The sequence below is a fragment of the Caloenas nicobarica genome, chromosome 3 (assembly GCF_036013445.1).
Source record: "Caloenas nicobarica isolate bCalNic1 chromosome 3, bCalNic1.hap1, whole genome shotgun sequence".
In the NCBI taxonomy this organism is placed as follows: Eukaryota; Metazoa; Chordata; class Aves; order Columbiformes; family Columbidae; genus Caloenas; species Caloenas nicobarica.
The window spans coordinates 81,898,838-82,475,553 of NC_088247.1; the positions used below are offsets into that span (position 1 = coordinate 81,898,838).

The 576,716-nt window shown below is 39.0% G+C and overlaps 7 protein-coding genes and 1 long non-coding RNA gene across 15 annotated transcripts; 3 read left to right on the plus strand and 5 right to left on the minus strand.

Moving 5' to 3' along the window:
• Window positions 1-3,978: 3,978 nt before the first annotated feature.
• On the minus strand, window positions 3,979-40,022 carry GREM2 (gremlin 2, DAN family BMP antagonist). Its single transcript, XM_065632388.1, has 2 exons — window positions 39,741-40,022; window positions 3,979-4,554 (listed from the first exon to the last, which is right to left on the minus strand). The coding sequence occupies exon 2, from the start codon at window positions 4,551-4,553 to the stop codon at window positions 4,047-4,049; it is 507 nt and encodes a 168-aa protein (XP_065488460.1). The 5' UTR covers window position 4,554; window positions 39,741-40,022; the 3' UTR covers window positions 3,979-4,046.
• A 21,195-nt stretch (window positions 40,023-61,217) lies between these two features.
• On the minus strand, window positions 61,218-307,854 carry RGS7 (regulator of G protein signaling 7). Of its 7 annotated transcripts, XM_065630603.1 has the most exons (17): window positions 307,759-307,836; window positions 207,313-207,409; window positions 172,123-172,173; window positions 151,324-151,430; window positions 134,235-134,286; window positions 121,246-121,310; window positions 119,302-119,378; window positions 119,086-119,167; window positions 104,982-105,056; window positions 103,811-103,909; window positions 103,018-103,079; window positions 101,409-101,519; window positions 100,812-100,937; window positions 93,036-93,222; window positions 89,666-89,755; window positions 88,351-88,404; window positions 87,479-87,553 (listed from the first exon to the last, which is right to left on the minus strand). In XM_065630603.1, the coding sequence occupies exons 1-17, from the start codon at window positions 307,834-307,836 to the stop codon at window positions 87,479-87,481; spliced, it is 1,488 nt and encodes a 495-aa protein (XP_065486675.1). The 7 variants fall into 7 exon arrangements, with proteins under 7 accessions (XP_065486681.1, XP_065486675.1, XP_065486676.1 ...); XM_065630609.1 differs by lacking the exons at window positions 87,479-87,553; window positions 88,351-88,404 and adding an exon at window positions 61,218-61,379 and having other exon boundaries at window positions 307,759-307,854; XM_065630604.1 differs by lacking the exon at window positions 88,351-88,404.
• A 29,223-nt stretch (window positions 307,855-337,077) lies between these two features.
• PIGM (phosphatidylinositol glycan anchor biosynthesis class M) lies at window positions 337,078-338,957 on the plus strand. Its single transcript, XM_065632255.1, has one exon. The coding sequence runs from the start codon at window positions 337,148-337,150 to the stop codon at window positions 338,402-338,404; it is 1,257 nt and encodes a 418-aa protein (XP_065488327.1). The 5' UTR covers window positions 337,078-337,147; the 3' UTR covers window positions 338,405-338,957.
• Window positions 338,958-379,012: 40,055 nt separating this feature from the next.
• OPN3 (opsin 3) lies at window positions 379,013-397,939 on the minus strand. Its single transcript, XM_065632238.1, has 4 exons — window positions 397,508-397,939; window positions 386,130-386,449; window positions 384,791-385,042; window positions 379,013-380,290 (listed from the first exon to the last, which is right to left on the minus strand). The coding sequence occupies exons 1-4, from the start codon at window positions 397,851-397,853 to the stop codon at window positions 380,027-380,029; spliced, it is 1,182 nt and encodes a 393-aa protein (XP_065488310.1). The 5' UTR covers window positions 397,854-397,939; the 3' UTR covers window positions 379,013-380,026.
• A 7,713-nt stretch (window positions 397,940-405,652) lies between these two features.
• WDR64 (WD repeat domain 64) lies at window positions 405,653-471,888 on the plus strand. Its single transcript, XM_065632440.1, has 29 exons — window positions 405,653-405,732; window positions 407,932-408,080; window positions 408,791-408,924; window positions 415,413-415,515; window positions 416,019-416,122; window positions 419,679-419,708; window positions 424,388-424,498; window positions 426,135-426,349; window positions 426,849-426,983; window positions 429,680-429,759; window positions 435,455-435,594; window positions 446,896-447,022; window positions 449,149-449,297; window positions 451,232-451,355; window positions 452,650-452,819; window positions 454,806-454,979; window positions 455,870-456,000; window positions 457,307-457,399; window positions 459,109-459,202; window positions 461,063-461,093; window positions 462,350-462,459; window positions 463,841-463,946; window positions 465,581-465,642; window positions 466,044-466,153; window positions 466,606-466,794; window positions 469,017-469,116; window positions 470,787-470,867; window positions 471,048-471,081; window positions 471,839-471,888. Exons 1-29 carry the CDS (start codon window positions 405,653-405,655, stop codon window positions 471,886-471,888), a joined length of 3,216 nt encoding a protein of 1,071 aa, XP_065488512.1.
• Window positions 471,889-484,759: 12,871 nt separating this feature from the next.
• EXO1 (exonuclease 1) lies at window positions 484,760-501,972 on the plus strand. Its single transcript, XM_065632103.1, has 13 exons — window positions 484,760-484,920; window positions 486,284-486,403; window positions 487,290-487,413; window positions 488,389-488,526; window positions 488,747-488,959; window positions 490,734-490,921; window positions 491,756-491,852; window positions 492,013-492,229; window positions 493,227-493,476; window positions 494,726-495,171; window positions 495,690-495,799; window positions 498,917-499,110; window positions 501,722-501,972. The coding sequence occupies exons 1-13, from the start codon at window positions 484,760-484,762 to the stop codon at window positions 501,861-501,863; spliced, it is 2,400 nt and encodes a 799-aa protein (XP_065488175.1). The 3' UTR covers window positions 501,864-501,972.
• Window positions 501,973-537,046: 35,074 nt separating this feature from the next.
• On the minus strand, window positions 537,047-538,811 carry MAP1LC3C (microtubule associated protein 1 light chain 3 gamma). The gene is made up of 4 exons (XM_065632274.1): window positions 538,754-538,811; window positions 538,615-538,670; window positions 538,369-538,475; window positions 537,047-537,367 (listed from the first exon to the last, which is right to left on the minus strand). Exons 1-4 carry the CDS (start codon window positions 538,809-538,811, stop codon window positions 537,157-537,159), a joined length of 432 nt encoding a protein of 143 aa, XP_065488346.1. The 3' UTR covers window positions 537,047-537,156.
• Window positions 538,812-554,269: 15,458 nt separating this feature from the next.
• Window positions 554,270-559,633, minus strand: LOC135987026 (uncharacterized). 2 transcript variants are annotated; one of them, XR_010605942.1, is made up of 3 exons: window positions 559,115-559,633; window positions 557,987-558,190; window positions 554,270-557,840 (listed from the first exon to the last, which is right to left on the minus strand). It is a non-coding gene; the product is annotated as an uncharacterized LOC135987026 (long non-coding RNA). The 2 variants fall into 2 exon arrangements; XR_010605941.1 differs by having other exon boundaries at window positions 558,771-559,633.
• Window positions 559,634-576,716: the final 17,083 nt, after the last annotated feature.

Below are 576,716 nucleotides of genomic sequence, written 5' to 3' on the forward strand. Positions count from 1 at the left end.
GTTAATAAGCAAAGCCGAGTTTGTGCCAAGTCTTTTACATCAGTTACTTTAGTTACACCAATTTTAAACTGCTATGGACAGAATAAGTGAAAACTGATGAAGCTGAGTTTTTCTGAAGATAGTGTGAACAGGTCAGCAAATGGAGAAGACAGATAACCATGCCCCACACATCAAATGAAATTCATGTTATAGAACAGGTTTTCCAGGCCATTCTCTTGCTTATGACAGACCCATCCGTACCTGTGGTGTACCAGATAAACATCCATCCAACCTACATGTAAAGACATCCAATGGTAACTCCATTGCCTCAAAAAGATTTTGTCTTTCTGAAGATAAATGATCTCTCTTGAGTCAGCACTGCTTTCTCATTTATTCAAAGCTGCAGCTTGAATTTAAGGTCTTAGAAACTGAGAGTCTTCATTTGTCACTCACCTAAAATTTGGGTCCTGTCAATGGGACAGTTGCATGGTTGTAGAGCTTAACATTTACTGTCTTCCTCCTTCTCTTGTCCCACACCATCACTTTACTTTAAGAAATACTGGATCTATCCGAAGCTCTTTTTCATCTACCCCATGAGACTTGCCTTGCTCTTGGATTGCTTTCACAAGGGGGAGATTTTTGGATTACAGTATTTGCCTCATGGTGCTTCAGCAGTCAGGCAGCAAGAGACTGAGACACCTGGAACAGGACTCTGGGCTGTACCACAAACAGTAGAGATTGAGGTGGGTGCTGGGCAATGAAGCTACCTGCTAAGCAGGAGAGACAGGTGGAATTGAGAGAGGGACATTGGAGGACGTGGCTGCCTGAGTCCCTTTAGAGCCGACCAACAGAGGCACTTGCAAGTTCTGAGCAGAGGGCCCTGACCATGCTGAGATAAAGCACAGCAAAACAGTAATTCTCAAAAGTGACAGCTACTAAAAAAAAAAAAAAAAAAAAAAAAAAAAGAAGTCCACAACCCCATTAAACTGCTGAACTGTGAGAGGTTTTGGGCAAAAGATGGGGAAAGGAAGAGAGCAAAGGGTTCCTGCAGGTGTCAGTTATAGTACCATAAAGGAAATAGCCTGCCCTTGCTAGCTGTGGTCTAAGTGCTTCTGCTTCTTTCAAGACCCACGACAGGCATCTCTTCTGGTCACATGGAGACCCATTCCTCAGTGTGAGAACTCCCCCCTCAGTGAAGTTTTCCTTCAAGATTATTTTGCAACTATCTTTTCTCTCGGTTGGAAACAAAAAAAAAAAAAAAAAGAACCAGAACACTACCCTACTTTAGAGAGACATACAGTGTACTCATGCAAGAGCTGATAGCAACCATTAAAGCTCACCTATATCTTAAGATATACTACTTTTTCTTTCCTTATGAATAGTTTCGTGCCTGTTACATAAGGATCTAGCTATATGTTAAGCAAAACTACTTAGTTCATGGTAATAGTTACTTCTCTTACCACAAGTGATGCCAGCAGTTCAGCCAGTGGTGGAGCTTCTGTCATCGTCTTGTTAGTTAACCAGAAAAGCAGTTTGTGCATGTAGATTCAACTCCAGAATCTAGGATTAGTGCAATTTATTTTTCCCTCTTGCGTACCTTTGTTTTGGGGGGCGCTGGGAAGAAATAGCTAGGCTTTCCCAAGCTGTCAGAGTGAGCCAACATTTACCTGCATCTGGTAGGGTCGAAAAGAAGCTGGAGAATACACTGATTAGTGAGCACTTGGACAGAAGGTGTTGAAGCAAAGCCCGTACACCTGGATGCCATATAATCCTAAAGTGGCTTTATTATTTAATCTATAATTTAATAGTAGACCTATAAAATAATTACATTATACTTAAAGCATTTCTTCATTTTTGTTTTCATTTATAAAACAAGAATTAAATACAGTTTTAACCATTACAAGCTCAACTCAGTTTTTACATAAACACAGCTCCTAGAAGGAGCTTTAAGCTGCAGCATATTCATATTGCAAACTGGTGAAAAACCCAAGCAGGGCATAGCTTAAAGATAAGGATTCTTGCACATTTTTCTAAACTGAAGTTACTAGGATGCTTTTTCTCTCTCTAGTCCAAAATGCCTGACTTTCAGTTCATTTCTTTCAGGTGGAGACTGAGATCTCTGCAGTCTTAGTAGACTACACCTATTGCCACGTCTCCCCCTGTCCCACCCACACCAACACCCTCAAGCCTGGACTTAATGGTGCCCATTCGGTGGCTGAAGTGATCTCCCTGTGCACTTCTGACACACTGAAAGATCACAGCAGAAAAGCCATGGCTGTTCACGTAAGAGGGCTAACAGACCAAACCAACCTCATCCTACCCGTGCCAATCCCCGTAAACCGCTTGCTGAGCTCTGGTGGAGCTCAGTCCTGAAAGCCTCTTAGAGCAGCCTGTCTCACATAATAGAGACCTGTGGCACCGAATCCCTGGCTGGCCAGAGTGCTAAACACGTTAACCCCTTGAAGAAGCTGTCAGGAAAGGGCTCCCACAGCAAGCTGGTTTCACTAGATGAAGATGCCGAGCTGTGAGACATGCATCAGGGAGTTGGCGTGTCATTTTTAATTTGTAAGCTTCAACCAACTGAGCATGCACGGGCTTTGGTTTGAGGGAAGGGGCTGGTTTGTTTTGAGACGTAGGATTTTCATGCAGCTGGGACTAATACAGATCAGAACTGGAACAAACGGGATATACAGGACATGCTAAACTCCATTAACTGAATAACAAAAAAGTATGATTTAAAATGAACTGCAAGTGTTCACCAACACTGATTATGTAGGACTCAAAAACTGAGTGGACCACCAGTAATGTAGCAATTACAACTCTCTCCCCGCTCCTACAGCTGTGACCCATTCCAGCAGCACTGACTGATGGGTTTGTCCTTTAACATTTAGACATTAACATGGTTTCCAGCCATGGGAGAGAAACCACTCCCAAAACCTGATGACACTGATGCAGCTTTTGTATTCAGTCCAGCAATGACCAAATTTTGTTCTTTGTGCAGCAGTGCTTTTATACCTTAAGTGAAGCTTCGTTCCCTTAAGTGTTCTCAGCTCCTCTCCCACTACCCTCCCACCTCCCCCGGTCTGAGCAGGCATAAATATAAGGTCATGTATGGATGTTGTCCTTTTTGGAGTAAGAAACACACATATCTAACACACAAAAACCTACTGAAAGCCTAGTTAAACCATGTCCATTTTAGGCCAGGCAGCTGACCCAGCAACCGAGTCTTTCTTACTCAATGCATTTTAATCTCCGGCATATTCTGCCACAAGAAAAATACACATGGCTAGGTCTGTGATACTTTAAACAGCTGTTTACGATAGCTAGGTTACAAAATAAACACTGCTGCAGAGACCATGTGTTCGATATGCTCTAACCACAGCAGCACCAGAACCCACCCTCAGTCTGCTCTGTGGTCACAGCGGCTGACCCAGCGCCTCGCCCTCTCCCCCTCGCTTCTTATCTGCCGTTCAGACAACAGGCCCGGCACCGTCTGTCTTTGCACAAATGAAGTCGTCTGGAGGAGACGAGCCTCATCGGAGAGTCTCACTTGCTTTGTGCACATTACTCCTTGTTACTCTCCCTCGTTTGAGTCCCCCAGTCCTGGGAAGCTCCCCAGCAGGTCGGAGCGGGAGCGGCAAGCTCTGGACCGAAGCACGAGGAAAGTGTTCTCGTCTTGTGGAGGGGACTGGAGTGTAGGGCAGAGGGCTTTACTCCACACAGTGGAAACATTTAATGCTGGATTCAGCCAACTGGTCACTTAGCTCCCAACTTCTGGGAGCCTGCTCCACTCCAGAAGGTTCAACTGCCAGGTGGTACTGGAAATACAATGAAACTTTAGCGTGAAGTGCCTAACACAGCCAATTAAAAAGCATTATTCCAGCAGGCAAGCGACAAGGAGCCTTTCCTTGTTGGAGAGATGCCTCCTGAAAGAAGACAAAACACAAAGAAAGAAAAAAAAAAAAAAAAGGAAAAGAAGAAAAACAACAAGATGGACAGTCTACTCAGTGGGAGAGGCAGCAGTAAATCTGATGGGGCAACACCGAGCAGTAGCTGCACGCCTGCTCTCACAGTTTGCCTGAGTTATTAAGATTCACAGACATGCACCGGCACTGCTTGACCTTCTGAATTTTCTTGAGTCGGAAAGGTGGATCCAGCTCAGGGCACTCCAGCTGCACGGTCGAAGAGGTGACCTTGTGAGGCTTGCAGAAAGCACAGGACTGGAAGGACTCCTCCTCCTTTTTCACATGCCGTGGTATGTAGAAGGAGTTGCACTGCCCATAGCAGAAGCGGTTGATGATGGTGCGGCTTACGCAGCCCTCCTCGCTGACAGTCTGTCGCAGGGGCTGCGTCTTGCACCAGTCGCTCTTGAGGTACTTCCTTTCAGTGACCACCAGGGCCTCCTGGCTGGAGGCCAGTACCTCCTTATTCAGCTGCTGCCTCCGCTCTGAGTGGTTGCTGCTGCTGTCTTTGTAAGGGGAGGGAATGGCGCCGGCAGGACGGTTTTTCCTGGTGTCTGTTACTCGAACCAGCGCTGCCATCAGAAAAACGGACAGGGCAAACTTCCAAATCATCCTGCAACGGCAACACAAGGGACTGTTAGGAGAGACACATTTTCAAGCTGCAAAATTGTAATGGAGTTGAACTTTACTCTCGCTTTTAGAATTGGAGAGCTTGCTGCCTTTGTGATCCCACCACTTTTCCTAGGAGATTAGCTCTACTCTAGGGTGATTGTTAATCATGAAGAGGCCAGGCCCTGTGGAAAGTCAGATCGCTCCCCCTGCCCCCTTGAGGTATCCAACCACTCTTTTTTTCGCCCACAGGGACACAGCTGCTTTGATTGCTGAAGCAGTGATTTCACAGAATCTGCAGCCAGAAAGATTGAAATCCTGGGCCAAACAGCTGGGCAAACTCCTGCCTAGCAAAGGCTCAGGACACTCCTGCCAATACTGTGACAGCTGATTTGCGGATGGCAGGGAGTTGGGGAAGGAAATACCAGGTTGCACAGGGTGATCTCCTATCTGCCTCCCCAGCCCCTGAGTCCCTGCCCAGCCTTGTTCCACACAGAAGTAGCGAGAGGTATCCAAAAGTGTATCTTTCTTATTTTAAAGTGCTTCTGAAGTTTCTTGGGGCTTTTATGGCACCTACAGGCTTGCATTGGCTGTCTTTGTGGGAGGCCAAAAACTTGATGGATTTATTCTTGCAGTAAGAGGAAATGCTTAAAAACAACTTTGAGGACTTCATTACTGCAATGCATCTTAGGCAAATGGTTTAAGAACATTTGTAAACAGGAGAGAATTCAATATTTATTTTAGATGTTAAGGAACAGAGTAGAGCATAAGCCAGTTGTTCAGTTAAAATAGTCAGCCAGTTGCCAAAAATATTTTTTCCTATGGTTGTCTATTAGGATTTCTTGTTCTGTGGAGCATCTTTTACCAGCTCTTGGATTCTCATCAACTACTTGTCCTATTCGTTTTAGTAATGCGTCTCAAAGCACTTCCAGGATATCAGAGTAGATGTACTAAATTTCCTCATAAAGTCGATGCTCACCAGTGAACTGCCATGACTAATTTGACAGTTCATTTCACATCCCTGGGAAGGGAGAACAGAGGCTCTCTAGGGTGCCAGAAGTGAGTGTAGTCCAGAAGCTTCTCATTTGGAGGCAAGGACACTTCAAGTCTATCTAAAAGTGCTCTGCTCACCTTTGTTCTTAATGGACTGTATTATAATAATAATAATAATATTCAGATGAAAGACTCATCCCTCTCTTCCCAGTAAAGCTTCAAATCATTCTAAGTAATCATTTTCTTTTCCTTAGATTCATGCCAAGACAAAAAAATACCATCACACTGGTAAATATAGATGTGTCTAACACTATAGACACTTGAGATGTAGCGTAGGTACTCCTAACATGAAAACACACCATTTCCCAGACAAAGATACCAACCGATTCAAAAAGTGTTTGCAACAAAGGTGCTAGAGGAGACAATAACAGCAATAACAAATGCTTCTAAAAAAGCAGACCTAACGTATTTAACCCCTATGGAGATAAAGAGAAGGAACTCCTGTAGCAGACACTAGGTGAAATAAAAACCCTTTAGGTGATTCTCTAAGTTTATGAGATCTCAGTGTCAGACTGTAACTACATTTCTAAGGAGAGAAGTGCTGAAGGAAAGTGCTAATCCTATAGCTGTGGACGGAGGATGTTCTGATGCAGAGTTATATCTCACCAGATTGTGTACTTGAAACAGAACCACCTTTAAATAGAAACCAATATTTCTAAAACCCAAATAAACTCATTCATCTGCAAACATGCCAGCTGCCCACTGACACCCGTTGTAGCCATGGGTACTTTAAATCAGTGGCCTATTTTCACACTGCTTAGCATTCAGCACACAAGTCCAGAAGTTTTGTCCAGAGTCTTCAAATGAAGCAAGACTAGACTTGGCTTTGCTTGCAGGTATGGTGGCCAAGACCATTGGATGTCAACCCACACAGCCAGGCCAAAACCTAATCAGGTAATTAGTTTCAGTTGAATATAGTGTTCCATGCTTCAAACTGTTGTCATGTTATTCTGCACTGATGGCTGCATTTCAGTAGTAGATAAAAGAACTGATCCCCTCTGCTTTGTGTTTTACACAGAAAGCAGAGAAAAAAATGCAGGAGTTACAAGCCTACATCTTCTAGAAAAAGACAGAGGTGAGGTCTTCACAGGATGCCTTATGCCAACACTCCTCAGGCATCCTCGTCTACTCTCCTCTTGAAATGCAAGCCCACAAAGCAATTTTGATAACCCTGCTGTCCTTCAGGGAGGGAGTTTGGTACTTTTCAGCAGGGATATCACCCCTCCAGTCTCATTTCTCTGATCCTGGTGGAGAAGAGGACAGTACAGGACTAGAGGGACATCAGAAGGAGAGACGTGCTCTTTCTCCCACCCTCTTTTCTTTGGGAAACCCTGTCTTCCCACACTTGCCATTTCTCATCACACAGTGCACGTTGAAACAGTTTCCCTTTCATGTCAAGGATGGGGTCAAGTAGAAAGCCTACGCAGGAATTCAGGAAAGCTGACAGAGAGCTAACAACTCAAAGTCTACAATATAGAGAAATATTATAGTAGCTTTCTAATTACTGAAATAGTTTTATGTAGGCATGGGGAGCCATTCAACGGAGTAAGTAGGATTTATTCAGTAAGTCTATGTTTATAACTAATAAAGCATTATTAATCAAAGCCACTATTGTAAGGTTATAAATCAAATGCTGAAGTACGTGTTAGCAAGTACTTCTACAGATAGGTAGGAAGGCATCACCTATTTCTGTAATTGAGCCTTATCAAACCTGGACCTTAAAATGTTTACATAATAGAATAATAATCTGTTTTACACTAGCAGGTCAAATGTGTATGCTGTCAGATCATGGAATTTCTAATCACAGGGTTGCCCCTTACTGGCCTGCAAATCACCCCTTTCTAAGCTGTGGCACACAAACCCCCTATTCAAGCAAGTAAGGGTGCAAACAAGGTCACCTGGTGCCAGCAACATGCCAAGGAACTACATATAGTTTTGGTACTTGCATGCAAAGAGAAGAGAAACCTCGGTATTCTCAGAGATCGTTTCAGTAAACTCAGCCTGAATGCAAAGTAACATGGTGAATGCTGTCTATCTGCTGACAGAGGGCAATGAGAAGAAACACAAAATGTACTGGAGAAGAATCTGGCTTCTGGCAAGAACAGGGCAGATCTGTCCTACTTAGATGTCACAGAACTGAACAGCATGTGGCTGAGACCAAGAAAGCAAGAACTGTCTCAAGAGACCAACGCCTCTGAAACTTGCACAAATGCCAGCCTAGGCCCAGCATCCCCGCTGCACTGGGGGCTCCCCATGGCAGAGATGGTAGAAGTTCCCATGTGACAGTTTTTTCAGCTTCTTCAAGTGTCATTGCCAGCTGCTGCCAGTTGCCCCCACCCTTTTTTCCAGTGCATGAGCTGCTGCAGAAAATAACTTAACCTTAGACTAGACACCAAATGAGGCTTAGCTGCATTCACATTTCACATGCTAAGTTTTTATCTCTTTGAGATAAGGAAATCAGCACCAAGTTTGGGTTCATAAATTCATCAAACCTGTCATACTGGAGCTAGGCTATCAGGTACCCAGGAGTGTAAAAAATCCTTGGCCAAGGAGGCAAGTGCCAAGATCCAGCTCCATAATCCAGAGAGGTCAGGGCACTCAGCTGGGAGGGGAAGACCCAGGATCACTGTGTCTGCCCTTAGCTTTATTTCTTCTTTGTATCCAATTACTGTGTCACATAAAATATCTACCAAGGCAGGCTCCCTCTGGCATACTGACCTTCTGGCCCTATAACTCATGCATTCTTGAAAGCAATCCAGCTCCGGAGCAGGACAGGCACTAGTGTGACCCCCAAAATAGGCCATGGTTTTGTGGCTAGGGCACTTCTCTGGGAATTGGAGTATTGGATTTGACCTCAGAATTCACCTGCATCATTTTGGGATAAGTCCCGCAACGCACAGGTGCGTGCCGTGGTCTAAAAGGCAGGGCAGGAGGTAATGGCAGTGCCCATCTGTGCTGGGTGAATGCTCTGACGTTTCCTCTGATTTCCAAAGGCATAACCAGTTTCTCAGCTCAGGATGCGTTTTCTGACTAGAAACTCCTGTTTTGTAGATCAGCCTACTTCAGGGTTGGAGGTGGACAGCAAGAGAGAGGGATGCAACTAGAAGATTGCTGTGATATTTTATGTTAGCTGCTCAGGAAATCACTAGGTGTAAGACCCATTTGTTTGTTTTAGCATGCAACACCTACAAAGCACTTGGCATTATCAGTATTCCTGGAAGCATCCAACTCTCTGACACAGCTATGACACACAATCATCTCCTCTTCACCAGGTCTTTCTGGGATGGGTTCAGAAAAAAAGTCACAGGTAATGGTTTAAAAAAAAAAAAAAAAATCTGCAAAACCAGTCTTACAATGGAACTTGAAAGCCTATCTGTTTAGCTTAGTCACAGGATGAATTCAGTCTGTAAATACACGTGGAAGAAGATTTGGGGCTATAAACATCCTACACTCATCAAAAGCACTGTAAGGCCAATGACTGGGAGGAAGATAAATGAATTCAGGGATACTTTTCTTGAAAATTTTGAATTTAATTAATAGTTGAAGAGTTTGTCTCGGAAAATGGTTTCTCTTCAACTACCAGCAAAAGGCAGGCATTATAGGCTAGGCTAAGTCAGGTACAGTTCTGTGGCATGGTACATGTATGGTCACATTTGACCACCTGCATCGTTCTTCTCCACTTTCCATCCTGCAAATTTCAGAGACATGAGAGCTCTCCTTTGGGAACAGCTGACTGTGGGAATCTCTGTTACCAAAATATTTTCTACTCCACTCTTACTTCCATATTAGACCTAGTCAAAAAATAATCTGGATAAACCAGTTGTACATATATTAATATAAGAACACCGTGTACATGGTCAGTTCTCAGCATTTAAGATGGGACACAAGAAGTGTTCCTTGAAGACAAGCCAGGCAATAACTTTTCAAAGAACTAAAACTTGGCTTTAGCAACAGATGTGGAAAGCCAGGAAATATCAGATGCTCTACCAGGAAGCCAACAATGCTATTTATTTAATTTATTAATGGTTAGACACGATTCTAATGGCACAACATTCACATAAAGACTATACAAATCAGGCATCTTTGTGCAAGGGAGGCATTTGGTACTAACTTCTCCCTTTTAAGTATCCTTTGGAAACTTTGCTCCTGTGCCTCAACAATGTCAGCAATAACTGAACACTGTACTATATCTTTCTTTTTGCAGAGCCTCTTAGTAAATCATTCCATCATTAGTAGATTGTCATGATTAAATTGCCAAGACTGAGGCCAGCTGCAACAACAAAACATGTAGAAGGCAGGGGGGAACCAAACTTAAAACCAAAACAAACCAACCAACCAAACTCAGAAAACCCAGTACTGCAGTTAGAATATGTTATTCAGACATTCAGATACAAAATCTCTGCATTTTAGCAGTAGAGTTACCATGTACTAGGAATACTAAGCATCACTTTTTAAAACCACTGCATGCAACACCAAAGGGAATAATTGTTTAAAAAGCAATAATTAATGCCATTACAAGCAGATTTTTTTTCATTCTTGCCCTCTAACAACCTTCTATAGTGATCTGAGAGAAAGCTATTTCATTGCATCACAGCCTTAGCAGTAGGTGGTAGAGGGAGAAAACATTTCTTTCAGACTTAATAAACTCCTTGTACCCTCGCTGGCTGGCTTGGATGAATATCCTTTCTCCTCTCCATCCTTCCCTCTCCCTTCCACCAAGGAGATCAATCCTTGTCTCTCATTTACACCAACACGTCTCCCCCAGAGAGGCCCAAGCAAACCCGCAGGGGAACACTACGCAGCTTTGAAGGAAACAGGAAAGGTCTGCCTGCAGTTTGGATGCCTCAAGATATGTCTTGTCCAGGGTCTAGTTCTATATTTGAAAGGGGAAGGTGAGGTTGGTTTTCACTGGTGCCAGCCTGTGTTCCTCAGAAGAGGACAGCGCTGCCTCCATAATGCCAGCACTCAGTTCTGCTTGCCAAGACAGTTCCTGAAACACTGAATTTAAAATACTGAAAAATAGAGTACATCATCAACAAAACCCAAGTACATAAAGCAAAGGCTCTGGTGGGGACAGTCTATGCTAAGACAAAGCTAGTTCAAAGCAACTCAGAGGATGCTGCTTCATACTAATTTCAGCTCTCACTATAGATTTTCTACAACCAGGAATTTTCCCTGAAGAGGCTGGGAGTTTAGAAGAATTCCTGGTCCTTGCACAACAAAATAAGAGGAATCAAGGACTCAACCAATTACTCCTGTCATATTCAGCAATGTGTAATGTGTCATTTTTAGGACAGGAGCAATTATGAAGAAAACTTGAAGGTGAACTCACCCTTGGCACTAAAGATCAAATGTCGGGCTTTTCCTTCATGTTTTGTTCTCTGTCTTTCTTATCTACCTTTACTGCCTCAAAAAACTCATGTTTATAACCACTGAACCACTTCTTCTTTCAGGAACTTCAGACAAGCTCATGTGAAACAGTTTTGAATGCTGCTGCTTACTTCATCAGAGTTCAGAGATCACATTGCTCCAATGCTCCTCTTCACACTGTCATCCTGCCAGGAAGTATATTGATTTAAATATTCTATTACTGATGTATGGTATTAGGCTCTCCACAGGCTGAACCCTTCTTATCTTGCCTAGCTTCTAAAACTGTGCTTCACTTTATTTTTTTTAAGTAGTGTTAGTATTGGAGGAACTGAGAGAAGTTTCTCATTTTTCAAAGCCAGGCAAGGAGTTTGTGAGGAGAGGCACTGAAGATTTCATTAGCTGACATATCAGTTTTTATCTGTTATATTTAAGATATGAACTAGAGTTCCAGAAGACCGGAGAGAGAGAAGGGGAAAAAAAGAAAAACAAAAAAATTATTGGTGAAGCCAGCCCTGGTATTTTTCTTTGAGATACATTCACTAACACTTATATCCATGACAGATACCAACGCTTCCCAAAAAACACATACACACATAACAAATGCAATTACTAAGGCAATCACCCAACTAGAAGAGAATAGTGAAGGAAACCATGCTCCAAGATTTTTGGTTTTGCCTGGTTGTTTTTTTAAGGCTAAATGTTAGCCTGGTAATACAGTGAAACAAGACATTATCAACTTCATACTGCCCTGTATTTATCAGTAGCAAAGATTCGATTCCACAACTGTGTCAACATTTATCAGTCTAAGACAGGAAAAGTAAAATAAGGAGGATGAAGAAAAGCTGCAAGAAATGCAAAAGATAAGTCTTCCTGCAGTAGCTTTGGTAGTGCAGCAATGCCATTTTTAGGGGAACCTACAGAACCCAGATTGAGTACTAACAGGTATCTGGACAAAGGCTTTCTGGAATATCGTTATGATTAAAACTCCTAGATCTTGTTGCAATTTCAGCTTCAGCAACTTGTGGTTTTAGAACCAGCCACAGACAAATGTCTGCCTGGTGAGCACATGTGAATTGTCCCAAGCAGGGTGAGATGTCCTACTCAGAAGTGTCTGGATAGTCATCAGTACTGGCAGCACATGCAACACTGGGGAGAAACGGGGGAGTGGAAGGAGGCAAAAACCCACAAAATAAAACCAGATTTCTACTTGCCATCCATGAAGTTGGTTTTCTTTCTCTAAACCTGGTTTTGGAGAATGCTACAGTCAGGGGGTGGGAGGAATAAATAAAAGAAAACTCCTTGGATACAAGGAGAATAGCTTTTTGGAAAGAACTGAAAGTTAGTTGTCCTAAGAATCTAAAAAATGTCTCTTTGCAAGATTGAACCAGTTGAAAAGATACTTGTTCTCCTTCTCAGTGTTCCTCAGCTTTTCAGCACGAGATAAAGAGCCCCAAATAGGCGAGTCAGTTCTGTTTGCACATGAACATTTTGTCCAGCAAGAAATAATAGCCTACATTTAAATTTATTCTTCTGTGCAGAAGGCAGCTGGTACACTCCCACTTGGCAGCGTTTCATTCAGGAGAAAACAGCAGACTTCTGCCCTTGGGAAACTAAAAACTAAATCAGAAGGGAAGCGGTGGCTTGAGCAAATGTCTTCATTCATGACCATCCCTCAGCCTATTAGAAAGGAGGACAGTCACAAGAATGGGGAAAGTTCAGCATTTAAATACAATAGGTCATTTTATTGCTTCCTCACTGGAGAATCGATACTACAAAAGACTATTTTGCAATAAGTAGCCTCCATTATATTTTTGTTGTTTGCATTACAACAGAACATAGAAATCTCTTCCAAGACCAGTGCCTGACTAAGCAACACAACTTCAAACGTTTGTAGACTAACTTGGCGAGCAACATGTGGTGGGACCAGAACTGAGCGCAGAGGGGAAGTGAGTTACTGGAGGTCAGAAATTAACTGAGAGTGGACCATTTCCAACATCTTACAATTGCACCACACGGCACCAATGCTTTTTGCTGATCAATCCAGATTTGATACCCTTAGGCAAGCTTTTCTTTAAAAACATTGTGCTTTTGTATATGAAAATGGTTCTGTATGAAAATTTCCAGCGTAGTTTCCCTGAGTTTTGATAGAACAGAGATGACGTTAGGAGTTTCATTGCTTTGTAGCTTCACACAACGCACAACTTCCAGAGCACACGGCTCATTTTCTAGCTCACTATAAGGGAGAAAACCATTAGTCTCCATTATAGGTGCATTACTGTACTTGCACCATTCCCAGAAAAGGACATTTGAATGAGATCTGTTCTAGAAGACCAAGGCCTGCACCTTAAAGCATCACAAAAGTGCTCAAAAGAATCTCTGCTCACTTCTCGTAATGGTCAGAAAAATGCAATTACTTCTAAAAATCAATAGGTGGCATGTAATCTTGTACCTGAGAAACACCAGATTAATCAACAGAGGAGTAACATTTAAATTTTCCCAATTTTCTAGTAGATCCAGATACTTTCAGGGTCTCTATTCAAGATCCTATCCTCAGTTACTACATTATTAAGTAGTCATGTTCCTGTTTGAAAAAAATCTAAGATGTTATTTATGGTCTAGTGTTTATATTATGAATTTTTGTAAGCCAATATCCTATTTATAGAGCTGAAACACAGATGGTTTAAATAAGAATTGCTCTTATCTCAATATCCTGAAGGCCAGTCTTTCTATTAGGTAGTATGCAAATTCCCATACAGACACAATTTCAGCTGTGCATCCCACTATTTTCCAACATGCCACTTGCAAGAACTATTGCAGTTGTACTTTCATAAAGATTTCATAGGTTTATTGCTTCAAGAGTTTTAAATTTACATTTATCTCTGCTTAAATTTGACTGACAGAACATCGGTGCTCCTGACTGAACCTTACAGGAGTTCTGGGGACAGATTGTGCAAGACCTATGGTAGTGTACAAATAAAACATGTATTAAGCCAATTCAGCCCGTTAGTCACAACCTGGTCTGTGCCACACACACACGTAAGAAAGCACCTTCCCAGAATGATTAGTTTCACAGAAAGGCATTTTTCTGCTCAGTGAGGCTAAACCTAGTAAATCCTGTTATCCTTTTTTTTTTTGCCTTTTCTTTGTGTAACTGCATGTTGTCTATTAACCATCTGACAGATTCTCAGCATTATATTTTTCAATCCACTGGCCATATTTCAAACAAGTTGGACAGCAAGTCAGTTTTGAAACTCGTATTGCATTACACTAAGTGTATTTTCTCCTAGGGTATGTGGGAAGGCATGAAAAGTATTTCAGGGAAGGGAAAGCGGGGGGCATGAGTCAAGGATGTCACAGTTTGGTACCACAGAAGGCATGAGTAGTAAAAAGGACGTTTAGGGTTACTGTGTTGGACTGGCACACCAAATACATCCATAGAAAATCAGAGTTCATGAGCTCTAATGTTCACGTGCAATACAAGACACCTTGAAACAACAGTGGGTCACCTCAAGGTTTTTAATACATTCTCTTTTTCAGGATATAAGCTGTCCCAACAGCTAAGAAAAATTTACTTGCACTATGTGTAGACAGAAGCCAGGCAGTCACTGCTGCACACTAGGCACAGTATTACCCTTGGGTTGATCCCGTAATATTTTGTATCCCCTTTTGTTCACAAACTTATTTGGAGTGTTACAAGATGTTTTCTTCTTTCCCTAAGAACACCAGGCTTCTGCTTGGCTTACAGCTGTTGTTTCTTTTTGTGGATTAACTAATGGTCTAATGATTTTTCTTTCAAATGTTTAATTCCGTCGTAGGCTTTGCTCTGAAAGGAAGCCTGTTTACTCAAGGTCTCATATGAGAAAATCCAGGTATGCAACTGAAATGTAGTTGAAACCTGTGAGCTGAGAAGCACAGAAACTGCATACTCTGATGGTTGCTTGCATATGTGCATTTGCAAGCCTATAAACAAAGATGACATTTGGAGTTCAAAATCTTCTGAGTTATATGGCTTCTTATCTACCCTAGTACATGCATCAATTGATGTCTTGATGCAAGTTCTTCAGTATAGAACTATTCTGACCCTTATTTTCAAGCTGTTTTCTAGGATAACAAAAGGAATTTTCATTTATTTAGCTACATGTCTATTGATATTTCCAAATTGACAGTAATGTTTATGACTGTCATAGCTGTCAGCTGGACCAAAATAAATCACAGCAGCTGATGCTCAATAACTGTCAAAAGTACAGAACTTACGAGGTGCTATAAAGTCAGGAATACAAATAAAATTGTAATTAGATATGCAATATCAACATAAACATTGCTAAATACTTAAACATTTCAATATCACTTTCTAGATATCCTGGAAAATGCATAGCACACAGAATGAATGGACAAACTACAGTTTACTAACTGCTATTGGCAGTGTGTCTCACTTTACTAAAATATCAATTTTCAGTGAAATGCTGCTGGGTGACCGGTACTACAGGAAATCTCACATCCAAATACTGGAAACTTACTCCATCCCTCCCACTTCACACTGATGGCAACACATGGCTGTCCCACATCTATGTTCCTGTGGCTTTGATTCACGCTCTGCTCAGTGATTCTCCCTCCGTCATTGCCCCAAGAATGTAAATATTTGTTCTGTCTGTATTCTGGTTTATGGACTTGGCCCATGATTGAATATGAAGGCTGTAATTCAATCATAGAAGGATCTGTTGCCATGCACAAACTGGGATTTTATGTTTTATGACTTAGGCTTTGCAGAGCAGCCGTCTTCCTACTTACCTCCCCCTCTCCTTGCCCATGACTTGAATTATAGTTCTGTCTCTCATCGAAGACTAGTATTATCCTATTTCTCTTCTGCTGAGAGGAAGACCAGAGCTATCATTCTGAATACACACCAAGCCACAGGATGAGGTACTCTAATGACAAGTCCTCCTACACAGCACATTTGCAATCTTTCTGCTAATTAATTTGATTTCCTTTGTCTAGACTAACATAATACAGCAAGTTATGCTCATTTAAAGGAGGATCGTTAGCCTTTCAGTTCACTCCAAATGAGGAAGAAAGAAGAGTCAATAGAGAGGAATCCAGGGGGAGACTGACTTTGTCCTTGACTACACTATTGCTTATGTTTTCCCTCGACTAAGACTTTGTCTCTAGGAGAACCCGAGACAGCACTATCATCAGAGGAGAGACTATAATCAAAATCAGATATCGTCGGTATGTGCACGGCAAGGCAGTGGCAGCTACACAGAAGGGTTCTGTCTACGATGCACTTCAGTCAGCAGCTTTCTTCCTGGCAATCACTTGGCATTTACTGTTCACAGTTTCTGACATCCTCAGAGGGCTGAATAAACATGTAATTAAAAACACACATAAGCTGGTTTCTTCAGCCTCCCTTCAAAGAACGAAAGGGGATTCGGTAGTGTGCCACTGGACTAGTAAATCAGAGGCAAAGCTAGTAATGAGAGCTAAAGATGTAACTCCTCACAATTTGGAAGGTGAGACTTTCATTAGGCAGTTTTGACAATGATGGAAACTGTGGAGCTGAACAGAGTCTCAGAGATGAGCTGTCAGTTAAATACAGGACATGGGAAATGGAGTGATGTGTGATGAACAGGTGAACTGACTTGAATTTGAAAGTTCAGCCCTCCGAGTCAGGTGAACTGATCCAGTTTCAATACCCAGAAAGAAAAGTGACGATCACACATCATGTAGGTGCATTGTGGAGTGGAATGAGTCTACACATTTTTTAGTAATGGCAGAGAAGATCTTCCCTATGACAGGAGGAGGAGAAGGGAGAAGGGAGAAGGGAGAAGGGGAAGAAGGAGGAGAAAGAAGGAAGCCTAGAGAGGCAATCACCAACCTCTTCTGCTCACAAATCCACAGACAAGTGCCAGAGCTCCCCTTCTCTGTAGGCCATTTAGGGATCATTTCTAGCTTTTTAACCTCATTTGCACTTATCGTTTTGCAGCAAAGAGGGGAAGGTTTCCAACTTTAGGACTTATTGTCTCAGGGACCTTTTGTTGTTGTTGTTGATAGTAATTGGGGGCCCTCTTTATATAAACATAAGATAAACAGCACTTAAAGGGTCTTTATTAACTTAATGTGACCTCGTTTTTTTACAGTGTTTGGCCATAAGCTATTCATACTGTGTCACCACAGTTAAGATTTGAATATTTTTCAATTACTCATGCTTTCAATCTCAGTAGAATTAGACAATAAGTAAAAGGAAATCTAAAGATTCTTCTGCCTGGCTCTTTCATAAATCTATTCTCAGAAAGGTCAGCGAGATATCTCGGAAAGAGTTAGCCATATCTCACTATAAATTTCAGTGTGAGATGGCAAGCTCCATTACTCCTCCAGGTCTGTTCAAGGCCTCTTCCCCAGCTCTAACTTAGGGAGCACTTCCCTGAATCTAGAGGAAAAAAATTACACTTCTGGCAATTTTTGATGACCCACACAGAAGGACAAAGATATTGAAACTCTATTTCATGTCAGTGCTTGATTTGATTGATAGTAATGAATTGTCCAATTGAAGTGGCCAAGACAGCTTCCCTTTCGATATGACCACAATGTTAGATGCTAGCTAACATTTCCATATGTGAGCAGTAAATGCCAGACCGATTGTAAAGAGCAGCAAGTGATCACAAAGGTTGCTCATTCAGGGTTTGGCACTTTTTTTCTCTTATTACAAATTAGTCAGACAACATGTTGTGCATTATAGTTTACACCCTTTTACTAATCCTACTACTTAGAGCTGTTTCAAACATTTATATTGCTGGAGCAGCAAGGGAGATTGATCAGCTGAAGGGTTTGCAAACTACTTGTAATGGTGGTTCTAGCATCAACACAGCTTTGTGTTGGTGCTGGGAGAATCATTACAAGTAGTTTAAATTTGTATGCACCACTCTATAAACCATTTAGTTGTCTCAGCTACCGTGCCATCTGTACTACTTGCTAAGGCCCATTGTGATTGATTAGATCAAATAAGGTTATCCCAGGGAAAATGCTTTGATCCATGGGTTAGCTCTGGTTCCTGCTGAGTGATCATACACACAACTCACTCATTTATAAGTGATTTAGACCCCAGTTACAAACAACATTATGTGACCATGAACATAGCTCTTTCTAGACTTTTTCCTATGTCTTGGATAAACAGTAGACTTTTAAAAGAAGTTATGTGTAATATGGGATTAAGAGGACTGGAATCTCAAATAAGGCTAGATGGAAAATATTTTCTGACACTATTAGAACTAGACATATTGATAGCCTCATCTCCAAATTAGAGGAAAAATTAAGTCCTGGCCATTGGCCTGTGTTTTCACTTCAGATGAGCTGGACTACTACATTCTGACTTCTTCCTTATTTTCCTTTTGAAGAAGGAAGTGAAGTGAGAGAAACTAGGTTTTAAGATACTTTCAATGTAAAATCATTAAACCTTCAAAAGCCATGAAGCCATTTAACAGAGTTAACATGAAACACCTTTTCATCTCAGTAACGGGAAAACCCTAAAAAGTACACAAAAATTGAACTAGGACCTCCAGGTGTTTTCAGTCTAAAGATGCTGATACCTCTTCCAGAAAAAAAAAAAACCAACAACTTCAAAAAATGAGTTTTCATCAACGCTTCACATGATAACTTTCATTCCCACTATGTGGAGAGACCAAAAAAAAAAAAAAAAAAGTTTCGCTCTAAACCCTTGGGGTCAGCTACCACAATTCATGTAGTGTGATGGTCCTCAATGGGTCAAGGATAACTACAGCCCCACAGGATTTTTTAATGCTTGTATTTTGAAAGAAGGCTCAGAAAAGAATTTGCCTTAGCAAAAACAAAACTATGCTTCCCCTCTTCCCTTACTTAGTTTCAGAACAACAGTTTCTGCTTTGAGTGATTATTTCAGCTCCTATAATTTTTATCCAGCACAAAATTGTAGAGAAGCTCCATACAGATCAGACCAGTGATTTGTGCAGCATAAGAACATGGATAATGTCAGAGCATCAGAGGGAATGGAATAGCAGTTAGGAAAAACACCACCAAAACACAACTAGCAAAGACAAAGCTAAAAGTAGCTCACCTGTCTGAAAATCTGCTAACTTGGCAAAACAATTTTACTTAGAGGACCCTAAGAAACTCCTAATTAGCACAAAGACTGAGGAATACTAATTGCCACTTGGCAAAACTCCGCTCATTAAAAACACAGGGCATATTTGTGGGGTTTTTTCCTTCCTTCCTGCCCCTGAAATCCAATGCTTGTTCTACATAAAAGGCTACATTGGAGCAACTGCACAATTTCCTATCTACATGTTTGTTATAAGGCTGAAGAGGAGGACTCAAGCTTATCTAAAAAGAAAACAGGAGTGGGAATTAAATCCTTAAACTGTATGGTTTAAGCAGAATACGCAATGGCACTACTGACTTGAACAGGAAAGAAAGCAAGAGAGGCACAGTTGAATCAATAGAAACAGACCTAAGAAGGCAAGCTACTGAATGGATCTACAGCATAACTGTACAGAAGACATAAAGAGTTCATCTAGATACCATGGTTTTAACAAGGTCCTCTCTATAACTATTCTCCACTCCCTTCAAAAAAATTATTTGTTTTAAGCTGCTTGCCAAATTCATGGCAAAGCATCTAACAGAAACCAGAGATGAGATTTAGAGACACTTTAGAAATAGGTGACAGGGACATACCTGTCACTTGAATCAATGTGAGTAATCCAGAAAGCTCCTGTTCCCACACCTACAAAGCCTCCAGTGTCATTTTGGATGGCAACATTCCTTACATGTTTATACACTGGTGCCTCTGTAGGGTGCCCAGACATAGGACTGGGTAGGTGGTAATGCCATCTCCTGCCATTCATACAGAAGGCAGACAAAGCTTGGGAACCACTCAGCAGCTCCCCAACTGTCCTGCTTTGTCAAGTGTGTTTCACATGTACCCAACAACACCAATAAGTAGAAAATTAACAGTATTAGCTACTACCAGTCATCCAAAAATTTAGCCAATGGGGCATTCTACATATCTTTCTCATAACCAGCTTAGCAATGAGATCTTCTTAAACTGTCTCTATCTGAATACGAGAAGAAATGTCTTTACTTTGCGAGTGACAAAGCACTGGAACAGGCTGCCCAGAGAAGTTGTGGAGTCTCCTTCTCTGGAGACATTCAAGACCCACCTGGACACATTCCTGTGTGATCTGCTCTAGATGAACCTGCCTGAGCAGGTGGGTTGGACTAGATGATCTCCAGAGGTCACTTCCAACCCCAACTGTTCTGTGATTCTGTGATCTTCATAGAACCATGAAATCATATACTGGGTTGGGTTAGAGGGGATCCTTAAAGATTATCTAGTTCCAAGCCCTCTGCCATGGGCAGGGACACCTTCCACTAGACCAGGTTGCTCCAAACCCCATCCAGCCTGACCTTGAAACACTTCCAGGGATGGGGCATCCACAGCTTCTCTGGGCAGCCTGTTCCAGTGTCTCACCACCCTCATGGTGAAGAATTTCTTCCTTATATTTAATCTACACCCACCCTCTTTCAGTTCAAAGTCATTACCCCTTGTTCTACCACTACATATCCTTGCTAAAAGTCCCTCTCCACCTTTCTTGTAGGTCCCTTTTAAGTACTGAAAGGCTGATCTAAGGTCTCTGCAGAGCCTTCTCTTCTCCAGGCTGAACAATCCCAAGTCTCTCAGCCTGTCCTCATAGGAGAGGTGTTCCAGCCCTTTGATCGTCTTCATGGCCCTCCTCAGGACCTTCTCCAACATCTTCCCCATTCATGAATATAAGCTTAGAGTTTCAGTAACCACATGAACTAGAGATAACACCATTCACATTCCCCCCATTGCAAACTAAAAACTGCAGAAAAGGGTAATAGGAAAGCAGAAAGCACAATGAGGCATTACCCATACTTTCTGTTAAAGCTGGGTTACTAGGTAGAGAATAAAGGTAAAATTCCTAGACCTAAAGGGAATTATAATACCATACTCAACATTATTTTGCTGTGATTAGGTTTAGTGATGTGGAGGGTGAGGTCCTCATTTAAGCTCCCTGAATTTTATCATCCTCTCCAACACATAAAGAAGGTCATTTGTTCTAGGTTTTTAAATCCAAATGAAAATAATCACAGACCAAAAGAATTAAAATCTATGCACTTTTTTCTCAAGTTTATGTTCTGATAAGAATACTGCAGGATGTGGGTTCAAGTATGTATTCCAGTTACATATACTCACTGTAGAATAGTGCAATTCCAGTTTCAGGTGAAGTAATGGCACAGAGAAAACTCTCTGTCTGACCTTGAAAAACAACTAGAACAGCAACTAATGTCGGCTGGATATATTTCTAATCACAGCCCATGCCCCTCTGAGATAAAGCTCAAATCACCTCATGCTGTCACCCAGTCCAGGGTGCAGTTTGGTTCATTTAATCTGTGAGCTGTAGCCCCCCTGCTCCTGGCCCTCACCAGCACTACCTTTCCTCTGCCCAGCACACAAGCATGGTGCTCACACTGACACACACACGCTCCTCGGTCACTCCGTGCCAGTACAACAACCATGCGGCCACACAGTCAGCAAGGCGAGTTTGCTGATCCACCCAGAAAGGTATCCTTCTTTTTTTTTTTGTTTTGCCAGCCGGCTTTCCAGCTGCCGCCAGGATCAGTAGTGCCGCCAGGGCCCCCGTGCCAGCGCTGGGGGCTGCTCTGCCCTGCCAGCACCAGCCCACAGGCAGGCTGCCTTCCACCAGCTGGGCAGCCACACCCTGATACTCCTTCCAAAATGGGGCCTGGGAACACTGTCACCCAACTTACCTGTTTCAGGGTGGAGGAGGCTAATGTAACTGGGAGGGTGTGGCTGATAAAGGTGGCGTTGACTGACAGAACTGCATGCTTTTGCTTCCTATATGAGATGGATGGTCCTTCCATCTAGATGGCTTGGTGTTAGAACTACAGTCTGTACCACAGCAGTGAGAGGAAATAAAATAAAAATAATAGAATATGATGAGTAGTACCATTTCAGATGCCCAAGGACATCTAAGATGTTTGTATAGGCTGGCACATCAGAGATAGACCCCATGGGAGATGTATACTCCTCCACAGTGGCTGCTGGAAGCCAGGTGAGAGATAGGGGGTATTCAAGCAAGCACCAATTTTTGCCACATTACTGTTCTTACTTATGACTATATTTCCAAAAGAGGTATGCACCATTTATCTCAAGTCCTCAACAGATATGGAGTACTTAAAAAGAGGATATTTTATCTTATCTTGAAAATGTGCTCTGTGACTGTAGTGCAACGCTAAATATTAAAGATGGAAAAAGAATCATGAAAATGAAGTCTAACTGCTGCATCCTACTGTCTGACTTTTGAGCGTCTTGCCTTTTAATTTCAAAGGTTTCTTCCACCGAGGCTTTGGGGTTTTATGATATTAAATACAATCACTGATTAGACCGCATTGGAATAATCTATGTGATATCTGAAGTGGTCACACCTTCTCCTTCACTCTTTCTCCTTTAATCATATGGCCCCCTCACCCTCCCTGCCCTAACACCTGCCCTTGCTGGATTCACCACATCTGATCCAGAATCTAGCACGGAAGATTGCAGCAAGGTGGCTCTTCTTTTTGTGAATATGCTATGCACCCATGCAATTAGTGCATGGCAAAATTAAGAAAACCTGATTTTAAGGACAAACAAACAAGTAATGTGGCTTGGTGAAAGAAGTTGGAGGGAAATAGTTTTCTGCTGTCTTTCCAGGTAACAGATGAGCCAAAAATGCTCATGGGACAGAACCAATCTACTTGTTAATAACCGGAAAAAAAAAAGTCTATCAGAAGTTATAACACAACTCGAATGCAAACATTTGTACAAACTCCTTTTCAGAACAGAGAACTGGAACCATAAAAAGAGTTGTTCACTTGTTCTGGCTATTGAGTTCACATGGATTTTTGCCCTCGTTAGGCAAAAGCATAAGCTGTGCATGTACATGACATGGTAAGAAATGGAGTGAAGATCCTAATACATGAACGAGAAAAAGAGGAGACAAGTTTTCCAGGAGTATTCATTCAGCAGAAGGCTGAAACAGCATCTGACCCTTCAGAATCTAAGGTGAAGCCTTCAAGGCCAAAGAGCACCAGCTCGTATCTCTGCCACCCAGTCAAAGGGTACAAATACCACAGTGACCAGCCATGCAAAGGGCACAGGCTCGAGCATAGAACCTGTACATTAAGCTACTCACCCGTTACTGAATTAAGGGATCTTCATTCTCCAAAAGCTTGGATGATTTTGAGTACCACATGGGCTAATATTTTCCAGTTAACTACGGTTGCTTGTATGCATAAATATACTTACTGGTCAACAGAGAGGACTCTCATATAGGTACGAGCTCACACCATTTTAGTAATTAGGACAGCTTTAAACTAACACTGTAGAAGCTAGGCAAACATTTTATTCGGGTCCAAAAGCCTATTGAAGTTACTGGACATTAGAAGAAAAGGATGGCAACATACCCTACACACTAGCAGGTCAAAAGCATCAGAGAACACACCATACCCACCTGTAAGTAAGATGTGGAAATTGTATCACGTTGGTTAAGTTTGCAGTTTGGGTCAGATAGCATTTAAACAAGGAAAGCTGTGTGCCACCTCTTAATTTTTAATCAGTTTTCTCAAGTAATATTTATTCATCTTAAAGGAAGCCCTAGGCTCTATTCTTCACTGACAGCCTGCTGCAGTTTTTTATTCAGTCAGCTTTCATACACACACACGAAATTGTATATTGTTCCTCTGTGCATTGATGTCTCTCACAATGGTCGGCACAGTAACTAGTCTGTCTCAACATGTCCCACAGTAAGACGAGAGACTCCTCATAAAAAAAAAATCCAAAAGGAGAAGTTAACCCAATTTGTATGCAAATCTCAAAAAAAAGTCCCCTAACAGATCTATGCCCACCACACTTTGTTTACGGTATGTTGAGCACATTAAGGACAAATCAAGGTTCTGTTTTTGGACTTGAAAATATGGCTGCACAAATATGGAATGGAAAGTAGTAGGTTAGGTGCCAGTTCTGGGCACCATACTTCAGAAAAGCCATGAAGATTTCTAGAGGGGAAGCAAAGAAGAACATTCGTATATACAGAAATTATAACTTAATGTGTCTAGTTTTCTGTCGTCTCTCATCTCATCTGTCTAGGCTTCTATGTTTCATACTAGCTATCGTGGAAAAGACATCATAATTATTTTTGCATTACAGCTTAAGGTACGTTTGCTAGGGGGTTGCTAAGCCACTACTCAAAGCCAGCCTTATGTTTAACACACTCCAACTTGCTAATTGTGAACCTACTAGGTTTATAACGCAGATACTATCAGATTCTTTCAGAATTAAAGGCTCAGTTTGATTTATTTTGCTGTAGGCAGAATACATAACATTTTTTTCATGCTCCTCTGTTGGCAAAAGAGGTCAAGACTCAGGATTCTATGGAATACCTTGGGTTTTTCAAAATTTAAGTTATTTAGAGAAAACATTTCTATTCGATTTGTTGAAGAAGATGAATGTCATTTATGAGTCATTAGAAATAATTCCTAAAGCATATTTAAATACCCATAAAACACACATACACACCATTTTCCACATAAGGCTGATTTGGGCACAGTTTTACACCATCTTTGAAGACTAATTTCAAGGCAGAGAAGTCAAAACTCCTTAAGTATCAGTGTGGGAAGATGACATTGTCACAATATCACGTCATATCATATTTTTTCCTCATGGTCCCTTCAGACCCAGAGCAAAAGACACGTTGAAGTAGAAGTGGGGCAATGGTGCTTCTGCACTGGCTGATGGAGTGACCAAAGTCTGTAAACAGCCACTGAACGGGGCAGCTGAGACGCTTCTCACCCAAAGGCCTCAGGACAGCAGGACAGGACCAGAAATACCCATGTCCTCAAAGATCTGAGGCAAACCGCAGAGATTTGCACAGACCAAAACATCTGCATTGTCCTCATGACAGCAAACACCCGAATTTCTCTCTATTTGTAATACCTGTAATTAACAGGTGTGGAACAGTTTGTCAACAGTTGTCATCATAAAGCTATAGTATTTGTCCTACAAGCACAGCAATACCCTGTGAGGATGCATACACTGCCCAACCCTCGCTTTCCCACAAAGTCCAACAATTAAATAAATGAAATTGCCTTCAAACAGAAACTGAACACACACTGGAATAAAATTCCGGTTTCCCATCTGCCTTCTTTATCGTCCCAAAATTGAGATAAGTTTTGAAATCTGATTTTCTTACTGTTGCTAATTCCCTAAAACTAGCCCACAGAGCCAAGGCATCTCCTCAACATTATCCCAATGAGGAACTGCTCCCCTGCCTAGATATAGTCTGGCAAGGCTTCATGCGGTAGGCAATACTATACAATGTTTTCTACCAACAAGAAGGCCACATTTTCACTGTGTCCAGTAAGCTCAGGGGAAAAAAAAAAAAAAAAGGAGGAAGGATTCTGTGCAAATATGTATTTTAAATTATTTCAGAGGATTTATCTGACAAATAGTGACTTCATTAGAGTCAATTAAAAAAACATAATATTTTACTTCAATGGAGACAATAATTTTACTCTGTGGGAATATCGATACAAAGTCCTTGAGGTTTAAAATACACAGTCATTTAGACCAGGCAAGGATCTGTCTTCAGGTAGACTCACTGATATTTCACACAGTTCAGGTGGCCAAAAATGTACTGCCATTAAAATACTCAGTCCCTTTGAAGTAATCAGCAAATGCTTACAGATAAATTATTGTGACAGCTGACAGATGAAAACAAAACAAAACAACAAAAAAACAACCACACCAAAAATGTTTACCAGGAAGTAATTTAAAACAATAGATTAACAACATTTATGTTCTCGGAATATCTTGTAATTCCGATACAAATTATTTTTCATATCTACTTAGAATCATGTTTCGTCTTTAGTTATTTTGTATACTTTTAATTGTATTTTACTTTTAATTAGTGAACTTTTTTTTTTTTTTACTTTTAATTAGTGAACTGGCTATAAAGGGGAAAAAACGGACAAGGGAAGAGAAAGCTCCACAAACATCTGTTTTTTGCATAGTGTAACACTCCAGACAAACCTAAGTATCTGAATAGGTTCTATAAACTATGGCTAAAAAGGAATCCCTCGAAAGTGTCTGTAAGGCTGAACAATATCCCTTTTTTTAAAGATGTCCAGGCCAACAAATTTCTATAAGTCAATGGTAACCCCAACTTTTCTGCTTTCTGCTTTTTCTTGCTTTTGCAATTTAGCAGAGCTGCCCAGCAGTCTCACATGGGATATCCAAGAATGGCTCAGTCTCCTATTACATGCCTTTCTAAGAAGTTTGAGCCTACAATAATTAAATATCAACACACCACAGCTAACTAGCTCATACTGTTTTCTTTTTTCACAACCTTAGATATCGGGATCTAGTAATAACTTAATAGAAGACCATTGTGGGTAAAATATCGAGGTAAGGGAAGAGGAAGAAAGAACTGTAATATAACTTTTTTAGAGGGGCAGGGAGGAAGGTAAAGAAATTAAGGCTTTTTCATTGCCTGACTGCCATATAATCGAAAGGAAGAAATATGAAAGTATAAATGGAATCACCCTGTATCGCATTGATTTACACTCCTGGCTTAAACCAAATTAGGATCTGATTAAGGTTTACTTCAGAGATGCCAGACCATGTGAAGTCATTAGGTTCAGTTTTGGCAATGGTGACAAATAACTGGTTTTCTGAAGTTAATGGTAATTTTCCCCCAATGTGTGCACTAATTGTAGGCTTCATAACACAAGTTTCTTGTTTGGTACAGTTTCCTGGCTGGAAGGACCTAGTTGCTGCCAGTTGGCTGTACCAGGCAAACCATTTAAGCAAAGAAGGGCTGATCCTAATCTCTCCTCATGCAATGCTAATACAGTATCAATGAAGAATTCAGTACCTGTGTTGCTTTGTGTGCATAGCTCCCAACTGAACTTTAGACTTTTAAAATTGATTGTTATACAGGGCCATACATCCTTACAGTGATGCCTCTGCTGAATTATTTAGATTGCTCAGTTCCACATTCGAAAGCAGCTGCTTTGGAAAGTCAGGGCTTGCACTTCCATAATACTTTGCAGCTCAGTTCACAGAGCACTTGAAGCCACCTCAGCAGGTTATCACAAAACAGATCACCTTAGCTATTAGCCTCCTGCTTTTCTGCAAGACTTGTCAAGTCCAGACTCTGTCAGCTTCATCTACCTTCACAGCTTCACACAGGACCCTTCCTGTGATCCTTCACAGCAAGGACCCTGCAAAATTCTTAGTCTTTGTAATGCTGAACAGAGGAAAGTCTAAGCACGCTTAAGATACAGATTTAAGGTGAATTGCCAAACATGAAGCGAAAAGTTTGTGGTTCCATGTTCCCAAACTAGTACTCTAGACACTGTTATTTGTAGAATTAATTTGACCTTCATAATAGGCCAGTATTCTGCATTGTGAAAATAGGTGGAAGAAGGCAAAGGCTACTTTTACACTTCACATATATAAGCAGTGCCAGAGGGGCCGGAAACATTTAGATTCTTCCTAAGTTTCTCAGAGATCATGCTGAAATATCTAGAACAAAAGCAACAGGATCCTTTCATTAGCTTAAGCATGCATCAAGGTTTTATTGCAAGTCATACATATATATATATATATATACACAAGGTTGGGCTGACAGGCGTGTTTTAAGAAAAGGGTAAGCTAATATAAGCAGGTGACTGAGACAAAGTGGCAACATGACAGAGTTTCTTGATTTGTGATCTTTTTTGTGGGGCAAAATAACATAATCCTATGAGCAAAACCAGTGAAACAAAAAATGGCTAAATGCTTAACCTTTCTCTCCCCATATCCCCAGCATGTCTTGGAGAGCAGCCCAATAAACAGCAGCAAGTAAAAGCTACAGATGTATAACCCTCCTCTTCACAGGTACCAATGATGGCTGTCTTGAGCACAGATTCAAAAACATGCCAGCATTTGCCTTTCTCCCTTTCCCCCTGCACATTCCTTCTGCAGACCTCTAACTATTGTACAACTTTGTATCAGGCAAAGAGTTGCATGTCACAAGATGATTTGGGGAGAGACTGCTGTCTCAACATAGCATGAAGATGACTAAACAGTGACAAAGCAAATCATCCCTCAAAGATAAGTCAATAGTGAATAAGTAATGTTATCTGTCAAGAGTTAACATGCAGTGAATACTTGCAAAGGTTACACAACATAAAATCTACTAGCAGTTAGATGTGAGTTTCCTCACAAATGCTAACCAAGACAGACTACGGAGGAATAAATCCCATGTGACTTCTTGACAAAAAGCCTTAACAACAGTAAGTTGTATGTATATACTCCCAGAAAAGGATTACATCCCAAGAGAGTGTTAGTTTACAGCCAGATATCTTACAGTAAAGATGTCTTTTGCAAGTATTTCTTAGGAAACGTGTCAAATTTCCGTTTAAAAATATTTAAAACAACGAGTGAATGAGTGACGGGACTAGTTTACAAGGAATAATAAAACATTCTAAAGGTGGTTAAAAAAAACCAAAACACTTACTGAACACCACCCCTCACCACTTCACTCTGACGCCAAAAACAGTTTGGAATTTAACTTGTAGTTATATTTGACAGACCACTGAAAAGCTTAACTCACTTTTCACTTCTTTCACTATTTGCATTTTGCTTTTTTTTCAGTTACATAAAAGCATTAATCTGTTTGGATTTTCTTCTTGAATATACTTTTTAAGTTCTCCTATATATTTCTAGTATGGTATGACATCTGTCCTATAAACTCTGTGAAAACATAGCGTATGATGCTTAAAACATTATATTTAATTAAAAGAAATTAAGAGTCGTCCTAAAATGTGCAAGCAGTAGTTGTATATTCTGAAATCCAGGTGTAAGTATACATCCCTTAAATTTTCCTAGCTCATTGAATAAATAGATCCTCTGAGGTTTCCCAGATAAGATATATTTTGGATTACTTAGGCTATCCAAAGAATGCTTTTGCCTCTCTTTGCAATTAGAGCTGAAAGTGCATTTATCTCGCTATAAATAAGGTGACTCTTAAAGAATGAAGTTCAGAAGTTTTAATGTCAACCCTTTAGTGGACATATCTTTGATAGGGTAACACCATAGCTCAAAGTACCCAGGCCAGTTTCACTCAGATTTGAAATTAATAATATATGTAAGTCAGAAAAACTGATGAAATAATTCCAGAAATTATGAGTTTTATCATAAAATCTAAGGATTTACATAGCTGTTTTCAAAGTTACCATTTAAGTATGTTAACTCAGAATTAACCCCAAAATAATATCGAGTAAATAGTGTAAGTGAAATGTTCCAGAACAATCTATGTATGCAATAATTCAGCTCATCAGAAGCAAATTATCTCTTCCCTACTTTATATGGCTTGGGTTTAGATACTCTGTTTCAAAAGAGAAAAGTGCAAGGGCAATTAGATGTTGTTGCCTCTTTCTTTTACTACAGCAAAAATACATTTTACAGCTTTGGATGACCTTGTATAAATCATAAACAAAAGCTTTGGATATCCCAGCTTAGAAATGTTAAATAATGAACACAGCAGAGCAAGACAAAATGGGCAGAAATTCCCACTATATAGAAGCTATGGTTAACGGTGCCTTTTTTAAAAGGTATAAAAGTATTTTTGCATTGTTTCGAAGTGATACACTGTTCTGTTCCTCTGTGCATGAATTAATTGAATTCAATGTGTGCAAAGCTGCATTAGAATCGACATCTTTATAGGCTTTGCATTAAAGCAAAACACCTTTTTTTTGCATCTACATGTAAATTCATGGCTTTTTACATCCTATTTGTATTTACTTAAATACACATATAGAACATTGTAATAAACTGTTTATAATGCAAGCATTTTAGCCTTTTAATACATTTTTTAAGTGTTGAATGACAGCAACAGTGTTCACAGCCTGTAAAGTGACCCATAAGATTCTATTCAAGCAACGGCAGCATTATACAATCACAGAATGGTTTGGGTTTGAAGGGACCTTCAAAGATCATCCAGTCTAAACCCCCTGCCATGTTGCAGGGATACTTTCCACTAGACCAGGTTGCTCAAAGCCCTGTCCAGCATGACCCTGAACACTTCCAGGTATGGAACATACAGCTTCTCTGGGCAGAGTGTTCCAATGCCTCACCACCCTTATTAGCCCATGTCATCATCCAGAAAGCTGGTCTTTAGGCTATCTCTGAAGTAGCAACGTTATTCAAAGATCTTCCACACTTGGCCACCAAGCCTGTCAATCTAGACTACTACAGCTACCCAGTATTAACAGGGTTTTCAAGACACCATGCAAGGAGACTGCACCTAAGAATATTGTCAGCTAGAGGACATATGGTGTTTTGAACATGTACATCAACATTTACAGCACAATTTCTGAGCCAGTTTCCCCACGGATGTTGAGTGTACCATTTTAGACATTCCAGGCATCACAAAGAAAGTCTGTAACAGAACTAAGACACAAGCTGGCAGCTACCAGCAACACCAAGGGCAAGACGACCCTTCAGCCCAGCTAAAGTGACACCACAGACAAAGCCACAGGCAGCATAACAAAGCAGGAATACTCAGTGGACCATTAATACTTAATTAATACAGACTGTCAGATTCTGCCACCTGAAAGAAATTGGTCTTGCGAAGAAAGCAAAAGGCCATCACAGAGTCTTTAGGGAAGGTTTACAATTAGCAATAAGATAGTACTTAAAAGCAAAACTGAAGCACGGCTCTCACATAAAAAATTCCACCAGCATTGCTATCTGAGTAACTGCTATGCTGTCTGTGTTCGTAGTTAGTATAATAGCATGCATCTAGTTCAAAAGTTATAGTGCATTTGATGACCTAATTAAGGTATCAGCCATAATCGTGGTAAAATAATCCAGTTTTTGAATGTAGTTAGCATTTTAAAGGAAAAATAAGTATCTTGGGGAAAAAAAAAACTCATGTGGGGCATTTCATAACCAAAGTCTCTTGAATTACAGTTGACTTTTGCTAAGAAACTAAGTCTCTAACCAATACAAATCCAATCATTCATACTCTCATACAGCAATAAAAAACAATGGGTTTTTTTAATTAATTATTTTGTGTTGTCCTGTAAACAGTAAAGATAAATCTAAAATCCTAATAAATACACAGAAAAAAATACATTTCAATACTGTCAACGAAACCAAGCTCCCTGTACTTTACGCATTCAGAAAAAGTACCAGCTTAAGTCAATCACATTCAACTGCTATGCAGTTATTCATATGAGTAAATGAAGCTGGCATTCAAGTGGGGACATGAACTGGCAACTTGCCGCAGCCTTGAGTTACAGTTTGTATATAATGGAACAAACTGCAAGCGCTCTGACTGTAGCCTATCCATGTGCATGAAGCTAAGCAGAAGAGTTCAAATAGGCAACATTTTGTTTTAATTAATGATAAAGTAAGACAGAGGTTTCTTCAACCTGCAGGTGAAGTTTCCCAGGACAGATCTGCAGAAGAACTCAGCTCCACCATGACCTGAAGCCTGGACTGCCAGTAGAGTTAGATACACAACAGTCTCCCTTGAGACAGGAATCCCTTGATATGGACTTCTCAACCATGTGTTTACAGTTCCACAGCCTGAAAGGACCAGCTAAAACCAAAGTGAAAATTTCCATCATTGCTGGCATTCTCAGAGACTCCACAACATGCTGGACTGTACTATGGCCATGGTTACAATAGAGAGGCATGAACCATAATAAAAGGATAACTCTGCTGGCTGAGAAAGTTCATTTGCAATGATTCCACAGACCTTTAAAGATCATTTTGGGAGGCAAGAGGAGGAACACAGAAGAAATGAGATTATTCTCATCAGCACAAGAGTGCTGAACGGTATGAAAAAGATTTATTCAGATCTGAACATCTCAAAGCAGATTAGCAGCTCACATTCATATTTTATATGAACAGGAGAAGAAATGGGTATCTTGGGGTGACTTCATGATAGCATAAACGTCCATAAATTTCATACAAACAATGATCCACTTTCCTAAGATATTCCAAAAGTGAGAGCAGCTTAGAAACTACTTTCCCTAACTGTCTTTTTATCAAATAATTGTGTTACCATACACAGCATGAACAACTCACAGCAGTAGTTTGCATAACCAATAGGGACTCCATCCTGAAGTTCCTACCAATTCCAATAGGAATAGACCACTGGCCTTTTCTGGTGTTCAGCAGTACACAGAGTAGCTTCCCACTTTTGCAAGATATCTTGCATCTTGGAGGTGATGAAAACATTTGCAATAGTAGTTTAAGTATTGCATTGTGATTATGTATCCCCCTCTACTCATGATATTTAAAAAAAAAAAAAAATTCCTGTGTGCTTTTCAAAACAAAACTACTTCATTCTGTTTTACTGATTTGTAACCAGCATTTGTGTCCATGTAAAAATGACCTCTTAACATGTACTTAGGAATAGAAAGTCTGTGGCCTTTTCTTTCTCCAGTATTCACTCTCTCGTTGAAAAGTTGGCCAAGGCACAAATAAACAAACGTTAGTATACACGAGACTGGACTGGACAGCCATTGCTTCTCAACAGTAGAGCCTGCCAATACCAGACATGGATCCAGAGATATTGCTGGGTTCTTCCCAGCATAACTTCCAGAATAACTTTTCCAAGGAGCTACACCCTCATCTAGCTTGCTCCGATTCTGAAAATCACTGTTTATGACTGTGGCTATAATAGCTGACCTAACCAGAAGTGCCAAGAAACAAACCACAGACTTTGGAAAGCAACAGGATCCATAAGCTACAGACTTCTTATTTTGAAAGTCTATGGTATGAAAGTCCCAATCCTAAGCCACATGAGATGGCTATGCCAGGATAATAGTTCAGATTCTGCAAATCACATCCATATTGTTAAGTCTTTCAATGTCTGGCGTAGTTTTAAATGGACAACAAATATGTTTGTTGGATAAAGTCTGAACTGCTAAATAAATAGTGATAAATTTCCTAATACTACTGGGCAGAGTGTTCCTGTGAATACAACGTGTGTTTATCAGTTTCCCACTGAGCTAGTATTGACTTTCAAATTTCCTTTAATCCTATTATAGTAAACATAGTACAGGTCTCTGGCAAACAAAAGTAACATTCTTCCTGTAATATCATATGCTTCTTTTAAAGAAATCTTAGAGATGTCCAGAAAAGAACTAGGATCAACTTGGAATGATACAATAAACTTGTTTCCAAAGAAACTTAAGTTTCATAAAATATTAATTTTAAACTGAAAAAAAAAAAAAGCCAAACAACCAAGACTATTTTTATAAAGCGAAGACTGGCAATTTCTCATAGGTACTCAAAATAGTGTTCGCATGCATCATACTTTTAAAGTCAGCTATTGAAACACCAACATAAAAATATTTTTTCTGGTTGAAAGCAGTCTACCTGAGTTGAAGGACAAAACAACTGGCATTTTGGATGTAGAATTCAGAAAATAGTAAACTGTAGCATGTGAAGAAGCTTTTTCAGTGCTCCTTCAAGAAGAAAAAACATCTAGTGCAGATGACTTTTAAAAAAAGTGCATAAAGTAGACCAAATGGGATTTATTATGGTACAATTTCTATTTAAAGTTTCTCTTCATTTGGGAGGAATTTACGGTAGACAAAAGTATATTACATATAACAAAAATAGCATACAATGGTGCTATTTTCACATATTTTCTGTGATTTTTTGAATACAGCTATAAATTTTCCTAATAATCAGTTTACGTGACGTTTGAATCTTCAGCTTCAGATACCCTTAAGAAGTCACAAGTTCTGGGCTATGCCTTTACTTAGGGATCAGCTTCAGTAAGAAATGGAAATATTAAAGAGGCAGATCAACAATTTTTCCCTGCCTACACAGAATCCAAGGTACTTACAAGTAAGTATTCCCTCTTAAGAATATCTGGGCAAAAGCTGTTCTCACTGAAGTATTAGGCAAAGTTTCCGTGGGCTTCATTAATTAAGAATACAGACCAAAGTCAATAAACATGCTTAGTATAAAGCCATTGTGTGTGGTAATCTGAAAGGTGTCAGCCAGAGAACAAATTAAATTGAAATACAAGTGATAGCCATCTCTCTCTTTATTAGGAGATTTTGCTCGATGAATTCATTAAGTCATGCAACATGTTCACATATTCCCTGTCTTCTCTGCCTGTCAACCTCCCCTTGTTCCTTGCAAAGGGCACTGAGCTCCAGATTATGTTGACGGAACAGGAACTGACAAACGATAGATGGATCATAACAAAAAAACATGCCTAGAGCAAGGATGCCTGACATCTGAGAGCCGGGCTGTTTTCATTTTGGATAGAAGCTCTGACCCACTATTTACACCCCTGTCCCAAGCTCTCCCACATATTTTTATATGACAGCTTTCCAGATGTTATCTATATGGAGACTGGCCAGACTTATGGGCAGGATCCTGCTCTACTCTAAGCCAAACTAGTGTTTTGGCCTCGCTGGAAATGAGATTAGGTTTGAGATTTGCACCACGAAACCAGGCTGTTTCATGCCAGAAACAGTCATGCAGAATTTTTACAATGCTGCTTGTTTTTTTGTTAGCACTACTGTAGAATAACAGGCTGTTCAGCATTATCAGAATAGCAATTTAGCAGAGTAATAGGATGGCTAGACATGGCTAGAATCCACAGCAAAACTGCACACAAACCAAGAAGGGCAGCTAGTTCACTTGTAGCCCCAGCTCAATACAGTTTTCCAATTCTAGCAAGTGTTTGTACAAGACAAGGTCAACAGTGTGTTCCGCATGAGTTGTACAAATGCCGTTCCCAAGTTTTAAGAGAAGTTTAAAATTTAGGAAATGTTTAAGTTTTATTGCTTTTAAATCCACAGTCTGATGTTGTATTTGTGCATTGCCCATCACACCTTATAAAAATTTGTTCCAAAATGAAATTTGGAGGGTAAATAACATATTTTCCTTTCCCAGTGTACTTTACTTCTCCCACGTCCTTAACACAAAATAGGCAGAAGTGAAATCTTTATGAGACTTTTTGTATTTGAACGTTAGTTTCATTACAAATTATGGTTTCTTAAAATACTCACTTCCCAAACAATAATGACTTTAAAACAGTCTCGAATGATAGATAAATTTACCTTTCTCTTTCTATAAAGAAGCTTGTAGTAAAGACAGTAGCCTCTGTAGGCACTGTAGCCTTTACAAAAAAACCTGACCTTAGTGAATCCCCCTTAGTTTTATGACTAATCTAAAATATGCCACTGTAACTCTTATAAATACTATGTAGACAGCAACCACAGAAAAAATATACAAAATCTCATAGATAAACAAGGTTATGCCTAGAAGAAAAAAAAAAAAGTGAAAAGCAGATGCTGTAAGATGACTTTTTGACAAAGACAGGTTACAAAGGAAGTTGCCATGATTGTATCACACCAGATATTGAAAGATAGATTGCCTTCTGTTTTAACATCCTGGAGCAAGACAGATTCTTATGGGCTGTTTCCCTTGCTGAAACAGTCTTCAAAAATCTTCTTCAAAAACTGGTAATAAAAGACTTAATACACTGAGAAAAAGAAACAGCATAATTTCAAGTGACGTATCTATAATCTACACAACTCATGTTAAAATCTACACTTCATCCTGCAAAGAAGATATTAATTGGAATAAGGTTTGGAGTAGACAACTTCTAGAAATAGAAATACAGTCATTTGAGATGGAAAAGCTCTCTTGTTTTTCAGTTCCTGTTCTGAATAGCACAACATTTTCTGTGATCTAAAAGCAGTCTTGGAGCAGTCATAGTGATCCAGCACAAGGAGAAGCTTTGTATAATTCATGCTATACACATGCAACCCTGTAACTTCCATCATGATCCCTGTGAAAATGTGTGTAAAACTGAAGTGTCTGTAAGAAGCTCAATGTTTGCAGTAATAATGACCATCTTCTGTTATTGACTAAAAATGATTTGATTCCTAATTGCTCCAATAATGTATTTTCTAGTTAGAAATGCTTTCATACAAAAGATAATTGCTTATAACTAACAAAATAATCCTTCTATTTAAAATAATTTTCACAAAAGAAGCAAACTAAAGAAAAACAAGAAAGTGCAAGAAGTCAACCAAATCACCAAACAACAAACAACTGAACTGTTTTCAGTTTTAGAGTGAAAACTGCAGGAAAGAAAAACAAAAAAAAAGTTTCAGCATTTTTTAACCAGAAGCTTTCAGTTTCAAGTGGATGCTTCTAAACATCCCTCTGGGCATCACACAGTCCCACCTGCTTGGGGCAACTGGACTCCAGTGCCAGAGGATGTTTCCCATCATATGCTGGGACCCTCTTTCTCCAAAGCGCTATTTATGCTGCGTTATGGGAAATGCAGTCAACCAAGATGCTGCACCCACGAAACACAGCACAGCATTTCTAAATGCCGGTTTTTAAGGTTCAGGTCAACAGTTATCACCACTCTCAAATGCAATGAGGAACAAAAACAAGACCTGTGAACCTTTATATGCAGAAAGGCTAAAGCCAGTGACAGGCAAACAACCACGAAGAAGCATCAGCTGTCCTTTCCTAAATGCAACTGCTGTGTTCACATTCACCAGACAAGCACAAGGCTGCATTATCCAAAGTTCCCACTCAGAAAGTAGTCTGCTATCACTAGCCAGATAATTAAAAAAAAAAAAAAAAAAATAACCATCTTCTTTTAGAACTGAAGGGAGCTCAATGTGTGTAGATACAAGTAGGACAGCCATAGCTTGTTGCAGGGTTGTGCCCTCCTGCTGAGCCAGAGGGAGCTTCTCAGGAACACGTGTGGGCAACGGTGCAAGAAGCAGGGACTAGCCCACACCCTTGGGAAAGACGGTCAGGATCAGCTTCCAGCTGCAGGGTACACCAGTACTTTGCCGCAAATGGACCAGGGCTGTGTTAGCAGCCAGCACAGCCCAACAGGAACAGACATACGGAGCAAAACAGTTAAGCACAGAAGACTTTCTATCAACACTATATGCATTTTCTAGGGTTTTACTTCAGGCTTGCTCTGGTCTGGTCCCATGGACTGAATTTCCAGCAATGACTCAAGCACATCTTCTCATTTAGATTCATCCTAAAGGAATCCAGCTGGCCCACCATGAGGTATATGGAGATGGACAGTAAGCGGGAACAACTGGAAGACTGGCGTCAAAAGTACACCCCTGACACGAACCACAACACTAATATAAATGCACAACCACACCCACAAGCATCTGTGAGAGTGAAATGAAGCAAGACCTTGTTGTGCAGCTCTTGAAGAGACACTTTGGACGTCAGTGAATCTGCACAGTGACTTGAACTGCTCATTGAAATAATTCTAATTCAAGCATCAGGAACTGGTAAATTCTAATTTAGTGATTCCAAATTGGAATTTACCAGTTTCTGATGCTTGAGTTAGAATTATTTCAATGTGAATTTAGTAGTAGTGTGTGTGGAAGGATGAAACTGAGCAGTTGGAATTTACCGGTTACCAAATTTATCAAGCAAAACCACAGCAGGACTAAATTGTTTATTATAGAAGAGCATGATTTGAGTCTATTTGATTTACACTTTCATAAGCATTGACAAATAGTCACTGAAACCAAGCATTTTCTTATAATTCAGTTGGCATTTCACATATTAATTTTTACACTTATCTGATACTACAGAAACAAACAAAAATCTCCTGAGTTTTATTCTTCAACTTCTCATACCTTTGTTCTTTTCCACAATGAAAGACGTTTCATGACAGCACAATCTATTTGAAAAATAAAAAGCAAATAAGGCAGCTAAACCAAACAGCTCAAAAGCTAGGGTTAATTGTATTGTTTTTGTGGCACCCTTTTAGAGGTCTTACTGATGTTTTCCACTGACACATCTTTCACTTATTTATCATCTTGCAATGAAAGGCTGAGCAAACCTCACCATTACCAGATGCATCCCCTCGCCATGCACAAGAGCTCTACACAAAGAGTGGGCTCCAAGAGATGCGAGAAGGCAAAACTCTACCTGTTAGGTTTCTCACTCATCCTGCAACAGAGATTTAGCAAATTGGTGTGTTCTCTTCAGCTGCACAGTAATCGCGCACAAATGCTTAGAATTTAGGACTTCACATCTTGGATGATGGCAGTTCATGAAGACTGTGCAATGGAAGTACAGAGAGAGGTCCCTTGCTCAGAGCCTGGATACTGAGACAGAATCCTCACTTCCTGGCTCTCAGTAATAAGCAGGTTGCTGTTTCCTACATCTATTCAACTATTTTACTTGGGCGTTTCTTTAAAATCTTAGGGTATTGTTATTCTTCTTTAACTTTTGGAAGGAAATGAGGAAAGGCCAGCCTGAGAACTGAGCACCGAGTTCAGCAAGCGAAGTATCAGCATTAAAATACATCAGGCATTCTAAGCAAATACTTCAGGCGGTGTGTACTTCTTGTAGTTCAAGCAACAAACTAATCCACTAAGGGAACACAATATCTGTATTGTATTGGCACTGGTGGGAAGACAAGACTCTGATGTGATGTTGATTTCTCCCTGGTTTAGCAAGAAATAGCCTTGAAGTGGCCTGATAACCAGCGTGCTAATTGGGGCTCTGCACAGACACTGCTTGGTCTTGCACCTGCTGCTTCATGATTCTCGGGAGGACAGTGGGATCCTTAACCTGGAGGTCTTCCTTAGGGAATTTCTGTCGCAGTCATTTGTCAGGCTGAAGTTCACCTGACTGCACTCATCGGGCTTTCATTCAGTTTATGTCTCCTCTTTTGAAGAAAAAAAAGAGGTTTAACTTGCTATGAGCTGTTAATTTTGTCCTCAAAAATCCACCAAAAGTTATATAACCACTTTCACAACAGTGTGCTAAAAATAAGAGTTGTTCAGCCAAACGCCACTGCAAGTTTTTATAAGACCTGTGACTCCAATTCTGCAAGACCTGTCAAAGAGCAAATATTTCCTTAGCTTTAGCAGAAAGTCAAGCAGGAGCTCCTCGTGAGACAAACATGGGGTTGTATTATTATAATCCTCATTTGTAAGGGGAAAAAAACAGTGTATATATATATATACATAAATCTTTCCAACTCATGACCTAAAGTAATGCTATTCACTCTTGGAGCTGATCCCTCGTGGGGTTTCATAATCACAACCCATCATTAACCCAAAGCAAAGAAAGAAAGGTACAAAGGGGCACAGGTTTCAAGCACGAGATTAATTTTTTTTTCTTTTTTTCTTTTTTTTTTTCAGTTGGGAGGCAGCATGGAGGCGCGATGCACGACGCTTCGAACCCAAAGGGATTTGGCCATGCAGGTAACTTGCGAAGGCGCTCAGAGCGAAGTACCGAGACCCAGACGCAGCCGCCTCTTATTACTTTCGTTACGTGCCCCTGGAAACCTGTCCCCTGCCACGGGCGGGCAGCAGGACACGCTGCTCCCCGCGGAGACGTGCGGCCGCCAGCGCTCCGGCCGGCGGGATCCCCGGGCAGGGCGGGCGCCCGGGAGGGGCGCGGGCGGCGGGGCTGCGGCGGGCGGAGGCGCTGCCGGGCGGCCCCGCGCTGTCGCTGTCACCGCCGCCGCGACCGCCGGCCCGGCGCGACACCCCGCTGCCTGGCGGAGGGGCGATAAGTGCAAGAGGGCAGGGGAGGAGGAGGAAGGGAGCAGAGCGACCGCCAGAGAAGCGGTGCCGGACCGGGACGCCGGGCGCCCCACGGCCGCCCCATACCTGCACGGAGGCGGGGAAGGGTCTGCAGCGCGCTCCGTCCTGCCAGCTATAGATCCCAAGGGGTGCTGAAGCTGGGTGGCGGTCGTCGCCTGCTGCTACTGCTGCTGATGGTGGCGGTGCTGCGAAGCTCTCGCTGGTTGCAGACGCCCATAGGCGCTCAGTGGGGGAGAGCAGTGCGCACGGAGAGCGAGCGGCTTCGCCGGTCCCGGCGGCGAGGGGAGCTCGGCACTGGCTCGGCGCAGGCACTGGCCGAGGAGAGGCTCGGGCTCCAGCTTTCGATTGGCTCCGGTGGCCGCGCCGCTCACCCCAGCCTGCCCGCCCGCCGCCTCCCGCCCGCCTCCCCTCCGCCGCCCCACACGCTCCGCTCGCCCGCGGCTCCGCTCCTCCCAGCCTCGCAACCTGGTGGGCAGATCTAACCCCCCTGCTTTTATCCTCCTCCCCCCCACCGCCCCGCGCTTTGCCTTAATGGGACGTCCAGTCAGGAGCCTTTTGTTTATGCAGGGCCATTCTCACCCTGGATCTGACAAAGCGCACTCCCTTCCCTCAGCATCTTCCTCCTTTGGCTGAAGGACCTGCAACTTTAAGCATTCATGACATTTTGTGTCACGCTCAATATTCAGACACGTTTGTTCTCAGAACATTAAAAAAAATATCCCTAGCTGGTAAAATTAAAAGCATGCAGTGCCTGATCACCTGAGGGCTAAATCTGAGGTAGGACAAAGCATTCTTTGCCTGAGTTTAGTTTGCTTTTCTTACACTGTTTGGGTTCCTAGCCCTGCCTTGGTTAAATACACGTCAAATCATGGCATGCACAGAAAATAAAATCAGGATGCTAACCCTCCTCTTCCTGAATCTAGGGTTATTCAATGGCAGCGGCTGTGATTGTCATTCCTCAGTGCACCTTTGATGTTGGTATTCTTTTCGCTCAGAATGACTTAAGTGGCCTGTGGAAAAGGATTTTCCCTCTCACAGACGTGCTGCAGTCTTAAGGCAAACCTTAGACCTGTCTTCTGGGCAAAATGGCAATCCTTTGGTTTCACTATGACCCTCTGCTTAAACGAAAATACAGCTGAACCAGATAAATAGGCCCTGTGGGTTTTCTCAGCACAGGAAGATGTTGTAATATTTCCAGTAAACATGTTGGCAAAATTGCTTATTAAAATTAGGGAGAACAGAATGATCAGTTATAACAGATGCACTCTTGATTAATTAAATGACCTGTATTTAGCTGAAGCTGTTGAATTAAGTGACATCTATGCCTGTTGATACATCAGGTGCCATTAAAAATCAGCATTTGTCCAAATTTAGCAGACTAGCACTTCAGAGAACAGAGCTGCAAAGATACCTTTGCATGACAGCAGCATGTACATGTTTAAATGGTAACCTCCATAACTTTTAAAATTGATTCTGTATTTAATTATTTTTTTCCACAAAGTTTTATGCTGTTTTTCCTTCTCTAGAAAGCATGCATACTTTTGTCTCTTTGGGGCATACAGAACTAGTTAAAAAATGTTTTTGTTTATTTTTTTTGTTGTTCAGGCAAAAGTCAGAAAAATAGAAATATTGAGAAATATATAAAACCAGATATATTTAGTAATATCCATACTTGGGGTATAACTCATCCCTCATTTGAAAAGCTTTATTAGCAAAAATGTCTCTCAGTGAATTCAGTGGAGCTACACCTCTGGAACACAAGAGTAACTGAAAAAAAACATGTTCCTTTTTTTTATTATATATTTTTCCTTCACATATTACCTATTTATTTTTCCCTGGGAGAAATGGAATTACTAGCTTAGAGATTAAGCTAGATTTCTAGCCATGGCCCAACAGGCACAGCAGCCACAGCATCGCCATCACCCCCCAACACCTCTATAGCCGGCATATTTCTTTCCACACGCTCTGGATTCAAATGACTGGCCGATTGTCTTTCAGTATTTACTAGGTCAGAAGGTGGTGCCTTCCTTCACCTTGACTTTTTCCTAGGAAGAATGCTTACTCTTGAACCATACTTCATTTTCAAGCCCTTTTTTCAGGCTCCCCTTTTTCACCCTTCACAGACGGATGGCTGTGTTGGAGGAAGGGGTACGTCACTCCAGTTGAGTGGCTGTTGAAGCAAACACCATGGCAGGTGTTCCCTTAGGCCTCCTTATAGTTACTAGTTTTCAACTGTATTATCTCTGCACAAATTTCATCTTTGTGTCACATTGGGGAGAAGCTCTGAACTCACTATAGAGGTTTTCCTATAATAAATTATTTGTGCTCTTCCTTATAAGAACTTCTCGTGGTACAGGATGACTTGGGACTTCATAAGATTTCGTACTTCCAGAGTTGCTGCTTTCCATTAGCTGTCCTCAACATTGTGTTTGTTTCCTTCTGTGTTAGTTTGAATTCCTTCACAGCACTGATTAGGTTTCCCTCTAGTCTTGTTCAATTTAATAGCTTTTAACCTGTCTGTTTTATTTATGTCTGCTTAAGTGCTTATTTAATCTTTTCCCTTATAACTATAATGACCTTCCACAGGTTACTATAATCCTAGAAGGTATGTGGGGAATTTAAAGATTTAAAAGTCGTTTGACTTTATAAATAATTTTTATTTTCGCATTACAAGCCTTATTTTTAAGACAGGAAGGTTACTTTTTCTATTTGATCAATGTTTGTTTTTCACACATATTCCTTCCACATATCTAGTAGTAAGGCTAACTGAGAAATTTGGATTCAAAACAACCTTTTTTTCCTTTTTTTTACAACTATGTTAATGAGAACTGCAAAGGGTGTTGATCTGACTTAGAAAATACGTAGCATTTTTATTCTTTGCTCTGGTCTACAACCAGAATTTTATGCCACTAAAATACTTTTGTTAGGTGTTCAGGTTTTGTTTGATTTTTAAAACTAAGATAATTTTATGCTGCAGATAGCAGTTACCTAGCAATATCAGTATAAAGCACATTCATGTTGATATTACTGCATCTTTCCTCCAGTGTGAGTGCCTGACTTCTATTGTAGGCGGTACTTAAACTAACAGACTAACTTTTTAACGTCCCCTGGCAATTACAGAGCCCGTAATTCAGCAAGCTGTTGAAGCATGTACCTACTTTTAATCTACAGATTTCATGACTATATTCTACTTCTGATGTGGCCACGCTTCAGGAATGACTGTAGTCCATGTCTTTTGTCTCACACTGAGACGAAACACAAACAACTGGTGCCCATCTCCTTCACAGCAAGGACCATATCTTTGCCCCTGCCGTTACAGGAACTCTGTTCTGCTTTGCAGAGCTTGTCTTGATCTGCAAATACATCTGGCAGGAGTGCCTGGAGAGCATGAAGGGCTGAAGCACAGCCCCAGAGCCAAAGGAGGCCTGGTAGATGGTACAGTCCATTCCATACCCCAACCTCATTCCTATCCCGAGATGTGATACACGGAGTTTCATAAAATGGAAAAGAACAAACCTGAGAGACCTGGTGATTCGGTTATACAAATTTTCACTGCTTATAAATTGAGGTATCTCAACTGAATGAATAAACTGATCACTTGCGACAGGTTAGGCACGTATGCTCCTCTCTCAGGCCTCTGTAGCCAGGCGCTGGGCTCAGTACCCTCCTGTCTGAGGGCTGGCATATGTTTCTGATTCAGGCACAGGGGGCAAATCCACAACCTGCTTTCACTGCCTTGCAGCCCCTTTGGTTCTGCATGGTTCCTGCCTCTTGACTAATCTGCCTTATCTCGTTCTAGTCTAACTCGTCTTTATCCAAGACTTTTAGTACAAGCTCTTTGATTTCCTGACCTTGCTCTTGATTTGCTCTTTGGTTTGGAGTAGCCTTGATTTCTCTGTTTTCCTGAGCCTACTTTCCATCTGGAGCCTTGAGCGGGTCTGTCCTTGGTGACTGACTCCTGGTCTTGTTTCCTCAGTCTCAGTGGCTAGACCCACCCCAGCTATAGTCACTTTGCGCAAGTATTCCACTTGCGGCTCCTTAATAACTCCCTTTTGAAGCCACCTTGCTGAATGGGAATTATAAAACATGATATCCCACTGCTGACGCAGGGCTTTTGGCACACAGCTTATCTGCATGATAATTCAGCCGCCTGTGGAATAGGTCGTCGTGGCAATATTGGGTCGTGGCTTAGAAGAAGCTGGGAGAATGCAGGAGAGTGTTACGTCCCCTTAAGATTAATCACGCTTGTCAAGATCTTCAACAGCTCATACTGTTTTCATAGACAATTAGGCACCTAAATGCCTTTGGACATAGTGCACCTGCTTTTTAATTTGGAGTTCTTTTTAACATTGTGGATTCCAGCCAGAAAAGCACTCTAAGCAGCGGTAATTTGGATCCTGTTTTTTTCAGTACTTTATCCCTGCTATGAAAAACAACTCTAAAATAAGTCTCTACCTGAGACAGGGCAACATCCCATCCTGGGACATGAGTAAATACTTATCCAATCCCCAATAATGAACTGCATTAACATGGATAAAACTATTCCTGTCAAAAGTTCCATCTTTGTATTTCACAAGAGATATGAATGAAACTTTCTCAGTCTTGCCTGATTCTGACTTCAACCATAAATTACTCTGCTCCTTAGAAGGAAAAGAAAGTGCTACCACCTCCCTCTACCTTAATCTTCTTTCGCTTCATTCTCAGTAAAATTTCATTTGAGCCAAGCTCTATCCAGGTGCCCTGACCCCATCTGTATGCTCCAGAAACTGGGGCTTTAGGCATTTGAAAGCTGCCTGTCCTTTGTGTGTTTTCTTGGAGGAAGTTATTGCTCCTTACACATCTACTTTTGAAAACTCTCCAGAAGGCTCACAAATTCAGTTTACCATATCAAAAAAAAATGAGTCCACACAGGGCCTGAAATAAATTTCTCCTTCACTGAAATTTTTTTCCAGCCCAGGGGATGATTCCTACTTCCCCTGGTGAAGGCTTAACAATATATGCTGCCATGCTGGTTTTGAAGAGATCGCGGTAAGAAAAGGGGTAACTAGTGAAGAACAGAAAAAAGCAGGCGGAAGGAGGGTGTGAAGTGATAATTCTCTCTTAAAATGGCTCCCTTTTAAGACTGAGTGGGTCTGTAGATATTCACTGATCTTTCTCAGAACATTGTAGCACAAAGTGTGCTTCTCAACACTATTATTAAAGCTGTGGCTCATTAAGTCATGAACCCTTTACAAAATCCTTGAATTCTCAAAAATAGTTTGAGGAACCCAAGGCACCGAGAACCATTTGAAATTTGCTCATCTAGAGTGAAAGCAGTGATCTCGTATGCCAAAGCATTACATGTGTCCAGGCCTATGTTATCTATTTTATGCACTCTGTAACATAGATCTGTATTTTTGCTTAGAACTACTTTCAATGGCAATTAAAAGAATAAACTAATGCAAAGCTATCTGAGATCTGTCATTTCCTTTCTCTAAATTAGCCTTAGACACTCCTTTTTTACCCTGTTTTGATGATGCTTAGTGGTTTTAGAAGACGTGATCCTGCCTAAATCCAAGATGAACTGAATGAATGAGGAGACCAATGAGAGAGACCTCCATCTCTGTTTTCTCTGGTTGAATTGAGAGATTTCCTAACCAAAAAAAGACAGATGAGCAGCAGAGAGCAGAAGTCCATTTGGGATGAGTTCTCTTCCTTCTTCACTGTCATGAGGGGCTGTGGGGACATCTGGATCTCTAGGGAACATCACTAAATAGGACCAGATAACCCCAAAATATTAGACCCAGACCAGCTCTGTCATGTATGATTCACTTGCCGTATAACGAATAATAAAGGCAATATGTGTGGAACCAGGAAAGCAGCCAATATAGCTTCCTCCAAGAACTGTGAGTAATTAACTGGGTCCCTGGTTAATTTCTTTCATGAAATTGTGTTGAGTGAGATTCCTACAAGTGGTGCTCTTTGTGTGACATCTCCCTTTACTGCTAAACAACACAAATTCATGCAATTGGAAAGGAAGAAAAAGTAAAATACAAAGTTGCAAAATCTTGGGGGGTATTTTTTCTCCAGTTGTATCAGCTAACATTTCCTTGCTCTTCCTTAGTTCCTAATCACCTGGTGGTTTTCCTCTCAAAACCTGGTCTATAACCCAGCCATAGATATTGTACCCTTGAATAGCATGTTCCAGCATCTTGTTTTAGTTTGAAGTGTTTCAAATCTCTGGTGTTTCAGAAGCAAAATCGTTCAAAACTTCCCTAAAATGAAAGAAGACTAATCAGTTGCAGCATGTCATAAAGGAGAAAAAACTCACCCAAAACACCATGTTGTCCTTGTTTGTGTCCTTGTTTGTCACATCAACTATGAAGAAGAGGAAAAGACGATTCTCAGACTTTTCCCTGTTACTGCTCTTGAGGCAGCCCATTGCTGTCCATGACTGAGACCATGTCTCCTTCAAACTTAACAAGCATTTTCTTCCTCTCTAGGACAGAGCAAGCAGGCTGTGGGACATGTTTGAGTTGACCAAAGCAAACGGAGCCCACCCCCACCCCAAGCAGTGGAGGATGCTCCAAGCAAACAAATAAAATGCTGGATGGTTCCTTCTGACAGCAGGGCAGATTTTAAGTGACAAGAATCCTGCCAGGGATATGTTGAGGATGCAATACATATGATAACAATTTAATATGTACAGCACTCAAGGGAAAAGTATATGAATACCACATGGTGCAATTGAATTAGATATTTTAATTAAACCAAAATTTATCTCACTGATAGTGATTGGCTGTGGATGTTTTGGGAAATACACAAGCATTTCACTTAAATCATCAGTTTAAAGAAAAGTATAGTATCCTTTTTCAATATTTCAAACATATTGTGAACATGTCAGCTAAATGTTATGGAGAAGCAATACTAAGCTGCTACTGAATGAGGTGACAGAGCACAGAATACTCTATAACCTGACATTTGCCACATATGACTGTCCTTCCAAGTCCTGTTTTTTAGGAAACCTTGTAAACATAATGTCTGACCTACATCCTCCTATGTTATTTTCTTAAGATGTTTTTTTTCATAGCCATATGAAATAAATAGATGTGATCAGGGAACAAGAAAACTGAATGACAACAAAATTTGTATCACTAAGAAAACATTCACATGTATTGCATGAACTGGAAAGGGACTGAGATTTGGACAAAACAAACGGAATCTATGATTTTTTGGGAATCTAGTAAAATATTTCTGCCTTTTGAAAGTGAAATGTACCAGCTTGAATAGCACCAGCTTGTTTTTATTGCATAATTTGACTCTGTGGATTGAATTATTTTTGCCAAGTTTTTCAATCTTCCTGGCTTGTTTCATACAATTTACACACAGTTAATATATCATTCATCAGCTCCACATAAATTATGGGATTATTTTTCCTTTTTTCTGTTCCTACTGTCACACAATAATGTCTACCCAGATCTGACCAAATTATTCAGCTAAATTTTTGAGATGTATAAGTGTGTTAAGCAATATAGCATTTTCTTTCTTCATTTATTCAGATCTTTCTTTTTTTTGTTATTAGTTAGTATCAGATCTTTGTCAGCTGTGGACGGATTCAGTGTGAAGGGTCTTCTTTTGAATAACAAAATTATCCCAAATACTGTGTGTTATGCAATGAAAAGGGTGTATATATGGGAGAATATTTACACACAGTGAATTTAAGAAAAAAAGAGATAAAGATTAGTCTTTTCCTCTTCTTGGAAAAGGCTAGGAGTTTCTTGAATTTGAGCTGGCTATGTCCTTTTCCCCAAAGGTACAAACATATGGTTCAAACTGATAAGAAAGCAGAACTACCAAATAAGATATGTCTCAAGAGCAAATCTGATGCCTGAAGAGCTCTGTCAAAAATAGTGGGAGCAAGACATGCCACCTTCCCACTCCAGGCCAGAAGTCTGGGGAAATTGGGTCAGTCTCCACGGTTCTGCTGCCCCAACTTCCACGAGAACCACTCGCTGTTCACCCAACTCGCCTGCTGCCTTGTGGGAGGCTGAGCTGGAACCTGATTTAGTGCATATGTCTGTCCTTCCTCAAAAAGCAACTAGCCTTTATGAATATTCAAGAAAACTATTTAGTTTCTTAGTGATGGACTGGGATTATTGCCAGAGTATTAAACATCAAAGGGTGGGCTGCTTCAGGCTGCTATACCTCTGGTAAATATACCTTTTATAGATAGAGAGATGTCTTAGTATTCACATAAATGCATTGTGAATGTACAAGCCTAAGTACATCAGGAAATCCATTTTTATATCAATAACATATAAAATATCCTATATATTTTAATTCATGTTAAATTATGCAGGGTCAAGAAGGGAATCATCCATACACAACACAGAGCAGTTGGAGCAGTGCAAGAACACTTACTATTTCACAGGGTCTGCAGGTGTCTTGAGTGCTGGACAGTACAATTGGAAAAGCATCATCTTTTCTCCAAGGATTTATTACGTATTTATTACAACCAGGTATTTATAAAGCCTCCAGCTCCAAAGTACTTGAGAATGTTAAAAATTACAGTACTGCTGTGTGTACTTATGTCTCCTTCCATCCCATGATATATAGGATCTGAGTAATCCACTTTTCTATATATGACAATAAACCTGAGTAGAAATAAGGAGAAATTTGCATGCTAAAGAAACAAGATTGGAGCACTAGAATCATACAAGAAACAAGAAGGCAAGACCTCCTCACAACTATCTTTCTTCTAGCCCTAGATCTGTGTTTTCCTAAATCAACCTTATAAGCCTTCTTGTTGAAGAGGGGGTTGTGTGTGATAGACGGGTACAATTCATACTATTGAATTCTATTAAGCCAACTGACATAATTAGAAAACCACCAGACAAACTTCTGAATATATGAGCATATCTTCGGTTCTGCTTTCAGTATGATCACTATCTCCTTAAATGTTCTATAAGAAAATGGACTTAGTGCCATTCCCTCTAACCATTAGGAAACTCAGAAACAAGCATCTGGGGCTTAGTGTTTGGAGATAAGGGTTAGGACTTCTGCGGCTCCTGAGGTGCTGTGGGTAACACAGAACAGCAATATTACTTCATGCAAAGAACTGCTATGTATATGAAGTACTATCTACTTAATTCAGGTGTCTTTGCCTTCTGCAGTGGAAAAAATGCACTGCAGATGAGCAGAACTTCAAAGCATAGCTACAGCAAAGTGACTTGCACACATGCCTCCTCATTTTCCCAAGTAATATACTTTCCTAAATCTAGGGGCTATTGGAGTGGGATAACCTGAAACTGGAGTGGTCAGCATGGCAAGAAAACAGGCATGGGGCGAAGTCTGAGAAAGCTCTGGTGATAGAGGGATGTGACAATTACATAGTGACATTGAAAGAAGAGATGGAGCAGCAATAGGTAAAAGGGGCAACATACCACCTCGAAAAATATGTAAAAAGAAGTGGACATTGAAAGTCTCCAATGTATCGTGCCACTTTCCTCTGAATGTTCGTTGCACTGGTGCAAAGTAGTCAGAGAATATTTTTAGTACTTTAAATAATTTCGGTCTTGCTTATGCAATTTTTAATATTCATTTCTGGTTAAGTCATGAACTTTTATTCAAGCAAACATCTGTAGATGCCACACTTCAATCTGAATGTGCAATTATTTGCACTGGATGTGTTAGACCAGTCATCCACTCAGGTAGCATAAAAGATACCTAGTAACTGTTGCAATAAGAATATAAAATATAAAAAAAATATGAATAGTGTCAAGTATATTTACAGTAAATTCTTTTAATGAAAAAACAGTCAAATGGCTCTATATACTGACCAGATCTGATGAGCTTATGATTTCAAAGTAGATATTAAATAAGTATTGAAAAAAAAGGGTAAATTGTTTTCTAGTTGTTTTTTGTTTGTTTGTTGTGGGGTTTTTTTGTTTGGGGATTTTTTTGTTTGTGTTGTTGTTGTTTTGTTTTGTTTTCAGCATAACATCTTCTCCAGCTCTTTGGAAATATGCACCAGCACACATCACGTTCATCTCATAAGTCTCTGTATAAGTTCATAGTTTGAATCATAACTCATATCTCTGCTACTAGAAAGAAAAAAGAAAAAAATATAAAAGATAAAAAGGGGGGAACACAATATATTTTATATATACATATAGAAGAATATAAGAATGTAGTTTAAGATAAGTTATCAGAAGTTTTATCAAAATTTGTCTAAAGCTTGGCTGGGGTTTTTCTTTGGGTATGAGACTATTGTACCAATTTTTACATTCATACTTAAAAAGAGAAGACATAAGGTGTAAGGCTTGAAATTAAGTACCTCACTTTTCATTGATTTATTGCCAACCAAGGCCCAAGGGGAATCTGATAAATCTTGCTAATTCTGAACTTGAATCCATAGTTCTGGTTAAGCAGAGGATGATCTTTCTCACAAGATAAACCAGTCTAGATTCAAAAGTTTGCCATGATGGAGGCTCCAGCTAGTCCCGCCCTGGCTATGCAATTCTAACACCCCTCATTTCTAATCTGAATATTTCAAAACACAGCTTTCTGATACTGGATCTTGTTATGCCTTTGTCTGCTGGATTAGAGAGTTCTCAAAGCATTCCTGAAGCAGTTTCCTGAACACTTTCCAATTTTTCAAAATCCTTTTGAAGGTGTGGATACTGGGGTTGGACATGGTATTCCAGCAGACAGTTGAGTTTCATTACCTTGAAATAAGGATTAACTGGGAAGTCAAAACTGCATAACTTGCTGTAGTGACATTTCACCTTTGGTGACCTGCGTTTAAATTTGTGTTTGGTCAGCAATGGAAATTGTTTTGCTAATCTTATCCTAGTCCCTTCTGACGTTTTTCCATATCAAAAAGGAATCGCTTTCATTGGCATAATTTTCTGTCCCAGCTAAGGAGAGGCCTAGTGCTGGGGTGGCTGAATAACAGGTTTGAGCAGCAAGGACACACTGACAGAGCTGTGTCTGTCCTGGGCGCAGGCTGTCGGCTCCCGTGCTCCCAGCCACAGACGTGTTCTGAACAAATGCTGCCTGCACATGAACCGTAGCCCCTGGCTTTTCACTGCTCCGACCGCAGGCACAGCCAGCACAGCACCTAGCAGGATTCTTTCTCACCCTTTGCTTGGTGGTCCTGCCTGAACAACAGAGAAGGAAGCAATTTTCTTTACAGCCTTAGAATGAAATGATACTTCACAGCTGCAAGATTATATAAAGACTTGAGGCTTACAAGCTGAGCAACAGGAAGGAACCCAATTTTAAAACCACTTTTGCACTATAGAATATTGCCAAGCAATATGCAACGGAGTGAGATGTTTCCAAATGCTTTTGCTTTAATAAGTTAAAAAAACTATGACCACATACCAAGTATTTAGGCAGTGATGTCTTCCAGATTATGAAGAGACAGAAGGGTAGGTCAGGAAGGAAAGGGACACAAATAAACCCTATCTTCAAATAAATGTATTTGGTGCCTGGCTCTCGCCCTGCTCTGCTAGCCTTGGAGGGGCAAAAATCAGCTTAGCTTGCACAACTGAGACCCCACAAGCCATCGCTGGTTATTAAACCCTGACAGTCTTGAAGTGTGCAGGCACAACATGGAGAGGTAAGCATGTGACATGGGGAGCTCTGTAGAAGAGGCTAAAATATTCTTGCATGCAGAAACAATGTTTTTATTTCAAATCGATGTACTCTATGGTGAAACGGCAACTTTTTTACTGTGCAGATGACCTGTAAATTCCACTAATCAGTTTTAAAATTCCAAACAAAATGTTTAGAGTCAAAATATAAATTAATATAAAATACATTTTCAACTTCTTGTTTTGTTATGAATGTTAATTCCATTGCTTTCTAAAACAACAACAACAACAACAAACTTTAACAAAAATAGATAAGTAAATACATCATTCAGTTTCAAAGTTTCTATTTTTTCCCAAATCTGTCCAAAACTTCCTGGAGAAAATACAAGATTAGTCTTCAAGCAAAAACATTCCTCAACAACATTTTCTTTTAAAAAGCTCTTGATGAGATGTATTTGGATTTCTGACCAGTTATTGACATAAATCCTTTCATCACTGAGTACTGTAGAAAGGAGCCTCACTTGGTGGAAAAGAAATAACATCGAAGCAGCCTCATCTGGAAGAGTATTAGTGTGTAACAGAGATCTGCAAGGCATTCATTTGGTTAGCAGAAGATCTTCAAAGTTTGTGAAGTAGACATAGTTCCTGCTTCAGAAGGAATAAGGTAAAAAATAGCTTATAATTCAGATTCAAGGAAGAGTGTGAATGAATTGCTTACTTTCTTGCCAAATAATATGTGATAGGAGATAAGGGTTCTCAGGACTGGAATAGATACTGAGAAAGTGGTCAAACACAGGAACAGGCTTCCTAGAGAGACGGTCGATGACCCAAGCCTGTCAGCGTTGAAGACACCTTTGGACAAGGCCCTTAATAACGTTCTTTAACTTTTGGTTAGCGCTGAATTGGTCAGGCAGTTGGTCTAGGTGGTCGTTGTAGGTCCTTTCCAACTGAAATTATTGTATTCTATTCTTTTCTCTATGTAAAACAGTACATAAAGCATCTTTGGAATTCTTTTCAGAGAGCTGCACATTTTCATGTATATGTGGAACTGTCACAATTACAAAGCCAACAGTGTAATGAACTTTATATGTGTGTTCACCATTCAAACTGCACTGTACTTTTCAAAAGACACATCTGTATGTGGTAGATTTTCAGAAGCCATAACTGTTATCTTACTGTAAGCTGTCATTTAAGGCAATAATAAAAATCCCCCAGCTGGAAACAGAACCAGGGCTTTGCTGAGCACATCTGGGAATACCACCTGTGCTGTGAAAACAGTGTAAGGGATATTTTGTGATTTCCCCATGTACTATTAGTATGTAATCAGTTGAACAGAGGATGGGAGGTCAGACACCCACGTGGAGAAGTGCAAAATGCGTGCTAACAAATTGAAAGAGAGCAAGAGATGGACTATCAATAAACCCTTTCAACGATGTCAGCAGCATCAGATATTAATGATCTAGCTTAGATACCTGGAGATAGAACCTGTGTACATGCACAGTCACAGCATGGAGGCTCTCTCCATAGCTTAGACTCCTTACTTACTCATCTGAATTGGGTGCTGGAAGACAAAGAAGATAACCAGTCTTTTAACAATTTGACTTCAATTCTCCAGTGTACAAACTGGAAAGTCCACATGCTGTGAATCCTTCGAGGGAATGCTGTGCGGCATACTAAAATAAGATGGGCTCTTCCGCTCCATCAAGAGCCAGATAGGCTTGGTTTCCAGCTTAATAGACTCATTTAGGGAAAAAAAAAAAAAAAAGAAAAAAAAAAGTATCGTGGAAAGACTAATTAAATCTACAGTTTTGGCTTTACTCCATCTAGCGGCAACTGGACAGAAAGTCTCCTCCCTCCTTCCACACAGGGGCAGCAACGTGTGTGCTATGGCTAAAAGTCCGTGTTGGATGTGCCTGGCATTGTTTGTAGTCAGCGAAGCACGAAAGAAGTCGATGAGTGGGCTTTGACGTGTTCACCTCAGCCACAACGAGGTTCCCATTATGCCACAGCACCCTTGGTACAGGAGCCTGATATGGGAACTGTTAGAGAGGACGCAGGAGGAGAAAGTGCCTGATGTGGATGGAAGAAAAACTTTTCTGGGTGTGTGTAAACAAGAGGTGGCACATTAGAAATGCATTCATAGCTTCTGCTAGACATTTCCTAGGCAATAGAAACCTAACAGGGAAGAGACAGATTCATTCATAATCAAGTGTATCCTACAGTCCTTAGTCAAAAATCTTCAATCAAATCTTAGGTCAAATCTTGTTTTCCTGCTGTGCTGGAAACAGACTTGTTCTGTACAAAGTCTTCTAGGTATTCATACAAGAGTCCTTGCTTTAAATTATTTTTTCTTTGATGTTCTACCTGAGTTTGCAACCCCTGAGTGTCCAGGTGAATTTCCAAATAGGACAAAAACGACAGGAAGGTAAGGCACATCTCTGGCTGGATCCAGGTCTGTGCTCAGAAGCAAAGGATCCTCTCTGGGCATATCAGTCCTCACATTAACTTTCTCTAATACACAGTTGGATTTTGTATTGGATTTAGATACATTAAATGGCCTGTGCAAAACGTATACAAATCCAACACAAATGCAACACCTGAATTTTAGGAATGTTCAAATATCATTGGGATCTGTAAGACTTAATTAAAGTTTAAAAATTGATTATATATGCGTGCATGCACACACACAGACACAAATATATACACACTATGTGTATTACTATTTGTATACATATACATAATGTAGCTGTTTCTTAGAGATATTAGCAAAGCATCTGGGTCTCATTCTGCTGTATTTTGTATAACGGACAATTAAAAAGCAATCCTTTTGAGATTTTGGATGAAGGCAGATACAGGAAGTCATCCCATATGACCCCTCTACCAATCAAGGTAAGAGGAAAACTATAGTGAGAAAATTCCTATAAAGAATCACTGAATCATGCCTCTGTTTTCATTCAAATCATATAGTAATTAGTAAGTGATGATCTGGTTTAGAAGAAGGAACATATTGTTTTTGTACACTGTGCTTTGTGTACTGCTTGGGCTAAATTAAGACAAATAATCAAGACAATATTTTGCTTTGATATCAGTAAATATTGGCATCAAGAAACCATTGCCCCATTATTTTTAATGGGAAGAATTCAGTCTAAACCTTTTTTTCATCAAGTTAAGGAGGTGATGTCATATGGTAAAGGCTGGATATTCAAAATAAATCACTAACAAGTCATTTTGGCCGAGCAGTATGTGGATCAGAAATGCAATTGAACACGTCTGGAAGAAAATGCGTTATTGTCATAAGACTCAGGAGTCAGAGTCTGTTGAATTTGTATATCTTGCAAACAGTTACACAAGTAACCAGACATTTCCTGCACAACTCAACATCTTTCAGAGAATGTCCTAGATGTTATAGCAAATAACCTTGGGTTACACACTGAGACCTGATTCAGCACCCACTGCTGAGTGTTTCTGCCTCTTCCTGCAGAGCCCCGCAAGACACGCTTGTCAAATACGTGTTATAAAATCCATTGCAACACTCAAAGTGAGCCAGCGACTGAGCATTATGCATTAGTGTGTTCCGGAGCTGCGTTCCCAGAGACACAGCAGCAGCTAATAATTACAGGCCTTTTTTCCGTACTTCCCTCGGGCTGTGATCCTGAGTGTCCCAAACGGTTTAGAGCCCAGGGAGCTGGACCCCATCACCCAGAGAAGCTCTGGTCTCCCGTGCTCATTCCCTCCATTGCAGACATGTGCTCCATGTGGGGATCACCCTGGCTCCACACCCACCACCACCAGCAGCCCAGGGGAGATAATATTTTTGTCCACTGCTGGGCTTGAGTCTACACATAGCAGGTCATAGATGTACAGGTGTCTGGCTACAGGTGTCCGGCTCTGAGGCAGATATCCTGGAGGATGAGTTAAGCTCCCCGTGGGGACCATGTGGGAGATCTGAATGCCCAATAGGCAGTGTGTGATATTGAAAAGGTCTCAGGGTAATTACAAAAGCTCCTGCTAGTTTGATCTGCCATAAATCATAAAAGGTTTTATCATCAGGTAGTACATAAAAATAATTACTCTTTCTCACAAATCACCTATGACTTTTTCCCCTAATTTCACTACCTAGCCATACGAATTGACAGAAAACAGAGTATCGGCAGAGAATATAGACCTTCTCCTGATGACAACATAGCAGAGATCCCTCCAGAAGAGGAGCTATGCCAGTATAAGCTTGGTCTATGTAAGATTCCATTTTTGCAGTAGGGTTACTGAGGATCTACCCTGCAGAAAATCAGAGCAGATGTGTAGTGTCTGTGTGGAAATAGGAGCCTTCCTTTCCAATCAACCCTGCAGTGATACCTCAGGCACCGATTAGACCCCAGGCAGGGCATTTCTCATGCTATAAAGTCTGGAGGTGGGTGAATATTTTCACAATCAAAGTGAGGCTGAGGGAAAAAAAAAAAAAAATTAAAAAAGCTGGCGTGTCTCCAGGAAGCTGTTTTTCATTTCACCTGAACTGTTTAGAACTTTTACAACTGAAAATTGCTTCTTTCCATCTGTGAAGCATTTGCTTCTTGGAAAAGATGCACAAAGCCAAGACATGAAAGACATTTGAAATAAATAAATAAACTAATGCATTCTTTGGAGAATCCATGCTGTTTCCCTACTGCTCCCCATTTTCTTATGAAGACCTCTCAACAGATGGAGGGCAGCCACAGTCTCCTCAGCAGTAATGAGGGATGGAAAATAATTCCAGTAAGCAAACTACAGTAGCTCATATATCTGCACTCTTAATAAGTTCTGTTTCTAAAGCACATGACACAAACCATTTTAGTGAGGGGAAGATATCTTTCATATATATATATATTCATCAGTGTTATAATTTCCAAAGAATAGTGAACCTGATATGATCAGCTGTGGATAAGACAGCCTGATATAAACATTTTGGGCAGAAGTGGCGTGGAGGACATCATATGAGGCTGCAGCACCCACTTCAGCGACGATGTAGGTCTGTGCTCCTGCTGACACTGAGGTAGCTGAAGACTGACTATTTTATATGGCTTGGTGGAGAAAGAGATGCAACAACACATTTCTCTAATCTCTCTATAACCTCCCACAGTTCACAAGTACCCAGTAACAAGAACAAAATTGCAATGGTGGCTTATAGTCAGCTTCAGACCTCTTCCTCCTCCCGCTCCATGACTAGTATCAGCATCCCTCTTTGAAAGGGAGCTCACATAAAAACTTACCCAGAGACACTTCTGAACTGAAACTGTGTCAGGTAATTGAGGAATTTTCCACTGCCCTTTGATCTGAAACGGTTGCAGTAAAGCAGAAAAAGGATCTGCAAGCAGGGACAGCAGTGAGGGCAGATACTTGCTCGGAAAGAATCAAAGCCTTCTCATTGACCTCAGCTGAAGGCAGTTGGCTCATTCTGGCTGCAAGCCTTACCCTAAATTTTTCTCCCTGGAAAGGAGTTACCAAGTGTCCTTTCATGTGCTCCTGCTAGTGACGAAGATTGGTTGGTGACAACTATCAAATTCTGTCTGCCCAGACACAGGGATCTCTGTGGGCTGAGGATTTTGCTAGATTTGCCTTCAGAAAGAAACTGTTGCATTAGCAGGCAATAGAAAAAGTTCTTGGGCTGTCCTCTCTTACAGTGATTAAGCATTCAATGGGACTAAAGTGATTAATTATTTAACGGGACTTTTCTTAATTGTTGCTCAGCAGCTCTGAAACAATGGAAGGAGTTGTTTTGGAAAATTGCACACTGTTTTACTAGCTGTCAGGTATGTTGATTTGCAGCTAGATGGTGGCACCAGCCTCCATGGTCCACCAAATGGGAGACCACATTTTCTTCATGATTTGTATTGCTGGAGCTACAGTTGTGTTGTATGTGAAGAATGCGGGAGAGGTGCCAGGTCCAGTAAGAACCTGAGGAATCCGCTTGTTATTCAGGTTGAAAGCTTGACTGGTTATGAAGAGCACATAGAAGGTTTGCTCCCTTCTCCGTAACTACTTGGGAAAACAGAAAGCATGGGGTCCAATCTCCTTTTGAAACTCATACGGTGCTGTTAAAATAGACTCAAGAGTAAGTCTTTTGTTCTAAAATCTTTTCCTCAGCTCACAGGAATTTTGGATATACAAATTATCAGGCTCTGAGCAGAAAAAAAAAAGAGAAAAATCATAAAGGCCATGCATTTGATCCCAGGCCTAGTGATGCAGTGTGCTGTATGCAGATGAGCCTGAAAACCTCAGTTCTATCATGCTGTGATAGTCAGAGCTATCAGGCTCTCCTTAATGTGTTACACAAAAGGGCTGCAGCACGTAAAGCCTGGAACACATCACTTTACAGATCCCAAGAGGGTCCTGTGGAGTCTATTACTTTGATGAAGTGGCATTTAAAATTGCATTACCCAGCAGTTGTTTAACCCGCCAGATGTTGCCCCCGTGGAGTGTTTAATACGACGTGAAGTGCTGGTAGGCTAGGCCATAACCTCATGTCATCTTTTCAGCAGGTCACATCAGGTCTTTCTATCTACTGCTAAATCAGTCCAGGATGACCCGACGTAGCAATTTTCCTCCTCGGCTGTGCTTTTTTCCAATAGTGAGCAGAAAGAAAGAAAACAAACAAACAAAAAACAGAAGGAAAAAAAAATCCAAAAGAACAGGAGAAAGGAAGGAGATCTGAAAGCGAACAAACTCTAAGAAACTTTTTGTTAAGCCAGGCTCGTATTTTTTCGCCGTTTGCTGGAACAGCCCAGCTAACGCAGCCTGGTGCTGCCATCTGCTGTTTCTCCTGCTTTTGACATCGTCCACCCTTTTGAACATATCAGCAAGAAGCAACTAAAAAGAAGTCAACATCATGAATAAATAAACCCTAATTCTAAAGAAAAATAGGCAAAGAGCCTAAAACAAAACAAACAAAAAAAATTTAAAAAATCCCACTTAATCTATAATTTCTGGCAGCATTTTTGAATCTTTGTACAACATACTAATCGTTATGCCTATGGTCACCAAAAAGATAAGGCATGTCTGCAAGTTCAGTTAATTTTCTTTCCTTATGATTAAGTCAGCTTTTAGAAACATTTACTCAGAAATCTCATACGGCTTATGGGTCAAGGACCTGATGCTCCACAGTGTTTTTCATGGTTTAGATATTTGGTGCCACAGGTATTTATTTTACAGAGCTGACTTCCAAAGTCAATTAAAATCAATGGACAGACTTGCTTTGATTAACCCGGGGCGTTTGTTAGATCAGCTCTGCAAAGAGGAAACTTTCTGTCTGAAGGATGGACACGCTCTAAAGAATGTCTGGGGCTGCAGATGGGGGTGTCAGCAGCTCTTCAGAATGAGAACGAAATCCCTGCATTGACCAGAAGGAATCCAGCTGGCACATGACTGGCCTCATCACCCACCATTATGGTGCCTGGCACCTGGCTGGGCAGTGGCTCTGCCAGCAGCTGCACTCACACTTAGTCCTGCCAGGTTTTCAGTTTCAGAGGGAGAGATGGAAATGAGGAGTGAACTTGTTTTTGTTTCATTTCAGCACAGACAGACTTGAACTTTTATAAACTGAAGGCATTGACCTCCAGGATGTTGAAAACGAAAAACATTTTACCATTATTATGCAAAAATACATTTTTCCCCATTCACCTTTTTATTTTTGTGGGAAAACCTATTTGCACTTCTCAGCCAAATCTTTGCCAAAGGTTTCAACAGGGCTAAGATTTCAGTCATTGGCCGGTGCCAGCACAAATGTTACTATGATGACGTGCACATACAACTGGTGCTTAGAGAAAATAATGGGTTACTGGCATCTCTTCTAGTGAACTTTTTGAGATTCAAGTATCAAAGATGTAGACATGTTTTGAACTCACAATGCCAGCACAAATTACCTCTTGACATGACTGCAGCCACAGAAATCAATGCCAGCATTGCTCTATTAAATTTGAAAGGATTGACCACTTCCTCTTGTTTGAAAATCCTGCATAGGAATGTAAAGAAGATACTACAGCGTGTGACAGCACAGCAATGGATGTCTGTCACACCAGACTCTTGACAGACATGTTTTCCATCAGCTGGCCTCACCCTCTGCTATTCTAATGAAGTCCTACGGAGGGAAATCTTCAATTTAAAACTACTTGTGGCTTTTCCTTGCCTGATAGTAATGGCAGCAGCAAAGCAGCATTTAGTGTCACTAGAGGTCCTGGAGCTCAGGATCTTAACCAGAGTTGTGCTGTAATTTCTAGCTCTGAAGAACACCCCTTCTCACCTTTGCAGGTCCATCTCCTTCGTCACTTACCTCTTCCCAAAATGCAAGGCTTCAGGAGTCCTTTGGCAGCAAGAACCAGGGGTATCTTTGCATCCTTTCAGGACAAAGGAGCTAGACTCGGAAAAAGCAGGGGTTTTTTGTGTTGTGTCTGTGCTTATGCGAAAAGACTTAAGCCAGCCACATGAACAGACCCATGTTTAGAAAGGGGCAGACCTTGTGCTGCAGGTGGGGTTGGTGCCAGTGGGAGAGAACGGGCTTCCGTCCTGGGAACTGCATCACCGGTTCCAGTGTGCATGGGAAACCACCACTCCACTTTGGAGACTGAAAATGTGCTACCAAAGATTCAGCAGACCCAGCACTAAGCTTAGAAATGCTGCTAATACAGTCACACTTCATTGTACTCTCTCCTCTTTCCTCACTTCTTTTCTTCTTCTTGAGCCCAAATGTCAACAGTTAACATAGGCACTAGGTGTGATGCAAAATCTATTTGCAATAATATAAATCTGAAATTCAGATATATGGAGATATATTTAAGGAGAGAAAATTTCAATATATTTGAGTTGCAACTGGTACACGAGTGAATGGAGAAGAAATAATATTTTCAACTGCTCTTACCAGACTCCTAATCCTGGAGCCTGTTGTGCTGGCAACAGGGTGATAAATGTAGGTCTGGGTCTGGAGGTTGTGTTCAAGCTTCTTGGTACCACTCCAGAAATAAAAATCATTGTTATTGTGATGGTGTGGATATAATTCATGTTGTTTGCTTGGTGATATTCATGTGTTCTTGATGGGTACTTTTTGGGAGAGAGAGAGGAGTAGGCACAGAGAGCGGGCAGTTGTAGGGTGTTTGGCAACTGTAGGTCAAATCAGCATCCACCTTTCCAGGCCAGGCACACTCCAACAGCCAAAGCAACCAGAAACAGGTGATCTGACCTTTTAAAATCAATAACATCACTGTCCCCATGCCTTCCTGGAGATGAAGAGTATTTATAAAAGCAGCCTTTGCTGGATCATGTTGCACAGTTCAGTTTACCTTTGGGTATCAAGATCTTATTTAAATTGGGTGTGTATATATATCAGTTAAAGAGAATTCAATTATTAGTTTATCAATTTTTTTGTCTCATCTGACCTGACAATTCCCATTCTAAGACCCATATTTTTCTTATAATTCTTGTCAGAGTATCATTTTCTGAACATAAAAGCTTCAAAAGGTTTAAACTGTTATTGCCACTGTCCTGTATCCAGTAGAAGAAAAATACTTTTACTGCAGAGGAAAATGACTTGTTTCATGCTTCTCACATATCTTTATTAAATGTTTGGAGAGATATGCATCCATTTATTATATAAATAATCTATGGCTTCTTAGTTTGCAAATGCTGGTTGAAAGTTCACGAGAGCAGGCTTTTCTGTGAACTTTCTGTATTTATAAGTTCAGTCACTGCAATAAATCCTGAGACTATTGCCTGCTTAGCCGCATTTTGCACTGTACCTCAATGGCTGAAACAGGGAAGCTGGGAGCTCTACATCTGAATATTTCAAAACCTCTGAGCAGCTTGATTGGAGTTAGATTTTCTTCTTAAATAATGCAGGTTGTTCTGAAGAGAATGTATAACCACAATCATCTGATAGTCAAATGTATGGTGGTTAAGGTACAAAGCTCCACTACCACTAACAGAGGTTTCATCTGAGCAAAACTTATTGCAGCATTTTGTAGTCGCTAGAAAAAAAGTGTTCTTTGTGCGTGCTGTAGTTCAGAGCTGTAAGGTCTTTGTGAATGGTTACTCTCAAAGCGCTACAGAAGTTCCCCGGTTCAAAGTGGCTCCTGGCTCCTCGGAAAAATGAATGTGGGGTTCCAGCCTGGGAGGAGAGAAATAAGTGAAAAAGGAGCATCCTTGGACTAGGCAGGAGAGGTCTGCCTAGTGCAGCTCTGCAGCCGGGACCAGTCAGCGCTAAGCTGGTTCAGAAGGAGGAAGAAAAGTGAGTGCTGACCCCAGCAAACACAACGAGCATCCATGAATCCAAATTCTCAATCACAGTAAAAACTCTTCCGGCCCTATTTGTCAGAGCAAATGGATTTTCAGATTATAAAACCAGGAGTCGCCATGTGGTCACCCAACCACATAATTTAGGACACAGAACATCCTTGAATTTGATCCAGTTTAAACTTGAGTACATCTTTTAGATTAAAAAAACCAACAACAACTATTCTCGATTTAAAAATTACTAATGGTAGAAAAGCCACAATAACCTATTGCAATCCATGCCAGTAGCTAAGTATTTCACTGGTGAAATGTGCAGCCTTTTCCTCCTGTGCCTTTTTCCAACTCCAGCCACCAGATCTTTTTATATCTTTATTTGCTAGATTGGAAGAGCGTTAGTCCTGAAGTAAATACTTACCATCTGTAACTGGTAATCCTTCAACCTTTTCATGATATGCTTAAAAGACTGCATACCTACAACTTCTACCAGAAAGTGTTTTCCAGTCTTTTGGTTGCTCCCAGAGTTGTTGCCTGCACCCTCTCTGGTTTCCAGGCAGTCTTTTGGAGTGCCTGAAGCAAACACTGTGCTTCAGTGCTCGACACACATACAGAGGAGAGAAGGCCTCCCTGTCAAAAAAGCATATTCCCAGGAGTCACATTAGTTTTTGACCAGTTTTACTCCTGGAGTTCACATCCAGCTGATGCCCTGGACCTGACCTGGTGTGTCCTGTTTTAGCTCACTGGTCCCCAGTGGAGGATGCTCCCGACAGCAGGTGCAGCCCCTACACCTTGTTCCTCTGCGTTTGACTTCACTTTTTCCCACCAGATAGATGAGTATTGCTCAGTTATCCCATCAAGTGACTGAGCACTTCAGACTTTTTCTTTTGGAGGTTCCTTCAATCCCCATTACATATGCCATCCCCCATCTTTGTAACATCTGTCAATGTTTTAAGTGATGGCTTTATTATCTTACCCACTCTTAATACTATCACTCATACTAATAGTAAAATTAGTACTGTATTTTTGCAGGATACTATCAGAAACAAAGCTGCTACCTGCTGAACTGTTCAACTGTAGAAATGTTAGCTAGTATCATCCTTGTTCTCTGGAGCTTCCTTTCCCTGGAGTCAGGCATTATTATTTACTTCATGTCCAAGATATTATATAGAGTTATTGTGCTGCATTTTCAGCTCAGAGAGGTCTCAAGTGATGTAAGGAAGGCTGGCAAGTAGAAGTCATTTTCTTTGTTTCTATCATGCTTTTCAGGTGTGAGTGCCAAAGTTATTTACCAATTAATCAGCTCCATGAACTAATTGAAAGAATATATTCTACCTGTACTAACTGAAATAGCATATTACACATAGGTGAAACGAAAGCCACAACGAAGATAAATAAAAGTTTCACAAGAATTTGTGACAGACCATGAAGACGACCCTGGGAGAAACAGGGAAATAAGTCTCTGGTGCCTTTCTTTATTCATAAAGGCAAATTCACTCTCTTTCTTCCTGAAACTCATTCATACCAAATCTAGGATCTACGTGTCAACTCCAGCTCTTCCCGCTTTCAAATGCTGAGCTTCTTTTCATATGTTTGATAAGTCTTTATTAAACAATTCCCATCAGAGTGCCAAAAAGACATACGTGTCACATAGAAAAAGTATCTCATGGCTCCTCTTCCACATGGACTTCTGCAAAAATAACCAGCTACAAATATGAAGGGATGCATATTTTCCATGATTCATGCTGTAGAACCTACCATAGACTGTGGGACTGTTGTACAGAATCTAAGCTTTCACAGAAAAAAATGTTACCAGGCAGTCTGATGGACAGGAAAGGCTTCCCAAACAGGAACTGAACGTGAATCAAGTCGGGATGACTCAGACTGTTTTTGTGATTCTGCAGAGAGACAATCTGAGATAATAGCTGGGTCGTGTGAAGTATTGCTATAATTTATTACAATAAAAATTCAAAATACAATGACATATTCATATTGCTGTTGTGAGTTGGGTATTTATTTTTTCTACATATATCAAGAACACTGTAATGCTTATATTTCTAGACTCTCCATGTGAATAAACACACAGAAATATATTTATAAATGTCTTCTGTATGCTTCATAGGCAATATGCAAAGCTAATAAACATAGGAACATCCCTTTTGTAGCTTGGTTAAGTACATTTTGATAAGAAGATAGCACTAGCACAGCAGGACTGAGTTACAGCAGTAGGCAGCCAGCCTTAGGACACTGAGGAATTTATGATACGATCGTTATATGTGGAATCTTGAAGCTTATGATAGAACAACATTTCCTTTCCAGATGGTGCAAGAAACGGAAGACTAGAAAAAACAAGCCTGAGTCTTTGCTGAAATATATAAATTAGATTTGTTCTGCTTTTGATACAAAGAGAGAAAGAAACCCAGGCTATTTCTGTTTCACAAAATAGAATTACTATCCAGGTGCTGTAGCTAGCATAGTGAAGGCAGCCCAAAGTATCAGTACAGCTAAAGGACATCTCTCATGTTGGTTTTGTACAGGTAGGTTAAGTACATGGTTTTAATTTAACTAACCAGATCCCATGACTCAAGGTGAGAAAAATTCTTCTTTAGTGCTGTACTCCATCCTTTGCCAGAAAGCTGTTCCCAATCAAAACTATATTTATCCATTATTTACCAGTTTAGTCAACAGAGGACAAGTTGTTCTGAAAATACTTGTTTAAATCAGCCAGCCAGGCAGCAAAAAGAATGAGGAAAGAAAAAACACAACAGAAATTCTAGGGAAAACTTTTCTGTTGACTTTATCAGGATTTGGCCAAGATCTGCAGTCAACAGATGAGAATAATAGTTATTAAAATAAAGGAAAGCGACTAGAGACTCTAAAGAATGAAGAGGCAGAGACAGGAAAGTAGTGGGAACTTCCCAAGTTCCCATTAAAAAGGGCAAAATGGAGGTCCAGCAGCAAACAAGCAATGGAAGGGAACGAAAAATCAGACGGTAAGAGATGTGTGACCATTGATCTCAATGGATAGAGACGTCAGGCATTGGCCTTGTCAGCAGATTTTCCTGAATGGGTGCTAGAGCCACAGGCTGGGTTCAGTATGGCACTGGGATATTGAAAAGCTGGAAAATTCAGAGAGATTATTCCCGACTGAAGCTTTGGGAAGATTACATCTGGAGAGTAGTAAAAGAAAATATTTGTCTTTCATTTTAAATTAGGTTCAGTTTGGAAGTGATTGGGTAATTTTTGTTACAAAATTATATTTGGAGTACTCCCTCTGAGAGAATATTTTCATTTGTAATTTTTACCCTGACCAAATGATTTTATTAGAGCATGATGAGTGTAGGGGGTATGTATCAGTAATGACCATGAAAGGACAAACACTGCACAGGCAGAGGAACCCACAGCAAGCCCTATAGGATTCAAGGCTTGGACAGGCTTCCTTCTACCAAGGAAAGACAGAATCAAAGTTTAACCACAAAGAAATCCAAACATTAAAAAATGTGTCTGAAACAAAGTGACTAGCAAATCCTCCAAAAATCACTTTGCGGGGAGAGTAAATGTGGAAGGCATATTGTCTTCTTAATCCATAACAGATTGACATATCTTTTGAAGAACAAACTGCAATTCTTTCTAAACTATGAGGCCTTGACGGGAGACCAGGCATGAATTTACCAGCCAGGGAAAAGGTCCTTCAGCCATTTTCCTTTTGCCCCATCCAGACCTTCCCACACCACTTCCTTGCCTGTTTTTTAAATAAAAATATCCACATTTGTAGCTAGTGGAGAGATGGGTAGATGACCAATAGATGTGTAGGTAGTAGAGAGAGGCCGCATGTTTGGTTGTTTTTTTTTTTTTCTCTCCCAGTTTTCTGGTTTGCGATGCAGTAGTTTTATTTTCCTTATCATGTCTCCCCACTGATGATCTGTCCTTCTTGAGTCAGCTTCCAGTGCAGTGAATGCTTTCCATTTTTAATTTACCATATCCATGTGGACACGGACAAAGAGCTTGCAGTCTTGACAACCAGGTTATAAATGACGGAAGCACATGCTGTCAGTGCTTCAGGTAGTAGAACACAGGCCCCCAAACCTTTCCAGACAAACTTGATATCCTGGTCTTACAGACATGAATCAGGACAGAGATGACTCGTCAAAATAAATACCAATTATATGGCCCAGATCTAATTTTTCATGGCCTCCACTTTCCTGCAGCACATTCAGGTACAGGTGTTGTGAGTTGCAGCATTCTCCTGGCTTTTGGGTATTTGCCCATGTCGTTGTGTGCCTCCTCCAAGACCCTTGCACTGCTCCAATTCCCTTCCCATTCTCAGGCTTCTCCATGGACACAGGCACCAAGGTCTGGTTTTCCAGGTGAGCAGTGTATTGGTCTTTCCCCCTCTATGTATGCAGAAAGAGATTATTTGAACAGAACCAAGGAATAATCTTGCCAGAAGTTCTCCACATTCTTGGGGAACATGACATAGAGAGGTTCACAAAAGCCACCTTTGAGGATGGACAGACTATCACAAAGTTGTTTCTTTTTCTAGTGTGGAACTGAATTTGCTGTCACACTACACCATTATCTCCAAAGCAGTAAAAGATCCATATAGGAGTGCACAAAAAGTCACGTAAAGCCTTACTACCAGGGAGAAGGAGTAGTTGGTAGCAATTTCCCAAATAGTCACGTTTCAAAAGCATCAGCCTGTAGGAGTCACAGCAACATTCAAAACTCCAGCAGTTCCCTCAATGTGATCAGGTCTTCCATCAGCAGCTGAGCCAGGTTTTGAGCCAGCAATGTTTCCACACAAATTAATATTAGCAGAAATAATAATAATAATAATAATAATAATAATAATAATAATAATGATGATGATGATGATGATGATGATGATGATGATGATGATGATGATGATGATGCCTGACCCTCCCCATCACTGCTTCTCATGGAAGGTTTTCCAGCGGAGCTGTGCCAGTTGCATGCACAGCAGGCAGATGCAGAGCACATCTGTTTCAAAGGACATGCTGTCAGCAGTGGTGGCACTGCCACATGAAATGCCAGTGTGGCACCTGCAGACTTGCTGTAGGATCCTGTGGGGTGTGAATGTTGTCCCTTCTGTGACCAGAGAAGTGCAGCCTGCATCCTACTGTTCCCACATGCTGCTCCACACATGCTGCACCACACAACCATGCTCATTCGCCTCTATAAATATCATGTTGCCAGTGACTAACGTATTTTATTTTCTTTGTGACAAATGTTTCTGTATTACCAAAGAGGAACACGCAGCCCCACCATACATTTTCAGTTGTCGTGCCTGTTTTTGTAAAGCTTGGATGATGGACCAACAAAAATCACCTGGAATGATGAAGATTTTTGATGAAGGGCTCACAAAACCCAGTTGTGGACAAGCCACTAATGACTGAATAGGTGTCAGCACAACCTGGTTAGGAGTAAGCCCAAAGCAAGTGTGTTTCCCTGCTCTGAGAGGTGTCCTCCCCTCTCTCAGCCAAATGCAGCCCCACCTCGGGCACCGCCAGCTGAGCGAGGACGCAGCCCCAGATGTGGTAGTGGCGTGGATGGCAGCAGGACATGGTCACGTTTCTCAGCCTCAGCTGCATCATGTGAGCTGAAGCCCAGCAGCCAGCTCAGCTCAGAGCCACATGGCAGCATGACAGCCCTCCTTGCTCCCCTGGGCAGCCAGCGCTGCTCCGAGCTGTGGGAAAACCACAACCAGACCCCATGTTTTCAGTTTCTACTGCCTGCCCAGCCACATCATCAGACTGTCTCATTTTTAGCAAATGATGTAGACATCAGTGAACTCTCCAGATATTGAAAGAATATCCTTCAGCCTGCTATGCCACCTCTGAACGTGACCCCCCACCTAGACCACAGCCCTTCAAGTTATCCTTCATTTGTTTGTTGGTGTGCTCCCTTAGATCTGCAGATCGCTTTGATTATTTGAACATCTGGAAGTTGTCACATGCTTTTTTTGACCCTGACCATCTGAAATATTACCCAGCAGGACTTGGGATGAGACACAGTAAGGAAACAAAAACATCCTACTCATACGAACATGTGGCAGGAATTATCAAATGACACCATCCCAAAGGAGAATGCTATATATCCAAGAAAAGACAAACTTTCTCTCCACCCTCTATAAATGGGACAATTGCTTTCCATAACATCAATTCCAGACATAAAAAAAAATTACATAAAAATACATAATATATTTTTCATTAAACATCATGCTATGAAAGTTGGCTATTACTAACGGACAAAAAGCATTTATTTCATCCTCTGACTTGCAAAGCTGAAGAATATCTCCCCACATACATGATTCTCCATAGAAAAGCCACCCCAAAATTGTTCAGCGTCTGAGGTCATTAGGGTGCATAGCCGTGTCTTGCCTGTTGTCTTCACAGACTGAGTGCAGGTTCTTTGGTAAAGATGGAGTGGGATATGCAAAAAACTGAGATGAAAAAGGTTGAAATAGAGAGTCTGAGTTTCTCAGGAAACATAGCACATGGACAAGAGGCTCAGCTCCAGAAAAGCAGCCCAAAATCAATGCAAATAAACAACATGTATTTGCAGCACTCATAAAACATAATGTAATTACACATGTGGAAGCGCATGATATTCAAGCACAGTTTTTAGATTTGGGTTGTCCTTCTCAGCAAGATACAGATAGCAAGTGAAGTGTGGAGAGCCAGCCATAAAGACTCTACAGTTGCAGTTTGACAGTGGTTAACCACTGATATTTTAGCCTTCACTAAGAAGTTCCTCCTAAACGCAGAACTAGACGGAAGCAGGTTTCCTTCTGGGCGGCCTGTTTGCTCACAGGCCGTACGATTGAAATCCCGTTGCCCTGGATGCAGCCAGGGGAACAACCAGGAGCAGTACTCGCATGCACAGCTTCAAAGCCAACCTTCCCTGTGGGCAGCCTGCTGGAAGGGGGACTCTCTGCCGGGGTCTCCTCCCAGGGACATGCCCAGGCTTCCCTAGGCACTCACAGTCAAACCTGTGTAGCTACGTCTTCCATCAGACCTCAGCCTCTGTATGCCTCCTGAGTCAAACCAAACCTTGATGTACCAGCTTTGTCCTGAGGATACCGTTTTCTTCACTTGGAGCTACTTTCATATTCGGTGGCACAGTACTGTGATATTTCACTATTTAAATTGGTGCAGCCAAATCAAGACAAGCCAAATCAACCTTGACAAGATCCCAGTGACCTAGAAGGAATTCCTTGTACTGCAGTGACATCGATTCCCAGGGACTGTCTTAACAGAGATGCTCTTCTGTGATGTAACGTCACAAAAATATTCCATGTTCTTTTTTCTGAGATATGAAGACAGCTGTTTCTTTTTTTTTTTTTTTTTTTTAATTAACAGCTACTGTCAAGTGGCCCATGCCTCTGTTTTAGCTGCGGACTGCGTGATCAGTAAATTATGCGTTAGTCTCATCAATGTCTAATGAGGCAATCCAGCTTGTTATCAGCCTCGGCGCAGGACAGATCATCCCCTACTCGCCACGTGCACACGATTTCCAGCTCCCACGTCCCTGCTTACCTCAACCTGCATTTTCTCTTTGGGAACCCACGCGTTCGCCAGGGAAGAAGCTGCGAGCGGAGAGGGGAAGGGCAGGGAGCGGTTGTGTGAGAAGGGGCAGGATCCGCAGGCCCTCGCAGCTCAGCGGCTGCAGCCCGGGGGCTCGGCCCCGCCCCGGGCCGCTGCCCACTCGGGACACGTGGGCTCCTGCCCCGCTCGTGGGAAACACCATCTCTGCGCCGTGCGGGCGGCGCGGTTGCTGCGCGCACCCGCGAGATGTCAGTGCTGCCGCGCCGCGGGACCGCCCGGCCCGGGGAGCGGAGGCTGACAGGAGCGGCGGTACCACACGCAAATCTGGCAAATCTTGCGGTCGCTCGCGTCGGACGCAAAAACCTGCAGCTGGTGCCCAGCGGCTTTCAGTATCGCCGTAGCTGAGGGTTTAGAGGAGGAAAAGAAAATCGGGTTTGTGTGTTTCCTGTGAGTATCAGTTCTCAGCGCGTCAATCAGCAAGACTTGACCAGGAAAGAAAAAAAAAAAAAAACAAACTGAAAGATGTGGCATATTATCACTTCAAAACTCTTAATAAAAATAAAGAAAAATAAAGCAAACCTTGGATAACACAAAACTAGTTTGCTTTACTATGGTAAAGAAAATGGTTTTGACTAATTTTCTTTGTTTTTGATTTTATGCTATATTTAGATTTCTCAAATAATGGGCTATAATAAATACAAAAAATGTCCCATCCAATACATTTCTATAATTAATATTTTTCATATTCAGCATTACACAAGTCAAAGTAGTACCATTCGGAAAACACGTTTTTCCTTAGTGGAATTAAAATTTTAGCAGTATTGTACCAGATGAGTGCCGATATGATGGCCCTGCTGGTGCTTCCGTATCAGTACCAACAAACAGAAATTAGTAGTATCCAGGAGAGTTGTTAAAAGGAGTCATTTCTGCATTCCATGAAGGACTGGTGCTGAGGGCTGCAGACAGCTCTGCTCTGACAGAACAAAAAGCAGCAGGAGGCAGCTGCTGCTGCATGCCCAAGACTGCAAGGCCTCAGTAACAAGGAGTAACGAGCTCCAGCCTGGTACAGAAGCTTTCAGGAACTGGAAAAGGATGCAGCTTCTACAGGCAACATTAGACTTCTTCACCATGTTGGGCATATAAGGGCTTTTTCTTCTTGCTCATCTTTTCTTTTTTTTTTTTTACATACTGCAATTGGGGCAGCACATTCAAAACCTTTGCTTAGATGAAAAAGGAAAACGGCAGGCTCTGCATGGTTTGAAGGGTACATAAATCAAAGGTCACCTGTCTTCTCAAGGCTCAGACTTTTATTTTGTAGTGCTGAGCCCCAGGTCAGGCAGTGCCACCAAACATATGCATGTCCTGTTGTCTCTCACTCCTCTTCTGCTTACTTCTGACACTTCACTGGTCACAGCATTAAACACACCGAGCGGGAGGCTGGCAGCCGTCTGTGAGTGCTCTTGGGATACAGAAAGTAAGTGATAGCCATAACGAGAAGCTGGTGGTGGGCCGTGGTGTCGCTATCCCAGCTGTTATTTTTATGTTCTTTTTCACTTTTATCACTCCTTCCTCTCTCTCTTTCCCTCTCTCTTTTATTCCTTGAGGTCTTCTGGCCTCCCTTGATTTTTTCTTTCTCATTAAAGTGATCAAAGCCATTCTTCCTGGTCTGTGCTGTTGGTGGAAATATGTTGCCTTCAAAAGCTTTCTAGAGACAAAGGTGCATTCCCTGCATGTGGCGTGGTCTGGGGCAGAGGGAGCATCGGAAGGAGTTGAAACTGTCTTTCAAAAAAAATCCCACCTGAACTTATTATACCAGAAAGGTGCCACAAGTGACATCCAGCTAGTAACAATCATACATGCTGAGCAAAGGATAACTACAGGTTTCACATCTCTCATTTCAGTGGAAGTATGCTGGGAGTTTGGGGCAGGAAGAAGCAGTGGGAGATGCCAACAGAGGGACCGAAAGGTCAGCAGATGCTCAGCGATCCTTGCAGAAGGGAATCCCAAAGTGCAGTTTTAACATGGCAGTGGTGTTCAGGTATAGAGTAGAGGTAAATTTGTCTAGTGTTCCAGTCAGCTCTGACCAACAGCAGAAGAAACACCTAAAACTGAGATCTTCCATGTTTGTTGTTGTCGTTGGTTGGTTTTTGTTGTTTCATTTGTTTGTTTGTTTTTCTTCCCAATAAAACATCTGCGTGTTGATAATACACATGGATACAGAAAATGTAGATGATACGGGTCTGTATGACAGGAATTGCACGAGGAAGAAGCTCTTTGGAACAAAATGAAAGTGTGACATTTCAAGTGTTCTCATTACAGGAAGAAAACAAATATGTAAGTGAAAATCTGCCCGCCACACAAATACACTGGTGGAAGAGCTGCTGCAGTTACTTCCTCATGCCTGGGGTTTCCAACAGTGACGGAAAGGGATAACGAAAGCAAGAGAAGAAGATTTGGCAAGGCCTTGCTAGTCAGGGACACAGTAAGGTTGCTGAAGTAATTCAGGTTGGGTGGAGGAAGAAGAAATGGAGCAACCCAAACTGACTTAGAAATTAAAAAACTTCACTGTTCCGTAAAACTGACTTTCTGGAAACCAATTATCTCATTAATTGAGCGTTATTGATTTAATTGCCTTCACTGTATTTTAATCAGTTTGCTGCTAGTGTCTCCTTTTAAAACATCAGAACATTTAAAATAAAGCCTAGCCATTAATGAAATTCCACATTTATGCCCTTACCCCCAAAAAGCTTTCTGTGGTTATGTCTGAATCCCCACCAACATCTCAAGATGAGGGGAGTGCGGGGCAGCAGTGGCTGGAGGAGGAGCAGGGAGACCTGGGGGTAGAAGGGTAGGGAAGGGGAAAAGCGGGACCCAGGGGAAGGATGGTCCCCTGAGATCAGGTCATGGTCAGAGGAACATTCTGGCTGTAGTGCTGACCTGCCTTTCCTTTAATGTTTTCTCTTTCTCACTCTTTTTTTTTTTTTTTTTTTTACTTCTAATTTCTTTCAATTCCAGGAAAGATAAAACAGAGGAGGTAAGTGTAAAGAACATTAGTGGGCACCAGGAACATGCAGGAGGGATCAATGGAGGGAGGATCAGTGGAACAAAGGAAAAGAACCTTAAAAGACAGAAAATCCTAAAAAAAGATGTTACTGGGAGGGAGGGGGGAGAAGAAAAAGTGTCTGAAAAAAAATATGAGCAGTATAAAGAACAGTGCATCAGAAGAGATGAACTCAAAAAAAGGTCATAGATTTCAGGTTATACATACCTCTCAGCAAAAAGGTGGGAAAGTAAGCCATATTAAATATGTTATTGCCACACATCTTTCACAAAGGAAAGGGGGAAAGGAGTAAAGAGGTGGATAGGAAAGCTATATGAATAATGAAATGCTTCATTTATGTGATATACGTGCGGAAGAAGCTGCTGCGCTGTTAAGAGGAAAGGTGATAAATAGTATAATATCTCTTTTGAAAGCTGACATCTGTGATGAGTCTAATGAGAGACTGCGAAGTCTAGTCAAATCAAAAAAGATACAATGATGGTGAATGTGGCAGATTATATTTTGGGAGTGAAAGATAAGTACAATAAAAATTGCGTAAATGTCATTATAAGGTAACATTTAGAATTGTGTCTTAATATTGTTCGATATTTACTGTCCGTGTCCACACTTGCAAATAAGGATTATCATCTAGCATTTGAGCAGGTTCTCAGCGTTAATTGTCATGGCAATTTCTCTTAACGATTTACGCACACAGATCCCTTATGGCAAATAGTGATGCTGGTACTCACTCTCATTCATGCATTTGTGTTAAAGAATCAGGCCAGCAGGTTCCTCACTCTCACTCACACATAAAGATACCAGCAGGTAAAAGGGCTAAAAGTATTTCACAGGTTAAAATTGAAAAAGAAAAAAAATAGGGACCTTGGTAAAAGAGAAAGACGGTCTGAAAGGCAACGATGCTACTCAACGGACAACTGAAGACACCTCACTGACCCAAGAAGAGTCAGCTGCACACAAGGGGGAACAACCAACTACATTTTACTGCAAAGGATCTGGGCATAATCCAGGCATAACACAACAGTAATCCTCTGCCCTCCTCCTGTAAAACCTGGTTGGGAGCGCTGCAGCCTGCTCTGGGCACTGCCCTCTGAGAAATCTGTAACACCCTCAACCTGGAGGAGAGCAATTAAGTCTCCCAACACTTCAGAAAACACCAGTAAGGAAACCAAAGGTGGCTGTAACGTTGCAATGGCAATTTACCTATCTAAGTAAAAAGGTAGGGAACATTTTACTATAGTGATTGTAGCAGTGCCATAAAAAAAAACCCCACCAAAACCAAAGGAGATTTAGTTTAGATATTAGGAAAAAAACCTAATAGTGGCAGATAATAACTGCCTGTAGAGACTCTACAGCCCTCTAGCCAATGTCTGTACAAACAAAATCCATTTATTTTTACACATCACTTGAGGACTCCACAGTCCAGAACAACATGAGGAGAGGGAGCCCAGCCTCCAAGAGATCATCCTCTCTTCCCGTCTGCCTCTTTGATTTGGGATGTCAGCCTATCTTCAGCTCACAAGAGACAAAAGCATTAATGTGCTCAGCCTAGTCAGATCAAAAAGCAGACTGGTATGATTGACAACCACTTAGTACCTTGCTCAAATGACTTGTGGACAAAGAATATGTTCAATGAAATTTTTGATAATTTCCCTTGAATATCCTGGGATTGAAACCTTATTTTATATAGGTCTCTATAGCTATTAACTTTCTTTTAGCAAAATAGCTATTTTTTATGGACTTAGTAAGTCAATAGTGTTAGTTCTATGCATGACATCTCGAGCTAGAAACGAAATTACAAAGATGGTAATTTTAAAATTAAATTCAAACAGCTGTTAACCACTTGGAATAAAGATTTAAAAAATGGAAGAGCCACAAACTGGTGATTTCCAACTCCTCAATCCAGTTACTTAAAGCCTTCTCTCACTTTAATTGTCCACTTTGGCTTTCATTTGATTTTTAAATAAATAAACACGCACCCTAAATGCACTCCTATAGGTCTCATTTTCTGAAAATGATTTTTGCAGTCCTATTTCTTATTTCTTGGATGATTATTTGGCATTTATGTCTCATTGTTTCATACAATTGTAGGGGTGCAATTTGAAAAAAGCAGTTCTCTGTATTTGGTGTTAATTTCTTTCTAGCTGAAAACATGTTGTTGTTGGGTTTTAAAGGGCCAGCCACAGCTGGTCTTGTATGATTTTTCGGGTTTGGATTCCAGCTCTGCATGGCCATGGCCAACAGGCTGGCAACCCACCAGCTGCCTTCAGCCCTTCTTGCTCCTAATTACTCAGTGTCCCAGTTCTCCTCCCTTCTCGGTTCCATTCTAGTCACCACAATTAATTCCCATTTCTTACTCCTGTATTCAGGTTCAGCTCATTAATTTTTGGCCAGTCTCCACTTCTGTTTCAGCTCAGCATTTTGCAGTTTCTCTTGTCACTGTTTAGGGACTTTTTCCTCCTCCTTTGTGGTTTTGTTTTGTTTGGGGTTTTGGTTTTGGTTTTGTTCTTGTGTTTGTTTGTTTGTTTTTTGGTTAGGTTTGATTTGGTTTTGGTTTTTTTTTTTATGATCGAAGGACAGTTTTTAATTGCATCTTTTGGAAGAATGAGTGAATGTTTTGCTGTGCTCAGGTAGGTGCCAGGGACACTCCCATCTCTCCCACTGTCCATTTTGCTTCGCAAGCTGGTCTGCAGCACAAAACCATCTCAAGGGGGCAGCAACACCAGTAAACACCTCCCTGTAGGTTGTTTTATGCACAAGGATGCATAAGAAAAGAAACTGTCTGAGGAACCTCAGCTCTCAGACTGAAGTTCCCAGCTCTAAGTGGTTATTTTAATGAATATTACAATTAATATCCCTCAACGGAGGCTGTTTTCAGCTTCCTGGGCAGAGCCAGGAGGCACTGGTTGATGGCTCTTCCAGGGAGACAGGAAATGTGGTCCCTCCAAATTGAGTTTTTCTCTCAGTCCTTTTTCCTCAGCAGACCCATGGCCTCACTGAAATTCCTGATGGGTGTATTATTGTGTAAGCAAAGTCATACTTCAGCTATTTGGTGGCTGTACAGACACGCCTTAATCCAAGTTAATCTTAATTCTTGGAAGCAGAAAGAAACATTTATCTTTTCTCTGTGGGGAAGTAAGAGGATATTTGTGTCTACTTAGAGTTTCCATTTCCAGTACTACATCACGCAGATGACAGTGATCAGGTGAGGTATCAAAAGATTGCAGACAAACCCTTTAAAATCAGCTGGTTTTGGAACAGATTCTGTTCCATCTGTTTGGGCCAAATTCATTCATGTGTAACAGTGGAGTTGCATCACTTGAAACTACACTCAAATAAAACATTAATACAGCTCTTTGACTACTTTGAAATCCTTATTAATAATGCATATTTTTACTTAACAGACATTCTATTAAATCTTGTTCAAATACAGGGAAAGGCAGCTATTCAAGAGAGACCTCATATTTATTGAAAAGAAAGAACTAGAATAAGTACAAAACGGGTTCAGGAATACAAATGGTCTACATCTTTTTATTGGCCAATTGGTGTTGTAAAGTGATTTGGAAAAAAATGTTGTTCAGCTAAAGCTGCATGAAATACCTAATGCATTAATTTGAAGCATTAGTTATAAGGGAATGATTCTTCAAAGCAGACACTGGTATCTAGCTAGTTAACTCCCAAGACAAAGCAGGCAATATACCAGCTGATGCAATTGGTGGCAGCAGGACTTTGGAAATAAATATCTCTGTTTGGCACTGAGAAGTGAAACAGAGCTCAAATTTCTGTGGATTGCCTGGCCCCAAGTTCATGCCTCAGAGCACACATTTCTGTGGTAAAGGAAAATTAAATCTCAGAGTTTAAGATCTGGGGTTCAGTGTGGCTATTTTTTAAAATTCATCTTGCCTCCCCAGACTGTGAATATTTTGAGTTGACCTAGATGGAGCTCTTGATAAAATCATGCTCTCATGGGGCATTTCCAGTGTTTTCTGATAGAAGCTTAGTAGACTGAGACACTTTAAGGCAGTGATTATCATTCTAGCTAAAAACCAGAAATACCTTGGCATGTGAAAACAAAGGGTGATCAAAAATTCCGAACCTCCAGAAACCCCACCCAAGCAAAAACCTGGGGAAGAGCCATTCACAGTGATTTATGATGTGTTTGGTCCTGGGCTTGTCCAGACTCCCTCTTTAGAGACGCTGCCGTCAGGGCTACGGCTGCACCAGGCGAGGACAGGGCCGGGAGAGCAGAGTCAGCTCAGCTCCCCTCTGCCCACGGTGGCTTTGTGCAGGAGCCCAGTCCCTGGCAGAAACAACTCAGATGGGTATCTGATGTTAAATGAGGAGATTCTAGTATTAATGTATTCGAATTTATTGCCTGATTGTGTCTATGACTGTCCCACTTTTTTGTGTGTGAGTGCGGGTGTGCATTTTTAGCTTTGGTAGTCCCTTTGGAACAAGATTCCTGTTTCTCAATATCAAACCAAAGGCAGTATGGCAGATGGCACTAGATTTGGCTGTCCTGAGTCTATCCCATGCATTGCTAAAAAGGCTTATTTGTCCCATGCAGCCTACAATTCTCTGGAGGTATCAGTATTTTGTCATTTGACTTAGCTCTCATCATCGCTTTTCTGCTCATAGACTCTGCCTGCTATCCTCACGTCATCTGTCTCAGTCAAAAGTGCTGGTTTTTAGGCCAAGCAGAGATTTCTTGTTCCAGCAGCTCCGTTTAGCTTCAGAAGCTCCATATCTGCTGTCTCATGGGCAACAGCTACGTGCTGTCATAAATCTGTCAGTAGGTCTCTGTGTGAGTAACCTCAGCAGCAGCCATACAACAGCACTCCTCAATAGAGCCCTTGAATTAAAATGACAGCCTCCCGCGTTACTACCCAAGGTTTGCTCTACAGACAGTAAGCTTAGCACTCCCAAACCACTACCCTTTTGGCTTAAAATGTTGCACTGTGTCACAAGTGACAGCAAGGAGAAAGAAACACCGTCCTTCCTATTTAGCAAATGCACCCTTGTGTTCTCAGCCAGCTTTGTTCATGCCTGTTCCCAAGGAAATGCAGCTCAGTCAATCTGGCCTTGGGTAGCGACCGCAGGCTGCACTATTACAGAACAGGTCTAGCTTAAAGGAAGGTTTGCTTATGTGATGATGAGCAAGCTGGAAAGGTTTCTCTGCTGCTAGCTTGATAAAAAGAAAATAAAAAGTAAATGATTTTCAATAAAGTGTGTTTGATTAGGTGTCACTGAGAGAAAGAAAATGCCATTTCATGTCACTTTTTAGAAGGCACAAGGTGTGTAACTTTTGGGGATGATTTTGCTCTTGACTAATCTTCAAATTCAGTATTAAAATCTCAAACTTCCCAAAGGAAAGAGATTCTGCATCTTTTAATGAAAGATAAAACAACAATATAAACATACACAAATTTACAGAGAAAGGATCAACTTTAATACATCTGGAGTAAAAGGTGTTCTTTTTTAAATATGGTATAAAAATAAATGCAAGAAACATTAACAGAATATACAGACAACAGACAAAGACACAGGCTTTCTTTCTCAATGTGAATACATCAGTGAAATGAAACCTTCTGTGCTAATTTATTGTGCAATAAATGTGATGCCATATGTATATTTATTAATATATGCATTTTTTACATTTCTTCCAGTTTTTGATTGACGTATTTTTTTTAATAAACTGTGCCTAGCAGAAGCTTTTTTTTCACTGTACTTGAGCTTGCAGAAAATAAAAAGACACAGATCCAGCTTGATATGAAGGAGGCAGTGAGCAGACAGTTTTCGAAATGGAGGCATCGAAAGGCTAGAGAGTCCCTCGGAGTCTGTAATGCCTTAGTATACACAAAAGAAAACAAGTCAGGTCCTTGCTCATGCAACATCTTGTTCTACTGTCCTCTGAGTCAGGCAATCAGTGAGCTACAAAGTATGTGTAATGATTTGAGTCTGCTTCCATGCTACAAGGTGATCCTTTTAGTAGGACTGCACTAGACTGGTTAACCTCTTTGATGTGAGCGATTTCCCCTGAGGAAAAGATAAAAACAAAAAACAAAAACAGAAAACAGAGGCATGATCACTGCAAACCTGTTCATCAGCAACCACTTAGTGTTGCCACATCACTGTCAAATAACTAAGGGCACCAACTGGAGTCTGTCAAATCTTAAACCACAGGAAGCCCTTACACTGAAACACCTGCACTGCCAGCCAGATCATTTCACAGAATAAGCAAGCAAATTTAAAGGCCGTTTTTGAATGAGGTTGGATTTGGCTGAGGAGAAACTAATGCTGAGGTTTTTTACTGTCGGTCATACCCAGAACTTGAAGAAGGCTGCTCAAGCGAGAGTGCCTTGTGCTACAAAGATGAACGTGCAAGCTGCAGTAGCTCTGTCACAGAAGACAAAAACCTACTTTAAAGTTCAGGCAAGGAAGTCAGAGGCAGATTGCATATCGTCAGGAAAGCAGCTTTTCCATGAACATAGCTATTGGTTTGCTGAGACCGTATTTACTATTTACCAGGCGCATTGGTGAGGTATGTTACACATGACTGCATAACACTGCGTTGAAGATGTTTGGAGTTCCACATTGTTATTTTCCTCATCCTTCCTCCTGTTGCCAGGATGCAGATTCAGTTTTTTAGCAAGTTCTTTTAATAAGGTACGATGACTGTCCCACAACAGTTAGGTCTACAGCGTGAAGAGGATGGTGCAGGGTATGTCACCATGGTGTATTTTAGGCGGATTTGAGCTTTATCTGAGCCAGACAAAAGCCATGAAACCACATAACAGGAATTAGCTCTCCTAAGGCCACAAAAAAAGGAGCTGTCCTAGGGCCATCCTACTGTGGCTCTGATCCAACAGAGCGAGAGCTGGCACAGCAAGCTTACATCACTCCTCAAAATACCACAGCAATACCCTGATAATGTAACCTAAATAGATCATAAAACATTAAATAGCAAGTGGCTCTGTCTAACTCTCCAGTTAGATATTTAATACTTACATTTATTATATTGTTCATTTTAAGTGCACGACTCAGAAAAATCAAACTGATTTCAAGGAGATAACAGTAAATAATACTGTAACTACGGAGAGATGCTACATCTTCTGCAGTAAATGGTAAATGAATTTATTCTGCCATATCAATGAGTTGTTAAGTCATTTGCTGTATTATAACTCAGTGGAATTACCCAATTTAATATCTATCATCATTATCAATTAAATTCATGCTCACAGGGATCTGCAAGTTGTTTTCAAGAATTTGCTCAAATGCAATATATCAGAGTGGGTCTTCAGAAAAGGAAGAATGACTATTTTATTCCTTGTGCTCTGAAATATGAGTTTAACAAATAAGGATGAATATTTCCCCTACAATATAATTTTGAGGGGAACTCATGATCTGCAATGTTGGGTTGGACTGCTCATCCATCAGGTTCACGGTATCACCTGACAGTATTAACGCTTGCTTCCTCAAAAGGCAGAAAGCATCCTTCCCGGCATGCTCTCTTCCCTGTGTCTAGCTTTAAATCTGTCACTTTCTCTCTGCATTAAATTTACAGCTTCTTGACATTTGTTAAACCTTAAATTATGTTTTCCTCTAATGTAACTGGTAAGCTGTTATACTAAGACATCCTTTATTTTTAAATAGTCAAAAATGTCTCAACAGCTGCGTGATGCTGGAATACAATTTAAAACAGCATGTCTGAAATACGGTGTTTTGTTAGGCGATTCATGACTGTCAGCCTTGGACATAATCTAGGAAAATATTGAGCATATGCTTATCTTTACCTTTGACTAAGTTATTTGTGTTTAATTTTACAGGTCTACAGACCTGGCTACTTTCTGTAAATACGTATGAGTTCTCTTTAGTCCTGAACTGCACAAACCAGTTAACTGAAACAAACCAGGAGCTTTCTATTAGTTATTGAAACAATTTGCTCAATACTGCACTGGAAAGCCGCACAAGCTCTTGTTGTGGGATAAAATCTATGAAATAATTTTTTATTCTTATCTGCAACAATTGATTGTTTAGGATCTGTAAATTCCCTGGAAATTTTAGACGAACTATAATGAAATTCTAGCATCTCAGGAATGAATTATGATATCACATAAACTAGGAAGCTATGACCCAAGTGCAGGCCACAAACTATTCGTTTGTTAGTTGATCTGACTTGTGTAATTGTACTATTTGAATTTTCCTCTACACACACACTGAACTGTCATGACATTTTTTTTTTCTGTATCCTACATCACTTGCTTCCTGGATATTGCAGGTCTTTGGATACTTTTTCTCCTAAGCCCTACAGTGAACAGGATTTCTCTGGATGGTCCTCTCCTTCACCTCCCCTCCCTGCCTCAGAGTATATTACACATCTTAAAGACATGAAGTCTCCATCTGCTCTTCTTCGAGGTATTGGTAATTTTAATTTATGTTATAGTTGGAAAACTGGCAACTCAGAAGATACACCCTCCTTAAGAGAACCTCTTCCATGTTTATTCTGAATCATACTTAGTTCTCTGATTGAGAAAATAAGCTTTTAATATACAGAATCTATTGCAGCCCCAAATACAGAATTATTGTTCTTATTCAGATCTGCAGGGATTTGTTATTTTCCAGTTTACAGAATATTTCTTTCAAACTCTGTTCCAGAGTATACTTTTACTTTAGATCTGTACAGTAGGGTTTTGTAATTACCACTTCTAGCAGACTTCCAGATTTACTCAATTTACAGACTGCTGTAAGGATCATCCCTTGTGGGTTGTAATTTAAGACCTGAGCCCAGCTATTTCTTTCAGATACAATGTTGAGAGCATTTCCGTAAGCCAAATTTTGATTTGGGAAACTACATCTAAGAGACCAGTTTTGAGAGGTGTAGCATACAAGTCATCACACACAGGAAGATGCTTCCTGTGTTAGTGAGCTTAAAGAACAATCAGAAAAAAAATCAAAATAAATAGCAGATGTCTGAAGAATGAAAAGGAGACTTAATATTTTCAAAATATTCTTGCCATCAACATTTAGAAGTATACGGCCAAATTCTAAAGAAGATTAAAAGTTTGGGCTGTATTGGTGCACATTGGACACATGAATTGAAACTATTTAACGATTTTACTGACAATACAGAAGCCAAAATGAAACCCCTGCGCACACCCTGACAAGGGTGTCAGAGTATGAGGAGGCAGCACAGCAGCTGGAGTGACCAAGTACATCTAAGAATCCCAAATCAACTGGCCTCAGTGTTCATGTCCCTACCTTAGTATATTAACGGTTTAACATAGAATTGTCCTTCCAACTGTACTGTTAGAACATTTAGGGGAAAAATTACAAAACCATGTGCTAAATACAAAAGTGCTGACTGACCTATTTATGCAGCATGACACTAACATCTCAAATAATTCAGCAAGCAAGTCAGCAACAACCTCAGTATTTATGTGGCTTACAAGAAATCAGTTTGAAATGTATATAGGGGTTGGAGCTGAAATGCACGGTAGAGGAAGATCCAGTCTTTTCCTTTCAGAAGACTAATTCTCTTCCTTTCTGCTAAGCAACCTCAATGGCTCAGTTTTCATGTTTCATTATTGCCAGCACAGGTGCTACTCCCCGGGACTCATACTGGTAGAACTAGAAATGACAATTCCAAGCATCTAACTGAGTGTAACAGTGAAACAGTGTGAATCCCGCTGTGAGCGAAATGAGATGCAGAGTGAGAACTGCCTCTCCTTGCTCTCACCGTTCCCCATCTGCCGATGTGCAGCACACCTGCATCCTGCCGGCAGCTCGGCCGGTATTGGCAGAGAAAGCTTCCAAGTGACACCGCAGTGTGCCACACACAGTGCTGGTACACCAACAGCTCCCGACAGACATACATCTGGAGAGCCACAGGAGCAGAAACAGTAAATCTATTTCCAAGATTAGGCAGCCCTTGCTCCTCTAGCACAGGGGGATCATTTTAGCACTGCTCAAGGGATCGGGATTCTGCTTTGATTTCCACAGCAGCATGGGATGCTGCTCTCAGCCACCCATGCCAGTGCATTTCTCTTTCAGACACATGAGGAAGGGGAGGAGGTTGGCATCCGCTGACTTTGGGGCACAAGTTGTCAGCACAGCTGCAGCACTAAGTGATTGCATGTGCAGGAAAATCCTCCTGCCTGTTGCAGGGATTTGCCAACCTCTGTTCATTTCTCATTAGGGCTGCACCGTTCCTGGGGTTGGCCCATAGCTTGGAGGCAGCGGCTGAGGGGCTGCATTCCTGTTTTGGCTCATTCCAAATTGGGTGACACTCCCAATTTCTTTCTTGTTTTGCACTAATCTTTACATTTACTGATAAGGTGCTCTCATTTGTGATTAACCTAAAAACTCTTAGACTCATAGAATAGTTTGGGTTGGAAGGGACCTTCAAAGCTCATCTAGTCCAACCCCCCTGCAATGAGCAGGGACATCTTCAACTAGATCAGGTTGCTCAGAGCCCCATCCAGCCTGGCCTTGAATGTCTCCAGGGATGGGGCATCTACCACCTCTCTGGGCAACCTGGGCCAGTGTTTCACCACCCTCATTGTAAAAAAATTTCTTCCTCATGTCTAGCCTGAATCTCCCCTCCTTTAGTTTAAAACCATCATCCCTTGTCCTGTCTGTCATAACACGCCCTTCTAAAGTCTGTCCCCATCCTTCTTATAGGTCCCTTTTAAGTACTGAAAGGCAGCAATAAGGTCTCCCTGGAGCCTTCTCTTCTCCAGGCTGAACTTGAATTTGAATAACCATTAAAGTGTGGAGTAACACATAAGATTTTCCAAGGCACCAATACACTAGATAAATATTTTTAGTACATTTATCCTAGGCCTGACCTGTCAGCTTTCTATCCATTTCTGCAGGTCTCATTCCAGCAAATAGTTTAAGACTCCGGTAAATGTTTGTCAGCTGGGAAATGGCAGAAACTGGCCTGATACCTGAGTGGCATGTGCTGGCTCCTTGCCGGCGGTGCAGTGCTACCCCTCAGCTCTTCTCCTCCAGCACAGAGTGGAGCAGCTGAGCTCCAGTCACTGCAGGACAGGACAAGGAGGCCAGTCCTCACTGGCGTGTCCTACAGAAGCTTTTTTTGATTTTCCTCATTAGCCTGGGCATAATTCCTAGAAAACCCCCTAAAACTAAATTTCTGGACTAAATATTAGTCCAAACTAATTATTACATCAGTTCTTTTTATTCACACCATCTCCTTCCTGAAATGGAAAAAGCCTTAATTTATATAAATACTTGTTTTTATTATTGTTTTGTATTTGCCAAATAGGAAGCTTTGTGACTTTTTATTTTTCTGACTAGCTATTTTTAAATTTTAGGAATAATCTCTAAGCAAATTCAAAAGTCTAATTAGACATTGAGAACATGAGATCCCACAGCTGATAGTGCATTGAAGCTCATTCGCAATGCTATGATCAAGAAAAATATAACCATTGTCAGGATTTCAGGGCTAGATGGACTTTTGATCTGACACAGTAGGGCCTTGTGTACATAAATTTTATCTGTTCATATAGAAAAAAATTACCGATTAACAGATTAAATTGATATATTATTTGTCTTGTTTCTCAATAAAGGGACAGACTTTAACATGACAAGAGATTACACTGGTTTAAGCATCTAGAAAGTCTATCCCCCACTGACAAGAACCAAGGAAGCTATTTTTATGAGTTTTAATTGCCATGTTTAGACCATAATTTGCTACATCACATTAAGTGACATTGGACTGAGCCTCTGTGAAAATGCGTTGTGTTCAGTGGCCTTCACATTTCACAGCTCATGCATGAGACGGTCTGATGTTACTGATTTGGAGGAGGAAAACATCAAAGAACACTGGTAAGCAAGTTTTTCCAGCTAAGTGGGAGAATACAGCTGGAAAGGGTATGGGTAATGTAAGATATAATGGTTTTAAACACAAGAGTTATTAAATGGTGTCTTGGTTATGAGGTTGTGCGTAAAGATAATTATCATCCGATGGCTCTCTAGTTTAACATATGGACTGAGTTCGGCCTGGTTTATACTGGTTGTATTTCCATAAAACATCACAAACCTGCAACAAGCACAGTTTTTAACCTTCTCTATAACTGGGCAGCAATGGATGAAATTCAAATACTGACAATGGTGTCTGAAGCTGCCGAAACATGATGATGGAGGGTCTCCCCTCAGGCAGCTCTGAGGAGCTGCATCTTCTTGCCCTGATAACTTTTTTCCTGCTGGGACAAGAAAATTTGCCTGGGATGGAAATGAAATTAGCCCACTCCCCTGTAAATGAGATCCCTTTGTTTGAGGCTTCCAGACTGGTGATTGCAACTAAGCACAAAGCTAGCGCTCACGAAGGTGTCCTGCTCAGACTGCCAGTCTGCCACTGTCACGAATCCTGCAAGCACAAAAGTTTCCCTTAAAGGACCTCTTTGTTCCCAGCAACATTACCAGTGCACATTCACCTGTTTTTTCCTTCTGTAATGTAGATGTTAGTACTTGATCTAGAGGAAGTTCCATGACTTTTTTTTTTTTTTTTTAAATGTGGATTTTTTTCCATGTAAATGCTTCAAAAGAATTTCAGACTTTAAATGCCACAGTGGCAAGCGATGAGATTCTCCTGCTCCCTGACTTACACCTTTAGCTTCTCTATTCACTTCCTCAGGGAGCTGCAGGTGACTGGACCTTAATTATTCCCAAAGAGAAACCAGAGGGGCTGAGCTGGTCCAGGGGAGCACAGAGCACTCTGTCACTGCTCCCCATGACACCCGTGGGTGCCAATGTTACCCCAAGGCAATGCACGTACCCAATGGCATCATTCTAGTAGTGTTGAAGTGTATGTGCTCTATATTTTCACACGGTACCCGGGAGTGTGAATAAGTGAGGCAAACCAAGAATAGCTGTGCTTACTACTCAGAAGCAAACTATAAAGTGTTGAGTAATAAATGTTACATATCGAAAATGACAGTTGGCCATTACTTTATCTATATCATACTGAATGCAGACCTGTTTCTAACACTATTCATATTGTCTGTTGAGGACTGCCAAAGGCATTAGCAATTTTGCACTATAAAATCTACAGAGCAAGCTAAATAGCCAATGATTTTAAGCTGAGCATTTAGGACTTTCATAAATTGCACGAATTTATTGAAAGCTTTCTGGAAAGAAAACTCTCTAATGTCAAAGAAATGCAGAGCTGAGCCTAGGGAGTTTTTTGTGTATATAGCTCCACTTTTATTTTTTCCCATCGGACTAGAATAATGACTCATTTTATTAGGTTCTTTCCGCTTAATCCAAGGAATAGTACAGAGTAAATGCCCTTACAAAGTTTCAAAACTTTCTAGTTTAACAAATGATTTCTGTAGCAAGTATAACCCACTTTGGATCATTACTGATCAGGAGCCTCTTATAGTCCCTGTCTTAACAAATCAGGTTACGAATTACAAGGCTATCTTCTCAGGTTCAGTCCATAGTCACAACCAAGGTTACTAGTTTTTTTTAAACAATTAAATTTTTAAAAAAAGGTCTCATTTAGTTAGATACAAACCCAGTTTGATGTAAGTGATAAATAAAATGGCAAAAATTAGTCTAAAGTTTCTAAACCATCAGAGGAGAAGAGAAACTGTAATTTTCATCTTACTAAATCATTCAGAGACAACAGCATTTATCCAGGTCATAGAAGACCTGTTTCACACTTATTTGCTGTGTTAATCAAAAGAACAGATCTATATCACAGTTCCTCACTTGGCAGTTAAACAAGTTGATCAGTAAACTGCAGGATATTCTGAGAAATGTCTCCCTCATCCTTGCTGGTTGGAACCAGTGTACCAAGGTAGATAATTGCATATTATAAATTCATCATAACCGAGAACAAGAATGGAAAAACAATGATGCCTGGTGGTAAGGGGTCCTGGGGTAGCAGGTGATGTGAATTCAGTCATCTTGGAGACATTGTTTGCACTTGAGCATCCTGATATTCTGGATTAATTTGCAAGCCTCAGAGCTGCCTATCTAATAGAGAACATAGATCTAGCAGTGACATGTTTTACTTTCATACCTGACCTGACTTGACAGACTCCACCCAGATTCACAAGAAGTAGTTTGAGGAAAAGCGAAACCACAGTTTTTCTTTTATAGCTTGCTCCCTGAAAAAAAGAAATGCCCTCTTCTACTGAAGAAGTGCTCATGCTTCACATCCAGAAATCCTTGTTCCCATTTCTAGCTCGCAGCTGGTTTATTTGGCCTGCTTTGCATCTCTGGCATCCTGCTATTCTGGTACTTCAGCCCTGAGATTAGCAGGATGAAAATCAGGCACTCCTGCAGGGCAGAGTGTTCCAGTGTTTGTGCGCAGAACTGCTGGTTTGTCAGTAACGCTGCTCTGAGATGGATTATCAGAGAGTCATTTTAGTGCCTCCCAGTCTGTCTTCACCCTTTTTGTGCTGAATACAGCACCCTTTTTGTGCTGTATTCTCCTCACATCTGTCTGCAGCTTGCTACTTCTCTCCTCATAGCCACCCATTTACATACCCTTTACCGTAACCAATTCCCAATCTGTGGGCTGTTTAAACCCCAACGAATAAATGTAGTTATTCCAGTTTGCCAGGCACAGTGACTGGGAAAAAGCCTGGCTCTCAGAGGTCCAGATGTACTACCTACTCTCTATACTCTCTTTTATTGACACAGGCTCTTTTATCAATATGGAACTTCCTATGGAATTATCATGTAATTATCACGTACAATGTTGTTTTATAGATCGACCTGCTTAGACAACACACAAATCACACTGCAACATGCTACGGCAACACCACCATGCAAAATATAGGGGTTTTTGTTTCAAACATTGGGATAGTTTCCTTTGTGGTTGTTTATTTACTTTTTAGTGTCCTTTACTGACTTTGTCCCATTGAATCCAAATTTCTTCCTGATTACAGTGGATTCAAAGCATATTACAGGAAGGCTGTACCTATAAGAAAGTAGTCAAAGAATTACAGTTTTGCTTTAATTGTGAGATACTCCTACAGCCTCACAAAACTTTGTTCTTTCACTGCATTTGTTTCTTTTTTTTTTAAATTATTACTAAAGAGTATGTATATTTATTTTAAATACTTGAGGAAATACTCTTGAGCCTCATTATATGGGATGCAGTTTCTGAGAACTGCTGCTTCTCCCTAGAAACTAAAAAAACAAAAACCATGATCGTTGCTGAAAGCTCTCATATTTTCCAGTTCAACGCACACAGCTCCACTAACCAGGTCACAGAAAAAGCCACAGACGCACACGCACATACAGCAGCGTCACCTGCACAATTCAACAGACAATGCAGACAAACTGAAGTATAATCCAAGATCTTTCTACCTCTTTTCATAACAGGTTAGTGCTCGCCCTCAGTGTTGGTGTACAGTTTTTATGGCATGGGAAAATAGGGATGTTTCTGCCCTATAAAAATAAATGCGTTGAATGCTTTAGTTTGAACTTTGACAATGTTAAAAAAAATCCAAAGAAACTGGATAAGTAAAAAGAATCTCACATATCAGGAAATCAGTGGATCTTTCAACAAGTGGCAAGAGAATGCCCACAACAAATTTACCAGCCTTCATTTTTTTACCTTTGTGAAATAGCTTTCAGAAATGATATATTTTTTTAAAATAATCAGTTCTTGTAGTCCATTATCAAAATGAAATCCCAATCAAACCCTTGCACATCATCAGCATGAATTCTTTGGTCTTGAAGAAGCTGTTCTAGACATCGAGGAAGACGGGAAATTCTTATAGTTTATTTTTCCCTGTGCCCAATTAAAAAAAAAAAAAAAAAAAAAAAAGGAAAAACTATTTTTTTAGTAAAATAAAAAAGAGACAAACTGTGTTAGACTTAGTATTGGGGGGGGGGAGCACCAGAAAAAGGAACAACATGAAGCAGGTTTTCACAGATTCTTTACTATAATTGAAAAAAAAAAAAAAAAAAAAAAAATCATGCTTTCTAATGCAAAAAGCACGGCTCTCCAAGGTCCAGTCCTCCATGTGTGACTATTGAGGTCAGCAGGAAAGTGACTAGGGAGGAGGGGTTGTAATGAAAGCATATTATAAAGCCATCATTCCTAGGAAAATTCACAAATTGTGGTGAATACACTTTTAACTGTCAGGCTAGAGAAGCACAAAGGGAAAGTAGGGGTCAGTGAGGGGAGGGGAGAAGGATGTCCCATCAGGATTACTAGTCTTCAGAGGCAACAAACTTACCACATTGCGTGTGAATTTCTCAAAAGATGTTCGACGATCCAGAGTGTTTTCCAACTTAAATTTAAAATAAAATTTTAAAAAAAAGAAATAAAAAGAAAAAGGAAGGGGAAAAGAAAAGCAAGAAAAATGGAGTAGAAAAGAAGGATTGATGAAACAATGGACTGCAAAACAAAGTTTGTATAAATCAGGAAGCAAACACAGGTATGAAGCCATAATGAGACTCTGGAACACAGGGCATGGGCAAAGCAGATATAGTATTTGACAAAAATAATTTTTCATGGGGATCAAACTGGTTGAATTTAAAAGAAAAACTGAAAATAAAAAGAAATCATGAAGTGCACATCTTGTGTTAATGAACTGACATTCACAAACTTAAGGACTTCACACAGACAGTTGTAGATTTCTGGTATTTTCAACATCTCTATATTGGATCTTCAGAAATCAATGTTTGAACAAAAAACAAAATCACACAGTACTTTCATATAATTTTAGGTTGTCATTATAAACAATAGAATGCTGTGGTGTTAATAACTACCTTGTTCCAGTAATGACTGGAGCCCTGATTTTGCAAGGCACAGGGCTCCCAGCTGATTCTAGGAGATTAGTATTTAGAGCCCACTAATAAAATTATTTATCGTTATGGAAATCTGCATTGTACAAGCTGCTCCACATACTCTGGGCTGTGCCTATTCAGAACTCATTCCATAATCTGGAATTTTCCAAGCAAATATTACATACCAAGACATGAGCCTCTGTTTGCCGAAGTGTGACATGATCAGTCTTTCAAGTCAGATTCCTAGCCTACTCAAAACTATTCATGTAATAATAGGGAAAGAAACAGAATTAGGAAGCCCCTATATTTATAGTTGAAATTAGACGTTATTAATATGAATAAGATTGTTTCTAAACACATTCTGTAGCTTTTACAGGTGGAATAAAGAGAACAACAATTATTACATAAGCAAACTTGCAAACATGAAAGACTATTCTTCTGGGATTTTATTTTATTTGTTTAATGTATTTGTAAAGCACTTTGCAATTTAAGGTGCTTCATAACAGAGAAAACAGTACAATATGGGATGTAAAAATAAAAATAAGTTTTGCTAGATTAACTTATTGAAACATGCCTGCATGCAGGATATATACACATATATGTATATTGAACTCCTGTGTGTATGTGACCCTCCAAATACGCCAAGCTGGTCACCTACCAGATATCCAGTTGCACTGGCACAGGGGAGAGAAGACTGAGTATTGTTGCAAACATAACCACTGCTTTGCACAGTGGCAAGACAAAGGCAAGATGGACCAATACCTTTTTCTTGGCCTGTAGCAGCTCCTGGTAGGCACTGGATCGTATAAAACGAGGATAAGAATCACTTTTCATCAGTTTGTAAATGTGCTCCTGAAAGGGAAAGGAGGAGCTGTTACTCTCATAAAAGAAGAAATACATAAAATGGGAAGCAGTCGCACGTTTTAGTTGAGGAAGGTATACCTGCTAGCACTATTTTGAACAGAAAGTTGTATGGAATAGCAGGTTGCGGTTCTGAAACTCAGGCTGAATGCTCTCTATCCTTAAAGCAGAAATCCCACCTATTTGTTATGCATAAAGAACACAACATACCTTTCTTTAATGAACAGTCCCTATTTCCACTATAGAATTGTTTTTCTAAGAAGTTACAACTGCGTCCTAGTTTAAGGCCCAGTTCCAAACCTCCCTTGCATTAGTCAGTTTAGGTAAGTGACTCAATCAGGAGCTGTGGATCCTTCCGCATCAATTTTCTGAATTAGTTTCTGGGGACACTTCTCTGACTTCATGGGCTGGGAAAAGGTACTAGATTTCTAATTCAGCACCACAAATAAGTGCTTAAGTTAGGGAGGATATCCCCTAGCTATTCTTGAAAACATCGTTTGACAGATGTTGTTTCTGCTATCCAGCTGACAATATAAAAAGCAAAATACATACGCAAATCGAAAAATTCCAGGCTAATCGAATTTCTAAGATTAGGCAGATGAAAATTTGGAAATCCATATCCAGAAAACAAACGACACAGGCAGTTTATAGAGTTTTTCTTTTGGAGCATTCTCATTTATGTAAAATATAAAAAATAAAAATCTATGATGCAGGACACTTTATCATTCTAGTTTTATTCATAATGTTAGGAAAGGGATTTGTAGAAAAAGCAAGTGGAATACAAAATACTCCCCCATCAAAAAAAATCTTTAAGAAAATCCATTGAATTGTGTTAGCTATTTTTGTTTTATTTTTTACTCAAACCCTACCTTTTGCTACAGGAAACTTGTAGCACAGCAACCAGGAAACAGCAAATAAACTGTAAAGTAAATACTGCTTCTCGGCCTGGTGCTGCATAAAACTAGTGAACAGGGAAAAAACCAAAACGAAACAACAAAACAAAACAAAACTCCAAAACACAAAACCAACCAACCAAAAAAACAACAAACCACCTTGCATGAAAATTATGACAAGGTAAAATGAAAGCTGATTTTAATTTTTTGTTGTATTAGAAACTCTAGAAATGATTCTAAGTGTCTTTCACTGTATTTCTTGCACTAAGCAGAGAAATTCTGGTGTATATTCAGAACTTAGGCTGGTTGTAGATATCAATAGTGTTGGGCATTAAAATGTTATTCCTATGCAAAAACAAACCTTGTAAAAGCAAGAATAAATCAGGCTGTGTTAGTATTGCTAATGTACACATTGGTCAGGAATTGAGGCTGGATGTTATTTAGCACAACTGGTCTATTTTTACTGGTGTATCACTCTCATTTGACATGGAGCTCCGTGGTGCCATCTTTCAAGTCCAGAAATGCTTTTCAAAACATTTTTAAGCAGAATTAAATGACCTGCTGACTGCCAGAATGACTTAAAAGTGGTCTCTTTCCCAGTGGCAGGCCATAAAGAACCTGCTGCAGAGGAAGAGCCCTACCCCTGCCAAACTGCCTGCTTCTTCATGCGGGGCACTCTGGACAGGTCCTAAAGCTTCAGGTCAGAACACGGCAGGTCCAGTCTGCCCCCTTTTCCCAGAGAAACAGAGGCTACCAGGCTCAAGGTGTGTGCTGAACTGGATCAAATAAGCAGAGGTCTGACAGGAAGGAAAGTCTTGCTTGCATAGAGACTAAACGCTCCATGCCTTTCATAAACACAGGAAAAAAAAATAAAGGAGAGAAGAGATAGCTGGAAGTAAAATGGTGTTGAAATTTTACACCTATTAAAAAGAAATGGATGCTGGCAAGGAATTTAATTATCCTTTACTGACTCAGCTGCAAATACACATTTTTTTTTAAACCTTCAATCTTGCAAGATTGTTTGTTTGTGTAACTCATGTCTTTGCTGTACACTGTGTTCCTAAATCTACAAGGTGTCAGCAGATGCAAGCAAAAACTGTTTGGCTTAATGCAGAGTACTTCAGAACAGTGGGTATGACATAGTGTCTATTGAAAATTTTATTGTTGCATCATAGCAGTATAATGAAAAAGTGGTAGAATTATTCCTCCTCCTATTTAGGGCAGAGGCACTTTCCCAAAAAGTAGAAGGCCCTGATTCAATTCCCTTCTCTCCTTTGTGGGACTTGCAGCAGCATCTCCTGACTCTCAAGATGATGACCTAATAATCAAGCTGTAGGAAATTCTGCAGGGATATGATCTCAATCTCTCCTTTTGACACTATTTCACATTGCATTAATAATTAAATTTTCATCAGTGAGCTGCTGATGAAAAAAAGATGGTATTAGTTCTACTTTTACTGTGAATCCAATCCTTTTACATTGCTTTTCTCAGAAGTCTGCAAAGATGAAATATTAAGGTATAAGTCACATGAAGTGTTGCATTTAATTCAGAAGTACCTGTTGTTTTCTCCTGAGGAAAACAGAGATTTTTATTTTACTGGTTTTGGTTTTGTTTGCCTGTTAACTTACACTTCCAATCTCAAAAAATAAGTATTTTCACAAATCCAGCTCTGGTCAAAAGTATCTTTTGATTATGGTATTAAAATTGTGTCTAAATCAGTCCCCCACAAGCCAAATAAGGCACTTACAGATGGTTCTTTACTGCTTTAATACTGATTATTCAAAAGCAGATCTTCAGGATCTTTGCCCAATGCTATCTAGATTCTAGTTTAATAAGGTATAGAATATACAATGTCCATGAAATATGATACTTATGCACAAGCTGTTACAAAATGTAAGTTCTCACATGGGTCATATTCTTTTCATGGTGGAAACCTATGACTTCTATAAATGATAACAACACTTTTGGACATGTATTGAGAGAACAGACATTGAGCCTATATCAAGTGAAGTCTTTCTGAGACAAATCTTGAGAACTAGAAATCAATGTGTGTGGCAGGAAAGCTTTTCTCTTAATGTAACTGAATAAGAAAATGAAGAAAACAGAAACACGAAAACATCATTTTCACTGCACTATATGCTTTGCTCTATTTGTAGCCCACTTGAAGACGCTATACCAGGCACAGAAATTTCATGAAGAGCTTTAGTAATTCATAGGCCTCATGAAAGAAAGAATGTTACCCATTTGCATTGCCAAAATGGGATTTTAGGAAACAGAGTATTACCATTTAATTCTCAAATATACCTTATTTTTTGTATATAGATCTCACTAGCCAATATTCTATTTCAAATGTCCCTAATACAGGATTGCAGACTGACCTGAGCATCTTCAAATGTGTATCTTCCAGGGTCCTTTACATTCTGCGTGGTTTTGTCATAACTTTTTGAATCTAGATTGATAGCGCTGGGTGCACCTGGAGCAAGAAATTCTTGCCAGATTTCCTGGACGCGAGCAGGAACTTCACGGATAGGTCTTTTCTTCAGGTCTTCTACTGCTAACCAGAACCTACGGCACAATATAGCATCTTGACTTCCAAACCAGTATAATTATTACTGAAGTGCTCATACTCTTCTTTGCTCTTAAAAAAAATGAAGTAACTGAAGTTTTCATCTAAAACATGCTAAAATAAGAAAAATCTACGATTTTATGATGGGATCAGCATTCCAGTATGCTATTTCAGGCAATCGACCCACCTTTAGGAGCAGTTATTATAAGTCTCTGAATGAGACGGGGGAAATACTTCATTACTTATGTATGGGTAACTGGCTTATGAGAAGGCTTCTGTTTAACTGGCATTAAACTGAGATTTCATTTCGCTTGAACCACAAGGACTTACATGGCTTTTAAATCTATTACTTTTTTTGACATTTCTTGAAAAGCTAGTAAGAAATTATGTTCTTGCTATCTACATGAATCTCTCTGAGTCCTGCAAAACTATTAACTGTGCAACTATAATTTTGTTGCTGTTACTCCACAAATCATGTATGAACTGGAAAAACATTTGTTTTGCTTGCTGTAATTTAATTCCTTTCTTCAGCATTGCATTTCTACACACAGTTTTACTAAAACGCTGAATGGAAGTACCCACTCTCTCTTCTGCTGCTGAGCAAACAAACATTCGGCAGCCACATTCAGTGCAGTCCAGTTCATTGTATCCTTCTCAGTCTGGAGCAGGATCACTAAAAAGGTCTTGAGCACTTTGTGATCACAGCTTGCTAGCTATAAGCTTTGATATTAACTTTTCATTCGCTATTATGATTGCTTTATCATCATTTCTTATACAGGTGTTCAGACTCGCTACACAAAATAATTCTAAATTCATCTAGGATGCCATGCTTAGACATGGTGCAGACCATGTAGTTCTACCCCCTCCAAGAGCTCAACTAAAGTTTGACTTTGTTAAATGCACAATATATACCATCGCAACTTATTTTGTCATAGCTGATCCTATGAAACAGATAAACTGAACCTTGAAGTGAGTTAACGGTGAAATAAGTTGGATTTTACATGGCTGACAAAGAATTTGGGTGCACCTTGAAAATGTGGTTCTACACTGCTTACATTGTGAGATCAAACTGAGCTCTTTAGCCTAGTTAAACAGGGATGGGATAGGGGTGAGTAACAGCGGAACTGTATTCAGACTCTCCAAGAAGGCAAAACGATACCACCCCGAATCCAAATTCTAATGTAGTTATTGCAGCAACTCCTAAAAGAGGATAGTAAAGCATAGCTAAGAAAAGCTTACAGTATTCCTCCCACAAAACATTCTTCACTTGAGATGATTTACATCTCAATTACTCCTTCATACCACTCTTTTGAAACTCCTTTGTAGCACAGATGGATGGAGACATGGTCATGGCTCACAAGCCATTATGGTCAGCTTCACTCTACTGAGATGACAATTTCAGCTATTTCTACATCCCTCAATTTCCATAGTATCTAAGCACAATCTTTCTGTCTATTGATCCTTTAGGATCCTCCAAGAGACAGAGAAGTAATATCATCCCCACTTTGCAAACATACTAATAATGTAATAATGTACAGTGGTTTCTCCAAGGTCACCAAGAGAGTCTGTGCCAACAGAAGATCTTCAGTTTCAAAAATTCTGGGTAGCATCACTTATCTCTATGAATTGCAGTGTGAACTGAACATAGATCTGCACAAAGCCTGAGGATGTATCCTGAGAATCTGATGGCAATGCAGTAAGAATAGAGGCCTCATAACTCAAGTTTAAAAACTGCACAGCTCACAAACTCTAATTCGGTTCACTCTGTCAAATTTGGGCAACCTACTTTGGTTTCCTTAAGCTGCTTTCAACATTTGCATTTAAAAGGGTATATCCTGCAGTGCTAACCCTTTCAAATGCATCTTCTGGGACTGACTGATTACTCATGTGTATCAGTCAGGTAAGGAATAGAAAAATGAAAGGGAAAGATGTTCTTTGTAAACACACGTTTTCTATCACCCTGCAGACAACCTGAGGATCGAGCTCAAAGATGTCACATTCTTATTTCTTCCATCGTATCACTGCCAATACTTCTGGAAGTCACCACAAACATGCCTTAGGATGCTATTTTCTTTTGCAAGTAAACTGTTTCCATACAGTAGGTTATACTCAATTATGAGGAAATAGATGGGAAATAAATTTAACTTCTTTGAAGAAACATTCAGCTTCCAGAATAGAATAGGCAGGTTGTATAGACACATCCTTACAGGACGAACACCAGCTCTTTGATAGATTAATTCTATTTTACCCTTCAAACATTAGCATTCAAAAACTCTATTGAAAATGTGAAGTTCTAAATAGAAACCTCTGTAAATGCTGATTTATGCTGTATGTTACGTCTAGGGTGCTTACTTCACAGGCAGCACACATTTTAACATTTTAATCTACTTACTGATTAAACAAAACAAAACAAAACAAACACACACACAAAAAAAAACCCACCCAAAACCAAACCAAAACAAAAAAGCCTGCCCCTCCTCCCACAGAGAGTTAAAGTCAAATATGCAAAGTTAGGAAATGCCAAAAATAAGGCTGCTACCTCTTGCATTTTCAAAAATAACTTTTCTGAACTTTGCATGGCAACCAATAACACAGATTAAGTTGAAATGGCGTCTGCAAGACCTCAGCACAGGACCTCAACTGCATTTTCAGAACAATTATATACACAGACTTAAAGTTACTTCATGGAACAAGCTAGAGCTCAGTCCCTCTGCCCTTGGATGAAACTCTGCATCTGCTGTTGGTAGAGGTTTGCTTTTGCCGTGGAGATCCTATCTCGAAGATGCTCAGTACCATTTGAACCAAGACCTGATTGTCTGGGTGTAAACCTCACTGCTGCCTTCTGTCCCAGCTGGGTCACACGCCAGACCTGTAGCTGAGTGAGATCATATAGCATATGATAGTCATACCACATGACATGGTAAGACACATGTTGCAAGACATCTGGGGATTATGTCCTCCAGCTGGATTACTTTCAAAGTGAAGGTGGCCTTGCCAGATAAATAGCACGGCTGCAAGACGGCTCCTGTCCCATTAACTGACCTAAATGTCAGATGCAGCCATCAGCAGATCCCAGATCAAGCTAATCAGTTAAATTTAGAACATAGGAACACAGAGTGAGAGAAAGGCTGTGGTGATTCTCCACAAAATGTGTGAAGTTTAGGCAGAGTGTGGAGACAGTGAAGGGGGAATTACATGGGCTTTGCACCCAGTGCATGTGACACAACAGGTCAGAGGACAGACCTTTCAGCATTGTTAGCAAAAGCAAACAAAAACCTTAACAAACTCCCCAATCAGCTAACATTCTTCTAGGGGCAGGAGAGAGTACTCTCTGATTTCTAGAGTCCACTTTCTTGACAAACAAAACTTCAAGCTTCAAATAGCAGTGCTGAAGATCTTCAAGAAAATGACAGAGAAAACTACTAAATCTTGCAACTAGTTCCTTCTCATCTCATCTACAGAAATGGCAACATAGCTGGGACTTGGAGTTCAAGCCTGACTCTTAATGAGAAATAAAGTATCAGCAATTTCAGCCTTGAGGATTAAATTTTGGTCAAGTTATTAGCATCCAAACCAGGGTCTCATAATCAACAGTGTGAAGGATAAACACTACCAGTGCCCATACTGTGTGGGGAAGTGTCATTATCTACACTTCTGTTCAGACTTGCAGGACAGACATCAAGGACAGTTAATCAGTCTTCATACTCTGTAACATGCAGAACTCCTCCATCATCAGTGAAGACAGAAACATCTTGCATTTAAAGTAATAGAGAGTTGTGATCAGTAATAAGGAGCAAAAAAAGTGAAACAGGCTGGATTAAAGAGAAAACTTAACCTCTTGCATCATTCTCTTCTCTGGTAAAAGCACAGTTATGTTGTTATTAAAAGAATAACCAGAACAACTGAAGTAAGTTAAATATAAAATTAAGCACTATGACTAAACCAGTTTGTAGGCAACACTGCAAATTTTTAGTAGTGTGTATGTGAGTTTTTATTTCTTTTTTCTACAGGACATAATTGAAGCCTCTATCTCCAGTACAGAACATTTCTACAACTTAAATGGATGAGCCCAAAATAAACGCCTCAAAAAATCTCAGCTTGCAGGGGAATGCTCAGAGAAAATTTATTGAGAGAAAACAACTAAATCAGGCTAGCTTCTCGGTCACCTTCTTCTTTTTCTGGACAACCAGAACTCAAAGCCCCTTTTCACTATTTACTCACACATTATGGAAGCTAGTAATTGAGGATCAAAGGAAGGAACTAGGGGTCCAGCGGGTTTCCTTCTGTGCATCATGGAAGATGTCCTGTCACCACTCTCCCTTCATAACCTAGGAGGATTTTGCAGTCTTAGCACTGCCTTGGAGATCACAGCTACTGCAATCCTGCATAATGACTTGGACAGGCTTTTAGATTGGCAGGCCTGAAGCCATTTAGATCTTCACAGGCTGCAATTCCTACAAAGCAATCACTTGGGAGCAAATGTAAAGTCAGCATATGAATATTAACTTTCCAAATAATTCTGCAGCACTACAGACAAAGGAAGGATATGGAGAGGAATGGGGATTTTCTACAGCAATGAAAGAAATTGGGTCTCCAGGTAGATTCAGTCTTGCAGTAAGATTCATTTCGCTATCTCACTCTCTTTGAAAAGTCCCTTTTCAGTGCTTGGACAGCCTTGTGACTAAGCTCAGTAGTACTGGATCATGCTCAAACTTGAGTCTTGTGCATTTTAAACAATAGTCACCATTTTTGTAATAGGCAGTGGGAATTTTACAAATCTATTATCCAAATCATATGTTACTTTAGCTATTTGTTCTGTGCAGTGAGCAGCATGCAAAGTGATCTCTCCAAAAAATCTGCATGGTAAAAAGAGATTACAATTCACAGCCTGCGTTGGGTGAATGCAGAATCCAGTCTGGGTGTCAGCAAACTGCAGTCACTCTGTAATGAAGCTACTGCACTGACAGAACTGCTTAGACAGTCCTGTTCCTTTGTTATGCTTTCCAACACCCCTGTGACATAAAATTAATCCCAGTTTATAGGCAAAGAAAAAAAGCATAGAGATTCAGAGTAAGAGGATGAAACCTGGTTGTATTCCTAATCGTTGCAGTTCTTAGTTTTAACTCATGGCTCGTTTCTTCATCTCTCGTCTGTTTCTTAAGACAGGATCTATATCCACTAAGAATGAGATTCTCAGCCAGCTTAGGCATCCTTAGTCCAAGTTAATGAAACACTAACACTGGGACTTTTATCTAGATAACATAATCACACTGAATAGAAATGGTCCGTGTATCTGGTAGACTTATCGTTTCACATTTTTGGCATTTCGTTCACCAAAGCAAGGTATAGGACTTCTAATCAACTAATACTGAATCTCTCTGTAGTGTCTGCAGTCCCCTGCTGTATCCTGTGTCCTGCGCTTGGTAGCTCAAATCCAGGGTCCCAGACGTCTGTCCCACTGTAGGTTTGATGGTGCTTGTTGTAAATTCTATCATGATTAGATCTGTAAAAGCACGAGAGCCAGCTACTGATTCGAGTTTACTTTGTTGCAATGGGAAGATGTGGATGGAAATAAACCCTTTTCTCAAGGTGGCTGTCAAATCCAAAAAAAACCACCCCAAAACCCCAAATTGCCACAGTAGGGTTAACAGGTAAGCAGAGAAATTGGTAGTCTTTTTAATTTAAGGTTTATTCAGCTGTAATAAGCTTTTAATTTCTGTTACTGAGATCTAAAACATTTTGACTCCTGTACACAACAAGCTTTACAAATTCATGCTTTCTAACTTGACTTTACTGCGTGAGCAGTATTGCATTGATTTCCCCACAGTTTCAGAACTCATAATTCTGAGCTTGTGAGACAGTTTTCCTTCAGTTAATCATCACAGAAAGCACTTTTTCAGTGCTAGTTTGATCCCCCGCCTAATCCTTCATGGGGACAGCCTTTAAGCTCATATTCACCATTCCTCAGTCATTATATTTTATAATGGCAGTATAAGAATCTAGGGACAGAGACAAAAGAGTAGATGGCATGTCAAGGAATCAGCTCTGAACAAATTTCTCTGGATCTGTCACTTGCAGTTGCCTGTGGTTAGTGTTGTAAGTAGGATTAGAAGAAAGATCTAGGGATTATGAGGGTAACAGTCTAGTTGGCAGAGAGAGAAATTAATCACAGAAAAGCACAGAAACTGGGCTGGATAGGTTCATGTTTGAACAGTTGCTCTGCATAAGGAATTATCGAGATGCTCTTTAAATTAAAAAAAATACCTTTCTGATTTTTAAAATTTCATTTTACCTCTTGGATTTTTTAACTAGAAAAAGTCTGTGTCTGTCTTTAATGAAGTTATCAACATACACATGCAGGTCAGGCCATATTTCCATGGAGTTAATGGCAAACAAATCAGTTGCAAAATATCATAAGGTCTAGAGTATCTAATATACATTTGTGACACAAAATTCAACATTTGACTGTGAACATGGTCAGCAACTTAGCAAAGTCCATCTCCAATTATTCTTCTGAAAAAATTAAATTAACAACAAGAAGGTCTGTGCAATTACCCAGAATGAAGCAAAATCACAAAATGCTAAATGCCTCCCGTAAGATGCTACATAAATGTAACTCTAGTATATGAATGGCAATGCTGCACCACTTCAGAGTGAGAACTGGCATAGAAAAAAAGTAGCTTAGGATTTTTCTGAGTTCTAGAATGTGTGCAAATAGCATTTTATACTCCTTATGTTGGTGGTGAATGGAAGTGATAGAGGTAACATCTGAAAGAAGGTGAGATAAAGAGAAAAATATGTTGTACATGCTTTTGTACTATGTACAGTTTGACTTATCTATAGAAAGGCTGTTATTAATCCCTCTGAAATAATTCTTACAAAAATATGACTTGCTTAGAATAGCAACAAGAGAAAACAGTATTAGCCAATGGATGGATTATCATTTTTTAAAATCAAATAGTTGTTTTCTTTCACTTAAAAGTAATTCAGTATATGTACTTTAAAAAAAAAATTTAAGCTTCCGCATTATCGGCTCCTTTCCATTTTGCAATCTGTGAGGAATTTGAGAGTCAGCTGTCACACTACTTCTGTTGTGTCAGATCCATGAGAACTAGAACCTTGGTGGAGATTTTCAAAAGACCGATGATCCCTAGAAACCTGACCAACAGTGAAGTCCATGAATTTTACTTTTAAATCCCTTATTTATTTTTAAACAAATTATTATTTTTTTAATTTTATTGTCCTCCTAATATTTGACTTAATGAAAAATAATGAACAGGCTTTGAATGAGACAGTGTTTGAAACCTGTTTCATAAAATCAGCTGAGAAAAAAGGTCTTATATGGGTAGTTTGACCAAAAGTTAGACATGAAGGGGAAAATATGCTTCATGTGAGTCTCTGTTAACTATATCAATCTTTCCCTCAGCCTGAACATGGGAGCAGGAAGCAACCTGCATTAAAGGATTCTGAAAAGTAAGACACAGAAAAAAAATGTTGAAGGAGTCAAAAAAGGAGAAGAAAGGTATCAGACAAAAAAAAAAAACCCACAATGTATCTTACAAGCAATTAAAACGTCCTTCTCATTTACCTTAAATTTTCTGAACTGAATTCTGACTCCAGGAATTTGAGAAACTGCTCTCTTCCCACAGGGTCTTTCAAAGCTTCATCCATGCCAAACCCCCATCGTTTCACCCTCTGCTGTCCTGGCTCTTTGCTACAGAAGAAAAACCAACAGAACTTACAATCAGCAACACTTCAGTATTCTAATACTCCGGGTTCATAATTTACACTAAGTCCTAAAGTTCCACCACAGATTTCTCACCTTCCAGATTGCTCTTATCTGTGCAATGTTCAGAGATGAGCAACCAGGCTGTTGGAAGGAATACGCATGCATTTACACAGAAGAATAAGGACTTCCAACTAGGAAATGTTATCAGATTTTAAAATGTGTCTTTTTTTCCCCCACACTGGGACCCTGCAAACTGGTTACTGTAATATTTTACACAGATCTATTAATCCATAGCTCTTCCCATCTTACGAAACTGTAAAGCTGGAAAGACCAAAAGGATACTGCGTTGCCCTTCTGCCTCAGTATTTTCATGCAATACCTCCGTCCGAAATCTTCACACTTCAAGAAAAGCCTGTTATACTCCCTTACCCCAAAAGAAGAAAGAAAATTATATACCTTGCCTCCAGTTCCCAGAAAGTGGTGTCATCTGATATCCAAGGATTTGAGGGATCAGGGGGCACAAGAAAAGGATCATATTCCAAATACTGCTCTGTGTAAGCTAATAGACTAGGAAAACAAAAGCACCAAACATCGTCATGTCAGGAGGTGAGGAAAGCTGATCAGGTTACCCGAGTTAACCAGTTGCCTTGCACCAGCTGAACCATGGTAACTGGGTGTGCTCACACAGAAGTCAGGTACAAGCTCAGGATAAAATAGGTTTGCTCGAGCCTATTAAAAGTGGACACCTGAAGAAGGAGCAGTGGCTCAAGTCTTATCAAGAGCTGAAGTAAAATAAATTAGAAAATTTCCTAATACTTCCATATCTTAGGTCTCTTTTAGGCACTCATAAATTAAATCGAGCAACCTCTTCCATGCACATTTGCTGTTACAAAGGAACGCGTTTTATAGCCCTATGGTTTTAATTAGCAGTTCCTTTAAAATCTGTTCTAGAACACTGCATGCTGTCCAGGTCATATTTATTGGCCCTGCAGCTGCTGGGACTCCTTTTTTCCTCTTTTACATACATTTAATATTTTTATTATTTCCTAATGAAATGGCACTACTCCCAAGTTTATTGCTTACCAAATTTTTTTTCCCCGAATTCTTCCATATTCATGAATTTGTCTGACTCAGTTGCACACACTAAAAACTTTTCTTGTATTTTCGTAATTTACATCTTTCATGCCCTTATTCTTGCTTTTCATATTTCCTTTTGCCTTATAATTATTGAAAAAAATACTGAAAAGTGAGGACAAATATTCTTTCTTTTCATTCCTATTTATATCACATTTAGTCTGTATTCCATTTTTACTGTTCAGTAAACACAAATTCTTAAAAAGTTACCCTTATAAATATATATTTATATGGTTTTGTATGTGCATGCATACAAAAACATATGTAAGTACATACACATGCACAAACGTATATGAGAGAATGAAGAACCATTTGGATTTGGCTTAATTTCCTTTAATAGGTCCCATCCTATGCAGCTCATTTTCTGCAATTTTCACTGTCTCTCTATTTGACGTGTAAGAACAGACTGTTCCTCTTCTCTACCTAAGCTGTAGTTAGTCTTTCTGAGGGACAATTTATTAGGTTTCTAGCCCCTTCCTGACAAATTTTGGTCTTATTTGGAGAAAGATTCCTACTTATGTTACACCCTCTGACCCAAAGCAAGCTCAGACTCACTTTGATCAAGCACCTAGCCAGCTCTGCAGATCAGTTCCCTTGCTTTCTCAGTGATCGTCCTTCTGAAATAACAACACAGTTACCCCAGACCTATTTCCATTTTGCCTCCCTGCCAACGTGAGGTGAAACTTGTGACCATTTGGTCAGAGGCTGTTTCAGCGACTCTTGGGTTTATCGGAAATGTATCACGGAATATCTGGGCCATCTTTTATCAACAAAATAACTTCATACCTCTCACTTAAAGTCAACTCTCATCAGTTATTTCTATGACACCTGAGCTCCCTTGTCTCTCTTTCTTTGAAGCTATTTCATACTGACATTTTCTCAATAGTTATTAGTTTAAGTGAAAAACCAAGAGATTTGACAATATACTTACCTCTCTGCAACTTTTGACATTTTTAATCTGTGTCTGTCTAATTGCATTTGCCAGTACTTAATCTGCAAGAAAAGAAGGCAAAGAGTGTTATGAGTAATTCATTGCGCGACTCTATTTCCATAACTTTTTTATTAAGGCTGTAATTTAAGCTTAATTTATCCCAGGGCACAGAAGAGAAATATAACTGAGTTAAAACAGCATTTCACCAGTGGATTTCTAAAATAAATGGAAGTTTCCATCAAAGAGAAAGTTCATACAGAGACAAAAAAAGGACACAATATAACATTTTCCCTAAAGGTTCATCAACAGAAATCCAATTAGCCGTTGTGGTTTTTTTAGAATTTTGAAGAGAACTACTAATTCTTCAGACATTTACCTGCTCCCAATTCTAACACCTCAGGAGTGATTAATGAAGCATTAACAGTAGATAAATGTGCAAACCCACAGGTGCATACACAGAGAGGTAAGTATACCCCCAAACCTTGAATGGGTGTTGAAAGGGAGATTGAGCTGTCTGCTGCTAAAGGGGCTGATGGCTTTAGTTATGCAAAGAACCCATTCACTGGCCTGCTGCTAACTACCTTTAACTGTTTAATGCAAGATACAAAATTGTCATGTTTTGTCTCATTAGTTTTATTAGAAGTTACATACCTAAATCCATCAATCCTGAGACAAGGAAAAGGTTTACTAAACATTTGCTAGATCTGTTCTGAACATACTTCCCAGTTATGATAATTTTTTCGTTTCCTAAAAAGTTCATTTAAAAGTACATGTTTGTAGTTATTTTTCAAACCTCTTGATGTAGTTCATCTTCTGTGGGTGGCTTAGTCTCTGGTACTGGTGTGTGGGTAGGGCTGTGACTTCGAATGTCGTTTTGTAAGCCATAGACAGACTATGCAAAAAACATGGAACAATGATAGTTGCTTTCAGACAATGCTTTCTATACATACCCATATTAACTGTGATGTCTTAGCACAGCGTGCTCAAGACGTTAGCCTAGATCATCTTGTTCTAAAGAAACTGCAAATAAGCCATGTGCTCAGATAAAGTTGTGCTTCCCCAAACCCTACAATTTCATAATGCCATAGAACACAGGATCTACTTTTATTATGTCTCTATATTAACAGCATAGTAAATGTGGGGGATGACACTGAAAGGCAGCTATTACAGCAAGTGGAGATAACCAGTAGGAAAAGAAGAAACGGTATCCTGAAAAGCAGACCATCATTATGATTATTGGATTATTTGGATGATTTGCAGATTTGCAATTACTGCTTTCAAAATTATGGTAATCTGGACCTTTCACTACCATAAATAAACTAAGATAAAACTTTCTCTAAATTCACTTCCATTTTGAAAAGATTTTTTTCCCATGGATTGACACGAAAATATACGTCAAAGGGAGTACTTTAAAGTTGGAGTCAATCTACATTATTGTGATACAAAAGATTTGGAGGAAAGTGTTGTTCTGATCCATTTTAAACATCCTTAGAGAATTTACACTGTTCATGTCAGGATCCTTATTTAGATGAAGCTAATTTCCTCCACAATTTTTGGTCATCTATTTGGGGCAAAATTGTATACTAGAGACACCCTTATTGTTAAGGCTAGTACAAGAAGTACTGCTGTTACAGTTTACACTGCATTTTTATTTTTAATTAATTACCGACAGAAATGTTTTAACACGCTTTATTCAATCTACAAAGTAACCTGAATAAAGCATGCAAAAATGAATTTTATTTTCATATTCTCTCATATTTCTCCAAAGGCTTTCTTATGTGATAGCATTTTCTTAGTAGTACCAAATTTGTTAATACTAATTCATCAAAGAGCTTATGAAATAATAGCATACATTCATTTATTTGTTCTTTGCGACTGTAAGAAAAAAATGTTTTAAGAAACTATGGAACTTCATGCTATAAAGTACCTGCACCTCCTGCCTTTGATGTAATAACAGTACTTACCTTTCTTGTTTTATGTGGATTTCTCATTCTTGAAGATTTTTTTATATCCACTTCAGTAGTGTTTACACATCCAGGCTATTAAAAGAAAAAGAAAGGAAAGCACAAGGATAAAATCTGCGAAGGAACTCCTCATTATTTTGAGAGACTCCTCTTCAGTTTGTAGGCTAAGAAAACAAATAACTAGAGGCATGTAATAACTTGATGTCCTTCTGCAATAGTCCCTAAAACATAGATAACATAGAGTCTAAGTAAGCATCTCAAGCACCATTTTGTCTGGCTTATTGTAAAAGAGATTCTTTTGCTATTCAGCCTTGTTTGCTGGATTCTATGATGGTTTTTAGGACAAGTATTACTGTATATCTTTATGCCAAAAGCACTGTAGGTAATGTACAGAGGAGTAAAAAATATCCAAATGCATATTATACTCGCAGCACAGAGCGGTACTAATTAAAATTAAATTGCTATTGGCAGTATTCGGGAATTTTGGAGTGAAACACTGAAGACCACATGCTTAGAGCTCATGACATTGTGAATTTGAAATAAAATAAATTCTCAAGATACCGGAAACAAGTCACATATTTCTGCTCCGATTTTGCCAGGGAAGACTTACAATGTGCACTCCAGCTATCCCTTTAAGAAGCACGGTTGACCTAATGGGACAAAATAAATAGAATTGTGCAATACCCAGCTCAGCTGTGAATGCCCGGCTCCCTTCAGGAGCATCTGGTTTTGGGTCAATTTTTAAAGATGAAAAATTGTGCCAAAATGAGATTTGTGTCTTAAAACAAACAAACAAATGAACAAACAAAACCAGTAAAAAAAATCCACAAGTCCCTCCCCCCAAAACAGCAACAAAACACAAAACAAACCAACAAAAAAACAAACAAAAAAGACACAGAAACCCCACAAAAACTAAAACAAAACCTACTAAACAAAACCCCCGCACACCAAAACTCAGCAGCCTAACCAGAAGACTGGCAGCCTAAACAGAATTACACTCAACGCACCTGATTTGGCCTTCAAAGATTCCTTCTCACAGCTCTGTAGCTTCCTGAAGGACACGAAGTCCTTCCTTTGATACTTCCCTCTCAGTACAAATTCTGTGCAGAAATCTATTCTTTAACCATTGCTTGAAACAACTAATAACGTGTTATGCTTTCAGGTGAGTCTTATCTATTGATTTTAGAGGGATTACACTGGCCACTGAGAGTGGGAAGTACTAATCCTGCTCTCTGGTGGGAGCAGATTTTTAGTGAAAGTAGGTTGGAGCTTTTTTAATGGGAGTAGCTAGATGTAGAATTTACTTGCCAGACAACCAAGTTGGACTTATTATCATACTAATGATATAAGCTTTGTCTTCCTGTCATAATATAAAATGCTTGTTGTGGCTGTAAATCTTTAAAGACAAAAATTTAAAACATTTCTTATATAGGCAGAGCCAGGAAACAAATACCTTTCATTGAACAAGCCAACAGTACTTTGGAAAAGATTTTAAATAACATACTAACTTTTTTATCCAGTTTGATTTTTAAATTAATATGTAAGTTTGGTTTTGTTTTGGTGTTAAATACTACATTAATGCATGTTTGATCATACTACATTTGCAGTATAAACAGTTCCTCATAACTAAGAATAAAAATAGGCACTTAGATGATATTCTCAAAACCACATCTGACATGCGTATTGAGCTAGATTTGGGAAGGTACACTTTGCACTTGTGAACAAAAATGGTAGTTTCTTAACTCAGAATAAGTTGTAACTCTCAAATACAGTGACAGGTTGAAAAATACAAAATTCTGCATGATGGTCAATTTAAAGGCAGAAAGCTATTTCACAGAGTTTTATATTGAGATATAAAGTTAAAAAAAAATCAACAATGCATCTCATCTACTTTAAGACTGTGGCAGCAGCTGGCAGGGAAGAAGACATGGGCTTTTAACAGTCTCTACAGCCCTTGAATGCAGCCGTTTGAATAGCAGGCACACTTAGATAAGGCACAAACCGTTTAGTTTTCAGCTATGGTTTGTTAAAAGCATGTCCTAAAAATGGAGAGGAGAAAAAGAAAAACAAACAAACAAAAAAACAACAGAGGAAAAAAAAAGCATAAACCTCATCCAAAGCCTCTTATTTTCAAAGATATTAAGTCCACCAGAAATAAATTGGTATGAACAGTCCTAGCACCTTGCTCAGGCAACTTACGTGCTAGAGCTGTGCAGATTCATGTGAGGGACACAACAAGAAGTTCTGGGAGATTTTTATGAATGAAACAATGGTGAAACTTTTGCTGGTTGGAAAGAGACCCACTCCCACACTGACCTTCTACAGCATCTTGTGGATTCAAACTGATACCTGTCTGTTTAAACCCTCCCACGCTGAAGCCCAGCAAATGTGGCAGGGGCACTCACAGAGGCTGTGGGGACAGAAAGGGGACCAAGGTGGGACTGATGGGGAGCAAGTGGGGAGCAGCAGCTGGGAGGTGTTGGGAGGTTTCAGTTCCCAACAGGAGGCAGCTAAAGGATGTATAACTACTCTCACAGCCTGGGGTAACAATAGGAGTTTGAGACATATATCACTACCAGTATACAACTCGGTTCTCATAATTTGATTTAAATTATATCATTGGAAATATCTAATGTAATCAGAGCCATACTACATGTTTTCTTCTCAACCGAAGAATATTTCTTAAAAGATACTTGATACGGTATGAGATGGGATTTATTGTTTCTCTGGTGCTGCCACACTTCATCTGTCAGTTTTTAGGAATAAATATCAAACAACTTTTCGGTTAAAACAAACACAAAAGCTTGCATTATTTAAACATCTTGCTAAAATAACTCGGAGTCTCTGTGGGAAAACCTTTGCTGGACAACATTTCATTTGATTCGTATGCCCCTATTAACATAATAAGTATGTACAATTACATCCAGCTGTGTTTTCGTTTTGTTTTGCTTTTTTAACTGGACTACGATAGTTCAAATAGTGAGATGCTTGTCAGAGTGCTCTGCTACAAGATTCCCACTTAGTGTGTAGTATATAATTTGCATACTAACACTGTAAATAATTTTCAAACAGATTTTCTGGAAGACTTGAAACCTCTTTTATATGTGTAAATAGAATGCTTATTTCTTTCAGGACTAATATTCTGTATGAAAACAGTCCCCCCTTCACACACACAGAGGAAAGTCTTGTGACCTTGTTGAAATTATCATACAGCAAGATCATAATCAGGGTAGAATTTGGCCTTTATCTGTTTTTATACAGCTGGCTGAAAAACTGTCACGTATTCAAAGGAAACTTAGTTTCTTTTTATCCACCTGTTAGCATGCCCTTATCTCAATGTACAAATGCCATTGTATTAATTTACAGCAAAGGACATGCCAGTCCAGTCATGATAATTTCACTGCTAAGATAAATGAATGCAGATAATTAATATCGAAAAAATATATAAGATTTTATAATCCCTACTTCAACTATTGGATAATCACATTAGTATGAATTCCAAGCAGCACAACTTTCTGTTGATGCTGTTTAGGAGGCTGCACAATAGGATTCTGCCAAGAAACAGAGCAGAAGGAGGAAGCCTCCTCTACAAGGAGAGGAGGTCCAAGAACTGCAGGTTCAAGAACTTACATGCTTGGATCTGGCTACAGCCAACATTTGAAAACAACAACCTGCAGTTCTTGGGCCTCCTCTCCTTGCAGAGGAGGCTTCCTCAAGTTAATCAAGTTAAAAAAAATCCACTTGATATTTCATAATCTTTCCCTCATAACTGTGGTGACAGTGAATTCATTAATTAAAGCCCTGTAACAGTGCTAACAGTGAATTAACTTTTTCACACCTGTAGTAACTCTTTGGAATAATTTGTTGTTCCATCAAAATAGTGCAGAATATCTAATATTTAAAGTCTGTTTGCTGTACCAAGTTGCATCCTCCAAGAACCTTCTTTATTGCCTGGCCACATAGCCAAAATCAATTGCTATCAACACCTTTTTGTGTAAAAAGCTCTTTGCTGCAATGTATTTGTAATTCTTAGAAGTGTGAAATTCTCAACAGAAAGTAAACTGATATTTATAATTACATCAGTTTAAATTTTGATGCTTTTTTCTTTCTTAAAGAATATGGCAATTTATCTGTGAATCTACTTAAGCCAGAATAACCAGAAGTTTTCTAGTATCTGAGGCAAATAGACCCATGTATGTGGGAGGGAATGAGCTCATGCACTGCAATAGGCTGGGGACTGTCTGTATTGCTGCTCTGTAGAAAATTATTCGAGAGAGAAGCTGAACGTGAGTCAGCAGTATGTCCTTGCAGCAATGCAGGCCAACCACACACCCAGCTGCATTAGCAACAGCATAGCCAGCAGGTGAAGGAAGGGGTTATTTTTACTCAGCATCATGAGGATACATCTGGAATAACAAGACTTGTTTTGGGCCCCACAAACAACACAAGAAATACATTCAAAATGGAGAAGTCCAGTGGAGGAAAAGACTTTTATTTGGAAAAGGGGAGAGAGAACTGTTGTCTTCTGCTGCCTAAAGGGGGTTTGCAGAGCTAGACCTGTTCCAGAGGTGCACCGTGAAAGGACAGGAGGCAATAGTCAGAAACCGCAGGAAAGGAAACTCCACTTAGCTATAAAGAAACATTTTTCACAATAAAAGGAGGAAATTGCTTAAGAGAGGCTGTGGAATCTCCATCCTTGGTGATTTTCAATGCTCGTTTAACCAAGGGCCTGAATAATCTCATTCAATTTAGAAATTAGCACTTCTTTGAGCAGAAGGTTGGACTAGAGGACCTGCAGAGGTCCCTCTCAGCCTACAATTCTGTAGTACAGCCTATGATCTACACAAGCCACAGTGACTGAAATTCAAACAATCCACCTTACAGAACACCCCAATCATGCATTCACAGTGGTGTGAAATCACCACCCTGCCTTCCCCTCCCCACACCAGCAGAATGGAAGGACAGGACTGGGATTTGCTTCCTCACAGCTGCCTCTGCTCTCTGGCAGCCTGCGGTGTGTGCTCAACCCATACAAAAAAAATCAAGCAATAATTTAAGGAAATGTAATTTCACAGCCTCTTTAGCTAAAAAGGCACAGGTGTTATTTAAAATAATTACCTCATTTCAATATGCACACCCATAAATTCAGGGTGCACTAAAACACTAAATATTTAGGCAGATTGATTCACATCTCTTACACATTTTCATTGCATTTCAGTGTCAATACACAACAAAATAGATCCTTTTATTTGTTTTGCAAGCATGGGCTAACTTGGTAAGCTTAAATGTAAAATACTAAATTTCAAGATCTCCAGGCTTTCAAAATTTAAATACTAGAAATTTAAATCATGGACATGGATACAAACATGACAGACTTTGGCTTCCATTTGGAAAAGATAAAGTCAGACACACAAACATAAAGACAAGACAGAGACTGAAAGCTTTCTTTTACATTATTTCTAATAGCAGACTATCAGAAATACGGCAAGCTTAAAATCTGAAATTTCTTGAGTGTCAAATGTTAGCATTGCCTTCTGCAACAATCTATTCTGCTATTTCTGTCTTTTTTGCCATTTCTGTCATTTTTCTAGGAAAGGAGTCTTCTAAGCCTCAGCAGCCACTTATTCATATCACTCACTTCTAAAGTAAGGAAAGGAAGCTAATTAGACAGTGAATGATAAGCAGAACACCACACTTCATTTTTATTTGTAGTTTTTATATTCCAGTTTACTTGTGCAGCTAGCTGAACTATATGTAGTTAAAAATCAAGAGGAGAATAAGGGCATGAAAGATTATAAAAAAGAAATGAGGCATAGAAAAAAATTCCAGTGGTACTCAGCTGAAAAAAAACCATCTAAGCAGTTATTAGCTGGAGGAATACCCAGTTTGACTCTGGTTATGTGGGAAAGTTTATTTTTTCTTGTACAAAGTCTAGCATCAAAGGAGGCATTAAAATCCTATACTGAGGAGGTTGTCAGTAGTGCCTACAACTGATGTTCTCGCAGAGAAAAGCACAGACTATATTGTCCCGCAGTGCACCAATTTTCCATTTCCCAGAGATGGAAATTATTGGAGTGTGCAGAACCTGCTAAGGCTTATAAAGAAAGGTTGAGGTTTCACCTCAACTCAAAAGTTGGATATTTTGAGGTTTTACCTCATTTTACACACTTCAGGGTCAAGGAGTGAAAATGCAGAAGAGATGCACTATTAATGATTTTGCTGGTGCAATAGAAAGTCTCAAATAAACATTTCAAGTGTGCTGAGTACAAGTGGTAAGCTCTTTTAACAGTAGCCATAGTTGCCAGGACCTGCGGATATGTAGGAACGTGTATTGATACTGCTGCTTGGGGCAGGTAGGAGGGATGTCAGTGGCCTTTGCTACATCACCCATGGCAGCAAAGCCAAATCAGTGATTACAGGGACTGGGCTACAGGAGCCACTTTCTTTTGGTTGGAGAAAATTACTGTTACTTACAACTGAAGCACTTAGTCGTGGGTTTCATATACAATCGACTAGGTGTACCAAATCTGAAACACTCCTATGAACTTTATTAGCCTCTCCAAAAGTCTATGGCTTAATTATTATTTCCATTCGGTTCAGCAGTTCTTTGAAAATAACTCTGAGAAATCAAGTGTGTAAGCATTGGGACTTCTTTTTACAACCTCCTAGTCACAAAATGATCAGTAAATTAGCAGATGTCTGAAGAAACAAACAAACAAACAAAAAGCAACTTATGCCCCATCTATCACAAATGTAGCATAATCCAATAATTACTAACTTTAAACTAAGTTGGGTGGGTATCCCTGCTGCAGGGTCTAGCCACTTAATGTATACAGGCTTTGTTCCACAGTTGAAACTGAGGAGGGTTTTTTTTGTCCTGTATATGGAGTGGCACTGTAAGTTTTACAAAAGTGTCCAGACACTATCATGTAATAGAAGGGACCAGCACCAACTTTTCTTCTCTCTAAACCGGCTAAAACCTGCTTGTTCTACTAGAGCATTAGATATTTCCCCAATTTCTACAGCCTTTTCCTTATGCATCTTAAAAGAGATGTGTTATGCTACTAAATGCTGTTTTTATAGAACACAATATAGGGTAAATAATTACAATCTATATATTCAGTGTGGCACTGAAATAAGTGAATTCACCTTGGAACTGGACTTGCTTAGAATTGCTTCAAATTTAGTTATATTCCTTAATATGAACCTGCTTTTAAAACATGTAACACATCTGACAATATGCTGCAAATATCCCTGAATATAGTTATCTGCAGTCAAGTAGTATTATGGAAACAAATTAGTTGTACACAGCTTAACTGTTAAAACCTGTCTATATCAGCTGATAATGATGTACAACATATTGGCTTCTAATTAAGTAAATATAGCTTTCAATTTTTTCTTATTCATTCATTGAATTGGTATTTCAGGCCACAGAATGTTCAATGCCAATTCTTATTGAACTGCTTCATTCAAAGGAAGTGATTGTCTTAATTCATAAGAATTAATAAAAGCTTTGTTAGGATTAAGTCTGCTCTTCTGTTGAAGGTTTTAGTAGAGAATTATGCAGGCAGCATAGAATGTATTTAAATACTCAATATATGTCGTCGTTAGTTAATTTCATTCTGACTTATTCAAGAACAGAGATAAGTAATATAAAGTTCCAGACTTATTTATTAAATAGAAATGAATGAGCAATAAACCTGATGGTGTCATCCACTAGAAACATATTGATGCAGAAATAATGAATTCTTGATAAACTGCAGAGAAAGGTGTAAGATTTAAGCATAAGCTAAACCCAGTACAGACAGCATCGTGTGAAGGACAGAAAACTCGCCATTTGGACTAATTAGTAAAATCAATATATGCTTTATTCAAGGATTTATTTGAAGATCATCAACTACTATAAAAATAGCAGTAGTTCCACTTGTTCTGCAGTGGACTCAATCAAAACATGGCAAGGAGTGCAATTATTGGACAAAAGTTTAACTATAAGTTGTTTCTTTTGTTTGGACAAAACAAATGAAGTTCAAAGACCATCAGACAAAGAAGACATATTTGATCTATTAGTTTAATCAAGCTTCAACTATGTTTGCAGCATGGTAAAACTCAGATGGTTTTCAAACTAAGAGATAGGAAGTCTCACTTAGCATGGAACTTAGGATTCCAAAAATTTTCATTATCTTTCCAAAAAAAAGAACCTATGCTGTACCAGTTTCCTTTTTATACCTATCTGTCTTCTCAAACTAGAGATCAGATCTTTTCTCTGAGTAGTATCAGACACACAAGGAATTCCAGCGGCTGTGCAAACCAAGGACCTCCTTGGAACAGGAGAAAAAGAGAGAGAGAGAGAGATTTTCCAGAAATATAATACAATAAATTAAACCATAAAATTAATCCATAGGAGATAGAGCATCTTGAATCCTGACACGGATTCTCAGATTCTCACACACTTGATTGTATAAGGACTGAACTAGTGCAAAGCTGGGCTTTACCTTAAGAGAATAGGATTTTATCATTAGGGGTTTTTTTTTAAAAAAATATTTTAGCGCTCTGTGTATAAGAGAAACACATGATATACAAAATGTACATGAAAGGGATGTTGAAATTTAATTTTTGAGACAGGTCATATGAGGCTAAACTAGAAGCTGTACAAACGAATATATGACTGCATGGAAGTTATATGCTTATTTTTTTTGAAAGTTAATTTAATTTCTAATTACTCTTAATTTACAATAGACTATTTTAGGTTTGTAGTGACTGGTTTTCAGAACCAGAAATGATTGTACAGAAATTAGATCCACTGTATTTATTCAAGTGATGCTTCAGTAAGTATGAATTTTAAATAAGGCTGTACTAATGTGATTTCTGTGTACGGGAAGATTCCAGTATTTGCAATACTGTTGCGTAAGAAAACCTGTTAAATTTATTAGTTTTGCTGCCCCTGTGCTAAATACTCAGAGTCATTATTGCTTTCTCAATTTTTTCACCCCAGAAGGCAGGAAACTACTGGTTTACCGATTCCATACAGAAGAATTTAGGTTATTCACTTGAAAAAAGGGAGAACAGGAAAGTCTGACCACATGTCTCTGTAAATGTTGATGGCAAATATAGGTGAAATTTAGAAACTGATTTTCTGCCTTTTGACTTACAAGAAGATCCTTGGCAAAATGCTTTGAGGCAGCAAATTTAATTCACACAGAAACAAAATCAATGCATAAACATTGGACTTATTCAAAACATTTCTCATCTTTACTATGTCAGCTTACTTTTCTATTTGCTACCAGAACTGGGTTTTACTAAAAACCATAACATCTCATTTTTCTGTGGTCTCATCAGTTAGCTATTTCACAATTTCTGACCTCTTCGTAATCCTCAGTTTTAACTCGAGCACTTTCAGTTTGTGGCACTGTTGCAAGGAAGCCGGCTTCTTTTTCTCCATCTGTCCCACCCCTACTGAAGCATCAGACTAAATAAAAATAATGTGAGTACAAATTCTTCCATATAGATCTTAGCAGGCCAGCTATAAGGTTTATAAATATCTGCCTCAAACAGATGTGAGTATGGATCGTAAACATTATAACCATTTTCTGAAAATAAAACATTGCGCAAGGCTTTGTTTCATTACCAGAATACACTTATCTGAGACAGCCAGTTGCAGCTTTGGCTGCATTCCCTGTTTGCTGGAGAGGTAACTCCCTTGTAAGGATATATGGTGAAACAGGTGCAAAAGAAGACATGAAAATTGTGTGTGGAGACATCACTACAGAGGTTGGATGGTATGATTCACATTTGTTTCCCCGAACTGTTTAAAAACTTTCTGAAAATATTACGATAAAGCAAACAGAAGTGTTCTCTGGCCAAACAAGAAACTGGCCCAGGAAAGTTTAGGATTTGTAGCACGAGAAGTGTCAAATGAAGTATCGCACCACCTTAGCCAAGTTAAATTCAGTCTCTGCCAAGTCTTTGAGGCTGATCTTGCAGGACAGGATGGAAAAGTCATTAAAAACAAAAGCAATGAAAGAAAACCAAGAACAAATAACCACAACTATCTGCTGCATGACCCTGCATAGCCAGTGATATTACCTACTGGCTCAGATGCTGAGGGTCATGTTCAGACCACATAAAATACAATTTTAAAATATAAACAGATAAAATGAGATTAATGGAGATAGAATCTCATAAAACAAAACAAAACAAAAAAACCCCAACTAAATAGAGAAGCAAGATGTGTGGAATGCGTGACAAGGTTTTAAAAAAAAAAAATTACTTTTTTCCTAGTTTTCTACTAAGAAACATAGGCATGAAACCTCCAAATGCAGAAATCATACATATTTCTGAATTTTACATAATCAGTGAATTATCTTAAACCCCCACTTGCCCTTAACATTGCTACTGTCCCTACCAGACATACCCACCTTGAATAATTTCTCTTATGTATTAAATCACACATGTATTGGTTTTGGTTTTGAAGAAAATTAAAAAAAAAAATCGATTTATTAAAGTTAAGACATATACAGATGACTTTCAGGAGAAAAGGATACTTCTCCATTATCTTCTGAATTAATCTTAATCTCAACAAGCCCCCAACAAGCTTTTATTATGCATTACATTAATATGTAACTCAGGAAGAAAAGTGAATCCTTTGTAGCAGCAACACATCAGCTGTCCTTAGTCACTACCTAAAAGAGTTAATTTTACAGCAAGCTGCAGCTACTCTGCTCCTATTGTACTTGATATGGGTTAGAGAATGTTTCAAAGGATTTACTATTTTAGTGCCTGTTTGTCCCTTTTTAATGTTTGTAAGGTGATGGTTTTTAAACAGAGTTAATCATTCAAGGAAGTGATAAGTTCTTTAATAAAGCCTTTAATCAGGAGCATGACATTTCTTTTCAAACAAGAGCAGCTTCTTAATTTCTTTTGTGTGGAAGGAACTGATTTCCCTGATTTAGTTTGATTTGTTATTGCCTTTTGACTAGCACCCTAATCCTCTTAAGCAATTTTCACTCAGTTGCATAGTCTGTTATTGATAGAAGTTTTAAAATTATGAAAACGATGTATTTTCAAGGCAAGTGGAAGGAAAAGAAAGACTTCTAAGATATGTTTACTCTGCCATCAAAAAGAGAAAGGTATCACTGTATGTGAATAAATTAATCTCACACCTATGTTAGGTACTGGCTATAGCTTAGAAATGGACTTTACCCTAGGTGTGCTGCTCAGGACCTCAAGGGAGTTTACGCAGCTCTCCCTGATACCTGCTTCCATGGTTTTGCTGCAGCTGGTATCTGAAGTAGTAAAATTAAAAGTTATTCACGAATGTCTCTGCAGGCTGCAGTACCTGTGGTTGAAGCTCTTTCTAGCTGCAAGCTAAGATCTTTCTACATAAAGCAGCAACAGGAATTTACAGAAACGACCAAGATTATGCTTCACATTACACTAAAATACAGAGCAAAATAAAAAATAAAATATGTAGTGAAACTGCAATTAAATAAGTATTGGAATGAAAACTGATCAGTGGGATATCAAAGCTGTTCTCTTAACTGCCTGTCAAAAGAAAACTGGAGAACAGGTGACTATTTGAAAAAACTCCTCTCCAAATCCAAAAATCTCTGGTTCCTCTCCAAGCATTATCTCAGTCTGAAAACCTAGGAAAAAACTGAGGGCGTTAACCAGTCAGCTGATTAAAAGTAACAGCCATGATGACTTTCAAGCATAAATCTGTCTCTCAGGCTATGGCATAAACCTTCTAGGGCTTCTGTAACCACCTGAGGGATTGACTTTGAATTGGGACCTACGAAAGAGAGGTGCTTTTTGAGGCAAATGATCTTTACACATCAAACTTTGGTTCATTTCCTTTATTGTAAACTTATCAGTCACAGCGACATTTCTGATACCTAAATCATGCTCTTTTTCTTCAGCTATGCTCTCCTGCTTTCACTGACCTATAGCTGTTCTTGTTTTACATCTCCCATTCTTGTAGTAGACAGTTGCACTGTCCTTTTGTACTGATGGGCTGCTTCCTTCTTCTATCCCTTTCATCACCTTAAAGTATCTCTTTTTAAAATAAAATGTAGATTTAATATTCACAGATTATATACGATATATAAAGGTTCTATACTAGAACTGTAGGCTGGGAGGTAAGAAATAAAGCAATTAGGGACACCTGCAAAAAAAACCTCTGGAAAATACTTGTTTACTCACCTAAACAAAAGAAGCGAATAATGAATTATTTAATCCTCAAAATTCATTTTCAGTTAAAAAATAATAAATTGAGGTGGATTTTGAACAATATTGTCACTGCCCCTAGCTGCTGAATCTTTATCAAAAAATGAAGAACTGTAAATAAAAATAAGCATTAACTCCAGATTCTTATCAAAACATTACCTAGTTTTCCAAAATTAGCTCTCCAGAATTGCAGAATATTTCTGTGAGTTTTTGGTGAGCTTTTGAGGTGCTTGAAAAGCCATTAGAAATTATAATTAGCTCTAGCATGACCTTCGTCTTTTTGGTTTGCTCCTCTTTTATTTTTTGTTCTTTCTAATAGAAGCTTCTGGCTTTCACTGTGTCAGTAAATTCATAATAACGTTTTCAAAATGAGTATTTCACTAACTAGTGAAAGGAGCTGGTTAGCCAAAGAAAGAATCTCTCCATTCTTCTATTTATATCTCCTAAAGTCAGGAACCTACATTGCTGACTGAAAGCCAGTCTTCTGCCTCTGATGTTTCCTAGGTATGTCTACAGCCAGATTAAAAGCATCTGCTGGACCAGGCAGATTTATCCACAGTTCAGCCAAAGCTCTTAATCAGATTCAATTTCCTCTCGTCATGGTCCCTTTAATTCTCTCCTTACTGTCTGCCTATATCTTAACTTGAAACTTCAACAATTCATCTTCTCTTCCAAGCCTGGGAATAGCATCTCATTCCTATATTCAGAACTCTTAGATCCATTTCTGCAGCTAATACAAAAGCTGCCTGCACCTCCAAAGTTCTTAGGTCCGTAGAAACTTTCTGTGTCTACTGTATTTGTAGCTCCCATCAACGCCAGATGGCAGATTGTTTTCTGTCCTCCTTCCTTATTTTATACTAGAGACTAGACAATAATGTCCCAGTCTTCTTGCATCTAATTCCTGTGATTTGAATCTTTCGCTTCAAATTATTTTCTCTACCTGACGTTCTAAATCCTATCTAAAAATCCATTTCTTCTACTGCTCATTCAGTTCCACAGTCAAAAATGCAAACTGACCATGTCCAAGTTTATTGGGTTTTTTTGAAACTTTCTTACTGTATTCACCTCTTCTACAGGTATCACCACCTAACTTTACTTCCTCAGAACAATTAGTTTTAGTTAAGTATCTTTTCCCAACATTACAGTGGAAAATATAGTCTATATTTGGTTTCATCAGTAATGATACCAAACTGTACACAGAAAATGAAAGCATAACTCTAGGTAAGGGAAAGAGATATAATTCTGTAATAAAACAAAAAGGTGTGATTACGGAGTTCTCATAGTTTAATTGGAAGTCTCATGACATTTGACATTACTTGTCAAAGTTTTCGCTCTCAAAGGTAGCTGATTATGCAAGACCCTTTCTTTTTTTAAAATTTTGTTTCAGATGGACTTTGACAAGGAACTCAGACAAATCTTGTTTGGACAGTGTATGACTCCCACAGCAAAAAGCCAGCAATATCTATCCTTTATGTACATTAAAAATACCTTGGAAATATGACCAGAGTGGAGCTGAAAAGCTTAATAAGCAAAAAAGCAGATTAAAAGTCAGATTTATTTAAAAGTATTTTTAGCTATGCTGATAATTTTAGTTGTATGACTCATACCTTGTGAAACCTTTGAAAGGGTAACAGTCAAAGACAGGTATCTTCTGATTCAAGAAATCAGGCACAACAAATCTATTCACTGAAAGCCCCAGACAGTGTACACACATCTGTAACCTTCAAAAGTAGAACAATATAAACTATAGATTCTTCAAAAAAGGGAGGCAGGCCACAGCCCCCAGCCCTTTTGCTTGTTCTCAGGCTACCCCGATGCTCCACAGAGGCTGATATTTATCCATGTCCCCACTCACAGGCAGAGCGGCCCCACCAGCACTCACCACCGGCCGGTGCACGTCCCAGAATGCTCGCTCCTGGCTGTCAAGAATCTTCCTCTCTATCTTGTCTCTCTTCTTGTCCACTCTGTCAATGGTAGAGGACATTTAAAAGAGCCAGTGTTAATGAAAGTAATTTCAAACATAAAGAGTGTCCAAACACTTTTCCCTCCCTTCAAAAAGCCTGAAAAACCAAAACTCCTCATCTTCAAAGGAACTTACTTCGCTTGTGCTTCAGCTTGCATAAAAATAAACTCCCATTTCCGCGCAAATGCTCGCTGTAGCCTGGCCAAACTCTCCTGAAAATACATCACAATTTAGTGGGTTATATTCTAAGTTATTTACTATTTAATAGCTTTTAGCATATCTTTCCCTCCTCCCCTCACTCCTTCCTCCCCATGCCAACCCTTCCCCCCCGAGATGTAATACAAGCCATCATATCTGTGTCAGTGTAAATATACCTTACTTATCCGATATAAAGTCTTTGCTTGACACCAAGCAGGATCGAATACTAGATCTATCTACTTTTGAATGCCTCACCTATTTTAGTTTTCAAACTCTGATGACAAGAGTGGGGGCAATCTTCAGCAGAACATGGGATTTCTGAAGCATTTTTATATACCGGGTGCTGGCTGGGCAATTTCACAATAGTACATTAGTGTTTTAAAAGTACCTAATACTAAAAGATAACAGCAGTATTTTCCATACTAGATGATCCACATGACAATTCCCATCCGTCATCTATACAAATGGTTTGCATTGGACAATGTTGGCTGTCTATCAATTTATTAAAAATAACATAAGAAGAAGCTATCAATATTTTGGTAGTATAGGAATCTTCCAAAAACTCCACAACTAACCTCATTTTAAAAAAATGCAGACTACGGTTTTTCACTACTGTACAGGAAATGTATATATCCTACAGCCTGCTAATAACAGTAGGAAGAAAATTTGTAAAATCTTAGTAAAATTCATCCTTCCAGTGATGCTGGGACATCTTCACTGTCTGCAACAGAGCTTTTCCAATCTCCATGCAGCCTAAACAGCAGCAGCATGCAGTCTGTTAACATGGAGAAGGCTGATGTTCTTCCTCTAAAAAGACCCCAGTTACCTTCATGCACTGCTTTTACTGAGACTAAGTGAAAAATTGTCTGTAAACTTCCTAACAAAAAGTATTGCTTTACCTGTGTTTCTACGCATTGCAAATGTATCTCTATGACACACTGAAAATAAAGACTGCAGAGAGTGAAGAGGAGACTTTCTAAAGATCTTGTCAATACCAATAAAGGCTCTCATGGATTGTATACTGGAGGGGAATTTTCTAAGGCATGTAACTATAAAATTATGTGTACCCCACAGTGCAGTACACTGAAAAGCAAGCTTGTGCCAGAAGAAGAAATAACGTGTGTCAGCATGGTGCTGAGGCTGGAGTATTTGGCATATTGAGAGGCCTGTCTGACTATCCAGCTCTCATGTCACAGCAGCACAGCTGGACAGCTTTCAGTGCAGAGCCAGGGCTGTTTATCAATTTTATGTTGACATTTTCATGACAAATTCAGGAACTTTGGGGGGGATATGGATGGAATACAAGACATCTCTCTCCTTAGCGAGTGTCATCCTCATCAGCTAATCAAAGTCCCTCTTCTTCCAGCTCATCCTGGCCCCAATTATCTTACCTTGCCTGGGGCACAGTACAACTTTCGGGGAGTGGGAAGTGCCTCTGGTCTGACCCTCTTTGCCTCTCGTCTAACTGATGGGAGAAGGGCTCAAGCACCAGCATGACTTTTAAGAATGAGATTTACATTTTTACAGCTACCAAGTGCTTTTGAAAATGTTGCCAGGGATCCTTCATTCAAACCTTTCACGGTGTACAGCACAATTGCTTTCAAACACTTGTGGCCCATCTGGGATTTGTGAACAGTTATTTCTGATCCTGCCATGATCATCTGAGCAGAGTAAGATTAGAGATGGACCAAAATCTCAATTTTTTCCCAGCTAGCCTTCACAACAGCTCTCAAACACCATTTATGACTACTGAGCACTGTCAGACCGACATCCTGGCAAAAGTGGATAACTAATAAATCTTCACACATAAGGCCTATAGTTCTCAGGCTTAACATGCTCATTAGGCCCAGCAGAGAAACGTACTTTTCCCCAGGTACTTACAGCTTCGTAGTCTGCTAGCTCTAGCCTTGCTTTGTTTTGCATTGTCCGCTTGCAGAGGTAAACAGCTGGAACAGAATAAAATAACACAGAATTTGCTACTATCTCATGAGCACAGCAGACCAGAAATCTAGAGGTTTCATTTCTATTTTACTACTAGCTTGTTTTCTTTTGTTTTCTCCCTCAATTCTAAAAAGCTTTAAATATGGGATCAATGCTACCAGTATTGTAACTAAAATGATGGGTCAGATACAGAGATTCATTAAATAATTATAAAATCTGCTTTATGCAACAGACATCATATACAAAATGCATGAGATACTTGGGGTGAAGTTGTTTAGTGACCGGACAACTAACTAGCACATTAAGGAAAAATAGCAAAACCATTTTTAAAGCTGTGTATGTATAACCCATAATGCACAGGAGTTTTATCAGGAGCTGCTGCTGTATTAGTCAAACAGTTTTTTAAAAACATGTATACATGGTTTTATTTATTTTTACTTTAGATTTAGAAATCACAAAATTTCAACCTAATACTTCAGCTAAAAATAAATTACAGATAAAATTTAAAACTCATACAGTATAGTCTGCTATAACCAATATTTAAAACAAAAAAATGGAAGACTAAAAACTGAAAAAGGTGTATAATGTATTAGATATAATGAGAAAAAATATTATTTCATTGATTTTCTAGATGCAAAATCCTTCAGCAGAGCTGTTCTGCCTCTATCTTGTTCAGACAGAGAGTCTTAACTAATAAAATGGAATACTGACAGCTAAATACTGAAAGGACACAGGGATGAAAATAATACTTAAAGCTACATAAACATCACAGTGGTTTGCATCACCTTGCTTGATTCCGAATTCTTTATGCACTCCATTAACCTTGAATGAAGTACATTTCCAACAGACTGTATTTAGCAACTAATACTTCACATCAGCTCTGAGTATTTTACAGCTTCCTCCGCCAGCAAGACAATGAGTGCAGCACAATTCCTTATTGTGCAATATTTACCCACTTTATTACTTCAGAGCACCATTTCATGTGTCAGATGGAGGAACCTTTTGATCAGTGTAGGTAAGAAAACCTTAACTCATCTGTGGTCTCGATGACCAGCAAAAAGAGTCCATATTTACTGGTGGTCATTAGAAATGTTCCCAGTTCCTGACTGCCAGCTTGTCCACTACAGGAGTAAAGGGGAATAACTTCACCTAAGAACCTCACTCTTGCAATCACTTGGAAGGAGGAAGTGCTCATCTTGTATTTAGCTTTGAGTCTTAAGGTAGTCAGATCAATTAGATATTTTACAACTCCATGGAAACACTTATTTCTGACAAGTCACCTGCAAATGCATGCAAACCCACTCCAGTGAATGCTATTTCAGTAACTATTTTATTAACTCCAGCTGCAGTTACAGGTGTTACTTGATGTAAAATGAAGTTGTATTTTAATGCAGTTTATGACTATTTTTCATCATTTAATGTGTGTTATCTAGTCTATTTTTACTTCATACATTTCCACTTTCTACTCTCATAAGCAGCCATGGCCTCTTTCCCTACTCCCTGCACTCCCATATCCCCTCTGTTTCCAAAGCAATTTATGTGTCTACAAAATCTACAAATATAGACACAAATCCACATCACACACCAAGTACAGCAGAGAAACAGTTTCTATAGCCTCAGTTTCCGTGCATTTTAATATTAGTATACACTTACACTAGTGCATTGGCATGCATGCTGAAAAGTCACGAAAAGATGAGGGGAAGAATTCTGGATCCTTTGTACCTAGGTTGCATTCACAATTAGTAGAGTGGTAAGAGAATACTGAGGAGAGAGATGGTCTTTGTCATTTAGCTCCTTTTACGGTGAAGCATTTTCCTCTCATTTCCTTCAAAATTGGTTATTTCATTGAACAAGCAAAAAAAACCCCACACTAAACCCCTTGAAAATACTAATGATAAAACACATATTCAATAGAAAAGTGTAGACAGTTCTGAGAATTCCAGGAATCAAATTTTGTCTATTCCAACAAGTCTAATACCATCTGAAAAGAAACAAACCAAACTCCCTGTTCTCTGCACTTGATTAAGACCTTGTAAATTATATTCTCATGGTCCCCGCATAGGCACCTTTAGCTAGCTTCGCACTTCCTTGAGTCCCATTGTGGGTGTATTTTGGGATTAGCATCTCCTGCCACCTCCAAAAAAACCTGTTGCTGCAGAGGTGGCCAACTGTCCATCTTTCTGTCAGGAGAGGTTTTAACAAAAAAGCATCTTCAGGTCACAGAGTACTCAGCACTGGAAAAACAACCACCAGGTCTTCAGGAGTAGGAGAGAAGAATTAGCTTGCCACACTATTAATCTACTACTGTATCTAAAAAACCCCTTGTCTTCATGGTGTGACTGTACTGCAGTATCTTCCCTGCAGGGTTCTTTTCAAGACCCTTTTTGTTCCAGCTCCATAGCAAATATAAGAATGTTTGTTTGTTTTTTCGTTATGAGCATATCTTAGCCAAGGCTCAAAAAATCATGTTCATCTCAGACATTTTTCTCTGGACTATCCAGATCCCCTCCCCTTCAGGAGCCTAAAGGTTACAATACCCATGGCTTGGATTCTTTATGTCAGAATTGTTTATATGTGCCAGTGTGGATAAGGCAGAATATGCTCAAGAAAAGTTTAGTTATCTGGGAAATATAACAAATACACTAGTGTTGAAGAAAATAGTCCTTAAGGACATTCCTGCTCTTTGGCTCAATTTACTACCATTGCTGTGTGCTAAGAATTACATCTTTATTATAGAAGCGTATGTTTGAAGATCTATTGAAGAGCTACTTGTAGTCACATGAGAACCCAGAAGCAGCTCAGGAATTTGAGTTCGCCAGTTCACACCCTCATCACCATATTCTTTGGCTTGCCTGCAACAAAATTCACTAGCACATTGGAAAGCAAGAAGAATGTGAAAATCACTCTTATTTTCAGCCAGAACATTTGAAGACACAGAGAAATGAGGTTTTGTTCTTCTGACTTTTAGAGCAATGAGATCCGGAATATGGATGCCCCCATCTTTCACAGGTACCACTCCTTTTCTGCACCAGCACATGTGTAAAGCAACTGCACGTGTCCAGTAGCCTGACCTTGAGCATCTGGTGAAGATGTCAGTCAGTTGCCTGTTTCCCTCTCAGAGTCATGAGCCCTCAGCATTTCAGAGAATGACAGTGTCTGCTTTTCTAATCCCACTATTTGCATGAGTTCTCAGTGTTTTTACGGCTTCTTACAGAAGTGCAATCTGCAGAAAGGTTCTCCAACTAAATGCTACTCTATTTCTCTATTTATTTCTCTATTTATCTACTTATCTGCCCCTGCCCCCCAGGGTCCTGGGTCAAGGCTCTTAGCACACCAAGGAGCTGTAATCGCCCTGAGCAGTCCTTCCAGGGTCTCCCCTTGCACCCAGGAGTTGTGCTTAAGCCCAGCTACTTCCCCAAGCCTCTGCTTGACATACACTGTAGATACACCTCTAACCAGCCCTGTGACTTACCAATACTGCCCTGGCTTGACCTTGGACCCTCCTGGTACCTTGAGACTTTGTTGGTGAGGACATTGCTCCTGCCTGCACTGTTGACACCCTCAGTTCTTCCTTACCTTCCCTTGGGGAGCTGCCTGCTCTTGCTGGTCCCTGACAAGGGTGTTGAAAATGCTTTACATATGGATGAATGATATGCAAGGAACAGGGTCTCATTAATAACTTTGATTTGCTAAATATGGACTGCCACATACACTTATTTTTAGAGCCAGTGTATTCTGATGGATGTTGCAATCAACATAATTGCCTTCACTAAAGTGAATTATATATTAGATGCTAGAGCTTGTGCTTTAGAAGTGACTGATTATCATGAGAAAACAGATTTGCCCATAATTCTAAAGACAATATTAACACACAACATTTCATAATGAAAGATGGTCAGTGATGTTTATAAAAGGGCATTTGAATGACAAACCAATACTAGAACACACTTTGTGTGCAGTAAAAACAGACTACTCACTCTTGAAAACTCTCTTCAGGCATTCACAAAACACGGGCAATGTGAGAGGTTAAAGTGAGATTGCAAAGTGTTCTAGCAGGAGTTGCAGAAAGAGGATGTCTGGGTTTTCCGTCTTGCAAGTTTTTAAACTGTTACACCCAAAATAACCCATTTTCATGGTTCACTACCTTTGTTTTCTACTCTGGACTGTTGATTTGTACTTTAAAGTTCCTAAGAAACCTCTGCAGATTTTTTCCCTTTAAATAAGATCATAGTCATAATGACAGGGTTTCATTCTAGAACCAAGAAACTGGACTGAGTACACATTGTATTACACACACTTACTAAAAAAACCACAGAGCTTTCACCCAAAAGTTAAAGTGGGGAATTTAAGCTTGTTGCTAAACAAGGGCTAAATCTTCCCTCTCACCACTGCACAGAAAAAGCCTCAGCTAAATTCAATGGAAGCACAATCAGGCCTCTGAAGATCACAGATAATGCCACCTACACATCCACCACCATGTACACAAACTTAAACTCCTTACATAATTTCTCCAGTGCCAGTGATGTTACAGCTTGATTCAGTCCCAGATGGTGGGTGTAACTTTCAGAGAATGCTCATTATCTCCACTGAGGCCAGAATAATTTTATGCTCTCTGTGAATCAAAATTCTGGATTCAGAGTCAGTATATACATGCCTAGTCAGAATTTAAAGAGCAAAGAAAATAGAAAGTACTGCAAGGTCTAAGGGTTTCAAAGTGCCCTGTGGGCAGACAGAAATTCTCCCTCCATACCCGAGTGTCTGCGTCAGATGGAGAATTGCAGGACAATTGGCGCAGAACATTACTGTGGGATGAAGAAAGTGAAATCAACCATCTTATTTGAAATTCAGGATTTCTAGGGATATTTATACCGTCTTTAGGTATACTTTTATCCAATTAAAAAAACCACAAAAGTTTTGCTCTTTGTGAAAGAGCACTGAGAGTCACTTAGTCTTGAAAAATAGATGACAGCTTTTAGGTGGACAAACAGGTCACCAATCAGCCTTGTGAATCTATAAAAGAAGTACAATTTTTTTAGTAAACGGTCATAACATTCAGTTAGAAGGAAGACCATGACAGTTTTTTATGTGCATTGAATTGCCAAATGGTCAAAAACATAACTTCTGAAACACTCCTCCCTTGCTCTACTTTTTAGTCTGCTGTTTCTGAAATGCAATCTGATTATAGATTTAGAGGGGTAGAGGACTTCCTTACATAAACCAAGGCAAAAAAGAAACCAAGTTTCAAACTACTAAAGAGCTCAAGAATTAGAAAAAGGCAAATTCACCCTCAAAACACAAAAGTTCCCAGATGACATTGGCCTGTGAAAGTCTTGCAGGATGACAAAGAGGTAGAGAAGGCACTCAAGCTACATAAACTATGGGACCAGATAAAGAATATGCTGTTGTCAAATCTAATTTAAAATTACATCCATTTAATTATTTCATACTTCTTGAAGTTATAATGCTTTCAGTTTGCATTCAAGAATTAACACCCTTCTTTGGCACCAAAACCCAAAGCTTTCTATCTCCTCTTTAGGTGCTCAGATTCAAGGGGGACTCAAATGCACTTGCTAAAAAGCTTCTAAGAAGAGGAAGTGCAACAAATTTAAGTACACTGATATTGCATGGAAAACATTCAGGGCATGTGCAATCCAAGGCAAGGCTGAGGATTCCAGAAGATGCAGAGTATTTTCTTCTAAACTGCAAAAATCAGCTACAGGGATGGCATCAGAAGCTGGCCATTACTTGACAAAGAGGGCAATTACCAGGGCCCACCTGGGAAAGGGCTATTAGTGGCAAGACAGTGCACAAATACAGAAAAATACATTTGGTGTCACTGCTCCCTTCATGGTCAGAAAGCTCTAATTTCCATATCAATAATGAAACAGGCAAACCTATTTAGTTTACTCAACATGCTAATTTGAAAGCAATTCTGAAAATTATGAGTTATGCAGCCCTGAGGAGAAGGACTTTGGGGTGTTGGTTGATGAGAAGCTCAACATGACCCAATAATGTGTGCTTGTAGCCCAGAAAGTCAACCATATATTGGGCTGCATCAAAAGAAGCATGACCAGCAGGTAAAGGGAAGTGATTCTGCCCTTCTACTCTGCTCTTGTGAGATTCCACATGGAATACTGCATTCAACTCTGGAGTTCTTAGCACATGAAAGACATGGACCTGTTGGAGCATGTCCAGAGGAAGGCCATGAAAATGATCAGAGGACTGGAGCACTTCTTCTATGAAGACAGGCTGAAAGAGTTGGGATTGTTCAGCCTGGAGAAGAGATGGCTCCAGGGAGACCATATAGCAGCCTTCAAGTATTATATCTAAAGGGGAACTACAAGAAAGCTGGGAGACAGGCTTTCTACAAGAGCAGTAGTGATAAGACAAGGGGTAATGGCTTTAAACTGAAAGAGGGTAGATTTATTTTAAAAATAAGGAAGAAATTCTTCACCATGAGGGTGGTGAGGCACTGGAACAGGCTGCCCACGGAAGCTGTGGATGCTCCATCCCTGGCAGTGTTCAAAGCCAGGCTGGATGGGGCTTTGTGCAACCTGGTCTAGTGGAAGGTGTCCCTGCCCATGGCAGAAGGGCTTGAAACTAGGTGATCTTTACGGTCCCTTCCAACCCAAACCATTCTAAGATTCTGTGTTTATAATCCTCAGAATTTATTCCGATAAGAAATTTTACTTCTATTTATAGGGGACCTAGATGCAGATTATCAATAGTTTTAAAGTCATGCTTTTAAAATAATGCTGCAGAAAACATGTACTTGAGTCAGTTACCTTTTCATAAGCTTGCATATAAATGCATTCGCCAAACACATTTTCCATGTTCTGCATATTATGGAAATAAGTTATGCATTCATGGAAAGAAAAATGCAGGTAAGTACAGAACCCTGAAGTGGTGAGCTGATTAGAAAGTGTTTTCAGGAAATGTCTCCTGCTTACAGAGCCTGTACTGCAGTGGTTTGTCAATGTCAGAATTAGCAAGGATCAGAACAAAATTCAGGACATGCTTGTTGAGGTGAGACTTTCTTCTCATCATTCATATGACAGAGATAGTTCCTAATGAGTGAATTATGTAGCTCTGCAGAGAAATATAATGGGACATGAATTCAGAGTGGAAAAAAAATCTTGTCGGTCGTCTGTTCCACCTTTCTGCTAATGTCTCTTTCCTAAAGCTCATTTGATTTCGTTCTGCCCATATTAAATTTTATGCGTAGCAAGCACTGGCCTCAGCCACATATTCTTGAGGGACTGTTGTCCTTGATAGACTGTACTTCTCGCTTAGTCCTGCCACCAAAATTTTAGTCAATACATTCCATATATCTAGTTTTTCAAAGCAAAGTCAATAAACCACAGCCAGTCTTAGCAACAATTTAGTACATTACTTGAATCTGTTAGAAAGAGTCCGTTCCTTACTACACCCAAAACCCAGAAAATTTTAAGACACTTTGCAACGGGTCCTTAAAGGAGGGATCTCTATTAAGGACCTAAGAGGATTGCTTGTAGGAGTCATTGCTGATGTACTCCGGTTGATACCAGCTGCTGAAAAAATGGGAACTGGGCATTCTAGACTTTAGAACTGCAGAGCTCTCCAGAAACTACTTATGCTACATTGGTAAACTTCTCCTTATTCTCATGGCATAAATTTTAACAAATAAATTTTTATTCATATCTGACAATTTATACAGAAGAAAATGCTACTCTGCTACCAGTTTTGCCCCAAGCTACTGACTCATATTTATGGATTGATTTGCAGAGATGCTGAGCACATGCAGTCTTCCAGCAGAGTTTAGGAAAGCAATAGGGCTTAATATTTTTCAAACACAAATCACTTACTAATAAGCTGTTGCCAAGGGAATTCTGCCTGAGCATTTGGGGAAAGAAAGTATATGATGCATCTTCTACAGTTCTTCTAGCCAGTTACTCCATGGAAAAGGGTGCAGCAAGATGCATGTGAGCGAAAATTCCTGAAATAATCAAATTTTCATAGAGGGATTTGAAGCTACGCACATAAAATAAGTAGGCAACAAACTCCAGAGATAAAATTATATGAAAATTTTCAAGATGTGAACAACATGATTGCAATTACTCGTCGTGCACTATATACTCTGCAGCATGACTGCAACTTTGGCAGAGGAGAGGCAGATGAGCCCCGTGCGATAGCCCATGTTCAGAAGGAGGAAGCAGAGGCTGAACACAGAGGGGTCTCTCTCAGTTTACTCTTAAGCGACAAGAAGGTATCATTAGGAAGTATTGTGCAGGCAGACTCGTTAGCTGATTATCAAATAAAAAAATTAAAAGACAAATACTTGCTTTCATAAAAATGCTGGAAGACAGCTATGAGACGACAACTTTCATTTAGCAAAAGCAGATTTTTTTTTTTTTTTTACTGTAACTCAGACTGGATAAGAGAGTCATGAGTATTTATAGGAGCTGCCACCAAAGTTTACAGGCAGCACTTATCCAGACAAGGAGCTTACATTTTTAAAGGGAGAAACTAATTAAGTTTTGGGTTTTTTTTTCCTGTAAATGCTCTAGTTTCCTAGAAGATTGCTTTTACAGCACATGACTTTATTTGGAAGGCTAGTGAAAATATGTACATTTTCAAAACTTGCCCTTCTTCGATGCAGCAGAATTTTAAGAATTAGCTTTGACTATACAGAAAAATAGTCTCATTAACATCATTTACAGATCACATGGTTATGTGCTCTTAAACTCATGTCACATTATCAGTTATTTACTGTGTTCTTCATAATCTACCAAGATTCCACAATCCTCAGTCTTTAACTAATTTGGGAGAAATGCACACACATAAAATTACAAGGCTGAAACAGCATCCTCTTGCAACTATACAGATGCAGTTGATTGTTGTCTTCTAGTATTAGGTCAAACCTACTTAACACTATAAGTGACTGTGGAACTTCCAAAATTTTATTCTGTCCATCCCTGGAACATACTTCTTTTTATAAAACGCAGTTAATGGTAAGAAAAGGTCTGTATTTCACAGATACTTTTGAGTCTAACCATCAATAAAAGAACACCACAGAAAACGAGTAAAAGTTACTAATTCTTCTTCACATATTATATTTCTGAAATTTTTTTGCTTAGGTTTAGGCTTGAGCTTTTCAAACACAAAAATAATTGCTATTTTGTTGTGAATGGAATTTTTACCTAACTTTTCATATCTTATTTATCTCTTTCAAACAAGAGAAGACTGAGGAACTGAATTCCTGAAATTTACAACTTCTGTGAGTCACTAAACCTCCAAAAGAACCTGATGGGTCCCATAAGAACCAATGCCAAATGTATATGGAATAACAATTTTATATGAGGCTTTACACTTCCTCTTTCTGAGATGCAATGGAGTTCACAAATCCCCATATTTAATTAATTCTTAATGACATGAAGTGTTTTTAATCTTCCAGAAAAAAATCCTATCAGTTACAAAATTACATCTGCAAGAAAAGAGAAGATGATTACAGTAGGTCACATGCTCAGCCTTTAGCTGTGTTCATTGCTACGGACAGTTTTCTGAACTGATATCCAATTCTATTTGTCACGAAACCAAATTATAACTCAGGACCTTGAATTAACTCACAGTAAACACAAAGTGATTTGAACTAGACCGGCTTTAAATAACAACAACAACAACAATAATAATAAATGTGCATATTTCTTTTCATTAATAAAATCCTATTGAAACCAATGGGATTCTGCACAGAACAACATGTCCTGCATGGGTGGACTCCAAAACATATGGCATTCAAATGGGTATCTTCAACAGATGGAACCTAAGAAACTGCCTTTTAAAAAATTATTTGCAATTTGAGACACCTCTCCTGAGATCTCTTATAGCATAATTTTTCAAGAAAAATAGAAGGAGATTTTAAGCACCTTGTGAAAATCTATAGTTTCTTAGTAAACTCAGAATGATCAGATAGTTAATATTTCAATCGTTACAATCAAATCCAAAGGCTACACAATTCCACTATGACATACATAAATTAATCCAAGGCTTTTTTTTGCCACCAAGATATAGCATTCACTATGGCTTTGTCATGAGAATGGGTCTGCAGTTTCTTGGCATTTTGGAAGACCGTGTTTTCATGTCTTTTTGCTTCACACCTTCTTCATATCAATCTTTTTCAATGAAAATATTTGATATTACAAACTCACATGGAATAAGAAAATATATTTTAGGGAGGATATTAACATATCATTCAAAGATGCAAAGATTATTTGTTTCTGAGTCAGCTCTGGTGATAATGTAACACATGCAGTATATCAATCTCATTTAATTTCTGGTTTAAGATTAATTATTTTCCTGGCAGTATGCTACATTCTGGATGGTAGCCCAGCTATGGGTGAGTAATGGTAAGTGGTTGGGAGTAATTTTTAAATTCAACTATAATTGTAGTGTGTTTTCAAAGACTTGTAAAATTAGGTCAATGCCAAAGAAAATGGTTTGCTGTGTTAATAACTTTGATAAAGGAAGATTACAGAGAAAGCTTGCTTCTTGCTGGCCTTGAGAGACTTCTAATGCCTGTCACAGTCATTAGCTTTAAGATGTTCATTTTCAAAATTGTTCAGGACAAGCCCATGACAATAGAAGCACTTCACAGCACCATAATACATGACAAATATGAAATGCATTTGCATATCTGTAATATTCTATTTATTATATTTTGTTGCAATTACTGTGAAAATCCACAGAACCTCTTTGGAGTGTATTTGAGGTGGAATTTATCCTTTAATATCCTCTAATTGTTTCAATGCTATATTAGATTTATTTTGGAATCTTGAATATTATCTGTTTGGTTTTTCTATTCCTCTGATATCCATTGTTTACAACAGTTATGTAATCCTTTTTGCAAGCAGCTCTATTCAGTTCTCTACCCTCTTTTTATATTCATAGAAAGGTAGCGGAAAAAATCCTGAGGCCACAAGGCAAGTGCTAATTTCTGTAACTGGGAAGATGCTAGCCTAATAAGAACACTATTGAAAAGTTGAAGTGTTAAAATTTTATTTTCCTGTGAATGCTCTAGCATTAGCCAATTCTGGTCACACACAGACACCTTAGGTAAATGTAGTGCAACACTCTGACCCTGCAGGTTTCTCACAAGCGTCCACCTTTGGCTCATGGCTTGGAAGGAACAATGAGATGGCAGGGTTGGGACCTTCCCTTCCCTTCCCTTCCCCTTCTGCAACAGAAGTTAAATTCACCAACTGCAACAGATTTTACAGGTCTTATATTTAAATCTCAAACGGTCTCAAACGAGTATGTTTATTGCTCAAGAAAGGCACCTCCCCACATGATGAAGAAACTGCTTCCAAATTAATTCTGTATTTCTGGCATGGAAAAAATGGACAGATTATGTATCTATTTACCAACTAATATATGTAATTCACTGCCCAGTCCAGTGATCAGCTGTGACGAGAAAGTTAGTGTCTCCTAATTTAGATTAAAGGATATTAATAGAACTTTCTCAGCCTCATCTCAAATTCAGACCTGTTAAGCATATATTTATTTACTAAAATTCCGCTGGTAATGTAATACACATTACAGCTGAACAACTCAATGTGTGTCAAAACCACAGTAAATTACTTTCCAATCTTTAACATATTAGGAGACTACACTTAAGTGCCCCTCTGAGAAAAGCAAGTAACACTTTCACAGAAAAGAAAAAACATTGTAATACATGGTAAATCAAGCATTTCTCCTTCAGCGACTAATTTCCTCATATGGAGAGGCTAATCACTCAGGTATGGTATGAGTTACTCCTTCTTTGTAGTTTTCAATAATTATTTGCTGGACATCTTCAAATCTCAGTATTTGAAAGAATGATGAACATTTTTCACCTTCCACGGGATGAGGAAAGTGTCACCACTTTCAGACCCTACTCTGAAGGCACTCAGCTCTGCTGAGTGTCCCAGCTTGAAGTTGTTTTATTTAGCAATGTATTTGAAGTTAAACTGCATCCACTGCAGCAAGGAATGAAGGGTCTATTGGAACCATCCATCCCTGCAGTTTGCAGCTCCCAAGGGCTGAGACTGAATCCATATTACAACTTGCATCTAAATTTCCAAAACCCTGTAAACAGAGATGTTCAAAATTTGAGTTTTTGAAAAGGTAAGCTATGATGTACATGCTTAGTTACCTGAATAAGTGACTTGGTCTTCAGGTGAGATGAGTACTTACAGTTTGGATCAGAACGAACAGGAGACTGTTCATAGATGATCCATTTTCCTTAAAAATTAGGTCACTATTTAGTGTACAGAAGCACCTAATTTTGGTTATAATTTTTATGAGGTTTTTTTTAATGCTTTACTACCTATCATCTTCAGATTTTCCTGTCTAAGCACATATCAGTAACTACAATGTGTAATTTATGAATAAAAACTCAAGAAAAAGGCAAATAAATAAGGCAATTTCTACCACAGTTTGTATTAGAACCATATCAGTTTCCATAATAAATAATTTTACACAAAGCTTATATCAGAAATAAGAGAGCTAAATTAGGCACATCTTTGGGTCTGAATCAGAGAATAACTATTGCACAACCATGAATAAAGCCTCCTCTGCTTCATTGAGACTTTGTCACTGTAAATAATTACACTTCCTGGAAAAAAACAGAAGATGTAAATGACAAGGTAGGTTTTGATAAGTTTTGAGTTTTGTTTTGCTTTGTTTTTATTTTTTTCCCTTCAAATCAACTCTAAATCTGACTTTATAAACTTCTAAAGAACTCTGAAAAAGGTAACAACACATTCATTTCATTATCAGCAATTCTTGTACAAGAATTACATTACATATAATTATGTTTTTAACAGTGGGATGATTAAACAAGACAGACTGCAATGATGTGTTCATTCACATAATACATAATTCCCAAAAGAAACGCAAAAGTTTTCTACACTGACCATAGTCTGTGTTTTCCGGCTCCCAGCAATTTGATGGCCAAAAATAGGGTGTCTATGGACAAAACAAAAAAGCAGGGAACTCAAGTTAGACAGTGCAAGGATTATACAGTTCTTGGATTGATACTGGTTTTCAGAGTCAATTTAACATTTTTGGTAGATCTATCATATTGTTAACTTGACAAGTTTGAAAGAGACATCAAAACAGAAAATCAGTTTTGTATGCTTGTTTATTGTACTACTGTCAGAACGGCATCGGAAAAGAAGAACAAAGTGTTCTTTTTATTTTTAAAGTTAAGGGAACAAAAACCACAAGGTTAGGTAGTGAGGCTGTCTTTTTCATCTTCCCTAGCAATATACCTCTCACATGTCCCGGAGAATCAGTTTTATAAGGTGAAAAGCCAAAAGATGCTTCGGGGTACATTCAGTTCTTGATTTTGGAGAGTTTTCATTAGTATACATTAATATTCGATACTCTTTGCTAGAAGTTATTTGTTTAAAAATGCCACTAAACAAAACTTGTTTTCACAAAGTTATCAAGGTTTTCATCTGTTGAAGTCTATTTTTTTCTATTATAATTGTTCACCAATTGTGATTTAAAATGTGATTTTTTTAATGGAAAGCCAATAATAGTATCAATAACTAGTTCAATATTGTGCTTATTAAAACTGTGCTAAATGTATTGTCAAAATAATTCACTTCTACCAAATGAAGACTATAAGACCATATAAGCATTTTTCATTAAAATAACTTAATTTTTAAAATGGTAAATTTTTGCAAAAATGTAAGGGATTATAGTATTTTATACATAACACATTTATATATATACATACATATACATACAGAGAGTTACATATTATTTGAGCAGCTGAATTACTCTCATTAAATATGTGAACAGGTCTCAGTGGTATTTCGAAGCCAGGTGCTTCCTTAGGAAAAACTTCTGCTTTACTTTCTGTTTCTTATGGGTTTTTCTCAAACATCTCCCAGCTGCAAAAATGGAAAGCTCTCTTGCTGCACACTTCCCTCAAAATTGTTTTAATGCTAATCTGGAAACCAATAGTGAGTGATTTAGAACTTGCTATTTATCAAGCAAGAGCAATGAGATAAAGGGTAAAAAAGAAACTATCCCAAGCTAACTTCAAAGGCTGATGTGGTTCTTGTTAGCTGTTTTGTGCTCAGTAATGGAGCAGCAATAACTCATTATCCTATCAACTATTCCTTTGTAGTGCCACTGAAACCAAAGTGAACAGCACAAAAAGAACGAAGAGGAGCCCCTAAACAATGAATGGCAGCACTCAGTGAATCCTGGAGAAGGAAGAATCGATAAAAGTAATTTGACAATGTCAATCATATAAAGCATAAAGTCACCATCATTTAAATATACAGTTTTCAAGCCCAGAGAGGGAGAACATTCCTTCCTTCAAGGCATGAAGTGTATCTTGGGAGAGGCTCAAGAAGAGTACAACTACCTCATTTTCCTGCTAACAGTAACTTTAACCTGTGTTTACGAGTTCCAGCTGAGCTTCTGGAAAAAGGATGCAGTGAGGGTTAATAAATATCTAGAAATCATGTCTGCTCAGGCAGCTCCTGAGCTGAAACTGGCTAGGGATCAGAGTTCATTTAGGTGGGGATTAGCAATTATGGTGGAGGGTGGCTGGAGAAATATGCAGGGGAAGAGCCCTTTCAGAAGTAAAGAGACAGAGATTCTCCCAATTGTGGGTATACTTGCTGCAAATTCCATATTAAAACCCATCATACATACTTAGGATCTGTCTTGACAAATTACATATACTCCCACCCCAGCGGAAACTTAAGAAATAAATTCTGTCTTCTGATTTTAAACCAATTCCCTGAGGTTCTGAGCAAATCCCAAAACTGCTCTTGGCATTCCTTTCACATCAGGCTATGAGGAAATATTATATATTCATGACTATATGTTTATCAGGTAAGAGAAGGATTCTGTTGTTTTATATAGAAATTAAAAGCTACCCCTGGCCCGCAAGAACACTTGAAGAAAGAGTTCTGAGGGGCTCTCTCAGAGATTATATCAATCAAGGGTAAATCTGATATTACTGTTTTCAGTATTTAGTTAAAATAACACATTAAGCTTCTATTGGGACTTGCACATCGGTGGTAGAGGGACTGTGGGTGCTAAACAGAATATGGGAAAGTGGGCAGGATCGCCAATGTTGTGAAATGTCACTTTAGCTCACTAGGAGGCAGAGGTGGCCAAGGCTTTTCAGAACGATAAAAAGGCGTCCCAACGGCAGGACCTGCTTGTAACAGAGGGACCCGGCTCAGACTAATGCTGAAAAATATGGAAATGCACAGGCGACACTTTTTCCTTTCCAAAGCTGAACAAAACTTTCAAGGGAACAGATAAAATCGATTTTCTATTCCATTAGAGAATACCTGACCAAGGCTTTGCAGGTGTGTAGTACTAGGAGAGAAAGCAACTGCAGGATGAGACAGACCGATACTCCACAAAGATGAGCACAGCAGCATGAGGGCCAGCAGGCTCAGAGAATGGGCAGGGGTCTCCTAGGAAAGCAAAGTGAGGGACAAGGAGATGGAAGGGAGACGGCAGTTGTTGACAGAGAGCATACTAAACATCCAAGCACCTTTAGAGAAAAAGTGTAGTGACAGGCCAGTATAAGTACCAATCAACTGAACATGAAAACGAGATCATGGAAAAAGCACAAACTAATGCAGATGCTACTAAGGATGAGCATAAGCCTCCCTGCACCACCATCCCTCTGGAGATAAAAGCAGAAAAGTTAGAAGAGAACATGAGTTTTAATTAGTAAAGCACATGACAAATCATAATAAAAGGTTTTAATTATGTGTTATAAGGTAAGCCAAAAAGAAACCCCATCAAAAGGCAAACATCATGATATGAGAAAGGGTTTCAAATAACAGTACAGATGAGTACGGATGATTATTAAATGCCTTCCTTGTTTGAGTCTCCAGAAGGAGGGAGACTGTGGTCGGATAAAGGTCTTTCTGCCCAGGGAATGAGGTGGGCATGAGCTCTCCTTGCTGATGCTCCAAACTGGGCTGGCAGAAGCTGCCCCTGCGCTACGAGCCCTGCTCCTGCCCGCCTGCTGCTCGGCAGGTTTGACGGCCCCGCTGAGCAGCGCAGCGCCCAGCCCGAGCACCGCGGCCTGGCTGGGGCTGCTGCAGCCAGCTGGCTCCCAGGGGGAACAAAGTGCAAGTCTGTCTGCAATCAGCCCTGCGAACATGCCCCAAATTAATTTTGCCATGAAGATAAGACTACAGGGCAAAGTACAGGGGAGAAAAAAAGAAAAAACCAACAAAAAAAAAGACAGGAAAAGAAATACTTACGTGAGGTCAGAGAGTTCACGTTAGAGGCCTGATGAAGTTCAGCACAGAACACTTAAGGAATTATTGTGTTTTCATGTGGGTAAACTGTGTTTATTTGTAGAAAACAAAAAAGCCTCAACAAACTAATGAATGATTCCTGGATCCCCAGCACTTTGAATAACACGAATGTGCAAATATTATGACTAAATTTTTGCTCAGGTACTTCCTTCTCTTTCTCCTTTACCTCTAACTCTATAGTATCTGTGATAAAATACAAGGAATTTGTTCATTAAAGTCCCTTTGTTGAAATGTTTTGTTATTTGTTTGTACTTAATGAGCAGTATGGAAAGTTGTTTTTAAAACCAAGGGTGGTGGGTTGTCCGGCTGGAGAGGCGTGTCAAGGTTATTGCAAAGTCACAACGAGGACCACCCAGCAACAGAAGACACATGCGCAGGAAGGACGACCCAAGTATATAAAAACTGAAAGAACCCGCCTCGTGTTGCGCGCCACTGTTAAGGAGGGCCGCCCAGCGCTGTCTTTGCTTATTGCAGCCTGCTTCTATTTGGCAATAAAACTTTAATTGTTTAAGTTAATTAGAGTCGAAATTTATTACAATTTGGTGCCGTGACTCGGATAAAGGAATTTTTAGTGGCAACTCCTATGAGGGGGGCGCCCCGCTTTCTCCTTCTAAGCGGCCCTTGCAGGAGCCTTCCACTGAATCCTTTACCGACGAACACTTCAAATTTGCAATAAGCAAAGTAAAGACCGGTAATTTCATTAATGAGCGGTAGTCTCATTAGTGAAGGATGTCCCGTAAACTTTGTGCACGAAGACCCGAGTGAAGACGCAGGAAGCGTGAGTATAGGCCGGTTATCCACTCGGTTGGGGCTGGGATTCCTGAGATACAGAGGCTGAGACGTCCAATTGCGGACGAAGCGAGTGCGGACCCTCCAGTAGTGCAGTTCTCGTAGCCCGCGAGGGAGCGAGTCACGAACGAGGGGAGCGTTTGTGTGTGTGTGTGAGGGTATCTCAGAAGATGGGACAGAAGAAGAGCAGGCCTTCTGTTTCCATAAAAGGGGAACCACAGGGAAAGCTGCCCTCAATTCCCCCGGATAGTCCATTAGGATTAATGATTAAGTACTGGGAAGACTACCCTTCTAGACAGGGTAAGAACAGAAAGAAAGTGATATATTATTGTATGGAAGTTTGGGGTGGTAAAGAGATTTGCAGAGATCATCTTTATTGGCCAGTTTTTGGGTCATTTGAAGACTGGGTTTTTTGTCAGGCCCTGAGCATTTATGTTAATTCAAAAGAACCATTCAGTCAGGAAGAAAGCGAATATGCACTACTATGGATAAGATCAGAAATTAGGACTAACTTCTATCCGTTAAAAGAAAAGGGGGGTGAAGTGTATGACCGCCAAAAAAAAAAAAAAAAAAGAAAAAAGGGCGGCAAGTGGAGATTCCAATAACACCTCCACCTTATGTGCCACCACCACCACCTCCCGTACCAGTTCCCGACATACCCCCTTCAGCACCGATCCCAGAAAGTTCAGGAGATAATCAACCCACAGGACCAATCACCCGTAGTAAAGTAAAACAATCACAAAGCCAGCTTTACCCGCTGCGAGAAATCGCGATGGGAGGACCACAGGCTGGAATGGGATACATGGCAGTTCCCCTTAATTCCGGAGATGTCAGGGACTTTAAAAAAGAAATGGGAAGCTTGTTAGAAGATCCATTAGGGATAGCAGAGCGAGTTGACCAATTCTTGGGGTCCAATATCTATACGTGGGATGAACTCAGTCAATAATAGGAATACTATTTACTGCAGAAGAGAGGGGGATGATTCGAAGGGCCGGTATGCAAATTTGGGACGCACAGCACCAGCAAGGTCCTGCAGCCGATATAAAATGGCCGCTGCAAAGACCTGATTGGAACAATCAAGATCCAATACATAGGGGTCATATGGAGGATTTGCGAACTATAGTGGTCCAAGGTATTAAAGAGTCCGTTCCAAGAGGTCAAAATATTGGTAAAGTGTTTAGCGAATACCAAAAGAAAGAAGAAACACCCACGGAGTGGTTAGAGAGGCTCAGGAAAAACTTACAATTGTATTCAGGAGTAGATCCTAGTACCCCCGTGGGGGAAGCGCTATTAAAAACACAATTTGTAGCTAAGTCTTGGACAGATATTAGAAAGAAGCTAGAAAAATTGGAAGATTGGCAAAATCGGGGTTTAGATGAGCTACTGAGAGAAGCTCAGAAAGCGTACGTTAGAAGGGAGGATGAGAGAGAGCGAAGAACCACACGAATGATGGTTGCGGCAGTTAGAGAGGGTACAGCTCAGCAGGGGTGGAAACCTGCAAGATGGGGAGCACCCCCGAGGAAAGAGTTTAATCCAAAAACAGGAGATCCTAGTGATGGGGTTATAGTAAAACGAGGTGAACCAGTAGAATGTTTCTATTGTGGGAGGAAGGGGCATATAAAGTGAAATTGCAGAAAAAAGAAAGTGGATGAGAGAATGTTCAAAGCAGAATAGGGGTGTCAGGGGCTCTTCTTGCTGGGGACCCAAAAAAGGAACAGAGCCCTTGATAAAATTTAAAGTGGGACCCCAGCAACAAAAAATTGAATTTCTCATGGATTCTGGAACAGAATGTTCCACTATACAAACTCTATCTGCAAGATGTAAAATATCTTCCAATACTATGCAAGTAATTGGGGCAAAAGGGGAGCCATTTCGGGTCCCTGTTATAAAAGACGTAATCATTGAAGCAGACGCTAAGATGGGAGTGGGAGATTTGCTTTTAGTTCCTGAGGCCGAATATAATCTTTTGGGGAGAGATTTAATAATTGAATTAGGCATCAATTTAGAAGTAATAGGAAGAGAAATTCGAATAAAACTATGCCCTCTCAGAGTAGAGGATGAGGATAAAATCAGTCCTGAAGTGTGGTATACAGAAGATTCCGTTGGGAAATTAGACATAGCACCCTTTAAGGTAAAAATCTCTAGTCCAGATGTACCTATTCGTGTAAAGCAATATCCAATATCTGAGGAAGGTCGAAGGGGACTAAAACCAGAAATAGAAAGATTATTAGAAAAAGGTTTACTTGAATCACGTATGTCTCCCTTTAATACCCCCATTTTACCTGTAAGGAAAAAAGATGGGAAATGGAGGTTAGTACATGATCTAAGAGAGATAAATAAGAGGACAGTTAGCCGATTCCCTGTGGTGGCAAACCCACATACTCTTCTAAGTCGATTAGGTCCAAATGATCAGTGGTATAGTGTCATAGATTTAAAAGATGCTTTTTGGGCTTGCCCGCTTGATAAAGCAAGCTGGGACTATTTTGCCTTTGAGTGGGAAGATCCAGATACACATAGAAAACAACAATTACGATGGACTGTCCTACCCTAGGGGTTTATGGAATCACCTAACTTGTTTGGACAAGCTTTAGAACAAACCCTACAAGAATACGAACATAGCTCAGAAGTGACATTAATACAATATGTAGATGATCTCTTATTGGCAGGACAAAAATTGTTTGTGGACGGTTCTTCTCGAATTATTGAGGGAAAGCGAAAGTCAGGATATGCTATAATAAATGGAAAAACTAACAAAGTTGTAGAATCAGGACCATTGAGTCCCGGATAGTCAGCACAAGCCTGTGAGCTGTATGCCGTCTTAAGAGCCTTACAACTGATAGGCCAAGGTAGTGGAACTATATATACTGATTCAAAATATGCATTTGGAGTAGTACATACGTTTGGTAAAATCTGGGAAGAACGAAGATTAATAAATTCTCAAGGAAAAAGCTTAATATATCAAAAATTAATTACACGAATTTTACAAGAAGTACGGAAGCCTAAAGCGATAGCAGTAGTCCATATAAAAGGGCATCAAAAAGGTTTAAACCCTACTATTAGGGGTAATAATCTTGCAGATGAAGAGGCAAAAAGAGCAGCTCTGTTAGTAACAACGGAAGGTGATAAAGGGTTATCTTGGGAGTTATTAGATCCAAAGAAGTTAAGAAAAGATTGCCCAAATTGTGGAAAAGGCACGGAGTTAGAAGATGATTTTCCTTGTTACGAATGTTGAAAGGAACATAATGTGGATGCTATACCCTGTAGCTGCCTTAGAGGAACTAAAAAGAAAAGATGTCCTAGCCACGGATATGCAAGCCTGTACATATTCAGTAACATAGAAAAGGAGAAATTAATAAAATTGGGGGCAAAACAACAGGGTGAGCAATGGAAACTAGAAGATGGAAGAGAAATAATGCCAAAAGTAACTGCAGCCAATATAATGAACAAGCTGCACAGTATTACACATTGGGGAACACAGTCATTAGTTGATCAATTTGCTACAAAATACGTTTGTATAGGGGCATATAATATAGCTAAAACTATTGTTGAAGGGTGTCTAATATGTCAGAAAGTGAATAAACAGCAGTTAAGAACACGGATTCCTGGCGGTAGAGAGCTAGCACACCGTCCCTTTTCAAGAATACAAATTGATTTTACAGAGCTACCAAAAATCGGACGATATCGTTATTTGTTAGTATTAATAGATCATCTTACACATTCTGTAGAAGCTTTTCCAACAACCCGAGCTACCGCCCGCGTAGTAGCAGAAATATTATTAGAAGAAATAATTCCCCGTTATGGAATAATAGAAACTATGGATTCCGATAGGGGCCCACATTTTGCATCTAAAATAATCACAGAAGTTTCCCAAGCCTTAGGTACTAATTGGCAATATCATACTCCATGGCATCCTCAGAGTTCAGGTAGAGTTGAACGGATGAACGGAGAGATAAAAAAACAATTAACTAAATTAATGATAGAGACAAAAATGTCGTAGTTAAAATGTCTACCCCTAGCATTATTAAACATAAGAACTCAGCCAAGGACAGATCTTGGAATTTCACCTTTTGAAATGTTGTATGGAATGCCATTTGATTTAGAAATGCCTCACGATCACCCAAAAATAAGTGATCTTAAGATGCAAAATTATTTAGTACAGTTATTAAAACAGAGAAAATATCTCTGGGAGAAAGGACTAGTGACACAACGCCCGCCCTTAGATATGAAAATACATAATCTAGAGCCAGGAGATAAAGTGCTTATAAAAACATGGAAGGAAACATCACTAACCCCTCGATGGGAGGGACCTTATGTTGTATTACTACAGAAACGGCTATCAGGACTGCCGAAAGGGGATGGACACACGCCAGCCGAGTTAAAGGCCCGGTCAAGACTGGTGCATGGACCGCGGAACCTACAGAAGATCCCTTAAAAATTAAATTATGAAGGCAGTAGATGGACTTATCAAATTGTATCGTGCAAGTATAAAATAACAATAATCAGCCTGTTATCTGTGCATATCCCCCTTTTGCGAAGACTTTAGGGTCAAATGCATAAATACAAATTATAATTGTTATCCTTTTGTATGTTTCAAATGTATACTGTGCCATGAAGATTGACAGTTGCATTGTGCAGGAGGTATTTCCCCTAGAGGAAAATGTAATTGATGTTATGATAAGGAACAAAACATCACAGACCAAATACTAAAACTTGAAGTACGCATGCTGCAGAACCACTATAAGGGGAGTACCGTATCACTCTCCGATAATCAAAAACCATAACTGGGAAGCATATAAACAGAGGTATAAAAAGTAAAAACACTCAGGGTCTCTTGAAGACTATTCTTGCTGTCAAGAAGATGGTTTACCCCGTGGCTCGAAGCAACCGAGTCGACGGGCGAGGCAGAAGAATAAAAAGCAGTAGAGACAAAAACCTGAGTGGGATTACACCAAAGTGCTGGCCGAGCTACCACAATGTTAAGCAGCAAGCCCAAAAATTGACAGAAATAAAAAAAGGAATAAGGGAAAGCCGAAAACAATGCAACCCAATCTGGTACACTTCTTTAATGTTACTATTGTTGCTAGGTTATGGAGAAACTGCACATAGACCATATAGATGGAGCTTAATAAGGTTTGAAGATCAGCAAATTATAGCCCAAGAAACTGTAGTAGGGAACCCCAGCTTTAAGGCAACACTGTGCCAACTGGTACTTGTAAACCCATGTTTAGACTACACAGATTTTTACTTTTGCCCTAGTTCTAACCTGGGAAAAGGATACTGTAACCATCCTAGCTCGTACTACTGCGCTTATTGGGGATGTGAAACGATAGCGTCAGGGTGGTCCCCAGGGGGAGGAAAAGATAAGTTTCTATCTGTAGAAAGGGGACCCTATAAATGTGTTCCTCCTAAAAAGGATTGGAGCGGCAGATATAGTCCTGCGACACTTGGAAATTGCCAATATATATATTAATGTATCTAATCCTACAGATCCCGCCTGGTTATTAGGAAAAATGTGGGGAATAAGATACCGGCAACCTGGGAAAGATAGGGGAGGTCTTATCTTTATAAAGAAAGAAATAGCAGAACAAACTCCTCAAGCAATAGGCCCCGATGTAGTAATTACAGGGGATTTGAAAGCAAGAGAAACATCTGAGACCCTCAATATAACCGAAAGTCAAATAATTGCCAATAACTCTAATATAGATGCATTTACTCAGGTAGATGAAGTCAATTCCAACTCTTTATGGACTTTGTTAGATATGAGTTACCGGGTAATTAATAAAACATCCCCGAATCTAACAACAGAATGTTGGTTATGCTTTAATGCCAAACCACCATATTTTGAAGCTATCGGAATTGTTAACAGACCACAATTTGCCAATGGGTTAAACCCTGAGGCCTGTAAATGGGAAAACAACACTCAAAGGATATCGCTGCAACAAGTACGAGGGCAGGGAAGATGTGTAGGTTGAATATCCCCTGAAAAACGGCATTTGTGCGTAAATAATGAGACTCTTAGATCTAAGAAACTTAGAGGATGGGTGATACCAGTTAACAATGCCAAATGGATATGTTCAAAAACAGGACTTACCTCCTGTGTGTCTATGAAGTATCTAGAGATTGCAAAAGAATTTTGTATACAAGTAGTAATAATTCCCGAAATCACGTACCATCCAAAGGAATATGGATATCAATTAGATACTATCCTTTCGCATCGACTAATAAAAAGAGAACCCATAACTGCCTTGACTTTAGGAGCCATAATAGCTCTCAGCACAGCAGGTGCGGGAGTCGGAATTGCTTCTTTAGTAAGACAAAATCAGGAATTTACTGCATTGAGACTAGCTGTTGATGAAGACCTTTTAAAGATAGAACAATCCATTACCGCCTTAGAGAAATCGGTTAGATCATTGTCAGAAGTGGTATTGCAAAATTGACGAGGATTAGACTTATTATTCCTTAAAGAAGGGGGCCTTTGTGCAGCCTTAAAAGAAGACTGTTGTGTATATGCAGATCATACAGGCTTAGTAAGAGACACCATGAGTAAATTGCGAGAAAATATAGAAAAACAAAAGAATATGAATCTCATCAAAGTTGGTATGAAGCCTGGTTCAAACAATCACCTTGGCTCACAACTCTTCTTTCTACCATAGCAGGACCATTGATTCTTTTGACATTAGTTTTAACGTTTGGGCCGTGTATTTTTAATAAAGTAATAGCTGTTGTTAAGAGTAGGTTAGAGGCGGCACATTTATTACTGATTAAAGCCAAATGTGAACAATTGACGGGTCGAGATGATACTGAGTTACTTGTTCTGAGTAGCCAAGAATTACAACGCTTTAATGAACAAAATAAGTAAAAAAAGAAAAGGGGGAAGTTGTGATAAAATACAAGGAATTTGTTCATTGAAGTCCCTTTGTTGAAATGTTTTGTTATTTGTTTGTACTTAATGAGCAGTATGGAAAGTTGTTTTTAAAACCAAGGGTGGTGGGTTGTCCGGCTGGAGAGGCGTGTCAAGGTTATTGCAAAGTCACAACGAGGACCACCTAGCAACAGAAGACACATGCGCAGGAAGGACGACCCAAGTATATAAAAACTGAAAGAACTCGCCACGTGTTGCGCACCACTGTTAAGGAGGGCCGCCCAGCGCTGTCTTTGCTTATTGCAGCCTGCTTCTATTTGGCAATAAAACTTTAATTGTTTAAGTTAATTAGAGTCGAAATTTATTACAGTATCTAGTATCTAACTGGCAAGAGTTATCAAAAGTATTGAATTATCTGCATGATGCTTAAAGGGGTGGAAGTTACCTGAAGGACAAGTTATGCACAGAAAAAAAATATTCATTAAAGTAACCTTTGAAACATGGGCCGTTATTTAAAAAAAAAATTAAAAAATCACATAAGGCAGAGGAGCCTCAGAAAACTACAGTAAGGGGAGGATCTACCTTTTTCAGAAAGGAGAAAAAATGACATTTTCTGTATTCTCATCTTTCTAGATCTAGTGTCTAGATTGAAAATTTGTAATACATTATCCTTAAAAGGTAAAGGTTACTAAACTTCAAATTTTTCAAAAGCGCATTAGGTTGCTGACAGTGTAAAGCCCCTACTAGATGAGAAATAAACAGTAGAAGCTATGTATTTTGACCAAGACAAAGTCCTACATTACTTTTTTGCCAGCGAGTAAAGAATTATGGTGTCACCACAAGTTATGTGCCCAAAAGCAGCTACAGCTGCTGATAGAGTTGTATTCAAAGTGTAGATAACTATTATTCACTTTCAAAGCAGGAAAGGGCCTTGGTGGGTGCAGAGGCAAAAATACTAGATACTGAAAATGAAATGTGATTTAAAAATAACTTTCTGATTAATGGACTTCTGCAATGATGTGATTTTATGAAAAAAAATACATTAACAATAAACTTGTGTAGTTAAAATGACTGACATTTTTCCAAATATGTATTCCACATTTTCTTGCCTAATTGTCTGGTCCTAACAGTCACAAAGTTCTGGTCTTAATCTAACTCACCACATGTCCTGCACACTGGATAAACCGAAATACCCCTTGATAAATTGTAGTAATAAAAGTAAATCTCAAGCAATGTCACTCCTGGCTGAGAAAAGACCCAGGGAGAAACCTCGTCGCAAGGCTTCCGTGATAGTACGATTCAGTTTTTGGAATGATACATTAAGATTTTGGGGAAACACGTATCAAGGGCCCCTGTTCAGGCTGGCCCTCGAGTGCACTGGACAGCCCCTTGCCTGTTTCAATTCTTCAGGGACATCTCTGAGTGTGTCCCCACCATCCCTGGCTGCAGTCCTCAGCCCCAGCACCTCATGGGTGCCTGCCTGCCCAGAGATTTATTGTCCCAACCTCTGCAATCAGGCAAGTTAACATCAAGCTTGCACAAGATCTCAGACAGAAATCCCTGGAACCTTTGACTCCAAACCCCTCATTTTCCTACAAATGTAGTCCGAAGTTTACTTTGCCCCTTAGATTTTACAGACCTCAAACAGTTTAATCACATAACACGTGATTATAACGTATGTGCTGGGTTTACATCTCTCCACTTGTGTTTCCAAAGTCTCCACACAATTTAACAGTCCAGATATTTAATAATCCCTTAGAAGAATTTGCTAGAGAGGTTATGGATGAAGACTGGGGGAAGAAGATTTGCTTGTTCAACACAGAAAGATTAGGAAGTAAGAATTCCAGTAAGAAGATCCCTGGTCTTGGGGAATGAGGTCAGGAATGAGAATAGGAGGTGTGTGCAAAGAAGGTTGCCTGCTCTCTTCTGATCTATCAAAAAAGTCCCACAGCAATGCAAGGAGGCTTTGCCCATGTAAATGACCTTCTCTATACCTGGACTATGCAAAAAAAGTTTGGTTTAACTATTTCTCACAACTCACATATCCCAAGTACACTGGAGAAGAAGTATAACATCCCTTGCAATATCACATATTCCTATAGCAAAAACATTATACAATCTATCTGCCTTGTTTCATGATCTAGAAACCCTACAGAAGTGAAGATTTTCCTCAGGAGAGTTAAGGACATGGTATAACTCGTATTACCTCAACATTCCCATTTTCAAAGAGAAGATTATGAAATATCAAGGGTTTTTTGTGAAATGTAGAAAACCTGAAGGAATTATCATACTTAAGAATTTCACTTTTCCTCAGAAGTAAATGTGAAGCTGTTCATCATGAACAAGTATTAAACAGGGAACATTTGTCATTCTGCCATGACATCCCACTTATAGCCGGAAGGAAGGTGGGTGGTAGAACAGTTTGGGGAAAGTCAAGTACTGTTTATCAGCCCAGGCAGAAATAATGCTGCCAGTTTTTATCAGTACACTTTTAAGGCACTCTGTTTAATTGTATCTGTAATTTGAATAAGCAGCCAGTACAAGTCAGCAGCCAGAAAAATAAAGCTTACCTAGCACTGCACATGCGAGCATAGAGCAATTTAAGCATTCAGAACAAAACAGGCTGTTAAAAGGATCTTTATGCCACTGACTGGAAACTGGTTTTCCACACACAAATGCATACTGTTTCTCTCACATTATAGACAAATATCATTAGGTAAACTTAACCACAGAAATCCATAATCCTCTTGTTAATAAAGCCATATCAAACAAAATCCTGCAATATAGCACATATTCCACACTAAACAAATTGGCCGCAGTGGCTGCTATGCATCATGAGCAATCCTGTGATAAAACAAATAGATCTGCTTTGGCGGTACCATAAAATGAATCAATAATAATTTCTGAGCTAATGAAACAGTCACTTGTAAAAATTAGTGTTGCCCATCAGCTTTTATAAAACATGATTAATTCCTATGCATTAAACTGTATTACTGAGGAGGGAAACCATTAAGCATCTTTCATCTACCCCTTGTTGATAGTAACAAGAAAAGAATTGTTGTTTCTGAAGCTGCTCCACTCCATGAAATCTTTTAAAATCTAAATACTGGGATGGGGGAGGAATATTTGAATTACTCATAAACCTTCCTTTGCTTATTACTGCTATTCTTCTCACAGGCACCAGGGAGTCTTTATAAACAGCAGAAATCAAGTCTTTGCTAAATAATAGTTACACACAATCTCAAATGCCTTGCATGATGGATGTCAGAATTCGTGGGCATCTAGTTTTACATTCACTGCAGTTGACTCAAATGATCTCTCGGTAAAGGAAAAGGGTAAGATTGCTGATCTAGCACTGTCGAGCCCATAAAGGAAGGATGCCAGGAAGTAGTGGTCCGTGGTTAGCTCAGAACTATTAAAAAAGAGGTTGAGGAAGCTGGAAACAATAAAGATTTTGACTCCTCTTTTCTAGCCTGGAAAGGGGATGAGCACAGAAAGCGGCACAGTGGGGTGGTGGAAAGTGTGTGAGTAGGGATTTGAAATAGAAAAAGGGGCACTGATAGGGCAGTCAGAAAGACACATGGATTTGCAATTATTATTTGCTCTTTGAAAACTAAACAGATACTGTATATGCTGAGACTGAGCTGAAGAGATAATGAGTCCTTGTACCTGCAGTCCCCAAAGAAAATCTGCCAAATGCTGAGTAAGATAACATGCTTCTTTTTTATTTCTAAAATCTGGCTTCCAATAAAATCCTTCCCTCAAGGCATGGGATGATCCAGTGAGGCTGTGGACAGTGGCTGGAGAGCTATGATGTTCAGCCACAGCCTCAGTATTCACAATGGCCAAATGCCAGTCCAGGACTGAGCTGAGAGGTAACATCCTGAGCAGGGCTGACTCAGAGAGATGCAGGAACAAGGTAATTTCACCTCAGACACAAGAATCCACAACACTTCACACTCTACACTATTTTATATCAAAATATTCCAAGATCCTTACAATGATTGCTATATATAATATTTTTATCTCAAATTCAGGCATGAGAAAACAAGGCCAGAGAGGTTAAATGTGTTTGTCAAGAAAGTGTTCCCCCTGGTAGAACAGGAGAAGACATCCCAGGTGCAATCTTCTTCTTGCCAAAATCCATGAGGTTTGCTGCTATCTTCACCAGACTCAGGCTTTCACAAGAAACTGTTCTCATTTTCACATTTTTTCTCACCTATTTATGCCTTCCATCTTAAAAGTTGAAAAACAACAGTGGAACCTAAACTTCATCTCTGAAAATTAATTTACATTAAATCACAAATTAATCTTGTAAAAAAATGGGAGTGTGATTATCCCTAGCCTCAAGTATCTAGGAGTTTGTTTAAAGACAAAAGATACTAGGAAACTTTATTTTTCACTATGAACATTGTGACACTTGGTAGGCGTGTGCAACTTGTAGATTCTTTCCCTGGGAGACTATTATATACGCTTAGTAGCTGAGAGGTTGAGTTGGGCATTCCTGACCAGGACAGACATATTATCACACATGCAGACATGGATGACAGGTCTCAGTGTCTGCAGATGTCTGGCACCAGGAAGATCTGCTTTCCAAGGTGCGCCTTGCTTTTCTTATTTGGGCCCCTTATACCTATTTGCTCTCAGCTAGAGGAGGGTAGTTAGCAGGTATTCAGCTCCTTCTTTGACCCCGGGCTTAAATTACCAGGAGAAGGCAATGCAGCTGTTCAGGATGGTTCAGAAAGTATTGCTACCCCTGAATTTTCTCCTTTGCCTTGCTGAGACTAATAAGAAATTTCCTCTCTCTGAGTAAGGCAATTAATATTTAGATCCATCCCCTTTGAATTAAATTGTTATCACAGAAACTAACCTAATTACATCTAAGTAGCTCAAAGAATGATCTGGCATGATTTTTTTTACTTTTAAGGCCACATTACTTAAAAAGCAGATAAAACTACAATTTTCCTGCCCTCCTGTTGGCAAGAGTAATAACTATAAGAGTATAATTTTGCCTGTTAAAGGGCATTTGCACAAATTAAGCACGATCTCCACTGCTTTCAGTTACTTCTATACAACAGAAGGTTGTTTAAAACAAACTGGAAGTAATTTTACTGTCAGGAGGGAACACGTTACCCTTTGGAAAATGAAGAATGAAGAGCACGGAGAACATTATTGTAGCTAGCCTGTGTTTTTTGTAGGTCATGTCTTTGTATTGCAGACAGGGATTTCTCTGCAGGGATGGCTTCTGAACTTTTCAGTGCTGGCAGGTGCACAGCTTTCTCTTTCTGTTAAAATATCTAGAAATTCATGAAACTTGTCCAATACTCAGTGGGTCCTATTTCCAAAGCACCTGAACAACTATTCTAGTGCAAAATTCACACATTTACAGCAAAACTTTCCTTCTCATTGGGTATGTTGTCTTAATCTTTAATTTATCAGCTTCAGTAACAGATTTTGTATTAGCCTTATTTTTGTGGGGAATGTGGAACTGTAATGACATCAGTTTTGCTGGTACAACTCCAGTTAACAGTATGACACCACTATGAATTTTTTCTAATGCTATACATTAACAGCTAAAATTGCATTGTTTTAACATTGTTAGGATAGGAAAAGCAATGCAAAAAGTACCACAGAGCAGCAACCAACCAAAATACTGCAGATACATACTAGGCAACACTTAAATGAAAGAAAATATATCCCCCTTTCCAAATTAAGACTATGTTAGGAATAAGAGTCGATAAGATAATTTCATTTCCTTTACTATACTTCCAAAAAACTAGATTAATTTATTTCATGAGAGATACAGCATTATTGCATTTTTTCCAGGATTCAAAACAGCCACTATCATCTTAGCACTTTAGTGACTTAATTTCTAAATAAAATCCTTCTACCACTTTTTAGTTTAAGAGGAATTGCCACTATTTAATAGGTTACGTAAGAAATAAAGTATGGTTAAAATTTGGTATGAACCTTTATGTAAGGCCTTTAATATAAGCCTCCATTTGCACAAGTCAAGAACACGCTGAAATCCCTTACCTGGAATCGATAAAAGGTGCCATCATCCTTTAGTGTTAGAACATGGTCTGAGATTGGAAAGAAATAGCCATGTGCTGCCATCAGTGTTCCCAAATGTAGAGCTTCCACTGAAGAAAAGAAGAAAGATAAATTTAAAAATTGATTAACTTATTTTCAGCAGTTTAGTTTTCCTGTTCAGATTCACCCTATCTCCTGCAGATAAACACTTGATTCTTAGTCAAGGTGCTACTATAATAAAAGTGCTGTCTTTTTCTATGTAATATAACAATGTAACAAAAAAAACCCCTTTACTCTCCTTAATGAACAGGTATTATATGTCCCATTTGTAGCTGCAGTTCCACTACTTATAGCTACTGCAATATTCACTTATTTTGAAGTTGGAAACAGCTATCGTTTTTACCCTGATGGTGCAGCCTGATTTTCCTCTTCATAGCAGCGTCAGTTTACATGATGTTAAAATAGCTGATTCCAATTCCATTATATCCTCCTCACTTACTTTATCAGAACCACGGTAAAGGATAGAGATTTCCTTCAAAGTTCCTCATAACCCAGAAAATATCAAAGGATATCAGGATATCAGCTACAGGATATCAGCTGAACTGAGGAAGTGTGGACTAGATGATCAGGTAGCGAGGCAGGCTGTGAACTGGCCGAAGGAAAGAAGCCAGAGAGTCATGATCAATGGTGTGGAGTCTGGTTGGAGGCCTGTATCTAGTGGAGTGCCTCAAGTGTCAGTACTGGGGCCAGTACTATTCAATATATTCATCAATGACTTGGATGAGGGAATTGAGTGTACTATCAGCAAGTTTGCTGATGACACCAAGCTGGGAGGAGTGGCTGACACGCCAGAAGGCTGTGCTGCCATCCAGCGAGATCTGGACAGGCTGGAGAGTTGGGCGGGGAAAAATTTAATGAAATATAACAAAGGAAAGTGTAGAGTCTTGCATCTGGGCAGGAACAACCCCAGGTTGCAGTATAAGTTGGGGAACGACCTATTAGAGAGCTGTGTAGGGGAAAGGGACCTGGAGGTTCTGGTGGACAGCAGGATGACCATGAGCCAGCACTGTGCCCTTGTGACCAAGAAGGCCAATGGCATCCTGGGGTGTATTAGAAGCGGGGTGGTTAGTAGGTAGAGAGAGGTTCTCCTTCCCCTCTCCTCTGCCCTGGTGAGACCGCATCTGGAATATTGTGTCCAGTTCTGGGCCCCTCAGTTCAAGAAGGACAGGGAACTGCTGGAGAGAGTCCAGTGCAGGGCAACAAAGATGATGAAGGGAATGGAGCATCTCCCTTATGAGGAAAGGCTGAGGGAGCTGGGTCTCTTTAGCTTGGAGGAGACTGAGGGGTGACCTCGTTAGTGTTTATAAATGTGTAAAGGGTGAGTGTCACAAGGATGGAGCCAGGTTCTTCTCAGGTAAAACCAATAATAAGACAAGGGGCAATGGGTACAAACTGGAACACAAGAGGTTCCACTTAAATATGAGAGGAAACTTCTTCACAGTGAGGGTGACAGAACACTGGAACAGGCTGCTCAGGGAGGTTGTGGAGTCTCCTTCTCTGGAGACATTCAAAACCCACCTGGACACATTCCTGTGTAGCTTCATCTAGGTGTTCCTGCTCCAGTGAAGGGATTGGATTAGATGATCTTTCAGAGGTCCCTTCTAATCGCTAACATTCTGTGATTCCATGATCACAGAATACTTGAGGTTGGAAGGAACCTCTGGAGGTTACCTGATTCAACCTCCCTGCTCAAGCAGGGACAACTAGAGCAGGTTGCCCAGGACTATGTCCAAATGGCTTTTGAATATCTCCAAGAAGGGAGGCTCCACAACATCCCTGGGCAACCTGTGCAGTGCTTGGTCACCTTCACAGTAAAAAAATGTTTCCTGATGTTCAGAGAGAACATCTTCTGTTTCTGGTTGTACCCATTGACTCTGGTCCTGTCACTGGGCACCACTGAAAAGAGTTTGACTCCATCTTCTTTACACTCTCCCAGCAGCTATTTACACACATTGATGAGCTTTCCTTGAGCTTCCTCTTCTCCAGACACATTCTTTTCATTTTAGTTCACTTTGTCTACCTTTTAATTCTCTTAAGCTTTTCTTTATTCACACTGCATTTTATTGCCAATTCCAAAAACTTTATTTTTGCAGGTGTTATGTGTCTTTGTGGAATGAGAGAAAAACAAAGGAAGAAATGTGCTGACATTTTTTAGAGAAAGGATTTCTTAGATAAGGGTGACAGGGCTTGCCAGGGAACTCTGACACAGATGAGAACACATTCTCTTTAGATTTAGCAGAAACTAAATATACTTCAGATTTGCTTCATGTTCTTTCTGGAATCTGAATTGTAATATTTTTCAAGAGCACAAGGAGTCACATTATTTTCCTTTACCCAGAAATCTTTAGACCACTTCTGGACTGCTATGTCCAGTTGGGAATAGTACGTCCACTCCAATACGAGAAAGACATGAACAAATTTGGGTGGGTCCAGTGAAGAGTCACCAGGATGGCTGGGGCTGGACAATGTGCCCTGTAAGGAGAGGGTGGGAGACCTGGGCTTTCTCAGACTGAGAAAGAGAAGGTTTTGGGGGTGCCTAAAAGGAGATTACCAAATGAGGGACCCAAGATCTTTACAGAGTTGCATGACCATTAAAAAAAAAAAAAGAGAGATAGAGACAATGGTAACAAAACAAACCAGGGATGGAGTAAGAGCTCATATTCCTCTCACTGACCAGAGTCATATACACAAGTATATAGTCACTACTAGTTCTCTATGCAAAAAGTGGAAACAGCAACCTGGCTTTCTCCAGAAGCCAATTAAGGTTATTTAAGATCCAAATCATTCCCAGTAGGAGCCTATATCTCTTCTTCAGTTATGTGTGGAGACTAAGGTGGTTTTACTCTCACTTCAGGAAACCTCATTCAGCTAGGATGAGTCTACACTAACTCAACATTAAGGTATCTCTCTGTTCCTTTAGACATTAAGAGTTAATAGGGACATACAAACTAGTCACATGTGTAATTTTCATTTTTTTATGGCTATCAACCCCAAACTTATTCGAGCATTGAATAAACATAAATGCACAACTACACCTTTTTATAATATCAACCTAAGATCCATGGTAGCTCACATTTAGTAATGTGAGGAGTATCTGCTTTATTAAAAGAAAAATAAAAGGAAAAAAAAACACCCACAGTATAAGAATAATGACATTTACTTGGAAGTCTAGAATCTTCTCCATTGGTATCATCTGACAATGGGGCAACCACATACCTAAGGCATTATCAATAGCCTTTGCACAGAGATTAACCAATTTATAAATCAAATACAGCTCAAACATGCAAACAAGTGAATGATGTCCACAAAGTTGTAACCCTGCCTTCCACCAGACTGGCAGGGGGCTAACGCTGCTGCTCTCTGCACAGCAGCAACAGAACTTCCTCCCAGAAAGAAAACTCAGCTTTTAGGAGGTTTCTAATCTCCAAACAAGAAATTGTCCAGTGTATTACAGACACAGCAAAGGCAACACCTTGATATACATCTCAATTTGCTAAAATAAGACTGAAAAATAAAGACTGTAAGAAACCATGAAGAAGAGCAGTAGGATTTAGGAAACAAAACCATGAGCTTGAAAAAGAAAATGTAGCCCACAGCAGACCATGCCTAAATGTCTAGAAGTTCAATTTGGACAGCTTTTCCATCTCCCAGGTATTCCTGCCTGTTAAGTTGGGGGATTTTCACTTAAAGAAGCATGTTTCATCTGGAAGAATGGCAGATGGAGATTAGGAACATCAAAAACTTTTATGAAGTGCATTAGTTAAGAAGAAAACAGCAGCCTGAAAAAACACTTTTAAATATAAAGGTTTCCAGGTAGAAAGAGTAATATTTATATGTATTCAGAATAAAAATTCAAAAAATTGAAGGAATATAGACTAAAAGCAAGAAAATACCTTTTTTTTAGATGGCAAGAGTACAGAGATACACAGAGAAACGTGATATCTCCATAACTATTATTTCCCAGTCTTCTGCCACTGTGTGTAAGAATATGCAATGTAAACTACATTCTCAGTTACACTGAGATAGCCTCACTGTGGAGGCATAATTCAAACCACAGTCAGCTGCTATACAGTGAATAACTGCAGCCAGAGACACCATGCAAAAAATCTGAGGGAGAGAAAGCACATAGAGGTGTAACTGGTAAAACAGAGTAGCCTTCTGCTTTCTCTGTCCTTGATTGTTTGTTTTGGAGACATCAATCATCTGATCCGAGGTTCCAGGTACATCCACTTCCAGGTTCCACTGCTACTTCCTAGCAGTGACATTGCTGAAAAGTGCAATGGCATATTCAAGAAACAAATTTACCCAAACCACTGCTTTAATTTCTCATAACTAAAAAAAGGAGAGTGTTGCAAGTTATAACATCTAATGGAAAAGAAACACTTCAGGTGAAAGACAGAAATACATCTTTATGAGCTTGTTATGTTTCAACGAGATATTAAACATTTTATATAAGTTCAAAATGTTACTGTGGGTGTAGTTTTGATTCTTAATGCGTATGCTATTGCTGGTCAAAAAGCTTAAAATTCCATGGTTCATTCTGCTGTTGAACTTTATTTAGCTGAGTGGGTGAAGTGAACAACACATGTACATAGACTGATCAGCAATCATTTTTGTGAGAAGTAATATTGCCCAGCCATCTGCTGTGCCATTACAAGGAGAGTGGTCTTGATGGATTAAATGCTAGTCACTTTTAATGTACTTTGGTTTATAAGAGAGTCAGATATTTTCAATACCTTTGGACAATGCTAACCTAATGAAATCTAAATAATGAAAAATATACTCTGGTTGTTGAGGTTTCATTTTATTTTCTTTTTAAACATAGTGCAGTTTTCTCCTTACTATAGTAACTGTTGAACGGATTGATGATAGTTCATCCATCTTAAGTTGCAGGGTATGATAATATCAGTGGAACAAGTTGTTTCTTATGATAACATCCAGAGGAGGGGACTAAAGAGGACGGATATTCCTTGTTTTAATTTGGAATAAACATGTTTCTGTGCTTTGAAACCCCTGAAAGGATGTGATTTCAGTTATTAGTGTGGATTCCACTTTTCCTTATGCATCTCAGGGCTTCAGGTGATGTGGTCTTTATGTTTACTTTGAAGTCCATAAAACATAAATTATAGTTGCAGTCTCAAAACATCTGAAGTGGCTTGCAGTAATCTCTGAGGGACAAAGGAAAGGAAAACAGGGTGTTTCCCAATTCTGTTCCACTTTAAACCAGCATTTTTTCCAAGTCTATTTTATGTTTTGTGCAGTTCAGTCCTGGAGAAGATTTCCTCCAAGGAACACAGTCTAGGGCATTTTGTGTCCTTAAAATTGCTGTATAGTGTTAAGTGACAACTTGCAAGTTTTTCATATATTTTTCATATATTTTTGATACAAAAATGTCAAGCAAATGAAAACCTCTCTTTCCATCGAACAATAAAGTGTTTGTTATTCTGGGTTATTTGTCTAATCTAAAATCCATCAGAGTACTGAAGTGCTTTGCTAAGCCACATGGCTGCCTGGAAAAAGAATTAATGAGTCAGAACTTCACAAGCATGCATTCATTTTAAGTGTCGAATGCCAAGATATTATCACTTACTCTCACCTCACTCCTGCTGTCATTTCATTGCCAGTGTGAACACAAGCTGCAAAGGATTAACTTTAACTTAAAGTAATGCTTCTCACGCTCACTCAAAGTGTAGGAGACACTCTCTGGGCCTGACTGTGGCATTTAAAGAGGGGAAAATAAAACAGCTAGAAAAGTTCTTGAACACCCACGTCACTCTAAACCTCTCTCTTTTGTCCCATCTGAAGGATCAGATTTGCAAAGGGAGCAGTACTCACTGAGAGGCATTTCAGGGAGGGCAAAAGAGTCGGCGAAGGAAGAGGCACGATTTACCCAAACACAGTTAAAATGAAATTCATGCTTGATTACAAGACACCCATCACAAACCAAGTTATCTGTCACCACAGCAGCCTACCTAAATAGGTAGGATTTTGCTGTGTCCTAGACAGCAGCTGCTGATGCCATCAGGTAGGATGCCATCGGTAGGAACATTGCTCAGCAGGTGAGGGGGGAAACCTGTCAGGGATGTGCCATGAATCCTCATCTGCCCAGGGAATGGTAACGTCCACCCTGACAGTATGAGCTGATCTGTAACACAGGGTGTCACTTATCCACATATCCCAAGTCCGAAGACAACGATGTATACCTGAAACATCAACTATGTTCACAAACCAGGGACACACTACCAGTCTTGCCTTATGTGCTCACAGGATGTGAGTGAATTGGGACTTACCTAAATGGCTGACATAACCCTGGAAAGATTTTATCCAAAAAGGATTAACAGAAGTCATGCCACCATGAAAGACTGAATGAAAAGGGGAGGTGACCTACTGTTTCTTGAAAGAAAAACAAAACGAACCAACAACAAAAACCAACAACAAAACCAAACAAACAAAGCAAAAGATCTTTCTTCACTCGGAGAAGGGGAAAAAAAAGAGTAGTTTCCAAATTGGAGAAAAGAAAGAAGTTTAGTCCTTGAAAGAGAAGTTACATCTCACTGCTAGCAATACACAAACCTCCTCTTGAAAACTTTTTAAGTATTGACTGTTACATTTTTAATGTGATTGGTTCCCATTGGATTTCAGCTGATTCACACACTAACTGTTGCTACCTCCTACCAAAGCTGGGCTTTTATTCTCTTAATAAAACTGTCTCTTGAAAGGCAGACCCCCTGAGACCTCAAAATGTAATGACTTGACATGAGAACCACAGCTTTTATGTTGATTACAAAAAAAAAAAAAAGAGGAGTTGCAACTTGAGGTCTCACGAGGCAGAAAAAAATGGGAGTGAGGTGCTGGCACTGAGCAACGCTATAACTTCACCTCTGAAATATTTGTTTGGTATGTTTGTTGCACATACTGGAAACGTGTAGCTACAGCGGGTGGAAGAAATCCATCCAAACTGCAAGGATCAGGTAGACCTAACTACCAGGGCAAAGAGGAAATGGCACAACTTCCTCACTAGATAGCCAGTTCATTCAGGACACGGTGAGGAAAAATGGACTGAATGTGTTTAAAATTGCCTTTAGTTTCCTTGTCATTTCTCTCCTCAATATTTTAAAGTATCTACTAATATCACACCAGCAATCACACCATTCAGTGATGGAATTTAGCTCTGTACACGCTAAACCAAAGCAGCTTTTATAAAATATTTCTTCTAATTTCACTATTACTGCTCTTGAATTTTTTTATGTTCAGTTTTGCAGAAATCACAGACTTTTTGCTATTTTATTACTGATATCTCTTTTCTCTTTAAATTGAATGATAGAAGGATGAAATCCAGACTCATTTGAAGTATAGGTTTCCTGTTTTTCCCGCTGGCACTTCCTCTGAAATTGCAACTTTTTAGTTTGAGCTTTGATTCCTCTGATTCTTCAGGGCAAAATACAGAAAATGAAAACCTCTGCGTCTAGTTTTCCCTAATGACAGTCTGAACTTGTCTTCATAAGATATTTCCTAACACATCTCTTATTCCCCCCTCCAGTATGAAACTGTCTGCTAATATGTAAAGTCATATGTGCACACTTTAGAGCAAACCTGTTAAAGAAAAAACAAAAACAAAAAACCACAAGCAAACACACAAGACCATTACTGCAAATACCATATTTTTGAAAATTCTTTCAGATGAAATCTTGTTCCACAATTTCAAGCATCCATAAAAGACCCCAAATATTGGGCACTTCAACTTAGTAGCAGAATTATTATGCTATTATTTCAGGGTTTTTTGTATACTGCTTGCCAGTTGCTGCTAGTACACCAGATCTTCCTACTTTCTTCTCCAATGATTGGGTCTGCAGATGTGTGATTGAACTGTTTGGTTGCAAATATTCAGTGGGGAACTATGTGATACATTCTCCATGGCACATGACACTGAAGAACTTGTGCAAGTGAGTGTCAGTCACAAAGTGTATTTTACTTTATGGTGCCCTCAGACACGGTGCCCTGTATGACGGGATGCTTCCCTGGCCACAGCATAGTGTCACTGCTTCTCCCTTTCTTTGTCACACACAAGCGAAGGCACAGTCACCCTCTCAGTCACCCGTGTCTGGACGTCACAGGCACAGGAGCAGCTACAACACCACACTCCAAGCTTATGTCCAACAGGCACTGTCACAGCCAGGTACACATTTGAGGTGGGGTTTCAAAGGAGGAGACCCATGTTTAAGGTTCGGCAGATCCAGGGCATGTGAATGTGGTTGATGCACCACTTGGATTTGTGGCCAGCAAATAGCAGAATTGCGCACAGGCTTTTTCAGTGCACAAAATATTTGTTCCTGAGGAACTACGGAAGATAATAGTGTTGAATCAGAGGGATGTCAGCTAATGTGGAGTTTCTGAAGTTGGGTGAGGGTAAGCAATCGGTAGCACTAAACTCTTGCTATCGTTACTGCTGGTTAAGATGAATCATGACACTTTTTTTAGTCTCTAAGCCTGTTTTGATATCAAATGCTACTACATCAACCATTAATTTTGTATCATTGTTGTGCATTGCTATCATAATCACAGAACACCCACTTAGGACCAGGCAGTTCAGATAATATAAAGAACATGCAGCAGCAGCAGCTAGAAAAATAACTGCCTCTTTCACTACACTGAATGCAGTAAAGACCAATCCCCTTTATAACAATATTCATACCTCCAGCAAACTGAGAGCAGAAAATGCTGAAAATGGTGTATTTCTTTCAATGAGAAGAATGCTGTGCTTTTGAAGTCCAGCAGGAGTTAAAAGCTTTATAAGCAAACAGGTGTCATTGAGACACACATCAGGGAAAAATAGCATCAAAGCTCAGATGGGGTAACATCCAAAAGTGTGGAGGTAGCTTTCCGGGGAATAGCGCAGGAAGGCAGTTTCCCATGTAAGCAGATACAGTTATCTGTGATGCATGTATACAAAAAACCAAGGCAGTTATGACAAACAGAATCATTTTTAGAGAGTTCTCTTCATCTGTTATTTATAGTTCATTTATTTGACTAGCAAGTAAAATATATTTCACTGTCCATCAAAATGAAGGATGAGAAAGTAAACTTTCCAGATGCTGCAGAACTCTATTTTATGCCATTGAAGGTTCCTACTGTCATAACTTCCCCCTGCTCAGTTCTCACTTCTGCTCGTTGCACAGGATTTACACAGATAATTGTAGAGAACTGTTCAGCCAGATAAAATCCACTATAAAAAAACCCCCAGAAATACTGAAAGATACTAACTAGCAAAAATAGCTCAATGAAAACCCTTTCACAAAGGCACTTTTTTTTTCCTACAAAAAGAGACAAGGTCTCAGTGAATGACCTATTTCTTTTCTAGTGGCAGAATCTAAATGTAGAAGGAAGAGATAGCACTAATGACAACAGCAGCAAAAACTATCAAAGGCTTTAAAATAAATTGATAAAATGAATGAAAGTGTCTAGCTGGGTCAACATAATGGTCACTTTGTATTTTAAGGCAAGTCAAATATTAAATTGCTGAACTGTAAGCCGTAGCATGCAATTTAACATTTAAATTGCTCTCAGTACTAAAGGAAAAAAAGCTGGAAAAAGTGTCCTCAGGTTTTAGAAAGACATCCAGGGGAAATCTGGGAAAAAAAGATGAATACAACAGATGCCAATCCAGACAACATTATAGGAACTTTAATAAAGGGCAGAATGAAAGAAAATAAAGATAAATGTGACAGAAAAGGAAGTCTCAGCACTACTTTTGTTGGTGGATGCAATATCTCACAACCCTGTTCATTCCTATGTGGAATTAGCAAACACATGAGGTCATAAAAATCTGGTTGACATATTAATTATCTTGGATTTTCAGGAGGCTCTTGACATGATTCCCCCCAATCTTTTTCTAAGGGAACTAAGTGGATCTGGGATAGAAAGTCATGGAAAAAGCATTAGGTAGAAAGATGGAAATAAAGGTCAGGCATAGTATAGCAGTTATCACACTGAAAGGGGCTGACCACTGTAGCTGTTTGTAGTAGATCCTGAACTGCTCAATATCCTCCTAAATTATCTACGGAAGAGTGTGACTGATGATATAACAAAATTTGCTGAAAGCATATCATTACCAAGGTAAGTAAAAAGTGAGATGTGAGGAGAAGTAGAAGGACTTCAGGGTACTGATTCACTAGACAGTACAACAGCAGATGGAATTGAATTTTGATAAATGCTAACCATTTCAAATATGAAGTCTCGCTCCCAAGTTCACATGCCCACTAAGTGGCTGCAAGCTAGCTGCTGCTGCTGCTCAAGAAAAACTACAGTCACTATATGTGATTCTGTGAAAATGTTCACTCATATCTCAAACAGATAGTAGTATACAGCACAGCACACCCACATAATACATTTTGAGCAGAGTTCTGGTCATTTCATCTCAAAAAAAAAAAATTTACACACACACAGGAAGAAGAAGGATAAGGATTGTGAGAAAACTATAAAGGCTTCTATACAACAAGAGATTTCACCACCAGAAGGCAGACCATGGAGGACAGCCATTATAGCAGTCTGTAAAATCATTACTATCCAAAAGAAGATGACTCAATAAGGAATAATAATTTGCTACTTTTTAGAACCCAAGAACTTGGAGTCAACCAATGTAATTATCAGGCAGGCCCCTCAAAACAACAAAAAAAAACCCCACATCTATAATGTTTGATCAACCTGTGTTACATATTGTCACAGGATGTTGTAAAAGCAACGGAAGAAAGGCCACTCAGGAACTATTAAACAAGAAACTGGAAACACCTGCAGGTCAGGAGATTCCCCAAGGTTCACGTTGTCAGAAGCTGGACAGGCGAAGCAAGAGACCACTGCATCACCTTTGTCCTGCGGTGCAAATCTCTTCCTAAGCATTTGTGACCGACCACTGCCAGAAACAGCACATGGTCCAGATGGTCTCACTGCAGCTCCGTCTTACGTTTTTACTTACATTATTGTACAAAATGCTCTTAATTTCTAGTATTGTGGAACATGCATTAGATATAAACTAATTTGCATTGCTGCCTATGTTTTTTCTTGCTGTACAAAAGATTTTTGGCTTGCTAGTCAAATTGCTAACAGTAAATTTTAAATCACAATATATTGATTTGTTAATTGCTCTTTCTGGACATAGTTTTGGCGTGTCAGAATCTCTTTTAAATGCACCATGCAGAAACTTAAATACACCTTATCACTTCTAATTTATTATCAGTCAGCCATCATTACTATGGTAAAAGTTATTGTAGAGAGTTTAATTACATCTGATTTATTTCTTGTAGGCATAAATTTTCATCTTCTTCAGATAGTTCAGAGATATATTTGCAAAATTCATTAACATGAACTTTAAACCCCTGGGAACTTACAGTTGAAACTCTACAGATAGTTGCCTGTATATTTAATTTTATCATGCGGTTATAGTGGTGGTCACCATTAATAAAATTCATGTCAGGTTTAGCTGTGAATCTGTAAATCCCCATCCCTAACTTCCTCAAACCAGCCTACTTGAAAATATCCTCAAGTTAGGTGACAAATATATGAAGCTTCCTCAAGAAATAACAGTTTTCTCTTATGTCATAAAGAAAAAATCAGCCATTTATTATTTCTATGAAAGACCTTAACCAAAACATTTAAACTTTGTTAATCCCACAGTTAGTTATTGTTGCTTATTATATTTTTGCTTTATTTCATGCTAGTGATTATATTTGAAAATGTAAATTGTTCCACAATTTCAAGATGCAAATATTCCACACTTATAGGTCTTCATAACGTTTCTAATAAGGTCAAAAGCTATTGAAAGGTCAAGTTCTCCAGTTTATCTAAGGTATTACCTTGAAGTAGTAATTAAGAAGCAAACTTTCAAAAGCAAGTGTGAATTATTTGTTATAATTTCTGCATGCTTAACCGAAGTGAATAGAGTCTTTTCATGGTTTGGATTTTTTTTCATTAATTTGAGCTTCAACTTTAGTGAGAAGAGCAATTTTCTTAGTAGCTATAAAATTAGGTTTTATTGCCACTAGAAATTTTATACTTCATGGATCCAAGTCTTCCAAAGCCAAATAAGGTCTTGCAGCTACAAACCCACAGTAGACATGGCTCTTGTCACCCACGCTGCCATACAAACATTGAAAATACTGAAAATATGTGAAATTTGGGTAGGTGGCTGAATGCAAACAATGAAATTAGAAGAAAGGAGAAACATTAGAGAGAGAACATCTGAATGGAGAACAATATGCGAATTAGACCCAACCAGCAGTCATAAGCAAATGAGAATCAGAGGATATTCTACGCAGTAAAATTGAGGAATGAACCATGAAGATAAAAATGAGAAAGGAAAAAAGAGGAGAGGGGAAAAAAAGAAAGAAAAATATGGAAGGGAATATTGAAAACTGAGAGAGCACCTAGGAAATATTAATCTGTCCAAGATGAAATGGGAAGCAGTTCAGTTAATCCTGAACAGTCACTATATTCCTGTGTGGACAGCGGTATTTCTCTACACGTGCCGTGGGAAAACTGAAAACCCTCTTAAGGACAATTAGTAACAAAATCAAGAGAAGGCCTCACATTAACCTTGCAGTCATCAAATACTATATACAACATGGAAATATCAAAACATTTTTGTTTACTTGACTATAAATAGCTGCAGCAGTTGTTGGCAAGATGAAATAGAATTTCAAGTACTTTTATTCAATTAAGTTGTCCAGATTTAAAATCTCACTTCCACCTACTTGTGCTTTCCATTACTATATAACACAGTTCTCAGGGAAACCAGGAAGCAGAAAGCTAATGAAGTCTCTAGACAATTATTTAGCAGCTTTTAATTAATTATGCCAGTATGAATTGGGAATTAGTAAATGTTCTTCCTCTTAAACCTCCATAACTTGGTATGATCCCAAAGGTTCAGAAGGAGGCTGTCAAACAGTAAAAAAAAGCACAAAACTTCCTAGTAACTTTAGTAAAAATGAGATCAAATATTTTATTAGGAAGGTCATTAAAATTTAATTTATGCAATAAATTAATGAGCTTTATTTCTAAAAGTTAGCAGAGTTCTCCCTCAAAGTACATACATTTTCAGTTGTTCTTTTGTCCTTAGCTAAGTCAATAAATATATGTTTTATTGCTATTAACAAAGACAGTAACATAATGGTCTCTAACCATGCTGAATAATCAAAAAGTGTCAGCTACTAGCATGGAGAGTTACAATGCAAGCAGACAAGATCGGGAAAGGATAATATTTTTGAATAAGTACGAACTGGTATCTGAAACCAGATATTTTGAAAATCTAACGCATCAATAGAAAGTTATTAGCCTTATATACATTTTCCTAACACTGAGAGAGTGATTCTGCATTCTGAGCAACAGCATGAAGGAAGAGAGATCAGTACAACACCTACAAGGAGATACCCAGCTTAGGAACACCAGTTCCTCAGAAGAACAATGTGGAGAATTTTCAATGAAAACTGAGGAACAAAAATTGCCTAATTTGGGATTTGAGTCTAAAAACTGATTATAAAGCTTTCCAGACTTTATGCATTGTTAGGGAGAAGCCAGTATCAGTTTTGAATATCTCATCATATATATAGCTTTATGATGAAGCTGTGTACTTCGAAGTAACTTCACGGGTAAAGATTTCAACTGTGTAATTTTCATTTTTTATAGCCTAGTTTGTTCTGTGACAGAAAGGATGAAATACATTACTTTAACTGGTGCAACAGAGCATCTGAAGTTCTTTCCAATTAAGTTACTTGAAATCAATGCTTACCCATTTTTTAGCTTCTATTATCTGGATCTGGTAATAGTTTTAGCATTAACTTTTTAACTGAGTAGGCTTCTTCAGACTGATTTTTCTAATCAGTATTTTATATTCTAGTCGGTATTTCTTTCTTACTCTTTACTCAATCAGAGTCTCAAAGACCTTAGTGAAATAAAGCCCACACTGCCTACTGAATTCTAAAGAAAATGCTGATCGTTGTTTTATTTCAATTTTTAAAATCTAACTGGGTATCGGACACTTTTTATAAACTAGCTTTTGGATTTTAGCCTGAGATATAGCTCAAAGGCAGCGTTACACCTAATCCTATTTTAAAAGGCATCTAGTTAAATCTTGTTTCTTTTTGAGTTAATGAGAAAATCTCTAGCCTTCTCCAAGACTGGAATTTAACCTTTAATGACTAAAACAAAGGAGGAAGGAGTGGATATCATGTGAAGGTATTACACTCACCCACTGAAAATAATTTTAAGTAGAATTTGGAGACTTTAATATCAAAAGCATGAATTATTTCTCATTAAAAATAAATAGCTTTGAAGAGATCACCATGGAATCAGGGCTAGTACTAAGAAAAATGAAATTTAAGAACTCAGTTCAAGGTTTGTTTTTAACCAAGATTAAGCAAACATCAACAGAGTTCTGTTTTATATAGGGAATATATATGACACACAAGTTATAGTCAAATCATAGAATAACTTGGGTTGGAAGGGACCTTAAAGACCATCTAGTTCCAACTCCATTGCCATGGGCAGGGACACCTTCAACTAGATCAGGTTACTCAAAGCCTAACTAGAACCAAAAGAGATCTATTTTTTTATTAGTATGCTATTGACAACAGCGAACAGGTTGGTCACAGAAACAATGTTATAGAACACGTATATTTTGTTATACCAATAGCAGTAATATCATTTTAGTCTCACTGTTATACAGCAAATTATGCTAGAAGGCAACAAATTCCATATTCATTATCTTTACCTATTACTCCAATAGAACATTCATTTATAAACTAAACAGATACAATTCATTAATAATTTATAAGTCATTCAAAAGTTTATGAAATTAATGATAAATAGGATTAGTTGTGTAGACTAGACCTATTTTGTACCTGGCTCATATAACCTATTATATTGATAATATATTTCACTGTTTATTAAGTCGTTTCTAAAGGGAGTTTCAGAGTTTATGATGTTGTATTACACATAAATCTTGCTATGTACAAGCATGGTATATTATTTACGAGGATGAAAAAACATAAACTATTTTAAATGGTATCTTATAAAATGATTCCAGCTTAAAGCAACCAGGGAGGAGGAATTTTATTTAGACATGTTTAGTATAATGAAACAGGTTTGATAGTTTGACCTATGTGCCTATGTAAAGGAAGTGATTTGTTACTGTTACCATGAACTCTCTGCATCTCTACCAGTCACAAACTCCATTTCTTCCCTTCAAGTGTAAAAAACTGCTCCTTTTTAACCAGCTGCCACACTACTAAACATATCAGAAGAAATAGCTGCTCCTTGACATGGAATTGGAAATGAGCACTGATGTAGCCTATTACCTGTCTGCAAGCGAGAAAATAACCTGGCCAACCTAGGAACATGTTAATTACTGTCAAGAGTGACTACAGGGAAATGAGGGTGCTCAAACAGCATCGGCACATAAGTTGAGTGAAAGCTCGCTCCAGGCTGGCAGGGCTGCTCTGTGCTCTTGGGAGATACTCCTAACACATACAGTCTACACGGGGTAACAGATTATACTAAACTGGAAAAAACCTTCAGTGGAAAAACATGAAATCCATTAAATCTGATTTATCCTGTCACAATTGAATTACAGGCAATACGCCTCTGTTCACCACTTCCAAAATCTATCTAAGGGCTTTGGGCAAATGAAATAACCCCTGCATGTGAACATTTACCACTGAGGTCCTGACACCACAGCAATGGCTAGAAGCCCATCGGTTGCCACACACAGGTAAGTGCCGCCTATGCTACACATAACTAAATGAAAACTGACCCATACATTTTAACTGTGCTTGAGTGTCACAACATTAATACTATTAGTACTAAAGCAGTGTCTGTAAATTTTGACATTTTCTATTCCCAACCAGGATCTGAGTTTTACTTTCTTTGTGTTCATCTAAAATTAAAGTCATTATTCCACTTAAATGTTACAGGACCTGACAAGATCAGATCAAATTCACTCAGCAGAAGAAAGTTAGAAAGTTATTTACACTAGACCTGATGAAAGTTCATGAGGTTTTCCTCACTGAACAAAATGTGCCCAAGTTTCTGTCAGACATATGAAAAAAGTGTGTGTCTTGGTGTTCCTGGCTTCCTAGAGTGAGGATTATAGTATGTCTGCTGGCAGCGTAAATTAGTTTTATTAGCTTTTTTTTTTCCTAGTTGAGCTGATAGATGGGATGCATTCTACTCTTGCTTTCCACAAGTTCTGATTAATGCAAAGACTGCAAACACAAACATGACCTTTCCATTCCCTTCTTTCTTCCTTTTCATAAGAGACTCTTTTCTCCATTAGCAAATTCTGGAAGAACCTCCCCTTTGCTTGCAGCTGTCTGGTGCTATCTCCTAAATGGCAATCAGTTAGAACATCTCGTCTGGCTCCTGCACTTTGCTGCTACATTACTGCATATGCATGGGGAAATAGGCAGAAATAACTTAGAGCTGACTGATTTTTCATGTACAGTTTCATAACTCAAACCCTAATATTTTCCCTCTAACTCTTTAGATTAAGTACCGTGTATTATTAAGGTCATTATTAATACAGCAGCTGCTGGTGAAAGATTTTACTACAAAGCAAAGGAAAGAAAGGTGGAAGAAACACAGACAGATATTGTGCTACTGAGTCCTTCCTTTTTATTGCACTGGATCACTAATCACAGTTTACACATCTGTTGATGGGCATCAAGTTACAAATTAGCTAACATCAGTTAAGTGTGAGGACTATTAGTAACAGGAACTGAAATTGAAAAATCCCAGGAGGGTGTCTATTTCAAGGTACAGTCCTGTTTTATAACTTTCCAAGTCTGACTTAGTCATATGTATTTGACTTTAGTGTCATTCTTGACATCCAGGAGCAGTAGCAAACTCCTTCAACAGACTGCCAAAGTGAGCTGGACCAAGGCAATCTGAAGGCAAAGGCTGCACCTTCGGGAACTGGCTGCAGTGCTGGGGTTCTGCTAGAGCAACCACCTAATAATGAAGTGCCTTCAGCCAAATTCAAATGGCTGTGCAGATATGAGTAAATTAAATAAGCAATACTCAGGAGTAAAGGTATTGTACAGGTACAAGGGGATGATGGCTAAACATACTATCAACTCTTAGAAGCTCTTTCTGAGCCACCTAGATAGAAATTCTTCATGGGCTGACTTAAGGATGAAATGTGGGTTTGTGAATAACACACATTTCATTATGAAAATACAGAATCACACTTGAAAACTGACACTGTTTTTTTTCCTTGGAAAGGCAATATCATCATTTACTATTGGCATGTTGGAATACTAGGCAATAGAGAAATAGTGTCTGTCCAAAAGGCATCAAAGAAATCAGTGCGAGAACCAAGTACAGAATTAGTCTCTCAGCAATTTCAGCTGATGCATTTATATCAGTTTATCTACCTTTTTTGTTCTATTTTTTCCCCTAAGGTTTAAAAGTACTTCAGCCTGTATTGTGGTCAGTCTAGTATATTTCATGGCATTAATTATACTTTTAAAAAGAAAAACACAATGTAGAGAAACAGAGTAGATTTTCCACATTAAAAGTAATTGGCACCATCAGTGAAGAGTCAGCAGTTACCCTGTAATGGTCAATTCAACAAACGCTGGTCTAAGTGCCAAACCACAAGCCCTTACAATTCTGTAAACTCAGTTAATTGCTTCTTTTCAGGTTGAGATCAGGCTTATTTTTGTAACTGAATTAAAATTCCACATTAAAAATAACTTAGATAATTTCTGTTCCTTAAAATTCTACAGATGAGTTGTAGGCTGAAACAAACATTTTTTAAGTACATACTGAAAAGCAAACGATATAACAGCAACTGTATGTTGTGCACAGCTATTCTGGGCACAAGCTCTACTCTGTTCCACTGAGTAACTTCAAATCTGGTATAATTTTTCAGAATTCACCCATCATGTTCGGTTTATTTTCTTGATGGAGATTTACTGCAGCAAGCCAAAGTCTTTCAAATCTTCCACAGAAAGTGATTTTCCACTTATGAAAAATGTGCAGGCTTTTTTTGGCTGGCAATTAATATTTGTAACTATTTTTTACTTGAAATTGCTGTTTCCAGATAATAGCTCTACAGTTATTAACACAGTGAAAGCAAATGTTACTGCCAGACCTTCTCCCACCTTTTGCTCACCCACTATCCACAAAGCAGCCTTCTTCATCCCCACTTAAATGGTATTGGAGTTGTATTTCCTATGCCAAACAAAGGAAAAAAATGCAGTACAAAATGTGATTTTTTTTTTAATGTACAGTAGTGCCACTTCCTTCTTACTGGTTCTTTGTTTTACTAAAGAACAAGGTGACTGAAGGAATTAGGTGTTTTGACTCCAGAGAACAAAAGGCTCAGGGGGCACCTCATCACAGTTTTCCAGTACAAAGAGGACGGAGGCCACACGGAGAGGACAAGGGGCAATGGATACAAGTTGCATGGTGAGAGGTTTCATCTTGATCTAAGAAAGAAATTTTTTATAGTGAAAACAACCAATTGCTGGGACAACCTCCCCAAGGACATGGTGGAGTTGTCATCAGTGGAGATGTTCAAGATGTGACTGGACAGGGTGCTAGATAGTCTCATCCGGGCTCCCCTTCCCATGAAAGGTTAGACCAGAGGATCTTTTGAGATCACTTCTAACCTGGGCTGTTCTAGGATTCTGTGAATCTAACTGCCTGCTTACTCCTTAAACCACAATTTTCATGCCTTGCTCACAAGAGTAGTTCACAGCACTGGTAGGTGAGGTGTGCCAATAGTCCTTACATTTTTCTGGACAGAGTAGAATATACTCTTAAAATATGTGAACCAAGGCCTACTTTGTGTTTCTTTTACAGGTATGTTTCTGATATCAGAATTCGACAGACATGATAACTTTCCGTGCAAACACAGGCACTATTTGTTTCTGCATCATGAAAATGCACAGTTTCACGAGAGCTTTGTAAAAGGACCCCACAGGAGAGATTTAAAAGACAGTCATAGTAAAATCCTGACACACTGCTGAAAAGCAGATAGAAGATACTGGAAATCCAAATTATGGTGACAACAGTTCACAGAAACTTAGGGCTTTTCCACAGGAAATTCTAGATTGCCTTGTCTCAAACTAGAACAAAAAGTCACACACTTAAAAATTTTTACAAAACAGAGTATTTTCATAAGTTTCATCATGTGAATAGCTCTTGCCCACCACCTGTCAGGTTCACTGCTGTCTGGTAACTCTGAGCACCACCCAAAGGCAGCACTTAGGGCAACTGGCTCCTGAAGATTCGCACCCAGCCAGCTCCAGACAGCTGACTTTGGACTAGAATTGGCACACATAAGACACTTTTGTCATCATGGATAGTTTTTTCCACCTGCAATCTGAGAGGATAAAACCCAGCTTAAATTAAATTACTATGGTGGTCTGGATACATATGTTAATACTTTACATGTTTGTTTAATTTGAATTGGGAATCATGTTTTCCATTTAGTTTAACATCTCTTCTATTCCAAATTTCGCAACAACCAGATAATCTGAATGACAGCCTATCCCAGTATTTCAGTTCTGGTTTGACAAATAAAGATTAAGCTTCCATATCAAATAAACATAGAGTGGCAATCTTTCAAATATATATAGGTGAGTGTTTTGTAGCTGACAACTGAGAAATACAATATCACACATAGGTTTCTTGCAACCTCTACTTTATTATCAGGAAGCAAACATATGACACTGTGTAAAGTCACATAAAGCTGGAAGCAATTAGTGAACTCTTTCATGTAATGTATCAATAAGTTGCGAACTGGCTACTTCCAAATAATAAATTATGTATTTATAAGAGCTCCTCATTATTCAAGTGATTTTACTTTTTGCTGGAATTACATAATGATCATACTTTCACTACTAATATGACAAAAAAAACCCCCAAACACATTATTTGAATTTTAAAACCAAAATAAAACGTCAATTTCATTCCAAAAAGTCTGAAATGGATATAGGAAAAATTAGTATTTTTGATTATGCTTTAAAGAAGGAAAGTTAACTTTCCCTTAACCAAAATATAATGGGAATTGCCACAGAATATTTTATTTCTGACATTCAGCATTTTCTAGTAGAAATCATTCCCTTCTGGAAAATTTCAGATCATGTAACCAGATTCCTGTAAATCAGGAAATAAATATTAGAAACACACTAAACTGCTTTGCTGATGGCCACACAAGAAACCTGCAGTAAAGCTTGGAACCAAAGCTTTACTTCCACATTCCAACCCAGCTGACAGAGCAATGAAGTGTTCTTCATCACCCCACTGATTTTATTTGCAGTTCACTTTCCGTTTAAGATGCTATAAAAGTGTCCAAACTGGTAACAGCACAAGAGTGTATTTCATTAATTCTATTTATTTTTTATATCCTGAAAAACAGCAATATGTTTAACAAACTATTTAGCATGACATGGAGTAAATTCCTCGTGGAGTAGAACAGAATCTCATTTTCTACTAACTAAAGCAGCTATCACTTTTATTCTTGGCCATCATCTTGTTTCTGGGTCCCTGCTCCAATAAAATGGATAACCAAATCCTCAGATTCTTAGCAAAGGTTTCTAAGGTTTAATGCTGCCTCTTTTGCTATTGAAATTGTACTGGTCAAATGCTGCCTAGCCTACCCCACTGCAACAGAAGAAAAAGTCAGTTCCAATCATTTAAAAAGACAAACTAGAATTTTCAGACATGACAAAAAAGAGAAATTACCTGGGTCTTCTATAGATAAGTTCTTCGTTAACCACTGAACAATGTCTGAACCTAGGAAAAAACAACAAGCATTTTTAGATTAGTACATTTTTTCTTCCCATTCTTCAGTTCCATAGGCCAATTAATATTGTTCTACTATGTAAAAGTGATCTACATTTTTTCCTCAGTTTGTCTAGGAAAAACCAGATCATTCTATTTTTGTTACTTTTTAAAAATTTTCTTTTAACAAAGAAACATACCTCATCTCTTTCTTTAGGTCAAGACTCATAAAACGTAATAGAAGCGCACAAAGGGTACGATAATAGCCTGTATTTCAAAAATTACATTACTGAAAAACTTACATACAAAACCAAACACTTTATTAAGTTAATACTAAGTTTCCTAACCTTCCAAATTAGTTTACAAACGAAGCCTAAAAAATGTAAAAGCCATACGTGTTGTGATTGTGCAATATATGGGGTATATGCTGCAGGGCATGCTGGAGGCTTAAAAACCTCCTTGGGACTAATCCATGGCATTATGAGCTCCTCTTAGCAGCTGCAGTTTGTGTTGAACTTTGCCTTCTGGTTTTATTATCTTTAACTATCTCTTCTGCTGTAGTGACTTTCAACCCATTCCGCTGGCTACCAGTAAAATCATATTCAGTTACCTAAAAATGTACTACCAATGTTTCAAACTCCACCTCATGGCTAAACTCTTCATTTTTCCCCTGGTGCTAAAGCTCTTTCCTCACCACTCTGGTCTCTCTTCTGTATCTCTTAATTTACCGGCTATTCACTTCTTTCCACTTAAATTCCTGTCCTTATTTTAAGGTCACATGTTATTGCTTGCCTCTTAGCACCTTCAATACCAAATTCCCTGCCGTCTTACACGCTGAGTAGCCTTCCAACCCCACCTCCTAATTCCTCACTCCCTCTGCTCCTCTTGGCCATGAACCACCTATCATACTTTGCATTTTATGTGCCAAGTCACAAGCTGAAGTTGGTCTTTGTTTTGGGACTGAAAGCTACAGCTGGACTTCACCCAGCATGAGCACGAATTACAAAATAAATTATAAACTAGTTCTGCAGACAAAAAGACAAACACATTCATGATTTAAGCAACTTTAAATAAACAAATTGGCTTAAGGGGAAAATATACTGAAATGTGTATGTTCTCTGTGTTTCATGACAGTTGCATCATGCCTCCAGTTCAGACAAGCAATGCAATAGAGAGACATATAATGCTTCCTTATAGAACCAATATTTAAGTTGCTCATCCATTTCTCAGAAGATATAATAACATGATTCTTCTATAAACCTTAAATTTAAAAAGATAATAAAAAACTACACAATCTATACAAATATAAACCAAATCAAAACAATAAAATCTCATGCATGGCTAATAAACACAACATTAGCATGTGGAGGATACTTCCCCGTCACTCCCTAGATTGAGATTTCTTTCTTTACTTGCCATAGTGCATAATTTCCTTTGGTCTTCTTAAGCTAATGAATATGATATTTTTAAAAAAGCATTTCAGAGAAGAAAGTAAAATTAAGAAAGGAGAAATAATTTTTAAGAATATAATTTTGTAGCTTTTATTTTATTATACTTAGTGAATAGCTTTATCATGTATTTTACAAAACCTAGTCGATTATACCATAAATTTTCATGTGTGTATGCATTACTAAATTGATCACATAGCAATGAAAACTGAAGACTTTACAACCATGTCCAGAGCAGAGATTTTCATCACTGTGTTACGTCTAAATTGTGATAGATATTAAACTCCAGTGGAACCATTTCTCAGAGCACTTACACAGAATTATTCCATAAATGAGGCGATTCACCTTTGTATGGTGTTGGATGTGTACAAACATATTTCAGACAGATAATCCTACCTCAAGATATTCTTTTTTTATGCATTTTTTATAAATACAATTTCTGTCCTTTATTTATACATATGAACTTAGTGAGACTGATGCTGAAGCAAGAATTTTGTCTTAGTATAAGATGAAACTTCGTAGACTTCAGTGATACAGTTTCAAACCCAGTTATATTTTTATGTCAGCTGACTAGAGAAGTTAGTGAGCCTTGAATATTTTCCCAAATCCTCAAAGGTCAGAGACAAAAAGTAATTAGAAAAACAACATGACATTTTTGAATACTGCTTCTTAACTTTGGCTTCTTTCAAATCTCTCAGGTATCATATGGGAAGAAATTTTCTATTCTTTTTATCTTAGCTTCAAATACTTCTTTCCTCTTTACCACTTTCGAAAACTTTCCTATGGAGACACACCATATTCCTCAGCCCTTAGCTCCTGGCATCACATTTACATACATGGTCTACACACCAGAAATTTCACCCCCGTATATTATACTGTCTTCTAGCTTATTATAAACAATAGTGGGAAATGGGATTTCCTGACAATTATATCATCTGATTCTGAAAGATCATTACTGCTCTATTCACATTCTACACTGAAGCCATTCCTCTGGTACCCGAAAGCCTGAGCAGCAGTTTAACCCAGCTATCACATTTGAACACTCTGATGATTTCAACTGCAAGACTTCAATGACAAAAGCCCAGACGAATAAATATTAACATGAACACTCTCCTTCTAGTGTGAAGGCTATTCTAGTAAATCAAAGTTGCAAGTAATTTGTCAAATCAGAAGTGAGAAATTTTTGAGTTCATATTCCTTTGAGACATCTTGTGGCTAAAAGCCCTAAAAAGAATTATAAAGATATTATCTCATATAGCTTGCTGTGTGTTTTTTGGTTGCTACTTTTAATGTCTAATTAACAAAATTATTTCATTCAATCATTCCTGTGCCCTTTTCTAAGGTTTACTACTTATGCAAATGTGTTTCTAAAAGTAAAATCATTACTATAATGTCTTATCTCAGGAAAAGAACAAGGCAGCAAAACAGGTGAATGCTCTACAGGAAAACAATATTTCCCTTGAGTCCAGGCTTTGAAAATCTCGTGACCAGTAAATTCATGTCATTTTTCATACACCACCCTTCGCATCTACAGGAATTATGATCCAAGAATTAGGATGAAAAAGATTATAGACTTTGTTACTTGTAAACAAGAAGTAACAGGATAAAACACCTTTAACCTTCAAACCTGATCTGACTAATCTCCAGGAATCTATCAAAAAGACAAGCTAGTCTAATGATATAAATTTTATGCAAGCTACTGCCTTGGGATTGGACTCTCCTGAAAAGGAAAACTTTAGCAATCCAAAATAGAAAATGTTTACCGTGTGAGAAAGACACTCAATTTTTGTATACTACTTAATGTGTCAGTCACTGGTAATGTGTGATAACAAATCCCCAGTAATAATATTTTCAAAGGAGATTCTCAAGCTAAGCTCTCCAAGTTTCTCTACCTCATTTCAAGGCAGCAGCTACAAGGCAAGCTGGCTATTAGATCTGTAAGGTGCAGAAGACTGAAGTTAAATTGTCAACTGAATTTTGAAATCCCAGAAGAACCATCAATTGTCATGTCAATTTCTATAGCAAATAAAACTGGACAAGGCAAAATGATACTTTATAATATTAAAGTTAGTGCAAGCAGAAAATATTCAAAAAGAGGGTTTTTTAGACTCAGATCCTGAGGACCAACATTGAGATTCCTTAAATGCCACCACCTATCCAGATAAAGGCAATAAAATTCATAAGATCTTACTCAAGTACAAAAATATGAGAGACTCAACTTTAAAGAAAGAGGCAAAAATATGTCTACATTCATATACAAAAAAAGGACACATGTTCTTTGTAAAATGTACTTGCTGAAGACTCCAGAAGTGATTAATTTTAAATGAAATGGTGTAAAAATAGCAGTTGCTGAAGCTGTCATAGCATCTTAAGAAAACAGTTTTGAGGAAAGTGTACTCTCTGAACTCTACAATGCTAATTTCCAAGTCAAAGTCACAAAGGCCAGGGCAATGCTAAGGTTAGCTTTCAAGAACGAACCCCTTATTTTAAACAAGTCTTTAAAGAGTGCATTTGAAAAGGGTGTTGATTCTGAACTAGAGAAAATTGCACAGGAATTATAGACCAATTTTTGCCATGCACCGATGCCATGAGCCATGTAAGCCTTGATCTGATAAAACAGGATATGATAGTACTCTGCAAAGGAAAATAAAAATTCAAAATGCTCTATCATTTTAAAAATTCAAAAACATACTTTGTTCAAGAAGATTCAAATTGCAAGAAAGTATATTTTAGTAATTGGAGTCACAAACCATGAGACCTAACTCAATGATTTCTTACTTCATAAAAATAAAGGTTCGACCTTGAAAAAAATACTTTTACTGCAAATATCTCAGTTCAGTAACTAGAATCTGTTCTTTTGTTGTTTTGGTTGGTTGGTTGGTTTGGGTGGGTTTGTTTGTTTGTTTGTTTTCTTACTTGTAGACCTCAGAGTATTTACAGATGATGAAGAGAGACAGGGACACAGGAAACTCGCCTGAGAGGGTTTTGCTGTTGACAAGCCAGCAAACACCTATTCCATCAAGACTTTTGCCATCTGAACTCTCAAGAGCAACACAACCATCACAATATTTGTCCTGTGTTGTGAAAGTCAGGAAGCTGGACCTGTTGGGTAGGTGCTTGTTTGCTGAAAGGAGGCAGCAGCTCATCCAGGAGCTCCCTCAAAGGAGCCCCTTGTTCGACTGGGTCACCTTCAGCGCTTCACCACCATCTGATACCAAGAACCTGGAGAATTTTATGCAGGGCAACTCACAGTAGGGAAAACTTAATAAACATTACTCTAGAAAGTACCAGTTTCTAAATTTAAGAGAACAAGAACGTTACTAGATTAGTAAGGAAAGAGTACTGCATTTCCATTGTTTCATTTTTTTATTGGCAGAGGAGAGAACTGTGTTATTTTGAGTTCACCATCAACACCAGTGCTTTGTCACACTACTTCATGGTGATACATCAGGAAATTAAGTTCAGATACTGATATACACTTCAAAATCCCTGGTCATGAGTGCCTGAAAAAATATAACGTGCAATTTCTTTTCTTACCACTGATACAGATATTGGAAACACAGAAACTGGATCAGATGAGCAGGGAGACTGTAAAGGCTGATGGCCTATCAGCACTAGCTGTTTTTTCACAAAAATTGCTCTGTAACAGACTCTGCAAGAAACTCTTTTTACTGGTGAATGGAAGAAGATGATCTGCATTCTCCCTGAAATTTTCATGGTCACAAATCACAGCATATGTTGTCACTCTGTTATATCAGCACAGATATTCTACAATTTATTTTCTTTCTCTTAGAAGCATGGTTTGTGAATGAATTCTGCATGCATACATCTGAAAGAAGTAAAGTACCACACATTTCACAGGCAGAAAGGCAGAGGGAAGAAAAGCAAAGGCTATATTACCTTTTGGTACACGTATTGAAAAACGTATTTGGATACACACTGGATTATTCAGCTTATTTTTTTCTCCTACATCTACTATAGCTCAGCAGAGAGACGGTTTACACCATTTGATAGTGCTGCGCACAGAAAGGTGAAAAATAGAAGGGTGTGGGACTCCTCTCTGAGGCTGGAGTTGCAGTAGTGCTTGAGGAACAAGGAGTTATTCCCCCACAAATTATGGTTCTAGTCAGTACTAAACTGTGTTGGATTTCAGTCTAACAGAAAATGTATTCAGAGGTGCTTTGATTGTCCAGTTTTAAGTTTCAGAACTAAGGTGGTAACAAACATTTAGATGGTAAAAGGGTGAGATAAGGAAAATGACAAAAAGAATGTGTGAATACATTTGGATTTATTTTGTACTAATTTAAAGACTTCCTACCTTGTATTTTTATTTAACAGTTTTCTCTTTCTTTTCTGTTTTCTTTTGGATTCAGGTAAAATAAATTTATAGACCTAATCTGGTATAATTGTTTACCATGAGTGGCAGCAGAGCTGAAACTGTGATATTTTGAATATATTGCCAATTGCATTTACATATTTAATCTACTGACCTCTACCATTTAAGTGGGCTGACTTTTAGAAGAAACACATCATCGATCAAAGTGCAGTTTGATTAAGGAAATTTGCGTCTCAACTTTCACATACTTATTTCTGCCACTTGCTTTTTAAAATTATTGGTGAAAACAAATGCATAAACTCACTCTTTTGATTTATTATAATTGGAGGTAAGTCACACATTTGTTTGAGTACTCTTACACCTCAAGGAAGATTGTATTGAGTTGCAGATTTAAAAATCTCATCTGAATAATACTAACTGTACAGAAAATAGGACATATTTTAATGAAACTACTCGATTCTAATTTTAAAACAATATAGGCTGCAGTTTAAGTTGTTTGTTTGTTTTCCTTCAAGTGAAGATGGACACATGAATCTGCAGAAATGAGACCCTCGAATCATCCTACTGCTTTTGAGTTGGACCGCTGTAAGCCATCCTCGAAAATACTCAAGCCTGGAAGGGCAGAAAGGATCTGTACTTCTGGCTAGCATAACCCTGTGAAAAACATGTTGCTTGAGATGGTTAAATTACTGAATCTCTGCTTCAGAGAGGAAAATTAATCTACTTTCATATTGTGAAAGAGCTAATACAGGACATGTAAAATCTCTTCCATTTCTATACCTACATGAAATCACTCAACAGTGCTGACCAACAAATTCCAGTAATGTAAATTCTGCAGTCACACCCTGTCTCATAACCAAAATCATAATAGAAATCTATTTCATAAGGACTAAAAGGGTAATTAAAACAGTAATCACGCCTGTGTATCTATGCCCACTCTTTATCCTAAAAGTGCCAATCTACACAGGCCTCTGTCTTCTCCAGCAAAAGGAACTGCTGCTTCGTTCCAGCAACATTTACTTCTAAAGCTTCTCAAAAGACATCCTCTACTTAGAACTCCTCAACAGTCACAAGTGAGTGTTTTACAGATGACACTAGCTGTGCATAGTTGGCAGTATTCCAGTAACCACAGATGGGACCTCTATAATCCCAAGGCTGTTATAATAAGCACTAGAGTTTAGCTTCTCACTGAAGAACACTGCTTCATGCTAAACATTTACGAGACAAGAATGATGCTGTTCAGAAAAACTAAGTGGTATGAAAACCCAGCACAGCCTTTCTACTGTAAAGGAATTTTTATGCTTTTCTTCAAAATTATGTAAAGTCATGTTATCCTGTCTGACTATAATAAAATATCAGTATTCAGGTGACATAGATAAAGAAAAGACTATTTTGTACATTCCCCTGACAACAAAATCCTACAACTTCTTCTATGTGAAAAGTATTTGTGGGGGGAAAAAACAAAACTAAACCAACCAAGCACCAAACAAGGGCGTCCTTGCTACTGCAGTGAAGACTGGTTTGTGGAAAGTAGAACAGCATCAGCAAGTGCATCGTGGTCCAGAACACAGCAGTGAATAAACGTGAGAGCAGCCTCCCTGAAAAAAAGCCAAGAAGGGAATGCATATGTGATTCCTACCCCAAGTTTGTCCTCCAGTTCTTGAAATGACATATAAAAGGGCTACAATAACATCACTGTTGCCTAACTATCTCAAATTGTCACTCTGAAAATTCATCCAAGATAACTTCAGGAAAGCTGACAACACGCTTCTGAAGGACAAAGTTGCTAGCTACCATAAATAGTTCATCTGGTTTTCTTTTTAAGTCTCGTAGATGTTTCACTGCATCTTGCTGACAACTTGGTACAGAAAATAGATAGATTGATAAGTACAACTTTTTGGAGTTCACTGCTGAGGAAACACTATAAAATTTCACTCATCACTTCCTAAGTCTTCTTTCTTAATGAGCACGCAAGTTTCAGATTAACAGAACAATTTATTCTTAGTTTCATAATGGGGGGCTCCTCACGGGAAAGCATCACCAACGCACAGGGTTTTCTTCCTTTATCCTGTATCTTTGTATGCAATTACTGAAATTGAGCTTTTTTCAGTAATTCAGCAGTGGATGAAATTTCTAAATGAAGGCATTTCCTGGGTCATTTGAATGGCTTTCTTCCACCAAAGAAGTAAAAACAATAAGCTTGTGCTAGGACTATACTGAAACCATATGCTAAGTATTCCAGGAGAACATGGACAGGTGAGATTCCAGGGGTGACAAGCAGAAATGGTGCCAGGGTGGAGCTAAAGGGCAACAGAAAATTATTTCATGTAGTGTTTGTAGAAAGGAGCAACCACTGTAAATAACTTTATATCCCTTCTTAACCACAGCAGGTGTCTGTGCATAAATTGTAACAGCATCTAATTTTATGATTTGCATAAATCTCAATTACCTTAGTTTATACCTGTTTAAAATATAAAACCAGATTATTTATTTATTTATTTTAAGAATGCATACAAATACACATTGTATCCATCTGGAGATACTACTTAAGGTTTTTCTGCAGATTTCACAATTACAGTGTCTTGAAAAGAAAGCCAAGCTAGAAAAAAATATTCATCAAAGTAGCAGTGGCACTATCCAAAGCAACCTCACTAATTTTCCGTAGCAGTGTTATCACATATTGCAGCTTCTGACCTTAGTTTTCACGAAATTGCATATCACTATTAGTGAATGTGTTCTTTCTCTCATACACATATCAGTAAGTGTTTGCATGTTGCACTTTAGTAATCTTTGCAACACAGTAAAAGCTGCCTGAGATCACCTCTGCCACAATAAACAGTTTTACTTTCTTATTTTTTTACATCAGCAGTTTGAAAATATTGTGCAAAAACAAACAGCCTCCAAGTTCAACAAAAAGGCTTTTTGAAAGTCTTCACCACGTTATTGCTTCAAGTAATTCTGTATTTTTTTTTTCATATTTCCACTTCAATATCTCTAAGAAATATGACATTTTCCTTCTGAAATGGTTCTTCTAATTCTTGCCATACTGCCCCCCAAAGACACCCACGCACAGATGGCAATGGAAGGAAACGAGGCAGCAATATAATTTTTGCTAGGCACCTCACATTCACAGAGGATTTTCGCAAGGGAAAATCCTGAAATCCTAATTCAGGGGTAATGGAAATAAATATATAAATGATATATGATTTGACTTGTGATTTTGATTCCAGGAAGAAAGTCTGTGGAGACACAGTGAATTACCGTTTTGACATTTGCCCAGCAACAATGTCAATGTGCTGCCTTCCTCACAAAGCATTCCTACACAATAATAGTTAATTTATACAGCTGGTTTGAAAAAGGGTTTTTCCACCGTTGCTGTTTCAAAACACTCTTTCAGTGACTCATGCTCTTACTGTTCTCTACACTTAAGTCTCTGAAAACTGACGTCCAAAAAAACTCTTTCGATCACCATAGATTTTCTGAATAACCCAAGCTATTTAATTTAGTTATTTTGGCTAAAATACATCCTTCAGAAAGACTTAGTGATGTTAAATAGAACAGGCATAATGTGATGCCCTGCAGAAACTCTAGAGCATTGCAGGAACCCACAAGTTCTCTAAGAATTTGCTCATCAGCCAGCCATTCTCACAGCTACAGAAACATCTCCACCTCATCTCAATAAAAGAAATTCTACAACATAGTAGTTGCACAAAATATTTATTTTCAGAGACGGGCACAGGCTATAACAGTAAGCCCCAAAACAGGAATTTCATGACAAAATGACAAAGAATTGCAGAATAAAAATAGTTTGTTTGGCCAAAGTAGTTATCTGGGGATTTTAGTGCTTTTATTTTTCAACACATAGGTCCCACTGTTCCCTGGCCTCCAGCACAGACCAGCTATTTTTCAGCTAATAACAATAAATACAAAATATAAAATGCAGGAAAGTTTGCTGAAGCAAAGTATAAACTTTTATCCTTAATCCTAGTATTCAAGTGTTACACCAGAAATGTCATTGACTATGATTAGAACTTCGCTCAAGGCTTCTTTTTTTCTATTTGAAATATGAGATGTTTTAATATTCAATAGACCCCAGAAAGTTCAAATGAATTTCTATTTTTGATTAAGCGGTGCTGGATGTTTTTGTGCTATTTCCTCCAGATCCATGATTATTTTAATACTGCTATGTCTCAGAGTTTACACTTCAAAGATCTGCTGCAGGGCTATATTTTCAAAAAGGAAAAGAAATTAAGTTATTCGAATTGTACATACCTATACTTTGGAGCATCAGTATGACTGAAAATCTAACCCCGTTCAGCTTCTACCAAAATATAGGATTGTTTCAAGACTATGATGCTCAACTGCTTGGCGTAATAAAAATCACATCATACAGCATGGAATGAGCTGTGTTGGAAATAAAACTCATCTTTGCTCCAATTCGATACTTCCACCCAATTCAGGGTACTTTGCATTTGTAGTCTTTCATGATTATTCAGAGATTATGAATTAATTTATTCTTGATGTCAATAATTGTGCTGCATGACTGTCTGAAGCAGATATGACTGGGTCTGTTCTCAAACAAATAAAAATCTTATGGTTCTTCTCATGGTAGTTCTTTAGATATGCACCTGAAGCACTTGTCACAATAAAGGCAAAATCTACTAGCTCTTGAGGATAAATTCCAAAGATTCACTGAAATTTAAGTTGTGCTGACACTTTAAATTCTCTAACATGATTTATGCATCAATGGAGATTTAGCAAAAATTTAAATAGACATGAACTACCATTTTAATAAGCAATGAACAGCTCTTGGGTTTGAAATAAACTTAATCATACCATCCATAATAACTACTGTATTTCTGTCTAAAATTGAAAATTGAAGTACAGTATATGCTCATATATGTGAATATATATGCCAGCCACCATATAAGTTATGTTCCCATCAATCACAGTAAACTTAGCAAACCAAGAAGTAAAACTTGGAGAAAATAAATCCTCCTACATTTTAGTTTATCAAGTTCATTCCTTTGCTGCTCTCTTTCCTCAGAGACATTCAGATGAGCATTTGTGAGATATTAATTGCAGCCCTGTAGCTACTATTGGACTTTTGTCTATGATATTTATATAGGGATTCAAAAGCAGCCTTTCTGCTTTTAGAAGTAATTTGGTACCATATTAATCAAATGTGTCTTAGAAGGAAAGTATTTGGCTTTCCAAAGCTTCTGGCAATGACCAGAGTCATCACATTTCAGGAACGTCTCTTGAAGACTGGACAAAGCAACCACCTCTGCAAAAACCTCCTGTCTTCTCCCATTCCTACCCTCACATTCCTTATGTCCAGAGCTACCGTTTGATAGACTAATCCTCTGGCTCACAGGAAGCACTTAGAAGTTTAGGTGAGAAAGCAGGAGAGAGTCTTTTCAGCCACCTATTATCAGGTAGAAGAATAACAAAAAAGTCAATATTCCGAAAAATGCTGGACCACTATCCCATGATGTGACCTCTTGTAGGTCACAGGGCTTGTACTTATTTCGATAGTAAAGATAATAGTTCCCCGTACTGTGCCGTGGATTTGGGGAGCTAGAGAACAGAGAAGTGTTTTGAAAAGATCAACCTGTAGGTATTAGTGTAACCAATAATACTGCATGTCCTGGAGTCTGGGTTATATTCTTCATGTTATTTTACTGTATATTTCAATGTTTTATTTCATTTGGATGAAGTAGCTGACAAAGGAAGGCGTCTTACTGTGAACACAGGATGGGTCTTTTATAACTTAGACTTACGAGTACAGAAGTTCTTTGCAAAGATGAGGTTGTAACTCAGTATTTTTTTCCTTTTTCACGAGATGCAGAGAAAAATTAAGTTCATATTGCTGCCTAGGAGTATGCAGTGACGTGAATACTACTTTTAGCACTTGTTGTATCTTTGTTCTTTACATTGTCAGAGTAAGGATAAATAGTAACAAGATGTGAAAAAACCTTTGGTAAGGGAAGACGTGTATACAAGCAGTCACGTACCTCTCCAAACCAGCTCTTCCCCTCTTCTTCACAGCCTCTGTATGCAATTTATTTGTATTTTGGCCTCTCCGTGTAATATTTAAGACCTGCATGTATTTTATCTAGAATTGTTGATGGCCACCATTTCTTCCTTAACCACCCATTGCAGACTCAGGAACAGATGGTATACCCTCTCTTGGAAAAGTAAAGGCGGGGTCAGTAAAGAAATATAAAGCAAATAGGTATCCAGTACCAATACTGCTGTTTACAAGTGGAAGGTGAAAGCAGACACAACTCCTGTGTTGAGGTCCCGGTGAGAATAAAGATTTGTCAGGCAGCTAAGGAGTTGTGCTGTCTAAATGCAAGGTGGTCCTGAGGCTGGGAAAAAGGGGGCAAGCAGAGGTGTGGGAAAAACATGTTCTTGCGGAATCTTCTTACATCCTGAAAAGAGCTAAAATTAACTAATCAATAGATTAAAAAATAAAGCTAGCAGCCCTCTACTGCAACAGGAACAACAAACCCCCCGTATTAAAAAATTTAAAGTATTTTTCCATGAAATACCCTGTTTGATCTGACAACAAAGATTAAAACAATTCTGCTGGTACCCTATTGGCAGATAAGAAATTGATGGAGAGCAGCAAAGGGTACTTGTGCCTGGACTAGCAAATAGCCTAATGATGGCAGAAGGCAGATAGATCCCTTCCCACAGCTTGACAGCCTGGGAACGGAGCCACTCTCCTCTCCAAAATACAGGGGAAAGGGAGTAGCGGTAATATGACTGGTAAGAGTTTTTATTGATGCAAAAGAAGATGGAGAAAGGTCACCCAGAAGGGTAGACTTGAGCAGATTATCCCCTTCCAATTTCTGCTTCACTTTGCATGAGGTACATTCATACTTAGAAACTAAGTATACACTAGGCTGCTTTAGTCCTCCTTTCTGTTATGCTAATTCTATTTGACCCAGCATAGAAATGAGCTCCTGTCATACGCTAATAGACAAATAAATGCCTGACACAGCACTGTTTACAAGGGGAATACAGGGTCCTGCTCACACATAACTTCCTTTGTTTTCTCATACCTGCCACGTTGCTACCTTTACTTGCTGCCAAACTGGCACTGTTGGTCCCTTCCCCAGGCTCAGTGGAGCACACTGCTGCGGGTGGCAGGACATGCACAGCAACAATTTACAGCGGTATGAATCCTTCCCTGTAAAGTTTTTTGGACTAGAAAATGCTTCCACTTGTTTGCTTTGTGCCTCTTAAGAGCTCACCAGCCTCTAGCAGCAGGTCCACCCTTAGCCCATTTCACCCTGCTTGCATGGCAGGGTTTCCATCCTCATATGGCACTGGGAAATATAGTAGTTTAAGGTCCAGCATTTCTCCCATACACTCACAGGAGAGCAGTATCTCAGGGGAGCAGGATCTTTTTTGCCAGCCACATTAGCAGCTAGTAAAACATGCTCAAATGAGAGATGACCAGCCAATTTGTCACAGAATCACAGAATGTTAGGGATTGGAAGGGACCTTCAAAGATCATCTAGTCCAAACCCCCTGCCAGAGCAGCACACAAACACTGAAGCAATTCAAATCAGCCAGGAAGTGTCAGAAGACTTTGTTCATCGCAAATTCACTAGCTCTCATCTTTTATTGATGTTGCAAAGAACCATCACTATTTCTAGAACACAGACACTCCATGGTTTAAAGTAATGGTTGCTGGCATGTATTTATATACTACTGACTGTTTTTTATAGAACATGACTATTTATTAATTTAGGTGAGTATATTAAAAGAGATCTATAGATTCAACTTTAAAACATGATTTCCATATTTCTTACTAATAGCAATGACACTCCCCAAGTTACGCTTTTAGAAACTACTGTCACTCAAGGAAAGAAAGCAAAAAGATTCCACCATTGTCAATACACCTTTAAATTTCAGGAATTTTTCCTTATTATGTATTTTAAATCACCATTTAGCTTCCCTTATGAGAGATGTACTTGCTAGTTAGTGTCTTCTTTTTAGCAAGTGAGCTAACAAAGAGACAACTTATCAAACAAGAACACATGTGCATGGAGAAAATAGATAAACACTACAGTTCTGATCACAGGTTCTTAAGATGAAGCATCCACAAGACACCCTTGCTCCATATAAAGCAAAAACACACATGTAATCCTTTAGTACTGCCTGAACTTGCTGTACTCTAATCTTAGTTAATACAAAGATCATGAAGTCGAGCATATCAGAGAAGGCAGAAGACCTGGCAGAGGCAGAAGCTACTCTGCAGTTGGGTGATGCAGAGATCATTCTGTAATTTTAGCATGTCAGCATCTTATACTAATTGCTGTTCAAACACATTCAAACAGCAAGTCCCTCTGCTAAGGACCCTACAGTCAGCATTTCTGATGGGACAATTTAACTGGATAACAAGACTCTCTGTATTGATCATATTCTGCAGTTGCACAATATAGCCCGACTTCTGCTATTCTCTTCGTTTCCCCAGCCAAAAGCGCATGCTCAAAAAGATGTTTCATGAATCACAACAAAACTCATGAGACACTAGTTTCTACCCTGCAGCAAATTCTGAGGCTCTCAAACTTCAATTTGTTGTGAAGCAGAAATCCAAAACCAAACATCAAACCTATGCAGAAAGTGAAAAATTCCAAAATATTTTCCTTTAATGCTATCAAAATGTTTAATTCAACAGGGGTAAACCCTTTTTTTAGTATAAACCAAAATGTTTCATCTTCATCTTTCTGACTCATAAGACGGCTTCTAACAGAAGTATGGTAATAAAACAATAAAATCAAAATGCAGTTTTACAGTACTTCCAGATAACGACATAAAAAAAATTCTCATGAAGCAGTGTGGCTGAGAATATATTTCCCAGCAGACAATTGATTTGCCATGTAAAGCATCAGAATGGCTCTTAATGGATAATTCTTCTAAATTAAGCAGCTGTAGAAGCTTGAACAGAACTAAGATGGATGTGCTTCATTATGCTATGACAGTTTCATCTCTTTGACAAGACCAGAGCACAGTGCCATAGGATCTGCTACACTGAGCATTCAGGGAAAGTCAATTGATAGTTTTAGGCACAAGAGATAAAATAAGGAGAGAATAAAGGGCAATCTCATTTGCCTTTTTCTCTTAAGGTGTTACCTTATCAATGATTAACTCTATCAGAGTGAGTAAAAAATTTTATTCCACTGTATATCTTTAATAATAGGCTGCTTCCATTTTAACCTAAACTAAATTCAAAGATATTCTTATATTGCAATAAAAACACTACAACTATAGCAGCAATAGCTCCGCTTAGCTCATATCATGCCTCTCTATTGGTGATGAGTCATCTGTCCTCCTACCATGTAGTAAAGAAAACGGATGAGCCTTGAAAAGCTAACACTTCTTGCAATTTTATACAGCAAATAGCATTTGGAAAATGTATTTGTAAAATCACAACCCCTGTAACTACTATATGGGTTTCCAGACAGTGAGTTATATACAGTGGGGATTAAAATATTTGGGAGCTCTCTAGAATTTAGTTTCTATAATAAAAGATGTTCTCTTTGAAAATAAGAGTATGACTGAACATAGTATCTTGACAGTTTTGACTCATGTCCTTTTAAGCTTTAATTTCAGGTATATTTTTTTCATTCTCATGCTACGCTTAAAAGTAATTTCTATTTATTGACTGTGAAATCAAAGGGAATATTATAAAACCATTCTCTGTCTTAGTTGCAATAGGAAAATCCAAAGGAACTTTACTATGGTCACTAAAAATGTTTCAGATGTTTCGAATCAACACAGTTTCACGAAATGCTTGACCAAAATACTGAAATATGCCTCAAATTCTTCTCAACTATGACATACGCTGAGACTTTCAGCAAACAAACTGCAATTCAACATTGCTTAAGAAACTTAAAGTGTATATTTCTTTATTCTTTCTCAGATCAGTATGCATGTAAAATTGTAGTGAAACCATAAACATCTAGAGATATTTTACTTCAAACGTAAAAAGAACTCCACCATACTGTACATTTTTGTCCTCGATTGAACTCTGCTACCCCTAACAGGGGAAATGGGAATACAAGAACAAGGCTTCAACTCTTCTTATTGATGGAGATGTCCTGAACGTCTTTCAAGCAGCTTCCTTTGCTATGCAAACTGAAGCAGCCATGCCATAAACTGGACATAATCACAGCTCTCATTATCTGTAAAGAAGCAGTATTCATGCTACTTTGACATGAAACATGTTTGCTTTACCAGTGGCACTAGAAATGTGATGATATTCCCCCCATCAAAAAGACCTCCTTTGTTTGAGATATAAATGGTGCCTTCACAAGGAAACCCAGACGAATTGTTGTAACCAAAGTTGTGTATGTAAAATCCAGGAGCTGCGCGCGCAAGGAAGCAGAGATGGGACGAGTCTCTGGGGCATCGGCCAGGGAGTGTATTAGATGCTGGTTAGGTGACTGTGCTGACAACAAGGCAAAAAGAACGAAAAGTGGGTATGAACAAACAAGTAGGACAACAGGCTATTGAAGGACATGCTATTTAAAGGGCCTGGTTTTGACTGATGCAGTCACCTGCTCCAAGCCTGGTTACCTGTATTTGGCACAAGGGATATTAATTGTCAGCAAGAGAAACAGGCAGTGATACTCAGTTTGTGCCAGAAGACGCACCGTTTAAAGTGAGTGTATCTCCTAAAGATATAAAACTTACAAAGTGCCCAGCAAAGAATTACAGAAAATCCTTTATTTGATTTACAGTTTGCACAACAGTATGTGAACGAACTTTAGCAACGTTAACTCCCCTAGTGCTGCCCTGATGGAGACATGGTTCACTTTATAGCTATGGGAGCAGTGCCTGGAGAGGTCAAATGGACAGCCTGCTGCCACAGAGAGAATGGCCAAGTCAGTGATGAAAATCCAAGAGGCTTAGTTCCAAGCTCCACTTATGAGCCCTAGGTTATGCTAATGTGCCTTAGACAACTCAAGAAAGACTGAAGGTACCTTTTTTTTTTTTTGGTACATTTACAAGAGGAGTGGTACATTCAAAATATTAAATAAATGTACTTAAAGAATGACGAGGAAGTTTTCAGGCCACTTCAAACGGGCAAGATTTAGTCCTAATAACTTATTGATTTTTAGAGCACTGAACTAGCTATTGCAAATTCTTTAATAATGAATCAGCCTCAGTCTATTTATTTATAAACTCCACGTAAGATACAGGAAACATACAGATAAAGGTCAGTGTTTAACACACTGAATTCAGGCAGGGCTTCTAAGCATATCAGATTTGTTCTTGATTTTATTTCATATGAAAACGAGTCATACCATTCGCATTGGTGGCTGGGCATTAGCTAAATGGGGTTTGGTTTTGGTGCATTTTTTTATTAATCTTAGCATTCCATTTGATTATAATCTGTCACATTCAATTTTATGTCTTCCTTAAAGGAAAAAGATTTCAAGACACTCGTTGGGTTATCTTCCTTTTAAATAGGAGTTTGAAAGCGACTGCAAGTAAATTTGCCAATTTGCGCTACAAAGCCTGAAGCAATGATCTTTGTAATTATAGACTATATATATAAAATATCTTTTTGTGGACTGCCATTATCTGCAACTTAAAAGACATTTTTTCTTAAATATTGTTTACCTACCCTCCTATAGTTGACATGTGTTGCAAATGGATATATATTCATACTATAAAGCACTCATTTAAAGCTCTGCTGTCCCATAATTCATTTTCTTCTTATAAATTTAGTACTTTGTTGATAATAGGTTCTATCTTAAATATTTCAGCTAAGGACTGCACGTAGCTTCCTCATATAGTTAATTCTTTATTCTTTTCTCTACTCAGGTTGCCATTTTATTAACCACAATAAGACTCTCCAAAGGTTTTGGTATTGCAAGATAGCACGCTTCCTAAGTAATGTCCTTGAGCTATATATTATCTCACACTAACACATTTTCTTGTGTCTTACTGCTTAATTGTATCACTCATTTAAAAATGTACATCTCTGGGTTCGCTTTCTTAAGGTAGCATTTTGAGTAGCAATGTTTGACTTATTTTGATTCAAAACAGAGCCTGTATTCATGAAATAGAACTGATTAGATTGCACTCACTAGTCCTCATTTTCTATACTAATTTTAAAATATGCTGATGTCAAATACTGGGTAATGCACAAAATTTTGATTCTACTTTGTGCAAAAGTTACTGTCATTGCACTGTTTTCCTGGGTTTTTCTTTTTGTAGTGTTACTTAAGCAGGTAAAGGGGAATATAAACTGAACACTTGAGCAATGAAAAGAGCTTACCTTCAGGTTTTCTCTTTTTGTAGTGCTCTAACTGTAACTGTATACTACTCTAAGTATCTGCAAGATACAAAGGTCATGAGAAGAATACAACATGCATATAATACCGATCACTCATTCCTTGTACTTCAATTCCTACCATGTTCCTTCCGTTTTTCAAAGCACTAAATACACTCAGTCTGCTGCGTTATACAGAACCTGGTTTCCAGGCTTTTTGCAGTTACGTACGGTCATTAAAGGACAATTTGTACCCTTCAACACTGGGCTTGACACTGTTAATAAACACCTTCAGCTGGAAACTGTAAAGAAGAACCCTGCAGGTAAAGAGAAAACACCTTTGGAAACCCAAGGTGAAACCCCAGATCCTAGAGGGTGCACCCACCTCTTGTTAGATTCCAGACAAAAGGAATGAAGCCTCAAACACAGCCCCAGCAGGAGTCTGTCACTGATGTGAGGGCACATGGCACTGCACTGGATAAGAGCAGTTTGGGAATCCCAAGCTCTGCCCCTTAGGAGGTGGCAGCTCCACCAAGCACCCACTTGCAGCCCCAGCTCCCTGCAGCGGCAGGAGGAGGCGCAGGACTCACATCTCCTCCAGCACAGCAGCAGCGCCAGCCTGACCTGGCGACAGGACTGGGTGGCTTTCTTGTTGGTCTCCTCTGACCTTACTGGGTGCTGTCTCATTTGCAGTCAATTCATACTTTCGGACTGTTTATCCATAATCATAAAGACTAGATTTGTTTTTAACAGCTGCTGAGAGACATACTTCATATATGAGTGCTGAGGTGTATCTTTAACACAGTGATTTAGTTAGATTCTGAGTAAGAAAAGATCTAGTTAAATCTGTATGGATTTTACTGAAGTTTTTCTTGCTATAAAAGGTATTTAAGTATTTTCTTGTGTATCAGTCCTTCAAATGAATCTATTACTTCTACTAACACTATAATTGCAGCATTCATTTCATAGGATAAAAACTGAGTATTAGAAACAGCAATGCCCAGTGGAAAAAAAAAAAGTGGTTTTGATTTAAGGTAGAATTTGTTACTTAGGATTTCTGGTTCTTTCCAAGTCAATACTAATCATAGATGAAAAGCATATTTTATTTTTTAAATTGTGTCAGCAAGAACAACTTTTTCCATCGCAAAATAGTTCCAATAAGGTTTCCAATACTAATCCAAATCTTTATTAGGTCTGAGACTCAGGACTATAATCTCCTTTTTATTTGACAGAGACATCGATTTGAGAGAGTTTCAGCTGACTGAGGACATCTACTGCAAATATTATAACTAATATATTCCATTTTTCTTTTTGCTACACATTCTGCCTCTTTATATGCTTGCTGTAGCTAACGCAAAACTTAAGAACTCTTGCTTGTTATCTGTGCAGTCTCTCTTTTTCTTTCTGTTTGCTATTTTTTTGTAAATTAAATTTCCTGCTTGGATAGATCGTTATAAAAACCCCCAGCATTTTAATACAGTGATTCCCTTGCTAAACCACAAATGACATTTCAATTTTTAAAACAAATTATTATCTGTGTCCGTACCTGATATCTTGTACAGAAGATCATAAATTATCATTCATGAAATGGTATTTTATTAACTCTTCTTATTCCTAGCCTTCTACATCTCTCACTACATCTATCTGCACATCAAGAGTCCATTTTTGAGTACAGATAGTACAGACGGTTTCTATCTTGGCTTGACTAGTAATAAACTGAGCGTAGGACTCAGCAAATATTGATGTCTAAGTTTGATGGTGTGGACTGAACAGCCAGGCACTAGAGATGTGCCAGAAGAACATTCCATAAAGACTGAATTATAGATTTTATCTCATCTTTTATAACAAAGGATCAAAGAATATTTGACATAATACCCTTAAACTGGGGGCCACTTCTCAGAAGAACTGTTATGATTTGATTTAAAATAGATGTATTATATATAGGACTAAATTGCTACTTCACTCCAATCTTTATTTTGTTTTCTGTTGTGCTTTAAAAATAAAATTGGAAGGAAATTTCCATTTTCTAACTTTTCTGCTACCAAGCAGCGACTTTTCAGCTGAAATTAATGAGAATATTACATTTTAAAACATGAATGTAAACGGACAACAGTATGCATATGTTGGATTATTTTCCAAAGCAATATAATGAGATGGGTCATTCTTACGATCCAGCAATATTACCACAGAGAATGAAGACAATGTCTAGACACACACCTCATCCTGGATAGGCATAATTCAAATATTTAGAACATCAAAACCCTTCAAAACTTACATCACTGAGAAGTTAAGACACACTTTCTCTACAAAATTCTGCTTCTTACACAAGAAGTCATCCCTCATTCCATATGAGATAATTTATGTTCTTTGAGAAAGGCTTTTCCTGTTTTCTGATGCCTAAATGAATAATTGCTGTTCCCAAACAATGAAATGCCTTTGATCAAAAAGCGAATATCTTCAAGCAGTTTGGAGCATTTAAACTAGTAGTTCCTGGTAATGCTTTTCCTTCTCTCATTAAAAAGCTCTAATTGTACCTTCCATCTTCCCAGCTTCCTTCCTGTTTAAGAAATCTGTTGCAATTCTTTCCTGTAACTGAGAGCTCTCAAGGCCCTTTCCCTTTCCTAAAATGTAGGTGCTACACTGTTTCCCAGTTGGGACTTTCTAGTTCCCATGCTAGCTTAAATTTATTACACTGTCAATTTATCTTGGCTCTACTAAAATACTTCTTCAAAAGGTTTTTGATGTTCACTTTATTCTCAGTTCTAGTATTTCTCTAAAAATGGTATACCTCTAGGCTGCTACAATAGCATGTGTTTCATATCTCATCAACTGCCCTCTAACATTTTCTTCTGCCTAATATACAATTCCATTTCAACATAGCTGTCTCTGGATAAAGTTCTTCGGATTTTTTTTTTTTTTTTTTTTTTAGTTTACCTCTATTTTATATGCCATCATTAATGATTAGAAATAGCAGGCTTAACCATAATCAAAAAAAGTGTAGTTCTATCAGACTAAATCAAAAATCAATTAGGTGACTGGTTGGATTAAACATGACACACCATCTCTTAGAATAAAAGGAAGAGAAGTTTTGCTAATTGAGACTAATTTACAGAACTCACTTAACCCGTTGCAGAGGTAATTTATAAGCAGTGTCCTAAATCTCAGTTACGTGACACGAAATTAAACAATATATTAGACCCTCCAACTCACATACACATTACGTTCGTGCTGGTCTGACAGAGCTCAAGACAACCACTGCTGAATGGTACCTGCAGTTCAACAGCACAGCACTGCTTGCTGAAGCTTTGTTCCCTGGCTCTTGCATGGCTGCCCAAAGGAGAAAAGAGCTACCACCAAAACACGGAGAAAGATGGACATCCAACTTGTTCGGCTTTTGTTTTTGTTGTTGGTTTGGTTCTGTTTGTTTGGTTTGGTTTTTGTTTGTCTGGGGGTTTTTTTGTCTTTTTTAAAGATGGAGAAACATTTTTAAGACTGACAAGGGGAAAAAGAAAAAAAATTTTAAAAGAGAGAAGCCACATTCACCTACTTACTTTCAGCAACTGTTCTAGAAGAGTGAATTGCTACTTTGACCAATTTTCTGGAACAATAGACTCAATTACTGGCCTTTAAATGGTCCAGAGTTTGGGGACCTCATGCCTGCCAGAAATTTCCAGGTAAGCATGACACAAAATCAATGTTAGTCTCCTAAATCGTGCTTGAACAACATGATGTTCTTTGTAACACAACCATATTTTCTACTTCCAGTCCAGAGCAACCAACCTGTAGCACAAGCAGACCAGCTGTAGTCCATCTGCAAATGCCGGCCATTGTAACTACGTCTTTGTGGCTTGTCCTTTTAGAACTCATGATAAGTTTTTTAGATGATCTATCAACAGTCTCAAAAGATGTGGGTAACATGCAAGGCCTAAGTATTTCTGTAGAACTATATTTGACCCCAAGCACAAAACCAAAAGTGATCAGTCACTCTGACTCCACCTTTCATTAAAACAGAATTCTGATTTGTTCTATTGAATAGATGCCTTTACAAGTATGAAAGAACTTGATAAAATTGTTTAAAAACACCACCTTCTACAATTTGGATAGCAAGAACACAAAAATACTACTAACTTAGAAAACAAGAGAATAGAGAACAATGATTGAAATTTTCTTTTTTTCTCCGAAGAGTATGGATGCAAGGAGAATTCAACTTGAAATGATTACTGATGAAAGCAATTAGAAAAATCAGGAGAGGATAAAGGTGTGGGAAGAAAAGCAGAAGGTGGAATTTATGTAAACAAACCATTAATGGGCATGTTTGGCCCAGTGCCTTTTCTCTATTCATAAAATATTCCCTGTTCTGGAAATAAAGTAGTTCAGTCGACAACTAGGCATTTTACTATATACTTATTTTGTTTAAGATCTGCAAGCTCTTCCTCCCATAAGTCCAAAACTTTCAAGAAGAGTCTTGACAAAAAAGTAAAGAGTCTACAGAGGTCTATAGGTCTAGAAAGCATTTCCACATTTTAGCTATCTCACAGTTGATCATAAAAGGTTAAAGGGCAAAAATTCTGGCATCGGACAAGCACATGGGGTGCTGATATCCATGAGACCCCCACATACATGTACTAATTTGGTATTTGGCTCTGAAGAGAAAGAAAAATACAACCTAATAATCAACTACTCTCTCAATATTCTCAACAAGCCTGTTACATATTCAGAACCCAAGTTAAAAAGCTGTGCAGCAGTTTTAAATGGCTAACTCCCATGCAATTTGTGACAATTTAATGCATAAAAGAAATGTTTGCATGCATTGATGGCTAAACTGAGATCCAAACAGGTATACTGAAATACCTGAAATGCATATAGCTAGCTGATGTTTGTATATCAACACTATATACATAGCTTTTGTAGTACAAAAGGTTACAGACCCTTCTGTAGGTCTGTAAAAAATATATATACACTATTTTAAAAACAGGGGTTTTTATTTTGAAAGCACTTTGTCGAAATCCCTCAAAGGTGAATATTTCAGGAAGGGCTGAGGTGGTTGAATTGTCTGCTGCAAATACTCCATGTCTGGTTGTTTCCATGAGATACAATGGAACCAAATTTTCAGCAATAACTCGAATCCTTCATAGACATTACATTATTCTAACGGTGAAACACTAATCAAATACCCATCAAATACCCACTTGCCTGCTCCTACACTCAAGCACTACCAGGCCTTATAATACAAAATATTATCCTACAAAACGTGCCTATGGGGAGGGGAGGTTAATACTGATTTCCTTTTCTTTTTTTTTTTTTTTTTCCTTAGTATTCTCAATGCTTTCCAGTTAGTTTGTCTCCACTATCCAAGTCTTGGCAATCTCTATGTCCTCCTTCCTACAAATAAGGGAGGACCTTGTACGTAATTTCTTTGCGCCATCTACCTGGACTCCTGAAGGGTCCTGGGTTTCTGCTCTGTTCCTCAGACACCAAACTCACCAGCCTTCACCTTCTGACTTCAGGCACCTGCTGCAACAGCTCTGCCCATACCCCGCTGTGGGAGGAAGCAGCATCTACTCCAGTGATCTTCCCTAATAGAGGAAACAAGTAAACCAAGAGCACCCCTGCTGAGATCTTCCAACCCCATACCAAAATGAAACGGATGCTGTGTTGGAAGCAAAATGGCAAGGTGCACGGCAGGAACGCTGGGCTTTGTGCCTTCAAAGCTGCCGACATCCTCTGGCCTTGGGGACTGCTGAGTCTGTGGGGCTGGAATAATGGAAAACAGAGTAACTCCTGCTGGCTTACATGCTTGTTTTGGGACATCAAGGCCCACTCTCCAACTGCAAAGACTAGAAAGCAGATTTTTAAACAATGAACTCAATTTCTGATCTTTATAGTGAGGCTCAGAAGCATCCTACAATAGGCTCTGCAAATGCCTACGGCAGTGTAACACTCATCACACATTTGAGTGCTCTTATTTCCTATTAACAGATTGTTCTTGATCCTATTATTCCATTATAATTATTTTGATAATTTCTGAAAATTAGTTAGTTATGGTCTATTTATTTGCATAGTGATAGATCATCAGACACAGTAAGCTGCATGGAACTAGCTTTCATTTCTATGTGGTTAACTTTTTAATTTAGGGTATCTTACTTTTTGTCAGGAACACAGCTGGCAGGAAATAATATTAGAACTTCTTCAGGACTTTTTCAATGTCAAAGGGATGGACTTTTTAGAAAAGCTATTTTAGAAAACCTAAAATTTTTAAGTCTTAAGTGTCACATTTTCAGTGTTTTCCAAAAAGCAGCTTTCAGTTCTTCATTCTGCTCAGGAATATTTTTATTATTATTATTATTTAAATTAAAATCTCACAGTTTTGGTTCATAGAAGGCTGAGAATTTAGCTTTTTGTTCTAAGTCAGGAGTATTTCAAATTCTTGTGGCATGGGATGTCTTGCCAGCTCTAGAAAAAGCAAGAACTTAATTTTTTTGTTGTTTTTTAGATAGCTAGCTCCCAACATGCAGTAACAGCCAAGAAATGAAAGCTTAGGTCTTGCTATTCTGCTTCTCTTACCATCACAAATACCCAGCATCCTTGACAAATAGAAATTTCATGCATGCAGAGAGACTACACAGATAAAATAGACTACTCAGTGAGTGTGTGTCATGATCATTCACTTCAATAAACATGTCCAAGCTGAAACAAACACTCAGACAGGCCCATACCAGACAACTGCTCAGGAAAAACGTTCCAGACAATCCAGATGCAGACTAGCTCCTCATAAAGCAAAGTTAGACTGAGTGCAGCTCACTGGCAGTGAGGTGAGGCTCCTCAAATGACATCCCACTAACATGGAAAATCCTGACGTTATGGCGACACTTGCTATACAAAGTGTACATATACTGTTTGATAACAGCACCATGCAAAACTACTCTGTGGATAATTTGAGCAATAACAGAAATAAAAACAATTACAATTATTAAAATGTATTCCTTGTGTTCCTTTAGCATAGACAAGTCTGCAGTTTTCTAATACAACTGCAATGACAAAGTCTTTTTCCTCATAGCTGGAACCAATAGAATTAGGAACTAAATCACAAGCATTTGGTAAACCTTGCTAAGTTGATTTCTTACTTAAGGGGCATATTCTCTATGGAATTATTTCAGTTTGATTTTTTTTAATTTCTGCTCAACTATATTTATCTGGCTGTAAAAATGTCAGATTGGAATCTGCAAATACAGCAACCACTGTCTCTTTGCATGCAGTTCATTTGAATATTTCAAAACATTTTAAAACGGGTACATTTAAAGACAATAAGATACAATTTCAGGGACTAAAGTGGTAAAACTGAAGCAGAAAGAAATTATGTTGCTTGAAAAGCCACAGAATGAGATGATGTTAGCAAATGTATATGTTTACAGTGTATTACACCTAACAGGATACCTCTAAATTATAAATTATTTGTATCTGTACTAGCAATACTTGTTACATGTCTACATTGCTTCCTATATGCATACAATAAATAATTACCAGTCAACCAAAAACATGTCAACATACACCAGTGTACAATGCCACATAAATTAAAAAGTTGGATATTTTTCAATGCATACTCCACAATGTAATTGTATTAATATCTGTTTTCTCTATTTATAAAAGAATTACAGTACCTACCTAACTACAGTCTTGTACACAGATATTTTTTGTAACCTTTCTGTTCCATTCTAATCAACCCTATATTAAAAACCCAAACCTATCAACATGTATTCCCAGCTTTGGGATTACATCATGCTCATACAAAATCATACGTACAAATCCTAGCTACTATGGCAAAGTACTGATTTTTGGCAAGACAATGGATACTTTTTGGACTCAAGGGTTCTGACCTTAGAGGAACCAAATTGGGTTTCTTTTCTTTTTGTCTTTAAGTGGGTGTTCATTTCTGGGGTAGTTTCCAGAGATGATTTACCAAGCGTATCACGAAACAGATTTCACATTGTGCTAAGACCACTATTAACACTCAACAAGGACTTCATGCTGGGGCTTCATTTGTCTTAACCTATGCACTTCCTCTCCTCATTCTTAGCATGAGCAACAAATTTCCCTCCTGTCTCAGAGATTAGTGACAGAAAACATAATAACAGCTCTTTCTTCTCTGTACCTCAAAGTGCTCTGTGAAAAAATTCCAATGCAATTTAAACAAACAGACTTCTTGTCATAGATGTACCTCAGAAACTGATGGAGTCAAGCAGTACACTTTGCTTCCTAATTAATACAATTACTCAAAATACTTTATTTCACTAGTTCTAATCATTGCTATGTGACATCAATAGTACTTCTTTTTAAGAGATTTCCAAGAGATAGCAAGGAAGGAAAACCATTTTCACAGAACTTTTGAATATATTTCTGTACAGTCGCTCTTCCTCAGACATATTCTAAAAGGCTTTGATTATGCACATAACGGATTTTAGTGAACCCGTGTTACTAATCACTACTACAGATGCTGTTTATATCAGCTTAAAAGTTTGGGAGTTTTAAGCTGGTATATTATGCACTGCCTCCATGGGAAAATATATATGACATAAATATGCATGCTATGTATGTTTGTATGTGTGTGTTGGAGGGGGTTATTTTCTCTGTTTTCTCTAAGTACTACTCATCGTTGCTGCTGTAAAACATCATAACAAAAAGCAATTATTAACTGGTGTTATGCTAGAAAAAAAATGGCAAACTACCTAACATGAAGCTGTGCCAGACTGCAGAATTGCTGCTAATTTCAGGTTGATGTGAGGCTGTTTCAGGGCTCCCTTTTCACCCCATATTTTCCATGAATGTTGTATGTCCAGCATCCAGAGATTGGGTGTCAAGGGCGGCAAATTCGGTCAATATGTGTCCATAGTGAAGGCAGCTCCTCTTGACAGTATTCACACTTCAGAGGTGCAAGCTTGTTCCAACTAAAAACACTGGCAGAATTTTACACGCGAGGACGACAGGAAGAAGAAGGTGTAGGAAAGCAAAAGAAGTATTTTCATGACAAAACAATATAGGAGGAAAAGTTAGGAACAAATTTGTATCTATGGTCAACAAGCCCCAGAGCTATTTCTCTGGAAGCGTGCTGAGCTGTAAGGCCCTACACAACATTTGGCAAACGGGATCATCTAATTCAAACTGTGCACTTCATGTGGACGAAAAACAAAGAAGATGAATGTTTCCAGCAATCTCCCATCTCACAACAAGAGAACAACTATTAAGACTTTTTGCCCATCAATGCATGACTTCTAGACTTATTTCTTTTACAAATTTCTGTGAAAATAAGCTTTTCATATCTACTGATTTTAAGGGAACTGACATTTATAATGACTATTTTGCACAGAGATTACTTTAAAAGACTTTTCAATGGGTTTTCAGTATATTTCAGTTTCCTAGAACAATTTTGCAAAATTGCCTTAGACTTTCTTCAGTGTATTTTCTTCTTTTTACTAATGCTTCCAATGGCAATCATCCCTGCATTGAAAGGTAAACATATGAATACAATTTTTGTTGTTGTTTCATTAGAAGGAAGCAATAACTTTTAAATGAGAATTTGTTGTTCTCGGTAAAATAACCAATGAAAATACTTTCACATTTTGAAAAGCTTTTAATTTTGACAGTGACTTATTAAAAGTCTGATATTAACACGTGCCTTAAAATGAAAAACGGAGAGCCCAATCATCTTGCAGCATTAAAGTTATTGGAAACAGTTCTTCATTTCTTTCATTCACTTTTCAAGTGAATAAGAGCATTGAGTTCTTATTTGATCCGAGCCCACCACAGCTTGTCACATGGCCATTCTGAGCTTCACAACTGCAATGCTGTCACTAAGCTGATTTTCCATAAAATACAAAAGTTCTGTCAAGTTTTAAGCAGCTTATGAGCACCCTTCCCTGGACATAGTTACAATCCCAGTGATGTGGTCAAGACAGGCAAACAAACAGCAACAGGAGGTGAAGGTATGCACACAACACTCAGATATCTACTTTGGTTTTCTGAAATGGTAAAGCATACAGTGCAGCACTCATTAATCAGTTAATTATCTCACTACTTTGAAATGACTGTATGTCCAATCTGATGGTGTGACTTAGTCAATCTCTTCTACTTACAAGTTTAAAAATCATGAACATGATAACACTGAGTAAGAGAACCAGCCTTCTCCTTAAAAATACCTACTCCCAAAAGACCAAGAACATTTGAATGTAAATCAGTCACTCTGAAAAAGTGATGAATGGAAACCACACACAGGAGAGATTTGTGTTTTAACTTCAACTATTCATTTGGGCATAGAGGATTATTAACTTTATTCTCAAAAGTTCTGCTTTGAAAAGTTAAACTGTAAAGATGGCAAGTCTCTGCTCATATTTGCCTTTCTGAACAGGCACAGGAGAGGGAATGAGCCAGCTTCTGTCCTTCATGTACTGACAGAGATATTTTCATCAAAGCATTTTACTAAGACTGGAACCTCATCAAGGCAGTGAGCTTGCAGTTTTAACATGGAAGACTCTGCAAATAACAAGAGGCTGATTTGTTACTGATTCTACTATTGAATTATACCTGTAGGAAAATGCAAGAAAAGGGGGATAAAGGAATAGAAGGGACAAGAAAGTAGGAACTTGTCATCAAGTCAGCACGGGAGACACTGGAAGGGAGTAAAGCAAAACAAAATGAACAAAAAAAACCCCACAAAAACCAACCAAACAAAAAGGTCTATAAAATTAGAACCTTGGGAGAAGGGAATTCTAGCTTGTCTCACATGGTTAATTTATAATTGAAAAGGTATCAAAAATGGAAATGCCAAAATCCTTGTATTCTTGTATTTACATTACTATGCTTCAAATGATTGAGGTGTTATGCTTTTGTGGGATTTTTTTCTGTCAATCCAAGTAGTAGAGCTTTCTATTTTATCTTGTATTTCAGGTAGGTAATCTCCAGTACTGAAGTGGATAAACCTATCAACTTATATCACATGCAGCACTGAAAAGGCATCAGATGCTAACAACTCATTACTCAGCTGGGAAAGATCAAAACTAATGACAGATGAAATGCTCTCTCTCTTGTTATTAGTCCCCTGAGTCATCCCGTTCCCACTGTGCCATTCTTTATTTTTTGCTGCCTGCCTCTACATAACAAGCAATGCTGTTGTTGCAGGTAGCTCCTGTGACTCACACCTTGGGCTCACCACCTGTCATTTGTGAGCAAGATGAGCTACTATGACACTGCTTTCCTCTGGGGTCTCTTACTACATCTGACCAGGCTACTGGGACTGCTGGTCTGCTTTTCAGCAGGTGGGTTTTTTTAATGATTAAACATATAAATTGTCTATTTTTACCAAGCATACTACTATTAGTACTTGAACAAAGACTGTTAATTAATTATTATATTAATACATTTGCTAATCAAAGTGCAACAATTCATTATCTTCACAATTTCCCAGGTAGAAGAGAAATAAGCATTTTCTGATATCAGTAAAAATGATCAATAAAAATGGCATATGATGGCAATAGTATTTCCAAAAAATGGGAAAATGCAATGTCTGTATGGAAAAGGCACAATATCAGGTTCATACCTAGGAATGAGAAAAAAACTAAAGACTTCATATGGATTATATTTCCCTGGGAAAGAAAAATGAATCTTTTTCACTTTCTCCTTAACTCATAAGACTCTAAAAAAAACCACATTTCTACTGGTCTTCTTCTCCTATTTTTGCTGGTTCAAGCTGTGACTGCTTTCCATAATTACTGAGCCATGCGTCAGAAACAGCCAGTAACAACTAGTATGAACGTACTTTCCTTGCATACTTTTTATTCTGTCTCTGTGTGCATTCTGTAATTGAACTCACATTTCTTGTAGTTCTCCCCTCTCCTTCAGTCACACAGCAGTGTCCCTCATTCACAGCTACACACCACTCAATTGGCACACTCTCCACAGATTTTATTCATCACCAACAAATCCAAGTACTGTACACATTAAAGTCTTCTAAAGCATCACACTGATATTCTGTAATGACCATAAGACAACACTATACCACTACATCTGTCTTAAAGAAATACCCACATCATGATTAGCTTACAAAGCTTTCAGCACTAACACTCACCAGTCCACTTGCCCACCCCACAAAAACTCCCAAAACAAACCCTCAGCTACTGCAGTGCCTTATCTGTAAACTCTGAATGTTTCTTTCTGCTTGAAAGCGAACAGCAAAACTTTGGCATTTACTTGCTGTCTTTCCTTAGTAAAAATAAAAATGATATTTTAGAGCTCCTTCTAATCCCCATGATTCATATGTCAGACTCCCTACATTCATCATTTCAAGCAAGTTTTTTTATCCATTTCCAGGCCTAATGGTGAACCATGTTCGTGGCAAATTACCTTCTTTTTATTCCTAATGCTCTAATCAGTGTTAGTAAAGAACGCACATGACAACCTTCATGCAATTATTATTGTCGACTGGCAAGATGTCTATATAAGCTATCTTCTTCATTCCTCCAAAACATTTTAAAACCATGGAGACAACAACAGCAAGCCCTTCTTCTGTTCATCAAAATGCATAATCACATGGAAAGAGCAAACTCCCCTGAGTATTTTTTTCCTTGGAGCTTTTAAAGTTTCAAATCAAAGCCACAACAGATATCTGATGAATAACATTATTACGATTTCACCTTGAGAGTACAGACTTTAGGCATTCAGGGGCTCCTGCAGTACTGCAGACAAGTCAGCCATCAAGCACTGTTTTGAACAGGTGGTTTCTGAAACCTGAGTGCCCGTGACTGTGCTCATCAGCATTAATCACAGAAAGTGACTTAGACAGGAATAACTAAAATTTTGGCATTAAACTGACAAATTTCCCAAGAACCATACAGGAAACCACTTAAGGGTCGTCTTCAAGCCCAACTTTAGATGTCTGGATGTGTAACTACCCATAAAGCTACTGAGAGAACTGACTCATTCTCTCCTTCAATAAACTTCCAGTTGACCTGACATGTAATCACCTCAGTTGAGAGGTGGTTCAGGCTCTGCTAGAGGACACACTTTTAGAATAACTCGATTTTTAAAACACAACCTCTGGTGTGATTTTCACACTCGCGATCATAATTTGTCCATAAGCAGACTATATTGTTCATAATAAAAATAGATTATTCCACTCTCAAACTCAGGAAACTATTACTCAAGTAATGATGGTTTACACCATAGCATTGCTTATATGCTTAAGCAGTCAAGACTAAAGCATTACTACGATTTCCAGCAGAATTTCCATTATATTTTAGATCCTACACTAGTCACTGTTAATCTAGAAATCTAGTTTTAGCCATTAGCGTACTAGGGTATATAGGTATATTAGTGTGTTTTCTGCAAAGCTATCCATGCAAATTCATGTATTTGTTGCACCCAGTCTGAGCCTACTTGCAAGTAAGATTGTGAGTGACTCAGCTTGAGGTGAACCGTCACTACAAAGACCATCTGCTACAGCACATTGTATGTTCTCTCTGTTCAAAGACCTAATTGCACTTACCCTCACAGGCTCTAGCTGGATGACGTAATTCAGCAAGCCTCTATAAAGTCAAGGGTCTCTTACAAAAACATTCTTGGCTGAAATTGTAATCGGCATACAGTGTCTTGCTACAATGGCCTCAGAAGGCAGTGAGCTAGTGTCAGGATGAGTCAGTATAGAATTATGCTGAAAAAGCCATGTGCAGTAGTTGTTTGACTCAGATTAAAAGAAAAAAAAATAGCTGGGTGTGTAGACTGTAAATATCTGTTCTGCAACAGCAAATGATGCAGACCTTGATGTAAAATAAGATATGAGTGCAGTGAGACCATTAGCTCATCAGACTCAACAAGCTACAAAACAGAATAATTCTGGGGTGCTTAATATTTGTTCTTGCTTGTCACGACATACTAAATACACCACAGATGAGCACAACAGGTTGTAGGTCTGCAGGCAGTACAAGTCAGAGCAGTCAGCTCCCAAGGCCGTACTTCCACTGATCCTTCTACACTAAATCCCATTTGGAATTAGACAAGGATGCATTTTTCCCCCTCCAATAATTGTTTATTTGTATCTATAACAAGTCCCAGCATTCCTGTTAAAGACTTTGTAATATACTAAGTTGTGCACCATAGAGTTCTTTATCAAAAGCACTCAAATGAGTATCATTAAATCATTAATGCTATAAAGCTAGGAAAAGCCTCTCTGCACCAACGAATGAGTTATAGAATCAGGACAGGTGCTAACAGCTTTGTTTTTATCCCCTTGTTTTCAGAGATTTTTATCTTGGCATATACAATATATTGGCACTCAGTCAAGGACTGGGGTTGTTTTCACAATCCATTTCACCTCCTGCTTGTAGGTGACTGGAATGCTGTTACACTAATTAGTCTGCGATTCGCTAGCTCTAGTGAATTTACACCAAATATAAACTTGCTACATTAAGTCAATCTGAGAGCCTCTTAAATGTGGATAAAAATATGAATAGTGATTGGCACACATCTAGGGGTTAGTATTCTTTTTCATCAAATAGCTTGCAAACTCTTTTTGAGCATATTTTAATCTGGTAAAGAGAATGAAATGATTTACTTTTGAAAGTTTTCAAGAAAGAAATTGAACAAAAATGGTGTGTTTGAATTCAAGCAGTTTGCTCACAAAAATGAACATAAATATAAAGATCAAGCAACTTATTTTCTCTCTATGAATATATGAAATATAAAGCAATATAATTCATCCCTTTTTCAAAATTTCACATGGTGAAATAATCTTTAACTTACCATTATTTTTGTGTTTTTATGAAGCACAACAATGTGTACAGCCCATAGAAAATGATTTCTGTTTGAAATGTTTCACTGTGTGGATATTTTACTTGATAAAACACTTAAGGAGTGATTCAGTAAACAATATAAACACATCATTCTATTTATTATAATCACGACATTCTATTAAAAGGTTAAATTCAGATACCATTCCCTGGGCTGATTTTGCTACTATAGTCATCGTTAAATAGATATGGTCAGTAATTCTGCGTTAAAAAATGACTGCTTTTTCAACTAGGTTTTTACTTGCTGTTTTCAAAAGCAATACTGTGAAATAAAAATCAAAATACCTCTCTTGCTTTGATAACAATATAATTAAAATGCTAGCCCATAAGACCCTTTTCTTACAGACAATTTATGGACAGCTTTAATTTTTTACAAGTTGTCTAAAGGACTCTTCCAGGTCTTCTCCAAGTACTTGCAGGAACATGACTTAATTGTGGTAGACCTACTCATTTTGCATCTCCTCACAAACAAACAATTGCCAAGTTCCAGTCTTTATGGGATATAATCCTGGGCTGATGGCTGGGTATATAATACATGCCTTTATGCATACACACAGAGATAGAGATATATATATATATGAGCATATAGACATACATATGTATTTTTTAACTGGAGAGAATCTGCTCATTATTTGATCATTTTCATATGAATGCTTTTGTGGGTAATAAGAGTACTACAAGCCATCAGCCACTGCTTTATGCTTTAAAGGAAGTATGTGCACTTATTTTTTCATTATTATCTTCATGGTCCTTAGAGAAAAATACTCTCATGTTTCCTAGCAATCAATGGTTTGAGTTCAAGCTGAGATTCATTTGCTACATGTACACAAACTCCTAGGACATTAAAGGAAACCCACTACTCTCAACACAAAAGTTTGAAGAGTTCAGATTCCATCCAGGATAGAGAACTGACAGGAAAGTTGATTAGTAGAACTAAAATGACAGTTATGCTGTTCTGGTGAGTTTTTTTAGTCATGTGTAGTAAAAATTACTGCCCTGGTATTTGAGGGAGAAAATCTGCAAAGAGGAAAAAAATGAACACTGCTATGCTTTTTCTTTCCCCTTGCAGCTGATAAAGTTAATGCCTCAGGTTGTATACAAAAGTGACTGCTGTCTACTAATGTACATCTATTCTAATTTGAAAGCCATAGCACACAAGGTAAGCCAGAGAATAACAATTAGTATGGATCATTTAATAGGATGCCACACTGTACTAACTTATAGGAGATAAAGGTCCATTCTTCAGAGGTTAGTTTTTGTACAAATAGTTTCTAAAATCATTAAAACATTTTGTTCATGCTTAAGATTCTTTCCTTCTTTGTGCCAGACTAATTGTCTAGCAAAAACATTCCTAAGGTTGAAAATTAAACTATAGAATACTTCTTGCTGTTCTGGACAGTACAAACTTCTGTAAATACGTTCTATGTAAGGATTACCTTTTTCATTACAGAAATTGCAACCGTTTACAGAGCTGACCAGAGTATGGAAAAAGTAGGTTAAACAATGGCACTTATTTCAAAGGAACTTCACATTGATTGGTAGCACAAAAAGATACATATCCACATATAAATGCATAAATGTATATAAAATACGTAAATAAATGAATAAATATAGTATACTAGTCAATTAATAGATGGACAGATTTTTTTCATATAGCAATACTGACTTGGATTAGTTATAAAGTTTGCAGCTCTTTTGCAAATCACCACAGACATTTCAGTCTTAGCTTCTTGGGCACAGGCAGTCAGCTACAAAAGCAGATCATAAATGTTGTCATAAATGTCTACAGCCACAATTCAGTATTTGTTGGAGAGCGCAGTGATAATTTTCCTTTTGTGCTGCTGTAATGGCAGTCCTTATCTTCATGAACTGGCCTGTACACTAAACTCATTACACTTGCCATGAAACAGGCTAAAAATCAGATCTGAAATGCAGAAACTCCGCAATAAAAATATTGTCATCTTCAGATAAGTGACTTTCTGTAGCAAATTAAGCACTCCCTTCTCTTAATTTACAGGACGAAACCATCTCTGTATAAGCCCACTCCAACATGAGAGAGACATATCAAAAATTCTATAATTAAAGTATTCAAGGAACAGTCAAAGTCTCCTCCAGAACAGATGACTATGAATTCCTCATAGCACTCAGGTAAAAGTGTTTGCCACTTCAGCATCCCTTTACATAAGGTAAAGTGGAAATTTTAAATAGTATGAAATTCACTTTGACTCTTACCAGAAAAGACACTGGGGATCTTGGAAAGAAAACTTTTGACTGTACGAATAGGAATCCCATTTTTCTCATCTTGCATGCGGGCTATGACATCTTCCATCTGAAAACAGAGAAAAAAAAAAATGAATAACAAATCCAGAAATATTTCCTAAAATGAATTATCCAAGAAATCCTAGATCAATCTCTCAGAATGACAAGTCCACTCTTGTTATTTCTTTTTAAATTTCTAATTTATATATTTTTACTGAACAGGCTAAAAAACTGGACAACAGTAAATAAAAAGTAAGTGCTCAAAGTCTCTTGAGAAAGAAATAGCAAGGCAGAAGAGGTTTAGTTAAAGTAGATAAAAGTAGTTAAAAGAAAAAGTTAAAAACCATTGCTGGATATAGAACTTCATGTTTGATTGTATTTCTGGTATTGTACCACATACAAAAGCAAAATAGACTCATACAGCCTTCCAGGAGACTGATACAGTTCTCAAAAACACCGTTGAAAACAAAAATAGAGATTTTAAGTTCAAAGCAAAAATTCCTTCTTTTATTTTAAGAGGAAATAAAGTACAACATGATGCAACCTTGCATCCCTGGAGACAGCAGAGCCAGAAAGGTAAGATTTTTTTGTAGGTAATGGAATTAGTAGAAAACATGTTCAAAATCAATTTGCTGTATTTTTTTCATATTTTTACATCAGCTATTTTTTTCCAACTCAATTTTTTAGGCTAATTTGCCCCATACATTTTATAAATTATGCTCGACCCAAAGGTTCACTTTCATGTGAACTATGAACAGCAAGCCTGGTTACTTGAAAATGCAAAGAATATTTAGATTGGCTGGTTTTATTCTCAAATATTTCATAATTTCAGTTAACACATTAGATAAATAGTCAAATAAGAAAGATGGGAGTTAACTTTTCAAAATATTCAATGGTATTGTGATAAAATGAATTACAACTATTCCCGATTTTTTCTTAAATCACCAACATACTCCATATGAAAAACTCTGTTCGACAAAGTAGTTCATATTATTTTATTAGTCACATCTTAAAAAAAAAAATTCTATCTCACCTCTGTTCCCCCAATATCTCCCCAAAGAATTCATGAAAAGTTTTTGTCTGGGTTGTGTTAAGAAAAGAGATGAACAGACAAAGTTCTTTTATACACCTTTTTTCCACAGAAGTCAGATGACCCAAATCAGCATTAGCTGCAGCTGTGAATTAATTGGCCCAATGCGGGAGTTGCCTAGAACCAGGAAAAGCAGCTGGGGTCACCAGTGGTATACATAGTGAAACAGAACAAAAATCCATACCAAAAAGGAAAACAAATCAATTAGTTCATCTGCTCATGAAAAACTTGTTTATACAGAGAGTTCCTAGAGTTTCATGTGCTCTGTGTTCTTATGGATCAGACATTAACAACCCAAGGAACACAGATCCAGTGGCATAGTCCAAAACAGAAAGTACACACAAGAAGTGGATATTGTTAGTACAGCACACGGCCAGATGTGGAACACTGAGTCTATTGCTCAGAATTAAGGAATATACAAATGCAACAGAAGAAACAAACAAATGTTCATTGGAATTACTTTCATCTGACAGGGAATTTAATTATTTAAACAGAAAAGGCTATTAATAGTGTTCTGAAGAAATTGTCAAGCACACAAACTGTTGTCTATGAAAAGGCATCTGTCCCTACACTTACTATCAGTATAGTCAGTCAAGGTTCATTTCAACTCCTTCTAAATTCAGTTGGCAAACTCTCTTATTGAGAGTTTATTTACAATAAGGTAAATTATTACCATAGGTGCATGGGCCTTCTATGGAAATGAACAGAAGTAAATTTGATGATAAATTCCACATATGCATCCTAAATTATAAGAATATTGCTAGAACTTCAGAGTGTATAATAATGCGTGTTAGATTTGGAAGGCAATTTAGAAGACAATTTAGAAGGCAACACGATAACGGTGTATTTGCATTATAATAAGGATTACTACAAATGTAGGACACAATCCTGGAACATAATGTTGCTGGTAGCGATATGCAGTTATCTGTTTCTCAGGAACACACATGAGTGTTTCACACCCGGCATTGCTAGTGCTGTCAGTAATCCTTCTTTGGAGGGTATACGGAATAAATTGTTAACTGACACATACGCTTTCCTAAACTTGCTTCATGGACAAGATTTAATCTAAATGGTACCAAGCCTAACTCTGATAGGGACTGTAGCTCTGGGGGAGTTCTCTGGTTTTGATCAGCAAAGTAAGCTCCAGGATGTCTGCACTGCAAAATTACACCTTCCCCTGCATGTCTCGGTCAGATTACTGTTCCGTGTCAGGAGCAAACACCCACTGTGCAAAAGGCAGCTCATACTCCAGGCAGCGTCACTGAGTACTGCCTGGTTAATTCAGTGTTCAAAGATTACTGCATGAGCGGGAATATTCTGAAACAAGATACAACACAGCAGCAGACTCCTAATTAGTCACAGCTGACCTGCAATTCTGTATGCTATCTGTTAGACTATAAAATTCTTATTTGTCTTGTCCCTTTTTGCACAGAAATCTAAAAGGTCACTTGTTTTGTGGTCATCTAAAATCTTAAACACAAGAACTCAAGAAAATGAAAGGCAAAATTTTAAAAAAAGTTTCAATTAAAGATTCAGAATCATCTAATCCAAAATATGCAGGTGCACAGTTTAACTTTCAATATATATTGTCCCTATTTCTATCTTAGCTGCTATAAATTCAGCAAATGCATAATCTCTTCCACTGAAAAAACATCTCATTTAATCATATTTGAGAAGCAGCACTCAAGCCACATCTCTGTCATTTATCAACAATGACCTAAAACAATGAAAAAGGCAGAATAGTTTAATTAGAATGATGAAAGAAAATCTTCATCTAATTTTGCTCAAGAAGTCTAATCTGGGAAACACAAGCTGCTTCCCAATACAATAATTTTCCTGCCTGATGGATCATTGTTTGCTTCTGAGTCAGCTGACCTGATGCTCGAAACTGAAATATAAGCTCCTTCACTTCACCTCAGAATTAGGCCTTCACAGTTCTTATGTGCTTACCCGGCTGAACCTGATGGGCTCTGATCATGCAATGGAATCATTTTAGCCCTAAGCCTCTGAAAAGAACTCAGAGAAAACAAATCTACAAACAAAACTGCCTCTTGATCACTCTGCAAATGAAGCTAATGTGCTTGAGAAAAGGAAGTTGTATAAGCAGATCTTTTAGCTTTTCAGTCATCATTATATACAATTAACAGGGAAAACATAGCTAGAAGGAAGTTCATAGTGCAGCAAGGATTGTACAGGAGCATTTCTAAACAAATGTATACTTAAAAAAATGTGCCATTTGTTTACCAGTGAGGCAATTCTAACCCTGACAAAAACTCACTAACATTCTGACCCATAGGCAACTCAGACCAAACTTAAAATATTTATATTTAAAACTTGACTCATCTCCTTGTGAAGATAATTTGCAGTCTTCATCTTGACATGTCAGGACTCTATTTCAAACACTAACTCTGTGAAAACAGTGACAATGCATCTTATACGAAGCGAAGAGAAAGAGGATAGTGATATCCTGTAATAGAAAGGCAACAGGATACAGGAACCATTGCCCAATAATGACCTCTGCGTCTGCTCCAAACACACCGGGAGCTGGGCATGGAGACATGTATCTCACCCCAGGGGAAGAACCCATAGAGTCCATAGCAAGTCCACAGAGTCCAGAGCATCTGCCCATGGGGAAGAGAGAGGAAAAGTTATCAAATAGGAAGTGAAGGTGGTTGTTCTCAGTTGTGTATTGCTAAAAGTCCACTGAGGGACTGTGCTTATTAGGCTTCTCTTCTTCTTTGATATGATCATAAGAGGTTTCTGCCATATGGGGTACAATTCACCTCTTCTATCCTTAATTATCAGTCACTACCCAAAGGTTATCTGACTTTCTCCATTATTGACAGTGGAATTCTTGACAATAAACCAGGACTAGTATCCTTTAGCTACTTACAGGCAGGTGAAATGAATACAACTCCGAGGAGCAGAATTTTTGTGCTTCCTTAGATTTCAGTGCCAGGTGGTTTGGGAAGATCCTGATTTTTACATTTCTAAATATAAATACAAATTTCATTGCTAATCAACCACACATCTTGCAAAAAATATCCCCTTGCCCCATAATTCAGCATCTCTGCTTAAGAAGTGGGATTTTTTAATTAATTCAAAGACTAGAAAAGTTGAAAGCTCAAAAAGTTTGTCAGTGCAGGACGAGAGTTTTTTCTTCCCTTAAAAGTAAGCCTAAATCAATTATATTAAAGATGGTCACTAGATATAAGAATACCAAGACCAGAAAAAGAAAGTAGTGGTCTGGAACTAACTAAAATCCAAGATATACATGGTAAAAGCTTGAAGCCTTGACCTGCTTACACATTTACAGATTTCTCAATTCAATTTCTGTTACTAAAACAAATTTCAGAGCCAAGGAATTAAAAGCATATCCAGGGATACTACAATGGAACTAAGCATAATTTTGTCCTCAGTTATCATACCTCAGCCCAGGGGATCGCTCCTACGTTGAGTGTACTGGGGTCCATCCACACTACAGTTTTGTTAATTCTGCTAAAATCTTTCTTCATTTTACCCAAATGCAGGAGTGGAATAACCCAGTGGAACTAACTACAAACCTCATCCAAACTTGTTAACTAACTACAAGTAGTTACAAGATGTGATAATTTCTTACACTATACAACAAGTTTCCCAAGACATTTTTTTCCCCTTCCTACCTCAACGTGTTACAGAGTCTGAGGTCTTCAGCACAGCTGGTCAGCAGGTTGCAGGAGGCTTCCCTTGGCCAGCCCTGTGCAGAGACCTACATGAAGCAACATGGGCTGAACAAACCCAGCAGAGAAGGAGAAAGCTGCAAGGTTCCTCACAAAGTAATGGCCAATTTTTCTGTTTTCTAACACATGCTAACTATACAGAACAGACAGATATATTCTAATCTTGTTAGGATTCTACTGATAATTAATTATTCCTCTTGATTTCAACAGTACTTCTCTCTTGAAACTCCATTGTACTACATATGCTCTGTCTCACACACTGTCAATTATACTGCAAATTGTCTGTTAAGACCTCCATCAGCTAGCAAGCTTGCAATTGCAGGATGCAGAAAATTTGTAGGAAAGTATTTTGCTGTGGTTCATTCATGCAAAAAAGCCCTGTATATTTACATGAATGGCTAAACTACTCCATTAGAGTTACACTTTAGGAGCCTCAGCCTCTATGTCTTCCCATGTGAGCTGCTCTTTGCCTGGACTACACGACAACAATCGCTGCAATATCCTTCTTTAATTGAATCATCACAGTGCCACCTGAGAGCTGCCCAACTCAGTGAACCAGGGGGCTTTTTCCAGCTACTCAAGCTGCGTCACAGAGAAGCAAAGAGCACAAAATCGACGAACTACAAATCCCGGGAGGTTGCACTGACAAGCACAGATACAGACAAACTGATTGCCAGATAAAATATTTCAGTGTTGCTCACCAAACTAAAGCAAATCATTTCAGGTCAGGAGTGCTGACAACTCTTTTTTCTAAATCAAGTGTGTAGAAATGAGATGGTTTGACATCTCTATATCAAAGATTTTAGCATTTCCCATTTTGTACAGAATGGGGTTATTTCAATTCTTCATTCCTACTTGGGATCAAAACAAAGTTTAAAACATTCACAAGTCCAGAAGAGTACATTTAGATTTTTTACTAAATTACAACGCTGAAAGATGGCTTAAAGCATGCAAGGTTAAACCGTACTGTTAGTGACAGTCATGCATGAAGTATCTGAGCTTGCTGAAAAAAAAAAAAACCAACAGGAGAAGTTCCTCTAAGCCAGCAATATTGCTTCTCTGGTCTACCAATACAGGGGACTGCCCTAAGTACTCTCTGATGAACATTAAATTAGATAATAACTTAATGAAAAGAATACAAGATGACAGGTTTCATCCTTTTCAGAACCTCCATTTGCTGAAGTAACGATACGACAACATAAAATCAAATGACAAATCAACATAAAAGCTGCCAACCATATTAAATGGATACAATCAAGATTGTTTGAAGAGCCTAATTTACTACATATACCTATGACGCTGGCACATCTGGCTCATGTTCCTTCCCTTCTGCAGTATGAAGTCACTGGTATGAGCAAATAGTTCATACTCTGCCTTCAAACAGAAACCTTGTGGAGAGCCAAAGATGTCCTGGTTTTGCATGTAGCATAAAACTATATTGAAGCATTATGTGTCATCACTCTTATGTGTGCATTTGTAATTATCAATTTGTGAATTTCTAATTAAGATTCAAATTTAATTGCACTATTTATCTGTACTGTATCAGATATAGCAAATAGGTAATGTTGCAAATTGGTTGTAAAACAAAGGTGGTACTATATACACCAGCAGCCTGTATTTACACTAATTAAGTGGAGGGCAAACATTTGTCAAGAATAATTTAGGTTATTTTGAATTTATTTGAAAATTGATTCCAGTTCCGTGGAATTACTTTGAGACCTGAGTTTTTTCTGATTAGATGAACAGTGCCACGGGGCTTGTCCCTGCCATCAACACTGCATGTTCACCAGTTAACTTGCATCAATATGAAAGATTCTGCACACTTTTTGGTTTTGGAATTATAACTTTAGGCATGTTCTTATGTTACTTATGAATCTGAAATGCTTAATCAACAAAACCGGCAGTTTATTACAAATCATACAAGTAGTTCTTTTGCTTTTCATTTCTATATCTTGCTCATTTTGAGCAGTTACACCAAATTCTGGATATCAATACCCAGAGACACATTGTCCTGGGGACAACGAGTGAACGTGCACTTACAGCGATACAGCCAGGTTACTATAAAAGAAGCGGTAACTACCTTTCAGTAGTGCTGACCTATCTGATAATAAAGTTGATGAAAATAAATCCCTTCTTAGACACATTCTCTCAAAGCAGAAGAAAAAATCAGAAGGCACAATCTTCACGTAAAGTTCACTGAAATCACATAGAATGGGCAAAATCAGTTAAGTCATTGGCAGCTCAGATATTGATAACTACTGCATAGCAAAGAATTCTCTACAAAGCTACTTTACAACATTCTTTTTGGAAGAGAGAGTATCCAAGGAAGAAATACAGATTCAGAATTAAAAATTCTGAGAGAAAAAACCAACCAAACAAACATAAACTAAATGGCCTGCCGAAACAGAATTTACTTGACTTCTTTTTGAAACAAGTATAACTTAAAAGCATACTTTGAACTTCTGTGATTAGCTTGTAAACATGTGGCTTCTTTGGAAGCCACAACTGTCAGTGATCCATAGATAAAAAATAGATAAATGCTAATCCCTAACACATAAAACCATACAATATTGAACGGAAAATCTTGAAGATATCATATAGTGCATTTTGTGGACAGTGATTTATGCAAATAAGTTATTCCCTTTTCTCCCAGGGACTGCTAAATTTGAGCTAGTGGTTTGATGCACCAACATGTCACACAATATAACTTTTTTCTCCACCTCATACATTGGCTAAACTGGAGATCTCCTAGTAACCTTCCATTTCTACCACTACTCTACAGTGTCACCTGATGTATTTCTTACTGTGCCTTCTTTGGACAAAGTTAACTGAAAACATTTAATTAATACTGAATTTCACCAGAAAAAGTGCTTCTTTATTCTAATTCACAGAAATAGTGCAGGTTTGCTTCTGTCAGTATATTTTTGGAAGAATTCGGCATGCAGAACTATGTCAACAAACCTATAACACCACATAGGCTATTATTTCCATTTTTTTCAATTAGATTATTTTTTTTCTCACCTAAGAGCCCTACAAATAAATATATAGGACATACACCCAGTTCACTGCATGTATATTAATGCTATATGGCTGGACAGTGAACAGCAGATTGCAGCAGTTTCTAAAAGCTACTCAACTAGTATTACAGAGAAAACACATAACTTTGGGGGTGTGTATCATACTGATTCAGCTTCAGAATCAAGAAAAAGTTATAGAAAACACTATGCTAAGAGTCAGAATCTCAGTACTAGATCCAGTTGTATCAAACTGGTAGCTTGAACATGGGTTTTAGAAACTTTGGATCACAAGTTTCATAGAGAGTTACTCTCAGAACAGAGAAGCTTGATCGTAATAAAGTCATCTCTCACTTGAAAAATCCCAGCTCTTTTTGAAGAGCATTTTTTCCATCACCAGTTTATCTGTTTTACCAGTGTAATGGATGGTGAGTAACAGGGTTTAACAACAAAAGTGCTACTTCAGATAACCCTGTATCTGTGCCAGAGAGCACTTAGAAGGACCCATCTCACACTCCAAATACGTTAGAGATTAATAATTGCTAGAAGAAATGGGATACTTGCTGGAAAAATCACATGTCCCTACACAGAGGGATTACCCTGAAAGGGAGATCTAGACTAATAAATTAAGATATAATAAATAGAGGTAACCTGCATGCACCTACCTCTTCCAAGCAAAAAACATAGATTCCTACTTCTGGCTGAAGAGAATAAATACACTACATATCTTCTCTTTACCCAGGCAAAATGAAGGGGCTGCAGATAACATGTACGAATACAGTAAAACATAATTCTATTCTGATGAACTGTTTCAAACAAGGTGGGATAAAACCTGACACATCAACAGTGATAAGATTCCTCCCTCGTTTGGAAAAACTGGAGCAAGTTGCACTTCGCAGGTGAATCACTTGACTAGGACTTCGGAATCTTTGGTTTTCTTCTCCAGTTTACCACCAACCCACCTTTGGCAAGTCACTTTAACTTTCCGTGGCAGCAGAATCTCAGGCACAAGTAAGGAAACCACCATTAACTAAACGACTTTCTAAATACTTCTGATGTGTTGGAGCATTTTAATGCTAGATAAAATTAAAGCAAACAGATTTTCAACAGACTGGAGTTTCTGTCAGCTCCAGAAAGCCGCAGAGTCATGACATTTTTTTCCCTGTCTTATGTCTCCTTTAACCAGAGGCATGAATCAAAGCCTATTGTAGTCAGGGAAGGCATTTCCTTTTATATTTTGGGAATAAATTCTAGTATTTCTAGGCACTGGGCTTCTAAATATTAAATACTTCATGACTGTCACAGCATAACTCCTCTTTTCCTATCAACAGCTGAACAATTTCTAAAGTTCCAGAAATGAAGTTTAAGAGGTTGCATGCCATCTACAAATCCAGAACACTGAATCATTTCTCTGTGGTCTCCCCTGATGACTAACTTCACATCTTGCATGTCAGATGTCTCAAATGTATTTAGTATATTAAACGCGACCGAGAAGTTCATTATTCTGAAGGAGCACGTTTAGAGACTTGTTTACTGTTATCTTTATCTTACCACATCTTGTTCCACTACATTGTATCTCAAGAAGATCATGAGGATTAACTCATACACAGAAATTGTTTGAAATGGCTTTTATGTGTTAGACAAAGCAGAAAGGGAGAAATAGTAAGGAGGACAAGGGAAAGATCCACCTTAATTATCTTTTTTGAAACTTAAAAATGCAATCCCATTCTGTGTAGATTTGTATTTGAGTTTATGGTATTCACACACACTCTTATTAGAATTTATTCCTTGGTACATAATCATACTTAAAGACAATTAGACAGAATCTTCAAGATCTAATACTGAAAACCACAGTTAGAAGAATATTCATTGTCTCATAACATTTGGCAACAACTCCTCAAATTCTACATCCACACTAGATAGGTCAGGTAACAGCACTGTACTCTTGAAACCTATTTTAAAACAAATCTATATTTAAAGATAAAAAATTCCCCTTTGGAAATGGATTCTAAAAGTGATACCTAGGGAAGTCTTCTACCATCAAGGACCTTTGTCAAAACCCCACATCTGATTGCTATGACAAAAAATGACAAATTCGGACAAGCTGACAAACACAGGCATTATCCACCATATACTGACCATGGTGCTTCTATTCCTATCTCAATTATTTCATATATCTGTTTTCATAAGAATCACTGTTGCAAGTTCAGAGTTAACATAAAAAGATGCTGACCAAAGAGGTCTGAGACTCTGGAAATTCAGACTGAGGACAGCAGTGGCCTCTAAGTAAAAATGGGTAAAAGTAATAAAATTATTAACTGGAATAACCTCTTAATGCTATTTATCTAGCATAGGTAGTCATGATATCAGGACATCCATGACCCACTCAGTTCAAGAAAACTGTCTTGAACATATTAATACCTGCAGTACACCCCTTGACTCCAGCCTAATATAAACTGAATTGAAGAGACTTTTGGTCCAGGATAAGATCAGATTCCATTTCGAGTTGTTTTTGCCCTTGGAAACAGTTGTAAACTCCCAGAGGTAAACTTAAACCTTGCCATGGCTTTAGAAATTAGTTCTAAAACACCACTGAAAGTGAAGTAAAAGATACGTGTTTAGTTTTTATTGGAAAAAGCAGACAGGCTGCTTACTTGTCTTTCTGCATTCATCAATCTCTATGGCAATCTTGGGTGACTGTTCTGAAATTATTAGCAATATTAGCTAAACTGAAATAATCTGACACATATCTACTTTCTAGTTCTTACTCGAGTCACTGAATTTGGTACAATGTAACTAAAGACCCTTTTCTCAAATGAAGTTTAGCTCTTCAACAAGTAACATTTGATAATCTACCTTTAAGGTCAATCAAAATGACCTTCCCTTCTGAGGGAAGATTTTTTTTAACCGTGCTGGACAAACGTTATATAAATAGCTTTGTTTAAGTTATTTTATAGAAACAGGAGCACCATTTTTCATATCATACATTCCTATGGTCCTTCAACTCTGACATTCATCCCAAAGCAGTAGTCCATTCTCCTTACTCAAGTAGTTGTGGACCTGTCTTGGCAATGCTAATGAATATGTCATCAGGCTTTACGAAGCACTGTGCTTTTTGGACCAGTAGGAACAGGTCTTCTGCACAAACAGCATATTTGAAATTTTCCATCCGGAGAGTTCATGTTGAATTCTGCTCTCTACATACCATCAATTTTGTGCAATTTTTCTACATGGAACCAAATTGTGGTCCTCCTTTTGCAGAATAAATCTTTTATCCCAGTATTTTTATACAGAACAGATACATATATACGTATATATGTACACACAGATGCATCTAAGTGTGATTTTATTCTGTATTATAAAAAAAAGATTGTATAAAACTTAATGCAAAGGGGCTTGGTTGGGAATGCTGGAATAACGTTTTTAGACTTCTTATCAAACCATTTGCTTAACATTCTAGATTCTAAGTTACATTTATGAATTCACGCAGTAATCACTCGCACATTTAACTGTACTTTCCAAACAAAAAACATGCAACAAATGCCCAGACACAGAAGGCTCATTAGAAATAGGAGATCAGTTTGCACCTTGTCCCAGAAAGGAGGCAGTGATGGTTTGCTTTATGTCCTTTCCTTTGTTATGTCAGTTAGGCTCACTATCCTGTCAGAGCATCCCCAGTGTGTACTCTAAAGCCCCTGAAGCAGTTGTAACAACCAACTGGAAAGTGTGAATCAGAATTTGTTCAACAGCATACATAGAGAAATGAGTTACTACTACCAAGGAAATAACATGAGTGACAGATTTTAATTTCAGAATCTAGACTTTATTCTAGAGACCAAGTCATTCCAATGACTAAATATTCCAAACCAGATCATAAAACTGTAATCGCCAACCAAGAGCTTAAAAGCAGCACTTTGTCCTTTGTTAAGCCTCAGAGCCACAGAAATTAAAAAGTTAAACAAGGTGCCAACAGACAGAAGAATGTGATAATTCCCTTAGTTTGTCACTACTGAATATTATTGCCCTCAAACCAATAATCCTAGAAGATGATGCCATCAAAACACACCACTCATATCCATGGCAACTTATTCTTCATACTGGTAAAGGTGAGCAATACTGTTAAACACTAGTCAATATAAGAAAGTTAAATTCTAGTCAATACAAAAGTGAACATCATCAGTAGTATAATGCATAAAGAAAAGGAATCCCTTCCCTGAAAAGCCATCATGTTTTGTACATAAAAGCAGGTAAATACTTCAATTGACAAGATAAATCAATATTCAGTATTTAACAGCAGTGAGACTTTCCGCTTTACTGAACAGTTGTGATGCATATGGGCAGGCACTATCACGCAGAAGGAGTCGGGGGAGAAAAGCAATAGTGAAATAGCTTAAGTATGTTCAGTAAATACATGGAAGATAAATATGTCTAAGTAGGGAGGCAGGCAAACTTTAAAAGGACATGGAGATCACTGAAGCAGACAAAAGAATAGTTAAATTTTGCAGATGAACTATAAATAGAAAGGAATAGATATGGAAATGAGAATATAATGTTAGAAATTACATTTGAAAAAAGCTTCCTTGAATTTATTTTTCCTTAAAAGCTGACCAGATCATAGAAGAAATTGACATTTCTCAAGAATTCTGACATTTTCTTTCAGCACTGTATTACTTTAAGAATAATTTTGAAGATTTCATGCGCATTATTGACATTAAAATAAAAATTAAGTGCATTTAAAGTTATACGATTTATGCAATTTCTTCTTACATTAAAACTACTATTCTTTGCCATTTTGAGATTATATTTCCTGAAGGCATACTTTTAATACAACATTTTGAAATGCAATTACATTGAGAAATAGAATCACTGCAGTTAAAAAATCTTTCCATCTTTTTCTTCTGTTTGTCTGCAGTTTGATATAATTTTTTTCCCCTCAAAGGTTCTATTTTGTTCAAGGCACTACGACTAAGCTCTAATAAACCCAAATCTAATGAACTGGGTTCCTCACAATTCCACACTGTGCAACAGCAGAGTGACAGTAAGTCTCAAAAAAAAAAAAAAAAACCACAAAAACCAAAAACCAGAAAAAAAAACCAAAACCATACCTCGAAAAAAACACTAGATAGAGAGGGCCTTCTTCTCCCTCGATATTTCCTGCAGCATATCACAAGCACATTCTTTAGCCTGTCACTTGTGCTGCTGCATATGTGACTAGATAAATGCTGCGTAGCCCTGTTTGCCTGGGTAAATAGCCCAGAAATTGCACGTCAAACATGCTACCAGCAGAATCCTGCCACCCCTTACAGCAGCAGCGGCAGCCAGAAAGGCATGTTGTGTGCACAGCATATAGGACCACACAGCGTTGATACCAGATACAAGGAAGTAAACAATCTAGACTGGGTTCATCTTGTTGGTGAATTGTTATTTTACCTCTTGAAGTGAATTAAAGACACATTTGTGCTTAAATATAACAAGACTTAATGAACAATGCATTGGAACAAATCTGACTGCCGTAAGCGGTTCTACAAGGAGTCTGCAAAGGTGTGGCACAAACCAATCCCTGTGCCTGGTGGTCTGTTCATCCCCCAGCACCAGCTCTGTTTACCAAAAGTGACCCCTGAGTGCTCCCAGTCCAGGATCCACCTCTACAAAACAACGAATGCTGTGGCATTTCTTATCAGCGAGGGAAACTTCACTCCCCCACAGGGAGTCCTTCTCCCCCTGGCATCCCTGCTTCCAGCCAGTTGAACCTGTTCTGCAATTGGGCCACCTCGCCCTTCAAGCCAGATCACTCCTTGTTTACGAAATTACCACTGCTGAGCAGTTACAATGTGAATTTCTCCTTCAATCTTCAGTTTTCGAGTTTAAAACTAATGTCAGAGTTTCCATTTAATTTCCTGAGGTATCCAATATACCACCAAAAATATAAGTTGTTTCCCTGAATTCACCACAGGAGAATTTGAGATTCTAAATGTAGCACGTTATGTCTATTAATAGATAAGGGCTCAACATCTAAGCCAAAATATTCCTCATAGTCATGTTATTGAAATCTGTTAACACGGGGTGAGCCTTCTTCCTTGCCTGACCGAGAGTTCCGCATCGGGATGGTTCTACCTCAGCCCCTCTGCAGGTGACACGTAGACACCGGTGACAGCACGGTACCCCAAGGGCTCCTGCTCTGAAGCAGTAGCAATCTGCTTTTGCTGCGTTTTCTCTTGCATCCTTGCCAAGCACATACATAAAACAATAATTAGTTCTCAACCTTGTTAATACTCACATAATACCAACTCAGGAGTTGTCAAATCACTGACTCCAGCACTAAAATTAAATTAATGTAATTAACAGGTGCTTAACGTGAACTTTACTTCAGAACTTCAGCCATATAGCAAGGCTTATAGACTCAAAACTTTCACAGTAGTTTTGTTACATTGACTACAAACCTATCGGCACTTAAAACATTCAACTTCTCTAGATATTTTCATTTAGCTGCTAGAAGGTAAATTAAAATCAACGGTAGCATTCCCTCATCTGACTATAAAGGAGACAGGAAGAATTAATATTTATGGCTAGCCAAGATGTAGTGAAGCAAAAGGGAAGGATGGACAAGAATGAGTGAAGTTATGGAATGGGATCCATGCAGGAAGGGGTTAAACATCTGGACTGAAAAAAAATCAGAATCAAGATGACCACATGGGGAGCAGACAGCTGTGAAAGACATGGACAGGGCTTTGGTCTAGTGAAAGATGTCCATGGCAGGGGGGTTAGACTAGATGATCTTTAAAGGTCCTTTCAAACTCAAACCATTCTGTGATTCAACTGATCTAAGAAAGGCACAAAAACTGAATATGGGAGAATTAATATTCCTCACGAAACACAAACTAAGGACATGAAACTAAATTATATTAGGCAAAAGGCCTAAGACAAGGAGAGAAATGTATACATAAATAAGTCGTGAGACTTATTTATAAGTTGTGAGACTTAAACTTCAGTTTAGCTAAATAAAAATTACGAGTACTCACGCTTCTGCAACACATGGAAGAGTTCTTAAAATTTAACTCAGCTCCATGTTAGCTACACTGTGAGAAAAGCACAGCATTCATTGGTGCTGCAAGAACCTCAGTCACAGTTTTTAAAGATGCATAAACAACACTATGCTATTTTAAATGCATTATTCAAATTTAGGTCATGCTTCCTCATCCTCGGTATCTTCAAAACTTCACTGCAGAGAGCTCAGCAGGGTGGGACTCTGTTTCTGAGAGCCTTGATAACCATTTAACACCTCAGTGATGTGTGACAGAGAATTGTTATATATCTATATTGTCTTTTGTGCACACAACTGAAAATAGTTCATACATGGACGAAGGAAGAAAATGAGGTAGGAAGAAAACAAGGTAGTGACTTTATGCTGAATTCAAATCATAATGAAGATAATCGATAAAAAAATTAGGTGCTTTTTTTAAAGGAACCTATAGAGCTGTGCATGCTGACATATAGAAGTGCACAAACACAAAAACCATGTTTTTAACATTTGTTTCCCAGAAGTTTATCACACGCTTATCTTTCCCCACCCCATCAAAATCTCCTATAACCAGATCATTGATTGATCTTCGAAAGCTATTTTAAGAAACAGTTTTCAAAATGTATAATTTTATTTAAATGATTATCCAGTAATTCCATTTTAAATTACTAAAATTGAAAAGTCTTCTCAAATAACACATTTTAGTTGCGAATCTACTGTTCATATTTTTTTACAGACATAGCAATATAATTATTTTAAGTTATTTCAGACAAAATGAGGGGAAAGCATCTTTTCCTTAAACTAAGACCAACAGTGGAGGGCAAGGATGAGCAACAACCAAGTGAGGAAGTGACAGACCAGGTTGGCAAGCAAAAGGTGCACACACATAAGTAAGGGTGTGCCTACAAGAGAGCATTGAGGGGAAAACTCTCCTACCTTTCTTGGGAAATCAGCATGACCGGGTGCCTTTCTGAAGTGCCTGTACACCAATGTGTGCAGCAAGAGGAATAAGCAGAGGAATCAGAGATCTGCCTGTGGTTGCAGGGCTACAACTTACTGGGATGCTGGAGACCTGGTGGGATGGCTCACACAGCGGGAGTACTGCTATGGGTGGATGCGGGCTCTTTGGGAAGGACAGGCTGGAAGGGGAGGAGGAGGTACTGCCTGTTACATGAGAGAGCAGTGGTAATGCGTGGAGTTCTGCCCTAGATGGATGTGGACCCAGTGGAGAACATATGGGTCATGATCAGCAGGCAGACAAAGGTGGGTGATGTTACGGTGTGTCTGCTACAGACCATGTGGTCAGGAAGCAGGCAACTGGAAGAAGCCTCACATTCACATTCCTCATGGAGGCTTTAACCACCCTGATACCTTCTGGAAGTGCAACGCGGGTGCCCTGTTGAACTTCACATCCTCTCAAGAAAAAAATGGTTGAGGGAAGCCGTGGCAGCACTGACCCGAAGCTGGTGCTGTTCATGGGCGAACAAGGATCTCCTGTGGAAACTCAGGTGTAAAAAGGGAAGCAAACAAGCAAACAAGTGATGGAAACAGACTCAGGTGACACAAATACATGCACAGACGGACAGGGTTAGAAAGCCCAGCTAGAGTGAATCTGGCAAGGAACATGAAGGGCAACAAGGGTTTCTACAAGTGTATCAGAAGCAAAGAGAAGAGAAGTAAAAATGTGAGACTGCTGCTCACAGAGCAAGGGACTTTGTGGCAAAGGACACATAAGAACCTCAGGTACTCAATGCTTCCTTTGCCTCAGTCTTTACCAGAAAGGAATCCCAGAAAAAAAAAAAAAAAACTTTTTTTTTTTTTTTTTTTTTTTTTTTTTTTAATTAAAAGACAATTGAATACTGGAACAGATTGCTCAGAGAACTTATTAAGTCTCCAACCTTGGAGATATTCAACACCTAACCAGGCATAACCCTGAGCAATCTGCCCTAGTTAACTCCATTTCATCACTGCTTTGAGCAGTGTGGTTCAACTAGATGATCTTCAGAGGTCTCTTCCTGCCTCAAATATTCTGTGATTTCACCAGGCATTTAAATAGGCTACTACTTAATAGTGATCCCATGGTTATCTGATGCACCGTTATGAAGATACATAAGTAGCCTGGGATTCAATGATATATGTGAAATTTCTATTTTACTGCTCTGACTTTTGTTTTCACAAAATGGCAAAGTCATTCAATCCCAAAGACAACAAAGAAACTGCAACTGCCTTATTTATTAGATTTTATAGGGAAGTAGAAAGATGTTATATACAAACCAGTTTTGCCATTCAACCTTTTCTGGTGGTTCAGGAAGCTGAATGACACTCTTACTTTTAAGCATCATGTACAATACCCTCTCTCGCTAGCAGGTACTTCTGAAAGAAATATCTGTACACGTCGAGGAATGGCAATAAAATGAGAGTGAAGGGACTAACAATGCCTGAATAGAAGCTTAGTGTGCTCTGGATAAAAGCTTTTGTGAAAGATGGCTCCAAATCCTGCAAAACGATGAGTGCCTTCATCTTTCATGGTCTCCCTGAGATGATTGAGGTGCTCAGCACTTAACTGTTACTTGGTTTCCCTACTGACAAAACAAAGGCTTTCAAGCAACTAACAGGTGAAAGCTTTTCAGCAACAAACACTTTTGATTATATTTTCATGCATGGAATGGAAAATTTATTCAGATTGCTTTCTTAATGTAATCAGCAAGAAAATATTTAATATACAAACATGAGGTATGTGGTGGTTTTGGACACTGTGCACAGCCTTTTTAAAAATACTAATCTAATGAGCATTTTTGATTTTTTTAACTAAAATAGAAGGTCTTTCAGGTGGAAATATTATTTTTTCAGCCCAAATAAGCAGCAAGAAACCAAAGCCAATATGAACCCAGACATAAACTATAGAAACATATCTATGTAGTCTCAAAACTCAGGTAGAATGAGAAAAGTTTTTTGGTTTGGTTTGGGGTTTTTCGGGTTGTTTTTTGTTGGTGGTGGTGGGTTTTTTTAAGTAGTATGAAACAGCAATCCAATTGAATGATAAAAAACAGACAGAAGACATCTGAAAAGATCTGTTCAGGCTGCTATTTTATTTCACACATTGATGTCTCAGCTATACAATGGGTTTCATCAGTGCACTGATGCATTTATTTTTTACTGCTGACTTAGTGTTCATCTATAACTGATCTGTTTGGATTTTTTCTGAGAAAATAGTTTCTTCAAGAAAAAAAATTCCCTTCCCCTCACCCTCTTCGATTCAAAGTTCACATATATTTAAAGTTTAAGGCTGAAAAAGTGAAGGAACGACATACGAAAAGGACAGCACTCTGAAAAGCAGTATCATCTATCAGTAAAGATACTATCTCTCCACTACAGTCCTTGCGTCTAAGATAGACTTTAGGAATATTATTTAATTTTCATACTCTCAAATATATTTGCAGAGCAAACGTAAGAATACCTGATCACCTCATAACATGGACTTTCTCTTTCCTCACAGTAACCTTTTATGAGGAAATGATATATTGATTTTACATACAGGCCACTGAAGAGAGAGAATGTACCCAGGCAAACTTACGCAAACAGAAGCAGGTTCTGCCTGTGCTCTGCTCTAACCAGAAGCCAAGTAGCCACATGAGCATGAAGGCAACAACCTGATGCAGCTGGACTTGCAGATTTGTCAGTACATGATTAGGTCTGTGCTCCGCATGCAGCCTCCAGGCGGTGTGGGTGCATTCACAAAAGACAATACACCTGTGCTATTAATGACTTGGTAAAAGTCATTAAATAAATACCAAAAAGCAGTAAATTTAATCCATGCTTCACAAGGATAGATTATGAGTTAACCATCTTTCCCTTCTTGAGGTGTCAATACACTTGTGTCCATTATCTTCCACCATATGTTGAAGCAATCTGTAATTGTTGGGCCTAGGGCACATGGACCACAAAGACTGAGACAATAAATTTGAATTCTGAAAAGTTCTACCATAAATTAAAAGATACAGAATAAAATAAAATGTAGAAACCATCTCTTCTATTTATGTTTTTCATCATTCTTCTACTCCTAACTGGGCAAGAAGTTATCTTCAACATCAGCCTCAATAGCTCAAGTGACAAAAGGACTTTTCTTAATTTAATAATGCTTCTCCCAAGACATTCACACAAATGTCATACAAGAAAAAAAAAAAAAGACTCCATTTGGAATTGATTCTAGCTGCCATCCTCATTTTCAGGAACAAAGAGCCCCAGGCCATCAAATGTTCAGTGGCTTGATCATGAGTAAGATCACGGACTTGTGGGCAAAGTTGCAAAACTACAATACATTTATACATGAATTCTGGTTGCAGTGTTGCTGTGATTAAGCCCTTACAACCACTTTTCAGGACTAATGAAGAGTATTTCAGCTATAATGCAAATAAGATGCTGATAGTGTAATAAGTTCAGCTGCCAATGGCCATCATTCCATTCCCATTAAAGCCATTTCATACCAAGCTGAAGACCAGGTCATTACAACAGAATATGCGAATTAAATGGAATATGAAGGACTTCCTCGTTAAAGGGAAATTATTTTTGAGTTGACAATTGAGCATTATTGCATATACATCAAAGCTTAATTTGAAATATTTAGTCTGCTTTATATTTCTGTTCTTCTCGAAGTTGATCCCAGAACTTCAAGGTATTCCTTTTGCTTATTTTTTTTTGTCTATTTCTCACTTGACTTTTTGTTTATTTGTTTATATCAACTCTTATCTGATGTTCCATGTTAAAACTCTATTTGTAAAACAGTATTTGACAAACAAAAGTATGCCCTTGAATAGTTTATCTGAAAACTACACCAAGAAGCTTTCTATGAACTCTGCTGACATTATTTGTACTTTATCACTTTCTGTCCACCCTCTGAAATTTCCTTTACTGTTGTTTAAAGCTGCAAAATAGTGAAACTCTCCTCTGGACCTGCTTCAGTAACTTCTGCTCAAGTCTTCTACGATTTGTCCTGGACTTGAATCTCAAAATTTGACTTTTTTGTTTGTTTTTTTTTTCCTGCATATATTGCTGAAACCGAGACATTGCTTTTTATGCATATATTATGCTTGTAGGTTATCAGCTAAAAAGCTTATACCTCTTATTTTGAGGCTTAATACTCAGCACATTAGGTAAGCTATATGAACAACTGGCACTGCTAAATAAGTGTGGAGAATAAAATAAAACCCACTAACAACTGGTTTGCTTATGCTGTAGCACATGTTATCATGGAATTAATTTTTATTTCAGTCATAATAATTACTCCCATGGCATTTAATGGCTTATAAAGTTCATTCATTCTTTTGTACTTGGAAATGTGGCAATAGAGCCTCTCACCTAATGGTATGCAAATTTACTTTAGAAGTTCAAGTTCATAAACAACAACTTTAATCAACTAAGTGTAAATGAACCAAGCAATACATAAGAATGATAGCAATACAGGAATAATTGCTCAGTTAGGAGGTTAAATGAGATGATCAATTTGAAATATAATATCTAGCAATTCTTGCAAGTTTTTGATTTCATGTTTCACAGCTATGGTTTTTATTAGATATGTGCATGATTTCGTGCCCGAAACAATTCAACCCTAATACCAGTTATATTTAGTCTTCTCAATAGTGCCTATTCAAAAGTGTGTCGCTATCTGTCTGAGCAGCAAATTCAGCAATTTTTTTCTCTCTGTCCCTCCCTGATTTTCCCTCTCAGAAATAAGCTACTCTTCTTTCCTTTCAAACTCTCATTACCCTACCTGCCTTCTAGCTGCTGCTCCTATCCTTGAACCCAGCTGAGATCCCAGCGCTTTTGAGCCAAAGTAACAGCAAACACAACTCCGGTCTGCCATTCAGAATTCAGGTTACAACTTGCCAGGCTCCCACATGGCAAATGGGAAGAATACAAGGCTGTCGTTAAAGGATGTAGGGAGGCAACTAGGAAAGCTCAGGCCTCCTTAGAGTTAAACCTGGCAAGAGGGGTCAAGGACAACAGAAAGAGCTTCTTCAAATACATGGCAGATAAAACTAACACCAGAGGCAATGTAGGCCCACTGATGAATGGGGTGGGTACCCTGGTGACAGAAGATACAGAGAAGGCAGAGTTACTGAATGCCTTCTTTGTCTCTGTCTATTCTGCCAGAGGCTGTCCTGAGGAGCCCCGTACCCCTGAGGCCCCATAGGAAGGCAGGACAATGGAGGAGTTTGCCTTGGTTGATTAGGACTGGGTTACGGACCAGTTAAGCAATCTGGACATCCATAAATCCATGGGTCCAGATGGGATGCACCCGCGGATGCTGAGGGAGCTGGCTGAAGTCATTGCTGGACCACTCTCCATCATCTTTGCCAAGTCTTGGGAAATGGGAGAGGTACCTGAGGACTGGAGGAAAGCAAATGTCACTCCGGTCTTCAAAAGGGGCAAGAAGGAGGACCCGGCCAACTATAGACCGGTCAGCCTCACCTCCATCCCTGGGAAAGTGATGGAACACCTTATCCTTGCTGCCATCTTAAGACATATCAAGGATAAGAGGGTCATCAGGGACAGTCAACATGACTTCACCAAGGGGAAGTCGTGCTTGACCAATCTCATAGCCTTTTATGAAGACATAACGAGGTGGATAGATGATGGCAGAGCGGTGGATGTGGTCTACCATGACTTCAGTAAAGCATTTGACACCGTCTCCCACAGCATCCTCATGGCTAAACTGAAGAAGTGTGGACTGGACGATCGGGTAGTGAGGTGGACCGCAAACTGGCTGAAGGAAAGAAGCCAGAGAGTCATGGTCAATGGGGCGGAGTCTGGTTGGAGGCCTGTATCTAGTGGAGTCCCTCAAGGGTCAGTACTGGGACCAATACTGTTCAATATATTCATCAATGACTTGGATGAGGGAATTGAGTGTACTATCAGCAAGTTTGCTGATGACACAAGCTGGGAGGAGTGGCTGACACGCCAGAAGGCTGTGCTGCCATCCAGCGAGATCTGGACAGGCTAGAGAGTTGGGTGGGGAAAAATTTAATGAAATATAACAAGGGAAAATGTAGGGTCTTACATCTGGGCAGGAACAACCCCAGGTTCCAGTACAAGTTGGGGAATGACCTATTAGAGAGCAGTGTAGGGGAAAGGGACCTGGTGATCCTGGTGGACAGCAGGATGACCATGAGCCAGCACTGTGCCCTTGTGGCCAAGAAGGCCAATGGCATCCTGGGGTGTATTAGAAGAGGGTTGGTTAGTAGGTCGAGAGAGGTTCTCCTTCCCCTCTACTCTGCCCTGGTGAGACCGCATCTGGAATATTGTGTCCAGTTCTGGGCCTTGCAGTTCAAGAAGGACAGGGAACTGCTGGAGAGAGTCCAGCGCAGGGCAACAAAGATGATGAAGGGAGTGGAGCATCTCCCTTATGAGGAAAGGCTGAGGGAGCTGGGTCTCTTTAGCTTGGAGAAGAGGAGACTGAGGGGTGACCTCATTAATGTTTATAAATATATAAAGGGTGGGTGTCACGAGGATGAAGCCAGGCTCTTCTCGGTGACAACCAACAGTAAGACAAGGGGTAATGGGTTCAAGCTGGAACACAAGAGGTTCCACTTAAATTTGAGAAGAAACTTCTTCTCACTGAGGGTGACGGAACACTGGAACAGGCTGGCAGGGAGGTTGTGGAGTCTTCTTCTCTGGAGATATTCAAAACCCGCCTGGACACATTCCTGTGTAGCCTCACCTAGGTGTTTCTGCTCTGGCAGGGGGATTGGACTAGATGATCTTTCAGAGGTCCCTTCCAATCCCTAACATTCTGCGATTCTGTGAAATGTCCCCCATGTCATCAATTGCTTAAGGATAGACTATAACTGACATCCTCAAATCAAGTACAATTTTTTTTTTTTAAGTACACATGAATATCTTCCAAGTAGCACCTTGGGATTCAGCAATCTACCAGTAGACAGATGGTTGAGCTCTATTCCAGCTCAATTATTTATGATTTCGTAGTTATGTAGAGTGATTTCTTAGGCGTTTGGGAAAAAAATGCTATTATTGACAGATGATGAGCCAGCTAATGAACACTGTGGAGTGCTCATAGTGCAGGATGTACTCCTTCAGAATGAGAGGGAAAAAAAATTACCTGATGAAAACAGCATAAAAACTTTTAGTGATTTTTTTTTTAATTAGTGTAGGGCACTCTCCCAACTAAATACAAAAAAAATGTAAAAAACAGTGGCTGAGAGGTACGGGCAGGTCACAGTGATCATGAAATTGGACTTCAGCACAGCCTCAGAGAGAACTGTGTTGGCATATCTGGGAGGACAAATTGTGGGGATAGGGAACATGTTAAACTAGTACAGATAAATCCTCTCAGGAAACCATCATCTGAGTTCAGGCCTTGAACTAGAAGTTTTCCATTTTCTTTGTCTTCATTCAGGCCTCTTTATAAATGCTTGAAGACATTGCTGACACTCACTTCTTCCACAACTGAACCATGCCACCAGCTTCTTCTATCCAAATTATCAAAGAGACCAGCTTTAGAAGAAAAAGGAGCAGAAAGGAGAGAGAGAGGAAATGACAAGTTGGCACAGCTGGACAAAAGTATCGCACATTTAGTACACTTCGCAAAAACTGCAAATATGTACTCAAAATATCTTCAGATAGTTTGTGCTCAATCAAAGAAGGATCATCTCTCTTAATATGATCATATCAAAAGACTAAACCAGTGAGTGCATATGGTATTTTAAAGTCAGATTCACAAAGATATTTAACAAAATTTACAATTAAGTATTTCTCTTGTGTAAGAAAAATATGCATCACGATGCATAAACTCAAAAAACCTGTCCTTAAGAACAGAATGCACTTACCAGGCAATGAGTTTTCATAAACTTGGATCTCAATCAAAATTTTAACTCCTATCTAGAGAGCTGAGAACCTGCTCTTATCAATAATTTCTCATATCTTGTTCCTTCCACTGAAAAAGGGTTTATTTTTGCTGGTTTTTTTTTAAAAAACTTCAAGTTTAATTTTTATTTTTAAAATATTGAATTTTACTGTATTTAAAGTAAATCAGTAGATTTCAATACAAATAGTAAGTATTAAATAATTTATATTCTTTAGTAACTCACAAAATATATATTCCCCTTAATTTAATTCAGAATTATAGGGACGGGAGGGAAGAATATTTTATTTCAAGTTTAATTTGGTTTGTAATGGTAAAATTTCATCAGGGAATTCTGAACTTCAACCAGCTACAATCACTTGATGTGCCATTGGTCATTTGCAACTTTTTTGCAGCAACGCAGGGTCTCCAGAACAGAAGTGAAATACTGCAGCAGGACAAGAAGCTCTGTGAGTAATTCTGCATACTGAAGACCTGACTATTGTGAATTCTCTTTAATGATTTTTCCAAATAGTCACCATCCCAATATTAAGAAACCTGAATGCTACCTCTTCCATCCTGCCTTCCTCCCACTGTCTCACCAGGTGACTGCAGGTACCCCCAGAGCTTTAAAATAATAATAATGTTGTCAGTGTTGTAGCTGTAAGCACCATAGGTATCACTGATATCAACGGAAAAATTGTATTTCACTTCTGACTTCATTCCAAGATTTCCAAACCATGCAAAACCACCAGCCAGCAAGCTGATTTGTCAGGTAACTAAACTGAGAGGTAGAAACCTTCAGTGTATAAGAATCAGACAGCTACATAGTAGAGCTACCACTGATGGAGACCGTTACTTTTCTTGTATTACTTTATCTATCTAGAAGGTTTTCAAAACCAGATTCTTTCTCATGCCATCCTTTCTATACTGCTGGTGATTAATCATTAATGTTTATAAATACATAAAGGGTGAGTGTCACGAGGATGGAGCCAGGCTCTTCTCAATGACAACCAATGGTAAGACAAGGGGTAATGGGTTTAAGCTGGAACACAAGAGGTTCCACTTAAATATGAGAGGAAACTTCTTCTCAGTGAGGGTAACAGAACACTGAAACAGGCTGCCCAGGGAGGCTGTGGAGTCTCCTTCTCTGGAGACATTCAAAACCCACCTGGACACATTCCTGTGTAGCCTCATCTGGGTGTTCCTGCTCTGGCGGGGGGATTGGACTGGATGATCTTTTGAGGTCCCTTCCAGGCCCTAACATTCTGTGATTCTGTGTTTCTGTGATTTTCACACCCTTTTTTGTGCCAAATCAATCATTTTGATGATGCATGTACTAATGTAGGGGCAGAAAGCTCAGTCTGTGATGATGGCCAGGAAAAACTGGTAGGGCAAAAACTTGCATTTCTATTCAACATTGTGTCCTCAATAGACAGACATCATACAGCATGTTAGCATCTAATTCATTTAAAGTATTGGTTCTATCCAAGCCAGTTTTATTTGATAACAGGAGGATCTGTCAGCAGAAATGAGACTAGAGGTATTGTTTCACTTTCATTCATTTGTAATTCTGAATTTTAATGGTTTTTCATTACCTCTATTTCTCTAACTCACCTAAAACATCCAGAACACATTTTTCTTCTAACATAAGACTATCAGCTTTAATCTTCGATTTACTACTCCCATGAAAAATCTCAAAAGTAAAAGCAGGTTCAGTGAGAGGGCTATATCTAGATATCAATCCTTTCATAATCTACTAAAGAAAATCCAAAGCACGGTGTCATTTGTAATTTGATGCATGATAAATCTTTCAATGTCAAGCTCTCCAAAGAACAGATGGTAATAGAGAACACCTTGGTACAGCTATGAAAACAGAAATGTATTAATACAACTGCTTCTTGGAATTCCCACAGCCACTATGTTTACACGGTAGTGAGCATTTTACTGGGACACTTGCATTTTCTATGCAAACAAGACTGAAATAAATAGGAGTTTACTCAGAGAGACAATGTGATAAAGAGACTTCCAGCATAAGCCAGTGGCAATACTGTGTCATCTGTCTATTCCTACAATTACATTTGAAAATTTACTGTTATCTTTTACATATGCACTCAGATTTATACGGACACAGTTTATTCGCCATAGCCAGGGATTTGTTATGTATGTTTTGTATGCATAGTTATATACAGCATCAAAAAATAAATAAAGTAATTTAGAATATCCATTATAATACTAATTGTAATAATATAACTGAAATATGGCAATTCTTTTAAACCCAGTTTACCCATAAGAACTGAACAGGAAGAGTCTGCTTAGCTTCTATCAAATAATATCATATTTCCATAATCTGAGAAAAGATAATTGTGTTACTTCAGTATTAAAGTTAAAAACAGTACTCGTTTTAAAGATGGCACATGAATGTGTTTCTTTTTGGAGCGACATTATACATTCTGATTAAATCCTTAATCTATGTACACAAGACAGTGAATTACTCCCCATGGTCTTCACTTACTATGTTCTGAATGGGCTGGGTTGCTGTGAGAAAAAGTGTACATGAGCTTGTAACAACAGGCACTGTTATGTTGTATATATTCATACTGCATGGGCAACTTAGCAATGCCTTGATTTTGAGATTTTCCTCTTATATTCTTATTATTACTGTAGTCTCTCACTATACACAGAATTTCCTACATTTTTAAACACTGAGAAGCAAAGCAAGAGGAATGTCAGTATGTTTAGTTCTTTGCTAAGCTATCAATGTGGTAGGAATTCTTATTGCATTAAAATCACACACCTGAAGTCTTTACTGTGACTAATTAGTAGAAAGACAAGGTACTCCCTTTCAAACTTCCCAGGGAGCAAAAACAGAACCCTTAAAAGATCGAATTTTTGTTTCTACAAGTCTAAGTACAAAAAGTCAGGAAAGCTTTCAGAATAGCTTTAATAAACAATGATCTCTTTTCACTGGGTCTCTAAAAGAATATTCACAATCACTCTAGTTCTCTGAAAAGTGGCAGGGTTTTATCATAAATTACTAAGCCACAACAGTGGTTCAAAGTAAAGTTATTTTAATAATAAAATATAATTTTCCTGACCAATTTTCAAAAAAGGAATGAATTGCCCTACCATCTGCAAACAGTAGCTACATCTTATTTGAAAGCAAGCATGCTAAATTTAAGATGCACCACCAAAGAATTAGAAAATGAAATTATAAGCCATTAATAGTCTTGAAGGAGAGACACAGTGTGAAATTCCAGTTACAGGCACTAGTACTGCCAGCGTAAAGAAAGGACATGGGTATTGCAGCACACAAGTGCTTTCCAACCTTTCCAAGGTTTTGGTGAACCCATATTTAAGGCAAACAATTCATAATGCCTTTGCACTTACTGTTAAGCAGTAGAAATGCTAAAACACTATGCCTTTTTTTTTTTAAGGCCTTTGACAGGAGAATTACTAAGCAAAATAGATACCTGCTAAGGCTTATGTTTAACAAAATTTGTTTTCTCTCCTTAACCTTTATTCAGCTCTTCTAGATGCAGAGGTAATTTTTGAACTAAAACCAATGCTGTATGTGTAAGAACCAGCCGCATGGAAATGTTCCTCTTTTCATTTCTCAAGCCTACTTGGTCTTTATCTCACTACCAGAAGCCCGTCAAGCCAAGACCTCAGTTCTGCTGCCTGTCTATTTCAAACTGGGCCATGGCTTTCTGCTTCAGTCTAATCCTAAGTTTTATGAAACTACAAATTATGCCACTTCAGTAAATTATAACTGAAAACAGCCTTAGCTTTAGTATCACAACTGAGAAATGTTTCTACCATTTATTGTTCTAAGGTGTTACAAGCTTCTTAGTAACAGCCATATAAAGGCATGCTGCTTCATACTGATTTTTTTTCCTTAAGTTTAAAATGTTGTAGTTTGGGTGACAAGTAAACGAGTCACTGGTCTGTCAGATGACAGCAAAAACAGTAGGTATGAAAATCTCGTTTTCAAGGCTTTCAGAGGTCATGTAATCAGTGGGATACAAATTTTAAGATCTGGTGCTTTGTTAGAAAAATTCACCTTTTATAAAGCTGCCCCAAGCTCAAGAACCAATTACCTGGCACTGTGGCCATATATGCGTTAAAAACGGCGGGAGATGCCCAGGCTCAGCTCAGCAAGGCTGAAGACAGGTTTCAGAGCCCAGCCCTACATGCCGGCCATGGCTCACAGCAGCCGCAGAGCCAGGCCCTGGCCGAGGGGCGTCCTCCCCACTCGCAGCAGCACTACTCATGCTCTCCCATCCTGCCTCTGTTTTAACTCTGAAATATTCCTGTGGTCTGGTATCGCTCAGTCAAAACACACACAACACAAAGCCTGAGGGAAGCCTCATCAGGTGCAGCGAAGGCAGGCAAAGAGGAGGGTACAGAGGGGTACCTCACATTTTGCTGGCAACCCCCTCGTTCCCAGCCTGTTTGTTGCCGTGACTGAAATGGCCAATCAGAATAAAATATGAGCTGACGTTTTAGCTGTTGTTGTAAGAATTCATGTGCTTTGGGTGTCCCTGCCCAGGTGCTGGTGGAGGGGCTGTGCAGGGCGGCCTCTGTGAGGAGCGGCCGGGCACAGTGGCCGCTGAGGGACTCACCACAGGGCACGGCTGAGCCCCGCAGCCACCATGGTGGTGCCTCGGGGAAAGCGTGTTTCAGAAAGAGCAAAACATGCCAGAAAAGGAAAGAGGAATGTGGAAAAAAAAGTGTGAGGAACTGCTCTGCGAACACCCAGGCCAACCCAGGAGAGGGCGGGCGGAGGACTCCAGTCAGAGCAGGTGGATATTGCTGTGTATTTTCTTTGCCTTAAAGGAAAAAAAAAAAAACAAAACAAAACTGAGCTCCATTAAAAGGAAAATAGTACCACTTTGGGGGCACTTCAGTGGTCTTGAAATTACTTAATTAGTGTTATGATGTTATTGCTAATCTATCTAAAACTGTAGAAGCATTGTCTTTAAGAGCATGAAGGATACCTCACATGCAAAACTATGTTTCTAACTGTGCCACTTTCACTGATAAATGTTTACTTTGTTAGTCTCACGGATTTGTTCGTGGCACAGGACAAAAACAAGTGCCCGTATCAAAACTCGAAAGATGGATTCACAACAGACAAATGCTGATATCCAGCCTGTTCTCTTTCCTTCTTTCTTTCCTTTGCATGATGGAACGGTCTAGAAAACCACTCACATCCACGCAAATATTTCTCTCCAAAGACAGACCTCAGCAGCACAGCACCACACTTGAAAAACCTTCCTCCTCCAGTTGTCTGATTTGCTTTCTTTATGGCCAAATAGTTCCCCAAGAGTGACCTTTTACAAACTCAGACTGAGGCAGTGTTAGTCAGAAGTCAAAGAGCAGTACCTGATCTACACAAGAAAGCAGCACTGATATTTAACTGCATCAGGAGTCTGATTTTGCCTTTCGAAAAACACACATGAATGCATTTTGATCTAATGCGATTTGCATACTAATTCCATCATCTCAGTGACAAAGCAAAGATGATGTCATTTGGAGTATTCTGAGTATTGTGACAAATCTTCAGATATTTATACTATTTTCTATTGTTATGCGTCTACAGTTTCTTCACTACTTTGAACCCACACCAATTAAGCTAATTTAGATTATCATCACGTTTTTGACACAAGATTATCTTAGAGAATGAAAAATTAAATCTTTAAAAGACATAATAAGTTTGCATTTATATCAGTAGTTTGGGTTTGGGGGGCTGGGTCACCAGTAATTTAACACCTGTTTAATTTGTCTCTGACAATCATCACAGATTCAAGGGCTGGTGTGTATCAAAGGCACTCAGCCCGTTGCTTCACTGGAATACAGCAACTGCTGTGCTTATAACAAAAAGGATTAGTGGCAGATTTTGTGCCAAGGATGATGTAGTTGAGGAAATAAACCCTTTGTCATGGTTTAGTTGCTTTAAATGGGTTATCTCAAGGATTCCTATCTATTATAATTCAGTATGCTTTTTATCTTTGTTTCTCCACCGAGTTTTACAGCACCTTTCATCTGGTTGTATGAACTGCCCATATGTGTGTCAACTGTCTAAGTGTGCACAGTGCAAGCAGATGATGCAGTATTAAGCAGGGTGTTCTGCCAAAGTTTGGAATGGTGGTATTATTCCTAAAAGTTAAACCTGTAAGTACGTTACGCTTGTCACCCAAAATAAGCACAGAAACTCCTTTTAGAAAGCTCAAAACACATGGTTGAGTACACCAGAAATGAGCAATGCTTTTCTGACATAGTTATGTTACCGTTTTCGAGTACAACAAAGTAGCAGCTACTATGTTTTTCGTTTGATCTTATATGTAGGTATACCTCAAGCTTAACACATATACTCTATACATCGTCATTAATGAGAAACTGCATGAAACACCATGGAGTTTATTTTAAGGTAGATATAAAGGTGACAAACTGAAAAGGCCATGTTGGAAGTTCCTTTTTGAATTCTACTGAGAACTCAATTTTCTCATCTTAATATTCCAATAATGTCCATCCCTATTATGCAAAAAAAAAGCCTTCCTCAGCAAATGATCTTTTTGAAAATTATTATTAAATGTCACTTACAAAACAGATTTCAAACAAGTAAATGACATCTAATTTCTTCCAGATTATATTGCCATTTTAAAGACACCGTTATTTATGTATGAGATTATAAACTGTCCAATTTGTTTTTCAGTTTCTTTGGGAGGATGCTAATATCAGTTAAAGGATTCAAAAAGATCATGTTCGCCCCTCAAAAAGATGAAGGAACATCTAAAATACAATAATGAACATCTAAAAATCTCTTAGGCTATAAGAAGTATAAAGATAAATTGAAGAGTGCAAAATTATAATAGGGCTGTGATTTATTTCACAAAGAAGGCATGTATTATTATCAGTTGTTTTTCATCTACTTATGTCATAAAACTGTATATATTATCATTTCTTATATATTAAAAAAATGCTAAACAAGAAGAATGTAAATTGGCATTCAATTATTAAAGACAAACAAACAAAACCACAGCTCACAGAACAAGCCAAAATTAGGGTTGCCAGCACAGCACAGCCTAGCTGCCCTCACGCTCTCCCTTTCAGACATCAACATGACATTGCACTGTTTTTGCCTCACCTAAAAAGATGAAAGACTAACCAAAAACAGTGCAGCACAGCTGACAACTCCGTAGGTTTTTTGCAGTCTACTCCACTACTGCTTTTGGCATTGTTGAGTCTTTGTTCAACACTCTCTGGACACATTTAACAATGAATTTCAGAGAACTTTTAAAAACAGCATCAAAATAGCCTTTTTAAATTCAAAAGTCAGCTTCAACTTTTCAGAAGTTTGGACAACACATTTGTAAATGGAGAGATTTTATAAACCAAAATGAAATAACATTAGTATATTATTAGAATGGAATAGATTTTTGATGGGAGAAGCTATGGTGCAACTCTACTTTTACAAATTATAGTTCATAAACATAAATCTAAGGATGAATACATTTCTGCTGCTTCTTTTTTGCTGTTGTTATTAAACAAAATCTGCAAAACTCTTACATGTGGTTATACATTCTTCTGTGGGTCCTAGACAAGACAAAAGTCTGGGCTACAGAAAATGTAACTAAGTCTACCCAGTCTTGCACACAAATCTAGCATGTTTAAACACCTGCAAAAAGTTTCTCAAAGCTTTTGGTATGAAGGTAATAGCACAATTTTTCATACCTACTATAAATTATGAAATACAAAATGTATTAGGGGTAAAAAATTCAGCTCGATTTCATTATCTTTATCACTTCAGTGGAAATGCTTACACATATCAGCCTGTCTTGCTCTTAGGTATTAACTAGACAATCTTATTTGTGGCCATTTGCTAAAAAAAAACCCTAAATGAAATCTCAACAAAAATTACACAAAATATAAAGAACTCTGCATGGATTTGGCACCTTCCATCACCAAGGAACAAACAACTGCTGTCAGTAAGGTTGCTGTCTGACAGACATCAGAAGACCCACACTGCCAGCTCCCACTGGCTGCTGATCATTATTTGGTGTAAAACAGTCACTTTGGGTTAGGTAGCACAAAGCTCCACTTCTCCCGCTTCTCCCACTGCACAGAAAGGAAGGAGGCGATGAGGAACTTTGCAGCTGATCTGCTTAAAGCAGATCTGCTCTGAGTACTGGAGTACGGTAAGAGCTCTGCACATGAGAGCTTTCAGGTATTCTGCCTGTGGGGGAACAGGTGACGGCTGCTGCCACAGCATCCAAAGCACCTCATTCAACACCTACCTGCATGCTTCTGCCAAAGCAGAAATGCTGTGAGGTGGGAGATGCACCAGCAGCTGCTAATAAGAGTTGCCTTCATGAAAGACTGGGGAGTTGGTTTTTTGCCATTGTAAACATAAAAATAGAAACAAAGCAGGCTTGTTGGATACCTACCTAATTAAGAGTTTTATTAACTGGTACTAAAGCAGTAAAAGTATGATGGCATGTGTAATGACTTACCTTTGACCTACAAAAGGATATATGGTCTGATGGGGCTATAAAGACATAAAAACTTGTAATGTGTATAGAGTGGGTAATTACAATGTATTGCAGTTCGGTGTCATACAAAGACATTCACAGGTTACAGTTGTTTCATCACAAAATCCTCTAAGATACTTGTAAGGTCAGGCTTGGAGACTGTTGTGATTCCATAGCAGTAATGCAAATGTAATGTTTAATCAGTACAATGAAAATATCACGATATGGAATTTCATACATAACCACGTGCAGCTTACTAGGTGTACTTCGAGACAACAGCATGTTTGAGATAGAATTTTGGGTGTCAATTTTTAGCTGAAATTCATGCTAGCTATCACAGCAAGGTCTACTGCATGAGACAACAAAGTGCTAATACATTCTGCCTATCAAAATGATCATTTTTGTTAGTGCATAGGTATAAAGAAATTGGGATACAAAGGCTGAAGCTTTCTTCACATTATTGTTATGTAGAACTGCTTATAGCTAAAAAAAAAAAGGAAAAAAAAGCAGCTGTTGTGAGTCAACAAAATGTTTTATATTTTCAGAAAGTATTATTCTGGACTTATTGAAAAATATGAAAGTGCATTTTAAAAGTAACTATGATCTTCTTAAGATCATCATAAAATAGATAATTTGAGTATATTTTATTCACCTGCCATTACCCTGAAAATAAGATTTGTTTCTGCTAACCTTTTCCTTTTCTCCTCCCTTTTGTTTCTGCAATGAGAATGATGGAAGTGGGACAAACAAGGCTTAGAAATGTGCTCAAGACATATGAACTAGAGGTCCCTACACTCTCTGGCAATATTTCCCCTTTGCCGGAGCCTCATACTATGGTTTGGGTTGTCTGGGTTTTTTTGAAGGAGGGGTTGGTTTTGTTTTTGTTGGGGTTTTGGGGGGGTTTTGTTTGTTTGTTTTTTACTGAAATGAGGTATCATTAGCCCTTATCAACAATGTGACTGGTCCAGACAGGAATTAATATTTGGATCTAAGTTAGTCTCATATATAAATTAAGGACAAGTTGTACAGTTACTTTGGAAGGAAGAAAAAGAGGCTTGGGATTCTAGATTCTCCGATCCACCAAGGACGAAGAGCTTCCAGGAGAAGTGGATTTGATGAGGCAAGTGCTACAAAAGCACTGGCTAAGAGTAGTCCAAGCTGCTCTTGACTCCACAGCCCACTGACAGAGAGGTCGACAACCTATTTCTTTCATCATACTCTTCTGTGTGAGCAATGAGAACAACCACTGTCAGCCAAGTAGCAAAAGCACTAGAAGCAGCTGCAGTCAATACTGGCAGTCAAGAGGTGCCACCACCCAGTTACATATAAGCCCATGCTCCTCATCCCAAATATGAGGAATCCCAGCACAAAAAACAAGTGCAGGTCCCCTAGTTCTCCTGGAAAGTTTTTTTGATAAAGTTGTTGTAACACAACAATACAGTAAGCGTAAACAGTGATACGGACTTGAACCTGCAGGTAGCCTAGAGCAGTGCTTCTAAGTTGGGCTACTTGTCCAGCTCACATTGAACACTGTCCTCATGGATGTGACTATCACCTTTCTCAGAGACACATAAGAGCTCACCATTTTTACTGCAGGACTATCACTCTACTGCAATAATCCAAGTAGTATTTTGTTTTCCTTTCCACCACATGACAGAACCTGCTGATGCTCCTCTCTTTTTCATAAAAAACAAAACATGTTCCCTGCACTCCTCTTTGCAGATCACCTTCATGGGGTGAAGACAATGGACTGCCGAAGCTTTCTACAAATTCCTGCCCTAGCACGGTGCACCTACAAAGCTGGAGTTGGCTGATTCCACAGCAATATCCAAATAGAGATCACAGCAGAATCCTCTCGTCTATTAAAAAAAATATATATATATCCAAAAATAAGCCAGGAAAACTCTACATTCAGAACATTTTGCAACAGCAGAAATATCCGGTATGTCTTGGAGGGGATGTGGGGCACAGGACTAAATAGCACAGGATAATGAAGAGCAGGGTATCTTGAATAGGGCATTTCAAATGCATGACATGAGACACCTCATAGATTTGCTATGGACAACTGAGAGGACTGTGAATTTTGACAGCTGTAGTCTCCTAATGGAAGTGATGCAAATTAGAAAAATCATTACAATAGGATAGAAATGACGGAAGATTTGAGTAACACACCTATCGTTCAGTCTCATTAAAAAGCTTCCTCTGCTATGCTTTGGCCTTTACTTATAAGCTGTTCTAGGCAACTAGACAACAAAGGAAAAAGCAACAGCCAAGGATGGGGTGTGGGGATGGTGGGGTAAGGGGATGGCTTAGAAAATACTAATGCGAGAGAAACTTAATGGCCTGAAATTTTCTGAATTACCTGCCGCCTTCTCTTCATCAGCAGTTCAGTAACATAAACAAAGAGTGTGTTTAGATCAGAAAAAAAAAAAAAGGTACATAGATGTCTAATTGCATCTGATCATTTCACTTACAAAGAAAGGAAATACTATTTCCTCACCAACTCTTTGTGTTTTTTCTTTGTCACACCACAAAAGAATGCAACGAAATTTTCAGATGCTGGTACCCATGGTCACTTTAAGAAAAATTATAGCACAGTATAAGTAACAGGAATTACAGTTAAATGAACAGTTTTAAAAGCAAAGGCAATATACTCCTCTTTTGAAAGTACTAGTTGATTAACTGTGGTCAAAAACACATATTAGGTAACTCTAAGAACTGAAGTTATGTGATTTTTAAGGAAAAAAAAATGCACAAAACACCCAAATAGCAGCACACCCAACATGCCTGCAACAAAAGTGAAAGATTATATTCTAAATAACTCATATGCAATATCCTGATCAAACAGGAGGAGGCAACTGAATAGTCCATCATCTTGACGCCAGACATATCTTTTTTCTGGTTCCCTTGGAAAAAGTAACTATGTGCTATTTCTTGCCAGTTATATAATCATTTTTGTTTAGACTTTAAAGTGAGAAGACTTCTATTCTTTTATTTATAAGCTTTCGCTAGAAAATATTTCTAAAAACCTGCCACACTTGCATAATACTAGTTTCCCAAAGACTTTAAATTAAGCAAGAATTTTGTGAACTAACATGTAGGCATTGAAGCAAACTACTAATTTAAAGTCTTAAGTAACATCTGTGATTAACCTAATACTCTGGACCTAATTCATAGAAAGCACCTATTAACTTATTAAGATTCTTACTTACCTAAGTAACACTTTTCAGAGATAAGATTTCTGCTCCATGAGCTGTCAGTCTGAATCAGTTTAGATATAGTGTAGTGACTAAGAAACACAAGGTTTGGCTTAACGGAAAGAAGATAGGTCCAAAATAAAATAATGTTATTACTGTTATGCTAACTGAGCTATATGCCATAGGCACGATGTAAGGGCAGGAAGACATTTGTCATTTTATGGAACTTTTTGTGATTTTAGGACTTCATTTTAGCAGACAGCAGCAACTCTGTGCAGCCAGCTCCTATTACCTCAGATCCTCTGATGTAGCAATGCGTCAATCACAGAGCTTCTGTCCAGCTCACAGCTACCTCATTTTCCTTTGGTTGGGTGAGTGGGTGACTGTGGTCTTTTTTGAATAGGCAGAAAACTTTTTTTTTAAGAACGGTTTCACTAATAATTTAAAAAAATAAAAAATAAAAAAAGAAGGTGGTCTAAGAGTTCACCTCAGGGACAGTAGGGGACAGTATACCAATAAGCTAAGGCAATGCAAATCACCTTTCCTCCTCGTCCAAAGAGATCTGCCAAAAGGTTTGAGAACAGATTCTTATGTCAACTGCTACTTGACTTCCAGTAAATTTCTAAAGCACGCTTCAAATGCCTTCACTTGGTTGTTGCTCACTTGCACAATGACACAGAATCAGCATCACTGAGATCAGAAAGGACCTCTGGAGTTCACCTAGTCCAACGCCCTGCTCGAAACAAGGTCAACTACATTGCAATTGAATGCCAACAGCTCAGAGAACTGCAAAACCACAGTGGTCTACTTGGTAATTTTAGGGCACTAGCAAGTAGCAGCAATACAAATTCTGCGGTGTTGTCTAAAACTAATAGCCTAAATCCTTACGTTACTCTTGCAAGTGTTTCTGTCATTATCTACTATTGCATCTTGAACTTACAGTTAAAACCGTTACATTTCTGTAGAAAAGGCTAAGATATTTTATAACCAGCAAACAGTTTTGCTTGGTTTAAATAATAGTTGCTCCTAATTAGAGGGAGGAATATGTGCCATGGCATAAGTACAACACATTATTTCAGTTTTTACCTTTTTCAGTGATGAAAGAAAAACCTAATTAAACAATGGTAAACATTCTAAAAATACACAGTAAAGTGAAAAATATGTTTACTGATGAACACTAAGCAACAAAACATTAAACAGATGTTAACGAAGGGGAGATAGTTTCAGTTTCATGCCTGTAGGAGCTGGAGATCTGAAAAAAATAACCCTTTTACTTAGAAAATAAATTTTCCTTGTTGCAGAACAGTTTGTCATAAAAACAAGATTTTTTTTTTCTAACTCACTTCAAGCTTCAAAATAATGTTACATGCTGACATAGCTGGTATTTATTTTCTCTTCTGTTCACATCCAGTGCCCAGAACCTGGCCAGAACTAATGCACTGCTTCTGTATAATAAAGGTAATGCAAATCATGCCACTAACATTTTCATGTATTGCTATTTATCTGATGTTGAAGGGCCTGAAGATCTTTAGCGAAATCAAAGATAGCTCAATCTTACTGCTGTTCTACTTGAAGACTCTGGGAAGGTTATCATGGGAACTTAACTAGAATAAAATGACATCAAGTAGGAAGTTTGTAAAATGTCAGTTAGGAAGTACTCCTTGAGGCAGAAGCTGGAATTTACTTCAGGAAAGCACACGGAGGAAAATATAGATGCATTTACACATTCACCTCTCAGTTCTGTAAATACTTCACACGAAAGAAATGCATTTGATTCAGAAAATTTAGTGCATACAGACTGCTTGTAATTTATCTGTTGTTTCTTTTTTCCTATATATTTAATACAGACTCTTGGTCTCCTTTCTTGCAATTTGTTAGAGCCTCTGCAACTCTTTGCTTTGGTGATTACACAAATTTTCTTTTCAATCTCTCCAAGCCTAACAGAAAAAAAGCATTTATTATGAATACCACACTGATACTGTATCCTCGGAAAAACTTTAAGACTTTGCATTTCACTTCCTATGAGACACAGAGCATATATAAATTTGCAGGGTATATCCCACAAGCAAAACCAGCAGTAACTAGTAACTGCTATGATGCAGATCTTCGCACAGCATTTCAGCAAACCTAGACTCCTTCAATGCCTGCAGTCTGACAACATGTGTGAAAAGTATTTGTGTATTGCTGTGTAATCTACACACTCTGGCAACAAATCAGAAGCTCTTAGTCTGGGGTTGCAATCTGTACCCGCTGTACCCCATACAAAGTTCTTGTTTGTTGTAGCAACCATTTTCTATTGATTGCATCTACCACACCTGTCATTCCCATAAAAAGTTCCCTGCAAAGTCACAGTTTGCACCACCTGTGGAGAAACTGCTACACTAACTTCTTAAAAAAGTTTTCATCAGTGCTGTAATGACAAAAATTATTAACTACATCTGCCAATCAACTAGAGGAAACAGAACTCCAGGAGTTTTTATGCTACTAAGAAGATCAAAGTATTGCACAAGAACAAAAGCTTTTTTTACATATACACAGCAATGTTGTCTGTTCACATCTAGCTCATTGCTAAGAAAAGGAGACAGTAAGCTAGTTGATTTTTTTCAGGATTAATTGAACTGGTGTTCAATCATCTTTACCAACTTTGTGGTCCAGATCTTCATGTGAAGCTTTGCCAATATTCTGCTTGTTGACTTTCAAAAAATGTGATTAATGAAAAGACAGAACTCTGCTACAGTACTGTAACCCTATGATTTAAACAAAACCATTCACTTTGTCAGCAAGAGAACTGTTCTTACAGAACTCTTCCCTTTTCAGTTTCTTGTCAAGAAATGAAACCTCTTTTCTTTCTTTTTCTTTCTGCTGAAGTTCCATGTTCTTTCTAGAATGCTACCATTTCACCTTACCTTAATTAAGTAAAATTTCAGGAGTGGAACCTTTCTACAAAGAGCCACTGTCAGGAATTAGATTGTTGTAGCATGGGGAACAAACAACAGTTGCACTCAGTCATCTTTATGTTTTCATTACTCTTATCTGAACTTCCAGTGCTACCTCTATGTCTAATGACAGCTATTGACTTCAAAAATACATCTGTTGTTTGTCAACAGCTGCAAATCTGTTCTATTTAGCATTTTTGAGGACACAGTATCCACCACTGTGGATAGGCACCTCTTTCTGTTCTTGACAAAGGCTTTCATTTCTGCTTCAACAGCAATCACAGCAAAAACAAAATAATCAGACATATACCTGTGCCAACTTGTGTGACATAGAGATTAATACTTTTTCAAATACTCTGAGTGATACTTACTGTTTCTAGTTAAATGATTAAATCTACTACTCAAGAAAGCCTGTGATATGACATTCTTTCTCAATTAGCATTTCTTCTTGTAGAAATATTAATCATTAGATAATCTAGTTTTCAAAATGTATTTGGAATAAAGACTACGAGGTGATGAACACATTCTGTTTAGAAAGACTCAGCTCATACTTCAAATTGAACTGCCTAGGTGAGACAGAATTACAGAACCCCGGCAGTTTTGAGACAGTACCCAAGAGAAAAACCCAGAATGATACAGCATTGAAGGAAGAGGCGTTGCAGGCGTTAAATGAGGACTGGATGAGGACAGGCAAAGCAGAGCATAAAAAGATGAGGCTTGGAAGCTGAGGATCCAAATGTTAACTGAGCATTAAATTGTTGCATGAATTTGTTTCAAACAAATGCTCATTTTGAAATTTATTAAATGGGGAACAAGATCTATCACCATTAACCAGCCAGGGGAATGAAGCAACACCTTGCTGTGAATGAAGAACCACAATATAAACTATTTTGAAACTTGGAGACAAAAGGATTTGCATGTGAGGCATTATGCTGTGAGAGGCAGATAAAGAAAGAAATATCCATAGTGAAAGAGGCAGGCATAAAAAAGAAAGCCTTTGAAAGGTATGAGTGGGACTAGCTTGCACTTTCCGAAAACAGAAAGTATTTCAATAACTGAAAAAATTTGGCAAAGTTAGGATAAATGCTGCATGGCAGGAGAGAAAAAGTAACAAAAGAAATATTGTGTAAGACGACCTGGCCACATTCATATTCTTCATATAACAAAGTGAAGATGTTTGTATTTATCAGCCTGAGGTTTCCAGGAAAAACAAAACAAAACAAAAACCAAACAGGTTTAGGAGACAAATCTGCTTGCAGCTGAATATGTAGGTTAGACAAACAGACTTAGTTTGGACAGAAGATTTAGTTTGAAAAAGAAAAACAGATTATCAATTTGGCATGGTAATTGCAGCTGAAGTCATATCACAAATAAAATTATTCTGTGACATTATCACTAAAGAAGAGGATCAAGAATGGCGGCCTATAACTCTGCAGACAGTCAGTGATAAAGGAAGGATGAACATATAAAGGAAAAAGGATGAGTCACGGGAGTTAAATAACAGCAATTATTACAATGAACACAGCTTAATTTTTGAAGTGAATGCTAGATTTAGAGGCCACGGTATGAATTTAATATCATGTATTCGACAGTTTTGTGGCCTTTCATCCAGCCCTAGTAGTTTCTAGATCCCAGGGCAAATTTCAGCCCACTCTGCCTAGTGGTAAACTTCGTAAACATTAAATTTTATCCCTGGAGACATTCCAGGCCAGGCTGGATGGGGCTCTGAGCAACCCGATCTGGTTGAAGATGTCCCTGCTCATTGCAGGGGGGTTGGACTATGTGACCTTTGAAAGTCCCTCTCAACCCAAACTATTCTATGATTCTATGAAATTCCTGCAAACTTTAGGAGAACCAGCAACTAAAGGAAGAGACTCACTTGAGAGGAAGGCAGAGCTTAGCTAGTATTCACTGCCTGGCTGCACTGGGCTGGCCACTCAGTACGCATGAATCTCCAGACATTAAAGAAAATTTTCTCATCAGTAAGATTAATAGATGGAGATGACACTGTTGTAGAAGGCTGGAGACTGGCAGTTGCCACAGTTGTTTTCCCTGGCTCCCAAGTTTGAACAGAATGTGTTAATAAACATATGTACTGCTAGGAAATCACACAAGTTCAGCCCCTTACAGCTGATAAGAACAAAGTAAACAGAATTGTTCCTTTTACATATGCAAGGAGAAGATCAGAAAAGTCTGAGTGCAAAATCAGTAGAAAAAACTTCTACAAAGAGAAGTCAATAAAATAAATACTATTTTTAAAGTATATTTCTTTTAGTCAAAATGCCAGGATGGTAATTTATTAAATCTTGAACACCGTAATAATTTTAAGTAGGGAAGCAACTCACACTGTTTAGCTTTTACCTAAAATATGAGTACATGTAAATGAGATGGAAGCTTGGTTTGTTTTAGAATTTACTGGCACCACAATCAAATGTAAACCCTAACTATATGAGAGTTTGTATATATTTGGATTGAGAATTTTAGTGTTATACGTTCCAAGACTAAGGAACTAGATGCACAATCAAATTGTGAAGCCCAGCTATACTTAAAATGTCTGGTGCGGGCCTCTAATAAATGCACGCATGAAGCAATATGCTGACACTTTATTTTTTTTTTAAATGAAACTTATTATGAAGTGCTGCTCTGCCACCAGGCAGCTGAGGTGCACCACTGTCCATCAAAAGTGACTAGCATGAAGTCAGAAGCCACGGTAAGGAGAGAGCAGGCGGTGCAGGCCGCAGAACGCGAGCGGGCTGGAGGAGGGAGGCTGGCAGCAGCTTGCTGCTCACAGGAGGAGCGGCGACAAATCTGGCAGGCGGCTGCGCAGCAGGGCCTGTGTGGAAGCCACGTAAATGGATATGAAAAGGTGAACCCTCACCGGCACAACTGCGGCCTGCATGCAGTCAGCTCCAGAGGAGGTTATAACCTGAGAGTATCCCGGGCATTAAAGTGAATGAATCTATATGCTTGTACTAAATTGCGCTTGGGAACTGAAATTGTACCTGTTCCATTTATATCTCTAAGCTTATAAATTCAGAAGCAACAGCTGAGATGCCGTTCATTTCTCCTAGTACTAGTGAAGGGGTTCTCTTGCACATTCAAAAAAAGTCTGTGCCTTTGTGAACCTGGCACAAGCTGAAACAGAAGTAATCTAGTATAGAGAGATAAAGAAACTCAAATTCCATTTTTCAGAGAATTCCACCATTTGTTTAGATTATGACTCGGACTTTCAAAATAGGTTTTAAAGGAAGCAAGCAAAAGGGACTTCAAAGCTGGGAAAAAAATAATCAATCTGCTCCAAACTGTTTGGAAACCATGTATTGTTTCTAAATGGCTCTGATGGTCTTATCGTCTCACATTTTATATGCATACTTCTGTCCTAATTTTCATCATAATAACATGAGCTCAACTTAATAAACATTTAATGAAAAGTATTTCCTAGGAACTCATCCCAACCTTAATCTGTCATAATAAACAAGACGCCACCTTACTACTTCTTGTTCCTCATTAAAATACAGGCTATATATTTTTAGGCTCTATGAAAGAATTATTTGAGGACATTAAAAGAATACTATAAAAGAAAGATTTACATTTTTGGCTTACTTCTCTTTCTGAGTATCTTAGCCACTGACATCACTGAGAATATGCACATGCATAGTAGGTCTTATTCTGAGAGGTAAAATCTTAATGTAATCCTTACAAGAACTGACAGTCCTGAATAAAACAGTATTGAGATGTGACAGTAAATTGCTCACGCGTACACATATTATACACAAATAATTTTGAACAAATATAGTCAAAGCATAAAAAGTTACTATTTGAAAAGTCAAGAACTAGAACAGCAATCAGAATTCTTATTGTAACTCAACCAGTGCCCAACAAAAACACTTCAGTTTTATTGAGATAGTACTGTTTATAAGATTACCAAACAAACTCATCTAATATCACAAATTCTCTGTGGATATCTATAGTTGATTCAATATTGCATGCCATTCAAATTTTGGGGGATGTGCTCTTTCTGTGCTCAGTTGTTTTCTTACCAAAATTGCAAGTATTATTGTTGACTCCTACTGGGAATAGTATGTCTAGCTTTCCTACAGAATTGAGTACCCAAATGAACAAAAAAAAAAGAGACTAAAACACCTTCAAATTTAACTAGAAGCTTAGATAGTCTAAAACATCTCATGTAAAAGGAACTCTTACTTTCATATAGCATTTCATATATATATATATATACACACATTTATATTTCAACAGGGAAATAGTTACGTGACCACCCATGGAGGTATTTAAAAGACATGTAGATGTGGCACTTAGGGATATGGTTTAGTGAGGGACTTGGTAGCACTGGGTTGATGGTTGGACTTGATGGTCTTAAGGGTCTTTTCCAATATTCTAAGATTCTATGTTTTTCAAGTACTTTTCGATGTAATCGCAAGCATAAACAAACACATATGTAAACCATGATGAAATTTATGAGAATTTTTTGAACCAGTTGACTGCAGCTCGCAACAGTTATGTAATCATAGATCATCCGAATATTCAGATGGAAAGTGTGAGTGTATATTAATATTGTATTTTCCAAATTGGTGCTTGATATTGCAAAGTTATTTGTAATGTATTATGAAAACTAACTATTCATAAAGACCTTTCTTACATTCTACAGATTTTAAAAATTTATTTAAGTAACTCACACTAGTATTGCATTTCTATGGCAAAATAGGCAGCATTTTTTCAGGAAAAGCTACAGTAACTCACTGTAACTGGATATAGTCCATGTTTTTGTTAACTAATGCACATGTCAAAAAAAGAAAACTGTTAACACGATGAAAAAGTAAAACAGATTTTGATTTTTTATGAGTCATAGCATCTTTGGTTTGGTGCCATAAAACTGGGTTTCATAAATGCACATCTGTGAAGACTCTTCCAACATGTGAGCACAGCTGTCCCTCAGATCCAACTTTTGCCACATTTTCTGATCGTCCTTGTTCTTTTTGGCAAAATCATGCCTCCAATTAGTATTGTACAAATTACTCTGTCACATAGCTAGCATCTTGTTCCTCCACTAAACATCTGTTAGGGAAATTGAGTATTTGTGTGCAAATTATATTTCCTTTCAAACATAATCTTTTAAGATTATGTTATTAGATAAATTCCTTATATTCAACACGGGAGATATTAAAGAACAAGTGAGTTCAATTTATCAATGGCCAACCCTTCTACAGCACTTACTTCAAAAGGAATTATACATATCAGACAATGTATGTGGCTCTATTAACACAAACTCTACTGAAGTAGTTCCCATACTTTCCAAATGTATCCTGAACAGTTTATTTTTGTTTTCCTCATTACAATCAGGAAGGTGGAGGTAATTCTTAAAGTCCACTGCATTATCTAATTTAATTCTCTTTTCTGTCGATAAATTGCCATAAAGTATTTACTTGTTCATTGTGCACACACCAGTTTGAAAATGTATTCCAGCCTAGAATTCACTAAATATTTTGAGCATTCTTCTCCCTGCCACATTATTTGTGACACAATAAACTTTTATTTCTGCTTTTTACTTAGCCCTTAATAAATTTTAGGTAAGGATGTAAGATTTGCAAGCTGTATCCTCAGGGACCTGACATGCAATTCTCACCACCTGGCTTCTAAACCTACAGTCACAGCACACAGCCTCCAGTACCTTATACACACCTACACAGCAAGCAGTTCTTCAATGCTAACAAATTTTTAAAATTAACACAGGCAGTCACTAAGTCCAGCAAAACAACGCTGCTTCCACTAAGAAGTGGGGAAAAGGTTTCCATAGCTATCATATTCCAGCAGCTGCAATCACAAAATAACTGGTTTAGAATTTTTTTGCCAAATCACTTGAAACACGTTTTACTTTTTATTTCCTGTTACATGCTTTAGGCCTTAGAGACCACTGGTAATATCAAGACAGATAAGTAGTAGGCTTTTCGGCAAGTTCTTTGTTTTCCTGGTCACCCTATGTATAGCTACATGTAATTGCAACAAGAACAAATGACAACGTCCTGCTCATTGGTTGCTTTTCAAACCTAACAGTGGAAATAAAGCTTGGAAAGTCAATGACTTTTTTCTTTTGTAGAGTGTCCTATTTAGAGGAATAAGTTATCCATAAATGGAAAGCTAGAAATGGAAAGACTGGAAAGATCTACCAAAACAAAGTTAGAAGACTTGATACTTTAAACTTAGTTTGAAGGATCAGCATGCTTGTTTACACCACTTAGGCCTCTAGACTGTTCTGCAAGCATGTGTTTAGGGTATTCTAGTTAAAGATCAAATATTAATTATTTGTTATATCCATCTAGTAGATCAGGAGTGCTGAGACTCTGATTGTGAGGACTGGGTCACTGTATCAGTTACAAGCTCAAGTCTAGAATACAAGTTTTATTCAAGCTGAAGACACTTGCCTATAGCCTCAAACACATTGAAGGTCTCCTTGGAATAATACCACAGGCTGAATCATCTAGGCAGACAGAGACCTACTATATTAACACACTCTACCTTGAGGGTTCAAGTCAGGGGGGGTGCTATAGATGGCATAGGGTCAGATGGAACATGTGGCAGGGACAAGGCCACACTTGAGATGCTCACTCTGCCTGTGTTCTCATGGGCATATTCTACAACTTAAGGGCTTGCCTCACGAGCTCCAAAGCTCTCCAAGCGCGAGTGCAGGTTGGCATTCAAATCACAGTTCAGTCTGGATGCAGCCTAGATGAATCAACTGTATTTTTGAAGTAATGCGTGAAGTAGAGAACCATTTTAGCACATGATCAAACATGCTTACTACTGTGATTTTTTCATGTGGCTTTTTCCGCAGTATAAACATAGCCTAAGGCATTTTCGCACTTTCCTTTTAGTTCTAAGAACATGATTTTCCTCCTACATAATGGCTCATGAACCATATAACTGCCACTGAATCTTTGTATTTCCTGCATAAAAATACACATTAGTTCAAATTCTGTCTATAAAATAATTATTTACACTGCTATTTCTTTCCCATAAAGAACTGTATTTTCACTCTGCTGCCACTTACAGAATTTTAAAATAAAATATGCACCTATGATATACTACAGTTTTACATTACTAGAGATTACTCTGTTGATTTGTAAACATCTTTGAGCAAAGCAACGAATTAAACCATCCTGAATCTAATCTGTAAGAATAAGTAATTTTGTTTTGTTGTGGGTTTTTTTGTTCGGGGGGTGGGGTGGGGTGAGATTTTTGTTATTGATTTATTTATTTTTTTGATAGAAAGGCTGAAATCCTAATACCTAAAGTAAATTGAGTTTCCAGGAGAAGGTACTAGAGTAGATGAGAATTTCTTTCTCATTCTAAAGCAAGCAAGAGATGCATTCTAGGCAGATGGGTACAGTGGATTTTTATTTTAACAGCAGAATTCTAGAAATCAGACTTTTAACACTATCTTTATAGTTCAGTTTGTTTCCACAGTAAACAGCCCAAGGAATTAAAAAGCTACTCTTTCTTATCTGGGGCCAAGAGAAAGTCAAGACTTATCCCAGGGGAAAGATTACTGCTTCTAATATCATACACTTTGACAGCACAGTCCGAACAATGGAGACAAACTGCTAGTATTTGATCTACACCTGCTATAACCAATAAGCTCTACTATTTTGTAATTCATGAGCACAAATTCTCATGATGACAAAGAAGAAGTGGAAAACAGCTTTGGCAGAATTTAACAATGGGCTGATAGCAAGTAATTCATTCCTTACCTTTAAGCATACTTGCCATCTATTTTTGAACCAATTTTAGCTATAAATATAACCTTTCTGAGACAAGGGAACAAAACTGCAGAGGATATTCATGCTTTAGATTAACCATGGATTTATCTCAAAGTATAACAATTTAGACCATATAACAGATAACATTTGAACAGGCAGAATGTCAGAGTCCGCATCGCCTGCTAGTCTCAGTTTTAGGATGTGATTCAGGGTTAAATGCCTTAATGACTACAGAATCTGTGTTACCTGAAACATGAACAAATGTTGCTACCCAAATTTCACAAAATGAACATACAGAAAGAGTAACTGGAAACTCAATAATTACACTTGTTACCCTCTAACTTGGTTTAGGCTTTGTCTCTAAATACAGCTCCACATCCTGAGGAGTATGAAATGCTTCCCCCCATTTTCTGGGTGTCACAATGTACCTAGATAAACAAATATCAATTATTTATTAACTATTTCACTGCTGATTGCTTCAGAAAAAACATCTGATTCTGGGACTGAAGCAGCAGCAGTGCTTAGGACAAAAAATGATTAGGCGAGCTTATAACTACATATTTGAGTTTTATAGTACTGGCACTATGGCATTATAATTGTATAGGGCTACTTAAGAAGACAGAAATACCATCACAATCAATCAGGATTAAAATTTGCCCTATATCTTTATTACCTCAATGAAACATAACTGCTGTATTGCACAGGCAGTTACACAATTCCAGAGACAAAAACACAATTCCAAAACAAATTACTGAATCTAAACCCATAATGTATAAGATTTTGAGCCATTCTACTATGTCTCACAGATCTCCAGTTTGGATGAAGAACATCAGTTGAACCAACTGCATTGGGGTTTGTGAGAACATGCTTCCTCCTTCCCCTACCAATAATTAAACTAATCCATGTTTCCTCATTTCCTTTTATATCACGTAACTCATGACAAAGAAGCGGGAAATCATAGATACCAGGCTTAAGAAAGTTTTTGATGCTGCTCATGCAACTATGCATTGATTTTCAGAGAGCAACAGTTTAGGAATGAACTAAGTACAAAAATAAGAAGAAGGGTTAGGAAAGAACAGTTAAGCATTGGAACAAGAGTGTCAAGATATTCTGCAAAGCCTCTCTGAGAGGAAGGTTTTAACAACAAAATCTATCAGGGTTGGCCTAGTATTATATTTAATCTTACTTCCACACTTTGTGAGGGACTAGATCTCCTGAAGTCCTTTTTGGCTTCCATTTCTACACCACCACAGTATCTCATAAACAAGTAGGGAAGTCAGGATAAAAATTACTGAAGGAAATATATGCAACTATGCTAAACATTCAAGGAAGAGTTATTCCTTGCCAAGATCAAAGTCTGCCTGGGATCTTCCTGCAGAGGACTCTACTATATCAGGTAATGTTATTTTCAGTATTCAAAGGATGATGGAGAAAACAGATACACACAGCATTTGCAGATTATTTGAAACTTCAAAGATCAGAATTAAAACTCTAATATGCAAAAAAAAAAAAAAATTCAATCACACTAAATCCAGTGATGACAAAAACAAAGTGCTACACTTTTCAAAGGTAAAAACATGTAAAGACAGAATGCAGAAGAAAAAGATTTAAAAACAAAAAGTCATTCCAATCAACCATTAATGTAATTTTGGATTTCCTGGCAATAAGGTGAAACAAACAATCTAAAAAAATTCTTCATAGTTTCTGAAAAAGCTGTCTCAAAAAAAAAGCAGTCACTCTTGCCACTGTAGTCATCAGATGCTATCTGCCTGTGGAAAAAAAAATCTAGAAGAAAAATAAGTTGGATACTATCTCTGGTCAGTAACTTTACTATTTTATTATTTGAATGAATCCAAATTTTTAAACTGCACCAAAGTGTTCTTGAGAAATTATTTTCATGAAGTCATTTAGCTTTAGCACCATTATGTCATTATTCCCCTCATTTGCCCACTGAAGTTGCCTCTTATCAGGTTTATTATTAGTAAATACTGAGATTTAGTCTCAGAACGTTATATACTTGGAATCCTCAACTGAAAGAGCAATTTTGCAATTTCTGGGGAACAATTGGTACAGTTTCCAAATTTATTAATGTTCTAAATGACACTGAAAATGCTGAAGTCATAACTTCCAGTTAGAACATACTAAAACTGTACAGAAGCATTCAAGGTAATCTCTGAAAGAGTATGAGAGTTTGCTATATCAGTCCTTTGAATCATTTTTTCAGACACCTAATCTTCTCGTTCTTCTATAAAAAGTCTTCCCATAAAATTGTGCAGAGGATTTTATTCATCCATACTCCGGTCTGGATCAGTACAAGCCTTTCACAGTTTCATATCTTCACCAAAATAATGGAGGTTTCAGAGGAAAAGAAGCTTCAGTTCAACCAAGACAGCCCTGTTAGACTTCAGCAGTTAATGAAGGAATTAATAAAGGCATTTTTTTCGTATCATAAGTGAACACGCTGTGGGTTAAAGAGGAAGGGGATAAAACAGAAAGAAGGGATCAGTATCAAACATTTCCTACCAAGACCATGAATACAGATAAACTAATATATTATCCCTTCTTTCAATTAATTAAAAATTGTAACTAAACATATGGATAAAATACGTTCCATAATCCAAACCTTTCTAACTTTAGTAGTTAGTAAGGAACACATAAAACAGAGATTTTTTTTTTTCTCTAAACCAAAGCTTTTTGGCATTAATCCAGTAAACTGTATAAACATATTCCTACATGTTTTTAAATTAATTTTAACACATACATTTATCATTCTTAATCCTATCAATAGCCTCATTGTCTTCAACTACGTTAAACTCCTGTTTAAATACACACGTCAAGCCTCAAAGATCAGGTTTATTCAGTTTTTTGGACTCCATGCTTTCTATAGACATTCAAGATAATAAAGCAAAATGCATCACAGTCATAGGCCAGATGTACAACTTCTGTTTGTTGTATTCAAATTCACATACTTCACAAACATTATTCAAGAAGCCTGATGATCAAAAAGCAACTGAATCTGCCAACAGGTGTTTCCATGGACCACAGTGGATTTTGCTAAATTCTGTTACATTTTAAAATGTGTACAATTCAAAGCTCACAGATGAGAGAAAAATGAAGTTGGTTTTGTTCTAATGTACACAATTTGAATTTATTATTGTCTGAGAATAACTTAGGACCTTGGATAAATACACCTTCATATCTCCCAATTAATGTAAGCAGGAATGCCACAAACTCCCCTACGAACATGTGGGGAATTCGAACATTACATATGCAATATATTCATTTACTGTTAAAGCACAGAAATCTGTCATCCATGTCAACCTGAAAGTCAGTGACATTATTTCACAAAATATATCTCAAAATACTTTTCACTGTAGTCCTGCAAGAACAGACAAGATTGGGTGAAGAAAAAATGTGAAAATTAAAATATGATAGAGGATGGCAAAATCCTGGAAAACGGCCCACCTTAAATAGACAAGAGAATTTTAGAAACATTGTCCACAAATGTGTAGTAGTCTCAGTTGCATTCTCTATTACAGACAATGCTGCAGTGCAAAGCCCAAAAGAAGTTAAGAAACAAAGCTACATGCACAAAGTGTAGACATGTAAGCATAACATAGGGCATAAAGACAAAGATGATGATCAAAAGCTTTCTTGAATCACAAGTATTTCAGATGCTGAAGCACAAGGACATTTGAGATATCCAGGATCCTGTATAATGTCTTAAAATACTATGTTGAGGAGATAAAAATTTAAGGAAGCTTCTCAAATTCGACCCACTTCTAATTTATTTCTGTCTAATGTGAGCTACTTCCTGTCATGCATCTGTTCTTTCAAGAAATCATAGATACAGAGAAAGATATAAGTTTTCCCTGCTAAATAAGGCAGTCTTAGTAAGTATGCTGGTAACATTTGTGTTAATGATGCTAGTATTCAAACCAACAAGGCATAATAGCCAGTTAAATCACAGTTCCACAAATAAAATTTTGGACACATTAACCATACCAGCATTTCATTTATTAATACCTGAAACCCCATCTCTTTACTAAGTACCAAATTTTGCCCTTCTTGTTAACATATCAACTATGCTTTAAATGTTATGCAAATATTTTAATTAAAAAAAACCCAACCCACACACACAAAAAAAACCCAAAACACAAACAGTTTCAACTGAGGCAGGTCTATTCATGATTTATATTGTTCTAATTTGTCATTCAGGATAGCTATTCACAATTGATTCTAAAGAAGGATCAAATTACTAGATTTTTAGAAACACAGTAAACCCTGTATATTTCCTAAAAAACATCAATTGCAGTTTTTACAGATATAATGTTAAAAGCTCAATAGGTACACAATTTTATTTGACATTGATGAGGTAAATTTAAAGACTTGCTCTCTAATTGCTATAAATACTGAATGCGCCAGCATCTGCATATAAAAAGGATTGATTATACTTTAACAAATATGCCAAAAGACTATGAAAATTCATACAGGAAGCATGGCTATACTTTTACTAGCAAGTTTTATGCCAATCATTGCATCAACTTGCAATTATACTGCAAATGAAGATTTGTTTCATTGCATTCACTAGAAATATTCTGAAAAGAGCAGGTCCAAACTCAGAGACAAAGTAAGTGATTAAATGTCCATGCCCCAGATGAGTAAACTATCACTTCTCCATTCATGGCTTGCTGATCCTCAGCACAACAGGTTTCTTTGTTTTGTTTTTTTTTTAAAAAATTAAAAATTCATTCTTTTCAAACCTCAAATTTATTGTACCAAGAATAAAACTTGATTTTAATATCACCATTAAAACCAAACCAAAGTATTCTGGGCCCTTATTCCCTTAGTCACTAATGTGCTACCACAAAACATAACAGAATTACAGTAAGTAGGAAAGCTGTCAAATGTTTGTCCAGCCTACAGTTGCTGGTGTAAGCAACTGCCATGATGCAACCTCCAGAGGATTCCCAAAGGAAAAAACAGCATATTCTTCTGTTATACACAGTACAATGGTGCAGATCATGACTGAGGTGTACAGGCACTGTCAAAATCCAAGTAACCATGAGTTTTAATTCTAAACAGTGTACATAGGAGACAAGTGAAGATATAAAACCTATGAAGAAGGAGAGAAGGAGAAAGTGCCAGGACAAGTCTGGATAAAGCAAAAGAAATGCACAATTTTAAGTAAATATTATATAAGGTTCTATTCTTTCAAATGACATCAGTAGTCAAAATGGATTCAGCATGAACAGACTATTTGTAATATCAGTAGCATCCAACCTTCAGTTACATGGACTAAGAATAAAGTCAGCTTCAAATCACAATTTTCAAACTAGATGGGAACATATGATGATTTGTGGAATTTAACTATCCCAGTAAAGTTTCCTCAAGAAGTTCCTCTGAAAACCATGTAAAATATGGGTACTTCTTAAACTGATATAGTCCTATACCAGTTAATGATAAAACATCTTAGTAAACTAAGAAGGAAAAAAAATACCCAAAATGGACTATAATCTTCAAGGACAAGTATATTGAAGCCACAACTGAGTTTCCATCATTATACAACTATCTCAAAAAAAATGAAGTCGTTTTCAAAATAAATGTTTTGGTTTTAAGTTAAATGCTTTCTCTATGGGAAAAGGAAAGGGGGAAAAAAAAAGGAAAGAGAAAAAAAAAGGAAAGGAGGGAAGGGAGAGAGGGAAGGGAAGGAGGGAGGGAGGAAGGAAAGGAGGGAGGGAAGAAGGGAGGAAGGGAGAGAGAGAAAGAGAAAGAGAGAGAGAAAGAGAGAGAGAAAGAGAAAGAGAGAGAAAGAAAGAGAAAGAGAGAAAGGAGAAACTGCAGAATTTGTTGTAATAGAAAATATCCAGAAGAAGCTGTAAATAGTAGGAAAAGGCATGAATGTACCTCATATTAAATGCACAGAAGTGTCTAAAATTCTGGCAGCATTCTTGAATTCTATTCCATATTTTCTGAACTTCACAGTCCATCTAGCCTGCCAATTAGTCCTCAGGACAAAAAGCTTGCCACACAACTGTGACAAACAGGGCTTACTTAAAGTAAGGAGCCTCAGCAGGCAAAAACATTAATTAGTAAATCAGATTTTTTTCCTCACATTAAAGTTGCCAAGAGCAAGAGAAAGCATCTGCTTATACTTAATAAAAATAACCTCTCCTGCCAGTGATTGAAACACAAATTGCAAATAATAGAAAAATGGAGAAACTACCCTATTTGTAAATGCCAACCTGCAAAGTAGGTGAGATTTGCAATAGCATTTAGTGCAATATAATGTTGTTTATAATATCTCTTTTCTGCATTTCAAGAAGTTGTGTTTTCTTACATAAAAACTAGCAAAAATATTCTCAATCTTAATATTATATATTTCACCATTGCATTCACTTATGCACAATATCTCATCCAGACATTGGCAATAAAAAGAGCAACTGAAAGAGTAAAGAAAGTTTTTAGAAAGGCTTTTTTTCCCTCCCCCCTCCCCCCCCTTATGAAACATGATGCAGGCATAAAGAACTATTTTTAGGGGAGAGAGCATCCAATAGACATTTAGCAAAACTGCTCACTGCTTATTTTTTGCAGCTTTGTTATGTAAGAACCCAAATGCTAGCTCAGACAAAATGACATACTCCATCTCCAAACATCATGTTTCACAAACTCTATGTGGAATATGTACGGAAAAAGATAAAATACAGCTCCAGTCCTGCTCCAATGCAATTGTGTTCACCAAATTGTAACAGCAGGCTCTTCATCTGCTCTGGGATGCCTGATTCCAGGTCCACTGCAGCTCATGGGAACCTGTCCAACTGATGTCATTAAGCTCTGATTCAGCTGCGTCTTGAAAAACTGCTCAGAAAATTTTAAACATTAAATGGATTCATATAGGAATTTCTGTCAAATTAGGCATCCCTTGGAAGTAGTAAGTTAAATTCCTGTCTGTTAAGTGAGTAAACCACTGAAATGCTGTGGTTTCATCTTACAGAAGACATAAGCAACATCTTCCTGATAAGAGAGTTGTTCTGCTGCTATCATTACTCTTTTTGAATCTTCCACTTCTTCCTCATTGTTTTTGAGAAGAGAATAGCAGAAACATGCACAGTGTTTGAAATGCTCACAAGCCATGGATTTCTGCAACACTGCACTGATGTCCTGCTTTGCTCTCCATTCTCTTCTTAATGACTTTCAGCATCTTATTTCCTTTTTTGACTGCTATTTAACATAAAGTTGATGTTTTCATTACTATATCTGTAATGACAGACTGATATTTCTTCTTACACTGTATATCACTATTGTGTGGCAAGGACCAACTCAGAAGCCATCATTTAATATACAAAGAAGGAAAAAATCCTAACATTTATCTACTAGAATTGTACCTGTCATTTTGTTGCCCATTCAGACAGTGTCTTAAGGTACCTCTGCCATTCTTCACAGGCAGCCACAGCCCTGTTTCCCCATAATAACTTGTGGTTATCAGTAAACCTTCTGTGTCACTACACTACCCCTTTTTCCAGGTCACTGGATAGCTCAGAACCCAGCCCAAACCCCTGTACGGCTTCTCTCTCTGCCTCTATCATGAAACCAAATAATTTACTACTATCCTCAGTTTTTGTCTTTCCACTAATTATTTATCAAAGGAAAGATGTTCCCTCTGAAGCCTTGGCTGCCTTGTTTTCTTAAAAGTCTCTGGTGAGAGATTTTATTAATAGACTTCGGGATGTCCAAGTACAGTACATCGTTCAGGTCACCCTCATCAAGAAGGTGTGCCAAGTCCTTCTGACTATTCCCAAGTATATTTACCATATCTGTATCATATTTATTCACTGTTCACAAAGTCTAATCTAAAGTCATTTCTACCACTTTATATGGCACAGAGACTCACAAGGCTTGTAGGTATTTAGATTTCACATCAAGTCCTTTCTAAAAAATGCCATCATATTTGGCATCTTCTAATCCTAGATGCCAAGATCATTTTAAATGAAAAGTTCCACATCACCAACAGTAATACAGCTATTTCCCCCTTGAGTTCCTGTGGCACTCCTGGGTGAATACTATCTTTCTGTAAGTAGTTTGGATTTTCAGAATACTATCTTTCTGCAAGTAGTTTCTTATCGAGGCAGTACGTGCTCCCCAGACATGCTGAAAGACTCCTCCTGTTCCATATTTCAATGCAGTATAGCAGTCAGATACAATTAAATATTTCAAATCAGCAATTCAATAAGCTGCATGAACCAAGTTCACCTACTGTTATTGTCTGGCTTTTGACATCACCAGAATAAATTACCTGACTGCCTTGTGGTGCCAGAAATTCCACTGAAACATTGGGTAAAAGCAGAATTTATGGAGAGCTCAATGTTTTATTTAATCAAGTAAAAATAACAGTAATTAGGTCCACTGAGCTACAGAAATGCACAAACTCACACTTACGTTACTTCATTAGAAATACACAGATTTTAAATACACTGCTTAAAGTGAACACCTAGGAATTGGGGTTCTTCAATTTACTTCTACAAAACAGAACTCTCCTGAGTCCAACAAGTGAGCACAGGAAAATAAACACCAAATGTTAGCTAATAGTAACCCATATTCGCATATTTAAGATTCTCAGATGATCTCATGGTATTATTTTGGCCTTTTATATAACAGCAGCAAAACAGAAAATGCAGACGCTGCTTTGAAGACTTTCTTTGGTAGCTTTTTCTCCTCCCACAAACACACACAGGCAAGCGTAAGCATTTTGACTGCTGGTGTGCATGATGAGAAAAATTTCTAGCACAGATGCTAGATCCAAGCCATTCTGCTCCATAATAATATGAACTTGACAGAAAAATGAAGTCCAAATGTCTCCATTACCTGAACTACCATGTTTCATTAATTTGTCATTATGAAAGACAGTTTTTTACTTTCCTGATAATGGCACTGCCACAACATACAATGCCATTGCTTCAAGGTCTGTGTTTGTTGTGCTAAAACATTTATTATGAGTCTTAAAGTAATACTGACTGCTTTCATAAAACTTGTTGGCACATGATGAAAACTGTAGCTGCTTTGTAAGACATCATAATCATATTAGATATATATTAACATGGATTGTCAGAGTGATACAAGTGAATAAAAAATAAAAACTCTTAACATTTTTTTTCCTAGAATTGCCCATGTATTTTTGATAAAACTCTTTTATTCAGATTTCTCAGTTTATTCAGGTATATGAATTTGCTTCCCTGCATTTGATATTTTAGTAACATATATATTAACCAGACACTTACTAGGGGGAATTTTTCAAAGGAGAAAGGGTAGTCGCACATGAAATTGATATTTGTGAGTACTTTATTCTGGTTTTGTTTCTGAAAATCCAAGTTTCAGTCCCAATTTTTTAGGACACTTTTGTGAAAAAGTTCTACAATTCCACCAATAGTGTTTTATGCTTGAAATACAAAATTCAAAAAGTGCCTGGGATCCTGAAAATCACATTGATTTAAAAGAGTACTTTCCAAAACCTATTGTCTCTTGCAGAAGAATGAGGACATAGAAGTGATACTCCTCCTGTGAGAAGACTTTCTCCAACACATTCTGGGCTCTGCAAAATTCTCAAACACAAAAGGTTGTAGGTAAAATAAAGAAGTCTGTATATGTGGGGCATATATGCCAAGCAGACTGTTCATGCCATGGGATATTCAAAACTGAAATTTGTGGGTTGTGGAAATGTGTGCCAGGTGTGTCTAACAGAGGACATCAGTACCCTACGTTTGCCAGATACCAGAAAGAAAGTTATGCCAGAATTTCCTTCACAGAGCTGGCAGTCTAGAAGTCCTAAGAACCTCAGCTTGCAATCAGGCATGCTAAGGAAGTCTAGTAAGGATTCTGGCACCCTGTTGCAGATCTGTGACTCAGAATCTCAGGAACCCTTGGCTGCTGACTTGATAATGTCACTGAGTAACTATAGCACACAGGGGGAATGCTAAAATTTAGATACATTGCATTTCAGTGTTTCTAGGAAAGAGGAATGAAGAATCTCTGGCTAGAAAGTAATTTAAAATAGTATTAGCTATTTAAGACAAAAGCCCACCAAAAATGGTTAAAACCACAAAATTTCTTAGGGATGAAAAACCCCACAATTTTGACATATGTACTCACCACTTATATTCAGGAATAAGAGACCTCCCTTTTGAAATGGCATCAAAATAAATCATTCCACTGTCCGAAGCTGATGACCTGGTTAGATACAGGTTGGGCATCTGTAACCTAAACTCTTTGAACTGCTCTTGCTGAGTAGTAGAAACTGAGCTGCAAATGATACAGCTCAAGTCTAGGTTTTAGGTACCATTCTAAGCAATTTGCATTTTATTAGGTACAATTTACTCTTCAACCCCTGGGCTAAAATTCTGTGAGAAAAAGGGATTTTCATCAAGAATGAAATTACCCACTCCTCTTTCCAAAATCAATGCCAGTCCTAAAATGGGAGAAAACACGTCTCTGTTATGCAGAAATCTAAAAGCATTTTGGAAAAAGTCTAAAATATTTTGGGTTTTCCTAGATCCTCATTAAAGTTAAAAGCCAAGTTAAATCAGTTCAATGTAGACTTTTAGGTGTTGTGCCAGATTATTCTACAATTTTTAACTATTTCAATGAGCTGAAATGAAACAAGGTTTCCTGTCATGATTTATGTTTGATGATTAAAAATTTCCATAGAAAAATGAATCTCAAACACGTCCATCCAACTCCAAAGGCTAGTGATGCATTTAAAGCTACTTTAGGTTTAATTTACAGTACCTACTCCTTTTTATGGCAGAGTTCTAAATTCACCATCATCTTGAGATGAGAAGATACAGAAGGATTCCTGCTCCCACCGTTTGTCATCTGCTTCCCTCCATGAGAGCAAGCCTTTGTCTGTTGAGCTACACTAATGTCTTCATTTGTGAGGCTGAGAAGATGGCAGTGTAGAGAGAGAGGAAGAAAGTTATGCACTAAACTGGTAAAAAGATCACTGAACAAATGGATATATGCCCATTAATATGAAATTGAAAGGAAATACTCACAAAAGACAGTCACTGTATGACAGAACACCAGAAAATGGAGAGAGATTATCTTCAAGGCATTTTATTCCTTACTGCACCCCAATCATCCCTTAAACAAAAGAGATGCAATACACTCCCTATTGAACTGAATGGGTTTTGCCCTGTGTTTCCAAATACTCCTCCCTTAAAAGATTACTTGCATTCTCAAGAGTGCCCAGAGATGTGCATATCTGACGCTGAGATGGGTATATTAGACTGGCAAAAGTTTGTATGCACTGCATCAAATGAATAAAACCAGAGGATTTATGGTGGGACAATAAGAAAACTGAAGATTGGAGAGCAGTGCTTTATTTTGCAAAAGTATAATCACGGAAAACCAAATCTTAAGACGTTAATTCAAAACAAAGCAAATTCTTTATTTGTCTCTTGAAATTTGGAAGCAACTCTACCACCCACCATTAGAACTGTTTTTAGTTGGTAAGAAAGTACAAACAGACCAAGATAGAGCAAATAACCTGTGAAAGATACATTTGAAAGAGTGGTCTCCTAGCCTTTCAAACTTTTTCTGAAAACCAGATCTGCTATCCATATTATAGTACAGAACTGCTTTGATTCTAGCAATAAATATTTTACATCGTCTTACATAAACAAAAAGCAAAAACTGATAAATTTCTGTTATGATTTAAGTGCCACTGGACACACACAAAACCGAGGAAGTTACCAAGTATTAACTGCACTCCTCTAGTTTCACTCTAAACTGACAATTCATGAGGAAGCTTATACAGACAAATTGGAAAAAGAGTTCCAATGTCAGATTAAAAATGTAGGAAATAATTTAAAGCTTTAAAATTAGGAGAGTGGCAAAAAGCCAGAGAAAAAGAAAGAAGCAGAGAATGGAATTAAAGAGCTGGAGGAGCAATGGAAGCAGCTGGGTGAAGGGGTGGAAAAAGAAGAATCTGTGCTGGAGAGTGAAGTCATGAAAGTATGGGGGAAGGTGTGGGAAAGAAGTGAGCAAGAACCTGAAAGGAGGAGAAAAGGGAGAAAGGAGACAGCATACATTTTAAACTATACATTTGAAGAAGCTTTGCATTTTAACCATCTGGCAGCATATGCAGTTTATTATGAAGTGCTGGAATGTGTTTTGTGGTGTGGGGAGAACTGTTTCATGAGCTCATCTGAACTAGATGCCTACCATGTAGTTACCTTCTAAGAAGTGGGAGAGGGCCTAATGACGAGTCAGATGATCATGTCTAATCCCACTATCAGTAAAAATCAAAAATGGCTTCAAACCAAAGCCAAGTACTCATGGTGATGCGAACCTCCCTGCTCAGCTAAATCCCCCAAAGTGACATAGCAAATCCTCTTACCTCTAAATAATGCACAACACCAGCATCTAGGCCAAGGAACATTTTCCAGGAAACACGTAATCTGTTAGTCAGCATAGTGTTGCATGGAGTGCACTAAGCCTGAAGTAAAATGCCTGATTCTATCACTATTTCAGGGACAATTTCACCCAATAATTCTTCTATTTTTAAGTTCACAGTGTTGTTAAAGACCAAATCCCTATTCTAGCTGTTTCTTTACAGACAGCCACAGCTGGCAGTGATATTTGGGAGCAGAAGCTGGCAGTTCCTACTACGCCGCTATTAAAACTGAGCACACTTCACAGGTCTTTGAGGCCAGTTCCATTATCCAACTTGAATTCACATTTCTGTTTACTCTGACTCACCAGTACCTACACACACAGCACTCATTTCAAGTCCTAGTGGAAAGAGTATGGTGTTTTCTGCTCAAGGTGCTTGGAGCTAAATCACAGAACCAAATCTGATGACTAGACTCACCTATGTCAAAGATTCCTCCCTGCTTGCAGGCATTAATTTGTTATTAAAGATATGTCATGTCATATAATCAAGGGCATAAGAATAGTTTCATTTAGGTAAAGGTATGCTAAAATTGTGTTAAGACTCCTGATTATCCATCATGCTGTATATGCAGCCTTCACTTATCTGACTTAATGAAATACAGTTACAAACATTGAGAGGCAAGGTGTAAGAGAGGTAGAATTCATTCTGTGCAACTAGACTTCCGTGGTTGCACCTGTTGGTAGGGACAGGACAGCTGGAAAAAAAAAAGTATAAAACATATAGAGGGAAAAAAAAGATGGTTTATTATCTATCGAAACATGCTAAAAAATACGTACACCTTCCTGAAACATGTATTCCAAACTTCTTATAAATGAGTGTAAGTGTAATTAGTAAACTACAAGAATTGAATAATAAACGATACTAAAGCCTGTATGGTTTTAAATTCTGCAGCTGCAGAGTTTGCCACACAATCTCTGTGGAAAATCAAGATTCTGTAGCATAAAAACTATATTATTCTAGAGTAGCTTTTTGGTAGGAAATAAAACCCTAAAAACATAAACTGCAATTAAGCTGTTGAAGTCATGTTTGCCTGAATTTGCAGAAAGCCTGGCATAAGAGCTCTGAATTATGAATTCTGCCATTTCATTTCAGCATCACCATTAACTATCTCGTGGTTAATCAAATATGCTTTTCAGACAAACCAATCCACCTCCTACATCTTCTTGCACAGAATAAGCCTCAGTTATTTCTAACTCTAAGCCATTATGATTTGCCTTGGAAAACTTTCTCACCAAGATGGACATGACATCACACTATTCATTTTCTTATTCAAAACTTTCAGTACATCACTCTATTTCACATTTTAGTCTAAAATCAATGAAAAAAAACACTCCAGCTGCAGAACTTACTGTCTTCCAAGGAATACATCAGACTTAGTTCTCAGTGTTCAACACAGCATGTTCTCACAATGTATATTTTTTCAGATATGTATAATTTTAAAAAAGCTTCTTGTTTCCCAACTGCAATTCAAAATTTTCAAAACAACTACAAAAAACATGCCATAATCCCTGACAAACTGATGCCAGCAGCCACTTAGCAGTCTTGGCCAAATTCAGAAGAGTTTTACATACCCACTGCAATCTTAGCATGATTGCAGAACAAATATAACTTTGACTCTAAATCACATTGGAGCTGGTGATAAAAATGATTGGAGAACTGAGGCAAAATTGGCAGGAACTGGATATTTGTAATCATTGTGAATCACTTTGAATTTAATCTTCAAACAAACATAAGCCTGATCTTGAATTACAGTTTAAAGTGATCTGGCCATTATTCCCCAAGGCTCTCAAGGTAGATGTACACCATGTTTGCTCAAATGCCTCAGTGATGCCAAAAGGCAAAGTAGTTCCTAAAAGGAAAAAATCCAGAAAGCAGAACATATGCTTTAAATTCAGCTCTACATTAACAGGAACATTCATACCTCTCTATTTACTTGGCTCTTGGTATAGAGAATAAATCTAAAGCAAAAATTCTCAGTCTCTGGCTCCCATGCCAGCAAGAACTGTGGGAAGACAGGGATGCCAGTTTGTGTTCTCCTAAGCATTCTGGGAATTTAGGGAAAAATATTGCACACTTTATGCATGCAGGCTCTCTCAAAACTGAAGAAGAGCTACATCAAAAAAAAAAAATTAAGCTAAAGAACACAGGATTTAGCCAAGCAGAGTTCATAATGCCTTCAACAAATATAAAGACTAGAGGTCTCTTCCACTATATAGTCACAATTCCTTCCTTTAGAAAGAATTTTGTTTAAAGTTGCTGTAAATTGACAATCTGTAGATATCAGAAAATCTAGACTGAAATTAAAAATAGGCTAGACATAATATGAAGTTAACATTCTGGATCACAGAAGCTTAGAGCCACATTAGTCCCTAAACTAGTTCTACTGATTTTTCTGGAGGTCCAGAGTTATCTCATCTTGCACTCTGCAAAGTAAGATTCTAATGAACTAAGGTGAACCTCTAAGGGGCTCTACACTTTGATTCCTTGAACGCAAATGTGACTTCATGTGGTTTTTATGACAAAATGAATTTGCTGCTCTATCAAATTAGGGACAAACAACTTTCATATCTTTGATAGGAGATGGAACTTTACTTTCCCTTCAGAAACAGAGTACAGCTTCAGGGCTACACCATTCCGTTATATATTATGACAGAAATGGTGCTTCTAAGAGATGACAAGGTTTGTTCATAGAAGGTGTGTCAAAATCAAGTACATAACTTCAGGGTAGACTGAGGGTGAGATTTGGGTTAGCAGCACTTTCAAAGATTTAGTTACCACAGAGTAACCAAATAAAGAAGCTTAACTATTAGCAGAATGTGTTGATAATAAAAAATAACAATCTGACTTCAGATGCCATTACGATGAAAGTCCAGGAATGGTACTGGAAGAAGCCTGAAGCAGGTCTAGATGTTCTGAAAAGTTTCACTTAACTAACAAAATTGAAAGTCACAGTGAATTCCTAGTGATTTGCATCCTTGTTATCAAGGCTTTATCCCATTTATATTGGAAATTTAAAGGTTTCTGCCACAAAAAGGAGAATAGTGTTGCCTGTCTGCAAAGAGGAGATGGGGAAGAGAGAAGGACTGGAGGAAGCAATCAAAAGACTATCATGGTATACCTAGAGTGTTTGACTCCAGAACTGTTTTGAGGCAGAGACAACACAGCTCTGTAGAAACACAGAACAACTCTACATTTGTAAAGCAACATCCACTTACCAGTACATTAGGAAAACAGACAAGCAAACAAAAACCTTAAATAAGATAAACAAAAAATATCACCTCAGGCCCCAATTTCTATTCTTGTAAGCTGATACCTGCCTGTGTCCTACAGCAAAATTTGCCTAACACAGCAGAGGGGTGACAGCACCGCTTATCAAGTCTGCCAAGGTTATTATGACACTATTAATTTGTAGTGGTATCACAGTGGGGATAAAAGGAACATCCACAGCCTTGACGGTTCACAAGAGATAGGACTGCATTTAGTGAAATGGAAAGATAATATTTCCACTCTGTCCAGCAGTGGACAGTTCAATAACAAAACCTGCCTAACAGAAGATGGGGCGAGAGCATAGCTTATTAAGACCAACCAATATTTCCCATAATAAGAAGCTTTCTCTAGTTTTTCATAAATGATACAAAATAAACCAACATTTACACTCTGCAGCTTGGACCTGTTTTTGTCATAGACCTCTTTCGGGACAATCAGATCTTGAAACTGCACAGACACTAGAAAATTCTGTATTTGAATAAGGACATGAATTCTTAAACCTCATTCCTGTCTGTATCTCTCTATTAATATGAACAAGAAATAAAGAATCCTTATTCAGCAAGCATGTTTTGTTTATCACATTATTGTTTATTTATTTTGTAGATTAAAAAAAATAAAGCTTAAAAAAATTTTGAAATGCTACAATACACAAAGTTAAATGCTGCAGTAACAGTAGCAAATCTCAATACTTTAATTCTGATGCTTGAGTTTTAGGCATCCTTGGAAAACTCAAACTGCAAACTTACTCAAAGTATGAAAATTAAGTTACAATATCAATGTAATTATCCAGTGTCACACTGACACCTTGTAATTTTCTAGCTGTTGCAGTAAAGGTTGTTGGAGCTCCACTATGTCTGCCATTTTGCAATAATTATTGCGTACTACAGTCATGGAAGCCAGAGATGAGAATATTAAACTATTTCTTATATGTTTGAATATCATATATTAGGACAAGGGAAACAAGGAGGGAAGAGAGAAAAGACAGAATATAGGCCATATGTTGGAATCAATGAAGCCTATGCACTAACTACTATGCAATAATGAATTTCCGTGAAGGAGTTCAGATGTTTATCGCCTCTGTGAGCTATTATTAATATAAAACGCAATATAAAAATGTCGAATCTTTACTCTCTCTACTTCCCCTTTCCTTGCTGACAGAAGCAGCAGTTATCAGCAGTCAGGAGGAGTAAGGTACTACGCGTGTTGGATCCAACTGAGTGAGCTTGGTCCCAGGTGTCCCTGGAGGTCCTTCACACTCAGGTGTTCCCAAAGGCAGCATTATGCTGCTCCTCCTTTGGAATAAGGTAGATAAGTTTTATAAGGTGGACAGCATCTTCCAGATTGTTTATACTCTTTACTGGTTGGTGGATTGCACTGAGCTGTCACCTGAGCAAGCTGCCGCCAGCGAATATTCTTGCAGGAATGTAATTCTGTTATTTCTGCCAGTTTTGGGAAGGAGCTGCTGCTGGTGGTGTTAATAACAATTGCCTAATTGTGCTTATCTAACCAAAGGTACTTACCTAAAGAGTGGAAGCCTTGTTTCTGACAAGGAGCTATAACAAGCAAATTAAAAATCCTTGAAAACCTAATACAACTTCACAATAAAAATTGCCAGATTTTTCAGATGTTGCTTTTCTTACAATTTTAACATTATTCAGTTAGAACAAAGAATGTCAGAATGAAGGAGTACATCCAATTTAGAATGGAAAGTCATTAGGGCCACAGACATTAAATCAATTTTAGTTTCTTCTCTACTGCTTTGGAGAGATTTCATTTTTTTTTTACCCATGATCACAGATGAAAGTACTTTTATAAATGTAGCAACTAATTTAAAGAATGTCCCTATGATTAGTACAACTCTCTTCTCCACTCTGCAACAAAGTAAGTCTGAACCATGTGATAGCTGTGGCATAATTTAGTTCAGATTCTTGTTCAGATCGCTACAAAAGTACAGGACAATTTAAACCCTTCTATGATTCAGGATAGACTTAAGGATCCTCTTCAGTTTATCAATCACAATACACAACTGAGACATTAGCAGTAGCCACCACACACTGAGAACACTAATCGCCCATTCCTTTTCCAGTCACGTGTGTCATTTGGAGAACATGCAAGCAGCATAGCATCGTTTAAAGCAGGGTTCTCCCTCACCAAAAACAACAGCCAAATGACCTAGTTTTTACACAAGGAAATCAAGGGAAATATGTTTACAGCAGAATTAGCAATTCCTTGCAAAGACAAGTGTGCTCTTTCTCACATCTCACCTGATCAGCTAGTTCAAATCAACGCTCTTCAAGCTTATTGCAGACAGTGAAAAATTGCTTGAGGTAGGAAAATTATTAAACCTACAAATCACAGAGTTCTGCTTAAACCAAATTAAAGAATTCAGTTGTTCTGAATGCAGGAAGACACATACACACAAAAGATCATTTCTTCGCTCACTTGTTCAGCTGGAACACTGTAATTCTTCTGCATCAACCCCTCTATCACCAGCTGTCTCATCTTCTTTAATCTTTGACTCTTTCATTGATACACAAAATTTTCACTAAACAAAATACACAGGGAGCAGGAAAAAGGAGGGAAGGGGTGGTATTTTTTCTGTATTGTTTTGAGGATTCACTTGATTTAGCTTTCTCGTGGATTCAGAAGTTTAACCATTTTATACATTTGCCTCCAATAAGCAGATGGCTGTTATGCCCATAACTTCTCGTCCAACACATATTGCTTTCCATGGAAGGCAAATACAAGGAATGTGTGAGATGGCTCCATAGAACTAATAATGCCAGAGGGGAACAACCAAGATCATGGCCTAGGAGTCTAATGACCTAAGTGATAAAGTTTTCTTTTTTTCAGGGTGATAGTCATTTCCATTCCATTGCCAATTTTACTCCAAAGCAATGTTCATGCACTTTACTCTGAAAGTTCACTTTTTATTATTCTTTTATAAAGAGCACAGACCAATACTTTCATCATCATTAAATATTTTACTTTCTAATAACCACTATTACTCCTCTGTTCCATTCTCCACCAAAACAACAAAGATAATAAAACTAGTTAGGGGTAAATTATTTAGATCTGAAGTTTCTTCTGCTCCTATTTATTTTCCTGGAATAGGAAATCCCTACCTGCAAAGCCAAAACAAGTTTCAGGAAACTACAGGTTGCATATCTTGAGAAAAATCAGTTGTAGGCATAGAGGAAGTTGCTAAAAAGTGCTTATGACAAGGTGAAATACATGAAGACTTACACAAGAATTTTTTATTCAATTAAAATATAAAGCAAACAGAACTACATGATTATGTTCATTCTCAAGCACAAATGCAATTGTCTATAGGAAGTTGCAGCTTGTTGCCCCCAGCTAAGTACAAATACATTCTCAATCTTAAATACGCATGAAACATAATTAGATTTTACAGTCAGGCTTGATTAAAGTTACAATTTCTGTTATGAACAAAGCTTTAACTGGGTCATCCATAGCTTAGGCAAGAGTTTAATCACAGCTTCTCTTTGCTTTTACAATGAAAAGTAGGATTTTCTGGAATGGATCACATCTTATCTCTAGCTTTTTCTGTTATCACCATCACATTCTGAACATTTTGCCATTTTTCTTGCCCTCAGCATACCGTTACACATGATAAGCATTCTCTGAAATTAGAATTTCAGAGACGACACTCATTTATACCTCCATGGTACTATTTACGAAGATCTCGTCCTTTTCCTTTCCTCTTTCCATGTCTTCCAATAAAATATTGGGGGGGGCACCATTTTGTGTAATGTTATTGAAATAGCAATTCACCTTTTTTCCTATTGTTTGTTCTTAGTGTGTAAAAATGCTTTACAGACATTGAAAGCTGTTAAAAATATGGTTTGATATGAAGTTTCATAACGTTGCATGCCCTGAATAACTTAAGATGTCTTTCTTTTCAAACAGCTATTTCCTATGTGGGCTGTTGTATGTAACCTCAAGACAAATTGGCCTTACGTTGTTACTTCGACTTATGATGACTGCAAAAGCGTAGCATAGAATGTCTAGCGACTGTGAGGTTTGTACACTGCAAGCTTTCTCTAAACTTATTAACAAAAAGAAGGACACAATGTCTCCAAAACCCTAAACAAACAGGAGCTGTCTACATCCATTAACCTAATGGATTACAGAGGAAGAAGAAATACTTGTCTCAGGACAAGAAGGCTGAACAGCACTGAGATTATTCAGTAAAATATTTAGTATTTAGCTTATTTGCTCTGGTGTGCTGTGGCTTCGTTCCAACCTTCTGTCTCATAAAGCTGCTCTGCCTTATAGCATTCAAGGATACATAATTCTCATAGATTGACAGAAACGGCTGCCTTTGAAGTTAGCCAAATTCAGCTAAAAAGGTTTTTTGAGAATGCTGATGCAAGCTGCCATTTTGGATGTATGCAGACTTCTAATTTTCAACACACAAAATGCAAGCTTATTTCAATAAAGAACATATTTCATGGCCATTCAGTGACTTGAACTGAACTATATATGACTCCAAAACATATGGCTTGAACTTGAGAAGCGACAAATCAAAAAATTCTGCTTAGTAAGCTACCAAAAACAATTTCTCCAACAATTACTGTCATCATCTTGATTGTATTTTCAGTAAGGTATAGCAGGGAAATTTAAAGTTTATTAAAATTTGCAATGATTTCATTACATGAAAAAGATGCTAGCTGTGCCCTGCCCAAAGGAATACATCCTTCCCAGAAACATTTTTTTGGTGGTAACAGTATACCAGCAGCAATGGACTTGCTACAGTCTAAAGCTCTCCAATGGTATCATTTACAATAATTATGTGATTAGGTAAAGTATGCATGAGTCTCTTAGGATTGTTTTCTTTTTAAAGTTAGATTTAAAAATTATTAGAGAATCCATATATATTAAAATACTTCTTCATAAAAGCATGTCTTGCCATGTAAAGATATTTAAAATGCTAAATCTATGCACCTGGTGAAAAATTTCTAGTTAATTTAAAAGTCTATTTCATAATTCTTTTTTTTTTAATTTACTAAGAATTGTACTAAGAATCTCTCTTACATTCTATCCTTCCATTAGGAGTGGAGCAAAGCAGTCTCCTCTAAACTCAATCTGGATTGACAGCCTAGCTTCAGAGGCACAGTCCTGCATTTCCAAGCTGAACTTGTGAAAACAAAAAAGTTTTACAAGACAATGGCCTCCTCCTAATTCCATAGAGCTTCCCACACTCAAGGCACCAAAGTTAAGCCTGCATCTCTTTGGTTCTCTGCAGGAACAGTAAAAAAAGACATTTGCTATACCATTATCAAGTTATCCAAGAAAATAGGAGACTGTTTCACCAGTAACACATCTGTTTCCTATAGTAGAATTTTTATTTTGGAGCCCATTTCAGCATGGCTAAAAAAACCTTAATCAGTACAGCAAGTGGAACACGCTTTGAAATCCTTGTCGAAAGTACATAGAACACGTGCTGGAAGCAAACCCAAAAAACCTATTGTTGCACTTCAACCTGGCAGGCAGCTAGACACCACACACAGCCATTCATTCACTTCTCCTCCACCCCACTGGGATGAGGGAGAGAATGGAGGTGGGAAAAAAAAAAAAAGAAGGTAAACCTTTTGGACTAAGATAAAGGCAGTTTAAAAGGACAGAAAGTGCTAATAATAATAATAATAAAAGAATATACAAAATGAGCAATGCACAACCATGTGAGCAGCAGTTCCTCTAACCAGCTTCCCCCAAAATATATACTGAACATGATATCATATGTTATGGAATATGCCTTTGGACAGTTTGGGTCAGCTGTGCTGGCTCTGTATTTGCCATGTAATCCTTAGTTATCTGAGTAAGTAGTTTGATTATCAAAGCTGATAAAGCATCATACTATATTTACTTCATTCAGTGATTCACTACTTCATAAATAAGTACCTGAGAATTTAAGTATATTAAGACATTTTCTCTTGTGTAAAGGTATGTCAATTTTCTACTATGTATCATTACTTCTACATAACAAAGAATTTTCAAACTGTAACAGCTTATACACATTTTACAAATTTCAGGTACTCCCTAATTCAGTAAAAGGCAGTATAATTTGCCTTTTTTTTTTTCAGACTTAGTAGAGATATTATTGAAACTGAGCTTGTTGTATCATTTTATGGCATAACAGGTCATCGTGCAAGGAAGCTTCCTTGTGGTAATCAAAGCACTGAAACTTTTCAAGAATCTTTTACTCCATCTCTGAGGAAGAAGTTTGTACATACAGCTTCTGCATAATTGTAGGGGGAAAAAAGTTTATGAATGCACTTATTTTTCACTTGCACTTTCCATTCAGTCCCACAGACATACTGCTCTTTGTTGCAAATTATTTCATAGGCAGATGCATTTTTAAGATTCAAATGCTGCTTCAGACTCGCCAGTTAAAGCTGTACGTACTCCATTTGTATTTTAATAGTTCTGTGGTTTACATACTATAACACAGATCTAAGAATACAATTAGTGTTGTTTTTCTGCCAGTGTAAAGTTGTGTAATGCTTGATGTTGAGTGTGTCAAGGTCAAAAAATACTGTTTTGTTAGAACAAACATTAATAACTAATTATCTTGATATCCAGTGTGCATGCAGTGTTGTCACTGGTCACATTTATTTCCAGGAGCATATAAAACGCAGTAACAACCTTATTCTTCAAAATATAGTATGTGTTACTCCCCACTCTGCAAAACTAACCACGCTGCCAGTCACAGCCAGACTTTAAATAGTTTCAGACACACACTGTACAGTGTCAATATGTGAAATTGCTTTTTCCTTTTTTTGAATATGTGGCTATTTAAGGTATGGTAACTGAATGGGGAACAAAGATGGACAGGCAACAAGGAAAAATAAAGGAAAAATCTCAAATCTTTGTAGACAAGCACAGGAAATAATAATGCACAAACCACCTCAGGAACTTGACTATATGCTATGTAATTTCCCAAAGCTATTTGGATGATGTGGCTAATATTTTTTTTTTTTCAGAATCCAGCAAAACCAGGAGATATTTCTCATATGTACTTTGGGTTTCATTTTTAAATCAAAATTGAATTTAAAATCATCCAAATGTAATACCTGTAACTAAAATTCAAGAGAAATTCAGTTGGCTTTTAAAGTTGATTTTTATTCCAAGGCTTGTGGAATAACCACAATTTTCCTTTGTTCAACGAAAGGACTGATTAAGAGATAAATAAAACAGATAGGTATGATCTACATTTTTTGCTCTAGTCTTATATCACAGAAAGAAATAAACGAATGTTTACTTCCTTGCTGAAGAATGTGACTTTTGATGGTTTTTTTGTACATCCATACAAAAAGGACCTACAGACCACTTAAACCAGGGAAAATGAAGTATCTGGTGTTAACTCATGTTTTAGTGCAATGAAGAACATTAACACTCACCTTGGCCAGGGCAACACAGCCTTTTAAGCTCCTTGTAGAGGAGGTAGATTGATACCCTTATTCAGCTGCTGATTGAAACTGATTTTTCCATATCTCAAGCAGCATCACACTATGGACACTTCTTGACCATGGCTTATAGATGGAATTTCTATAGGAACTACAGGAACAGAGAATTGCTGACTGATCAGTAACCTGTCCCACCCGAGTAACGCGATTGGAATGAACGATGCTGCCTCACCCTGAGGGGAGAATGAGAATAGCTTCTGGTTACAGGGAATGGACTAAAATAGCTCAGCTTTCTTCCCTGTTCTGGTGTAGACACCAACAAACAGTTTTGATTTATGTACCTGCCATATGTACCAAATGACATATGTATTGCTTCATATCCACAGTACAAAGAAAGATGCCCACTTCACAGACATGCTGCACGGTTAAATTCATTACTGACTGAAGACCCCAAAAAATGAAGCGAAGAATGTCAAAGAAAAGATAAATACTAACTGGTAGGAACCACACAAACCTTCTAACTTGTATGGTAGTTCTTCAAATCCATCATTTCATTTAATCATGAATTTTCAATGGCTGTTGTACAAGTTTCCTTCTCCTAGAGTTAAAATTACAACACCGCCTACTACTACTCAGGAAAAAATTATAAACTAACCACAAGGTTTCAGAATGAAAAGGAAAATGTACCCAGCCCTTTCAGATAGTCATATTCCCTTCAGCCTATATAAAAAACACATTCCTAGAAGTCAAGTGAATGTGGCAATGCTTGGGCCTTAGCTAGCAGGTCTCAGGGTATAAGGTCAGAAGTCCTACAGGACTTTCAAAAGCAATGTTTGAATATTTTAAAAATCAGTATACTAGTATAGTCTTCATATTTTTAAAGAAAGAAAAATGCTTTCCCAAAGAGTTTAGCTTTATTTTGTAAGCAAAATCACAAAATGACATTGCACTTTGTCATGTGATGGTAAGAAAAACCAAACTGATGTCTTGCTCCTATGCAGTAGCAAGTTACATTCTGCAAGGGGGAAAAATTTAATGAAATATAACAAGGGAAAGTGTAGAGTCTTGCATCTGGGCAGGAACAACCCCAGGTTCCAGTATAAGTTGGGGAATGACATATTAGAGAGCAGTGTAGGAGAAAGGGACCTGGGTGGACAGCAGGATGACCATGAGCCAGCACTGTGCCCTTGTGGCCAAGAAGGCCAATGGCATCCTGGGGTGTATTAGAAGTGGGGTGGTTAGTAGGTCGAGAGAGGTTCTCCTTCCCCTCTACTCTGCCCTGGAGAGACCTCATCTGGAATATTGTGTCCAGTTCTGGGCCCCTCAGTTGAAGAAGGACAGGGAACTGCTGGAGAGAGTCCAGCGCAGGGCAACTAAGATGATGAAGGGAGTGGAGCATCTCCCTTATGAGGAAAGGCTGAGGGAGCTGGGTCTCTTTACCTTGGAGAAGAGGAGACTGAGGGGAGACCTCATTCATGTTTATAAATATATAAAGGGTGAGTGTCATGAGGATGGAGCCAGGCTCTTCTCAGTGACAACCAGTGATAGGACAAGGGGTAATGGGTTCAAACTGGAACACAAGAGGTTCCACTTAAATTTGAGAAGAAACTTCTTCTCAGTGAGGGTGACAGAACACTGGAACAGGCTGCCCAGGGAGGTTGTGGAGTCTCTTTCTCTGGAGACATTCAAAACCCGCCTGGACACATTCCTGTGTAACCTCATCTGGGTGCTCCTGCTCCAGCAGGAGGATTGGACTAGATGATCTTTTGAGGTCCCTTCCAATCCCCTAACATTCTGTGATTCTGTGAAGGGTTAAATAAATTAGCCAAGACCCTGTACTAGATAGCTGATGCCTTTCTTTCCCCTCTATTACATTGCTAGTTATGCCAGTCATAACAGATCTTCTGGTTTCTAGCAAAGAGATGGATAATGAACTGATTTGTGGGTGGGCTATAAAAATGCTGACAAACTTGACCATTTTCGATGACTTTTCTGTAAATCTCCTCACTGGAGTGCTTTGCATGTAAATTCCAGCAGTAGCAGCAGCTGCTGCCATAGCAACAAGAGTTATTTAGGAAATAATTTAAAGTGAGTACCACATCATATTCATTCTCTCATGAAAGAAAGCAGAGTTGGCAGGAGGATGGGATGTGGAAGAGATAGAAGCTCTACAACTCAACTGACAAATGAGTTTATATGTTTCCCATCTATTTATCATGACACGGGAATCTGTATAAATCAATACTTAACTTTGGACAGTGCTTTGGCACTTTCATTGTATCTTATGTGTTATCAAATCAACCAACACTTATTAACAACTTCACAGCTACAACTTCATGAGGTTCTAGTCAGCCAATTTCTCCAGCTTGTCAAGGTCCCTCCAGATGGCAGCACAACTTTCTGGTGTATCAGCCACTCCTCCCAGTTTTGTATCATCAGCAAACCTGCTGAGGGTGTGCTCTGTCCCATCATTCAGATCGTTAATTAAGACATTAAAGAGGATTGGACTCTGTAACAATCCCTGGGGCACACCACTAGTTACTGGCCTCCAACTAGACTTTGTGCCACTGATCACTATTTTTTTGGTCCTAGTATTCAAACCACCTCACTGTCTTCTCATCCAGCTCATACTTCATCACCTTCTCTACAAGGATCTTACAGGAGACAGTGTCAAATGCCTTACTGAAGTCAAGATAGATAATATCCACTGCTCTCCCCTAGTCTAGTAAGCCAGTCATTTAATTACAGTTGTTTATCAGTTTGGTCCAGCGTGACTTCCCCTTGGTGAATCCATGCTAACTACTCCCAAACAACTTCTTCACTTTCATGTACCTGGAAATTTTCCCAGTATAAGTTGTTCTATCACTCTCCCAGGGTTCAAGGGGAGGTTGACTTGCCTGTAATCTCCTGGGTCTTCCTTGTTCTTTTTGAAGACGGCGGTGACACTTGCTTTCCTGCAGTTTGCAAGTACTTCTTCCAATCACCACAATGATTTAAAGATAATCGAGTGATCTCATAATGACACCAGCCAGCTCTCTCTAGCACTTGTAGGTGCATTCCATCAGGACCCATGGACTTATGTATGTCCAGCAGGAGAATAAAAAAATAAAAACACATTTCTAAAGAAAATGTGAATATTGGGGTCAAATCAAATACATGATAGAAAGCAAAAAGCCAAACTACATCATGTTTATATAAACAAATAATATCTACATGATGTACAGAAATCCATGTGAATGCTGAACAGACACACAAAGATTTTTACCTTTATCATGGTCAAAACCAAAACATATTTGAAGTGGAGACCAAGCTAAGTATCGTGATCAGCACTGGAGAGAGAGGAAAACTTAACGTTTTGGTTTGTTTTCTGAAGAGAAAAACTTTTGTGGGAAGTGAGCACTTTTTCACTAGCTACAAACCCCACTGAGCTCAAGGAGACTTTAGAGGTTGAAATCAAATCCCATCACAAGGATCCGACTAAAACCTGTCTAGATTCCACAGCATAGAGAGGCACTTCTTGTTGTTTTTTGTTTTTCCCTCAAACATTCAATGTAGACTCATTCTTATCGGAAAAAAAGAATTATAGTAACCATGACAGAAATGTGTTATTCTAAGTGCAAATGCTTCAACAGCGAACATGTCAGTTACAGCATATCATAATTCCAAATTCTTCCTTATTTATTACACTGATATGAGCTGAATTTCCATGTACATGCCTTCATTGATTTTATTCCATCACCTATACTTCACATAGATAAATGAGTAACAGAACTCATTAGATTATGGTTATGGCAGTACAAGTCAGTAGAGTATCATTTGCCTGCTTATCATCATGTACTCTGTTAAAGATATGCTGCATTTCTTTCAAGGCACAATCGTTCGCAATCATAAGTATTCTTCTCAAATCTACTATTACATCACTCAGCCTTTTATATTTATTTTTAAAAGCAATATTTGTGTATGTACTCACAACTCCAAAACGAGCCATATCAGTGTTTGCTCACCTGCTGCAGCACTAGTGTAAATGGATGTTATTGAAAAATGTCCTATTGTCTAGGATAGTCTCGACAATACTTTCCTGAGTTAGCTAGAAATGCAATGAAAGAGTTAGCCACATTTCTCATCTTTCCATTTACACCACCTTCACAAGCTGGTAGAAGTAATGAACTGTATAAACTCATTCTTAAAAACACTGTGTAAGCCAAAATGCTCTTTCAAGACAAAATTCTATTATTTTAGATACTGCGGAGTACAACTTAAACAGCTATAAATCAGAATGAACTACTTGTATCAGTTCTGTCATACACTGAAGAACGGCACACAAAAAAAGTCTTAAATGTATGTCATGCTCTGAAAGGATGCATACATTATACACCTCTATTGCTGGTTGGTCATCCATCTTTCTATGAAATTTCTGCCCTCAACTTGTGAAAAAACAGTTCATAATAAAGCAGTCTTACTGTTTATAAGAATATTCTGGGACTAGGGTGGGCAGCTGATACACAATACGAATATCCCAGTGTGTGATAAGGACTCTGCCTCACAGACACATGCTGTTCATGTGCAATATCATGCAGGCTAGTTTTTCATAATTCTGTTCTGCTTTGTGCCTGAACATCACGGCTCCCATGCAGAACTCTTACTAAATGGTATTTTAACTAAAACTACACAGCAATGCTTTTGAGGATATATTAGACATTACTTCATTAAAACTCAAAGTAAACATACTGGAAATTTATAGCACTGCTGAGGATCTCAGAGAGGAATGAGATACCACCAACCCTTGTTTTCCATCTTGATTCAAACTTTCCAGGGATTCACTGTGTCTACAAGAGTCATTGCAAATGGACACTGACATTCCTAAAACATGTGCAAACGTTAAATTTAACTTCTGCTGTTGGTCTAATACACTTCCCTATAAATACCTGTCCTCACTTAAAAACAAAACAAAAAACCCCCTATTGTCCCATCAATTAACTGCACTCCTGTTCAAAAGAATATTCTCCAAGTAATGCTGTCAAAAATTGCTGTTATATACTTGGATCAAAGATGAAGGGGAATTTTTTTCTTCGCATCGTGAGGCATCACTGCCTTCTGAGACAGAACTTAGTTTACAGTTTTAGTAGCAGAATTATTTTATTGATCACAGACTGCAATACAGGTCGCGTCCATTTTTACTGCATACTATAGCTTTAAAATATCTTTTCCTCACTTGTACCATTACAAGCAACAAAGACAAGGAGTATATTTAACTTGTTACTAGACCAGAACTTCATGCTTTGTTGTTATTTTACACTGACTATTTCCAGTATTTTCTTTTTTCCACTACAGCAGGTAACCTCTCTTTGGCATACTACCACTGTTTTATTTGGAATATGAAAGCAGAGAAAGGAAAAAAGGAGGAAACAATTTCCACAAATAAGCAGATATTTCAAATGAATTTGCTCCAGCCACATTTACCTTTTCTGTATTCACATGTCTTTAGAAAGTAACTTAGTTTTGCTGCCAAGAAATAAATGGAGAAGTTTCTTCTCAACTTCCACAAACTACAGTTTCATCTATATTTCATTCCTAGTCTCTAGATATGACATAAAAATTCAAATATCATTTAATTTAAGAGTAGAGAACATGTTTAGAGATAACATCAACTCTAACAAAAAGGCTAGTGATTGTTATTATTTTCTTCTACAGTTCATATACTTTAAAAAATTTCTGCTTCTGGCTGGAACTTCCATTACAACTCTGATTCATCATTCAGTGCCAGTAATGTCCCTCCTCTATCACTGCCAATTTTTCATGTGAACTTCTGGCAAATAACGAGAATTAGGGGATAAGGTTTATTGTCATTACAGATAAAACTTCCACTTTGTTTACATTGCCTTTCAATAGTTAAACCTGAACGGAAGCATCATAGTTTCATATTTCTAGGTTAGTCCATCTGCAAAATCGGAACATTTCCAATAAAAAATTACCATGTGTCATTAGTGCCAGTATAGACAGGACAAACAGAATTGATAGGAAAAGAGAAAGCAAACACAGAAAACACTTGAAAAAAGAGGCAATAATCAAATCAAAAGGTGATTGTTTAGAAAAAAATTATTAAAAGAGAGACAACAGTAGACACATTTAGATTCAATGACCAATTTCAACCTCAGACATACACAGATAGACATTAACTGTACAGTAAGGCCCTTGCTTACCCTGTGATTAATTTTGGGGGTTTTGGAAAAGATACAAACATAATATTCCTTAAAAAAAAAAAAAAAAGGAAGATTATGAAGACAAATATTTTAAATGGTTCTCAATTCTGAAACTTTAGACTAGATGATATCTATGACAAGCTAATCAAACACCAACCTATGAGAAACATTTATACAACAGACAACAAATCATTTCCCATTCACCTCAGAGAAAACTGTGGAGGTACACAGAACTCGCCCTATCAGCTAGGATCCAGATGAGTAGGTGGGATTAGTTGTACAGCAGCTTTCGTTCACTTAAAATATCAGAGGAGCAACAAACAGCAGAAGGCAGGCAGGTACACCTTCACCCAACATACGGGACACAATGGCCAGTGCCAAGTGCACAGCCATCTCACCAGCTAAAGCAGATTATCACTTGCCTTTAAAACAATGCTAGAATCCACCATAGGTTGAGACCTCTTAGTGCCCATTCCAAGTGTCATTTGCAGGCACATACAATCCCAGACAGGTAAAAATGAGGACTGTTAGAAAATATTTATTGGGTTGGTACAAAAGTAATTGTGGTTTTGGACCATGAATTTTAAATCATTATAATTACGGTCAAACACACTTTCATTAGTCAAAATAGGAATCATTACAATGAACACATTTTTGCAAATGAGAATAAGTTTGTTTATTCCTGTAGCTTAAAAATCCCTGCTTTGGGATTCAACAAACTTTTGGCAAGCATCTTCTGCATCCTGATGGTTGTGGAAGTCTTTCCCCTGCAAAAAGTTGTCGAGATGCTTGAAGAAGTGGTGGTCGGTTGGCGAGATGTCAGGTGAATATGGCTGATGAGGCAAAGCTTCATAGCCCAATTCATTCAACTTTTCAAGCGCTGGTTGTGCCACATGTGGTCAGGCATTGCTGTGGAGAAGAATCGGGCCCTTTCTGTTCACCAATGCCAGCTGCAGGCCTTGCAGTTTTCGGTGCGTGTCATCAATTTACTGAACATAGTTCTCAGATTGAAAGGTTTTGCCGGGATTCAGAAAGCTGTAGTGGATCAGACCAGCAGCAGATCACAAAACAGTGGCCATGACCTTTTTTTGGTGCAAGTTTGGCTTTGGGAAGTGCTTTGGAGGTTCTTCTCAGTCCAGCCACTGAGCTGGTCATTATCAGTTGTCATAAAAAAATCCACTTTTCATCGCACATCACAATCCAATCAATAAATGTTTCATTTTTGTTGCGTAGAATAAGAGAAGACAACACGTCAAAACGGTGATGGTTTTGATTTTCAATCAGCTCATGAGGCACCCACTTATCGAACTTTTTCACCTTTCCAATTTGGTTCAAATGCTGAATAACCACAAAATGGTCAACTGAGTTCTTCGGCAACTTCTCATGTAGTTGTAAGAGCACCAGCTTCGATGATTGCTCTCAATTGGTCGTTGTCAACTTCCACTGGCTGGCCACTACATTCCTCATCCTCAAGGCTCTCATCTCCTTTGCGAAACTTCTTGACCCACCACTGCACTGTGTGTTCGTCAGCAGAGCCTGGGCCAAATGCGTTGTTGATGTTGCAAGTTGTCTCTGCTGCTTTACGACCCATTTTGAACTCGAATAAGAAAATCACTTGAATTTGCTTTTTGTCTAACATCATTTCCATAGTCTAAAATAAATATAAAATAAACAGCAAGTAATAAGTCAGTAGCAAAACAACATAAAGCGAGAAAAGCACATTAAAATGATGTATAACATAACCACATTTATTTAAGAATGTATTCCAATATCAAACAGCAAATATCAACAATGTAAAAAACCACAATTCCTTTTGCACCAACCTAATATTTCTGTTTAAGCTAAAAAACCAAAAAAATACATACATATACATATAAGAAGAAAAAATAGTACACACTGACAAAGCTGCTAAGTCATTCTGAAACAAAAGGAACCTTCTCTACCTTGGGTAACCTAGGTCTTAGAATTTCACAGGAGAGTGTATTTTTGTTTGACTGTTTTAATATTAATATAAAGCTCCAAGAGACCACTATGGCAGTCTAATCTGACTTTATGCATAACATAGCATAAAAGAACCTCCTCTAAGCAATTCTGCAGCAAACTTAGGACTTCTGGATGGGCTGGAAAGGAAAAAATAAGTCTCCTGTATCTACTCTGTCTTCACAAACCCTTCTGTCCCACAAAGAATCTAATCTTTCTACAAACAAAGGGTATGAGCCCTTTTGCTGCACAACAGGAAGGAACCCAAAATACCTGAGTTTCCCCTCTGGGGAAGGTGAGCAATATACTTTTCTTTAGTACTTTCAGATCCTAGTTAATGCACTGGTTTACAGGCGTCCACACTGAAGTTAGAGTTTTAACTGATTTCACTAAACAGGGTAACTCCATACCTATTATACTTTTTTCCTCTCAAAAGAGCAAGGCATACTCTAGTTAAACAGAATGGTATCAAAGGCACCTTGCCAATGTATCTATCCTAACGCAAGCAGGGATAACAAAGACCACTCCAGTTACCCAGATCAGTGAAATCACGTGCCACTGCGAATGCGCATTTAGAGAAGAAATTATTCAGGAGTATTTAGGTCACAAATCCTTTCCATCACTGGCATCTGGTATTGGAATTATGGGCATCTGCCATTTAATGTTTGTTCTAAAAGCAGAAACAGCTTATCCTTAATAAGTATTTAGCATACTGCATATGACTTGGCCAAGAGATTAAATTTCAGAGTTGTTTATAGAATGGGGCGGGGTGGGGGGAGAAGGGAGGAATATTTAAATGTTCCATGGTATATTTATATCAATTCAAAACATTAGTTTCTATCTTACCAGCTAATAAGGGAGTTCATCATCAACTTAGAACAGTGACAATACCTTTGAAGTGAAGATACAATGGTGATGCAAGAACTCCAATAGCAAAAATTTTCCATATACTTAAAAAGAGTCTATTATGGGGTGTTTTGCAAGGCACAGTCCCATTATTGGATAAGGAGAAAGCACAGGTAGTGTTGCCAAGGGAGGTGTTTTACCATCACGTCCACCCAGCCTCCCTTACTGGAGCACTGACGAAGAAGTGACCAGCACACCTTACACCTTACTTCCACAGACAGGTCCCAACAGCAATGCTGGAAGCTAACTCTTGAGAACCACTGTGAGAGCACAGCAGCCTCATACTTCTTTGTACAAAAAAGGGAATACAGCAGAAAGTTTCTGAGCTTATGAAATATTTGGCATTAATTTTCCCAAAGATCTTTTCATCACTACAAAACACCAGGGGAACAGGCCAAGCAAGATCTGTCAGCATTTTAGTGCAAAGTAGAGAATGCGCCAAAAGATAAACAACATGGACAAACTGCATGCGGTGCTGTAGCACTCTTTAGTGTATTCCACAGGATATGTACCAGGACAGATCCATCAGCTGAAGCAGACATAAACAGGCTCCACAAGCCAAAGACAATCATGAGACATTCTGCAAGAGAATATTAACTAATCAAATAGAAAATAAATTAATGTTTGCCTTCCCTAAAAGAAGACAGATCGTGACTTACAGAAGATTTCTCTACAGAGTAGGTTTGTTTTATAAGAATGTAACTGGCCACAGATTTCCCTATCATCTTAGCATGTTTTGGATATAATGTATATTTGGAGAGAGAGTATAGGAGGTCTGTGACTTTGAATTTCTTGACAATAGCTTAATTTTTTACAAAAGAGGAAGTTCTCTACTAGCAGTCTTTTATTATGACAGTAGACAACCAATTATGGTGGAGCTCTAAAGGACTCTTTCTTGTGTGATCCAGGAACTGAGGAGGAGAGAGTTAGTAAAAGAAGCTGCTCTTAATCTTCCACTAGTTTACATGGACATAACTCTGTTGGCTCAAAACAACACTAAACTGGCTAGAGCTTCTCAGCTGACCATGTAGACAAGGCAATCCATTACGTCTGTTTGTTAGAACACAAGATTTGCAAGGTGCAGATGCTTAACCAGTCACTTCATCCACTCATCAACCACCAGAAAAAGGAAGCTGTTAAACAGAACTGGTTTCAGATTATTATAAGCAGGAGAAGAAAGAGTAATTTAAGCTGTACTAATAGTAGCCCATATTTGCAACTAACATTATAATTCACAATTATGTGGAGACACACATACACACATAAACTCTTTAATAACTAAAATCAGGATTTTCCTGTTAGATTTAGAGTTTAATTTACAGATATGATTTGAAGAGGAATACAGAATCGAGTGGGCGTACAACACAAGGGGATCCATAGTAGTCTTTCAAATTAACCATCCTAGTATTGCAAAATTGGTAGCAGTTTTCCTTCAGTTTTACATCATAGATATATTTTAAATGGAAATATTAACATTTGCATGTATTTAGCTATTCCACCACAGTAGTGTAATAAGACAGTAGAATCGTAAACATATCACAATACTTCCACTTTGCTGGTAAGGATCTAAGACAGACTGTTAGGGCTTCCCCAAGCTTAACGAGAAAGACCCTGCATAATAAACAGTTATCCCTAAATATCTCATAGTTCAGGCTACAAATACACCTTTCTACTCTATAATGGCTTTTCTTAGAGGATATTGCCAGAGGTAAAACATGTTTTATAAAATCAATATTAACACAGAGATTTTTCTATCTGAATTAAACTGATAAACTTCATTTCATTCATTGCAGGTTAACATTATTGCATTTGCCTCCAAATAGAATTCCAACACACTGATTGAATAAACAAATGTCATCTGCTGAAGCATTTAAAAGTTGAAATGTTGTGAAGAAAAGCAATTCAAAAACTTCTCATATTACAATGATCTCAGATTTTAAACAAAAGTCAATGTTATCAACCCAAACATTTCAATAAAGAAACCTCATACAAATCTGTTCACACCACTTCTCTTACTTTTCTATTTCCACAATCCTTTACTCCTCTGTGATTCTCCCTTGCTGCTCACAAACACAGAAGAACTGGTGGCAAATGCAGCTGGCCTGATTTAGTGCCGGCAACAGTCATTTTGAGCTGGAGACTGAACTAGTGGTCTCCAGAGTTTTGTGGTTTGTTTGTTTGGGGTTTTTTTAAAGAGCACTTTCATGGTCCTATGATCACAAACAAAAGTGCTAAAATACAAAGTCTGTAATTTGCAGAAAACAACAAACGCCGATCTTGTGATAAAATGTTTTGAATGATAAAACACCTCAAGACGCCAGAGGTCTTACAGGTCTTACGTTTCACATGAAGGTGATTAGAAGACAAAAATTTAGTCACTTCCCAGAAACTTAGCAGTAGCTTTTACTAACAAAAATTTCTCAGTAGCATCGCAAAAATTGGAGTTGTAAGTTACCTCTGAGACTGCAAATTAAATCACCTAATTAAAAAGCATCTATCCTCCTCTTGCCTCCTGGTGCAACATAGATAGGTTTGCTGAAGAACTATTTCCAATTTTGCAATATGGTATCATCAGTCCTCCAGTGATGTACCACCTACCTCGCATAGATATTAAAAGCTCTCAATTTCTATTAATTTTCAGCTCCTTTTGAGGAAATCATTCAGCTTTGACATGTCGAATAATGACTGGATGACTGAACAAAGTGTAAATCAGTTTGACAAGTTACTATGAAACAGAAAACTTTCGAAGAAACAATATTACAAGTGAGAGAATGCTACAGATGGAGTTGCACAACACTGAAAGTACATGAGAGCTACTATACAGTAAGTCAAAAGCTGAGGGTAGCTCCCACATAAGCCTTCTGAAATTTGAACATAAAGGTAAAGCACTATAAACTTCTAATTTCAGAAGGGCATGGGTTTTGATCTCTTTTTGACATGCCACCAAATAGTCTACACAGTAAGAGCCCACAAGCCTGGAAAACTTAGCCATTCTCCCATATCCACAAAATAGTATCCAAGAAGAATTTCCACGCCACCGAAAAAACCCAAAAAACTACCCAGAGCTTTTTTTCAGGAACAGAGAATACTGTTTATTGTAACTCTAAATATAAATTTCATCTCTTCAAATGCATCTCTTTATTTGCAGCTAGATTTTAATCGTGTACCTTACAGAGTTTTATAAAAATCAATGATAAAACTATCATCTGAATAATCTTCTTGCTGTGTGTTTAAATGACTTTAAAAGTACTCTGTGTCCTTGGATTAAATTGACTCAAATACAAGAGTACAAGAAGCAAGATAAGAAGTGAGATCAATAGAGTAATGTGCAAGTAAGCAGTCAAGCCAATAGATACTTATCAGTGGCAAAGCAGGTAGTTAGGTATAAATACAACACAGCCTGAGATCGGTATACTGGTACATTAGAATGGTATTAACCACTAATTTAATGTCAATGAGTATACCTGCAAGAAAGTCACCAAATGGCAAATGCTGCCACATGCAAAGAAGCACTAACGAATATCACTATCAAAAAGGTTGGTTTATATCCAAGAAAATTTATTAGAATTCCTTTAAAAAGTCAATTTGAAAATACTGATTCAGAGTAAAATTTGTATAATTTAGTTTACAGAACACAGGCAACTAATAGCTGGAAAAAAAAAAAAAATTATAGTTAGGCCGTTGCATGATGGACCCTCCCGGGAGAAACAAACAAACAAAAAACTCCCCAAAATACTGAAGTCAAACTAGAAGTCATGAACAGCTTTGTATTTTCTTAGACAAAGATCACTTCTCGAGTGCTGTAATTATTCCGGAAGGAAACTAATCGATCTCCAAATCCACACCTTTGGCTGTTGTACCCACCAGCTTAAGGCCTGCATTCTTCAATTAGATAGCATTGCTCTCTGTGTTTTGCTCTAAGCCTAACATTCTGCAGCGCAAGAGGAGATATAAAACCAGATCATGATGAAAGTCAACTCAGCAGCACTTTAAATTGTATCTGCTAGCTCTTATATCAAAGATAAATTACATAAAGTTTGCCTTCATTGAACTACAGGAAGGTTCTAAAAATATGTAGCCATATAGTCGTACTAATGAATGGATGTGCCTTACCATTTTGGCATCATAAATGCTCTGCAAGACTCTGAAGTCTGTCTCTTGCTAAGACTTAGAGAACCAGCCTTGTTTAAACAAAACACCACCTTCAGATGACTTTGAGTCCTAGAATTGGTTTGGGTTGGAAGTGACCTTTAAAGATCATCTAACTTACTCCGACCTATACCAAACTTCAGATGGTCATGGTTATACAGTCAGAAAAATATTCTATTATTTTCTACTAACTGTAGTTCAGAATACTCCCTATACGTATAGTGTCAAAACATTTTCTAGCAGTTTTAAGACTTGCCCACTGTATCAGGATCTTCTGCTTTCGAACTGCCATTACTTAAAGGTTTCTTTTATTTTATTCTGCAAATGAGATCTTCTTGAATAGTAGATCTCTTTCAAGCATACACTGGCCTGTGTATTTACAGTGATCAGTCACAGAATTACATAAATGCTTGATCTGACAAGTACCTACAGGTAATATTTACATTTCAAGACTTCTGATGACCAAGAATTGAAATGGTGATTACAAAGAGTTATACAGAATCATATAAGAATATAATTTTGAAACTTAAGAGCTTCCAAAACACAACAGTCAAGATCCTTATGGCAACTCTAACTAACAACCAGTTCATATATTCAGTCCCTCAAATCTGCATAATGAAAGCCAAAGCTCTTTTGGTAATTTATTTCCCTAAACATATTCTTCTCCAGCAAGATAATTTCACATAATAAAATAATATTATAATATTGCCAAATAAACTGGTTTTCATACTGTTTGACATGCTCTAGCCTGCACATGGAAATCCATCAATTTATCCACCAGATTAGTGCTTGCAAAAATCACATCGCTTTTTGAGGACACCTGCACTGATAAAAATTACATTTGAGCATGTATTTCAAAGCAAAATCAAGGATCATAGAATCACAGAATAGTTTGAGTTGGAAGGGACCTTTGAAGGTCATCTAGTCAAACCCAAGGATGTACAACTTAGTCTTCCATCACTCACATAGCTCTTCTAAAAGAAAAAGCATTTAAAAAAAAAAAGTACTAAAGTAGTAGAAACCATTTCAAAACTTCATGTAACATTTCAACTCAATTTTAAAAATGGAATTCAATGTACTTCAAAAGTGAAAGAAAATAAGTATGCCTTCTTTGAGGAAGTATGGTTGAAGTTAGTCATGAAATAGCATATCAAACATTCTCCTTACCTTTATGTGTATTTTAAAAAGTCTCCTGCCTTTCAAACATACTCCAAGAAAGACAAAATTCAGAAACTGCAAATTCTATTTGAGGAACAGTAAATGGAAATAGATCTGGGACATTAAGACACCACTTTAAAGCTGTAAAATCCAACAATACTCTGTAGAAAAAAAATCAATTTGTCAGGCTGCGAGATAAAAAGCATTTTCTCTTGCCTTCTTAGTGAAGCACAGACAATCAAAGACTCTGTTCATCTGTACTACAAAGACTGGTGAACACTTCAAGATATGAAAAATCATGGACTGCCAAAACCAGAAAAGGCCTTTGTAGATTATTATTCAAATAAGTTGAGAGAGTTTTTCTTGGTTAGAATTTCCTTTTCTGTTGCCTAAAAGTAACAAACAGAAGTAATTTGTTGCAGTGGTTAAGAAGATATTTGGTCCCAAGAGAGCTTCTAGAAAGATCACCTGCAATTTACTGATTTAGCGAGTTGCAGCTTTAGCAGCAATATTGCTTGATTAATATAATAAAATACATATTTTTGCACTTTCACAATACAATTGGAATTCTTGGCTTTTTGTAAAAATAGTCAGTGATGACAGACTGTACTTGGAAACACAACAAAAGTTACGCACAAATAAACTCTCATATATATCACAATTCAAGAGCATCAATTTTGTCAGCTGAGATGCTTCAGTTATTCTGGGCATCAACAACTGTGATTTTCAGGGTCTTTGACTGATACTGTAAATGTCATTAATCCAAAAGGATGTTCAAATTATGTCCAAAATCATTCTGTTTCTGCTTTTTATTTAATAAGGTCTTTCACCTGCATTCATTTGAGATGACTGAAAAGTTCAAACTGCTGCAAAGTCAGGCATCAGTCATAAGACCTGAGTGGAAGACAGAGGCAATAATCACTTGTTTGCTAAAGGCCATGGTTTTTAATGGGGCCTCTTAGATTATGCTCACCAACAGTCTCAGTCTGTACAAGTGGCTATTTTGGATCACAGCCACGGACAGAATTACTGCTTCGGCAGATCTGACCTGTTATATTGACCTCTGTTTTACTGGTATGCTGTAGTCCACAGATTGCAGACTATATAAGATCTATAAGACAAATCTTGTGGCTCTCTCCTTAGTAAGCTTTAAATAGAGTCATATCTACAACCAGACTAATTCATCTTTTACTGTGAAAACTTTTATAAGGTCATTTTGGTAACATACCAGCAAAATTAACCATAAGTACTCTCCAAAACATGATATCTATATGTATCTGTAAATACACAGATTTTCTACTGGATCATTTGTTTTGTAAAAAATAAAAAAATAAAAATAAAATTACCCTAATACCAGGGGATGAAGAGGATATTTCTTATGTTAAAGAAGCTTGAAGGCTGTTGAAGAAAGACAGGGATTTGTAACAGAAGCCCCCAAAAGCTCAAGCAACAGATGATAGTAGAGACTTTTGACAGTACTGGCACGGAAAGACACTTGGCCTACAAGGCTGAAAATACCAATCATATATCACCTGGTAAAGGAATGCAACCTTGGGAGCTGGGTAAAACACACCATTTACAGTAAAACTCAGATATGAAATGGAACTTGGGGCGAAACAAAGAACGACCAAGCAAGATGGCTGTGTTAGCAAACACAAAACAATAAAAACAAGCAGATCCAAGAGCAACAAGGAAGAAATACCCAGTTATCAGCATCATACTCCTTCCATCAGGATGCAGATATAATCCTGAACCATCCTTCTAGAAGATAACTTCGCACTATTGACCCTAGGACCCTAACAGCAGAGAGAGAAACAGAAACTAAACAGTTCATGTATATCGGTTTTAACTATACTAATACTTAGAATTAGTAATAATTGGATAATTAAGGATATACATGTGAGTGTCTATCTGTGTGGAGTATTCTATAATAACTGGATAAATAACAACTCTGATTAGACTGCTAATACCTCAATTAAACTAAGATCTTGGCTCTGCATATAAGGTGCATTTCTTTAGTCCTCACAAACTGCATGGGGTGTTTAGTTTGGTTCCTCACTCAGGGAACTTGGCTAACATCTCAATGCTATAAAATTATTCTAACAAACGGTTTTTATTAAACTTCCATACTGAACTGAAGCAGTGAAAATTGAACTAAAGATGCAAAAACAAATGTATGATGGCTCAGAAAAAAGTTTTTGTAATTGCAGAAGGAAAAGCTTGGTCAGTCTCAAACTGTAATTTGTCATATGCCTCCCTTGGACACAACCAGAAACAGCACAAAACCCAACATGGCATCAGACTTAAAATCATGCACTGTCTAGGACCATGACTCAACCTCATTAGCAGACAGCCACATTCTAACAAAACAATTTAAAGTGATATTTATTCTAGTGTTACAATTCCAGAGTTGCCATTTATAATAAAAAACCTCACAGCTTCTGAGAGGCAAAGATGGTTTTGTCAAATAAATTTGTTTAGTATAATGGATTTTAGAAGTGACATACTAAGGTTCTTCTAATGTCACTTGACAAAAGTTTATGAAAAGTGGAAAAGAAACTGGACACTAATCCAAAGTGAGGGAAATATTTTATACCATTCACAAAGCTAATCATTCCAGAGCACAAAGTTCCGATAGCAGAAGAGATAAATGAAGAGAGACTTCAAAAAAGAAATGTTGTACAGTTTCAAGAAGGAACATACGAGAGCTGCTAGTTCAGAAGTAATACTTGTCAAAAGTTAGAATGTATTTGAATCTCTTCAACAAAATATTACACGAAAAAGGGACCTGGCTAGGTAATAAGAGTTATTAAATGCCAAAACCTGATGATGTAGTTCTATAGAGAAACTGCTCTTTCAATAGCATAGTCTTTCCTCTACATGATTCTCTCTCTTCGCTTAAAGGCAAAACATTTCTATGTATGGATGTAAAAAGTAATACTAAAACAGAGGACCACACTGATTAAGCTTGGTGAGAAAATTTAGGCATAGCTAGATTACCAGCTGCAAACATGGGGACACATACACACACAGTTTGGGGAATTACACCCTGCTGGTGATAGCACAGATGCCAATAGTATCAGCCTTAGTGGGGGGGGGGAGGGGGCGCGGAAAGCACACACACACAAAAAAGCAACACCACCACCACCATCACACAACCAGGCAAGCAAAAGAAACAAATAAGCCGATTGTTTTGCAGGTCCACTCACTGCTCATATTAAACTCTCGCTATCCATATGAATGCAGATTGAAAGACTGAACTTTCTGCTTCAGCATAGTGAATGTTAGGATATATTGCTGAGAGGTACAATCACAGTATCTGTTACAGAAATTAAAGCCTGGAGAAAATATAGTGTGGATTAATGTCCCTTTAGTTACACTTGCCATAACACTTATTCAGCATTCTGACTAGTTTTAAATTGCTGGAAAGCAAAATCTCACAAGCATGGCTCCCACACATGGCTTCAGTTAGAGATACCCTCTGTTCTTCTAGTGGCATGAAAAAAACCTGTGTTTGGATTCCATAGAATTACTTATTATTTCAAACACAGCATTTATAGGCATTACAGAAGTGAAATCAAGCTGTGGTGGTTAGAAAACACAAAATGCCATTCTGTCAATAAAGGTCAGCACTTCAATTATTCTTGCTTGCTTCAGCACATGATTTTCCCCTAGACAATTTACAGGAAATGGAAGGGAAAATAACCAAATCATTGGAAAAACTGTTACAGATGCCATCTGGTCTTCACAGATGGGCCTGTACTGTAGGTCATGTACATCTCCTTTCTCTCCATCATCACTCACAGAAGAATTTGAAGCAGGTAAAGAAACAGCAATGACTCTAGGAAGTATATTACCAGCATGTCATGTGGAGATTTAGCCACTATATCTCCACTTAACACCTCACTGGGAGTCAGAGTTCTTCAGGCTGATGAAACCTTACACAAAAAGGACACAGGATCTGTTAGTCAGAAAGTCAAAGGTTAGATTTGCAATGAATCACAGGGGACTTGTCAAAAACAACTGGAAAAAGGGTGTTTTGGAAAAATATGGCAATATTTGTTATTGCAATACTACCATCACTATACTATACACTGTCCAAAAAGATAATTAATCTTATCTTCAGTGTCTTTTAATAATCCATCTGAATTATCTCTGAATCACAAATGGGAAACAGAGACATAAAATTACTACCACTTTGTCAAACAGGACAGCAGAACTACAATTCATATCGATGTTCCCACTGCCCTATTTTCTAAATGCAATACTTGATTTTAGATACACTCCTTGCCTTTAAGCAAGGAGTTATGGTAACATTAAAAAAATTTGTCAGCCATAAGGAATTTACAGTTTTTACAGCACTGCACAAATGAAGAGTTTCTGCGGTTCCAATCTTCCTACTCAGAGAAATGGGGAGGGATTGTTTATTTTTAAGATAAATGCTGCTTCACGTATTATGTAAAATAATGCCTCTCTCTTACTTCTCTGCATCCTAAGGACTTAAGCACAAAGTGCCTGTATGCCTTCCATCTTGCTTGATATGGAGTGATTTATTCAAAACTATTCAGCAGCACAACCTAGACGTAACCTTCCTTCTCCCACACTCAGAGTGTCCCTCTGCATGATCGCATTCAGTCTTAAAGGGAGGCAATCAGCTGAGATCTGGCAGATTAGAAGAGTAATGTACCAGACCACTCATCACAAATCATCCTAGTATTAGCAAAAGCTATAGCTACAGTTGCATTTCAGTATAACATGCTATCTGACACTGCTTTTCCACTATGTTCTAACGCAGATTATATCCTCAAGGTACCATCCATTTTTTCCTTCAGGAAAAAGGTGTCACACTGGCTAATGACTATTATCTCATTTACTCTCTCTTGTCAGAAGTCATTTACTGCGTTAATGGTTAATGTTACAATTGATATGTCAATTATGAAAACTAATTTAGCTTGTAGAAGGGCAATTCATTCAAAAGTCATCATGACATTTACTTGTTTTGAAGGGAATATAAACAAAAGTTTTCATCTAATGGATTCTACAGTATAGCCTACATAGAATCACAGAATCATTTAGGTTGGAAAAGACCTTTAAGATCAAGCCCAACCATAAACCTGGCACTGCCAAGCCCACTACTTCAGTGGAAGAAAGCTGGAATTCACACCTCCAGCACACTACCACCAGGACACAACCACATAAGAACTTCTGTTAGCATTTCACTGGTGCAGGAACCATGTGGTACTGCTTTTCAAGCAATTAACCTTAATAACCAGAGTGAGAACAGCAGTTACTCTGTGCTTAGGGTTACATAAATACAGTCAAGTTTTATCTCTAGTTCTACAAGGTAAATAGGAAAGAACACTTAGCTTAAAAAAAAAAGGGGGGGGGGGGGGGCGAGAAAATGCATCTACTACATGCTTCAAATGTTCAAGAAAGCACCTGTCCCAAGGACAGCAAACAATGCATTAACCCAGCACACTGAACATTTCTAGTAACATTCTGAAGTCTAACTGGTAAATACGTAAGCATGTCAGTAGTTCATCTTATAAGTACTATTCAAGATATCTTGTAAAAAGAATAGGACAAAAATACTAAACTGAAGCCAACAATATGGCTAAAACTTAAATTGATGCTAATATTTTCATGTCAGCCATATCTATATGGATTATATGAAAAGGTCAAAAAGGTGGAATAAGTGAGAAAAGTGAGAACATGCAGGAACGTGTTTCCTTTTGCTAAGGCCTGTCAAGATAACAAAGAACAAAACCACTGACATTTGGATCAAATCATGTGAACAACTGAATTTGTAGCAAGCTTCACTTCCATTTTGGTGATCCTCAAATACTATTCTGAAGGTGATGCAAAAATCACTCAGTGCATTGAGGGGAAAACCAGAAATTATCTAGTCTCAGCCTCTTCTGATTAGTCTCCTCAAATCACTTTGCCAACTCTTCTTTTACACTTAAATTTTAAATTTTATGCACAGAAATTACCTTTTCAGTTTGCAAACAGAATGCTAATCCAAACAGCCTCCTGTGTGTATCACAAGTGCAGGCAACAAACAGCAATATTTTGGCTGGCTGATGGACACATGACAGCAGTAGAGGCACCCAGGAAACTGCAGAACAAGTATCAATTAACTAAAACCACCATCAAAATACTTGATCAACAATTTGACCGGGACGCGAACATCAACATCTAGCATGGAAGACAGTTTCTGAGACCAGTATTCATTCCCTCCTCAAGAGAATCCCCCTCAGCATCCCTTCGGGAGCTTTGTTCCTTGCTCAGGGGGAAGGGCACCACTTAGGCAACCTATGGCACCATGTCCAGAAGCACCCGCACAATCTTTGTGGTCTCCTTCACTCTTGCCTATCTGGCTATATTCGCCAGACAGAGAAATTGGTGGAACACCTCACATGAAGTCAAACATATTGCAATTGACAGAATGACATGATGCTAAATATCTTTCAGTGCCTCACATGCAGTGTTTCCTCCTTGAACCTACTCCATGTCCTTTAGTATCACAGAGAGTGACCAGGAATTAGCCCCATAAAATTATATCTACTTAAAGAAACTATTTCACTGGCCACAAAGGGTAGAGTTCCTGTTGGAAAAGGGAGCAAGAAGCAGAGTTCTTCAATGCATTTTAAAGAAAACAAGGATGGCAAGTCAAAGTCCTGTGCTAACAGCCTTCCAGACAACATAAACTGACACCTCAGCATCTATGTTTGTCTTCATTTAGATAACGGACATCAGTGAATTAGAAGGAAAGGTAGAACCTCCAGAAGTAATTCACAGTTACACACTGATACCTGTACAGCATGTTTTATTTTCCCTAGTTTGATATGAGAGCTCCTAAACACTAGAAAAAGGAACTAGAAAGGATTTTCAATTCCAGTGTCCTGGAATCAAAGTTAGCCCTGAATTTCTCAACAACAACAAAAAAAGTAAACCAAAAGAATCCCTGAGAGAATAGCATTGGTGATAGCCTGCTTGACCAAATATGTACCAAAGTTTCTGTTGAAATGTTAATGGCATGACAGCTACATATAGAAACAACAGAGATAAATACAAACGCAGTTATGTAATAGAACATATGTCCACATACTTTTCTTGTGGATGTACCTCAAAATGACACACAAACACTACCTCAATAGAAGAACAGGACAGTGTGTTTAGTAAACAGCTGAATATGAAGTTCAGCATCTGAAAGTAATGCTATAGAAGTGGAGTTGATAGTAAAGAGAAAGCAAAATCAGAACTACTTTTTCTGCTATAAATGAACCTAAGAGCTTCAGGAGCTGCTTGAACTTTGAAAATATTTTTCCCATAGAAGAGATACTGTTCTCCTACTACAGGTTTTTAAGAAATGAGCACAGGTAGAGCACTATATCATTTATCCCTGTTTTAAACAAGCCAAAGGCATTTCTCCCTTCTCTTGGAAACCAAACTGATGTATTAGCCATACTAGGCACTAATATGGCTCTTCTCCTCTGATGGATACTGGTGTTCCCTCCAGGCCACAGGAGCCAGAATCTAAATATTTTATTCAGGTACTGTGATGATTTCACAGAGTAACAGATGGGATTTATGAAAAGATACTAAAAAACTTTAGATCCTAGTGACTTGAATGAGATTTGTGGTTGCTTAGTAACTCTTTAAAAACTGCGATATTTGAAAGCTAGCAATACTGTGAGCAGCTGGTTAGAAAATTTGTCATTTATAGTATTCTAATTGTATAAAACTGCATTCTTATTACTGTAGTACTTTACAGTGCAATGTAGTACTTTGATAAATTTTATGTGCTCTGTACAAAGTAAACAGTTGATCTTCATGGAATTTCACTAAGATGAGTTTAATTATACTGCAGACCACCTGTTTTACAGATGATACAGCTAAAATAAACTACTCAAGCCATACAGAAATCTTGTTATAGCCTTGTATGATAGCATTATTCATACACTAAGTTTTCCATTTGCCACTAACAAGTCATCCTGTTTAACAATGTTGAACAACTTCTCCAGATCACACATGTCTGCAGCATTAAACATGCCAACATCAGGGATTTTGTGGTAGAGTCACAAAACATTCTATATTTTCTCCTCCATATAGTCAAAAGCATACAACATAAAGAGAATTTTATTGCACAAGCTTGAGGCAGGTATATTACAATTTTGAGGGTTTAGTATTAATCTTTGTCCTTCTTCTTGTTGATATTGATTCTATATCAAATGCAATTGTATGACTTCTGCTGATATCAAGAGATGCTGTGAATCTACATCTGAGGGCAGAATTTACCTCACAGAAGATGAATACCTCTTAAAGTCTGTAGTTCAGAAAAGTGTAGGTGTCAAGAAGCACTAATATGTCTTTCTTTCAAAAGGCATTCAGTAAACTGCTTATTCATCCTGATATAAAAGTAGATCAGAAAAACTGTGGTTTTCCATCAGAATTTAGGATGCTTTTAAATAACAGCTATTTTAAATACTTCAGTGCAATTCATTTTTACAACGTGGAAGATAAAGTAGAATAGTGCTGCATCACATGCATGAGATATTGTCTAAAACTATTATATATCTAAATGTGCTCCAGCACAAGCTTTCCGTTCGTGTTTATTCAGCTATGATCAATTATGAATCAATAATCAGATTACAATAAAAGTGGGCTTGGCTGGCATAATATTCCTTCGAAAATAAATTCCACGGGGGCTGTTTATGTATTTTCTTTTTCATGTGGATTGCCATTTAATCAACAAAGAAGAAGGTCACAAAGACATAATGGCAACAAAAGCAGCATGCCAGTAAGATTCCTGACCTCACAGAATCTATCACAAAAACAGACTCACCCCACTGCCACTGCTTGTCCCACAGCAGCAGGATCCTGGACTGCTGAGAGGATATTTATAACTCCCAATCTGTTTGTTATATTAGACGACTGAAATACTATAAGTGCACATGCATGTACCTACATGTACATTCACATTATACAACCATCTACGTCATCAAGACTAACTGGAACAGAAAGAAAAAAAAAATGTTGCTGTTATAGGGAGCAATTTTCACTTTCAGCTAGATAATCCTCATCCATCTGAACTGCCCTGTGATGAGATCCTCTGTGTATGCTACATCTTCCTCTGTGGCACAATCCTTCCTCCCCAGAATTTCACACTATGTTAGTCAAACAGGGTTCAGCACTGATCAAAGGAAGGAGAAAGAAAACACACAACTACAGCAGAAGTGATGGAGAAGAGTTAACACAGTTTCAGAATTCCTGTTTTACCTGTTTTAGGTAAAATTGGTACAAGAATGCCCGAAGAATGATGATTTCACAGTGATGGATAAATTTCTGTCTGGATGGTCCTCGGGGTCTACTTGGCTGTTGCTTAAGGTTTTTCAGAATTAAGCCAGCACATCTTTGATATTAAGACAACATGATACATTCTTAGAGACTTCTCCAAAAGGATTTCTTATTTGAATTACGGTGTGGATCTAATACACTTCAAATTTCATTTAATGGCTATCAAAGATGTCCTCAATTGAGTAGAAACAGCATAATTACAAAAACCTTGAAAAATAGGCATCTTCATTGGAAAAATACAGATAAAATATATACTACAGTGTCACCTCTAGTTATATACACACAGGAGCACAAAAGAGTCCTCAAATTTTAGAAGGCTAAATAGTCCAAATGCCAAGCTCCCATCCCTGTCAGTTAAGAAGTCTGTATGTCGCCTAGTAAATGCTTCCTTGACAGTTACAATGGCTTTATGAAATGCTCCTATACCTGTTCCTACAGCTCTGGTTTTTGGGCTTTGCTAACTCCAGGCATTTGTCACTTTCCAGATGAAGATACAGTTCCCAACTCTGCTCCTCAGACAGTCCAGCTCCAAGGCCTAACATCCCCTGTGGCTTCCGAGACAAGCTTATTCCAGTCATTCTTATAACCAACACATTAATAACTAGCTCAACCTTTTTTATCTACAACTTTTATAGCTGATGGCAATCAAAACCAAAATAAAAAATATCAGCTGATGCCTTCGCCATGGAAAATTGTACATGTACGTTTTCTTCACTGCATCATCATCTCAAAGTTTCATTTGAAGATGTTTTTCGAAAGTTGTCGATCCCCTCCTCCTACTAATCCCACCCTCAAAGTTTTCTTCCCTTATTCATGTTTCTATAGTTCATAACACCATTATTAAAATCCAGACTTTTCTTGCCTTGATAAAAGTTGACAAAAGGTATACTTCTGCATTTCCAACTTCTTCCCCTTTCAACCTACTCCCTTTCCATTAAAAAAAAAAAAAAAAAGCCATCCCAGGTAGTATTTTGCAAGCTAAGCCCTAAGGGTCCCCTCTTCTGTAGAAAACAGTTTCCTCTATTTTACAAAAAAAAAAAAAAAAAAAGGATTTTTAGCTTTACCACTGCTCTTATATATCAGTCATGCCTCAGTTTACCCATCTGTAACACAGCGAATAATTATGTGCATCTCTTTTGTAAGTTTTTTTTTTTTTTAGAGAGATAGTTGAAAAGCAGTTATTGTTCATACTCTACATTATTGTATATCTGCAGTCTCTACTTTTCCCCAACACTTTGTTAGAAAAGTTTTATAACACGCAAAAAATGATTAAACATATTCTGCTGGTGACTTCATTCTGTTCTTTCTAGGCATGACCTGGGATTTAGATTTGTAGATGGACTTCAGAAGCCCAAATTCTTCTCTTTTAGCAGCTTTTACAGACTGATTTTAAGAAGCTGGTGTAGTGCTTACTCTACTAAGAATTACAACTTGCTTCAGTTGGCCTGTGATTCCTGGGCTGGGAAAACAGCCACAATTTAACAAGTTGTATTTACATATAAGTATTTTAATATGGCCTCATTATAGTTATTATATCAGCTTTGGTGGGAATCTGTCAAACGTTATCATATGATAGAGGTTACTATTGAAGTTCCTGCAGTCTGCAAAGAATGTTCTAAGTCTGAAGTAAAACAAAACAAAACTCAAAACCCTAAAACAAACAATTTCTGACTCCATATTGCACGTCACTATCAATAGCGTCATTGTTTCCATAGCTACAAATGTAGACTGCTTCAAAAGAAAGAAGCAGAGAAACTGAAAATGACACTGCACAATCAAAACAGGCACATACAGTTTTCAGGTGGCACATGTGGGATGGAGAGAGGAAGTAACAAGGTGGCACAGAATTCTGTGGGGCTTTTGCATTTGACAGTAATGCCAGTGATCCAAGCACATCAAGCTCAGAACAGTAAGCAGCAGTAAACCTCTCACTGCAGTATCACTTGATACATTTCTACACCTAGTGGAAGGAAGAGAACAGAAGAGATGGAAAACACCAGCAGGAATCACCAAAGCAAATATACAGGGCAGGTGTGCGTCCCACAGATCTAGCCACCTGCAGACTCAGGTAGACATATTTTTAATCAAGTTTCCTCGGCATTTTCAGTGGTTCTGTACAGTTGTGAAGACAGTCAAATCCTTTATACTGCTCATCACAAATGATACCAAAACATACACGCTACAGCTGGTACTAACACTAGTCATTCCAGGAGAGGATACAACATCAATATAAATCACTGCACAAGGGGGAGATACAAAACATGAGGGTGAGAGAATACAGGGACACATCCAGTCTCAACACATGAAAGGCACTCCACAGCACCTAGCAACTATTCTGTCCTTCAGTATTAAGTTCCTGCCCTCTAAATATTACCTCTGTAATAGACTTGAGAACTACAACACGACCTTTATAACACTTATACTGAATAGGGAGACAAATTCTGTTCTTCCTACAGCTGGAATTCCTGAGGTCCACATATATGGACCTTTCTCCATCAATTCCATAATGATGAGCATTGGAATAAAACCAAGACTGGCATCCAAGATTCACACAAACAGCAACAGGACCACTCTTCTTCTCAGAAGAAGAAATTGCACAATGTAGAGCTATACTGTAATTTAATTAGAGAAGAAAAACAAAAAAAACCCACAAAAAACAAACAAAAAAACCCCACAACACCCACCCAAACAAACAAAAAAACAAACACCAAAAAACACCACACACTTATCTCTAGTACCGTGGAGTACCCTGGCATTTGCAATGTAGTAACAAACTACAGTAGTTTACACTGGGAGCAAGATGCCTCCATAGGTTGTGATAGCATATTCAGAAATGCATACTAGCAGACTAATTCTTCCCTTATCAAAGTAAATGACAGCATTTGGAAAACTCCCACCTACCACGTCATTACTTAGCCTCACAGGTTCTAAGGAATACGGTTATCTGTAATATCGTTTTCTTCCAATGATCTTTTTTAAGGGAGCAGTTGATAAAAGCCACATAAGAACGCAGTATTATCAGCACACTACACTGGAAGTCATCTCTGGTATAAGCAGAGGAGAATGGTTATTAGAAGATGGTGGTCATTATTTCCTCAAATGTTGTCACTGCACAGCTACTGCTCCTTTACAACAGCATTTGCCAAGCATCACACTTTGGAGACATAGTTTTTATGAAGAACGTCAGATCACGCTAAACTAAGTAGTAGTTTGAGATTACAAATTCAGCCCTTGCTATACATGAGTACTGGCATATATGACCTTCAACAATTGTCACAAGAACAGAACAAACACCTCATTATCTTCATCACAGCATTGAAAGCCCCGACTGCTAGTAATTCTAATCGACTTTGGCAAAATCTATCTTAACATTCAGGGCAGTGATCAAGGTAGAGAATCAAAGTCTCGGTCACAAGAATATTACTATTCAGACAAGGCTAATCTTATTGCTACAAAATAAAGCTATGATCTCTCAAATGAAGCTATTTCAGACAGCAATACAATAACCATTAAACTTACAAATTAGAACTCCTCATCCTTACAGCATATGTTTGACTAAAAAAGTAAGCAAAGCGCAGACCAGAAAGACAAACAACAGTTTAGAAGGACTAGCAATAGGTCTAAAATGGAAGTTCTTCAAAGACAACTCTTATTCTTTTAATTATTTGTGCCATGCATTACATTAAAAAAACAAATCAGGCCCTGAAACTTTGAAAAGCTGCACTATATGGGCTTTATATTACATCTCAAGTTTCTTCTTTAAGACCTAGCTTGCGGCAGTAACTTAGTGCTGCTGAAATCCAAGATTTCTGTATGAGCAACTTGTGATGTTAAAATTCTGTGGATTCTGGTGTCTTGTCTCTTTTAATTGCTGACTGGAATGAACTCTGTTGAAGAGGAAGTAAAAGCAGGGGTTTTACATTTTTCATGTTTGCCTCAGGCTATCAGCAGAAAAATTCAGGACTTTTTCTAAGGCATGTCAGTACCAACAATGTGTCACATGTCATTACTTTATAATTAGGCTGATAGCCAAAAAGAATAATGCAGCTGACATTCTATTAAAATAAAAAGTATTCCCCAAGGCATTAAAACACTGACACAAGCATCTTAAAAGGCAATGTAAAAATGATATAAGGAACTATTCATCTGTGCTGTTGGCTTTTCCATCAGAGATTCAAATAAGTAATTCAAAGTTATGTATGCATTGAATATTTAATTATCCTAAGATGACTTAAAAAAAAAAATCATACCTGAAAGCAAAATGCAATGAAACCCTTTTTGTCTATGAATACAAGCTACTATGAAAATAACAAGCTATCTACACTCTGTATTACTCTAGATTAGAATTTGATAAATCATCTTTCTTCCACCCTTCAATAAAGTAACAAATCGCAAACCAAATACATTTAAAAAAATAGAAAAACAGCCTTTTTTGTCAAGATTTTGAAATGTACATAAAGTGCAATAATGATTCTATAATGATTCAAGGCTTAAATACTGAATTTGTGAACACCAGAACTTCATTCTGTATAGAATTTTCTGTAAAATGCTCCTGATAGAATCAGGATATGGAAACCTAGGGCTGTAACTCCATATAGTTTAGAACATACTTAGGTCAGATTGTGTCTGAAAGTTAGACTAACTAGCAGAATTACCAGATTACGAAATTGTGGTTTATACCTAAAAGTAATAGTCTTCACTTATCACGGCCAAATTTTAGCTCTTTGTTAACACAGGTACTAAGAGATGCCCTATCTATTCCTTGTAGGTACACATATCACAAAATGTGTGCTATTCCATGTCTTGATGTTGTATAAACTACCAGAAGAAAGCATTTCTGCATTTGTGAATTTCAGCAACATTATTCAAAATATAAGACTTCAAATCCAGTTTCCTTCTAAAGCCAGCCAACAGCACATTTACATTTTTTTTCCTAACAGCTATTAATACTTTTCCAGTTGGCCAAAAAAAAAAGAGTCCTTCATGAAGCTGGTAGATCTAGTTCTTTGTTCACTCTGCACAGTGCTTTCATTTCCAACACAATGACAGACAGAGAAGTATTGTGTTTTCAAACGTATTACAAGGAATCCTGTGATTTAGTTGTTGTTATTAAAGAAATATATTCACAGATTATATATTCTGAAGTTAAATGATTTCCACCTAAATATCCTCCTCTTATATTCTAGACATAGAATTTATAACACATTTGATTACAGCAATATCATACTGCAGAAAAGAAGATACATGACTTTTAAAAAATTATCTGTTCCTCTGTTTCCTATTCCTTGAATGCTGCCAAAAGACTACTTAGTTTTCTCTCTGTATTCTAACACCAGTGTGCACAATTTTATATGATCTTTTGATTCACCATGCTACAAAAATAAGTTGACGTGTACAAAAATAAGTATGGCAGGTAATGCTGTAGAAAGTCAGTGTTCTTTGGAAGTTTAATACTCAGTGCACGACTTGCACTTGAGCAACAACAAGAGAAGGGCCGCTGCCATACGGGAAGACACAAACTGATATCATCCCTTTACTGCTGATTTACAGAGAACTAGAAAGGTGTCTGATGTTTTGATTTGCTGAGTGTACACCTGAGGTTTCGTGTCTTATCCCCACTCCCCATTTTCAAATTTCCCCTGCCCAACCAGCATTCCTGTCACTTGCCTCAGCAGTTCCCTTTCAATCTGGAGGCTGCTCAGTGGCAATGTTAAATTTCGGCATGAGGTTACACTAAATAGAATGGGTCACAAGCTCGACAAGTTCCTCAGACAAAGTCACCACATGACAAGAGAAACAGTTTCTCCATATTCCACCTCCATGTACTAAATAAGCTGAGAAGACTTCTTTCTCAGCATGGAAGTAGGTGACAAATGTGGAAAGATTCTTTTTAGAATGATCAAAAACCTATAAGAAACAATATAAGCTTTGGTATATTCCTTTTAATATATGCAGCATATTTTCCCATATAAATTCATGCATATAATCGGATTTCAAAACATACTTGTGTTAATGGCACAGTAACCTTGTGTTTTTCTATGTGCGTTCTTAAATAGATGGATAACTAAGTTCATAAATTCATTCACTTAGGTAAAAAGAGACTAATTTTTCAAAACAGCAAATATGAATAACCAAAATCAGCAACACATTTTAAAAAAATAAAATATATTAAAAAGCATGCAAACTTCAACTTGGGTCTATTTATTTAATCTCTGGGAAAAGAACACTTACCGCAATTACTGGTGATACCTCAGTTCACCTTAAAGACTAAACTGAGTATATATTGGATGCTTTCTATTACAGTTAACTTGCAAAAAGAAAAGTCAATTCCTCTAACAAAGTAAAAATATTGATTTTTTTCCACCTAATAGAAACAACCACAAACAAGTTAGAAAGTACTGTGTTCCAGGAATAAACAGGTAGTTGCATAATTATGTATTTCAGCTTGTGAGAGCAAAGTTATTTTCTCCATTATTATAAGAATTTGTCATTCCTCTTTTGATAAATGAAATTAAAGCTTTATTTAAAAAGAAGGTACAAATGCATCTCAGAATCCTCAAGTATTTACTGTCACTTAAATGAAAACACAGTGGCTAAATAAGTCCCACTATTGGAGTTCAGTGTCTGGAAATTTGTATATTGATGACATCAGAATAACTACATTAGAAATCCTTCCCAGAGATAATATCTGGAGTGTATGTGTGTGGTTTTTTGAAGATGTAGCAATTGCAGATAAGTAATACCTTTAATCAGTTTCTCCCCACATATGAAATAAGTTTATGGTTCTGACTTTCCTGCACTCTGAAATTCTTTGCCCAGAGACAGAAATACAAAATATTGTATTACACAGTTAATATTTAGCTTTTAAAGATATGAATTCATTTCACAAGTATATTTTGCAAGTAAACACTTGAACTCAAGACACATTCCAGTCTCTGGCACATCATGACCATCACATATCACATGTATCAACACAGCAAGTGAATGAAATACATTAAGTATTTCAAATTCAAACCCAGCTGTTTCTGAACATGATGCAAAGTTGACATGTCTGCATATTTGAACATTTAAAACAACATATCCAGTCATTTCTCATGACAAGAGCCACTAGTAATTCCTTGGATATAGGTCTATTTTGCACATGCCATTTAAGCTGCATTAGGCAGCAAAAATGTCAACAGACACAAACTATTCCAAATTAGTGTCAGGTGATCTTGCTCTGAAATCAAACTGCTCCATTCAATGCAAAGCTCAGCAGCAGCATCTATTCATGAAGCTGGAGCGAAATGGCAAAAATAATGGCCTCACTTGCTAGGCAGAAGAGTTGAGGACTTCACCATTACCTGAAGTCCCTTCCTCAGCTTTTGAAAACACAAAGGCTTACCTTTCTGTACACCAGCATGTTTGGGGACTCATCAGCCACCCCATTGCTGCTTTGCCCATAATTATTTCCTTGTGCCATGTCCCACAAATTTGATCCGCTTTTGAACGTTGCACTGTAAAAGGTAAAAGTGATTTCAGTAAGACATCGCCTCAGGTCTGCTTCCTTCCCTGATGATTAATGGACCTGACTTTCTACCAACATGTTACCAGAGTCAGTGTATGCTCTTACTCCAACACATACTTACATGGGAGCTAAGCTGCTAATTCACCATTCACTGTCATTAATCTCTTTTGCCTGTAAATAATGAATGCAAAATGTTAATCTAATTTAGATGTTAACGAATTACCATTCCAAATAGCTCCCTGACATACCACTAACCACCATATCATGAAGACACATCCTCACAGAGCACTTGCTCCCCTACAGAGGCTTCACCAAGCCACTCCACACCTTCCAGACCACACTTTTGGGAGGACTGACTCGGCCTGTAACTGTTATTCAGCAGTGCCCTCTCCTCATGTCTCAGGCCATAGCAACTTCCACAACTCTCAAACGCACAAAAAGCAAAACAGCCGCTTTATACTTCTCTTTAATTCAGAGACACGTGTGTGCTTTTACACATGTGCCAGGCGAGGGAAGCAGGTGACGGGGGAAAGGAAGAAACAAGCCAGAAAACCTTTCAGGTGGCGCAAAACAGCCGCTTTATACTTCTCTTTAATTCAGAGACACGTGTGTGCTTTTACACATGTGCCAGGCGAGGGAAGCAGGTGACAGGGGAAAGGAAGAAACAAGCCAGAAAACCTTTCAGGTGGCTTTCACCTACTTTGATCGTACTTCACTGCAAAACACCGGCTCCGTCGCCAGCCCCGTCTCCTCCCTGCCCTCCCCCCGGTCACACGGGAGCTGCACTAAGCAAGAGCTCAGATCATGCCGTAGCTCCGGCTCTGCACGCAGGTGTAAGAATGTGCTCCATCTACAGACCACACCACCGGGTGCGGAGAGCCCGGAGGGCTGAGCTCTGCTCCGAACACTTCCCTCCAATGCCCTCCCCTGCCCCCCAGACCTCTCGCCTGCGGGCTTCACTGCACCTCGTCCGCCGCGCTGGCTCGCCCTGCCCTGTCCCCGCAGCGCCCGTTCGTGCCGGCACCAAATGGCCGGGAGAACCGGCTCGCCCGGCGGGGAGCCCGGCAGGGAGCCCGGCGCGGAGCCCGCGGTTTCAGCACCACGGACAGCGGCAGCGGCACCGCCCGGCGCGGCTGACTGCGGCGCCCCGGCCTCCCTTTAGGGCGGCCCGGGGCGGGGGAGCGGAGCGGCACGGAGCGCGGCTGCCGCCCGGCTCGTTTACCTCCTGGGCCAAGGTCACTGCGCTGTGGCCGCGGCTCCTCGCCTCCTCCTGCTGCTCCTGGCGCGCCCCGCGCGGTCGGTGTCAGCCGGCAGCGGGCGGAGGGACGCGGTGATCGCTCATCACACACACACGCACACGCACTGCGGGCGGAGGCGCTGCTGCTGCCGCCGCCGCCGCTGCGGCTCTCCTGCTCTGCCGGAGCGGTGGCAGCTCCGCTCAGCTCCCTCCCCGCAATGGAGCGGCCGTCACGTGGGGGACGGGCACGTCAAAGGTGCTGCTGCTGCCGCTCCGCCACACAGCAGCCCCCCCCTCCTCCTCCTCGGCGCTCTCGGCTCGCTCACCGAAAACAGCAGCCAAGAAACTGCAGCTGCCAGCAGATCTGGCAGCGGCCCTTGTAAACGAGATTAGGCAGGACTAGAGGGCTGGGCAGGACGAGAACGTGGGCTAACGGGATAGGGGAGGAAGGGGGGAAGTTGGTGCTGAAAGACACGGGTGGGGAGAGTGTGTCGCCTTCTCCCTCTTAGTCCTTTACCGACAGCAACAGGGAATCTGCCTGTTCCTCTGCCTTATGCTGGACGCTTAATGTAATTTTTTTTCAGTGAGAACTAGGGAGGGCTTGTGCCGTGTTGGCACTGCAGACCTCTGTGAGCAGTGGAACGGAGAAAGCGCAATGAGTTTGTTCCAGCTGGATAGGAAAGAGCTGTGAGGACACCTCAGGACGGCCTCAGGGCTGTTTTACTAAGTTGCAGGCAACTGCTTAATTTGTGAAAGCCTAGAGCTGACCATGATAAAAGTAAAAAACAAATCTGTAAGTCGTACTTCCTCATCACATTTGGACAATAATGCTTTGATTTTTCAGAAGGGTTGAAAAGCCCAGGACTCAACATCCACAAGATACTTAACTGGTTAAGCTTTGGGATAGTCCCATTTGGAAGTGTATTTTCTGGAAACAGTAACTCTTATTACAAGGATGATCTTGCAAAAGAAGTCCTCATCTACTGTGCAAAGTCACACAATTCAAGCACAGAGGTTTCCATACATACTGTGTATTCTCCACTCTTACTTTTTCTACTTTTCTCACATCTCAGGGAGACTCAAATCAACTCTATCCTGCCAGAAGTTTGCCATTATCAGCTACTGCAACTACTTTTAACTATTCTTCCAAAGTTTGCAGAGGCCTTCAGATCCTTTAACAGAGAATGTGATAAATTAACTAAGGCGACAATGGCTACAAAAAAAAAAAATAAAGGAGAAAGGACAGGGCTGATCTGGACTTCTTGGAGAGGTGAGGAAAGGAAGACACAGGTTTGATAATGATCCTAGAATGAACACCAGAGTAAAGAAAGATGATTAGCAACATTAATAGGAATAGGTGAAATGACAACATAGAAAAAGAATCAATAACTCGGTCCGATGAGACATATTGGCAGCAAAGGCAAGGAGCTCTGTAGCAGACAGACACTATGTGTTGACTTCTACAGAGGAGAGTACTGTAGTATGTCACAAGGAAAAGGCAATGTCGAAACCAATGGTGTGGACAAGAGAGAATTCTGGAGTTTTGAGATGGAAAAGAGATCAGCACAAGTGAAAGAATTCAACAACACAAGAGGAAAGTGAAGAAGCATCAACAGTGAAAATAGTGAGCAGAGAAAATTATGAAACTAAAGAATACACAGAGAACTGAGAAACTACTTGCTTCCCATTAAAATCCACGTGACTTACCATAGCATATTGATGAGGCTAAGCAATGAAATCTGAATCAAAATACTAATCTTCCAACAGACCTTGTGATTCAGTCCAGTTCACTGTTGAGAAATGGCTACCAGCAACAAAGATCTCAGGCTATAATTCCCCTAGCTTTCACACAGCTGTCCTAAATGAGCAGCACCGTGGCGTTCACATCTCACAGGCTTGACTATTTGAGACTGACATGTGCACTGCAAGTCGAGGGAAATGACTCCCAAGATCTGTTAAGAACACAAGTTATACCTTTGTGGTTATGTAGGATCAAAAGAAGTTCAATCTTATTTACCAGACTGGTGTTTAAATTTCTTTTTGAGAGTAAAAATTGAAACTACACAAAGCATGCTTTAAGTGCAATTTTATCCCAAAAGAGGGATAGGATAAAAATCATTAAAAATATTGATAGCACACATATTCTTTCCATTTGTTCTGCCCCTCAACTCTGAGCATAGTAATTGTGTTAAAGGGCATAAAAATTGAACATAAGCAAGTTTCCAATAAAAGTCATACATTTGTTTTCTCACTCTGCCTCATCTTGTTACTAATCCAAGTGAAAAAAAATCACTAAACAAAACAATAACACACAACAACAAAAAAAACAAACCACCAAAAAAACCACAAACAAACCATACACCACAACCACAAAACAGAGAAAATGGACTACATATGTGAAGTTGTTTATGACATTACTCCAATCTACCCATTTTCTATAAGTTATGCAGTGAATCGATTTTGGCAGGGGTTACGCGTCTTTGAAAAACTCCTCAACAAAGCTGACTAATTTAGACAGCAATGTTTCCAAGCTTTTATTTTCTGATAATCCAGTCAAAGCTAAAGGCAGAGGTATCACCAGCTGAGTTAGATTTTGGCTGTACTGCCTCCAATCTTGCCTTTGCTTTAATTCTGCTTTAACCATTCTGAGTAATTTCACAAATAAAGTAAAATACAAAATGCTATACTAGTTAGGTGAGGTTTATATATTTTCTTTGAAAATAACCAAATTTTATTATCATAAATGAAATTCTAAAGCAAGTATGTAGACACAGGAACAACGTCAAACTACTGAAGTCAATAGGTGTTGGTTCGGTAATGTTAAAAGGTACTATATTTCACATCCAGCCTTTAGTCTTGTCCTCAAAACCAGAAGAATAACTCAGACATCCCAGTGATTTGTCTCATAATTACAGACTTCCTATGCTGAAGCACAACAAAAATTTTTCCCCTTCAGGAAAATTGGTTAAATAGAAGAGAAAACCAGAAACAACCCAACAGAATTTCCTTTTTGTCACCATTTTGTGGCAAAATAGACCCTGAGCTGGACTATTTCCATAAATGCAAGTAAAAGGAAAATAATTTCTTTTAAAAACACATAACTGGATAATCTAATTCTAATGCAGTTGCATGTGTTTGTTCAATAGCCTATAAAAGGCTCTAATTCATAAATTACTTACACATCTTTCCCATGTTGAGAGTCATCACTTATCTCACACACAACCAGCATTAGCATCCCCAGAAAGCACAGTCTGCCAGAAGAAGAATGGCCTGTTTCAAAATGCAAGGCAAAACTACTCATTAATAAAACAATGATGATGGGAAAGGCTGCCAAGGGCAGCTTTATCTAATAAGGCAATAAAGTACACATGATTTAGCAAGGTGGTGACTACATTTTCTGCATTTAGTTTGCATTGTCAGTACAACTTAAGTACTCCAATAATATCATATGCACATGGTACACGTAACACAGGCATTTTAAAGTCAAAATATTATGCCAAGATGTATATAACAATCTATCTGGATGTGAAAGAGATGAGGAATTTTGTTGTCTGTCCTGCTGACCAATGCTGTAGCTTTATGTCAGGATGCTGCCTATATCCATCAATTTATCTCTTGTCTTATGCCTAGATTGAATGTTCCTTGGAGTAAAGACACGCTGTGCAAACTCTTAGCACAGTATGATCTTCTTCCATGAGCAAGTCTTTAAAACATTACAGCATTATAAATAATCACATTCAAATTCACTAAAATAACATAAACATTCTAGTTAACATGGCTCTAAACACTGACATGAGCTAATACTGTGTTACCTTAAAGTATAAAACCCAGATGCTTTTCCACCAGCCTGGTTAAGCACAGGAACAATCTGCCTACTTTAGTGGAACTGATGTATTTGTGACCCTATAAAACCACAAGTGTTTCAGTGCCAGGCTCTGAATTGGTAACTAGTGATTCCAAACTCAATCCTCAGCCTTTCTGATGAGCTTTGAACACCTGCTCCTTCAGGAGTGAACTGCAATCAATCTGTTTAATGTAGGTCTTCAAATGTCATTCAGATGATTACAGGTTACAGTATATATTTGCTAGAACTGAACCCAGGACTGACTGACAACCTTCACTGCTTCTTTCATGGCACTTGTTTTAAGCCCTGGGCATTTGGTTTGTCACCTGCCTGCCAACCCTGCTGAAACTTTAATTACGTATGTCAATTTATGATGCTGAAGATCAAAGCTATTTTTACTCAGTATAGGTCAAGAGTTAGAAAACAGCAAAAAGAAGACTTTTAAAACAGAAAAGAAGGTAACTAAAAAGCAATCTAGATTTAACAGGGAAAGAAAACACTCAACTGATAGAACAACAACAACAAAAGCTAATCATGGACAGACATAATTTCACAGGAATGGAAAATTATTAGAATTAAGGAAAGCTCACATTTCCATAATCTCTTTTTTTAAAGTATGATATATATATATACATGCCATACAGATCACACAGTAAAATTTGCATATATTTAAAACTTTAATGCAACTAATTTCATACCCTACTGGAAATGTCAATTATTACTTTCATAGAAAATCCACAGCTACCTAGAATTTGATATCAATATGGTGCCCCACCACAACTATCCAAGGAAATTCAACAGCTTCTACAGACAAAACAGAACCTCAAGTACTTGTACTGCAGTCTTGACAATTAAGCCAGTTCTAATTATAGCCAAAAGAGGGCAGTCTTTCTCAGTCAAAGAGAAAGAGGTTACATTAAACTATCTGATACATGGATCAAGATTAATTTTCTTTCCACAGAAAGAACTACCACAATCAGCTATACACCCTCATTTGCTCAAAAAGTGAGAACATTTACAGAAATTAGTAGTATTACACTGTATTGCTCAAAAACTGTCTGGAAAACCCAAGATTAACTACTCCTGATATTATGTCTGAGTTACCAACTAGAGAAAATCAAGCATGCATGTAGGAATAGAACTAATCTCCACAAAAAAAGGATGGGTTTTGAGTCAAATTTGGACATCATCACACCAACATCCTTAATTCAAGCAAGGTTCTGAATTCTTGTCTCTCAGCTGCCAAAATAGCTCTTGGGGAGGCTTTTCCATATTGTGTAAAAAGATTATTGACACAGAACAAGCCTAGAGTTTGGGGAATGGGACACTCGGTCTCTGCTTCAGATAAAATATTTTAAATAAAGATGTATTGCTCTCAGAATCTCTTATTACTTGGTGTTTATGACACTCTCTTGAAAGGCAAAGATGAGTGATTGATAGGTTAATATCTACATCTTCAGACGATGTGTACCTCACATAGGAGTGCCCAACTACTGAGCAACTTTACATGAAGTAGGGAAAGAAAACAGTGACTGTGGTTTTGTAAATTTAGCTATAGTTTTGTTAACCCAAGCTATTAGATTAATTTGACCCGACAGGAGTTTCTGGTTTAAAAAAAAAAAAAAAAGTTTTGTTTGGTTTTGTGGCTAAAACAACAAAAAACTCCAACAAACCAAATAACTGTCCCTTCCCCTTTATTCCTCAAGAAAATGCCTTGGGCCTGATTCATAAGACTGTATTTGTGCAGATCAAAATAGAATAAGCCACTTATTAAGGATTAATTAGGAATAAGTCACTGATTTAGAATCCTTTGGCATGAAAGGACTAGAGGAAGGAGGACTGAGAAGCCCTATAAAGGGAGGGGAAAAGGTGCACCATGTATGAGACTGCCATGGTTACAGACCAGAACAGATTAATTGTTGAAAGACATCATAACAGAATTAACGAGAGACAGCAAGAACTAGCTGGAGGAATAATTTGTGTGGCAAAGAATTGAGCTGATAAGTAAAAATAATGCAGCAAAAGAAAACAAGGAAAAACAAACAAACAAACACACACACAAAGGAAATAAGACATCAGAAGAGATGGTAGAAACCATAGAATGATACATACGACCTGGTCATGGTTAGCAGGGGGTGGTTCTTGCAACCTGTTGAAATGGATTTTGGGGAAGTGGCAGATGCATTTAAGAAGTTCATAAGGAGAGATTAGGGAGAAACTGGGAAATTTTGAAAAGTAAAAATTGTCCCTTAGTGTATCTGATCTCCTCCCATTTAGACAAAGACAGACATCCTGGAAGCTTCTGACAAAAATGTAAATGCCACCAGTACAGAGTATGTGCTGAATTTTGTAGGTATTTGTCAGTTGTCAGAGGATTTTTCTCTTATTAAAACAGAATTTTTCCTGCAACATACTTTTTTAACTGCAAGCTAAGCTTAGACATACCACAAAAATAATAAAAACTCTGGCAGCTATCAAGCAGGAAATGGCTTCAAACCATGCCATCATAGGTAGCCTGCAAGTACCAAACCCAGCTATGCGAGCTACTGCTGAAATTCTCTGCTTTGCTCAGACCTTCCAGCAATCAGGGTCGATGTGACTTAATCTCATTAATTTACTGAGCTGAATGCACTGCAGAAAAAGAGACCTCAGCAGTTTAACAGGCCTTGTTCATCATTTTTCTTTCCTTTCCCCATCTTTCATTTTGAAGTTCCCTCTATCGTTCACAAATTCCCTGCCTCATGTCCACAGATAATGTAATCAAACAGCTTTTTTTTTTTTTTTTTTCCCCCAAGGTCGTTTTGTTCTTCTAAAGGTTTAAATTAGCCAGAATCAATTCACTGATAGTGGATCACAAACTGAACCAATCTTATATCCATTTATATCTAAGTACACACAATAAATATAGTTATTCCCTCACAGAAATAGAGTTTCATTCTTTTAAAACTCTACATAGCATTCAGATTGAAAGGACTTTTGTTTTGTTTGGGTTTTGTTGGTTTTTTTTTTTAATTAAATTCTCCAGAAACTTAAGGGACTTAAGAATTACAAAAAGTAAATAAGCAGATGTCTATGCTGGCTAAAGATTCCCATTAAAAAACAAACAAACAAAAAGCCCTATGAACTAGGGATGTGAGGTTGTGTTTTTTTTTTCAAACCATAGTATAAATTTGAGTCCTTTCTAGAACTCATTCCTTATCACAAAGATTTTCCCTTCAGACTACACAATTACTACCAGACATTCAACTTTTATACGGTTTCTAAAATATAGAAGGAAACTTCCTTAAACCTCAAAAGTGCAGATGTATGGTTCAAAACAACTGGCTGAGAAAGCAAATAATATTTATGAAAAAAAAAGGTGGGCTGTATTCTCTCTTAAATCATAACAGGGGTTAGGAAGAAGAGTTCGAACAACAATAAATCTAGATGTTCAAAGTAGTCAGTTAGAACAGTTTAGATAGTCAAGAAAAGTCTTATAAAAACTTTGATATCATGAAACTTGCCTCAGCTTCCAATATTTGGGAGTCACTGAGTAAAACACACATCTTTACTTAAACGATACTACAATATCAAGCCATTTTGCAAGCAGGGAAAACTAAGTAACCCTGACCTAGAGCTCATAGCCCAAAATATAATACCCAGGCAGTGAGGTAAAACAAGGAGAGGGAAAATAAAAGATGTAAAACATGTATGAAAAGAAATCTAATTTTGTGTACTTTTTCCAAAACATCTGCTCTTTGTTACTGTGTACAGTTTCATTCTCTAGTTAATGCAAAGAATTGCTAAACAGAAGAATATATGTGACTGGATTTGTCATTAGCTTCTACTCCAGTACTAGAAGCACACAGTGAAGCCTGATAAGGTATCCGACAGGTAAAATGCCTAGCATGAAAAAAATGCTTTCCTCCTAATACAGTAATGGTTTAAACCTCATTTGTTGCAAGAGAATAGAGGCAGAAAGGAGCAGTAAAATAAACTGGTGCAGAGCTTTGCTGTGCCTAGATAGGGAACCAAAATTTTATGCAAGGGAATCAGGCATCCAGCATGAGATTTGCAGAATACTTGTCTTGTATGCAAGGAGAGAAAGATATTTAGTCACAGGCCTTCAGATAACAGAAGAGAAAGAGGTGGAGACAAGTGAATAAAGAGGTCATGACAGTCAAGGCAGGAAGTTAGCATGAATACATCCAGACTGAAAAATGTTCCACGGTGGGAGAGGACAGTACTACTTATTTAATAAGGAAGCAGATTGAAATCAGATTCCACAATCTCAATGACTCTGCATGCCAAATGAAACTTGTGCAGCTGCCAATGGTAAAGGAAGAAGATGGACTAGGATGAGAGAGAGGGAGCAAGGAAGATAATTCAGAATGCAAGGATTGATTCCATTTTCTCTGCAAATTGGTTAGATTATCAGGATAAAATGAACAAAAGGAAAACTAAATCCAAGGATATATAAGAAAAAAAAAAATCTGAGCACTATAGAAAAGAAGAAGGCATTTGTATTTTCAGTGCAATGAAAGAAAAAGGGAATGAAGGTAAGGTTCAGGGAATCATAGGGAACCAAAATACTTGGAGACTGGACAAAAGACAAAAAAAAAAAAAAAGAGAGCATTACAGGTACAGAGCAAAAAGAGTCCACTCTTACTGGTCAAGGACAACCAGTCTTTAAAATTAATTGGTATCATCTACTTCCTGACTACAAACAATGAGGGGACAAGTTCTGAGCAAGTTTCAGCAGACAGGGAGAGCATGGCTTTGTACCTAGGGATAAGTGTATCTAGTAAGCAACAAGGCTAGTTGCAAAATATGATAAAACTAATTTATTAGTCTAAGCCACGATATTTTTCAGAGATTTCTCTAAAGGCACAAAAAGCCACAATACAGATTGCAAAAACCTAAGTAAATAGCTTTCATGTGGCAGAGGAAACTGAAATTTACAGTCATGAACTCATAGTGATGTTCATAGTTTCTTTCACACTCTCTCTCTCTCCCATGCAGCATTTGCCCATCTGATAGTGCTACAGGACGCTAATGCAAAGGTTATCTAACTTGTGTGTTTGGCCTCATGGTACTACTTGTTTTACATTTGTGACTGTGGCTATGAAATACATGCAATAGATACATTTATGTCATTATAATGCAGTTAAATCTAGCACACATTCACCAGAGAAAGTTGTTGACTCAGATAGTTTCAAACAATTCTATAGTGGAAGAATAAACAAGTGAAAGCTGGCTTCAGCTCAGTTAGTTCACCTTAGACCAAAAGCTCACCTAGTGAAAAGTAGCAATCCAGTCACTGCCTTTGGTGTGCAGCAGATGTTTAGAAGTGACCAGTAGCTCGGCTCACAGATTCAGCCACAGCTCTTCTCAGTTGACTTCACGTTTCATTTCTGAGTTGTTTGAAGATGATTTCTATGCTCATATTACCACTTCAGTTCTCATAAGTGGAAGTATTTTTCATTCTCATAAAACATCAAACTTTGCAAATACATTCAGAGGAAGGACCTTGAAATACGGAACCAACCTTGCAATAATATCTTGCAAAGTAACAATCACTTTCACAGCAAGATTCATCAGGCATGAGACTCACATCCAGGAAACAAATTGCAGACACAGATTGTAGGTACACATCCCTGCCTAACTACTCTTTTAGCCAACTAAATGTCACTTTAGTTTGGTGAAGCATGTTCCAGTATATTGTTGCTAATGTTATAAATGCCTACATTGCTTTGCCAATCACAATACAGCTTCCAATTGTCCTTTCCAACCTCATCCCTGAGGGCACACACAATATCCCAATAATTTGTAAGCAGGCACCTGTGACAATGGAAGGCCAGCATTCATTAATTAGAGCAGGAAGAGGATAAAGTCATGAGCTTGAACTGATGATGGGCAATTTAACAGCAACAAGAAAATGTTTCAACTTGAAATGTTACCAGGTAATAACGCTGTCATCACCGGATACTAGTGCTGCATCCACAACAGTCCTCTTCACCTTGGCCTCTCTCCATGTCACTATCCAGCACTCCAGCAATGCGACTTGGAATAACCCCCTCATGCCAGCAATTCAGAGGGAAATGAACAGGACAGAAGTCACATTTCCTCCTCCTTGTACCCCGTGATGATTCCTGCTTCCTGCAGTCTGCAGAAAAGCAAAGAATTGCCACTTAGTAGCGTAGTCTGTGGGTGCAGATAGGAGACTGCTTTGAGGCAATGCTTCCACATGTCAAAGCAGCCAAACTTACACTGCAGTATTCATTCTGGGACAAAAATCCTCTAAAAGTCCGACGACTCCAGAGAAATGCAATACAGTCAGCAGCAAAAGCTTAGTAAAGAAACAGAGAAGCCTAGCTCACAGGCCCTTCCTTCCTCCTCAAACCACCACTGTCCTACATTCTACAAGTGAGAATGCTGTCACAGTATTTACTGATATCAAATATTCATAGCTTCATCCATCAGCATGAGGAAGTGAGGAGTTTTCCTATTTCAACATAGTATCTTTTCTGCTATATTCCAAGATACTTTCTTTGCCCATCTCTCTTGCCAAAAAAGATATTATTAATTTATTTTCATAGTGGAAGCCAAGTAGCTCTAAAACATCTCTAAAACAGCCTTACAGAAACCATCTTCAGAAAAAAATAGCACCATAATTAAGAGGCAAGAAATCAAGTATGATCTTCAAAGGTTCCAATAGGCCATTTAAAAGATGGTATCTCTTCCTTTTAAAAATAAATAAATAATCACTTAAAGAAATGCAACACTGATGGCTGAGCCAAACAAAGCACACATACCAACAAGGGAATCTGAGCACATGGTAAGGTCTGACTGGCTTCACTCAATGTTGATAAAATATTTTTGCAGATTGTCTTGGAACAGTATCTAAAACATTACAATTACACATGTGAAACAGCAAAAAAGGGAATGGAAAAATGAGCTTTCCAGGGCATCACAGGTGAGACATAATGCATGTTTAATATTTTTTCAGATCTTTCACTTTTTAAAATTGTGTTTAATTAAAAGAAACGTGTTTACATTACTCTCATGCAGGTTAATGTTGCTCTAGTCACTAAATGCTTTATGATTTGTAATTATTATCAATTTTAACTGTACTGTTTTAGTATTTCACCTTCGTAAATTAGATTAGATGACCTGGGGGGGTGGCGGAGGAAGCATCTCCACCATTTACTTGTTAAGTAAACACAATTTACGGCATCCACCTTGTAGGCACCAATTTTACATGGTTCTTATTATCTATACCAGTGCGATGTAATGCAAGGGTTTGTAAACTATAGTATCTTCCTGATTTATTTCTCAAAGAGATGTGCAAAATATTGAAAGTAGTCATGATTATCAGAGAAACACCTCCATTACAGAGCCTTGGAGGGCTCTAACTCCTAGTTATGATGCTGGCAGCATGAGTCAGTTCTGGGTTGCTCAGAAACTACCCTCTTCCTTTCCTGTGTTGTTTTCCCTCATTAGGAACACACTGGCTTCAGAAAGTGAGATGCCAACTGATCTGGAAAACTCATTTCTTGTGTGGTGAATTCAAAGTCCAGCCTGCTCACGGGGGCCTGAATTTCACCCTTCAGCTACAGCATTCCAGCACTGAGACAACAATGATCCTTTCCTTCCTCTGTCTAGTTTTCTTTCTCTCAGTCCTGCACTTTTCTTTTTTTTTTTTTTTTTTTTTTTTTTAAATTACTTTGCATACAGGCATGCTGACGCTCTAGGCCACCCAGCCAGCCAGGCGCTCAGGAGTACTCAGAGCACCAGCACAGGGCTCCAAGCAAGGCACGCCTTCCCAAAGAGCAGAAAAATCCAGAAGCCTCTCTCAGGACACCCGGAGCTTCCTGACTTGTACAGCAGGATGGCTGAGAAGTGAGGACAGGCCTGGTAATTCCAGAGCTTTCAAAATCTCATCTTCATTGCAAAACCTAAGAAACCACAGCTCCCCAAGGTACACTTGGGACTTTGGTCTCCTGACTGTGAGGAATCCCACCTGACAAGGCTTCTTTGAAACCTCATCCCAGCAACATCCTAAGAACCCAAGGAGCTTGTTTCTGACACATAAGACAACAGAGATGTTTAATACAAATACAGGAGATAGATAACTATGGGAGAGAAGAGTGCAATAACCCCGAGTCATCAATGGGAGCAAAGACAGGTTTGGTATTTTACTTGACTAGCACCAAGACAGATGCTCTGGCATAGGAAGCAAAATAAAACTTGCAGGTATGAAGCAAGAAGATGAAGGATTAGAGACAAAATCAGGACCATGAATTTAAATAAGACAGCACTAAAAAGCTTTTCTGACCTATGGTAAATCAAGTATAGTTAGACCAAAAACAGAATAAAAGGATTTTATTGTCAAAGAGGGAGGTGACAACACAGTAAGAGAAAACAGCTTTAGCACACAGAAAGGTGTTTCTCTCTGGAGGCATCTGTCATTCAAAAAAGCTAGGTGTGGTATTCTTAGGAGCACAGAAGTATGTTATTTCCACAAGGGAAAGAAACTAGAAAGAAGAGCTAGTAAAAGACCCAAAACCAGGAAAACAAGAACAATTTCAAACAGAGGATGTATTATTTCTGAAGCAAAAAATTGCATTTGCTTTGTATTTTGAGATGTAGCAGGTAAGGCAAGGGCTTTCACACATCCACAAGTTATGCAGACCTGAATTTTCCATAGGCTGTCAGGAAAATGCTATTTCTACAGGAAAATAGCATTAGCTTTTCAAAAATTAGTGTTCGATACAAACCCTATTATAGGATTAGTGAGCACTGTTTCAGTAAGAGGAGAATGTTCAGGAAAAGGATGCTTGATATTGTAATCTAACAATTCTCTTCATTATTTAATTATAGACTTAAAATAAGATTGAAAAGTAGATCCTGACACTCTGACTAAATTCAAGTACAGATAATCAGTGTACTTTGTGAGGAAAAACAGAACTCTGAAGAGTAAGTTATTTTCTGGTACTTCTAAATACTAATCAGCACTTGAATATCTGTGCTAGGTGAAGGTGGTTTTACATATACAACTGCTTTTCAAGTTGCTTCAGCAACTTCAGGCAAAATTTCCACTGACTTCCCTGATCTTTATGAGTTCAAAAGCTACACACAACACCCAACACTGCACTCTCTATTTGCAGACCAATTAGCTTAAATAAGTACATAAATAAATAAAAGACAGACTGTTTCAGGATCGTTATTATTCTGGGAGAACTCAAACTTTAATCGCATTTGTTTCCTACAGCATTTGGATACTGCTACAGAATCAAGATACCAGCTATCTTCTCCAAGATACTTCTGCTGAGATTTCGATTGCTGAAAACAATTCCAATTTTTGTCACACTTGCATCCTTTAAGAACTCAGTCCCATCACCAAACAACAGTTTGCATCCATATGGCTAATCTGTCCCCCTTCAAAGCAAAGCGGCTTCTTTTCTACTGCCTATTGGATATAGTTGCTAGCCCACGATATCCATCACAAGGCATTGTCAGAAAAAGCAATGATTGCCTCAGGTGCAAATCCCACCAGGAATCTCACTGAATATGGAATCACTGGACAGTGCTGAAACACACCCCCTCGCCCTGCTAAGTTTCCTAACATAGACATAGTCTTAAGGCCTAAATTGGTAATTGTTCCCTCCCCAGCCCCTATTCCACAAAGAGAAACACAATCACATCAGATGGGCTGTCTAAGCAACTAACTTGTGGTCCTGTAAGCAAGGTCTTTTGAAAAAGACTGTGTTCTCAACTTTTTCTGAGCTCTCCCTCAGGGTGATATCATACCTTGTGATGTAGCAGTACAAAAGTAACAGGGCTTAAGATAACAGCTTCTTTATTCATTACAGTTACTGTGAAAATTATACGTAGAATTATTTTCAGACTAACATATTAAAGATGTGCGACTCCTTCCCACTCCTTTAAAAAAAAGATAGGGGGAGAAATAAGCTGAACTAGAACACTTTGTAAAACTAACACATCTAGTACTGAAAAGTCACAAAGGCAAGAACTACACACTTAAAATAAACTTTCTTGGTTAGCACAGAAACTCTCATTTCCAAATTTAAGCAGGTATCCCTCCTACTGATTATACGGCAAGCACTGTCATGTTGAGAAGTCCTTGGCTCTCTAGAAATGTATGTGCTCAGTGTCTTGTAAAAATAGTTCTTGGCTGTTCTTGCTGCAAGAATTATTTGTTTCAGACTGCGACTACTTCTTTCCATGAACCCAGACCCAGTTCTGTTTCAGTTTAATTCTAATGTGTTAGCAAACCTCCTGGCTTCTACAGCATGGTGTAATTGTACTGACAAGATTCACTAAAACCTGCAATGGTAAGAGAATGAATAAGCAAGCATACAAAAGGCTTGTAATATAATCTATTAAAGCTGTCTAACACTTACTGCAAAAGTGTTGAAGTTGCTTAGAACTCTACCAAAAACGTTTGGGATAAATTTATTCCCGCAAAATTTATTGGTCCTAAGCTGAATTTTTCTGAAGTCTTCACCAAGATGGTGAAGGCTACCGTGATCAGGCATTTCCCTGCATTTGCTGGTTTGGACTGTCACTAGCCAAGCTGGAGGCGAGAGATCCTACATTTTGAACCACTATCATCTTGGGAGAAGGGAACTGTATATTTCACATGAAGGTTCCATAAGAGATGGAGAGGAACACATTTGGATGAAAAGCAAATGAAGACTTTCCTTCTGGAAAGGCTAACTCAAAAACATGAGGGAGTTTTAAGAGGAAAGCAATACTAGAACTCTCTGGTCCTAACAAAAGGACATGAACTGAGAATCCAAGGCAGTAGACACTGGAACAAGGAAAGAAGCTAGAGGAAAGCAAGAGCTGGTGTGTAGGCAGGGAAACAGATTGTACATGGATCTGAAGGAGGACAGACACTGTTTTACACTGCTGAGTAATCCTGGAGTCACTTGTCCACAGAGGTACCTTTCTCAGCTGTACAACTGATTTAGGCATATGGATAAAATATGACAAGTCTAAGAACAAGGAAGACAGAAGGGTGACTTTCTACATGCTTGCACTGCCTGGGCTAAGAAGCAAAGTCTTCAACCTGTTGCAGACTCCTACAAGCCCTTCTAGGGTACTTTGGTGGAGGATAGTATCTCACACTTCCAAGAGAGCTCCCAGCTGATAAGCTGAAGAGGATGGGGGGGAAAAAAAAGAAAAAAAAAAAAGTAATTTAAGAAAATAAACAGAACTATTTATCAGAAGGAGGAATACTTTCTTCCTGGAAACAAAAGTCTAAGTCTAAAGGCTGTCTTCCCTCTCTAAATAGGAAAAGCTGCTTTATTATATACTACATATCACTGAAGTAAAAATCAAAGAGCCACAAAGTCTTAGAGTTAGTTATATGGATAATCAAAACATACCAGATAGACTTTGCTATTCAGAAGTTTTGACTGGGATCTAATACCGAATGATTTACTGGTTAGGAATTCTTTTATCTCCTCTACATATATTCAGAACCAGCCACATTAACACCAAAAAAAAAAAAAAAAAAGTGTATTGGGACTATGCGGGAGAAAGTACAGGGTTTTCTGTGTGGATTGGCAGTCTGAACTAGAATGGTAGAGACTTTATTACTACCCACAACAGCATTTTTTTCCCTTCTTAAGTTAACCTCTAAATACAGGGCCTTCAGTCAGACTTGATAGTACACTAACCTTGTGTTAAGATATTTTTTCCTCCCTTGGATCCTTCATTTTTACTTATTATAAAGGACTAAATTTACCCTATATCATTAGCTCATAAGCTGAACTGCTGAACACTGCCAGTCCCCTGGCAATGGCTCAGTGGTAAAGCCAACACACAATTGCTACAGCCTTCCTCCTACTGCTTGTGAACAAAATTATTTACATGCCTCTCTCGTTCTACCCGGGGATCTTCTACAGAAATTAGAGTTGTCTTTTTTTTTTTTTTTTTTTTTTAATTACTTTCAGCTAAGATCACAGATAGCAGCTATGATCTAATTCACAAAGTAGCATTCCTGAGGTCAGTGAGATTTGTTACTAAAAAATATGCACAATAGGTCATACTTAAGAACTCCAGTTTAATAAGTATTATTTGAATAAAGTCTTAGAGCTGCCTAAGAACAGAAGAACCACATTACTGACTAGAATTCTAGAAATACTTGAAAATATCATGGATCCTCATAGGAAATCCTTACTTTCAGCAAGTTATTTGATTGCAGGTATTTCTACCCGGTTCTGATATAACAGTATCTATAAAAGTGTTTTAAATCAAGTAGGAAAGATAGGTGAGAGGCACTATCATCTTAAACTTTGTGGGACAGAATTATCAGTGCCATGCCCTGCAAAACCCAAGGAAGGAATTTTTTACACCTAATGATTCATGGTAAGAATATATGAAAGACACAAAGACACCACATGTTTCTCTCATCTACCTTTTCCTGGCTGTCACATTTTGGTGGACTCACCTGCTCCAGCTCTCTGGAGGTACCTACTTCTTTTCACTAATTACAGAGGGAAGCTAAAGTGTTAGCTTAGGCTAGACATCTCACTTTTAGACAGCAAATATTCTGTAAGGTAAACCCAGGCCACTTTCATCTAACTCTATACTGTGTAAGTATTTCTAAGGCCATCCTAAAGCAAAAACATGCTGAAAGCAGCTCAGTTCTCAAATCTTCCTGAAGTCAGCTGGTACACTTCTGCACTATTGACTTGAACTACAGACCGTCTACACACTCAAAACCTTGATATCCTGCAATATCTTGTTCTAAGAAGAAAACAGAAACGTTATTGTGCTGAATCGTGTTTTGTGCTGATGAGAGACTGGTTTTAGTGTTTCTTCACTTATACAGATATTAAACATTTAAAGGTATTCTGCAAAGGTTGAAAGAATGAAGGCTTGAGTTTACAAGGGAACAGAGTTAAGTAGTTGATGAAATTCAATACTTCATAAAATTCTTTGTTACAAATTAACCTCTAAAAGCTAGTAAGTCATGTCTGTAAGACATTAGAGTTAACCTTTCCCCCACCCCCTCCCCTGCCATATTTCGCTCTATACTGCTATTAATCTTTAACTCAGTATCACCTTCAAATAGATTCATCTAAGCCTTTTGGGAACAGAGGTTGGAGGCAATCTTCAATGACATTTAAAGCAAACTGCCTCTCACACAGAACTGTTAATGCTGACCCAAAGTCTTGTCATGCTAACTTGAAAACGAACAAACAAAAAAACCCCACAAATTTTCAACATTACTGGTTACTATTTTTTTAATCTCCTCTCCAATTGTTTTCTTTGAACCAATTTAAACTAGTAACTGCCTGACAAGTTTAATTGGATTTCCTCTAATTTTATATGCCTCTGCATTTAAGCAAAAAGCACTATGGAAAAACTGAGTAATTCATGTCACAATTGCTCATTGGACTTTCAGAGAATTACAGTAGCAACATCACCACATATGCTCACAGGTAATCAAAGATATAGTATAACGTACACAGAGTAGTTCTAAAAAAAAAAAAAAAAAAAACCAACACACAAAGAAAACCCCACAAAAACAAACAATCACCATAATCAGAAATCATTGAGATGCTTGACAATCAAGACTTTGCCTCACATTGTTGCTCACATTTGTCTCTCAGATATTCATCCTTTTTTCCCCTTCCTCCACACGTAACAAAATATTTACCTTTAGAAAATAAAGAACCCTTCATAGCACGTTTATTGGATGTGCTTTTGTGGTACAATAGAGGAGCATGTTCCACTGTATAAGTAAATATCTCAAAGTAAACACCTCACACACATGTACTGACTATATTTCACTTCTGCTTTATGATTTGTTCCAAACATAGAGGCTCATTTGCTGCCTCCTCTAGAAGGATTACACTGCAACCAAGGCCAGGCCTAGCACTTACCACCCCCAACCTGCCACTAGCCTTCCTCATTTCTCATATCCAAAAAAATCAAAAGTTGACAAGAAAGCTACGGTAAGCAAATCTATCACATACATAACACACTCTACATTAACATATCTGGTTTAACTTATATTAAAAAACTTCATATTTCAAGAAACAGAAAATATTTCAGTTCTGAACTTGACTTCCCATTTTATAGGAAATTGCTTATTCTGACACCTTCTCCATTGCTTTTTGGTAACCCCCAAAGCAGCATCCTGAAGATCCAGTGAGAACACACACACTGATTAGTTCCTGAGGTTATCAGAGATGCTACTGCAAGCATGTTCCCAATTCCATACCTAATGCGATAGTTTTTCTTAGACAACCTGAGAAATCCATACAGTGTCTGATCCTCTCAGTACCACTGTCACTAGCATGAAACACACAACTGCAAAATACATGACTTCACCACCACCACCTGTAGCTCTTTTCAGCAGCTCTCTTCCCTGCTCACCTCTCTCATCAGAATAGTGGTATATACAGCAAGGACGGACGTCTCATGCCTACAAAAGGCAGGAAGGGCATGAATTTGGATGAGTACAGTTGGACCCAACGATCTTAAAGGTCTTTTCCAACCTAAATGATTTGATGACTCCACATCACCACTACAATATTGATTATGAGTGTTCTGAGCAAGGCAGAAGAACAGTGCTAAAAACACCCCAGGTTCCTGCTTGCCCACCTGTATGACACCTCCCTGTCTGATGGCAGTAGCTGCTATTTCTCAAATATCTCCACAGAAGTCAAAACCTTGGTGACAAAGTATTGTTCAGCACACAGAGAACCCCACAAGGATTACAGCATTAAAAGACTATTTCTATTTTGAATAAAATCCAAGAAAAATTGCTTTGCTTTCCCTCCTCTCCAGAGAGAGCAAAACGAAAGTTCATTTATTTTTAAATAGACCTCCAAAATTGGAGAGTCATGGCCAGAAACTCTAAAGGTTCACAAATAAAACTGCCAATTTTGATTACTCTGGTAATAAAAATTGTTTCTAGCAGGTTTTTTTCAGTGTTCATTTGTAAGTTGTAACAGTTGGAGAAACAGTACCCAGAATGTGTTAATAGTTGCCTAGAAATTATAACCAATGTGAAAACTTGTTTAGTTCTCTTTTTTTAAAACTATTCATACAGAAATGCACGGTGCCCCTGTGATTATTAGGTCAAATGAAAAGTCCATGAAGTACAAGGAGAAACGGATGCAATATTTTAGCCTTAGGCTTAAAGATTACATCATATCGTGCACTTTTAAGTTCTTAAGAATTCTCCAAGGAGTCAGGTAGATAGGCTGATTTATTTCAATCTGAAAATACACACAAAGTTTTGCCTTCATAGGACATCAAAGGATATGTGGAACTCAAATCACAATGTGGTATCTCTTGCCACTTGAGATACTCTTATTTTATCGAAGATTGAACTTTCAAATTTAGAAGAACATCAAAAAAGACACCAAATAAATGAATCTTTATGGTGTTGATGGTGCTAAGGGAGAAGAGTAGCAATATCCCCTGGGCAAGTTCTGCTCAGTTTTTTTCCTACACAATTCTACAGGTAGCCTGGCTCTCAGAAAGGAAAATCGTCTTTATATATCAATTGCAAAGCAGCCAGCAGCTCAACAAATACAACAGAAAACCAGAAAAAATGTTCTTGATTTTTCTAGCCATTTGATATAAAGACCTGTTGCATCTTTTAAAGATACAAATGATTTTAACGGGAATTAAAACGTGACAGAGCAGTGCTCCTGAAGAAGTCCACAGGTTCACCGATGCAGAAGTTTCACTTTTCAAATGCCTCTGGCTTTTGCTAGCTAAAAATTACTACAGCAGAATTTTTCTTCTAATTGTCAGGAAATACACAATTATCTCAGAAAGTACTTAAATACTAAGATTCATTGTGAGTAATTTATGCATTTTGTAGAAGCATGACACATAGTTCAACACACTGCTAATTTTGCACAGTTCCAGTCTGGGTGGTTCAAGGAACTCTGAAGTTTTCTATCATCCTTAAATAGCATGGCTCCTTGGTAAGTATCAAGTGCTGACTGACTTGTTATTCCTACAGAAATATTTACTTTACAGTTTGTACAAATACAAAGCAGTCTAAATATGGAAAACTACTGTTACTTGTCATTGCATCAATATTTCAACCTAACATACACCTTACCCAGGGGATATTTTTGTGCCATGTTTTTTGGCATAGTCAACTCTTTGAAAGATCCATCAAATAAATATCTGTTATAGCTACCCTCTTTCTCTTAAAAGGCAGTCTTTCCTAATCTTCTATTATACATAAACAAAGCAGGATCTACTCTGATGCAGGATAATCATTGGCTGAATCTCAGCTTACACATACGCAAAGTTTATGTCAGCAGACCTAAATTCTGGCAACAGCCTGTCAAACTCAGCAGTGTGGCAGTCAGCAAGGACAAATATTGAAATTCAAGAGTAACCAGATTGAAGAAAGCCAAACAATACTGAAACAAGCGACACGCCTGTTGCCAGTTACACTGCAGATATAGAACACTACATATGAATTGCCCCAAGTCTACAAACGTGGCTTGCCTGAATTCTCTACCATGGGTTTACTTTCCTATGATAGGAGTTTTCCCATCGAAACACTGAGCACTCATGCCAATGGGGTCTGCCTTCAACTTCTGACCCAGGTGCAGCAGACCTGCGGAGTATGAAGGGCCAGACAGCATCCTTGAGCGTATGCAGGAAGGAGAGCATGCTCCAGCACACCAAATGGGGGAAAACTGACAAGATTGATGGCACAGCTGTCACTTTCATTCAACAGTGAATGAATAAACTCTGAAGGCTGAGTTAAGAGACACATGTACATAAGATTGGGGGAGAGTATCATCCCATATACCAAGGAGTTGACAGAAGTAGGGACAGAACTGTAACTGCTAAAGACAGCACCAAAACCAGTATGAACTTTGCTACCCTGCAGAAGCACCACCACCTGACGCAGTTAACACAGCAAGAGGCAGAGTTCAAACAGAAAGTGTGCATAAGCAACTAATCCAACCGAGCAACTGTCAGAATTTGAAGAAGAGCAGCTAAATACATACTTAGGTGATAGAAAACACTACTCACTGAAAAAAAGTGAATTGCCACAGACAGCTATTGAAGGGTACATCCTCTCCTCTACAGCTAGGTCTCTAAGACAATCTCTCTTCAGCCTACGGTTCTGCAGTGCCAAGTACAACAGCATCCTAGCCACTATGCACAATACAACAGGATACTGCAAAAGGAATAATAAAGTAGAATTATTACTCAGGGACACTTTTCAAGGAGATCTCCCTGATGGTCTAGTTGAAGAGGTCCCTGCTCATTGCAGGGGGTTGGACTTTAAATAGCTTATAGAATCATAGAATAGTTTAGACCAGACTTTAAAAAAAAAATTTTAAAAAGGAAGACAATAGCAATGAAAAGACAGATGGTCATTTTTCTTTCCCCCAAAAAATATTTAGAAGACTATGCCATCCCTAGAAAACATTCCTGTGCCCTCCATTAAGGTGCTTTATTTACTACATGTTAGTGTAACGCTAGTTCTTATTATAGTCGTCTTAACCAGGAGCTCAAGAGAGGAGGGCACAGCATGGAAAGACGCTCAAGTGGCTGGAAATGGAGCTGTGGCAAGTTACAGCCCTCTGCTAGACATTAAAGGCCTCATTAATCAGAGCCGTTGCCTTGTACTTTTGGGCCACAGTAAGTCCATAAAACCCGAGTTTGTCTCCCCACCTCCACTGCAGTAGCACAATATTGAGCAATATTCAGAGATTAAATTCCCAACAACTTTACAAAAATAGGTATTGAGGTAAAACAGAATTTCCCTACTACAGGAGAAGCAGCAGCACAAACAGTATCTTAACTAGAAAATTATGTCCAGGGAAGAGGATGGGAAAGACTTAAGAGAAGCTATGGTTGCTTCTTCCTCAGGAAAACATTTGGTCAAAACTCTTATGTTCTTGAATCCCATGGAACCCAACCATCGTCTAGGCTAGAAGAGGGCACTCTTCCAGTTTTCCATAGTTTAGCTATGCATGGAAGTGGTTTGTGTTCCAGTACGAGCTTGTGTTGTTTCAAGGGATGATGATAAACCACCGGCCTCAACCACAGCTCCTGTCACTTATGAGTTACAGCTCAGAATTCCGCACTGAAAGAACTTAATTATTACTTCAGCCACTGAACAATTCAAATCTATTTCTAAACAAATTATTTATGATTACCTCTTGTGCCTTTTCCTGTCTATATCCCATCTGTTCTGAAAGTAGTGTTAGGAAAAAAACAAGCTCAGTAGCAGAGGTTGATATGATTTTCTTTCTGTACTTGCTGTCTACTTGTCAATCTGGAAAAAAAGACCAGAGGTTCAAAATACAGTTTTGTGTCTCATCCATCTATCTCAATACAATCTCAGGAACTGCATATTAGTGGAGGTCTGAGTGATGTAGAAGGTGGTGATCTAACTTAGGGTGAGAAGATAGATTTTCCTACCCCCCCACTCCCCTAACTACAGGCTGCCCTTTATATTTAATAGAAGAAGATCTGCGTGAGAAGACTGAAACAAATATATTCCAAGTGTTGTCTCTTTTCATCCTTCAAAGAACTGGAAAACATTTAATTAAGTGGTTATAAACTAAAAATACACAACATGTTTCCCTTAATCACTTAAAAATCAAGTATTGTGACTGAATGCTGTTTATGACACTTACAGTTGACTGCACCGATAGATAATAGCTCTTGAGCCAAACGCATCTCAGATGCTGACATGCAAAATCTAACCTCTTTACTTATATAAAGGGTCACAGATGTTATTGCTTGAACATAGGATGGATACCATACATCTCACGTTCTCAAGTTACGCTATCCCGCATTTCAGACAGAGAGGTATTTGAAGACATTAAAAAACGTAGGCATTCAGAAAAACACACCTATTACTCCTTAAGTATGCTTATCATACATATATGCAACACATTTTTAAATAAATACATTTCGATATATAATTTTAGTATATAAATATGTATTTACCTGTCTATAAAAATCTTCTAACATAATCTTCACCAGTTCTCAATACCTACTGCTTCACCTACACCTTCAAAAATTGGCAAAAAATCATGCCTAACACAATTAGATTCAGCCTTTTACATGTGCTAGAAACTCATACTTTCTGGGTGTGTCATTGGTCATTGGTCAAAATCAGCAGTTCTGTGCCACGAACCCTCCATCTTTGAACAATTTCCTAAATCCATAATCTGTCATTTTGCTTCAGTTTCTCTCCTGCCTGGGCTCTTATCAGTTCTCTCTATGCATTCTTTCATTAGCAGAAGTAAACGGGAAAGAAAAAAAAAAAAAGAAACCACAGATGAAATTCAACTCATTTCTTTGTTGTACACTTCAGCTTCTGGAATCTAATCCACTGGGCTGCCTGCTCCACTAGCCAGTGCTACAGCAGTAATGTAAAAAGGGCTAAAGCACTTTTGTTTGGCATTTCAAGTCAGGCAGTGAGAGAGCTGGGCATTGCCCAACTTTGAAGCAGGTAACTCCTTTTTACCATATTACATTTCAGACACACCACTGCCTTAAATCACAACAGGCCATATTTTTTTGAATCTCTCCCTAGGCCAGCATCATACTTCAGCAGACTCACTCTTGCTGAGTAACCTGCCACATGTGTTTTCTCAGCCATAATCTTTTTTTCCTGAAATACTAATGTTTATCCCTGGAGGGCTAGCATTTTACCTAGTACACTGACATACAATCAGCATAACCACTGCGAGCAGATCTCTGCAAACACCACTTCAAGCATATTGTGCAAAACCATGTCATAAAAAAAAATCCTTTACAAGTCAGATCACATTCTCTGAACAGCCATATTTTTAGAATAATGTGTGAATAAGGGTATAGATTTATCAAGCAGTGTTAAGTAAACACATTAACACAAAAAGCTTAAGGGAATAGTGGCAGCCTTATATTTATAACAGTGATTTTCTTCAGTGAAGAGTTCTAATGTGTTTTTTCATCTTATTTTTTAAAAATCTCCTGTATTATTCATTCCAGTATTAAAGCAGAAATGAACACTTCATTACATAATCTTAACCATACTTCCCTTTTGCCAATAATACCTACAGTTTAACACACTACAAATATTTGAAAGGCATCAATTATATTTGCAAAACCAATTTATTTTATCAAGCCAAAAATATCTAGCAAGTGTTAGTCAAGTTTTCTATCAAATTTCATGTGCTTCAAGAAACAGATTGTACTGATCACCTTATCAAAAATTCAGTGACAGTTTATAAATATATTAAGCAGAAGTATTTCACATATAAAGAAACATTCTGAGTTCAAAACCCAATAAAATTAAAAGGGAACTCTAATAAATTACAGCATAAGTATCCCTTTTCAGAAGTCTGAGGACCATATACAAGCTATTGTCCAAGATCTTCCTTTCTCCATATCATAATTACTTCGCTTTCCTTCCATCTTTTATCTGTATAGACTTACGTCACAGCATACATACAATTTATTTTAAAAAATATATTAGTCATTATGATCAAATTTTATCTCATAACTCAACAAAAAAATCTCAAAATACAGCTAACTATTAACAATTAGGTAACCTCCCACCCTGAGATCTCCATAGAACGAGCTAAAATACAGCATAAGAAAGGATCATCTGACTGCCTGTGAAGCCCCTCACTGCTTTCTTTTCCTAACTTTTCAAATATTTAAGCTTGTTTATCCTCCTAGGCCACCTGAGTCTTAGTAAGGCTCTCACCACTTCAACCCAACACTTGTTCTCTCCTTGCAATGCTACCAACCACCATATCTCCCTTATGTTCTTACTTCGAAGTACTGCTACCAGAATTGTCTTCTAATTCCTTGTCAGCTTCTTCACACCCCTTCACTAGTCTCTTTACTCTCCTTCAACTTCTCAAATATAATCCATGAGTCCCTCCAATATTTGGCCAGACCGTACCCATCAGACCTAGTTTTTAACCATCTTCATCAATGAAAGCAGCCTCAGCTCATCCCTCCTCAAAACTAACCTTCTACCATGCTGTGGATAGCAAGCCCCTGAAAGGCAAGTACGTGACCAACTGCGATGACTGCTCCTGACTGACCAGCAACTAGCTTGTCACCCTCCCTGACCCCCCAGTTGTCACCCTCCAGCTGTACCTTGGCTTTCAGATGCTAAAATAAAAACTTCTATTAGACCTTCCATTCAGCCTTCCATTAGGCACTTTGCATAAAAAGGCCTCAGTTTCTTTGTCCTTGCACTGCTACTACTGCTGTGTAATCCTTAAGTAGTGACAAGGTGTGTGAGATAGTTTCTGGAATGTATGCCCAGTGCTGCTGAAGTAGTCTCTATTACAGAAGATGAAGATGTGAGAAGTTAATATTTGAGATCAGGCTTATCATCCCCCTTCATGAGTATGCAGCAGAAACACATACAGATGTGACCCCCATTTATAAAACATCTGATGGTACCATCTTTGAGACTGTAAACAAAGTCCATGGTAGATGATGGAAAAAAATCTCTTCATACGCATGTGCATATATGTATGCACTCCTATTTAGTTAATATTTTATGCATGGTTATGGCTGACTCCATGTTTTTCTACACATTTGTTTGTATCTTAATGTGCACCAGAATCATTCAGCTTCAGTCCCAGCAGTTCTATTAGTTTTTATCTCCTACCGTTTTCTAAAAGTGGCTCCTGGTGTCTTCTATAAATAAAAGCAGCATTTTACAAGAACAACAGATTTATAACTTTAATAAGATTGCCCTCCTTCCTGCATTAAAGTCTACAGTACATGACAAATCAGGTTAAGCAAGCTGGTATCAAATCTGAAGCCAAATACATTTTTGAGCTAAACCTTAATTCTCTGAAGAGCTTCTAGCTTATTTTTCAATATGTTAAGTTATTGATAAGGAAAATAAATTTTTTTTCCAGCTCAGGCAATGTCGTACAGTCACAGTACATGCAACAATAGCTAAGCTAGCTTTTCTATTTTATTAACTTCATGACCCTTCAGAATTAAATTACCTACCTTTTCTTCTTTAGAATCCAGATAAACAGTCACTATGGACAGCTTCACACTTCTATTAACCTCAGATAAGAATAAAAGATTTGTCTGAAAACAGACTGTCAGAAACAACAACAAAACTACATTTGAGAGACTTGCAAGTTCCTAAGTTTATTTATTAAACTAGTATTATTTAACCAATGTCGTTAAACTTAGACACTTCAGTAAAGAAACTGCAATGCATTCTGTTCTGACAACAAACAGTTTCCTCAAAGGATCTGAAACAATAAAACATATTCCATCCAAAGAGGAAACAGAAGAATCCCAAACAAGCCTGGGAGAAAGCAGGCAGATGGCAGAAAAGTTCTTTGTGAGCAACAACCTTCCTGAAGCAAAAAATTTAGGAGTACCTACATGCATATTTTTTATTAGACTTCTAGTTCCATAGAATATAAAATTATTTCAGTCCCAGCGATTTTATTAAGTTTCTATATCCTAGCATTTCCAGAGGATATCTTGGGCACAACAAAGGATAAGGTGATGTAACTTTATGTAGAAGCATCCCAGCTATTAAGAGTACAAGATGTATCAAAGAAGGAAGGAGATAAAATGTTACCAATATTTTCTGTTCAAAAGTAGAACAGTAGTAGTGAGCAATTATTTATGAAGGAGTAACAACTACACTCATGCCCTATCCCCAAAATACCCCAACCATCAGTTTTAGGGCTAAATTACGTCATATAGCAAATTAATGGAGAAGACTCTTGGGCTTTGCTGTTGAAGATGTCCAGTTTAGTATATAACGTGTAAATATCTGCCGGCCTCTACAGACAGAGGAAAAACTGATTCTCCAGGTTAGCTACTATGCCGCTCCCACAGGACACCTCAGCCTATGCGCCATCGTACTATTATGCAAAGTAAAACAGTCTTAACAGATAAAAATGAATAGCTGAGTGCACACAAACAGAAATATATCTTGTCCTCTGAGCAGCCTACCAGTTAGGACACTCTCCAAAGACTTCTGTGCCAAAAGCAAAAAATCTGCTCCCAGTTCTCTGATGAGTGTTCCCAGAACAGAGACAAAGCAGATTCTTTTCTAGAAGCAGTGTGAGCCAGCAACTCCCAAAATTATCCTGAATGAAACCATTCAGCAAAACGAATGCAGTTGTAATTAACTACTAAACAAGCAACTGCACATTTTTTTTATTAATAAAGAGTCTCTGGAAAAAACCACTACCCAGCTCTAGTAAGAAACCCGTAATACTGGTAAGTAATAAATACCTGTTTTTCAGTCAGCCACAATTCAAATGTGAGATACAATCTATAGCAAACATCCAGACATGAAAATAATTCTTTAAAAAAAATATACAAAAACTCAAAACACAGCGGAATTCATGACTTTATTGTAAACCAGTCTAAGCTCTATTTTTCTTGGTACTGTTTCCGATCTAAGTAAATGAGGAATTTACTCTGGAAGGAAGCTTACCTAAGTGCTTTAGAGAGAGCTCATACGTCTAGGCAAAACACAGCCATTTGCAGAAGGTAAATAACAGATGTTATTTTTCCTTCTTCTTACTTTACTATTGCACACGCTGCCTCCCCGCGCACAGAGCCGCACAGATTTGCGCTGCACGCTGCTCCCTGCCCTCGAGAGGGTGAAGGCGCTGAGCAGCAGGGGGGCGGGGGGGACCCGCAGCTCTTCCTGCACCCCATGGCAACGGTGTTCACCGCGCAGCCCGGCTCTCAGCCAGCGCCGCAGCCCGCCGGCACGAACGCGAACCGCAGCACCGCCCCGGTTCAGACGCGGCAAGGGCGGCAGCGCCACACGCCTCCCCCCTCCCGCAGGTGCGTTAGGCCGGCCGACCCCGGGCGCGCAGGGGCAGCAGAGCCCGTGGCGCTGCCCGGCCCACGTCTCACGGCCTTAGGGGACAAGGGACAGCGCGGCTCAAGCCCTGACCGGCGGGAAGGGAACGCCGGCCGCCGAAAAAGCCGCAGCCCCCGCCCGTCCAGCAGCCGCGCCTGCGGGAACGGCGGCGGCGACTCGCCCCGCCCCGGCCAGGGCAACGGCTTCGGCCCTCACAGCACGCACGCGCGGCGCCGCCTTTTCCCCCCTTCCCTCCTCGCGCGGAGACGCGGAAGCCGAGATCGAGCGCGCCCGTGCCCCGCACCTCGCGGCCCCGTCGCGCCGCGCGGCGCACGCGGGGATGGCGCCGGGGCTGCGCGCGGCGCTGTGCGCGGGGCTGCTGTGGCGGCTGGGCCTGGTGCTGTGCGGGCTGCTGCAGGACCGCGCCGTGCGCGTGCGCTACACCGATGTCGACTACCGGGTGTTCACCGACGCGGCGCGGCTGGTGGCCGAGGGCCGGTCGCCCTACCGGCGGGCCACCTACCGCTACACGCCGCTCCTGGCCTGGCTCCTGACGCCCAATGTCCGCCTCGCCGAGGTCTTCGGGAAGCTGCTCTTCGTGGCGGGGGACCTGGCGGCTGCTGTCGTCGCCTACCGGGCCCTGCGGCGCCGAGGGGCCGCTGCCGGGCAGGCCTGCGGGTGCTGCGCTGCCGCCTGGCTCCTCAACCCGCTGCCCATGGCCGTCTCCAGCCGGGGCAACGCCGAGGCCCTGGTCGCGCTGCTGGTGCTCGCCGCCCTGTACTTCGTGGAAGCGCGGAGCGTAGGGAAGGCCGCCGTCTGCTACGGGCTGGCTGTGCACATGAAAATATACCCGCTGACCTACGCGCTGCCCATAGCGCTCCACCTGCAGAGCCCGCAGTGCGGTGGGGAAGGGGCGGTGGGTACGAGGCACGGCGAAAAAGCAAAGTTTACATTTGTAGGGTACGTCTGGCAGCTTTTTGTAAAGATGCTGAACCGCGACGTGCTGCTTTTCGGAGCAGTTGCTGGATCTGTGATAACTGCTTTAACCGTGGCATTTTATCACCTCTATGGCTGGGAGTTTTTGGAGCATGCCTACCTCTACCACCTGACCAGGAGGGATATCCGTCATAACTTCTCTCCCTATTTCTACATGTTATACCTAACTGCAGAGAGCAAATGGAGTTTTGCCCTTGGGCTCGCAGCTTTCCTGCCCCAGCTGCTTTTGCTCCTAGTTGTGTCCATAGCATTTTACAGAGACCTTGCCTTCTGTTGTTTCCTGCACACTGCTATTTTTGTGAGTTTTAACAAAGTATGCACATCCCAGTACTTTGTCTGGTATCTCTGCCTTTTGCCCCTTATAATGCCTAGTGTTAAGATGTCCTGGCGCCGTGGTGTACTGCTGTTCATTCTGTGGTTTGTTGGACAAGGCCTGTGGCTTGCTCCTGCGTACTTTCTGGAATTTAGAGGATATAATACTTTTTTACTTATATGGTTGGCAGGCTTGCTTTTCCTTTTTATTAATAGCTTCATACTCATTCAGATTATTTCACATTATCAAAACGAAGCACAAGTTGTGAAAAAACTCAAACAACAGTAATAAACAGGCCACAATCCAGAAACAGTACTACTGTCTTTGATAAGGCTTTACATACCACCAGCACTTTGTTTAATACAAATGTGTGTACATTGTACTGAAGTATGTTGTATGTAAGTGGTACTTTGTCAGGGCCTATGAGGTCACAGATTGGCCTTAATTTCCCTGAGCAGCCCCAGTGCCTGCAGGGGTACTGTCACCCATGTGGTCCTTGGAGCTGCATTGGAACCTTCTCTCCAGCCCTGTCTCCTGCTGGGACTCCCTGGAAGGACCCTGGACCAGTTCATCACTTGCCATGTCTGGGGCTGCGGGTTGAATCTGTCACCAGCAAGCGTCTCCACCTGCCATCTGCAGACACAGTGTGACTGTGCCCCGGTGAGGGAGGTGATAGCCTATGCCCCCACGTGGAGCAGCCCCAGCCTTTGTACCCCCGGCACCTTTTTACTCTTTGTTCCTTTACTTGTTGAAGACTGTGGCCTCCGGGAAAGCACAGGAGGTTATAAAGCGATGGTGGAGTTTCAGAGTCTTGTACATTCCAGTAAGCAGGTGGGGTTTTTTGCAAGGGTTAAGCTATTGAATAAATATAAGACAATCACTTAGTGTGTACACTGGGGTTTATTTTTTCTTTTCACAGTAACATTTTAGCTGTACAGTATTTGCAGCCTCTACCTGGTCTTCAATGAAGCAAGAAAAAAGTGGTATTTTCATATAAGTCATTAACTTCTTTAAAGTTGTCATTTATTTTAGAATTTGGATATGCCCGCTCATTCAAATACTTATTTTCACCTTTTCAGTACTACTTGAATTTTTGAAGAGATTTATTCCCCTTGCCATGGAGGAGGATTTTTCCAAATACCTGTCTTGCATCACAGAGATGTATAAAGCAAAAGTATTTGTATTCCTTGCTGCCATGATCTAAAAAAGATGCCACTGCTTTAAACTGCAGTTAATTACCAGTAAATGTAGATGTTAACAGTAGCAAATGCAAAGAATCAAAGTACGCCTAGAATGACACTTGTGTCCCAAAAGCATGAGTTTATACCAAAATGTAATAGGAAATGTAGTTTCTCAGTAGTTTAGTATCTCTACTGTTAGAAATAAAGTGAATGGCATTGAGGGAATGGAGCAGTTGCCAGAAAAAGTTTTAAAATAGGAAGCTCTGCAGCCTGTCAAAATTAGGTATTTATTCCCAGATGAGACACAAGAAGATGTGCAATTGAGTGTCAGGTGGCAGTGAGAGGAGTTGACAGCCATTTTGGAGTCAACGCTCTCCTCAAGAATATCCTATGAGACGTCTGGTCTACACAGCCCTTGACATGGGTAGAAACTGGTGATGTTTATTTTAATAAAATCTGGAGTTTAAATAGGCTGTGCCAAATGTAAGAATTTTCATATTTACCTCAGCCTTTAGTTATGTTCTGTGGGAAAGTGGAACCCTTGGTGTGTAACGTGGAGCAGAGCTTCAAGGCAGAACAACTTCAAACACTCAGTGGGATTCTCAGTGGTGTCAGCGGGGAAGGATGTAGCCAATAGGTTTGCCTTCCAGGTTGGTGCTTGCCGTGGCGCCTGTCTGAAGCCGGCAGTCTCCGGAGGCAGCCCTGGCTTTTTTACATGCAGGGTTCTCTTTCCTGGTTGTATTTATAACTCATGAGGCTGAATTGCAGCATTTTGATCTGTGAATTTTTCCCATTGCTTCTCCATCCCAGTCCATTGAGGTGGTTACGTGAAAGGAGAGGAAGCCCCTGAGGCCCAACAGCCTGTAGCCAAAGGGCGTAGTATCAGGAGGTGTGACGATGTCCTTGCACCACTCTGGCCCAATTCAGCCACTCAGATGTTAAGAGGATGGATGATTTCCCCACGCTGAGCAGCACAGGGTGGTTCTGCTCCCCAGCTGGGAATGCATTTTGGTTTCCCCTGCCGGTGTGCACTCCCATTCACCGTCTCATTGTAAAGATCCTGCTGGCCTCTTTGCAAATTCAGAAATGGGATGAGGCAATGCATGCTCTTTAGACAAACTGTCTTGTTTTTTGGGGCAGGTCTTACAGATGTGGCACTGATTTCCTTCCCCCAGCTTTGCCTGGGATGAAGGAAGAAAGACTTCCAGCACCTGCTTGTCTACATCTTCCAGAAAAGGCTGATCAGTCAAAAGGCTGGTGGCACAAGGCACACTTCCATGCAGCTTACTTCTGTATTAATCACCAAAACATTTTTTGTGTGCTGTGAGTGTGTGAAGAGAAAGTGTCCTGTGTGGTTTTATTTTCCAAGGTAGAATTTGACATTCCCAGTTAGTGTTTCACAGGAAGACTGAAAAGGCTCTTCTGTGCCGATACCTCTGTTCACCCCATTCCAACGTGCAGGCGATAGCTTGTTTTCCTTTGTACCAATCTTCAATTATCTGTTACACATTTTTCTGTTACAAAGGGCATGTTTTCTTCTCCTAAAGAAATGTTTCATATCTCTTTAACAGACCTGATTGTGCTGTTTCCAGAACTTTCTACTCTCCTATTTTTTTCCCCTGATGGCAAAGGACATGAATGAAAGCCAAAAGGCACTTCCAGCTTTAAAAACCTTTTTTTTAAAAAAAAAAAAAGAGAGGCATTTTGCTTTACTTCATTCATGACAGAACTGTAATGTTGGGTTTTAAGTAAGAAGTGACTTCCTTATGACAAATTCTTGATTCATTAATAGCTAAATCATTTCGAGGCCTTCAGAAGGCAAGTTCTATGGCAGCAGGGACTGAAGAGTACCTTCCCATCGCAGGTCAATACCACCCCTTCAGTGATGATTTGAGGAAGTCATGCATAAATAAGTCACAAAAAGGCTTTTATGCAAATTTAGATTTACAGTCATCAATTTAATAATCCAGTATGATTCCCTCTTTTTACAGTTGTTGTTTTGTAAGTAAGCTAGTCACCCGAATGTGTTTGGGATTTAGAAATAATTCAGTGACTCATAAAAAGCTGGATGGGAGAAATGAACTGAAAGAGATGAGCAGGAGAGATATTTGAGGGTTTAGATCTTGCAAATCACTTTAGATAGTTAAATGGAATTGAATAACTTTATTCACTGATAAAAAGCATTAAATCAAAATAATTGTAGCCAAGTACAGAACAAGTTATAATTCATGAACAAATCATGGTGATTAAGTATAATGCCTTTAAAATTTACCAAATTCATTTCCTACAGAACATTTACTGCTTTTGATGGTGTTCAAATTCTTTTGCTTAATAATTTTATGTCCATTTATCTTCTGATAATTAGGAACTGAAGTGTCTGAATGCTAGCTTTCATTCCCTGCCATGGGTTGCAAAATTGTAATGCTGTTTTTTGAAAAAAAAAAAAAGGTTGAAGTGCCAAATGAAATATGACTCATTTGCACAAATTTTTCAGATTGCACTGAAACCAGCCCTGAAGTGCAAAGTGCAAGATGTGAAAGATGAAGTGAAAAGAAGAAAAAAATATCAAGACAAATAACACTTTTGACTTGCTTTTATACTATAGCCTATAGTCCAAAGCTCATGACAGGTGACTTTAGTCAAAGCTTCAGCATTTAACAATGATTTGCTCTAACATTTATGAATGGAATTACTCAAGAAGGTGAACAAAAATAATAAATGATTCATTAAGTTTTAGTGTGATCATGCTAAATTGCCAACTCTGACACAATAATCATGTATTTGGTCCTTATTAGGTAACTGGCCTGTCATGTTATTAGTATTGTATTGACTCCTGTAATAGTAAAGGCAGCAATTATGTGCTCTAAACTGAGCTCATGAGTTTTCTTTTTCTAAGAAACCTTGAATCTTTTATATTTAACAGCAAGCAGAAACTCCAACATTTTTTCCTAAGGTTTTATAGAGAAAGCAAATATTAAAGACAGTAAATCGCAAGCAAATTGTTCCCTTTTTTATGCTGAGACAAATGAGGCATCTATTTTAAAAGGGCTGCAAAAATACATAGTGAACATATGGAACTCCAAAAGTATATTCTTCATATATTTCCGAAAGACAGCTGCAGAATGCATAGCAAAATGATAGCAGCATTATGGAATATATTTATCCTGAACCTAAGACAAACCCTTTACTCAGACTGAAACCCAACCACTGATGCAAATTTCTCGCTCAAGGGCATATTTATCTGCACCATATGCACAAATCTAAACATTTACCTGCACATGCACAGGCAAAAAGTCCCAGTCAAGTCACCTTTGAATAACATGTTTTTACAGAGCTGCCCTCCGCAAAACAAGTTTATTAAATGTTTCTCATATTCACTCGAAATCTTTAGTGACTCTAAAACTTGGATCACATAAGTTTTGATGCACATGGAAAGTAAAACAATATGCAGCAGGGATCTTGAGATGTAACAGACATGTTCAAGAGCCAATTAATTCTGACTGTATTTGAAGGTGTCCTTTCCCCCAGTATCCTGATGTTCTTCATTACAACAATCTGCACTGTATCGTTTGTGTAGGAGCATTGCCTCCATCTTTATGCATGATGAATGAGGTCAGAGACCTACATTTTGTATTAGTAAAAGTATCACAAAGTTAAAAATCTCTCTTGATGATGCAGTTCCATTGGTTTTGGTTTTGGTTTTGGTTTTGGTTTTTTTTAATTACATTACTTTTCTGTAAGGACCACAATAGATCCATGCAATAAAACCATGTAATCCATGCATTTGTTAAGACCTTTTAAGTCTCTTTCTCATTAGATACTGTCCAATATATAAAAAGTAGACAAAAACTTGTGCTTTTTTAACTGTGTAAGTCAATAGTAACTTATTTCAGCAGGGTTCCTCATGGCTTTCTTCTTTGCCATGTGCTGAGGCAGACGTGGCTTCCGCAGAAACAAGATGTTAGTTATTGGAGGCAATCATACCTAATGTGTAGATAAAGCTTTAGCTTCAGCCTTTTCTTATTCTTAGAGCTTAACTCTGAGTCTTTAACGTTATCTTCAGATAAAACATTTCATAGCTTGCACGTAAAGAAATTACTATTTCCTGTGGAAAATAGTGGGGAAGCAAGCTAGAACATATCTAAAGGAAATGTCTGTATCTGATTACATTCACTCTTGGAAATCAGCTGAAACGCAGGCAAACTGAGCACTAAGCTCATACTGTGAAATCTACGTTATTTATATGAGGGATATTCCATCAAGTGTGCTTTCCCTTTTCACAAGAGGAAAGTGGGATCTTGATAGCAATTGTCAGGCTGGATGAACATCACTTTGCTTCCTTCGTGTTATCATAAGATATAGACCCATAGGATGTTGCACTCTACAATAGCACTTGTGGAGTTGTAAAGGTGTGACTTGGAAGGAGCTGTTAATAGGCAATATTGTTGGTGTAGCAAGAGAGAGTATGAGTGAGCAGTCACTCTGGAAGTGCTTTTTGAAGGTTAACTCAAGTAAAATCTGTTTTCTGCTTCACAAGTCAGCAGCTTTGTTAATAGAGATGGTAGTGTTTTGACAGTAATTTTCCAAGGAGAGCTGCACTCTGTGCCCCATATGCTTTCATTCTGTGCAAAAGAACATTAATTCAAATCCCCTGGTGATCTGACAGTCAACATTTTTTAATCTATCCCATGTCCCTCACACTGATCCAATAGATTGAATTAGCCAGGAAGCAGGCTTAGAAAATGAAGTGGAAAACAAAGTATGATTATCTTTACTTTATTCTCCACACTGTATAGCATGAATATGTTGAAGACTTAAAAAGATTACTTTTTGAAACACATTCCCATTTGAGCTAGGTGTTTGAGTACTTTGTTAATATAAGGTATTTTACCCAATGCGCCTGAGGGAAAATCAGCTGTATGGGCTACATGGACTTTTGTCACATGATAGTGAAGCTACTGATAGTTTACTGTTTTCCATATCTTTCTGTTATAACAACTAAAAAGCTTACCAATACTTGTAAATTCTAGTTGCAAGCTTCTCTTACTCAAAAGAGTTTGGAGGACACACATAGCCATAAACTCACTGAAAGAGAACAAATGCTATATCACATAGCATTAAAAATTCATTAATTATTATTTCTTTCCCACAGCTGACATCTTCCTGAAGAAAGTAGCACTTTTTTTTTTACGTATTTGGTCTGAAAATTCACATGACTAACAAGTACTTCTCCACCTTAAAACTGTCAGATGTATTTGAAAATAGATTTTAATTACCATTAGCACTTCCAAGTTTAGTGCTGGCAACAGCCAGCTTGTTAATTCCAGCAGTACAGGAACCGAAGTCATGACCAATTTTCCTTCATGCTCTAATAAACTGCTTGATTAACTATAAGAAAGTTTGTTGCTGGAAGTGAACCAAATGTTGTTTGTTCAGTGGAAACAAATACTGCATGGCTGGGGCCAAAATTTACATGTGCAGGATGGAGAAAAGTGATCAAGAAGCAAGGGCAAACGTGAGGCCCTGAAGACCTTGACTGTTGTCTTGCCTCTGCCACTAATTCATCATTAACAAATGATTTCATCTTGCTGTGCTGTTTGCCTTTACCGCTTTTGATTGTTTGATCCATTTAAATGACAATTTATTCAAGCCATGATGTGTCTCCTAATCCATTCCTGTAACACGCTGCCATGAAGTGATTGCAGTCTTGTTTGAAACAGTTGTGAGCCTGATTGTTACTAAACTGTAAACACTTAACTAAAGACATTTTGATTAAAAAAAATTCAAAATTCTTTTTTTTTTTCAAAAATTTAAACCTTTCCTGAGGGATATGTTAGATTCTCAGGTGCATTCCAGCATTGCATTTGTGTGGGAGGGTGGACTAGTGCTGAAGCTAAATGAAGATCTGGAAGCAGATTAACAGCACTCATGGTAAAAATCTAGACAATTAAGAAAAATAATTTAGAAAAATTATAGTGTACTTGAAACTGCAAGTAAATAAGATTTTATTATTAATGGTCTGCTTAGATCGTATTGGAAGTTTCTACTGAAAATGCGTTAGGGAAATGAAACCGCAAACGGCTCTGCAGCTGGTATAAATAGTTACTGTTGCCTCAGATGTGAGCGATAACAGTTGAGAAACTATTTCTGCATATTCATAAACCAACTATACACTATGCTGTTATCCAAGAAAAAGTTACTAGTTATGTGGCACTATGATGGCAAATTATAGTTCTGTGTTCAGGTACAGGTGAAACAAGGAATTATTTCACTTCGGTCTTTCTCCAAAGCTTTTGGTAAAAGATGCACAGACTGCTAAAATGAAATCCAGACCAGATGTGCTGTGCCAGAAGCAGTTACAGGGAGCTCTAAATTTGTGTCAGCCTTCTAAGCTCCTCGAACAAGTGCATGCTCAGTGCTGGAGGCTGTAGGTGGTGGGAATGCGCAGATGAAAACATCCACAGAGCATTCCCAAAATAGACTGTTCCATGGTTCTTGAGGCAAACAGATGTTGCCTTAATCTATACTATAATAGCTGTATATATCTCCTCATATATCTATACATATTTTAAAGATACATGTGTATACTATATAACTATATATATCCTCATCTATAACAGTACAGCAGCAAATACAGGGACTTCATGCCCACACCAACTGGATAATCATCTGTTAAAGAGACAGGAAGAGGCCCCTTCTGAGTTACAAGACCATTACCAGCACATCCATAGCCTGAGAGTGGAGGGGTAGATTTTTCTCTTAGTAAGATGGATAATGACGGCCACCAATATGTTACTTTATAAAGTGGAATTCCAATTGCTTTTTAGTAGGGGAGGCAGCCATGACTGTATATGCAAAATGAAAGCATGCAAATAGTCATTTTCGTTATATTTATTTCATATATAACATCAGGTCTAGAAAGGATAGAAAGTCTAGAATTAAGTGCCAGTAGAGAAAACCGATGTGAAGACTGAACAGTGGTTGATCCTTCAGAAAGAATTATCTTTGACATGAGCCCTGGTTCCCTTGTTACATATGTTCAGAGAAAAAGCCCACACATAAAGTACTTTCCAAATTTCATTACACTCAGAAAAATCTTACATCAGTTGAAGATTTGAGGTTTTTGGATTGAACTCCCTCTGAAAGGAAGGGGTAAAGTCCTCATTTCTCCCCTAGAGAACTGGGCCTTTGCAGATTCCTTAGATTTGGAAAAGGTGAATGAATGGTCTCCTAATTTTGGAGACTCAGAACACTGAGGGTGCTAAGTTACATCGCTATAAAAACAACTGGACGAATACATAGAAGAAACATTTGTCAAGGGCTATTAAATACAAAAGCATCTTCTCTGGTCTTGGGAATCCATCAGGCTGCAAGACATGGTGAACTAGGGAAGTATTTCTGGGGAAGTTTCTCTTCTCTTTGTCTAGTTTTCCTTAGCATCTGTGGCTGGTCGCATTTGGAGAAGGATACTGGTCCAATCCATGATGGTTGTTCCTAGGTTCTTAAGCACACAAGTGTCCCCAGCAGAACATTCCTATAACCAAGTGTGCTGGGTTACTTGGTTATGCCCTTTCTTTTACATCTTCAAAGTTTTATGTCAGTTTTATCCCAGTTCTGGGCCCGCGCATCTGCTGGCTTTTTTTTTTTTTTTTCCACAGTGGATACTACCAGATTGTGCCAGTAAACCATAATAGTGACTTGTATCATTGGCATTTCACAGATGACAGCAGCTGGTAACAAACTGATAGGTGAGAAGGGGAGAAAAGAGAAATCAAAGCTGACAAAACGTATCTATATGATCAAAGAGAGGTGGTTTTAACTGGCTAGGCAACTAAAACCAGGTAGATTCAGACAGCTTATTAGGCCAGGTTAATTTAAGTGTACCAAGCCCCTGGATCTTGGCTACCTTCTCTGCAGAAAGTAAGCCACAGCTTTCTTATGGGACTTCACATTTTCTCAATGAGATGGGGGAAAAAAGACTAGGGGAAAAGAGAGGTAAATTGGCACAATTGTAATCACCTGTACTGATAATGACTTGTGTCATTGCAAAATAAAAGAAAGATCCAGTCCTTAACTAAAAATGTCCTTACTAAAGTTTTCTGGTTTGATAAGAGTTTATTATTTTAATATAAACTCTGGAAATATAAATTTAAATATAAACTTTAGCTCTGGAATGATGTATACTGCTGTTTAGAATGATTAAGTAAGTCTCTAGGTAAGAAAAATAGCGATGGCTACAGAAAGCAAGTGTGATCTTTGATCAGAAAATAAACCCTTTCTACAGACCACTGCAGTTCACAAGGCACAAGGTTAAAGAGTTTGTCAGATTTTGTGTCTAAAACACTATTTTAGTAAAGAGGAATGGGCAACATTCCAGGCATAGCTGGTGAGGAGCAACCTGGACTGACCCATGCTGAGAAACTGTTTTATCTCAGAAATTCAAGCCAGGCTGAAGACAGCTGCTGTGTTGGAGAGGCTGGAGGTCTTGTTGTTACACCTGGGCTTGTTGCAGCTGTCTTTGGTAGGTCCAGGCAACTCAAAGAGACAACTCCTTGGGGCATCATCCACCTGCCTCATCATGCTCCTTCCCTCTATCTCTCTCTGGCATGGCACCTGCCGTCTCTGAGGGAGAGCAGCCATCAAATTTTGGCCTGTTTCTCTTTCTTGCTTCTCTGCCCAAGCAGCTGAGCATGCCATTGAAATGTGACTTTGGATAAAAGGAATGCCAGTGCATTTCCAGTTTTTAAATGTAAGGGTTAAAAGAGAGCTCACCACACATGGTATAGGTCGGAACTGCTCATATGTTATAGGCCTCTTCTGTGACTGCAGCCACTAAGGCAATTCTTTACCAGTGATACAATTCCTATATAAGTCTTGTGCAGGTAGACACATACACATTTATCAGATCTGATGGCTTTGTGTAGTTCTGGTCCTGAGGTCTTTGAATCTGGCAGCTAATGTTAATCCAATGTAAAAGACTGTCCTGTATTTCTGTGTCTTTTGTTCGTGCCGATTTTGTGATGGCCCCCTGGTCATTCAAGCTTCCTTGCAGTCTGGAATAAATTAGCATTGGGAAAGTTTCTGGTTTTGTCTAAATCAGATTCGTCCGTTTAATTATTCTCATACTAGCAGGTTTTCTAGCATTTCCTTGCAGGCAGGCAAACTCTGACAGCATATGGGTGCCATGCTTGACTCTTTCATCACAATGGGAGCGGAGCTTGTTCTGCACTTCTGAGAGCTGCCTTGTCCCAGCTTCTGCATGAGCAGGTCAGACACCCAGCAAGAGACATCAAAGGTAAACACTGCGGCTCACAAGATGTTTGAAAATGCCTTCTTTAAAGCGACTAGTCATCAGTGACATTTGCTGCACTTCGTCTCTTCACTTCACGCTTGCATACTTTTGGCTTTGATTATGCCTCTGCAGAAAGAGAAGCCAACTTTTGTTACAGAAAGACAATATACAATACTGTATAAAAATTTTTTTTTGTCTCAATTCATCAAGATCAACACCATATTAATTTAGCAGCCTGGAAAAATTACAAGTAATTTGATCCTTACTTGTAATTTATTACAAGTGTTGATTAGTAGCTGACATTCTGTCTAAAATTAATCCTCAGGATGATACAGGAGGTCTCAGCTGGGGACTTAGCTGCTTGAAATCTGAGCATTATTTGGACGTAAATTAAAGTGTATTTGCAAAAGTTGAGAAAATAATGCAATTACATCTTCTTATCAAGCGAAAGTGTTAGAAGTAATTCAGGTGCTTTGACTGCAGGCCAAATCAAAACATTGTTTACAAAGGCATCATGCTGTATTAGTCACCGAACATGCATAGTGTTCAACAACCTAAAGGTCAAATATATTCATGAGAACATGTAATCTTATGTATGTTTAGTGAATGAATATGAAGAAAGTATCTGTTAGAGAAGAAGGGGATCAGAATATTGAAAAAAAACTCAGGACTCACATTTAGATGGCCAATGCGGATGTTATTCCAAAGTCAGATTTCTGCAAAGCAGCTTCAAGAACACTCATGAAAGCTACAGGACAAACTTCAGCCTTGAGAGTTTAAATAGTTACTATGCTGCCATATGGCAGAGCTGCTTTCAAAGTAAACGCAGGGTTTTTGCTCTAGAAGCTGTCACACCTAGACCATCAGTAGCAGTCAGTTGTATGGGACAGAAAGTAATTTTAATCTGATGGCTTTTCAATAGTTTATATATAACACAAATAATGTGTGCATTTATTTCTCAAAGAAACTGAAATGTATATAGGAAAGTCCTTGTGATAAATTATACTTCTTGTGCAGTATTGACATAGAAGTCAAATTTGATGCACCAGGAAAATGAATTATCTCTTTTCACAAGAAGTGATCCATCCATCTTCAGGGATGTATCAGTAACATGTGTGTATTTGGCAAACCTTCCTGAGAGGTAGGAAAACCCAGACTATAGCATTGTTGACCCAACACCTACCAAAAGCATTATAGCTACTTAAAATTAATAGACTCTGCATTGCTAGTGCAGGTGAGGAAGCACTGAAATGATATCACCCAAACCAGATGATAAATGCTGTATTTGTGATTTGTCCTCTAATAAAGGCTCCAGAACAAGCTCCCACAGAAATTCCATGACAAGGTGTAACCAGACATCAGTCAAGTACGTCTACCTTCGTTCAGAGCAGCAGGGAAGTGGGTTTCCCCAGCTGTCCCCACTTACTGTGTGTTGGTTGGCATCACAGTGTGCTGTCAATATATAGAATCTGAATTTATTTTGGATGAAGAGCCACTCCAGATACCTACGTAATGAACACCAAAACCTCATGGGAATAGGAGGCTCCAAACCAGTGGGTAAATGCATTGCCATGAAATTTTATGACAAGTGTGGAACAGGCATGCAGCAGTACAGGGCTCTACAACCAACTTGAGCCATCTTGTGATAACCCTGAATCCTCCTTTTGCTATGGAAATCCATTTGCACTCTCACACTTGCTGTCACCTACGAGACCTTAACTCTTTGAGAATGGTTCTTGTTTTTTCCACTGAAGCATTCCCTCATCAGTATCTCTTCCCATCTTTCTGCTCCATTCATATCCTTGTGCTGATGAACTCTTTGGAAGGGCTTGTCTCACCCTCTTCTCTTTCACTGTCCCGCTCTTTCCAGCTACCACCTTTCCTATTGGTGATGGCAGTCTCTTTAGCTTCCCTTTAGACACCTTACCACACACAAACTGTAGTTTCTTCATAGAAAGGGTTGTCAGGCATTGGAACAGGCTGCACAGGGAAGTGGTTGAGTCACCATCCCTGGAGGTGTTTAAAAGAAACATAGATGAGGTTCTTAGGAACACGGTCTAGAGGTGGACTTGACAGTGTTAGGTTAACAGTGGGACTCAATGGTCTTAAAGGTCTTTTCCAACCAAAATGATTCTATGATTCTATAGTGCAGCACAGGAGCGTGAAACGAAATCTACTGTGCAGTAACCTCCTGCAATGTGTTTAGGGCCACAGCTCCGACTGCTGTAGCAGGTCCTTAGAACGTGTGAATCTAATTCAGAGGCTGGCTATGGGCTCTCTTATTTCAGAAAAGAAAATGGCCATGTTTGTAGTGCTGTTTAAACCAGCAGGATTTTACTTTCTCACCATGTCCCCCATATGAATCTCAAGACATTACTTACAGGATATAAATATGAAACCTCCATCTATAGCACCTTAAAACTCCCTGAAGGGTGCTAGTAAATATCTACCTTCTTCTTCAAACTTCAGTACTACCTAATTTCTGCCTTTTTAAAAAATAAAACAGTAACTACAAAAATAAAGCTATTGGAAACACTAGTTTCCGTACATTCTTTCAAGCCCCTTCATACTCTGGTCTAGTTTTTGGACTAAACCTAAAATATGAAATTGCACAATGCTGACCACAGTGACTCATGCAGCCCCGGAGGTTTCTCACCTGCAGCCCAGGAGCCTGGGAAGACTCCAAAACTCCCGTACATTTGTAGCAACATGAGGGGCCACTTCTATGCTAAATATGGAGAAAAAACAAAATTGTTTTTCCCTAAATGTTGACCTTTGTTCCTCAAATATTGACTTTTTCAAGGTGACCATGAAATACTGTCTCTTTCTTCAGGAGAAATAACAGAGGTAAGACTGCTGAGTGACTGGCTGTCTTTCTTGGCTCTGTTGAATTAATATCTCATTTGCAGCACTGTTTTTACTATTTTTTTCCATTTTGTATAGGTTTTTTGGGTATCAAAGAGTTCAAGTAAAATATTAAAAGGTAATTCTGAAGTATATCTTTATCAGTAAACAGCACAGTTGAATTATTCATTCAAATTTATCAAATTAGACAGTAAGATGATAATTTTTTACAGAAATTAAATACATGGTCAAGAATGTCTGTAAATTAACAGCCATTCATCCTCATTCTTCAGTGCACTCTGCAATCTTCTGCATAAAATTAGAAGACTTCTCTTTCAGAGAGATCAAATCATTTGATTAACTTTATAAAATGGTTTAAAGGAGACATAATTTACAATGCTTTACCATAATTTTTGGTTCAATCAAGGGAAAAAACATTATTTTTGGAGTATATAATATCTATTTCATGTATATATATTGCTCTGGTTGGATCTGGCAAGAAAAGATCTTTATAAATCAACAATGAAAGAGTGACATTTAGAAACTGCAAATCTGAAAGAAGTATCTTGCTGTTCTATTAAGGAGCTATACGAGCTGCCAACTCCTGCAAAAACTGGAAGGTTGCCACTCCACACACTTAGTGTCATACAAGCATTGAAACAACTTATATTGCTGTTAGAAAGATCATTGAAAGTGTCTCTTCTGCCTTTATTTAACTGTGTACAAGACCACCAAGACCTTAAGCAACATTGAGACCACACTAATCCCTTGAGACTCTTTAGAAATACAAAATAGATATAAAAGGTAAAAACTGAAAGCAATGAACAAATTGTGTAGGTGAAGCTCACCCAAATAAATTAGGAAGTCCAGTCCTGAATCAACTGGCAAAATTTCCATTGAAAAGAGGAAGACTGAGTCTTTACATACCCCTGCTTTCATCTAGCATGGGAATAATTCTCCTTTTCTGTTAGCTGTGCATTCAAACTATAAAAGATACTCATGGCTTCGTCATGAGGTAGTAGTCTTCTCAATGTGAGTGGTCTCCTTTGAGCATTTGGTAAATATCTGATTTGTCTTTAGCATATTGGGTATCTCCTTTACGTGATGGACGTGGAAAAACTCCACTCCACAATTAGATGGCTATGTATAGCAACATTAAACAGGCAGCAGGGTAATCTATAACTCTCTCTCATTGCTCTCCCCCTCCTGTTTTCCGTTCCTCATGGTGCTTGAGAAAATGACTCAAAGCCAAATATTTTGTTGGGCTTTGCTGCTGATCAGACTGTTCCTTTCCAAGGAATCCGAACTTGACAGCTGCTTTTGCTGCCATCCTTTCATTTGCTCTCTTGGCAATCTGCTCTGCCTTGTAATATCCTGTGGAAGAAAGAAGGAAGGAAACGAGGGATTACTCATGACTGTGGGCTAGAAAAGCAATAGCAATCACAAAGTGCTTTTGCATGATCGATCTATTAGACACTTCTGTTAGCAGATTTCACTTGACTGAGAGTCTGCTTGGGTCAGGTCTTCTCCCAGCCAATCTTGTGAAACTTTTCTGAAGACAAAAAAGGTGCAGAGATGTGATTCTGGTCAGAGAGGAGCCTTTTCTTTCTTGACTGTGAGTGGTTTTTACTGCCTCCCTCAGTCCTTATACTACTGAAGTGTGCTTTGAAAAATAATTTTACATTGAGGTTACACAGATCTCTGGTTCACCACATTTTAATTCTTACTAGCATTGGCCAGAGCGTGATAATTCTGTTTCATCACAAATGCAGTGATTTTGATCCTGGCGTGAAACCAAAAGAAAATATATGCCTGGAGATTTTTAGAGTACTGCAGGGGAGTGGGAAAAAAAGGTGAGATAGTGAGACTGACCATTAGTGCTATCTGAGGATATTCATTGACTTTGAAACCAGAGAAATCTGTTGGATGTCAGATTCAGAATTTAGAAAAAAAAAAAAAGCTTTTGCATATCGAAAGAAAGAAGGAGACTTGTCTACTTTCACCATGGGACATTAGTTTCATACTGTCTCCTCCTCGTCCTAGCCTCACACTAAGAGACCTGTCAGTCTTCTGCTCTCCCCAGTAAAATCTCCTCAGAAGATTTTTTTGAAAGGCTCCCTAAAATTTCTACTTGTTGTTGATGTAATTTCTTCCATGCTATATCCTGATCTGGCTCTGGCATGGATGTCTCAAAGTCATTTCTTTGTCATCAGGGGAACACAGTCTTATAAAATCTCAGGGCAGCAACCTCATATTGGCTATTTTTAGCTCTGCTATATAAGAAAAGCACAGAGGAGTTAGCACTGTCACTTCTGTGAGATTCATGCATGGTCACCAGTTTAACAACTTTATTTTTACCTACCCAGGGAATCACATGAAATCATGATGAAATCATTTTTCCTCCCTCTCTTTCTGTTATTTAGAGGCAAGAGCTCTGTGCTGCAACAGATGTACAAGCATGAGAAGGAAGAGGGAAAGAGAGGATGAGTGTAGGCTGCAGGACCCAGCCTCCTGGGCACTGCTCTGTACAGCGCTGCTGCTCCTCATCCTCAGCCCTTCGCCGTCCCAACGCCGGATCTGGATCCACCTGAATGAAGCTCATTCTTAGAGGAATCACGCCGATTTCCACTTTCATGGAGGCTGCCATGGCTCTGTTTGGTACTCTAGCAATATAAAGGGCCCTGGAACTGTGTATGAATGTTAAATGGCACTCTTTAAAGCCCCTTTACACTGTGTAAAAGGGCTGATATGTAAACTAAAATCAGGCGTAACTGTTTTCAAACAGATACAGTACAATCTGCAGTAATGGAAAGTGAAAAGTCCTTCCACTGATTTTTATTGCCTAGTTCCAGAGTAGTGCAAAAATAAATGATGGAAGTGAGAGGTTAATGTTTTCTTTAATGCTTAATAATTTTCAGAAAGATGTGCTTAGTGCAATTCAAGGAACCTTCTTGCTGATAATACTTCAGGCTACCTACCTTTGTATCCTCCAGACCATCGTTTTATTAATCTGAGGTCAACACCTCAAAACTCTCTCTTGTTGGCACAAATTCTGCTTGAAATGAAAGTGCTTCCCTTCCAGGCTGAGAAGATTAGCCAGACAATGCCACAGAGGAGCCATCAGATCCCTGACCCATGTAGCCTCTGCCACATGAACTCAGGCAAACATTTGGAAGCAGTGTGGTAATTGAGGAGATTTAGAATCCTACTTCCCAAATAAACCCAGGTCCCAGCAGTTCCTAAGCTGCTTTTCAGAACTGCCTTGAAGTCTCCCAAGCCATCTGTTGGGCATCTCCCTGGATCCCAATGTGCATCCCTGTCTAGAGATCCCAAGCTGTTTCAGAGACTGGGAGGGAAAAAAATCTTACACACTGTGGTCTTCTATCTTCGCTGATGTAGGAGGCCGGATGCAGGTAAGGCCCTCATACATATACAATGCTGTGTAGAAACATGGCTGTTTAGACTCTGTTGAAGAGCTTATTCTTGGTCTTCCTCTCGAGGAAGAAGCTGTGGGCTCTGGTTATGGCACACTGATTAAACGGGGGGCCTTGTGCCAGCCCCGTGTCCTGCTTCTCTCTCACTCTCAGCTGTGCAGCCTTCTTGCCAAGAAAATCTGTAGCTCCATCTTACAGGGGAAAAGCAGAGAGGTTCAGTAGCCTCAGATTGGCCATATAATCCTCTGTGACAGTGTCCTTTCTGTATCAAACACCACATTTATCTCACTGAGTAGAATTTTGAAAGTAAACAGCCTTTCTGGGCCAACAGAACTAGAGATATCTGCCCATGGGAAAAGCAGCACTCCTTTCCTCTTCCAGACCTTCATAATTACACTGGTCATATTAGCAAAATATGCAACTTCTTTATTCCTTCATTTTAATTGTTGAAATACATATTTACTCCAAAAGGAGATTCATGAGACTATTGCCTTTTTATTTATCTCATAGATGGATCTCCAAAGTATTTTGTTACATAGTGAAATAAGGCTTTCTGTGTGGCAAACTCCTACTTTTCATCTTGAGGGGTGTTCTCTTTTAATCAAAGATGAGAGGCATCCAGCAGAACTATCTAATTAATTTAAGATTTTCTTTGAACAAGTAATTTTTATTGACTGTTCTCCACTGGTACCCACTGGCATTTGGTGAAACTTAGGTGGTTGCCACTTTCTTATTGTACTTGCCATGAAAACATTTTCATTTGGCTACTTTCCCAGTCACAGAAAGGAAGTTGTACATGGGAAGGTACAGGTGAATTTTCTAGTTTGCCCTGGCAGAAAACTAAATCTTCCTCCTACCACCAGCCTGCTTTTTAAATTCTATTCTGTTTTCTGCATAAATGACTGCAGTGAGTTCACGGCAGGACACCTAATCCAAAACCAAACGTTATTTTGTCTACTAATACATCTACTCACATGTTTCCTCACAGAATAAGGTTAGCTTGCTCCTGCTGATCCCACTTATTTTATTTTGCTGATCCTTCCACCTATTAGCTGCTGAATATTCTGCCTGGCATTTTGATTCCCTGACACTGAATCAGGAAAGAAAGGAGAAGGCAGGATTAAGGGAGGAGGGGACAGATTTTCAGCTGCACTGATGTTCTTGAAGAGAGCAGTAAGTAACCCTCCTGACTCAGGTGCCAGATGCCTTTCATGCCCACTGGTTCAGGGGGTCTAGAACAGATGAATTTAGAGAGAAATCTGAGGGTGTTTCTGAATGACATTTGCTTTCTATATGGTCCTGCCCTTCTGCCAGCCCAGGAGTGGGGAAAGCAGCAGCTCTGCGCCAGAGCTGCAAGGCATCCTAAATTAGACACTAAAAGAGGGAGAAGGTAGCTGGGCTGGAGGAGTCACTGTCTGGAAGAGACCAGTCTCTGCACAAGTGACATCCTGGAGGGTTACGCTGGGAATCTGATGCCATATTAGCTCTTGGACACAGGGAAGCTCTTTCTTCTTGAAGGCTAATCCAAAATTTCCTGCCTCCGGGGTTAGAATTTAAAGTAAACTCATGCAAATGTAAATTGATCAGTCTGCTGACGAAAACACAAGAATGGAAAATCAATGGCAGTGTGTGCATCAGCCCTCTTCTTGAGCTTTTCCATCTTCCTTGCTCCAAGGTGCTTCTCTGGTCCACTGGCTGTGGCCAGAGAGGTTGGTGGCAGCTGGCCAAAAGGGCAAGCAGTGGGTGTGCACTGGTGGTACAGCTTACTATAACCACGGAATTTTAAATACTTACTGATGGACACAAATCTTAGTCTGAGAGTATTGATTCAATTACATTCTCTTCTTGCCTCCATGAAACAATACAATGCAATTGGTCGTGTAGCCTGAAAGCAAGAAACTGAAGCCATGCTCTCGGAAGAGAAATACAGGAAAACTGCACAATTCACTTTTAAAGTGATACAAAACAAAGGGCATTGTTGCTGTCAGATCTAGCCCCTGTGCCATGTTTGATGTGTTTGCTAGTGATGAAGTGATATTTTACACACTACACATAAAAGAACAGTTGGCAGGCAGGAATTATAGGGTGCAAGAAAAACATGAACTACCTCGGCATTTTAAAAATACATGTTACAGTATGTCAGCTGACTATTTTTATCCCAGCCTCATCAGGAAGGGAAGTCGTCGTCTTCCTCTGGGTAGTATCTCTAGGAGCAGCACTCTGTGAAAGACTTCACTTCGCTGTCAGGTGAAGGACATTGCTGAAGGAAACCGGCAGACCCTGAACAATGCTCACTGCTTAGCTTCTTATTTGGAAATGCTTTTACATCTTTGCCATTTGCCTGCATTTCTTCTCTGAACAAAAATAAATGTCACTAGACAGGAGGAGACGGTCAGCATTCAACCACATGTTTATGCAAGCAAGGTGACTGAAAAAGGTTTCCCTGAGGAATTATTGTTCATAAACCAAAACAATGAGTTACAGCAGAGTGTTAGATGAAATACAACCTTGGCAAAGAGCAGCCTAGCTAGGTTGTATGAAAGAACAAGCAGATATGTAACAAGACAGTGAAACTGTGATCTGCATGATTTCGATATGCAATGTTATTCATTATCCTGACAGTGCCAGTTTAATATACCTTTGCTTTCATTCCTTTAGCCTAACCAGTGAATAGGTGGCTCGCACACCCAAAAGGCTGAGCCCACAGCTCTCTTCAAGCTCCTAACCGTATTGATGGCATTCTTCACCCTCTAGTTTGAACAGAGCAGGATTTGTTTTTCTGTACTGTAAGTTTGCATTTGAGATCTTCAACATGAATCACAATTTGGGAAGCAGTTAGCCTGTTAATTAAAATTAGAGAAGCAAAAAACGTCACCACTCCCTTTGTGATCTATCTGTTTTTAATATGGTGAAACCAACCACTGGTCAAGTACTGACATGAAGCCTCTATCCAATTAAATACAACATATGGGTGAGTGGAGAGGAGAAGGAGAAAGGAAGCAAGGAGACAAGGTTTGTAACAAAGGCCAGTTTTGAAGCAATTTATGATTTAGCTCACTCATGGTATGCCTTGTTTTTGAAGTAGTGCTTTCTACACGCTTAGACTAACAGGCACCTGCCTCAGGCTTCTGCCTATGTGGGCGTTCAGCTCTGTCACCTCCATCAAAAGGCTTTCTCATTAGTTTGTCAATATCCTGTTGGCTCAGGGTTTGACCACACAGCTGTCAGTGAGCGAGATGCAGGCATCTCCTAAGAGCTTTTAGGACTTTAATGTGTTTTTGATCTAAAGAACATGTGTATGTTATCAGAAGCAGTGATTAGCACTTTCTTATACAAAATATCTAATATAGTACAGTAATTCAACAGATAAAGCTCCTGAAGTAAGGCCCATGTTCTACACCAGCAGTTTTCCTTTGCGTTGTCTGTGTATCTGTGTTTTCCTTTCGTTCTGCACATAAATACACATGCAGATGCACATACTCACTGGTATTTACCATCCAATTTGAAACTGAGCCCTATCAAAGCCTAAGGAACTGTTTGATAGTATGGCTATCCAGATCAGTGCGCATTAGAGCATTTTGTGGACTGTTCTGAGCTCTCAGCATAGAAACACTCCTCTGGTGAGCTACTAGTATCACCTTTGTTAAGCAAAATTAGGAGTTTACGAATGATATGCAGGTAACATATGCCACTAGAAGGTATTTAATATTATGCAGCTTCACAATTAATAAACTCCTACTACAATGTGGCTACAATATGCAGCTGATCACAACAAAGCAAAAATCAAAGACTTCTCCAAAACTGGACATTTTCATCTCCTGTTGGGAACAGGATTATGTCTTTTCAAAATGCTGATCTGATTCACACAAAGTTAATCTTGCCAAATGCTTTTAACAAGCTTCTTTAGTTGTTTAGAAATACGCCTTGATTGTTCAGCCGAGGTTATGCAAAAACAACCAACACAGGTTCATTAAAGCTTTTATGTGAAAGGCATTTGTTGCAGGTTTTTTTAAACAATTTGCTAAAACTGAAACACTGTTGGAAGTATTATCTTCTGCCAGAATAAAAGTTTTGGACAAAATCTTGCTTAACCTTATGCATCACTAACTGTTCATATCTCTATCTGCCTTTTTCTATCCTAAATCTGTTCATCTGCATCAGAATTTTCCCTCTAAAATCACATTGCTCTCATTTTTTTTTCTGATGTCCTGTGTTGTGTGGATGCTCTCCTGACATTGAATATTCTGTTCTATCATTTTCTCTTTTCCTGCCTCTCTGTAGCCAGTTGTCCCTTTCCCCATTTCCATTTAATGTTATGGATATATATATTTCCTATACAGCACCAAAATTAGTTATGAAGTGGGAAAAGCAGGTTTTCCTATTAAAGGGAAGTGGGGAAGCAGAGAGATCTGCTTTTACTGTCTCTTCCTGCTTCTCTTCCAATTTGTACCCAAAAAATGGTGCCAGAAAAATCCCAATAGCAGATTAGTCTATTGAAAAAGAGGTTTGCCAGTCAGTCTGCACAATAATTTGTTAGTTGTCAAGATGGAAAATGCATCTTTGGAGGATCTGAGTGAAGTCTTCCAGAAATGACCCAGCACTGAAGGAAGTCTGATCCTTCTCCTCCTTTGAAATCCACAAGTGAGATCACATTTAAGTGTTTGCCCTAATTTTTGAACTTATTTTTCTCCCATCCTCTGGTTCTCTAGCTATCATGCTTGCCTTTTTCTCTGACCTCTGCTGCTCTCCTTTGATCATTACACTCAAACCAATTTTTTTCAAGACTGTTTCATTCCTCAGCACCTACTGAAGCAAATTCCCTTTTCCCTTACTGCCTGCTGAAAGTCACCTTCACACTTTCCCACTTAGTTTCGGCTATGCCAGGGGACAGTGTTGTAGATATAAACCCCAGTGCATGTCTTTATTGCAGCGACAAGAGCCGCGTGCTGAGAAACAGATTTTTTAATGGCTCCACTGTGTGACTGGCCTCTCTGCAGTAAGTCTTATGCCGGTCGTGTCTCTACAATGTACAAACAACACCCAAGCCTTTTGTAAAACCAGTAAGGAACTATGGGATCAGATGCTTGAATTTTAAAAAGGAACCTTTTGATATTTTATTCAAAAAGCATGCATCCCACTGCGGAAAGCATGCAGCATGCCCAGCTGTGGCAGCAAGCAGAACTCCTGGTATTGCCAGCTTTTGAAGGCTACATTTGAAGCTGCATATTGCTTTCTCTCATTTCCTGTGAATTCCAGTTGGATGAGCATTACTGCAGAGATTACATCTACAGGGCAACCTCCACTAGAACAAGCAGAACCACCAGCTTGTATATATGCCACTCTCTTACCTGGCATTACTAGGATAAGCGTTTTTAGTTTTACAGTGGTTATTTAGCACGGTAGGGATTATAAAATGGTTTTTGAATCAAAGTGCTTCTATGAAACGAGCTTTCTGTTTCTGGAGTTCTAGTCAACTTTTCTTGATATAATTACAAAGAGGAACTGAGGTCGAAAATAAAGCACACAGTGCCTAGTAGATGTAACATTTTAATATAACGATGGACATTTCTTTTGGCTTGCAGGACTGTACACCAGTTTGTGGTGCTATCATTGATATACGCTTCGGAGTACGTTAATCTTCATTAAAAACATTCCAAAGAATGGTTTGGCTCAATGTCAGTTCCCAGCAACTGTCCTGTGGTACCAAACAGCTATGGCCTTAGAGAGCGCTTATCTTAAACACAAGAAGGCATCAGTTACACTCTGCAGATTGCAACCAGTTGTACCTCATAAATATGGGTATACCACATATCACATCTTTTCTCTAAAATGGAGAATGAGCACTCCAGCCCTCTTTGCTTGTGCACTAGTACTCAGCAAAGCCTTTGAAAACAGGCTTAAACAAGCCTGAGAAGACATGCAGGAGCTGAGTGTCTCGTGGGTATCAGCCCTCAAACGGCTCCCACTGTGGGTGCAAAGGCGAGGATGTGCCCACAGGGTTGCCTTATGCCATGCTTCCCTGTGGCACACACCAGAGTCAGCCCTCGGCTGCCAGTCAGGACCCGCAGCTCTCTCCACGTGTGGGAGTCCCTCCAGCCACTAAGAAGCAGCAGCACATGTTTTAGGGCAACATGCACCAGTGACTGAAGTGACTGTGCCTGCATGGCTCAGGAGTGCACTTTGGGAGCTGTGGGGGCAACTGGTGCAGGATCAGGAAAGTGCTGAGCATGGGGTTGAAAACTGTGCTTTCCAGCACTAGATTTGACATAGATTTTTCTCTGCGGCTTCACGCAAGCGAGCTGACCTCGCTGGCTCAGTATCTGTACTGCCCTCTTTCCCAGGTGATAATGAGAATTAGCTATTTGTAAAGCACTTGAGAGACTTAAAGTGCCCCATAAGCATTATGGCCTGAATTCCTGGTTACATCCAGGCCCTTTTTCAATGCCTCAAGGCCTCTTTATGCAGCCAATAATGTAAAGGTCCTTTATCTAAGTAACAGTTGGTCCCCACGTATCTGGGACGCTGTTGTATCCCTGACACCTGTTATTGGAAACTATCGTCATCAGGGATCTGGCTTTCTTCTAACACAAGCGTCCCTCGGCTTCTCTGTGTTGGTCTGGCCCAATTAGAGAACGTGGTCTCTTCCCACTGACATCTTTTCTGCAAGAAATACAGTAGCACAATCCATCTTCAAAGTCAAAGCCTGTTAAATGAAAACATCTCAAGCTCCCAATCATGGGCTTGAAAACGTTTAGTTCAGAGTGTCCATTTCCACCTCCTACTGTAAAAGTAGCATCATTTTTTCCCCAGTGACTAGGTTTGCTACCATGGTTACAGCCTCACACAGGGTAGGGTCACCTTCCCTTTCAAGAAAAATCAATGAAAGATTTCATTTTCACTAGCTCTGTTATTCCCCCATACCAGTCACTTTTTAGACCACTTTTTATTGCTTTAATGTTCCATTCTCAGAAATAAAGAAGTAAACATGATGTCAACAAATAGTGGGATGGAGATGAAGAAAGCAGCTGTCAGGTTGATAAATGGATATAAGCACAGATTTATTAAAGAACCTCAGCACATTAATGAAATCTTCAAGCAGCATTTCATACTTTTCCCTTCCTTCCCCTGGCACTTGTAAGCTTGCAGCTATCATGGAGTTTTGTATTTCTAAGAGGAGGAGATTTTTTGATAATTAAACTGGAAGTATTTAGGCTAGAAAAAACCTTTCAAAATTTGTCACTGAAATCTACCTCTCGTGTCCCTGACAGCTCTGTACCTCCCACCACACTTGATTACAGAGGACAAACGTGCAAGTTCAAAACCTCTCTATCTTTTTCTAGCTCTTTTTACCGAAACATGTTTTCCTAACATACTAAGATTGCCCACAAAAGTGACCATAAAACCATTTTTGTATAACTTCCCTCTGATTCAGAGGAAAGAAGAGGGCAACATGTGGAGGTGACTGAGAAGCCACACTTAAAAGCACGTTTGTAAATGCTATTAACCCAAGGATGGCATTAGGGACTTCCAAATCCCTCAAGACTATACTAGCTTTCTTTCACCTAAGAATTCATTAACCAAGTGTGATCCTTTCACCACAGATCTTGGGTGCATTTATGTTTTCTCAGCCACACAACATGACAAAATGAGTTATGACAAAATTGCAATAAGCTTAGTGACTCTATTCCCAAGGCAACATTTCTGAGTAAACCTTTGTATCATCAAGGCAGTCACCAACTGATGGCACAAATGCTGCAGAGGAGGTTGCTACCCTGGGACAGTCTGCAAGGTATCAGATATTTTGGAAAACCTCTGTATTTTCAAGCATGTATCACATGGAAGATGTCACACAGGCACTAACAGGCTCTTTACACAGCAGAGCAGACTGAGTGGGTCCCCCACATCAGCAGCACCATTCTGGGTCAAGGCAAAAGGCGATGTGGAGAACGGCCAAACTGCTTGTAGGCACTGAAATACCTGTGGACCCAGTACCTATTTTGCCTTTCAGAAGTCCTGGAAAGCCACCGAGGGCACCTGCCACTTGCTGCCAAAGGGTAATGTAGGATAGGAGGGGAGAAGGGGACAGGGGGAGGACAGGGAAAAGAGTGTGTGGAGAAGGGGAAAGAAAGGGAAACCAAGACCCACCAGTTGCTCTTGACTCACCTCCTGATAACCCAGCAGTGGCAGGAGAAGCAAAAAAGATCTCCCCACATCTTTCCCCCAGCTCTGGATCCTATCTCTGTCCCTTCTGCCACCTTCGCTTCCTGTAACAGGAGCAATCAGATCTCAGCTTACAATGCTTCATGCTTAGTATTTCAAAATTTGGTTTTAGCCATGCTGCTGAGCAGCACCGAGTAAGTTCAGTGAGGAAAATTCACTCTGCAGGCCATTTCAATTCATGACACCTCTGATGCGGTTGACAGCAAAATGCCACTTGTGAAGGCTTTATAACGTCTCTCCACTGACAGCTGCCAGCCCATTTGCCTTGGTTTAGCTGCCACATCTACTTGACAGAAGAGTTGAGAGAATACCACTCTACCACAGATTTAAGACATTAAAAAGTGGAAAAAACACCATTTCTGAATACTGTAACCCTGAGTCAGGCAACACTTTCTCCCCATAGGATATTTTCACAGTTCAGAGTGAAGAAACAAGTTAAATTTCCAGCTGTTCTGTCACTGAAACTGAAGGGTGTGTTCCCTGAACTAAATGCTGGCACCTTCATTAGTCTTTGTAGCTGAAGATGGCCCCATAAAGCACAATGCAGAGTGACTACAGGTTGACACTGAGATGAAAAAGAACACACCATTCTCTCAGACTTGAAGAATCAAATATTTTGATTGATTTTCCAGCAGACATTTTTTAAACACTGGGTGCAGCACTGGTGTGTCTTTAAATAATGACCTCAAGTATGAGCCTGCCTCAATTTTTACCTCTGCAAAATCTGTATTCCACTGGAAGAATATCTTCTCACATATAACAAGCTGAACTCCCAGCATGAACCTAGAAGGCAAATCTGTCTTTAAAGACGTTTCATTATGGCTTTTGCAGGTAGTATGAGGCAATCAAGATTGCAAAAAGTTATTTACGTTTCCTAACTGAAGACATTCCTCACTTATTATATTTCTTTTCAGCTTAAATCTTCCATGCTTTCTCTCTGCCCAAGGTAACTATGGTTTGAGAGTAAAGTCTTCCTGACATTTTGCAGTTTGGGAAAGAAATCCAGGAGCAGCATGCCCTACTGCTAGTGCCAAAGACAGGAATGGAGGTACCAGAATGAGCTGGGAGTATTGCACCCAAAAGCTACAAACCAAACATGCATATTTCCTTGTGTGTTACAAACAGTATCTGCCAGGAAAGCATTGTCATTGCTCGTCACAGGCCACAGACTTTATAGTGAGTTTGCAGGACCTCACGACTAAGGACTGTGAGGCTTGCTCTGTCTCAATTGGTCTTGACCTGCCTGCAGCTTTCTTTTCACTTGGTTCACTTGGATTTTTCCAGTTACCAGGTCACTGTGTAATTCGGTTTACTACTTCTTTTCTTTGCATGGCATAACAAAAGTTTTTATATTGATAAACGTTACAAGTAAAAAAGAATATTTTACATACAACAAGATATTTATGATCCTAACATAATGACGTAGCATAGAGAAATACAGGTCCAATATGACAGGAGAGGATTTGAGCAGTGTCAACACCAGATACAGTGTAGAGGAGTGTAGGCATGGGATGAGAAGAAACAGGACACAGGCTGGCATTGGAGACCCTGCAGCTATAAGCAACTCACCAGTAGTCACTTAAAGAAATGCAGACCTGGAGCTGGACAAAATTGGTTTTAGGGGTCGCAAAGATATTCACATCTCAGATCCTGCAGACTCAATCATGCAAATGTCTTACTTTGTTCACGGACAATCCCACAGGCCCAAGATGCCTGTTCACAAAACTGCTCGTTTCTTGGTAGGAAAAAACAAACAAACAAAACCAAACACAAACAAACAAACTGCCAGGTTCATTACTGCCTAAGGAGTATGACCATGAAAGCAAAACCCATGTGCAGAGCCAGAAGCTAACATGGAGCACTGATAGTTTAGCTTTTCCTTGTAGGTGAATTACACACACTAAGGATGCTGAGAGAGTCAGACAGACGGACACCTGTTGACACTTGCAGTTTTTCTCCTGTCTCCTGTGTCATCATAGCCTGGCACTAATTCAGCATTTCCAAGTGAGATCATTGCATCAACATTAGGCCCAAGGTTGCCCTGTGACCAGATGTGCTTAGCACTAGAGCGTACAGAAAAGGAGTGCCCTACTTCTCCTCATTGTTAATGCAAAATGACACCAGCATGGGTATGAACTTGCTGTTATAGATGGCTTCGAGGAGTTTAATCTTAGTTTCATTTGTTCTACTGAGAGGGTTGTAGTATTTCATATAGCTGTCGCTTATCGGATATTGTTACTGTATTGAAAGCCTCAAAGTACATGTGTTCCTTTGTCTGTGCTGTAGTTTTCCTGCCCTTCAATTCCAGCGCTCCTTTGTGACATCTGGGCATCCTTAAGCATTAATACGAAACTCATACTAACGGCTTCTCAGTGCTCATGCAAACCAACGAGAGTAGGAGAAGTGAAGCTCTGATTCAGTGGCTTGATGTATCATAAGGCCCTGATTTACCTCCCAATTGCCGCTAACAGAAAATGACAGTTGCTGGGAATGAAAAGCCCATAGACCTTGACAGCATATGCACAATGCTGTTTATAGACAACAGCTACATAACAGCTGACCTTGAGGAACTCTGCTGGGTCTGCAGTGTAGCTTCTCTCCTAATGCTTCCTGTAAACAGCACCAGCTGTCAAAACCAATGCAAAGAGAGGGAGGAAGAAAGGTCTAACTTCATTTAAAAAAAAAAAAAAAATCTACAGATAGTCAAAGCAATTTAATCTGTTAAACAATTGTGTTTAACTCTGAATAGCACTGCCTACGCCCATCTCCCACTGGCTTTAACCTCTTCTGTGGTGAGCAAGCACTGCTGATATCAACCAACTGACCTGTGAGATGTATTCTACTCTGACTCAGCAAACTCAGCTGTGACAAGTAATTGTCATTCAGCCCATGTTAAATGGAGTTTCTTATTTATTTTTGGTACAGATTTCAGGGTTTTCTGACTGACGTCTCTGGCAAATCAGCAGCTAAAACACAGCTTCTGTATATCATCAACGAAGGAGCTGCACTATCAGCATATATCCTATTTTCAGGATAGTCTGAGGGAGGAGAAGACAGCTGTTTCTATGAGTATCAGATTCCTGCCAGATTCTTCAAGCTTCCTCTGTTCTCACCTGTCCATCTCTCTGCCATAGACCTGCCTCCCTAATTCCTGGGTAGCACCTTTGTTGTTGTGTCCCTTCTGCTCTGTCATACCTATGGCTCTAACACTTCATATTTCACTGCTAACTAGTGGCCTTCCCCAGGCCAAAACGTTTTTCACAGTTACAGACAAGATTTTGCTCTCTCGTCCTATTTTCTCTGAGTGTTGCTTCATCCAAGTGCTTGCAACACAGTGTTTCAAGCTACACTTATTTTCCTGCTTAACTACACACTTGCTTATCCATCCTGCATGGGCTGAAACACTACTGCTCCTGGCATTGCTAATAAGGCATTCCACGATGGATTCATGTCCATAAACACAAAATGGCATTTTATTACCTAAGGTCAGTCTTAGGCCATCTGAACAGTCTCTACAAGGATCTGTCTTGTCCATTTTGAGCTATGACTCCCATGTGCCAAAATTTCTTCCAGCTAGATTTCTTGCATAATGAATGAGAGTATTAATACTGTTCCATTCTGTATGAGACATCATGGTTTGTAACGTAAGCTATCAAATATTTAGTGTCAATATTAACCAGGACAGGCACCATATGAAAACAAAACAAAAAGTTAATCCCCAAAGAACTAACACTCATTCTCCTGCTAATAGTTTCCTAAATCTTACTGTTGTTAAGGGTGCAGTATAATACAGCCAAGCATGAGAGTGACTGCAGGGAAAGCTGACAGATGACAAAGTGTGACTAAGACAACAAGCTGGGAAGGCACTCAACCCCTGTGCTCTGCTTTCACAAAGTTAAGGGAATGTCTGTCTCCAAGACAGACAAAGCTAACTTTTATCTGTTCAGCATTATTTATTTTAAAATAATCATTTATTTTGTGCTGCACTGTGGAAAAAAAATAGCGATGTCTACCAGTGTCCCCTGAAACTAAGTCATTAGCTGATAAAGAGAAATGTCTAGCATTGCTATTACTGCTAAAAACTGTATTTGAAAGGTATTCTCATATCAACTCTGTGGTCAATCAAGCTGTGGAAAAATGTCTGCTAAATCATTATACCTTGTGATCTTCATGTTTGCTAGGATAGTAGGAGTAAAAACATATTTTAGGATATTTAAGCCATACTATAGTCATAATATTTTCATTCATTCTAGCAACAGCTCCTGAAAGGCAGTGACCTGGGAAATTTATAGTTAGCATTTTGTGACCTTTATTTCAATAGCCTTTAAAAATGAAGATGAAAAAAATAATTAGACACTGGAATTAAATGTAACTTTCAAATGTTCTTGAATCCCAAAATAGCTGCTAAGGACAGCAGTGTTGAAGTCTGGGATTGCAAGTTATTTAATGAAAGACAATTACTTTCACCATCAGAAAAATCACCCCCCTGTGGCTCTCTGTGCAGGAACTGCTTTCTTCTCCTTTCTTTTTAGCAGCAGTATATCCATCTTCTTGCCTGGCAAGAAAAGCGTTCAAATCTCTGTTGTAAGTGTTGTCTTTTCAAGAGTAGAAGAGTTCACAGAACACTAAAATACAGGAAAACATTCCTTCTGCTGCCACAGACTTTCCTATGGGGCCTGTCTTCAGCTTGGTTACTTGTATGAGACTGTCCCACTGTAGAAAAATGTGAGGATAATTTGGGGCGATCAGGCAGTACAGTAAGGAAGGAGCCATATGGAGATACCCGCTCTTTCAGGACACAAAGTAGGTTCTACAGGAGAAGCTTTATTTTGGGGTTCCTTTTGCCTTGTGTCTCATGCAGTTAGTTTCCCCAGAATGCTAAATGCATGCAAATCCCTGCAATATTGATTTGGCAGCATTTTGCATCTCCTTTCCGCTGTTAACCAACAAACTGATAAAAACAAGTGGAAAACTATTTTAGATTCAGATCACTGCTACAAGTTTGAAAGAACAAAGAACAAACAGCCCTGGACTTAAACGATTCTCTGGAACAGTAAATTTGTCAATTGATGGTGCTTTACTCTTTGTGGAAAAGTCCAAATTGCCTTTTGTGGGCTAATGATCTCTTCCTAAGGAAAGCTTTTTCATTTAGAACATGGTTTTAAGTGATAATATTCACAACAGTTTCCCTCCATCTCTTCTGCTACTTTTTTAGTAGCATTAACTCTCTCTGGTTCAAGTCCATAATATTTCAGTAGCTGCTCACTTTGAAATAGCAAATACCCCACAAACTTTGGATGGCATAAATATGTTTAAAGGCTTTTTATATATAGAAAATACTAAAAGACTTTTGTCTCATTCTTCCCAAGTGGTGCTATAGCCAAAAATATTTCAATGCAACACTTTTCAGTCGAAAACACGATTCCAAGGAAATTATTCCCTTTGTGGACTTGCGTTCCTTAATGTCAAACTGATATGAGAAATTAGCAGTAATCATAACACACACAGCGTACAGTCCATACAATGGCTTTCCTCAAACTGCTGCCACCTGACAGAATCATAGAGAACTGGGCCAGATCATGCATCCAGATAAAAGCATTATTACATCTGACAGCCTGAACACTAGGTAATCAGCAGCCAGAGAACTAAGCTGTCCAGGTGAAGTTCATAGTATTCTGCTCAAGAAGGAAAGAAAGAGACAAGAAAGAGAGAGGAAGTAAAAGGGAGTCCTCAACAAAACTATTTATAAGCGAAGTGACAGAGTAATTGCATTAATGAGCCAGGAGGAAGAAGATTCCAGCCCACATTCAGACATCCATATTTGGGCTTATAAAATTTTGTTATGAACTGAATGTATAGACTTCCATTGTAGTCAGTGGAGATCTAAGTCTCCATACTTTTGCACCTGTGTGGGTGCCTGTTGCAACTGGAGATGCCCTAGTGTATTCAAGGCATCCAGACGTGCTTCATAAATTTGATACAGGATCAGCAGGAGACTTGCTCCCTTGTGAAGCAGCAACTCAAGGCCATTCAGCTGTGGTGAGGAGGTATCACTGTCAAAGTTTTCAGCCAATACAGGCAGCGGAATCTACAGAACTTGGCATTTGATCAAACACATGTACCTGCTTCAAGATAGGCTGAATAACTCTCTAGAGTCCAAAACCCATGAAGCATCCTCTTTAAGTTAGGGTAGGTCCATGCACACACATAGCTATCTGCTTACAGATGGTCGAGAAAGTCTCAGTTATTGTTTTAAGAAGCATTTCTCTTTCAGAAATTTGCAAATCTCTTCACTACTCATGAAGAACAAGCTGTCCCCTTGGCTCCTCAGCCCCACTCAGCTTCACAAGCCCAGGTATTAGAGACTTTTCTTTGCAACCTGCACTGAAGTTGCCATGTCTAGCCTGACTCTCCTTTGCCAAAGACCCTGAGTCTCTCTCATGCCTGCTGCATCTTCCCCATGCTGTTCTGCAGTGATTCTGGAGCTCTGGTTTGGTTGGGCATTACCTAACCAGCAGGCTGGCTTCTTCCAGTCATTCCCACGGTTTTTACCTTGCTTCACCCTGTCCACATTTCAGTACAATGTTAAAATCACAAGTTTAACTTTCTAAGTCAGAAAAGAGCTCAGACATTCATTCTGGAACCTGAATTGTGTCTCGCAGGTGATTGATTAAGGGCAGCTATGAAATAGGTATTGGGTAATCTCAGTACAAATGTATTTTTATATATATGTATACATACATGCTAACTACAAAAACCAAATAACAAAGTAGGAAAGAACAAAGACCAACAAAAAGCAGTTAATCATTTCATCCTGCAGTACCTTTGGTATAATGAGAAGATATATACGGGAGAAAATGTAGCATGAATTTTATCTGCATGTGTACCACCTATATTTACCCATTTGTCTGGAAGAGACCAGAGAAGAGTCTACAGTGATCACTGCAAAACCTGAACTCAGTGCTTGGTCAGTGCATGCTGAACAGTCATGCTACAGACATAATACTAAAGCATCTTTCTGTAGTATGTTACAGAATGTGCCTTTGAATCCCAGCTGCAATATCCTTTAGCAAGGGTGACTGGTTTACTTGGCAAGTCATCAGCTTCCCCTTCAGCTCCTTCAGAGAAAGCTCTGAAGTCTGTTAACAAGCACAATCAGCAGGATTCCTGCTCTCTAGTCTTTGGTTGTGCTGTACCACAGAGATCACATTTGCAACCAAGGAATCAGCAGTCCATTGTGCTGATATTATGGTGGATGTAACTTTAGAGAGGATTAGGTTTCTGGTTTTGGTGGAGGTTTTTTTTGTTGTTTGGGGTTTTTTCTGTTGGTTGTTTTTGTTTGGTTTGGGGTTTTTTTGGTTGGTTGAGGATTTTTTTGTTTGTTTGGGGGTTTTTTTAGCATGACATTGTGGAGACAGAGTGAGCCAATACTTTCATTTAGAAATATTGCATCTTTACAAGACTACTGTGTAAGCGTTCAGTACTTGAGTCTTCAGGTGGGAACTAAGTGTAACCAGAACCTTGCAGGTTCTTGCTGCCAGTCCCCTGGGCAACAGCGAATTGAGTAAAATGATTGTCTCTACCACACAGGTTTGCCTGAACAACAGTGTAACATCACTCAAATCCGGGAGTGCAAACAACCATTTCCATCTATCTAGCAGATCTGCCAGAAAAATATTGCTGTTATTTTTAGGATTTCCAGACATGCAGTGGAAACAAGCATCATTATAGGCTCATATGGAAGACCCCGGACAAAAGACTTAGCTTGCATGGCCATATTTTTTCCAAGGTCATCTACAGTATCAATGAGATGACTGAGCTACAAAGACATACAAGGACTCAAGGGAAAAAAAAAAAGAAAAAAAAAGCCAAAAACCTAACTAAAGTACTAGCAGAGAGTTTTATAGGGGTGTGAAAGTGCTGTGAAAGATGTCCATACAGATGTTCACACAGCAAACTGAAATACAGTCCGAAGAGCATGTACTGTATTGAATCCATTAGGGGTGTGGAAAAAAGTTTACCCTGCCTTTATTAATTATTAATTCTGAACTGGGACAGAAAGTGACCCAGTGGAGAAGGTGGAGAAGGGGAAGCAGGAGAAGCATGTGCTTCACCAGGTGGGAAGGGAATAGGGAGAACAGTTTGCAGCAGTGATATCCCCTCCTGACCTCTCCATGCCACTGGTATTTTCTCCTCCCACAGCATATTTTTCAGACCTTCGATGTATATTCTTCAGCTTGAGAAAATAGTAACAATCCTTGTTGCTTAATTTTAAGCAAGTTAGATTTGGGAAAGATGTTACAAATTAGTAAAAATTCTTATTATGATTTGACCAAAGTTTAGCCGCATTTGAGAACTCTGAACTGCAAATACAACCTGCTCAGGAAAAACTAGCAGGTTTTAAAATTAAAGCGTGTTCCTCTCTCCCTTAGGAGGGAAAAATGCAATGAGCAGATCTCTCCAGTCTAATCTAAACTGGAGTGTAGAAGACCTGGAGAAGACCTACTTCAAAAAGGATAGAGACACAACTTCAGCAAATATAGGAAAACTATTTCTAGGCAACACAAATTTACAGTTGACTAAAGCAACTAATGTTTGGACCTGTGAAAGAACAGCAGCTCTCCTTAGACTCACACTGACACTAAGAAAGATGCTGTGAGCCTCTGTCATAACACAGGATGTCCTGCAGATCACAGAAACATCCTTGCTCACAGATGCTGAATGGCTCCAAAATCAAGGTGAAAGTGTCAAACACTAGGAAATGGACTGACATGGTGTGGTGAAAACTACTTATTACATTCTTCAGACTTGCACTGGTCTGAAATAAGTGGAGTTCCTAAGTTGGTGGCACATTTACTTATGAAGAAAGCAAAATACATACCTTAATTGAACAAGAAATATCTTTTCTCTTACAAGTAGTATGATGTTGTAGCATAAGAGATCTCTTGAAGCTCTATTTGCAGTTAAAAATCTCTTAGAATAGGTCTGTGTCTTCCAGTTGAGTCCACATACAATACAAATGGAACGGCTTTAGCTTCCCAAGAGGAATACTCACTCTGACATATTCACAATTCAGTATGTGTCCACTGCCAACATCTGAGGCAATGCCAGACACAGTCACCTCTGTAGACTGGCAAAGAACAACCAGGAGAACAGATTTCCGGTTTTGGGGAAGTCTGGCAATGGTGGGGTACAAGATAATTAAAATCAAAAGCAGCAACAAATAAAATTCTGTTAAGTAAAGACCATGTCTTCTCTGTGCATGTTACAGTAGACTGTCCCTGGTGCTAAGTCTTTTTTCCCATCAAAACAACTCAATTCCTTCCTCTGTCACAGCAGAATGCTGCTCCCGTCTGCACAGAGCACTCTATACACAGATATGACGCTTGGACAGTTTGTACCCTTGTGAGATCTGCTGCATTTTATACAAATTAAGCATTGTCCTTGGTACTCTGGAACAGCATGGACCTCTTTTCCTATCTTGTTTCATTTGTAGAGAAAGCACTAAGCATGTAATTGCCACCTCTAGGAAGGACAAACAGTTTAAGAGACGAGCTTCTGCAAATGTAGCAAAGCCTGAAGAAAACTAAATCTGGTAAGCATTCATGCAAGTTCACTATAAAAGAAAAAACAAACAATATAACACACAACAAGCCAAGAACACAAAGAAAGTTAAACTCCAGCAAGAAAAATAGAAGTCATATTTGGCTTGATAACCCAACAGCTCCCTCTGCAGGGTGACAGCTTATTTCGATATAAAATGGTCTTGCTATGCAATTGATTGACATCAAACTATTTCCAACAAAAGCTGACACATTCTTAGGACCAGTGAATCCCTTATTTTCAGATATAACCATGTATTATATGCAAAATAGACATATGGGTATAATAGATTGAAAGCACATGCTAATACTGTCTCACATCATTCTCTTAAAAATTTCTGTAGATATCAGTTAAGTCCCTTCATCCACTGACAGATAGATGTTATGTTCACAAACCTCCATGCAATGAGGTAGAGATCTCAATTATATTGTGCTTCCCTCATCACTCACCAAAATCCATACATTTGAGCCTCTCTTAGAGCACAACAATCTTGATAAAAGCATGTTTTAACTGGTTGAAAAACAGAAAATAGGAACATGGAAAGGACTTTACTTAGAAAAAGCAAAGGTTTATTAGTCTAAAAAATTAACTTCAAAGAGGAATAAATGCCTGGATAAAGAAAGGAAGATATGGTTACCAAGTTTCCTATATTTGACATTTTAGACATAATTTCTGTCATTGTTCATTATCTGAGAAAGACATGATCATTTATATGCCTCTTTGTAGTGTTTCAAGGACCAGTTATTAGATGATGTTCAAAAGGTAAGGCTTGGGACGTACTGTTCCTGGGAAAAGTTCTGTCTGCTTCATGCAGCAACATGTCCATTCCTAATCACTGATTTCTCATTTCACTTTGGAAATTGGCAGCGTATGAACTCCTAAATTTCTTTTAAAAGCTAAGTGTCTTTTACAACAATACCCTGATCTGGATGTATAAAATGGTGTTATGGAAGACTCAAAGTAAATATTATTAGTATTCTATCACACATTATTGCAGCAAGAGGTACCAATAAGTTGTTTCAATACATTTATCAAAGCAAATGCTCCCCACTGTCAGTACATTTCATAGCAATTCTCTGGAAACCAGGCATGCTATTAACTTTAATAGAAGTAGCTTCAGGGCAAGAGACAGCCAGCTATATCTAAGCTTTTACTTAAAATTTTAAATACATCTAATATTCATGAGTTGGACTATTTTGTGCAGCCATAAATAGCTATGTTACTTGAACTATTTACTGAGCATCTCTAGCTGCTGTTATACACTCTTAAACATCTTAAAAGTGCACTAGTCGTATGGCTGCCATCATCTCCTCACACTAGAAGAAACATCAGGTATTGGTTTAGTATATTTGAAAAGAAAGTCTTCCTATAACTATACCTTCCCCCCCTCCTCCTGTCCTACTATCCCCTCGTTTAGCAGCTTTCAGGCAACCAAAAACCTGAAAGCCACACATCATTCCGTGATTTGTACAGATTCTTTGTTTTCTGATGGACTCAAATATTTATTTTACAACTATCTCTACAAGGCCGCAAATCATGATTAATAGAAGCCATCACATGAAATGGAGTTGTAGACTGTTATTGTTAGTACAACATCTACGTACATCACACACTATCTACCCAAAAGATCTTTTAATCTCACAGCTGAAAGAGGGTTCACAAGCAGATAAAAAAAATCCTCTTCTGTATTTTCCCTCTAGGAGGATAATTAGAATTCATGTTCAACAGTCCATCAAGCATATTTTAAGCTTTCCTCGGACCCAACTGGAAGACACATTACTGAAGGGTGCCAAAATAAACGCATATTTGGCATAAGGAAATAAAATATTGCCTGATTGTGTAAGTGCCTCTTTCTGAAGGCTTCAGCACGCCTTAGAAAAGAGTAATTGTAGATGGAATTTGCACACTGTTCAAGATATCAGCCATGGCCCACCCCATGTACTCAATACACACCTCACACCAGCACAGCAAACTAAGTGAAAGGCAGAGCACATTGAGGGTGTGTTGATGCAAATCAGTCAGATAAACCATGAACACAATGGGATACTTGAAGATGAAGAGTATTTTCTCATTTCTGTCTCAGACCTATCCATCATAGAAACAAAATCTCATTTTAGCTACACCTGGAAACTCACTAATGCAATAGAAATTCAGTTAATATAAATAAAGAGGGTAGTAGCAGGCCTATTAAAGTTTAATAATTCTACGCTATATCCTGGCCTCACTCTCATCTGTCTATAGACTGGTGAAAACTAGCATGGCGAACTGGTATGCATACACTTTTTTCTCCCTCACACCAGACCTCAGGCTGCTTTGAGAAGTAATACATGGAATTTCACCTTCACATGGAGATAGTTTCTGCAAGGCAAAAAAATGGATTTAGAAGCACTTCAATATGCTAGTCTAGCACTATGCCTACACAATCAATGTAACCAGCCTCCTATCTGGCCGCATTCTCCAGAACGTGCAAAAACGTAAACTCCTCAAATTATCACTGTGACAGGCCAGATTTCCCATTATTTACAGGTACCTATTTCCCATAACTTTTCAAAGACAGAAGTATATGCAATATAAACAAAATACAATACACATGAAACAGTGAATCTTCCCATATGCAGGGGAAATGTGTAACGAAAACAGGTTTTTAGGAGGCCAGGCTCATTCTTCTATTGGCAGGCACCGGGCTGAGCAAACCACAAGGGGGAGTGCAAACACCACTGAAAATGCAAAGAAACGAGAGGCAGGAAGAGTCCGGTCCAGGCAGCGTTTGATGCCGAGTCTGTTGCCAATGACCTGCATTCTAAAGTGCACTGAAAATCAGTTTTATTAGTAGTGTGTTACAAGTAGTTCTTCAATACTAATCTGGTAAGGGGAGAGAGAAAAGCATTCACAGTGTTCAGCTTGGGTGGATAAGTGAAATGCAGAGCCAGGTCAGAGCAGGGGGCAAAGCAGCCTTGGGTGTGAAACAAGAGGGACTAAAAGGCTGCAGTACCTGTGGCAGAAGAACTGGAGGAAGAAGTACCCAGGTGATCTCTCTCTTTTCATTCTGCTATTGCTGCCACCCAGGGAGGGACAGGGGCATGTGCAAGTACCCGTCCAGTTTAAATGGGACACCTATGACCAACCATTAATAGCAGCAGGAATGGGCATCCCCATCCAGCCCCCCTGCCCACCCCCCCCCCCCCGCACTTTTCCTTTACAAGAGGCAAAAAATTAGGCTCTTTAACTGGTCAAAAGGACTGACAACACCTGACAACAGGTATTTTCAAACAGATGTTTATGTGTGGGTCAAATTTAAGTTTGTAAAATCTTCTACCATCAACAGGTTTTTCCTCATTCTTACCTCAGAATATTATACAGTCAAATTCTGTTCTTGAGCTGAAGGTTGTTTATATAAGCCAAGGATAAATGTATACTTAAAGGCTGTTCCTTCTGGATGGTTTAGCACAATGTGGTACTTGAATATCCATTTCACTTAGCTGTTGCAATATTATAGCAGGAAACAGCAGCAGGATACTGCTGTTATGCAAAGGACAGCCGCACAAAGGATAATGCTTGTGAATACTGATCTCCTGACTGATATAGTCACTGATAAAAGATAATGTCTTATTAGTGTAAGACCCAACACTTCTGCATGAAGCCAGATACATTCAGCATAAATCTAGCTGCTTCTGGGAGCTGAAAGAGGAGGAAGGTCAGAATGCTGCAGAGCAGATCTGCAGTACACATCCCACAGTTTCTTGCCTTCATGGGATCCAGGGCAGCAGCAGAAGCCCCTGCACTGGCAGGTCAGTGGACACAGCCTCAAGATTCATGACTGCCTCAAAACACAGGGTGAGAAGGGATCCTTTCCACAGCATGAAGGAGATGTGGAAATGCCTCCCAACAGGGCCCTAATACACCAGCTGAAGGGAGGCAATTTAACTGAGGCTCCTGCATTTGCAGGTTACAAATGGCATTATAGGGAAACCATCACATTTTTCCAGTAATGCATGAAATCAAAGAAACATTGTTAAGAGAAATGAATTGGCTCATCACACCTGCCACTTCCTTCTCTTTGCATGACAGCATCATGGAAGTTCTAACCAACTAGTTTATTTAAAATCTCCATAAATAATGTACCTTTCTCATTTCTTCTTATCCTTTTGCCCTTCACGCTTTCTCCTTTTCCTTTCTTAGTCTGCATTTCTGTAACTTTAGGAACAACTAATGGTCCAAATGTTAATGCTAACTATCTTCCTCTTCCATTCCCTGTAATGGGAGAGAAAGGTCCTGCATAAGTCTGTGCGTCTCCACTGTAATAAAACAACCAGTTGTGACACCCCCAGAATAGACCAATGACAGACTTAATTTTTTTTAAAAAATAAAACAAATCTGTAAATAACCTGGTGATATTCCAAGACTGAATACTTACATTCTGTAGCAGGGTGTGAATTTTGCATCAGTGCTGCAGTTATCCACAGAAAATAGTTGAGCTTAAAGGATAAACAGACTGCAGCAAGCTAACTTCACATGGCCACATTCAAAGCTAGTGACACTTTACGTACTATATGAACAAGTTATCTCAAACAGTTCAGAAAATTTACCATTTCAGGCCACCGATTTACAAAAAGTAGCCAAGACAAAATTTATTATAATTGTTAATGCTTAGTTTTCATATACTGTTAGATAATTGTTAGCATTCTATGTGTTGTAGTAGTAAATGTCACATTAATTATTAAAAATCATATACTGTTATTGTTAATTACTCAGATTTAACCTTCATAAATCTGAACAGTGGATAGTTTCTCTTTATAGACCCTATACTTGTTCTTTACAAAAAGATCAACTGGAATCCTGACGTGCTATTGTTTTTTCGGTGCCTAATGACACTCTTCATGCTGTATCCAACAAGTGACAATACCAAACCATCTTGCTCTCAGTAGGGAAAAAAATACTGCCCTGAGACCACATTGATATAAATAAGGTACATTTAATCACTCATTGAAGGCTCCATATACAGAAAATACTAAAATACCAATCGTTTTGTTAAAAAGATGGGATTACTACATGGAATGCTAATGTATATCTTCCTCCGTTTGAAAACATAAATGTGCATAGATGTAGTGATCATTGGCTGAAAACATAGTTCTTGACATTGCAATGAACATGTTTGGAAAGTGCAGATCTTTGACATGGTAAGACAATGTATTTGTAGCAAAACAAAAATAACAAACATGAAAGAAACAAAGCCAATTATTTATCAGCTGTTTTCTCTCAGATTATATGATTTAATCTAGAAACCAGAGTGGACTCCAGACGCACTTTTAAACATGACACAGCCAGATCACCAGTGCTAAAGCTCTAGAGGGGTACACATATAAGGAATTTGCCTCTTGAAAAGCACACACAAGCACAAAGTCAGTCACTTGTTCTCAGTTAAGGTCACTCCCTATGCCCAGGAACTACCTGAAAGCTTCTACATTTAGATCCCATTTTTTTCTATTTAATTCTTGAGTTCTATTCTTGACTGCAGGACCAATGACTACTAGTGCCAACAGTTATTCAGCATGTCCCCTTTATAAATCTCAGAAGCCTTGTCCCCAGAGGAAGCAAATAGTTTCTTAATTGCTTCTCTTACAGCTTCCACAGAGATGGAACAGCTGCATGTTGCAGATCCACACTGCCCATTTAGCAGACTGAGGCAGAGAAATTACACTGGTGCAACGAATGTGGTAGAGAATCAGCCACCATAATTCAAAATTAGCTTCCTAACTTACTCAACCAATGGTGACAGGCAGCCTTGCCTGTGGCAGAATCCTGTTGCCATTTTGTACCAGTAATGCTTACAAAACAGGGAGGGGGGAAGCAAAAAAATTCTATCTGTTCTGTTTACTTAGCTTCCAATAGGAGAACCATTTCTCACATTGCAACTTTGGCAAAAGTTACACTGCTCTTCTCTACCTGTTACATTCACTGAAGTACCAGAGCAGGTTGAAGATTAATATAGGCTGATGCACCTGGTGCATGTACAGAATAAATAGATGCAAGATAAAGATGCATAAAGCATGTGTTGTAACAACAACAAATCTGATTCTCCTTTTTCACTGACCTTTTTTCATTGGTGCTTTGATTTGCCTGACTTTGTTAACAATGTAGCTCAAGTACCACCAGCTAGCACCAAGAGAACAGCTTTCTGAGTACACAGGGACAGCTTTCTGGTGGCTTCTTGTTTAACCATAGCCCCAGTCATTGTCAAGATCACTTCTCCCACCCCCCACCCTGCAAAGCACCAATTCAGACCAACTAATCTGCAGATAGCTTCAGATGTTCTTCCCTGGTATTAATAACTGTATGTGCTCAGAGTGCTAGCAGTTCAGGGATCACAGGATAATTCAAGCTGGTAGAAACCTCAGGAAGTCTCTAGTCTGTCCTGTTCCACTGCTTTGCTGTCCTCAGGGTTTAAAACAAAACAAAAAAACAACACACAAAAACAACCCCAAAAAACCCACACAAAACACAAACACACACATCACAATAACCCCACTTTTCCTTATATCCCTTCCAAATGTTTCTTCTTTCAGCTCATGCTCATTGTCTCTGATCCTTCCTCTATGCATCACCCTGAAGAATCCAGCTCCATTTTCTTGAAGACCACCCCATCTCCAGACTGGTCAGGTGCAGCTCCTCCAGCCTCTCCTCACAGGCCAAGTACTCCAATCCCTGACGATCTTGGGGGACTCCACTGACCACAACCCCAGACACCTTCCTTGTGCTGGGGTCCCAAAACTGGATGCAGTATCTAGATGTGGTCTAACAAGGGCTGAGTCAAGGGCACAATCACTTCAGGCTACTGGCTGTGATCCTGTCAGTGCAGCCTGGGATGCTGGTGGCCTTCCTCACTGCCAGGGTCATGTTGTGCTTCACTGAGCAACAGGACCCAACTCCTTTTCTGCAGAGCCATGTCCCAGGCAGACAGGGCTGGCACTGCCATGCTGCCACATCGCTCCTCTTTCCAAGTGCAGGATTTTGTGCTTGCCCTTGCTGAACTTTGTAACATCTCCATCAGTGCACTCGTCCAGCCTGACCGTATTTTCCCGAATGGCAATCCCACCATACGCTTTAAGAAAAATTCAGAGTAAAGACATCCATCAGCAATTTTGGTGCAGAGATTTCAGTACTGTGACCAAAACTGAGCTGCCCACAGTGCTTCAGATGCAAAATCCCTTCAGTATTTCACAGCTAAAGAATGTAGCTTCCTTTGGCAGCCCACAGACACCACCACTGAAGCCAGTCTCCAACCTAAACAGTCTGCTGGCTGAAGTCGCTGTCATTCTCCCATCTCTTTAGCTCATTCCTATAGTGGCTTTACTTGGATGACATTTACTTTTGTCCCATTGTGTTTACTGTTGTCATCTATTTGCTGAGTGTCATCACTGGTGATAATAAAAATGATAGAGGAAGAGCTGAAAGTCACTTTCTTCTTCGGCCTGTCCCCTGCTTTTTGAGACATAACTATTGGTCGTATGGGTTTGTCATTCCCTGTTGCTGGTGTCTTTTTCATGGTCCTCTGGAATCTCATCAGGCGAAAGCACAGGAGTTGCAAAAGGCATCGTCGAAACTACAAGAGAATAAATAGAATGAAGCTACAACTTCCTAAGCATTCATTATCATGTATGATCCAGTGAAGAGAGCAGTATAGTAAACGACTCAAAATAAGAGATTTCTGCATAGCCTCATTTTGTTGCAAGTTAGTTTCAGTGCCATAACAAATGTGGCGGCTTTTTAGTGGGTACCTTTTCCCCCTACACCAAAGAGCTGATTAGGATCACCTAACCAGCAGAGAGCACTGAAATACAATTTAATATTTTACCAGCAGCAAGATCTGCAATAGACAATCTGCAAAGAACAAGAGGACAAGGTTCCAAAGTGTGCTAGAGAGGTATTGTAGTCATTCTGAGTATTCAAAAAAACCCACACATTTCTTCTAGCAGGGGAAAAATTTCTCAGAAACACTTCACAGGAGTATGAAGAGGGAAAGAAGGGGATATAATACAATGTTTTCTTCCTATTAAATAACTTGAGGGTCTGGAATTTCAACAAAAACACTGACCATCATAGATATAAAATTTCAAAGGTTGATAACACAGAACTAAAGTGTTTTCAATGAATACAGAAGGAGCAGAAGTCCTGCAGCTAATTAAAAACCACTTGTGACAAAGGAATTCTGTTCTACCTTGTGATTAAATAATGCAAGGTATTCACTGAAAACTCACATCAGTATACTAAATGACAATTCCAGTAGTAGCACTGTTTTAAATGCTCCAGTTACAGTCCCGCCTTTGCAAAGTATTCAGGTACAGGGGGGTTAAAGGATGAACTCATTCAGTAGTTCTGTGTTTGCACACATCTAAAGCTCAGATATGATCCTTTGGGGGGAAAAAAAATCTCTGGCTTTACAAGAAGTGGGCAGCTTCCTCTTCCTTTAATAGCCCATAACAAGACATGCCTGGAATGTATGAAGATGACTTAAAAAAACCCACAAACCATACAACATAACAAACAGGGAAGGGGGGAAACAACCCACCTTTTCTGTGAGAAAAGAGTAGGACATGTTCCTCAGCGGCCTTTCATTTATCTGCATTCAGGATTATTCTGTATTATCCTGCATGGTCACTGACTTTGCTTGTCTAGCTATTACACAAGAAACTCTCTGACAAGCCAGTTTGGAACAAGGTTTTGTTACAGGAAATTAATCCTGCTCTTAAGCGGGACAGGCAATAGGAGCTGGTGGAAGGGGACTTGGTTTGCCTTCTTGGCTGCCGGGGCACTGCTATGTCCTGGGGTGCATCAAACACAGCACTGCCTGCTGGGCAAGGGAGGTGATTGTCCCGCTCTGCTCTGGTGTGGATCACCTGGAGCACTATGTGCCATGCCGGGCACCACAGGATAAAAAGGATATTAAACTACTGGAGAGTATCCAGAAGAGGGTTACGAAGTAGGTGAAGGGTTTGGAAGGGAAGCCATATCACAGAATCACAGAATGTTAGGGATTGGAAGGGACCTCAAAAGATCATCTAGTCCAATCCCCCTGCCAGGGCAGGAACACCTAGGTGAGGTTACACAGGAAGGTGTCCAGGCGGGTTTTGAATGTCTCCAGAGAAGGAGACTCCACAACCTCCCTGGGCAGCCTGTTCCAGTGTCTGTCACCCTCACTGAGAAGAAGTTTCCTCTCATATTTAAGTGGAACCTCTTGTGTTCCAGCTTGAACCCATTACCCCTTGTCTTACTGTTGGTTGTCACCGAGAAGAGCCTGGCTTCATCCTCGTGACACCCACCCTTTATATATTTATAAACATTAATGAGGTCACCCCTCAGTCTCCTCTTCTCCACGCTCAAGAGACCCAGCTCCCTCAGCCTTTCCTCATAAGGGAGACGCTCCACTCCCTTAATCATCTTTGTTGCCCTGTGCTGGACTCTCCAGCAGTTCCCTGTCCTTCTTGAACTGCAAGGCCCAGAACTGGACACAATATTCCAGATGCGGTCTCACCAGGGCAGAGTGGAGGGGAAGGAGAACCTCCCTTGACCTACTAACCACCCCGCTTCTAATACACCCCAGGATGCCATTGGCCTTCTTGGCCACAAGGGCACAGTGCTGGCTCATGGTCATCCTGCTGTCCACCAGGACCCCCATATGAGGAGCAGCTAAAGTCACTTGGTTTGTTCAGCCTGGAGGAGACTAAGAGGAGACCTCATCACAGTCTACAGCTTCCTCACAAGGGGAGGAGGAAGGGCAGGCACTGATCTCTTTAGTGACTAACGACAGAAACTGAGGGAATGGCAGGAAGATGTGCCAGGGGAGGTTTAGGTTGGACATTAGGAAAAGGTCCTTCACTGGAACAGGCTCCCCAGGGAGGTGTCACAGCTCCAAGCCTGACAGTGTTCAAGAAGCGACTGGACAACACACCAAGACACATGGTATGAACTGTGGAATTGTCATATGCAGGGACAGGAATTGGACTCGATCCTTGTAGGTCCCTTCCAACTCGGAACATTCTATGATTCTAGGAACTTAGAAGATAATAGGGAAAGGTGAGCAAGAAGCACTTTACAATGCATCTCCAATATGCATGTTCAGCTGATTTGTTCTTCTCCTGGCTGACTATACTAGCATTGTTGTGCCTTGTACCAGTTTGATTCTGGGTATCAGAACATACAAAATCTTTTTCAGGTTAAACTACCCAGCTTATAAGCTTTTATACACTCACTGTATTAATTTAAAAACAAAAAAAATCACTGTTGAAAAAGAGTCTGAACATGATTGTCATTAGCCCCCTATACCCAGACCAGCTCTAACATCATGCAGCTGTGTAACCTTGAGCTGTGGAGGAAGAGCTGCAAGATGCCATGTTGGGGGCCTCTCACCTTCACTGAGGAACAGCACTTAAAGCTCATCCTTGCCCTTGGCCCTGGCCTGAGCTGCACTGCAGCCTTTGCCTGGCCACCCATCTGGCTGATGGGACCCAATGACTCAGTTGTCTTGCCCTCCAGATGGCTTCCTGGCCACAGCTGCTGCCTGGCAATTGCAAACCAGTGTAAGAAGTCACAAAAAATTCTCTCTCTATAATGAGGTAATGGAAACCCAAGGAAATCCTTCCAGCAGTCATTCATATTTCTTAACCTTTTGCAAAGTGATGCTATTAAACTACAGGTATCTTTATGGAATCTTGGTTTTACCAGTTGACAACATGCTTGTTTCATTTTCAGTTAACGTTCAGGGTTATAGTGAAGCTATTTTAATGTCTAAATAAATCCACCAACATGGCTTAACTGCATTCAGTGGTTATCTCCACTGTACTGATGATTTACAGGAAGATGTAGTTTTCTAGTTTCCACATATTTGACATGCCACTGAGAACTGCAAATACATCCATTCTCTCTTTGCTCTGTAAACTACCGAAATAAGCTAGTTACCACCATTAAATCAGCATCTACTTTTCCTAAAGACGACTACAAAAGCAGACAAAAATAAAAATCTGTTTCTCTCATAGATAAGTATATAATCTTAACAGTATGTAAATTTATCTCCAAAAAACATTTTGCTATCATCCATATGAGATTCTGGCTTCGAATAAAACAAAGGTCTGAGAAATCTTACTGGTGTCATATTTTTCCAGCAAAATCACCAATTTATGAAGACTGAAATGATCCAAGACAATGTCCCAAATTTGGCAAAATGTTCATTTAAAAAACTTAATGGAAACATGAATACAGTGTTTCACTTTTCTACATTAAAAACTTTAATTATTGTACTCTTAGAAATGTTTAAATTCATAACAAATTACAACTTTTTGCTGCCACTTGAGATTAAACAAAATTTCAAGATGTGGTTTTTTTTTTAAAGTTTTTCTTCCAGGTGACAACTGAAGAGATACCTATTTCTGCTTGCAATGTTCTTTTGTTTTTCATGGTTGAGCTTCTGAGAAGTAATGTATCAGAAACTGAGTTCCTAAAACTCTTCTAGGCCCAAGCAGAACCAGAGTATGGACAATTGTTTTAGTGCCTGGTATTTTAACATTATTGAAACATCTTACTGACATATTTGCTTAGAAAAGTCCAGTCTAAAAATCCTAAACAGGCTGTCACTCATGCTTTTTTGTGAGCATACTTATTTGAAGTACTATGCTGAGGTGTTCAATCCCTGTGTTGCCATAATGGAAAAGTCAGAGGAAAGTTTTTTCTTCCTATAAAAGAAACACCAGAGATTCTGAATTGTGTCTGATGGAGTTCTGCTCTGGCAAACCTCATTCAGATGAGGTTTTCTAGTTATAATTCATTTCATGTGTAAATCATCAGAACTAGACACTTAAACTTTGTCACTCCTTCCTTTCCCTTTCATGTGAGTGCTCATGTGTGAATTCAGACACTTAAAATCCAATTTCTGATAGCGTAGTACTTTAACCACACGCAGGGTGGTTACTCGATCTTTATCATTTATCCTAGCTGTCCAAATTAAAAAGAAACATCTAGACTTTACAGGTTAAAATAAATCAGATCTAACCTCCGCAACTGCGGCATTGGCCACTAATTATTGAAATAAGAAAATCTTTAGTGTACCTACCTTTCTACTCATGAAGATATAGATGACTGGATTATAAGCAGTACTTGACTTGGCAAAGAAAGATGGGATGATAGCTACTGTTGGAGTTATAAGGTTGCTATAGCCATATGTTACCAGGAGGGAGACAACTGCATAGGGCATCCAACAAATAAGGAACATGGAGATCATTAAGAAACACATTTTAGCCACCTTTTTTTCATATTTTAGAAGTTTGATCACTTGAACAGTCTGGAAATCTTCCACACAGCGAAGCTGTAGAAGAAAGAGATAAAATGGTAAACTAAAATAGGTCTATGTTTTACTTGAAACTGAACAGCTCTAAATTTATTTATAACTAATTAATATGCCAATTTAGTTTTAGGCACAGACACTGTACACCTTACCTTGTGTACCATAATTCTTCTGGAAGTTTACATCATGCTTCCCAGACCTTTACTGCTTATATTAAATGTAAAAATATGATCCGAAGAGAAACAGAATAGCAAATCTACTGGAATGCAACAAATCATGCTGCATTTAAAATAAGTATTTTAAAAAAACAGCTTGCCCTCATTCACTGACAAAGTTCAGCTCACATTAAGCAGTCCTTCATCTGACTAGTTAGACAATCCTGTAGATTTATCTCGTCAATCTTCAGAGAGACAAAAAATTCACTAATAGACTTCCCTGTACTGCTCTGCCACTTAGTTTGTTACCCTGAAATGATAAAATCTCCATTTAAAGCAGAATACTAGGCAGCAGTTTCCCAGTATAACCTGAGTCAGTCATAAAATGAGGAAAAGATGGCACATACACGAGTGTTCTCCATAACAACTATCAATTTTGTCCATACTGTTGGCCACAAATTTGAATGGGCCCAGACCAATTACCCACACGATATGAAACATCAGCACTTTCTGACACTGAAGATACAAATTAAAATGCATTGCCTTAACATAGAAGACTAGTTTAACAGGGCTTAAACTCCACTTGGAAGAGTTTTACAGGGTTATCTTCTCAAAAGTTGCAGAGGGAATTGCTTAATCTGGAGAAACACAAACAGAGCCTTCTTTTCCCCCTGTTTCAAGGCAGGATGTGATGCAGGTTAGCAAGCATGAGAAGTTCTCTAACCTGCTTCCCAGTAAAACTGCACAACAAATACATCTTGGTAGCCCTAGGTTGGTTCTCCTCCCACCTTACATCCTTTCTAGTGGTCCCTGACATGGATGAACATTTCCTATTAAAAATTTTGAATGGTTAGAGTGCAAATTTAGGCTCTGATCCAAGCTTGATATATAGCATCAGCAATTTTCACTGAAAAAATTACATTAAGAGAAGCCTTTTATTTGAATCAACTTACCATTCTTACTGCATAAAGAATATGGCCATAGCAATATGCCATGATCCCAACAGGTGCTACTAAACAGCTAAGGAAAAAAAGGAGCACAAAGGATGTATCATTGGGGTCTTTTGATTTCCAGTCCACTGAACAACCTAATCCATGAATCTCCAGGGTGTATCTGTTCCAGCCCAAAAGGGGTGCTCCAGTCCAGGCTAATGAATAGAGCCAGATGTATGTGATAGCCCGCCAAGACCAAGAGAAGTCAATCACTTTTGCATGGACTACTCGAATGTAGCGTTCATAGGCAAGAACAGTGAGGGTCATAATTGAAACAATTCCTGTAAGAAAAGTAAAAGAAAGTCAATTAAATCACAAACACTGCAAATTGGACTCAAGCCCTCTCATTAAATGTTTCCTTCGCTAGCAGGTTAACTTAAAATTAGCTCATGTTATGAAGCAAACACCATTATGTTTTTTGGGTGACACCCCACTACTCACTAACTACTAACTCAAACAGTATCACTACCTTCAGACTACTCAGAGTAAGGTGCTAGAATCTGACCCATGATGTACAGTGGCCAAAAAGCAGGACAAGAGAGGAAAAAGGAGGACCAAAAAAAAAAAAAAAAAAAAAATCCTAAACATTACTTCATTAAGTGAGAGAGTGTGCTACAAGGTAGGCTTTGTGGTTGTTTTGAAGTTTGGCAGGGGGTGACGGGGTGCTGGTTAGGGGCTTTTTTAAAATAAAAAGCTGCTATATAGAAGTGATACAATCAGCAATAACAAAATGTGTTAGAAACATAGGGAATTCAGAGTTGAGACTGAAGTCAAAGAAAGTCTTTAAAAACTGAAAGCATAGAAATGCACCTTTAATGTGAACAAATTGACTAGGAGAATTTCAACTTCTTTCAAGATTTCCTGTAAGTTTTTGCATTCCAAAGAACAACCAGGAAAGCAAAGTGCTATGTTGCTGAAGGACTCCCATCTAGAAGACATTGGGTTATACTGAGTGACCTTTCCTATCTTGCTGCTATCACAAAAATACAGTCTTCATTTCGATTACTTGTGTACTCTCTTCCCCTTCTGTCCACCTCAACCCCACTACACACTAATGTGTCATGATAGAAGTCACAGATTATTTTGAGTTCCCAGCCTTACCCTATCTGGACACTTTTATAATTTAATGAAGTCAATGAAATTCTGTCTTGATTAGAATATAAGGATTTATGTTTAATGCTCTGTGAAATTAAGCAATCAAGAACTAGTCTGCTCATCACGCACATGTCAGTCACCTGAAATCTCTTACAATTCAGTTATCATGCTTATATACAGAGCCTCTTAAATACAAAAGTGTGTATTTCACAGCACTCTGTAAGGTTATACAACTGTGTCTAAATTTGTGTACATTTTATGTAAGCAGCAGCACAGGTATTTTGTCATGCATACACAGATTTAATTTCTTCAAGTACATTCATATTTGGCGTAACATGCTTTTATACAGCTGTGAGAAGGTTAAACATGCAGATTTCACAATAGCATCCTCAATCATCAGCAACATGGATTTTAGGAAAGCAACTAACAAAATCTAAAATACATTGCCTCTGTGTCAAGGCATTGATCAGCAAAACCAGCATATTACTAACAGAGTATCTCACAGAATGATATGCTTTAAGACCTCTGTAAGAAAGTTACTTTAAAAATGAGTCCTCCAGTACTTGCAGGATACAGGTGATGAGTTTAGAAAGCTTTCCTGATTAACTGGAAGGACTTCCCACTCCAAAGGAAAACATGTCACATTCTTGTCATGGCTCTCTTTGAAAAGAAACAATGAGCTGGGTTTTTTTAAAAATGTGCATTTTTTTGCCAATGTTATCTTTAACCTTTCATCACAAAGAAGTAGCTATTGCTGGACATGCAGAAGACAAAGCAGTCTATTTTCACAATTAAGTTTTGTACAATTTTGTGGGTTTTCTTCTTGTATAAGTAGTTGCTGTAGGAATTTTGTTTCTATGGCTTGAAAGAGATCTTGAACTAGCAGATGTGGGCCAGAGGGCTTCCACAACACTTAAGGTTGGTTTGGTTGAAGTTGATAGGAAGCCCTTAATGCCCTTTTTCAGGCCCTAACATGCTGAAAACAGATGGAAGACTGTGGATCAAGCAAGATCTTAACAGGAATCAGAAAATAATTACAGAATTATATAGGTACTATTCTACACTTATACAAACTCAGGTAAATGCTTTATATAATCAATGCAGTCTACTTCCTGAACACAAGGTAAAGGTAAGAAATTCACCTTCCATTTCTCTATGCCCAAAGACTAGGAATTACAAAATTTTACCTGATGGGTTTTTAAAATCATCCACAGACATTGTTAATGGAGGAAACTCACGTTCAGTTTGCTTACATAGTTCATGGAGGCTTTGTCTGTGATCAGTGGATAGAAAGAACAGCTCCTCAGGAGCTTTCAAGGAAGTCACTGGAAGCTCAGTATCTCTAAAACTATCTCTAAAACTTCATACTTACACTGCACAGTTTTAGCTCAAAGCCCTTCCAGTATGAAACCAGTGCTCTTTAAATGGATATTGGAGTTTTCTACCCGAACCATAAAAGAGAGCTTGCTTAGCCCATTGGACAGCATGCACTGAAATGCAAATCCCTGTTTTGTTGGTATTCAGGAAGTGTCTGGTAGCACGTAGGCATGAGGCAAGAAATGCAGGTCACAGCAAGTCACAGCAAATTCCTCTCTGATGCAGTATCTCTACTGTAGCAAGGTCATAGCTGTAAGAGCAGAGGTTGAAGTAGTTAACCATAAAAACAGAAATATGAAACAAAATGTTCTTGCAGGATAAGACAAAACGTCGGGAATTTTGTCCAAAGAAGCCCCTCGTGCTGTAGAGCCACGGCTGCGTGTGTATTTGTGGTAGATGACATGCAGAAATACCTGTAAGAACAGGAATACTGACATCTGCCCTAGAGATATGAGTTTTAAAATGTCTGTTAGAAATAAATTGCATAACTAGGGAAAAAAAACCCCACATTAATTCTGGTGAAGGGTGCTGTAGATAATGCTGTTTAAGAGTCATTTGAGTTTTGTTATTCTTGTTACTTCCACAGCAGGCTACATGACAGAGGAATTTATAAGAAAACAAGATTTCAGTGTGTTCAACGGGTTGAAGCTACCTTGCGAGTGTGCATCACATCTAAGTAAATATGGTTTTAAACAGGCTGATAAGCACTTTTAAACTCTCAGATGAGGAATTACCAATAAACTACTTTTATTGAACAAGCTGAACTGAACTACAGACAGCATCTCTCAGCATTCAGACATTGCTGAATGGAACAGAAATAGCCAGGGGAACAACTTCTGGGTAGTATCATCAGCATTTCAGAAGCAATTTAACTCACAAGAATCTCTAAGATTGCACTGTTTTTGTTCTCCCCTCCTTTAATGTTGAAAAAAGTATGAAATACCACTATACTCCCATAGAATGCAAATAACTTTGAGAGTTCTAAATTTGACTCTTCATCTTTTTAATATAGAAATTCTATAGAGTAACTCTTATGACTTAAGATAAGCACCCATTACTCCATAAGAATCCAGTAGTTGGTATTTTTTAGAATTGTTTCCACATACTTGACATTAATATCTATATTAGTGCACTGCATGATTTAATGCCTTTTGAAAAAATTAAGCTTGTAAAAATCTGTACAAGATAAAAATTTTTATTTTACTGTGTAAACTCCATGTAATTTGAAGATTAAGCCTGTGATTTCAAGGTTTCAAATGCTATTACCACAAGTTGTTTAAGCCCTCAAAAAACAAGCACCTGCACAACTCTCAGGTATAGCACAAACTCAGGAGCCCTTGCTTTTGATACAAATAATGACTCTGACTCTTGGCAACAGTTTTCCAGCTTCTGAGAGTTTCACCTATTTCTTCTATTTCTAACTCTAAAGTATAAAAAAATAAATCCTTCAAAACTGTCAAAATTACTTAGGAGTTCGTGTTCCACTAAAAGTCAGTGAATCATGAGGTCCAGTTTTGGGCTGGGGGAGGTCCTCATTTTTTAATAGGACTTCAATACAGGCAAGGTCAAGACTAGAACAGAAAAAAAAAAAGTATCTTCCCCCTATTATCTATCTTTTCCATTCTGCACCAATATGCATCCAAAGCACATTTGATATTTAACAAAAACTTTGAGAAAGAAGCAGCACAGCTTAACTCGTGTAACTAGAACAGCCTCATGGATAAACCATTAAAGTAAGGACTTTGTGAGTGATCTGCAGCAACAACTGGAAACCTTTGATGTTATTTGAGTTTCCCAACTACTGGGAATTTCAGCTGTTCCATGTGCACACTTTGTGGCAACAAATTCCGTCATGAAGCTGCAAAGCCATAAAAGCAGAAAATGCCCAAGAGTGTCACACAACTCTGAGAAGTGAGAGCTGGAATATGCCTGCCACCTCCACACTTAATGACACAAACTAACAACACTCACAGTAGCAAAAATCTTTTATAAAGTCTGTTCAAACTCAATGTGCCACAGTCAGTGTGCAACATGCATTTTGACAGTCTGCAGTTTTTATTTCCCCCATGTGCTAATAGCACTGTAAAGTTCCAAGCAAATTTCTACACATAACAAAACAAATGCACTGATTCCAAAGGCAGAAAACTTCTCAGATGAGGAAATGGTAATTAAATGAGAAGTGGGGAACGCAGAAATTATCCATTTTTGATAGGTGAAACTGAGTTGGAGATTAGCTCTGATGTCAAGGGATGGTTTCAAGCAGCAGTCACAATATATTCAACATTCTAGTGAGTACTGCTGGATGTGTGTACTTGAACTTTATAATCCCTGATCAGAACAAAATAACAGTGTCCCTCAGAAGTGTTAGTTTCAACTAGTTCTAACAACCACAATTGCTTCAGCTCTCTCCATGCTATAGAACTTACTTGCATTGTTTGCCATACTGCCTCCCCTCCCCCAAACATGTCATGTAATTTGGACAGAGAGGGTATCAGATACCTATTCCTCAAGACTGAGCATCTCTACAGAACAACTACAGCATAGCGTAGCAAATGAGCTTCAACTCTCAGACAGATCAAGACTTCTGTCAAAGGGCATATTATTTTCCATATGAATTAATCTTTGACCTATAGCCAAGTGCTAAAGTACTATTTTGCATATCTGATGATAGGGGAAAGCCACTCTTCTGCAATCCCTCCTCAGTTCCTTCACATTCAAAGAGCTAAACAGCAGCAATTGAGTGTAAGCAACTTCTTGTCCACGGCAAGACAAGGTGCTACTGCATGCATTAATATATAACTAATCTATTTGAATTCAGCAATTAGTTGATATGTTTTAGGTGAGAATATGTTTCACTTCTAATTTTTCAACAAATTTTAGCATCCACATTCAAATATAGGTAGATGAAAAAAACTTCTCCAAGACATAATAGACTTCAAGTATATTTTATATACACCTGTCTTATAAAACTGCAGTGGAATTAATCACCTTTTCCATGTTCAATCCTGCAAGCAATTCATTCACTTTAAAAAAAAAAATGTTAAAGCCAAAAGCATGCTGAATGAGTTTCCAACTGTCTGTAACATAAGATCCTAAAACTGTCTGCCAAGTAACCATAGAAAATGCTTTTAGTGAGATTAAATCAGTACAAGATACACTGGTAATGCAAGAGGGTAGCAAAGGGCATGATTCTTCCAGTGTGCAGAGAAGAGCCTTAGATGAAGTAGTTAACAATTACATATATAGATAAATGTTTTTGTCTTGAAACAGGCTGTAGCTTAAGCCAGGTCCATAAGGCAGTCTCTGGCAAATTAACCCTTCAGTGTTGGAGGAAGAAGAAAAATCACCTTGCCTTAGAAGAAATAAAAAAAGAAACTAAAACACACAACCTTTCATAATTGTACCCCTTTCTTTCTTGAAGAGTTTCTCCCTCAGCTGTACATTCTGCAGCTTTTCACAGGAATGTACAGTCTGTAAAATGGCTTACAAATTTTCCCATCCTCCAGTTCACGTTACTGGAAGGGAGTATGCAGCTGGACCTCAACATTTACTTGGTAGCTCATCAAAACCTAGCTGCTGCATTCCAATGGTGACTTGCCCAGAAGGGTCATAATACTTTCAATTAATTTGACATTAAAAGCTGGCAGTATTTTTTTTTAACCCTTTCAGCTTACAGTTAGGAGAGACAGAAGTCTCCAATCACACTTCAACAACACTAGTCTTTCAATCACAAACAGTAAAGATTTAATAATATAAAGCCTACCCCAGAGTACACTCCTACTACGCAATCTTCTGTCAAGAGAGCCTCAGATAAACAATTTTGGTTCCTTTTCCTCAAGGCCATTCCTGTTGTCAGTTTTTCCACTCCTTTCTTCCCTTGCTCAGTTAAATCCATCAGAAAGTGTTAGAAAAACACTACTGGCAGATGGTTTAGTTGCCATTACTTGCAGCTGAAGTGAATTACGCTTGAGAGGTATGTATGTACATTCCACATGATCAAATGAGCTTACTTCTGAACCCTCAGGGCCTAATTCTCACATACACAAGGTATTAAAGCAGACACTCACTGCCTGGGGATGGGCAGGATGCAAACTACTCTTGTGCACATCAAGTTTTGCAGCAGTCACTGTCATTTAAAAAAATGGTTTGTCTGCTTATGAAAAGCCAGCAGATGCATATGAAGATTGTTATGCCATGAGCCCATATCCCACAATTAAACAAGTTCTTGCTTCAGGTAAGAGGGTCTGTTAATGAAGATATTTGGGCATGTTTAGCTGCCAGGTGCCTCCTTTAGCAACTATAGCCAAAAACCTATGCTCTCAGTGACAGACAGTAACCCTCCCAGGTACGAGTTGTATAACTAAATCAGATAAAGGGATTACACAGATCCCTACTACTTGCAGCTTGGTTGACTACCAACAGGGAGTTACAAGCTTTTACGTAGAGAGACGGTAGCAGGCTCAGCAGAACCAGGTTGACTGCTCACCTCCATGGAAAGATGACCCTCATGGTTTAAATACATCACTTAATTGAAACAGCTATAATATTCCATCAGGATACACTACCTGTTAAAAAATAAATACTGGAAGTCAGTGTAACTAAATTAAAATGGGGATTACCATCTAAAACAGACAACCACGTCAGAGCTTAGACTAAGACTTGTCAGTCATCAGATCTATGTTGTTTTCCCCACACTAATATATGGAGTGCTGAGAATGGCTTTGCAATAGCAGAGAGAAGGTCTCTTCATGGCCTCTGTTGTGAATATATGTACCTAAACTGTATCCCAGCTTCAGAATCTAATGAATAGAAGAAAATTGGGATTGTTACTTGTTCAATAAGGACAGATATTCAGCTGTGAAAATGATCAGTTTTGCACCCTAGCAAGCAGATCTCTGCACATTCCAAACACTCAATGAAAAGCTTTCAAACCCCAGAGAAAACAGCCAGCAGTGGCATGAAGAGCAAGCTCTGAGCTGTACAACGCAACACAAGAAGTGTTACTACATGGGCTTGCCTAATTATAAAGTTGTAGTAATGCAAAAAGAGACATTGCGAGGAACGCAAAAAGTAGTCATTTATCCTTAGACTGACAATCTGTAGTTCTGTTGCCTTCTTGTCAACTGAAAGCTTTCGGAGTGTGGAACTCTGCTTGAAGTGTTTAAGTTCTGGATCTCGCATGCCTCCAAACTGCTAGACTGGCTGATGAAATGAGAATCACTTTTACACTGGAAATTGTCAGATTCTGCAAACCAAATTCCTAGAAGTGTAGCGAAGGCTCTTCATGTTGTTGTTGGTGGGGGTAGTTATCATTACAAAGATTTCTGGAAATGCAGATGCTACCAGTTTGAGGCACACATTCCACCTATGTATTTAATCATATTGACATTCTTAAGAACAGGAATACCTTGATCTTGGGGCTTTCAGAACAGTATGAGCAAAACCCTCATAACAACACATGATAATTTAAAATAAAGCTACATGATCATGATTTTCAAAGTGATTCTTGATTATTAACTACAGTAATTTGAAAGTCTGATTTTCAAAATTTGTCAAGAAATAATTCTGAGTTTAAAGTGAAAATCATATTACAAATAAGCAGCTTTAACCATGTGTCCCAAACTTGTTTACTGTCAGGGGAACCTCTCATTTATATGACAACAAATGTGAAAGACAGCTTATACTGAGTATTGGGACCTAGAGGCTGTTCTTCCAAGAAAAACATTACATAAGGATTCTCTTATTTGAACTTAAAATTGAAGAGCCTTTAGACCTGAATGTCTGGTATACAAAGATCACATAGCAATGTCCAAGTTCATACTCAGCTTAGCTGTAAACAAACAGGGTTCGGTCATCTAATGTAAAATGAGCTGGACTGGGTTCAAGCTCAGCAAATACTCACAGCAATAATGTAACCTCACAGTACCAATTATGATTTAATAGCCTCCATACCCGTGGTATCATAACTATCCCCACTTGATTCTAGAAATCTCTTTATTAGGTCACTCTGGTTTACTGAGCAACTGAAAACTGCAAAGCTGTAACTACTCTGCTTAGTTAATGAGGATCTCTCTTTTAAAAGCTTCCAATTTTGTATGCCTTCTGATCAATGAATGTACTTTTTATTCCCAAAAGTTTGGGGAGGGAGGAAGGAAGTGTTAAGCTTTAAGAATCCCTGCTAGAAAATACGCATATAAGATTTCATTACATTACCTTCCCCACCACCACACTCCAAGACAGTAATTGACTTGGGGTTTATATACAAGAGAAGTGTATTTATAAATATAACAGCTGGATACTCTGAAATCTTCCATGGGTATCTCCACAACTACCAGAAAATTAAAACACAAACAACCAACCAAGAACAAAAAACCCACCACGAACACCTTCAAATAACTGCTCTCTTCATAGACACATTACAAAATGAAACTAGAAGCTGTAGTGGCAGTAGTCGGGATGACAAACAAAGCACCATGCTAGCTGCAGGGCATCATCTTTTTCCCCGGTATTAACATGCCCCTGCTATCTGACTCAGGTGAAGAACCACTTATCTTCACAAACAGAAAAGACCAATCTCTCAATTTCCAGCTGAGAACATAAAACAATATATGTACAAAACGAAAGCTTAAGATTAGACAGTTTTTTGCGGTTAGTGCCAAATCATAATAGCCAACTTAAATACTTTCTATTACGTTGTGTAGCAGGTGAACAAAGTAAATTCAGGCATCATATATTCCCAAACAGCAAATTGTGCATTTACTCTCTACTTCTGTATGATAGACTACATACACACTTTTCTAATACATCATTAAAATAAATTCTTCCCATTAAGACACACTATGGAAGAGGAAAATAATATAACCAAGCACAGGAAGACATAGTTTTGCAAACCAGTGATGCTAGCTGAACCAGTCTGTAGATAAGGCCTGTGAATTTGCCTACATTTCCTTAGGAATACCTTTATTAAATAAAAGGATTCAGGACAGCATCAACACTGATGACATTTATAGTGACAAATTGTGTAGCATACCTCAAAAAGCAGGGAGGGGGGTGGAAATCACATGTGATCACGCATTTTGCTTGCCAGTTTCTCTTTTATTGTTTCTATTTGTTCCATCTTTGGAAGATGGTCAGAGATTATTATAATCTTGTTTTAGTATTACCCCTACTTCACATATTATTTTTTGACCCTACAGGCCTTCTTCAAAAATACTAAGTATAATATATAAGAGATAAAGATAGGAACAGAACTACACTTCTCCTGTGTAAGCTTAATGTTCAGCTGCCTAGCAGAACCTGGTTGACAGACACTTAAGTTGCTCAAGTATTTGAACTGGCTGAGTGATATAGATAGCCTTATTCTAGGTGAGTTCTTTAGTGCTTTCCCTGGTAACACTTGGAAACAAGTGTCCAAGAACTGTGCACTGCAGAAGTCATCCAATATCAAACCTTGCACAAATGTCTAACTACACTCTGCATCCACCACAGCTTCCAAGACACAAGATTTTTGCTGTACTACACAGCAGCAGTCAAATCAATCATGAGGAACCAAGCACCTTTGTCCCAGCAGCCCAAAGGCATACTGTAGCACCACGTGAAACAAAGATTTAGGCAGGAAAGCTGCAAAGCTTACAAAAGACTCTAATTTGCCTTATTAAATCAATTTTTTAGTGCACACACATTGTGTGTGTGCGCGCAGTGATCCATCCACCTCTAATTTATATGCCACTTCCAGAAAAGAGAATCTGACATGAGCTTTAAATTTGGTTACTGATTAGCCAAACACTTAGTTTCACCATTAGAAACACAATCCTGTTCTTTTACATCATCCTCTGTCAGTAAAAGCAAAGCCATATTCCTTTTAACAGACTGCACATACATAGCTGGACTGCATCCTGTTCTTTTGCAGACTTCCGTAAAGGTTAAACGTGACTTTCAAGAAAGAAAACGGTAACGGTAAGTGGAGAACAGTAATCAGAAGTGGAAATAGCAGCGGTACTCCTGCAGTGCTAAAAATTCAATTTCACGTAAATCAGTAGTTTCCCGAATACCAACTTGACACTTGTAACTGAAAGACAGTACTTGAATTTCAGGCACGGGTAAAGACACGCACGGCGCTGCCAGACGCTGCGTAGCAGGACAGACGGCCGGGCCCGGACAGCGGGGAGGCTGCAGGCCCGGGCACGGGCGCTCTGCCCCGGGGATTCCACCGGTTCCAGCGCGGCGGGACACTGCTGACCTACAGCCAGAATCCTACGTGCCCCTTATGCACAGATCGCAGCCTTTCCTCCCATAAAATACAATCTTGTACGCTCAGGGCGTCTGCGCAACACTCGGGCAACTCGGAAACCCCTGTTAACGTCGCTGCTTTCTTCCCCCCCCACACTCCCCCGTCACACCGGCAAGGGCGAGAGGCCGCCAAACGGATGCTCGATGAATTTACTGTTCGCTCCGACTCATGTCACTCAGCACCGTCGACCTTCTCACCAACACCTCTGCCACCCGGCGCCGCCGTCCGAGGGACCCCCAGCCCCCGCGTAGCGCCACGGCGGCGGCTCCTCGCCCGCCGCACCGCCCCGCGGCCGCCCCGCCGGGGAGGGAGGGAGACGCTAACTGAAGTGAGACGAAGTGCTGATCAAGGGGAGAAACTCCTGGGACGAAGCTGTGAGGGACACGGCGGCCGTTTGAGGGAGGAGTGGGGGGAGGCGACGGTTGGGGCGTGGGTACGTGGCGGTTGGAGGCCAGTGGGGAAGGGGGACAGGGCGCGGCACCCCGGGGAGAGTAGGCGAGGAAAGCGAGGGCAGCCGAGAGGAGGAACCCAGCGGGACAGGGAGGGGACGTGAGGCGACCGCGGCCCCTTCACTCACCGAAGAGGCTGTTGCTGAAGCCGTCCCAGACGCAGCCGGCGGCGTCCCACACCCAGCGGCTCCTCAGGCAGGACATGAAGGTAAGGCTCACGCCGAAGACGGACACCAGCAGGTCGCTGAGGCTGATGTTGACGAGGAAGAGGTTGGTGGGCGTGCGGAGCCGCTTGAACTTGTAGTACAGCACCAGCACCAGCAAGTTGTTGCACAAGCCCAGCATGCCGATGGTGGCGACGAGCAGCGCCAGCAGCTCGTAGGTGCCGGCGCTGAAGAGCGGACGCTCGCCCGGCACCTCCGGCTCCGTGGGCTCCGGGCGGCTTGTCGTGCCCGTGCTGTTCCCCGAGTGCATGGCTCACAGCTCGCCGCTCATTGCCCGCCGCGGCCCGGCCGGAGCAGGACTAAGCCTCCCCGGCCGCTCCCAGCCCCGTCGCGGTCCGCTAATGAGGGCAGGAGGAGGAGCCCCCTCCGCCCTTCCGCCCACGGAGGGCACGCCCTCGAGTGGCTTCGCCCTTGACTACCCTGGGGTGGGCGCTGGCCCTGCTCCTGGCCCTGCCGGGCGGTCGGGGCGTTGCTCCCGGCGGCGTAAGCCCCGCGGGCGCGCTCGTATCGCCACACGCCGCCTGTGCTGTGCTGGTGCCGCATGGCTCCTTCGCAACCCATCCCTCACCTCGCCCTCTCGCTTGCTGCGGTGAAGAGCCTGATCGTGATTGGGATGCGGCTATCACCTCCTCTTCATTAAAATCCTCCGCGGGTACGGCCGCCTGCAGCAGCGCTTCCCCTCTGGGGAGCCGCGTTCGGGCAGGCCGCCTCAGCGCCCTGCTTGGGGAAGAGGTAGAAACTGCTGAACCGATCATTTAGACTTCTTCTCCAGGTCTCCTGCCAGTGAAAACTCCTATTGTGGCGACAGTTTCTTCTGAGGTGCTTCCTCACAGTGCTCCGAGGTGACTCTGGTAGTTGCACCACCACAAAGCGCCTGGCAGCATCACGGCCCCGGCAGACTTGTGATGCAGGTGAACACCTGTTTGTCAGCCACGGAGCAAAGAAGATACCAAAGTTCACACTATGAAGTTGCCTATTTCTATACCTTTGTCTCCAGTGTGTGTTATGTGAAAACGGTACAGGAATGCCCAAGCTGCCTGTGTACAGCTCTAGCTGGTTTTAGTCAGGGTGTTGTAGTGACCCCCAGCTGTGCTAGGGTAGCTGTACTGTCTCCAAACTCAGCCTTTCCCTGAATGTATCACAGTGATTTTGCTCAGCATGGCTTTGGGCCTGACCAAATATCAGTCTTCCTCAGGAGGACCTCTGGTTTGTTTGCTTTACTAGCTGACCCACATTTGCAGTGGTTTGTGACACCCTTCACGAGGGTCCAAATAAAGCTTTCAGTTTAAATCTGTTCTTAATTCAGATGAAAAAAAAGCTGTGGAAGCAACAAAATTTTCATGGAAAGGTGTCTTGGCAAACAATACCTGTTGTTTTGGGTTTTTTCCCCACTCTTCTATACATAGTGGTATTAAAAGGGCTAGACTGAGGGTGTGATTCCTTGTGGACTGAGGATGAAAACGTGGATAGTTGAGGCAGGTTTGATGTCTTTCAAAATACAGATTATGGGCTTGTCATTGCAATATTATCTGACAAACTACTGCTGTGACACAAGGGTTAGGAACAGAGAAAGTCATGGGTCAGAAAAGTAAAACACTGCTTAAGATAACTATTCATATAAATGTTAACTTTATTTAAAATCCATGTTTTCAAATCCCTCAAATATGATTTAATTGATAACTGAAGCCTACTTTAAAAAGCTAGTTCGGTCTGTTTCTTCATCACTGGTCTTCTGTTTTTTTTCTCATTACAAAGGCAGCAGGAGCGGGTCTTTCTCAAATCGAGTATATTTTTTCCCATAAAAGCTGGATTAATAGACCACATGACCTTCCAAAATTTCCAGTAAGAGACCACAAGTACTTTAGCATGGGTTTTAGGAAAGGCATAACTTTTTAGCTTTCCTTGTCCGTAAAAGAGATTTACCCATGTTTGACAGATGGTGTGCAAAATTATTATGTTAATACACAGTCATGGGTTGGTTTAGAACCAGTTGCTGCATGATGAAAGTCTAACAATAAGACATAGCTGGGCCAAATTAATGGTACACTTCACTGAGAAGAAGACATCTCTATCTTCTGCCTTTAAAGGAAAATCTTAAATTGTATACCTTTTTTGTCCCTGCAAAATGAAAGAAGCAAAAATCTGGTAAGGAGGAACAGGAGAGAAATGTAATTTAGTGAGTCGTACATGTTAGACAGCATACTGTCCATTGGCAGATTCCTTTATATACTCAGGATTTCTAACTTTTTTCACTACAGCACCTGCCAAAAATACTACCTCTAGGTGTCTTTTGGACTTGCAGAAAATAAGAGAAAGAGAACTTATAAATTGCATTTTACAAAAGTCATATCTCAGAATTCCTGGTTTGGGACTTTTCATAGCAAAATTAAATAGATACATAAATATGTAGTCTCTTCAGTGCTTGATTTGATAGTGGTCACATTATTAATATTGCCAAATTGCTAACATTATTCAAGTGATCTTGAATACTTCATGAGCAGAGTTCCATTTGTGTTCCATGCAGTGTCACTATTCATATGAGACACAACAAAAAGAAATACTGTGTTTCGTATCATCATGTCAAAGGCAAAGCTGGAAACAGAACCTTGACTCCTAATTCTATTCCAGCACCTGTTTTGCCTAAGACAGTTTAAAGCCAATGCAGCTATGGTTTTGATAATCTAATTAATTCATTAGCCAATGCTTTTATAACTTTTTTGTGCAATTAAAAAGCTGAAACCTTTAAGAAACCCAGACATCTGCTTTGCAATGCTTCATGTTTGCTCTATTTTATATTTGGACCAGACCCTGCTCATCAAACATGCATGCATGTCAATGGAAATGCTGCAAAAAGGATTTTACCTATAGTTGCATGAAAGGAGAAACCACAACCCAGTATTTGCATTTCTGGAAGTGTATGTGTGTGGCTTACTGGAAGTATATCTCAGCTCAAAGTAATAAATATGTATGTAGCTGAGCTCATGAGATTAAAACAGTAGAACAAGAAGCTGCAATATAAAGTCTAAGTCCTGTATGACAAAACAAAACTCCTAGATCACTTCCACAGCAGTCTTTTTAATGTGTTGTCTGTTATGCACAATTTACATGGGATAGGAGATTGCATTGGCTGTAAATTTTCAGGTGGCCGACATGTATGTGTGTGTAGATAAATGCTTACATATGTATAAGAAAAGCCTTAAAAGCTAGCTAAGGAAATAATCATTCACAACTGGAAAGTCTGCAGATGTCTGCAACTGTCTTTAAAGGTTCCCTGCCTTTGCTGTGTTTAGTCATTTGAAATGTTTAAGGACATCAGAGCATTTAGGGTTACACATGTTAAAGCTGAGGAATCTGAAGCAGAGTAATTGAAGTACCAAAGTCTCTGGTACTCCCTAACCTTGTGTAGAAATGCAAACCACAAACCATGACTCCCAGTTCTAACTATACCATTGAAAATGTCAGGGCTTTTGTAGTGGATAGCATAGTGGGGTGTAAGAAGAGTGTTTTGAAGCATTTGAGAGAGCTGCTTCATTTCCCATTTTTTCATTCATTTATATGTTGCTTTCACTCATTTTTTCTCTTCTCTGTCTTCTGCTAGCACACCTTTCAAGTCACAGGCTCTTTTCCATCTTTCCTGACAAGCAGAGAGTGAGCAGAAAAGAGAAGCTTTTGTCCATACTCAATACTTTTGTTTCAAGAATCAGATGAGGCTGGTGTTTTGCTGCCTGTTTTGAACTTCGTAAAATGCATTATTTCAAAGGGCAAGGTAGACAGCCAGACTGCAGTCCTCTGAAAAACAGGAAAACAAACAAACAAATAAACAACAACAACAACAACAACCAACCTCTGGCTACCTGGCCTCAGCTTTTTAATTTGGATTTTTACAGCCTTCTCCTGGCATTTGTTTTCTTACATGTTCTGTTTGCTATTCTTTAGCCTTAAAGGCAGATGAAAGCCAAGTGATTATTCCCTGTATCTATATATAGCTGCAGTGTATATCTATAGAGTAAGGAAGAGTTTACAGACAGAAGAAACCTTTCATCTTTTCCCAACCATTTGGCATTAAAGCAATGCTTTTAATATAGATCTACAACAGTTGATAATGCAATATGTAAGAAAAAATGCACAAGTGTAATGGCAAAAGTTCAAAATTAGGGCTTGATCTTGCAGAATTTGTAATCCTAGCTATGTAATCTAGTCCATATTGGGATGTGAACTTTAAATCATAAAGCAGGCTAAGTGGAAAAGTTGCAAGAATCTGAGAACATTCTGGAGTGAGAAAAACACAGTTCACTGCTCACAGATCAAACACAGTTCACTGAAGCAAGCACAAGTGTTTGCAGCAGGAAGAGGACAGGACACAAATGGACAATCCTGGGATGTGAGGAGATGCTGTCAGGACATCTGTGCTACAGCTGAAGTTGGCTGCAGCATGTACCATGTCATCCGAGCTCTAGTATACCCAGCATGTGTACAAAGACCTGGACTAGCTGCAGGGGTGATTCATCTCACCTAAATAACATATTTAAAAGTTAGGCACCTAAGAGCAGTAAGATGAAACACTCTTTGAAAGTGTTTATTATTATTGACTGACATAGAAGGTGAATCAAATGATTATCTTTTAGATGCCTAAGTAAGTTAGATGAGATGAACTTCATCTTGGCTATACAAACCTGTCTGGGACTGTGGTACATGCTCAGGTAGCACAGGCAGATTGATGCCTCTATGGCACCTGTTTCTTGCTAAGTAGATTAAAACAAGTGGTGATGTATACTTGTACCTGCTGAAATTATACCTCATTTGGATGTATAAACACAGCTCTTAGGGCAGCTTGAACACCAAACACTAACATTTTAAAACCAGTGTAAGACCAGTAATACCAGATTTTGTGACAACAACCCTGTGAAATTCAGTTGTGATATAAACTGTTTATTTTAAAGGAATGACCTTCCATAGGAGTTCATCCCTATGCTGCAGCTTCTTTTTAGTGTGACAAACATGAAGTGAAAGTGATTACAAACTCACTGACCTGTTGTCATTTTCCAGAGTCCAACATACAAATCAATAAATAGTGCATAGGAAATATTATTTTTAAAATTATCACTTGGTCATTTCAGCTGTTGTTAGTGACACAGAAGAGCAAATGCACTTTATAGCAAGGAGTGTGATACTGCTTCTGGGGCGATAATATGGTAAAAGAAAAGTGAAGAATGAAGTCCGTAGAAAAGAGGGTGAGCTCATGTAAATGTGAACTCAATACTGTTTCCCAGGAGAACTGTAATTTTTACAATGCTAAAATTAAGGAAGCATTGACTTGTCCAATTTCATGCCAGTCAGAAAGGAGTTCAGCCACTCTGGACTCAAGCAGCTCTATCCTGATTCACCTGCAAACACAGCCAGGCTTATGGGAATGTTTAAAAGAATCAAATAGCAAAACTTAGGTAGCTTAGTTCATCAAAAGAAGGCAGCTTCAGGGACTATTTTTTTTTTTTTTTAAGTGGCTGGGCTTGATCTGGACCAAAATCAGAGTAAGAACCAAAGTCTCTTATGTGCCAGATCCTCTTTAAGGACAACTACGGCCATTTTCAACTTACTGTGTTTTCTCTGGGCTATTCTGAACCATCAATTTGTCTTTGAAGGAGACTACCAGAAAGGGTGAATGGCAACCCAGTAGATGCAGGAGAGAACATCTATCACCTTTTGCTGGTTTGTCTTCTGCAATAGCTTTGGATTGTCATAAGCCGTCAAACACATGGTCAGAATTTTAAAACTAGCATAGACTTTCATAGACTTCTGACAGTTCTTGAGATCAAGATTGAAAATGATTAGTTTTTTTTCAAATGAGCTGTGAATCCTGCAATGAGTTTGCTGTAGCTGTTACTTGCACCTGTGCAGAGCATCATTAACTTCGGACTGGTCTGAGAGAAATGCCAATAGTTGAGAATAATATTATTATGTAGTAATAAGAGGAGAACTGGGAGGTTTGACTTCTGAATAAACATGAACTCTACCATATTCCATATCCAGTGCTTTCTACAATATCAGTCAGGGAGACAGGAAAGAAAATGCTTTTCATTCAGTTAATGCTACTGTAGACTTACTAATGCAACGACTTGCTGTCACTCATTAACTTAATATTAAATTTCCCTTTTAGACTTTGCTTATCTTCTAATGCAGTTCTTCTCCACTTTTGTTTGTCAGTCACATTTCCCTGGAGACTTACCAAAAATGCATCCTCAAGCTATCCCTCCCTTTTCCAGGAATGCTTTTCTCTGCCAAACTCTCTTCTTTATACTAATCAAAAGACATACTTATTACTGTTAAGCAGGAGTACCCAGAAACTTTTATGCTTTTCCCAGTGGAAACTTCAAGCAGTTGCATTGCTCATGTTAGAACATTAGGTAGCATATCCTGAAGCATCACTTTCCCTGAAGAGCTAGCTATTTCATGCAGAGACACTTAGATGCATTCTTTTTAGTAGATTTGTTCAGTACCAAATTGTTGTCTTTCTTATAGGTTTCAAAACTGTTGTTCAGTTGATTTTCCCAAGTGTGTGTTGTATCTATGATCTTTATCTGTTCTTTTGAAGATGTGATTTTGATATTCTTGAAACATTCCTATATGATACCAGTCCTTTAGATAGCCACAAAAAGAAAGCCTTGACCCATGGGCCTGTCATCAGCTTTGGATGAAATAACAGAAAAGCTGATCTGGAGATCAGTAGCTAAAGACCAATACAAAGAAACTGATCAGTATGTGCTGGTGAAATGTGAGTTTAAGAAATAGACTGAAATTCATTATTTGACCAGAGTACCAATTTGCTTATTATGGTGTAGCACAGCAACATGGCATCAGCATTGTTTAAAGATAATTGAAAAGCTGAAAAATGTGGAAATGCATCACAAGCATTATTTTGAGACCTGAAGGAAAGTATTGCAGTGGGAGACAGAGAGTTCAATCTTCTTTAATTAACAAGAGAAAAAAAAAGGAGAAGTAATTCAAGTACAAAGGCTGCTAGTAGGAGAATATACCAACTATTACTCTAAATCAGTGAAGACATTCCAATAACTGCTGAATGGAAGCCAAAGCCACACAAATTCAAATAGGAGGCTTAAATTTTAACAATAATATGAGGAATTAACCTTAGGAACAAACATGATGGATTCACCATCTCCTAGTGTCTGCAGATTAAAACTTCATACCTTTCTGCAAGTTATTCTTTAGATCAAAGTTGTTCTGCTCATTTTAGTGATAAATGGCTGATATTTAGCGGTCTGTAACATAAAGAAGGTGAAAGCAGAAGATCTCAAGATCACTTCTGGATTTACTTTATGAATTTGTGATGCCTCTGTTAAATTTGGGAGCAAGGACTCTACTTAAGGTCAAAGGGGATGTTTTAGCCTGGCTGTTCTAGTCAAATTTTCTCATCCAAAACTTAATCATCTGTTTAATAAAGCAGTAATATCTGCACTAGTATAATAATGAAATTAATCTAGGATTATATAAGTTACCTTGGTGAAGGGAATAAAAATAGAGACAACAACTTTTCTCATTATTTCTTCGTGAATTCCATTTTTTTAATGGTAGAAGATACCAGCCTCTATTCATTATCACTGATGTGCTTCTCTGAAGTACTTTAGAATTTTGTTGATCACAGAAGTATATTATTGTGTTAATGGGTGTGAATTAATGACTTCACTAACTGGAAGATCAGTGAACAAATGTAAATGTGTGTTTGCTTAAGCATAGCTAATGACATGAACAGTTTTGTTCACCTCCAATTACAGTTCAGTTATATTTATTATGCTAATAATATTCTTGTAAATGTGCAGCAGACGTGGGAGTAGTGGGATAAATAGAAAGGTGCCAGAGTTTAATGTCAGCATAGTGTAGTGATACAAAAGGCGCTGCAGATATCGCACATGTAAAATGTAGACATTAACTTATAAGGATTAGTAACACTTTAAAGGAACTTGTTCAGGGTTGGGATGTTGTTCCTGTTTTACAGGTAGATTTTAGCAACCTGATAAGGTTACCAAGAAAGAAGAAATGGCAGAGCCACAACAAGAACACCATTCTTCTGACTCCACAGTAAAACAAACTGCTTCACGTAGCAACATCAAAAAAGGGTAAGCCCTTACAATTTGCAAAATGTTATCAAGCGTAAGGGGTCAGATTCAGTAAAGGATTGTAGAAACTGAAAGTTGGTAATCTGAGGTGCAGTTTAGAATCCAGAACTCTGAGCAAGATAAATAGTTTCCTTATGCAGAGAATCTGTGATCATAATGTGATCCAAAGTAATTAACATATTAAATATTGATACCTATAGCCTTTTTTTTTTCAACTGTGACTCTTTAGTCAATAAAACTACTAATGATCACAGGTGCAAATCATAAAACTCCTTTCTTAAGCACCTTGTTTTTCAGAAAAATGCTTCCTTCTTAAAATTCACTGCACTGAACCTTTCTTTGAAGACAGCTTTTTACATAATTCCTTTCCAAAGAATGAATGAAGCTTGATTCTTTAGAATATTCCCCAAAGAACTGGTACTTGCCCTTTCTTCAGTAGTCACTGGGTTACTCATTCAGTGAATGGGTTTGGATTTAATTCTGTTTCAGCTAGAGCTCACTTTTCTACCACTCCAGTATAATACCCCAGGGTTCCACTATTTGGTAAAGAATTTAAGATGTGATGGGATAGAAAGACAACACAGGAAAAACACAAGGACTGATGCTCTTGCAGGGCAAAAATTCTGTCTGATCTCAAGACACTGAATAGCATATCAAACAATTTTGATTAGTCAGTGCTCTGGGCTACCACTTTCAAAAGAAAGTGGTAGCTGCAATTTTGCATTCTGAATAGCCCCATCCTGCTTTTCTTTAAGTACACCCTGAGAACAAAAACTGGAAAGGTCCTTGGGGAGCCTTGGTGTAGGAGAATTCTGACTTTAAGATCCTGGCTGAACTTAGATGCAAGTTAAATGCAGACACTTTTCAAAACAATAGTCATTTAAGTCATATAGCTGAGCTTTGTCCAGGCACATGTTAAGAGTCGAGACTTAATCTCTAGGGTCATTAGTTGTATGTTAGGAGAAAGAAACAAGCAGTAACTTGACTGGAAGTTAAGTAAAACAAGTAAAGGCAGGTTGAATGGCTGTAGGAGCTTAAGAGTGAGGTAATTGGGTAGCTGAAAATAGCTACAGCTCTACCACTCCATCATTGGATTTCTTGCAATCTCAATCCTAATGATTTATGCAATTAAAAAATGGTTCTGCAGGGTAACTGGGTTTCTAGGTTGGGAGTTCTAGTTGACTGAGTAGGGATTTTGAATAAAATAAAGAGGACAACAAGGCATATATTCAAGAAATGGAGAGAGATTTACTAAGGAAGCAAATGTTCAATGTTACTCCCAAGAACTAACTGTCAAAAAGTACTTTTCTAGTTGGTTTTGGATTTAATTGGATGTCTTTGGCCTCTTTGTAATAGGTGAATAATGATTCATAACTTAACATCCCTGGTAAAATCCTCATACTGCTACTGTAAGACCTGGCATTCGTACCTAGACTGAGATCCCTGGCCAAGCCTTGCAGCAGTAGCACATGCTAGAATACCATCAAGCTCTTCTCAGTTCTCCTAGCACAGAGCAAATACAGACGGAGAACTGACTCTGTCAGTCTTCACCAAATGATGTGTGGATTCAAGGGAATCCACAATTGCAGCTGGTCCTAACTGTGTTAGTTGGTGTGCAGCCTTTGGCAGAAAACCTGAAAATAATCTAAAGGGTAAGAAGACAACATGAAAGTTAGAGATATAATAATCTTCACTTATCCTTACTCAGTACAAAAGTCTGAAAGATATGATAAACTTGCAGCAGCCAGTCTCAAAGGTGTATTCTTGCTGAAGAATATGATCTCATATTACTAAAGCGGTGCCAGCTGCAGCAAAATTGAAACCTGGCGAAATCCTTATCTGACTCTGGAAGGGAGAAAATTCATGTCTGTTCAACCACAAGTTGCACAAAATACCGTGAGATATTCTCACATGCCAGGTGATTAGTGACCCGATTTGTGACCTAGGACAGCTCAGCTCAGTGATGTAATGGGGGGTTGTGACACCAACAGTTCACTAGTTAGTTTGCCAGCTTGAGATACTAAGCCAGAGTCACCTTTTTTTTTTTTTAAATTTTTATTATGTAGTGCTTGGTATACCTGTCATGCAGCTTCATCTCATATGAACTTATATGGGAGTCTGAGATTTAAGGGGCAAAACAAGGTTTGGACCAGGCTGTAAGAACATCTCTCTCTCTTACCTTGTCTTCTGTTCATAAAGGATGTCTGGAAAGGATTGTGATAAGGAGAATTGCTCTACCCTTGAAGTGCCAGATTTCAAGAATGCTTTAAAGCAGTTCCAAATACTAGTTGAAAAAACGGTAGCCCGGAAGACAAAGGAGAGGTTAGGCTTGCATACTGAAGATGACGGTAAGAGATACTCTTTCTGATGGAAAAGTGTAATTTTCATGTGGAGAGGAGGTGTCAGAAAGACAAGACTATAAGAAAGACTTCAAATTAGTATTCAAACTGTGACTTCTTGATTTTTACAGGAAATAGGCAAATTGTGCTATGAGAGTGCTTTTCTTCTCCTGTTAGGACTTCTGCTCAAGTTCTAATGCTATGGTGATTGCTCACAAAATATAATTGGTGGAGTTGCCACCTATATAAATTAGCACGATGTGATGTTTCTAGTGATCTGTAAAAGCATGAACCCAATCAATTATATAAATCCAGTTGCTTAGTTGTACATAATCAGGACGAAGTTTTGCTTTTCTCAATGCAAGTGGCTATTGTTGCATGGAAGGATAAACTTCATCCCAGGACACCATTCAGGTTCAGATCAAAAAAACAGAACTGTGGTATGAGTAACGGAAGAAAGAAGAGGTGAGAATTTTTCACCTATTCTTTTACCTACCTGGTTCCTGTCATGTATTTCAAATCAGATGGTTTTGAAAAGACTGAACATAAGGACTAAACTTTTTGTTGTTGATCAAAATGCTTTAATAATACATTGTGAGGAGCTGGAACTTGTATGCTATTGATATTGAAGGAGAAATAAAACAGGAGGTAGGGAGGATAAGGAAGGAAGCTGTACCTTGCCAGTTTTTCACTCTTTGGATATTGTTCCTCCCATACAGATGAGATGATAGAGTATGATAAGTTCTATACAACCACACAGACACTTTTTGGTCCAGAAGTCAAGGATCATAATGTTAAGGCCTTTTTCAGGAAGATTAACAACAACCTTGATGCAAGGACAGAATGGTGTGAGGTAAGGATTTCCAAAACTTTATTAAATGTCAACAACTAATTGAAATCTTAAAAGGTAACAGTATTAAACTGTTGATTATGTGTTGTTCATGAGTCTGTTGTTCATGAGCTCCATGGCATAACAGGATACTTTCATGTTGTTATTTATCCTGGCTGCCATTCATTTCCTAAAAAAAAAAAAAAAAAAATTTGGAAAACAGATATGCCTTTTAAGCTAGAAAATTAGATAAAATGTATTGTTTTGGTTTATCTAGACAAAAGCTAAATTGAAGAACTGGCTTAGAGTGCCTTACTTGTTGCTCTGTTATCCTATTTCAAGCAGTGATGTTTAATTTTCACAAGTTGAAAAAGAAAGAGGCTCCATGTTTAGTTTGTTAGTACACAATTTAGAAACTTGCATGTGTCCATTTATTGATTAAATCCAAGTTTCCAGGGAAATCATTTGAAGATAGGAGGGTAAAATCTGTTTTTGGAATCTCTGTTCTGAAATTTGAGTGGTGATATCCATTCTGGTATGTGCCTTGAGAGCTGAAGGAGTTTGTATTATTGTAAAATTTAGCTCTTTCTAGCTTGTGTGATTCTGTGCCCTATGCTATTATAATTTCAGTTTCAGTAAGAAAAATCCTATTCTCCTAATGCCAAAACCCGCAATGTGAATCTTGAGCATCAGAAGATCAGTATTTGATGTAAGTGGATGTTGTAAATATGAAAATGATCCCTAGAGGCATCCCTAACCTATTCCGCTACACTGAGGACTAGTTCTTTCAGGCCATCATATCAGGGAAAGATTAAGTATGGAAGACCTTTGCTGAGCCCTGTCTTTCCTCTTTTTTCATGTGGGCAAACAGGTGGGAATTTTGCAAATGACAGCATTGTCTCTACAAGCTTTTTTGCTAAGAGATTCCCTGTACTGGATTTTCTGCTGACTATCTCTGGCTAATTTTAGACTTCTAAATATATCATGCAAAACAGCTTAATACATGGGGGAGTCCATGCTGGTAATTCTAGCAGATTCCTAAGGGCAAGATTTGCTCAGACTGTGCTGGCTACAAAATCAGTCCAGTAGTTTCAGCAAGCAAGACTGTTTTTTATTCCAAATATGTATGATTTTTGTTATTCCACTCTTTCCAACTCTGAGAGGTATCTTTCCTTATAAAGGCATGCCACTGGAGATCTGATAAGAAGGGCGAATTAGAATGAATTCAATAAAGCCTGGGTAGATTACATTTTTATTTGTAGGTAAACTACTTTTCCACTCCTATCTGTTCGGTACATCAGCTGAACTTCCAAATCAAAATTCTTATTAAACATTAATTATGCTACACTGGTTTACATGACTTGAGGAAGTTGGCCTCTCTTCTCTCTGAACCTAGATCCTTGAGCCTATTATCTGGATGGACATGAATGTGTGTTAAAGCATGACCTAACTAAATAAAAACATGTTTTCTGCTTGTTTTGTGAAAGGTGCTGAGTTATCTACCAGAACTGCTTATCCTCAAGCAAAGTTTGATATACTAGATTCCTGACAAGGCAGCAGGATCTGGAGCATGGAGCCTGAGTATATCCAGGTCTTCTCCTGAACTACTTCATTGATATGCATTGGCCTGAGGCAAAATCTCTTATGACTACAGTATGCAATTTGTGCTCTTCGGATAAGTCTATCTTTAGCTAAACTATCAGAAATGCGTCCTCTCTTCTTTCTTTTCTCTCTTTTCTCAGCTTTCTCTCCTTCTTCTTCCCCTTTTCACAGGGAATAAATCTGCCCTTTACTTTAAGTGTGAAGCATCAGAGGTATGACAGCATTTTAGTAGAGAGCTTTTTAACCAGAGAATTCTGTATGTATTGAGTCTGTAATCCATTTTTGAGATGTAATCCATTTTTCTGTCTTTAAGGGCAATAAATAGCAAATCATCATGTAAGATTGAGGTAATTATGAAATAGTAGATCTGGTTTACCCTCCTAGCTTCTGGCTGCATATAGCTTACGGAATTTCTGTGCAAGAGTTGTTAGGTTTCGCCTCTTGACACTCAAAAGATGTACACATTTATTCAGTGGTAAGGATTATAGACTTTTTTTTCTTCCACTCATATCTGTAGCCCTTCCTCTTTTTAATTTTCTTTGAATTATTTTTAAGTCTTTTAACACTTGACCAGCCTACATGCCACTTTGCTTTTCTCATCCTCTTTAGCCTTTTCATTCCTTTTAAGTGAAACTTTACTTTTTGTAAAAAAAAAAAATTCTCCTTTACATGCTTCAAAACTTTATTGAAATGATAATACTGGAAAGTATTCTGGATATTCTAGTTGAGATGAGCTGTTGTTTGAGAGAGATGGTGGAAGAGGCAGATATGCCTACCTTACCAGATACATTCATTCTCATGATGTTAATGAACCTACTAGTTAGATTAGACAAATCACATTTATAACTTCAACTTGGATATATCCTTAGTTATTCCCTGTGAACAATGTAAGTAGCCTTGATCTTGCTTCAGCTTCCTTTTTATCACTTAATTTTTCAAATGTATCATTCATAACAGTTACTTTCTGTAACATTCTAAATAGCCATCATGGTTTCTGCTGTCTGTGCTCCAGTTTTCTAATTTTTTTTTCTAAAAGGACTGTATTTCATCCCTATTCTTCTGAGTTCTCCTGCTGCTTTCAACATTGCTGAGCATGCCCTCAGTCTTGAAAGTCAAGGAAGAGGGATACACGTCACTTTGTTCCTTTGATATCTCTCTTTTATCATTTCTGTCTCTCCCCTAGCCCCCTTTCCCAGAACTCTATCCCTGACCCTTTGTTCCTCTCTTCCTACTCTCACAGATCTAATTTTTTTCAAATTTACCTCTCCGTATCTGGCCTCTCTTTAGTGTGACAAAGTCTTCCAAATATATTTCCATGATATAAAAGATCATGGCCTTATGTGAGTGTTCCTATTTTTTTATCTTCTTGATGATTCTCTTCTTCAAGTACCTCAATGTTCAAAGGTTTCCTAAGTTTCCAGCGGTCTCCACAACAATATATCCATACACAAAGGACACAGTCTTATTAAAAAAAAAAAATCATTTTAAATCTTCTCTTTAGTTAAATTAGGATCTACCCTTAGTCATTTACTGGCTTCAAAATTTAAAAGACCTGTCCTGGACAGTCTAGCAGCTGTCATTCATGAATGACTTGGGAAACTGACTTCTGCATCTCTTTCCCAAATGTAGTTTCCACATTGAAAGCTCTACATTTTTAGTTGCAAATATCTTAATGATGTGTAAATTTCATTTTGCTTCATCTTTTATGCTCTTTATCAAGCTCTGGTAGACATTATGGGGTGGGGCTTGTTGGGATGCCCTGTCTCCGTGTTGGAGTCAGCAGAAACCATTTTTGCAGCTTTAAGGGATTTCTAAGATGCCCTTTCTTTGGACAGTGTTCTGCCTGCCAAGCAGAAACAAAAGATTGGACATGACACCGTCTCATGTCTGCAGGAAGCATGAAAGGACACACCTGGGTGTCTCACTGAGAACTTCCACCTCTGTTGTCTTTAGGGCAGCTACTGGCCTAGACCAGCCCCTGTATCTAGCATCCTGTCAGGACTCGAGAGTGACCTGATACCAGGTCAGTCTATCATTAAAAGAAAAAATTCTCCCACCAAACTCTTATTTCCCAGAAAGGTGAAGAGCCTGTTCTCCACTGCCTGAAAAATGGGAACATACACTTAAGAAAACGTCACACCTATATTCAATAAGGGCAAGAGAAAGGATCCATGGCGGAAGTACAGGATAACTAGCCTCCCCTCGATTCTTGGTGAAGGTTATGGAGCAACTAATTCTAGAAACCATTTCCAAATACATGGAGGGCAAGGAGGTGATCAGGAGTAGTCAGCATGGCTTTACAAAGGGGCCATCACAGAAATCATGCTTAACCAACCTGATAGGATTCTACAATGAGGCAGCTAGCTTGGTGGGCAAGGGGAGAGTAGTGGATGTTGTTTACCTGAACTTTAGTAACGTTTTAGATGTTGTCTCCCGTAACATACTCATAGACATGCTGACAAAGTATGGGTTAAATAAGTGGGCATTGAGGTGGAAAGGATACTGATTGAACCCCTAAGTGATACAAAACCCAGCTGGAGGCCAGTCATTAGTGGTGTATGCCATATGTCAATACCGGAGCTGATACCATTTAACATCTTCATTAATTATCTGGACAGTGGGAGAGAGTGCACCCTCAGCAAATTTGCAAATACAAAACCGGGAGGAGTGGCGGATACACCAGAGGGTTGTGCTGCTGCCATTCAGAGAGACTTCAACAGGCTAGAGGAATGGGCTGACAGGAATCTCATGAGGTTCAGCAAGTGAAGTACGAAGTCCTGCACCTGGGGAGGAATAATCCCATGCACCAGTATACACTGGTGATGGAACAGTTGAGAAGCAGCTCTGCACAAAAGACCTTTGGTCCTTTGAACATGAGCCAGCAATGTGCTCTTGTAGCAAAGAAGGCCAACAGCATCCTGGGCTGGTTTAGGAAAAGGATTGCCAGTAGGTCAAAGGTGGTGATATTTCCTCTCTATTCAGGACTTGAGACCACTTGAGACCTGTACAGTGCCTAGGTCTGGGCTCCCTAGTACAAGAGAGATATGGAGCTACTGGAGTGAGTCCAGTGAAGGGCTATGAAGATGATTAAGGGGCTGGAGCACCTTTCATATGAGGACAGGTTGGAAGAGCTGAGATAGTTTAATCTGGAGAAGACTCTTAACATTTTGTGTAAATACCTAACAGGAGCGCTGAATGAGGAAGAGAGAGACAGACGCTTCTATATAGTGCCCACTGACAGGAAAAGAGGCAATGGGCACAAACTGAAACACATGAAATTCCATTTGAACACAAGAAAACACTTTTTTACCATGGGGGTGATCAAGCACTGGAAAAGGTTGTGCAAAGAGTTTGTGGAATCCCCATCCTCAGAGATATTCTAAACCCAACTGGACATAGTCCTGGGCAACTTGGTGTAGCTGACCACCTTGGAAAGGAGATTGGACTAAATAATCCCAAGAGGTCCTTTTCAACCTCACAACTTTGTAATTCTGTGATTCTGTAACACTCTATACATATTATAGGTGGAAACCTACTACAAGAATATTAATTGATGACAGTGGAAAGAATACATCCTTCATTTTGGGGGGGAAACACTCCATTATAATGTTCTAGCCACACCAGTTCTTTCAGAACCCTTCTATTTTATACTAAACAATGGAACTTAAAATAGTGAGAATCAACTGTGAAAATGCTATAACATCAAAACCAGTCCATATGTATGGATTAATGTTATTACCACTTTTTGATTCATCCTTGATCTCATGAAGATTATGTTATTGTGATTCTGCAGAAGGGGCATACACTTGGAAGTAAGCATACTAAATCCTGTATCCTGTTTGGGAATATTACAAGAAACTAGAAAGAGAAATGTAAGGGGCTGTAATAGAGGAGCGTTGTATTGACTGATGATGTATGAGAGATAATAATTGTGTGCATGGTAAGGAGGGATCTGTGAAGTGAAACATGAACAGTAATGTTGTGTAAGAATTTTTTTTTTTAAGATGTACATCTGAATCTCTCAAAGAAGAAAAACAGGAGTTCCATTGTATACCATGTAAAACGTTGAACTAGAAAAAAGTGCAAAATTTGTCTTTCATCCAAAGGGGAATTGCTTTTAGAACTCATGAAAGTGAGCATCATGTCCATAATGTGAGAAAGGAGATTAAAAAGTATCTGTACAACTGAGTGGGGCTGAACTCATTTCCTGAGGAAATTACTAACTTACTCTTAGGTATAAAGCTTGAGGTCTGGAGAGATTTCAGCTGAAGTACTGACACAACCTGGAACAGAAATGAGCGACTTACCAGAGTATCTTGTCTGGGGATCTCCATCATGATCAGTAAAAATGGAACATTGCCAGGCTTAGAGAGGTTGCTGAAAAATCATTTTAAAAATGGACTTTTATGTTCAGTTGTTTTCAGGCAAATGGGAAACTATATGTCTTTATGGAAAAGATGATCTTCTGTGTAGGCTAAACACTATGATACTTTGAATGTCTCTATTTATAAATATAGAGAAATCTGTTTTGTCTGCCTTTTGCTGTCTTTTCTTCTAGCTGAGGTCTAGCTGAGGAAGCACAGGTAGGTAAAACTGGAAAAAGGAAATTGAAGGTGACTATTTACAAACAATAGTTACAGGCAAAGCTGTACTAACAGCTTTATCAATGAGATGGGTTTTTGTCTTAGAAGCTCTGTGTGTGCTGTCTTCTTTCCAAACACTGAAGAAAGATTGTGCCTGAGTAGCGGATCTCAGCAATCTAAAGTGATATTAACAACTCATGGTTAAGGCAAAAAGAATATTAAATGATAAAAATGTCAGATAAATATTTGACTTTATATGTATAAACATATATTCCAGAAGCAGATTTATAATAAATTGCTTGTTTTGTTCTATTTTGTTTTGTTTAGATTTTTGGCTATTTCATAGGAGAAAGTGGTGGCACGTCTTCTCAGACAAAAGACGAAAACATGATTTTTCTTTTATCTGAAAAACAGCAGATTCCTCATGCAGGTGACTCTTCGTCTTGTACCCAAAATTATTTTTTTTAAATGCCATGTGTTGCACACTTTATTGAAAGTACAGTAATAAGATCTCATGTCTGTCTTTTCTTAGTATTCATACTTCTTTTTATGTGTTAAAAAAAATATGTTTTTTTACTAAATTCATTGTGTCTCAACACTCCTCTGCTGCCTTGCCCAGTTCTCAGTTTTCCTACTTTATTTTGAAATTATAAATTTGCCTGACTCAGACTGTTTACATAGCTATTCTTTGCCTTTCTGTATTTTTTAAATAATGTAGAAAGATCTAGCACACCCAAAATGCATTAATGGTATTTAAAAATGCAACATGTTTATTTAAATCAAGTATAGGATCATCTATGATCTAATGCCTTACTGCCTTGAAGTTGGTACAAATATACATTTAATGAAGAGAAAACATTCTTGATGTTACGGTTCTATTTGTTTAGATTTTCTGTGTCTGCAAGATGAAGAGTAATATTTTGTCATTGACAGTTCTCAAGAGACAAGATGTGATTACGAGTATAGTGAAGGTGCCCCATCTGAATTTCACAGTAACATCCTCTCAGAAAGGACTGCTAACTGTTTTTGACAACCAGGTAATTCTGACTCAAATAATTTTTTTATTATTCCATTAGGCAATATATATGGGAACCAAGTGAACTGTGATCTAGTGTGCAAACTTAGCCATAAAAAAGAGCTAGATATCTTTTTTAAAAAATTAAAGTTAACTTTGTCTATATTTTTAAATACAATAGGAAATATACATTGTTATTTTCAACTACAAACCTAGTCCACAGAAATTGACAGAAAGTAGAGATTAGAGATGGCTAATAAAATATATTCTTAACAGAAGTCAGTTTAATAGAAAATAATCTGCATTTCTTTTTTTTTTTTTTCTAAAGCTTTAAGCTTCCCTTAAAATATAATATGCTATTGGAATTAACTTCTGTATATGCGGTGGAAACCACAGAATTAACTATTTTCTACAGCTACCGAGACTATCTAGGATGGACAGAAACATCGATTCTTTGAAAATAAGTTATTCGATATGGCAACATCTAGATGCTTGAAAGTCTTGAATTTTCTAACAGTCTGCATGACACTGCTTCACAGTTACTCTCCTCATCAGCCAAGTGTAAGAAGATCTGTACCATTTTAAGTAGAACTTCAGGTTCAAGACGCATTTAAAGTAGTATTTTTAAATGAGTCTCCCAGATGATTATATTACTATTTAGAGGTACACACTTCTAGATGCTGTGAGGTACATCACACATCTATGCTCATAGGCACTTTACTTTTGTAGAATTTTAATACAAACAGCTTATTAAAAATGGTTTCAGACAATATAGTAAAGCTTTAAAGCAGAATTAATGCTTTCTAGGGGTTTCAGCTAATTAGTTCATAATGCTTATGATGGGAGCATGTAAAGCAAGAAAGGACTCCTGCAGATGATTAAACAACAAAGCGATACTGCAGTTCTGGTAAATACTGAAATAATTTATTTGAAAGCCTAGTTCTCTGTCCTCCAGAGTGTTATCCCTCTTACATACCTATGAAAAATAATTTCACAAAGTATAATGTTAAAAATAGCTCTCTTCCCCACCCCTCACCTCCCCATGCTGTTTTCAAGTTGAATTGCTGCCTCCTCATAGACTGGACTGATGTCACTCTGACATCAGTGACTGCAGCATAAATGCTTTTACTCCCAGCTGCTTAACTCAGTGAATTGGAGACCTCAAATCTCACTTATAAAACTGAACATTCTGAAAAAGAGGCATTACGGCAGCAGTCATTTACTCATTATATAATCTCTGATCTCAGTTGATCTGAGCAAATGAATTTTGATTTCATTAGAATTGCTCTGATACATCTTCATGCAAGGAAGAGAAGACTCGAATTCTTTTGCATTGCAGTCATTTGAGTCCTGTTGCTAGAATATCACTTCACATCACAAAGGTGAACATAGAGTTGGCACTTTGTACGTCATTCTTCTTCTCTCAAAGACCATGGATTTAAAGAGACCTGGCATTAAAATCTCAGCTAGTGAGTTATTTTGTCTAGTTTGGCTTTGCAGCATATTGGTAGGGGAATATGAGGATACTTGCTCTGGAGTTGCTCCTTGGTGGGACTTGTGCTCTGGGTGCAGTGCATTGACAAATAGATAGAGAGGCTTATTTTTGTATAATTGTTGCATTTTTAAAGCACAGATTACTAAACATATGGTGTTCCTGGATGCACATATATCCCACAGAAGTCAGTGTGTTCCATGTACATGAATGAATAATATTTGGTCTGATATAAATAGTGAATCTAATATGATACAGAATTTAACTGTGTCACTTCTGGGGCATTTGTCTGGTAAGGAACAAACATTCTGGGGAAGAGACGGGGCCATATTCTATTCATTCATCCTGGCGTGAATTGATTTCCCATGCAACTAAGCTTTCCACAAGATCAGATTAATATTATTTGCTTTGCTCTTTGGAAAGCACATATAACTGGACAATTTCTTTGATGGTTGTGTTATATCCTTGGAGTCAGTTGACAATCTGGATGAGTTTTTATTTGATACTAGGTAGAAACTAGGAATAGATAAAAACTCAGAAAAACAACCACCCTAATTTACAAATAAGAATAGGAACAATAAAGAGGTTGCAAACCATCACACATCTTGTTAATCTGTTACACTTCAGCTAAATAAGAATTAATCAGATCTTTTATCAGCAAATAAAGAGTGTCAGTCATGTTAGATGGCATTAAGAATGCTTGATTTAGTCTGTATACATCAGGAAAGCTTTTGAAATAGTCTCCTATTTCACCAGTGACAGGCTTCCATCATCCACTACGTAAATTGCTAGTGAATCTAATAATTGTCTAAAAGAGGGCTTGGAGAATTTTGTTAACCCTGGTTGATGTGATAAGAAATCCCATGTTCTCTTACATATCTGAAGCCCCCAGAAGTTGAAGTCAAGGCAAAGAAATATTCATTTGTAGGTTCTCTATTTGAGGGCTAAGCATTGCTTTCTGCAACAAACGTGGACCTGATGTGCTTCAACACCTGTGCGCAGCTCTGCATTATTAGCCATGTCCTGCTTACTCTAAAGGATGAGCTAGTTAGCCTTCTTGGGATCCCAGGCATGGATGCTGCCTTGATCAGCAGAGAAGACCTGTAGGAGTAGGCAGCCTTAAGGAAAATTCTCTGAGCACGATCTAGTTAATGTTACTGTGCATGGATATTAAACTCTTGATTAACAATAGTTTTAAACTCCGATCAAAGACTGTCCATGATGACACTGGGTATCACACTTCTCTGGAAAGTAATACTTTGATCCTAGCTTCTTGGTTTATGAAATGTGAAATTGCTGGGATGGGAATGAGGCACCACGGATTTATTACTGAAGAGGAGCAGTGGCAAAGGAGGTGAAAAAACAGCTGTCAGTGTTTCGGAAGGGAGAAGGTTGAAACTGCTTTTGAAAACTGAATAATAGTTTTGTTAAAGGACAAAGAAAGTGACCCTGTCTGTACTGGATCATGGTGACAGGTATGCCTACCGCTCTGTGACTTCAAACAGTTTAGGTTTTGAGTCAAATACTGTGCTGTTCACCAATAGTTAACTTTGCTGAAAGATGCTATACCAACATAGGCATTCCTATGTGCAGCCAAACGTGCTACCTCTACCTGGTATTTTGTGGGCACTAGTTGACATGTCATCTGGGCCAGCATTAGCCTGGGTTTCTGTATGCCACATCCCGCCTCTTACACGAGCTGATGCTGTTCTAGCTATGAAGGACCAATGGAAGCACAATTCCATGAGAAGTACTGCTGATCTGTATTCCACTGTAAAAAATGGGTATGTTTTACTTATTTTGCTCACTCCAACATCTAAATGAAAAAGAAAAACAAGAACCACACAAACAAACAAAAATCCATGAAACTACTGTGAGAGAAAGAGGAGGTTCAAGTTCCTCACTGCATATAGGGGAACAGACAGTAGGTAGGTTAAAGATCTTTCTCAGAAGATCTTAACTACAAACTCTTTCTGTTGACTATTATTGTTGTATTCTGCCTGTGATACAGGAGAGCTGATTGTGTTCAGACTCTTAATTTAATTGCTAATTTGTTATTGTGACAACATATTTCTGTTTTTTTCAGATGTCAGTTCTGGCAACCATCACTGTTGAAGTAAGTTAATTTTCCTCCTTCTGTTAAATCATTTGAATTAAAAATCAGCAGGTAGTAAAGTGAAATCATTCTAATGTGCATTATTCTAACAGGTCAAACAGATTCAATTTGTTGCTTTCAGTTATAGAAAAATCTGGGTAACTTGCTTTCTTTCATCTGATAAAAGGAAAGCTCAGATAAATACTGTTTTTTCTACCAAATTGTCCTTTACCCATTACCTTTCCAGAATTTTTTCTTCTAAGTTCCAACACTTCAATTGTCACTGTAAAATTTAAATAAGAAAAATTATAAATTCATTAGTGAAAAACAGTTCTATAGTTTGCTAGGTAGATTGGATCGCTACACAGTATATACTTTAAAAACTCATTTTTAGCCTAGGAGTACCACTGCAGATTTTAAGTAAGGGGATTCCTTGCAGACAAGAGAACTGTCATCAATCTTAACAATGTGACCTGACCCCTTGCCCTAAAAGTCCAGGTAGGTATCTTGTGCCAGGGAGCAGCGCATTTTATTGATTGTCTCTCACATATTGTGGGTGTTCTAAAAAGCTATAGAAATACTCCAGACCTCGGGCCCTACTACTCTGACTCAGAAAACAGCTCTGGGCCTGGGTTGCATTCAATTTGTTGCAAGATCTAATCCGACCTGTGGAATCAATGCAAAGAGGTAAACTGTGAGAAGCATTCCTAGGACCTATTGACTTTTGGAAGCTTTGACTAAAATCGGCTTAGAGCTCCTCTTACAGCTATGTTACAGGAGTGAATTTTAGTAGTTTATTCCTGCTTTGATTGTAGGAACAACATCCCCAGTCCAAATATGCCAAGGTAGGACAAGAACAATGTTTGATGCTTGTCCCCGGTGTGCCAGCCTGATGCTTCAGTGGACAGTATGCGGCTGCAGGGTTTCTGAGCACCAGGCACTAATCTTACAATAATTCCTCAGCAGATGTGGAGGTCTTTTTGCTGTGCAAGTAGGACAATACTTGGCAGCCATGGCAGGATTAGGTACCATTGAAGGACATTTCTGCCATTAAAAATGTGAAAGAAGATATGTTTAACATAAAGGTATCTCTCATTGTTATGATGTAATACCATAATTGTTAAGATTGTGATTCCAAACAGACACAATAATGAAACTCACAGTTTTAGTATCCACAGATAACACTATTTAGTATCTGTGAGCACCCGCTTCTATTCAGCTCAGCACCAGATCCATGTGGCCCAGCCTGCTCTGCTGTCTCTGCTGTCATGTGCTGCTGTCTCATCCTTTCCCAGCTGAGATGCCATTTTCATCTGGTTTAACATCATCAATACTGGCACCAGCTAATCTATGAAGCTATATATTTGTAGGCATCTTTGTACAAATGAAGTAAGAGAATGAATTCAGAGGAAAGTTGTCAGATTCCATATCTACTATCCATTGATAAAAAATGATGCATGTAGAGGGTGGTTAACAAACTGCAGAATAATCCTTAGGTGCCTCTACTCTATACCATTCAGTGTTCTCATTCTTCAGGTGTCTCAGAACAGCGACTTACACAACCAGAGCATCAGAGGTCCTGGCCCTGAGGATATTGAGCCAGAAAGTCTGTGAAACACAGCAGTTCTAGGAATACAATCCAGTGGATTGCAGCCATTGGAATTTTCTCAGCATGATGGTTTAAACAGAACATGAACTATGAGTACGGATAGTTTACTGTTTTGTTCCAGGGATGTTATGGAGAATCGGTTACTTCAAGAAAACCTATTTTTGTTTCTTGATGAGATTATGTGACTGAGTGAAAATCATAGAAGCATAAATATAATACACTTAAAACTCTGTATGGTATTTGACTTAGTACCATGTGACCTTCTGTTTTAAAACATGACCACTGAAAAAAACACTAGAGTGCATGTTAAATGGATTAAAAATTGTCCAGCTGACAGGTCCCCAAAATAGTAGTCAGCATAGAATCATCATTGAATGATGATGAGAATACTGGTAGGGAAGAAGTCACTTCTCTTGAAGAATGGAAATGAAATGACTTTTAAATATGGCATAGAAAAGCATAAACAGACCCAGTGGATGAGCCAGACAAGCTGAAACAGAAACTGTATTGGAAATGAGAGAGTGAAGATAGAGCCCTTGAGTGATAGGATGGAAAAAGGAAATAATGAAAAGGTTGATCTGGTGCAGCTGTCTGGTTTGTCTATCAAGTACTGCAGTGCTAAGAAGAGAATTCTTACAGCTTTTGTTCTAAAGCTGAAACTTTTTGCTTATAGTCTCTGGCAGACTGTTCTCTTCTATCAGCCACTTCTCAGTGTATTGAATTAATCTATTAATTTGTGCATTACTTTCTTCAGGACTCTCATACTATTAATTTCTGAGTAGCCTCAAGGCATACTAGCAGCCTCTTTTGGTCAAAAGCTTATATTTCTGATCTTAACGATAGAACACCAAGCTCTGCTGTTTATACAACCTGTTTATTCCACAGACTGAGGTCCTTGAAGAAGAACTGGCCTGGAAGGCAGCGCTAGCTAACTTGAACAATCTTTCAGTCTCTGTTAGGCTCTAAACTTCTCAGCGAACATTCTCTGGACCATGCTACATAGGAAGCGAAGCTTGGTTAGTATAGTGGTCTCTCCAGGCCTTAAGTCCACTGATCTTTGGTGTAATTAAAGTAATTTCACTGGAATTATTAAAGGCAAATTTAGGGCATTTTTTCTTAAGATTGGAATCTTTCAGTTAGATACAGAAAAACACTTCTATTGCTGCCTGGTCCAGGGAACTTCAATTTCTCTATGCTGGATCTTTCCCTGACTGGCAACTTCTAATCAACTGGTGCAATAAACACATTTTTTTCTGCTTTTGCTGTTATGTTATCAAATATGACTGTGACTATAAATAATGCAACAGGAAAGAAGAGGATAAATCTGGAGTATATTTTACTAATTCTTGCTTTCTGCTGGCCTATACAAATTGCATGTCGTGTGTTGAAATCTGATTTTTTCAGATACCTTTTTAGACTGCCAGTCGTTAATTAGAAATATTTGTCTTCTATTGAGAGAAGACTCCTACAAGAGAAATTCTATCTTGGTTGAAGTCTTTGCTGAATGTTGTCCTCCTGTTGGAGTGTTCATTGCTTCTCTACCTGTGACTTTCTCCTTTCACTCAAAGTTCATTGCGGTTCAGATGCTGTGAGGAAAATTTGAATGTGTACACCCTATGGTTTTATTTGCGTGTGTATTAGCCATGAGTTGATGTAAGTAGCCTTCGTATGGATCTTGTAAGACTTCATATGAACATTCTTCAAAACAGAAGTGGTTTTAATGCTTCTTTTGCCTCTATACTTTCTCACTACATGTGATAACCTGCAAAACCTTTGCAAGATGCAGCTCTGTGACTGCATCATCACAAACCAGCACTACAAAATAGTAGCTTAATTGCAAACATAAAACCAGCTTTTTCATACCAGTTAGGCACCTAACACTATTGTCAGGACTCCAAAAAGCCACAGATAATAAAATCTTTCATAAGAATTACCAAGCAATCCATAAGGCGCCTGCAGGACGGACATTTTCCATGTGTTTATTGTAGAAAGCAGCACAAGATATCCTTCTAAGTGTATTACCACTTGCCCACAGGCCATTAGGAAGGAAAGAAGCTTGCTCCTGTAATAGAAAGTTGATATCATTCTGTCAGGATTTTGGACCCTTTCCACTAATAGCAAAATCAATATTGTGTACAACAATGGAAATAAAAGTAGAAGCATCAGCAGTTGCTTTGAGTTCACTGTGGGTTTAGTCTTGTGCTTTTTGTTTCTTAACTCACTTCGTGGATATAAACTGTGTCTTTAGCAACATAGGTCCTTGTTTTAGCTGCTCATGAAGTACTTCCACTGGAACTGGTTTTTAGAGGTTACAGGTAGGTATAGCTTACTTGAAGAACTGCCAAAAAAGCGTTGTTTAAGTCTGTGTCAGATGTTTCTTTCTCACTTTAATCTAGAAAACAAAGTAAGATGTTTCAGTCAGTGTTATTTTAGAGATGTTCTGAATTATTTAAGAATAATAGATAATTGTGCCATTGAAGACATAACAAAAACCACCTTATATTTCAATACATGCACTTAATACAGGAGATAAATATAAAGGCCTATATAATAAACTGAGAAATAAGATTGCTGAAATGGAAATGAAATGAAGCATATTCCATTTTGATCCCACTCTCATTTAGGAAGGTCTGCTACTTTTTGGGGAAAAAAAAATCAAACAACTCTTAATGTTTCAACAACAACAAAAACAAACAAACAAACAAAACACAAACAAACACACACACAATTTTAATTTGCTTTTCCATGGATGTTGTAGCTTAAATTTCCTCTGCTCAGAGTGCTTGTTTCAGTGTCATCATAGTGCAGCTAACAGTATAGGTGTATTTTGTCCTCTCATGTACAACATCTGTGCATCTGAGGTGAGTCACTGATAACAGAGGTTGAGCCTGGCACCTCTGTAACTTCACATATGATCTGTGCCTGGAGTTAGAACTCTTAGTTCTGTTACCTGGGGCTGGATCTAGCAGCCACTAGTGCAGGGTGTATGGAATTTGTGTGGAGGTGGTTTAAAATATGTACTCGAGTAACTAAGAAGGCTATAAATTTACAGAGATAATGGTTCTTTCTTTACCCTTTTTATTTTCACCAGGATACTGATTGGATCACTGGATGTGATTTCCTACATCAGCTGAAATTTGTCGTGGCTGTAACAACTGAAAGGACAATCATCGTCTGGGACTATAAATCAAAAGGGAGACAGGTAATATGTTGGATCAGGCAAGTGTTAAAGAAGAAGCCTGAAATATATTAGTCTTTGTTTTCAATGTGCATTCACATTCCTTTTGTCTAACAGGATGAAGGCATTAACTTTTGTCTTTGTAGGAAATCAGTTGAACAATGGAATTTATACGAAAGAAGGAATACCCTTTCCGCAGCAAATGGGGTTATTAGACTGTCTTAAAAACTTGGGAGAAAGAGGAAAAATTTGCACTACATTGCAAACGGACCCGCAAATAATTCCTTTTCTATGTATATCTAATGCCTGTGTGCATATATATAGCTAAGGTGGCTACATGTGCATATGTGTATCTCAGAAAATATTAAGAATCAAGGGACAGGTTTCCCAAGGAATTTAACATAGACTCCTTTGAGGTAACTTCTTTGTTTAAAGAAAATACTGCTTCATATCCTGCATTTTGTTCAGGACTTTCCAAGAGCAAAAGCATCTTGATGTTGCCAGTGTATATCCAACCAGTTAAAGTTTTCTTGAATGCCTTATTACAATATACGATTTTTGCAAGGATTTCTGACCCATACCTTAGATTTTTCCTCCTTTTTCTGGGTCTTTTCACAGCAATTCTGAGTTGGCTGAGAAGATTACATAAAACAAAGTAAAAATTTTAGGACAAGATCAAACCTTAGGATTTTTTTTTTAATTGTTCTCAATATTAAAAGGCCTCACCCCAAGCTCAGACAGGTCAGTGGAAGTCTTTCTGGCAATCCAATTGGACTCCTGGAAAGGAAGGCTCAAAAGAGTATTCTCCAGTCATTATTCTCCAGGTTTCCTCCAGTCAGTCCATCAGTGAGGCCTGAAAGTGCCCTATGGCTGAATGGGAGCAGTTCTCGTTGGAGACCACAGGAAAAATATATGGACAGTTCTATATCTTGGTAATGTCTCTTCAATGTTTCTCTGCTACAGAGACAACATTGAAGCAGTTAATTCCTATGGCATGTGAACAGTTGAGTTGCCAGTTCAGGTTGGCAATGATGCTTTAATCAAATAACAGATGGAGTCAGGCAGTAGAACCAATAAACTGTATAATGCAGATGACCCAAAATTCCATTCCCAGGACTTCTCAGTCTAGCAAAATACCACAATGGCTTGCAGCTGTGTTCAGTCCCACTGTCTTAATTCCTGAAAAGTCGAACACCTGCCCATATAAGTACACTTGGTACTCCCAGGCTGTGTTAATAATTAGGACTTTGATATAATTTCTCTCTGTGCATTACTGCAGCATTTTGTGGTTTGAATAATTCTTTTATTTGCATATTTCACATCTTCTTGTAGACAGCATCTTATTTTTGAACAGGAAACCATGTACAGTCTTAGCAAATATACCATCCCACTTAGCACGGTGAGATCCTCCCTAAAATATGTAATTAATATTTCCTCACTGATATGGAAAATGCTACCTATGAAATAAAGCCTTAAATCTGCATTTAACTTCACTTGGTGATGATCTTCTATGAGTTTCTAATACCAGGAAACAGCTATCACAGAGGGAGCTTGAAAAACAAAGTAAAAAATTGAATATCGATATAAGTAGATAAGCACAATATGTTCAGTCAGCTTAAGGGCTCGTATGCAATATCTAAAAATCTACCATATTTCGCAGAATAATGGCTTTATCATCAAACCGATGGAAAATGGTCTGCTCTGTGTTTGCACGGTGACTAAGTCAGATGACCTGGCTAAGGATACTATCCTAATGGGAGATGATAAGGGTTATGTTTACCTGCTTAATGTGACTGCTGATCAATTTGGATTGAAACGATGTAAAGGCAAAAAAGAATCACAACTACAGGCCCTGGACTCCAAAACTTTTAACATGTAAGTTACTCATGATAAAATATTATCAGTCTGGCTTTTTTTTTTTTAATTTGTGCTTTCTCTGTCCTAAATGGAGGATTAGCTTTTACACATAAATTAACCTCACCCAACAAAGAAATTTTTTCGAACTGCAGTAAGTATGATTTGCTTGTTGTTGTGTGAAGGAAATGCCATCATTTTCAGTAGGAGATCTTACAAGAGATCTTACAATAGAGAGGATGTAGAGTATAATTCCAGAGAAAAACTCACAATTGCTGTTATCCAGTTCGGAAAAGGCATGGCTTTATTTCGCCCAATTAGATGGAAGTATATTTGCTACTAGACAAGAGCATGATTCAACTCTAACTTTAGACGTGCTTGCTTTTGAGCTGGAAGAGAGGTTCTGCATCTGCCCTGGGTATTAAATGCTAGCACTGGTTGTGTATGATCTCACTGCACCTATGGGCATGTTACAGTAGATGCCAGTATATCCTAAAAACATCTCAATTTATATCCCTAGTGTTAAGCGCAAGCTACATGATGACTGGGTTGTGAAAGTCAAGTATATTTCTGAACTAAATTGTTTTGGATCCTGCTCTTCAGACAGCATTCATTCATTTATTTTGGATGACATAAAGCGACTAAAGGACAATTTGTAAGTATATGACATCTTCAGAAAAAATAGACCTTTTGCTTTGTAACTCTGCAGAGATCAGTGCCTTGCAAGTTGCCATCCTGTGTATTGAAGCTATGTTTTCTATAAGCATTGTTAATACAAAAAAAATACAACTACATAAATACTTGAATATTATTGTTTGTTAGCTTTTAATGTAGGAGAGGACTGTCCATATGTGTTCATCACTCACAACCCATAAAAATAAGTTACATTGGCAGTATTGTCTACTCCAACTTCTCCTAGGCAGGCAAATTTTAGTTGGAAAATGGATTGCTTTGTTACATGTATATCATGTATCCATTCATTTTAAATTTATATCCACACAAAAATATATTAAGCTAAGTTTCATTTACAGTTTCAATTTCACAAGTTTCAGTTGTACTAGCTTAAATCAAGAAAGCAAATTATTCTGAGGGCTGTGAAATGGATTTACTATGAAGGAGGAAAGGAGTTTTGGCCTCCTTATTTGTGCCACATCATTCCTATGGCCCATTAGTGTTATAGTTGATTCCAAGCCTTTCTAGAGTTTATAGCCCAATTTAAAAATAAACAATAGAAATACATTTTGATGTAAAAAGAAACTATAAGTAGCATACAGATAGACCTTTTCATTCAAATATCTCGAAGCATTGTAAACATTAGACCAGCTTCACAATTTCTCTGTGAGGTACAACCAGATATTAATAGATTTTTAAGGCTAGTAGCAACATTTGTGTTAATCTGTTTTATCCCTTGTATAACACAGACCATAAATATTCACATAGTATTTCTTGCATCCATCCAATAACTTTAGGTTTTATGAGTGTTAGATGTCTGTTGTAGGTACAGTGAAATATGAAATAATTATAGCTCGTCCAAGGTCACATGCTGTGTCAGCAGAAAAGCTGAGAAATCCTATTTGATTTTGCTGGAAGTTTTGGAAAAATTAGGATCAACTTGAGAAGAAAAGAAAAAAAGACTGCAGACCCAAAAGTGTAGTCAAAAGAGTATATGATACCACCATACACCATTAAGAACATTAAGTGCAAATATCTCGTCAAGTCTTTCTCATTTAACATTGACTATAATTGTGTCTCCAGTTCCAATAAATAGATTTCTCTAAGCAGCTCCATGCAGCAGCTAAATGAAATTATATTTAGACAACTGAAAAATTACATGGCTGTTAAAATGAAATTAATAGCCCTAAAAATAGCTGTGGATCAAATCACTTTGAAATGCCCATTGCATAAGTAATTATGGTTGAATATATGATTTACTGGTGCTAGCGTAATAAATTTCCCCAATTAACTTTTCAGCAAGCAATTGTTATTGTGCTTGAAGAGGGATGCAATCTATCTTGGCTCTGATGTGGCCATTAAGTGTCTTTGTGGATGATGGCTGATGAGCAGTTCTAATATTTTCTTGTAAAGTGTCTAAAAAAAGGGAGGTGTGGATGGGATCATTGAGTGCTTCTGTTGCAAGGCCAAGACTTCGGAAGGACTTCATACTGCTGAAACCTCTTATTCACTCTGATGTTAGAAGAATGTCAAGATGGTTCATTAAAGAGCCAATAGACCATTATATAGAAGTATTAAATTTAAGAAATGAAGGAAAGATGTGAGAAATCCTGACAAAATCTGCCAATCGCACATTTAAATAAAGTACTTGCTATTTTATACCATCAAGAGAATTAAGGCTCCTCTGTTAGAGCTCTGAAAAGAAAACTTGTCCCTCTAATAGGGAGTGAACAGCCTTTTATTTACACCTGCCTAGAAATAACAAACTCTTTCATTAATCCTCAAAGTTTCCAGAGTCTTTTGTCAAATTTACTGTCATCCCCAATTGTGCTTTTCAATATTCATGGCTACTCTCTAGCCCAGAATAAATGAACTACCTACTTGTCTGGATTTCAAAGAAAAAATCTAAATATGTACTCATTTAATTCTGTATAGCTTAATTACTCTGATGGTTATTGTTTCCTGGGAGAGAGAGATGTTAGCCATGCTATTGCCGACTCCTAAAATCAAGAAAATATTCACTTATTAGTGGTAATGTATGAAACATGGAGAGACAAGCAGAAGTTGCACAAACGATGGGTTTAGAAGGGACTCCAAGTCAATCTCAGCCTGTGTTGGTTTTTTTGAATTTCTGTGCTTTTGTAGTGACTGCAACAGAATAATTCAGTTCAATTTCAGAAACTTGCAGTCTCTTCATGTTATTGTACACACAAATAGAGACTATGCCTTATACAGTACATTATACATAAGCAGCAGAAAAGCAACTGCACTTACTTACACCAACTTCTGCAAAGCAGAAGCCACAATAGACCTCCATGTCCAAGACAGGCAAATGCAGATAGTTTTCCTCAGTGATGAATTGCCAGAAGCATGCAGATATGTGTGAAGGCTTACTTTTGCAACAGCTACCATTTTAGTATTCCGTTTGGAGTATAACTGATAAAGGATTCAGGTGTTCAAATCAGAGATTCGTTACTTTAATGGAAAGTGTACTCTGTTCCCATTTTGTTGATCCTACTATCTCAGTCACTGTTATAAATCTATTTGTTTTTTAACAAGAGATTGTACATATTATGCAAACAGCTGTTCTATATACTACAGAAAAGTAAAATAGAACGACTGTAGACTGTATTTTCCAAATGTTTCTTATGTGATTAACTGTTTTATTAATTATTACAGACCTGTAAAGGAATTTTCTGTCCCTAAAGGGGTCAATGCCTTCACATACTGTGCAAAAGCAAAAGTCATTGTCACTGGGGGTAAGTATTGGGGTTTTTTCCAAGATATTGTTCTGGTGTGAACTTTTTCCAAGTCAAATAAGACCAAATAAAGCTGATTTAGTATCTTAAGAATTAAAATAATGGTTTCTGTCTTAAATGATAGGAAACAGAGCTCTTGCTTTTAGTTGTTGGGCACCTCACTCTGAAAAGTGACAGGAATCTGTCAAGGGCTCAGTCTGGGTTTGATTCACGTATCACGTTATTTATATAATAAAACAGAACAAACAATAGGTTAAACTACTTGAAGGCACCTTTCCAAATCATAGTGGTGACTGTCTTGGCCAGGTTATACACATTACTCTGATAGAATCAGCAGCGACCCCAACTTTTCCTATAATTCTTCGGCCATCCTTTCCTGGTTTAGGCAATCACATTGAGCCATCTTAATACTTTCTGTTGCTTTTCTCTCTGATTGTGTTTCCACAAAGCTATGCTGTTTGTTCTTTCTCCAAAAGCAAATTTCAGAAATAGCACTCTTACATCCATTTCTTCTCTGTTATCCAATAATTTTATGAACCTTTCTGTTGCAGTGGTCATATTTCATGCTGCAGAAATGTGGCTGGAGTCTGGCAGCAGTCTTGTTTGTATATTCTGTCTGACAGGGTGATGTCCTGAAGTGACATCAATGCTGCCTATCTCCAAGTCTTCAGTACAAGAGTCTTGCTTAAAACTTTGTTAAAAACTGTTTCGAACAATGTAAATGGCCAAGGATCTGCTATTTAGCCTTGATAATATGCATTCGGTGAAATAAATTTGGGAAAAATAAAAAGGAAGAAGACCTATACATGGGAAATAATGCAATTCAAGCTGAGTTGTACCAGCTTACCAAAAGGAGAACTGCAACAGAATCAAAATAAACATCAGACATTTCTATTGATTTCCTACACACAAGATTTTAAGGGAAAGCAATAGAACTATAGGAAAGTTACTAGGGAAAATTCTGAAGTTCAGCCTTGGGGGAGATCTTATTTATATACACTGGCTTCCATCTTGACATTAAAAGGCATCCTCCTGACTCTCACCCTCATTCCTGGTGCTTAGCCCTGCTGTTTTCCCTTGAACACAAAAGGAAATTAATCCTGAGATGAATTACTAAGAGTCACAGTAGAGAGTGGGGATGTGTGGCCAAAGGCAATGACAGGGTGGGATCATCTCTTTTGGTCTCACACTGAAGTTTAGATGAGCCAGGGTCTACTGTGAACCTGCACCCAGAATTAAGTCCCTCAGTGCCTGAGAGATCCATCTACTAAAGTCTTCAAAAGTTGAGCTTTATTGTTCAGTGCTCTGTTAACAAAATGCACTGCTCACAATGGCACAGCAGACTAGAATCATAGAATAGTTTGGGTTGGAAGGGACTTCCAAAGATCACGTAGTCCAATCCCCCTACAATGAGCAGGAACATCTTCAACTAGATCCAGTTGCTCAGAGCCCCACTATATTTGCCTTCATTTATTAAAAGCTGTCCCTCTCTCTTGTCTGGCTGACAAATGCATGTTGATGATCCAGTTAATGAGAGAACTAAGCTGTTTCAAATGAACATAGGCTAGTCTTATTGATTAGCAAGCCTTCAATTTTACCTGTAATATACCCTAAAAAATCAAAGACCAGAACAGTTAAATAATTCAGGAATCATAATATATAGATTTCTTTGTGATGTGTCAACATTTGTAAAATTATATTTATACGTCACATTCAGCAATTATAATAAAAGAAAAAAAACCCCAACATTTGATTGCAGGCTAACTTCTAAAGTATTTAGTGGGGATAAATCTGCTAACCACTTTATTAAGCCCCAATCCATTGTTATTTAGCCAGGTATATAACACAAACAGTATGCAAAAACCACACTGCATTTTTACACTAGGAAGTTACAGTTAAAAATGTCATGTTTGAACACCCCTACTCTTCCGTAATTTCTTTGCTGTATTTCAATATCCTGAGTTTACCAGTACAGTGACAGAACCTAATTTTGTCTTCCAGATATTTGACATTTATAAAAATTAATAACAAAGATACAAGCAAATCTGGTACAGAGTTCACTTTTCATGCTAAAAGCTAGACTTCTTCAACCAATAAAATTATAAAAACCTGATAGTGGCCTAAAATATGGAGCCCATAGTAATTTAGAATAACTTTTTTGTGTAGCATTTTGCATTAATATTATACCAAATGGTAAACTGATATGATTTTCTTCTTATTCTGCATCCATTTTGATAGCAACTATGTCTTGATCATCACCCCAGGGAACAGCTACAATTAAGATCAAATTATGTATGCATTAAAAGCTGGAGATGTTCAGTTTTAAATTATATGATACATCAACTTTTAACTCTATTATTTCTTCAAATCTGGCTATTGTTCTCCTGTGAGCAGTAAAGTAGAAGAAAGACGATTATTGATTTCTAAATCTAGCAGTAGAAGCTTAAGACTGATAAAAAGAAGTCCTCTGCTTGCTTAGCATCCTTTGTGTATTCCTGGCACAAGTGGAGTAGTTGGTAACATCATTGGTATTGACATTTTCAGGAATTCCCAGGAATCCTAGTTACAGAAATCATATCCCAGGACTCCAATAATACTAGCCCTCACAAGCATGAGCAGACTCTTTTCTATGATGCAGTCTAAACTTAAGAAGAGCATATGCAGACAAGGCAGCACAAAAGAAGAAAGAGACATTGGCCAATATGATAAAAATACGAATTTGTGTTGACCAGATGTCTAACTGTTCTGAAGAGGTTTTGCAGACATTATGACCCAAGATTATTTAAAAGGCAGACTTGAAGAAATGATGGGTTGTTTAAAAGAATAAGGAGTCCTTCTGTGTGCAAGGAGCAGCACAGAAAGACACCAGGACTTATATTTTTCTTTTCTAGTTTAGCAGGGCATGTCAACCTAAGCCTAGATTTTTTTCCATTCAGAAACGCTATTGTTCTCAAGGGGGTTTCAACACCACTGAAATGCAGACATCTCAGCAGACTTGTAATACCACACAAATTGCAAAACTGTGTGAACAAGGGAGACAATTTGACAAAGGATCGCATCTTCAAAGAATGCATTGGAATCCATAACATCTAGCTAGAATAGAGCTGTGGTCATAGAATCTGACTTTTTAAAAAACCCTAAACACATGCTTTCGCAATTATGTATCTTGGAATGGAGAACACCAAAGAGAACCCATCATGATTCGAATAATTGATTTCACAGAATCTTAAAAATTTGCTCTCTGATATATAGATAGATAATTAATCTTCTTCAAGGTTTTCTTGAATGTGCTTTGTGCCCATGCCTTCTGTGTCAGGATTCTGAATCCCGGAGGCATATTTGGAGCACAGAGAGAATAAATGTTCCAGCAAATGTTCCAGTGAAGCAGTGAAGCAGCAAATGTTAGTGCCAATCTGACATTAGTCCAGAAAGAGTGGAGAGAACATGCCTACTATAGCCAAATGCACCATTATCTCAACATCAGTAAAAGGAACAAAAATGAATCAACTATTTCACACAAGAAGCAAACAGCATTTTTAATGTAGCAAAAGGTTTTCTGCCCTAGTGAGACTTGTTCTTCCTGTTAATATCTTAAATTAAGAACATGTATTAGTGATTCTATTCTCACAAGAAACTATCTGTGCAGTATCCTCCCCTTCGGTTATCTTCCATCACCTCAGGAATATAACGAACAGAGCAATTTGGAAGGCTAAGAAAGATCCTTTTCCTCAAAAGCTCGGCAAGTAGGTAGTTCACTGGTCAGATACTATCAACGGCTTCTACCTAGTTGACTGTCATTTTGAGACATGACAGTTTCCATTTGGGGCTGCTAAAGGGCACGTTGTTGAAGCAGTGCCTGTTCCCTCTGCTTATAACTGACCTCACTAGTCTCACTGGAGGCTCCTGCCTACCATATTTTGTGTCCTCCTGTTGACCTCATGGAAAATCTGCAAGCTGGGTTTTACGCCCATGGTCTTGGTTCTCAGCAATGTACACTGGCCTGGTCACAAGGGTTCTGCTAACTTATGGGACATTTCTATGACAGCCTAATACAGCACCTGGGGAAGGGAGGAGGGGCCCAGCATGTTCTGCAGTTTCCCCATCCAAAAGGGCTTCACAAACCTCTTTATAGCCTTTTAATGTTACTTCCTGCCATGCTTACATCCTAGGCAGCTCATCTAGAATAGTTTTGCCTGAAAGTCACCCTGAAAAGAAGCTGGCTCTCATTGATGCTACTGCTGGTCAGCTGCTCATCCATGGCTCCCCTTTCCTATGCTGAAGTTATCCCTCCTTTGTGCCAGTACAGACGTTTGCATGGTTTCATTCTCAAGTCACACATTTGAAATGATCTGGCATAAAACCAAATGATTTTCTGTTGTAGCTATTTTAAGAGAAGATCATTTCTCCAATGAGCCTCTCTCATTTTGAGAGAGGCTACATAAACAGTGAAATCAATTTAACTGAGAGGACAATAATGTTTAATGGAGGAAAAGGGAGATGAGGTGCTCGTAAATGAATCACATATTGCTGTATTAAGCAGCAAAGGAATAGATCTCTGTGGAGAGGGAGGGACTGACCAATGACAGAAGGTTGAACAAGCTTAAGGAAGATGCCTGGAGGGCAGACTGCAAGAGCCGACCTTTGACTGTTCTTTGTTTACAAAACTGACCTGAGCATCAGTCCTGAGGTTAAGTGAATGTTCTTTTGCGTCATGTAATTCTTAATCTATGTTTTTTTGGCTTTTTGCACTTCACTTTAAGCTGAGAAAAAAATAAAACTCAAACTGAAGCCTAGATAAAATGTATCTGTTTCATTTACTGTGTGTCAAAATAGAGTGTTCAGCTAATAGCATACAATTCATATAATTGCAATATTTGCCAAGAATTGAAAGTTAAAATATAAATTCATTAATGTCAAATTTAAACTGCTGTCTTGAAACTTATGTGAAAAATATTAAATATTTCAGAGCACTAGGTACGGTGTTGTTTACATCACTATGTAAACCCCAGAGTTTACTAGTACATTTTTAACATCTTTGTGTTTTGAACTGTTTATGGAAATTATTATGCAAATACTACCAAAGGATTCAGCTATTATGCAATCAAGGATTATTCCCTAAAATTGTAAGTAAATTTAATATTTGAACATACAAATAAATATGAAATACCTAATTCTCATTTACTTAAAGACACAAAATCACTCATGAGCAACTATTGTTTCCTATCTGCCTTCAGCTTTCATGTCTGCTCCCCTTCCTGTTCTGCACACCCACCCTGTTCCATAGAGGTGCTCATCCCTTCATTTCCTGGCTAAGTGGACACAAATATTGTTTCGACATTTTCATAAATTAGATCTTCAAAGGAAAAAAATCTGAGCCCCAGTTCTATTTCTAATAAAGTATTCTGCTCCCATGGGTCTAGAGCATGTAGTGTACCTGATCACATCCAGTGTCTCTGATGTTCCTCTAGCAAAATAAAAAGGCTTAGAAAGGCAAATCAGTTATGTTGTTTTAATACAAGTTTGAGGACAAACTGGAAACCAGCCCTTATAATTAAAAATTCACATCCTTATGTGGGAGTTGCCTACATGGTGAAAGAAGAGACTTATCAACGCTAAGCTCTCCATTACAAAGCTTATTTATAATACCAGGGACAATTTGGTCTTTCTGACTACATATACTCTTTTTTTCTTTCAGGTCATGACAAACTGCTTCGTTTGTGGCATCCCGTTGTTAATAGTAAGCCTTCAGGGAAGCTATCAGGGCACCAACATAGTGTTGTGGAACTTGTGACAAATGAGAAAGATCAACAGGTCATCAGCCTTTCCTCTACAAAGGTAAAACACTTTTCTTAACTTCATGGAAATCAATGCTATAAATGCAGGTAGGAATCTGTTTTTGAGTAAGTACTTCTGATAGTATCTAGTCCTATTCTCATTGCTTATTGGTTCATTTATTTTAATAAAATGGTGGAGTTTTAGCTTAAGATTTCCCAATTATTTTATATTGAGAAGCAGGACTAAAATGGAACTATTTGGCTTATTTTCTTTCTGAATGTGACAAAAGAATACTTGCAATATTAGATATTAACATTCTGGTAATTTCTGTATTAGTTTGGCAACTGCCAGAATTACAACATAACCTGTACCTGAATGCTTCATTTGGTAGTGATCACCTGCAAAAACCTCCTATAGCTTCATCTACCTTTTTCTCTGCCTGTCAGCCTACTAAATCCATAGGTGGAGTTTTTCTTACACTGGTGACTCTATGTATTGTGTGAATCTATTGACCTCTTTCTGAAGAGTGTCTTTTACATGACTTACTGCTCCAAAACATTGTCTATGAAGAGGAATACTAGTAAAATCAATAACAAAGCTTCTCCAACCAAATATTACAAGATTCTGCTGGAAATGGGTGGGTTTCCTTTAAGTTATTGGTGGAATCATGGCATCAGGCATTTGTCTCATTTGTCAAAATGAGACTGTTTAGGAGAGAATAAAAACTTCTAAAAAGATGCACAAAAATAAATGAGAAGCCTCTGAAGGGGTAGTTATGAATGGCTGTGGAGCTCTTTCAAGAGCTGTCCTGTACAATATTTTCAATATTCAATGTTTTCATTAACATCTGCAATGATGGAATACAGAGCATGCGTACTAAATTAACCAGTTGTCCCAAACCGGGTAAGGCTGCAGGCCCTGGGCAGAAGTATTAGAGTTCAGAATGACCATTAAAATTGAAGGTATGGTCTGTGGAAAATAATTCCTAAAAAGCCACAAAGAACTAACAGAGTTAGTCTACTGAGATACCCATTGATCTCAAAGCTTTCCAGCTTTTTGTTTGGTTATGTAGGAAATATTACTGAGTTCTTCATTCTCTCCATGCTTGCTCCTCTGCCATAATTGCTTACCACTACTCATTGAGGTGCCAGTAAATACCATATTTTCATGTCTTTAATCCTATTCTTAAAACAACCCACGCCCTTCTAAAAGTACTACTAGCTGAGAATAAGTCATCAGAAATCTCCCATGTTCATATAATCCTGGAGCCATAACTCTTCCCCCTTCCTCACTCCTATAAACCTATACCCATCTGTTCTGTAGGTAGCTCCGTACATTTACTACAAGCATATGTTACTGCCAAATAAAGGAAGGTTTTGACAGATAGCCTGCAAGCTATACATGTAGAGAAAATTGAATAAGACATAAGACATGACTTAAGAGGAATGAATGTACAGGAAGATATTTATAGAAAAGCAAATAAGAATGAAGCCCCTAGGCCAGTAAATTGCTACATGATCTCTTGAGGTCTTTTGTGGGCCTTTCTGTGATTTGATATGATGACTTAGAGGGAAGCAAAATCTATTTTACAAGTCTTCAAGTATGCAGAAACCTGATCTTAGCTAAATGTAGCTGAGTTGTGCCAATGGCAGCAGTAACATCACTCATGCGTGAAAATGAATATGTGAAAGTGTATTTTAATTAAAAGCTATGTGTCTTTAAACAGTGCTGTGAGTTACAAGGCAGAAGTTACATTTCTTAAAAATAAAAAGAAATAGACATAAATTCCTAAACTTTCAAAAGTCAGGTAAATGTTATGGTCATAGTTGAAAACTATATCAAAAAAGAAGGCATCTCTCAAAGAGAAGTCTAAAAGACTTTACAAATAAAGTGATGATCACTCTATCCCTCAAAGAATTTACCATCTATAGGTGATCCATGGTATACACAATAGCAAGGAAGGTCAGCTGTAACAGGATTGCTTCCAACCCAGTTAAAGCACATTTGTGTTCGTATAGACAAGAACCAGGTATTATACAAAACTGTACAACTTCCCAGGGAACTTTTAACATTATGTTAAATACATAATTTGTTTCCATCTAAAAAAGAAAGACCAATTTGCTTTCCAATTTGCCTAGCATAAGAAAAATCAAAGCAGTTTTCTCAATTTTGTTTTCATCTTTCAGTGACTGATATAGAAGGCAGCTGAAGCAAAACATATGTTATCGTATGTTATATTTTTAAGATGCATGTGCTTTATTTTAGAGGACTGTTCTGCTTGCTTTTCATCTGTTGCTGGATGACCTGAATGGGTTTCAGTCGACCTCTTCTGACACTGCCTAAGTCTGTTCACGTGACTTAACTTTGTGACTTAGATTATTCCAAAAGTACAGATTACTGACCAGGTCACTTGTGTCTACAAAGAAGTCCCATGTGTATGTGGTGAAGGAGGGATAGAGGAAAAGAGTGGGACAGAACTCTGAAAGGATTGGGGTTTAGGCATCCCTTAGTAAATGCACGTCTCCAGTATAAAGAGACTTATTGTCTTGGACAGCCTACTTAAAAATCCCACCTTTCTAAGTAGAAGAAGGATCTCTGTTGGCAGTGAACCCATGCTCAGTTCCACTAAAGGATACATAAGATTAAAGTCTCATTCTGTAAATTAGTAATCACATAAACAAGATTTTAAAATACTGCAGAAACTCCATGAGTTACATTCATTCAGCAGAATATTGTTTAGCCTTTATTCATTAAGATAAATGTGCAATCCACCTCTGGAATGAACTAGAGAATTTGACTGGCAATTGTTTTAACATGAGCCTTGCTACACTGTGTGTTCACACTACTTTGCTGAAAAGTAAAATGCATGTACTATGTGGATTATTTTCTTTAAATCAGATTCTTATGCACCACGATCTGCATTATGATAGCTCAGGATTTCAGGCTGTGTCTAAACTGTGAATTTCAAGAACTCTGTGCAGCTCTCTCATCCTGGTGCAGAACTTGGCTGTGCCCACACTTAGCATTAGCAGCTGAATTAGACCACTTAAGTGAGTAGGTGAGCAAGATTTGAGGCTGCAGGCTTCAATGCATAAAAACAGTGAGTAGGTGAGCAAGATTTGAGGCTGCAGGCTTCAATGCATAAAAACAATCTCAGTTTTGTTAGTAATCAATAGGGCTAGGGTAAGGAGTATATTCCCAGCCTTCATACCACTGTACAATATCATCTGTAAACAACACAAAACCTTTGTTTTAAATCAGTGATGAGAATGTTCTTTGGTCTTTTTCTCTTTAAAAGTCATTTCATTTTTGGCAGCTAATAACAAAAGAGCAATGGGCATATTTACATGTGTCAGGAGAGTAGTGCAATAAACAGGGTGGTTTCTCGCATCTCCATTCTGGGGCATGGCAGAGTTCCATTCCATTCATAATTTCTTCAAAATCTGATGCAGCCAACTTGATGCAAGCACATAAATACTTCCTTGCTGAATTTTGACAATACTAAATTAACTCTGTTATATATATATATATTAGTTTTATTCTTACAGAACCCAAGGGCAGATTTTTAGTGTTTCAGGGAGGATAAAGGGAGGTAAGATACATTATTAATTTTTGTATTTTCTGACTTTTGCAAATTTACTAAAACCTGAATGTTATCAGTCTCCAGTCCTCTCTTTCCAGATCTGCTCAATGGCAAACTGACAATGCAATATCCCAGTGGGAAGTCATAAAAGTCTTTTGCCGTTCTGGAATGGAGCAAGTGATGGCATCAATGCCTGTGTAGGTTAGTGTGGATGTTTATCTAACCTATTTTAAAAGCACATTACGTTGTTTTAAGGGTATATTTATAATACAGTAATTTGTCTTCCCGAAAAATGAGAACAGCTGAGCTGGAAGCACAATGTTTAATTTATTTCAAACCATTGCTAGTCACGGCTGTTACTAAAATGTACTGTATATCAACAATATTAAATTTAATCTAGATAATTTGAAAAAGAGGCATTTGGGAAATCTGCTCCAGTGATCCTTCAGAGAAATTATGTGGCCACATCTACATCAGATAGTGCTTTGAAAGTCCCTTGCTGCTTTGCTCTTATTTTCTTTGGTTAATTTGCTCCTCCCAGAGATTAAGACATTTATTTTGCTTTTATATATTGCTTAATCCTTCAAGAACATTGAATGTTCTTCTTGAGACTTTTAATGTAACTTGCCCATTTTTCTGTTATTTCCTGTCCCATTTTCCATTATTGAAACTACTTTGTCTTTCGGGTCTGAAAAAAAAACCCCAAAAACTACAAAATTAGTCTACAGAAGAGAAGACTCAAGTGGAATCTCATCAATGTATATAAATATCAGAAGGAAGGGAGTAAGGCAGATGGATCCAGGAACTTTCAAGTGGTGCCCAGTGACAGGAGTAGAAGCAATGGGAACACACTGAAACATTGGAGGCTCTGTCTGAACATGAGGGAAAACTTGGCAAGTGACCAAGTGCTTGCACAAGTTGCCCAGAGAGGTTATGGAGTCTCCATCCTTGGCAATATTCAAAATCCATCTGGACATGATCCTGGACGACTGGCTCTAGATGGCCCCACTTGAACAGTGAGGTTAGACAAGGTGACGTCCAGAGATCACTTCCAACCTCAGCCATTCTGTGATTCTGTGAAAAAGTAAAAGGGATTAGAACTGATTTAAAATGTACTTTTTTGGCTCATACCTACATTTTCCTTCTCTAGTTCTTAGACTTATGTGGTGTATAACATACTCATATGTGTTGCTTACAATCAGCCTGCAGCTAGAGAGTTTGAGGAAAATAACTGTCTTAGCTATGATTGTACCTTTGCAAAATGATGGGTTTTTTCTCAGTATATCTGAAAATGCCCAAATTTCCTTCATGAATGGATTGTCCTCATGTATTCTCAGCATACATGAAGGGAATGATCCATTAGATGTTCTGTTTCTGGGCAAGTATTTGATGGTTAAAGTATTAAATAATCTGTATTTCCTGAAGATGGAACAGAGCAAGATCTATATTCAGCCTGTGGTGATTTCTGTAGTTCTTCTACTAGAAAACTGAGATCTAGGGTTTAAGCTATATTAAAAATAAATTTCCAGACCAGTAGTTTTCTAGTTGCTTTTTTTCTATGGAGGAATGAAGAAAAATGACATCTTCAAAATGTAAATGAAGTGTTGTATACCTGAAAATTGGTTCAAACACTATGTCTAAGGTGAGAGCTTGATGCTAAGATTGGCTGAAGATTGATAGGAGGAACCTGACTGGTTTTTGATCTCTTCTGATCTCGGTGTTCATGGGCAGTCACCTCTGTCCTATACCTTGAGCTTCCTGTTTCTGAAACAGTTCTTCAGAAGTGTTGGGGGTTATTTCATCTTTGCATTTGGGTCAGGTAGGTCTGTTGTCAGCACACTGAGCACGCAATACAGAGCCAGACATATAGAGCCCCTACACCCTCTCAGTCATTGCATAGCACCCAGTAAATATCCTGCAGGCTCATTGCTGTGCAATTAGACTCACTATTGCATTTGAATTCTTCCCAGCATTCCTCCATGGTTGGGAGAAGGAAAGTAACTTTATATACTACCAGGTTAATGGTACTACTGGAGGAAGTGATTTGAAATGTTCAGAATTTTGAACTTCATGAAATTACTGTCTCAATAAGGCATTAGTTATAGTACCATCTGCTGTACCACGTTGCATTAATGGGATTAGAGCTAAATCCTCCTTGCCTTGGCCTCACAAGTAAACCCATTGACATCAATTTGTTCCTAAGTCTTCTAACAACGGCAGGGAGTTGTAGTACTTTGCAGGATCACTTTCAGGGATCAGAAGACACATGACAGCATTCTCTGTAGAGAACTTACTCTATTAAATAACACAGCAAGCAGAACTGCAGTTTGACCTCCACTTCATGCCTGGTGATTTCTGTCTTTGAGGGCTCAGGTGTTCTGTATGAGTTCGTAATTTTTTTCATTTAGACCACAGAGCCTTTAATGACCTCCTGAAACAGTTGAACAGTGAAGCAAATATGGGCAGATAAACTAAGCACTTAAACAGAAAGTCAGCTTTAATTGTTCCTTACATTTCCTGCTTATGCCCACAGTGAATGCTGTGGCCACTGCAACTTCTTTCTGATCCAAGTGGTTGGATTTTGGATTTCCCTGCGCAATGTTTTTTCATAAGTTGCTTTAAAGACTTGCAGCATCACCAGTCTGTAAAACCTGGAAAAGCTGCCTGTCTTTTTCAAAAAACAAATTTTCCTAAACTTAAAAATTTATCAGCAGGATGTGAGAGTTTGGAAGTGCTAAGAGGAAGTTACTGTTTTCTCTTGAGAGTTGCCGAGATATTTTCTTTAGAGCAGTGTTTTACATTCACTTTCTTATTCATAACTAGCAGTAACTCAAAGGGATTATCTTTTGGTGGGAGGCAGGGGTCAGCAAATCCTGGACTTCTTTAGTCCTTTTATGTCTCAGTTAATCACAGACAGAAAGGGGCAGAAGAGTATTCACTTCTTCCAAAGTCAAAGCAGGTTTCCACAATGGCCTCCTCATAACAACCCAGCAGGAGATAAATGTTCCTGAGCCTGAACTTTATTGTACTGAGAGCATGTAAAATATTTATTTACCAATTTTGTCTTGCCCTATTTGCCACCTTTGTTCTGTCTACCTCTGCTGTTCTCATTTTAGTTTGTAAGATGAATCTTGCTCTGTGTCTGTATGTGTGTATTAAGAAAAGTAGAAGACAGGGGTGTTGCTGTTTTTACCTGCTCATAAAACATAGGCCTTAAACCTGATAGAAATGACAGTTCAGGCTTCTTTCTGTGTTCTCAGTTTTAGGACTTCAAGGAAGATGGTGCTCAAGTGAAAAGTGTTTATTTATGCAAATATACACACTTAATGTGAGCTAGTGTTGTAGCTATAATGCCACTGTAAGTATAGCTCAGCTTTTCCTGTAAGGTAGAAACATCAGGAAGAAGGAAAGAAATTTCCAAAAAGAGTTGAAGCTCTTTCTCTGCACACTTCCCCTCCTCTCTAAGGTGTTTTGTGTGCTTGAATATTGTCTGTGTTCTGTGATTTCACAAGATGCAGTCTAGAAGCATTTTGCCATAAAGAGTGTGTTTTCAGAGGGCTTCAGGGGTTCCTGGCGTTAGCTGGGCTGCTGTGGGAAGCCTCACAGTAAAGTTGCTATTAACAAAACGTTCCTAAGGCCACTCTCCCAGTCACCTCCTAATTTCCGAATAAGCGTGGCTTTTGTTGCCGCTCTTTGTGCATGAATTCATGCACAGTCGTGAGTGCCGATGCAGATGAACAGCAGTGACACTATATCCCGCGGCCATGCTGGTGATGCCTTGTGTAGAGTTACTCAGGTGGAACAGTGGGTTACGTGATCTCCTCATCCCTGCCCACGGGCTGGAAAAGGAAGGAGGCCAGAAGGAAGGGAAGACATTCATGAATGCTGTGATGTGTCCATGTTTTTGCTGTCACTTTAGGTGTGTGCATTTTTGTCAAGTGGTGCTGGCATTAATAGATGAACAGGCAGTAAGAAATATTCCAAGAGGGTCTTACTCATATTCACTTGTGCTGTAAAATCATCTTCTCATTGCTTTGATAAAATAAGCTGCCAAATTTAAGTTTCAGTTGTTGACCAATGTAACTTGAATAGTCCATGAGATTATTGGAATTATCTGTCTTCAGTTTTGTTTTGCATAATTTTACTAACTTGGTAACAGATCTGGGTGATGTTAATGGAAAGGTCATTATCTCTCTGTTCAGTGACTTATTGCTTTCACCTGACTAGAGTATATCCATAGGTACCTACTTCTGATTAATCTTCAGTTCTTGCAGCTGTTTCTACATGCTAATTGCAATTGTGTCAGAATTGAACTTGGAGATCTACCTACAACATTGCCCTTTCTCAACTTCTGCCACCAATTCTTCTTTCTATTTTTCCTGGCTTACTTTCAGCTGGATGAAGAGTTTCATCATTTTTTCTATTCAATCGGATTTCCTTTTTCAAGCCTTCTCACTGCCTTTTTCTCCCTAGAGCTCTTTTTATATGCTTTAGAAATTACATATCTGAGTAAACTCCTCAAATGTAATCAGAAGTCTATCAGAGGAATATGATGGACATGGTTCTTCTGACAAGTACTGCCTCAGAGAAAATTTAATCGCAGTAAGAAATTCTTTAGAGCCTTTTCCCTTTGAGTTTTCCTGAAAACAAACAAAACATTCAGGAGGAGTTTTCTTTCTACTTAAAATTCTGAAACACTCATGTGTGAACTTCTCTCTGATGCCAAAGGTGATCTGTTTAAACACTGGTTGATGTATCTGTTTCTTCCGTTCCTTTTCAGAATTTTGCTGGATCCTCTGTAACTTCCTTTAAAATCAGATTAATGATGGATATTCCAATAATCTCAAAATGTGGCTCTCTATTATACCTGAATGACTTCTATCCATTACCGTCTCCCTTATTTTTGTTTTGCAAACAGTGAACAGTTTTCTATTTGTTTGTTTGTTTGTTTGTTTTTAGCAATGGTGTTTTTCCTGTGGTGAGATCACCTTTTAAGTGAAAAAAGAGAGAGACTTCAACATTTTATAACATCCAGAGTAACAATCATTCATTCTTAATTGTATGGTGTGTGTCTTTGGAAGAAATCATTCCTGGCAATTGCAATGAACTTTTCGTAACATGAACAGAGGCACAAGTGAAGTCTTCCTCACTAGCAAAAGCATTTTTAAGGACAGGACATACTGCCTATGAATTATAATGGCCACATGCTCTGTTCAACTGAAAAATAAATAGATTTCAAAATTAAGAAGGGAACAGGCTGTGGTGAGAAAAGCTGAAATAGTCAAAACTTGTGGATTATGTTTCAGACTATGATTTGCTGTGTGTCTTTTGGGAAAACACTTTCTCTGTTCATAGGTGTAAAACAAAAGCTTTTCATGAAGTAGTTATATATATTTTAAAAAAAAAGTTTACACTTTTATGTGATGAAATGGACAGATACAAGTGGTACTCTGCAGAATTAAAATTATCTAAACCCAAATTTGCAGAGAAAGTAATTCTCAGATCTGTTTCAAGTTTTCAAAGAACTTTGTATTAAAAGGTGAGTGACATTACGGAACTGAATCTTCTGAGTATTCAGCTGTGAATTTTATTGTAGCTGTTTTCTTTATGAGTTTGACAGATGTCATGTTCTTGTTTCTTCCTCAGAGTTCTTCCTGTCAGATTTCTAGCTTGGTGTTAGGCAAGATGAGCTAAAAGCAATTACTTTGCAAATCAAATCTCTTTAATGATAATTTAATCCATCTTTCTTTTACCAGTCACCAGCATTTCTAGGTCAGTAGCACCCTGACTGAGCTGAATTTAAGTTACCCACCAGATGGTAGTAATTTCTAGCACTTTTGATACAAGATTGGCTGTAAGTCATTTCCTGGATCATAACTTGTTAATGGCTTTAGCATGTAGCTTATGTCATTAAAACTTTTATGAAACTATATGAAAGTGCCAAACAGAGCTCTATGTTCTTTGTTCTATCTAATCTCTTTTAAGTTTTCCTAAGGTGCCAGTCATTGTGCTATCAAATATATCAGCCAGAAAGAAAAACAAGTAATTTCAAAATGAACTTCCAGTCTTGCTCTCTCAATTCCACTGTCTTTTCTGTTACAATGCCCACCTGTTACGGACAAATCCTCAGCAGGGTTTCAAGAGGCTTACTGGACTGTCTTTCCACAATAGCCAGCTAATGTACCAACACAGCTGCTTTTACCTGTGGGTGAATTAAGCAGGTTTTCAGGAATATCATGCAAGAAACTGCACCCAAGTTGTCTGCTACAGACATCTTTGGGCTTGGACCTACCTTGACCTTAATGTTTGTCACAATACAGGGGATCCTGGGATGAATCAAAGAAATGGCAACAAATTTCCCTAGGATTTTTCCTAAGATTTTTTTATTTTTTTACTCATTGGATCTCCCAAAATTATTGCTGTTTTAGAGAAGCAGCAGCCCAGCCCCAGACAGGGCAGGCTGGATGCTTCGTGCCTCCTGGCCAAGACTATGAAGTTAGAATTTGGCTAACTGCATCAAGACCACCTAAAAAAAGCCACTGAGATCTCAGCTGAGTGACAAATTTAAGAAGAAGAAACAGCTGAGAGAGGAAGACCTCCAGGGACTCTAGTACAGGAAGCAGTATTATTCATCTGGTAGTTCTGTCTCAGATACAGCCCAGTTATCAAATTCAGTTGAATATTTCATGGGTTTGTGCTGATGTGTTTTATGGACTTACATTTTATGAAGCATTTCATCCAAAGATTCAATTACTTTTGTCAATACCCACAACACCCCCAGTGTTGATGGGAGCGTTGTACTGACATGTGTCTTTGTGTTAAAATCTCTGTTGAAAACACAGCTCCACATTTAAATAACAATTGAGTGAACATAAATAACTTGCACAAATACTTATCTCAAACTCATCACAGTTTCGGCAGCTGAATAAGAATCGAAGGCAGATGTGATGATGGAATAGCTTTTGAAAGCATAGTAAGATTATCTTTCAGGGAAATACACCACATTAAAAGCCATGGGATCTGAGAAATTAAATCATGATTTCTTGTAGGATTAAGAGCAGTTTTCATAGGCTAGCAGTAAGTTCAAAGCAGCTTTTGATCAGGTAGGATGAATAAGTGCTGCTACTATACAATTACTGATGAGTAGTTCTAGATTTTAAAGCAAGTGCTGTGTTTTCCATTGAAACTGAAAATGAGAACAAATCTCTCTAATATATCTAGTGCTCCTTAGTGGATAGTACCCCGACTGATAGGTTTCATTTGCTTATGGAGAGCACAAGAACCACATATGCATAAAAATGATCCTTCTGCAATATGTTATGATGCTGATTTGCTCCTGCATCTGCTATCAGTCAAAGATTTTGGGAATTCCTTTTTCTAGAATCCTCTGAAATTTATCTTTGTACTGTTGCAAACCATTTGATTTTCCAGTCCAAATACAAGCTTTTAAATTATCCATATTTATCTGTACATGACAGGAAAGTCTGACACAATAGAGTCATTTTACCGTTAAGGAGTAGAACGAGTTCTCAGGAGATCTGGTTCCTCTGTGGACTTGTTGGGTCAAGATTACAAAACTCAGCCTTTCTGTGTCTTTTATCCTTAGTAAAATGGGCATAATGTTACTGTTGGTATTTGTCTTGCTTACTTTGGAATGCACCATGCTTAACAATGTGATTTTCATTGGAAGCTCCAATATTACTGTAATAGAAACAAAAATTAGTTGAAAATCCAATAATGATACATTACTAGATTTTCTCCCCTCTCTCTCCCTCTAGATTTTCAGGGTGTGGGATTTACAGACCCTTTCGCTGCTGCAAGTCTTCCATGATGATCAAGGGAGTCCTGGAGAGATGGAGGCCTCTGCCATGGTATTTGACAATGATAATGGCACACTTATCACTGGTATGTTGCTGCAGTTGATGTATGAGAGCATCCCTCTTCTCCTAGAATGCGATTTCCTTTACAATTACGTATAACTGAAGTTGAGCACAGGAATAAGGCATATGAGATGAACAGAATACTGGGAGGTAAGGGTATTTGCACATGAAGACCATTTTAAAGTGAGTCTTGTTATATATGGTGCTAATTTCAATATAGAAATATTAATGAAAATATGCAGCATTGACATTAACAACAGGAAACAGAGAAAATGAGAAAGGTTTCTCTGAAGGCAAGGTGAGCCTCCCCTAGAAAAACTGAACTACAGATATTGTTCTGTAGACTTGTCATTTCTTGAAAGCTACTAAGCTGCTGATCTTCCCCTATTCCTCTAGCCCTCTCCTCCCATTTGGAGATCAAATCAGCAAAGTATAGTCTCTGTGGAGACCTCAGAAGCGTATTCAAACTCCTTATTTAACTCAGTAGCTACAGAGATCCCCAAAATCTGTGGTGTCAACAGACACACTGTTCAACTGATCAGAAATAAAATATTGTGGGAACTCATCCCAAGGTTTCTGGACTCTTTTTCCTGTCTCTGTAGCAGGGAGCTTGGAACCTCCGAGGGATCAGAGCTTTGCAGTGTCACTAAGGATACCAGCCTTCTGTATCTAAGGCAGAAACTCTGGAAACCGGTGGGGTTTTTCTGCCCCAGAGATGTAATCACTGAAAAAAACCAGCTTTGAACCTGTTCTGGGGCTATAGAAGCCTGAGACATACCAGGCAAACTGTCTTTGGAGACAGCTTTTTCTGTCCTTGGGTTAGGAACAAGGCATAAAGCTCGCAAAGCTTGTCAGATCTGAGAAGATGAATGTGAAATACTTTGTTTTCAGTGACCTGGTAATTCCTGCTGAATCTTTGTGCCAATAAACCTGGTTTAGAAGACCTAAATATGTGTACTGGACTAGAGTCCACAAATTGTTACAGGTATTTAGGCATCTGGTAAGCACTGCAAAGCTTAAGAAACTTTAGCTTCTAGGTCTTATTTTAAAAATGCCCAGGATATTAATCAGTCTAGTTTTTAAAGATTTTTAATCATTAAAGGGTACAGATAGGAGATTCGATTCAAATTTAAATGAGGTAACTTTGCCCTTATAAACAATGCTTGGATCAGTGCCTAAAAATCTGGTCCTGGACTCTCTAAATGATTCCATTAAAAGGCTAAGTTAATGTCTCCTTTCTCCTGAAAAGCGCAAGAGACTGAGGCTATATGTAGGCAGATTAATTCTCATTGCTGCGTACCTGACTTTACAGAGGAGATTTTCCATTATTAGTTCACTATCATCCATAAATCACAGCTCACCTTCATGCTTCATTTGAATATTGCTGCAGCTTTCCTCTTGTGCCTTTTTCCAAGCTGCTGGCCTCTATGCCTGGACTTATGCCAAGTATGAGTCAATTTTGTCCTTTGCTGCACACTCACTGCTGACTGATGCTCCTCTGCTGGTAGAACTGTAGTAGTACTGGAACTGAAATAGGAGGTTGCATGTGTAGTCTGGCTTGTGAGCCTGCATTGTAAAAACTTCATCCTTTCTTTTGTCTTGTCTTCCCATCTGCCTCTTTGTCTTTGTAACCTTTCTGATCTGAGAGCACTGGAAAGTATCTGAAAAACACCATTCAGACCTGCAGTGCTGTATAGAGGAAGGTACTGGAAAGACATCATCATTGCCTGCAGATAGAACTGCTTTATCTCTAAGAAAGCAAATACCATGATTTATTTTAGTGATATATCTACCAATTAGAGTTTTATTTATTTGGGTTCATTCCATTCCATGCCAGCCCACTCTGGGACTGGAGGATTTATGACACCTAATGATTCAGAGTCAGGGTATCAATCTCATCAAAAGTGGGCAGGTGGTCATTTAAAGCAGGGAAATGCTCAGCCATTGTTTAACTGGTGCTTTGTGGGGAGCATGTGTGAATGTTTTCTGAATTAGAGAACAGATATTCTCAAGAAACAGACAAGATTCCTTACCGTCTTCAGAAGAACTCAAATAAACTCCATGGTTTATGGAAAATCTTTTTACATCCAAGGAAAGTAACCAGTACTATACATAAAATGCATATATTCCCACTTCTCTCACCCTGTGCAGGTTCAACCGTCATTGATATTTATCCCCTAACTCAAGTGATACAAGATAGGAGACAGTTGCCACAGACACATGAGAAAAAAATCAATGTTCTGATTTACAACATGGCTCTTCACCAAATTCTCACTATCTGCTCTGAGTCAATACTGAAGGTGAGTGTAAGTTGTTACCAAGTCTCAGCTTTTTTTATTACAAATAAGTTACTGGGCAATTAGATACGTGATTATCATTAATTATTCAAAGTGTTTGTTTTGAGGCTATTTTCATGCACAAATTCTCCAGGGAAGTGGTAGCCATGATGGATAAACTATTGGATTCAGCATCATTGTTTTCATCAGAAAACTACTTCCCTGACCAGCACTGACATAATTGCACTGCAAGCACCAGGCAGATTGAACAAGGCTTCAGAGGCATTGGATTTAGTTGCAATTTTATTTCCTTAGGCTGTATTTTGGTGCAGTACACCTGTTCCTGCAATGGATTCTTGCAATTATAGCAAAAGAGGTGAAAGTCCATTGGTTATTTCATAGCTACAAAGAAAAATGTAAACTGCCATGATGGATCCAATCTACTTTGGATCCAATCGATAATTCATGCAAGCACAATCACGCATTATTCTTCACTGCAGAAGGCATATCTAATGAGCATCTCTTTAAAGTTTAAGAAGTGCTTGAGTCCCATTCAACTTAGTAGAATATAAGCATGTACTTTAGACATTCTATGGATTGGTATAAAACATTTTAAAAGCCACTTTGTAAAAATAAGACTGTGTAGAAGATGCTTCTCTCAGATAAAAAGATTCCTTCACTAAAATTAAAAAGTTTAATTGGCACATACAGTGCACCTAAACCATAAAACCTGACTTTTTATCATCCTGTTTTGCTTTTTATTCTTTTGTCTGATCTGCTTCTCTTTGGCTAGCAGTTCTGGAGCAAATTTACTGACCTTCTGTAGATCATTTTATTATTCAAATAATTTCCTAGAACATGCTGTTCTGAGCCTTAAGGATTTCGAGTCATACAATGAGGGAGAGGTGTTGAATATAATAGCCAGTAAACAAGAAAAGTGATCAAGATCACTTTTATCACTTTTAATCACAGCTCTACTTGTGTCGAAACATTAATGAAAAGGCTAATATTAACTATATCATTTGCATTTGAACCACTAAAAAATAGTTGCCATCCAAGTGTCAGAAAACCTACAGATGAATAAAATGAATCATTACTGATGTAATTAACAGTGCGACAATGATCATCAGAGGTACCAAGGACCTGCAGTTTGCATTAACTGTTGATGGGATTAGATGGCAAGATCCGTAGGGAGAGAAAGCATCTCCTGCTGGGCCAGCTGGTGGTGCATGCCATTCATGTGGAGAAAGGCTTGTTTGTGTAAAGGTTTGTTCATTTTATAAACTGGGTAAATATGTTATTTCTTATTCTAAACCCTGCCTTCCTTAGACCATGATGGCTGCAACATTATTACAATTACAAGTTCGTTTTGGGCACTTGGTGCTGCAGAAAATCAGATCCAGACAGTGCACATGACAATGAGTGGCTAATTCATAAAATCCAGTGAAATCTGAGCTATTCCACTGAAGTGACTAAACTTTGTACTGGTAGTCCATTATAAGGCATTGTTTAAATTCCTAAAAGGATTATATAATCATCAGACATAGTTGTTCCTACATTTTTGGACCAAATGTTTACGAAAAGCCTCATTTTGATATTCAGCGTAGAAAGTATAGCTCAAACCACTCTTTCTAGTTAGATTTCTTTGCTTTTGCACTGTAAAAAGTCCTTATATTTAACAACAGTCTCTCTGACTTAACAAGGATCTTTCTCATAGCATACTAAACAAGAGTCTCCCCTTGCCAGAATGGCTTCTCTGGGGAGAGGGACATTTTCAGGGAAATTACACTAATATCTCAGTAAAAAAAACATGGTGGTGTGCTATTGTAACCGAGAACCTATTTCACAGGGTGTGAAAATTTGCTCTTGGAGGTATTCGTCTTTCTCCAGTTACACTAGAACATGTATGATGGGTTTTAGAGGTTACAGTACAACTAATTACCATCTTATTTTTTCAGATCTGGGACCTAGAAACAGGATATCAAATATATCAGATTGAAGATGCGCATGGGCTGAATATTGAAGTGACCTGTGCAGCCTTTGAAAGAAATGGGGTTTATCTCGCTACTGGGGCATGTGATGGTAAAGCAATTAAATAATTGCCACATTTTTGTTACTTTTCTTTAAAATGACATATTACATGACCAGAAAGAACTCTTCGCCTTGACTGTCTCAGTGACAGAAGAATTAATTTTGGCTTTCTTCCAAGGTGGGAGGAAATACGTACAGAAAGGAGTGCACAGCTGTCAGTCTGGGGAAAAGTGCAGGGCAGGAAGGGGGGTGTCATGTCTTAGTTGGGTTTTATTTGATAGATGACTAATAGAAAGGTGATTTTTGGCTGCTTGGGCTCTGGTACTTTGCTAACCTATTGCCTTCTGAAGACTATCTTCAAAGCTCTTAGTCTGAAAAGGTGTTTCCTCATAGGACTTAGGACCTAGATCTATAACCGAATGGCTGCCGATGGAGAACAGTAGGTTTTTTTGATTTTATAGCATCTAAGCTCAATTTTGTAGTGTCTGCAGGCACTGAACACTAGCATATGTATATCTACACATTTCCTGAATTTTTCACATGTTATTTAACCTGTGTCAGTTTTAGGCAATGTGACAAGACCTTTCCAATACACAAGTGCTACACTGAATTCTGCAGCAAACTTTAATAATTTTGTAATCTGTTAACATGACTGAATAATTCTTCTTATATTCAGGTGTTCAAGAGTATACACCGGAAGTATCAAAATATATGACATATATGAAAGCTGCCTCACATAAAGAGGAGACAGCCTTTCCCACACACCATACTGGCTAATGTTTCTTGTTTATTTTTGGGAGCAGAGACTGCACCCATTATGCATCCTAAAAGCAGGGCAGAAAGGGAATGCTATTAAGTCTTACCAAACTGAAGTCCTATGTAATAACTGCTTCACTTAATTCTGTAGCTCCCCTTCCCCACTAGCTCTGTGGGTTAAGTCCAGCAACCAGGTCCCTCTGCTTCTTGCCATAGCTCAGAACCTGAAGTCTTCTGCCCAGACTTGCTTGCTCTCTGATGATGTTAGTCCAGAAGCAGAGGTAAGATAGGCAACGGTCTTTTATCCTGGGCTGCAGCACAAAACAGACATGGAAAAAAGAGGAAAAACTGGTGGGGCTAGTAGTGAAGATGTTTTCTAGTAAGTTTTGTGTTCCTAAGAGTGCGTTCCTAAGAAACACTTGCATTGTTACAGCTTTTGAAAGACCAGTGACCTAGCTCTGAACCTTCAACTGGATTTTCTTTATTCTTCTCCTTTCCCTGTTTGATCCAGCTCAAGTTTCTGACTTTGAAGAACAGATTATTGCTGAAAGTTCATTCCCTTTTGTATATCTTTCTCATCGATGTGTAGGAACAGTGAAAATTTGGGAGTTTGAAAATGGGCAGGAAGTTAAAGCCTTGCCTTTGGCCCAGCACAGCAAAGATGAAAATTGTCTGCTGAAGATAGTTTATCTGAAGGCTAAGAGGAGTCAACATGCACTTCTTGTTTTGGAGAAGAGTGGGAAGATGAAAATGATTCAGGTTTTTCAAATATACTTTTTTTAAAAATTTCTAATTTCATTTGGTAGCTCCTAATTTTTGAGGTAAACCAGGACTTTTTCATTAATTAGTAGATAAACTTTTAGAAACTGTCAGGAACAATTCACTTTCTGCATGTCATCAAATTCATTTTCTGCCTTTCTGTCTAAGTGTTAATATGTTCATTAGTCCATTGCTGGTTTTCAGCATTCTGACAATTTCTTTCCTTGCATTTTTTTTTCTGTTTGTGATCAAGGTTTCAGCAGTTATAGATCCTTTAAGGCAGAGGTGTCAAACTCATTTTCACTGGGGGCCACATCAGCCTCATGGTTGCCTTCAAAGGGGAGTAGTAGGAGTAGCTACATTTATACGGTCCTAAAATTACACTTGTCCCTTTGAAGGCAACTGCAAGGCTGATTTGGCCGTTGGTGAAAATGAATTTGACACCCTTGCTTTTAAGGTAAAAGCTTTAAAATATTGCTGTTGTTATTATAAACTGTGTTTGCCCTGTTTATCCTGCAAAAAAAACCCCTTCAATATCGGAGAAGATTTTGGCTAAAGGATTTTTATTTTTCTGGATAAAATTACTAGATTAAGACTGCTTAAGAACTGATAGAAAGAAAAAAGACAGTAATAAGTCAGATTGATTTGCTTGGTTTGATATTGAGAGTCTACCCTGTGTTCCCGTCAGTTAAAATTAACAGGATGTATGTGGAGCTCACAATAACTGTGGTTTCATTTCTCAGACAAACCATGTTTCTGTAGAATTTTTTTCCTCAAACTGGAATGTTTTACTTGGGACAAAATTCTTCTTCTAGAACTTTAAATCTTCTATGTGCAAGGGAACAAAGGTTGTGGGGAGAAGTAATAAGTTTTACTAGCCCAATGATACATTTAGGGGAAAAAAAACATACAAGCTCTCATCTTGGTAAATCATTTATTACTTTTGAGCCTCCTGATAAGAAAAAGCTGTTTTATACAGACTTTGCTTTTGATATTCAGATTTTTCAGAAGTACTACATCACACCAGTAGTCCCCCGGTGTTATTATTGAGATTATTAAATCATTCGTGCAATGTAAATGTATCCCTTGACAAACAGGTTGGTAAGAAGTTGAATCTCCTCCAGCTCTTTATGAATCTAAGTACATTAATACTATTTCACATCATTGCAAAACTACATTTATACAAATGTTTCAGTGATAATGAGAAATACAGGTTGTTATTATTAGCTTTTTAAGAGGCTCTGAATATAGTAGTTAGCAAGATGAAATTGAATAACACCCCAAAACCAGTTCATTCTTTGCAGGAATGCACTGTAGATCTCTCAATTTTTAGTCCTTCCACCAAGGTATTTCTTATTTGCTACACTTAATATCATATGATTTACCAAAATCTTAATCATTGCTTCATTGTGGAGTTCAAGGCACCTATGAAAATAGTAGGAAACCCAAGGAGCTGATTTCAGTAACACTTCCCAAAATGGAAGTTGAAGCAGAAACGAGATACTGAAGTGAATTTGTTACAGTCAGAAAAACTGTCAAGGTAACTCCCAGTAGCTTCTAGGCATGATGAGGAGGAATCAATGACTCAGGGCCATGGCTGAACTGTGGCTTCTTCTCACACAATTGGAACAACCACCAGTTTTGCTGGTATGATAGATATGAACTGGAGACTAGCAATGTTCATGAAATAAGCAGCTATACCTGCAGAGACAGCTTACTTCAAGGGAGTAGTTCAACTAAATAAAATCAAAAGCTCTGAACTCCACAGCTAGGCAGCTTCTAATATAACAGCAGGTAATTTAAAGCGAGCTGGAATATCTCTGGCTGGCACTTCAGTTTGCAGCGTAGGCATATGCTAGGTGATACCTGTAGTAGTTTTTGTAGTTTGGCACAGAAAACAACCTTTTAACACACACTTCCTGATAATTATCTTCTGAATAGAGAATTCCTTTCCTTCCTCTTTCATTAAGTCAGTTATTTTACTAGGGTAACTCAGTTCAAACATATCTATATGTAACGTGGATGCTTCCTGAGGCAATGTTGTTTCCACGACGGAATCCAGTTGTGTCTTTGTCACTGAAGACTGACACCTTACAAACACATTTTTTTCCGGATATCGAGCTGCCGTCTGACACCAGTTCTCTGAGGAATAATACAGAGGTAAGAAACTCTTCAAAAGTTCCACATCATTTACAGAATTTTGGAAAAGGAAATATTTACAGTGCCCTCAAGGATTTCATGTTTTAGCAACAGGATAAGAACCAAATAAGTATTCCAAACTTTTCAGTACACTGAAGGTTTAAAATCACCTAAGAAAGTGATTGTTTTTAAGGGCTATATCTGCCTAATTATCCATTTCATAGTTGTCGCTGCAGCTGCTCTGTACATACACTTCACATTGCTGTACAAAACAGTAAGTTGAGGTTCTTGTATAAAATCTTCTAGAAATGGAATGTCATTCATTACTATAGCTAGACTGACCTTCAGTAATAGTGGCACATAAAGATTAAGCTGGGTGTTAAAGTAATTTAGTTTTCTCTTCTTATTCCTTTGGTAAAATTAGATGTCAAATGTATGGTTGAGTTGTTGACCAATTTAACTTGACTAGTCCAGAAGACTTACATTTTATTTTGTATAATTTCACTAACTCTGTAACAGGTCTGGATGATGTTTATGGAAAGGTCATTATATTTCTGTTCAGTGACTTATTCCTTTCACCTGACTAGAGTATCTCCATAGATGCCTACTTCTGATGAATCTTCAATTCTTACAGTTGTTTTTACATACTCTAATTGCAATAGTGCTGTAAATAACAGCTTAGGTCAGCAGATGGAGGCCCCTGTCCCCTGCAGCAGGGAGTCTCCCAACTCTGTCACTCTGCATCCTTCTGGTGCTTCTGTGTAGCTCGAATACAATAGTATTATACCATTCAATATGCAGTTGTTGTAGGCACTGTCAGTTTAGGCATCTTGTTAAACTGACAGTTAAAACATTTCACTCTCTAGTGTTCACATTGCTCCTAGTAAATTTTTTTTTAATGTTCTTTGTAGCATTTTGTACCTTCTGTGGAAAAGACGTGTTTTGATGTTTTAAAAGAAGGAGGATACAGTTTGATAGCTACAGGAAGTGAAAATGGTGCAATAATTTTGTGGGATTTTGAATCTGCCTCTGTGAGATGCATGTAAGTATTGCTTTCATGGAGGCATTTTGGTCTCCAGTACTTCATACAAACTTTTCAAATGGCATAGTGCAAATTCTAAGATACCCGACAGTAAAGGGTGACGGACAAGCAGGAGTTAAAGTAGCAATTTATGTGGAGTCCCCTACCTTCCACTTCAAATTACTTTGCTAGCTAGTCCTGACATTGCAGATAGGAGAGGTGATCAAGAGAGGGAGTCATTTGGGGAAGGGATGATGTAATTAAGAATAGTGTTTTAAAATAACTCAGCACTGCCACTGAAGGAAACTCCCACTGTGTAAGTCACTCTGTCATTGACTCGAGGCTGCTACTGAGCTTTAGAAACATTCTTATTCTGGAAGTTTCGTGTTTGGGAGGACACCTGGAAATAATGCAGCTTGAGATGATAATGGCAGATGTCTAACATTATCAGCATCAGTATCATCATCTATACCTAGAAGCCTAGAGGTCGCATTCAACAGGGAGAAATCTGAAGTGATTTGGGAGGCTTGGGAGTAAAAATCTTTCACAGAAAGTGACAAAATGTGAGCACGGGATGATTCCAGATACTGTCATGCAGATTAAGCTGATACATCAGGAAAGCGAACAATGACAACATCTGGTTAGACTGAGTGGGGCAGCAAAGCAGTATTTCTGTGTTGGTGATGGAATACATGGCTTTTTAAGATCATACAAAGTTATTATTTAACTATCCTACCCAATAGTTTTACATCATCCTTCATGTGTAAAATTGGCATGTTTATGACAAAGTGAGCTGAGTTTTTCTGTACCATGGGAAATAATCAAAACTTAACTGCAATCCTGGCTCTGTCTCTTCTTTTGCTTTTGCCTCCCTGTATATGAGGGAGCCAATTCACGTGGATGCATGAAAGACAGGAAAATCAATGCTTTTTGAGTTGTTGAACCCAGAGTTCACATGACTGGTTTGAATGCCAGGAACAAGGTACTTTTCCAACATTAACTTAGCTAGTTAACGTCAACATAAGTTACTTTACTTGTCTCTTAAATACTAATTCTCAAGAAAATACTTGGCTGAATGAAATGCTCATCATTCCATCAGGTCCCTGTTTTTCCTGGCAGAGGCACATTCTGTACCTGCTGTTCAGTGACATTAATCCATCATAACTGATCAACTGATTCTGAAAAACTGTGTCTGAAACTTTTAGGTGACATGCGTTCTGCAAAATGAAATGCTTGATTTTTTAGGTTACAAATAAAGTCTGCAAATTTTTCTGGGAACAATACACAACCTATCTGATTCAGCCTGTACAAATATCTTTATTTTCAGGTTTAAAATGAATGAAGACAGCCAGGATTCAGTTCCTCAAGCATCTGGAGTCAATGCTATGTTATTCCTTGTACACAGTGCTTTCTTTCCCAGGTAACTGTGTGCATTTTATCTTCCTCCAGGACAGGCACAGTCATTTGGTATTTTGTTGGAGTAAACTGATGTAATGTTTGTCCAAGATAGCTGATTTAAGTCGCTATTTTCTTTGCATTTAATTAATTCAAGTTCAAGCACTTAATTAGTTTTCCTATCCTTACACTTCCATGATGCTTATCAATCCATATTATATGTTCTTTTTTTACCACTCCACTAAGCTATCATTTTGTCCTCTAAATGATCTCCTAAGTTTCAATTCTGTTGAAGAATTCAGTAGAAGTCAGCTTTTGTCAAGTATCTGTTTTCCTGTGTAGCATACCTTCTTTGATTCTTATCTCAGTGAGATAACTGTGCGACAGCAGGTTTTTTCTTTATTTTAAACCTGATATAATCCTCAAGCTATTAGATATTCTCAGCAAACAGAGCAAGAGGCAAGCTCATTGTGTGCAGCCTCAAGTTTCATCTTAAGCTAGAAGATGGCTTTGGTTGGTAGTGTTGGATGGAGAACAGAATTTTAGCCAAATATGCTCATTTTGAGAGAAAGGTGTTGCACCTGTACATAACTTCAGAAGTGCTTGACTTCCAATGGATATGCCAGGGCAATGGTAGCCAGAATGACTCAGTATGGTTTAAATACTTATGCAGCTTTAAGATCTTAAGCATTTAGGCAGGTCTTTTGCTCTCCTAAATCATAAAGATAGTTTATGGTCTTCTGTTGCTTTAAAACCTTCAAGTAGTTTATATATTTACTACACCCCTAAATGTACCAGTGCCACGTAACTGAACATAAATGTGCTTTTTGACATCGCAGCTTAATGATTACTTTAAGAAACCCTAACTAAATTAAAAATGTGGTGATTACAATTCACAAATAGAATTTTTTTATAAATCAAGAAAAGTTCTGATTATGCTTAATCAGAAGGATTCTACAATGACTTTGAATCATAGAGGCTTAGGATGTTTTGTATGTACTGAGAAGGTACCTGGATGAATTTGACTGTGATCATATACACGCACACAATGTTCAAGAATGCTGTCAAGTTTGTAAAATCCAACACTGAAAAACTACAAAGTCACAGCCACTTGTCCAAATTTAAGTGGGCTACCCCAACTGCATACTTCCTATATGGGTTTTACATTACCCCAGTTATCCAGATACTCTTGTCAAAAACACAACAGCTTTGACATTGGTATAATTTATGTGGCAAGATCCTCTCATTAGCTCAGTCAGAACTTTTCTTGACTCAGAAACACAAACCTTGAAGACCACATCCAAATTTTTTTCCTGAGTTTCCTCCACAGAATCCTATTTCTGAGAATTTTCTTTACAGATTGAAAATAAATGTCCATAATTAGTTGAAAACTACTTGCAGAGCAGAGCACCATGTAAAATGAAAGGGAACAAGCTATTGGCATGCACCAAATTTTTCTCCTTCACTTCTTGAGAATGAACACCAGTGTTAAATTGCATTTACTATGGATTTAATTTGCTCAAAACTCCCGACAGGAGAGGTTGGCTATGTAATATCCAAATATTGCCTAGTTATTGGATAAATTTCTAAAACACCAACAACCCTTTGTCTAACCAATCTAATCAATTCAGGCACTATTTTATTATGCTTTATTACACTGGATGATGTTGATTTCCAGATAGCAAACAGTATCTTCAAGAACGTCAGTGATCTCCAATAATTTCTTTCACACAGGAGAAGTAGTTCCCTGCTCTCTCTTACTGCTACTGGGAGGCGTGGTATCAGCATCGTTTCGGAGCACAGGGGCAGTTCTTTGAGCCAACGTCGGGTAGGTATAGTGGCTTCATCAATTTGATAGCATTCAAAATACATTTCTATTTTCATTTTAGTTTTGGTTTTAAAATCCTGTTGCTTACTAAATTCCCTCCATAAAGCCATGCATAAAGCTAAATATCAAGAATTACAGAGAAACGAACCTTTTTCACCTAAGCTGAATAAGGTGGGAAGTTAAGAATACATTCTGCCAGGCAGCTGCCTCTGTGATACATGGAACAGCTGACTATCAAAGTGTGTGTCAGATGCTCATCACTAACAATTCTGACCTTCAAATAGGGATATAGAAGAACTCAAAGGGGAACATAAAACAGACAAATTATGAAGTACTTGAATAAAAATAGAACTGCATCTATATTGCAGCCACACTTTCTTGGATATATTCTTTCAAATAACAGTATGGTATTTTTTTTTTTAAATTTACCATCAAGATGCCAGTGTCTCAATCTGTGTATTTTTGCTAAGGATGGGATTATGATTGTTGTGACACTTTTTGTCCTTTTATATGAGAAGATCATGCCATATCTGCAGAGCAACAAATAGCAAGTGGGCAAAAGCAGTAAAATCCCACTACCTCTCAGATTCTTTCCAGCATATTGTTTCAGCAGAGCATAGCACTTTCATAGATTCCCAAGTAGACACAGGCCTGTAATCTGCAAAATAAAGTATACAATATTTTGTGCTATATAGTTATTAGAATAATGAAATGGACAATCATTTTCAGCTCTTAAAAAGATCGCCAGAAGCCCAACACATCAAAACTTATAGATCAATAGGTAGGATGAGATTGAAGCGGCTTGTCCTCTTCTAAGACACATCAAACACTCATGGCTGAATAGTTTTTCCTGCCTTATTTGACTTGACAATTTTTGAGACCAGTATACCAATTACTGTCAGCCTTGGGGATCCTCAGAAGCCTGTACAGAATCATAGAATAGTTTGGGTTGGAAGGGACCTTCAAAGCTCATCTAGTCCAACCCCCCTGCAATGAGCAGGGACATCTTCAACTAGATCAGGTGGCTCAGAGCCCCATCCAGCCTGGCCTTGAATGTCTCCAGGGATGGGGCATCTACCACCTCCTGGACAAATATAGTAAGGCACAAATGAAAGACTGTGACAATTCTCATACTGAAGATGCAGACCTGAGTAAATCGCAGAATCACAGAATCACAGAATGTTAGGGATTGGAAGGGACCTCGAAAGATCATCTAGTCCAATCCCCCTGCCAGAGCAGGAACACCCAGGTGAGGTTACAGAGGAATGTGTCCAGGCAGGTTTTGAATGTCTCCAGAGAAGGAGAATCCACAACCTCCCTGGGCAGCCTGTTCCAGTGTTCTGTCACCCTCACTGAGAAGAAGTTTCTTCTCAAATTTAAGTGGAACCTCTTGTGTTCCAGCTTGAACCCATTACCCCTTGTCTTACTGTTGGTTATTGTTATGCTAATGTTATTGCTATTTATGCACTTTGTTCATCTTTGCTCAAGACAGTAACAAGACTACATGCATGTTCTGAATTAAAATCTCTAAGCGAGAGATCTAGGTTATATTCACATGACTGTACATGACTTTGCTTTTCCTAAGAAATTAATGCCATTCAGCCAAATTTACCTTTAGCATGCTCCTAAATTCCAATCAATTTCATTTGTGATTTGTTCATCTGTGACTTCAAATCTCTTCAGATGAAATGTTTATTGTTTTCACTCGGTGCTGCCCCAGATTGAATGGAAATTGGTGGAATATTTGAATCCTTCAATTAAAAAAAAAAGGTCTTAAAATAATTTCAGCTAGAGAACTGTTCTGTAGTTACACCCAAGTTCCATTATCTAATTCTGTTACATTTTATTCCTTACTTTTAGGAAAAAGCAAAACGTGATGAAATAGCAACAGGTATGGAAAGATGTTTTTCATTCTCTTTGCTGTTGATCCATGACTTCTGCCCAGATACTATAGAAACAGAGTTTTTCAGTTTGCCTGGCAAACTGTGTTTAAAATAATTTGGATACCATTGGTATGTGGATGACACACCTCAATGTCTTCTGCTCCCTCCTGATTTGCAGTTATTTCCCAAAATCCAGGCCAGGACGCAGGACATGCAAGGGCTTAACAGCTGGGGTTTTTTTTGAAATAGACATGATTCTGAAAACCTTGCAGAATTTGGGAATGCCAACTATACACACTTCTCTTCCACATAAATATTTGAGCAATGAATTATTGAAATGGTATAGCAAGAGCCAACTTGAGTCAAGTATAAGTGAACAGCCTCACAGACAAAATCTTCAAAAGCAAATTAAATTTTAGAAGGAAAAATCTTCCTTAAAGTATATATCCTTAAAATAACACAAACAAGAGAGAGCCAAGCACTTAAGAGTTAAAGCTGTGCAAATGAAGTCAGTGAATTTGCGAGAAGCAAACACTCTAGATTCTTCTGAATCCTTCAGACATCCTCTGCTGGAAGGCAGACTTTCCCAATAACGTGAAATTGGATCATCTGAAATATGTATTTAAGCTGAATTTGTTTTGCAAAGAAAACATGCCCTGAAACCAGAATATCCCTAAGCCTTGTAGCTGCCCAATAAAATAGACATTCCTACATCCACTGAATGTCCATTTCACTGAGGACCTTCATGGGAACCCCCAGCATCTCCAGCTCTGGGGAAGTCACAGCAGAAACTCCAAAAAGGTTCTCTGTGACCACCACTTTGCATTTAGCATGTTTTGAACTGGAGAAGTAAGTATAGAAACCTATGATTCCAGAATTACTTCACTTCATTGCTGAATTTATAGTGATCTCTAGAAGCCTCATGCAGAGGCTGCAGGATGGCCTGATGACATCTGTCCTGCACTCCTTCTCTGCTCTCACCAGTGCTTGAGGTTTCTGTGAAATTTGTTGCTATGCTCTAAATAAGGTTGCCTCCATCATAGAGCAATGGTCTGGCTGGTTTAGATAAGATCATGAAGATTTTTCTTATTTCTTTTCAGTTGTCTTTTACCCCTACCTGTAATGTTTTCAGAGTCATGCCATCTTGATGATGGAGTTTATTTTCAAATTTACTTTTTTATTTTCTAGTGTTACATAATTTCTGTTCATTCAAAAGCAGTACTAAAAATAGTTGACAAAACATCTGATCATTTGTGTTCCAAAGCAGAAGACACAACGAAGATGGATGCACTGTTATCCGAAGCGGTAGAAGAACACTTACCAATCTTGGCTTCTGCTCATGACAATGGCTCTATCTGCCTATGGAGTATTCAGGTAGTTATCTGAATGTCTTTGGGATGGGACTGGACCATTGAGAAGATAATTCTACTAATCTTTGGAAACATGCTTTTTAACTAGCAATTGCAGCAGTGGATATTTTATTGTATTTTTTTTCATTAATTGTTTCTTCCATGGACACAAAATAGTTCTGCTTTAATAACTGCAGCAGGGAGTGACAGCAAGTGGAAAATGAAGAAACGTGATTTGAAATCATTACAACAAAAACTGACTGTAAAGTTATGTGACAGTCCAGAAGTTGATTTTTCACCCACAACATTTACCTTCTAAGAAAGGATGATAGGCAAGGCAGAGTGTCCTACTGTCAGAAGAGGAGAAATAAGTCTGGAACGTTGCACAAGCCAGCTAGCACTAGTAGGGTTACAAATCAGGAGAGAATAGTATCCTAACACACAGTGTCTACAGCTATAATCAGCTTGCAAAGCCAGTCATGCAACAGCATGCCAATGGCTTAGTTGTCATATCACCTCAGGTCTATAAGACTCTATTCCAGAAAATATGTTACAAGATGCAAAGTATTATAAACACAGCAAGAAGGGGAGTACCGTGATATGACTGGGTAATATTGGTCATTGTGGCAGTGATCACAATACGTCAGCTATGTCAGGCTTTAACAGGAATGCCAGCAAAGGCAAGTCACAGAGAGGATTTTTGAGAAAGATGGTGAGGAAGCTTTGCAGATGTTTTATGCAAAAATAGAATATGATGGTAAATATCCCCAAGTGGAGTAGGTGTGGGCTTTGTTGGGTTTTATTGTCTTCATAGTCGATATGTTATTGTGCTTAGATTCCCGCAGGAATCCTCAAGTTCAGTTGACAGTGATGTCATCACTGGCATGATTGTCATCATCATTACATGGATTTATCTCCTTATCAGCAAGACGTTCTCCCTCACATCCTCCCAAACCTGAAGATGCAGTGAGGGAGAAAGTGCACTTGTACTTACTTAAAAAATATAACAAGTTGGTGAAGGAGATATCATGGGCCCATTTGCAGCAAGAAACAAATTTCAGTAGCAAATGAAACGCGTACTGACGATATTTCATAGCAAATGAAAGTTAGATGGTGAAGTAAGGGTGGGTACAACTAGACTGAATTGCCTGAAGAGTGAAATAGCTTGTTCTTTTGATGTAGAAGAGACAGCAATCCAGAAAAATACACCTCAGCTATCTCGGTCATTCGGTAGATTAGGAACCTACCTTTTTAGCAGCTTTCTGAAAAGATAAGAGCTGAATAATGCTGAATAAATCAAATCAATGGCACTCAGCTTCTGATGCATTGAGTATTATTTTTTTCATGTGGATATCATAAAGAGAAATATGTGATTATTTATTTATTTATCTATCTATTTATTTTAGGGAAAGTTAGTGAATGAAATTTTGCCATTTTCAAAATACCCTTCAGTTCCTCTGACAGCACTATGTACAGACATCTCCACTAAAATGCTTTTGGCAGGCAGTAAGGGTGAGTAAACATGTTAGTCATTCTGTTCAGGACAGTCCGCAGGACCACAAAATATCATGCTGTAAATGTGCCAGAAATGTGGAAATGAAAGTCCAAATGCATGAAAGGATGGTAGATTAAAGTGTAGTGTTAATAACACTATCAGTAGAATTGTTTTAATAAAATACATTACCATTTTCTTCATTCACAAGCACTACGTATAGTTTCCATCTGAGTTACTGTATTAATACCAAGGGCAAAGATTACTGCTAAGAACAAGCAAAAAAATCACATCTGTGGTAATAAAACTAAATAAAAGACTGCAGTTGTGACTGTATCAAGAGCCAGGATTCAGACACTGATACAGAGTACATAGTAATGGCTTCAGCAGTATGCTGCAATATAAAGGAAGCACTTGTGGTCTGTGCTAGCAGCTCATTATTAGACTTTTAATTTCACACCAAATCTGGCTTTCATTTGGCAGAAAGTCCAAGAGTTTATCTGCTGTCTGATTCTCCTCCAAACCTTTAGAATCACTCTGGCAATTTTCCTTCTGCCTCTGTCATATGAGATATTTGGCCTTTAATATGTCACTTTTCTTCTAAAATACCTATTAGAACTGTTTGCTGCCAGCTTCCTGCTCTTATGCTGTCAGAAGTTGGATGGAGCAAGATGTTTTTTTTCCATTTTTTTCAAACTGAGCAGTAGCTCGACATTGATGCTGAAAATGAAGAGCAGTTTCCACTCCCCATTGACTAAAGGGAGAGTAAATGAGTTCAGGAAGGCAGCATGCACTGAACAGGATTTTAATTACTTGTGGAAAAGAATCCACCCTATTATCTATTCATCTGGCACTTTCCCTCTGTCCTTTTGTGTTTGTGCCACTGTCTATTTGCTTTTCATGCTTTCTGCACCCTTCTTTTTATCTGCAGTGCTACTATCAATTTATTGTTCCCATTACAGCTTTTTCCTTGTTAGGAAAAGGTCACCTTCTCTGTCAGCCTCCTTGCTTTCTTGCAAGTGTACAGTCCTAGAAACCAGATGTGACCGGTATGAAATTTGGAATTAGACAAAAGATTCCTCTGTCTAATAGTAGAAACATGAGATAAGAGACAACTTCGACAGGAAAGAGGGAGCCTAGGCAGGAAAGTGGGCAGCTGTGGGTCATACGGAAAATGGTTCTTTGATTCTAGCTTCACATGAGTGGACTAAAAGGTTGTAAAACATTAAGCTTTCATTATGTATGCAATTAATCAAACTTTGTCCATTTTACCAGGATTGAAAAACAGTTTAATCCCCAGGAAGCTCTCCTACCTAGTTTGTGCAACAGATAACTGTCTTGACAAGATTACTCTTATTTTATACTCATGTCACTTAAAGAAAAAACTTTACGTTCTTTCCATTTCAAAACTATCCAATTAATGACACATTGCTCACAAAGAGTATAGATATTTCTTTGTATATTAACAAATAGTCCATTATTTTCTACTCTGTGCTTGACAATGAGATAGTGACATTCACCTTAAAATAATTTTCACTGGCTATAATCTCTGCTTCATTCTGCCCAGTGTTTACCAAGAGCATATGGCAGGAATGAGTGAATGTATAGCACTGATGAAATTTATTGATGTTTTGCTTTTTCCTTTCTTAAACAGAGGGACATATTATGTGCTGGAGTATTGAATCATTCTTAGAAGATCCACAAAATCCTAAAAATGTAAGACAAAATCTGACAGATTTTCTTAACTTGAACAGTATACCAAGATAAGTCAAACAGATAAAATGATTCAGAGTTCTACAGGGACTAAAAGTGCTTCCTTCACGTAAAGGTCATGTCTTTTGCTTGAAGTAATAACTTGATGCTGTGAAAAACAAGAAAAACATAAGTAAAATGCTGTTAGCATTACTCCATTGTGTTCAAAGAGGCTATGTTAAGAATGGAATTATCCGTGTACCAGAGTGGTGTTTCTACCATATGCCATTTGCAGGCTGTTTCATGGAGGGATTACTTTTTCACGTCTTTTAATTTTCAGAAAGCCGTGCTGATAGATCCACTAAGCGATCGTGGTGGCACACAGAACTGCCTGAAATATGGTTATGTTTCTTCTTTTCTCTCAGCAAATAAAGGAGGAGCTCTGCTGGAGGGCACACCCTACTGAAGTGGTTGACTTATTTCATGAAGAGGAGAAAAATGTGGTAGTGACAGCATCTATCGATGGTTCAGTCAGGTATGAAAATGGCTAAGACATCTTACTGCTATGACAAATCAGTTGAACTGTCTCCAAAGTTCCTCTTCTTACTGGACTTGTATATAGGCTAGAACTTAAATAAAATACAATATTGGGTGCATTTTCTGTTCTGCACTTGAAAGAATTAATTGTTTAATGTAACACTTCCAGTTTTCTCAGGAAGTCAGACCTTTTTCAGATTCTTATTTTCTTTCAGCAAGGTGACCTTGAATGCTTAGGCTTTTTTGCCCTTGGATTACTTACATAATAAACAGTGAACTTCAATCTCTTTTTTTTTTTTCTTTTTTTTTTTTAATGACTAACATACTGAACTCTAGAACAGTGCTGCAGAACTTGATAATGTAGATAGATATTTTCTCACTTTTGCTCTGCTTCTAAAAGTATCAATTTTTCCTTTTTGTCCTTTGACACTGCTTCCGCTATGTCTGTAGGCTGTGGCACGCCATGAACGGATACTATATTGGTTACTTCGGACAACCCAGGACGTTTGACTTTTCAGATATCAGTCGGTTGATTTTGCCTTCTGATGTTAATAGCTTTCCTATTATAATTAAAGAGGAAAGCAAGCATATGGAAAAGAATAAGAAGTTTGAATATCCTCTCGTGCTGGACAGGGACAAGTAAGATCTCATACATTTACATACATGTATGACTGGAGGAACAGTTCTGAAAATATACTTTAAAAGCACCTTTCACCTGATGGTCAGAAAAGCATTAGTGTTTCCTATGAGTTATTTAGAAAAATCCTTTTTAAAAATATTTTTGCACAGCATGGATAAATCTCTTAATTGTTATGACTAGGTGACAGTCAGGATTAGGTGATGTTCAGGATTTTAATTCAGTGATGACTAGATAATTGTCTCAGATTTTAGCCTAATTAGAGTCTGTATGTTATGTACACTATTCAGGTTAGCAGCCTGTTTCATTTCCAGTTCCACAAGCTGATATGCTACTGAGATCCAGAACAATTTATTGAAAAAGCTTTGTGTGAATAGTTTCAACCATAAACCAAATCCTTCTGTAAGAATAAGCCAAATTTAATCTTTCAGTTTTAAAAATGGTCTTCTTAAATTTGCTGGGATGTTATGGATACATTCATGTACTTCTGATCATAACGTTCTGACAATGGCGTGTTGTGTGTTCAATAGCAGTGTTGGACCTTTCTCCCTCTTGGTGGTGTTCTCAAGGGATGTGGGTTAATTACAAGTCAAGGCAGAGAGCCTTGGCCCTCCAGCTTAAGTCATGTTTCTAGTCCTGGAGCTCCCTGGTTCATTAATTAGTGGGTTGATCAAATGAACAGAAATAATGAACAGAAATATTGTCTTAAGGGCAACATGCACTGTGTCTTTAGAAACAAAGCAGTCCAAATCTGGGAGAAATTACTTCAGGGCTTAAAAAGTCATGCATGCTCTAGTGGCAAGGTTTCATATACCGTGTGCATTCTTAGGCTGCCTTTTAACTGTATCGCTTTGGGACAAAGGGAAATCCCTAGGGTGCTTTTCTGGTCCCCTATTAGGTTGGTATCCTGCTAAGACTTATTATTCCATAGAGTTCTTACTAATGTGAGTAGTCCCACTAAAGTCAGAACAGTAACTCATCAATACAGAGAAGTGCTTGGCTGTGTTTGAAGGACTAACCCCATAGTCCTTTTGAATAGTCAGCAGCTAGTTTGAAACCTCTTGAATTAAAGATATGATAATTAAGCCAGCTAACCTTAAAGAAACTTTCCATAAATGACATGCCTATGTCAAAGTGTGACTACTTTTTGAGGACTCTTCAAATATTTCAGTAAAGGAGAATGGCTATCATACATATAAAGTGCATTAATTACACAGAATGGAAGAAAATGAGAAACCTGCTTAACTGTGTGAAGAACTGAAAAAAAACAGACAGTCCCACTCTGCACAATAGAAAGTTTCAGTCTTATTATCCTATATAGTCTGTGGGCTGTCACCTCAAGAGTAACTGGATTTCTCTGGTTTAATTGTACCAAATAGTGTAATGGATTGCTAGCCAACTGTCATCCAGCAGGCTGTGTTACTTATGGATGCTAGACTTTGTTCTCTACAGGATACAGAAGCTTCTCTTGGGTCAAATCAGTTATCTTCATGAAGCAATTACAATTTGCTTATTGGACAGCTGCCATATAATTCACTAGGATAAAAATTTAGAACTTCAATTAACAAATCAAGTTATAAATGGTATTAACAGATATTCCCCAAACGTGCATATACCTGAAATGGAACAAACCCAGCTGAATAGCGTAAGTGCTTACAGTTTAAACAAGTGGTTCAGGTGATGTCAACAGGTAGACAGACCCATCCAGAAGAGTCTTAGTTCCTCTCTGTAGTTTATAATTCCTTAGGTTGTATGATCTGACTTATTTTTTCTGATTATAAATTATAAATTAAACTCTGTTAATCTACTCTAACAGACACACTAGATCATTTCTTCCTGAGATTAACTTTGGAAACCAGATATATGAGCAGAGGAAACCTTCTTTATTATGAAAGTGGCATATAGGAATTGTAGTCAGAACTGACAGAAATGCTGAAAAGCCATTATCAGACAGATTTAGCACCCAGCTGTGTTTTTTATATTAACATTTCCAAACTTCTAAAGGTGACAAGCCAGTATCTGGATTGACAAAGTGTCAGTGAAGCACCTCATGACACCTATGAAGGTCCTACTATAAATTATATTTTGAAGATATATGGAATATTTTCTACTTAGGAATAATTTATACTTCAAAATAATTTTGTTTTGTAGCCAGCTAAGAATGTTGCATTCAAAATTGCCATTTTGATAGAAGCATCAGATTTTTCCTGTCTTCTGTGTACAGGTGGAAGTCACTGACCAGATCACCTTCAGTTGTAGAAAAGCCTAAACATGTGGATGTAATTCAGGACATGAAGTTCTTCAAAGCTCTAGCTTCTCCAAAGGTAGCTAATGCATATAACAAATTTGGTTTTGTTCTGTGCAACATATAGGAAATGCAATGGTATTTCCCATTTAGAAATTATCCATAAAGAACCCTACATATCCTTCTTATTCAATGGACAAGCTAGAATAAAAATGCATAAACAGAGGGACTGAAGAAACCTCTCTTGTTTTCAGTCTCATTGTTTCACACTGGCAGATTCCAATTTGGAAAGTAGCACATACTGATTCACTTGTTTGGTTTAGCAACATTAAAAACCACTAAAATTTTTACATGCTCCAACAGAAATCCTAGATATCTTAAGTTTACTTGAAGGAACTGTGAAAATACTAGAAAAACAGTGAATCCTTGGTTATATACAATAGTTCTTTTAGGGTTCCCAAGAAATCAGAAACCAGGAAAGTTCTGAGTTAGTTTAGATATCATTATGACTGCTTTCTGCAACTCTAATTGCATAATGGTGGATCTTCTGCATCTGTACCTGGCTTAGCCCTTAAAAAGTCATGAGAACAAATAACACTTCTTCTCTTACAGTTGTAGTAGAAAAGGAAAAAGTGGCTGTGCAAACACCTAGAGGATGTCAGTAGCTCACAGTAATTCAGTAGTCTTTCTGAAATGGGAAATGCCTAGTAATTAATGTACATGAGTAATGCTTAAAATTGACAGACAGACACTGGAAGAGATTCTCTTAGGAATGTTTTATATTGTTGAAGATGTGGTATCTCTTAAACTGTTACTAATACAGCACATTCAGCAATATATTAGTAAGACCATGAAAAAACATAAGTAGAAAATCTCTGTATAATGTACCATTTCAAATTAAACTCATGTTTTCAAATTTGATGGAAACAAGAGTTCTTTGCAGTGTTTCAAGCTGTAGGTGCATTTTTGTTCCTTTTTGGAAGAGCATAAGTTGCCTTCCTAGGGTGAAATCACAGCTATATCATGTAAAGTCAGTTTCCTTTCCAGTCTGGTCCGTAAGCATAATACATAGGTAAGTCTCAAGATTAAAGTGAATGTGGATGAACTGTCAAGGTACCTGAGCTATTTTCCCAAATTCAAAGCTTTCAACAGTTAACAGCAGAAATGTCTTGTTCATCTTCATCTTTCTGAACTGGCTGCTTAAATGCTTGTGAGTTGTAAACCCCAACAGAAGGACAGCCAGACTGACAGCCCTGTGATGAAGCTTTCATCTGGGAGGAGTTCTTGCTCCATTACCCCTTTGCTAGAGTTCCACTGTCCTCTGATAATGTGCATCCACCAAACTTGACAAGTACCCTGAAAATGGTTCCTTTTCTGAGCTTATCCAAGGTATTAATAGGTGAAAGAACCAAGTCAGTGTTTAAAAGAAGCTTTAACTTAGGTGATAAAAAGCATTTTGCTGTTAACTGTCTTGATTTTGTGTCCCTTGGGAAGCTGGAAATTTGCTGGTTATGCATTTTCTACAGCAGAAGCATGCTCCCCTCCTAATTATTAAAAAAAAAAAAAAAGGTTAAAGGCAGCCTTTACAAGGTACAAAGAAAACCTGTGCATAAACCATAATATTTCTCCATAGTAATGATATATATTAGACAACATGAATGTCACCATGCAAGTCAATGACAGAAATGATGTCTTCATGACCTTTTGTCTCCAGCTAGTCATGCACTGACTTTGGCTTCCTTTGGTCAGACCCACAGACAACCTTTGGAAATTTTTGAGTCTGGAAGCAAAGAGCCTGGTGCAGTATTTGGGTCTCTTCCTGTATATGAGGTAAGCACAAGTGTTTTCTACCTTTTGTGGTGGCATTCTTAGAGCAGAAGCCATTAACACTAGTAAATTATTACAATCGCATACTCTGACATTCTGTTGTTAAGTGTCTGCTTCTCAATTTCATTTTCTGATGTGGTTTGCATGACTCCCTATCCAACTCCCTTCTCAATTTGGTGGAAGCTTGGGAAGCAAGCTGAAGAGTACACTCCACAAAGTGAGTATTCTAGACATTTACTTCTGTTCAAACTCATGTCAGTAACTTTTTGCTCAGACTTGACTCAATTAGCCAGCTCAAAATCTATTGATTCTTATGTGCACAAAGCTTTGGTTACTGTAAGTTAATACTTTTTTATGGGTACTATCGATTTGATTTATTGCAAGCTGCCTAGCAAGGCTTCCTAGGTTGTTCCTTCTGTGGAGAAAGACCAGAATGTCCACAGCCTTGTCTATCCCACCTATCACAGGATGGAAAGAATCACCCCTACCAGAGGTGCCGATCTCTTTCTATAGAGGATACCTAGAGAACTAGCTCAGATGAGACTCCTCACATCTAGATGGCTGGTTAGGTGGGATGAATAGGGTACTCTGCATTCAAATATACATGACTTAATGCTTGTGCATGCAGCATTTACAGAGTAGCTCAGAAAACAGAAAACTCGGGAACACAATGTTCAAATAGTTGGCACATATGCCCTTCTGTGACCATTAATGTGCCTTGGAAATCTATGTTTAGTTTTCTTCCAGAATAATAAAATAAAATACAAGGGTTCTTGTGCCTTGGCAAGTTAGGAGCAACTACACTGAAGCAAATGGCACTGCAATGGATTTACAATACGAGATCAAACTTTTTCTGTGAGCTACATGCACAACAAATAATTTTTTGTCTGTGCTGTTACAAAACTCTATCAAACTGGTCTGTTCACCTAAATATATAAATTAGTTCTTGAAATTTTGCAATTTCTTTTTTAAAGGTCTTAAGCAGAACAAAACTGAGATGACAGTCCCATTGGATAGACAATGAAGACAGGTATCAGTGGAGAATAGCGTCAAAACAAATAAACATAGCATCTGTCTTCAAGAAAATGGATTAGCATGTTCCTTATTTCAATTTTTTTCTCTGGTTTTTGTGTGTGTGTGTTGGGGTTTTTTTTCTATTATATTTAAATCCATTTGATAATTAAGTAGAACATATAGAAATCAAATATTTACATATATTCCAGTCCTTCATACAGAGAAAAAATTCTAATAAAGACAGTGTAGGATTATAACAAGATACTCACAGAAAAGCCTGTCTCACTCCACCTTTTGCTGGTTAAGAAGGAAAAACACCTTACTATGATTAACTGCTTAAAGATTCAGAGCTATAAATCTGCAAAAATTCTTCTTTTGCTAGCCATATAGACTTCTCTGAAGAACAAGAAATATTATTCCAGAGGTACTGCTCTAACCTTTCTCTCATGTTTCAAGAGCTTTGGTGTCCTTGGATAGGCAGAGTTGATGGGATATTCCATAGGTAGGACACATATGCCACAGCATCCTGACTCCTAACAAGCCCTGTCGGCTCCAATAGGTTCTGCGCAGGTCTGGCTCCTGTACCCCTGCAGATGTTCCCCAGGGCCTCTGGTTCTGTTCCCTCAAAAAGCCCCTATGAAACAGAAAGTCAGGGGAGTGTGACCCAGAAATTGCACTTTACGCTCTGTGAGCCGTTTTGAAGGCAGAAGCAAAACACAAATGGTATTCTGCTTTACCCATGTTCTATCAGCCTCCCAATTACACTTGACAGCAAAGTTAGCTGTAATTTGAGTTTTGTGAGTCTCTCACTACAAGGCAGATTTCTATAGCCTTTTTTTCTCTTTCCATCACAGTGGTTATCTTTTTCTTAAGTGTCTGCCTCAGAACTCCATTTTATACTCACAATTTCATATGCATCAGATACGCACAAGGGGTTAATATGCCCTGCTGCTTCTGCCTGTTAGTTCCTTGCTTGTGCTTTCAAAGAGCATGATCATACTCTAAGCCAGAAGAGTGCATGCTGACCTCATATTCAATTAATCGTCTGTCATGATTCCCGAAATCCTTCTCAGCATTTCAGCATTCTAGGACAGTGCCACGACATGACACAGGTCACAGAATACATATTCTAGCATCCTTTGTCTGGATAAAGGTACAAGTCCTTGCCAGGTGTGTCACCTTGGTGAGTATTTAGGATAATCCATGCAATTAGTGACATTATTACCTACTATTTTGGGGAAAATAGTGGGTTTTCTGTATTACTGGTAATGAAGGGTGTTTGACCTGCTGGTCTTCTTGGAAAGACTGTCTTCTGATGAGCTGAATCTATGATGCCTTGTGATGCTTTACCTGTCTTCAACTTGTTATAGCGCTATGTTGGATTTTGAAGTAATACTGCTTTTGTTTTAAAGCAAAATATCTTGTGGAAGTATATTTAAAAATAATACGATGAACTGTGCTGGGTCTGGCTGGTATGAACCTAATTTTCTTCATAGCAGCCTGTATGGTGCTGTGACTAAAACAGTGTTGATAACACCCCAGTGTTTTGGCTATTGCTGAGCAATTCCTGCACAACATCAAGGTGGTTTTTTCCCACCTCCAGTGAGTAGCCTGGGGTGCACAAGAAGCTGGGAAGGAACACAACTGGGACGGCTGACCTGAACTGACCAGAGCTATTCGATACCATATAAACTCCTGCTCAGAAACAAGAGCTCATGGAATGGAGGAGGAAAGCAAGATGTTCATAGTTATGACGCTTGTCTTCCCAAGTAACCATTATGTGTGCTGAGACCCTGCTTCCCAGGAAATGCCTAAACATCTGCCTGCTGATAGGAAGTAGAGGATCGATTCCTTATTTTGCTTTACTTGCACACACAGCTTTGCTTCACCTATTGAACTGTCTTTATCTCAGCCCATAGTTTTCTCGCTTTTGCTCTTCCAAATCTCTCCCCATCTCACTGAGAGGAGTAAGCAAGGAACTGGGTGGGCACTTAGTGACTGCCAGGGTCAACCCACCACCTCAACCAACCTTATGATTAAAACTAAAATCAAGTTTGTCTGACAAACCAAGTGGCACCAGATAAAGTGTAATCTGCCATTTACCATTTGTTTCCTTCATACCTGCCATGATTTAGCAGTTGGTGTATGAAAGGTAACACACCTGCAGTTCCCTGAGTCCTATTTGCCTTTGAAAGAGCTACATCAGCTCTCTTCCAGTTACCAGAAAATAGCCTAGTCTTCAAAGATTATTAAAAATGAACAGTTCAGGTTCAGAGAGCACCTCACCTGTTTCTTTTTATGCTCTTATGTGTTGTGTTTTATAGTTGGGTAATATTTCTCTTTGGTATTGTCCCTATTTATAGTTAGAACTAAAGTATTTTACTGTGGTTGCAAGACGCAGACGTCCCACTTCTCTTCAGTTTATTTACTATTTGCTTCCTCAGAACGGACTATTTACTCATTCTTTTCTTTTTACCAAATATTTAGCTAGGATTTCATAGGTTCTTAATTTTTGAATTTTAGTCTTTTCAGTCTTGCTATCTGGTTCTTTGCTTTTTCCTTATTAATTGCCTGTGTTTTCCAAGAGCTGATTTGTACTCATGTCTATTCACGCCGCTATATTCTTAACTGTGCAGAAGAGCCCATCCATAATGTAATACTATTCCCAGTAACAATCAAGTGTTTAATCCTATGCTTAATGAAATCAATGGACCAACTCTCTGGAGGGAATCCGGCTGTAAGGAAAACTGTCAAAAATGCGCGATATGTATGTGTTATCTTTAGCAGCCTTCCATCCAGTTACTACCTTACTGTTGTGCTATTTAAATGGTGACAAAATTACAGTGCTACAATGCTCTGAGACTCTTTTTCATAATTCATTAAGTTAACAAGACCTGAAGTAGTTCAGACTGTGTGTTGTTGCTCAGCATTGCTGTTTACTTGAAGAGCTTTATAAACACCAAATGGGAAATGGTCCCGGCCACAAACATTTTACACAATTATATTATCCAATTGTCTTTCTTAAGTGTCACAAGAAAAGCAGAGACACTTTATTTCTTCGAAGACATAATCAACTAAGGTACTGCACTGCACAGAGTAAATTAGAAGAATTTTTTTTTATTGTGTGTTAGAGAACAGAGGATGCTACTAGAAAGAAATGAAGCACAGAAAAGCACACCAGGCAAGTGACACTTCCAAATATACCTGCTCATCTTCAAGCAGTCTTTTCAGTGCTGGATCTAGTACAAAGCTGTGTGTTAACAGACTTGTTGGTATTAGCAGTGGACTTTTTCTATGTCAATGTTGCTATATTCCTTTGCAGGTTAGTTTCTTTCCACCAGCATCCACAATTATATTGCAGACTTAAATGTTCCAGGGGTATCAGTTGTTCTGTTGTTCCAGATCGTTACTGTATTACAGAAAGGTATCTTGACAAGACAGACTCTTTCAACATGGCAGAAATTCATGGTTGTACTGGCTGCAGTAGTTAGTTTGCCAGAATTTCATTACAGCCCTTGCTAGTGCTTTACAAAATCTGGGATGTTCTTCAGCTGCCCTCACCCACTGGGGTAGTTCAAGCTGAATGGCATCAATGGTGCCAGAACTGCAGGAACCAAAAGTCTTTGTTATGTATCCACCACTATAATAGCTCCCATTATTTGGGCTAGGATTGGATGGAGAAGGCACGCAAACATAACTGTTATTTTGGTCTTCAATATATTTACCCAAACTTCTGTTCCCTGAAACCAGAGTCTCAGAAGAAACATTGACTAGCTGGCTGGCCAGATGGCTAATTGAGGAACACGATGCAGAGTAATTGCCTGAGTTAAGGGAAGTTTTTGAAAGTGTGTAACCTAGTTCTATCCACCGTTCAGGATGTGCTTGTCCATGGATATCCAGAATCAGGCCCCCTGTCATCTGCGATTTTGCAGTGGTCAAAAATCCCATATACTCCTCCCAGGCCTGCTCTGCTTGGGGAATTCCAAAGGAGGCTTCATCCTTTTCCCTGTTAGCATCCATCTTGAACCTCTGCAGGTGGTTTATAATGATATGTGGGAAGAAGCCATCAGTAATTTTGTTGATTTCTTCAGCAAGAGCCTGAGCCAGCTCTATAGTATACCTGTCTTGGTTGGTAGACACTTTGCATTTCTTAGAATTCTGAGTACTTCCAGGAGGACACTCATGAGAGAAAATACAAGAGGATGAATTTGCATCCCAACAGGCAGCTTCTCGATCAGGGATGTCGTTGGGTTCCATTGACCCACCGTGTGGGACAGAGAGAATAAGGTTCATGTTGCCCACTTGATATTCTGTGAAATTATTATGACCAAATATAACCTCTTTGGTGCCAGTGGCTTTCAAAAGCATATATGAAGTAGAAAGAAGGAACAGATACATATCCTTCATTTGCTGCTAGAAGACTCAGCAATATGAACTATTTCAGTACCTACATAAAAGCAAAGACAGAATTTAGGTTACTTACAGCTGGGAACACATGAGAGACTGTTCAGCTGCTGCTGGAATAATTAGTTACTGGTTAACATATTTTAATTCTATTCTATGTAGCACAAAGAAGAAGAGTACTTATATGAGAAACAAAAATGAACAGGGAGCTTAGTGTGGTTAGATGTAACTGATACGGTTTCCAAAAGAGAGGATTCTCCCAGAATAACAGAGCAAGGGAAACGGTAGGTTACTGGGCATCCTTCATTTCCCCAGAAAGCACAAACACTATTTGATCATCCCATCTGGTCCCAGAGAATCACTAGATCCCAGAAGAATATTTGAAATATTTTTTTCCCACCAAAGCCTCACTTTTTTTTGCACTGCCAAAATGTAAGAAAATTCTAATGAAATTAGATAAAACATCTATCTCATTGACCTGTGTGAAATATTTTTCTGTTACCCACATGGTAACAGAAACTAGAGGCTATGTCACCTCCAGCTAACACTGGGCTTGTCTAAAATAAGCAGATTGGTAAAAATTAAGTGCTACCAAGCTCTACCTTTAGCTGTGCTCTAGGCTGAGTTAATTTAATAGCATTATAGATAGGTACCAGTGAGTGCATTTAGGAGTGACTCTATTCTCTTTGGTTTTCAATTCTGCGTTCTCTTCTAGGGAGCCAAGATATTTTTAAGCCATTTTTTGGAAAGATGGAATTCAGCAAGGTGCTGACAGTGCTTTCTGGCTTGAGGGCATTACATATCTAGAAGGCTCAGAGTCTCGAGTGTAACTGTGTTGGACGACTGTAAAAATGGGTGAGTAAACTCAGTGAAGAGCAGAATAAAAAAGGATACTTTTCACTTCCATGAATTAAAAAAACCCTCAATATAGGTCAGATGAGTATGTAAATGAATGCATTTGCAGATGAGGGGAGCTGCCCTGAGAATCTCATCTACAGTTTTCCTGCAGCACATGATTAACAGCCTTTTTAGGGTTTTTTAACCCTTCAGTTAAAAGGTCCTTTTACGTGAGCTAGTGGCTTAAAACAAGCTTTTATCCAACTCCTTGTATAGTTCACGCTTCCCCAGATTTCCCTGAGACACAGACCTTCACTTGGTAGTTCAATTTGCATTACCAGAAATGTTTGGGAAATTAATATTTTCAAGCATTATTCAAAATCCCTTTTCTTGGAAAAACAGGCTGCACATGCAGAGTAAGTCTAGGAAGAGCTTAACTCAGATGCAGTGGGGCCCAGCACCGAGTTAAATCAATGAACAGCAACAACTCCCAGGTGTTGCTCACCTGCCTTAGGACCCTGTTTCCTTTGCCGCAGGCTCTCACCTTAAACATGATGACACAGCTGTTCCTTTCCCACCACTGTCAAACAGTTTGTCACCATCTGCGGCAGTTTCCTTGTATTTTTTGAAATATCTTGTTAATGATTGAATCAAACTGCTAACACTACTAGATTGGGCCTTAAAGATATATGGAGATAGAGCTCCGTTTAACTCCCAAACTGGAAGAAAGTGGCCTTGGCACATCTCAGGCTCTGGGCTGAGTCAGAGAGCCTAGGGGAACTCAATGACCCCAGACTGGTTTAAATAGTTTTCTGGACAACATAGAGGGGATGAAGAGGAAAACTGTTAAATCACAGTAATACAGGCTAGAACTGCTATTCTGGACCTCATCAAAGCAAGACACACACTTTTCCAAAGGATTTTAACTCAAAAGGGATGGCGTTTGGAGAAGCACAGAAGCACCTGCAGCTAGGAGGAATATGCTAGAAAACTTACCTCTTTGTCTTCTTCAGCACAAGGGTGAGGTCCACGTGCACAAGGAACAAAATAACTGTAACAGGCTCAAAGTTCTCTGTTGATCATAAGTAAACATATACATTATCGTGAGGTTAAAAGAAAAAAATCTACACTATTTTAAACTGCTAGTGATCACTGCAGGACTGGTTTGAAGATTTACCTATAAAGAAAGGGAGAGTTGTTCCTGCCTCTGCACCTTCAAAAGCGAAACTCAACCGACCTTTGCACTCGATTTCAGCCAGGGCTCTCTCTGTCCCAGAGGTCTCCAGGGGCAGGGCTGAGCCATGCAGCTCCATGCCACAGAGGCTTCATTGGCACCTGGATGTATCATTTCACAAGGAAGGATCACAAAAAGGGAAAAAAAAAATGCCCTGGTTAACTGGAAGATTAGCATGCTTTTTTCTCTATACTGACATGTTTCTAGAGATCAAAAATCTCTAACCAGTGAAGGCAGTAAAACTGGTAATGCAGAGGGTTTTGAGCTTTAATGGCAAAAATGGGTGTCCTAATTCTGGTTTTGGTTTTTGGGGTCTTCTGGGGAAAGTCTTGGAATTTTTCTGAGACTTCACTGTAGGAAAGGTGATGGGACGCATCTGTTCATGTGCACACTCATCTGTGCATTTGAAGCTGTCCATTATCTCTTCCTGACTGAGAAAATACATTCTCTCCACTCAGAATCATTCCAAGATATGCCTGGCAGAGAAAAGGACTGAAACAACTGGAGACAGGGAACTGAAAAGACCTCTGAGTTGAAAAATAAAGATAAAAGGACAGATTGGCAGGGTTGGGACTGGAGTGTCCTTTGGAATACAAGAAGGAGGTGAAAGATCTCATCATGAAGGATGGTGAAAATACAGCAATTTCTAATAAGATGGCAGAGAAGCATGAAAGAAAGGCAGAAAAAGATGGGGCAGACTACTGCTTTGTTTTGTTGGTGTTTTTTTGTTTGGTTGGCTTTTTGTTTGTTTTTCACAGCAAATCAACCGAATAGAGTTAAATGCAAGGGTCAAACACAATCCATGGTCCTCCAAGACACTTTTTCAGTTATGGGTCCATGACCCAGCATGGTATGATCATGTTTCCTGGTGTTCTCACTTACTTTGCTACTCATGTGCAGGAGCTCACAGTTACATGTTGCTGACTGACAGGATCCCATTCCATTTCTCATTATGTATCATTTCACATTGTTTTTAGTAAGGAGTGCAGAACAACAGCTACCCAGCTTATTGCCTGTGATAACTGGTGTACTGTCTGTTTCAATATTTTCACAAAGATCAAATAGGCAATGCATAGGTATATTAATCTGTAAACTGATTCGGTTGATTTAAAAAATGTGCCTCTTCTCCACATCTTCAGGCTTCTCATTGTAGAGTAAATCATGAACCAGGTTTCTATTAAGCTTCTACAAATAGTTATGCAAGATATTAAAAATAATTACTTCTATGTGTTTTCTTGTAAATGGAAATTCCTTCTAAAAATGAAAACATTTACACACACCCCCAACAAAAAAAAATGTCAGGACATTGTAGTACCTCTAGAAACAAACTGAAACTGCAGGCTGATTAGTGCTGAGGAAAAAAATCTAAACACACCATCCTCCTGCAAAATGGGTTGGAGAGCACTTTATTTTCAATACCTTTCAAATGTCCTTGTTCTGCATTCTATTTTCAATCTCACCTTATGTCCGGTGGTGAAAATGAATACTGAAGAAAGCAGAAGGGATGGGGATCTGAGCAGGACATGAGCATTTTTCTCCTTTCCTGGCAAAATGTCCAAAAGCAGAGGAGTGTTAGAGATACAGATGAGAAAGCATTTTCTGGGACAACATTATGGCTATGTTGTTTCTCAGTGAGTAGCAACTGAAGACAGTTGTCACTTCTTACTAAGTAGAAGCCTCCAGGATGAGTCTGTGCTTGGCACTACAGCAATTTAAACACTTTTGTTTAAATTATCTGCTTTTTCAGAATTTTTGGAATCTGAACAAGTGGACAGCCTTCCTGCTAGACACTAATACATACTTTTCTTTTCATGATGCACATCGATAAGAGACTGCCTGTGGATGCTCCTTCTTATACCTGAGAATTACTGCTTGAGCGCTCAAAGCAAACTCAGAGAACTCATAGCAATGGAGCAGATGACCAAATCAAAATGTTGATAACGCATCGTGATGGCAGAGAACAAGTTTCCACTGGCAGTAGGAAGGGAGGGGATCACACACATTATACCTCCATCCACTTCCATGGGATTACTCATGAGCAACTTGGTTTTGCTATTCACTGGCAACATGTGGATTAGTGGTTCTTTGCCTTCAGTGGAAAAACCCAGGACACAAAAGAGAAGGTCAGATGAGCTTGGAACCTCCAGCCAAGCATGCTATTGACAGATAGCCATTCAAATATGACTTAGCTGGAGTTGACCTCAAGGAGCTTCACAAAGTGTTATTTGGCAGAGCTGTGTCCCCTTTGTGACCACATTCTCATGAAGAAACTGATGGGCCCAGACCTTACTGAAGTGGTACGGTTTGCTCAGGAAGGGAATGCTGGAATCACCCTCACAAATCTCTTCCCTGGAAAACTAATCCAAGAGCTGTGCTCACCCAGCAGTGAACAGAGAGGAAATGTGACCAGCCTAATGAGGTTATGTGGGATTCTGATGCAGGCGAAAAATGGCTTCTCTTCCCTTCTGTACCTGTCAGGGGCTGAAGGCTGCAAACGGCATTAACAGTTCAACAGAATTAGTTGATTAAGTGAGAGACTGCTCACATAAATCATGCTCTTGGCCTGGCCTGACTAAAGCAGATGGCAGTTGCAATAATAACTAGATAATCTGGGGTTTTAATGACTTTACTAACATTATTGGTACAATATTTTTTTGATAAATGAGGAGCTTTTAAAAACATTTCCTCTGCTACTAGTTTTCAGGATGTCTTCCTCCAGACTTCTCTCAAGTGCGTACAAGTGGGTACATGAGTTTGCTTGTGCTATTAAGGCCTGGCTTCTTAGCTAAGCTAGAAAAAAGAGTGTGAAAATATGCTATCCATAAATGGAAATTTCAAGAAAAGACAGATAAAAGGTGCAATAAATGTAACTCTGCTACCTTTTGGAGAGAAACCAAATTTCTTTTCCAACACTGATTAAATGGTTCAACTAACTGCCAGCCAGACTTTTCTGAACTAAAAGTGATCAAATTATTAAGCAGTGAAGACAATATGGTGGCAATAATAAGGAATTAACTGAATTTTTGGAAAAACTAGTATAAACCAGGCACCTGATCATCAGACACATCACACAGGGATAAGCCCATCTGATAGTTCCTAGTCATGTAGGAAACAGAGAGAGGAGAAAAAAGAAAGCTCTTCAAGGTACTTTGAAGTGAATTTATGCTGTTGCATTTATACTACTTATTGCATTTATGCAATATTTATTTATTTATGCTGTTCCATGAGGTCTGGAAGGACATATACAATCATGTTGTTCATGAATGGACAACTTTATACATAGAAATAAGTCATTTCGTGTTTTTAATTACAAAAATACCAGATATTCAAACTGCGACATTTCAAGCAAAGTACTACATTTGATTCCTATTCACCTCTACCACTTTTCCTTTGTTCCAAGACAGTATCATGATTTCTCAAACTCTCTACACAGAGACAGACATCCTCTAATCAGGATTCAATCACCAGCTTCACAGATCTCTACTAAGAGCAGCTTAATAAAGCAGTTAAACATCATCATGCTTTCTTTTTTAATTTCAGAAAATCAGTAAATAAAAACACCTACTCCAGTGCGGTGGTAATTTTTATTCTAGAATGTTGGCGAGACTTCCGGTCCAGCAATCTCATTACTTGCAGCTGGAAACATGCACACGCATTTGTTCCAGTCTTATCTGAGTACTAGCTGAACAAATGAAGCAGACATGCAGGTTTTCATGAGTGCAGGGAAAATTTGCATAATTCAGTATTGCATGCCTCGTCTCTCTATTTCGTCCTAATTCTGTTCCCATTCTTTACAGAGTTTGTAGACTGCATTTGTTCTCTTTAGCAATGTATGAAAACATATTTCCTGAGGACAAGAAACATGAGAAGAAAGATCAGTCTGAGACTGTTCTAGGTTCCAGCATGCATGTTGCCAGCAGTGTTAGAGAATAGAAGTAGGAAGAAATTAAGGCGGGCACTATAGAGTCCCTTGTCATCCTAGTCTGTAGTACGTGCAGACAACATGCTGGTATCAAACTATGGTTTACTGTGTTTAATGTGTCAAATAGGCAGAACGAGATAATGCAACAGATAGTTAAATAGGAACTCAATCCCATGCATGAGATGTCCCAGAACATTAACTAGATCTGTGAAACAAAAATATTATTTGTATGCCTTTTTGTATGTAGTTGGATTATTCTTGTAAAACTCCCTTGTGCACCACTTCGAATTTCAGTATGTGATAGGGATGTTCAGGGCTTTTTTAAATGAAAGCAGTTACAGTAGTATTTAAATACAGATTTAAAATGACAATTTTGACAACCAGCTTTTACATTAACTCCAGGGTTTCACTGCTGCAACATCCGTCCCTCACGACTTCCTTTGCAGTCAGTGACCTGCTTCCATTCTCTCCTTCCCTGTTCACTGGGTCAGCAACAGGACTCAGTCCTTTGTCCTGCCAAAATTCTGTGATGCCTTTTGATTCCAGTATACTTAATGTTTAGAATTTTCTTGTTCATTGTTGTTATCCACGTGCTGTCTTCAACTGCATGTCATGGATCCTTTGCTGTAATTGAACTGATCTGCACCAGTCACTGTGAAGAATATTGTCAGAAATGGATCATTCAGTATGATTGTCACCTCAAAATGACTCATTCGGAACACAGGTCACAGCAATAGTACAAACTGATGGTTACTGTATCTAAGTTCTTTATTCACAGATCAGTAACTTTTACTTACTGGTGTTTAACTTCTTCACGTTTAAATATTGTAAGAAAGCTACAGACACAAATACATTCTTACTTCTATGGTGGTTCCTCTGCTGGTAGATTTTTTTTTTTCTGACAACTACGTGAAAAACTTTTCTGTATACCAGGGTACAGATGTGACCAGACAGCAAGGATAAAAAGAAAGAACTGAAAATAAATGCTCAATACTATGATGACACAGTCTTTCCGGGATGTTGACCATAATTTTCTCCGCTAGCGACTTAGTGGTTATAGAAAATTTGCATTAGGAAGTATTGCCAACACTTAAGCTTTCAAACACACGTGTTAGTCCCAACATAAGGGGCAATGTTTTACAATTTTTCTACACTTTACTGAGAGCCAGCAGAACTGAATTTGGCGTGGGACGTTCTCACTCAATGCTACAGCACCGAATCTATTTCAGTGTATTAAATGTACTCTAATATTTTTGCAGATGCTTGCATTAGCTGCACTTCCTTTGCTGGCAGCAAATTTCATGGTTTCCCCTTTAATGTCACCCCGCTCAGAATCCCATTCCCCAGCATTTGTGGCCTCCTTGCAAACACTCCCTCCTTAAATCCTCGCCTTTCAGGCTCGGTTGCGAATGAAAGAGAAGGCGCCGGAAAACTCCCGGTACCCAACACAAGAGCGATTCCGAAATTATCAGCCTCTCAGCGTCAGTTTCGCCAGGGAACCGAAAGCCCGAACCGCGCCGACACGGCGACCCCAAACGCCGAGCGGAGCCGAGCGGAGCCGAGCGGAGCCGAGCGGAGCCGAGCGGAGCCGAGCGGAGCCGAGCCGAGCCGAGCCGAGCCGAGCCGAGCCGAGCCGAGCCGAGCCGAGCCGCCTCGCCTCACGGGGGTGGAGCTCGCGCCCAAACGGTCTCCTCCTCCCCCACCCCCGCGCGGGGCATGCTGGGACTTGTAGTTTTCCGCTGGGGCGGGGCCACTACCCTGAGCGCGCGCTGCTTGAAAGCCGCGAGCTGCTGCCGCGCGCCACGGCTGAGCAGAGCGGAGCGGCACGTGCGGGGACCGGCGCGCGGGCCTACACCCCCGCCCGCCCCAGCGAGGTACTGGCGCGCGGCGCTCCGCGGCGGTTGGCGATCGCCGATCGTGTCCCCCGGTTTCTCTCTCCCCCTCCCCGGGCAGCGGCGGCCCGCGCTGAGGTAGAGGCGGCAGCGGCGCCATGGGGGAGGCGGCCCCGAGCCGGGAGAGTTGCCTTAGGCCCTCTCGCCCCCGGACGGGTACGGTTCGCTCTGTCGGTACGTGCGCGCCGCGGGGTGGAAGCCGCTCGGGACGGAGCGGGGGCGTCCCTGAGGCCCCGCCGGCCCCTGAGCCGCTGACCGAAGCGGGGAGAGCGGCCCGTGCTCGGCACCGCTTGTGCGCCCTCCCCACCCCGCTGCCGATCGGGGGGCGTGCGCGGGCCCTGCTGCCCCCCTGCGAGCCCGGCGGCGGCACGGAGACCCGTCCCCGCGGGCCGCGCTCGCCGCTGGCTTCGTGTTTCGCATCTCTTCGGAAGGCGGTCAGGACCCGCCGCTGCGCAGGGTGCGCGGCGGCACTCGCGGGAACTTCTCGTGTCTGGTTCAGCCCGGCACCCTGTCTGCTACCTGACCTGGCGTTCCTTGTGCAAAGATCGGGACTCACGCTTTTCGTTTTCCCGCCTGCAGTTTAACCAACATCATGGGGATTCAGGGTCTACTCCAGTTTATCAAGGAGGCTGCTGAACCTACCCACGTGAAGAAATACAAAGGGCAGGCGGTAGCTGTGGACACCTACTGTTGGCTGCACAAAGGCGCTTATGCTTGTGCTGAAAAGCTGGCCCGAGGAGAGCCGACAGATCTGTAAGTCTTTGTTAGATTTCAGTCTCTACCCTCTTACAAATTAAAGTTTTGTTAGTTTGGCTTTTCTTGAGCTAAAAACTAAGTTAAAGCAGTTTCACTTCTTACTGTTACTTTTGAATTCTCAGTCCCAGTTGTACTTTTTGGGAATGGAAATGCTGGCTATAAATAAATTGCTTTCCAGACTGGCACTTTAACTATAGTGTAGAGAGCCCTTTCACACTTTACAATTCATCTGAATTGAGGTATTATATAGCTACAATCCTATTTGCTCCTGTTTCTCAAAAATCATAATTATTTTTCTGTTTATGTTTTGTAGCTCTAAATCCAATTTCTTCAGCGCTCTTATCCTTAGTGTTCCTAAGCCCCACTCTCTGTCCCCTTCCTGACCCCTGCTGGAAAGTTTGCACATGCTGTTTTAAACAGTGTCCTTAAAAGAAAAAACAAACTTGATTTTTATATGTATATAGAGTGTCCTCGTAATGCACTTTGTGTATACAGCAGCTATTAGATTTTAGTTCTGTGCTGCTCACGAGATGAACTCATACAGATCTGTAGAAATAACAAGTAAGGAGATCAGAGGTCCAAGCGAATACATGAAGTCTGGAATTCCCTACAAATATTTTACTATGGGAGAGGATTGGAAGGCAGTGGAGGATTGCCTCCTGGTCCATACACCACCTTCACTGATTAGTACAGTTTGGGGTACTCTGCTGTCTTTTGGAATATTTTCAATATTGTGCCTGTATTTTTAGTATGGGAAGACACGTTTGCATGTCTGTCCATACCATGTATCCACCATCTGGAGAGAAAAGTGGATAATTCCACAAAGAGATGTTTAATACTCTATCACTCCTCCAACTCTAGAAAAGTGCATTTAGTCTGCCTTTGACAAGGCTTCAGGGAAAGATAATGTACAGTACTCACCTGCTTCCTGTTTCCCTGGCCATTATTAATTGAGTTGCTGAAACTAAAATGATGATCCATGTTTTAACTTGTAAAGTTTTTGGCAGTGTTGAATCCTAATATAGGAAAAACAAGCTGAATTGTGCTCAAGTTTTCAATTCATTTTGTTTAGGAGTAGGGAGCAGTCAGTCCAGTTCTGAGTTGGGAGGTGGAGCATTTATCTTAAAAGCAAACACAAAACCCCACCACCACCAAACAAACAAACAAAACCCAAACAAACCAGTGTCCTAGTGTTCTTACTCTTTTTGTGATGCTGAGGCAATATATGGTCCATGAAGATCCTTGAACGCTAGTTACTCTTACACTTACGGTTCTCCTTTCCTGCAAACAGAAGATAGGTAATAGACTTGTGTTCAACAATAAAGTTTATATTTCTTTTCTTTTGTTATTTTTGGTACAGTTATGTAGCTTTCTGTATGAAACTTGTTGATATGCTCCTCTCATTTGGAATTAAACCAATTTTGGTATTTGATGGATGCACCCTACCTTCTAAGAAGGAAGTGGAAAAAGCCAGACGAGAGTAAGTACTGAACTGTATTGATTTGAAAGCAAAGCAGTATGTTTAACAGTATGATTCATTTTCAAAGTTCAGAAACCTCAAACTTCAGCTAGTTAGTAATCTGTGTTAAACTTCCCTGCGATGTAGTGTTATTTAATTTAATTCACATTTAAAAATCATACAAACCTCTTCTTAGAGGTTTTATTCCAAAAATAGAAACACATTTCATAAATGAAAGCACTTCTATAGAGGAAGGAAGTAAACCTCTGAGCATTAGTTCCTGTAATGTATGAAAGGCTTTTAGTTTACCCGCCGTCATGATCTCTGGACAAAAATATTTCTTCCCAATATAATTTTATTTAAAAATAACACCAATTTCCTCATCTTTCTCTGTAAATAATCAGATGAACTTGTTTCAGGTATGGATTCAGGTCCCTATGTAATGGGACTTCTCACTGAAGTGGTGAGAAATTTTCTCTGGTGGTTTTTATTTATAAATTTTCTTGAGACGTGCTTCCTTCAGTGTGAAGCAAACAACTTCCGATGTTTGAAATTAAGTAAATTATGCCTTCTGTCCTCTAAACCAGTAAGTTTGTAATGTCAGATCCTCCGAAGTTCCCTTAAATCTGTTTTACTGCAACCTGAGAGTGGGTGCATCTCTTCTTTTACACTGCTGATTTCAGTTCCTGAGTTGTCACTGTCTTCTGAGAAAATATTATAAATTCAACATGCCAATCTATTCATCCATGTCTAAAAAATGGCTTGGTTATTATGTTTTAAAAAATTACCCAGTACAACAGATTTGGGAAATGTTTATCTGCAAAAGAATTTTCCCCCCTTTCCTACCTGTCTCTCTTAGTCCTTTCTGCTAATCCGAGATTGGTGGATATTTTTGTTTATCTTTCAGGAAGCGTCAAGCCAGTCTTCTGAAGGGGAAACAATTGTTGCAGGAAGGGAGACTGGCAGAAGCTAGGGAATGTTTTGGGCGCAGTATAAATGTTACCCATGTTATGGCTCATGAAGTTATTAAAGTAAGTTGTCGGTGCTGTTGATACTGATAGTGGTTTTGTTGTTTGTTTGGGGTTTTTGGGTTTTGTTGGTTGGTTTTTCTTAAATATCTATGCAAAAGGTAGCTGTCACATCACTACCTCTTCTATGTAGACAAGAAAAATATTCCCCCCTTCTTAACCTCTAACTCAGGGGTGTCAAACTCATTTTCACCGGGAGCCATATCAGCTTTGCTGTTGCCTTCAAAGGGCTGAATGTAATTTTAGGACTGTATAAATGCAGGAGTAGTTACGTTTATACAGTCCTAAAATTACATTCGGCCCTTTGAAGGCAACGGCGAGGCTGATATGGCTCCCGGTGAAAATGAGTTTGACACTCCTGCTCTACCTGGATTGCGTTGGGCACTGTTAACAAACTTCAACTTATCTTCAGTTTCATTATGCCCAGTCGTGCAAATAATGATGATGTATCAGTTGAAATATACCTCTTCCTACTGCTATGAACTTCGATAACACCAGCAATTTTATTTTTGCTGCACAAAAACTAAACACTTTTTTTTTTTTCCCTCAGCGAGTTCCTGAGAATAGACTACAGAAAAAATTTTGGCTGCTTAAAAACATTTCTAGTAGGTTTTTGCTCTCCTTCCCTGCAGTTGTAGGACCTTTATCAAAATGGTATTACATCTCTTCTAGTGCTGTTTTCCTTTGTCCAGAATATAACTTGCATGAGTTTGAAACTGACACTTGTGGTCAGATGCAATGAGCATAGTGTTACAGGCCAACACAGGAAAGATGGTTTTCGAAAACTAGTTTATGTAGGTCTAAACTGCTTGAAACCCGAGTTTTGAGTATGAAATATTGGGCTGTAAGGAGGGATGGGTGTGTGAGTAAAAAGATTGCGGTTTTAGTTTAAGGTAGAAGTTCTCACGCTTTCAGATGTCTTAAGATAATTACCGAAAATTGATGCAAAGTACTTGTATGCTTCTTGTTTACATACAGGCTGCACGAGCCCGGGGAATTGATTGTATTGTTGCACCATATGAAGCTGATGCTCAGTTGGCTTATCTTAATAAGACTGGCATGGTTCAAGTTATAATCACAGAAGACTCTGATCTTTTAGCTTTTGGATGTAAAAAGGTATGAAAGGAAACACTAATAGCCTCTACCTCTTGCTGATACCTTAAAAGCAGAGTTTGAAGTTGCCAAATGTGTTTAATGTATGGATTTTTTTCTTCTACAGTAAAAGAGGGAAACAGAAGGGATGAGAATAGCATTCAGCCTCCGTTGTTGCCATCAAGTACAACAAACTAGGTTATATGGGTGAAAGTTATTGTTTACACTTCCTCTTAATTTACAGGTGTTTCTGAAAATCGACAAGTTTGGAAATGGACTAGAGATAGATCAAGCTCGACTAGGAAACTGCAAGCAGCTTGGAAATGTATTTACAGAAGAGAAATTCCGCTACATGTGTATTCTTTCTGGTTGTGACTACCTCTCATCAATTCATGGAATTGGGTTAGCTAAAGCATGCAAGTTACTAAAAGTAGCCAACAATCCAGATATTATAAAGGTAAACTTGGTTTTGCTTTGTGCATTGACTTTGTGGGGACCTATATTATTATATATGAAAATATCATTGAATTGAAAATATGAGGGGTTCTTGACTTATTCCATTTTGAGGAGAATGCTAAAAGAAGCACTTTTTACCTGTGCTTTAGAAAGATGCTGAGCACTCAAGTGTTGAAGCTGTTATATGTTTAATGAAATATACTAAACTGAACTAAAGAATTGTTCTAATCCTTCAAGGACATATTCTGTTTGAGGAGAGACTTAATTTTTTTATTTTTAAGGCTCTGGGTTTTTTTCACCTCATTACATGCACTGTCTTCTGTTTTTGCAGATTAGCTATTAAACTGCTAATTGAGTGCTGTTACTCTTGCATAAGTACACTTTTATCTGTGTGGGGGAGGGGCAGGAATTGGGACTCTTCATTTTTTTTTTTTTTTTTTTCCCCTGCATTTAATTACGTACATACGGATACAGACATTTAAATATTAAAAACATTATGGAAGAAAAGTTTATGGTGCAAAACAAAAAATAAAGTAGATTTTTTGTTTGTTTGTTTCTTATCTAATGTATGAAATGAAAACAAATCTAGATGAGGAAATACAGAGGCTAAGAGAGTGGGAATAACTTTAGAGGCTAAGAGAGTGGGAATAACTAGTAAGGGAGAACAGAGGTTTTTAATAGCTAATAAGAAAAATACCCTATGTGGCTTTGCTGGAGGCAGGTAAATGTAATCTAGAAAATCATTTAAATATGCGGTCTAACTTAATACGTCTTCTTTCTTAAGTTACTTGTATGCTTTAGTGCATTTTTTTCTCTCACATGCTGTACAGAAAGAATTTTAGTTTGAAAATGTTTTGCATTGTGTAAAGCAGGCATCAATGCAACTGGTTTGATTGACTTTTGTGTAACTAAAAAGGAAACTTAGAACTTTTCCCACATGAATCATGATTTCTTTTAATGTATCTCTTCTGGAGCAAAATGTTGGGAATTAATAATTTGAAAAACTCTTCACTTAGTAATTTGTCATGTGATTAATCACGACTGTTTCCAATGGTGTTGAAAAGTCATAAGTGAGTCAAAAGATATGAAGTATTCCAATAGTGCCTGTTCAAACTCTTACTACTTAATTAGATGGGTAAATTTTCCTGTATTTAAGATGCATGGCCAAAACACAGTTGCTTTATTTGGAGAGGAGAAACTCTATCTTCTAGCAGTATGACAAATTTCATCTTCAAATGAACATAATCTGCCTTCCATGAAACTGGAAAATGTAGAGATCAATGAGTTTCTAGGAACTTCTTTTAGAGTGGTGCAGTAACAATATATAGGAGGAGCTACCAGATCAGTATGTAGTCATTTGTAGAGAGTAATGGAGAGGTGGGGAGAAATCCGATTGCTTTTGCTTTTTTTCTATCCTAAAAACATGCCTGTACTGGTTATGTGTTCTGATTATATGAATGATAAAATTTGATATGCATTAGTCTAAACAAATATACCTTAAGAATATGTTCTTTATTTCTATTCAGATTCTGTATTTATTTATTGGACAAGAAATATTTATAAATAGTTGAATTGTGTTATTTATGTGATTGTAAACAACTTGAAAGTGAGAAAATAATGTACAAAACGTTTTTCCTTTCCCTTTGTAAGTTGAATCTGCTTGTAGCAGGACACACATTCTACACTTAATTACAAGCGAAGATACTTAATTGAAATGTATTTAACTTTTTGTATAACTTGTTTAAATGATAAAGTTGAGTAATTTTTTTTGACAGGTTATTAAGAAAATGGGGCAGTACTTGAAGATGAATATAACAGTACCAGAAGAATACATACAGGGTTTTACACGAGCCAATAATACATTCCTTTATCAGTTAGTTTTTGATCCTGTCAACAGAAAATTAGTTCCTCTGAATGCATATGGGGATGACATTGATCCAGAAACACTAATTTACGCAGGACGGTATCCTTTGTGTTGAAACAGCAGAGTGGGAAATAAGGGTGAGCAAATGCGGGGTCTTCTGCTTTTCATTTCATCTGTGGTGAACTTCTATTTTTCATTGTATCTCTGCTGTTGACTGAAGCCTGGCTTTTATATAATCTTAAAAGTTCTTCTTTTCTCTTTGCTCTGATTTTAATTTAAAAAATAAAGTGCAGGGGCTAACTGAGTGACATGCTATTTTAGGTGGACATTACTGATTTATTTTTTTTCTTTTCTTTTTGGAAAACAACTCGTTAAATACAGGTTATATTTAAACTGTTTATTTTAAGACCGTCTTTAGCTTCACATGTTAGCTAACACATGTTAGGTGTGTTATGTCTGCCAGTTTAATTCTTGCAATCTGGGTTCAATTTATTCCCTAATCTAAGCATTTCCTATTTTACAATGTATCTCTTCCTATAGAACAAGTAGCATTTTGCCACATTTGTGCAGCATAAATTTCAACATGTAAGATTAGGAAAATTAAGAGAGAGAGTGACTGTTGACGTAGCTACTAGCTTTGTATGTTCATCAAGCCACCTCATCTCTGGCATTTCCAGAAATCAGGAAGGAGAAAGATTGTAACTTTCCTGCTGATGAGTGAAGGTTTTCCTTTTGACTTTCGTTATTTGCTAAGCACTGCAGATCTATTACAATTGTTGTTGCATCAGATTGAGCTGTGAGTAGTAGTATTAATGCTTTGGGTTGATATTCTAGCAGTGCTTTTTAGAACAAAAATGGGAAACAGCTTTCATGTGATGGTTCTTGAAATTTGATGTAATATTCAGATATTTTCCTTTAATACGATGGGAACAGACATCTTGGTGATGATACTGCCTTTCAAATTGCCATTGGCAACATTGATATCGATACAATGGAACAAATTGATAATTATAACCCTGACACTGCACAGGTAATGTCTTTGTTCTGAAGTTATATATTAAGATTTTCATGTGAGTCTGAACATTCATGAAAAAATATGATTAAATGTTGTTATATGCTAAATCAAGAAATCATATGTAGAAGGCAAAATTATAAACTTGTGCCTTTCTATTTATTTATTTATTTTTCAGCCTGTGCAGCAGAGAAGTTGTGGCTGGAATGACAGACATGCTAATCATGTAAATAGCGTTTGGAGCAGAGACTACAAGCTTGGCCCTAATGCAGATAGTGTTCCTCACAAAAGGCAGTTACAAGAGAAACCAACAACCAAAGGCATGGAGAAGATAATTAGTGTTAAAGGACTAAAACTTCCAGACAAAGAGCTCTTGGCAAAAAGGCCAAGGAGTGGTATGTTTTTATTAAAATAAGAATATAAATAACACTAGATGGCTGTGGGGAAAGAGAGGATTTTATCTTGGGATTGATGGCATGAGATTTTAGAGGCCTAACTCTTAGTTTTTATTGTCTGTATTCTGTTTTTAACAAGCTGCCAGACTAATGAACAATAATGTTAAAGCCTACATAACAATTAAGGGTGGCAGCAAACTTTCAGCAGCACTTAATTTTAGCTTACTTAAATTTGCTATAAAATTTCATTGCTTTCAATTTTAAGTTGTCATGTTTAATACCATCTGTTCTATTTTAAAATATTTTTATTATAATTTCCATCTTAAAATGGCATATGAAGCAATGGGAACGACCTGGTTTTCCTAGAGTTGGTATTTGGCAAGACAGAAAATTTGAAGAATGTTTTCTGTACTCTTCCAATACCATGCTGCCTGTATCCCCTGTATCTCTAGTAAATCTATGCTATCTTGTTTTCCATACCACTTAAGTTATATGTTCTGAAATACACTCTGGGCTTGTAATAGAAACAGGAATTCTTTTTTCCCATTGTGCTTCATCTGATATGGTTAAGTATTTTCTCGTCTTCTGCTGCCTTTACTTTCTGATTATATTAGGGTTTCTTTTTTGCCTTTGTTCCTCTTGATACATTCCTACTCCCTGTTTTATCAAAATCTGTATTTAGTTTAGCAACCTGCCTTTAAGTCAAATTCAGTTTTGCTTTCAAAGTGTTTAAAAAACCAACCAACCAAACGTTGTTTCATTTCAGCTGTTTTGCCTTCACTCCATCTACCTTTTAATAGAAAGTTACTTTGAAGGCTATTTACTAGAAAACAACCATGTTAAAGTCTTCTAAACTGTAATGTCAAGAATTTTCCTACCAGACCTTACTAATTTTTTTTAGACTTGTGAGTGTAAATATATAATGCTTAATCCTCTCATAACTGGTTAATTCTAGAACACACTTCTATACTGATACTTAAATTGTCTTTTGATTTAGATGAAATATCAGATGGAGATCTGTTGAACCAATATTCATTTTCAAAAGCAAAAAAATTAAAGAAGGAGAGTGATCATGATGGTCAAGCACAAAAGAGTGTCTCAGCAATACAAAACCTTGATTCTTCAGGGAATTCTGTCACTCAGGAAAGCTCTAATGCCTTGCCCAGAGTTAGAAATAAATTTGCTTCCTTTCTACAAAGGAAAAACAAAGAAAAGGATGCTGTAGTTGTTCCAGGAACAAGAAGCAGGTATGATTGCATCACGTTTTAATAAGTAGCAAAATACTATTTGCTGTCCTGATTGCTGAAATAATCTGAAAACTGAAGAGGAGAAAAATGTTACCTCAGCCTTTTTTTATGCAACTGTATTCATGCACCTGTAGCCTTGAGCTGAGATGGAGAACCATTTGTGCTAGGCATGCTGTCTACGCATGAACTAGATAGATAAATGTCTTTTTTTTTTTTTTTACTGCAGAAATGGAGACTGTGAGACTATTCAATGCAGTCTAGCCTCTGGGTATCAAAATTAATTAGGAATTGGCCATATTTCTTTTTCTGGTAAAGGTCATATGGCACGTTTCAAAAAAAAAATTGGTGCTTTGTGCCAAATATTTAAGCAGTGAGTAAATATATTGACTTAGGTTGACAGGGTTTTTTGTTTGTTTCAATAAAGCCAAACCTGGTCATACTGTGTGACAAATACCTATTCTTATCCCATTCAGTTGGTGCTCGTGCAGAGATCAGGAGCACTTTGAGAAGAGAGTCTGGGTTTGTTAGGTGTTTTTTGTGGTTTTTTTTAATTGGCTGTGTGTTATGGGTTTTTGGTTCAACTTGGCCACAGCTACTTGAATTTGTTTTGCAAAATATTATCACAATTATGTGTCTTATGTAATTTTTATCTTAAATAATTTGAATATTTTTGAGCCATGTAATTCTACAGAACAGTCTAATGTTGATGTTCTTTAGCTTTAACACATACCTTCCTGAGCTGGAAGTTTTGCCGTGCTGTATCAGAAATTGGGAGTTGTCAGTGGTAGTAAGTTCTCTAAAGCAATGGTCAGTTTCTTAAAAAGCTCTGACTTTTACTTAAGAGCTGCAGCTATAGCATGGAAAAGAACTAGATATCTTCTAGTTCTCCTTGATAAGAAATGCTGAAGTGTTTCCCTGCTGTTGAGCTTTATGATAATTAATGAATATATTTTTAAAATTTGTAGGATTCCTAGCTGTTTCTCCTTTCCAGATTAAGAATCTTATTAGTATATCAGTTAATGAATGACATGTTTCTGAATGCTTTTTTCCACCTTTTTTTTTTTACTGTTTAAGTGCATCCCTGAGGGACTCAGACAATTGGTAAACCAATTGTCAAAATAATTTGTGTCTGCAAGTGGACTTCAAAAATAAAATTGATGGATATAGACAACTATTGGATTTTGGATATGACATACTTATTTACAGTAACTTTCTTCTCCATTGCCTTCACCTTTTTGTACTTTTTTAGGTTTTTCTGTAATGATGCAATTATGTTTGATAGTACAACAAAGAAGGATGATGATGACCTAACTCAAGATGCTGAGTGGGATTGCCAGAAACAGGAAGTAAAACATGTAGCAGAAGATGTTTCTCAGTTTTCAGAAACTGAAAAATCAACAAAGACTATCTTTACACCTCCTGGAGAAACACAGAAAAACTGCTTCCGGTGGTTTAGCAGCCTCATACATAATTCAGGAAATCCAGGTCCATCTCATACTGTATTTTCACAACAGTTTCACCAACAGAGAAGCAACTGCGTGGTATCCCAAGATCAGATTAATGGGGTACAAACAGAGAGCGAGGCAGCGTGTGGTGAATTGGAAGAAGAATCCTCTCCCTTAACAGAATTGGAACGGTCATCGCAGTCTCAAAGTTCTTGTGAGCTGTCAGAATGCAATTTCGAGTCTTCAGAAATACCGCATATTTCTAACAACCGTTCAGATGCAGAAGTAAGAATATTACACACTGTTTCAGTATTTACTTTCACTTTAAATTATAAAGGAAATCTGGCAGCGAAGTCTTCATAATGATACACTGTAGAATATGTAGTTTGTGCTAACAAAATTTGTCAATGCTTAACATAGTTGTGTAGAATGGATTGACTTACTAGCTTAAATCAAGTCTGTTCTCTGGTTTTATTTTGTCTGCAGTCTTTCCACTGCTACCACTAAACTGGATCCTAAAATATCCTGGTAGGCTGGCTTTTGTTCTCTGCTTTTTTTAGTCCCTGAAGAAGTCCTTTCAGAAAGCATGCGTGTCACCATAGTGTTGCTTGCAGAAAATAAGTCCAGGTTTTTGTATAAGTTCCTAGAATTGATGAAAAAATTATACCTTGTAAGGTATATATGTGTAAATATAAAAATATACATTGTCTTAAAAACAAAAGCAAATGAACGAAAAAAACCCTCTATTTTAAATTCAAATCAATTTTCTTTTGAAGGAATCTGACTTCAGTTCAAAACTGGCTGGTGATCAATGTAGTCAGTCTTCAGTATTTTCTGCTGTTCAAACTGACAGAAAAAGAACGATCATAAAGACCAAGGTAAGAATTCTTCTAACTTTACTATGAGCTCTACTAAACTCTGAAAACCAGTTTTTTCTTTCTACTAGTTCATTCTAGAACTCTTAATGAAAGATCTTAAGCAATGCACATGCTGGCAGGGTAAAACTACATTCTTGTTCATCTGTATCAGGGCTGGGATGAACTATAACCAGGTCACCTATGGTTGATATCACAGTTGCAACTTGTTCTGGAATTTTAAACCCTTCAGTATAAAATAAGAAGCTAAGATAAGGCAAAAGAACACTACTTAATTTTCCTCAGGCATGCTAAATACACAGGTTTTATAATACAAAATGCAGTCATGTTCATAATCCAGATACAGTCACAAGATGCAAACTCATTCATTGCTTGTTTTGATAAATCTGCTAGTTTAGTAGCCTCCTTCCTCTTTGACTAGAAAAAGCGTGTTTAAATGTCAAACTATGTCCCTTGTCTTCGTGACATTTCTAAGAGCTTTACCCATTTGTCTAATTTACAAAACTTCCAAGACTCTAACAGCTAGAAGCACTCTAACTCCTTAGGCATTGTCATTAGAATTGGCCAAAATATTCATAAGTCGAAGGAAGACGCTTTCCTCCTTTCGTGTACACCCTTACTAACTTTTTTCCTAATACGCAGACAAGAAAGCACAAGCTTCTCTGCCAAATGAGAATATTGTGCGTGTTTTGTATAACAGTGACATCTTGTGGTTATTGTTTGGAACTTCTGTGTTACGATGGAATTCGTATCTTTATTCTGCAACAAATTTTCAGGATGCTTGGAGCTCTTCAGACAATAGGAATCTGCTGAAAATCTGAGGACAGTAGGGTTAGTTTAAAACAAGCAGCTAGTAGGAGGGTATTTTTGTCCATGCATTCCATCTGCTTCCTTTATGTGCTGGTAATAATAAAATACTTGTGAAGAATTGGACCAGAAAACTGACCCGCCTGCAAACTAACTTGACAACAGCCAAAAGGCCAATCATATTGGAACTCGGGCCCACCCAGACTCATGTGAGTCATAGCACCAGTAAGACAATTGGAACAAGTAGCCAGAATTGAAGAGGGGGAGGTAGAGAACCACTTTTGACTCAGTTTTCCCTTAGGATTGCTTACTGCAAGTGTAAAACAATGGAAATCTTTGCTTGTGCTAAGTACAGTAAAAGATACTAAAGGGAATAATGAGTTCCAGATTTAGGGAAGAAGCAGTCAATCACTTAAAACACAAATTATTCTGATTTTTGGTAAGCTAAATAATATAGCTGGTCTGTGGAGAAATTTAATAACTGGGGGAGATAATCTGGGGAAGTTATCAACCCTTATCATGGTTCCAATCCAAAATATGAAGTATCTAGCTAGTCAATCTTAATATCAAAACTAATGGAAGCTTTTCCCTAACAGGTGCCTATAAGATAATGAGCTCTCTAGGACCTTGTAGTTTTTTTCTGTGATAATATTCCAGCTGTGTTTTTTACTGCTAATTATTTTCCATAATTGCTGCAAGCTCAGCGTGAGGCTAATATTGACAAAAAGAGAGCAATGTACTCTGGTTTTTAGTTTCTTAGTGGGTGTTTGACGTGTAGCCTTGCCTATTTTGGGGTTAGTTAAGTTTTAACTCCAGTGTAATTCAGTACAACAAAAGAATGTAAGATTATGGGTGATTTCACAAGTGTTTCAAAATGGCTAAGGTGATAGATGAACAGCAAAATACTAAAAAGTGGGGAGCTTTAGGATTTGATTTTTATTTTTCCTAGTATTCTTGTTCTGATTTTTAGCCCACATCTTAAACGTTTTTTTCCAATTTTTATTTGGGATTCCAAGATCTGCTTAGTCTATTCAGGTAGAAACAATGTAATTTCAATTAAAAAGAGTGTTGCAGTTGGGAATCACAAAATGCAATGTCATTTGGAAAGAACTGAGGTATTAATTCTGTTTGAAGAAAAGGCTGGTAACATTTTTATTTCAAGAAAAAGGTGTTAGGTGATCAATAGTAAATACTTGGATGAGGAAGAGCTGTTTGCATTAGTTAAGTGAAGCACCTGAAGTAGGCAGAGCTGTGTCATCACTAAAGGTGATCCAGCAAAACAGAAAAGATAATTCTTTTAGAGCAAAATGCTTTATTCTTAGCATCATCCACATGGGAAATAGGTGCATTATTTACAGTCTACGTGTCCTAAACTAATCTTATGTAGCCAATTATAAAATAAGAACTTACAACTGTAGGAGGTTACAATCTCTTCTGCAGGTATTGTATTTTGATAATTATGTTTTGGTTCTCATAGTGCCAGACAAAAGCTAAAATAGCAGGCTAGAATTGAGTTATCAGCTGGTAATTGGGGGTAGTTTGTACAGCAAAGTGACAGAATGTCTCAAACAGTAAAAGGTTCTAGTGCTTCCAAATGGCTACTTCCCAATAAAATGGGGAAAAAAAAAAAGTAAGTGTTATGTAAGACAGAAGAAAATGATGGAAAATATGAATAAGTCATTTGTGGCCTTTTGCCATGTGTGAACTTATTTGGTAAAGAAAGTTTTAACTTTGTCTAAAAGTACATTATGTATATTTAGTAACTGTGCTATGATTATGCACATATAGTACAAATAGGAAGAGTGATTAAATAGATAGCAATAGGTATAACTTCTAATTTATGAAATATGGTAAGCTACTCAGAAAAAAAATCCTTCAGATCAGCCTTTAGTGTGTTTCTTTTGTTGTTAAAATAAACTTATTACTTTTTGTGCATGAAGTTCCAGAAAGCAAAAATGATAAACATTATTTTATCAGTATTAAAAAGCATCATAGCAGCAGAGTAGTTATCAGTCAGTTAGCCTGGTATTGACCCAAAAAATTGACAGGAATATAAGAGATTGTGGGGGATGAGTATATGAAATGTAAAAATCGTACTGACTAACATAATTATAGGAATTAGGTCACTGCAAAATGAGTTTCATGTTCTCGTACATATGAAAAAACATTCAATGCTAGTTGTGGCAGTTCAGATTGCATTATCTCAACACAATGTAAAGCACTTTATTTTTGATTATAAGCTTTGCAGCATGATTTCTGTTGCTTACAGGTTGCCATTTTAACCATTTGTGCTGTAACATTAAAATCTCACAGGTTCCTGGTTTACATAAATCCAGCTGTATAGGGTCGTGTATTGTAACAAAGCTCAAGCCATTGATACCAGCTAAAGTAAGTGGATTAAGTAGGAAACTGTCACCTGTGCAAAAGAGAAATCACTGTGATGTTGAAAATAAGCTGGGACTGCAAGCTGCCATTGGAGAACTCCGGAAAAACTTCCAATTTAAAAGGTGAGTGGCTTTAGACTTTATTTAGCACCCTGTATACTTTTTTTTCCCCAAAGAAACAATTTTCAAAGCAGATTCTAATACTCCCCACAATTCAATAAAAATAATAGATTTAGATACATATTTTCTACATAAAATTTTTAACTTCTTAAGCTTGATATAACCATGAAGTATGATTTGTGGCAAATATGCTCTTCTAATTACTACTTTATTCCAACCAGGAAAATCTTTAAGCTAAAATTCATTTATTGAAATATTGCATTTAGTTTAACATCATTCATATGAAAACAATTACCATTGTTTGACATCAAATTCCAAAAGGCATTTCTTAGTCTAAATGCAAAAGCTGCATGAAAGTTGCAAAACTTTGTTGCATTTAAGGTTGTTTTTACTTAACTTTATGTGCCTTTCACATTTTGAGATGGCTGATTGTCAGAATATGATGGTGAATTGATGGAATATTTCTGTTAGCTGAAGTCCGGTTACAAGAAACGTTTTTGCGCATTATTGTTTTCCCTTGTGCAGATGACTTGGCTAAATTGAAGTTTCTACAAATACCTTCAAGTTTTGAACTTGAAGGAAAATGATTATTTTTAACACAAACAAACAAAACGGAAGTGTAAGTATTCTAACTTACACTCAGGTAAAAACTCCTGGTGACAAAGCTTTCCCAGCTCCAAGTAACAATCTCAACTTTGAATAATTAAGTAAAATTATTTTTCTCATTAACCTGAAAACAAATGTGAGTAGGACAAAAGTATTCTCTCTGCACTGAGTAGTATTAATAAATGTGAGACTGAACATGTGTTAAGTCAGATGAATATATTTTGGTAGGTTTGAGCCTTATGGTAGGCTATAACATACAACTGATTTTTGTTTAAAAAATATTACTTGCAGTATTAATGTTTTTAGAAATTTTACTTTTTATTATCCTTGGTTAAGGATAATATAATACTTTTCTATCATATAAGGATATTATATATATTATTATTATATACATAAGGATAATATAATACTTTATTATCCCGGATTAAGAATGACAGTTTCAAAGAGGAAGTGAAAGTGTGTATGCATTGCTTGACTTCTAATTGGGAATGTCTGACCAGGGTCGTTCACAAGGACAAAATTCATTATGGTTTGATTTATCAGAATACAGGCAGATAGAACAGAGAGAGCCTAGATGGCACTCTGTTCCTTTTCCCTGCTGATGGTTCCAAGACTTGGTCCCCAACATCAACACTTTGTCCATCCAGTTTTGGGTGGTCTGTAACTTCTGGATATACACTGGGGATATATATTTTTATTTACATAGAAGTGAATAATATATATAAAGTACTTTTAGGGGATTCTTTTCCTAATTTAGTTCAAAAAAGATTTTCTCACTGCCAGGACTTACCTTTGAGTATACTGTTTATTGTTTATTCAGATTTTAAAATGTTTCTAAATTAACCTTGCGTCTTCAGAATTATATTGTCTGATGGCAAATAAATCATGTGGGACACTAATCTGTTCTACCCTAATGTTAAGACTCATGACATATATAGGAAACTACAGTTATTCAGAAGACTTAAAATGTTAAGGAATGCTCTATAAGGAACACTTCAGTATAAGTTGGGGAATGACCTATTAGAGAGCAGTGTAGGGGAAAGGGACCTGGGGGTCCTGGTGGACAGCAGGATGACCATGAGCCAGCACTGTGCCCTTGTGGCCAAGAAGGCCAATGGCATCCTGGGCTGTATTAGAAGGGGGGTGGTTAGTAGGTCGAGAGAGGTTCTCCTTCCCCTCTACTCTGCCCTGGTGAGACCGCATCTGGAGTATTGTGTCCAGTTCTGGGCCCCTCAGTTGAAGAAGGACAGGGAACTGCTGGAGAGAGTCCAGCGCAGGGCCACAAAGATGATGAAGGGAGTGGAGCATCTCCCTTATGAGGAGAGGGCAAGGGAGCTGGATCTCTTTAGCTTGGAGAAGAGGAGAATGAGGGGTGACCTCATTAATGTTTATAAATATGTAAAGGGTGAGTGTCAGGAGGATGGAGCCAGGCTCTTCTCAGTGACAACCAATGATAGGACAAGGGGCAATGGGTACAAGGTGGAACACAAGAGGTTCCACTTAAATATGAGGGGAAACTTCTTCACAGTGAGGGTGACAGACACTGGAACAGGCTGCCCAGGGAGGTTGTGGAGTCTCCTTCTCTGGAGACATTCAAAACCCGCCTGGATGCCTTCCTGTGTAACCTCATCTAGGTTTTCCTGCTCCGGCAGAGGGATTGGACTAACATGATCTTTTGAGGTCCCTTCCAATCCCTAACATTCTGTGATTCTGTGATAACCCACAGTATGATAGGGTACATACAGTCTTTCAGTTATAAAAGTGATAGCTGTTACTTTGTCACAGGATAGTTGGAAGAGTTGGAATCGCTTCTAGTGAAGTTGTTCAGTTGTAGTGTAATTAAAATTAAAGCTTTCCATCAGAAATTTTTATTTTGGGCTTATCCGTAGATGAGTGGGTAGTTAGGTGAGGGGTCTTGCGTTGTTATGACTCATATGTTCTTACAGGCGTGTGGTTACAAACATATAACATTCTTGGGTTTTGTTGTGTCTTTGTTTTTTTTGTGCAGAGAGTATGAAAAAATTCCTTCTCGTAAAAAGTCAGATCCGTTGTCTACAATCAAAGATAATATACAGCTCACTCCAGAAACAGAAGAAGAAATTTTTAATCATCTGGAACGTAGTCATGTTCAGAGAGCTATATTCCAATGAACTGTATGCTGTGCACAGTAGGATGCATTTTTAATCGTTGTAAAAATTTACCTTCTGGATATTTCATCAATATAGAAAGATGCTTTGAAAACCAACTGTATATTTTAGTCTGACTAGTGATTTTTCATCTCTTTTATAAAAGTGTGAATGGAAAGGTACAGTTCTATACTGACTGGAATAAAATCCTTCAGTTGCCTGTGTTCTCTTATTCAAAGTCCATTCTAAACTTCTATCCAAACTTTCTTCAGCTGCCCCTGGGCTTTTTATGTAGGTCACACATGCAGTCCAAGTTTCTACAACAGCTATGGCTTTGCCTTTGCACAACAGCAGCAGAACAAGTTTGTGTCTTAATTTTTAATAGTTGATAATTTTTTTTTTACCTCTTCCTTCTTTCCTCTTGAGCCTGATCTGGCTCCAAGATAGGAGTAAAACTGCTGTTCAGTGTTCATAACAGCCTTCACTATACTTCCAGCACTCTAATAACAGTTTCTTTTCCCTATAGGGTAAGATCTGCACTCTAAACAGTTAGCTTTTCTCTTTGATATAGTCATGTTATTGGTGGAATAACTGAGGACTCCAGAAAGGAATATCACAAATATTTTGTCCCCAAATTCTCACATTAATAGTGTGTTCTTCTGTTTTACCTGCTCGTGCCATGTTTGTAGTGTTATCCAACAGACAACCAAAATATCAGTCCTTGGAGCTTAATGTTACAAAAGAGCATTGTCCTCACAACAAGCCAAGCTTCAGTCTTCAACAGCCAATCAATTAAAGGGAAAGAATCCAGGAGACTATAGTCATTGCTTTGGATGACTGAATTATCCTGAAAGAATATGATGGGATTTCAGATTTCTGCCTTTAAAATCAGGATTTAAGTCAATGTAAAGATATATATTTTTTTTCCCTTTATTTTTAGGAAAGGATAGTATCTCTCTGCAGCAGATGAAGGTATGAAAGGATATCTTAACCTGCAAAATGTATCCTTTCCATTCCTGAGATAAATATATTTTCCCTCCATCTTTGAGCTTTTCGCAAAAATTTAAAGTTTGAAGTCGACCTGTGAGAACAGGGGTTTTTTTATTGCAATGTACTTTTTTCTTTTTAAGAGAATTTGTGTCTGTGAAACTAAGGTGACCAGCTGCATTAAATTACAAAGAAGCTGCTTACAAGAGAAGGTTGTGTTTACATTTGTGGGAGTAGTCCTCTTATTTCTATGTATGCATTGAAGGTATGGGGTTTAAAGAACTGAAGAAATGATGCTCTAGGGCAGGCTTCCTCTCATATACGCACCACTAGAAAAATTTCTATTCCTGATTAGCAGCGTTTTTTAACGTGGATCTTCAGTGACAATTTTTATCTCTGGTATGATGTGACAAATAATGGCCAGGGAGAAATGTTGCTATGTTTCCAGTCATAGTTTTATTGCCTAGAGTGAATTTTTATATGTTGCTATAAATACATTAACAATGACAGAATGAATTTTTGAAGGGAAAACAAAATAATTTGTTTTCCTCCATTGCTTATTTATCAGTGTGGTAGTTGCCAGGTTACTTTGTACAGTCCATCCTTGCCTGTTGCCTTCCTCTTCAGTCAAGGAGCCACTAACTCCTGCTTTAGTGCATCATCAGAAGAGACTAACTACTCATGTCTGTATTTTCAAGGACAGGTAATTTTAAGGGAGCATAGGACATCTCACCTGCAAGTGATATGTGTGAAAACAGTACTGCCTCTTTTAATTCTGTTGCCTGCAAATGCTGCCTTAGCTGTTCTTGTAGTTCATTTATTGGAAATAACATCACTTGTTTTACTCTAGCTTATCTGAAGAGAGAATCAGAGGAAATAAAGTGAATGTTGTACGTACATACATATTGACACTATTTTGTTACAAATGGGTGCCCTGGGGTGTTTTTTTTTGTATAGTCCCATGTGGACAGGAGAGTAAAAATATAATTGATGCCTTAAAAGCTGTAGGAATGCATAGAGCATGTAATGGTAGTTATTGGGGGGATTATTCATGCAGAAGTACTTCTTGGTTGTAACTTTGTATGGTCTTAAAGTAGTTTTCTTAAAAATTCTTCTGTATCACTTCTGGTTTGTGCTTTTGAGGTCTTGGGTTCTGACTTCATAGTAGAGGGGATTGTTTTCAGAAAGCAGCTCATAGAGTAGCGGCCTTTATTACATTGCATGTAAATATATAATACATGTAAGCATGTAATAATAGCGATAAGTTTTGTAGTTAAGTGTGGTGTTATTGGGTTGGTGCTTCTTTTATGAAAGGTACAATAACATATATGCAAATGCATTTGCGCAAGACTTTTTTCCTGAGTTAAAATTGATTCTGTGTAGGGTCATATCCCATAGTAAAAAATATTCAGTATCAAAACAGGAGAAATTTTTACAGGTTATGATAGGGGGGGAAGGGGAAGATAACATAAAATGCGCCCTCCAAAAAAACCAAACAAACAAACAAACAAACAAAAACACCAAAAAAACCAAACTTGGAGAGTAGGAGGGAGAGTTTGATTGTTTTAAAAGGAAGGCATTTGAAAGCTGGAGGATATGAGAATGGTTGGAAAACAAGAAATGAGCAGGAGAAAATGAAAGCAGATGGCAACCTGGAGGCATATGTCTTTATGCGTGCTGTTTCCTATTTAATCTGATTTTTTTGCTTTAGTTTCTATAACTAATATTCTCTAATTTTACCAGCAGGACCTCAAAGCTTTCTTACAAAGTAGATGCCATTGCCATATCCTATTAAAATGGTGAATCTGGCCTGGAAAAACTAAATTTACTAATGGTGGTCTAAGCAAGATTCACTTTTGAAAGTGCTGATTAACCATTCCTTCAGCAGAATGCTTGTATGAACTGCAAATATTCATTGTCACAGAGCATTAATATAAGAATCTGTGATCATCCAAAGCAAGTAACGGTTTTGAAACTGTAGGTAACTGACTTGTCCAAATGCAGCTATTTCTGCTCAAATCTTTTTGTTCCAGCACATGTTCCTTCTCAATCAATACAGTAGTACAATACAAATCAATACAGTAGTTGGTTATTTTCATGGGACTGAAGAATATTTAAATACCATAGGGCATTGCAAACATTGTAAAAACTGTTGTTAGATTTAAATAATAGTATTTTAGTGAATTTGCAATATTGTGGTATATTTCATATTGACATACTGTTGCTTTATGAAGTACTACAAGCTCAAGATATTAAGATTTTATGTATCAATTAGTGTCTGTTAATTTTGTTGGTAACAAAAAAATTTACAATTCTGAGTTGGTGAAGCTAAGAGACAACCCTTTGCTCTTACTACTTGCATCAAAGAGTACCTACCAGCTGATTGTTTCAACAATGTCCTGGTCTAGGGATGATATGGTACTAAATTAGAATTGTCAGCATAGGGGGGAAGAAAAAGGGTAGAATCTCTTTCTGACCAGTAGAGGTCATTTTGTACTGATAACAGGCCTGAATCTGGCTGCAGCATCCCAGGATTTGGTTGTAGCAATCTAGAAATGAATATACTTGTTACTCCTATGGCTTTTTCATGTTATTACATACCTTCGAGTTTGGCAGTGAAATGACAGGGTGTCAGAATATTTCTGTCAGCTGGGTATGTGATGTAGAATCCAGGCAATGTAGTTTCAAGAACAGAGTCAGAGCTTTAAGCTGGTGGCAAGGGAATAGGAAAGAGGTGTGGGGAAGGGAAGGCGGGACTAAAACAGTTCCTGAATTAGTTAGCTCAAAAGTGCTATGCAGTTATAGGATGGGCTACCATTGAATTACTATTTCTTACTGGAGTACATAGATTTAAGTACTCTTAAAGATCAACCATCACAACTATAGGCTTCAAGCCTCTCTGAAGAATACTGATGACATATCTTAGGAATCAGGGATGCCAAAACAAAATTGTATCAAGAATTTTAGAAGAGTCTCTAGATGAAGAGGCCTTTATCTCCTTTTTAGTGGTATTTGGTAAGTCACACCAGCTTCAATATCTGCAGGATAGCCCATATGGCAAGAGCCTTTTCAATACATAGAATAGAGCAGGCAGGGGAATATAAGACAGAGGGACTGTGACTCTACAGAGACTGTGTTTGCACTGTGCCAGAAATAGAATGAATTCTGCACACAAGAAAAGGTTGTATTGGATGATGAAAACTTAAAGGTGACAGGGAAGAGGTGAGGAAAATTGTTATAAACAGAATTCAGCATAAGAAGGAATAGCAGCAAGGAGAGTTAACAACAAAGCAACTGTCTAGGAAACAGGATCGAGGGACTGTTGAAAATCAGAAGAGGCAGAGAATACTTGCAGCAGGAGGTAACTATGCTGGAGAAATGTGCGCATATAGCTGCACGTCTCTAGATACTTAACTTGTCTCCTTTGAGCTCAAGAAGAAAAGTAACTTTTCAGAATTATTCAGAGGCTTAAGACTATTCTTTTTGGCTGATGTGGTAATATTTGCTTTGAATGAAAGACAGACTTGAGAAAAGGTTGCCTTGATGTGTTTGCACATTGAGATATTAACTATAGGTGTGATTCCTCTGGAACTAGTGCAGAAGAGTTAAGTAGGTATTTTTCTTAATATTACGAATCTTATATAATAGCCTTCTCAACTCAATGTTCTAGTAGAGACTGAGGAGTTCCATGCTTAAGGCATGTATTTAAAACTGTTCGCATCCTCTTTTTGTCTGCAGAATGCATAATCTAGGCATGGAGTGTATTTTGTCCGATTTTTTTCAAGAACATATGTTAGTCTGATGTACAATTGTACAATGACTTCTGTAAGAAATGGTTTGGGACACCACTACTGTGCCCTGCCTGGCTCATGTAATACAATAAAATATAACGTTCTATTTGTTTCAAATCTGATGGTTTAGGTATATGCTGCATCTAAATTACTTCTATGATGATATTTTGGAGCATCTGTGATTACTTCTTAAAACTAAATTTTCACCTTGAATTTAGACTGAAGAATAATGTTCTGTGGTGAATGACATAAGTTACTGCCCTATTTGGAGTAGGACCTTCTTCCTTGTTCTCATTGCTGAGTTTAGCTTATGCATCCCAAAATGCACTGTTTCAGAGTACTGCTGCTCTCCAGCTCTTCTCTGTGGAAAGTGGGAATGCACACTTTCTTCCTTCATACCAGAGACTGGAGGAAACATTAGGTCAGTGGGATAAAAGTACTTGTCAGGGATGAGTTTCTGTTCCAACAGCTCTCATTCTTCCCAGACTCCTGTGCTCCAGGCAAAATCTTACTTTTAACAGATGTAAAATTCTGGATTTGGATCATGGCAGGTACCTGTGTGAGGTCCTGTTTTGGGAAGGATTCTTTAATGGCTTTGAAGTAACTGTGTTTAGTGTTACAAATGTACATAGGACTTGGAGCAAAGCACTCAATGTTAGAGGTACATAGAGAGTGTACCAACAAGACAAACAGGACTGAGTTTGGCAAGATTAGAAGTTTTATTATTTGCATTACTTTAAAAACAATAGGAGTTAATATGAGCTACTATACAGCCTTCTACAGCCTGTGCCAAACATGGATTTAGGATTTTGCTTAGCTCATTTCAAGTCCAGTATGTCAGAGCACCAGAGTTTGTTTTTTAGCAAACATCCAGTTTAGCTACTTGCAGCGGAGAAATTATTGCAACACTTGTAATAGCACAAGCTCTCAAATGATGGATTTGATTTTTAGTTTTTCAAGCTTAGCTTGTCTTTCATCCATTGACTTGTGTTACTTTTGTCTACTGTATTAAAGGAGGTCAGTTCTACAATATTTATCTGTTAGTTACCTCATGTTAAAATAAATCAAGGGAGTGACCCAAAGTATTTCTTCTAAGCTCATACTAACTGGACTTATTGATTTCTCTGAAATGACTATTATCTTTCCTCATTAATGATTTCTGTTAGTACTCAGCAGAACTCAATATTAAACTCTGCGTGAGAGAGCTTATGGAATTATAGCAGAGTTTACCACTTTGAAGCTAAGTGAATTTTATTTCTGGCAATTCTTTACAGCTGGAAGTGGATCAGAATCTCTTCTCTTTGTTTCTTTAAAATGAAATCTTTATCTTGGTAGTAACAAAAAAAACTGTGCAGCTTCCCCTTGGTCCTGCTGTGAACATATTTATAACAATTGAGACCTGGTTACAAGTGAGATTAATGGATCAATTAATTTTACACAGACCACTAAACATTTGGCTGTCAACAGCAGAAAAGTTTCCTACTTTCTCACTTGAAAACTAAACATTTGAAAAATAAAATTGAAAAAAATACCACTTTCTTACTAATTAGCACTTTCCAAACAACAATTTTAAAATGCTATCTAAACAAAGTGTTGGATTGCAATTGAAAATGCATGTAATGCATTATCTTGTTTAACAGAGCTTTTAAACTTAAAGCTAATAAGATTACTTCCTAGAAACTTAAAAATCCAGGTGATATATTTTTAATTTCTCCAGTGCTTGCAGTTAAATGTTACGGGATTGTGATAGTAATTTTTTAAGATACAGTTACCCTTCCTGCTCCTTCTATTTGAAAAGCCTTCTTGTTTAATCTTGGTTTTAGAGGAGGTATGCAAAAACTTTTTTTCCTTACACTCTAAAGTGAGAGAATTGCAAGTAGTAAACAGAAAATAAATTACATCTTAACAATATTTCATAGTTAGTTAACCAAGTTATCAAGAATAGCATTGGCTAGGGCATTTTTCAGATATTTACTCCAGATGTTTACTGTTTCTTTCCAAGCTGGATAAGTTGGAACTGTTTTGTATACCAACATATTTAAGTTGCTCATGTGCCTGTAGAAGTCCATTGGAATTCCTGCTTTGCTGTTGTCTCCTAAGACACCTTAGGCAAACTTCTTAATTTCCCATGCTTGCTTTGTAGTTTGTGTAATGAGAGTAAGAAATGTTCCAGTCCTACTCCCTAAGGGAAGGTCTGCAGATATTTGAGGAGTGTGTGTGTCTGGAGACAAAGGATTTGAGGCATATTCCAAATGCTAGACTGCGATGAAGGGTATTGTGGCAGGTGGGTTATCCTTGTTGATACTACAAGCAATTGGGTTGAAGGGATGCAAAAAAACAATTGAAATTGTCCTTGTCCACACAATTTTTCTGATGTATCTAGCTCAAATAGAAGCTGTAAAAATTAGGATAATTACAGATGAAATTTACTAAAATACAGTCATGCAACTGGGAGAGTACGAGTTCAAGACTAATGCAAAGAAAAGCTAAAAATTATACAGGTAGTGGCATGGTTATAGGCTGCTGTGAGTTTAAGTTAAAATATACTAAGAGAATTATTAACAATACATCTAAATTCCTACGGGATACAGAGGAGCACACAAGGCAACTCATGGTGGTCACTTAATGGAGAGGCCTATGTTTCAGGAGATCCTGTAATGGTTCACCACAAATCTCAGGATGAGGATCATTCACTTCTCTCACTTATTTTTTTTCCTTCTCATCAACTCCTGAGTTGAGAGCCCACTTGTAGTAAACTGATTTTATTATTTTCCTTAAAAGAAAGAAGGCTGATATGTGAAGCCTTTTGGTAGCATTGTATTTTTACAATAGTTAAAGACTTGCTTGAATACTTGTTTAGACTGATGGTAATGTTTCCTCCATAACCAGTATTATGTTGGCACAAAACCAAGTGGCAGACAGGAGATTCTGCTCTGTACCTGCATTGACACTTAATTCTCCTGTTCACTTTTGCATGCAAGTGCTGAAACATTGGCGACTTGGAATACCGCTGCTCAGAAAGCCAAGAACTGACTTCTTAGGGAGGTTCAGCATCTTCTAGTATTGATTACCTACAATTGATTCAGTTGGAGATTGAACATACATGGATTGTGTAATAATCACTCAATGATTGTGATCTTTTATAGTCAAGGAAAAAAAATATTTATATCACATTTATATTTATACCCATCAGACAAAGAGGGAACTCTTCTCAACCTGAATAAATACACTTGTGTGTAGAGTTGTGATGCCTCGATTTGGGAAGAATCTGGGAATCAAGAATGCAGTACCAACTTCTTAATTTGGTTAATTGGCATTGTTACCACACCTGGAACTGCTGAAACAGTTGTTGCTGTATAGGGGCTAGTAATACTGGCTAAAAATAATATTAAATTTCAGTACAGAAGGTAAAGTTACTTAAAATCCAGACTATAGCTGTCTTGTTCATTATTCTAGTGTTTAAAATTTGACCAAACCAGGAAAAATGCCTGTCACAGAAATCATTCATGTGACACAAATAGAAATAGTTTTAAGTAGAACAGTTGGCAAATATGCTTTGAGCAGATAACTTTGCTCAAGGCATTCAGTGAATGCATGTGAAAGTGGGTGTTTTGAGGTCAGTTACCATCCGTGTTTATACCATTAGCATAATTTTTTTTTTAACAATTAGCTAATTTGGCTAAACTAAATACAATTTTATTCTCCAGTCAAGACTATCTAAAATTAGTTAATGCTAACTTCAGTATAATAAAACTGGTTTTTATTAGCAAATACAATGACCTTCAATGCTGACTTCAATGACAATGGACATTTTAAAAAACTTTTTAGCTAGAACTAAACAACATAAGTATCAATTTATAAATTGTTTCTAGAGTGAATATAGAGAACACTGATTTCTGAAATTATGGTTGCTAAATGTAAAAAGCAATTGAATTTTTTTTAAAGGTGATCAGTATTTAAAAAAAAAAAAAAAAAAAACCCAAAAACCCAAGCAATCAACCAAATAAAAAACCCAAAACAAACAAAAAAACCCCAACAAATCACCAAACCTGTTCTGATCTGGAGTTGCTAAGCAAAGTAGAGATTGGTTAATGGTCTAAAAGCTCATCAAAACTAAGCTGGATTGTCCTGTGTCTGATATTATATGGGTGTTCAGAGACTAAAAAAAAAAAAAAAAAAAAAAGCTAACATTTGTATTGGCTTAGAAATCTAGTTCTTGGAGGTCAGTCACAGTGAGAACATCAGTCTCCTCACTAAACTATAAAAATGATACAATTTTGGAAGTTTCTGTAGTTTGTCTTATTTTTCTTGGTTTCCTGTGTCTGGCGTGCACATTTTGCCAGTGCCAGAGTTCTGAAACGATATCGCCCATGACTCTGAGCACTGGACGGAAGATGCGTGCTCACAGGAAGCTGAACTCTGTCTTCCATTTTTAATATAAAAAGAGAAAGGCTTATATTAAACTGAAATGTAAAGAGCAGAGTACGTTTTCAGTCTTTTTCAGAAATGTGCCATTAAGGGAATGTTCCAGGTTCGTGGATTCTTGGATTGAAGTTAAGTACATTTACATCCACTAGTGTACATTGCAACTAAGTAACTTCTACATTAATTTCAGTATAGTAACAGATAAAACCAGGGTATGATTAGCGGGGGGGAAAAATAGAATCATATCTTCTACTTTTCAGGGAGTATCAGAGCTGCCTGTGACTAAGGTGTTTTGAGAGGGGAATTACAATTTGATTATTTTACACACACACTTTGCCCCACCCCTAATCAACTGCACAATGACCACATTAAGAAAAAACTTTTTTAAAAAATGTTCTATATTTTGAAACCATAAGATGGCAGATGGTGACATGAGTCTGGCTGCTCCCTTAAGACTGACAGTCATCTTCGGATTTTCTGATCAGGCCACCTTATCACAAGCAACTTGGTAGGTTTTCATCTTTTTAAACACTGTCAAGATGCAGAAAGAGGAGGCCGGGGATAACTTCAGTGGACCAGACTCCCCAATACCTGCAATGGTATCATGACTCATTTTCTTCTGGGCTGCTCTTATCTACTCAAGGGATAGATAGGTGGGAAACAGGTGGAAGAAAGCAATGAAGTCTCTCTTGTGAGAGACTCTTCAGTGGTAGAAAATTGAATGGTTCTACCTACAATTTTAGAAAACCAGATGCCTGGGGACCTGAAGCTAATTTTTGTAATATTTTTTTGTGAATGAATAAGTTCCTCACAAACATTGTGTCAGACCTTTACAGCACTCCAGCCTTCTTACATTATCTAGTATTTATTACATTTAGTTACTTGAGGTTTAGTCCCATTTATGTGTACTTTAATGACAAAGTGTCTCAATTCACCTAAAACCACATTATTTTTTGCAGCAGCCCAATATTATCTTGTGGCTTGATACCTCTCTGCTGCATTCCCCTTCCCTAATCCTCTTTAGGAAATTTGTTATAGCCAAGGAGCATCCCTTGTCAAAAGCAGCAAAGGTTAAATTATACAAAGCTATACATGGAAAAAAAACAGGGGTTCTATTTGTGAGAAACAGTGCTATTTTGCTCTAGATCTAAGCAGTTTCAGGTTGAAAATACAATTAGTTGTATTTTGAGCAAATTAATTGTTTCTGAATGCATTGTGTTGGATGTTGATTGTTAATTCAACTTACCCATTCTAACACTCAAGCAGTCTCTTTGTTTGCTGTATTCCAGGATAAATAAGCTTCAGTCTCTGCTTTTTTCATCCTTATAAATTTAGTGTAGAGCATCATCAGGATGAGAGAATTGGAATGGAACAGAGCACGTGTGACCTTTCTTCAGTGAGGAAGATGGGTGGCCAGGAGACTGAATATGTTTGCAGGCAGGTATTGCTGCTGGGGCTGCAGGGGAAATCACTGTGACTCCAGACTGGCAAACATTAATTTAGGGATCATTGCAATTGTCCCTGTCAGTGCTGCAATACTAGACTAGACTTCTGCTAATGTGCTCTACCACAGCCAGCTCTGTTCTGGGAAGATGTTTAAACCGTATGGAATTTGAATTACACAAATCTGTAATGTCTAGGGGTAATTTGTGACCAACTAATGTTTAAAAACTTGTGCTCTGGTTTGGGGAGAGGCTGCCGTCATGTTTGGCTGAGAGGTACTAAATGCAAATCAAGGAGTGAGTAGAGCTAAGCTGTGGTGGACTCTGCCTAGTTCATTCACAGTTTTGGTCTGAATTTGCTGATGCTGCATTACTGAATGCATGCTCTCACACATGTAATTTCAAGTGTGTGTCATGTAACAGAAAATAGTTGGGAGTTAAATGGAATGAGAAAAGAAAGGGAAAATATACACACACACAAACCCCCACATTTAAACTCCACACCTGCAAATGGATTTGTGGGGACAGAAGAGGCTGGCTTAGTGGCAAGCCTGTGTGGCCAGCCATGTCTGAGGACAAAGGACCCTGATCCCACATCCTGTTCAAGTGCATAAAGGATAGCAACAAAGTAGAGAATAAACTACTGCTTATGTCCATTGACATAAAAGGCAATGGTTTTAAGCTGCATCAAGAAGAATTTGCATTAGGCAATAGAAATAGATGTTTGAGAATCCACAGGCTTTCTAAGTGAGCATTCTCCAGAAGCTGTTAGCAGATACAGTCCTGTAACTATGACATTCAGAGTGAATTCCAGTGATTGCCTCTAGCTCTGCTGTATTCAACTGTGCAAGTCTCAAGTATTTTAAATACAAATAAGAAAATGGATGTGAATAAAAACTTCTGTTGTTAACTCTTCTGTTCTTGAAATGTTGCATGTCACATTTAACACAGAATAGTTAACAATACTTATTGTTGCTCAAATATTATCCAGAGGTCAAAGATCTATTACACTTGGTACTGGGCAAATAAGAAACAAATACAGATGTTTAAAAAAACACCAGCCCAACGTGAGATGTTGATTCACAGAAGTCAGTGAGTCTCAAGTAAAATGAGACTTTCTCAGGCATCTAGTCTCATGGTGTCTTAGTGCTTATTATAGCTGTATGACTTTGCATGGGAAAATGAAAGTGGGACTGCAGGTCAAATCTTGTTCTTTGCTATAGCAGAGGAAAGCTAGAATAAGTATGTTTGAAATTATTATTCCACTTTTATGCTGGCACTTCTCAGAGTGTCTGCAACTTGAAAGAAAAGAGTGAATGAAACTGGAAATTAGTACCTGTGGAGTTCAACAGGCAGTGGTTTTTGCCTCGAAGACAAAGAATTACTTCAGTGAACTAACTGCAAGGTTGGGTAAATAAGTATTAGAATAATAATCTCTATAACCTAAGAAATTACAGAAATCTTCAGTGGACTGCTACTGCAGGCTATTGTAACTTTTCCAGAAAAGTAAAAAAAATTCCTTCTCTCCACTTGTCACTGCTGACTTAAAAAGCAGACAAGAAGCAACAAAAAAATTTGTTGTTTCAATATATCAATAAATTAAAATGGGGGCTAGGGCAAGAAGGGAAGCCTCCCATGCTATTTTTGCTGAGGAAATACCAGAATGGCCGCCAAATAATTAAAAAAATGTACCTGTACTTTTCTTAAAACTTTGACCACCATAATTTATTTGTTATCCAAAGCTTTTATGTGTGGAAAACCATTGTTTAGCAGAAGAAAGTGAGAGTATGCAAAAGTTGTACTGGTACAAATATGGTGGTATTTATCTGAGGTCTTCATTGATTCAGCCACACGCTGGCAGTGCGTGTATTTTTATTTTTTTCTTCTTTAAAGCTAATTGAAATTTGGCTTAAAAGTACTGACCAGAACATAGGAGCATGTTATTGTACCTCTGAAGCTAATAATGTCTCAAAATTAAAGTGGGTGCAATCTACTTTAACATGAACATAACTGACAAAGTCTTTTGTTCTTTCTCTATTTTCAGAAATTTGTGCAACAATAAATGGGAAAAAAGAGTTTGCTTTGGAAGGAATACAAGAATGCTTTTCTGAAATAGCGCATGAAAGACAAGGAGACACATGATAGTTATGTCACTTGATGATGCCATGCAAGAAATTTGTGGAAGAATAAGGAGCAAATTATCTATTATTAGGACATTTGTATTGCTGTTCTACATACTTCCTACCTTTTCTCACACCAGGAAATAATCCTCAATTTTTGGTAGTAAATCCCATTAAGATCAGTCCCAAATCCTCTTTGTAAATTGTTATGCAATTTAAGGCAACACAATGAAGTAATTGTAGGGGTTTTTTTTAAATCAGGTGTTAGAACAAATATTTACATTACATTAGTCTCAACAGAGCAGTAGCTAAGACTATGTTGGTAGACCAAGTATAAATAGGAACAAATTGCTGCCTATAAGGTCTTAGAGCTCAAGGTGAAATCCAAGTCAACAACAAAGCAATTGACTAATGAAGCAGCGTTTCAGCTTAAAGGTACATAAAAGTAACAAAGCTTTATACTTTGTAACAGGGTGTGGATTTTGCAAGGTATCCGTGCTCTGATGTTCCTGGTGGGAGAAGATACTCTCAAATTCATCTGTGTCTGGAAAGCTAGGTAATATTTTTTGCTAGTTTAATAAAACACAAAAAGGACAGTCACCATCCACCTCTGAAAACCATGTTTGCCTGCTAGAGCATTTGTAAATAGGGACCATTTTGTACAGCAAATCACAGCTAACTCCCAGTTTCCTGGCATGCCCTGTAATAACATATATATATTAAAAAAAATGTTCACAACTTTCTGTCCTGAAGACCCTGATCACAAAGCTATACCTGAACCCAGCCTTCACCAGGTAAAATTATCTCTGAACGCATATTTTCAGTTTTATAAATAAAGATGCTCCCTGTGTTTACCAAGGATTAACAAATTTAAGCAAAATAAAGTGATCCTGCAGTACAAATGTTCTATGCAAGGTCTGTAAATTAATTCTTCCACTTCCCTTGACACTGGAGAGTGTCAAGGAGTACTGTTTTGGACACCGTACTTCAAGAAAACTGTAGACACACTGGAGACAATCCAGAAATGAGTAAAAAAAATGAACGACAGTCTAGAGGCAGCATGAGGGAGGGTGGAATTGGCATTGTTTAGTCTAGAGAAGACTAAGGAAAAATGGAATGTCGGCCCATAACCATGAACAAAGTTTTTGCAAAGAGGAAAATATAAACTAGATGGGAAAAGAAGTAATGAAAAAACTACAGCAGGGGAGATTCAATATCATTGCTAAAAGTAACTTTCCTTGAATAGATTGGTTAAGGACTAAGTAAAGTTTCCTCATGTAATTTTGTTTGCTGTTTAAAAATTAAATGCCAGTATCTGGTAAAGATGCAAAGTGCAAGAAGTTGTAACTTCTAGGCCCATTCTCAAAATTTAACAACAATCTCTCTAGGATCTCTTGAAGATTTTTCTACTGTCTGCAGAGGGTCATACCCACTTGGGATGATAGAATGCTTGTTGCTAAATGCAACTTAGTTGAAGCTGAACATAATTAGTGTCAACATTATAAATAGCAGCACTGTTTTCATCTGGGGTTTTATTCCATTTTTCAGACAGGCAAGAAGATCTCATAGGGTGGTAATGGTTCAGTCCCCATTTTGCATTGAATTTCGTCTTTGTGTGGGCCATTGAACAGATGCACAAGTTTTACTCACTGTCATGGGTGTTAATTCTGTATGAGATCTGGGCCTCTTTCTATTCCTAGTCTGTTAATATTTCCAGAATTGAAATGTGGCTTTAGAGACTTTCAAAACTGTTCTCTGAATCTTCCTATGCTTAACAAGGGAACAGATTTTTCCTTTTTATACCAATCTTCTTGAAGAATGTTTTAGTCTTTTGAAACCAAGTTTTCAACTATATCTTTCTGCTTCATTCCTACTCTTCTCTGGAGATCGAAATAAGAAATTCACTGAAAGGTACCTACTGTAACTATAAACAAGTTATAAGCAATCCAGGAGATTATGTGTAGATATATACATTAAAAGTGCATAAAAATTAAAGGACATTTTAGACCTATATCCTTCTGAACTGAAACTTGGAACTTTACCCTTCCTGTGTGGAGATAAGTTTACAGTACTTATATTTGTATTACTCACATTTACTTTGTTTATTCTTCTAGAGACCTGATATCTAGGATGAGACCATTTACCAGTGATTCACAAATACAGTCAGAAAAGATGAACGGACTGGGCTTCCCTACTCAGAGTGCTACTAGAAATCATCAGACATGGAAGGTAAATGAAGTTACCGCATCATAACCGTATTTTATCTAATGTGCTATATTGTGCCATACATACTTATCTCCTTATGGATGCAAGTTTTCTGGAGTATTTATGTACTTGACAGAATACAAGAACTGTGGCGCATACCACTGTAGCAAGACTAACCTGAGTTGCAGTCAGTTCTAGCTTTTATGGTTTTCAGTAGCAGATTTTAAAGCTACAGAGGTCAGAAGTACTGTTGTCATTAAAAAAAACTCAACAACAAACAAACAAAAAACCACAAAACAACCAACAACAGCAAAACCAAAACAGAAACAGGAAGATTGGGGCTGGGAGAATTAACCACTGTTCTCCTGTTAACCAATCCTGCATTGTAACAAGGAAACGACACTCCTGAAAGCACCTTGGAAGTTACATCAGCAATGAGACCTGGCTATAGGACTATGAATGTGACCCTCTGCAATGGGTCTTGGGTGGTCAGAAAGGAATGGTATGAACATAAAACTTCGATTCATAAGGATGACTATAAACTTACCATTACTCACCTTTTAGGAAGTCTAGAAACACCGTTGTCTTTTTTGATGTATTTTAGGTTCTGCATGAGAATAGCTAAGAAGAGGGGCATCAAATAATAGAGATGTGTAAAAGGAAGCAGGAGGGATGTCCAACCAATTAGAACTCACCCCAGCCCTAATTCCAGGAACAAACATTCATCTCATTACCCCTCTCTACTGGCCCTGAAAGTTCTGCTTACATATGACTTCGAGTTATAAAAGAATATTCTTGGAAAACAGTTGAATTTCAGCAGGAGACCAAAGATGCAAGTTTATTCTCTACAGTGCTAAATGAACAAGTGATGCACAAGAATGCATCAGTCCAGTGAGTTATATGTCTAAGCCTCCATTGTCTGGAGTTACTTACAAAACTGCTTCTGCACTTGAGACGCATACCTAATGCTATCCTAATTTGGCTGTGGTTGAGATCGTCTGAACATTCCTCAGCTGTGCCTGCAGGAAAATGGGTACAAAAATGTTAAATCTCCCATGTTTATATTTGTTGTGAAATGTTGGCATTTCTTGCAATCAGCATTAATACTTGCGTTGGTTTTGTGGTTTTCTTATTTAAATGCCACTAATTTAAGTTTGGAAAACTTCAGTCTCCCATACGTGATACAGATTTCACATATGAATGTAAATATGTCTGTATGTGTGTTGGAGATGAAGAGGTTGAAATAACCTTACGAGTCTTGTATAATTCTTAACTATCTGTGGGTCAACCTCTAAACATTGCATATGTATAATTAACTGCTCCAGTGCTGCATTCCTGGACAACTACATGGATATGTAGGTACAAAAAGGTTTGCCAATGGTTTGTATAATGCCACAGAAGTCACATATACTGAACATATACTGAAGTTTAAACATCAAGAAAAATACTATAACTTAATATGAAGAAAACAAAGATGACTTTTGAAGTGATGTAAAGCAGTATGTTTTCATGTGTGTGTTAAGCTATTTCAAAGAAATTACTAGCCAGTGAGATCACTCAATTAGCTCTATTTGTGCTTTTCCAAAAATAGATGTGGAGATGTGCATTGAGAGGTCTATTCCAGTTGTGCTGCAGGAGACTCCTTTACTCATCACAGATCTCTTCTGAAAAAACACAGTACTTTTTTTGTTTGGTTTAGGTTTTCTTTGTTTGTTGTTTCAGGACAGATTAAATGTTTGGACTTCAGGACTGTGGGAAATCAGGCATCAGTTAGAGAGCCAGCTGTTCTTTAATCCAGGGATTGGACTGTATCCTGAGCAGTTGCAGCATCTGGGGACTTTGAATGTTGTTCAAACCTACCTTAGCTCTACCCATCAGGTTTGCCTAGAGCCTGGCTTGACTGGACCACAGATTCTGGCTCACAGAGTGACTGTGACAGATAGTGTGAGGCAAAATAAACCCTGAAAAGCATGGTAAGAACAACTGATTATTGGGGAGTGGTTTGGGGGTCTTTTTTGTTTGCATGCATGTGGACCCATTTTGTTAGGAAACAGTTAAATTTAGCAGATTTATTTTTTCAAACAAAACCTTGTTATTTTTAATTATTCCTTGTTTGAAATTCACAAGAAATTTTGCTTTGAGCAAGTAGCATTGAAGCTGGACATTTCAAAAATGTTTAGGAAAGGTGACATCTCTTTGAAAACAAGGTAGGTAAATGTTCAATGCATTCTAGCAATGTTATCTAGCACACATGACATATGAAGGAGAGATCTAGAAATGGACCTTTTGCCTCAGCTTGAGTACATGGTAAATGTCTGGCCTCATTAATCCAGACTGTTAGGTTAACCTTTGTTCTAAACTCCTTACACTGCATAAGAACATATCCTAGGCTACTGTTACATGGTTAATTTCATCAAGCAGATGTCTGCACTACTGCCAGAAAAGATTGGTCTTGTCTTTTCTCCTCCTCTCGAGTAGCCCACTGCCTTTTCCCTGCTGCTTTCCATGCCCTACCTCTAGAGCGCATATAGCAACCCTCTGAATCAGGCCAAAGACCCTTATCAGTCTGAAAACTAATACCAGGAAAACAAACAAACAAACAAGTCACTGCTCTTACAAGGAAGCAGGAATGTCCAAGGGTGTAAAGTTGCTAGGGCTGCCTCATTATGGAACACTGTAGATTTATATTGAACTGAATTGACCACATAACCATGCTCTCACGGATTCAGAGAAAATAGCACCTAGAGCTGAAGAGAGACCAGCTTATCAGGAAATAGGAGGAGCTACCATAAATCCCAAGTTCTGCATGAAGATCACTTATGATGTCTCTCTCAAAATTTTGCAGTTAAAGGAGGAGATGGATACCTGTCGTACATGGTACATCAGTAATCAGAACCCACAAAAAAAGATAAGGATACACATCTGCCAGCTTTGTTGAAAGTGCTTTCGCCACCAGCTCAGAGACCATCCTGGAATTGATATAGGTAGCTCCTTCCATTGTGGCTGAAGGTGCAGTAACACCATGAAGGATGGCATTCCAAATTGCCTGGGACAGACCTGGGTGTAAGAAGAGGGATGATGCTCTTGTCAGATGATTTGGATGCTTACCTGGGCAGAGAGGCTGGAGTTCTTCTCTGGCATGAAGTTTACATGTTTCATAGTAAATAGGTTGTGGTGAGAGTAAGAATAAACAGTAGATGTGAAGAAAATAGAAACTTATTTAAGTTCATACTGCCAAAGGCCTAGTGTGCATGAAAGCTTCCTTAACTTCAAACTGCACCTGAGACATTCTAAAATCCTTTGTATATAACATTTAAACTCAGTAAGATATTTTAAGGAAAAGCAGACATCCATCTTGAACGAGGGACTTAGATAAAGTTTTTGTGATTATTCCCCTCTGCACCAGCAAAACTGGCACTGGAGCAGGAAGAGAAACAACAATAGGTCAAAATGTTGTAGACATCAGCAGTTAAATTCAGAGATGTGTTTGACACTTTCTCATAATTAGTATGCACAAACCCAGCCTAATTCTATTATACTTTGAAGGTATGTCTTCCCTGCCTCTTAGGTAATCTGGGGTGGGAAAGCTCATTCCACGTCAGTTAGAATTTCTTTTAATTTGAGTCACTCTTTCTGTCGCAGCAACACACAACTGACATGTGTGATTTTATTTGTGCTATGTAGCCAAGTTAATGTTCTTATTACTCTGCTGTATATCCCACGACACCTTTGCAGGAGGGATGATTCATCTCAACAGGCTTAGCTAGTGAAACTCTTTAAATAACTATATGTGAAACATATGGTTCAAGACAGAAAACATTTTGAGAGTGGAATAAGGCCAGGAATAGCAGCTGTTGCTAATATAGTATAGTGATATTTGATGTCTCATAGAGGGCAAACCAAAGCAAATCTCAGTCTCCAAGAATCTTAGAGTTTACAGACTAGTAAAAAATACAGGGCTACAAAGCATACACTACTTTTAGGTTAAAACTGACTTGTGTTTTCTACCATGGCTCCATTAAAACATTTTGCTTTGTTAGCAGGGCATAGTTTCCATTTGTAGGCAGGCAGAGACAGCTGGGAGTTATCTAGAAGATTCAGAAAAGAGGAAAGCTGGCAGGGAGAAGCTGAGGTGTGTGACAGCAGATCAGCTTCAGGACTCGGAGGGCAGGGGTGTATTCTGCTGATTCGTTGCTGGGGCTTAGGTTGGAAGTCAGAGCAGGTGAGACTTGTATTTGTTCCACTCCAGCTACTCCAAGTTTTTGTGCCTGTCACTCCACTTTGGGGAATCCAGTGCCATCAGGGAGGGATACATGTTTGAAAGTAGCAAGAATATTATAAAGAGAAATCTGTAGGTAGGAACAAAACAGATGTTAAGGTGAACATGTGAGGAATTACAATTGTAGTTGAAGGGACTTTGTATTTGAGAGTGATGGACCAGAACTTCAAGGGAAAACCTGTTTCAGAGGTGTATTTTTTTCTGGTTCCACTTGTTCAAGGTGAAAATTCTCCCTGCATTGTTCCATTTTGTGTATCTTCTACATGACAGTATCTGTGAGATAACTAAGCTAGTTGAGTGGTCTTTTGTTGCATCATGAGCATCGAAGCATAGTACCTATTTTTTAATCCTTCCTTAGTTTTCCTTCTGTGCAAAGACGAGCTTCTCTATTTCAACTGATGGTGCTGTGGCTTGTGAGGAGTTCACACAATGCAACTGTAAGACTCAGCCGTGCTGAAACTGTCAGACAAAAAGGAACAGAGCACATGGCTGTGGCTGTGTGTGGACCTGTATGTTTAAAAGGTGATAATGAGCACAGCAGTGATAAGACCATGGAGACAGGATTGTCACAAATGGAAAAAGACTAGCTTTTCCCTTGGGCAGTTTATTTTTACTGGTTTTGTCTGAAAGAGAAATCATCTTAGACAAAAGTAACATGTTTTGTTCCTTGTATAAAATCAAAACTTGTACCATCTTCCACATTTGAGTAGCCACAGGCTGTTAAGTAGAAAAAAATAGAGCATCTCCCTTCAATTTTTCTGTCCAACCCATGTATTTTTCTATGCCATGTCAGTCCCAGTCTCTGCAGCTGGCATGGGAAAATGGAAACGTTAAATGACATATGCTCAGTTCTGGATGACCCCAAGGCCATCCTAACACATGAGGACAAACCATTCTTTGCTCTCTTAGCTTTCAGAAATAGGTGTATCTGGGCAGTAGGAGAGCGATAATCTCCCTCTGGGGCCACGACTGGAAGAGAATGCCAAGTCATACCTCAGATTACACCAACAGGATGCAAATGGTGGACCTATTGGACACAGCCAGCTGTGTGCTTGAACCCTTTCTGCTCTTTGACGTTGTATAATAATGTTGCATGTTGGCTCAAGAAAGGGAATGAAAGATACCATTAAAACTGTAGTGGATAGAGAGACCTTTATGAAAACAAGCAATTCAAGAATCCAAATAATTGCAGTAAAACTCTATTTATTTTTATTCTTCCATTTTTTTCTCCCTTCTTCCATCTCCTACTTCCATTTTCTTCTTGCTAGTTTTCACACAGATGTAAACATAATACCAGGTCTTCAACAGTAATGTTATCTTACCATAGAACAGCTGTAAGACTTCATTAACACTGAGGGTTTGAGCTAAAGATCACGTTTCAAATAACATCCAATCTTGACTTAAAAATTCACAGAGAGAGAAAATCCACTGGTGCTTTTAATAAATTGTTCATTACCTTCGCCAAATTAAAAAAAATCTCCCTTTGTATAGTCTTGCTCCATTTAGTTCCAATGGCTACCTACTGGACCTTGTTATATGTTTATCTGCTGGACTGAAGAACCCATTATCAATGCTTCCTGCTTAAATTATTAGGATTTTAAAATAGTTGTTTAGCCATCTATTATCCATGTCCTAGGCAAGGTAAATAAGCCAAGTTTCTTGAATCCCTGTCTTTATGTTTTGGATTTTTTTCCAACACTTGAGTCATTCTCTTGGCAGTTCTTTGAACTTACTCCAAGTTGCAACATCAGTCCTGAATTGTATGCATTAGACTGGATGCAGCAGGAGTCATTCCAGTGCCAGGTGCAGAAGTAAGATTAAAATTCTTTTTCCTGTACACATGTCCAAGGATTGCATTAGGCTTTTTTGATGAGTGGCAACACATGGTGCCTACCATAATATGATTATTCTCACGTTCCTCTACAAAATAAGGCCAAATATCATCTGCTGTAATTATAGCTGTAGTCAGACTTTATATGTGGCTGTTCCATTACCACTATATGTGCTTACATGCGCATCACCCACTAGCACTGACCTGCCCTTCACTTTTTATCACTGTTCTTTGAGACATCTGCAGGTTTTTATCAGTGATAAATTTATGGTGGGGGAGATTGAATTGTTTTTCTTCTAGATTATTAGTTAAAATACTGTGTTAAAAATAGCACAGGCCTAGAAACTCGGCTATACAGAACTAAGTTAGAAGTACAATTACTTGGTGATGATTTCCCAGTTTTCAAGAATTTTTTGAGATCTGCTTATGAACTAGTGTATTTTTCTAGCTCCTTTAGTCAAAATGCTGAGTAATTCCAAGGGAGACATTTGACAGATTAAGTGGAAGTCTTAACATGTTAATACCAATACCTGTTTAATCCTAAACTGGAATCTTATTCCAGTACTCTGATAGACAAAATATATTTTCAGTAAGCACATGTTAGCACCAATATTCATGTCCTTTTAAAGTCTCAGTTAATCGGGTCCTTGATGTGCCCTACCATTACTGGTATCAGGCTGAAAAGTGTGTATTTACCTTTGCTAATTTGTTTACTCTTTCAAAATACTGTCACAATATTACTTTTCAGTTAGTCTTTTTTGAGTTTTCAAGTGTCTTAAGTGTTATCAACAATGATTCTTTTATGGTCCAGCAATTGTTACTGCCATTTGACTCTTGGAAAGTCAGAGCTTCACTTCACAACTTCACTTCTTTAACAGGGTTATAATACTTGCCTTAATCATAGGATTCACTTGCATGAGTGGCCAAGTGATCAAAGACATTTCCCTGGTTGTACTGGCTCTGCTGACCTCATGGAGACAGCTGGATGGCAGACCTGGAGTTTGTCAGGTTATTTTCAAGAATTAACACTTTCAGTAGCAGCACGGATTTAAATCACCTCATGCCATTTTGAAACTACACCCATATACTTGCTTCAGCATAAACTTTTTGAAGGCAGACCTATAAAAGTAACAACATGAAAGTCAGGTAGCCTGTACATCTTTTGTGTGTGGTAAGTAGGTGATGTGTAAAGAAAAACTGGGTTTCGTTAACCTGTGTGTTTTCAACCTTGTGATTTTAAAGAGATTTTAGGCATCAGAGAGATGCACACACAGGCAAACGCACATAGCAACAAAACTTGACCCATAATGTCTTTATGACAAGTAACAGAGGATGAAATTCCTCTTAGAAATAGAAAGAGAAAAGTGGGGGGAAAAGGTTATGAAATATAATGTAGTTGAAGTACTAGGCAGGTACCGAACCAGAGACCAGACAGAGGATTGTAGAGGTCTAAGGCGACAGTGGAAGAGGTTGATTTTTTGATAAAACTGCTGAAAAACATTTAAATAATCTGCACTCTTCCTGAATTCACTCCCTGTCTGTTGCCCTATAAAATATTAACAGTCTTGTACATCTCAGCTATTGTTACTCTGATTGCCATTGCGTTGTGTTTCTTTTTAAATATTTTTAGAATCCAGACAGAGAGGTTGCATATTTCAGATGAAGCACAGTATGGGGTGGTGTGCAGAGTCTGGAAAGCCCATTTCTAATACATAAGTAATCTGTGGAACATGGGCATTAACATTCTGTTTTACAGATGTTTTGTCAGTTTGGCATAGCAAGGCTGGACGTGACAGTAGGAATTGAGTTCATGGTGTCACAGTCCTTTTCTCAGGTACCTTCCTCAACTTTTCCTCCACTTATATACACATGCAGAAGCATTTAAGTGGCAATCGTGACAGAGGGGCACTGTTGCAAATGAAAAATATAGTATAGCTGCACATGGTAGTGCCACCAAAATAGAAAGCGTAACAGAGGCAGGAAAGGAAAAACAGTGGTGCTAGAGCAGCTAAGCCTCTCTGTCCCCAGCGTTGAAGTTTCAGTGTGGTGGGGCTTGACTGATGCCTGTCAGTATTCAATAAGATTTCCTGGAACAAATCAGCCCTTGTGCTATGGTAATCTGTTGAGCTCACCTTTTTCTTCAGAGAAAAAAATATAATATAAGAAGATCCCATATGCCCTCCACAGTTCTGCATCCCCATCATTGTGATTACACAAGTGTGTGCAGTTCAGTAGTATCATCTAAGGACTTTCACTACCAAGAAATATGTTTTCATGTCTAAGGAACAAAGATGTTTTAATAGAAAAACATAGAGTCGAAGGAAACAAGGACTGGGAAAGGGCCTTCAAAAATCTTCCCCTTGCCTCATAGTGGGATTAATTTAGACTCATCTTCCAGAGATGGACACTCCACAACTTTCCAGGCAGGTCATCACAGCATTTCACTACCTTTTTCATTAGAAAGTTTTCCTAGCTTTTTCTTGCTGTAACTTAAGCCCATTACCTCTTGTAATAGCCAATGTAATCAAGAGGAAAAGATTCCTCCTACTTTTCAAAGCGCCTTTCGTTTGTGAGGAATATCATGTGCCTTTTGCAGCCTTTTCTTCTTGAGGCTAAACCACCTCAGTTCTTCCACCTTCTGTCATAGGTCAGAGTCTAAATTTCTGCTCATTGTCATTGCTCTCTGAATTCTCAGCTAGTTCATACTCTTCTTGGAGTGCAGTGCCTAAACTACACACAATATTACAGTTAAAGCCCTGCCATCGTTGAATGCAGCAGAAGGCTTATTTTACATGTCTTGCAGTCTCTGCTCCTGTTTAGAAATCCCAGTGTGGTGTTTGCTTTTTTCACAACAGCATGATTGTGTTGACTCATGCTTAGCTTGTGATTCAGTATATCCCATGAACTCCTTTAAAAAGAAATGCCACCAGCCATTTGCTTTCCATCCTGTAGTTGTGCAGCTGATTATTTCTGTCCAAATGAAGGATTCTGCATTTATCCCTCTTGATTAGTGCCCAGGCAGTGATGAGAGCCCTCTTCACCCTTCCTGTAAAATCTTTGCCAAGATTTTTTATGTTTCTTATTGCAAAAACCACAAAATACACAGGACTAGTTATTACATGGATTTTTTTTGCTTTTGGATTTATGTCTTTATTTGTTTAGAAAGCATAGGGAACAAGGGTGTTAGATGAGCACCAACTCAATTAGCAAATACTTCATATGCAGACAAGGAGATAAGAAAAGAAACTTCTCAATGGTAAACTCCATAAATTCTCATTTGTTTAACCAAAGATTAAACCCAGATGTGAAGCAAACAGTGTTAAGAAGGAAAAGGCTGGAGCTGACATTGATTAAACCTTTGTAAAGTTCCATGATGTCAAGCAGATGATTACAATTTTAGTCAGAAGATCTCCAGCATTGTATAGGTTTCCTTTGCGTTCTCTTGCAATGCAATCACAACTTCTGGTGCAAAGCAATCAAGAATTTAATTACAAAGAAAATATCTCTTTCCAATATTTTGTAAAAATAGGTCTTTATAAAGTACTTATCTCACATTTAAGAACCAAAATTAAATAGACAGATATTCAGAAATTTATTCTGGAGCCAAAAAGGGTACTGAACACTCCTGAGAATATGATGGAAATAAGAAAACGTGTGTAAATAAAAATATAATTAAGTGTGATTCTGAGCACGTTATTTATATCACTAATTCTTTTACTGGTAGACATAATTATTCAGGTGTAGTAGCAACTATGATATAAGATGCTATGCTGATTAGATTTAGCATGTTCACTTCAAACCCCACAAAGCACCAGCATTTGTTCTGACCTCACTTCTACAGTTTTGGAATCACTGTTCAACTATTCTCTATTTAAAATTAGTAAAACAGAAACTAAGCCAGATTAGTTAATTGGAAAGACACTTGTATTTTGAGCACTGAGATCTGTCTGAGCCTTCAGTTCTGGCCTGCTGTAGATGTTTTTTGTTAATCATCCGTTTTCTTTCCTCTAGTGTCCCAGAACTAGGCCAAGAATAACTTTGAAGCACCTATTTTTACTGTTTGCATAATCTAGCATTGCTCACAAACATCTCAAACAGTTATTGATTAAGGTTGTGTTGCAGACTCCAGTGTAGCATTAACTTTGATAACTACATAAATACAACAAACAGTACTCACGGGCCTAGTCGAAGGGTCAGAAAATACCAGTGTAGAGAAAAATCCTGGCCTGTCCAAAGGATTTTATTTTCAGATGTCCTGAACATAGGTGCTGTCCCTGCTATTTTCTTTATAGTACTAATCTCACAAAAAAACCCAAATGTTTGTTAACAGATTTCCAGAAGGGTAGGGCCGACAACAAAATGAGAAGATATACACATACAGCCTAAAAGATTCAGTTTGCAGCATGACTGTCTTTATCAACTTCAGTTTGACTGCAACACCCTCCAAAGAGTTTACCAGTAATAACCAACTGAGCTTCACAGTACATGCAGACACAAGTTATGTTGCACTCCTGCTCCTCTGTTTAAAAACATACTGAAGGCAACCTTCATTTAGTATTTTCTTTCTTCAGTAAAATTCTGCTGAGAGTCATAGATAAATCCGCTGATGGGCAAAGTAATTCTCAAAACTATTTTTTGTGAGTCTATAAAATTGTCTAATTGCTTGGTGCTGGCTGTGGCTCTTCCTAGTTTGCATTTGCCAAAGTGCTTTCAAAGAAACTATTCAAACCTTCCCTAGTACTGCAATTTAAGCTTTGGCTCTAGTTACATAGAAAAGATGGAGCAGGACAGAGTTTCTGTATCTCTGTATAAGTACAAGGAGAACTAAGAGGTAATTACTTATTAAAGAAATATTTAATTTAGCTACCAAACAGTGGACTGCCTCATCAAGTAAATAATTATAAACAAGCAGCCAGGATGTGTGGTTTCTGCTGCACACAGACCTTGGGATGGATTTTTCCTGTAACTGTGTTTCAGCTATTCATCCTCATTCTCCTCTGTCCTACTTTGTGATAAGAAGTGTTGAAGGGTACCTTGAAGCGCAGTCTCACGGCACTTTTGATAACAAGAGCCTTGCACAATTACCATGTATAACTTTCTTCCCTCTTTCTCCCTTTCTTTTAGAAACTGTGTAATTTTGGCTATTCCCCTTCCCCTCACATGAGGCTGTGTTTCAGCAGTATACAGTGTATGTATGCATGTAGGTTTTGTGTGTTTCATAAATGAAGTACTTTGGAAACAGTTGTGGAAGGAGCCTGGTGTAGGAGCAGGGGAGCTTACCACTAGAATCTTCTACCAGAGTTTTTCTGGAATCACCAAATGAGGTAGTCATTTAATCACTCAATAGACAAGTTAGACAGGAAATGCAAGAAGTCAAGACTAACTTTGAGACAGACTTATTCCTCCAAATGAGAACCCAAAAATATTTCTTTGGCTCTGAGTACTAAGCCCTAATCGTAAAGCCACCACTCTTTCAAGACATGCTTTATGATAAAAGAAAGCTCTGAAAAAGGCATCATGGCCTCAGACTGCAGGAGCTCTGCTGACTTGTTTACTGGACTTTTGGAGAGACATTTTGATAAAGTACATCTTTTCTAAGTGCTCACCTTCTCCAGTTTCTCATTTCTTGTTCTCTTTGAAAATACATGTAGGATGTCCACTTTGCAAACTACTGTTGACCAGCTCTGGATCTTACGCATGCAAAATATTATAAGTTATTATAGATTTATTTCTTCCATGTGCTGGCAAACTGCTCACTCCTGCATTCCATGCTCTGCTTTTTGTAATGTGACATATAGGTACTATAGCTTGTTATGCAGTACTGCAGTTAACAAATCGTTCACTAGTAAAAGATCATAAAACATAGCCTGACCAAAAGTGTGTGGATCTCATTTATATGTGACCAAACCACATCCAGAAAACCCCACAAAACACAAAATTTCCTATGCTGAGAATTGGCAGAAAGCTCCACCTCATTTTAAAATGAGGAAACATCTGGAATAGAATAACCCTTGTTTTGGCTTTTCTGTGTTTCCCAAATGCCTGCCATACATACTGCAAATTTTTATGGCTGTCACACAGGTGTAACTGTTAGTCAACAAGCATTTATTTAATTCATCTTTTCCCTCATATAAGTTGAGATTTGGATTTTTGCTCCTGACAAACCAGCATAAATGACATTAATCTGATGTGGAAATAATATAGTAGTTTGAATTGGGAAACAAGATACTTGGCAAAACCATATTTTGAGGAAAACTTTCCAGAAAATTAAACGTAAAACCTTTCATGTCTACTGCAGTGCTTGACCTTTCCTTCTTCTCTCCACCTCCTGTGGATAAGTGCTTCCTCTCATCAACTGTAACATGGTAGCTTTAGCTCTGCAGCCTTTATGGCTCCAGGCAGTAATTTCAGTGCATGCTCCAACTTCTACTGGAATTGCTTCATTTACTCTATAGGGTTTTGCCTAACTGGAGTCTCTCACAGGTCTTGCAGTTGGATAGTTATTTTCGGAAACGAAAGGTAGGCTGGGGTCTCGTTCGGGAGCTGGGTTCAAACCGCTTAGCCACACTCCTCTGCTGTCACTCCGGGCTTTACCTACAAAGGTCCTAGCTTCTAGCTGCAGAAAGTTAATTATCTGTGCTGGGATCAGGGAGGCAGGAGCTACTGGGAGTGCACAGTGTGGAGTGAATGGCCCAGCCTTTTCAGGGAGAAAAGAGAATCATAGCAGGGTCTCTCCCACTCTTTATCCACTGATTTATAAAGGATGCTCCTCTGTGAAGTATGTGATGGTAATCTTGCTCAACACTTGCCTAATGGGCCAGCTGCCTTACATGTCAGAGCCAAAGGAACCTTCCTGCAGACCCATATCATCTTCAAGATCTAGCAGTTCCCCCACTCCGCTTCTTGTAACATTCCCCCTCTGCACCAACCCTTTCCTGGAGATTGTCACCTCTCAGCAGCCTGCCACTGAGTGAGCCCATGTGAGGCATCCTCCTCCTTCTGTGGCAAAATCAGCTGGATGAGCCGGGGCATGATATTAAGCTGCTACATTAACCTACCTTGCTGGGCCTGTGGCAAAAATAGTTGACACTGATGAGCAAGGCTAAAACACACAACTGTTCTTCAGCCACCTCAAGGAGGCATGTGACGCTTTTTCTGCCTCAACCAAGTTCATTGGAGGAGGGAGCTACTTAACTATTAATAGTAGTAACAGCCTCAACCATCCCATTTAAACTGCTGCTCCAGACCTGACTTAGAAGCCTCGGAGAGACTGAGGCATATCCAAATTTTGTGGCTCCGACATAGGCTGAATTACAACAACAGAACAGCTGTGATTTCTCATACAAGTTTGTTACATGGCAACTAAGGGCATATTATTTATAGTTCTGAGCAATCTTGGAATCTATACCCAGGTTCTGCAAACACAGAAGGCCTGTTCCCTTTCCAAAAAAAAAAAAAAAAAAAAAGAATGGGAACAAAAGTCAGTGAGCAGGAGGAAGGCTGGGAAGAGTTGAGGGTTAAACCAAATTCAGCTGCCTCCTAGGAAAATGCAGTATTTCTCTTGCGGCCTCTCTTGACAGTTTTGACAGGTTTATAACAGAGCCAATATAGTTTTGAATAACAAAATTATCTTCATAACCCCTGCAATGCTTGGGTTGCCCTGACAGTCTAGACAGTACAGATGTGTCTGCACTAAGCTGGTGATCCTGCCCTCACCTGTAGCACAGCAGCTGTTTTTCCTATTGATGGCCCTTTTATTATGTTGGTGACTAATGCATCAAGCTGATGGAAAATGAGTTACTCTTCCTCAGCCAGTCAGCCTCCAAATATGCAGCTCAAATTGCTATCTGACTTTAAATTTTTTACCACAGATGCAGCATTTTAAGGGAGGAAGGTCAGACAGAGACCATACTCATATCTATCGCTTGACATTAAGTTTTTAAGTTCTCAGAGGAAGGGCCAAGTTGTCTTCTGAAGTAGTGCCAGCACCAAGAATAGAATTTCTTTACTTGCCATGTCTTCCTTTCAGCACCCTCCTGTGTGTTTTTTTTCCACTGACAGAGTTCACTTTTTATTCAGGAAATGGATATATCCACCCTCCATCTGTGAGCATGTGTGTGCATGTTTTCTTTCTCATAACTTCTCTTTGTGAGCTAATGCATGTAATAGTTGCCTTAGTGAGGTCATACTGAGGCTCAGGCTTTCCAGTCAGTCACAGGCAGGCTTGTGAGGAATATGTGGCTGCAGCTGCTTTGGGTGGAAGCACTGATACGCGTGCTTAACCCCCTGTCCTACTCCAACCCCTCTCCTCACCCACTGGTTTACTGTCCTAAAGATTTCTGTGCAAATCCATCTGGCAGGCCATAAAGTCTTGGCTCTATTCTTGAGAACGGGAAATAATTTTGGGTCTACCAGGGATCTATTGATCAATGGCAGATGAACCTGGTTCTTTTTGTATCATCTCACAGATAGTGCAATCGATAGCCTTCTCACCTTTCTGATGTATAACAGGCTAGGGCTGAAGGTCTGATTAGCATCCAGACCATGTCATTACACACAAAAGCAAAGCCAGATCTTGGCGTATTTGCATAAATAAACACCACCAGCCAAGCCCACCCTGCCACAAATCATAAGCAGCCTCATAAAGGTCCTTTATAGTCCCTGCTGGCCATGATGTAAGTGTTGAGCAGCCCCTCCTCAGTCCCTGCCTGCTCTGGAAACTCCATGTGCTCCCACAGGTCTGTTGCACAGGGGGGAAAGGACAGAGCTGCTTTTCAGGCTCTGGCATAGATACTTGCTATATGGTCTTCAAAACCCACCTGGACCACACTGCTACAGTTATGTGCCATAGGAGCATTACAGTCACAAGCAAGGCATCAGGTGGAAAACAAGAGGCAGGGAATTATATGATAATGGCTTTCTGAAGGTGAGCTTTAATGGCATCGGCCACCTTCTTTAAAATTATATTTGTGTTCCTCCAAACTAGGGTCAGACTGTTATTTATTATAGGACCTAACTGCCTTTGCATGTTGTGGACTGTATAGGAACAAGTAGCAGATACCTAAGAAACTTGTGCTCTTAAGAAGCAACCTAAAAACATCAGGGAAAAATGTGGGTACAGCTACCATTATGAAGTATCTTAGGAAATCTAAAGAAACTAAACACATATCTATAGGCAGAACTACTTTTTTTTTTTTTTTTTCTCCTAAAACTTGACAGGGTGATTCAAAACTGTATGAAAAGTATGGGATATTTTAAAATGCAGGATAGTTGTCTGGAAGTCTTTCTGGAACATTGATCCTTAAGGGAAGTTTGTGTGCACCGTTAGAAGTTTTGTACATAGGTTGCACTGTAACATATATGAAATCACATTTCTTAACCACCTTTCAAGGATTCCTTGAAAGTTTTCCATAGAAGCCCTCACCCTCTCCCCTTCTATTTCATAGTCCATAAGTTAAAAACCAGTGTTCTAAAAATAGTTTCTCTCCTGGTTAGGTCTTTCGTTTTTTCTCCCCGTAGTTCCCATAGGGGCTTTCTTGAAAGGGGAATACAGCCGTGCCTTTTGATACTGAAGGTTATGTTCTATTCTGTTAATTCATTTGACCTTCTTACTTTCCTGTATCTTATATACACAAAAAACTTCATTTGAAGAGGAGGATACACTTAGTGCATTTAACAGTGCATCTGTAATATTTTTACCCTGAAGCTACCACCATCTGGAAGTAGTTAACACAGGAAAACAACAAGAAGCCCATATAAGTTCACAAGATGTTGCCTACAGTACTTGAACAAGAAGATTAGTATTCTCATTCATTCATTTATTTATTCTACCCACAGACAACATTAAGTAATTTTAAAATCCAAACAGTTTGGAAAGCTCCTGCTGTTGCTTATGTGCTAAAGCCCAGCTGAGGTTATCATATTTGCCTTGCAGCAACAAACGACAATTTGCTCACCATAAAGCATTATACACAGTTCGTAGCTGTGTTTGTATATGGCTGTAGGACATCAGCTGTGGTAAGGAAAGTACAGACAGCTGAATCTATAGTCTTAGCAGGCCCAGAAAAAAAAAAAAAGTTGATTTCTACCCACTTGAAATTCAAATGCATTGGTAAGATTCCCCCCGCCTCCGCCCCCAGACCCAAGGGCTTATGGGTGTTGTTTTTTCCTGGTGGTGTGGGTTTTGTTGTTGTTTTGGGTTTGTTTGGGGTTTTTTTGTTTGTTTTTTAACCTGCTAATGTATTCTTCTCCAGTTGCCCTTACAAGCATTTAGAGTGCACAGAGCCCACAGCATGTGCCTCAGGAGTGAAGTTTGTTCAGGTCTTTGAAAACAAGAAAACTATCCTGTTCCCAGAGCAGTGGCTGTGCAGGCATACATTGCAGACATGAATCACAGAATGTTAGGGATTGGAAGGGACCTCAAAAGATCATCTAGTCCAATCCCCCTGACAGAGCAGGAACACCTAGGTGAGGTTACACAGGAAGGCGTCCAGGCAGGTTTTGAATGTCTCCAGAGAAGGAGACTCCACAACCTCCCCGGGCAGCCTGTTCCAGTGTTCTGTCACCCTCACTGAGAAGAAGTTTCTTCTCACATTTAAGTGGAACCTCTTGTGTTCCAGCTTGAACCCATTACCCCTTGTCTTACTGTTGGTTGTCACCGAGAAGAGCCTGGCTCCATCCTCGTGACACCCACCCTTTATATATTTATAAACATTAATGAGGTCACCCCTCATTCTCCTCTTCTCCAAGCTAAAGAGACCCAGCTCCCTCAGCCTTTCCTCATAAGGGAGATGCTCCACTCCCTTCATCATCTTTGTGGCCCTGCACTGGACTCTCTCCAGCAGTTCCCTATCCTTCTTGAACTGAGGGGCCCAGAACTGGACACAATATTCCAGATGAGGTCTCACCAGGGCAGAGTAGAGGGGAAGGAGAACCTCTCTCGACCTACTAACCACCCCCCTTCTAATACACCCCAGGATGCCATTGGCCTTCTTGGCCACAAGGGCACAGTGCTGGCTCATGGTCATCCTGCTGTCCACCAGGACCCCCAGGTCCCTTTCCCCTACACTGCTCTCTAATAGGTCGAGCATGTTTCATTAAGATATCATTTTTGTACAGCAAGGTTGCAGCCTCAGATTTTAGCTGCTTTTTTATTTCCCTTTTAATAACTCCAGCAGTTTCTGTAGTTATTGACATTAGAGCTTTTTTACTACCTTGGTGAAATTATAAAAAAGGGTTTAATGTTTCTCTCTGTATTATTCCACTTGGCTACATTACAGGTCACAACTCTCCCAGTACTCTAGTTTACACAACACTCAAAAAAACAACAAAAACAAAAACAAAAACAAAAAACCCAACAAAAACAAAAACCCACACAAACAAAAAAGCCAACCAACCAAACACACACACACAAAAAAATCCAAACCAAACAAACCCTCAATGGCAATTTCATCCCTCATGCCACACTTATGTTCATTGTCCTTTTGGTTTGATTAGTTTTGTAATTGAAGATGAGACACTGCTTGACTTTACAAGGGTCTGAGTGCTGTAGACCAAGAGTTACTTCTGCAGAGCACATACATACATAAGTACTTTGAAGCCAGAGCACTAAGTACCTTCCAGGATTTAGCTGGTAGTTTGCAGCAGAAACAGAAGTGTCCTCAGAATGCTTTCTTTAGTGGATATTTTGGATATTAAAGTGCACTAATCCATATCACAATTCAGAAAAGAAGATACTTTCACAAACAAGTGGCATCTTTATCTTCCCTTTTTACATTGGGGATATGCTGGAAAGAACTATAAAATTTACTTACCAGAGCACAGTGTCCTTTGTTGCAAAAAGTATGTACCTGTCTCTGATCAACAGGTATTTGCTCAAGCAAATATTAGCACTTCAAACAGCAGCTACATTGGAAGCAGCTGCAGTTATCTCAGTTGCTTAATGTCAGTCAGAGCAAAGTTTTTCTGCTTACTTCTTTTCTAAACCTTGTTCCCTGTACTTCAAGGCAACAGGTTGAATCCAAAACTTCTAGTCACACCAAAGCAACTCCACCAGAAGGATAACTGATTTATTTGGGCACCTAACTCCTAGTTTATTATTTTAAGTCTTTTTGAAAATTGCCTTTGATGGTTAATCCTATCTGTTTTAACACCTGGTAGAAGGGCACGTCTGTTACTGTTACCCAATGATGAAGCTTTCTCAGCTCACAGGACTTCTCTCTAGGGTCAGCAGGCCAGTTTCAACAGGTTTATAATGGTGGTCCTTACCTGCAAGTGACCTTCTCCTTGTGTAACTTTTGTGGCTGGATCTGTGACTCAGCCTGTTAAACACCATAGCCTAATGTCAATAAATGCTGAAGGGTTCACCACTTACACCTTAGCCACTACATTACAAACCAAAGAAAGTTGGCTGCCAGACATAAAATTGCTCCAGCCAAGAATCTGTAGTGCTTTTCTCTTCATGCACCAGGTATCACACAAGACAGGAAGACAGAGGAGCCAGTGAAGCAAAATATTAGCCCAGTTCTTAGACCAGCAAGAGAGCTTGAACATAGACATCCCCTTGCTCCTCCACCCCCAGGTTCCCACAGCTGTTCAACATTGCCTATGGTGCTCCTGCCAAACAGGTGTCTCTGCCTCCCCAAGGGCTACTAACAAATGACTATTTGAGTTCAACTTGTGCAATGGAAACTGTTTCCATTACAAGCATAAATTAAATCTTTCCAAGCAACAGATTCTGGAATCCCAACGCTCATAAGTTTTCATAACCTATACTGACTTAGCCTTAGCCTTTCCAGTGAGTCGGTCAGGTCAATGATTTCTTTGTTCCTCAGCTCAAGAAACATGAGTTGGCAAAGACCACCTTCACTAAGGAAGGTACCCTCTTCTAAACCCCCTCGCTTGAAGCCAGGCCTGCTCAGAGCTTTAAGTTCAAGGGATTATTAGTGCAACAAAACCACTGCAAGAAAGCTTACACACACATTCCTTCCTTATGCATAATTTACATACTGTCAACACTTCTTGCTTTGCAGTCTAGTAATTCCTACATTAATCATTCTGCAAATCAGTTTAGTACTGAACAGAAGAATTTGACCATCCTAAGCTGGTATTGCCAGACAGTGATTAATTAACTGCACACTGTGACAGATTTTTAAATGACCTGGTGTTTTAAGTTGATTATGCACAATCAGAACACTTATAGCTTTCCAACACATTCCTCACATATAAGGAGACCAAGAAAGTTAGCTTGAGCTTTAGTTCAGATTAAGCCTCATGTCAAGCTTTCCTTCAATACTTTTTTAGGAACCAAGTCTGTATGTTAGATGAATCAGCATCTCACTTAATGACAGTTTTGACATTTTCCAAAGACACTGTTATATATGGCTCTGTCCATCCTTGAAAGAAGTCTCACTGAAGTTATTCAGGGGAACTGACCTGCAGGTGCCTGTAAGGGACAGGTATGACTATCTACAGAGACCAAACTAGCAGAATTCAGTAGTAAGAACAGACACTTGAACTCTTAAACTACAGTTCAAGTCATGCTATCTCTATTCAGGTTATGATGACTAGCAATCAGTTTGGCTTATTTAAACAAATAGCCATCTATATCAGATAGTGTTTTCTGTAACAGCTGACAGTAGTTTATCCAGGTGTTAAAATTAACGCTGTATTTGAACCCTGCTCTCGCACTAGTACAGTCTGCTTAGTCTTTTATCTCAGATATCTAGTATAATGAAACATTTGTATGTATGTTTTTACTCCTATGTGACCTAAGCTTTGTTATTCCATTCAAACCTTCAGAGTGGCTGTGCAAGCCATTTAAGAGGCACTGAGCTCAAATTCCCAGAAATATTCTAGGACCTTCTCCTAGACAGACTTTTACAGTCTTTCCCCAGATTAAAACTAACATTCCACTCAATACTTAAAAGCTTCTTTATTTTAGTATTACTTAGGCTTTAAGGACACCTTAAAGATCATTTACATTAAGACTGATATTGCAAAAAAGTGAAGGTGCAGTTCCAAAAAACCCCATCGTGTCTTCAAATATAAAAATATATATCCAACTTATTATATAGGAAAAGTGTACCACCATTTCTGCCTTAAGCTGGTCCTGCCAGCTTTTGGGTCATAACTCCCCACTACACAGCTCAAGAGCTCATTGGAAGGAGCGTCTCCAAGGTTCATGTCACAGGCATGATTCATAAAAAACTGCTTCACAGCAGCACATGGACCCAGCTTTAAGTTTCTTGAAGACATTCTATAGTTTTTCCTTGAGCGGTGGGTAAAAAGCATCCAAACATCTCTTGGGAAGCATATGTCATATACACAAAGCCATCTTCATCTTTGTAGTCCCTGTACACTTCTGCCATTGTCAAGGACATACTGGCTAGGCTTTTGTTGTTCACCAGCAGGTAGAAAGCTTGTGTAGCAGTTAGAGCCATCCTGCTTCTAATTGAAGAAAGGAAAAATAGAGGATTAAGCATTAGCAAATTTAAGAGGGTTTCAACTTCAGTCTATAAAATACACCAAGCAGAGCAGTTGCATGAGCTATGTACAAGAAATGCTCTGTAAAGTCATTATGTGGTTTAACATCATCAGCAGGAAGTTAACTGTATGTTCGGAAGCTGAAAGTCTTGTGCTTGGAGGAAAAACTTACATTGTTAGACCATGAGTGCTACTAAGCCTGGGCTTTGAGTTCCCAGTTACCAGGGAGAAGTGCTGAGTAGAAACCAAAAGCTCCTGCAGTACAGCTGTAGTCAAGGATTCCAGCATGCTCTGTCGCACTTATTTTAGTCTACCTTCAAAAGCGTCCTTCTCAGAGACATTACATATGAGGATCAGGATTAAGTTGTCCAAGAGCCAAAAGCATCTTTTACAGAAGTTAACATCTAGAAAGATCTTTTCCATACTTTAGAGTGTGTGCTGGAAAGCACATACCTTTCATACTTTGTCAGACAACATCACTAAATGCTTTGAGAGACTTCTTCCCTGTAGTGTTTTACAAAGAATAATTTAAAAGCACATTTCATGCCACTCACACCTAAGACTTGCTTTAAACTTCAGCAAATTTAGCAAAGTGCTGTAAGAGAGCAAGGCAGTAACAGCTACAAGCAGAACAGAACCACAAAGCTCCAGTAACAAGTTCATCAAGCAGGAAGAAAGCAGAACAGGAATCTGATATAGTCTTCACTCACTATGGTTAGGAGAAAGAGAGAAGACTTTATGAATCCAGAAAGCATAGATCACATTTTTCCCCTAAACATATCTGAGAAAGCATCTATTGATTTTCTTTAAGTATTTGTAAGAGAGAGAGAAGCCTTTACTAATACCTTTATCCCCCTCCCCACCACAGAAAGCAAGGTGTTCTAGCACAGCACTAGAAAATACCAGCTTGGAGAACGGCAGCAAGCCCCAGCTCCAGCACAGCCCCACAGGTGCTTGCTGCCTACCTGATGATGGTGATGAACTGTGTCATGGTCAGCTCCTCGGGAACAAGAAATTTGGTTTTGTCCAAGAGAGGAAGGTATTTCTCTTTATGGTATCTTTCAACAATCACCTGTTTTAATTAAGAGTCACACTTAGCGAAACCTAAAACATCCAGGTCCCTTCCCCCATCCCCTTCCACACTTTAGAGAGGTCCCCAACACTTCTTTTAAACAACTGCAACAACCTCGGATAACAAAACAGAGATTTACCGGGATTTTTGTTGGGAACTTCGCCCGGATTCCTGCTACTTCTTCCAGCCGGGTGGCTGCGCAGGAGAGAGGAGAAGCGTTACGCGTGCGCGCAGCCCGCCGCGGCCGCGCAACCCCGCCGCGCACCCGCCGCCCCTACCGAAACTCTTCCTCAGCTTGAACGGCCTGGCCGCCTGCGCCCCGGGCATCGCCTGCATCCTCCCGCCGCGATGCCGCTGATGCTGCCGGGGCCGCCCCCGCCCCGCGCCTCTTATGGGGCCGGCGCAGGCCCCGCCCCGGCCCGGACTGCCGTGCCTGGTGCTGCGGGCAGCGCCCGCCCCGCTCGGCGGCTGCTGGCGAAGGGCGGCCCCGCCGCGCTCCGGGCGGTCCTGCCTCCCCCCTCGCACCTTTTCCACTCCCGCCGTCAACCGGGAGCAAAGGGAACGTGAAATGTGCTGCTGGTGAGCCTGCTTCTAGCCTGCCCTAGCAGCATCCTTCTGCTCCTTGCTTTCTTTGGTATATATTACTCAAATTGTGAGATATTTTGCAGACAAGACGCTATAATACTTTGTGAGAGGTCTTTGACAACCCTACAGGGTGGCTGAAGGGACAAGGCTTGATTCAAGCTGAAGGCTGGACTGTCTCCATCAGTCTTCCCTCTCCAGATGGCCAGTCCAAAAGGGTAGCTACCTTCTTCATACTTACAAACTGCTTTCAAACTATTTCCTTGCTTTTAGAAAAACAAAACCGAACCAAACCTGACATTTTTCATATCCTTAGGCTACCAGATTGCTTATTGTCTGAGTGACTTGGGAGGTGAGTTTAACTCTGTCTCTAAAGCATGGTCATGATTTTAAGGGTTTCCAAAGCAGACTTCAGGTCCATCTATTTGCCAAATATCACAAGACAGGTTCCCTGCCTTTTTGAATTGCTTGTTCACCTGCTTTTACTTCAGCTGCCAGGATGGCTTCACAGCCAGACATGGCTCAGCGAGGAGTAAAGTTAACTCAAGGCTGGTTATTGTGTACATTATTCATCTTAGTGGATGGCTGGAATAGATCCCCATTACTCATTTGCTTTGCTTATGCCTTTAAACTATAGTTGTTTTCATTTTATTTGATCTACCAGGCTACAGGCAACTGGAAGTTCCTAAGGTTTATGAGTTATGGTTTGAGAGTTATGACTTTGGCTGCTTTTTCAAGGCAAAATTATTGACTGTGACCTACAATAATTTTGAAAAGGAACATCTTTATTATAGTGTATGTGTGCATTACGTATGCATATGTCACGATTTTCAACCAGCCTTTGCAGAACACGGTTTCCAGTGGCTGAAGTCCTCAGTGCTGCTGAGCTATCCTTTTCTCTTGATCTGGAAGCGATGAGCTTTAGTCACAGCACAAGCTCCCTCATGTGGCACTACGAATTTAATTGCTCAGAGAAGACAAGATTTTTGTTCTGAGAAGTTAATGAGCAAGAGCTCTGAACTTGGAGAGGGGACTTGAGCCTACTCTGGAATGGTTTGGATACAGCTTCTCCTCATGAGCAGACCTCTGCATCAGGGCAGGTAAACTCAGGAGTTTGCTGACAGAGCTGGGTCTAACTTCAGTTCGAGTAGAGGTGCAATGACAGACTGGGGAAGCATGAATGGAAGAGGAAGTGTGCAACAGAAGTGGCATGATACCATAACTGGGCAGGAACAACCCCAAGTTCCAGTACAAGTTGGGGAACAACCTGTTAGAGAGCAGTGTAGCGGAAAGGGACCTGGGGGTCCTGGTGGACAGCAGGATGACCATGAGCCAGCACTGTGCCCTTGTGGCCAAGAAGGCCAATGGCATCCTGGGGTGTATTAGAAGGGGGGTGGTTAGTACGTCAAGAGAGGTTCTCCTTCCCCTCTCCTCTGCCCTGGTGAGACCTCATCTGGAATATTGTGTCCCGTTCTGGGCCCCTCAGTTCAAGAAGGACAGGGAACTGCTGGAGACAGTCCAGCGCAGGGCCACAAAGATGATGAAGGGAGTGGAGCATCTCCCTTATGAGGAGAGGGCAAGGAAGCTGGATCTCTTTAGCTTGGAGAAGAGGAGACTGAGGGGTGACCTCATTAATGTTTATAAATATGTAAAGGGTGAGTGTCAGGAGGATGGAGCCAGGCTCTTGTCGGTGACAATCAGTGATAGGACAAGGGGCAATGGGTACAAACTGGAACACAGGAGGTTCCACTTAAATATGAGAGGAAACTTCTTCACAGTGAGGGTGACAGACACTGGAACAGGCTGCCCGGGGAGGTTGTGGAGTCTCCTTCTCTGGAGACATTCAAAACCTGCCTGGACACATTCCTGTGTAACCTCACCTAGGTGTTCCTGCTCCGTCAGGGGGATTGGACTAGATGATCTTTTGAGGTCCCTTCCAATCCCTAACATTCTGTGATTCTGTGATAACTCAGTCTTAAACAATTGTTTAAGAAGATGAAGGAGCAGAAGAATAACTAGAAGGGTAAATAAACAGTGTAGACCTACATACAGCACAGGGACAAAGCTGTGGGAGGTAGAAGGATGTGTGGAGATCATAGAGTGCGTCTTTGAAATTGTAGCTACTGTGTGGCTTTACAAATCTGTTCCACACACCCCTGCTGATTTCTGCCCAGTACATCCAGTAGAAAGATCTGTGATCCACTGTGTGCAGACAAGAGGGAGCCAGCTGCATCAGGGCTTTGCTTTCTGTGTCACCTCTCACTGCATATGAAGTACGAAAGCATAGCTCCATACAGACATCAGTGGCCCAGCTTCCAGAGATAAGTGATTTCTTTTCGTAACCATAAGCGCCCACAGCAGCTGCTAGTAAGAAAAATGTATGCCTAGTGTCAAGGGGAGCCAAAGAAGAACGCCCTGGTGATCAGTGAACCTGGTGATCAGTTGCAGCTCTAACTTCTGTGGGAGCTAAGGGTGAGCACAGACTCAGACTCTAGTTAACATGTGCTAATGACCAATGTAATGTTTCGCTCTCTGCAGGCAGAGAGAATGAGAGGTCTAGTGTGTGACTACATAGCACCTCTGCTCGCTTTTGCATTGAAATACCCAGTTTCAGACCCAAATGTGGAATTTGTACCTTCTTCTCTCCTTTCCCTTGTAAGTTTTTCTTGCATGCACATTATTAATGAACTGTGAGAGCAGTTTTGTGTAGAGAATGCAGTATGCAGAGGATCTTACTGAAACAGAAACAGTACGACCAAAGGGTATCATTACTCTATTTTTACCTGTTCGAGTGTCCAAATACTACTACGCTCATAGGAGTCCTGTAAGTCCCTGAACATTAATGCACAAGCTTGGAGTAGCATATCTTATTTACTCCAGTTTCATTGCAATGCTCATAGCCTCTGCCAAATTTTCAGGTTTGTAGCTGTGTAACTGAATTCTGATATATCTGTTGGCCATATACTGAAGTGATCCCAGCTTTGTGGTCCTAATCATATACAGAGTCTGGCTCAAACAAAGCATAAAAGCAAAGAAACAGCGTGTCCTTCACATTGGCCCATTCCACATGAAGACATTAAAAAACTTATAGCCTCAAGGTGTTTTAGTCAGGGATTGACTTTCCCTGTACAGGAGGGTGCAGGGTGTCTGAAATTTCAGGATATTGTAGAGTTTCTAGTTTCAGTAGAAATGAGGGAGCTCCTGTGAAAGACAGAATTATAGTATGAAGAGAGTCTGAAACAAGCTGTTAGGGACTTTTTGGTAAAGGACGAACTGGTTTGTCCCAGAAGTATGGCTGAAGTCTGAATAAACGATACTGTCGCAGGGGAGAAGTGAGTCAGCTGATGACTGACCAAACAATTGAGGGCTTTGCTTCCACACCAAGTGAGGGGGCGCTTCTTTCCTAGACTTTCTCCTTGAGCTTTGTGAATTCTCCTCTGTTCCTTCCTGCTCTGAAGGAAAAGGTTTGAGTTACATTTCTGTAGCATGTATGACAGTTTGAATGACATTATCTGTGATCTGCTATGGCTTGGGTTGGTTGTAATAAGCTCTGTAACTACAAGAACAACAACAAAAAGGTGTAAAAGACACTGAGGTTTTTGCATCAGTGTATTAGAGTCTCTTCCTCCCCTCTGCAAGTGCTTTTGAACATTCAGATGTGTAACAGAGGCACCATGACATACTCAAAAGTAGGCATCTGCTTTTTTCCAAGTGCTGTTAGATGAACAGCACTGCTTTCAGGTGGATCTGTGAGCTATTGTGCCTACATTAACCAGAGCGCCAAGAGGCTCTGATCGAACTGCTTGAGTAGCATATGGGAGTCCTATGAGGTTCTAGCCAAGATTTCACCTGTGGTAGGAAGAACACAGCTAAAATCCAGTAGCTGCATTACATTCTGCCTTCAGAAGCCTTCCCGGTGCCCTCTGGTGAGCGCGTACTCTCATGGTTAAAAGCCCTGTGGGGTTTAAGAAATAGGAGTTATCAGAGAGCTCTGACTTGGGGAACTGAAGCCGTGGTAGTTTAACCACCTGGCTGCCCACCCCTCCTCGTAGCTGGAGGCTGCCTCCTCAGCAGGCACAGCTTGTGCCAGTGCCTGAGAGCCGATCCCCTGCTTGGTTAACACACAGGACAGTGGCCAAGGGCAGGCAAGGCTTCAGCACTTGTCCTCGCCTGCCACCAAGGCAGTAACATCCAGCACATCCATGGGCTGGGGGCAGCAACCTTTTGAACTGCCAAAGCTTTATCTGCCGGAGCTCAGGAGGCAGGGCTCTCAGCATGAAGCCAGGCTGGAGCTTGTTAGCCTGTTCTGCCAAGCCAGCTGAACAGTGCAATGCCTGATGAAGGCAAATCCAAGGGTCAGACGTAGCTGAGAGAAAAACTCAATAAATGTAAAAATGTGAATGGCATTAGTAGGGATTTGTGTTCCAATGGAGGAGACTTGCCCCACTGTTACATGGCGAAAAGCACTCTAGTACGCCAGAAACTGAGATTAGCTTTTCTTCATCAATCAGTATGCAGGTGCTACTGAGTTAATTCCAGCATAGCAAAATTTGGATGGCAAATGTGGCTTCGCTCTGGCTATAAATTCTATTCAGCAGTTAATAATCCTGAACACAAGTGGATATGTAAGCAAGGGAGGCTGAGGGATTAAGTACAGAAGGCACAAACCAGTTATGTGTAGACTAACAATTTAAATATGAATGATACAGTACCAGAGGGACCGAGATTTATTTGTTTATTTATTTCAGCAGCCTAACTGAATAGGAAGAGAAACTGCAGCATGATGTTCTAAGGAAAAAATGTGACTTGGCAATTGAAGACATCTGTTGCACTGACAAAGCCTATGAAGTTCTACAGTATTATGTATAATTATCTTAAATATGAGCTTTCATGACGGTTGTCTGCAAGTGAAAATAAAATAGTCAAGTTGAGAGGGATTTTAAAAGCCCTCAAGTAGTCACACTCAGCCAATTTAATGGGTTTTAAAAGAGTCATCCTGAATATTTGCACGCTCCTTGAACATGGTTGGTCACAGACAGGGAATCCTTTGCCCCCTCCTTCCCTTCCACAACTCTGAACCTGCCTATTTCTCCTCCTGGTCACAGAAGCAAACCCACACTCATGAATAAGCCTGAAGTAAATGTGTGCCAGTAACTAACTTTCTGAATTCATAAGTCTTTATACCAAAAAGCTTGCTGGCTGGAGTGTTCTCACGTTTTAGGGGATGCTTAGTCCTGTTTGTCATCCAAAGTCATCCATTAGTAAGGCTCAGATCAGAAACTGAGCCCCTCTCAAAATGCTGAGTTACGTTTAAAAGTAAACAGTGGTATTTCTGGATTCATTGGCTACTGTTTATACATACTTTTGGTTCTTTTTCTTTGTCTCCTGATTTTCCAACCCTTGTATTGAACCTAGATGATACCTCTGATAGCTTTTTGGTGTAGCTACAAGGATTATAAATTAGTTCTGTTACTTTTAAATGAGAGACTACGTGACTATTTTGCACCAGAGCTTGGGCTTCTGAGCTTAAAACGTCTCTTCTGCAAATGAAATTTCAGTTAGGCTCATTTAATCTCTTCTCTTTTACCTTTAACTGTCCTGCTGGTGTTCAGCTCATTTCTTTACCAGGTTGTAGTCATCATTGTGTTAAAATGCTGTTGTCTGCAGTGCATGTAATGCATATACAAAAGTAGCATCCTAGAGTTGGCAAAATTCAAAGGGTATTTTATTATGATGGAGTAGTTTCTTTATGGTAGTTTTTGGTTTCAAGTGCACTAATTATACTTTTCCATTTAAAGATTTTAAGATATCTCTCAGCATGAAGTTGTTAAATTTTCAACCACATCGAGAGACCTGGGCAGGCTGAGGTACATTGGGTATTGTCAGCAGTTTTTAAGTTGATCCACATGGTAAGTGCTTGTTTTAGCATTTTAAATTTGAGAAGAATTTGAGACGTAGGTTCTCCAGAATTTTCTGCAAGTATTGCTCAAATTGGAGATTCTAACTAGATGTAAAAAAAAAAATTTAAAAATCAGTGACTCTTTTTGGGTCAGAAGTTTATGTCAGAATTAAGCTGGCATAAGCTGGCAAACTGTCAGTCAGTTGCAGTCCATGCACGTACATCTGTGATTTTCTGTTTCCTGCTATACCAGTGGTTCACCAGCTTTCTGTCTGACAGGGGCTGGGCTCAAAGTCTAGAATGACACTAAAAATGGAAAAACATCATTTAATTCTCCTTTCCCACCATCTACTCTCTTCTTATCAGTGCTCAGATACAATGTATTATGTTTTCTTCCTATAGAAGAAAGAGAACTGATGTTGCTCTTGCTAGCCAATTTTCTTGGTCATCTTTTTGAAGAACCAAAGAAATGTTCCCCTCTGTGGACAAGACACTTAGCTTTTCTTTGAGGGATAGTGCTTCAGTTAATAGATTTCCCTTTGTAAAATATTACAACCTTCCGTAGTCACGGGTGACTTAGAGCTAGCAATAATAGAATAATGCTGTTTAGAGTTTCTTCATAACAAGGCATTTTTAGGAGAATGTGCGTATTTGCTCATTATAACGGATTGCTGGCACTTCGCATGCATACCTGAACAGTTAATGCAAAGGCATGATAAAAAGGGAAAAACTCCAAACTTGACTCTGATTAGAACGTACTGAGCATCTGTTTGAATAAATCTGATTTTTTGGATGTCTACTATGGGTTGGAATTCTGGGAACATGATTCCTCTCTTCTGTTACTATGTCTGCAGTTTGACTTTGTAGCATGTTTTCATTCTGCCTTGCTGGTTTTAGTAGTGCTCCTACTCTGAGTAGATCTCAGTGCTTGTGCCTTGGTAAGAGGGAGCAGCATCCCATGCAAAATGGATTTAAAAGTTACACTTTGCCCACATATGATGATAATCTTGTTTGAAGAGGTTTTCCTTTCATATAGGGTTGTAAAGCATTTTCTCCACTATGGCCGAGTTGTTTTCAGTTGGCATATCAGTGGCTTTATGTCCACCCTGCTTCTGGCCTCCCCGGTGAGTCTGCCAAGAATGTGTCAGATGGTGCCAAAAGTAACTATTGGGTTTTGGTTTGTAGATGCTGGAAACCGATTTCTATTTTAAACTTCAGAAAGGGTGTTATAACTGACATAGAGCAGGGGATTTTAAAAATATCTTTAGCATGTCCGTATGAATCTGTCAGCTTTATTGTCACCCTGCTGGAATGCCTGACAGAAAGGTCAAGAGAGTCGAGCACTCTTTCAGGGTTGACTGGGAGAACCATGCACAGAGTTTTCAAGAGTGGCTGAGACCCATGGATACCTCCCTTTTCAGGTGCATGCTAAGAAGGCCTGATACCTACTGGGAAATTTCTCTGCATTTAGTGGAAATCTGGACTCTTTTGGTGCCCGCATTATGTACTCAGAAAATGTGGCCCTCAGGAATTGAAGTCCCTTTTAAATGCTTTCAGCAGAAATGTCTAAGGCTTACACAGATCCAAACCCCAAAACTATAGAAAAAAAAGTGTAAAGGAAGGATTGAGTTCCTGCTCCACAAAGTCAAGACTGTTGCTTTGTCTTAGAAACCCTTTTTTAGGGAATTTTGTAAGATGTTAAGAAAAATGCCAAAATTAATGGATGCAAGCGAGAGGGATGTTGCTTAGCTATTCTAGAAGAGGGACCCCTAGATAACTATTCCTAGTGTCTCTACTGAATTGTGTGAGCTTAAACAAGTCTTGGAACTGTGACCGAGGCCCTGAGCCATATCACATACTTAGCTGCATAACAAATGTGTTGTGGAGCTCGGTTAATACACATGTGCCATGAACAAAGTTCTGTAAAAATTTCAGCAACTTACTGAATATGAAAATGCTGACAAGTGCTTTGGGCTGATATGGGATTACTGTAAATCATAACCCAAATGTGTACATTAGCAGATATTCAAAATCGTCTACTTCAGGAATCTAACCAGAGATTAATAAGTCCAGCATCCAGTCTTCTCAGGTTCTGTATATGGTCAACAGAGAGAGATAAACTCTTGCAGAGGGTTTGTTTGGTGTCAGTGCTCTGAACTGTCTTCTGCATGAGTCCTTCCCTTTATGTTGGCCACAGTGAGTGCTCAATTTGAATACCTGGTGTAGGTGCTCTAAATACTCATCAAAGAACTCAGCCTCACAGGAGTGGGTTTGAATTCTGCTCTAGTTCTGTTTCAGAGACATTTTCTCAGCCCATTAACACATAGGTTTGCTCAGCTCCTTAGTGCTGTCAGGTGAAATTTTCACAACAGGTTATACGAATTTAATTCAGCCTATCTATTTTGTGTCTTCAGACTGAGTTTTGGTTAAAACTGTCATACAGAGTGTGTCTGTATAGCCTAGAGGAAAAGAAAATATAGCTTTGTACTGCTAACTATCTATGGGAAATGGATTTATAATGAAGCATTAAGGAATAGTATGTGTAAAATGCAGCTGGGATGGGAGACACACAGAGGTCAGACTGGCAAACTCAAAAGTGCAAAACACTGGCTTGTTGCACAATTCATAGGCTTTAATTTGTGTGACTAACATGTATGCAGTGGATAAGCCAATTCCTCCCGGCCTTCGCAGTACTGTGGTTGCAGTGGGCAATCTTTACAAAGGGAAGAATTGTTCTTAAACCACAAATGGAATATATTTCACATGAGGGGGTTGTTGACTATGCAAAACATGCCACTGTCTTGCCTTTTGTCTTCTTGAGCAGGCCTATCTGCTTTGGAAAGCTTTCATCATCTATTTGCTTTCAGGTTCCCTGTCCTCTTTCAAACAGTATCTTGCAAACCAATAGAATGGTAGTTTCACAGTGTGGTAGACAAGAGCTGAAGGCAGGAAGAGATCTACAGCTGTTACTGTTGGTGACTGTGGCCATACAGTAGTGGCCAGCAACAGGGAACAGCCTTGGCCCAGACACCCTCTGATTGTGAGACTCTCAGACAAATAAGGTTCCTGAATAGGAAATACAAATCCAGAGAATTTTTTCCATGTTTTAAATGAAAGATGAAATAAAGCAGACCTGAGACATGGTGCAAGTCCCACCCTATGTAAGTGCATAGATAAATGTGACACTTGTGATAGATGGCAATTGTGGAGTATTGAATGGCTCCTGTTGGTAGCCTCAGGGAGCCCATACTTCAGGATCAAATGACTCACAGAACTGGTATCTGGGCTGTTCAGTACTAGGTTCTTGATATGGATCTTGGTACTGTCAATATCTCATATCAATTTGTCTGTGATGAAAACTATTGGAACAAATGCATAGCATAGTGCCACTTTAGTTTGTATTGTGCAGTTTCCACTGAGTAGCATCATTTTTGATAGAGAGGGCAAGTACCAAGTGTAAATTTTCCTCTAGTTTTAAAGAGGATCTCTCAAACACAAGGCTGAACCACACTTAGAAAATAGTGGTCCTTCACAGGAGACCACCTTATCTTAAATTTCAAGAGAGGACCACTGGAGTTGCCTGCTAGTGGTTGTGGATGAGCATTAGATCCATGAAGCCCTCTGGGAAATGTAAGTCCTCTCCCCGCACATGCACATCTGCATTTTTCCACCAGCATGATGGATGTTTTATGCTGCTACCTAAAAGACTCATAGTCTCCTGGGCTCACTAACCAGAGGTGTTCATCGTTAAAACTGGCTCTGCTTGCAGCTGTGATTTTTTCTTCAAACCAAACAGCTCCAACAAGGCTATGATCAAACTCTAGAAGGACACATTGAAATTCTAGAAAGAAAAAGCAAGAATTGTTCTCCTTATTCTTTTTCAATATAACCTTAAATATTTCATCAGGTGCTTTTCTGTGTTACAGGATTATCTCCCTTACCTTTTCCTTATTTCTTCACATACTGGCTTACTTACATTTATTTGTGTGCGTAATATCATGCTACACTGAATTATGTTGAATTTCTATTCCTGAAATACAAATACTGAAGTGTATTTACATGTATCACTAAGAGCTTCTGGGAAACCAAGTTAGCTTGTAACAGCTGAGGCATTCATTTGCATCATCTTTTTACTGTGGACAATCAAAACAATGAGGTGGACTCTCTCTTGCTAATTGTCCCTGTCCCTTATGCAGTCCTAGCTTCATGCAACTGTTAAGTGCAAAAGCTGGAAAGAAATATTTTATTAACATAAGAACTCTACTTGCCTTTGAAATTTCAGTGTCCTCAGTGAATGGAGTTAAAAATTTCTGTTCTTGTATTTTCTTTATTGTAATCACATCAGATGCTGCAGTTTTTTGTGTGTATACTAGTATATAGAAATATATATGTGCATATATAGTTCTAAGTATATACTTATACACACAGAGATGTAAATATGTATGTTGTTTCCTCTTTTTCACTGAAAGTTTGTAGTCAGATATACACAGTGAATTAAATAAGTTGCTGTTGTTGTAAATGATACTAAATGATTAAATAGGCCAGCTGTCTGTGGTCAAATGCTTCTCCAAAACAAAAATTCTTCCAAGGAATTATTTATAATTTAGACCTGCAAAAAGGTTTCCTGGATAGCATTTGTTTCCCATGTGTAATGTGGTTTGAAATCTACTCTCTGATCCAACTTTTTGCAGTTATCTCTGAAATGGGCTTGGTGATGGATGGTAGCAAACTGCCTGAAGGTGACTAGATATTTTGCCTCTCTAACATATGTCTCCAGAGTGGTGACTTAGCGTCTAGCATCATGTTAATGTCACAAAGTAAAGAAAGTGGGGTGAGAGAGTCACTAATCAAAAATTACTTGAGCTGGACTCACAGAAGAGCTAGGGAGTCAACTGCCCAGCCTGGATCCTCTTCTTCCATGAAGCCCTGAATCTCTTCTCAGAAAAGATTTATATCAAGCAGAACAATCTTTGAGATTTTTTTTTCCTGATCAGGAGTAGAATAAAAAATGTTTTGAAAGCTTTGAAGAAAACAGATGTGTGTTGAGAAAATCGAAATGTCAGGGTGGGCCAGACTGAGGGAGACCATCAGTGTGGAGGTGGGATGCTTGGTCTCACATGTAGAAGGTTCTGGAGAAACCCTCCACCCAGAAGAAAAAAAGCAGAAGGTTTTCATCCTTTGTTATTTCCAGTGTCTCTTTTTAAGAGCCTCAGTATCCTGTGTATACTTAAGTCCCACGCACCAGGATACAGATACATAAAACCTCCTTTCCTCTCTCATGCCAACACAACCTCAAGGCTCAACCCTGATACTCAGGATTAATTTCCTAGCTGTGTCGCAGCCTTCCTGGGTGCCTTCAGAGCCTCTTTCTCTTCTGGGGGGATTTCCAACATGTCTACAGGAGAGAGGTGCCAAGTTCCTCATTTGTACTTTGTGCAGTGATTAGTATAGCACTATTTTGTCTTCATTTGGAATATGCTTGATATCTTGAAATCCAGAGAGAAAGAAGTAGATACTATTATTTACTGTGCTTAGAACTGGGGATATTCTCTGAATATTCTCTATATAAAACTGATTTCAAGAAGGTTATTTCTCCATTAAAAACCAGAATTGCACATTGTGACTTGTGCATGTACTTTTACATTATGGACTAGGTAATTTCAGCCAGATTACTTCAAATAATGAATAAATTCCAAGATGGCTGAAATCTGTTCAAACACCTAGGAAAGATGCAAGAGCAAAATTCATCAAGTTAAACATTTACAGCGCATTGCTTTTTGTGTTTCAACCCAATGTTTCCTTTACATCCCTGGTGGTCAGAGATATGAGAACTGTGTGAATCACACACACCAGTGATGCTCCTGGCTGACCTACAGCCAGTTCGGTGCAGATGGCAGGTCCATATCTCTCTCCCACTTCTCCCTCAGGTGTGTAGCTGGTGGCAGCAGAAGCCTTCATGCAGCACGTCCTGAGTCTCCGTCCACCACCCCCCACATTCTGCTTGTAGTGGTGCCCAGTATAAATGTCCATACATAGCTAGTGTAAATGCACTGTATTTAAACTATGCATTCACTACCAACCAAAGCTGAGAACAGACTATGGGACTACATGGACCTTTGTTCTGATCCAACCTTTTTTGTTCTAAAATTACTAAAATGTCCGAGGAAGAATATGAGAACATGAAATTATACTTGTCCATCCTCTGCTGTTTGAAGTGCAATAATTTCCCGAGCTGGGGATAGCACTTAATACTCTCAGATGTACTTTCTTCCAAGAATCTGTCCAGTAGCCTTTTGAATACATGTTAGTATAAACTTAAGTAGCTGCAACAACATGCTAGCAATGATTTCTCCAGCTTAGCTACATGTGGTGTGAGGAACCACCTCCATTTGTTTACTCTGAACCTTCTGGCTGTTAGTAGCTTCATCTGATGATTCGCCATTCTGATGCTGAAGGAAAGGACAATCATCCCTTGTTCGTCCAGGCTGACATACCACTCATCTTTATAAATGATCTTGCAGTGTGAAAGCAAAACACTGGCTTTGTTTTTAGGTGTAAAAGATTAAAACCAATATTCTCTACTTTGGGTGATCAAGTTAAGCAACAAGAAGTGGCCTGCCTTTTCTCTGTTTTCTAAATTTGAGTGCCCAAGTTAAAAGATTTTTGTCCACTCTTTGATTTAATAAGAAAAGGGAGTTGGGATTTCCATAACGTTAGCAGTGCTGACTCAAAAGCACGAGGACCACATCTGCAGAGACAGGTAGTTTTTCATATAATCTATTTTCTCACTATAACCACATTGTGACAGACTGGAATAAAAACTCTCAAATCTTCAGTCAGCCTCTGGCTCCATACAGAAAGTCTTGCTCTGTCAAAACTACAGGGAACATTTGTTTGTCTGCCTAATAGGCAGAAGACCATTGAGAGGCTGGAGTTTATTCCCTGTGGTCACTGCACCTCTGGAAAGATGTGAACAAATGCTAATGTGTTCCAGACTGATTTGGGCTCCAAACATACAATAAGAAATATTTTTTTTTTCTCCCAGCTGACAGTAGAAAGTAGGGCTGTAAGAGGCCTGCCTAGCAGAGGATTAAATGAAGGTCTTTAAGAGACACAGCACAAAACAATTTTTGCACAGTACAGCGTGTCAGATGCAAGTTGAAATAATCCAGGATGAATGTGCTGCCAGTTAAGGTTCAGGCATGGTTTATTTAGGATAGTTGCTCAGCAGGGTATTTGGCCCTTTCCAGAGAACACTGGAAAGTCAAAAGCACTGTAAGTATAATCTTGCAATATTTCTGAGTACCTCTATCAAGATAGTGAATACATTCAATTTTCCCTGGCTTAATTTCTGTGTTAGGAAAGGTCAGCAATCTGCAGGACCTCATTCTCATGCTAAAGGGTAATATTCTTACCACAGAGCAGCTGGACTGGTAATTAAATAAAAAATCCTGAATAACTACCTGTTAGAGAAGTATATATTTGATAATGGTTTTAACGGGGGGTGTATTATTTGTATTTTCTTTTTGTTTGCCTCAGCTGAGTGCTAGACAGCCCTGTTGTGCTGGGTGCTATACACACACTGTACAAAAGGAGCAACTTGCCATAGAGTTTCCAGCCTGGGCAGTATGGGGGACAGCGGTTTGGGAGTGCAGCCAGCTGTAGCTCAGCCCCTCTCTCTAGACATCACACCTGAAGAGAGACCAGAAAAAGGTTCTTGATGCCCGGGCATGTTATGGGAATTTCCGTAAATTGAAACTTCAGTTCCAATTGTTGTTAGCGCTATTGCGACTGCATGACATGTAGTGCTGTATTCACCGTCTTTCTCCTTCGTGTTGTGAAAACTAGTGCCTTAGACAGAGCTTCCAGTTTGGGTTTAAAGTTTTCTGTCGTAGCAAACTATTTTTGATAGATTCCACGTTTTAGAGACTAAAATTTCTTGCACTCAGTGAACTTCTGCTGAATGTCCAGAGACCGTCTGCCCACAGCCGTCCCCTGGGAGACTGGCCACGGAGTCAGGAAGTCCGGGAAGCCCCAGCCTCCAGCGACACTGATACCTGGCTTTGTGTCGGGATTGGGATGGAGGCAGCTTAGCTGAGCTGTTCCGCTGTCTGAGCAGGCTCCTGCTGAGTGGAGGACTGGGAAGAAAAAAAAGATTTCTTTTGATTCAAACTGAAAGCCAATTCTGAAAAAAAAGACGTTTCCTGTCAGCAGGAAACCCCCTTTCCTGGCTGTCCTCCATTCTAACTTGGATCCCCTCATCTGAACTCAGGACGCCTGTGCTTCTTGACATCTGTAGTTTCAGTGCACAAAGGAGATATACAAAGAGTGAGAGCTGTGCCATGCCATGCCGTGCTTGGAGATCCAGAAGGGCTCAGAGGCCAAATCCAGGGAGCCCAGGGCCAGAGCCTCAGGGTGCTGGGGCGTGGTCATGGGGCGGGGCCTCGGGCCGCCGGGGGCGTGGTCACAGCGCCGGGGGCGGGGCAGCCACGAAGCCACGGGCCGGGAGCAGCTGCACTGCCTGCGGCCCCAGGGCCGGGCCGCAGGGCCGGGCCGCAGGGCCGGGCCGCAGGGCCGGGCCGCAGGGCCGGGCCGCAGGGCAGGGCCGGGCCGCAGGCTTGGGGCCACCGGGGCAGGCTGCAGCCCAAGGCCAGGGCTAGAGGGCAGGGGGCAGGACCACAGGGCAGGCCAGCTGGAAGACACCAAAGGGACTGGTTCTTCTCAGCCTCTTGGCAAAAGGTCAAAACCACATGCTAGCGTGGGACGCTCGCCACCCTGTCACCCGCTTCCTCCCTTTAGCCCCAGCTACCATCATGTTCCCATCAATACTGAGCGCATGGGAAGGTTGAGAAAGGCCCCCCAAAAGAACTTCTAAGGTTCTGGACCCCATCGCAGCAATCGCACCAGAAGGAGGAGCAACGACCCTTGGGCATGGGCTTTAGTCAGGGGGTTTCACGAGAAACGTCATCATGCAGCTCACGGCCTCGGGCTGGATCCTGTTCTTCCCTCTCTTCTTCCGTTCCGTCCACACGTGCCCCCTCGCCATCTCTCCTTTCCAAAGCCTCCTCCCATTCTCAAGGCCATCACCGCTGCGGCACCTCCCAGCGCTGCGGAAACTCTCCCGCGGGCCCTCCTCTGCCCGGCCACGAGCCTCAGGGGAGCGATGCCGAGGCCTCGGCAGACGGACCTCGGTGCGGGAGGAGATCTCGCCCGGCTTCCAGCTGCCGGGCGGTTGGTACAAAAGGAAGCGCGGCCTTGGGCCATGCATTTTCAACCGTTACAACTAGGCTCAAACGCGCCTTTATTCGTCAAAACAGGAACTGTTACACGCGACACGGTTTGGCCAATGAGGAGCAGCTTTGTTTATTCCCGTAGAGTAAAAATCCCTGCTTCGGGATTGAACCAGCTCTTGCAAAGTACTTTCTGCGTCCTGCTGGTTGCGGAATGGTTTTTCCTGCAAAAAGTTGCCGAGATGCTTGAAGAAGTGGCAGGCGGCTGGCAAGAGCTCAGGTGAATATGGCACACGAGGCAACATTCACAGCCCGAGGCAGTTGCCTTTTGAAGCGCCAGACGCACAACGTGTGGTCACGCGTTGTCACGGGGAAGGACTGGGCCCTTTCTGTTGGCGGATGCCGGCTGAAGGTCTTGCAGATTTCAGCGCGTCTCATCTGTTTGCTGGGCGTCCTTCTCGGATGTCATGGCTTTGCCCGGGGTTCGGAAAGCTGTGGTGGATGGGACCAGCGGTGGACCACCAAACAGTGACCGTGACCTTTTTTTGGTGCAAGTTTGGCTTTTGGGAGTGCTTCGGAGGTTCTTCTCGGTCCAGCCACCGAGACGGTCATTGTCAGTTGTCGCATACGATCCGCTTTTTGTCACGCATCACAATCCGATAAGAAATGGATTGTTGTGCTGAATAAGAGAAGGTGACACTTCAAAACAATTACGTTTTGGATTTTCAGTCAGCTCATGAGGCACCCACTTACCCAGCCTTTTCCCCTTTCCGATTTGCTTCAAGTGCCGAAAGACCGTAGAACGGTAGACGTCGACTTCTTTGGCAACTTCTTGTGTAGCCGGAAGAGGGTCGGCTTCGACAGTTGCTCTCGATGGGTCGACGTCAACTTCCCGTGGCCGGTCGCCACGCTCCTCATCTTTGAGGCTCTCGTCTCCTTTGCCAAACTGGCCAAACTGATGCATCGCCGCATCGCCGCACCGCACGTTTGTTAGCAGTTCCTGGGCCAAATGGGTTGCCGATGTTGCGAGTTGTCTCTGCTGCTTTAAGACCCATTTGGAACTCGAGTAAGAAAATTGCTCGAATTTGCTTTTTGTCTAACATCATTTCCACAGTCTTAAAATAAATATAAATGGCAAGGAATAAATCAGCAGCAAAAAGCCCAGAAAGTGAGAAAAGCACATTCGGATGTCTAACATAACGTCATTTTTTAAAGAACATTTCCAGTATCAAATGGCAAATTTCAACGATGCAAAAACCGCCGTTTCTTTTGCACGAACCTAACACATCCGAGGGGTCTTCAGTTGCCTAGCCCACATTCAACAGCTCAAAAGGAGAACTTATGCAGCATTTTAATGAGTTCTGTGGCAGGGTGACTGTTGGGCAGAGTTTCTGCGCGTTACACGTCCCGCTGTGTGTTTAGACCCCCACGAGCGAGATGCGAAAGCACATTCTAGGTCACCGCAGCACAACTCCTGATTTTATTGTGAAACATGGATAGATTTAGGACAGATTAAGAACTTTCGTGTTACCGTCACGAAAAAAAGCACCGGTTCTGAGGGAGAACACATAGAATGGCAATACTGAGCGAAACGGTCGTTGTACACTTTGCTGTATTTGATACCTAGAGAACCTAGCAGGTGACGCCATTCCAGAGACCTTTCCCTTCCAATCGAACAGGGTAGTCTTACAGTAGTTATACCCTACTGTGCTACATACTTAGCATACATACATTACATACATACTCATTACAGACGTCAAGTTTTGCTGAAGAAGAAAATGGAATTGTAACACATCCCTGATGCAAGATACTTTGAGCATCTGCAGGAAAACATCCACGTAAACAGCAATACACGATACGGTACACTTTAAATTATAGACGAGGCAAATCCTATACCTTTTGGACAATACACTGAATGGCTTTTGGCTGACGCTAATAAACATGATCGGGATCGTAACACACGCTCTCTCGATGTAAGACGCTCAGAATTAAGCCACATAATTTGGGAAGAAAACTGTAAACATCGTGCCCGCCTCGCACCGGGTCAACAGCACGTGATCTCAGTGAGAGCTGCGACAGCAGGATTAGAATCGACACCGACTGGCTCCACTCAATGCTTGACAGCTGTCGCTGTCTGTGAGGAAAGGATAAAACATACCGGTACAGGAATCTCTGGCCAGCGCACGTTGTGGAGATACCGTTCGTATCTATTTTTCAAGTCTGTGAAGCACCTACTGTCGTAAGATCCCCAAAACGTTCACGTTTTGATCAGCTTATTGCTTTTACTTCATCTCTTCCCTCCTGATGGAAGAGGGAAAGAAGATGGTCGGGCACAAGCGTGGAATCTCAGTGCTTTCTCAGTCGCTAATATTGGCCAAAAACGTGTCTTGTTTAAGCAAGCTCCTCGGAAAAGAGCTGTACTTCCTAACGGCTGACTTCTTAGTCTTGGAACTGCTGCCATTAGGTTTAACTCAGTGATTTTTCCTTCTAAGAGGAATGAGAACACCCTCCAAGGTCTCAGAGATTGAAGAGAACTGAATGTTAACAGCTGCCAAACCGCAAACCTCCTTCACCCTGTTCTGACCGTACCGAATGTCAACGATGTAGCTGTACACGTGTTTTAGAGAGAAGAAGGTCTTGCCGTTCCCTGCAATGTCACGTGTTCAAAGGGCTCGTCTCCTGGTCAAAGGCCAGGTGAAGAGGCTCATCACGCAGAAATGACTGAGAGTTTAAATGCTGCAGAATTCTAGAACCACCGTTTGTTTATAAGGATTGCATTGGAATTTAAGGGGGAAAGAGATGAAGCAGCAGGGACGCCTTACCCTAAAATGGCTCTGCTAGCCTATTTAGGGCCTGTCCAGTGCGACACAAATTTTCCTCCCTGGTGCTGTGACTCGGGATGATGTCTCCCCTCCCTTCATCCTGGATATGGTCCAATCGCTACTTAGACAGAGCTCCCTCATCCCACCCAGAAAACATGCGTTACTCACAGCTGCAGAATGCAACTTTCTGCACTTTTCAAGGTAAAAGGCAGACTTAAAAAGCACCATTTGCTTAACCGTGTGTGATTAAAACCACCACTTCATGTAAGATAAGGGTGCGTTTCCCATTTTCCCCTTTGGATAGAAAAGGATGATGAGCTTATCCGAATTTTGAGGTGTCGGTAAAAAGTATACTGCTGCTGCTGCTACATGACGATCTATGGAATAAAATTAACGCCCCAAAGAAATCTTCACAAATGAGAAAACAATTTGTCAAAAAATACAAGAAGTGGTATACATTAAATATAAAACTCCTCTACAAAAAAGGGCTAACTTTTTTTTCAGAAAGTCTGGACAGCTTCTTAAAATCCTCTAGTTCATTGATTTGAGCCTACCGCACACTTACTTTGGGCTATAATAAAATAACTAGTGGAGATAAAATACTGTTAATGTGCTTCCGTTGGAGAGCTGAGGTACCAATCTTGATTGCTGCATAAAAACCGCAGCACATACAGATGGCCGAGAAGAAACGGCTCTGAGGTGCCGCTTCCCTCTTCTTCCTGTGTCAAACCAGCACCGAACTCTGGAATCTGGTCTGCAGAGGAGCGGGTCAGCTGTTGTCCATTAGGAACTTCGCCGAAGGACAACCCTTTGCAGCTCTGTGGATCGATGGCTGCCAAAGCAAACAAACAAAACGAAATACAGTTTAAAAAAATGCAACCGATACCACTAAAACTAAAAATACAGATGACACCACTAGCGAAAAGCCCTCTGACCTCCCAAAACAAGCCCTAAACAATTACAAAAAAAGATACTTGCAGTTTCCATCTTTCCTCTATTTTTCAACAAGGGGTAACGGTTTACAGGCCAAACGCCCCAAGCACTGAACTTCACCAGTTCCATTTGAAGAGAAACAGCACCATTCGCTTTTGTACGGCACATGGTCACAGGAAGCTTCTCCGTACGCTGCTTCGTAACCCAGATTGTATTTTTCTTCTTTGACAGCCACCTTTTTAGCATCCTCTGCCGAAAGAGAAGACCTCAAGTATCACTATTCAGAACAACAACGATCAAAGAGTGCTTTTATCAGAGAACACTTGGAAAAACAGCCACGCATTTTAAAGATCATTTTGCTCCTCTTAGATAATTAAGACCATGCTAAAAGGAGAGCGGAACCTGTAATTCTATGCCACGTAGCTTAGAGAAGATGGCATGTCTCTTCCCTCCCCTTAAAGTCTTGATTTCTTTTTGCTTAGGAAACGGTTCATTGTGTTGTACGTGATGCTGCATTTTAATAAAGGACTAAAAAAAATAACCACTATACCTTGTGCAAGTTGCAAGTCAAACCTGCACCTCTGTGTTCGGCGTGATGCCTTTCAGCCTATCCCTTAGGTCTTTTGGCTTTATGGAATAATGAACTTGACCTTGCGCATGAGGAAACTGAGCACGTCTCGCACTGGACGATGGCATAATGTAGCAGAGCTCAAGACAATGAGCAAGAAAGATTGTGTTACTGGTCCCTGAACCACGAGCTAGTATTTAGCGCGTCGAGAATAACTTACACAGTTCAGCTCGCCGTTTTAAGCCTTTGTACAAACCTCACCTGATGCCACGAGTGGTTGTGGGAGAGGAGAAAAGGAGCCTTTTGTTTTTCTCCATCAGCTAGATGTCTTGCCCCAAAGAGAGGGGCTGACGATCAGCTGCTGAAACCAGGACAATTTTCACCGGTTGTTGAAGTGCCGCAGGAGCAGCGGCACCAGCGCACGTCACGAGAAGTACCATTTACAAGCGTGTGTCAGAAAGTCAAGTGCGCTCCAGAGCTCCCTGAGCAGGAAGGAGTCACGGCCCGCTAATACTTTCACTATGACGATTCTGCTTTTAGGAAAAAAAAAAAAAAAAAAAAGTGGAAATAGCATGACCACTCTCAACTTCTCTGTCAAGGCTCACCGCAGACGGGCAAATTCCCACGCCGTTACTCTATCCAGCCTGACAAACACCTGCTTTCTTGGTTTCTCATCGGCACACAGCAGAGGCTGGACACCCAGAGCAAAGCCGGCCCGACAAGCGATTTCTCCTCCCGGCCCGCACCCCGTCCCGGGGCAGCTGCTCCCCGCCGCTCCGCACGGACCGGACGGGAGTCGCGGCGCGTCCTCGGGAGCGGCTGGGAGCCGGGCCAGAGACCCTCTCAGCTCTCTGGAAACGCGGCCTTTGCCACGATCTCGGGAAACCGCTTGATGAAGATCAGCAGTTTCTCTGACAATTCCTCTATGGGAAGGAAACCAGAGCTGGGTTGTGTTCCCCGCAGCCTCTCCGAGCTTCTGTCTCCTCCTCCTCCAGCTCCGAGCGGGGGAATTCCCAGCTTCTCCCAGGTGTTTATCCCCGAGGACGGGATCCCGCCGCTGCTCCGGGACCCGCGGGGACCCCCGGTCCCCCTGCCCGGGCTCCCGGCACCCGGCAGCCGCCGGGGCGGCCGCCGCCCCCGCCCAGCGCAGCCGCGGGCCAGGCGGGGACCCGGCCCCGCCCTGCTCCGCCAGGCCCCGGCGGCGGATTGGCTGTTGCGTGCGCCACCGGCCTGCCTGCCGGCCCCTCACTGGCCGGCAGCTCAGTCCGTTCCCTGTGGGCTGGCCAGTGGGCGGAGGGAGAGGGCGGGCGGCGTTACCGCGGCAACGGCACGCCGGGGCTGGCGGCGGGTGGGGAACGGGACTGGGGGTGTCGTGGGTTGAGGCCCGTGGTGGCGGGCGAAGGGTGTGAGGGTGCGGGGAGTGTGCGTGGAGGGAGGGAGCGTGGTTGCAGGTGGCTGTGAGGAAAGAAAGAGCTGTCGGTGGAGGGGCTTTGTGGGGAGGGGGTGTGTTGGGTCCGGGGAAGGGGCTGGGTGTGCTGCTGGGGTGGGTGTCCTGTGAGAGCCGTCCTTGAGGTTGGCCAGGAGGAAAAGGTTGTGGCCGCAGAGAGTGGTGGAGCCGTGGCACAGGCTCCCCAGGGAGGTATCGCGGCCCCAAGGCTGTGAGTGTTGAAGAAGAGGTGAGGGAATGCAATGCAATGCAATGCAATGCAATGGCTCTTCAGGTCTGTCTTCTCCCCCACCAAACTTTCAGGTCTTCTGGTTTATTATACACTGTGCATGTTTCAAATGTCATCACCATCAAGAATGCGGCATAATCAGAACAGTATTTCAAACCTCTCCGACAGAAAAAAAATACTTCACAGTCTTAAAACTTTTTTTTTTTCCAATTTTTTTTCCTGTCAGTATTTTCAGCTTTATCATCATAAGAATGAACATGTGAAGGACTCTTGCCCGCAGGATGCTTGTTAGAGCTCCCAACAAAGGTTCATGACCACATTTGCTATCAGCTCCTATATATTTTGGAAATGGGGCCAGGCCCAAGGATTTTGATGAAACACCACCAGCCACTAAAATTAATAATCGTACTGGATACCAAAATTGGGTCAACAATTTAAGTATTGGTTTTGTGTTGCAGTATAATTTCTGGATCATCATTTGTATGTGGCATTCATGATACACTGTAATTATAACTCCTTCATCTCCAGCTTCCACAGTTTCTAGTATCTGTCATTCTCTTTCCCTCTGGAAATACTGTGAAACTTACAAATACTGAGAAACTTACCATGTTTCTCTTGCACCATCAATCTCTTTGCTCTTCGAAAACTGTTTTTTATATATTGGATTGTCTAGGTAATATGGTTTTAATTATATCCTTACGAATTGTTCTTACTTTGCATTCATCTTTGGAATATGATGCTTATCTATATTTCTAGATATTCTACTTACTCTGATAACAGCTAGTATCCTTCTTGTAAATATTGTCTTACATATAAAACAAAACATTTTGTACACGTGTTCCCTTTAGCGAGGGGCACTTGCATTTGAAGGATCCTTCAGCAAGACTCAGAAATTGTAAGTTAATTACACTGTCATAACTTCTATATAAACTTAATTTTCATGAAAGAAACACAAACCAGAGAAAGACAGAAATAAGCAACAAGGATTTGAAGATGATATAGCATATTTTTATTCCTTGAAAAACTCTAACAGCAAAGACCACAAATTCTGCAGGAAATGACAGAATGTAACAAAGTGAAAGTTATCTGCAAAGAAAAAGGCACAGCAGCAGATAATATTGAAAAGGCAGTCACAATAACAATTAAGGATAATAAGAACTACTAATAACACTGTTGGTAACTCAAAGTTCTCAATAGCAGTCTAGCAAGTGGAAGCATCTGTGTAGAACAGCTATAAAATAAATTCAAACATGAAATGTTTCATTAGGTATTTTAACCTATTTAATTTTTGGGACACATGTTGACAAATGATAATGTAGATTAAAAAAATAGTCCAAACTTGTGCTCTTTCAACATATTATTTGGAAAGTTTTGATTTACCTGGCCTTGAAATATTTCACAAAGAGATACAGTATATTTTCATGAACGCTGAGGGTACACCAATGGTGTTCCCATTCAGGGACAACAAAAGTAGACCATTCTCAGAGATCTTGGAAAGGTCAGGTGATGCTGGTTTACAATTCAGTTGAGAGAAATGGAAGTTTAATGCTACAGGCTGAACAAGAGATAATAGACAGATCTAGGAGGAATACTAATTTATTATTGATTACTAATTTGTCTCCAGAATAAGAACTTGAACAACAGTATACTGAAATTATAGAGGTTGTCAGAAACCCTAAGTTCAGTCTGGCTGGCGAAACAATCTTAAGAGCTTTATTGTAGAAAAATACAGAATGGACACAAGAGGCCAATTGCAACCAGGAGTTAAAAAATCTCAGGGATCAGAGAAAGCAGATACCTGCTCCGAGAGCCTCTGATAACACTTGGCAAAACTGCCAAATGATACTTCTAAGCAAGGCCACAGGGCAACACTTGTACAAAAGCAGGGCAATGACTAAAAATATGTAGCTTGAGCTCTCAGCACCTTGACTAAAAGTGAATGGCAATATGTCCAAACCAAAAAGAATCTAGCACAAGTATGAAAAGCATCCTGTTTCCACCTATGAGACATGCATTGGCACAGCCAGATTGCAAACCATTGCTAGCAGTAAGAGGTCAGCAGACACTTTTTCTTCTTTCAGTTGCAGTTGTATGAATGGCAACCAGAATACAGACTTGGAAAGGTCTTCAGCAGTAGCTGCATTCTGTCTGCAGTTTTTGCCAGAACTGAAAGAAAAGAGATCCTGGCATTTTAGAAGTAATAGTGGTGAGGAAAACTTCACTGGTCTTGAAAGGCATGGGTCACCATGCTATGTAGTGAGCCCATATTGATAGAGTGGCGAGGTTTCAGAGTATCTAATGCAAGGCTCCCATTTTGCACTGGCCTTTGGCACAGCCTCTCTCCGAACCTGACTGGAGGGAAATTTGTCACTGGCAGCAGGATGTCCACTTTTACTCCATATCCTGTGTCCAGCAGTTTTGTCGGAAATAAAATTGGACTTGTGAAAAGAATGCTTTAAAAGCTGAAAAATCAAACTCGAGTCCTTATTAGGTTGTAGTCATTTATGTGACCACACTCTTCAACTTTTAGCTGTCATGTGCAGAAATATCATTGATAACATGGAACTGTCAATGGAGTCGGAGTTTCCTAACTCTGCTAATAGCCCCGATATAAAAAATATCAGCACTACAAATCCTTATAAACTTCGCAAGGTTCTCAAATAGAAAATGGTTTAGCACAGGAAGCTTAAACACTCAAAAATTTTGGAAAGTGTAGTAATGATGTGTAATGAACACTTCAAGGTGAGGCATACTTTATATTTGTATATGGACAGTTAAGTGCCTTTGAAACTTTTCCGCATTTCTTTGTCCTGCTGGTTACCTTCCATTTACGTGCAGAAGCTTTGCCAGAGCCCTCTGCAAGTTCAGGGAGACTTATCCTCTTGAGATGGACTCTTACACTTTTAACAATGCCAAATTTCTTTCTTAGTTCATTATCTTTTTCCCAATGTGCTTCTCTCTCACGTCTTTTTTGCAAGCCTTCTTTGGATGAAAATGCAGCCTTGTTGAGGAACTGAAACAAGAAAGAGTAGAACTTGACTACCTGGAAGGCAGTGTTGGATAGCCATTTTCCTCCCACCCCAGTTTAACTTCACAGGTTACTCCAGCATTCTCCTCTGCTTCAGGAATGTGGCTTTGCAAGAAGAATTTAACTCAGGAGGGACTTTGCAAGCCAGTCCTTCTGTCTTATTTCACTATTATTTTAAAATGTGATCATGATGGCACTCATCACCTGTTTTCAGAAAGCCCACCTTCTCCCTTGGGAAATATTTTGCCATTATACCAAATTAAGCCCTCCTATTCTCTAAATAGCAACAGGCTGCTCTTATTAGGTGCAGTGCTTTTGTTCTCTTCAAATACTAAAAAAACCCTTGATGTATGTCAAGATGGATTTTTTCTCAGCACTATTTAATTGTTTTCTTTTTAAATGGTAAAGTCTTAAAGACCTGCAAGACTTACTTTGATTTACTTACAGCATTTGTCCTGTTATAAATATGCTGAATAATGCAATTTGCATTCAGCTATATCTAAGAGAAAAGCAATTTACTGTCCATACACAGACATTAAACTGATCGTCATAGGTTACTACCTGTTGTCTTTTCTCAGTAGAAGGGGAACACTGCTTGGGCTGAGAGATGGTAGTCGTCCAGTGTGAAGAGAAATGTGTTGCATTTGAAGTTTTATCTTGGTGCGTGAGGGTAGGAAGGGTTGTAAGACCTTTTATGTCCTGTTTTACAACATACTGTGTTGGCCGCAGCAGATGTGGAACTTCGGTCGTTACATCACGGATAGCACTACAGGTAATGAGCCAAAGTGTGGTCTCCCTAAGCAATGTATCACGGCCACATATTTCCATTTCTGGTGACAGAGCTTCATTCCTCATTAAATACAGAAGGTAGATTTGCCCCTTATATATTGCTATAGCATTTCCCTTAAAGAGAGGAATTTCCAGTTGCTCTCCAATAGGGCTGACAGATGAAAGTAGTAACATATTCTTATAATCCTTACTATTGGTATCGGTCAATGATTTTAGAATTCCTGAAACAACACTGTTAGATGACTTTACAATCAGAGGATAAGATTTCCTTGTAGTTCTGTCTAACTCTTCTTGTGAAAGCTGTTTTATTGGTGTTATTTGGGAACAGTTCACATTTTCAATTACTGCGTTAGGACTAGAACAGTGTCTTGTTAAGTTTGGGCTGGTTGGTACTAAAGACTTTGGAAAATTGTCCCACAAGGGGCTGGAAGCCTCTTCCATCTTTATTACTGGCCATACATAAGTTACAGTTCGTATTTCTGTAGCTTGCTTTACTTCAGAGTCATTTTTAGCTCTGGCTGATATCAGTTGCTGCATTTTGGGTGGGAAAGAAGAAAGTGGTATTGATGTGATTTTGGCTTGAGGTGGTATCTCTAGATCATGTTTTAAAATCGGTGCTTGGGGTTCATCAGTAACCTCAAGAAGATCAGAGATTCCTGAAACTGATGCTCCGTCTTCTTGGTCAGCATGAGTTTGTGAGAGGCATCTTTGGAGAGAGTGCTTTTCAACTGGGGTTTCATTACTCTGAGCATTAAAATCTGTCAAGAACTTTTCCCTCTCAGCAGAGGTCATGCCAACATTTTCTAGCGTGTTGAAACTTCCAGTAGAAAAGTCTTCTTCACTGTCCAATTGCTGATACTCAAGCATCAGAGCAGATGTAGTACTGGCTTCTGTCTTCAGAAAAGCATGATGTTTTGACTTAATGTATTCTGTTTAGACAGATGAGCTACTGTGACCATGCAGTTGTACACATTGGCAAGGCTTCCAGAGGAAAGAGATCGCTGAAGGAGTTTCAGTAGGTCTCATCTATCTTCATCTCTCTTCTGAAGGGCTTCCTTTATGCAGCCTGACACACTTAAAATAGAAGTTGATATAAATTAAAATGTGATTATATATTTGCAAATTCATGGAAACAGTGATTTTTTTTCCTAGTTAACTGAGAATAAATAAATTAGAAAACAGAAGTACATTTGTGATTTAAGTATGAACTAACACTTATCTAGCCAGTAGGATTTTTCTGCAATAATAATTCGTTGTTAGATAATTCCAATCTTGAATTAAACTGGCAGTGAGTTCCTGCTCACTTCAGTAGGAATTTGCCCAATAGTGCAAACTGCTGGTGGACAGGGCCTATTTTGTTTAGGAGTGGTATTCTGTCGTGAAAGAAGACGCAATCTTAGATACAACACCATTAAAATCAGTGCACATTTCTAATAAAAGTGGGCTTGATCAAAGACCTTAGAATCAATTTTGTACTTTGCTTGCAGAATTATTTGACTTCAGCAATCATTCCTAGCTTACAATACTCTCAGCTGTAGCAGAATCAGACCCAGTAGCTTGGTTGTGGCTTTTAATAAAGACATATAAAACAATCAAGTTCAGATGCTTATCCAATACTTACCGAGATGTTCTAAGCACAAGTGTAATTGTAAAATGCTTAACGACTACAAGTACATAGTTGAATTTACAGTAGAAGAAACATCATGAGAAAGGCAAGACTGTGAGATAGATTAAAACCAAACTAGTTTTGAATTAACTGATCCTATTCCAATGGTCATGTTTTTCTAGGAATAACCTAGTTATCTTAGCACTAGAGACTTGATTTTGTAGAAAGTAAACATAAACACTCAGATTATTTGCATGTCAGTCACACAACTCTAAGATGCATTTTAGCCTTCCTGAATATCAAAAACCACAGTGAATTCTCACCTCCACAACTGAAGACATGCTACTACTTAACTTACAAAAATAAATGTAATAAAGATGATTTCAGTGAGCCTCTTTAGGATTATGTAAATTAACCTTCCTGAGTCCTTTTAACTAGTAAAAATGAATAAATTGAAAAATGAAATGACATTTCCTCCTCATCTAGGCTGTACCTCCTGCATTATGATGCACACACCTAGATGTAATCATGTAATTCCAGGAGTCTAATCAAGAATAATTAGAAATAATTATATAAATTGTCAACAAATTATTTGAATAATTGATTGCACATATAGGATGAATGAGATATTCTGTAAAAGCAGAATGTAAATACTTTTTTTTTTTTTTCATTTTCTTTCTTTCATGACTGTTTTGGTTTGTTTCTTTGTTTTTCACTCCTGGTTTTAGGGATTCTATCTACATCCAGCATTGCAACATGATGAAGCCAGGACTGGTCTCCTGCCCCAGAAAGTCTCCTGCTGGCCTTTGCATGAGCCTTTGCACTCTTTTCTTTAGCCCTTAGTACTGGTCCATTAAATATTCATCTTCTGCTGTGCAATCAAAGGAATGGTTCCTCCGGAGTGATTGCTGAATAACAAGGAATTTACTATTATCTTTCCAGCAATGGGGGAGTTTCCATAATATCCCTAAACAGAAAGAAGAATCCTAAGGACATTAATTGCTGACACATCCTAAGAAACAGAAAGCCACAGAAACCAAGTCCTATGTGCCATTTAAAGACTCTCTAGCTAGCTGTCACTGCCAAACAAATCCCACCAAAAGCACAAAAAAGCAAACAAAATTTGCTTTGCAAATCTGAACCATTGTGTCCCTGTTGTAGGCAAGTTTCCTGAGTTCACAGACTGTCAAGGTGGCTTGGAGAGGTGTGAGCTGCCCCATTCTTCTTGCAGGTGCCCAAAAGCTTTGTGGATATCAGCACTTTGTGGGTATCAGCACTGTGGGTATCAGCACAGTTTAGTTTCTCTTGCCAGCAGACACAGACAAGCACACCACCGCTGCCACTACCACTGAACGATGCAGAGGGTATATTTTTTGCTATGTTCATCACAGGGGTGCCAAGATCCCTTCACGGACTGCAACTGGGAGAGCAGGGAACGTAACCTTGATCTCTGAAAAACTTTCACTGTACTGATGGTGCTAAACTTGTGGCCTGTGAGCTTGGTATGACTCACTGGAACAATTATTTCGGCCTATAACCTGGTACCTTCATTCCTGGGAACTGTGAAGGAGCAGTGGCAGGTCTAGTAAAATACCTGTTAGTGGCAGCACACTCAGAGCCACCTTCTCCCCAGGGTAGTTCAGGAGCACTCCAGGACATGCATGTATGTATGTGCAGCACACACCGCACATGAATTATGCCTGCTAGTCCTAGGACTCTGATCAAGGCACGTCTGCATGCATCAATTTTTCAGTCATCTTGGGCACATTCATCTCCTCCTTTGCCTTTGGAAGACATTCTGTTTCTTGTTTGGCCAGAAAACTTGGGCATCAATTCTCCATGCTGTCCCTCAGAATTAAAAAAGCAAAAGCTTAGGTGCATGAGTGTGGCGAATCTAAAATAAACCCACGAATGCCTGATGGGAGACTGCATTAATGCAAGTATTACATAAATTAATAACATCTTCAGTCCTAACTCTTTGCCATGCAAAGCAACCAGTAGATCTTATCTATCAGCACTGGAAGAACCAAGGAGTCTCAGTTCCAGCATTTTGTTGACTGTAAATAGCAGCAAATCACGCTGATGAAAAATGTATTGTACCTTACAGTTCCGGCAGTACACATCTTATTGTACAGCAGTGACTGAAGTTGTGTACTTTTGTTAGTCCTTGAGTTTAAGAGATAACCACTTGTATCATGGATCTCAAGGTCCTCAATGCAATTTTAAAAAGAATGACTAAGTTCACATACCCTAAAATGTCCTCTTTTACACACTAAAAAAAAAATCATAAAAATATCCTCCTTTCTTCTTCTACCTTAAAGCTAACTGACTGCAAAGCAGAGACTCAGATTTCAGAAATAAGCAGCACAGGTTCCCTTGTTACTTCTAGTTTATCTATATAAATCTTCTTAATCTGAAGTGATCTTACAATCTAAATTTGATGACTGTGACTCACCAGTGCCCTGTCTTCAGAGAAGAAGACAGCAAAGAGTCTTAAAAGAACTTACAAAAATACTAAAATTCAAATAGTTTTCATTATTTTTGATAAAAATGTGCATATGAATATTGCAACCATGAATTTATAGGAACATTTATGTTCTAATTAGTTTTTCACTTGTAAAACCTTGGCTTGGCATCTTAATTTGGTTATAATGTTTCTTATCATATAGCAACAATTCAGGGGGGATTCCAAGGCTATCCCTGAGAAAACCTGGATATCCTGCAAACAGGCATGACTGCTGCTAGTGTGGCATAGACTGTTTTCACTTGGGCTGGATCTAATGTATAGCCAAACTGCCTTTCACTTCTTACATCAGAAGTCCCTTAAGACACAGCATCTGCTTGGTTAAGCACCCTTATTTCAACACTAGTTCTACATGGAAGGGTCCCACAGGTCCATAAAATCTTTAGGACTTTGTGGCTTATGTTACAAAACAGAGATGTGACACAGGTCACTAGATCTGCTTTGTGGTTTAACATACTAATATATAGCTTCTTCCCTTTTGCAACAGGTGAACTGCACTTAGGCTATCAAAAATGCTGTAATGTTCAGGGAGAGAGCAGTTTGGAGAGCTATTAAAATGGAAAAATATCTTGGTGTTAGTACACTGTTGTAACAGTTCTCCCAGTTTCTCAAATTATGGGCAAACTGTTTAGGTGAAGTGCTGTTTTCTGGGAAGCAAGTGTTAATATTCAGGTTAGCAGCCACTAAAGGCACCATCCTTTGCTGAAAGCAATCCCTCCTCCAGGAACTGAACATGAACAACGTATGTAAATCATAATGGAAAACACCCTGCGAGTCAAAACCTGAACTGGCCTTCTGCCCTACCTACAAAGGCTATGAGTTCTGTTTTTTGTAGTTTTTCCTATCTCTCTCAACCCTTCTGCACTCTTGTAGCTGAGGTTCCTCTCACTTGCTCTTTAAGCAAGGCTATGACTCCGGCACAGAAATTTCTATTAATCTTTATGGCAGAAGTGTGTGTGGTGGTGGCAGGGGAGGCATCAAACATGATTTACTTACAACTTACTGGTGTTTGTGAATGTTTACAAGAGCTAAATAATTACCTCGTCAAATGCACCATTCTACTGCATGCAGTTTACTGCCTTGCGCCAGTCATGCTGTAGAGCACTAATTACATACAACGTGTGCTAAGGGTCCTTCTAACCCAGTCCCTGTCTCTGATGGTGGCCAAAGGTGAAGGCCCAGCAATAATTGGAGAGGGGGCCACGCACATGGTGACACTTCCTTGAATATCTCCCCTCTCCAAGTCTCCAATAGTGGGAGGCGCAGGGCCTTCCTGAGCCAGCCATGATTTCTCAGTGGATTTTGAGCTAGCACCATGTAGCTGTGTAACACCACCCATGTCCACAGCAGCTTCCACCCCACAGTGGTGCCCGGCTGGGTCCCACACAGCCACAAAGCTCCCTCAAGCCCACAGGTTTGGGGACGAACTCCGGCCTTCCCAGCAAGGCTGGTGTGGGCTGGGCCAGGCTGGGAATGGCAGGAGGGTGTGTGGTTTAGTTACCATTACACGTGGAGCGCAGGTGCCATGCTAGACGAGTAACCACCAACTGCTGCAACAACTGACAACTGCGGAGAATCTTCCAGACCTGGGGGCCAGGAGCACCGGTGCTGGACACCAACCGCCGCTGGGCACCATGGAGTTTCAACGGCCGCTCTGGCGCCAGGTCCTCTGGGCCCCAACCGCTGCTGCCCACAGGCACTCGGGCTGTGCCCCACACGGCTGTACCTGCCCCACCAACCCCACCCGCTTTCCTTCAGTGCCCACCGCCTCTCCCCACCGTGGGGCTGGGCCTTCTGTGTGACCTGTACTGTGGCACAAATACTCATGTCCCAGTACCTGGGGCCATTCAGCCTCTGCAGGGCCACAGCACAGGGCTCCCCGTGGCCCAGGGCCAGCGGCCGCCCCTGTGGCTCACCAGACTCGCGCACCAGGTCCCTGCCCTCTCTGTGGGAGGGGGCTCCCCGGGACCCCCAGGGGCCCCCCAGCCCACCCTGCTGCACAGCCAGGCTGCAGCTCCCCTCAGGCCCAGGGCACCCCGCACCCCACTCAGAGGCCCTCATTCTCCAGCCAGGCTCCCACCGTGTGTGGAAGGCGGACATCACCGGGCCCAGACCTCCTTCCTGACCTTTCCTCAGCTCTGTTTTCCCCCCATTGCCAGGCCGTGTTCAGGAGACAGCGCAAAAGCAAACTTGCCCCACTGCGGCCTGCAGCGAGCCCTCCCTCCATCTTGGGCATGCGCGGGGCTGCAGAGAGGCAGCCGGCAGACCACCGGCAGACAGACCACTGCCACCCCAGCCCGTGCCAGCCCTCCCTGCATCGAACAATGACTCAAGGCCACAGGTGCTGCTCACCAGAGCACCAGCCGTTTCTCCTCAGCTGCCAGGCCCTGGGCCGGGAGCCACTCCCCCAGTCTCCCCTGCGGGCCAGGCAGGCATCGCCATGGGGCAACTCCTCCATTGCTCTAACACACAGGGAACAGCACCGGAAAACATTTAAGCAAGCAGCCAATTTAATCTGAAATGCTTTGATCATGTATTCACAGATTCATTTGGGTTAATATAGCCTCTTACCATCATCTCATTCCACGCGGCTACAGCATGAGAGTTTATGCAATGAGTTGTGTCCTGGTTCACTCAAGCAAGGCTTTGAAATGGCCTACATTTTCAGAAAGTGCTGGAAATAGGCAAGCTTCTTTATTGTTCCCATCCAGTTGGCAGCTCCTCTTAGAAAACTCTGCTCAGAGCAGAGTCAGACATTTTATTTTGCTCTAATGAGTGAAATAAAGCTAGAGAGCTATAAAATAGATATAAAGCGCCTAGTGAGATGCATCATGAAGATAATCACGTGTTGCTCCAAGTTTGAAAGTTTACTAACTTCACTGAATTTTTCCAGCAGTCATTAGGTTAAATTCAACCTGAAACATGAATTTCCTGGGACTGTTCATTGTCAGCCACCTCCTGCCAAGGATTTGTACATTTAGCCAGAGGACGTTTCATACTTGTCATGTGAGGTGAATACCTGCTGCCTGTGTCTGCCCATAGCTGTGAGGTCACCAATGTCCAGTATTTGCTCATTCTTAATGCCTAAAGATGCCTTGAGAAATTGAGGCCACTTCCTCCCAGCCAGGCAACAAAAAAGATGGTCCTGGCCCCAGAGAGCTTATGAAGCAGAAACTTCGGAGAGAGAATAAGGACTTTTTTCCCCTGTTCCTGCTGACCTACAGAGTTTTGCTGAAATAATATCCTGCTGTGTTACAGGCAGGAGCAAGGAGCACAAAGCTACATGTGTGGCTCTAGCACAGACAACTGCTCTATTGTGGGCAACCCCAGGACTGACCCTGACCTTCAGCGCTGTCTCTCAGTGTGACTGGACGTTCAGCATTAGCCACTTATGTGCCTATAAGCAGATGGGGGTGAGAAATACAAGATGGAAAGGAAGGCAAGAGATGAGCTGAAAAACAAGGTAAAGAACAAAGTGAATTGCTGACAATTTTGGTCTTCTCTATCATCTCCTCTTTGCCACCAGCTTTTTTGTGTCAGCTTAGAGACAGTGAAAGTAAAGAAGGCGAAACACTCTGGCTGTGATCCGCCTACCTACAGTGTTCAAAGGCTAAGAAGTATTTCAGGGAAGATGGGAGCTCTGGTGCAGCCTAGCGGGGAAGAGAAGGATGCACAGATGTTAATCCCAGCTAGTGACATCTAACTGAGGACCAAGAGGTTAGTGAGCGTTAGATTATTTACGTTTGTGTGCATGTGTGTGTAGGAAGGAGGAATGTAATGTGGGACAAAATTATGTGTACATAATTCCTTCTTAAAAAAAAGAGTAATTTGGCCCTTCACTGTACCAGAACTTCTGCTACCTGTCCACTGGTGCATATATTATACATTCAATTTAAGTAGAAACCTGGTACCCTTCCTCTGGTGTTGCCTTTTCTTACATCCTGCAAAGCTGAATTTTGGTTTTTGGTGCTACTCAAAATTCAGTCCAGTCAGTCACAAATCAGAAAGGGAGACGTGCCAGGAGATTATCTGAAGATTTTTTAAAACCATTTTGCTATAATCTTTGGAAATGCTACTTGGTACAATCCTGGCTCATGGATCCTCTCTCCTCACCCACAGCACTTGGTACCTATCCCGTTGTAATCAATCATGACCTTATGTCTTTGCCAAAAATTTACTTTAAGAAGAAAAAAGAGGCAAAGAAATGTCAAAAGTTTTTTCTGATGAGTTCCTATGACTCTGTCCTTCTAGTAAGAGGGCTGCAAAGCAGAGGGCTGTGTTCCTTACCTGGTCACAGCTTGGAGAGGGGGGAAGAAGGTCTTGTTAACAACCCTCTATGTCTTTCACATTGACTTGGGAACTTGCTAATCAGTTAGGAAACAGTTCTGTGATAGAACAAATCACAGACACTAAGTAGATGTTAGACTTAATGATTTTTTTTGGTCTGCACAACTGTTTTCTTTAAATGCCTAAGGAAAAATTCCAGTTTCAGTGGGTTCTGGACCAAGTCCTAGCATATCAAGTACTTGCTAATAATACATCTATGTTTATTTATCTGTTTCAGATGCTGATCTGTGACATATATACTGCACAGATTTTGAAAAGAGATGGCCTCCTTCAGCTTGTTATAAATCCTGGCTGGGAGAGATGCACAGTCTCAAAAGGGAAACTTGAAAAGCAGGAAAAGGCAAACACCCCTCCACAGCCTGTACAGCCCAAGTGAGTAAACCCTGACCCCTCGCAACACCAGAACAAAGAACACCACTCCGACGTGACAGTGGGCCTACAAGGAATCAGAGTACAGTGCAGACACCAGAGCGAATAAGGTCTGTGAGATGTGAGTGCTGCTAGGTGCGAGCGGCCCCGCACAGCCCCTGTGTCAGCACATCCTCCTGGACCTGCCCTGTCAGGATTTCTCCATCACCCCGGGCACCCGACCTCCAAATCCCAGCAAAGAGCGGACCCCGGCCCTGCTCTTGGGAAGCTGTAATTTGCGGTGCTTGCCAGCAGGTGGCAGGAAATGCTTAATGCGCTGCCCCTGCTGCCGAGCATAAAATGGGACTTCGTCCTTAAAATGTCTGGCTATCTTCTGCACAGTCCATGTTCCTAAGATCATCGATAAGTGCACGCTCCATTATGAACGAAGGTTCTCCAGATTTCTTATGGCACAGTAGTAATGCTTCTTTACACACACACAAAAATCATTAAATACGGATCAGATTGTGTCTGGGTAATAAAAGGTACAAAGAAAAAGGTATTGAAATGCCAGCTCTTTTGAGAGCAATTGAGGGATAGACAAACTCCCGCTCATGTCAGAAAGAGTAATTATCAAAAGCCAGAATCTCATGCACAGAAAAGGCACCGTCCCAGCAATTAAACAGGGAACATTTAGTGACATACTGAATAAGGGCTCTTAAACATATAAATGCATTAATACAGCTGTGCATACAACCTCACAGGGTGCCAAGCAAAGCAGAGGCTGAGACGCTCTATTTAGTGAACCAGAATTAACTCGATCTTATTGCTTCTATACATTTTCCACAGATGAATGGATTGATTATAGTCAAGTATCTTCCTTTTTAAGCAGTTCTGCTTATTCCAGTTCTTTGCTGATGCCTGATCCTCATTGATTTTACCTGGCTACAGTCTCTAGGCAGCTAAATGCTTCACTGTCAGCAGCTCTGTAATAAAGATGAGGGCATTACACCTCACACTAGCAGACCCTTGAGCCTGTGTATGGCCCCGAACTACTGGATCACAGGAATGTGTAAGCTGACACAGCCAGGGCTCAGGAACAACCACAAAACATAGACAAAATGCAAAGAGTAATTTTATTTCTGTTACCTCTCAGCCCGGGGGATCTCTGAAGAGGCACCCAGGCAGAGGCACACAAATGGGGAGGCAGACACCACAGACCTCAGTCCTTCCTAGTGAATTACCCAACCTGCTGTTTTCACTTCTATATCAGAGATTCACACAGGTGTAGTTTATTCATTGTGCTTTGATCTTTCCCGCAGCAGGGCGGAAATTTGAAGCATGTTTGATAGAGTGCCTTTGTCACAGGCCTGTTATCTAAACACAGAGGTTCTCCTTGTCAAGCACACAAGACTAAACAACAATTAGTATGATATATATGTGTTTCTTCACCCCAGCTGCAAGTCACTTGAGTGTGTCTACAATCCTTCTCGCCAATCTTGTGTTATATTCCCATAAGGAGTTATCACCACCTTTTCACAGTGGTAAGTCCAGTGTCTTGTGTTTGGGCACAACAACACAGCATGACTCAGTAGCACATAAGAGCATGGACTGAGCTAAAGACTGCTGCTGTAACCTCCTCTGTAGCCTGGGACACAGAAGGGCTTTGATCCAGCTGCATGGTACGATTTCTAATCTCAGGCACAAAGCCAACCACGCAGAAGTCCTGAAGACAAATAAGAGCTGGAACAGCAGGGAATTGGGAATAAGGAGGGAAAGGCAGCTGAGAATGGACTGAGTACTAGAGCTAGCAGTTGCGACAGTTCTGGGGGGCTGCTGTACCTGCACCCCCAGCTCTCATCATTTAACAGGTCTGGAAACCCCCATAGTCTGGGTCTGCTATTCTGAACTATTTCTCACTGAGCTATAGACAACTGCATTCACATACCTGTGCTTAAGCCTTTTATGTCTCACTGATGTCTAAATTAAGAGGTATTTGAGCACTGAATTTACTCTAGCCCTAGTGTCTGGCTCCTAGAAAAGACAGACTACAGCACACCGGGAGAGACAACAGTTATTATCAGCCTGTTGTATACAGTGCCAGTGCTGACATCAAGATTATTCTGGCCTCAGGGAGCACAGGGTGGCTAAGGCATTTTGAAACAGGGGATATGAGGAATGAGGATAAAAGTCACATAAAGCTTTGCTATCTCTTTCTGGCTTTGTTTCTTCATACTTCCACCCAGCTGAAATGTAATAACTGTACGCTAGGCTTGGAGAAACCACAGGAGCGGAGACTTCCCTCTGAACTCACAGACCTGAGGGGAAGGCAACTGGCACCAGGGTAATGTTTCCTTGTCACATAATGCCATCTGCTGGAACTTGCTATTAGCAGATGAAATAGTTCAAAGGAACTTCAGATAAATGAGTCCCACAGGGCTAGAAAACACACGCTGCCTCACAGCCGCCTTAGCACAAACTGAATGCCGTCACATTTTTGGTTAGCAACTATGTTTGTGTGGTTGAATAGAAGCAACTTTTAGAGATTTTTCATTCCTTACTGCCTAATACATTGCCATGGAGTATGACAGTGTATATACATCCTACGCTGTGTTCAGACTGCTGATCAGTGTTGTAAGTTTTTCCCTCTGGAGTGAAAAACTGAAGCTGTTGTGTCATGACAGGGCAAATGAAACTTGCATAGTTCTGCTGCGTGAAGTACTACAGGTTGCCTAACAACATGCTTCCCCAAGGACTAACAGAAGCAAAAACAGAGAGCACAGCACCTGCATTCAAGAGTGTTTCTTGAATTCAAAAGCTGCCTGTCACACAGGGACGTGAACGGCACACGGCTTTGCTGTTGCTGGTGCCGTCCCAGAACGGGGACATGGACACATTGCTTTGGTTCCTCTGCACTCCTATTGATGTGGAGTGAGCTGGCTGTCTACCCTGTCAGAGCACCTGAAAAGCGCACCAGGATGCCAGGCAATATCAGAGAACACCCACTACAGAGGAGCTAGCTCCAAGCCAGCTTTGGGCTAGCTTGCATGTTGTAATAGCATGGACTAGTGTAAGATTTTGACTTGATTTACACTATTTCTTACAAATTAGCATACCTGGAAGAAAAGTGTAGCTCCATTCTCGTCTCGTGGGTTGGAAGCAGTATTTGCCTAGTCATTTATTGTGCTGTCACTTCTCCTTGTATTTGGCACCTGATCAAATATAGTAGAAGTAGTAAAGAAAAGTAATATGATGTATAACTGTGAGTGTGGCTGCATTAGATTATGTAAACAGGGAGCTGCAAGTCTGCAGAGACCTTGAGTCAGATGCTGGTTCACTGCTGTGTCACTTGTAAGTCAAGGACAGGTTGAACAGTGTATCTGTCATTCCTGTGTCCTCCCTGCAGTGGATACAGAGCGGTGAGGATAGACTTGCCCATGAAACCGATGTTCCAACTAGCAAGTGGGATTTCCCAAAGGTATGATCCTGGAGACATATTTGTTTGTGATCTAGGTTTGCTGGATGAGTTGAGATCACTTATATGACTGGGACTGTAAGATGCTGGTGCCAGTCTTGTCTGAGTTCAATTCCTACCCTAACGAGCAATTGCCATGTAGCATGAGGACAGATGTGGAGCTGGGAATTTCCCTGAGATGTTCCTGTGAGAGGTTTGTTCATCCAGATTGTGTTTGATGATGACAAACTGGGAAGAAACTACTCCGAATGCAGGTGTTGTGGCCTTTTTCTGGTTTCAGTTGTTTTGGTCTCTGTCAAGGCATGGTTTTAGTCAACCTCGATATTTGGGTATTTGGGGTTTTTTTTTGAGTGTCCAACTGTTTCACGTTGGCTGACTGTTTTATACCACCATGTAACTTTCTGCTGAGGCTTG

Excerpts from the sequence above, each read along its gene's own strand:
- MAP1LC3C (XM_065632274.1), bottom strand. The coding sequence starts at position 538,811 with ATGCAGGCGATGCCCGGGGCGCAGGCGGCCAGGCCGTTCAAGCTGAGG. Across the intron at positions 538,671-538,753 it reads CAAGCTGAGGAAGAGTTTCG|CCACCCGGCTGGAAGAAGTA; the intron begins GTAGGGGCGGCG and ends TCTCCTGCGCAG. Across the intron at positions 537,368-538,368 it reads CAGTTCATCACCATCATCAG|AAGCAGGATGGCTCTAACTG; the intron begins GTAGGCAGCAAG and ends TTCTTCAATTAG.
- GREM2 (XM_065632388.1), bottom strand. The coding sequence starts at position 4,553 with ATGATTTGGAAGTTTGCCCTGTCCGTTTTTCTGATGGCAGCGCTGGTT.
- EXO1 (XM_065632103.1), top strand. The coding sequence starts at position 484,760 with ATGGGGATTCAGGGTCTACTCCAGTTTATCAAGGAGGCTGCTGAACCT. Across the intron at positions 484,921-486,283 it reads CGAGGAGAGCCGACAGATCT|TTATGTAGCTTTCTGTATGA; the intron begins GTAAGTCTTTGT and ends TTTTTGGTACAG. Across the intron at positions 491,853-492,012 it reads ATAACCCTGACACTGCACAG|CCTGTGCAGCAGAGAAGTTG; the intron begins GTAATGTCTTTG and ends TTTATTTTTCAG.
- RGS7 (XM_065630609.1), bottom strand. The coding sequence starts at position 307,836 with ATGGCACAAGGAAATAATTATGGGCAAAGCAGCAATGGGGTGGCTGAT. Across the intron at positions 121,311-134,234 it reads GCCGGAAAACACAGACTATG|CTGTTTACCTCTGCAAGCGG; the intron begins GTCAGTGTAGAA and ends ATTCTGTTCCAG. Across the intron at positions 105,057-119,085 it reads GGGACGTGCACCGGCCGGTG|CCTGGATGTGTAAACACTAC; the intron begins GTGAGTGCTGGT and ends TTCTTTTAATAG.
- WDR64 (XM_065632440.1), top strand. The coding sequence starts at position 405,653 with ATGGCAGAGCCACAACAAGAACACCATTCTTCTGACTCCACAGTAAAA. Across the intron at positions 452,820-454,805 it reads GGAAGATGAAAATGATTCAG|GGTAACTCAGTTCAAACATA; the intron begins GTTTTTCAAATA and ends TTATTTTACTAG. Across the intron at positions 469,117-470,786 it reads AAGCTCTAGCTTCTCCAAAG|ACCCACAGACAACCTTTGGA; the intron begins GTAGCTAATGCA and ends TCCTTTGGTCAG.
- PIGM (XM_065632255.1), top strand. The coding sequence starts at position 337,148 with ATGGCGCCGGGGCTGCGCGCGGCGCTGTGCGCGGGGCTGCTGTGGCGG.
- OPN3 (XM_065632238.1), bottom strand. The coding sequence starts at position 397,853 with ATGCACTCGGGGAACAGCACGGGCACGACAAGCCGCCCGGAGCCCACG. Across the intron at positions 386,450-397,507 it reads CTTCAGCAACAGCCTCTTCG|GAATTGTTTCAATTATGACC; the intron begins GTGAGTGAAGGG and ends CTTTTCTTACAG. Across the intron at positions 380,291-384,790 it reads ATATCTTCATGAGTAGAAAG|TTTCGACGATGCCTTTTGCA; the intron begins GTAGGTACACTA and ends ATTCTCTTGTAG.